General features: G+C 41.6%; 4 protein-coding genes and 3 long non-coding RNA genes across 14 annotated transcripts; 2 read left to right on the forward strand and 5 right to left on the reverse strand.

Moving 5' to 3' along the window:
• Positions 1–5,300: 5,300 nt before the first annotated feature.
• LOC138754139 (glutamine--fructose-6-phosphate aminotransferase [isomerizing] 1) lies at positions 5,301–118,836 on the reverse strand. 2 transcript variants are annotated; one of them, XM_069917997.1, is made up of 20 exons: positions 118,752–118,836; positions 104,368–104,475; positions 102,174–102,281; positions 100,454–100,579; positions 99,355–99,413; positions 97,924–98,058; positions 88,382–88,443; positions 84,889–84,968; positions 73,287–73,337; positions 69,663–69,765; positions 67,211–67,374; positions 49,941–50,036; positions 47,640–47,737; positions 42,966–43,086; positions 36,054–36,211; positions 33,518–33,632; positions 30,461–30,588; positions 9,609–9,776; positions 8,436–8,597; positions 5,301–6,628 (listed from the first exon to the last, which is right to left on the reverse strand). In XM_069917997.1, exons 1-20 carry the CDS (start codon positions 118,756–118,758, stop codon positions 6,584–6,586), a joined length of 2,094 nt encoding a protein of 697 aa, XP_069774098.1. In that variant the 5' UTR covers positions 118,759–118,836; the 3' UTR covers positions 5,301–6,583. The 2 variants fall into 2 exon arrangements, with proteins under 2 accessions (XP_069774098.1, XP_069774099.1); XM_069917998.1 differs by lacking the exon at positions 73,287–73,337.
• A 3,624-nt stretch (positions 118,837–122,460) lies between these two features.
• nfu1 (NFU1 iron-sulfur cluster scaffold homolog (S. cerevisiae)) lies at positions 122,461–153,296 on the reverse strand. Of its 2 annotated transcripts, XM_069918002.1 has the most exons (8): positions 153,205–153,296; positions 149,772–149,875; positions 138,417–138,552; positions 137,747–137,813; positions 136,314–136,428; positions 135,400–135,463; positions 127,216–127,390; positions 122,461–122,668 (listed from the first exon to the last, which is right to left on the reverse strand). In XM_069918002.1, the coding sequence occupies exons 1-8, from the start codon at positions 153,246–153,248 to the stop codon at positions 122,633–122,635; spliced, it is 741 nt and encodes a 246-aa protein (XP_069774103.1). In that variant the 5' UTR covers positions 153,249–153,296; the 3' UTR covers positions 122,461–122,632. The 2 variants fall into 2 exon arrangements, with proteins under 2 accessions (XP_069774103.1, XP_069774104.1); XM_069918003.1 differs by lacking the exons at positions 149,772–149,875; positions 153,205–153,296 and adding an exon at positions 152,621–152,692.
• Positions 153,297–160,285: 6,989 nt separating this feature from the next.
• Positions 160,286–270,423, reverse strand: LOC138754142 (AP2-associated protein kinase 1-like). Of its 4 annotated transcripts, none has more exons than XM_069918007.1 (17): positions 270,330–270,423; positions 249,576–249,694; positions 247,852–247,960; positions 240,699–240,841; positions 240,018–240,139; positions 228,220–228,301; positions 220,542–220,674; positions 218,577–218,680; positions 217,846–217,925; positions 216,545–216,699; positions 209,001–209,281; positions 204,150–204,380; positions 202,482–202,717; positions 201,085–201,242; positions 198,576–198,689; positions 197,788–197,892; positions 160,286–164,845 (listed from the first exon to the last, which is right to left on the reverse strand). In XM_069918007.1, the coding sequence occupies exons 2-17, from the start codon at positions 249,630–249,632 to the stop codon at positions 163,752–163,754; spliced, it is 3,204 nt and encodes a 1,067-aa protein (XP_069774108.1). In that variant the 5' UTR covers positions 249,633–249,694; positions 270,330–270,423; the 3' UTR covers positions 160,286–163,751. The 4 variants fall into 4 exon arrangements, with proteins under 4 accessions (XP_069774108.1, XP_069774106.1, XP_069774105.1 ...); XM_069918005.1 differs by lacking the exon at positions 270,330–270,423 and adding an exon at positions 269,913–270,069 and having other exon boundaries at positions 202,482–202,705; XM_069918004.1 differs by lacking the exon at positions 270,330–270,423 and adding an exon at positions 269,913–270,069.
• LOC138754143 (uncharacterized) lies at positions 270,363–335,223 on the forward strand. Of its 2 annotated transcripts, none has more exons than XR_011351573.1 (3): positions 270,363–270,670; positions 284,924–285,144; positions 335,001–335,223. It is a non-coding gene; the product is annotated as an uncharacterized lncRNA (long non-coding RNA). The 2 variants fall into 2 exon arrangements; XR_011351572.1 differs by lacking the exon at positions 335,001–335,223 and adding an exon at positions 295,478–295,695.
• Positions 295,866–302,297, reverse strand: LOC138752436 (pituitary homeobox 3-like). Its single transcript, XM_069915288.1, has 3 exons — positions 302,082–302,297; positions 300,239–300,447; positions 295,866–298,607 (listed from the first exon to the last, which is right to left on the reverse strand). The coding sequence occupies exons 1-3, from the start codon at positions 302,179–302,181 to the stop codon at positions 298,071–298,073; spliced, it is 846 nt and encodes a 281-aa protein (XP_069771389.1). The 5' UTR covers positions 302,182–302,297; the 3' UTR covers positions 295,866–298,070.
• Positions 335,224–373,548: 38,325 nt separating the features above from the next.
• On the reverse strand, positions 373,549–379,503 carry LOC138752438 (uncharacterized). Its single transcript, XR_011350640.1, has 2 exons — positions 379,113–379,503; positions 373,549–373,962 (listed from the first exon to the last, which is right to left on the reverse strand). It is a non-coding gene; the product is annotated as an uncharacterized lncRNA (long non-coding RNA).
• Positions 379,092–383,440, forward strand: LOC138752437 (uncharacterized). 2 transcript variants are annotated; one of them, XR_011350638.1, is made up of 3 exons: positions 379,092–380,260; positions 382,415–382,535; positions 383,139–383,440. It is a non-coding gene; the product is annotated as an uncharacterized lncRNA (long non-coding RNA). The 2 variants fall into 2 exon arrangements; XR_011350639.1 differs by having other exon boundaries at positions 379,093–380,260; positions 383,251–383,440.
• Positions 383,441–490,290: the final 106,850 nt, after the last annotated feature.

A 490,290-nucleotide genomic window follows, 5' to 3' on the forward strand; every position in this document is an offset into this window, starting at 1 on the left:
GTATCTTTGCACTAAAGGATTTTGGTTGTTGGTTAAATATTTTTCCCTATCAACCATTTTGTGTTACACCAAAGGCATCTTTACACTGTGTTTGTTCTACAAGGAGTTGAATTTGCCTAAACTATTTGTCCAATTAGTCTGGGCTAGTAAAAAAAATACAGGCCGACCAGAATCCAGCAAAGGCTCTGTAAAAATGGTCTCGGCATCTGCTCGAGAACAAGAGAATAAAAACACAGAAATGCTGGAGGAACTCACCAGGTCTCACAGCGTCCATAAGGAGGTAAAGATAATCAACATTTCAGGCCTGAGCACTTTTTCCTGCCATCTGAATTAAAAGAAAGGGCAGAGGTACAGACAGATCTGTGACAATTTCTGACTTAACTGGATCATGCTTGTACATTAAAATACAAGAGATGAGATGCTGAAAGGTAGCCTTGAAGAAGTATGTGTACTTTTATACAAACAAAAAGTCTATGGTGCAAACTTAAAAGATCTTAGTTGGCATAAGCAGATTCTGCAGGAGCTAATCACATAGTTGACCAAGACAAACCTGATCAACAAACAGAAGATTCTATTATTTTATTCACAGTTAAAACAAGCAAAGTATTTCCTTATTTCAACAGCTATGCAAAGCCAAAATCAAAAGGTACTCAATTTGTAAGTTATTCATCTGCTCCTGTGCAATATTCAAGTTGTTTTGGACAAGCTAATCAATAATGGTGGTGTCATTTTCAACAACCTCTATATATGTTTTTATTTAACCGTTGATGGAGTAGGGCAAACTTGAAAGGTTTTCAGGAATATTTTTTCCCTGATAGCCCTTAAGAATGCACTCTCTGGTCCCAAGATACTGACTTCTAATTCCACTGCGAAAATAATGAGTAATTGAAATTGTACAAGGGCTGTTTAAAACAAAAATCACAACTCAGTAACAGGTGCATTGCGCAGTGAACCCATCGTCCTGCTTTGTGTAGGCAAATGCACTCGAGTGTTTTGAACCTGTGGAAGAAACAAGCAATTTTTTTTTCAGACTCTTGGAACTGATGTGAGTAATGTTGGCATTGGTGAATGGCACTTGGCAACTTGTGTTAAGTACTCCAACATGAGGTGGGAAAGAGCTCCCAACTGTACGGGCCTCCTATTCAGTCTCAAGAACATCTACAAGACTATTGGACACAGGAATTCCCCATATCAGACAAGTTTTGGTCAGTTAAACCACAACAAAGACCCCACAAGCTGAATTCAGAGAAAGATTTCAAGGTAAATTTGCAACTTTCTCAGAATTGGATTTCACATGTTTGTTGACAATTTACTTCTTGTATGCAGTGTTTGAACAAAGAGGGAATAAACATTCTACATATAGCTGGTAAAAAAGCAATGCAGAACGCAAACATCTGTTATCTCAGACAGCCTGAACAATGACAACTATTAATTGCTCAACACTGAGCAGAATCCACACAATTAATCCATTTCCCAACAATACCCCAAGTTGTAGTAATGTGCCTTTGGTGAGATTGCCTTCATTATACAGTAGAAGTCCGAAAATCTGGACTGCTTGGGGATTGGGCTGGTCTGGACTCTCAGGCAGTACTTTAAAATTCAAATTTAAGGAGGAATAAAGGAGAGATGAACAGGTTTATTCATTAACAAACACAATATGCTTCATTTATCAAAATGAGCAGCTTTAAAGAAAAATAATATGGTTGCTTGTTGCTGCTTGGCATCTGTGGCGCTTATGCACAAGGACACAAAAGCCCGCTAATTTTAAAAAGTTTGAGAGTCAAGACTTTCGGGTGGTCCGGATTTCTGGACTGAAAGAGTTTCTCCCACAAAATCATATATAATCTTAAAAGGAAGTCAAATAAAAAGTCTGAAGGAGTTTTGGTGGCAAAGCTAATTTTAAATGCACCTCACTTACACCATCATTTCCTAGCACCTTACCATCTAATGGAAACTGAGGGGTCAGGCAATGAAAAATCAATTTGCCATTGTTCACAGTGAACACTACCTTAGATCCTGGTGCAGCAAGGAAATTGACTGTTGGACACAGATAGTTTAGCGTTTACAGCAAATGATCCATGCTCACAAGTTTCCCAGCCTTGAACTAACTCGTCACTAACCCGCCTTTGGTAGTGTGGTCAAAATGCATTCATAACGTAACAAAAAAAGGGGCCATGTTTCTTAACTCAAAAGTGCCAGAGAAACTCAGCAGAGTTCTTTATGTAGTGGCGTTTCAGGCCCAAGTCTGCTACGTAAAACATGGAAGTACTGGAGGAACTCAGCAGGTCTCGCTGTGTCCACAGGAGGTAAAGATAATATCGACATTTTGGACCTGAGCCTTTCTTCAGAGCTTTTTCCCCACACCTTGATGAAGGGCTCAGGCCCGAATACATCTCTACCTCCTTTGGCTGAGCTCCTCCAGCAATGTCTGTGCTTTTACTCGTCACAGTATCTACAGACTTCTGTGTTTCACTCTGCTATATAAAGAACACTGTGTGACCTGCTGGGTTTCTCCAGCACTTTTGTGTACTAAATTACAATCACAGTGTCTGCAATTTCATTTTTTAACTGTAAATACTACTGCTGTTTAGATGTGGTACATTTATACATTCTTTGGCTTGGCTTCGTGGACGAAGATTTATGGAGGGGTAAAGGAGCTGCAGCCTCGTTTGTGGCAGACGCGGTTGCAGGGGAAAATTGGTTGGTTGGTGTTGGGTTTTTCCTCCACACACACATTCCAGATTATTCATTTACATTCAAATGTAATCAATCGCCTTGGTGATCTTGGATAATGATTGGAATCTGGAGATAGGGGATGCCTGTGGATTAACCCATTGTTTTTGCAAAGCCTATTTGCACAAGACACTTGCCTTCATTAAGTTACTAGTTGCAATCCTCATGTTAACTACTACACACTGAGCTAATAAACCTTGTAATGATTTCTCTAAGGACAATTCCAATCTTTCATGAAGAGGAAATTGCTCATTGTGGCTGATATGACTACTACAATTCACCATACATTCTGGGAAGATAATGTCATCAGTGTTCTACAATCACGAAGTTCCAAAACCAGTTAAGTTTCTGGGTTTTTAGTAATGTAGAGGTATACTTCTAACCCACATGCCCACTCCAACTACTTTCCTGTACGCCAATGGAATGTGGGAGGAAACCTATGCAGTCGCAGGGAGAACATACCACCAGATTTGAACCCAGGCCGCTGGTGCTGCACTAGCCTTGTGCTAATTGCGAGGCGATCCATGGCACCTTTAATTCTTAAAAGCAGAGTGCTTCTGTGATGTGGAAAACACAGTTGATTTTCTGGCCCAAATGGCAGCAGTATCATGTTACCTTCGTGGCATCACCACTTTTCCATTCTGGGTACCAGCTTCAGATGCAAAGGAAGCCAGATGTTCAATCCCTGAAAGCTAAGGGTCACAGGTCTTCTGCCACTGGCTTTGCAAAGGATGGCCTGGTAACAGTGGGAAGATCCAAATGTGCTTGCCAAGTCGATGGTCCTGCACTGGAAACCGAATTCAGCCTACCCCACACCTAACTGATGATGGGTTCAGATACTTCCTCTGAATACCAAGCTGCACTAGAAGTTTTTTTGCATCCAATGACTCAACTTACGGGGTGGTGGGGGGGAAGAAAATGAACTTGGCCATAAAATAAACCAATGGGTTGTTAAAGATACCCTTCATGCAGACAGCAGGAATTTCAAATTCCTGAAAATTATAGCCTCAGGCCCACTGCCTGCCCTGTCTCGAATACTTCACTTGTTCATTACTTGCATGCAACGCGATAAAATACCGTCCATTCCACTCCACATGACAAAGTACCTCAAAGTAACAATAAAAACCATTCCTTTAGCTGCAGTCTCTCACATTCTCAGATGCTAAGCTGGCATATCAACACTGTTGACCCCACAGTCAAATAAAGGAGTTACAATGAAGACTGATCTATTGAAGTAGAACACAAAAGTCTATAGACACATCAGGTGAAGTAAAAACTCAATGCTAAGGAAACTCAGCAGGTCAAACGGTATACTTCATATAGCAAAGATGATATATAACGTTTCAGCCTTGAGCCCTTCATATAGATAACAAGTTACCTTGATGAAGGGCCAAAATGTTGGTTCTGTTACTTTATCTTTGCTATATAAAGTGCACTGTTTGACCTGCTGAGTTTCTCCACCATTGTGTTTTTACTGATCTATTGAATGTGGAGTAAGGAGCACCAGACACACACTGTATTTAGAATTGATGGCTCTGGTGTGGCACGAAAGATGTACCCATCTCAATGGGTGACCTCAATAGCAATCTAACAATGGATAACCTTCGGAACATTTGCCATTCATGCAACCTTGATACAGAAATAGGAACACAAAATAAATGCATGAACTTAGTTGTGTGCATAAAAAGAGCCCATTCAACACTGCCAACCACATTTCAAACAGAGACGTCTACCCACCTGCCAACAGTGTTGTTTCATATCTGTACTTTACATTATTTAGTCACCCCTAGGATGAGGGTTAATGCTATTACTCATCTGGTGAGGACTAGTGCTTTACTGTCTGGGTGATATCATACAGGTCTGCTATTTGAATAAGTCGTGCAGTCTAATCTTCCCCGATCACTCAGACATGAATTCGCCACCTGATAACCTTGAGGACCCTCTATCCTTGCTGTGAATAATGGAAGGGAACATAAAGTATAACAGGGTAAAGAGATGGGAACACAGAGTTACAACATTAGGGATTGCCATTTAGTTCAGTGATCACATAAAATTATCCAGTTATTAAAATTCTTGCCCACGCTCCACTCCCAGAGCAAGGCTCCGGGGATTTGTACCGAAGGTGAACGAAACTCAGAAGGAAGTGAACACAAACCTTGAAGATGCAAGCGAATGCTCAGTAGAGGTGCTGATGGGTTGGATGAGGCGAAAGGAAAATTCTTCTGATCCGAGAATCCACCCCCAATGTCTCCCATCGTAGACACAGCCAACCAAACGAACATTGTGCAGCGCCTCAGGCCAGTCTCCACTGAACAAACAATTCAGTCGATTCACCATGAGTTCAGAGCTCAGCAACTTGGGCTTGTCCTACTCAAACCCGCTTCACTATTTATATAACAATATAGAGAAATGCTTCCATTTTTTTTCCCAGTTTTGAGTGATATGTCGTAGCATTGATTGGAAAGGGCAGATCCAGAAACAATGCTTATTTGCAGCAATCAAATGCTCCATACTGAAATTTTCCATGCATTTCAATCACATCAGACCAAAAAAGCAAGCATTAGAACTGACTGCACATGTTTATAGTTAAGCGTTGCTCATCCAAGGAGCGAGGTAAGATTAGCCTCGGACAAATTTCAATATTAAAGTGATTGCGAAAGCCTACCATCATCCATTTCCATCCTCTGATTCACATTTCCGAAGGGAAGCTACAGACTTCCATAGATGACTTCACACTCTGCCTCAAGTATTAACTCCATTGAAAAGCCAACTAAATTATCAATCACAGTATAAAATATTAAGCCATCATAAATAATGATTCATATACATAGCAGGGTCCCAGCTCGAGCCGAAACAATCATTGGTCAGTTGTGTTTCTCTCAACATTTTGAAGGCAAATATCAAACGTGGGTTAGGGAAAAGTGCCAAGTGACTGAGTTTCCTTCATACTTCAAATGAGGTTGAAGCAGGTTAACGACAGAGTCCTACATTTTCTACTATTTCAGAAGAATAATTTTCACAGTGAATGCTCCGTATATTTGCAAACTCATTGTGAGATGCGAACCTCCTTTAGTGACCTGAAAAACCGGAGCAAACACTGAAGAATGGCCATGGCAACACCAAGGGAAATGAGTCATATATGGTTTAAAATATCATTTCTTTAAGAATGCCTTTGGGTACCCTGGAGTGCAGAAAAGGGCAGGGGTGAGAGAATCAGAATTTTAATTTAAACCAATACTCATCAGTGGAAAAAATCAATTTGTGACGTCCCATGATTTCTTTCATTCCAGATTGTGTGATGTGATTTTCAACACTAAATTCTCAATACATGATTCTAGTTCCGTCAATGTGTGTTCAGGGGGATGACAGCACAAGAATTCAGGCCCCATCCCAACATGACACATGAAGCAAGTCAAGCCTCAATCACCTCTTTTTGAGTTCATATCTACATCAGCTCCGACAATAATTGGTCCCAAACACAAAATCTTGGAGAGAACAGTTATGGCAGCAAAGGATTGGTAACCGGAGAACTCTCTTCCTCAGTCGAGTAAGAAGTGGCAAAGGAGAAATAAAATTCTGATTTGAGACCCAATCATAACATTGACAAAACAATAAAGGGAAAACCGAATGCACAAATAAAAGGTAGAAAAGCACAAGAACTTTCCATCTTGATCTAGTAATTCAGGAATTAACCGGGCCCACTGTAAATGCACTACACTGAATATAAAATAGAAAGATCTATCCCCAGTGGGTTTATGTACTCCTTAAAATATATATTAAGAAAAAAAGAATGTTCAGGTTATAAAATGTTTTGGCCTTCTGTCTTCCATGTGGATTGTGTAGTATCGTGTCACTCCACCGTCACCGATTTGGCCAAGTTTCGGGGACAGTCAACCTTTCGAAAGGAATAAAATGTGATTAGTAGCTTGTTCCTTTGGAGGGGCCCTCCAGCTGTTATCAACGTTGCCCCAACCGTTCCCACCTTACTTGGGCCATCACTAGCTCTGATGGAAATGCTGCTCAACATTCTCCTCACCCAAGGAGCAGCTTAGATCAAACAGAATCTACATTCAATTCCGGCCCACCTAATTACATGCAATTGACCTACTGCCCCAGTACATTGTGAACAGTGGGAGGAAACCGGAGCCCCTGGGGGAGAACCCACGCAGACACGGGGAGAACGAACAAACTCATTACAGACAGCGTTGGATTCGAACCCCGGTCCCAGTCGCTGGCGCTGTAATAGCGACGCACTAACCGCTGTGCAGCGTTGCACTGTGCTAACTGGGCAGCTCCCACCGCACTAAACGTTTTCTATGGAATGGAATGCTGAACCACCTGTCCTCAGATAAACACACATGTGCCAAGGGGTAAAGAATAATGTGGGTAATTTCTTGCCTTTTTCTCCCTCAGCCAAGTTAGCAGTTGCAAAGCTTGCACATCCTGTCGACTTAAAAGTGTCTCTTTGATTTGAGATTGTACGATCAGAAGATTAATGCTTATGCTACAAGTAAGAAGGGGTTCTCAAATCAGCTGCTGTTTTATTTTAATCCCATGCATTTGTATTAATACCTCAAAGAGCAGATCACAATGGGTGGTACTGATTATCATTGCACAGGCAGGAGGACAGCTCTTCAGCAGCAGAAATGCCCCACCCACAACCACAAATTATCAACCTGGCAGTGTTCGTAGAGACAGTGGCAATCAAGTTTAAAAACTGATTTCCACTCAGTATTGCACAGCAGATTGACCTGCTGTGCAGTTCCAGTATATTTTGTTACCATTTCATACTTTGCTTTTATTTCAATATAATTTTTTGACCATTAGTGGTGTAAATTGGGCGGCATGGACTTGTCGGGCCAAATTGGCCTGTTGCACTGCTGTATGTCTAAATTTTAAAAATTTAAAATTAGGGATGGCATGTTAAGTGTCGCAGTTAACATTGAGTCTGGCAATTATACCGGGGAGGAAAATAAAATTCAGTCACTTTATAGGACCACTTCCAGCTAGCTTGAATGATAATTATAACCAATGTATTGTCATACAAGGAAGCACTATGTACATACACTCAAAGTGTTGTGGTTATTTAGTTACAGCGCCAGCGATTCGGATTTGAAACCGGAGATGTCTGTAAGGAGTTTGTACGTTCTTCCCCGTGTCTGTGTGGGTTACCACCCACCCTCCAAAAAACATACAGGGTTAACTGGTGTATTTCAGCACCATGGGCTTGTGGGCCAGAAGGGCCTGTTACAGTGTTGTAACTATAAAATAAAATTATGGGGGGGTGGGGGGGCGGGGAGGTGTTGATAACTCCCTCTGGTACTTTAGTAAGAAAACACTAAAGTCTGCAGACATCATGATTGAAGTGAAAATGCAATGCTGGAGAAACTTAGCAGGTCAAACAGCGTCCTTTATATGGCAAGAATAAAGATACATAATGTTTCGGGCGGGAGCCCTGGTACTTTTTTTTGTTAGTGTAACAGCCAATTCAAAACCAAATCGTCGAGAGAATCACAGCGTATCATTTTCATAACCACATAGGAAGTGATAAGCACTGATCTGCATGGAGGCTGCAACATAATTTGAGGGTCTAAAACACAGAGCATTCTACCCCCTCCAGCATTTGAATTTCACATGCTTCAGGAAGATGATGGCACAAGTGGAAGGGAATTGAAGCTCACACACCACAGACATCTACTTACATCAAATCCTCGTAGGACAGCAAGGTGGAAGGAGAGAAGCTGAAGTGGAATGACACTGAGGATTCCCTGCAGGCAATCCACACTGTGAGGCACTTTAATTACCCGGTTAACATTCTTTATCGTCTCATAGTCATCCCTGTCGCAGATGACCACAGGCCGACCCTGAAAAAAATAGCACAATCGCTCACTGAACAAACGGTAATTTCAAATATGCTAACCTTTTACTAGATGCAACACTGCTCTTATCCAGGAACAAATTTTGATCAGGACCCCAATGACCAGATTTCAAGATTTATTGTCAGAGTGTATACATGACATACAACCATGAGATTCATTTTCCTACAGGCCACTACTTATCAATAATGTAAACTGTACTCAAGAAAAGATGTTTACAAAAGAGCAAAATGTAAAGAAAGAAAGAAATGTAAGCAAAATGATTGTGCAAATACAGAACAAACATTCAGTAGTAAATAATATACAAAACAAGAACGAGCCCGTACCACCCAATTACACCCCAGTTGGCCTACAACCCCTGGTACATTTTGAACAGTGGGAGGAAACTGGACCCCCTGGGGAAAACCCACAGAGACATGGGGAGAACACTCAAACTCCTTACTGACATCGTGGGATTCAAACCTCAGTCCTGATCGCCAGCGCTGAACAGTGTTGTGCTAACTGCTAGGCTTAATCTTGCTGCCCCTAAATGAGTCTGTTATTTTGGAGTCTGATGGTGCAGTGGTAGCAACGGTTCTGAACAAGCCTTGTGGTACCACAGACTCAACTGCACTTCATGGAACAGTAGAACATGAATAAGACCCTGAACTACCACAAAAAGGTGATGGGTCACTTGCTAATCTCACCAGAAGTTTTTAATTAAGTCATCACCAATTAATTTGCTCAAATTCAGGGGCTGCGTGGTTAGCAAAGCGGTTAGTGTGACGCTGTTACAGCGCCAGCCACCAGGGTTTGAATCCGGTGCCGTCTGTAAGGAATTTGTATGTTCTCCCTGTATCTGTGTGAGTTTCCTCTCGCTCTTCAGACATGTATGGGGATGGGGGTTGTAGGTCAATTGGGTGACATGGGTTTGCGGTCTCAATTTAAATTCTCTGCTCAGCTTGATAGTCTCACCTGCACTGTGAAAAAACCTTACAGGGTAAAAACTTGCCACTGTACCTGCCGTGCAACGACTTGCTGCAGAGCGTTTTGGCACTTGGTGTACGTGTGGTCCCTCATAATCACCATGATAACGGGCATCAACTTGTCCACCAGGGCCAAAGGTCCGTGCTTCAGCTCTCCAGCCAAGATGCCTTCTGAATGCATGTATGTGATTTCTTTGATTTTCTGTGAAAATAATTTTAGATATAATTATTTTCAAATTTAAAAATCTGTAGCAGTCCTGCCCAAAAGCTGAGGAAAGCAAGAAGCCGGATTGTTCTACAAACAGCTTGCAGTGGCTTCATGGCCTGCCTCAGTGCTGTAACAAATCTCTGATACTATTATATACAGTCATCAAAGCATTCACCTGCCTCAAATGCTCCAACTCTTACTCCTTTATTTGGTTTAAAATTTTTAGTCTACCACGTTCACCTCACTGAAGTGTATTCCCCTACCAGTAAAAGTTCTAAAATCCAGACTGCTCGGAGATTGGATTGGTCCGGATTCTCAGGCAGTATTTTTAAAATTTAAGGAGAATAAAGATGAGATGAACATGTAAATGAAGTTTATTAACAGAACATTCTCCATATAAAATACAAAGTACAAAAAGTAATATTTATCCCTTCATTTCCTTCTGTGCATCCACAGCACTTACACAAGACCACTAAATTTAAAAAGTTTTCGAGAAGCCCATATTCTCGGGTGGTCTGGATTTTTGGACTTTTACTCCAATAAGTTTACATTGACAATGCATATCAAGTCATAGAGCATACAAACAGGGCCTTCACCTAACTTGTCCGCGCCAATTAAGTTTTAGAACTGAGCTAGTTCCATTTGCCTGTGTTTGGCCCATAACTCAAAAGCTTTCAGATCCAAGAAGATGTCAAAATGTCTTTTAAATGTCGTAAATGCCCACAAGTTTACTACTGGATGAGATCTGCCACAGCAAACTTTAAGTCTGCTTTAAATGTAATCTCCCCTGCATTCCTCGTCAGTTGGTTCATTCCCACAGTGAAATTGCTCCCCCCATCCCACAAAAATCTTACCAGAGGATCCCCACGTTACCCAACAATGGACAAAATGATCTTTGTATTGTCTGACAAATTTTCTTTTAAAAACACGACCAAAAACCTGAACCTTGATCAAAGGAGGAAGCATGTTTAAAAGGCCTGATACCACCACAAAGAAAATAATTACATTGCAGCTTCCTTCAAATAAAATCCTTCAACCTTCAGGGACAATGCAATAATCTCTGAAGGCTAAGATTGGGGTTTCAATTTGAAAGGATGCTATTTTATACCTTTATTTTTCTTTTTTTTTAAAAATATTTTATTTTTGATTTTTCAAAGACTCATGCAAATCCAATAAACTGAATGTTACACTCTCTTTCCACGTAATACGATTTAGAGTCCTTATTTCCCCTCCTTACACCCTTCCCTCTCCATCCCTTAAATTATAAATACCAAAATATAAAAATACAAAAACCACCTAAATACCTACAAAGAAAATGATTCTCCTTGAGGCTAGAGGACCACGGATATTAAATAAAAACATGTTGGGGGCAAAAAACACACATCGTCTGTGCCACATTCCTCATTTCATAATCCTTTACCTGCTGGGACGGATTGTTTCTTTCCTTATTCCGGGGATGTGGGGTATGAATTATATCTGTGCGTGCATGTGCCTCAGATACAGTCATCACACTTCAATGGAATGGACAAAACTGTAGGTGATTTTTCTCCCTATTCCATCGTGCGATACTTAGCTGGAAGTCTGACTCCAATGTTTATTTTTCTTAATGATAAGATTCTGTTCTTAAGATCACACCTTGACAATGCAATCCAGATCTTGGGAATCATAACTGACACACCAGTGCATTATTCATCATTAAGTAAGTACTGGTTATTGAGACCTGATGCATATCAGTCAAACAGTTCTTGCTAACTTAAAGTCAATTCTCATTCTCGTAGGCAAGTCAAGTTCACATAAGTAAAACTCAATTACGGGTGGGGGGGGGAGGGGCGGAGAGACACAAAAATAATTAGATAGGATTTTGTTTCTGGTTGATTTGATGTTCTTTCGAAAAGGTTCTGCAGGTTGAATATTTGGTTGTGTATGTATATGGCCAGTAAACCTTCGCATTCTGAATACAATGTTCAAGGTTCATAGTCTTCACTTCCTTCACACACGGCTCCAATTGATTTTCTCTGCAAACACAGTCAGAATTCATGACCTCTGGTTCCATTAATACGATTCATTTCAGATGGGGCTTTGCATAATTAATGGCAGCAGAGGCGACTCAAGTTGGACCATACAAGCAAATAGGTTAATTATAGTCTCTGAAGCTCACTGCGGAAGTAAAATTTTGCTTTTAATTTTCTCCCCTGTGGAACGGTCTACTACACAGAATTAGAGTTTTGTAAATAATCATTTTCTTCACCTGAAGGAATTAAAATGCGCACAACTGTCTGGGTAAACCTGTTGCTGCCAACAGTTTTAGGATGTATTTACCTGATATTAGATTCATATCATTGCAGTTTCAGACTCAAGGCATTTGATGAAACTATTTTTTGTTTCTACATGGTAATATCTTCTCTGAGCAAGGCAACTTGCCTTCAGTGTTTTGCCCAATGGAGTGTTCCTGATCTCAGTAGGGTACCCTAGGTAGAGTCGGGCTTTATCCCTCAACCCTAATGGGAAGCACTAACCTGAAATATTTACCCATTTCAGTAGGTAAAAGTTACAATACTATTTTGACATATTGAGATGGATTTCCAATTTAAAAAAAACGTAGACATACAGCAGGGTAAAAGGCCCTTTTGGCCTACAAGCCCGTGCCTCCCAATTACACCTAACTGACCTACAACCCCAGCACGTTTTGAACAGTGGGAGGAAACTGGAGCCTCCAGGGAAAACGGCAAGAATGTACAAACAGAGAGCGTGGGATTCGAACCTTGTTCCAATCGCTGGTTCTATAACAGTGTTGAACTAACCACGCTGCCCTAAATTTGAACTGATAAATTAATCTTGGAAAAAAAGCCCATAGGGATGAAGACATTACTTTATGGCAAGTGAGGATTTTATACAAGACAGGGTGGGTCTATCTGAAGATACGGGCATTTAGAAAATTGTAGGAATCAAAATAAACCAGATTCTGGCAGCAATTTACTTATTAAATTCTTTGTGAAGGAAAGTGCCATTATCTTCATTTTTGAAAGAATATTTCCCCCCCCTCAATAAATTCAAGGTATTGTGAAGAGTTTGGAGTACACTAATGGGTGTAGAGAAGCAAGCTATAGGCTGCTAACTGAAGCATCAGACACTAACCAGGCTTTAATTTCTAGCTAAATGTTCTGTCTTTTTTGCAAAACTTGCTCTGGTGCATTAAGCTTTTGTTCAGTTAAGTCAGTTATTCCATTTCTGTTTTCACTGTAAAATGTCCCAGGTGCATCTTGAATTTGCTGCTTTATCACCTTTCTAGGAGATAATTTATTTCACCAGATTAACCATCTGCATTATACATGGCTTATATATTAAACAAAGCTAAATAATGCAAAATCATGTTTTAATGAAGTGAGATTGGAGCAGTAAGGATTAACTAAATCTTGGTAATTTAAAAATATCCAAACACTTAAGCAAGATATCACAATAGTGTGGGACAGAAATGGTGATGTAATGGTTGCACTACTGGATTAGAAGCCACATTTATGGACCATTGATCCAGAGAAATGTATTTGAATCGCAGTCAACTAAATAAATAGGAACATAAAAAAAGTGTCTCAATAAAAGTGTCAAAAAAACATCTGGTTCATTCATGTCCTTCAGGAAAAATACATGCATGACTTCAGACGTGCCAATTTCTCCTCACTGCCTCCTTAGATCAGGGTAATCAGGATAAACCCACAAGTTTCCACTGTGGCGGTACACCATTAAGCAGATGAACCGGCCCCGCTTGTCATGCACGCGGCGGGGCAGCCGGCCAAAATGGCGCTGTTGGGGGTTTCCTCCCGACCACGGCCCCAGGCACAGACGCCCACGCTTGGGGACACATGTGACGCCCCGGTGACGTCGGTGCCTCCCAGCGCAGTTCTCAGTCAGGTCTGGGCGGAGTCTAAGACCAGCCAGGCAACCTGCAATAAATCAGTTTTTGCTAACTGAACTCAACACGTCTGGTCGTGCAATCCTTCAGTTAACAGTGTAGCTGCCGCTACGATTGGTGATACCGACAGGTTCAAACGTCTTTGAACCCAACATGAATGACCCTTCGATCAACGCTATCGCCATCAAGCTTCCTGACTTCGTGGTTCAGGATCCGGAGACCTGGTTCAGCCACGCAGAGGCTCAGTTTCACCTCTGACAGATTTCATCGGATTCGACAAAGTTTTACCATATGATTGGTGCCCTGGACCAGGCCACTGCCAAACGAGTGCTGCACCTCTTTCAGCACCCACCCGCGGAAGATAAGTACGAGACCATCAAACAGATGCTCACTGGCTCCCTTGGCCTCTCCAGGCACCAGCGTGCCGCTTGGATGCTGTGCCTTGACGCCTTGGGGGACAGAACTCCAATCGAGTTGATGAATGAGATGCTGCGCTCATGGGCAATCACACCAACTGCCCACTCTTCGAGTGCATCTTCCTCGACCATCTGCCTGAAGACACCCGGCCGTTACTGTCCCAGGAGAGCTTCGTCAACTCTAGAAAGGTCGCTCAAAAGGCTCAGGAGCTATTGCTCGAACGATTCCCAGAGGGCTCAGCCGTCCAACAGGTTACAAGTCACAGGAATTACCACACCAAGCCTTCCTCTAGTGCTGCAGTGGAACACCAGGCCCCTGCAGGGGCCTCAAAGAGCATATCCAGAAGCAAGTCATCTACTTCAGGCCTCTGCTTCTTTCACCAGCGCTGGGGAGCCAAGGCTCGGAAGTGTCGTCAGCCCGGCTTGTTCCAGGGAAACGAGCAGGCCGGCTGCCGTTAATGGCTGCGGTGGCTGGCCAAGAACACAGCCTTCTCTACCTGTGGGATTCAGTCAGCGGCTGATGCTTCCTCATCGACACCGGGGCCCAGATAAGTGTTATCCCAGCCACAGCCATCTAGTCCCGGAACCGGCCTCGAGGACCTCCCCTCCGTGCAGCCAATTCGACGGAGATCCGAACATAAGGAGACAAGACCTTTCCAGATCGGCCAGTACTCGTGGAGGTTCACCGTTTTGTCTCTTTCAACCGCCATCCTGGGTGTCGACTTCCCCCTTGCCCACTGTCTCCTGGTCGACATTCGAGGTAGGCGACTGGTAGATGCTCGTACCTTCCAATCTGTTCGCCTCAACACCTCCCACACAGAGCAGCCGCAGATGGCCACGGTCAGCACGACCAAGGACGAGTTTCAGCGTATCCTGGACAAATTCCCGTCTCTCCTCAAGCTGCAGTTCTCCGCCGCCTCACCACGCCACGGGGTGTTTCATTACATCCCCACCCAAGGCCCGCCGGTCCACGCCAAGGCACACCGGCTCCCACCGGATAAGCTCCAGATAGCAAAGGAAGAGTTCTCGCATCTGCTGGAGCTGGGGATGATTCGACGCTCCGACAGTCCTTGGGCCTCACCACTCCACCTGGTCCCGAAAGCCTCTGGGGGCTGACGCCCCTGCGGAGATTATCGATGGCTTAACGACGCGACAGTACCTGACCATTACCCGATCCCTCACATCCAGGACTTTATGGCCAACCTGCATGGCGCGAGGGTATTTACCAAGGTCGACCTGGTACGCGGGTATCACCAAATCCCGGTGCACCACGAGGACCTACCCAAAACAGCCATCATCACCCCCTTCGGCTTGTTTGAGCTCCTATGCATGCCGTTCGGCCTCAAGAACGCCGCCCAGACCTTCCAGCGCCTTATGGACACAGTGGGCAGGGATTTGAATTTCGTATTCATTTACCTGTAAGACATCCTTGTCACCAGCAGAGACCAGGCACAACACAAGTCTCACCTGCGCACCCTCTTCTCTTGACTGGCCAACTTCGGCCTAACGATTAATCCTGCCAAGTGCCAGTTCGGGAAAGAGTCCATGAAGTTCCTGGGCCATACCATCATGGCTGAAGGAGCCACTCCTGCCGTTACGAAGGTCGCTGCAATCAGGGAGTTCCCACGCCCTGACAACCTCAAGGGGCTACAGGAGTTTGCGGATATGGTCAATTTCTATAACTGCTTCATTCCAGGTGGTATGAGCATCATGCAGCTGCCCTTCACCATCATTGCAGCCAAAGACACTCGCCTGGACTCCAGAAGCGAGCAGGGCATTCGAAGCCACGAAAGATGCCCTCATGAAGGCTACCCTGCTCGTCCACCCACGCACCGACCTGCATATGGCGCTCTCTGTCGATGCCCCTGCCACAGCCGTTGGCGCCATCCTAGAGCAGCAGGTGAACGGACAGCGGAAACCACTGGCATTCTTTAGCTGACTTCTTCGCCCGCCAGAGAGCAAGTATAGCGCTTTCGATCATGAGTTGCTGGGCATGTACTTGGTGGTGCGTCATTTCCGCTATTTCTTGGAGGGGAGGCCTTTCACCATTTTTACCAACCATAATCCCCTCACTCAGGCACTCACTATGGAAAAAGATCCCTGGTCGGCCCGCCAAAAGCGTCACCACAGACATTCGGCACAAGGCGGGGAACGACAACGTGGTCGCTGACGCACTCTCACGACCAGCCATTTGCGCGCTGACACCCTACCTTGACTTCTACCAGCTTGCCTGGTACCAGAAGTCCTACGAGGAGATGTGGGCCTTCAGTACTGCCTTCACGGGTCTGTGGTTCCGGGACCTCCCGACTCCTCATGGCAAGGGCACCGTCCTGTGCGATGTCTCCATGGGCATCCCGTGACCAATGGTTCCCCAGCAGTTTCAGAGGCAAGTCTTCCAACATATCCATGACCTTTCCCACCACCCTTCCATCAGGTTCACGGTTCGTATGGTGGCAGAACGTTTCGTCTGGCACGGGCTTCAGAAGCAGAACCTGCACCCCATTGCCAGCTTTCCAAGGTACACAGGCACACCAGAGCACCTGTATAAGATTTCGAACATGTCCAGGAACAGTTCAGCCACATACATGTGGACATCGTCAGACCCTTACCCGTTTCCCGAGGTAACCGTTACGCTTTCACAGTGGTAAACTGCCCCACTCGTTGGGCCGAGGTGATCCCGATGCCTCCACGGACTCCTGCTCCTGAGTGCTTTTGAACAGTTGGGTTACACGGTTCAGCGACCCATACCACCTCACCAGTGATCGGGGTGCCCAGTTTACCTCTGCGCTCTGGGCACAGGTCGCCAACAGGCTGGGGATCAGGCTACATCACACCATGGCCTACCACCCACAGGCCAATGGGCTAGTCGAGCGATTGCACCGCCACCTTAAGTTGTCACTTTGGTCCCGCCTCACCGACCCTGACTTGGTGGAGCTGCCTTGGGTGCACCTGGGCATCCACTCAACAGCCAAAAAAGACCTACAGGCATCACCAGCCGAGCTGGTCTATGGTGCCTCGCTAGTCCTACCCAGTGAGTTCATCAACGCACCTCACAAACTCCAGCAGTCACTGCACGGTCTACTTCCCCACCTCCGGGCCCGTTAGGACTCTTTCACACCCCCACCGCCACCCAGACACGGCACATGGGCCTCTTACATTTCCAGTGAGCTGAACTCCACAGAGTACATTTTTATCAGGCGGGGCCTGTCCACAGCACCTCTACAAAGACCATAAGAAGGGCCATACAAAGTCGTCCAGCATCCTGGATCCACTTTCACACTGGACATTGGTGGTAAGAGGGAACTGTTTATGGTGGACAGGTTAAAGGCAGCCCACCTCGACCCCACCGAACCAGTAGTTGTGGCCCAACCCAAGAAGCGAGGCCACCCGGCAAAAAAGAACATTGGCGCCGGTTCTTGGGGGAGGGGCTGTGTGGTGGTTCACCATTAGGCAGGTGAACTGGCTCTGATTGTCACACACGCGGTGGGGCAGCCGGCCAAAATGGTGACGTCGGGGGTTTCCTCCCGACCTCAGCACCGGGCTCATAAGCCTGCGCTTGGGGACTCACGTGATGCCCCGGTGACATCGGGGCCCCCCAGCGCGGTTCTCAACCAGGTCCGGGTTGGGATTATAGGACCAGCCAGGTAGCCTGCAATAAATCAGTTTTTGCTCACTGAACTCAACCCGTCTGGTTGTGCGATCCTTCAGTTAGCAGTGTAGCCGCCGCTACACCACATCTTGTTGAATATGTGCCACTTATATCACATACATCCTCTTACATTCTTAACCTCAAGAACCACAGTAGGGGATGATGACTGGAGTACTATGTCTGTGGTGGCCTTTGGAAAGAACTCTTTCTGCAACTCATCTCAAATACACCTGTAATGTACAAGACTATGTTAATGCAAATAATTGCTTCTATTGAATCTAAACATCAATTTCAGGCCAAAGTGCACAGCAGCTATTAATCAACTCCTAACTAAGGAGTGGAACAAATAACATGATGCTTAGCAGCACGGTATAATTTGACTTTTAAGCCTGGTATAACTTATGAAACAAATGGTGAGATCTTTGCCATCACTAACAAATGTTTCCCCAGCCTAAACAACTTGTTAGTAATATGGATTTCCCATTGTGCAGATCTTCATTACCATTTTACAATACTATTTGGCTTACAAGTTTTTTCTTGGAATGTTTAGTTTTTCCCCCCCCCCCCGGTTTGAATTCCAATTGCACAAAGCCTGGAAATATTAATAAGGATGGCTCGAACAGGTTATCTTCATTTACATTTGCCTGTCTTGGTACAAGATGTGATGCAATCTTTGCAAACTCACGTCAAAAACAAAAACATTTCCTGATGGAATCTTTTCTGCAAAATCTGAAAAGAAAATTAACCCATCCTCACTATAATGCACTGCTAACTTGCTCCATTTCTATTCTACAAAATTGGTAATATTTGATAGGTATAAAATCATGGATAACAGCCTTTCAATCTATGATATTTGCATCAGCTCTGTGTCAATGCTAGCCAATAAACTGTTCTTATAAGTTATTGCCCATAGTTCTTGAGTATTTATTGCTTTTCTTTTACTTGTGTAAAAGTTGACCCTCCTAATTTTGCCCCATAAAACCTGTGTTTTCCATATATTTTGTGTAAAAGTCAACCCATGTCTCTCACCTTGGTCCCAGCTGCCCTCAGGCCCAAACAACTGATGCCTCAGTTGTGAACTAGCGCCTCATCCCCGGCCGCCTGCCCATCAGTGCTCCTGTCGCCTCAGATGTCCATTTCCCACCAGGTTCCCAGCCCATCAGAACTTCCAATGTCTCTGATACTTACCTTGGTTGAAAGTAGTATCCATTTTATAGTCAATACCATAAATTTAACGTTAAAAAACAGTCTATAAAATTCAACCTTTACATGAGTGTATATGGTAATTCCATTTTAAATGTTACCACAGCAATTAAATCCAAAACCCAGCAACTTTTTACATAAAGTGTATTTTTATCTCTTCTGTATCTTTTGCAAATAGCCTTACATTTGCAACCTCCAGATACATTCTTCTGGCAGTGACGTTTTTCTAGCCTTAAGCATATTAAAAAGCAATCAAATCTTTTAACTTTTTTTCCCACTTTGAAACTATTCGTAACTCTTTTTGCTTCACCAGCCGCTCCTCATAAATACTTCCTCATTTCCATGCTTCAAGTAGATTCCTTGAACCTTTCACACAACCTTGGCTTCCATTCAGTCGTGTGATGCCTACGTATGGTCACAAAGCCTGGAACTTATGTAATTCCAGTAACTTTACAAAGAACCACCAGTGAAATGCTCTTTATGCCTCTCATTTCCGTGCCTCTGTGTTTCAGTGTGGAAGTCAGTAATGTGCTGGTGATCACAGATAACCCCCCCTCCCACCCCGCTCAAAATCAGCATCTAGTTCAGGAGCAGAATACAAATAACCTGAGCTAAGGGTCCCTCAAGCCATAAGCTAACCATGGTTGGTGTATGTAGCATGGCCCCATTCACTTGAAAGGTAAGTGTAAATAAGTGGCTGGTTTGCTTTTCTAGCATTTAACCTGTATATTTTAATTAGTGCTGATCTCTTAAAACACGTTTATCATGTTAATTATACGTCAGTTGTATAATAATACACAAATAATATTTTAATCTTCTTTAAATGCCTCTGGTCAGGAGAGACAATTGAGATTAGCTAAAAATGCCCTTGTCAAGCTGCCAAAAGGCCGCTAAGGCTACGGGCTGACGGTAAGGCTACGGGCTGACGGTAAGGCTACGGGCTGACGGTAAGGCTACGGGCTGACGGTAAGGCTACGGGCTGACGGTAAGGCTACGGGCTGACGGTAAGGCTACGGGCTGACGGTAAGGCTACGGGCTGACGGTAAGGCTACGGGCTGACGGTAAGGCTACGGGCTGACGGTAAGGCTACGGGCTGACGGTAAGGCTACGGGCTGACGGTATGGTCACTGCTTGCAGACTGGTCCACTTTATGAGGGAGCCAATGGCAGCTTTGCCTGGACGACAACAAAGATGAAGATGCAGCTGCAGGAATTGGTGAAGAGTGGGATCAATCAAGGTCTCTAGGGCCCAATTACCTAACTTTGCAGTGATCTACAAAGATTTTTACTACACTATACTTCTGTTCACACAATGCCCCCAAGTACTAATGGATCCTGCAGAGTTTATTTGCAGCTTTCTCTGCTTATCACATTCAAAGGTGTGAGCATACACTGCAAGCCTCCCTATTCCCAAATTAACAATGTCATTTCATAAATGCAGATTACAAAAGAGACCATTCTTACAGCAGACTACAAAAGTCAAAAAGGACAATACACTGTTTTTTGGTCAAAATGAACCAAAGCAAACAGCAATGTAGTGTTTGACTGCATCCCAATAGAGCTAGGACAATGAAGTGGCATTCATTGATGTTGGCACAAGCAGGAGATCTCACCTGCAAACCAAGCTCTAATCACTGACAAGCACATTACAATAGTTTGCATGTGGCATATCCAAACTATATCCTGAAGGACACATTTATAGTAGTTTTGCTTCCCAGGTGTCATTCCTCATATTTCTGAACTATGTAGGAAGAGGCCATTTGCCCCATCAAGTCCATGCCAGCTCTCAGAGGAACCTCACCCCACCCTCCCCTCCCCATTTCACACGGGCAGCACCGGAGGATGGGATGGGACCCATGTCGCTGAAGTTGTGAGGGGGGAGGAGGAGGAGTCATGTGATGGAATAGTGGCCAGTAGGACAATACCAGCCTTCTCCAGAAAAGAAGAAAAAGTAAAGCCCCAGATACACAGAACACAACAAATAAAAGATAAAGGTGTGGGGAAAAGAAAGAAAATGGCACCTAAGAAAGAAAAACCAAAAACAACGGGGAAAAAAGAAGCCAGAAGAGAAAGGAGAAGGCCTTACCTACACAAAAAAGCAGGGACCCGCCATGGACAGAGGAGCACAGTTCCCAAGGTTAGTGGAGACCCCGCAGGGTCGCAACCGACCGACCTTGGGACTGCAAAAACGGCTCACTGAGCCAAACAGAGGTGCGCAACTGCGCACGACAAAGAGAACACTGACGGGAGGGGGGTCCAGCTGTGGAGTGAAACTCCACAGCACGAAGAGCTGAGAGAGACCCGACAGCAGGGCTCCCAGCTGGAAGAAAAAGAAAGCAAAGGAAACGGGAGGGGTGAAAAAGAAAAACAGAAGCAGGAGGCTAAACAGATAACCAGCCCAGTAGAAGAGGACCAACATCAAAAAACCATGAAAAAAAAACCCCAAAAAACTGAGACAAGCAGCTGAACAAGAAAGTCAGAATAGACACAGATACAAGGAAGAGAAGTAGAAGACACAAACCCAAGAGCAGACACAGAAGAAGAAGACCAAGCTCTGCACAGAGGAATAGGAGATAAAATGAATGGACAGTACATAGATAAAAAAAATTTTCAAGAACAAATGAAAGCATTAAAAACAGATATAGGGAAAGGATTAGAAAATGTGGAAGAACATGTAATGGCGGTAGAAATGGAAGTGAATGACTTAAAAAGAAAATTGGAAGAAAGTGCCAAAAAAGTTAAAGAAACACAAGAGTTGTTAGCTCAGAAGATGGATATAATGGAAAACTATAGTCAGCGAAACAATATAAAGATAGTGGGCCTTAAGGAAGATGAAGAAGGCAAAGATATGAAAGAATTTATGAAAGAATGGATCCCAAAAGTCCTGGGAATGCCAGAAATGTAGGAAGGAATAGAAATAGAAAGGGCACACAGAACATTAGCCCTAAATCCACAGTCACAGCAAAAACCAAGATCCGTTTTAGTAATATTTCTGAGATACACAACAAGAGAAAATATATTGGAAAAGGCAATGAATAAAATTAGAGAAGACAAGAAAACCACTGGAGTACAATGGTCAAAAAAAATTTTCTACCCACACATAAGTTTTGAGGTCCAAAAGAAGAGGAAGGAGTTTAACGCAGCAAAATCGATCCTGTGGAAAAAACCTATAAATTTATGTTAAGATATCCAGCGGTGCTTAAAATAGTTATCTCGTGGGAGCAAAACAGACTGTTCTCAGATCGAGAAAGCACGAGAATTTGCAGAAACCCTGAAAGACAGAGAGATGAAGAGATGTAACAAGAACGAAGAACAACAACAAACTACAAATAAAGATGTAAAAATAATGTACAAGAACTAAATGAGGGAAGAAAAGGGAAGTAAGGGAGAAAAGGGGGGGAATAAGAGGTTTTAAAAAAAGAAAAAGGGAAGAGGGGGAGCTTTGTTGTAACGTGAAGTTAAGTCTTTCCTGGAGAAGATAGGGTGGGAGAGAATAACAATCACTGCGGAATCAGTTGCCACTTGTGGACAGGTTCGCAGTCCGAATGGAGAGGGGAGTTGTGGTTGCCTGGCAAGGGACAAGGGGCGACTCAGAGGGGGGGGACACTTGGGGTTAAGGGAATTTTAGATGTGGGAATGGTTGAAATATTTTATGTTTTAGAAGTGTTGTCATACAGTGCGTTCAAAAAAAGAAAACTGAGAAATGGAAATGGGGAAAAGGGGTGGTGAGGAAGTGGAAATGAGATGTAGACAAAGTATGAAATGGCCATGTTGAACTATATGACTATAAATATTAATGGAATACATAACCAAATAAAAAGGAAGAGGCTATTAAATTTACTGAAAAAAGAAAAAAATAGATATAGCATTCGTGCAGGAAATGCATCTAACTGAAGTGGAACATAATAAATTAAGGAGAGACTGGGTAGGGCACGTAGCGGCAGCATCATATAATTCAAAAGCCAGAGGTGTAGCTATATTAATCAATAAAAATGTACCAATCAAAATAGAGGAGGAAATAATAGATCCAGCAGGGAGATATGTAATGTTAAAATGTCAGATATATTCAGAACTCTGGAATTTGGTCAATATATATGCACCTAATGAAGAGGATCAAAATTTTATGCAAGATATTCTTTTGAAGATTGTAGATACACAGGGGAATATATTGATAGGAGGGGTCTTTAACCTTAATTTGGATTCAAAGATGGATAAAACTGGACAAAAGACGAGCAGAAAGAACATAGTAGCCAAATTTATGGTTAAATCAATGCAGGAAATGCAACTATTGGATATATGGAGGAAACAACACCCAAAGGAGAAGGAATACTCATATTATTCGAGTAGACATAAAACATACTCAAGGATTGACCTATTCCTGTTGACAGCCCATATCCAAGGGAGAGTTAGGAAAACGGAATATAAAGCTAGATTGTTATTGGATCACTCACCCCTGTTATTAGCAATAGAATTGGAGGACATCCAACCAAGAACATATAGATGGAGATGAAACTCCATGCTACTTAAAAGACAGGAATTTAGAGAATTTATTGAGTGCCAAATTAAAATGTACTTTGAAATAAATACGGAATCAGTGAAAGACAAATTTATATTATGGGATGCAATGAAAGCCTTCATCAGAGGGCAGATAATAAGTTATGTAACTAAGATGAAAAAGGACTACAATCGGGAAATAGAACAGCTGGAAAGGGAAATAGTAAGTACAGAAAAAGAACTAGCAACAAGGGAAGAAACAACAAAGAGAATTGGCAGACAAAAAAATAAAATACAAAACACTACAAACATATAAGGTGGAGAAGAACATAATGAAAATAAAGCAGAAATATGATGAGCTAGGAGAAAAAATGCACAAAATACTAGCTTGGCAGCTTAAAATAGAACAAGCTAAAAGAACAGTATTGGCATCAAGGAAAAAGGACAAACAAATTACATATATTCCCAACAGAGATCAATGAAAACTTCAAGGAATTCTACAAGCAATTATACCGAACTGAGAACGAAGGGAAAGAGACAAAATAGATGAGTTTCTAGCTAAAATTGAACTATCGAAATTGCAAGAAGAGGAGCAAAACAAATTGATAAAACCATTTGAAATAGAGGAAATACAGGATATATTAAAAAAGCTACCGAACAATAAAATGCCTGGAGAGGACGGAATACCAATAGAATTCTATAAAACATTAAAAAAGTTACCAATTCCTCCCCTCCTAGAAGTAATGAACCAGATAGAAGAAACACAAAACTTGCCAGATTCATGTAAAACAGCAATAATTACAGTAATACCAAAGACAGGGAAAGATCCACTAACACCAGCATCGTATAGACCAAAATCTCAACTTAACTCAGATTATAAGATAATAGCAAAACTATTAGCAAACAGATTGCTCAACTGTGTACCAAAAATAGTAAAACTAGATCAAACTGGATTTATTAAAAGATGAACAACGGACAATATCTGTAAGTTCATTAAATTAATCCATACAGTACAAGGAAATAAGATGCCAACAGTGGCGGTTACTTTAGACGCAGAGAAAGCCTTTGACAGGGTGGAATGGAATTATTTATTCAAAGTACTACAGAGGTTCAACCTACCAGAGAAATATATTAATTGGATTAAAGCATTATATAAGGAATCATTGGCGAAGGTGACAGTAAATGGATATATATCGAACGAATTTAAATTAAGCAGGTCAACTAGGCAGGGATGTCCACTATCACCCTCACTGTTCGCTTTAGCAATAGAACCATTGGCAGAACTGATAAGAACAGAAAATAAAATAAAAGGGATAAAAATAAAAGAGAAGGAATATAAAATCAGATGACATCATAGTATACTTAACAGAACCAGAATTATCAATAAAAGAATTACATAAGAAATTGAAGGAATATGGAGAAATATCGGGGTACAAGATCAACGCAAATAAAAGTGAAGCGATGCCAATGAATAATGCGGATTACACAAAGTTTAAAAAAAAAGAATAATCATTTAAATGGCAAACACAAGCAGTCCGATACCTAGGTATTAGACTAGATAATAATCTAGGCCATCTATACAAATTAAAATATCAGCCATTAATGAAGAAATTACAAGATGACTTAGAACATTGGAAAGAATTTCCACTAACACTGATAGGAAGGGTAAATTGCATTAAAATGAATATCTTCCCAAGGATACAATACCTATTTCAACTGTTACCAATTCCCTTAACAGAGAAATTCTTCAATGAACTAAAGAGAATAATAAGGAAATTCTTATGGAAAGGGGGGAAAACTGAGGATAGCGCTAGATAAATTATCAGAATGGTACAAACAAGGTGGTTTGTAGCTACCAAACTCTAAAAATTATTATAGAGCAGCACAATTAAGATATCTATCAGATTTTTATCAAACAAAGGAAAAACCATATTGGACCAAAATTGGCTTGGCTTGGCTTCGCGGACGAAGATTTATGGAGGGGGTAAAAAAGTCCACGTCAGCTGCAGGCTCGTTTGTGGCTGACCAGTCCGATGCGGGACAGGCAGACACGATTGCAGCGGTTGCAAGGGAAAATTGGTTGGTTGGGGTTGGGTGTTGGGTTTTTCCTCCTTTGCCTTTTGTCAGTGAGGTGGGCTCTGCGGTCTTCTTCAAAGGAAGCTGCTGCCCGCCAAACTGTGAGGCGCCAAGATGCACGGTTTGAGGCGTTATCAGCCCACTGGCGGTGGTCAATGTGGCAGGCACCAAGAGATTTCTTTAGGCAGTCCTTGTACCTTTTCTTTGGTGCACCTCTGTCACGGTGGCCAGTGGAGAGCTCGCCATATAATACGATCTTGGGAAGGCGATGGTCCTCCATTCTGGAGACGTGACCCATCCAGCGCAGCTGGATCTTCAGCAGCGTGGACTCGATGCTGTCGACCTCTGCCATCTCGAGTACCTCGACGTTAGGGGTGTGAGCGCTCCAATGGATGTTGAGGATGGAGCGGAGACAACGCTGGTGGAAGCGTTCTAGGAGCCGTAGGTGGTGGGACTCTACATCACCTTTGTTGACCTCACCAAAGCCTTCGACACCGTGAGCAGGAAAGGGCTTTGGCAAATACTAGAGCGCATCGGATGTCCCCCAAAGTTCCTCAACATGATCATCCAACTGCACGAAAACCAACAAGGTCGGGTCAGATGCAGCAATGAGCTCTCTGAACCCTTCTCCATTAACAATGGCGTGAAGCAAGGCTGTGTTCTCGCACCAACCCTCTTTTCAATCTTCTTCAGCATGATGCTGAACCAAGCCATGAAAGACCCCAACAATGAAGACGCTGTTTACATCCGGTACCGCACGGATGGCAGTCTCTTCAATCTGAGGCGCCTGCAAGCTCACACCAAGACACAAGAGAAACTTGTCCGTGAACTACTCTTTGCAGATGATGCCGCTTTAGTTGCCCATTCAGAGCCAGCTCTTCAGCGCTTGACGTCCTGCTTTGCGGAAACTGCCAAAATGTTTGGCCTGGAAGTCAGCCTGAAGAAAACTGAGGTCCTCCATCAGCCAGCTCCCCACCATGACTACCAGCCCCCCCACATCTCCATCGGGCACACAAAACTCAAAACGGTCAACCAGTTTACCTATCTCGGCTGCACCATTTCATCAGATGCAAGGATCGACAATGAGATAGACAACAGACTCGCCAAGGCAAATAGCGCCTTTGGAAGACTACACAAAAGAGTCTGGAAAAACAACCAACTGAAAAACCTCACAAAGATAAGCGTATACAGAGCCGTTGTCATACCCACACTCCTGTTCGGCTCCGAATCATGGACCAAAATAGAGCTAGATAAAATAGGGGAGAAGGTACCAGAACATATATTTTATAATTGGGGTGAAAAACTGGTGCAATATAGAAGTTCACCAGTACTGCACCATCTGCTCAACATTTGGAAGAAGATTCACGTAGAAAGGAAAAAAACAAATTACCAACTACCAAAATTATTATTGACGCAAAATTAACTAATCCCGTTCACAATAGATAACCTTTCCTTTCGAGAATGGGACAGAAAAGGAATTAAAAGAATAGAAAATGTTTTTTTGGGAAATAATTTATTATCATTTGAACAAATGAAGTACAAATATGGAATAACTCATGGTACAATGTTTGCATACCACCAACTGAAAACCTACTTGAAGGACAAATTGGGAAACAGACTGAGATTACCAGAAGGAAGCAGCTTTGAATATGTGATTACAGACACAATGATAATTAAAAGATTTATAACAAACATGTACATCAAGCTGCAAGAGAAAAAAAATGATGAAATAAGCTATAAACCAAAACAAAAGTGGGAACAAGATCTAAACAAAGATAAAAAATGAAATATGGGAAAAGTTGTGCTCTGGAACTAAGAGAAATATAATAAATACGAAGTTACGCATGATACAATATAATTGGTTACACAGGCTATACACCACGCCCCAAAAGTTAAATAAATGGGACCCAACAGTATCAGATAGATGTTTTCGCTGTAAGAAGGAAACGGGAACAACAGTACATGCAATTTGGGCATGTGAGAAAGTGAAAAAGTTTTGGGAAGATCTAAATCAGGTATTAAATAAAATCACAAAAAGCAACATACCAAAAAATCCAGAAATCTTTCTTCTAAGTAATATAAGAAGTAAAGAATTAGGCCTCAAACTGGATGAAGCGCAAAAAAGGTTTATTATGATAGCCTCAGGTGTAGCAAAAAAATGTATAATGTCAACTTGGAAATCAGAAGAGAGCCTGAGAGTACAGCAATGGTACATGGAAATTAATAAATGTATTCCATTGGAAAAAAATAACATATATAAAAAAAATAAAGTCACATTATTTGAACAAATTTGGGAACCGTACATGGCCTACCGCCCTAAAATGATAGAATGAGAAGAAAATGAAATGAACTGACCCAGTGTGTAAAAGTAGATGACACAATTTTCTTGTTGATTTTCATTGTGTGATGACATTGTTTAATGGATTTTTTTGTATTGTATATGTTGAACATTTAATGGGTTTGGAGGGGGGGTGGGAGGGAAGGGAGGCAGGGGAAAAAGGGGAGAAAATGACACTGTATATTCAAGAGGGAAATGTTTGTGTGTATTTTGATTAAAATGGTTCATAGTGTGAAAATTTTTTTTTAATTTTAAAAAGTTGTGAGGGAGCCTAGTGAACAAGTGTAGCACCCGTGGCATGAACACAATGGCCAAGATCGACCATTCTCAGCACAGCACATTTACCGGGGTGGGGGGGGTGGGGGGGGGACAGATTGAAAATTTTTAGTTTTTTTAAATGAAGTTGGAAGGGAGAGAAGTACAGAGGAAGGGGGCCTGTAAACTTTCAGCAAAATCCGAAGGAGGCTACAGCCAAAGAAAAGGTTGAGAGTGGATGATCTAGGTAGCCACAAACAGGACTGTGAGGGAGAAACTTGAAGAGTGCTATAGTATCCATAAACTTCTGACAAAAAAGTTAGTGTAACATGACAGTTTCTTCCTACAATCAATTAAACCCCCAAACAAAATTAGGTTTCTTTTTATTTAGCCCATCTTGTGAGTGAATATAGTGTGTAGAAGACTGAGCAATGTTTATGAGCTAGTGCCTGTGCTTCATTGAGTGCCATGTTCTCTGCTCAGTAATTATTGTCCATACAAAACTTCTTTGTGAGCCCGCAGACCCATTTTTTTTTTATTATGAGTGCTGACATTGCCTTCCTTGTTGTGAGATGTGTTCCTGCCTCAACATCCACAGGCAGTTCTCCAACAATGCAGTCATTGTACATGCTCTTGCATCTGATTACAGCTTCCACAACCAGCTCCCTGAGAAAGATCTGTTCCTCTTATTCAGATTGGATTACAAACCAAGAAGGGCTGGGGTGGGGTAGGGGAATTTCAGAAAACTTTTAGTTTGCATTGCAAGCATTGAAAAGCTCTCAATGAAATAAAATCACAAATGGGAAGGATTCTTTTTCTGCAATTCAGAGAACTATATTTATTTGTGAATAACCCAACATCCGTCATCGAAAGCTTTCTTCCCTGCTTTCAGCTCTATTGAATGATGGCCTGAAAATAATTCTCTGATGTCACATATGATTCTGGAAAATGCTAACAAATCCCAACACTCCCAAATATCACAACACAGGGTACAACCTTATCTGTCATTTGAGACAGACAATTTAAAAGAGCACCTTTGGAATGGGAGAGCGTAAAGGAGGAAAAGCAAAGGAAATAGAATTCTTAACTACAACTCACGCTCATAGCACTGGTTCAACAAGTTGCTTGTTCCTTATCCTGACAACGGTTCATTTTAATATTTTTTCTCTCTCAGCAAACTGGCTGCCACAAAAGTGGAACAGTGGACAAGGAACAGACAAAACCGCAAGTTCTTCTTCTTTGGCTTGGCTTCGCGGACAAAGATTTATGGAGGGGGTAAAAATCCACGTCAGCTGCAGGCTCGTTTGTGGCTGACAAGTCCGATGCGGGACAAGCAGACACGGTTGCAGTGGCTGCAGGGGAAAATTGGTTGGTTGGGGTTGGGTGTTGGGTTTTTCCTCCTTTGCCTTTTGTCAGTGAGGTGGGCTCTGCGGTCTTCTTCAAAGGAGGTTGCTGCCCGCCAAACTGTGAGGCGCCAAGATGCACGGTTTGAGGCGATATCAGCCCACTGGCGGTGGTCAATGTGGCAGGCACCAAGAGATTTCTTTAGGCAGTCCTTGTACCTTTTCTTTGGTGCACCTCTGTCACGGTGGCCAGTGGAGAGCTCGCCATATAACACGATCTTGGGAAGGCGATGGTCCTCCATTCTGGAGACGTGACCCATCCAGCGCAGCTGGATCTTCAGCAGCGTGGACTCGATGCTGTCGACCTCTGCCATCTCGAGTACTTCGACGTTAGGGATGAAAGCGCTCCAATGGATGTTGAGGATGGAGCGGAGACAACGCTGGTGGAAGCGTTCTAGGAGCCGTAGGTGATGCCGGTAGAGGACCCATGATTCGGAGCCGAACAGGAGTGTGGGTATGACAACGGCTCTGTATACGCTTATCTTTGTGAGGTTTTTCAGTTGGTTGTTTTTCCAGACTCTTTTGTGTAGTCTTCCAAAGGCGCTATTTGCCTTGGCGAGTTATAGCTGAATAGAAAGAAGCTACTCTTGCACACAAGACTGGAGAGAGACTGGGAAAGAGAACAGCTGGAATAGTCTGTTAATTGGAGACAAGGAATCATTAAGCTAAGACTTTTTACTCATTTGCAAAAATGATCTTTGTTATTTCTAAAAGGTCATTTCTAAATCTTGTGGGAAATTATTTGAACATTATTATGAGATGAGTTATGACCCAACAGGGCTGTTTGGCTTGATTTTATATTTGTTTCACCTTATAAAACTTGTAAATGACAGCACTGTGAAACACAAGCTTATGCCAAAATTATAATAAGAGTTAAAGAATACATATATATAAAGGAACCATAAAGCACATGGCCCTTCTCCATCAACCTAACTCACCAATGCTCCTTCCAAACAGGTGGCATAGTGATAACCACGTCCCATGATGAGCACGGATTTCTGTTGGTACAGTTCTCGAGCAAGGTTCTGTATCTCCTCATCCAGGGTTAGGACTTCTTTAATAAGATCTAAAAGATGAAAAGGGACAAGGTGGAAAAAAATTGAAGTGGAAGAACAAAATGAGAAAAATAAATGAATCATAAAGAAAAGGGAAAATGAGGTAGGAAGAGAACGCGAAAGAGGAAAAAGAAGTGAGAGCATTAAAAAAAATAAAATCGCTATTAATTCTAAATTTGTCTTTACGACTCACATGCCATCTTACCAACATGGGTTCCTGAGTAATACAACAATTTATTCAAAAGCAAAGATTAACATGATTTGTTCTCATCCAATATGTGGTGGTGGGTATGCGGATAAAACTTGAAACTCTGTGAAGGCTTAATCGGCTTGTGGCAGATTTGCTGAGAGCTCTTGTCACAGCAATGAACATCTATCTCTGTGGTGATGCAACAAGCCAGTCAACTTCAAAGAAAAAACAATTTGTTAATAGCATTACAGAAGTAACCAGGGAGTGGTAAATCTGTGAATTTGTTGCCACAGGCAGTTGTGGAGGCATGTCATTGGGTGTATTTATGACAGCGATTGACAAATTCTTAATTAGCCAAATCGTAAGAGGTGATGTGGAGAAAGCTGGGCAGTGGGGCTGAGTGGGAAAATGGATCAGCTCATGATTAAATCGATGGGCTGAACACCCTATTTCTGCTCTTTGTCTTCTGGTGCCATAATGTGGTAGCATTTATTCCTGGTTAATGACTAAAAGAGTGTTCAATTTATTTTACCCTAGTTCATTCAAGGGGTTTTTATACCAGATATTTAAATCAGAAAGAACATAGTGGAGCAAAGATCCTGTTACATGAAATTCATTTGCACCTGGGACTTTAGAGACTCATCTAAGTTTCTCTTCACTGAACCAGGATGTGATAACTGGGAAGACTCAACGCATCCCAGAACAGAATTAAAGATAATACTGGAAAATGAAGATTTTGCTTCCTGAACTTTTGGGTGTATTTTATGGATTTTGAGCCGGTGATGTCAAAAATCACCTTAAAATTTCCCATCACATACTGTTTTTTTTAGATACAATTGCTTTTTGTGATTTTCTGACATATTTTACTGTGTCGACTTCAAACATACAAAACAATGAAGTGCAACATTTCTTTGAAAATTCATTTTCTGCATTCAAACTTAGACTTCTTCCCTGCTGATCTTGGTGCAGTCAGTGAAAAGTTTCACCAGGATGTTGTGACCATGGAAAAGCAATATCAGGGCAACTGGAGTCCATCAATGCTGGCCAACTATTGTTGGACACCGATAGAAGAGGTATCAGTTGCTGAGTATAAACGAAAATCAGCGGTAAAACATTTTTAGGTCAGTTGAACTAACGTAAATGTATCAGCATCATTCTGCGATTAAACATGCTAAATTCAATTAAAATTCCAACTTCCTGCGTGATTCAGTAAATCAGAAAATATCTGTCTTCATCCTGAAGTTGTCTACAATAATTCTCAATTTTTTTTCAGGACGCAAACCTTATGAAACCTACAAAACGTACAGGGAGTGTAGTTTATATGAGCGGCTTGGTCTCGAGGGCCAAAATGGCCTGTTATTGTGCAGTAAGTCTAAATTTGAAATTTGAAAGAATATTTAAATAAATTTAAAATTTAAAAAAATTGTTGCCCAGTGTTATTTTATCTCATTTACATCTTTTAAATTTTGAGAGGGAATTTAAAGGGTGGAGCTACAGTTTCACTGCTAAAGGAACATGGACAAAATATCACAACTTCAGACCATTTAGAAATGTATTTTCTGAATATTCTCCCTTCTCATACAATACTGAGATTGATAATACTCTGGATATGTGGATAAAGTTGGCAAGTGAAGTTGATGGATAAGCTTGTCATTATTTGTCTAGCACACCCAAGAAATATGGGCTACTTCTGCCCCAATTTTTAATATTTACAGAGGATTTATATTGTCAGATGAAACTATAGAAGTGGGTATAGCCTTGACTTTCAAAAATCATTTGGACAGATGGGAAGGGTTTAGAAGGAGATACCAATCACAAGTAAATGGGATTAACCCAGAATGCCAATTTGGACAGCACGAGTGAGTTGTGCTGAAGGGCCTGTTCCATGTTGTAGGACTCCATTTACATTCATTAAATATCATGGTGCTGTGATTAGGTTTATATGATGCAGTCAATTATATTGTATACTGCAATTAACAATTGCAATCTACATTGCAATTCTCATGCAGTCTGATGAGGGTAATTTATTTTTTAGCATTATTGCCTCTGATGCAGAAGACTTCTGTAACAGGGTTGCAAGTTGAAATATTTTGGTAATTCTACCACACCATTTAATATTTGGGATATAATTGCTCAGCAAAAGGAGGTGCAGGGTGCTCCTTCCATCTGATAGCCTACAGGTCATCCTTGGGCAAGCTGTAGTACCCAATCAGGGTCATGTGAAGCCATGGATTGCAGATGGTGGATGGTTTTTTACAAGCAGATTCTACAAACTGGAATTTATGGTGGTAAAACTAAAAACACTGGGCAGATGAATCTGCAGATCAGTGACCAGGGTTACTCATCCAATAGCAACTGAAGAAGGCGACGGGAAACTACTTCAGTATTTTCCCCTTGTACAATCAGGAACTCAATATCAACTACAGTCTCAGCTCAAAGATGGAGCCTTCACCGAAGGAGAACAGGGGAGGCAACAAAGACAATTTGGAGGATCAGAGACCGTGATGGAGAGACATGATCGCCCACGCCGAATGACAAGGCATCTGAATGATGATGAAACTAAATGTGTACAATTTCTGACAAATGTCACCAGAATTAAAATGGAAAAAGTCAAAAGACGGTGAAAGTGAAACAGTCTTGAAATTTATGTGATTTATCTTTCTGTAATTTACCTCCCGTTTGTTGGTGTTTGCCCTTTTATTCCCTTCATGGTTACCAGAGATGCTACATTGAATGCTCCCCTTATTTACCTGGAAGTGTCTTCAGACCCCGAATAATCTCCTTTCTTCTCTCCTGCATTGAAATTCTATCTTCACACATCAATAGTGCAAACATCACAAGTGAGATAAATTGGCTGGTATAAGCCTGGGTGAAAACAGAACAATGCAAATTATTGCTGAATTCCAAAATATTTGTGGTAATTAGGACACAAAGATAGCAACCTCTGCACTCATTCAGTGTTAAGCAACCTCAGTGTCAAGAAGACCATTAAAACATAGTCAGAAACTTTACTGTCAATTGAAAATATAAAAAGTCATCAGGAGTCACCTTCCCTGTAGACCCAGAGCTTTATCTTCTGGGGAACTTTACCATGGTTGGTAGATAACAAACTAATTCTCAGATTAAATTCACAGAAATGCATAGCGGTACACGGAAGTCTGACTCCCGTCTACTCATGGATAGGTGGTCTTCAGAGATGAACAGCTGCATCCTACTTGAAAAGGTCACAGGAAGGGATAGAACACCTCCCTAAAAATCTGACAGCCTTATTTAGAGCATATAGGCACTTCACTGGCATCAATATAGGGTTACGATCGCTACTGGCCAGCCAGTAGACCTCTGTAAGGATTTTAACACTGTGGGGTTATCATATCTCCATATATTTTACTGTACGCACCGACAATGGGTTGATTTTTTTAAATTATTCTTTTTCTGTTTAATAGGACTTATGTAGAGAGGAAGGGTTCTCTTGATGTTTTGTATTTGGTATGATTGTTGATTGTTAAATACATTTAAATTGGTAAATAAAATATTACAAAAAAAGAAAATATAAAAAGACACAGGATTCAATGGTGATTATATTATTCTGCAAATTTATACCTAGTTTTACAGTTTAAGTTGTATTCCCTGCTGAAGTGAAGCTTGTATTTAAAATGACAGACTGAACCAAGAACCAAAATGAGGGAACCAAGGGATGTAGAGCTTCACTGCATATTTGTCTAAGTTGGCATACTAAGAAGAACCAAAGAAATTTCTTAGGGACAGAAATTAATTTTAATAAAGGAGATCTGCAGAAGCTTTTTATTTGTTTTCAAACACAACCCAAATATCAAAGGCTATCTTGGCACGATATCTCATTTGCTTACTTGAGTAGGAGTGAAAAGCCTCAGAATTGAGGCTCTAAAAGCAACATTACATCAGTAAAAATAAGTCCCTCTACCAGACTAAACTTCAGCCACAGGGACGAATGGAACTGTTCCATTCTATGAACGCACTTCCCTAATTGCTGCTTTCTGTCCAATTTGAAACATACCAGTTTTACATACCGCACAAAACACAAGGGCAGACTATTGCTGGCAGGCAGTGGATAACGTTGAAGCACAGTGGAAAAAAATTCTCCCAAATGAACCCCACCCCTCTCCTCCTGACAGATTCCAGTTGTTTTCCACAATCGTCCTCTGAGGGGACCAGTAGTGACTTGAGTGATTTTACTGAAGAAAAATGTGGCAAACTGACTTCATTCCTTGGCTTCGAAACAGATGCAAACTTCTAGGAGAAATACTCTATCAATTTTACTGAAAGATTATATAAACTATGCTTCTTTTTACCTGCATACACTAGGTGTTGGTGCATGAAACAGGAAAACAAGCTCTGTGCAGTGCCTGCAAATGTTTAATTTCATGAAAACTTGCTCTCATTCACATCTATTTAATGTTGACGCATGTTATCTCTTCGGAATGGAGCCAACTAAAATGTGCAATGTTCATCAGTGGTCTTGGAAAACAAGTTTTAACAATAAATGGAGACACTGATCCTGGTGGATATTGTACTCAACCTTTCTGGGTTGTTATAATGTGCATTCTAGAAGGTAGAAGCCATAAAGATGCTGGGTGCACAACTGAAGAGAAGAGTACATTAAAAAATAGATAAACAGCTAGCAAGACAGTCTACAAGCTGTATTTTATCTACTGGACTCAGACTGATGGGGCTGCGCATTTCTTGAATGAGGACAAATTGTAAAGGGCCATTCAAATATTCCACTTGGTGTTTGAAGAGGTGAAGAATTCACCTGGGCAAGAGATCAAAGACGGCCAGAAAGCTTAAAAAAACCCACAAACTTCGGGAGAGGTGAGGGAAAAGTGAAAAAAGATGTCAGAATGGAGTGAAGAGTCAAAAGGAGAGATATTCCTATTTCATGAAGGAAGGATTTCATGAAGGAAGGATTGTTAAAAAGGCACACCCTTCAGATTGCATTGCTGCCCAGATAAAAGAAAACCCTGTGATTGTAGTAAATACACAAAAGTGCTGGAGAAACTCAGCAGGTCTCGCAGCGTCCAGAGGAGGCAAAGATAGATCACCAATGTTTTGGGTTTGAGCTCTTCATCAAACGATACAAATTTAACGAAGGGCTCAGGCCCGAAACATTGGTGATCTATCTTTGCCTCCTCTGATGTGTTTCTCCAGCACTTCTGTGTAAAAGAAAACCCACTTACATGGGAAAATCATAATAAAAATACCAATTGAAAAATGCATCGGTAAATAAGAGGATCAATTCTTAAGACTTGCCTTGGTGCTGGCAACTCCAATTTCAGGCCCCGCATTGATATGCACGCCACAGTCTGTCTCACGAGAGATAGAGCTACCAACTGTGTTTGTGATACCAACAGTCAGGGCACCCCTCTCCTTACAGTATCTCAGTGCCATCAAAGTGTCAGCTGTTTCTCCTAAAAATAAACAAATACATCAGGTAAATGGAATGTACATCTATTTATATGACAGAAACTGATCCAGTGGTACGAAGGGAACAAAATCTCACAGGTGTCGGGAATGTAAAATGTGAGGAGAAGGCAAGTTAATATTTCAGGTCACTAGCTGGCAATTCTGAAAACAATGCATGGGAAATGGAGATGGAGGAAGAAGATAAGGCAAGGTTTACGATAGGTTGGAAGGCAGGGGAAATATAGCAGAAGCGGTGAAAGGTAAAAATTGGGAACTAAGTATCAATCTGCATATGTAAGATCATTATCTGAAATTCCAAAATGTCGGAGGAATGCTGGATATCTGAAATATAAGTGCTAGAAACATTAATTATCTGAAATCGTATAACTCAATGTTGCCTGAAAGCTTTAGCTGAAATAAAAGACGCTGTTCCTATATTTAATGTTGAGCTTAATTGGAATACAGCAGAGATATCAAAGTGACGGTTAAACCCATAGATTTAGTGATCCATGAGATTGCAATGCTGAGACACAGTACCCATTGCAGCTATTTTTCCACATGGAAAATTACACTGGGTTTGAGTTGAAAGAGACATGTTCACCAGAGTTAAGAGGAACTAAAAGACAGTAAATCTATTTCTTCCTCTGGCAGAGTACACAGCAGGAGGCACAATCTTAAAATTGGGATGAGAGAAATGTTAAAAAGGACTTCAGTCAAGACTGCTTAAAAATGGGACCATGATTAAAATGGTTGGGGGATAAATTCAAAATGGAATTCTGAAAAATTGTTTTAGGTATGGTACGGAGGTACAAAGATGAAGTTGACATCCTGTGATCTATCTGAAAAGTTAAACAGCCTCAATGAGATGAGCAGCCCACTCTGTTCCTGTGCTGAGACTCTATCAATACTTGATAGACATTTGGCTTCAGTTCTTTGCGGTCCTTGAATTGAGACGTTAGCTCATTTATTCCATGAAGATTAATGCCATTTGAAAAATATGACGATGCGGACTTAAATATATTACACAGTGGCACTTTAAATACAATTTCAAGACAATATTTTTAAGTACAGTAAATGCAAGAAACTTTAAAAAGATGTTACCACAAAACCAGGGGTCGACTTTTAATGCCAAGTATACAATGCAAACCTTGAAGTCTCATCGCTCCCCTGCAGGGTCCATCCACCCAGTCCGACAGCGGTCTCTTCAAGGAGATGATGGTGGTTTATTTTAAAATATGCTAAAAAAATTTAAACCTTTACTGGGTCATTTGCTTTTAAAATATTGTGACAGCATCACTCCACTGGTCAGTGGGATAGCTGGTAAAGTACTGTGGGGCACTAAGACTTGGGGCCGCCTCATACAGTGAGTATAGCTTATAACCTAGATTGTAAGTGGAAATTCTGTGGTATGTCTTATACAAGAGTGGTCTTATATGCCAGCATATACAGTGGGTACCCTGTCAAACAAAGCCATATGTGCTGCAATTAAAAACAGAAAATTTTATTTCAAAATTCATTTCTAAATTTTGCCAGGTCCATTTAGAGGTCCTCAGCCTAAAATGTTCATCATCTTTTATCTCTCTACAGGGGCTACCTGACATGCTGAGTATTTCCAGCATCTTCTTTTTTTATTTCAGGTTTCTGACATCTGCATTGTTTTAAAGTCATCATCTTATAGCATGGGAAAAGGCCCTTCATCTCACAAACTCATTGCTGATCAACAAGCAACTCATTTACACCAATCCTCCACTAATCCTATTATAGAGTAAAAGTCCATAAATTCAGATGCCAGAAATCTGGACCATCCGAGAATCCAGACTTTTCAAAAACTCTCAAACTTTACAAATTTAGCGGCCTTATGTGTGCATGCCACAGAGGCATAATGGCTTTTTTTTAAAAATTTTCTTTAAAATTGCTCATTTTGATAAATAAAGCATGCTATATTTTCTCATGAATAAATTATCAAAACTAACCTGTTCATCTCTTCTTTATTCCTCCTTAAATTTGAATTTTAAAAGTACTGCCCGAGAACCATAGAACACTACAGCACAGAATCAGGCCCTTTAATATCTTCTAGTCTACGCCGAACCTTTTTTTTGTACTGATCCAAATTCTTCTTCAATGTTAAAATTAAGCCTGCATTCACCAACTCATCTGGCAGCTCATTCCACACTCCCATCACTCTCTGTGTGAAGAAGTTCCCCCTCATGTTCACCCTAAACTTTTTCCCTTTCACTCTTAACCCATGTCCACTGGTTTGTATCTCACCTAAAGGAAAGTCTATCTACATATACTCTGTCTGTCCCTCCCTTAATTTTAAATGCCTCTATCTAATCTCCAGGGAATAAAGTCCTAACTGCTTAACCTTTCCCTGTAACTCCGTTCCTGAAGTCCAGACAATATCCTAGTAAATCTTCTCTGCACTCCTTCTATCTTCGCGATATTTTACCTGTCGTTAGATGACCAAAACTGCACACAATGCAGGCATACCCTGTATAACACGGTCAATACGTTCCAAACAAGTTCAATGCGATGGAAAACTGCACAGTTCAAAGCATTATTTCAATGCACATTAATGTAATACGTTCCAATCCTATAAAAGGGAAGTATAAAAAATGATAATTATTGGCAATTAGTGAACATCGTTTATTTAAGAAAATATTTGTCTAATGCAGATTTGTGTCAAATCGCTCACATGAGACTTCCACGAAAATTAGATCGGTACCATCGCGGGATACTGCAGGGAGCCCAATCACAGCAGGGGACAGCAACAACTTTCAACACAGCCACTTAACTCTCTCCATTCCACAGCAAATTCCAGGGGGTTCCCCTCCCCTACAAACTGGCATCACTCAGTGGTTTGGAAACTCGCTGGTCTGCCACATCAGAGCAGAGACAAAAAAAAACTGATTCCCGTCAGTGTATGGCAGTGTATGGTGGGATAGTGCAGGGACCCCAATCACAGCGGGGTCCCTTTCAACAGAGCCACTTAACTCTCTATTCCACAGCTCAGCGCCAATATTTCAAATATTTTAAACTAGAGTCTTGCAATTATTATAAGGTGGCTTAAATAGCAACAACAATAAAACTTTAACCGTGGGTCAGAAATTTCAAACCACATTATATCAAAACCTGTGCTTTTCGAAAGTGTTATATAGGGTAGGTCAACAAAGGTGATGTAGAGTCCTTTGTTTTGTTCTCTGCACTTTTCTTGGAGCTGTCTGAGGGCAAAGACCATGTCAGTAGTTCCTCTGTTTGCGCGAAAGCCGCACTGTGATTCTGGGAGAATATTCTCGGCGACACTAGGTATTATTCTATTTAGGAGAATCCTAGCGAAGATTTTGCCTGCAATGGAGAGCAGCGTGATTCCCCTGTAGTTTGAGCAGTCTGATTTCTCGCCTTTGTTTTTGTACAGGGTGATGATGATGGCATCACGAAGGTCCTGAGGCAGTTTTCCTTGGTCCCTACAAAGCTTGAAAAACTCATGCAGTTTGACATGCAGAGTTTTGCCGCCAGCCTTCCAGACCTCTGGGGGGGATTCCATCCATACCTGCTGCTTTGCCACTTTTCAGTTGTTCAATTGCCTTATATGTCTCATCCTGGGTGAGGACCTCATCCAGCTCTAGCCTTAGGGGCTGTTGAGGGAGCTGGAGCAGGGCGGAATCTTGGACTGAGCGGTTGGCACTGAAAAGAGATTGGAAGTGTTCTGACCATCGGTTGAGGATGGAGATCTTGTCACTGAGGAGGACTTTGCCTTTGAACAAAACAAAGGACTCTACATCACCTTTGTTGACCTCACCAAAGCCTTCGACACCGTGAGCAGGAAAGGGCTTTGGCAAATACTAGAGCGCATCGGATGCCCCCCAAAGTTCCTCAACATGATTATCCAACTGCACGAAAACCAACAAGGTCGGGTCAGATACAGCAATGAGCTCTCTGAACCCTTCTCCATTAACAATGGCGTGAAGCAAGGCTGTGTTCTCGCACCAACCCTCTTTTCAATCTTCTTCAGCATGATGCTGAACCAAGCCATGAAAGACCTCAACAATGAAGATGCTGTTTACATCCGGTACCGCACGGATGGCAGTCTCTTCAATCTGAGGCGCCTGCAAGCTCACAACAAGACACAAGAGAAACTTGTCCGTGAACTACTCTTTGCAGACGATGCCACTTTAGTTGCCCATTCAGAGCCAGCTCTTCAGCGCTTGACATCCTGTTTTGCGGAAACTGCCAAAATGTTTGGCCTGGAAGTCAGCCTGAAGAAAACGGAGGTCCTCCATCAGCCAGCTCCCCACCATGACTACCAGCCCCCCCACATCTCCATCGGGCACACAAAACTCAAAACGGTCAACCAGTTTACCTATCTCGGCTGCACCATTTCATCAGATGCAAGGATCGACAACGAGATAAACAACAGACTCGCCAAGGCAAATAGCGCCTTTGGAAGACTACACAAAAGAGTCTGGAAAAACAACCAACTGAAAAACCTCACAAAGATTAGCGTATACAGAGCCGTTGTCATACCCACACTCCTGTTCGGCTCCGAATCATGGGTCCTCTACCGGCATCACCTACGGCTCCTAGAACGCTTCCACCAGCGTTGTCTCCGCTCCATCCTCAAAATTCATTGGAGCGACTTCTCGAGATGGCAGAGGCCACAGCATCGAGTCCACGCTGCTGAAGATCCAGCTGCGCTGGGTGGGTCACGTCTCCAGAATGGAGGACCATCGCCTTCCCAAGATCGTGTTATATGGCGAGCTCTCCACTGGCCACCGTGACAGAGGTGCACCAAAGAAGAAGTACAAGGACTGCCTAAAGAAATCTCTTGGTGCCTGCCACATTGACCACCACCAGCGGGCTGATATCGCCTCAAACCGTGCATCTTGGCGCCTCACAGTTCGGCGGGCAGCAACCTCCTTTGAAGAAGACCGCAGAGCCCACCTCACTGACAAAAGACAAAGGAGGAAAAACCCAACACCCAACCCCAAACAACCAATTTTCCCCTGCAACCACTGCAACCGTATCTGCCTGTCCCGCATCGGACTTGTCAGCCACAATCGAGCCTGCAGCTGACATGGACTTTTACCCCCTCCATAAATCTTCGTCCGCGAAGCCAAGCCAAAGATATAGGGTATGCCTGTACTCCAAATTTGGCCTCACCAATGTCTTATACAACTTTACCATAACATCCCAACTCCTATATGCAATATTTTGATTTATGAAGGCCAATATACCAAAAAGCTCTCTTTACAACCCTATCCACCTGTGATGGCACTTTCTGGGAATTATGTGTCTGTATTCCCAGGTCCCAGTTCTACCGCATTCTTCAGTGCCCCACTATTCACCGTGTATGAGAAAATCTGGACTGACTCAATACCCAAACAGTCAGGATTGTTGGGCTTCTACTGTATTCTTCCCACAATGTCAACCACTCAGCGACACACAAAGGGTTATTTAGAATGGGCAACCTACCATCTTTCCTACAGCCCATCCATCAAGCAGGACGTGGGAGAAGATCTGATCACTCAGAGGAAACAGGGAGTTACAAGGAGAACAAAAACTCCACACAGGATTGAACATGGGTTACTGGCGAGGTGCTGCAGCTGCTGACTAGAGGGACTATTGAGCTGTATCCAATTTATTCTGCCACACAGCATTTCAAGCACCAATATTGTCATTTTTACCATTCAAGGCCTATAATGTTTCCACATCAATAGTCAGCTTTATTTATCGTTCATACTATGCTCGTATAGTCGGACGAGATAATGTTTCTCAGTGCATTTCAATATAATCTGAGTTCACTGTTCCCAGTCAGCAACCATCTTCAAATGAAATAGTGATACAGCATGGTGGACGAGAGAGGGGCTTTGCGGCCGAAGAACACACAAGCAGCGAGCTATTGGTGACTTGAGGTGAGGAACCCATGCAGGCTGCGGGGAACTGCGGTCAAGGGACTTGCACCCGGCTGTGAACTGCTGGAGAATGGCTGAAGGGGTACCAGGTATCGGAACTGAATGTGAGAAGCTTCCTATCATGGGTCTCGAGCTCGGGATGCTGAAGGTTTGCTGAAGGAGCGCTGGAGGCGAATCCACGGACACTCAGTGATTCTGCAGTGGCTCTCTTTTGCTTCTCTTTCTCTGACCGTAAGGACACTGTAAAATTTCTGCTGATGGTGAATCTATGTCTGCCTTGTGGTAGACTAACGGAAGTTTTGTGTAATATTACATTACATCTGAAGCAACACACAACCCCTTGGTGAAGACGAGAGCAAAACATTCACCCAGCAGAGTGCCCTGGTTGTGCTCCACCCACAGCAGCTGTTTGAATAAAATTTCAATAAAGTTGTGTTTGAAATAAAATGGCAGTGCCCAGGATGAAGAGCCAATCAATGCCACTCGCCGTTGGAGTAACTCTCCAAAAATATCTCCCTATCCCTGCTTAGTGAGAGTCTTTATCTTTATTAGGCTTTATCTGTAAATGTGGGGGAGGGCAGATTCATTATGAAGGTGGCATGGTTAACGTAGTATCTAGAGCAACGCAGTTACAGTACCAGCAAATTTAAAGTTATGCAAAATATTTGATTAAAGTGAATTTATATAATTAAATATTACAATGCTGATATTTTTTTTATTTGTATTTTAAACTGTTTATTCTTAATGCAGGTGAATTAGGCATCAGTCAATTAGAAAATCCGCATATGCATCCCCGATCCCCATAGGTACGGGATAATGGGGATTCTACCATATCTTAATGAAGTACCTGACTGGCTGAGAAAGAAACAGACATCATCTCGAAAGACAGGAGTGTTGCGGTCCAGGAAGTCACTAGCAAGCTCAACCATGACAGGCAGTTCTGTGAGTTCTTCCAGCACTTGTCGAGTCTTGAAAACCACAGAAAAACAAAGCAAACGCTCAATTTTGATATCGAATTAATATTTCCTGCAAGAGATATATAAATCCAAAGCTCTGCACAATTCCTTCAGCTTCTTACTTTGGCAATCTAGGCAGCAGGGTGGAAAAGAAAACAGGACCCATATACAAATGCTCAATATTTTGCAGTTTCCTGAGCAAAATTAACATAAAAGAAAGTTTTTAATATTATTAAGAGTTGACAGTGTTGATGCAGAGATGTTTGATGTCAGAAGCTTGTTGAATGATTTGCAAAATTAGCTTTATTATTGATGTGAAACAGATACCCCTTTTACACAGCCGTTGAAAGACAGGAATTAACCTCCTTTTAACTGCTTCGAATGCGGGATGAGGAAGGGGGGGGGGGTTTCATTTTCATCCCATGTATTACCCGCCAAGGTAAGTAGTATCAGAGCCGAGCAGGATTGCAAATGTAAAAGGTCACATTGACCCGGCTTTTCTTGGTTCAGTTCGAACAACCCGCTCTGGCTTTAGAGACGAGGGGTATGACAAAGAGTGATGATACTGGAATCCTGAACATTCAGTGAGCTATTGGAGGAACTCAGCAGATCAGGCAGCGTTCGAGGGTGAAAAAAGTCGATCAATGTTTTTTTGGCTCAGGACCCTCAGTCAAGTCCCAACCTTAAATTTGACTGACCTTTGTTTCACCTGCTGAATTCTTCGAGTAGTTCATTGTTTGCTAAATGATGGGTGGTATCTGGCATGGGAGAAAGGCTGGCTTGGCAACTGGGACAGTTCCTTCACTAAGTTTTGTGGTGAGAAGAAATCTTTAGATTTCTGGAAGCTCTCAGCCAAATTAAATATTGATTTTTTTTCCAGCACCTTAAACATGAAAAAGCATCCCAGGGTGTTTTACATGGCCTTTATTGAATGTTACATCAAAATACATGAAAAGTCAGTAATGCAGGTGTTCATAAAGGTTGGTGTTAGGAGTAAAACATGAAAGTCTGCAGACCCTATGGTTGAAGTGAAAACACAATGCTGGAGAAACTCAGCAGGTCAAACTGTGTACTTTATATAGCAAAGATAAAGATACATAATCAATGTTTCAGTGTTGGGCACTTCATTAAGATATGAAAAAAATGTAGGTGTTATGAGTTCAGTGGGGAAGGGTTGTGTGATATTGAACCCAAGAGATCTGTGAGAGAGGCTAAACATCAAAAACAAAAATCTGCTGGAGGATGTCAGTGGGTTGGGTTGAGCAGCATCAATGGGAGAAAAATAACAGTTGACATTTTGGGCCAGAACTCTTCGTCCAGTCTCGATGAGGGGTCCCACCCAGAAACATCAACAGTTCAAGTCAACAATTCACTCGATAGTGGGGGATCTAGACTGGGTACTCTTAAAAAAAAGAATTCCTTGAAAGAATCTTCTGTCTCACTGGAAAGCTGCAAAATCTACACAGCAGGGACCATAGCTGAGAATCAGTTGGTGGGAATAGTAAATCACCACAAAGCACTGATGTGTTCACAGACCAATAAAAAAAAAATACCAATTAACTTGTCTAGCAATTCAACAGATCCGGGAGGACATAGCATTGAACGTTTTTTTTATCATTATGAATTAGCCATTTTACGTCAGTAGCTCATACAAATATTTTCCTGAAAATTGAAATACAAAAAGGATCAGTCTTAGAACGTTGACAAATTTGAATGCAACAAATTTACTATTATCAATAGTGCATTTTAATAAATGTGCCTTTTTACATCTCCCTTAATAAGCTCGATGAACGACAAATTTTCATCTAAAAATAGCCTAATTATTCGTGTCAGGAGCTTCAAGCCACAGCTGACTGACTCAGCACACCCAAGAGGCCAAATCGAACCCATTGCGGATTTACTTCAAAAGGGCATTCTCAATTCCAAACCCTCTTTAAGACCATCTATGGATGTGGTTTAATTCAGTCAAGTAAAAAGAGAAATAGACTTTCGGTCAATCCTACCAGAAAAACCTCAAACTGGATGTTTGCAGACAAGCTTCTGTCTGCATTTAAAGAAGTAGAATGGCTTGAAGCAGGTAGGCGCTGGACTGGATTCTATCAGATTAGCTTTTAGTGGGTGAGCACCGCTCTAATTACTCTTCTGGTATACAGATTTTCCTTCAACATTCCTAGAAAATGGAAATGCTGAGTGCAGAAGGGTCAGATGACTGGGCAAAATCCGAGCAAGGCACAAAAATGTGCCTTGGGAGACAGAAAATCTTGGCAAGAAGCAGAAAAGGGCCAAAACCAGCAGGATGCTCAGCAGCGTTACAATTATTAACCATTTCACTCATGTGGAGCTTTTTATTCAGGGTACAAAGTACAGTACAGTACCCCTTATCCGAATATCCAAAAGGATCCAAAATCCAAAACATTTTTGTCCATAGTCCCGTAAGGTAATACATAATAGAGTTCAGAAGCCCCAATCAGAGAACAGGAAGTAGCTGACTTAAGTATGCATTATTGAATGTAGATTTTTCAATATATGTCTACTTCAATATGTAAAGATTTGTATTGTAATGTGAATGCATATATCTTTAAGTCTGAGTGAATGAGTGCATTTTGTAAAAGGTGTTCCAAAATCAGAAAAAAAATCCAAAATACTTCTGGTCCCATGTATTCTGGATTAAGGGGTACTTGACCTGTATTGAAATCCTTTGAAGGAGGAAAACAGGCAGGCAGTTAGAATGACTCCAGTAAAGTTGCCACAGAGCAACATCTAATGCCAAAGGTGGACCAATGGTAGGCAGGAACCTTGAGTCCACATGGAACATGTTAAGATGACTAACTCAAATGAACTGTTTGATGAGCTACCCTCATTGGTCAAAGAGAGCAGCACATTTGACAGAGGCCACATAGTAGATTTGTTGAAAGTTCAAAGTACAGATTTATTGTCAGAGTACATAAATGTCATCACATACAACCCTGAGATTCTTTTTTTCCTGTGGGCGAGGAAGAAATACCGCTTACAAAAAACTGTACTCAAGAAAATACGTACACATGTAAACAAATAAAGAAATGTAAACAAACTGACTGTGCGATACAGAGGAGGAAAAAAATCAACGAAGTGCAGAAGTAAGAGTCCTTAAATGAGTCCCCGATTGAGTGTGTTGTTGAGGAGTCTGATGGTGGAGGGGGAGGAGCTTCTCCTGAACCTGGTGGTGGGGTGAAACAAGAAACTCTGCAGACGCTGTGATTATAGTTAATGCACAAAAGTGCTGGGGAAACTCAGCAGGTCTCACAGCATCCATGGGAGGCAAAGATATATAACCAATGTTTCAGATCTGACCCGAAAGGTTAGTTATGTATCTTTGCCTCCTATGGATATTGCGGGGCCTGCTGAGTTTCTCCAACACTTTTGTGTACTAATTAAAGGCCAATGAGATTCAAAGAGAGTAGAAAAATTAACTCAGTTTCAAGAAGAGTAACAAGGTTTTCTGATTGGTAAACTCTGACAGACACTTTTTATGTTGTTCAGTATTTATTACCTTGCTTTTAGTAATAAATGAACATTATTTAAATCTAAAAGCATTTGGCACCATAAACAAATAGAACAGTGAGGTGAAGCAAAAAAAGTTAACAAGCACTGTGAAGCTGCTTTGATTGGGGAGTAATCAACACAGCGTGGCAAAAAAGGGAACAATTTGGTATGCGGAGTTTTTTGTGGAAGAAATTTAATTTGGGATGCTCATTTACCTGACGTTAACATAAGCAATAACAAAGCTCACAGAATTAACTTTTAGGATGAAAGGCATATTAAAGAAAAATACATTAATGTTGAATACAGTACCACTGGAAAGATCAACTGAATTCCCCTTGATCTGGTTGACCTTCTGCAGTGTGGTGACGTACCCATAATTTTTTTTCTTCATAAATAGCATCATGAATCAAACCACTGATTTTTCTTTCTCAAACTCAGTGAGGTAAACAGCAGGAAAATCATGATGGTCATGGTCCTTAACAACATACAAGGCAACCTTTATGTTTTTTTTTTACATAGAATTGACTGTTTTTCCCGTCGGCCATTATCATACTTACCTTCCGGAGTGGCCGTTCTCAATGGAACAACCAGAATGCCAAAAATTCAGATCTCACTGTGTGCTGACACTAAATACCTGAGCTGCAGTATTTTTGAAGGCTTATGCCACTGTGTTGATGTTGATTGTGACATATAACCTACGTGTAATGTCCCAGACATTAGCCCGGAGCTGCTCAACACCTGCAGTTGTGTTTAGACTGCAGGCATTCCATGAAATTCTCTCGGAGTCCAAGAGGTAAAATATCGTTTCGCATTTTACAGACTGCGTTTCAGAATTTTAGAACAATATTCTGGAAAGCAGCAGCTGTGTAAAAATAACATACTTGTTGCCCAAAGGACTTTAATGCTGCAAATTGCAGCAATCAAAATTAATTATGCAAAATCATAAACACCACATTCTTCTACTTTGTCAAGTAATAGTATCATGGCTTTTAACAATAAGAGTAAACTACAATTTAAGCTAAAATGTCACAAAATCTACCTACAGCAACACCAGCATGGAAACTTGTCCCACAAGCGATGAGGATCAAGCGTCTACATCTCAGAATCTCCTTAATGTGATCTTGTAAGCCACCAAGAATTACTGTGAAAGGACAAAACAGTCATCACTCACTTTTACATGAATATCAGGGATGAGGACAGAAACAAATTAATTGATGAATGTAAGAAAAAGTTATTTGGGTCATTAAAATGGTCCTGGTTTGTTTAAACACATTCAGTCAGACATCTAATTTCTTGATAGACCATACGTTTGAGTAGATTATTTCTCTGAGACCAATTTTACATTTACCCACCAGCATTTTAAACCATAATTCTGTTGATCTGATAGAAATTAATATTCTGGGTTATCTCCAACACAATGTCTTGATTCACATGATCTTAAAGATTAAATTAAATGTTTAAAATAATTTACTGCTACTTTACTTCATTTTAACACTGACATTGTCATGCAAGTCTGTTTGAAACATGAATTAGTTATCAACATTCTGTAAAGTAAACAAGCCAGCCAAAACAATGTTAATTGTCAAGAATGTTCTGAATCATTCTTTAAAACACACACTGCAAAAATCAGGATATTATATTCTTGTTTGTAACAGAGAGCACTCGTGCATTAAATCTACCAATAAAATATAAATAAAAAGATAGAATTTGCTTCAAGGGTAGAAGAATTAAGAAGCAGAGAGAACAAAGACGTTGAAACATCTAAAGCATGGTTTCAGTGAAATAAGACACTTATAATAGAATGTGAAACAATTAGTACAAGATCCAAAGACTAAAAGGATCTGTGAAAGATCAAATAAATAATTCAATCAATCTTATTGAAATGATAGTGTAGAATAACTCAGAAGGTTATTGGTCATCATGTAATAATAAGTATAGAAAAGAACAGAATTAGAGAGAGAGAGCAAACATACCGTATACATGTGTAATAGTCACATTTTGTGGACAATTTTTAGGGTAAAATTTAGGGGGTTGACTATTACACATAGATTACTTTTAACCGTGACAAGTGCCTGCGTCGTTCAAGTGTCAGGAACTCGGATGTGCGCCTGGTAAGTCCACATTCAGAGTCTTGGGAGCTCAGAGGGCTACCGGTTTGGGCCTTAGCAAGAGTCCATGGTCGGAATTATGAATTAGGAGGATTAATGCTCACGGACTTCAAAAAATATATTAGGGCAACCCAGCTGAAATTTGTCACCTCCCTCTTTGATGGAGGAGACAAGTCTTCATGTATAAAATTGGAACTATATAAGATTGGTGAGAGGATAGCAGAAAACCTTATATATAAATGGAATTCTAAATTATTATCTGGCCCTAAAGAAGCCCCCTCCCCACCTAAAACACCCCTGGCTCAAAATATGTTAATTCCATTAATGGTTGATAATAAAATCCTGAAAACTTGGTCCCAGAGGGGTCAAATGTATTGAAGATTATTATAAGCAGGGACAATTTATGACATTTGAGCAAATTAGGAATAAATATAGGCTTTAAATATTTTTTCTGCTAACCAGAGATCATATTTAAGGGACAAATTAGGCCCTGCACTAACCTTACCGCAGTGTAGCAAAACTAGAGACTCTAGTTTGAAAAGGGAGCATAAAAAAATTATTTCAAAAATGTATTCCTTACTTCAGCCGGGAACCCCTAAACAAGGGCTTGATAAATCAAGACAAAGGTGGGAATCAGATTTGGGTATAGAAATTGATCCATTTTGCTGGTCCGTCATGTCAGGACGGCATGATGAACACCATTAAAGTATCGGCTGGTGCAATATAACTTCTTGCTATATATTATTCCACAAAAGTTACATAAAATTGAAATCGGAAATATCAAACCAATGCTTTCGAAATAGGTACTTTCTTGCATTCAACCTGGTCATGCACTAAAGTGAGGCTTTCCTGAGAAGATTTGGGTAATCTCCTGGAAAGAAATTACTGGAATTCAATATCCTCAGGCACCTGAATTTTTTTTATTGGGGAATTTAGAAGAAGCGAGACCTAAAATGTGGCTGTCGAAATAGCAACTAAAATTCGTTAAGCTTGCTTTAGCAGTGGCCAGGAAATGCATAGCAGTTACTTGGAAATCTGATTCACAGCAAGGTTTAGCCCGCTGAAAGATAGAAATGAATAATTGTGTTCCCCTATAGAAGATCACCTATAACCTCAGAAATAGGAGCTTCAATTGGTGTTGACTTCTAGTGAGTTAAGGATTACTGAAATCCCATGACTCTGGATCAGAGTTATTTATGAGCAGTGCATTGAACAGGGAAAGTGAACACTTGTTACCTGTGTACTCATCAAAGTTGACTCTTCCTCTCATTGTGTTGAGAACTGACTCAGGTTGCTCAAAGATTTCTTTCTGCATGAATGAGCTGTAATTGCCTGCAAGTAAAATCAGAGAGCAGGTGAGACATAAATTATGACCTAGCGTCCCTCATGGGTGAGGCATTGTTCCATATCATCCCAACTTCAGCAACACCAATATGGATCAAAGAAAAATCTACAGTGGGAAATTGTTAATTCAATGTTGCTTACATAATGTATGTGACATGTGAACTGATTTATCTTCACGACTACCACAGGATCTCAGAATGCTTTGGTTGCCCCAAATTTGGACTCATTCAAGTTAGTTACAGCTGACGTACACTAGGTCATTTGTTTTTCACTCCTTCAACTTGTATTTTCCCGCCACACAATTTAGATTTTTTTTAAAAAATGGTACAAAGATCCACCTCCACAAAATAAATTCATCTAAAAAAAGTGAAAACACTTAAGTAATAAATTGTGCTGCACATGTAGAGTTTGTAGTGATTCCCTATGTCTGCATGGGTTTCTCCCATGTTTTCTTTCCTCATTTTAGTAATGTGCAAGTTGATGGGTTAACTGGTCACTTGCATGAGTGAGTGGTAGGAGAATCAGGGTGGACTAGATCGACACACAGAGAGAATGGGTTACAGAAATATAGGATGGAAGGTGAATAACTGGCAGAGAATTGACAGACTAAATGGACATCTTGTACGCTGTGAAGTTGAGGAACCTGGGAATAGTTGTGACAATTAAATTAGGCCAAAGAAAATCCACATTGAGGACCAAAAGAAATGTGCTATATCCATAATATATAGTAAAACTCCTGTTATCCGGAATTCAAACAACTGGCATCAATTAAATATTGCATCAATTAAATATGTTAAAATATGCAAGATTGGCCTTGTCGTAAGTTTGCCAATCCACGTAACATGCAATCTCAAGCAACCGGAAAATTCACCTATCCAGCATTGACTAATCCCCAGATACAAGGAGTTTTACTATATGTTCTTCTGCTGTTTAATATCAGATAAATTGATGACACATTAAATTCAGCCAAGAGATGAGACTGGAGAGAAAGGCAAAGAGGATATGAGAGGCAGGAAGAAAAAACAAAAATGGGTTTGACAGGGAGACATTTTTTAGCAGTTCTTTTCAGGAGTGGGTGAAATCAGGAATTTTTTTTTTAATTTTTTTTTTTATACACACCATAAACCACATTGACCATGATACATACATTTTCCTTTTCAAATATATAGTGTCATTTTCTCCCCACCCCTTCCTCCCATCCCACCCTCCCTACCTCCCCCCCCATCCATTTAAAGTACAAAATCTAAGATACATTAAACCAATCAAACAATGTTGTCATTCAATAAAAATAAACAAGAAATTCCACTGAGTCAATTCTTTTCATTTCCTTCTACTTTCGTTAATTTAGGTAGTGAATGTCCCCGGTAGGTTTTCTCTATTGTGTTTCATGTAAGGCTCCCATATTTGTTCAAATATTTCAATATTATTTCTTAAACTATATGTTATTTTTTCTAATGGAATATATTTATTCATTTCTATATACCATTGTTGTATTTTCAAATTATCTTCCAATTTCAGGTTGACATAATACATTTTTTTGCTACGGCTAGAGCTATCTTAACAAATCTTTTTTGTGCACCATCCAAATCAATTCCAAATTCTTTGTTTTTTATGTTACTTAGGAGGAAGATCTCTGGATTTTTTGGTATATTGTTTTCTGTTATTTTATTTAATATCTGATTTAGATCTTCCCAAAATTAGTTTTACCATTTGTTTCCTCATTCTCCTTTTCTTGCAGTTTAATATACATATTTGTTATAAATCTTTTGATTATCATTGTATCTGTAATCACATATTCAAAGTTACTTCCCTCTGGTAACCTCAGACTGCTTCCTAATTTGTCCTTCAAGTAGGATCTCAATTGGTAATATGCCAACACTGTATCTTGAGTTATCTTTCATTTGTTCAAAGGATAATAATCTATTTCCTGAAAAACAATTTTCTATTCTTTTGATCCCTTTTTTCTCCCATTCTCTAAAGGAAAGGTTATCTATTATAAAAGGGAGTAACTGATTTTGCATCAATATTAGTTTTGGTAATTGGTAATTTGTTTTATTCCTTTCTACGTAAATCTTCTTCCAAATATTGAGTAGATGATGTAATACTGGAGAACTCCTACGTTGTACCAATTTTTCATCCCATTTATATAATATGTGTTCAGGTATCTTTTCCCTATTTTATCTAGTTCTAATCTAGTCCAATCTGGCTTTTCCCTTGTTTGGTAAAAATCTGATAGGTATCTTAATTGTGCGGCTCTAAAATAATTTTTAAAGTTTGGCAGTTGTAAGCCTCCTTGTTTATACCATTCTGTTAATTTATCTAGTGCTATCCTCGGTTTCCCCCCTTTCCATAAAAATTTCCTTATTATTTTCTTTAGCTCCTTGAAGAATTTCTCTGTCAAGTGTATTGGCAATGCCTGAAATAGGTATAATATCCTTGGGAAAATGTTCATTTTAATACAGTTTATCCTTCCTATTAGTGTTAATGGTAAATCTTTCCAATGCTCTAAATCGTCCTGTAATTTTTTTCATTAGTGGATAATAATTGAGTTTATATAGATGGCCGAGATTTTTATTTATTTGTATCCCTAGGTATCTTATTGCTTGCATTTGCCATCTAAATGGTGATTCCTTCTTAAATTTTGAGAAATCCGCATTATTCATTAGCATTGCTTCACTTTTATTTACGTTAATCTTGTAACCCGACACTTCTCCATATTCCTTCAATTTCTTATATAATTCTTTTATTGATAGTTCTGGTTCTGTTAAGTATATCATCTGCAAATAAACTGATTTTATATTCCTTGTCTTTTATTTTTATCCCTTTTATATTATTTTCTGTTCTTATCAATTCTGCTAGTGGTTCTATAGCTAACGCGAACAATAAGGGTGATAGTGGGCATCCCTGCCGTGTTGACCTGCTTAAGTTAAATTGCTTTGATATATATCCATTTACTGTCACTTTCGCCAATGGCCCCTTATATAATGCTTTAATCCAATTAATATACTCTGGTAAAGTGAATTTTTGCAATACTTTGAATAAATAATTCCATTCTACTCTGACAAAGGCCTTCTCTGCGTCTAAAGCAACTGCTACTGTTGGCGCTTTACTCCCTTCTACTGCATGAATTAAGTTAATAAATTTACAAATATTGTCTGTTGTGTGTCTTTTTTTAATAAATCCAGTTTGGTCTAGATTTACCATTTTAGGTACATACTCTGCTAATCTGTTTACTAATAGCTTAGCTATTATCTTATAATCTGTGTTAAGTAATGATATTGGTCTATATGACGCTGGTGCGAGTGGATCTTAATTACTGTAATTATTGCTGTTTTACATGAATCTGGTAAGCTTTGTGTTTTATCAATCTGGTTGATTACTTCCAGGAGGGGAGGAATTAATAAATCTTTAAATGTTTTATAGAATTCTATTGGGAATCCATCCTCTCCTGATGTTTTATTATTTGGTAATTTTTTTATTATCTCTTGTATTTCTACTATTTCAAATGGTTCTATTAATTTATTTTGTTCCTCTATTTGTAATTTTGGTAGTTCAATTTTAGTTAAAAATTCATCTATTTTCCCTTCTTTCCCTTCGTTTTCAGTTTGGTATAATTGTTCATAGAATTCTCTAAAGTTTTCCTTGATCTCCGTTGGATTATATGTGATTTGTTTGTCTTTTTTCCTTGATGCCAATACCATTTTCTTAGCTTGTTCTGTCTTAAGCTGCGTTTTTTCCCCTAGTTCATAATATTTGTTTTGTCTTCATTATCTTCTTCTCCACCTTATATGTTTGTAGTGTTTCATATTTTATTTTTTTATCTGCCAATTCTCTTCTTTTAGTTGTATCTTCCTTCATTGCTAATTCTTTTTCTATATTTACTATTTCCCTTTCCAACTGCTCTGTTTCCGAATTATAGTCCTTTTTCATCTTGGTTACATAACTTATTATTTGCCCTCTAATGAACGCTTTCATTGCATCCCATAGTATAAACTTATCTTTCATTGATTCCGTATTTATTTCAAAATACATTTTAATTTGTGTTTCAATGAATTCTCTAAAATCCTGCCTTTTAAGTAGCATGGAGTTTAATCTCCATCTATACATTCTTGGAGGGATGTCCTCTAACTCTATTGTCAATATTAAGGATGAATGGTCCGATAATATTCTAGCTTTATATTCTGTTTTTCTTACTCTATCTTGCATACGAGCTGATAACAAAAATAGGTCTATTCTTGATTATGCTTTATGTCTACCCGAATAATATGAATATTCCTTTTCCTTTGGGTGTTGTTTCCTCCATATATCCAAAAGTTGCATTTCTTCAATCGATTTAATTATAAATTTGGTTACTTTGTTCTTTCTGTTAATTTTTTTCCCAGTTTTGTCCATATTTGAATCCAAATTCAGGTTGAAATCCCCTCCTATTAATATGTTCCCTTGCGTATCTGCTATCTTCATAAAAATATCTTGTATAAACTTTTGATCTTCTTCGTTAGGTGAATATACATTGAGTAGATTCCAAAACTCCGAATATATCTGACATTTTATCATTACATATCTCCCTGCTGGACCTATTATTTCCTCTTCTATTTTAATTGGCACATTTTTACTAATTAATATAGCTACTCCTCTTGCTTTTGAATTATACGACGCTGCTGTTACGTGTCCTACCCAATCTCTCTTTAATTTCTTGTGCTCCAATTCAGTTAAATGTGTTTCTTGCACAAATGCTATATCAATTTTTTCTTTTTTCAGTAAATTTAGCAGTTTCTTCCTTTTGATTTGGTTATGTATTCCGTTAATATTTAAAGTCATATAGTTCAGCGTAGCCATTTCATACTTTGTTTATCTTCCCTTTCCGTTTCTCCATCATCACCTTTCCTTCTTATCCATTTCTGCTTTCTTGTTTTGAACACTTTATAAGACAACATTTCTAAAACATCAAACATTTTCCTTATTCTCCTATTTAAAACTTCTTTAACCCCATTCTCCCCTCCCCCTCCTGAGTTGCCCTTTATAAGATCGTTTTTGCTGTATTGAACTCCTTCCTCTTCTTCAGGAGTTCAAAACTTATGTCTGGTTAGAAAAAATTTTTTTGACCTTTATATTCCAGTGGCTTTTTGTCTTCTCTTATTTTCTTCATTGCTTTCTCCAATATATTTTCTCTTGTTGTATATCTTAAGAATTTTACTAAAATGGATCTTGGGTTTTTGCTGCGGTTGTGGTTTCGGGGCTAAAGTTCTATGTGCCCTCTCTATTTCCATTTCTTCCTGTAATTCTGGTCTTCCTAGGACCCTGGGGATCCAATCTTTTATAAATTCTCTCATATTCTTGCCTTCTTCATCTTCCTTAAGGCCCACTATCTTTATATTATTTCTTCTATTATAGTTTTCTATTATATCTATCTTCTGAGCTAACAGCTCATGTGCCTCTTTAACTTTTTATTAGATTCTAATTTCTCTTTTAAGTCCTCTACTTCCATTTCTACAATTATTTCTCGTTCTTTCATATTTTCCACTTTTTCCTATCTCTGACATGACCATTTCTATTTTATTCATTTTTTCTTCTGCATTCTTAATTCTTCTTTTTATCTAATTAAATTCTTGTAATTGCCATTCTTTCACTGATTCCATATATTCTTTAAAAAAAGATACATCCATTGTCTTGCCTTTCTCTTCTTCCATTTCTTTCTGTTCTTCTTCTTCTTCTTCTTCTTCCTCTGGATTGACCATCTGTTGTTTCCTTGTTTTCTTTTTACCCTCTTCTTTCTTGTTGTCGTTATTTTCTGTGTTCAGCACCTGCTGGTGTCTCTCTCAGCTGTGGAGATCGACTCCGCAGCTGTTCCCCCCTCCCGTCAGTGTGTTTTTTTTCATGCGCGGTTGCGCACTTTTACTCGGCTCTGTGAGCCATTCTTGTAGTCCCGAGCCCGGGACTTCCACTGACCTGAGGGAGCGGGCCTCTCTCTCCGCGGCGGGCCTCTTCGGACAGGTAAGGCCTTCACCTTCTTCTTCCGACGTTCTTTCTTCCTCTTTTCTTCCCGTTGTTTTTGACTTTTCTCTCATCGCTGCCATTTTCTTCTCACCTTTATTTTTACTTTATTGTAAATTTTAATCTTGTACCTTTGTGCTTTGTGTGTTTTTTTTTAACTTTTCGGGAGAGGGCTGGAATTCCCTGACCGGCCACTACTCCATCACGTGACTCCTCCTCGGTGAAATCATGAATTTTATGGAAACATAAAAAATTATGAAGGGGATATATAAGCTGGAGACCAAAAAGTTCTTTCCATTGGTAGATGAGAAAAGAACTGGGGGACATAGCCTCAAGATTTGGGGGAGTAGATTTAAGATGAAGACTAACTGTTTTTCCCTGAGACTGGTGAATCTCTTGACCTGGGAAGGAATGGAGACAACCTCAGTAATATATTTAAAAAACAGATAGCTTTTTATTTGCAAAGTTGAAGAATTAAGGGTTATGGGGAAAAGGCAGGTAAGTGGAGCTGAGTCCACAGCCAGGTCAGCCACAAACTTATGGAAGGGAGGGAGGAGTCACGTGATGGAGTAGTGGCCGGACGGAGAACTCCAGCCCTCTCCAGAAAAGTCGGGAAAAACAAGAGAAAATACAAAGGCACAGAAATAAAAGTTAAAGAAAAGTGAGTATAAAGGTGGAAAGAAGATGGAGACAAAAGAAGAAAAATCAAAATCAACGGAAAGAAGAGAGGAAGAGAAGACAACGGAGGAAAAAGGTGAAGACCTTACCTGTCCGAAGAGGCCCGCTGTGGAGAGAGGAGCCCGCTACCTCAGGTCGGTAGAAAAAGAACTACAACAATGGCTCACAGAGCCGAGTAAAAGTGCGCAACCGCGCATGCGCATGAAAAAAAACACACCGACGGGAGGGGGGACCAGCTGGGGAGTCGATCTCCACAGCCGGCAACGACAACTGCAGAACACCTGCAGCAAGAAGAGACCACAGAAGACAATAGAAACAAGAAAGAAGAGAAGGAAAGGGCAACAAAGAAACAACAGATGGCCAACCCAGAGGAAGAAGAAGAGGAAGAATACAGTGAAATAGATGAAGGGAAAGGCAAGGTAAAGGATATACTTTCACTTGTTAGAGGATACATGGAGTCATTTAAAGAATGGCAAACACAGGAATTCAATGATTTAAGAAGAAGAATAAACAACACAGAAGAGAAAGTGAATAAAATAGATATGACATTAACAGAAATGGGGAAAAAAATGGACAAGATGGAAGAACGGGCAGTAGCAGCAGAAATGGAGGTAGAAGACTTAAAAAAGAAATTGGAGGAATCTAATAAAAAAACTAAAGAGACACAAGAACTACTAGCTCAAAAAATAGATATAATGGAAAATTATAACAGAAGAAATAACATAAAGATAGTGGGCCTTAAGGAAGATGAAGAAGGCAAGAATATGAGGGAGTTTATAAAAGAGTGGATCCCTAAGACCCTAGGATGTCCAGAACTACAGCAAGAAATGGAAATAGAAAGGGCACATAGAGCATTGGCCTCTAAACCACAACCACAACAAAAACCAAGATCTATTGTAGTAAAATTCCTAAGATATACTACAAGAGAAAAGGTACTGGAGAAGACAATGGAAAAAGTAAGAGAGGGCAACAAACCACTGGAGTATAAAGGGCAAAAAATCTTCATTTATCCAGATATAAGTTTTGAACTCCTAAAGAAGAGAAAAGAGTTCAATACAGCAAAGGCGATTTTATGGAAGAAAGGGTATAAATTTATACTGAAGCATCCTGCGGTATTGAAAATATTTATTCCAGGACAACAAAACAGACTGTTCTCGAATCCAGAAGAAGCACGAAAATTTGCAGAACAATTACAAAAATAGACTGAGGGATGAAGACGGGTAATGAGAGTAAAAATGATCACGATTGATATGTATGTGGGTAAAGACAAAAATAGACTGAGGGATGAAGACGGGTAATGAGGGTAAAAATGACCACGATTGATATGTATGCGGGTAAAGAGGTATAAGAGTGAATAGAGACAATGTGCATACGTGAAAGTATAATTAGAGGAAAATATAGATAGTATAGACAAGAATTAATAAGGGAAGGTAATGGAATAGAGAGAATAAGGAGGGAATTAAAAGAGTGACCTTTGTGACATATGAAAAGTGAAATCTTTTCTGGGGGGGGGGCTGGGTGGGGGAAAAGAGCGGTCACTGCAAAATCAGTTGACGCTTGCAAGTGGATTCGCAAATCCAAATGGAGAGGGGAGATGTGGTTGTCCGACAAGGGATAAAGGACAACTCAGGAGGGGAAGGGGAGATTGGGGATAAAGAAGATAGAAATAGGAGAATAAGGAAAATGTTGGATGTTGTAGGAATGTTGTCTTGTAAAGAGTTGAAAATAAGAAAACAGAAATGGAAAAAGAGGAAAGGTAATGATGGAAAAACGGAAAGAGAAGATAAACAAAATATAAAATGGCTACGCTGAACTATATGACTTTAAATATTAATGGAATACATAACCAAATTAAAAGGAAGAAACTGCTAAATTTACTGAAAAAGGAAAAAATAGATATAGCATTTGTCCAAGAAACACACTTAACTGAATTGGAGCACAAGAAATTAAAGAGAGATTGGGTAGGACATGTAACAGCAGCATCGTATAATTCAAAAGCAAGAGGAGTGGCTATATTAATTAGCAAAAATGTGCCATTTAAAATAGAAGAGGAAATAATAGATCCAGCAGGGAGATATGTTATGATAAAATGTCAGATATATTCGGAGCTTTGGAATCTACTTAATATATATTCACCTAACGAAGAAGATCAAAAGTTTATGCAAGATATCTTTTTGAAGGTAGCTAATACGCAAGGGAACATACTAATAGGAGGGGATTTCAATCTGAATTTGGATCCAAATATGGATAAAACGGGGAAAAAAATTAACAGGAAGAACAAAGTAACCAAATTTATAATTAAATCAATGCAAGAAATGAAACTTGTGGACATATGGAGGAAACAAAACCCAAAAGAAAAGGAATACTCATATTACTCGACTAGACATAAAACATACTCAAGAATAGACCTATTTTTGTTATCAGCTAGTATGCAGGATAGAGTAAGAAAAACAGAATATAAAGCGAGAATGCTATCGGACCATTCACCCTTAATATTGACAGTAAAGCTAGAGGACATCCCTCCAAGAATGTATAGATGGAGATTAAACCCCATGCTACTTAAAAGACAGGATTTTAGAGAATTTATTGAAAAACAATCAAAAATGTATTTTGAAGTAAATACGGAATCAGTGGAAGATAAGTTTATACTATGGGACGCAATGAAAGCATTCATTAGAGGGCAAATAATAAGTTATGTAACCAAGATGAAGAAGGACTATAATCAGGAAACAGAGCAGTTGGAAAGGGAAATAGTAAACATAGAAAAAAAATTAGCAATAAAGGAAGATACAACCAAAAGAAGAGAATTGGCGGATAAAAAAATAAAATATGAAACATTACAAACATATAAGGTGGAGAAGAATATAATGAAGACAAAACAGAAATATTATGAACTAGGTGAAAAAACACACAAAATCTTAGCATGGCAGCTTAAGACAGAGCAAACTAAGAAAATGGTATTGGCAACAAGGAAAAAAGACAAACAAATTACATATAATCCAAAAGAAATTAAGGAAAACTTCAGAGAATTCTATGAACAATTATACCGAACTGAAAACGAAGGGAAAGAAGGGAAAATAGATGAATTTTTGACTAAAATTGAACTACAAAAACTACAAATAGAAGAACAAAATAAATTAACAGAACCATTTGGAACAGTAGAAATACAAGAGATAATAAAAAAATTACCAAATAATAAGACACCAGGAGAGGATGGACTCCCAATAGAATTCTACAAAACATTTAAAGACCTATTAATACCACCCATCCTGGATGTAATCAACCAGATTGATGAGACACAAAACTTACCAGATTCATGTAAAACAGCAATAATTACAGTGATACTAAAACAAGGGAAAGATCCACTCTCACCAGCGTCATATAGACCAATATCTTTGCTAAACACAGATTATAAGATAATAGCTAAACTATTAGCAAACAGATTAGCAGAACAGGTACCGAAAATGGTAAATTTAGACCAAACTGGATTTATCAAAAAAAGACGCACAACAGACAATATTTGTAAATTTATTAACTTAATTCATGCAGTAGAAGGAAATAAAGCACCTGCAGTAGCAGTTGCTTTAGACGCAGAGAAGGCCTTCGACAGAGTAGAATGGAATTATTTGTTCAAAGTATTACAAAAATTCAGTTTACCGGAGAAGTATATTAATTGGATTAAAGCATTATATAAGGGACCGTTAGCGAAAGTGACAGTAAATGGACATGTATCAAAGCAATTTAACTTAAGCAGGTCAACGCGGCAGAGATGCCCACTATCACCATTATTGTTTGCGCTAGCTATAGAACCACTAGCAGAATCGATAAGAAGAGATAATAATATAAAAGGAATAAAAATAAAAGACAGGGAATATAAAATCAGTCTATTTGCGGATGATGTGATAGTGTATTTAACAGAACCAGAACTATCAATAAAAGAACTATATAAGAAATTGAAGGAATATGGAGAAGTGTCGGGATACAAGATAAACGTAAATAAAAGTGAAGCAATGCCTATGAATAACGCAGATTTCTCAAAATTTAAGAAGGAATCCCCATTCAGATGGCAAATGCAGGCAATAAGATACCTAGGAGTACAAATAAACAAAAATCTAGGCCAATTATATAAACTCAATTACAATCCACTAATGAAAAAATTACAGGACGATTTAGAGCATTGGAAAGAGCTACCACTAACACTGATAGGAAGGATAAACTGTATTAAAATGAACATTTTTCCAAGGATACTATACTTATTTCAGGCATTGCCAATACAACTGACAGAAAAATTCTTCAAAGAGTTAAAGAAAATAATAAGGAAATTTTTATGGAGAGGGGGGAAACCGAGGATAGCACTAGATAAATTAACAGAATGGTATAAACAAGGAGGCTTACAATTGCCAAACTTCAAAAATTATTATAGAGCCGCACAATTAAGGTACCTATCAGATTTTTATCAAACAAGGGAAAAACCAGAATGGACGAGATTAGAATTAGATAAAATAGGGGAAAAGATACCTGAACACATATTATATAAATGGGACGAAAAATTGGTACAACATAGAACTTCTCCAGTATTACACCATCTCCTCAATATATGGAAGAAGATTCATGTAGAAAGAAATAAAACAAATTATCAATTACCAAAACTAATATTGACGCAAAATAAGCTACTCCCTTTTACAATAGACAACCTTTCCTTTAGAAAATGGGAAAAAAAAGGGATTAAAAGAATAGAAAATTGTTTTTCAGGAAGTAGATTCTTATCCTTTGAACAAATGAGAGATAAGTACAAAATAACTGGAGATACAGCGCTGGCATATTACCAACTGAGATCCCACTTGAAAGATAAATTAGGAAGCAATTTGAGTTTACCAGAGGGAAGTAACCTTGAATATGTGATTACAGATACAATGTTAATCAAAAGATTTATAACAAATATGTATATTAAACTGCAAGAAAAGGAGAATGAGGAAACAAGTGGTAAAACTAAACAAAAATGGGAACAAGATTTAAATATAAAGATAAAAAAGGAAACATGGGAGAAATTATGTTCTGGAACGATGAGAAATACAATAAATACGAGGCTGCGTATGATACAATATAATTGGTTACACAGACTATACATTACACCGCAAAAGTTAAATAAATGGGACCCAACAATATCTGATAGATGTTTTCGATGTAAAAAAGAAAGGGGAACAACAATTCATGCAATCTGGACATGTGAGAGAGTAGAAAAATTTTGGGATGATCTCAATCAGATATTAAATAAAATAACAGAAAACAATATACCAAAGAATCCAGAGATCTTTCTCCTAAGTAACATAAAAAATAAAGAATTTGGAATTGACTTGGAAGATGCACAAAAAAGATTTGTTAAGATAGCCCTAGCCGTAGCAAAAAAATGTATTATGTCAACCTGGAAATTAGAAGATAATTTGAAAATACAACAATGGTATATAGAAATGAATAAATGTATTCCATTAGAAAAAATAACATATAGTTTAAGAAATAATATTGAAATATTCGAACAAGTATGGGAGCCTTACATTAAATACAATAGTGAAAACCTACCGGGAACAAACATTACCTAAGTTGATGGAAGGAGAAGAAAAGAAAAGAATGGACTCAGTAGAATTTCTGGTGTATTTTTGTTGAATGACAACATTGTATGACTGGCTTAATGCAACCTAGATTGTATACCTAAAATGGATGAGAGGGGGGGGTGGGGGGGTGGCGTGGGAGGAGGGAGGGGGTGGGGGAGAAAAAGTCACTGTATATGTGTGAAAAAGAAAAAGTGTATATCATGGCTAACGTGATTTATGGTGTGAAAAATAAAAAATTAAAAAAAAAACTTATGGAAGGGCAGTGCAAGCTTGAAAGGCTAAATGGCCTGTTCCTAATTCTATTTTCTTATGTTCTTATCTCGCAGCCTGTTTTACTCCTTTTTGACAAGCTTCAATATCCTCATCACATGAGAAGATTTAGTTTACAAACTCTGCTTACCAATTCAAGTCAAGTCAAATCAAGTTTATTATCCTCACATTATTCAAGAACATCACAACAAAACAGCATTCTTCAGTCCTTGATGCAAAACACAAAGACACACCACTAGTCATAACACAGACAGACCAACAATACATATGCAGGATAGATATTAGTTTTAATAAATAAATATTGTTTCGTGAATATGAAAGTTTCAGATAGCTCGTGTGGGCAGTTCCTTTGGTTGTTCAGCATTCTCACTGTCCGTGGGAAGAAGCTGTTCCTCAGCCTGGTGGTGCTGGCTCTGATACTCCTACATCTCTTTCCCGATAGGAGAAGCTGGAAGCTGCTATGCATCCTGTTCAGACAACGATCCTGGTAGATCACGTCAAAGGGAGACTCAAGTGATCATCTCTGCCACTCTTATGGTCCAGTGAATTGACCTCCGATCCATTTCGCAGCAGCAAACATGCCATACTGTGATGTAGCCAGTCAGGATGTTCTTGATAGAAGGCTAACATGATGGAGGAAGTAGCTTTGTCTGCTTCAATCTTCTCAGGAAGTGTGTCTTCATGAGAACTGGAATGTTGTGTCTCTACAATAGGTCACTAGTTAGGTAGACTTCAATGAATTTGATGTTCTCTACTCTCCACATCCGAGTTATTGATGTGTAGTGGAGGATGGTCGTTCCTGGTCCTCCTGAAGTCCATGATCATTTCCTTTGTCTCGTCCACATTGAGACTCATGTTCCATATGCTGCAGACACACCCTCTATCGCACTTATCTTCCAATACTTCCTCACAATCCTGATTCTAGACTCTTTCATTTCAGAGATTAATTTTGCCATTGTGTGCTAAATCTCAGAAAAGGAAAGTTCCCACCCCCCACCACACAGGCTGGATATTAATTCTTTGAACTCCAGAAATTTTAAACTTTTCATAATATATACTCCAGACTGGATCCATGGGTAAACTGCAGTACAAAAACCAGTGGTTGGGTATAAAACCAGTCCCAGAAAACAGGGACATGGAGGATATGTGCTTATTGGTAGTATTACGAGCTCCAGTTTTAGCGAAATGGGATTATTATTGTAAGGAGACAGTATAGACAGGAGGGACTGAATGGTCACAGTTAACATTTCACACAGGCACAGCAGAAGATACATTAGAACGGAGGGAATTCGATACATTTACAAAGACCTTGTGATTTTGCAAAGGAGAAAACCATCCTGACGGCTGAAGAGGAGAAAACCATCCTGACGGCTGAAGAGGAGAAAACCATCCTGACGGCTGAAGAGGAGAAAACCATCCTGACGGCTGAAGAGGAGAAAACCATCCTGACGGCTGAAGAGGAGAAAACCATCCTGACGGCTGAAGAGGAGAAAACCATTCTGACGGCTGAAGAGGAGAAAACCATTCTGAGGGATAAAGAGGAGAAAACCATCCTGACGGCTGAAGAGAAGAAAACCACCCTGACGGCTGAAGAGAAGAAAACCATCCTGACGGCTGAAGAGAAGACAAAACCATTCTGATGGCTGAAGAGAAGACAACCATTCTGACGGCTGAAGAGGAGAAAACCATTCTGAGGGATAAAGAGGAGAAAACCATTCTGACAGCTGAAGAGAAGAAAACCATCCTGACGGCTGAAGAGAAGACAACCATTCTGACGGCTGAAGAGAAGAAAACCATTCTGACGGATGAAGAGAAGAAAACCATTCTGACGGCTGAAGAGAAGAAAACCATTCTGACGGCTGAAGAGGAGAAAACCATTCTGACTGCTGACGAGAAGAAAACCATTCTGACTGCTGAAGAGAAGACAACCATTCTAACCGCTGAAGAGAAGAAACCCATTCTGACGGCTGAAGAGAAGAAACCCATTCTGACGGCTGAAGAGAAGAAAACCATCCTGACGGCTGAAGAGAAGAAAACCATCCTGACGGCTGAAGAGAAGAAAACCATTCTGACGGCTGAAGAGAAGAAAACCATTCTGACGGCTGAAGAGAAGAAAACCATTCTGACGGCTGAAGAGAAGAAAAGCATTCTGACGGCTGAAGAGAAGAAAAGCATTCTGACGGCTGAAGAGAAGAAAAGCATTCTGACGGCTGAAGAGAAGAAAAGCATTCTGACGGCTGAAGAGAAGAAAAGCATTCTGACGGCTGAAGAGAAAACCTTTCTGACGGCTGAAGTGAAGAAAACCATTCTGATTGCTGAAGAAAGGAAAACCATTCTGACGGCTGGTCTTTTCGGTGGATTGATCTGCGCCAGGAGGGTCTTTTTGGGAAGCCAAGTGTTTCATTTTGATTGTGAGCTGTGGTGGTCACTTGGAGAGGCTACTTCATTTTAAGTGTGACTAGCAGTGAAGTTACTTGGAGAGACCGGTCAGTGCCAGGATGTTGGAAGCTTCATGGAGGTCGCCCAGTTTGAGTCTCGCCTATAGAGGACCAAGAGAGTTGCAAACACAGCTTGTGTGGATGGGCATTTCCTCAAAGGCAACACAAGGAGAATTTGAGAATCTGTGGCAGCCACAACTCCAGCCTTCCCCATCAGTTCAACATTAATTCTGGGTATCTAATTTCAAAGACCTATGCTTCAACATTGAATTTGAAAGACTGAACTTTGAAGTAACTTTCTAGATTTTGGCACGGACTCTAAATTACACACAGACCTAGACACCTATGCATAGCTAGGAATAAATATAGTGTTAAGGACAGTTTAAAAGTTAAGACTAAATGTGAGAAAATAAAACTAGTGTTTTAAAATTAAACACTGTTTATTGCTCCTCGTAACGGTAGTCCCTGAAAACTGGGAAAGGGAGCCCAAAGAATTAAGCCCTTGCTGCTTGATAATTCACCAATAAATCAGAGTTGCTTGACAGAGTATTGAGAGGTGGTTTGGGAGGAATTGTTAGAGCAGCTTGCACAAACACATTTTCAAACACAGAATATTTGCAGGACTTTTGCAGAATGCTTTTTTCAGGAGGCAACAAAGTATCGACAGCAGCTTGCCTGGGAGAGCATGTGATCTTTGCAGGCAGAGAAGAGTTTTGCTCTCAGAGAGGGAGGGTGTGAAACAGAGAGAGAGGAGACAGAAATCAGTTCCAGAAGGACAAAGCTGGCAAACTTTGGAAGGCTGTCTGGTCAAAGGAGAAGATTGGCGATTTGAAAAGTGACCTGAAAGAAAGAGGATCATCTGGGCAAGTTTAGTCAGCAAGACTGATTGAGAAGGAATCAGTTGTGGATGTCCTGGAAAAGGAATCTCTCTCTGAAAACCAGCAAGAACCCTCCTGAGTGGTAATCATTTGCCAGTTAGGCACCAGACTGGTGAACTTTGTTAATGCTAACTTATGTGCACAGTTGCCTGCAACCAGTGAGATTGGACTGTGATCCAAAGAACTTTTCTAATCTTAAATATACATTACACACACCTGTGCTTAGTATTAGAGGGGGGAATTAAGTAGTTAGGTAGGTTAAGTAATAAGTTAAAGTTTAATTCTGTTTTCTTGTTCAAATATAATTAAAAACTACTTTTGTTTAAGTAACCCTGTGTTGTGCTGCATATCCATTGCTGCTGGATTTTGGGGTCCTCTGGACTCCGTAACATGCTGAATAAGTCCAATGGGATTCTTGCCATTCAACCCACCTTAATTGCTGACCTGAAACTCAAATTTTCTACTCTCAAGTAGAAAAACATCTATGGAGTAATATGCACCTTTTTTTGTGCTCTACGTTCAATATGATTTCCAAACAAAATAAGATTAACAGAGGTCAATGGGTATCTTAAACTTCTCTGCTTCTTCTCATGCATTTATTCTTTGAAATGCCGGTGCTGCTATAACAGCAGAGTTGCCGCTGGTGTGGGCTTGCAAGAGTGGAGATACATCGCTCGCCCACGGAGTCCCATCTGCCCAGTCCGACTGTCATCAGCTCCCTTTCAGGCTTTAAATGGCCTGTTAAAGATGTCAACGGTGGTTTCTCTTAAAATCCTGCAACTGTGGGAACTACGCCAAAAATGGCAGCGCCTATGATTGGCAGCAGCCTCCGTGGAAACAAGGCACTAGAAAATGGGGAGAACACTTCAACACCCCCCCTCCCACTTCTCCGTTTGAGGAGAAGCAGAGGAGACGACCTATGGGGCAATGAGCATGGTAGTAGACCAGTGAGAGGAGCTCAGCGACCGGGGCTGCGGACTGCTGGAGACTGGCTGAGGGGGTACCAGGTATCGGAACCAAGATGTGTGAGGGTGACAAGGGCGCTGAGGACTTCCTGATTGTGTCAGAGGTTTGGATCTGGAGCTTGGGTTATTGATGGTTTGGACTGAAGGCTGTGTGGCCATGGGAGCACTGGAGGATGGGGACGGGACAACTCTCTTTTGCTTCTCTTTCTCTCTCTGAAAGGGTCACTGGGCAATTTCTACTGATGGCAAATCTAAAGGAAATTTTGTATGTGTCTTATTACATGACAATAAAAGAATCCTGAACTCTCCAGAAGGCAATCTGTCCAACCTTACCTTTCATGATTTGCTGCAACTCCATCTGGAGGGTTTGGATGGCTCGAGCTGGGTGATCACCAGCTCTGCGATTAATCCTGTGAATGGAGAGTTGTCCGTTCACGACAGCTGCCACGTCATCATCTTCCAGGAAGATTACTCGGTTAGTGTGCTCGATCACAGCGCTGTTGGACAGAAGCATGACATATCAGTATGACATCAGAAATCCTGACAAATTTCTACAGATGTGTGGTGGAAAGTGTGCTGAACAACTACATCACAGTCTGGCATGCGGTCACCAATACCCCTGAGCGGAAAGGCCTGCAAAAGGTAGTGGACACAGACTAGGGCATCACAGGCAAAACCCTCCCCACCACCGAGAACAAGGAACGCTGACATCGGAGAGAAGCAGCAATCATCAAGGATCCACACCACCCAGCACAGGCTCTGTTCTCACCTCTGCCATCAGGTACCATAAGACTCGCACCATCAGGTTCAGGAACAGCTGCTACCCCCACCATCAGAATCCTCAATAGCAAACTCAGTCAGAGACTCAGAATCAGAATTTATTGTCATGAACAAGTCATGAAATTCAGTGTTTGGCTCATTTAAGGACACTTACATTTTGCACTTTATTGATTTTTCTTCTCTCTGTATTGCAGTTTGTTTACATTTATTTGTTGACTAGTTTTTTTTGCACTATCAATAAGTGGTAATTCTGTGTGGGCTGCAGGAAGAAGTATCTTAGGATTGTATGTGATGTCATGTATGGACTCTGACAACAAATCTGAAATCTAATCTAAACACACTGCACATATAAAGTAGAATCTTGATTTCAGGAATAGTGGAATGGCAGACATTATCTATCCATTGCCTTTGATTCCTATTCCATACATTGTCACATTTTAATCATTAGCCCCCTTTACACTTGCTGCCCACTAAATCTGCCGTTCAGTGTCCCAGGGTAGGAATGGTGTTTTTGCTGTTCACATTTGATCACTCTTACGTGGGACACTGCACATGTTTAGACTTGCAAGGAGCCATCCCTGGGGTTAGGACTGTTCTACCTTCTACCAGTGACATCACAATGCATCGAGCGACGGTGGACCTGCCCTAAATCCTGATCAGTGTATTATGATTTTATATTTGAACAAAATTATTTATAACATTATTGAGCTTTATGTACAGTATAGTATGAGCTCTTTATCCCATTATTGTTGTGCCGATCTATATAAACCTTTATAGGGGACCGAGGGAAAGTGCTAGCATTAAATAACAATAGTGGACAATTTTTAAACAGCGTGGGAAAATTGGTAGCGCTATTATCGCATAAAATTTATGTAGACCATGGGAAAAAGCAATGGTAAGCTGACTTCCCAGAAAAAGGGCTGGAGGCACAACTGCATGCACGGAGCACTCATGGAAGAGTTTCTCTGCTGCACAGCATAATGAAAAGTCAGGACTACCATTGCTTTTTCCCATGGTTTTTATAAATTGTGCGCTATAGCGCTACAAACTTTCCCACGCTGTTTAAAAATTGTCCGCTATTGCTATTTATTTCCCTTCTCTCTCACTGCGACTTTCCCACAGCAAAGTTTGTACCTCATTTTAATCTTTTCTTCATGTTCCTGTATTCACGCAAGAACTTGGGTAATTTCTATCCCACAATGCAATTGCCTGTTCTACACTTGCCTGATTGCAATGACGTCACCTGCAGACGTCGGAGACTGTTCTGGGGACGAGGCAGTCTATCCCCGGTGTGAGATGACTTCATCTCACACCATGTTGAGAAGATTTTCCTTTCACACCAGACCCTTTTTAGGCCAATTGGCCGCTAATTCCTGGGATCACTTGCAAGTGTGATGAGGGTTATTGATTCTTATGGCAGCCCATTTAATTCATGCCAGCTGAAAAGGTGCTTACTGAAACCAATGCTCCTCCGTCAATTGTGAAACATCAAGTGCTTAGCTGGGAACATTATATACATATTCAAGGTTTCTTCCCCCACTTGCCTTTGGAAGTATGAGCTTAAATTCCTCATGGATATATTTATTTTTCTTAACTCTCAACACACAAACAATTTTACAATTCCGCACATCACTTCAATCTAACTACTGCAAAGGGAAATTGAAATTTTAAGATCAATGTGGTTTACTTAATTTTAAACACTGATTAAAATTCCCACACCCAGCCTCTTCCGCTCCAGCGGAAACAATCGCAGCCTCACCAATGTTCCTCACAATGAAAAAGCCTGCCGATATCCTTGGAAAACTCCCCAAAACCTTTCCAGTGCTTCGTGGTTGACCAGAGGGAGAAACAAATCACCAGATGGAACAAAACACACTCATTTTGGTCATGACCAGATCACAGAATGACACGCTGAGAACCAACATTCTACACTTCCTACAGCACTGAATGCAATACAAGAGCTCGTGATGTCCACTGATCCAGTGAATTGGACAACTAAGCTTACCTGGCATCTGATGCAAAGTAGTACTCAACGGCCTTTTCCTCCATTGGAAACAAGCAGGTGGTGCTGTCTGCGCGAGGTAGGGTACAGCTGTTTTTATCCTTGGCTGCAGAATGAAGAACATAACCGTCAATGGATATACATGGTATAAAGTTTCCAAGCCAGCCACCTTACATAGAAGAAGACCATGCAACATCCCCTGTAACGTTTCAATGAAATTCAGAATTCTTTGTGTTAAGAGACTGAGTCACTCATTGAGTGAAAATAAAAGATTAAGATATTGAGTATCTAGATGCTAGTAAATCTAGAAAATGTACAAAATTCTCATGAGGTAAGGCAGCATCAACGTAGAAGTGAGATTTCAGGTCACTACCAGAACGGGAAATGTGAGAAAATCGTGCTTGAAATGCAGAAAGAGTGAGGAGGTGGAAAAAATGAAGGGGTTTGATTCTCTGCCACAAGGTGGGGACCAATAGTGTCCAGGTGGCAATGCTCTTGAAACGATCTATTTAACAGATGAATGCATTCACTGAAAAAGGAGGGGGAAAGAAAGCATTCCGGAGCTGTGAAATGCAAAACAAAGGAGATGCTTCAACTTTGAAACAAGTGCATGTTGGGAATACTTAAATGATCAAGGCGCATTTGTCGAGGGAGAAACAGTGCCCCAGAGGAAAGACTGCTTATCTGAAATTGTTGAATTCAATGTTAACTAATAAGTTCGGTGCTGCTGAGACTTCTCATGCCAGTACATCTGAAATATTTTCCTTAATCATGGCTTCCCCTTTACTTTAGTTGACAGAGCTCTCAACTGTATCTCAATTATATTCTGCTCTTAACCTTCTTACCAAAGGTAGGGTTTCTTTTGTCCTCACCTTTCAATCTCTGGACTCCACACTGTAAGCACCCTGCCACCCCTCCACTTTCAGTGTTCCGAAGGGACCGTCCCATTTGTAATTCCCTGCTCCACTTTTCCATCCCCCACTATATGCTACCCTTCTCGCTGAACTTGCCAAGTCACCTCAGGAGGCACCACACCCATTCTGATACCTCTTCCCGACCAATCAGAGACACAAATGGTTCTACTACATGAAGTAGAAATCACATCTTTCAATTTGTTGGTGTTTCAACATTGGAGAAACCAAATGAAAATTGAGTGAGTTTTAAAATTTTTATTTACATCACGGTAGAAACCAATTCCAGCCATTTAAACCTGTGCCGCCAAATTAACCTATAAACTTGTACGTTTTGGCGGGTGGGAGGAAACCAGAGTAACTGAGCTTCCAGTCACTATCGCTTAAATTTCCATCCCATTCCCACATCTCCATTTCAGCCTCCTAACGTGTCAAACATGAGCTTGAGAAACACCACATCTTCAAGTTAGGCAAGTTGCAGACCTTGGAAATCAACAATTTTAGGGGAACAGCCTTTCCTCTTTGCAGCTGAACTGCTCAGTTCAGTTCTAAATTCATTCATCGGTGAGTTAACAGCTATTTTTCCATCCACAAATACTTCCTGAAATTCTGGGCATTTCCAGCCTTCACTTATATTTCACATATACGGCAACCACTTTGCATCTCACAGTGCAGGTATGTTCTTTATTTTGCCCTCTATCTGTGCTCATTTATTGACTCAATCAAGAGCTTTGGTTAATTGAACAATTCTGGTTTTACTAGAATCATTTGGGTTTTTTTTTCCCCCCACCTCTCTACAACACAAAGGGCACTTGTTTTCTCAGTTTTCCACTTCTGATGGGTCATGAAATATTACAGCTTCTCTCTGCAGGTGCTTAAGTACATGCTGAATATGCTGAGTATTTTCAGCATGTTTTGTTTCAATGGGCATTTATTTGAATTATTTACATTTCCTGAAAGCACCTTCATTGGGATCAATAACCAATGTCATTTTGAATCTCTTGGCTCTCCAACTCACAAGCAAAGCCAGTTAATCTTCAGCATTCGTGGTTGAAATCTATCTAAATTCTGCCAAAAAGTAATGCAATAAATGGGAAGAATGGAAGGCTGTTGCCTTGTGAGCAACCAACCAAGAAAGTAAACCAATTGACTTGACAACTTGAGGTAATAGAGAAGCTATTTTTTTTTTAATGACAAAAAAATTTGTCATTTGTGAAACTTTCACCAGCAATGAATTTGTGCATAGCAAATAATTTCACTTGACAGTCAAAAGCTGTATGGAACATTGGGACATCCTGATGCATCAACATGCAGATGTATTTGTATTACATTTTGATTGCTTCTGTCCCCTCTTGGTCCTCCAAAAAATGACTCAGAAGCAATTTTTTTTAAAATTTCTGTGCTCTTTGTACAAGGCCAGGTATCAAAAGCATCTATTGGAATTTTAGGTTTGTTAATTGCTAGATTTATAACAAAGATAAAAAGTAATTTTAATAGACTAAGCTGAATGAGGGACAGCATGACTTGGGTTAGGAAGTTCTCCATCAGAAACATCAAAGAAAATTTGCCCAGGTTGAAAATACTTTGAAGTAAACAAATACTTTGATAAAGTCATAATATTAAAGGGGGGCTGGGGGGGAGATGCACAGTCATTGCAAGAACCAGTCAATTTATTGCTTGTATTGATTTTTCTTCATACCTTTAACAGGAAGAGAGAGAGAGACAAGAGAGTTTATACTACAGCAGAATGAAACCCAAAGCTAAAATCCCACTCTCTTCAAGTAGTTCAAGCACCAACAAGAATGGCCCCAGAATGTGAAAGAAAAAAAGACATGCAAAATTCTGTGTTTTTGAGAGGAACCTGAATTAACTGTCAGGTGAGATTGATGTTGCTTTCTAATAGATTCACTAGACTAATTCTATAGATAAAACTTTGCCCACTTTACACTTAAGGTTCTGCAGGAATATCACATTTCTGTTTATAGGTTACCTGACAAAACTTTCATAGAAATCATAAATCTTTAACAATTCTATCTTTTTTTTTGAGGTGGCATGGTGAGTTTAGTGGTTAGTGCAACGCCTTTATAGCGTCAGCAATCGGGACTATGTTTTGAAAACCCCACTGTCTGTAAGGAGTTTGTACGTTCTCCCCACATCTGCGTAGGTTTTCCCCGGTGGCTTGTTTCCTCCCATACCGGGAATTGTAGGTTAAATGGATGTAAATTGGGCTGCATGGCCTTGTGGGCTGAAATGGCCTGTTACTGTGTTGTACGTCTAAATTTAAATTTAACTCTGGGAGGAAATATTTAAAAATTAGTCTCCATTTACAAGTGATGCCAATTACTGTATCCCTTCTGAACATGCAATTCCAACTGTTAACTTCCTTAAGACTAAGTTGCAGCATAATTAATGCTGATCTATGTTGTCAACAAAAACAATTGTGTGCTGAACAAAATAATTATCCAGTAAAGTGAAAAGCAAATGCCAGGGTTCTGAAATAAATGCAAAACTAACTGGAAACACTGATAGCTTACATGGTAAGTGTTTCCATTGTCTTTTCAGTTTGAATATTCATTTTATGGAGTCCAAACAGAAAAGCAACACCAATCACCCATCTGTCCATTAACCTCTCCAAGCTGATAGTTATTTTTAACACCATTTCATGTCATAGAATAAGGCAAGACAAAAAAAACTCAACCAAATTTCAATACTTGACCTGAACCATTATTTTCAAATGCTGCGGATTGGTCATCCATCTTAAAATTAGCTGGAAATATAAAATTAACAAAATAAAAGCAAAATATCACCAATGAGTATATTTGCTTTTTCACAAGCAAGTACACTGTTTTGGTTCAGGTCATTTAAAGTAAATCTCCATGTTAACTCAAACCAACTGTGCACTGATTCTTTATGGGGGAAGAAAAAAATAAACATTAGACTTGAACACCCATTTTCCTTTTGCTGACATAGTGCAACTTATTTTTGTAAACATGCAGTAATCAACAAATCAACAGAATAAAGTTTACCAACTTTACCTAAAGACTAAACGACTGTTTGATTTCTGCAAAGGATTCTGAAGATGGAGACCAGCTCACTTCGAATAGTCCATCCACTGTTATAACTTGGTTTCATCAAGACAAATCTGATCACGGTGGATTTCACAATGGAGGCAATTACTTCTTTGTGTTTGCAATAATTTTAAAATAATAAATGCAACAGTGTCATTTCTGGGTGTACAATCTTTTTAACGCACAGCGCTATTAGAGGCAGTGACCCAGGTTCGAATCTGGTGCTGTCCATAAGGAGTTTGTTCATTCTCCCCATGTCTGAATGGGTTTCCTCTGTTGCTCCAGTTTCCTCCCACCCTTCAAAACATATGGGGTGTTCTACATTTAACTTGGGCATGTTCCAAGGTAAGATCATTTTGGATAGATCTGGGGAATCTTTTAGAGTAAATTACAGGATTCCAATTTCTGCAGAACCCAGAATTATTGGGGAATATTGCAGCCATAAGACCTAAAATGAGAATGTCCCGACATCAAATAATATTTGTTAAGATCACATTGGGAGTGGCCAAGAAATGTATACCAGTTACTTGGAAGCCTAATGCACTAGATATAACCTGCTGGAATGCAGAAATGTACAGTTGTGTTTCCCTTGAGAAGATTATCTATAATCTAAGAAATAAGTATGAGTGGTTTTATAAATATGGCAGCCATATTTCAAAGCCCTGTGGCCCATTCAAGAGGAGATGGCTGGCTGTATCAGGGAGACAGAAAAGGAATTCTATGGTGACCTGAAAGAAAGGTTATCATCTAGAAAACCCTGATGGGGCAAGTTTCTTCGGCAAGGCACTGAAGTGGCTGATCGGAAGGAATCAGTTTTTGTGTGTCTAACAAGCAACAAATCTCTCTCTGAAACCAACAAAAACCTCCCAGAGCGGTAACCATTTACCTTTCAAGCACCAAAGCCTGGTGAAGATTCATAAATGTTAACTTCTGTGCACGGTATATGAATTGGTGAATTTCTAGTGCTGCTGGATTTTGGGGTCCTCTGGGCCCGTCACAATAAAATATAAAAATCCCTATTATTTTGCACGTTTTGCATAATTTTTGAAATATATATTTGATCAGTTCTACCACATTCTGAAAAATTCTCATGTTTTGCATTTGGAACATTTTGCAGTAACCAGTGTCACCCCAAAGGTCATGTAAGTGATCTTTAGGATCAATTTCAGAGCAGCAACACAAATGGTGACATAATGCCATGTGAAAATCTGATTTGAATATCTGTTCTCGCTATTCAAGATTGTCTGTACTTACCTGGATCTACAATCAGGTAGATTTCCTAAGTTTATGCACTGGAGCAGTTTTTCTTTTGAACTTAAGTCACCAAGTGTCAACAGGCTATTTTAGACTCATGGCATCATTTAAGGACAGTAAAAATAGCACAAAGTTGTCGCTCACTCTTCAAAGCGAATGCAAAAGTCTTTTGCCCAGAGTAGGGGATTTCCGTGACCAGAGGACATAAATTTAAGGTAAGGGGCGATAAATTTAACAGGAACATCACTTTGATCTTTGCTGCCTCAAGAATGCAAAAAGGGCCCCATCAACCTTGTCACAACCACTTCTCCCTGCTACCCGAAATCTAGCACTTCCAGGTTCAGCAACAGTTTTTTTTTATTCAGGCCCTTGAACTAACTTAACCTTGAACTATTACAAGATTGAAGTGCTACATTAAAAAAAATTCAAGCACTAACTATAACCGTGAATATTTCTTTATCTTTTAAAAGTATTATCTCTTCTGGTACTGACAATTAAATTATTCTATTGTTTTTTTTACATAATGTTCTTTGTCTGCAGCAGCAAGAATTTCAGTACATTGCTGTATTTATGTGTATGACAATAGACCCATTATCACACCCATTAACCCATTCTTTGAAAACCTTAGGATGCAGGCAGGCCATCTGCTCTTGAGAAATCACAGCCCTTCAGTTCCACAAATATCTTATTGGGTTCTGTAGGCACTTTCAAGCAGGGAAAACACCCATCTGTAAAGGTGGAGGTTTTTCGCCTTTATGCCCAAAGATGTACCTTCCTAAATGTACCGTGGCCATCTCTGAGGCACCGATTCCAACCCTTCTCGGAAAGATATTCGCTCCGTCCGCCGCCTGACCTGAATGTACAACTGCTCCAAGTGGCTGGTTAGGGGCGGGCTGATGATGCTGTCAGCCCACGACCCATCTCCCTGCTCACCCCTCTCCCTCCATGACCCCCCTCGAGGCAGGGGCAGCAGGAGCCATCAGGAGGTGGCCAGTGCGGGCTCAAAGCACAGCAGAGCAATGCCCATCTTCCCTACCCATAATCCATCACAGAGCGCTTCCAGCTGCCTGGGAGATTATGGGTAGGGAAGACAGCTGTTGCTCTGCCACTATTTATGACGGGTGGCACTATGGCACCAGTCACCCTGTCTCCATAGGCTCCAGAGGGTGCTACGAGGCACCTCTCGATATGAATGGGACGCTGGAGCAGCCTTTTAGGGCTGCTGCCTGAAAGAGAAGTTTTAAGTTTTAGATCCGCTCTTGTAGCTGGACTCCAGGCAGAGACATGACATGAAATGGATCTGTTTTACACCAATGCTGATTTCTTTCACTCCAGGCTATCTTCAGGACTTCTGAGACCTTAACTATTAAAACAGATGCAAAGTATTTCTCCCATTTCCCTAATATAATTTTTCCTCCTGCAGTCAATTGCACAATCACATCCATATTTATTAATCTTTCCCTTTTAAGATTTAAAATTATACATAAAATATACATATTTGGAATTATTTATTCAGATACTGGATACTGTTCATTGATCTCACAGCCTGCAGGAAGAAGCTATTCCCATCCTGGCAGTGTTGATTTTGGTACTCCTGTTCCTCCTTCTTGGATCAGGACTGCCATGGCAGGAAAGGATCGTCAACATTTCCTTGAGCTCGATATTAAACAATGTTGTTGAAAAGGGAAAGGGAGGCGAGGAGTCACGTGATGGAGTAGTGGCCGGACGGTGAACTCCAGCCCTCTCCAGAAAAGTCGGGAAAAACAAGAGAAAATACAAAGGCACAGAAATACAAGTTAAAGAAAAGTGAGTATAAAGGTGGAAAGAAGATGGAGACAAAAGGAGAAAAATCAAAATCAACGGAAAGAAGAGAGGAAGAGAAGACAACGGAGGAAAAAGGTGAAGGCCTTACCTGTCCGAAGAGGCCCGCTGTGGAGAGAAGACCCCACTACCTCAGGTCGGTAGAAAAAGAACTACAACAATGGCTCACAGAGCCGAGTAAAAGTGCGCAACCGCGCATGCGCGAGGAGTCGCGCATGCGCGATGCGCATGAAAAAAAACACACCGACGGGAGGGGGGACCAGCTGGGGAGTCGATCTCCACAGCCGGCAACGACAGCTGCAGAACACCTGCAGCAAGAAGAGACCACAGAAGACAATGGAAACAAGAAAGAAGAGGAGGAAAGGGCACCAAAGAAACAACAGATGGCCAACCCAGAGGAAGAAGAAGAGGAAGAATACAGAGAAATAGATAAAGGGAAAGGCAAGGTAAAGGATATACTTGCTCTTGTTAGAGGATACATGGAGTCATTTAAAGAATGGCAAACACAGGAATTCAATGATTTAAGAAGAAGAATAAACAACACAGAAAAGAAAATAAATAAAATGGATATGACCTTAACAGAAATGGGGAAAAAAATGGACAAGATGGAAGAGCGGGCAATAGCAGCAGAAATGGAGGTAGAAGACTTAAAAAAGAAATTGGAGGAATCTAATAAAAAAACTAAAGAGACACAAGAATTACTAGCCCAAAAAATAGATATAATGGAAAATTATAACAGAAGAAATAACATAAAGATAGTGGGCCTTAAGGAAGATGAAGAAGGCAAGAATATGAGGGAGTTTATAAAAGAATGGATCCCTAAGGCCCTAGGATGTCCAGAACTACAGCAAGAAATGGAAATAGAAAGGGCACATAGAGCATTGGCCCCTAAACCACAACCACAACAAAAACCAAGATCTATTGTAGTAAAATTCCTAAGATATACTACAAGAGAAAAGGTACTGGAGAAGACAATGGAAAAAGTAAGAGAGGGCAACAAACCACTGGAGTATAAAGGGCAAAAAATCTTCATTTATCCAGATATAAGCTTTGAACTCCTAAAGAAGAGTTCAATACAGCAAAAGCGATTTTATGGAAGAAAGGATATAAATTTACACTGAAGCATCCTGCGGTATTGAAAATATTTATTCCAGGACAACAAAACAGACTATTCTCGGATCCAGAAGAAGCACGAAAATTTGCAGAACAATTAGAAAAATAGACTGAGGGATGAAGACGGGTAATGAGAGCAAAAATGATCACGATTGATATGTATGTGGGTAAAGACAAAAATAGACTGAGGGATGAAGACGGGTAAGGAGGGTAAAAATGACCATGATTGATATGTATGCGGGTAAAGAGGTATAAGAGTGAATAGAGACAATGGGCATATGTGAAAGTATCTGTAATTAGAGGAAAACATAGAGAGTATAGACAAGAATTAATAAGGGAAGGTAATGGAATAGAGAGAATAAGGAGGGAATTAAAAGAGTGACCTTTGTGACATATAAAAAGCGAAATCTTTTCTGGGGGGGGCTGGGTGGGGGAAAAGAGCGGTCACTGCAAAATCAGTTGACGCTTGCGAGTGGATTCGCAAATCCAAATGGAGAGGGGAGATGTGGTTGTCCGACAAGGGATAAAGGGCAACTCAGGAGGGGAAGGGGAGATTGGGGATAAAGAAGATAGAAATAGGAGAATAAGGAAAATGTTGGATGTTGTAGGAATGTTGTCTTATAAAGAGTTGAAAATAAGAAAACAGAAATGGAAAAGGAGGAAAGGTAATGATGGAAAAACGGAAAGAGAAGATAAACAAAATATAAAATGGCTACGCTGAACTATATGACTCTAAATATTAATGGAATACATAACCAAATTAAAAGGAAGAAACTACTAAATTTACTGAAAAAGGAAAAAATAGATATAGCATTTGTCCAAGAAACACACTTAACTGAATTGGAGCACAAGAAATTAAAGAGAGACTGGGTAGGACATGTAACAGCAGCATCGTATAATTCAAAAGCAAGAGGAGTGGCTATATTAATTAGCAAAAATGTGCCATTTAAAATAGAAGAGGAAATAATAGATCCAGCAGGGAGATATGTTATGATAAAATGTCAGATATATTCGGAGCTTTGGAATCTACTTAATATATATTCACCTAACGAAGAAGATCAAAAGTTTATGCAAGATATCTTTTTGAAGGTAGCTAATACGCAAGGGAACATACTAATAGGAGGGGATTTCAATCTGAATTTGGATCCAAATATGGATAAAACGGGGAAAAAAATTAACAGGAAGAACAAAGTAACCAAATTTATAATTAAATCAATGCAAGAAATGAAACTTGTGGACATATGGAGGAAACAAAACCCAAAAGAAAAGGAATACTCATACTACTCAACTAGACATAAAACATACTCAAGGATAGACCTATTCCTGTTATCAGAACTAAATTCAAGGGAGAGTTAGGAAAACGGAATATAAAGCTAGACTATTAGCGGACCACTCACCCCTGTTATTGGCAATAGAGCTAGAGGACATCCCTCCAAGAATGTATAGATGGAGATTAAACCCCATGCTACTTAAAAGACAGGATTTTAGAGAATTTATTGAAAAACAATTAAAAATGTACTTTGAAGTAAATACGGAATCAGTGGAAGATAAGTTTATACTATGGGACGCAATGAAAGCATTCATTAGAGGGCAAATAATAAGTTATGCAACCAAGATGAAGAAGGACTATAATCAGGAAACAGAGCAGTTGGAAAGGGAAATAATAAACATAGAAAAAAAATTAGCAATAAAGGAAGATACAACCAAAAGAAGAGAATTGGCGGATAAAAAAATAAAATATGAAACATTACAAACATATAAGGTGGAGAAGAATATAATGAAGACAAAACAGAAATATTATGAACTAGGTGAAAAAACACACAAAATCTTAGCATGGCAGCTTAAGACAGAGCAAACTAAGAAAATGGTATTGGCAACAAGGAAAAAAGACAAACAAATTACATATAATCCAAAAGAAATTAAGGAAAACTTCAGAGAATTCTATGAACAATTATACCGAACCGAAAACGAAGGGAAAGAAGGGAAAATAGATGAATTTTTGACTAAAATTGAACTACCAAAACTACAAATAGAGGAACAAAATAAATTAACAGAACCAGTTGGAACAGTAGAAATACAAGAGATAATAAAAAATTTACCAAATAATAAGACACCAGGAGAGGATGGACTCCCAATAGAATTCTACAAAACATTTAAAGACCTAATAATACCGCCCCTCCTGGATGTAATCAACCAGATTGATGAGACACAAAACTTACCAGATTCATGTAAAACAGCAATAATTACAGTGATACTAAAACAAGGGAAAGATCCACTCTCACCAGCGTCATATAGACCAATATCTCTGCTAAACACAGATTATAAGATAATAGCTAAACTATTAGCGAACAGATTAGCAGAACAGGTACCGAAAATGGTAAATTTAGACCAAACTGGATTTATCAAAAAAAGACGCACAACAGACAATATTTGTAAATTTATTAACTTAATTCATGCAGTACAAGGAAATAAAGCACCGGCAGTAGCAGTTGCTTTAGACGCAGAGAAGGCCTTCGACAGAGTAGAATGGAATTACTTGTTCAAAGTATTGCAAAAATTCAGTTTACCGGAGAAGTTTATTAATTGGATTAAAGCATTATATGAGGGACCGTTAGCGAAAGTGACAGTAAATGGACATGTATCAAAGCAATTTAACTTAAGCAGGTCAACGCGGCAGGGATGCCCACTATCACCATTATTGTTTGCGCTAGCTATAGAACCACTAGCAGAATCGATAAGAAGAGATAATAATATAAAAGGAATAAAAATAAAAGACAGGGAATATAAAATCAGTCTGTTTGCGGATGATGTGATAGTGTACTTAACAGAACCAGAACTATCAATAAAAGAACTATATAAGAAATTGAAGGAATATGGAGAAGTGTCGGGATACAAGATAAACGAAAATAAAAGTGAAGCAATGCCTATGAATAACGCGGATTCCTCAAAATTTAAGGAGGAATCCCCATTCAGATGGCAAACGCAGGCAATAAGATACCTAGGTGTGCAAATAAACAAAAATCTAGGCCAATTATATAAACTCAATTACAATCCACTAATGAAAAAATTACAGGACGATTTAGAGCATTGGAAAGAGCTACCACTAACACTGATAGGAAGGATAAACTGTATTAAAATGAACATTTTTCCAAGGATACTATACTTATTTCAGGCATTGCCAATACAACTGACAGAAAAATTCTTCAAAGAGTTAAAGAAAATAATAAGGAGATTTTTATGGAGAGGGGGGAAACCGAGGATAGCACTAGATAAATTAACAGAATGGTATAAACAAGGAGGCTTACAATTGCCAAACTTCAAAAATTATTATAGAGCCGCACAATTAAGGTACCTATCAGATTTTTATCAAACAAGGGAAAAACCAGACTGGACGAGACTAGAATTAGATAAAATAGGGGAAAAGATACCTGAACACATATTATATAAATGGGACGAAAAATTGGTACAACATAGAACTTCTCCAGAATTACACCATCTCCTCAATATATGAAAGAAGATTCATGTAGAAAGAAATAAAATAAATTACCAAATACCAAAACTAATATTGACGCAAAATAAGCTACTCCCTTTTACAATAGACAACCTTGCCTTTAGAAAATGGGAAAAAAAAGGGATTAAAAGAATAGAAAATTGTTTTTCAGGAAGTAGATTCTTATCCTTTGAACAAATGAGAGATAAGTACAATATAACTGGAGATACAGCGCTGGCATATTACCAACTGAGATCCTACTTGAAAGATAAATTAGGAAGCAACTTGAGTTTACCAGAGGGAAGTAACCTTGAATATGTGATTACAGATACAATGTTAATCAAAAGATTTATAAAAAATATGTATATTAAACTGCAAGAAAAGGAGAACGAGGAAACAAATGGTAAAACTAAACAAAAGTGGGAACAAGATTTAAATATAAAGATAAAAAAGGAAACATGGGAGAAGTTATGCTCTGGAACGATGAGAAATACAATAAATACGAGGCTGCGTATGATACAATATAATTGGTTACACAGACTATACATTACACCGCAAAAGTTAAATAAATGGGACCCAACAGTATCTGATAGATGTTTTCGATGTAAAAAAGAAAGGGGAACAACAATTCATGCAATCTGGACATGTGAGAGAGTAGAAAAATTTTGGGATGATCTCAATCAGATATTAAATAAAATAACAGAAAACAATATACCAAAGAATCCAGAGATCTTTCTCCTACGTAACATAAAAAATAAAGAATTTGGAATTGACTTGGAAGATGCACAAAAAAGATTTGTCAAGATAGCCCTAGCCGTAGCAAAAAAATGTATTATGTCAACCTGGAAATTGGAAGATAATTTGAAAATACAACAATGGTATATAGAAATGAATAAATGTATTCCATTAGAAAAAATAACATATAGTTTAAGAAATAATATTGAAATATTCGAACAAGTATGGGAGCCTTACATTAAATACAATAGCGAAAACCTACCGGGAGCAAACATTACCTAAGTTGATGGAAGGAGAAGAAAAGAAAAGAATGGACTCAGTAGAATTTCTGGTATATTTTTGTTGAATGACAACATTGTCTAACTGAATTAATGCAATCTAGATTGTATACCTAAAATGGATGAGAGGGGGGGGGGGGTGGGGGGGTGGCTTGGGAGGAGGGAGGGGGGAGGGAGAAAAAGTCACTGTAAATGTGTGGAAAAGAAAAAGTGTATATCATGGCTATTGTGATTTATGGTGTGAAAAATAAAAAATTTAAAAAAAAAAAGAAAAGGGAAAGGGAGACCCCAGTGTTCTTCTCGACTGTTTTAACTTCTGATCTAACATTTTTTTTTAAATGTTGTTGCTAGTTTAGTCTTGCTTTCTACTTTCCATTTCCTTATCAGCTTCTTGGCCTCTTTTTGATGAATTCAGCTATTTTCCAAATCCTCAATCTTACTGCTCCTTTTGGCATGACAGAGGCTTTTGCCTTTGATCCAATTCTATCTTTATTTTCTTGTTATCCACAAATGGGCGACATTTCCCATTGGGATTTTCAGCCTCAAAAAGGTGGGTTTATATTGTTTTAGATGTTAGTCATTGGCTGTTTATTTTAAATTTAATTAAAAACAACTTAGTCAGCCAGTACGGTAATGGGCTATTTCAGCCCATAAGTTCTTTGGCTTGGCTTCGCAGACGAAGATTTATGGAGGGGTATATCCACGTCTGCTGCAGGCTCGTTGGTGACTGACAAGTCCGATGTGGGACAGGCAGGCACGGTCGCAGCGGTTGCAAGGGAAAATTGGTTGGTTGGGGTTGGGTTTTTCCTCCTTTGTCTTTTGTCAGTGAGGTGGGCTCTGCGGTCTTCTTCAAAGGAGGTTGCTGCTCGCCCAAATATCACCCAAATACACCAATCAATCGACAACCCCGGTATGTTTTGAAGGGTGGGACGAAACCATAGACCCCCCGGAGGAAATCCATGCAGGCACTGGGAGAACTACAAGCTCCTTACAGACAGCGTGAGGTTCAAACTCCAGTCCTGATTGCTGGCGCTGAAAAGGCGTTGTGCTAACCACCACACCGAACGAATTGTATTTTGCAGATGAATTAAGTTTCTATTATTAACTCACATCTCATTCTACCATTATTTGTTTAGATTTATAAGCCCAATTTGTGTTCGAACTGAATCATTCCAATCTTAAAATAAAATACAATCACCTGTTTCTAAAGGCCACTAAAGGCCCCTTAATGATGGTATTCTCATGGGTCAATACCAGATCTAAAATGGCCTGTTAGTTCCTCAACACGCTGATTTATGGATTTCATGAATCTGTTATTCTCCATACTATTACTGCTAAATTAGTTTGCTCAGTCTCGATTATAATCAAGTCCCTGTGATTATTCCTGTAAAATACACCTTTGCTTTCCTCATCTATCTTATGGCCTAATGGACAACTCTCGTCTTGCTGCCCTCTGCTATTTCTTAACTACAACCACTTGATTTTCTGCGTTATCCTTTCTCTTTCTGCTGCGCTTATCTCATCCATTATTTTATCACCTCCCACTTCCAATAGTATCCTGGAATACTTCATGTCAACTTGGTCATTTTTGAGGGAGCTTTCATATTGTGCCTATTAAAGCACGTATCTTTCTACCAACGTTGCAGCCGACAGTTTTCTCTTTTTATCTTCCTTTCCTGACTCTCACGGAGATATTTATTTGTTCTTTCAGAAGCACAGCTGAAAGCATTCTGTCTGACTGCATCATTGCCTGGCATGGGAGCTGCAAAGCATTAGATCAGAAGTTAAAACAGTCGAGAAGAACACTGGGGTCTCCCTTTCCCTTTTCAACAACATTGTTTAAAATTGAGCTCAAGGAAATGTTGACGACCCTTTCCTGCCATGGCAGTCCTGATCCAGGAAGGAGGAACAGGAGTACCAAAATCAACACTGCCAGGCTGGTAAGTAGCTTCTTCCTGCAGGCTGTGAGGTCAATGAACAGTATCCTGTATCTGAATAAATAATTCCAAATATGTATATTTTATGTATAATTTTTAAAATTAAGATGTATATATAGCACGGTAACAGGCCCTTCTGGCCCACCAGCCCATGCTACCTAAACACAACCCCTGTATGTTTTGAAGGGTGGGAGGTAATGGAAGGACCTGGAGGAAACTCATGCAGACATGGGGAAAAAATACCAATTCCTTATGGACAACGTCAAATTTGAACCCCACCCTCTGCTGCTGTAACAGCATAGAGCTAACCGCTATGCTAAATCATTCTGTGAAGTTTAGTCAAAGATTAGCATGTTTAAATATAAGGTTTATCATCCCAGCACAAAACATCCCATTTCCAGTCAGGCCACAGGGAGTGGAAAGAAAAATGAGAATCAAAATCTGGTTAGAATGCCACAGACTGACAGCTAGTTCACGCTAAACTACGAAAAAAATACCCAAGAGAAATTAAACTCTTCTGATTCGAATATAAAATGAGAGAGATCTGACGTTAGTTAGTATTGTCTCTGCAGGATCTCATATCAAAAACACATTTAATTAGAACAAGGTGGCAGCTTCTTACCTGACCGGTACAGTACAGGGATGTGGTCAGTTGAAAGTCTATGCTCACTTCGTACACCTATAAGTAAAGGGCCTCCACGCCTGTGGAGATGAAACACGTTAATTTTCTTGCTGTTTCTGAATAAGAAAAAACATAACTTTTAAATTTTATACATAACTAGAGATTGGATTGGCTTAGTTTTTTGTTCCTGGAGTGTAGGAAGCTGAGGGGTGATTTTAGGTATGTAAATAAAATTATGAGGGAAACGAATAAGATGAATGGTCAGTCTATTCCCCGGGGTGCATATACATCTAGAGGACATCATTTCCTCTAGATTTAAAGTGGTGGATCTCAACCAGTGGATCATAGCTTATTTGGCTGTTTTTCCTTAAATATTTTCAATAAAATACTTTAAATTAAGATGAAGATGTATTTCTTATATGTATTACTCCATCATTGCTACTAGTGGCCCATGGGATATTAGGCTGGAAGCCAGGTGTGCCGCATACTGAAAAAGATTGAGAACCACTAAATTTGAAGGGTAACTTTTCCACATTGAAGGTAATCGGAATGTGGAAGCAATGCAGTTGAGTATAATTACAACATTTATAAGACATTTAGACAGGTAAGTGGAGAGGAAAGGTTCAGAGGGATTTTGGCCACACATAGGCATATGGGACTAGTTACGGTAGACATGTTTCTGAGCTGTATAATTCTATGAATAAACCTTCTGCTCTTAAGGTAATTCTGATTCCTAGCTGATGTGAACAACAATGTGTCTAAGATGGCCCACACAGTGAGAAAATTTGACACCATTAGCTTCAGGAAATAAGGAGTAAATGTCATGAATTCAATCACTGCAGGATTAACCTTACAGCACAAACGTATATACATACTGTGACAGATGATGTTATATTTTATATTGTATATAGATATGTTTTAAAGGAGATAAATTGTGGCAGGTCTTTTAGAGTCGGTCACATACAAACACTTCAAAACAGATCTCATTTAAAATGCCAGAGCTCTGCTCAAGCCAGGCAGTCCAGGCTCCAAGTGCCTTTGCAAAAACTTTGAAGAATGCCTACAAGGACTTCACAAGTAGCTGTTAATTGGACATGCTATGAAGTATGGATTATTGTTTTGGAAAGCAGCAGATGAACGGACTCAGAAGATTGGGTCCGGTGCCGTGGTCTGAGTGCAATTTGCTGTTCTAAGAGGGCCATGAGGTTTTCTCTGAGTGAGAGAGAGAATTCAGTTCTACAATTCAGCAGCAGCTGGGACTGGAACAGGACAAGCTGGCAAGCTTGTGGAAAAAAACCCATTTTGAAGATGGGTTGCGAATTCTTAATTCAGCCTGTTCAAAGCCTTTGTGGTCCATACAAGAGGAGATGGCTGAAATAAGGGAAACAAAAAGGAACTCTGTGGTGACCTGAAAGAAAGAGTTTATCATCTGGAAAACCCTGATGGGGAAAGTTTCTTTGGCATGGCACTGAAGTGGTCAATCAGAACCGGGGTACAAATCCCACGCCGTAAGGAGTTTGTACGTTCTCGCTGTGTCTGCGTAGGTTTTCCACTGGGGGGGGGGGGCGTTTTCTGGTTTTCTACTACCATTCAAAACGTATCTGGTGGTTGTAGATTAATTGGGCGGCACGGGCTCGTTGGGCGGAAGGGTCTGTTTCTGTGCTCTATGTGTACAAAAATAATTAAGAAATCTTGAAAGCTAATGATACGTTGCTGTGTCTCCAAAACCAAGTAATTCACTATATTGTGATAATTATGTTGGTAAGTTATCTTTAATTTAAAAGGCTGTTGTTAATATTCTACATTAAACTGTGGCCATGTTACTTTTTGCTTGTCTTAGTGAGCTAAGTGCTGTACTTGGCCTTTTCCCTTGATAATCTTCCTCCTTTTCCTTCCTGATCGCAGTGTACTATACTGCATTCCCTATTGAGAGAATGTTGAACTGATGTCATACTCCTGCTGGCCAGTATGTGTCTCTTTTAATTTAAATTGTACTCAAGTCACACAACTCAAGAGGCCGATTAAGTCCTAAGATAAGTAAAAACGCAGAAATGTTGGAGGAACTCAGCCAGTCTTGCAGCATCCATAGAAGATAAAGATATATTGTTGATCTTTTGGGCCTGAGCCCTTCATCAAGATAATAGGCAAAAAGCAGGAAATCTCAGAAGAGACAGTGCTGGCAAAGGGAGGAGTTCACACACAATAAAAGGTGTTGTGGATTTGAAAAAGGAAGAGATGAGAATTGATTTTGTCTGTGGGAAGGGAGACAGAGGGAAAGGGGGAGAGAGAGCAAGCTCAGGGAAGGAGATGGTGGGGGAGGGTGGTGGTATGTTTAACGAAAGCCAAAGAAGTCTATGCTAATGCCATCCGGTTGGAGGGGGCTCACACTGGAAGTGGTGTTCCTCCAATTTGCAGGTGGTCTCAGACTGGCAGTCAAGGGAATGGGATGGGGAAATGAAATGGGTGGCCACATTATAGTGGCAGACAGAGCACAGCTGCTCAACAAAGCAGTCTGTGCCCAGTCTCTCCAATGCAGGGTAGACCACAACAAGAGCACTGGATGCAGTAGATGATCCCTGCAGATTGAAAAGTGAAATTGTTGCTTCATTTGGAAGGACTGTTTGGGGCCCTGAATGGTGGAAATATGAGCAATAAAACTAAACCAGAACTGTTTTTTTTACAAGACAAATCCTGAACCAAAATAATCAACTTCAGTGGCAAAAAAAAAATCAATCTTAAATCATTATTTTCAATCATAGGAAACAGTTTTCCAATTGCTCATCTTCCTGTTGTAGTCATTTCAGAGTTTTTCCCCTCGGTTGGTTCTCATCTTCAATATCCACAGTTCAGTTCCTTTATCAATCATCAAGCCTTTCTCTCTATACTTTGAATGTTCTACTATGATGTCAGCCATATTATTGTTTGAAATTTAAAGATCCACACATTCGTCACCACAGGAACTATTCTTACATATGAAACAAACATTTTAGTTCCTTCTGCTCATTGAGAAAGATACAACATATTTTCAGCAAGTCAGAGAATTGATTACTGCCTCGGTTAACCATATAACCACTTACAGCACAGAACAGGCCAGTTCGGCCCTACTAGTCCATGCCGTAACAAATCCCCACCCTCCTTGTCCCACTGACCAGCACCCGGTCCATACCATGCAACTATCCAGTCTTTCCTTAATACAGTTGAAGTCCAAAAATCCAGACCACCCAAGAATTTGGACTATATACAAAAGTTCTTCCAACTATTTACATTTAGCGGGCTTTTGTGTGCATGCGTAAGTGCCACAGATGCACTTCAATTTTCTTTAAACTGCTCGTTTTGATAATGAATAAACTATCAAAATTTACCTGTTCAACTCTATTCCTCTTTAAATTTGAATTTTAAAACTACTGTCCAAGAATCTGGAAAATCTGAACCATTCCAAGCCCCAAGCAGTCCAGATTTTTGGACTTCTATTCAATATTGTCAAACCACATACCTGGTGCAGACAGCTTGACCTGGGTAATGAATGCTCTTCAATACCAAAGCAAAAGCTCCCTCCTACAAAACAAAGCACAAGCATAAAGGAGTAAAATCAAACAAAGCATAATGTTTAATCAAAGCTGAACAACAACTTGACGCCTACACTTTGCTTTTGTTATTCCAAGTTTGATAAATGTTATACAAAAGAGTGAAACTGAATTGAAAATAAGATCTCATTGACGACAACATAATTGGGTTTGCCAGGAACATTTGGGTGGTGCTACATTTTTAAAAAAGCATAAAGTGTGCTCAGTATTTTTCATATGAATAAAAGGGAAATCTTATCATGCAATGTTATAAAAGGGGACCCTTGATCATATCACAAACCTCACTAGGATAACAAATATTCAATGAGGACTACATTCTCAATGATTGCACTGTCAATTTACTTCTAACTGTGATTTGTTTCCGAGACCTGTGCGGGTTTTCCCCGGCTGCTCCAGTTTCCTCCCACCCACCAAAAAAAATGTACGGGGATTGTAGGTTAATTGGGTATAATTGAGCGACACGGGTACGGACTTGAAGGGCCGACATGGCCTGTTTCCGTGCTGTAAACTGTTATATGGTTATATGTTCTCCAATGGCTGGAATTGGCTTGAGCCATGTTGTAACTGCAAATAAATTTTCACAAATTTTAAAATCACAAGACAAAGTCCTTGTGAAATAACAACAGACAAACTTGCTTCTTTTTACTCAAGGAGAAAATATACTGGAATTTTCCACAAAATTTCATTGACTTATGGAGATGATAAATTTAATTTTTTTGCTTTTCTTTTGCATTTACTGTCTTTTTTCTCTTCTTTTGTGTTAATTATAGTCATCTTGTTGCTGGTAAGTTTGATGTATCTTGCATCTGAAGCAGGAAAGGTAATTTATTGTACTTGTGGAACTCTTTATTAAAATAAGGATTTTAATTACATTTTTAAAATTAAATTTAGAGAGACCGTACGGAAATAGATCCATCCCACAAGCTGCAATACCCCCAAATACCCATTAACCTGCAAACACCATGTGTTTTTGGAGGGTGGGAAGAAACTGAAGCACCCAGAAGAAACCCTCACAGACACAGGAAGAATGTACAACTTTACAGAGTAGTGGATTCAAACTCGTGTTGCTTCAAGCCCATATGAGTGTTGGCTTAACTGTACTTGTGGTCTTGAGACAGCGGATAAACTTACATGGGTCCCAATACATCTGCCTTGCAGTCAGTGAACTGGATATGGTTTCTAATTTGTAAATCGTGAGAACCAAATTGTTGTAATGTTTTTAACTATTGGATTCATGTTTCAGCCTGGATAGAACTAAAAGTGTTTAATCAGAAGAAAAGTTATAATGCCATTAAATTATAACTTTACTTTCTTCCAGACAAAATCCAGACCATACAAGAACACAAGATAATAGGAGTCCCTCAAGCCTGTCCCACCATTCAATATGACGATGACTACTCTGCTCTTCTGTGAAGATGCCCACAATTTCTTCACCTTTCAAAATTAATCTAAATATTCACAATCATCTAGCCTCCACAACCCTTTGGGGTAGAAAATTCCAGGAAGTTTTCAATCTCTGTCTGGTTTCTGCATACCTCAGGTTTAAACAAACATTTCCCAATTTTCTCTCCATAGAACAAACTATTATTCTGCCTGGTCCCACTGACCAGCACCTAGTCCACAGCCCTCTATAACCTTCCCATTCATGTACCTGTCCAAATTTTTCTTAAAGGTTAAAATCGAGCCCGCATTCTCCAGTGCAGCTGGCAGCTTATTCCCACCACCCTATGAAGAAATTCCCCTTAATGTTCCCCCATAAACTTCCCCCTTTCACCCTTCACCCATGGACCTCTTTCTTGTATCTCCTCTAATCTCAGTGGGAAAAGCCTACTTGCATTTACATTCAAAATTATCCTCCTACCAGCATCTCAACATCTATCCAATACAGAATACAGTAAGAATCCCCATTATCTGGAACTCTAGCAATCAGTAGCCTCAAACAACTGGCAAAAAAAATCTCTGAAAATAGTTTAAAAATCCAGAAGTTTAAAATTGGTGAGGGGCGTGGCAAGATGGCATAGAGTCTAGACGTGTAATCTCGACTTCTCTGGCCAAACTTTTAAGAACCCGTTTTTAACTCTTTGTTTTCAGGTTTAAATTTTTTAAAACTTAGTTTAAAGTATCAAGGAATTGTTATGGCTATTAATGGTAAAAAGATTAAACCTCAAAAACAGAAGAAACTACATTTTCGGAGTGTTGAAGATTTAGAGCCTAAACAGTCTGCTACAACTTCAGGTTTGCTTTCTTTCAAGCCTAAACCACAGAGATTGCCTGTGGGAGCTGAAAAAATGACTACTACTCACCAGGAGAAGGACCTCGCTGGAATTACCCGTTCTCAGAAGGAAGGTGCGTGTGCCCCCGATATGGATCCTGATTCTGGCAGCCTGCCAACTTTAACGGAGGGAGCACGCAAGAAGATGACTCCATTGATTGAAATACCCCAGGATATACTCCAATCTGAATATTTTGGTCTTTTTTGTAAGTTTTTGAAGCAACAACGGGTTGCAGGGGGAGACCAGCATCGACCCCCTGAGGAAGTCGGGGTGCCGTCGCTGGGAGTCCAGACCCGCAGTAAAACTGTTAAACTGCCTGTTGTTGAGATGCAGCAGGAGCTGCAGTTAGCTGGTTCTGCCACTACGCAAGAGAAAGCAGGGCTGAGCTTTTCTGAATTACAATGGTAAACAGCTAAGCCTTATCATTCAGCTTATGCTGAATGAAATGTCTCAGAGGCTCAGTTTGGAACTGGATACAGTTAAAATACGTGTGGAAGCATCTTGTGAGGATTTTAAACAATTTCAGGCTGCTTTTTTGAAATGTCAACAAGTGGCTTCTAATACAGAAAAAGTGTTGGAGGTGGAAGAATCCGTTAAAGAATTGCGAGAACGTGAGAGGGAGTTAGAGAGGAAAGTAGATTATTTGGAGAATCAAAGTAGAAGGAATAGTGTGAAGATTGTTGGTTTGCCAGAAGGTATGGAAGAACAAGATCCTCTTCGTTTTTTTACTGAATGGATTCCACAAACACTGGGGCAGGAATTTTTCTGTGGGGGTCTGGTATTGGAAAGATCTCATAGAGCCTTAAGAAGAAGACCTCTGCCTGGTCAACCACCGAGACCCGTGATAATTCGATGTTTGAATTATTTGAACAGAGAAACGATACTTCATTTAGCAGTGCAAAACGTGAGACCACGACAAGCTCCGTTAATGATTCAGAATAGTAGAGTTTTTTTCTATCCTGATTTGAGTCAAGAGGTTATTCAGCGTCGGCGTCGATTTAATCCAGTTAAAGAAGTTTTGTAGTGTAAAGGTTATAAGTCTACTTTTCGCTATCCGGCAGTGTTGAAGGTGTTTTGTGGAGACTTTCAATTTCGGTTTTTTGAGAATGAGTGTGAAGCAATGAGTTTCGCTGACTCGTTGCCAGATGTAAGAGGACAAAGACGTAGCCCACCATTGTCTCCTAAAGAAAAATCTGGTTGTTCTGGAAATGGAAGAAACGGCAGAAATGGGAATGGAAAGAGTCCGTTTCCTTGAAATGGGGTCGCCGAGTCTGGAATTTCTTGGATGAATAGAAGAACTTTTTTATTTTTATTTTATTTTTATGTCATTATGATATCTTGTTGTTATTCTTTGTTTGGCTGGGGAGAGAGAAATTTGCTCTATGTTCTACTAGTCATCAGCCACTGATGGGTGATCCACACCCAACTTTTGTTTAGGGATTACTACCTTTCGGTAGTTTTTTTTGTTTTTTTTTTCTTTTTATCTTTCTTTTATTTTCATTTTATTTAGACTTTAATTTGTGGTTTCTTTTTCTCCTATTGGAGGGCCTATTTACGTTGATCTGAGTCTTTATATATTGATATTATTAGTTTTTATTAATATTAGTGGATATGTCAAAGTTGAAGTTTGCTACTTTTAATGTTCGGGATTTAAACAGTCCGATTAAGCGTAAGCGTATTTTTATCAAGTTCGATCTTTGGTAAAACATGTGTTCGGTAGAGATATGATTTTACCTGAAATGATTAAATTTGAGACTTTTGGCATAATGAGATGAAATATTGTTTAATAATGGAAAAAATTACATATGTATCACGGATAACTATAGCTTTTTTTAATTAATAGGTGGTTGTTATATTCAGAATATTTACATTTTGATTTATATTGACTAGATTTTAATATGTATGCTTTACTTTTCTTTATTTTTTTTTCTTTTTTCTTTATGGCTCTCCTTTGGAGAGTTGGCTGAAAGAGGGGGGATTTTCTTTCCTTTTTTTTAATATATATAAAATATAACGTTCACGCTTTATTGTTAAATATGTTACTTATTATCTGTATTTTGAACGAATAAATAAAGTTAAGAAAAAGATTAAAATTGGTGCCCCCAGCAATTAGTTTGCCAATCATGCAACCTTAAGCAACCATTTATCAGGCATATCAAATCCCCACAGGTGCTGGATACCAGGGGGTTTTACTGTATCTAGACTTCTCTAAATTTTGCTCATCGATAGTTTATAACCATATAACCATTTACGGAGCGGAAACAGGCCATGTCGTCTTTATTCCATTTAGATTATACTCTGCTTCTAGATTCCTGTCACAGAAATGAATGACCATCCAATTCCCCTTTGCCAAGTTTCCAATTGTTCACCTACCCGAGTCCTAATATCCTCCCACTTATTTCCTTGCATCAGCAAGCTTAAATACTTCCACCTCAATCTCAAAGCCATTAATTTAACTGAGAGCTCAAAAGTGATCCTTGGGGAAGTTTGCTGGTTGTGTACTTTCACAGCCTGAAGAGGCTTATTCATTCAGACTCTTGGTCTTCTATTGATCACCAATGTTCAATCCATTCTAACATATTTTCCCTCACCACAATCAGGGCAGTTAGCTCACAGGTTACAGCGCCAGCAATCAAGACCGAGGCTCAAAATCCGCACTGTCTGCAAGGAGTTTATACGTTCTCCCCATGTCTGTGCGAGTTTCCTCTGGATGCTTCAATTTCCTCCCACCGTTCAAAAAAATGTAATGGGAGTTGTAGGTCAATTGGGTGGCATAGACCAATTTAAATTTAATTTAAAAAATAATAATTGTGTTCTTAATTTGGAATCCAGCTTTTTAATATCAAATTCTTTCTGAAAATATGATTCACCCCCCCCCCCCCCCAACCCTTCCCAGATATTTATGAGCATTTTGAATGCAGTTGAGAGATTAGAGGTTCTTGGATAATAAGTAAAACTAAACATCAAGATAACAATTGGATCTCACTTTTCCACAGTAGTGTTTCATCCAATAAATGCAAAGATATTTAATTTTTCAGTGCCTTTTACTTCAGGATTGCCCAGAGTACTGTATAGTAATTTCTCAATACAGGAAAGAGGAGTGAAATCAAGATCTCACAAACAACAACTGGAGTCCGTGACTAATTAATTTGGTATTCGTGACTGAAGCCTAGGAACTGGTCAAGATGCTGGTGGAGTGGCACTAGTTTTTCCTGATTGGTGTCCTGAGAGGTTTTTTTTTTATATTCACCTGAATAGGCAGAGTGGTTTAACATCTCAGCCAAAGCTGGCACCTTTGACAATGCAGCACTTGAGAACTGGGGCAGCAAGGTTGGCATAGCGGTTAGACAATGCCTTTACAGCGCCAGCGATAAGGTTCTGGGCTTCGAGTCCCGCGCTGTTTGCAGTTAGTTTGTACATTCTCCCCGTGTCTGTGTGGGCTTTCTCTGGGAGCTCCAGTTTCCTCCCACCATTCAAAACGCACCAGGGTGCAGGTTAATGGGATGTAAATTGGGCAGCACTGACTCTTGGGCTGAAATGGCCTCTTACCATGTTCTATGTCTAAATTTAAACTGCACAGTTAAGCTAGATTGTTTAGAAGAATGATGCTTAAACCTGCACTCTCCCTGTAGGTGGAAGCTGGAACTTGCCCGAACCATTCCCACATGTCTATTCAATGACTCACCAAGCTGAAGCTAAACTTAAACTTGAGGAGCAACACATTATAATCCTCATGAACAGATTCAAACCCAAAAGTATGAAAATAATCATTCCAATTTCAGCTGGCCCCCACCATTCCTTCTTTTACAATCTTACTTTAACCTGGTCTCTCCACTTCTCCCAACTTCTGTCCAATACCATATCACCTCTTGGCCTTTCCCCAGTTTTCTCCTTGCTTGATAAACTTGGTATCACCCCTTCCTACTTTAGCATCGATAAAAGTTCCCAGTCTGAAAAGTTGATTGGCCATTTCTATCCACGGACGCTGCCTAACCCGCTGAGTTCAAGTTTCTTTTTGGACAGTTGTTAAGACAAAATACACAGATACAAGGTATGAAAGTTTTAGATGAGGAGTATAAAATTAATCTATTTTCTGATGACTTATTGGTGTATTTAATAAACCCAGCTCAGTCACTTTTGCATTTGAAGGAATGTTTAATACAATATGGATGTCTTTCTGGATATAAAGTTAATTGGGATAAAAGTGAAATATTACCGGTAAGTGAAGGAGATTATTCAGTTTATAAGAATATTATTAATTTGAAATGGACTGATCAAATTAAATATCTGGGTATAATTTTGAATGTTAATTATCAATCTTTATATAAATTAAATTATGTTCTGTTAATGTAAAAAATGAAAACTGATTTGATTAAATGGAAAGATTTACCTATTAATTTAATGGGAAGGATAAATACAATTAAGATGAATACCTTTCCGTGTATACAATATTTGTTTCAATCTATTCTGTATTTACTTGATAAAAATTTTTTTTGAGATTTAAATAGAATGGTTAGGGAGTTTTTATGGAGGGGTAAATTTTTGAGAGTAGCTTTGAATAAATTAACTTGGAAATATGAGTTAGGGGGATTACATTTACCACATTTTCAAAATTATTATGAGGCAGCCCAACTTAAATTTATTAGTTCATTGATGGATTTGGTACAGCCTCCTGGTTGGGCTAAAATTGAGACGGCAAATATTTCTGAATTTGAAATACATCAGTTTTTGTTCAGGTGGAATATGAATTTGTTACACAATATAATGTGCCTATACTAAAACATTTAATGAAGTTATGGATAAAGAAAAATAAAATGATAGGTTCTAGGGGTAAATTATTGGCTTTGACTCCGTTGTATAATAATCAACTTATTTCTTTTTCAATCATAATCAAAGTTCATTGCATTGGAGATTTAAAGGTGTGAAAAATTTGGGAGATTGTTTTAAGGAGGGTAAGTTTTTATCTTTTAATCAGATGAGGGAAGATTTTGGTATTGATAAGAATTCTTTATTTCTTTATTATCAAATTCGATCTTTGGTAAAATGTATGTTTGGTAGAGAGACGATTTTACCTAAAATGACTAAATTTGAGACTTCTCTTATGAAGGTACCAGAGAAGGGTTATATTTCATTTATGTATCAAATATTACAGGATGGTTGGGATAGATCTAAAATTAAATGGGAAGCGGATATTGGTTTTATTTTTTTCTGAAGATGATTGGTTAGATATCTGTTATGATAGTGTAACTAGATTGATAAATGTACGTTATGGAATGATTAATTACAATTTTTTACACCAACTATATTTGACACCTGAAAAATTAAAAAATGGTTTTAATGAATCAGATTTGTGTTTTAGATGTGGTGATATGGTTGGAACTTTTTTTCATGCTGTTTGGTCATGTATACATATACAATCTTTTTGGAAGAAAATTCAATCGTTTTTAGAATATCTGTGTAAGATTAAAATAGTTTTAGATCCAACAGTATTTTTATTGGGTCGTTTGCAACCTCTGAAAGGCTTGGGATTAGATAAGTTTCAGCTTGCTTTTGTATATTTAGTTTTATCCGTAGCGAAAAAAATTGCTAGTACGTGGAAAGATACAAATATGATTGATATTAATTGATGGAATAATGAGATGAAATATTGTTTAATAATGGAAAAAAATTACGTTTGTTTCACATGATAATTATAATTTTTTTATTAATAAGTGGTTGTTAATCTCAGAATATTTTATATTAATATTAATTAGATTTTAATTTGTGTATTTAACTTTTTTTTAAATATTCTTTCTTTTTATTTTATGGCTCTCCTTAGGAGAGTTGGCTGAAGGGGGGGGGATCTTTTCTTTTCTTATATATATATAAAAAAATGTTCATGTTTAATTGCTGTATATGTCATATATTATTTGTTTTTTGAACGAATAAATAAAGTTTTTTTAAAAAGTTTCTTTTTGGAGAAGGAAGATTGTATTCTTGTTATTCTAAGTTGGACTTGGAACCTATAAATCTTTGGTTCAGAGTCAAAAGTGCTTTGACAAATATAATGCTGATAAATTGTAAGTGTAAACAACTTTTTTTTGTCCCACTTAGAATGAATTCCGAGAGGAATAATATTATTGAAGTAAAGCAGGAAATTCTGCAACCACCGTGACTGAAGTAAAAGCACAATACTGGAAAACTCAGGAGGTCAAACAGAGTATTTAAAAAGCAAAGAAAAAGATACCTATCCAACATTTTGGGCTTGAGCCCTTCATCAAGGTTTGAGGAAGATGTAGACAGGTACCAAAACCAAAAACTTTACTAAAGATGGGTTGAGAATTCACTCTCTAACAGGACCAGAAAAACTAGTAGCAATATATTATAACAGGTCAAACAGAATCCAGCGCTGGACAAATCCAAGGTTCAGTGAGCAAACAAAATTGTGCTGATAGAATGTAGTCATACTTTGTACATTTGCATCTTAGAAATGACAAAACACAGAAAAATGTAATTGAGTGGCATGGTTGGTGTCGCTGCACTGACTGTAAGGAATTTGTAAATTCTCCCCGTGTCTGTGTGGGTTTTCACCAGGGGCTCACCTTTCAAATGTACTGGGGGTGTAGGTTAATTGGGTGTAAAGGGCACGGACTCGTGGGCTGAAATGGCCTGTTACTGTGCTGTATGTTTAAATTTTAAAAATTTAATTAAAAAATTAATGGGTAAGTAGAATTTATCAGAACCACAGAAGCAAGAACAGAATCTTAACCATCATTGAATAATTATCTTCCAGATCATCAGAAAATAATTGCAGGAGTAAAAAGTTGTCAAAAAAGCTAGTGAAAACAGGAGAATAAAAACAAAATAGGAAAAGACCAACAAGAAAAAGGGAAAACAGAATTCAAGATAAAATGATGCCTGTTTCAACAATGCCATGAGGGATATTTTGAAACAACATAATCCAATGTCGAATTTGTTAACTTAAAAGGAAAAAAAACGATTGATGATGAAGAAAATTACAACAAGTCAAAAATTAATTTCTGTTTGCAAAACAATAAGGGTTATTAATTCTACAAAATTTAAAGTGCCTGTTTGTAAGTTTGAAAGGATAGATTAATAGTGATCTAATACCCTTTGAATGTTACTCGTTTTAAGTTACATGCAAAACCTGGGTAAAAAAAATTGATTGAAAATGTTACCAGTTGTTGTATGACCCTCTCCACCAGGGTGGCAAAGCTGATGTTGTCGTTCTCACGGTTGTCATACATGTACTTGACCAGCTTTGCAATAGATTCCGTGTCAGTGTCAGATTCAAATTCATAACCTTTGCTTTCCTGCAATGAAAGAGATACCATAGAACACGAGAGCAGAGAAACAGGCCCTTTCAGCCCATCTTGTCCAAGCCAAACTATTTTTCCCGCCGTCCCAATCTAACTGCAGCCTTCCAAACCCCTCCTATCCAAATTTCTCTTCAATGTTGAAATCAAACCCCCATCCACCACTTTCACTGGCAGCTTGTTCCACACTTTCATCACCCTCTGACTGAAAAGGACCCCCTAAAGTTCCACTTCAATATTTCACCTTTCACCCATGTCCTTTAGTTTTCGCCTTACCCAACCTCAATAGAAAAAGCCTGTCTGTGGCCCTCATAATTTTATATCTTGGAGAAACTGATATAAATGCTTACAAATAGAAAACAGGGGAAACAAGCCTCATGAGCTGTGTGATGTTGTGCAGCGTCAGCTTATCATCCCAAAGGCAGGAAGATAGGAATTTTGAACTGTGCTGCAGTTGCCAGAATTAGAAGACAAATACTACGCAATTAAATGAACTTTTGATAGCTGCTGTTGGGACAGATCTCTGGATGATGACAGTGAAACTGCAGTGGGTTATCTGTCTTTTTGGGGCAGTAAAGAGTATTTCATGCCCTTTTCTCAAAATTATTTTCTACTTGAAATTGTTAGAATATGTAATTCTTCACAAGTTCATTCTCTGCCTTGGTCAAACAATGACATATTTGCAGGCTTTGAAGTTTCAATGACCACATTTCTCATATTTTCACCAGCTTATTGGACAAAGAAAACTCTTCTTAAAATCTACTTGAGTGAAAGGCTTGAAATCGAAAGAGTTCAGTTTTGGGGCAAACATCAGCACTTTTTAACAAAAGATGAATGGCTATTTGAACTATTAAATGCATCCGATATGCCTAATAGAGTTAACCATGCCTCTATGTCAATGAAGCAACAGTAATGCAAACATTCACACTGTTTGACTGTTAAAGGCAGCAAATAAACTGGGGTGGTTGAAATGGTATGGAATCATTCAAATGTTTATTCAACATTTAAAAAAACTACTCACACTAACCATCCGAGATACCCATTTGTACAAAACAGTATTTATTTGTTCAGATAAAATATTTGTCCTGCACATATATTGTCTCTTTGTATGTGTGTTATTTCCTGTTGTGGGTCTGCATGTTTTGTACTGAAGACTGAAGAACATTGTTTCGTCAGGTTGTACTTGTACAATCAGATGGCAATAAACTTGATTCTCTGTCACTCTCTTTCCCTCATAATACGAAACTATGAATCCACAAAAAAAAAAGCTTTAACTACTCTTTATGTACTCACCAGAAACTTCTTCAGGTCTTTGTAGTTCGTAATGATGCCATTGTGAATAACAATGAACTCTGAAAAAGGACAAAGTACATAGTTATTTATCTCGACATCATTATTTAAGCAACTCTTGTAAATCTAAGAAAGATGACAACTACTGAATGAAAGAGTGACCGACCGATCACTTTTGAGAATTTTGAACACCCAGGGAAGCTAAGTAAAGCGTAAGCCATGAAAGAAACCAACCTAATTCGTTTTCATGTAATTGAAGTAATAGAAAGCATCTGACAAGGTTTGACATCACAGAATGATAGTCAAAATTAAAGCTCATGGAATCAAGTAAACTTCAGAAGCAAGACAATTTCTATCCAACTGGTCCAAAGTGGATGTTTTTATGGCCCAAAACAGCAAGCATATGAAATTCAATTAGAAATAAATAATTTCAAGTTAACGAACAAGGTAATGGGTGGTACAGTTAGCGTGACCCTATTACAGTGCCAGTGACCCAGGTTCAAATCCAATGCTGTCTGTAAGGAGGTTCCACATGTGGGGGTTTCATCCAGTTTGCTGCAGTTTCCTTTCAAAAACCTATGGAGTTGTAGGTTAATTGGGTGTAATTTTGGAGAGGCAGCAGTGCAACGTTGGGGGGGGGAAGAGACAGCAGCGCGACTTGTGGTGGGGGGGGATGTGGAAGAGAGAAGGCAGCATGACTCGGGGATGGAAATCAAAATGAATCTGGAAGATTCCAAACAACAGCAGGTGTCTGGTCCCAAATAAAAGGTTCGGCACCTGTATAGACATACAGCATGGTAACAGGCCCTTCCGGCCCACGAGCCTATGTCACCCAAATACCCCAATTAATCCACACCCCTGTATATTTTGAAGGGTGGGAGGAAACCAAAACACTTAGAGGAAATCCAGGTAGACACGGGGAAAACATACCTGCTTTATTTGGTCTAAATGACTTAATGACTCCACATATTGTAAAAGATGTGGTCTTCTGACAGAAAAAGTTATAAGGGTAGGGATAAAACATGCAGACGCAAGTAACCTTGCAAAGACACAGCTACAGCATCCTCAAGGAGTTGATTGATCAATTCAAGTCTAAACTTACCGTTGTTCTTGTCAGAGCGTTGTGGATGACTGTTGACTGAGCTGGGAACACCATGAGTTGCCCAACGCGTGTGTGCAATTCCAAGATGTACTTCAAAATCAATGTCCAAATCTATGGAGTCTTGCTCTGAAAACAAACAGTCATTATGACAATAAAAAATCTGAGTAGTTCCATTTGCAAGAACAAACTGAGTGACAGCTTTAAAAGTTTCTATTCTGGCTGATACAAGGGCTGAGCACACAAGTTTGGAATTAATATGAGCACACAAGAAACTCAAGAATCAACTGACAAACAAAAAATTTTGCCCAACACTTTAAAACAAATCAATTTCACAGAAGAGGGCAAGGGATTATGGGCCTCAGTGAATCCAACCTCTGGGCAATAATCCAACTCATTCTCCTCTGCGGTTGGTAGAAAATGTGGCCAGTGTGTATTAATACTTCCAAAGCATTCAATGTTTTCTATCGAGTAGTTAGATTGTGTTACATCCTACCCTTGTCTACTTCAAAGCACAGAGGAACTATGTTACTTTCACAGGAATTCAGTGCCTCAGACTTCGTATTGCTTCTCAACAGAGGATCATTTACAATTCCATGCTATTACCATTTAAAAGTCAGATTTTTGGATATGCAACCTTTATTCTAATTTTCTGTCTGGCACACTCCAAACAGATAGATTTAACATTGAATTCTCTGGTTTCTGCCCGTTCTCCCTCTCTTCCAGCTCTCAATTCCTTCTTTCTCCATTCAGCCATTTCCCAATCCCCCCCCCACCCCATTTGCTGGTATGCCCTCCCTCCCTTATCCACCTATTACCTCCAGCCTGTGCTCCCCCTTCCTCATCTCTCATACCTTGGCGAAGGGCTCAAGCCTGAAACGTTGGCAATGTACCTTTATCTTTGCCATATAAAGTACGCTGTTTGACCTGCTGAGTTTCTCCAGCATTGAGTTTTTATTTTATTCTCATCACCTACCATGGCCTATTCTTAACTTTCATTTGATAAATTAAAAATAAATCAGGATTATTGGTATTGGAAAGTCACAAACCAAGATGGCTGGAGTTAGAAGAGCATGAGTTTTACTACGAAAAGTTGCCCTACCGGAGAAGAAGGCATTGCAAAATTTCCCTTCTCTTTTTCCAAGTAGAACCGAAAAGCTATTGAACTCAGCACATGGCACGTCCAACAGAACACCCCAATGAGACTCTTGGAAATAACGGGCCAACAGCCATTATAGGAGGCCATTTGGAAAAGAGGAGGTGACCAAAAATATTCCATTTCTTCTGCACATTTCATAGTTTCAGGAAACTCCATTGTGTTTATACAGCCAATTGATAACAACTTAGAAACAATACTACAGGAAAAGTTACATACCAGACTGAATGGTGTAATATTTTGGTTGTTGAAATTCATACCCATTCAATTTCTTCGGTTCAAATCAGTCCACAAATCGGTTGCATTTGAGGGAAAGAACGATTTCCCGAATGAAGAAATCCAGTTACTATTTTTGCAGAGCTCCTGCCTCTCATCAGGGCCAATGACACTGAAGTAAAGCAACTTAGAATGTCTTTAACACAACTTCATCTGTGTTTGTCATGTGAAGTATTTGAATTATTTGTGGCTGAATAGACAGAACGTATTCACTGCCATTGACCATTTCCTGTAATCAAACCTCTGCACCCTTAGGCAATCAGACGCACTTGGCAAGACAAAAATACCTACTGTTAATTTCGTCTTCCAGCACTTTGACCTTCCCACTCTTCTTAATCAACTGGATTTGATGCGCGTTATTTTCCCAGTTCTTGTCATTACCACCATCGATTCCAACACCTAGGATAAATAAGATGTTTCAAGCAGAATGTGACAAAATCTCCAGAGCCAGCCATCAACAGGCAGATGATGAATACACCTGTATAATTAGAGGAGCAACCCTATCCCCGGTCTTTGCATTTTCTCCATTGTACAGTGTTAGTGTAAAGAAAGCATATCAGCATCTCTACTTCCCTAGGAGTTTTCGGAGGTTTGGTAATGATATTGGAAACCATGGCAAAATTCTACAGATGTGTGGTGGAAATACATGCTGACTGGCTGCATTACAGTCTGGTATTGAACACCAATATCCCTGAAAAGGTATTGGACACAGCCTAGGAGATCACAGGCAAAACTGTCCCCACCATCAAGAACATCGACATGGAACGCTGCCATTGGAGAGCAGCGGCAATCATCAAGGATCCACACACTCTGCTCCCAAAAGGAAAGAGGTGTAAGTGGCACAAGACTCGCACCACTAGGTTCAGGAACAGTTGCTCCCCCTTCACTATCAGACTCAATCAGGGACTCATTTAAGGACTTTTGCTTTTGAACTATTCTTTTTTTTTGTCTCTGTATTTCAGTCAGTTTGTTTAGATTTTGCTACTTGTGTACATTGTGTAGTTTTTTTGCACTACCAGTAAGTGGTAATGCAGCCTCGTCCATAGGAGAAAGAATCTCAGGGTCATATGTGATGCAATGTATGTACTCTGACCATAAATCTGAAATCTACTGATCAGGAGTTCATAACTTCCCAACTGGATGCATCACCATCCTTCCACTATGCTCCCTCACCAAGGTTCCTATCAATCTTGATCAATGTCAGTATAATATTGGAATGAACCTTTACAAGCAAAGGATCAAACCCTTGTAATATTTCCTTCAACAAAATGACAGATATAAAAATAGCAAAGCCCAAACCTTCTGGACAAACATACCATTTTCCTTGAACAAGTCATTTTCAACTTTATCTCCATTCACTCTTCTGCTAATTTGAATGCTCCATTCATAAAAATGATGGTACTGCCAGAGTGAACAAGGGCCAATTCAAAACCCAGCAACAGTTGGGCACAGTCGAACATTGCTCCCATTGCACTGGACAATGAAGACTTTTCTTCCTGATCACTTTTGGGTATATTTTATGGATTTTGAGCTGATCACAAAAATCACCTTAAAAAATTTTCTATCTCGTACGTTTTTTTTTAAAAGATAAAAGCTATTTTTGTGAATTCCTGTCATATTTTAAGTCTACTTCAAGCATGCAAAACAACGCAGTGCAACATATCACTGAAAATTCATTTTCCGTGTTCGCACTTACACCTCTTCCCTGCTGATCTTGGTGCACTCAGTGACGAACATGATAAAAGGTTTCACCAGGACATTGAGACCCTCGAAAAGCAGGATCAGGGCAACTGGAATCCATCAATGCTGGATAACTATCTTTGGGACAATGACATGAGAGGTATCAGATGGTGAGTACAGGTTCTGCCTGATTACGTCCATGTTCCCTTCTGTTCGACCAGTCTTGGAATGGATGTATGACAGAATTGCCCTGCAGGGTCTACTATCCACAAAAGCTTCTTGGGGCCTGGGTGAGGCTGTATCCCTGTTATAGTTTGTCCAATACAACATCAAGTGCGTAAATTTTACTTTTTTTCTTTATTTTGAAAAATGATTTGGTTGTATATGCGGATGGACAAAAATTACATGGGTGATTTTGGGGACTACCTGCACAAATTAAAATCAACAGCAAAACATTTTTTGGTCAGTTGAATTAACATCATGTGTCAGTATCATTATACGATTAAACATGCTAAATTCAACTAGTTAATTCAACGTTTCACCAACTTGCTACGTGGTATCGCAAATCTGAAATTATCTTTTGTGTTCAGTTTGAATTCGTCTACCATAATCCCCAATTTTTTTTAGGAAGCAAACCTTCTGAAAAAATTTGTCCAGTATATGAATGCTCCATTCATTAAAATGATGTAATTGCCAGGGTGAACATGGGCCAAGCCAAAACCCAGCAGCAGTTGTACACTGCTCCCATTATCAAAAAGGTAAATGAAAGAGGGTTCCTGACCAAGATCACAAAATTTGTGCTTACCAGCAGAGTCGTATCCTCTGTATTCAAGGCGCTGAAGTCCCTTAATGAGAGTTTCCAAGATCTCTCTTCTTGTGCGAGGTACATGATAGTTCAGGTAAGCAAAGATTCCTTTAACAAAAAAACACAAGGAAATATTTCAAAACTCTGTCTCAAGTTTCCTTTGACAGATGCAACTATTTTAATAACCAAGTTCATGTGAATCTAAAGTTTAAAAACAGCATGTCAATCAAACAGGCAGGTCAGGAGGAAAAATAACACACAATTACAACTCATTGCAGTGACCACAAAGTAGGACAACAAATTCTCAATATTTCCAGTATGAGGAAACTGGGCGTTGCATTTAAGCAATACCTTGCATTGTACAAATATGTCAATACTATATTTGAAAGATGTTCAGAATGTCATTGGAGGGGCGGGTATCAGTTGACAATATAAACATAACCATTAATGAATAAGGTGTCAGTCTTTTTCTCTTACTTCCAAATAAAACCAAAAGAAAGCTAAGTTATCAGGTCGTTTGAATAATTATTTTCATCTTTAACTTCTGCTCACTACTGCCATTTCATTTCACTGACTGTGCTTCTCATTGCAAAGAGCATAAAGTAACTGTGGCAGTGTTGTTAAGCCATTTCACTTCAAACTAGTTAAAAACATCAACTCCTAATGTGAAGTCAGAATGAAGCAATGAAAGATGATCTTGCTTTCTGAAGAGACACATTTGGTCCTGATACCTGCATTATATTACAAATCTAACATTAGTACAAGCAATTACACACAAACACGTTCAAATTAATGCAACAGGTTGGCAGTGCAACCTGAAAGCTTGGGTCATACAACAGCAATTCAGCCAAAGTCATTCGCTAGTGACCCAAACAAGGCGTCACTTCTGAGAATATACACATGATATTCACAAGCAGCTTTCCAGGTATGGTAGAGAGATAGACAGAGCAAATTGTAACTGGAGGAAGTTGAGGAACTGAAAAAATTTCAGACATAAGGATTCTGTTTGAATGAACTGTCATCAGTCTACTTATTCCACGTGCCAAATTTCTCAAAAAGCATTTTTTATTGGTTGACCACAATGACCTGAATTGTGCTGAGTAAGGCTCAAGTGATCAGATTTATTTATAGAATACTTTACAGTACAGAACGGAATGACACTTTTATGCATTTCCTGCACAAAGATGCTTTTGAAAAAAAAAGAAATAGCTTTTGCACCAAAGTAAAGGTGTTAGGTCTTTGGTCAGCATGAGATACTGGATACCAGGAAGTTAATTATCAAGGCCATAGGAGTTGACCAGATGCAGGTGCATAATCAAGAGTCGGGGAAACAAAATTTTCGGTCCACTATGTCCCTGCTGCCCCTTGTGCTTATCTTATTTTAGGACGTTCCTGTGAAGAAATTAACCACGTCCTTCCGAGGAAAACATTGCAAAGCAACATAATTTATGGCACAACTCTTTCTAACATTCGGAGGTTTGTAAAGGTACCGCACATCATCTTCCAATGTCGTCTTTTGACAGACTCGCCTAAAATCCGTCACTGTGACTGTGGAGACAAATATCTAGAAAACTGCCTCATAAAAAAATAAGAGTTGCAGACAACTCATCAAATGTAATGATGCTTGAACCAAAAGGCTATATCGATGAGGGGCATTTGGCACTCATTCAAAAAATGCAGATGTCACTTGTCTTGGTCACAACTAACATTAAAAGCTTTGCTTGATTCTCAACTCCATTTTACCATTAAACCAAATGAAATCAGTACCTGAACTTCCTGAGGAGCTTGTGGAGGTTTGGCATGACATCAGAAACCCTAGCAAATTTCTCCAAATATGTGGTGGAAAGTATGCGGACCGACTATATCACAGTCTGGTATAGGAACTCCAATACCCCTGAGCAGAAAGCCCTGCAAAAGGTAGTAGGCAGAGCCCAGGACATCACAGGGGAAACCCTCCCCTTCATCAAGAACATCTACAGGGAACGCTGCTATCACAGAGAGCAGCAGCAATCATCAAGGATCCACTTCACTCAGCACACACTCTGTTCTCGCCGCTGCCATTAGAAAGAGGTACAGGTATGCCCCGTTTTACAAATACTCATTTTACAAAAATTTGCTTTTATGAAAGGATTTGAATGGGTTTTGACTTTTCAAAAATAGCCTTCAATAGTAGTGAAAGGGTCTTCACTTTACTCCATTTCGGCTCATGAATTGTTTCATCTGAATGCTCTAGTTTCGTAAAGTGGGGTATACCTATAGAGGTGCCACAAGGCTCACACCACCCATCTGGTTCCGGAACAGCTGCTCCCCCTCCACCGTCAGACTCAACAACAAACTCACTCGGGGACTCGATGAAAGACTCTTGACTTTTCCACTTTACTGATTTTTTATTATTCTCTCTGTGTGGCATAGTGGAGTTCAGTTTTTATTTTGCACAGTCAATAGGTGGGAATTCTGCCTCCGCAGAAGAAAGAAACTCAGGGTGGTATGTGATGTCATGTATGTCCTCTTGAAACCTGTTCAACTTCCTGCTTTTTCTGATGGAACTATTTGCTCTTAGCTAGACGTAAAAATGACAGGCAGGAGTTAGTAATTTGAGTAAATGTACAATTATTGGTGACTCAATCTTTCTTCACTCTTTTGTGCCAACACTAATCAATTTTAATCTATGCTGTGGGTGGCAACCACAGATTGTTGCTCCACACCCCTCCTTGAGTCATGGAGGCTATTGCAAGATACAACTTCTTTTGACAATACTGACCCAGCAGGTGGTAGGACTCACACTACCTCAAACAATATCCTCTAAGGAGCCTCTAGAGAATGAGGCTGATGAATTAATGACAGAAAATAAAGAAATTTCAAATATTTTGTGTACAATTTTTTGTATTCATCTTCACCATATAAGATATCAGTAGGGTTAATTTCAAATAACATGCAGATTTTACAAATGCCTAATTAGCCAAAATGACTCCCTTGTTCAATTCAGGAGGAAGACAGGATACCTTTCCCTTCCCTTTGTTTCGGTACGCTTTATCCGCCCTTTTCTCTCGACCAGAGAGCAGTGTGCACAGCAAATGGAAAGTGGGGCAAAGAGAGAGGATGGGGGAGGGGGGGGGGAAGAGAAGGGGTGTGGAAAGATGGGAATGGGAGAGGATTTGAGAGAGATGGAGGGAGGGAAAGAGGGGAGAGAGAGATATATGGGAATGGGAGAGAACATGTGGGGGGAGGGGGAGTATGGAGGAAGAACCGTGAAGAGGGGGGGAAAGGAGGTTAAAGAATGTGTGCGGACAGCATAAGATGCTCAAGAATTTGATAACAATGCGCCAGTTCATGTTCTGGTTCTTTTACTCGATTCTATCTTCCCCTGGCACCTGTCCCATTCAACTTCTGCCTCCTCTCCTCATTGCCTGTAGCCCCAATTCTTCCCCCTCATACCAGCCTCTCTCCTTTATTTTGTTTATAACCATATAATCATTTACGGAGCAGAAACAGGCCATGTCGGCCTTTCGAGTCCACACCGGTTCACTAGAATGACTCCTCAAGCTCAAACCTCCCGCTCTCCGCCAATAACCCTCCAACCCCCTCACCTCCATGTACACTTACAACCTTCTCTTAAATGACAGAAGGGAACCTGCCGCAACAATCTCATTCGGAAGATCATTCCATTCTGCCACCACTTGCTGAGTGAAAAAGCCACTTCTAATATTTCTCCTAAAGTGTTCCCCCTTACCCTCAACTCATGGCCTCTTGTTCCAACCTCCCCTGCCCTCAGGGGAAATAGCCTGTTTATGTCAAGTCTATCTATTCCTTTCATAATTTTAAATACCTCGATCAAGTCCCCTCTCAGTCGTCTACATTCTAATGAATAAAGTCCCAGTCTCCTTAATCTCTCCCTGAAATCCAGATGCTGTAAGCCAGGCAACATCCTTGTAAAACCTTCTCTGCACCCTCTCCATCTTATCTATATCCTTTCTATAATTTGGACACCAGAAATGAGCACAGCACTCCAAACCTGGCCTCACCAATGCCTTAAGCAGCTGCAGCATCACCTCTCAGCTCCTATACTCTAGACTATGATTTATGAAGGCCAGCATACCATATGCCTTCTTAACTACCCTGTCTACATGGGAATCCACCTTCAGTGAACTCTGTACCATAACCCCCAGGTCCCTTTGTTCCTCTGCGTTCTTTAGTTTCGAAGGGGCTTGGCGACATCGCTCATCACAGCCTTGTCAGATCTGCGTTTGATGTTGAGTCGGGGGTATTCTCAGGTTGCTGGCTCTTGGTCCAAACTGAGCGGAGGACTATTGTAAAATTCAATCGGTATGTAGCAGTTGCCAGGAAATGAGACTGCGGCGACATCGCAAGGTCATCGGCCCGCCCTAGCCAACCGCTTGCAGCAGCAGTACATTAATGAACCGAAATATAGCACTCCGCTCCACCATTGACACAAGCCTGCAGAGGGATTGGAGTTGGTGCAATGGAGCCGCTTGTAAGCATTTATGAATGACTATTCATAAATGACTTGAGTCGTGAAAGCGCAGTATCTCCACCTTTACAGTCACATTTTTATAAAAGGACCTATAAATGGAGAAATACTGCAAGTGAATGAAATGCAGAGGAATAGAGGTGTTCCAGTTCATGAATCACAAAAAGCAGTCAAGTCCTACAAGTTGTTAAGAAGGAAAACATTACAAATAGGTACAAGTTTAAAAGTGGGGAGGCTTTGTGGCAAGTAAATAGGGCTCCAACCCATCCATCGCGCAGTGTCTTTATCGACTACCATCAGAAAGGAGGTGCAGGAGTATCAAAATTAAAACCTTTACATTATAATTTGTTATTAAAATATTGTGATTTGGGCTGTAAGATGAGATCGGAGTGATCGGCGTGGTTTAGCTATATCTGTAGGGTTTTTTTTAAGTTTTTTCATTCAGATTTGTTTTTTCTTCTTTTTTGGGGTTTTTTTTCCTCTTTTTTCATATATTGTTATTAATTATATCTTTTTTTTTAGAGATAGTTCACACCCTAAACTAATCTAAAAAATTTTTTTATGATATATTTTTATTCTGTAATATTATTGTTTAATATCTCTGTATTAATTCATTACTTACTATGTATTTTTTATATCTCTTTGAACTGTATGTGTTTATAAATTATAATAATAATAAAAAGATTGAAAAGGAAAGAAAGAAAAATATTGTGATTTGCTTTTAACTGATTATACTGGTCAACGATAAAGTGCCAGATATTGGTGTTGTCTGATACAAAGGGTATGACCCAAAATCTACATTTTAGGTACAAATTCCAAGTGTCATCCTATATGCTGGCATATATGGTATCTCTTATACTTCTATCTCTTTGCGTACAGGCGTAATGTATACTACAGTAAAACTCCAAAAAACCAGACCACCTGAAGATCTGGACTTCAAAACCCTCAAACATTTTAAATTTAGTGGGCTTTTGTGTCCACAAGTGCCACCAAGGCACAGAAGCCACGGCATCAATAATTTTCTTTTTGCACTTCGTATTTTATTTGAAAGAAGTGTTTCATTAATAAACTATCAAAATTTACCTGTTCATCTCTTCTTTATTCTCCTTAAATTTGAATTTGGAAAAATACCCAAACCCCCAGATTTTAGGACTTTTTCAGAGTTGTAGTGATTTCACTGGGTTCAACTCCAAAGAATTTCAGTGCATATGTACATTATACTTATGTCGGCTGCACGTGGGTTGACTTTGCCCTTTACGTTGTATTCATTAGCCCATTGTTGCGGACCATCTGCAGTTCAGTTTAGACTGCAGGCAGTCCTCAATGATGTCCAGGGCTGCCACAGGTAAAAATTTTGGAATGGGAATGAGTCAGTAATTTCTCTTCCGATCTTCTTACACAGACTGCATTCCGGAAATTTGGAGATAATTTCCCAGAATGCAGCGGCTGGGTAAAAAGCATAAAGGAAAGCTTCAACTGAATGCAGAACTACACGAGTACCAGAAGCATAATCATTAGATCACAATCCTCAACTTGCAAAATAACACTAAAATTGGCCAAACTAAACTGCAGAAAGAACCTGGGTCTTTTCATGTACCCAGCCTTAACTTGAAAAGCCCTTCATATGGTAGTTTTCTTCATCCCACTGTCACCATGAGCTTCATTAAAACCAAGAACACAATTAAAATAACACTGGACAACAAAGATTTTGCTTCCTGAACACTTTCGGGTGTATTTTATGGATTTTGGACTGCCGATCATAAAAGTCACCTGAAACTTTTCCTATCATGTACCTTTTTTCAAAAAGATAAAACCTATTTTTGTGATTTCCTGTCATATTTTTAACATGCTTCAAGCTACAAAACCACAAAGTGCAGCATATCATTGAAAATTCATTTTCTGTATCCACACTTGACGTCTTCCCTGCTGATCTTGGTGAAGTTAGTGACAAACAGGATTAAAGGTTTCACCAGGACAGTGCAACCATGGCAAAGCAGGATCAGGGCAACTGAAAGCCATCAATGCTGGCTGACTATTGTTGCACACTGACATGAGAGGCATCAGATGCTGAGTACAAATGAAAATCAGCAGCAAAGCATTTTTGGGTCAGTTGAACTAACGCAACGTGTCAGCATCATTATGCGATTAAACAGGCTAAATTCAATCAAAGTTAATTTAATGTTTCTCCATCTTCCTATGCAATACAGACAATCTGAAATTATATTTGTGTTCAGCTTGAAGTTGTCCATCATAATCCCCAATTTTTTTCAGGAAGCAAACATTATGAAAAATTTATTACCCAGTAATAAATAGCAATGAAATATGATTTTGCCTCAACTTATCAATCAGTTCAATCAAGGCCCCTCCCATCTTCCCTCATCTGATCAGCGTAATCTTCCAATCCTTCCCCTCAGTTGTTCGAGCTTTTCTGAGAATGCTAATCACATTAGCTACTCTGAAATGAACCCAACACTCTGGGTCAAGTTGTGTCTGATTTATGTGGCTTAACCATATAACCATTTCCAGAGCGGAAACAGGCCATGTCAGCCTTTCGAGTCCGCACCGGTTCACTAGAACAAATCCACGAGCTCAATCCTCCCCTAAAATGTTTTTTATGTAGTTGGTAGGAGAGAAGTATGGAACAAACCAACTAAACTTGAATGGTTTACCGGCTTCTTGGCAAATGTTTGACATTGATGGTTTCCCTGCTCGGCCTTCCACGCATCAGCTCACACAAACTTTAAATATCACCATTAAATCAATTCACAATCTTATCCTAAAAGGCACAACTTCAAATAATATGAATTATAGCGAGAAATATGTTGAAAATGTCCCTTTGCGTCGACATTCTACAAAGGAATGCGACACAAGAATAAAAAGTTAAAAGGAGAAATAGGGCTTTATGATGAATTGGGAGATATTTGGGCAGTGAATATTAAGAGGGAAAGATTTAGAGGGAACATTAGGAGGAAGCTTTTCACACAGAGTGGTAGGAGTGTGGAACGAGCTGCCAGCTTTAGTGGTGAATGCAGGTTCAATTTTAATTTTTAAGAATAATTTGATCAGAAACATGGATTGGAAGGGTATGGAGAGCTATGGTAAGGGTGCAGGTCAGTGGGACTAGGGAGAATAATAGTTCAGCGTGGACTTAAAGGGCCAAAAGGCCTGGGTCTGTGCTGGATTGTTCTAAGGTTCTTATTGGTCCAATGAGATGCAGTGGCAGATGCTTCTGGAGATCTTTCAAAATATACAGTTACTATCTAACATGAACACAAATTTCCCAACAGAATACCCAAAAGGGTTAAAGATAGTATTAAAGCATGGAGATCAAAATAGGTGCAAAGAACAAACTAAACATCGATGTAGAAAGGTTGTTTCCCATGGTAGGAGAGTCTAGGACAGTGGTTCTCAACCTTTTTTGTTTCATTCACATACCACCTGAAATAATCCTTTACTAACCACAGAGCACCCAAGGCATAGGATGCCATGTGCTCTGTGGTTAGAGAGGGATTATTTAAGGTGGTACGTGAATGAAGAAAAAGGTTGAGAACCACTGTCCTCGACTCTCCTACCATGGGAAACAATCTTTCTACACCTCCTCTGTCCATGCCTTTAAACATATGAAATGTTTCAGTGAGATTCCCTCTTCATTCTCCTCAATGAGCTTGCACATTCTTCATGAGTATGGTTCTCCATTTTCTCCCAAATCACTGATCAAATGGCATCTGCAGATAGTTGGAAGAATCTCGAGTAAGAACTGATGGAAACTAGTGGATGAATAGCTGACATGAACGCAATAGGCAGAACGGCCATTTTCCACAAGTAAATGTGAAAACAGGTTTGTGGTTATAATGAAACTTCATAATGCAAAAATATGCTGAACCTGACTTATCTAAAGTTGAGAGAAATAGCAGGAGACAAGGACAATCAAGTGGTTTATTAGAATTGAATTTAAACTGAAAAGGGTTGCATCATGTGGTGGATTAGCACACTATGTTTCCACCTCTGGGACCAAGAGCTGAATGCAAGCCACACAAATAAGACAAAGGTTTTCTCTGACTGGACAATCTTGATCAAATTTTCTAGCGGTTGTGGGCCAACTGTGCAGAATTGACTTGAATTTGTCACTGAAATTGATGCCAAAAAAATGTTCATATTTGAAGGAGCCATTCTGCAGAAGGGTAATGCAAAATTAAAATATTGCTGACGCCAGAAATCAGGAAAAAATAACAAAATACAAAATGTTGGAAAAACTCAAAATTCAGAATCTATGAAGTTAATATTTTGGGTCAGAACTGGGAAAAGTTAGAAATTAAACAAGTTCACTACTGTTTCCCTTTTTTCTGCCTCTCATCAAATTTGAGGAGATTCGATATGTCACCAAAGACTTTTGGAGAGCATTCTGCCTGGTTGCATCACTGCCTGGTGTGGAGCTGCCAACACTCAGGACAAGAAAAAAAAGTTCGGAGGGCTGTTAACTCAGCCCGCGACATCATGGGCATCAGTCTTCCCTCCATTGAGGACATCTGTAGGAGAGAGTGTTTTAAGAAAACAGCCTCTACCCTCAAGGACCCCCACCACCCAGGCCATGCCCTCTTCACTCTGCTACCATCAGGAAAAAGGTACAGGAGTCTGAAGATGAGCACTCAGCGGCACAAAGGACAGTTTCTTCCACTTCACCATCAGATTCCTGAATGGATATTGAACCACAGATATTGCCTCATTTTGACACTTTCTTTTTCTTGCATTATTTTTATTTATTTTGTAAGGTGGTTTATATGAATGTTTGCACAGAGATGCTGTTGCGAAACAACAAAGTTTGTGATGTGTTTATGACAATAAATTCTGATGGTAAAGCTTAGTTCCTTTGTAATTTTCAATTCTGATGGGTCTTCAACCTGAAATTTTAAATGCACCCCTCTTCACAGATGCTGTCTGATCCGCTGAGTATCTAAAGCAGGGGTGGCTAACCTTTTTTTCAAAATTTTGGCCGACGAGTAATTGGGTGGACATGGAATCGTGGGCCGAAATGTCTATATTATGGCTGTATGTCTATATTAAAAATTTAAAAATTAAAAGATTGGCCACCCCTGATTCAAAGCGTTCTCTTTTATTAAATATAGGAAAGAGGTGAAATGCTAGTTTGGTGGGACTACCGTTTACTAACACTGGATTCTGGCCACAAAGCACTTGGGCTCCAGTACTTCAACTTTAAAGCAACTTGTAAAAATATTTCAATTCCCAAATGATGATTCAGTGATAAGTACAACTCATCATCTAAACTGAAGAGAGTACAGGATTTAAGTGAATTAAATTATTCATGCAGATTAATACGAGGCTGCGTTGTGACTTTCAGTCACAGTATTTTAATGATGGCACGGTGAGCACAACGCTATTACAGCACCAAGAACTCTGGTTCGAATCCAGCAACGACCTGCAAGGAGGTTGTACGTACTCCTGTTTCTGCATGGGTTTTCCAGTTTCCTTCCACCCTCCAAGACACATGGGTTTGCAGGTTAATTGGGCGGCATGGATTTCAAAGGCTGGAAATAGCTTCTGCCGTGTTGAAAATTAAAAAAAAAGAAATGGGATTGCTTTTGATACTCCCTTGATCTAGAACAATAACATGTATAACAGATATGGGTCAAACACTGACAAATGGGACAAGCTTAGAGCGGGAACGTGGTTGGCATGAAGGACCAACTTCCATGACCCAGATCAAGTTCAAATCCTGCGCTATCCGTAAGGAATGTGTATGTTCTCTCTCTGTCCCTGTAGGTTTCCTCCGGGAGCTCCGTTTTCCTCCCACATTCCAAAGACATATGGGGATAGTAGGACAATCGGGTGTTGGGAGCTTGTGGACCAGGAGGGCTCTTAATTCATTTTCATTAGTCCTGGGTGAGATAAAAGTGAAGAACACGGAATTCTTTGCAACTTTCAATTTAATTCCAAGAAGGTTTTGTAACTTTAATTGATGAAACACATTTCATGAATGCCAGATTGGCACCCATTTCAAGTCTGGATCCCAAACTTCAGAGACAATACTTCTACTGAATGGCAATTTGAGAACAATGAAAAATTGTTTCTGTCAATCAATGATGATAAAATGGGAACACTGATTTCCACATTCAGGGCTCTAAAGAACACATAAACTTCCCTCAAGTAGTTATTGTAGAAACAAATGGACATACAAATGAGTTTAGAGTAAGAATAAAATAATGTGTGTTAAAATATGTACCTTAAAGACATAATAATTAGGTGCAACAATTCATGGAAAATGGAATGGAATGTTTTGAAGGTTGAATCAAAATGATGTCACAAATCACTTCTCAGGGTTGTTCACACGAACATGTTAGTTTTGAACCTTCTTGAGAAGGTCCTCGATGCTTTCAGTTATCCTCTGATGGACACAATCTATGTTATGGATACATAATCTATGGCTGAGAACTAATTTACCACAGTTTTTCTGCTATTATATTGAGTAATGTGAGAAATGCACCAGGAAGAACCCGCAAAGACTGCGGGTTTCTGGCGACTTGCCGTCAAAGGTCCCACACAGGCTGCTGGTGCCTAGCTCATGGGAACCAGGTAACAGAACTGAGATTCGAGAGGGTGCTGATTCGAAAGGCCTCAGGTGTTGAAAGTTTCCTGATTGTATCAAGACTTCAGGCTGCCAACGCTTTAAACTTTAGTATGCGCGGCTGCAGTGTCTGCAGGAGCACTGGAGGCGAATCCACGGACATTATTTGACTCTGAAGGGAACCTCTCCTATTGTCAGTGGCACCAGGTAATGCTTACAGCATAAGTTGAAGACTGGTACATCATGTATATTACATTTAAAAGTATTATTACACAAAATAAAAGGAATCTTTGAATTTCATTAACTTCAAAGTGAGACAGGTAAGGTTTGAAATTATTGAGTTAATTAATGTATATTTTTTATACAATATAAGTTGGTTTGAAGCATTTAATATTTCTTACTTTTATTTAATTTTAAAAATGCTTTAAAATTTATCAGCTTTTAATTGTTAAAATTTAGACAGATAGCACGGTAACAGGCCATTTTGGTTATGAGCCAATGCCGCCCAATTAACCTACACCCCCAGTGCTTGATCCCTTCGAACAGTGGGGGGAAACCAGAACCCCCCCCCCAGAGAAAATGCACCCAGAACGTAAAAACTCCTTACAGACAGCTCGGGATTTGAACCCAAGCCCTAATTACTGGTGCTGTAAAGGCGTTGCGCTAACTTAACTGCCATGCCAACCGTGCCTTAAAATCTTTACAGTACAGGGAATAAAGCAGACAATTTGCTCACAGGTAGCTCCCATTAATATCAGTGCAGTAGCAATCAAGACAAATTATTTTTCTTTTTAAAAATTAAGTATAATTGTTAGTCAGGACATCATGGACAACTTTCCTGCTCCTATTTGATAGGGTGTCATGTATCTTTTATTATCACTTGAGAGAATGCTATTCAATGTCTCATTCAAAAAGCAGCTTTTTTATTCATGCGATATTATTTTCAGACGAAGTAGGCATGTCAGCCTGTAGATTTCTGTAAATCAAGTCACTAAATCAAGTAAACCACTCAGAGCCAAGCGCACCATCTGTTGATTGGTGTCCACAGAATCAGCAATACTACAAGATCCAATGGAAGGAGAGGTGGGGAAGGGGGACTGTCGGGGAGAGAGAGAGAGAGAGAGAGAGAGAGAGAGAGCAAGGCATTCAGCCACAGGAAAAACAATGTTAACCTTTCATCACAGCATATAGTCAAACACCAAAGTCTGTAGACACTGTGATTGAAGTAAAAACGCAACACTGGAGAAACTTAGCAGGTCAAACAGTGTACATTACTGATGAAGGGATCAAGCCCAAAATGTTGGTTATGTACCTTTGTTTTTGCTATATAAAGTGATACCTTGCTGAAGGGTTCAAGCATGAAACGTTGATAATGAATCTTTTATCTTTGCTATATAAAGTACACTGTTTGACCAAAGTTTCACAAGATACAGGAGCAGAAGAAGCCCCATCAAGTCTGCCCCGCCATTCTAATCGTGAGCTGATCCATCATCCCTGGATTTCTCCCCTTTTCCCTTGATGCCCTGACTAATCAAATACCTGTCAATCTCTGCCTTAAAATTTTATTCTGCTTATTCCTTGAAGAAGAACGGCTCAGGCCCGAAACGTTAGGAAAATATCGTGTCTCCTTTGGGCACTGAAAAGACTGGCTGAGTTCCTCCAGCATTTCGGTATTTTTATTTAAATATACCCAACAACCTCATTTCCACAGCTGCCCACGGCAACGAGTTCCACAGACTCATGACCCTCCAGCTAAAGAAAATTTTCCGCATCTGTCTTAAATTGGCATCCTTTTTATCCTGAAGTTGTGCCATCTTGTCCTAGACTCCCCAACCATGTTTCTCCAGCATTGTATTTTTTATCAGTTTCAGCCAAGTATCTGCTGATAGTTTTACTGTCAGACCCTGATGTCTTCTGGGAGAGACGTTCAAGTCTGAAAAATTGTAGCGGGCTGGTGTGGACCCACAGGGAGTGGAGGCACAGCACTCCCGTGGGGTCCAAGTGGAGGACAGGCGTAGGGCACAGAAAATAAGGAGACCACCCACCTCCTGTCTGAGAAGGAGACAACCCATGGAACAGAGATCATGGCAGCAGACCAGTGGAGGGGTTCTGCGGGTGATGGACTCACATTGGCTGCAGGCTGTTGGTGATTCGAGGTGAGGAACTCACGCAGGCTGTGCACTGCTGGAGACTGGCTTGAAACTGGCTTAAGGGACACCAGGTTTCAGAACTGAGACGTGAGAGGGTGCCGATAGGTTGCTAATCGTATCGAAGGTGCGGTTCTGGAGCTCAGGTTGCCGATGGTTGGGACTGGACTCTGCATGGATGCAGGAGAGCTGGAGCCATATCCAGAGACATTCCGTGACTCGGTGGGGGGGGCAAATCTTTCTGCCTTACAGCAGACAAAAGGCAATTTTGTGCAACGTGACACATTTTAAAAAATCACATGAATTAAATTGAATCTCGATCTCTCATAATGGGCAGAACACAGTGGAACATCAGCTGTATAGCCAAAGGTACTTGAATAAGAGGCAAAGAGGTTCTATATAGCATGCAACAGCACCAAAAACAGGCCATTCAGCCCCTCTAGTCTGTGCCAACTGTCATCTCCCGAGTCCCACTGACCTGCTCCCATTCCATAACCCTCCAGGACCCACCCACCCAATGTATTCTTCACATGCAATCGAGCCCGCATTCAGATGGTAGCTCACTGAGTGGTCTGTTCCCCCTAAACCTTCCCCCCCACCTTCAGCTTAAAACGATGTCATCCCCCAATCTAAGTGGAAAGAGCCCATTCGCATCCACCTCTCATAATCTCGTAAACCATTGCTCCAAGATCAAGGTTCACCAGGCTCACCTTTCCCTTAAACTCAAGACCCGGCTGCATCCTAGTAAATCTCTGCCCACGTTCCTGATCGACCCCTTGCCCAGATCTGAACCTTCAAGTGGAAGTTAGTCAATCCCCCCCCCTCCCCCCCCCAGTCCCATCTCCCCCCACTCCTTGTCCTGGTGGGCAAGGAGTGGTCTCAGAGTGGAAGGTGGTTCTAAATGAAATGCACATTGAATGGAAAGGCAAATGCTGCTCTAGATGGGAAGAAGCCCAGAGCGATAGAGGTGGAGGCTGCGAGGGGGTGTGTTGGGGCCCAGCAACCTCCTCCCGCACCCCTGGAGAGGAGGGGGGACGGCCGGGGTGGGGAGAGACCCTCGCCTCCTGGCCCAGGTGACGCGTCCGCACCCGGAGATCGTTCGGGCGGGCCGTCCGTCTGTCCTGTTTCCCCCGCACCCCCCCCCCCCTCCCGAGCCCGGCCCACTCACCACACATCCTCACCGCTCCCGTCCCTGCCGACGCACGCCACAGACTGAGCCACGGCGCCGACCGGTCCGCCCGCCCTCATTGGCCGGCTGGCGGCGGAGGAGGGGCTCGCCGATGCCCGGGCTCAGATTGGCCCGCGCCGCTGTCAGTCGGGAGTGACGCGTCCGTTGGAGACGTGGCATCCCAGGATGTCCGAGAAGACGCGGTGGGATCATTGGGGGAACATGAGATGCACCAGCATCTAATGCCTTCACTGAAAGAATTAAATGCATTAAAAAATATAAGCAATCCGTAAAAATAGCATAATTGCACATACTTTACTTTTGCAGAGGGCTGCATTATTCTTATTGTGTACTTCAGACAAAATGGAAAATTTTTCCAGACCTCGCCTTTAAATGCACAGGTGATGCAAACTAAGGCAAATGTGCATTGATTTTGTTGCAAGCAGCGGGCGACTGCGGTCAAGGGACTCGCACCAGGATGAGGGCTGTCTGCAGGAGGGGAGGGTTACCAGTTAGCGGAGACCGGGTCGCCAGAGTGGCGAGGGGTCCGGAGCAGGAGCTCGAGTTGCCGATGGCTTGGACAAGACTGTGCGGCTGCAGAAATTCAATCCGTGGACACTCAGTGAATCTGGGGGGGGTGGGGGGGGGGCTCTCTTTTCTCTTTCTCTATTGATGAACCTTGGTCTGCCATATGGCAAGTTTGTGCACTATTACATCCGTTTTATGATCTCTTGGTGCCTGCTACATTGACCACTGCCAGTGGGCTGACATCGCCTCAAACCGTGCATCTTGGCGCCTCACAGTTTGGCGGGCACCAACCTCCTTTGAAGAAGACCGCAGAGCCCACCTCACTGACAAAAGGCAAAGGAGGAAAAACCCAACACCCAACCCCAACCAACCAATTTTCCCCTGCAACCGCTGCAACCGTGTCTGCCTGTCCCGCATCGGACTTGTCAGCCACAAACGAGCCTGCAGCTGACGTGGACATTTACCCCCTCCATAAATCTTCGTCCGCGAAGCCAAGCCAAAGAAGATGACATGACAATACAGGTGGTCCCCGATTTACGATGGCTCGACTCAAGAATTTCAAAGTTACGATGGCTCCAATTCGTACTTTCCAGTTCGAGTTCCGATATACGGCACGCTGTTCTCATGCAATTCTGGGCAATGGCAGCATCACGTGAGAGTAGAGCAGACTTTCTCATGATGCTGACTCAACCACGCTCGCACCCCCGTATTGAACATTCAACATTTAATAATAAATATGGTAGGTACAATATTTTCGATTTGTAATATACCCCCATTGTTAGTCGAGGTCTACCTGTAACAGAATCTTGAATACTGAAACAAAGCATTCACCTTATTCTAATTTTGAATGGTGACACATTATTTTTAAAGCAGTTAGTGAGGCAGTATCTTCTCCACATCCACTCAATCAAGACCACCTTGAGCTCTAAAACAATGATTAAATAAAAAGAGAAAATTCTGGAAATATTCAGTGTACCAGGTCATATTTATTGAAACAGCTGGCATTTCAGGTCATAGATCCTTCATCAGAATTATTTGTTCACTCCTTTATCTCTATCGTTTGACAGTGTCTTTACATCTACTCCAAAGATTACTTTTCCATTCATCTGTATTGCCAGCAAATTTAGTGTCCACACTGCCTCCCTCATCCAAGGTATTGATGTAAATTGCAAAAAGTTGAAGTAAATCACAAAATTCTGTAGACACTGTGGTTGAAGTACAAAGTGTTGGAGAAGCTCAGGAGGTCATACAGTATCCTTTATGTACTAAACATCCTTTATGTTTAGTGGAAAGCAGTAAAGTCAATGTTAATGTCATCTGGCTGGAGAGGGCCCAAATGGAAAATAAGGCGTTGATCCTCTAATTTGTGGGTGGTCTAGGTGGGGTAGTACACAAGGCCATGGACAGACATGTGAGTCTGGGAGTGACTCAAAATTGAAATGGTTGGCTAGTGGGAGGTCACTGTGGTTGCAAACAGAGAGAAGGTGCTGAGCCAAGTGGTTTCCAAACCTGCGACTGCAATGTAGAAAATGCCACAAAGATGCAGTAAATAAGTTTTCTGGATATACAGGTGAAGTGTTGCTTTACATTAAAGGCCTTGTTGGGGCCCGGGACTGTGGTGAGGCTTATCTCCACCTACCTCATTTTTCTCCATATCCCTTAATTCCCCTACTATGTAAAAATCTATCCAACCTTGTCTTAAATATATTTACTGAGGTCACCTCCACTGCTCAATAGGCAGTGAATTCTGTAGGTTTACCAACCTTTGGGAAGAGCAGATCCTCCTCTTCTCTGTCCTAAATCTGAGGTTATGTCCCCTAGTTCTGGACTCCCCCCACCAATGGAAAAAAACTTCCCTACCTCTATTTTATCTATGCTTTTCATAATTTTCTGTAATATCCCCTCTCATTCTTCTAAATTCCAGCGAGCACAGTCCCAGGTAACTCAATCTCTTCTCATAAGCCATTTTTTAAAGAACCAACCTGAATTATTTTTATTTGTGCTGTCAACTTACCCCTTTGTTACAAGTTTCTAAGCAACCTGATAAAGAGCCTCAAATTGATTCATTCTACATTTCCAATGCAGTTTTGTCCAAGACCTCTGTCACTTCCTGGCACACTTTCATTTTCATTCACCCTTTAACTACCTTGTGCCATTGCTCTCTTGTTTCTTATTAATTAACAAGAGAATAAATACACAATATAGCAAGGAATCACAAATGAAACAAGAAAATGGAAATGTGGGAATCTTGAGTAAACTACGAGATGCTGGAACTCAGTGGGGCATCTTAGACAGAAATGATCAGTCAACATTGATATAAAAGTTGAAATTCTGATATCAACACTTCAACATCATGCTTCAATAATGATAGTTTTAGTAATATATTCTCCTGTTGTTTAAAAGCCTCTGTGTCTGACTACAGGTGCTCCTCGACTTACGATGAGCCCATCGTAATCTGCATCACACCTAACAAACATCATGGCATAGTCTGCCTTAAACATGGTCAGAACACTTACCATAGCTTACAGTTGGGCAAATTTATCTAAAGCAAAGCCTATTTTATAATTAAAAGTTGAATACCTTTCAATCCACACTGAAAAACAATCATAAAATAAGAGGGGAGGGTGGGGGGGTGGCTTGGGAGGAGGGAGGGGGGGGGGGGGAGAAAAAGTCACTGTATATGTGTGAAAAAGAAAAAGTGTATATCATGGCTAACGTGATTTATGGTGTGAAAAATAAAAAAAATTTTAAAAAAAATCATAAAATATAGCAATAACGACCACTGTAATTTCAAAAATGTCAGACTATCGTAAGAAGAGGAGAATCTGTATGCGATTGATTTTGAAGGAAAGATCAATTTCTGCTGTTCAATATTTTCTTACTCTTTTGCAAGAGGATCTTTGCATAATGCAAATCATTGCATGGATCCTCTAAGATATATTATTCCCCAGCAATCCTTTGAAGAAGGACATGCCATAGCAACAACAGATTTTGGAACACTGAGAATCAAGGAGTAGAGGGAAGTTGTCTAGTATCGGTTGTAATCTTATTGAACAGCGGAACAGGCCAGATGGTCCACTTGACTTACTCCAGAAAGGCAGGAGTGAAAAGCATCAAATGATGACTGGAAACTGTGTCATAATAGATTCTGCATCCTATCAGTTAGAACACAATCACAGGATCAGGTTCAAACCCCATCAGAGAGGGGGGGAGCTGAATGTTCTTTATTGGAAAACATATTATACTTTTGTCATACAGTGGTCTCATCACTTGCTGAGATGCACAAGCAGGATAATAGGCAGCCTCTTGCTTGGAATATTAAATTCAGATTATCAGATGTAGCCAGAAACAATTCACAAATGTTCAGTTTCTTTTTCCTCGTCTACTACCTGTTTAAAAAAAATCAGTAATTAAATGCATTCCTTTTTAATTTAAAACAAATACATTTATCATGAATACTGTGCGGGAATTATCAATGATCAAAATGAAGGATAAAAGGTCTGGAACTGGGAGAGTTCCATTATACATCTACCAAACTAAGTATTACATTCTTCGACCATCAAATGCTGTGGACTGCATCTCCATTTATTCAATAACAGCATCGTAGCGATTTGCATTTATTAGCTGTGGTCTAAAACCTGAAATTCCTGGGCAAACAATACTGTGGCAGTACTGCAGCTGCTGAAGGTTGTGGCTTGTCAGAACCATCTCAAGGGGGATTGAATTGTTTATGATCACATGTTGCAAGGGGTAGTGACAAGTACAGAACTTAAGAAATAGGAGCAGGTGTAGGCCATCCGACCTGTCAAACCTGCAATGAGATCATGGCTGATCTGATGATAGGCTCAACCCCACCTACCTACCTTTTCCCCATATCCCTTAGGTGATGATATGAATACCTGCCATTTCATCACTTGGCCACAGGGGGGGTCACTCACTATATAAAGGTGAGCCAATTGCCAACTGAATACTTCTGACCTTCCCAGCTAGAGGCAAGGCTGTGTTAGGTTTCTTGGTTGATTAAAGTTCCACTTCAATCTCACGCTCTACTTGGTTGATGTGTTGCTACAATTTAATCCTCCTGTTTAAAATTCTATCCAACCTTGTCTTAAATACATTTACTGATGTTGGCCCCACTGCTTAATGGGCAGTGAATTCTACAGATTCACTGCCATTTTGGGAAAACGATTCCTCAACTCTGTCCTACATCAACTACCATGGATCTTGAGGCTATGTCTCCCAGTTCTAGCCCCCTCCAATGGGAACAAATTACCTACCTCCATCTTATCTATGCCTTTCATAATTTTACACATTTCTATAAGATCGCCTCTCATTCTTCTAAATTCAAACAAGTACAGTCCCATATAGGTTGACCTGCCTGGAGTGTTGACCTGCCTGGAGTGTATCGTGTTACAGGAAAATAAAGCTATTACAATCATTCAAAGATAGCAAGGTTTTTCTCATGAGAGGGCCATCCGGAGTCTGACAGCAGTGGGAATGAAACTTGAATTTAGTGGTGCACGTTTCAGTTTGACGGCTGCTTTCCTGAGGCATGGGTCTGACGGCGAGCAATGGCCGTCAGCATACGAGAGGGGCACAGCACCTCGTTTGGGGGAGCAGTGCCGGCGAATGCCCCCCACCTTGGTGCCGACCCTGCACAGGATACTCTCTAGGGCACATTTATAAAATTTGGTAAGTGATATTGAGGACAAGTTGTATTTGCCTAGGCATTCAACAAGACATAAGCACCGTGATGGTGCAGCAAAACAATAAATTTCCGTGATGTGTTCATGACAATAAATTCCGATTCTATATGAAATGCTGATTTTCCGTCCCACACACATATGCCTCTTTCCCAGGTTAAGGAGCTTGCAATTCTGATCAAAGATGATTTTATCTGAAACAATAACGACACAATTTCTGACTACACGATTATGATTTCCCTTAAAACACTTCCCTTAAATTTTACTGCAGTAAAATCCCTGGTATCCAGCACCTATGGGGATTGTTAGATGCCAGATTCCCGGCTGCTTGAGACTGCGTGTTGCGAGAATGAAGAATTAGCAGTGAGGCGGGGCAATTTTAAACTTCCGCATTTTTTTACCCATTTTTTTTGTTGGTTCTTTGAAGCTGCTGGCTGCTTGAATTCTGGACAAAAGGGATTTTACAGTATTTTGAAATCTCCCATCTCTTTTTTACACTCTTAAAGTCCCAAAATGTTTTTCAAAATAAAAAAAAAGCAAAAGTGAAGTAGGGCCACATATTTTCACCAAACTGGACCCACAAACAGCAGGTAACAAGCAATAACATTGATTTCAGAGACAGTGACTCTTATTTGCAACTAACGCAGTGGCATCTCTGAACAAAAACATGAATTAAAACAATTTAGAACTTCACTCAGATGATGTGATCTTCAGGAGGAAATCAAGAGAAGACAAACCAGTCCTCGTCGTGGGGTCAGCAGTGGAAAGGGCCAAACTCCTGGGTGTCAGCATCTGTGAGGATCTGTCCTGGGGCCTCCAGGTCAATGCAAACACAAAGAGGGTTTGCCAGCTGCAATACATAGTGAGGAGTTTGGGGAGATTTGGCAAATTTCTACAGGTGTACCGTGGACAGCATACTGACTGGTTGCATCGCTGTCTGGCATGGAGGTGCCAATACACGGGACAGGAAAAAGCTCCAGAGAGTTGTTAACTCAGCCAGCGACATCATAGGCACCAGTCTTCACTCTGAGAGGTGGTGTCTTAAGAGAGCAACCTCTAACCTCAAGGACCCCAACCACCCATGACCTCTTAACACAGGAGGAGACAAAGGAGCCTGAAGATGAGCACCCAGTGACACAAAAGGCTTCTTCCTCTCAGAATGGACAATGAACCACAGACACTTATAAAACATGAAAATCCGTAGACACTGTGGTTGAAGTAAAAACACAATATTGGAGAAACTCAGCAGGTCATACAGGGTCCTTTATATAGCAAAGGTAAAAATACATAACTGACATTTCGGTCTTGAGCCCTTCAACAAGGTGTGGAAAAATGTTGGCAGATGTCCGGGCAAAAGATTAAAGGGGGGGGGGGGGGGGGGGGAAGGTGTGGTCAGCAGGAGATACAGATGGGGAGCAGTGAGAGAGAATCCCACAGAACTCTCTTTGGAGAGCAAAGGAGAACTTCTTCAGGTTAGCATCCTGAGAAGCTATTTCACAGAGTTGAGCAGTAGAAAGAAGTAAAACACAAAAATCTGTAGACACTGTGGTTGAAGTAAAAACACAACCACCACAGACACTACCTCACTTGCTCCATTTTTTTGCATTTTTATTTAGGAATGTAATTTACAGCAATATTTGCTCAGTGACGCTGCCATAAAACAATAATTTCTTGGCATGTACATGACAACAAATTCTGATTCTGATTATGGCACCTCCAAGAGTGGTGTGTTCACTCAGCAATTCACAGCACTGTCAGTCGACATTTTTGTGCTCAAGTTCCAGATGGGAGAGCAAGCCACTGAGCAAAGGATTAGACTCCTGATAGTGTGACAAATAATGAATTTAAAATACAGTAAAATTCTCGTTATCCAGAATTCAAGCAACCAGCAAACAAAATGCAGAAATAAATAGATTTAAAAATTTTAAAGTTTAAAATTGGGGCTTGCTAGTGGCCACTTTGCCAATCCACGCTTCGCGCAGTCTCAAGCAACCGGCAAATTCTCTTATCCAGCATCTACCAATCCCCATAGGCATGGAATACCGGAGGGGGGGGGGGGGTTTTACTGTATTGAAAACCAATTCTAACACTCCAATTTACAAGCTCAACTCCATGCTCAAAGTACAACTGTAATTCTTTACATAGTTAATTTCAACACGAGAAAACCAGACAACCTGCATTGAAACGTTGGCATCTGAAAAAGACTGAAAGGTCATGAAAAGAATTTCTTTCAACCCTTTGTGAAACATCCATCCGGATTTGTAAAGAAGTGAAAAGAGGAAACAAGGGGCCAAATAACACACACATTATAAAACATTTCTTTTTTTTTTGTTGACAAACATTTCTCCTTTACATGTTCACTCATGCTATCTACTTTCTCCAGGACAAAGCAGTGAAAACCCAACTTTTTAGCTGAAGATGCACATTAGTTTCTTCTTTCTTGATTGTTTTAGTCCTTATCCAATTATGTGGATCTCAGATCAAGAACAATGCAGAATCAATTCTGAAGATAGGGAAATTATCACAGGATACTAGATCATTAACATTTATTAGATAAGATCAAAGTTAATTTTCAGTGGCTTGAAAGGGGTTGGTACTGAGAAAGCCTCTCTCCTGTCTGAGGTTGAAAACTAGGGACTTTTGCTATTTAAGACTGAGGTTTGACAATTAAACTTTGGAATTCTTACTCCAGGGGCTGTGGAAGCTCAGGATATATTCAAGAATAAGACCGATAGATTTTCAGAACAAATAGAACCAAAAGTTGCTAAGTAGCACTGGATCAAGGTCTCAAGGTGGAAATTCAGTGCGATCTATTCAAATGGTGGAGCATTTCACTGGAGTCTCCCCCCCCACCTATCAATGTGATCTACCAGGATCATTGTCTGAAGAGGGTGTGCAAAATTGTTAAGGACCCCCTTCCACCCTGCACACTGCATCTTCCAGCTCCTTGTGTCAGGAAAGAGATACAGAAGTATCAGAGCCATAACCACCAGGCTGAGGAACAGCTTCTTCCCACGGGTGGAGAGACTACTGATGAACTGCTCAGACAATCCCTCCAAGAATCTACTATTATTTAACAATATTTATTTATTTTTAAATAGGTACTGCATATAAATTGCTTGTAAATATGTGTTCTATTTCTACCCACAAGCTCTTTACACATTTAATTGCTTTCATCCATCTTTAAGCTAACTTACAAAATAATCCAATTCAGCCACAAATCCCCCATTTACCTGTTCAACACCTTCCACCTCCGGAATATAGAACTGCAGCATGTTTTCAATTCCACTCTTCAACGTAATGATCGAGCTGGGGCAGCTCGTGCAGGAACCCTGCAACATCAGCTTCACAATACCATCTTCAAACCCCTTGTAAATCACGTCACCCCCATCCTCCTGAACAGTGGGTCTGGTAATTATTGTGGTGAGGAAAATAAACAGATCAGAAACCACCACTTCCAGCCAGCTTGCTGCTCAAATGAATGATAATGTATACAAGTTTATTGTCATGCCCAGAAGCACTATGTACATATTCCCAAAATGTCGTGGTTAGCTCAACACTATCACACTGGCACTGTCCGTGAGGAGTTTGTTCATTCTCCACGAGACTGTGTGGGGGTTTCCTCTGGGTGCTCTGGTTTCCTCCTGCCCTTCAAAAAAGAGTACAGGGGTTGTATTTGGTGTAGCAGTTAGTACCACACTATTATAGCTCCAGCAACCCAGGTTCAAATCCGGCACTGTCTTTAAGGAGTTTGTCTGTTCTCCCCGTGTCTGTGTGGGCTTCGCAAGGGTGCTTTACGTTCCAAAGGTGGACAGGATTAATAGGATAATTGAGTGAAACACAAAGTCTGCAGACACTGTAATGTAGTGAAAGCAAACCAAGGTGCTGGAGGAACTCAGTTGGACTCGATGTCCATTTGAGGAGAACTTCTTAAGGGGAGATTTCACAATGGAACAATATGGCAGTGAGAATGCGGAACGACTAAAGGAACTGCTCTCATTAACTATCCGAGACTCTCATATTCACAAAACAATATTTATTTGTATATACGAATACCTGTACTGCATATTTATTGTCTGCCTGTATGTATGTGATGCCTGGTTGTGTGTCTGCGTGTTTTGCACCGAGGACCGGAGTAAGCTGGTTTGATTGGTTGTACTTGTACAATTAGATGACAATAAACTTGACTTGAAGTGAATCACTAAAGTCTGCAGGTGGATAGAACACAGAAATGTTGGAGGAACTCAGCCAGTCTTGCAGCGTTCCCTCTCATACCTTGACGGGCTCAAGCCCAAAACGTTTGTAATATATCTTTACCTCCTATGGATGCTGTGAGACCGGCTGAGTTCCTGTGGCACTTGTGCTTTTAGTAGGTTAATTTGTCACATGGGTATACTTGGGCAGAGCAGGCTAGCAGGATAGAAGGGCCTGTATGCAAGCGAAAATACATATAAAAGATAAATATTCACAAATTGTGCAAGTAAAAATGGCATTTCAATAATAAGACAGTTTTTTTTTCATTCAAACTATATTCCATGTTTTTTTTGTGGTTAATTTTTTTGCACATCCATCAGTTGATTTAATCAGAGGTCTCTGTAGACTCCAAAACCTCAAGAGTTCATGAGCAGCCAGACTGTGTTCACTTTAGACACATCATTTTGTCCACTGAAATGGAGCTTATGGCTACCACCTAGTGTCCGCTGGTTTCTCGGTGGTGTATCAGAGAGAGGAGGGAGGTTAAAATGGACAGAAATGGATTAAGTATCCCTATCCTGGGAAACACAAGACTATCCTTCGCACCTCTTTTTTACCTCACTTCCTTTCAAATGCATGTTTGCCTTGTACAGGTGTGTACCATGGAGAGCATTCTGACTGGTTGCATCACTGTCTGGTATAGAGGTGCCAATGCACAGGGCAGGAAAAAATTCTCGAGGGTTGTTAACTCGACCAAAGGGCATCAGTCACCACTCCATCGAGGACATCTACAAGAGGCGGTGTCTCAAGGAATTAGCCTCTATCCTCAATGACCCCCACCATCCAAGCCATCCCCTTTTCACTCTGCTACCATCGGGAAAAAGATACAGGAGTCTGACGATGAGCACTCAGCGGCACAAGGAGATTTCTGAATGGACAATGAACCACAGGGACTGCCTCACTTTCTTTTATTTTTGCACCAATTTATTTATTTTTTAACTGTAATTTTATAGCACTGTGATCCTGCCGCAAATCAACGAATTTCATGACATGTTAATGACAATAAATTCTGATTCTGCCATTGAATGTAATTATCCTTGTGGCACCGAATTCCCACCACTTTGTGGGCAAATAAGTTTCACCAGAATTGTGCATTTTGATCATTTGAGCCCTTAAGTATTTTTGGCCCAGAATGTAAAGGTTAAAACTATGTGTTTTTGATTTTTGTTAATTTTATGACTATCCCTTTAAGGATAAATTGTTTTTGTAATGTTACCATAGTGACTATGACGTCATATGTTGTAATATCCGGGCGAACGGGGAACTTGAGTTCAGTCTTCGAAGAACCATGGAGGAGATGTAAGCATCAAAATACTTCTCTTTGAATTCGTCATCTTATCATCTTATTAGTTTTAATCATTTCTTATTTCGTTATGTCTTTGAATCCAGGTAGTCTTAAGGCTGTCCCTCTGCTGAAAAAGGGTGTCTGTAATGACAAGCCGCTGTTCTGCGCAGAGCTCCAACAGGAGGCGCCCATTGTCGTGGCACTTGCCAACACCATGCTTGCCCAGGATTCCTGGCCAGGTTTCTGAGTCTTTGCCGACGCGAGCGTTGAAGTCGCCAAGGATAACAACCTTGTCGGCTGTAGGGGTGTGTTGAATGAGGTTGCGCAGGTCAGTGTAGAACTTGTCCTTTACTGCTGGTTCCGCCTGGAGGTTTGGAGCATAGACACTGATGAGGGTGATGCGATGCTTGTTTTGAAGGGGGAGTCGCATGGACATGATCCGGTCGGAGTGGCCTGTCGGAAGGTTTTCGAGTTTGGAGGCAATGGGGTTCTTGACCATGAAGCTTACACCAGATAGGCGTCGTTCATCCAAAGGCTTGTGCGACATTGGCGACTTCAGGGGTTTCTACGAGGCTCTAAAGGCTGTGTACGGCCCCTCACCCCAAGTCCAAAGCCCGCTGCGCAGCTCAGACGGCAAAGTCCTCCTCAGCGACAAGATCTCCATCCTCAACCGATGGTCAGAACACTTCCAATCTCTTTTCAGTGCCAACCGCTCAGTCCAAAATTCCGCCCTGCTCCAGCTCCCTCAACAGCCCCTAAGGCTAGAGCTGGATGAGGTCCTCACCCAGGATGAGACATATAAGGCAATCGATCAACTGAAAAGTGGCAAAGCAGCAGGTATGGATGGAATCCCCCCAGAGGTCTGGAAGGCTGGCGGCAAAACACTGCATGTCAAACTGCATGAGTTTTTCAAGCTTTGTTGGGACCAAGGAAAACTGCCTCAGGACCTTCGTGATGCCATCATCATCACCCTGTACAAAAACAAAGGCGAGAATTCAGACTGCTCAAACTACAGGGGAATCACGCTGCTCTCCATTGCAGGCAAAATCTTCGCTAGGATTCTCCTAAATAGAATAATACCTAGTGTCGCCGAGAATATTCTCCCAGAATCACAGTGCGCTTTCGCGCAAACAGAGGAACTACTGACATGGTCTTTGCCCTCAGACAGCTCCAAGAAAAGTGCAGAGAACAAAACAAAGGACTCTACATCACCTTTGTTGACCTCACTAAAGCCTTCGACACCGTGAGCAGGAAAGGGCTTTGGCAAATACTAGAGCGCATCGGATGCCCCCCAAAGTTCCTCAGCATGGTTATCCAACTGCACGAAAACCAACAAGGTCGGGTCAGATACAGCAATGAGCTCTCTGAACTCTTCTCCATTAACAATGGCGTGAAGCAAGTCTGTGTTCTCGTACCAACCCTCTTTTCAATCTTCTTCAGCATGATGCTGAACCAAGCCATGAAAGACCTCAACAATGAAGACGCTGTTTACATCCGGTACCGCACGATGGCAGTCTCTTCAATCTGAGGCGCTTGCAAGCTCACACCAAGACACAAGAGAAACTTGTCTGTGAACTACTCTTTGCAGACGATGCCGCTTTAGTTGCCCATTCAGAGCCAGCTCTTCAGCGCTTGACGTCCTGTTTTGCGGAAACTGCCAAAATGTTTGGCCTGGAAGTCAGCCTGAAGAAAAGTGAGGTCCTCCATCAGCCAGCTCCCCACCATGACTACCAGTCCCCCCACATCTCCATCGGGCACACAAAACTCAAAACGGTCAACCAGTTTACCTATCTCGGCTGCACCATTTCATCAGATGCAAGGATCGACAACGAGATAGACAACAGACTCGCCAAGGCAAATAGCGCCTTTGGAAGACTACACAAAAGAGTCTGGAAAAACAACCAACTGAATAACCTCACAAAGATAAGCGTATATAGAGCCGTTGTCATACCCACACTCCTGTTCGGCTCCGAATCATGGGTCCTCTACCGGCATCACCTACGGCTCCTAGAACGCTTCCACCAGTGTTGACTCCGCTCCATCCTCAACATTCATTGGCGTGCCTTCATCCCTAACGTCGAAATACTCGAGATAGCAGAGGCCGACAGTATCGAGTCCACGCTGTTGAAGATCCAGCTGCGCTGGGTGGTTCACGTCTCCAGAATGGAGGACCATCGCCTTCTCAAGATCGTGTTATATGGCGAGCTCTCCACTGGCCACCGTGACAGAGGTGCACCAAAGAAGAGGTACAAGGACTGCCTAAAGAAATCTCTTGGTGCCTGCCACATTGACCACTGCCAGTGGGCTGATATCGCCTCAAACCGTGCATCTTGGTGCCTCACAGTTCGGCGGGCAGCAACCTCCTTTGAAGAAGACCGCAGAGCCCACTTCACTGACAAAAGACAAAGGAGGAAAAACCCAACACCCAACCCCAACCAACCAATTTTCCCCCGCAACTGCTGCAAACGTGTCTGCCTGTCCCGCATCGGACTTGTCAGCCACAAATGAGCCTGCAGCTGACGTGGACATTTACCCCCTCCATAAATCTTCGTCCGCGAAGCCAAGCCAAAGATGTCATTGAATATAATCGAATGCTCTGTTAATTCATCGTTATGAAAAACTCTATGTGAAGTTATACAAAATGGTTTATATCAACAAATTAAAGCTACTTACAGCTGAAAATATGAAGTTTGGTTTATTGGAGTGATAAGATTGTAATTTGGAATATCGAAGCTTACGTTTCTTAGAAGATGGCATATTTTGAAATTGGGAAATAGGAAAGATATGGCAAGTGTCATACACAGATATCTGGTCTCTGAATTAAAAAAAGAAAAAGAATTCTCATCAGGCCCATACATTTTTAGGACATTTAATCAGATCACTCCTTGGTTCGTCTGATGGTCACTTTGAATTTTATTTATAATGAAAATGGCCCCTGCTCTTTTGCAGTGTCTGTTTCTGTGGAAGAATGCTAGGATATCAGGCTTCCTGATAGCATAACCTGATAACCTAACCTAGTATTGTCAGCAGATGGGGAATTTATGCTTGCATAACATTAGCCAGCCACGTTTGTTAGGACAATAAATATGTACTTAAAACTTTTTAATGCAGAGCAAATAATACTGAAAGTAGGGACTATTAGTTTAAGCATGCTGATATAGTGAGAGGACTTTGTGATCAAAAGATTAAAACACTGGGCATCAAAGGTTGATCAGTTAAAATACCAGGATATAAAGCCAAGGATTATGTGGTAATTACATCCTGGTGAGTTTCCTTGTTTGACACATCAGGAGAGGATCCAAATGAGCATTTAGGTCATGTTCTAAATTATTGTCAGTGTACATACATGACAACATATACACAGCATGGTTGGCATAGAGGTTAGTGCAACGCCTTTACAGTGCCAATGATTGGGAACGGGGTTTGAATCCCACCCTGTCTGTCAGGAGTTTGTAGTTTCTCCGTGTCTGCGTGGGTTTTCTCTGGGGGCTCTGGTTTCTTCCCACCGTTCAAAACGTACCAGGGTTGTGGGTTAACTGGGTGGCACAGGCTCGTGGGCCGAAATGGCCTGTGATCCATGCTGCATGTCTAAAAAATGTTTTAAATTAAAATTTTAACTTAACCCTAAGAATCTTTTTCCTGAGGGCCAAGCAGAATTTCTAATAATCAGTGAAAGTAAATAGTATGCAAGAAAAAAAGAAATGAATACAAAAGAGAGAAACATAAACAAAAAAAGGAAATGTAAAGAAAATGACTGTGCAAATACATAGAGATATTCGGCAATAAATAATGAACAAAGAAAGAGTCATTAAATGAGTCTCCAAATGAGTCAGATAGTGGAGGGGTAGCAGCTGTTGGTGTGAGTCTTGTGGCACTGACACCTCTTTCCTGATTGCAGAGTGAGAACCTTGATGATTGCTGCTGCTCTCCGACAGCAGTGTTCCCTGTAGGTGTTCTCGATGGTGGGGAGGGTTTTACCCGTGCTGTCCTGGGCTGTGTCCACTACATTTTACAGGGCTTTACACTCAAGGTCGTGATGCCCCCATGTCAGGCCGTGATGCAGCCAGTCAACCCACTTTTCCACCACAGATTCTTGGAAATTTGCCAAGGTTTCTGATGTCATACCAAACCTCCGCAAACTCCTGAGGAAGTAGAGATACTGACGTGCTTCCTTCATGATGGCAATACTACATCGAGTCCAGGAAAGATCATCGGAGATAGTGACTCCCAGGAACTTAAGCTCATCCTTCTCACCTCTGAAACCCCAATGATCACTGGGTGGTACGCCTCTGGTTCCCTTTCCTAAAGTCTATAATCAGCTCTTTGGTCTTGGTGACATTGAGTGAGAGGTTGTTGGTGGAGGACCATTCAGCCAAGTTTTTCATCTCCCTTCTTCTAAACGTTCACTCATTGCTCCCTTTTTTTCAGCCAACTATGATGTTATCACCATCCAATTTGCACTGTATATGGTGTGGCTGGTGGTGATGAGTCGCACAGTCATAGTTGTAAAATGAGTAGAGCAGGGGGGGCTAAGTTGGCAGCCCTGTGGAGCTCCTGCACTGAAGGAGATTGTGGAGATGTTCTTGCCAATCTATACTGACGAGGGTGGACAGTAGGATATTGAAGCCCAGGTCTTGGAGTTTGCTGATCAGTTATAAGCGGATGATGGTGTTGCATCCTTTATCTTGTGGTCTCATGGAGTAAGAGTGCAATGGTTTCTTGAGCACCCAAATGAGAAAGCAGACCTTAGCTTACAATGTAATCTGAATATGACCAAATCCAACAGCAACTCCTTCAGTGTGGCACTAAGATTGTTAAGTTTAATATCATTTAGAGATTCATCATGGCAAACAGGCCCTTCTGGCCCATGAGCCTGGGCTACCCAAATACACCCATGTGACCAATTAAGCAACCAACCCTGCACGTCTTTGGTGTGCGGGAGGACACCCGATGGAGCACCAGGAGGAAACCCACGCAGACACAAGGAGAATGTACTAACTCCTTACAGGCAGCGCCACATTTGAACCCAGGTTGCTGGCGCTTGTAGTAGCGTTCTGCTAACCAGACTACGCTGAGGTGCTCAAATTTCTGCCCATCAGGGGAGTATCTACGCAAAATAGTGCCTATAGCAGGGGTGGCCAGCGTCAAAATAAACGGCGACCAGGAGGTCTCACGCAACCTGGCCGTGGTGGCCACCATGTTGTATTTGGCGTTGTATAATTGAGAACGAATGCTAGGAAGAGGAAGGAGGACGAGTGTACCAAGCATAGAAGAAACAAGTGTGTGTTCCTTGTATGTCCGGGGTGGCTACCCCACTTGCAGTGGCACCACGAGCATGCACCCATGCCCCCTGCCCATTATACCCTGAAGAAATCAAAGCAGTGATATTTAGCTTTGGAGACAAATGGCAGTTGAGAGATTCCCACCACTGCTCCTTCGAGGGGAAGGAGCTGGTCTCCTCACAGTTCAGTCGGTGAATTAGTGTCAAATAATTTAACATGGAGTGAGATTTTGACATTTTTTTTCCAAAAATATGTTTCTATACAATAGTGATTTTTGACCTGAGGATATTCACCAGGGATATTCACAGACCACAGAATACTACAGCACAGAAACAGGCCCTTCGGCCCTTCGAGTCTGTGCCAAACTAATATTCTGCCGAGTCCCATTGACTTGATCCTTCCCACCCATGTACCTGTTCACTGAAGATCACCTGAACTCGAAGAAGCTGTTTTGTCCCGTAAGTGGAAAGACAACCAGATTGTGAAACACCATGGCTGTGACCACATTCATCACTTGGCGGAAATAATGGGCATACTGGGGATTAACTCACACATCAATGCAGAAACTCTTCTAGCAGAAATCCAATGATACTCACCGAATTCTGGTGTCCAGCAGTTCTTTAATCATCGCAACAACTTCATCATCGTCCTCTGAAGGAGCTGAAAGAGAAACACAATCCTCCTCTAATCCACCAAGCTATACCATAAATATTCGTGTGTAATGCGAAAAAAAGGGGGGCGGTCGTTGTCTGAAGAGGGTGTGCAAAATCATTGAGGATTCCTTCCACTCTGCACACAGTATCTTTCAGCTGCTCCCGTCGGGGAAGAGATACAGGAACATCAGAGCCAGCACCACCTGGCTGAGGAACAGCTTCTTCCCACGGGCAGTGAAGACGCCGAACGACCAAAGGAACCGCTCACACTGACCCTCTGAGACTCTTGTATTTATTAAACAATATTTATTTAATTAATTTTATACACAGTAAAACCACTGGATTGGTAGATGTTGGATATGTGAATTTTCTGGTTGCTTGAGTGTGCATGATTGGTGAACGAGCACAGATTTTAAACTTTTGTATTTTTTACCTATTTATTTTCCGCCTTTTTGTTTCTGGTTGCTTGAGGCTGCTGGTTACTTGAACTCCAGATAACAGGGGTTTTACGGTAGATATATTTGACCTGTTTGTCTGCATGTTTTGCGCTGAAGTCCTAAGAACACTGTTTCTTTAGGTTGTACTTGTGTAATCGGATGACAATAAACTTGAACTTTATTTTTCTTTTGTAAAGGAAAGGGAGATCCCGCAAGAAGGCAGCAAACTTTATAAAGGACCCCCATCTCCCCTGGTCACGCACTCTTCTCTACTACAAAAGGCCCAGAAGCTTGAAGGCTCTTGGTTCAAGAACAGATTGGTTTTTTTCCCTCAAATTGAAAGTCCACGAGGAATACAGAAGCACTTCGTACATTGGGCTGTATCAGAGCAATACTTCCTGATTCAGCAGATGCACCCACCTGTATCGGAAGGAGGAGCTTCATCTGTCACAACAGGAAGACCCGATGCAAAGAAATCCATGATTGTGGCATATACATCTGGTTTAATGAGCTTCCACTGCACCTCATTATCTGTCTGGAGGTATACAAAATAGCATCTTATCAGACAGAGGAATATGTCTTCACCCCTTCATACCTGCTGGTCCTAATGCCAACAGCTCTGTAAAGGCTTTAAACGGCTTGTTACGAGTGCCGATGGTGTTATTCCTTAAATTCTGCAGCCATGGGGTCTGTGCCCAAAATGGCAGCACCCGTGCTGGGCAGCGTAGTACGAAGGGTTGCAGATTCTGGGGGAGCAGCAGCAGTCCGGCGCAGGGCACCAGAAACGGGGAGTACACATCCTCTCCCACCCCGGTTGAGGAGGAAAACAGAGGAAACGACCCAACAGGATAGTGACCTCAGCAGCGGACCAGTGTTTGAAGGACTGTGGAGTGTTTGAAGGACTGGATCACGGGAACCAGGTAGCTGAACCAGGATTTGAGAGGATACAGAGGGCACAAAGGTTCTTGGCCTTGAGTGTCAAAGGTCCTAAAGGCTCTTGGGCACTGAAGCCTTCCTGATTGCATCAGAGATTTGGATCTGGAGTTCGAACCAGATGGATCGAACAGGAGTCTGTGCGGCTGCAGGACGACTGGGGGCGAATTCACGGTCACTGTTTCTGAAGGGACTCTTTTTGCTTCTCTTTCTGCTAATTATGAGGGGCACCCGGCAATGTTCAAGGGGTTTCTATTTTCCTTACAGCTGATAAAAGCTAAAGTATATCACGTACATTATATTTTTGATCTATTATTATGTGACAATAAAAGGAACCTTCAAAATAGCTCTTGGGTGTTCTTTCCTTAAAGCTTTCCCCTTCACCCAATGTGAATTACTCAACCAATCTCTTTTGAAATAAAAGGAATGGATCTATGTCCCCTCCCCTGCACTTTCACACATTTTGGTCCAACTTGTTACAGCGTGGAAATGGGTCCTCCAACCCACTGAGGCTGCACCAACTATCAAGCGTCTATTTCATCAAATCCCATTTTATTTCCCACCCCCCCCCCAACGTTTAACTGGGTCAGAATCAACGAGTTGGGCGGAAGGCCCTGGTTCCCTGCTCTTTGGCTCCGTGACCAACTTATCGACTCACAGCGGCCATTTTACTCACCACCCTGCTCGTTTGTGGGAGGGAATTGGGAGTACCCAGAGAAACCCACACAGCAAAACGTGCAAACTCCACATAGACAGCATCAGATATTCTGATTAGCCACACCACCATACCTTTCATGTCTGCCCCTTCCCCAATCACCTCTTGGCCTCGCTCTTGTCCATCAGAAAGTTTCTCAACACACCTCGTGATTTTATCAAATCTCCTCAGACATTTCTGCTCTCGCAAAACTGGAAGTTCTTACCTTAGTGACGGTGATGAAGTCATGCCCAAAGAAAACCCCCTTCACTCCATCAATTCTGAACAGTTGCCTGACAAGTAAAACAAAGATTGCAGAATTGCTTCAATTTATTTAACTTCTTGGCCTGCATTCTCCTGTAACCAGTTCTCAGACAAAAAAAATCCCTGCGCTCAATCACACACCCTGATACAGTTTCTCCACCTTTCCCACCCCAGCTCTCTTCAAAAGTAAAGCACGAATGTCTGCAGTAAAAGCACGATGTTGGAGAAACTCAGCAGGTCAGTGTATTTCAAAGAGCAATGATAAAGATACATAACCAACATTTCGCCCTTCATCGAGGTATACAGAACATAGAACACTACAGCATAGTACTGGCCCTTCGGCCCTCAATGTTGTTCTAACCTACATATCCCTACCAAAATTTTTAAAAAAAGAAACCCTTCCTATCTCGTAGCCCTCTATTTTGTTCATATCTTGGTGAAGGGCTCAAGCCCGAGACATTGGGTTACATATCTTTGCTACATAAAGTATTCTGTTTGACCTGCTGAGTTGCTTCAGCTTTGCGTTTTTATTTATTCCCAGTTTTACCAGCTCCGATCGGGGCTGGCTTTGATTTTCCCCTGAGTAATCACTGCAAAGCTTTCCCCAGAGTAATGATGGCAAGGAACCTCACCTGGCCAACAGGGAGCGGGAGGCACTGTGGGGCGTGGAGAAATCCATGGTTCCCGACTCCAGCACCGGACAACCAGGGATAAACTTTAAGCTGTTCGGATTTGGGGTGTCCTGGGTTTGAATAAACATACTTCTTGCTATTAAAAAAAAGCAACATTGGTTATTAACAGAAACACCTGGTGATTAACTCACTTTGAACAAGTGGTAACACTTCTCGCTACAGAAACAAAGCATGATGGGGTGCTGTAAGAGTGTACTGCATAAAATTTTTCCCTTTGACCCACAAAGAACCTCCACGTTGATGGGATCACAAAGAAGGCTCACCAGCGGCTACGCTTTGTGAAGTGCTTGAGGAGATTCGGCATGCTACTAAAGACTCCAACATTTCTACAGGTGTACCGTGGAGAGCATTCTGGCTGGTTGCATCTCTGACTGGTACGGAGGTGCCAACGCTCAGCGCAAAGAAAAGCTCCAGACGGTTGTTAACTCGGCCTACGTCATCACAGGCTCCAGTCTTCACCCTGTCGAGGACGTCTACACGAGGCGGTGTCTTAAGAAAGCATCTCTATCCTCAATGACCCCCACCACCCTGGCCAGGCCCTCTTCACTCTGCTACTATCGGGGAAAAAGGCACAGGAGCCTAAATTGGCACAAGGACAGCTTCATCCCCTCCGCCATCAGATTCCTGAATGATCAATGAAGCAAAGACACTGCCCCACATTTTGTTAAAAATTATTTTTGTAAGGAGGTTTATATGAATGTTTGCACTGTGACGCTGCTGCAAAACAACTTGTTCATGACAAGAAATTGATTTGAAGTAATTTTTATATCCTTTTTTTTGAGAACAAAGAACATTTATTTTACAACAATGCAAAGTTGGGTGCTTCCCCTTACCCTGGGAATACACCTATCCTTCTTCAACTAAAAAAGATTTTAATGTGTAAGACACAGCAGACAATTGCATAGTAATTTGCATGTGTGGACACCAGAATACATTTCCTATTTTTCTTTAGGCTTTTCAGGTGCATTCTCTGCTAAGAATGCGCCTGAAGAAGCAGAAGCGGCCCTTTAAATTGCAGTTCAGGTGGCAGCGATGAAAGCGCAGCGCCGGCCACCTGAAAGGACAGCTGCGCATCTGAGCGCACTCCAGCTCCTGTCCCTTGGGCTGTCAATTCAGGATGGCTGGCTGTCAGCGAGGGGACATCCCGTGCGGGACGTCCCCACACTGATCCCGTTACCCCACTCTCTCCCCACTCACGGGGCTGGAGCGGCCGACGGAGGAGGAGGCTGGAGCACCGGCGGGTGAGTATGGGGGCTGGAGCGGCTGGTGGGGGAGAAGGAGGCGCTCGAGTCAGGTACCAGCATTGTTTCAGCCAGCCCCCTTCTCCCCCGCCGGCCGCTCCAGCCCCCTTCGCCCCACTCCCGAAATCAGTCACGACAGTGTGGGGACAGCGTGCGCCGGCTGCCTGACTGTGTGGGGACTGATTTCGGGAGTGGGGAGAGAGCGGGGAAGTGGGATCAATATGGGGACATCCCCGCGCCGGCCACCTGACAGCATGGGGACTGGTAGAGGAGCTGTCAGGCACTGGCCAGCTGACTCTCATCTGAATGCAGCCGCTTTTAGGAGGCTGCATTCAGATGGCTGGGGAGGCCACTGTGCTGCGGGGATTATCCTTCTTGAAGGAGGGTTACCAAACTCTCCTTGCAGGTGCCTCCTGCACATTCACGTGGCCTTCCCACAGCTGTATTTTGCCAAAATATGTGGCTTTACAAGCGGGCCAATTGGCCACCTGAAAGTGCCTTTTGGTTGCCTACTTCATCAGACCCTTGGGGCTTGGGTGTAGTATCTCATCTCAAAGACAATCCTTGAAAAGTACAGTGAAATACAAAAGTCTGCAGACACTGTGATTGCAGTAGAAACACAGAAATGCCTGGGGAACTCAGCTGGTCTCACAGCGTCCATAGGAGGTAAAGATACAGAGTGAAAATAAATCCAAAGGGTTTCTATAGGTACATTAAAAGTAAAAGATTAGTGAGGGATAAAATTGGACCCCTTGTAGATAGCGAAGGTAGGCTGAGTGAGAAGTCAGAGGAAATGGGGGAAATTTTGAATGATTTCTTTGCCTCGGTATTCACTAGGGAAAGAAATATTGAACCAGTTGAAGTAAAGAAAAATAGTGGGGAGGTCATGAAGCATATAAGGATAACCGAGGAGGTAGTGATGGCTGTGTTGAAAAAGATAAAGGTAGATAAATCTCTGGGACCGGACAAAATATTCCCAAGGACACACATGGAGGCTTGTGGACAGATAGTGGGGCCATTAACAGAGATATTTAGGATGTCACTGGTCATGGGGGTAGGGCCAAAGGATTGGAGGGTGGCACATGTGGTTCCGGTGTTTAAGAAAGGGTCCAAATGTAAACCTGGGAATTATAGGCCCGTGAGTCTGACGTCTGTGGTGGGTAAGTTGATGGAAAGTGTTCTGAGGGATGGTATTTACAAATATTTGGAGGTACAGGGATTGATAGGGAGTAATCAGCATGGTTTTGTCAGGGGTAGATCATGCTTGACAAACCTGATTGAGTTTTTCGAGGGGGTTACAAAAAAGGTTGATGAAGGGAAAGCTGTGGATGTTGTCTATTTAGACTTTAGTAAAGCTTTTGACAAAGTTCCCCACAGGAGGTTAGGAAAAAAGGTGGAGGCATTAGGTATAAATAAGGAGGTAGTAAAATGGATTAAGCAATGGTTGGATGGGAGGTGTCAGAGAGTAGTGGTAGAAAATTGTTTGTCCAATTGGAGGCCGGTGACTAGTGGAGTTCCTCAGAGATCGGTCCTGGGTCCACTATTGTTTGTTATATATATTAACGATCTGGAAGTAGGTGTGGAGAATTGGATAAGCAAGTTTGCAGATGACACAAAGATTGGTGGTGCTGTGGACAGTGAGGAAGATTACCGTAGATTAAAAGGTGATTTAGGAAGGCTGGAGGTGTGGGCTGAGAAATGGCTGATGGAATTTAATACAGATAAGTGTGAGGTGTTACATTTTGGAAAGGCAAATCTAAATAGGTCATATACATTAAATGGTAGGCTATTAAGATGTGCAGAGCAACAAAGGGATTTAGGAGTTATGGTAAATAGTACCCTCAAGGCTGATACTCAGGTAGATGGTGTGGTGAAGAAGGCATTTGGAATGTTGGCCTTCATAAATCGGAGTATTGAATTCAAGAGTAGGGAGGTTATAATGTAATTGTACAAGGCATTGGTGAGGCCAAATTTGGAGTACTGTGTACAGTTTTGGTCACCAAATTATAGAGAGTACAGAGAAGGTTCACAAGAATGTTGACAGGATTTGAGCGTTTGAGTTACAGGGAAAGGTTGTGCAGACTAGGGCTTTTTTCTCTGGAGTGTAGAAGATTGAGTGGGGACTTGATAGAGGTGTTTAAGATTTTAAAAGGGGCAGACAGAGTAAATGTGGATCGGCTTTTTCAATTAAGAGTGGGGGAGATTCAAACTAGAGGGCATGGTTTAAGATTGAAGGGGGAAAATTATCAGGGGAACATGAGGGAAAATTTCTTTACGCAAAGGGTGGTGGGGATGTGGAATGAGCTTCCGGCAGATGTGGTCGAGGCGGGATCATTGGTTACATTTAAGGAAAGACTGGATAGTTACATGGATAGGAGAGGACTGGAGGGGTATTGACCAGGTGCTGGTCAGTGGGACTAGGAGGGTGGGGATTTGTTACGGCATGGACTAGTAGGGCTGAACTGGCCTGTTCTATGCTGTAAGTGGTTATATATACTGTAAAACCCTGGAACACAGCATGTATGGAGATTGGAAGATGCTAGATAAGTGAATTTTCTGGTTGCTCGATATTACACGTTGTGTAATTAGCCAATTAATGGTGAGGTGCAGCAATTTTAAACCTGTATTTTTATTACATATTTATTTTCCAAGATTTTTTTGGCCAGTTGCTTGAATTCTGGATAACAGGGTTTTTACTGTAACTGAATTGGGCGGGGGGGGGGGGGGCGGTACCTTTTTTCAAGGTACAAGTAAAAAGGAAGATGCCGGAATTAAAAGGCTGCCAGTGCCACCTATTTCAGTTCTCTGCCTCATATCCTTGCCGACATGTCTGTCCATGGTCTCGTGCACTGCCAGACTGAGACCACCCGCAAATTGGAGGTACAGCACCTAATTTTACGTCTGGGCACCCTCCAACCAGATGGCATTAACATCGATTTCTACAGCTTCCATTAGTTTCCCCCCCCCCCCCCCACCGCCACCCACCCCCATTTACAACTATGACTCATTTCCTCCAGCTTTGTCTCTCTCTTGTCCCAGCCTCCTTTCCCACAGAGACAAAACCCCCTCCACAATCAATTATCACCTTTCCTTCTGTCCATATCAAATTAACACCTTTTATCTGTTGGTCTGCCCTCTTCCCCCTGACTTATCTTCCCTCCACCCCCAGCCTTTTCATCCAGGCACCTGTTTGCTTTTCACATACCTTGAAGAAGGGCTCAGGCCTGAAGCATTGGCAATATATTGTTACCTCCTATGAACACTGTGTTACCTGCTGAGTTCCTATAGCATTCCTGTGTTTTTTCAAACTTTCCCTCAGTTCCTATCTAGGTGTTCCTGATCAAATCTCTGGTCTAGGATTCCAACCCCAAACCTTGATGAGACTAAAATCCAAATGCTGGATCAGTGTTCAGGTCACGTCAGCAGGTACCTTCCATCAAACTTTGGTGGAATCTTCTCATTCTACCAATATATAGCAAGAGATTTGTTGCAAGAACACATACCATATTGCAACTCTCAGGCACCCCCTAGTGGCTGATCAGGAATGGCAAAGGGTTGATGTTCATGACAATGTGGCTATCCTGGGTTATAATATAAATCTTGTACAGGCTGTACCTCCCTTATCCAGCACTCTGGGGTCTGGCAACTCCCATGGTCCAGTACGTTTAAATTTCTTTATCCTGCCTCTTCCAATTCCCATAGATGCCAAATACCAGGGGTTTTACTGTATATATCTTTACTTGCTATGGACGCTGAGTACCTCCAGCATTTCTGTGCTTCTACTACAATCAGTGTCTGGAGACTTTTGTGTTTCACTGTACTGTTCAAGAATTGTCTCTGAGATGAGATAGTACACCCAAGCCCCAAGGGCCTGAAGAAGCAGACAATCAAAGAAAAATTCCAATGTCACTCTTTCAAAGAAAAGCAGGAAATTGTATTCTGGTGTCCACACATGCAAATTACTATGCCATCGCCTATTGTGTCTTACACATTTAAATCTTCATCACACCTCATTAGTTTTTTAGGTGAAGGGGATCACTTTGGGGGTTGGTTGAGGATATAAAAATTACTTTGAATCAATTTCTTATCACGAACAAGTTGTTTTGAATGCAAACATTCATATAAACCACCTGACAAAAATAAATTTTTTTAAAAGTACATAAAAAGTCAAAGTCAGGCAGTGTCTGTGGTTCGTTGTTCATTCAGGAATCTGATGGCAGTGGGGAAGAAGCTGTCCTCGTGTTCCTGAACCTTCATCCCCGAGGGGGACAGCGCAGGACTCAAACCCCGGACCTGATCACTGGCGCTATAAAGGCATTGTACTAGCCGCTATGCTAACTGAGCTGCCTTACGGTATTATTTCATTTTAAGCTTTGTTCTACCTTTGATGTGTTTGCATAAAGGGGTTCCCTTGGGGTCAATTTCTATTCTCCAGCATTTTCTGTGGTCTGGCAATGGCCAGGTCCCAAAGTCACCAGGTTAAAGAGGTACAACCTGCATAAATATTTCAGAATAATTGGAGAGGAGTCACGTGATGGAGTAGTGGCCGGATGGTGAACTCCAGCCCTCTCCAGAAAAGTCGGGAAAAACAAAGGAAAACACAAAGGCACAGAAATAAAAGTTACAGAAAAGTGAGTATAAAGGTGGAAAGAAGATGGCGACAAAAAAAGAAAAATCGAAAGCAACGGTAAGAAGAGAGGAAGAGAAGACAAAGGAGGAAAAAGGTGAAGGCCTTACCTGTCCGAAGAGGCCCGCTGCGGAGAGAGAAACCCGCTCCCTCAGGTCGGTAAATAATGGACTACAAAAATGGCTCGCTGAGCCGAGTAAAAGTGCGCAATGCGAATGAAAAAAAACACACCGACGGGAGGGGGGACCAGCTGGGGAGTCGATCTCCACAGCCGGCAACGACAGCTGCAGAACACCTGCAGCAAGAAGAGACCACAGAAGACAATAGAAACAAGAAAGAAGAGAAGGAAAGGGCAACAAAGAAACAACAGATGGCCAACCCAGAGGAAGAAGAGGAAGAGGAAGAGTACAGTGAAATAGAAGAAGAAAAGAAAGGCAAGATAAAGGATATACTTTCTCTTATTAAAGGATACATGGAGTCATTTAAAGAATGGCAAACACAGGAATTTAATGATTTAAGAAAAAGAATAAACAACACAGAAGAGAAAATGAATAAAATAGAGATGACCTTAACAGAAATGGGAAAGAAAATGGACAAGATGGAAGAGCGGGCAGTAGCAGCAGAAATGGAGGTAGAAGACTTAAAAAAGAAATTGGAGGAATCTAATAAAAAAAACTAAAGAGACACAAGAACTACTAGCTCAAAAAATAGATACAATGGAAAATTATAACAGAAGAAATAACATAAAGATAGTGGGCCTTAAGGAAGATGAAGAAGGCAAGAATATGAGGGAGTTTATAAAAGAGTGGATCCCTAAGACCCTAGGATGTCCAGAACTACAGCAAGAAATGGAAATAGAAAGGGCACATAGAGTATTGGCCTCTAAACCACAACCACAACAAAAACCAAGATCTATTGTAGTAAAATTCCTAAGATATACTACAAGAGAAAAGGTACTGGAGAAGACAATGGAAAAAGTAAGAGAGGGCAACAAACCACTGGAGTATAAAGGGCAAAAAATCTTCATTTATCAAGATATAAGTTTTGAACTCCTAAAGAAGAGAAAAGAGTTCAATACAGCAAAGGCGATTTTATGGAAGAAAAGGTATAAATTTATACTAAAGCATCCAGCGGTATTGAAAATATTTATTCCAGGACAACAAAACAGACTATTCTCGGATCCAGAAGAAACACGAAAATTTGCAGAACAATTACAAAAATAGACTGAGGGATGAAGACGGGTAATGAGAGTAAAAATGATCACGATTGATATGTATGTGGGTAAAGACAAAAATAGACTGAGGGATGAAGACGGGTAATGAGAGTAAAAATGATCACGATTGATATGTATGCGGGTAAAGAGGTATAAGAGTGAATAGAGACAATGTGCATACGTGAATGTATCTGTACTTAGAGGAAAATATAGATAGTATAGACAAGAATTAATAAGGGAAGGTAATGGAATAGAGAGAATAAGGAGGGAATTAAAAGAGTGACCTTTGTGACATATGAAAAGTGAAATCTTTTCGGGGGGGGCGGGGTGGGGGGAAATAGCGGTCACTGCAAAATCAGTTGACGCTTACGAGTGGATTCGCAAATCCAAATGGAGAGGGGAGATGTGGTTGTCCGACAAGGGATAAAGGACAACTCAGGAGGGGAAGGGGAGATTGGGGATAAATAAGATAGAAATAGGAGAATAAGGAAAATGTTGGATGTTGTAGGAATGTTGTCTTATAAAGAGTTGAAAATAAGAAAACAGAAATGGAAAAGGAGGAAAGGTAATGATGGAAAAACGGAAAGAGAAGATAAACAAAATATAAAAGGGCTACGCTGAACTATATGACTTTAAATATTAATGGAATACATAACCAAATTAAAAGGAAGAAACTACTAAATTTAAATGAATAAATGTATTCCATTAGAAAAAATAACATATAGGTTAAGAAATAATATTGAAATATTCGAACAAGTATAGGAGCCTTACATTAAATACAATAGTGAAAACCTACCGGGGACAAACATTACCTAAGTTGATGGAAGGAGAAGGAAAGAAAAGAATGGACTCAGTAGAATTTCTGGTGTATTTTTGTTGAATGACAACATTGTCTGACTGGCTTAATGCAACCTAGATTGTATACCTAAAATGGATGAGAGGGGGGGGTGGGGGGGTGGCTTGGGAGGAGGGGGGGGGGGGGAGAAAAAGTCACTGTATATGTGTGAAAAAGAAATAGTGTATATCATGGCTAATGTGATTTATGGTGTGAAAAAAAAAATTCAGAATAATTTACTCCTTTCATTTATGAGAACTAAGGTGACAGGGTATCATTTATCAATCTCACTGCCATGATTTGAATAGGATTAATTAGATGAACCGTTTGGAATAGAGGGCTGACAACACAATGGAAAGAGGCACTGAAGTTGCAGATAAGTAAATGGTCAACATTGAAAAGAATAAGTGCAGGAGGGGAAAATGAACTGGGTGGCTGAGGACATGGGGTGGAACATAAATCACTTGGCATGTTTCTTCAGGGCCCGGTTCTTAGCTCGCACTCATCTTCCTGCCCTGCTACTCCTGCACTCTTCCTTTCTCATGCTGAAATCAATGACATTTGGCAATCCATGCTCAAAGGAGAGCAATCTGTTCCTCCTCCAATCCCCTGGGGGCAGCAGTTAGCCTAGCAGTTAGTGCCATGCTGTTACACACCAGTGATTGTGGCCAGGGTTCATATTCGGCCCTGTCTGTACGTTCTCCCCATGTCTGTGGGGATTTTCCCCAGGGGGTCCAGTTTCCTCCCACCCTACAAAATGTACCGATCGTGCTGGATGTCTAAGATTAAAATTTCAAAGATGTTGCATTTCGCTGTCATACATCCAGGAGAAAACATGCTGGAGTTGGATCAGAGAAGAATGATACCAGGAATGAAAGGGCTAGTACATGAAGATCGATTGTCGGCTCTTGGTCTGTACTAAATGGAGTACAGAAGGGTCAGGTGGGGCGGGGGGGGGGGGGGGATCCTCACAGATGCATTTTGAATGCTGAAAGCCCTGGACAGAGTGGATGTGGCAAAGATATTTCCCATGGTAGGGGAGTCTCAGGACAAGAGGGCACAACCTCAGGATGAAAGGGCATCAATTTAAACCAGAGATGCAGAAAAATTTCTTTAGTCAGAGTTTGTGAGTCTGTGGAACTTGGCTGTGGAAGCAAGGTCGTTGGGCGTATTTAAGGCAGTAATTGACAGATTTTTGATGAGTCAGGGCATCAAGGGTTACAGGGAGAAGGCCGGGGAATGGGGCTCAGTAGGAGGATGGGACAGCTCATGATAGAATGGCAGAGCTGACGTGATGGGCCTTCTGCTCCTATATCTTGTGAAATCTTGTGTGAGTTTTGGGAGCACAGAACTGAACACAGTGAAACTGTATCCTCGTCCTCACCTGCACCCATGGAGGACACGTGCAACTACCAGTTAGATGCAGACAGAAGCAGGGAGCTGCAGGTCACAAAACTCCTTGAAATAGCACTGGCATTCAAGATCATGGCTGATCTGAGCTTGGCCTCCGTTCTACCTTCTTGCCCAATTCTAGTAACCCCCTGCACATCATCCATCCCAGACAAATCGATTGTCCTTTCCTTCCTCCTTCATGTACAGAACTCAGTCTGGAGTAATCAATCAGAATACTCGTTAAAATCCAGTCAACAAGAAGTCTGCAGATGCTGGAAACTGGAGCAGCGCACAAAGTGCTGGAAGAACTCAGTGGGTCAGGCAGCATCTGTGGAAAGCAATAGACAATCAAGTTTCAGCCCAAAAAACAGGAGTAGTAAGAACTGGACAAAGACCCCCAAATAAATGGGTAAACATTGGTGGGGGAAAGGGGTTGCTTCCAGCCATCATCATGTCAACCTTCTACAAGAGCGTCCTGGCTGGCTGCATCACAATGAGGTATGGTTGCTCTAGAGAAATGGATCGAAGGTCAATCCATAGGACCATAAGAGTGGCAGAAAGGATCACTGGAGACTCCCTCCCTCTCTCCCTCCCACCAATGACGTGATCTACCGGATTGTTGTTGGAAGACAATGCGCAAAATCATTGAGGATCCCTTCCACCGCACACAAAGCATCTTACAGTTGCTCCCGTCAGGGAAGAGATACAGGAGTATCAGAGCCAGCTCCACCAGGCTGAGGAACAGCTTCTTCCCACAGGCTGAATGACCGCTCACGCTGACCACCCGAGACTCTCATATTCACAAAAAAAATGTATTTGTTTACTTTTTTATATATATATATATTTGTCTTGCCGGTGTATTTTTTGTCTGTATGTGTGTTATGTCTGGTTGTGTGTCTGCGTGTTTTGCACCGAGGACCGGAGATGCGGTTTTGTCAGGTTGTACTCGTACAATCAGATGATAATGAACTTAAACAATCAACATTTCAGTCTGAAAAACCCTTTGTCAGGAATAGCAAGAACTGAAAACCTAAAATAAAAGGTTAGGTGTTCGCGGCGTAAGGGAGAGGACTAGAAGCTGACAGATAGGCAAATACAGTTGGTAGGGGAAAGAAATGCAAGGAGCTAAGAGGTGTTTGGGGAGAGGCAGAGGGTTGAGAAAAATGATCCATGATAGAAGGAAGAACTTGTTAAATTCTTCCCCCTCCTGAAGCCAACATTGCAAGTGGCAGCCACACATCTTTGGTTACATCAATTCAGCCTGACGCCGTAAGTAGCACACTCATCTTTACAATGGAAGGCTGTATCCTTGTGCACAACCAACCAGGCTGAAATTTCAACACAGCGCTGCATCAATACTGCATCTGCAGAAGTTCCTCCCCATTAACACTCTTATCTGCCTAACACAGCTGCTGTAAAGTGCTTTAGAGCATCTATTATCGCAAACGGAGCTTTCTTCCACAGTGCTTCAGCCAATCTGCACCTTGGCCAACAGTTCTGCCTCCTTCTCTCCTCTTTTCCCTCTTTCTCCTTTCACAGATCTAATATCGCCTTTCCTCCCGCCATACGCCTTATGTCTGTTGGGTCTGGACCCCTCCCATTCTTCCCCCTTTCTTTCTCCAGTCTTTAATTCGGACACCTGCCTGCTTTTTGCTTATACCTTGAAAAAAGTTTCAGGCTCGAAGCATCAGCAATATGGGCGCTGTGGGACTGGCTGAGGCTCCTCCAGCACTTTTGTGTTTTTACCTCGGCCAAAATAACCAACTTAGCATAGTAAACAAATGCCCCCTAAGAATGGGTTTCCAGAACTATCCAGTACTGTAGCTGTTGTCCAGCATTACTGATACTATTTTTAAATTCCAGATTTATTTAATTAACCATTCTAATTTGACACATGTTCCCGAGATTGGCTAGTAATCGAGGACAGGAATCAACAATGGACAGAAACAGCATTAATGTATCGTCTTTAGTGTTTTAAGTCACTTACAAGGAACAAAAGATGAAGGCGATGACAGCAGAAGATTTTGACATCCTACACCACTCCATTTTTTGGTGCAATACAAATGTTTAACACTTTGCCCCGTGTATATCCTGAAACATAATAAATACAAAAGTAACCTGCAGCAATATATTCTAAATTCCAATTCATTTCATAATCAATATCTCAAAAGGAAACAAATTATTGCATATTTTAGATAAAATTTGTTATGGTCTTAGTGCTAATTTATCAACAACTCAAAACTGCAAATGCATTGATCACTGATCTTTAGCTCTGTCTGTATCCTTCGAATTTCTCTTTCGCCTCCCCAGTTTGAGTCCAGTTGGTTCCATTCATCCCCATGTCAGATTTGCTGGCTCTCCAGGCCTCGAGCACCAAAGACTTCCTGATCTGGAGTTTAGGCTGCCAATGGATTGAACAGGAGTGTGAGAGGCTGCAGGAGTCCTGGAAGCGAATAAAGGGATTCTCTTCTGTAATTTATTTTTAACCTTTAAATGTAGACATACAGAACCTTAACGATCTTGGGAGGCGATGGTCCTCCATTCTGGAGACGTGACCTACCCAGCACAGTTGGATCTTCAACAGCGTGGATTCGATGCTGTCGGCCTCTGCCATCTCGAGTATTTCGATGTTAGGGATGAAGTCGCTCCAATGAATGTTGAGGATGGAGCGGAGACAACGCTGGTGGAAGCGTTCTAGGAGCCGTAGGTGATGCCGGTAGAGGACCCATGATTCGGAGCCGAACAGGAGTGTGGGTATGACAACGGCTCTGTATACACTTATCTTTGTGAGGTTTTTCAGTTGGTTGTTTTTCCAGACTCTTTTGTGTAGTCTTCCAAAGGCGCTATTTGTCTGTTGTCTATCTCGTTGTCGATCCTTGCATCTGGTGAAATGGTGCAGCCGAGATAGGTAAACTGGTTGACTGTTTTGAGTTTTGTGTGCCCGATGGAGATGTGGGGGGGCTGGCAGAGGTGCACCAAAGAAGAGGTACAAGGACTGCCTAAAGAAATCTCTTGGTGCCTGCCACATTGACCACCGCCAGTGGGCTGATATCGCCTCAAACCGTGCATCTTGGCACCTCACAGTTCGGCGGGCAGCAACCTCCTTTGAAGAAGACCGCAGAGCCCACCTCACTGACAAAAGACAAAGGAGGCAAAACCCAACACCCAACCCCAACCAACAAATTTTCCCCTGCAACCGTGTCTGTCTGTCCCGCATCGGACTTGTCAACCACAAACGAGCCTGCAGCTGACATGGACATTTACCCCTCCATAAATCTTCGTCCGCGAAGCCAAGCCAAAGAAAAAGAAGCAGAACCTTAACAGGCCCTTCCCGCCCACGAGCTCTTGCCACACAATTACAGGCAATTGACCTACAAATTCCATATTCTTCTGGAGGAAACCGGGGCGCCTGGAGGAAACCCACACAGACACAGGGAGAATGTACAAATTCCTAACAAACAGCGCCATGCTGGCATTGCAAAAGCGTTGCACTAACAGCCACATTAACTTTCTTTCCCTTATTATTGGGGACACCAGGCAATGATAATGGAAACTCTGTATGACCTTTTATAGCAGGTAAAAGTTAATGTATATTGTTTTGCATTAATTGTGACTTTGTATTATTACATGGGAAAAATAATCTTGAGCCAAATGAAACCCGACATGGTCTTGGAGAAATACTATTTGAATCAAAGCCCCATCTGCTATTTCCGGTGGATGTAAAAGCTTTCCTGGCATATCCTGTCTAATATTTTTCCTTCTTTAATTACTTTCATTATTTATTCACTATCATGCTACTGTCTAAGAGAGTCTGTTGCAAGCTTGTCTACTGCATTCCCTGCACCACAATAACATAAGAAATAGGAGCAAGAATCAGCTTGATGATCGGCTCAACTCCACCTACCTGCCTTTTTGCCATATCCTTTAATTCCCTGACCAGGTAAAGATCTATCCAACCTTGCCTTAAATGTATTTTCTGAGGTCACCTCCACTGCTTCAATGGGCAGCAAATTCCACAGATTCACCTCCCTCTGGGAAAAGCAGTTTCTCCTCATCTCCCTCCTAAATCTTGAGGCTATGCCCCCATTCTAATCTCCTCAACCAATGGGAGCATCTTATCTGTCTCTATCTTTCATCATTTTATTTGCTTTTCTTTTTTTATATATATAAACACAGCCTCTGGATTCCGGGAAATGATTTCCAAATTCCCAGAATGCAGTCTGTGTAAAAAAAGATTGGCATTGTAAGGGATAATGGAATGTGAAGAGAAGAGTCAAGCAAGTGCTAATTAGGAATGAATTATGATGGGTTAAATAAGGGTGAAGTTAAGAATGGAATGTGAGGACGGGTTAAGCAAGTCTAATAGAATAGCAAGTAGATAGATTTAGCAAGTCCTGGGGGTTAATTAATGAATAAGAACAAAGACATGACACTTCCTGGTAAACCAGAAAGGCACATAAACTGATAAGAAGTTAGAAGACAAGTCGGCAGAATTACCTAATGCTAAACCAATCCAGGAGGCAGAAGAATGTTAAGGGGGAGGTACCTCTGTACTGAAATGGAATGTATAAAAAGTTGGGTAAGCACCAGTATCTATGTGTATTCCCAGGGTAAGGGGAAGCACCCAACTCTGCATTGTTGTAACATAAATGTTCTTTGTTCTCAATTTTTGTTTCCAATGAAATCTGTGAAGGCACCTCTGCTTCTCACAGAATGGAAATGAGTGACTAATTCTCATTCTGAAATTCTACCTAGTCCTAAACTGAACTGCAGGCAGACTGCAACCATGGGCTAATGAATAGTGCATGCATTTGCAAGTCCTGCCTCTTTACTTACCACACTTCCAGTATTCAGTGTGAAGTCGAGTAAGGGAATTGATTTTGAGTTTCAGTTGTTCGTGTGTGAACGGCAACTTAGGAAGATAGGAAAAAGTTTTGAATAAAAATATACAAAAAAACCCCAACATAATTAAGAGCCTCTCTCCAGTGAGTACAGCCCCAGACGACTCAGTCTCTCATCATCGGCTAACCCCCCATCTCTCTGGAATCAACCTGGTGAACATCCTTTGCACCGTTTCCAAAGCCAGTACATCCTTCAAGTAAGGAGTCCAGAGCTGTACATAGTTCTCCATGGCATCGACATGGTACATTATTGGCTGGACAGGGTTGGGTGGCTGATATTCCACAAACACTGGTCAAGTTTTGCAAATTAGTTCCATCACACAAAAGTAGTAATGAGCAATTTGGTTGGAAACTGCAATTATTTCCAAGGGGGAGACTTTGAGCCGAGTCTTATCCCTGCAGAGGCCTTGAAATTACATGGAGGCCATCCCTATCAGATGTGCATCAGCCTCCACGTGTTACTCACATGAATCATGGCTGCACAGGTGACCAGCAGGAGCACAGATAACCTACACTCACCTTGTTGCCAGCAACCAGCAGGCCTGCCTCAACTCCGCCGCCATCTTTGATAATGGCAGCCCCACTTATCTCCTTTTCAGGTGTCTATCGAAAGCGCCCACTGTCTTTTCTCTGGGGTGAGAGCGAAATGCTCTTCTTTACCTGTATGTTTTTTTTTCCTCTTCAAAATCAATATTGGTGATCGCAGTTTTTAAATTTTAATTATTCCTGCCATCAAAAACAGAAGACACCAATAGCCACTTTGGAGATAGAGCAGTTTCTGGTGACGCAACTTCCGTCCTCGCCGGAAAAAAGACCTTGAAGAGAAATAAGTTCAGATGTACTATCAATCAAACACTGCTTGCGAAACTCGGATCTGGAAGTACCTGTGCAGATGGAATTAGGGTTAACTGTTTAGATTAAAAGTCTCACATCAGATCTGAATAATCTGACAAAATCAAGTTTTAATTTGCGTGGAAAAGCTTGCAAGCAGGGAAAAAAAAAGAACAAAAGATCGACGTTGACAAATTTCTCCGCTTCCTACTCTCACCCAGAGGTGCAAACTTTCATCTATTTTACTTCAAATGCTCCCTCACCTGAAGAAAGCGAGAATGCTGCACGACCAAAGATACTGCTGACACTAACCATCCGCTACTCTCGTATGTACCAAACAATTTATTTATCTCTGCATAAAATACTTGTAGTGCATTTGTATTGTTTATCTTTGTGTGTTTGTCTGGGTGCGTCTTGCTGGAGAACGCAATCAGATCATAATAAATTTGACATGACCATTTATTTTCTTATTCAACCCCAGAAATCGATATAACTATTTTCCCACCGATAACAAGAAGTAAATTCAAATAGTGACCAATTACAGTCGCCCAGTTCTTCATTTTGAATGGCAAATGTATAAGGTAAAGGCTCCATTATCGTCACGGATACCTCCACCCTCAATAGCCTCTTCACCAGGTATTTTCTGCCTTGGATCGAGGGTCCAACATTCTTCCCATACATTTTGATAAATAATCTCCATTCCACCCACGATTTTTCATGACTTTACTTCAACATCCCCCCATCAATGAAACAATTATCTTCATTTCTTTTGCTTCCCAATACACCCCTCCTTTATCTTTTTTAATTTTTTTTATTCTTCACACTATAAACCACATTGATCAAGATACATACATTTTTCTTTCCAAATATATAGTGTCGTTTTCTCCCCCCCTTCCCATCCCACCCTCCCTATCTCCCCTCCCATTCATTTAAAGTACAGAATCTAAGATACATTAAACCCGTCAAACAATGTTGTCACTCAATAAAAATAAACAAGAAATTCCACTGAGTCAATTCTTTTCATTTCCTTCTCCTTCTGTCATTTTAGGTGGTAGATGTCCCCAGTAGGTTTTCTCTATTGACCAATACACCCCTCCTTTATGTAAATTAAAAAAAAATACACCCTCAGCCTTTTTCTTTGTAAAGGAATCTCTCCTGCTTTTACTGTACCTCTTGATTTGCTCAAAGCCTGTAATGTGTCTAATTTATTCCATTGACCTAAATATTAACTTAACAGTAGTATACAGTAGTCTTTCTACTTACCTCATTGTGTGCAAATGGTGTGGCAAGGATTTTCCCCATGTATAACTAGATGCCACTTTAAAAACAAGCTTTGCCAACTTAAAACCACTTTAGAAGCCAAATTATTAATGCATGTAAAAATACCAAACCTAAAATGCTATCCTAACACAAACTATTGTCATGAACGTGTCACGAAATTCATTGTTTTGCAGCCGCATCAGAGTGCAAACATTTACTGCATATAAATCACCTCCCAAAGTAAATTAAAATAATGCAAGAAAAAGTCAAAGTGAGGCAGTGCCTGTGGTTCATTATTCATTCAGGAATCTGATGGCAGAGGGGAAGAAACTGTCCTTGTGTCGCTGAAGAATTATGTATCGGTATTCCCAGATCCCTCTGTTCTACCACACTCCTCAGTGCCCTACCATGTCCTTTCTTTGTTTGTTCTTCCAAAATGCAACACCTCGCTCTTGTCTGCATTAAATTCCATCTGCCATTTTTCCAGCTGGTCCAGATCCTTCTCCAAGCTTTGAGCCTCCCTCTTTGTGTCATCTGCAAACTTGCTGATCTAATATTATAGCTAATATTCACAAATACAGATAGAGAAGGTGGCCATGCTCGACAACTGATCCCAACGATGCGTCAGTGTGTACCTTCATACAGTAGTTGAACACATCAGAATTATATCCATACAAGCGGGGAGGGGGGCGAATACAGGACAGAAAGTAGACATTAAACACTAGCAGTAAACAACTTAAGGGAGGGAGTGTGGGTGGGGACAGGGGAGCATAAACTTTGAACACCCACTGGTGCCTCTTGCAATCCTTGTTTATGTCAGCATGAAATGGAAAAGCTTTCCACTGTAATTATTTAAATAAAGCAATCCACACTACATTTTCAGTAAGACCATTTTAATGGAGGCTTTAAAACTTCCACCATTTCTTCATGAAAACTAGATGGATACAGTACTAGGTAACACCAAAATACAATCAAAATGAACATCAATGGAATAAAGATTTCATTCATCTCTTACAGAGGCACACTGACAATCAGGTTTTTTTTAAAAACTAAAGTTCAGTTAAAATCTCCAACTAAGATTTTCTTTGGATACCTTCGCCAATGCATGATTATTCTTTGTATAATAAACTGGCCCAAATGCTTTTATACAATGGATTAATATGTCAGTATACACAGGGAGTTAAAAAGGAAAAGCCTCAACCATCACTCCACACTGTCATATTATGGTTAGTTATTTTAAGTCAGTTGCTCCAGCCCTCCTGGCAACATTGTTTGCCTCCTCTTCTTGAGACCTCTCTAGATTTTTCTGCTGAAACAGCTTGCAAACATCCACATTAAATTTAAGTTTCAATCAAATGTCCCAATCTAGCCTTGGCCAGTGGGTACAAAGGAATGACTGGCCTCGAACATTGACGGGCCCTTGGGAATATAAGATGGGAATAGCCAAGTTTCTTGCATTGGGTCTCCATCACCCGTGACATGTTTGGGGGTGACCTCAGGGACATTAGTTGAAACTCCTTCCATGATCCAATGCTATCCTGTCTTCACTTATGACAGGCCTGCCTATACTCCCCAAACCATGATCTAGTAAGTCCCAGCATGGGATCAGGAAGAAGCTTGAACCAGAACTGCAAACAATAGTTTGATCCTGAGGTAATTGGATTAAGGGCATGAGCTTTGAGAGCCAAGATGGTGACAGAAATTGAGAGCCAAGATGGTGACAGAAATTGTGAGCCAAGATGGTGACAGAAATTGTGAGCCAAGATGATGACAGAAATTGAGAGCCAAGATGGTGACAGAAATTGAGAGCCAAGATGGTGACAGAAATTGAGAGCCAAGATGGTGACAGAAATTGAGAGCCAAGATGGTGACAGAAATTGAGAGCCAAGATGGTGACAGAAATTGAGAGCCAAGATGGTGACAGAAATTGTGAGCCAAGATGGTGACAGAAATTGTGAGCCAAGATGGTGACAGAAATTGTGAGCCAAGATGGTGACAGAAATTGAGGGACAAGATGGTGACAGAAATTGAGGGACAAGATGGTGACAGAAATTGAGAGCCAAGATGGTGACAGAAATTGTGAGCCAAGATGGTGACAGAAATTGTGAGCCAAGATGGTGACAGAAATTGTGAGCCAAGATGGTGACAGAAATTGTGAGCCAAGATGGTGACAGAAATTGTGAGCCAAGATGGTGACAGAAATTGTGAGCCAAGATGGTGACAGAAATTGTGAGCCAAGATGGTGACAGAAATTGTGAGCCAAGATGGTGACAGAAATTGTGCCAGTGACAATCTATGGATTCCGTAGAGATTTGGAAATACAAACTGATCTGCAAAAATAAATCAGAAGCCCTTGTAGGAAACACGTTAATGCTTGAGAATTTGATTTATTATCTATGTCATGAGGAAATGTATTTCATACACACAAATAAATTCCCTGGTTAATCATGTTTTGCAGTCCAAAGAATTAAAGACATGCTCTTGAAATTGTTTTGGTATGAATATTAATCAAATATTTCCAACACTTACATGAAATTTGTCAATGATCTTGACATTCTTTAAAAAAAGACCTATGGTACATAATTTTGTAAAAGTAGCAAAAGTACGTTTGGGGCAGAGTTTTAATCATAATATTCCAATGTAAATAATAATATGGGGAGGAATATCAATAAAACAGCTGATGGAACTGTGGAAAAAAACACCTAGAAACAAATAAATTTAGGTAATGCTAAAATTTCAGTTCATGGTCATGGGTATCTTTTATTTCCCATGAAGGTACATCCAGTAACTGCAGTTAATTACCAAACAGAAACAGCTTTCCCCAGCTGAAAATGTTACAGTCTAGACCAGTGGTTCTCAACTCCTCCCCCCCGAATCCCCACCCCACTCACATATCAACTTAAGAAATCCCCTTACTAACCACACAGAGCAGCTATGGTATAGGATCTGTGATTAGTGAGGGATTACTTAAGTTGGTATGTGTGGGGGAAAAAGTTGAGAACCACTGGTCTCGATCATTAAAAACTTGTGTAATTAAAATTCTTTACAATAAAGCTCTACTATTTTTGAGAAACATTTGGTGTCCTTTAAACCCTGGGATGGGTTAAATGTAAAACTAAGAGCCAATTCTTGTGGAGCAAAATATTTATCGTTACCTGATGTAATGAAGATTTGGAGTCAATCTCCATGACGTCCCATCAGACCGCCAAGAATGAATCAGTGCTGACATTGAATATTGGCAGGGTGAGATGCAGCATGTAGTCTGTTATGCTTTAATCTGGCCACAGACTTTCACAGCAGTGAATGATGAGGGAGAGTAGTCAATTAATCCAAACTTAAGGATAGCTTTGCACTGTGGCAGAGTGCACCAGAGCTGCAATGAGCCAGAAATAATCCAAACCTCGGGTGTAGTCTGTGGGGAACTTGCCCACGACTGTGTGAGTTTCTCCCAGGTGCTCTGACATTTTCCTCACATCCCAAGTAAGATCATTAGCTTACAGTAAAGTTATCCTTACTGTAGTTTAGTGGAAAGAAAATCAAAGGGATGATGAGCAAGTGGGAGAGAAGAGGTAACAGATAAATAATGGTCACAGGTAAATAATGGTGGGAAGAATGGAATGGAGGAGTTGGCATGGATCTGACTGGTCAAATAGCCTGTGTTGTAAAAGTTAACTGGAAACAAAATCAAAGGCAGTTTCTCATTCTCAATGACTTTGTGGTTCTCAACTCACAGACCACCTTAAGCAATCCCTTACAGAGCACGTTTTACTAACCATATTACTATGGTTAGTAAGGGATTACTTCAGGTGGTACGTGAGTAGAATAAAAAAGGGTTGAGAACCACTGGGCTAGGCCATCGAATCTGGGAGTGAACCACGAAAGTCTGCAGGTGCTGTGATTGTGGTCAAAACACAAAAATGCTGTTGGAGCTCATCCCGTCTTGCAGTGTCTACACGAGGTAAAGATGTATTACTTCCTCATATTACCTCGTACTTCGAGGAAGGGCTCAGGCCCGAAATGGATGCTGCGAGACCAGCTGAATTCCTCCAGCATTTCTGTACTTTGAAGGTATTCGAATCTGTTCAAGAATATAAAGCAACTACATTCAGAAAATGAGTTTTCAAAAATTGCAATCCTGCCACAAAGATGTTCTAAATTTCCAAATGAGCTTTCACTGATCACAAGTTAGTATTCTTTATTGTACCTTCAGGCAAATTAATCAGCGCATCAAAATGGAGCTAATTCTATTATACATTCTATTTAAATTAGTGCAGTGTGTTTGTGCAGATCTCTTAATATCTTTCACATAAACCAATTAGTGTTCTTTGTTTCAAGTCTTAACAGTCATAAAATTGTCCACCAAAATAAAGTTGGATTTTCAGAACAAGGCTGCATTATTTAAAAAGTTCATCAGTTTTGAGTTATCTTCATTCACACCATCTTTAGCCAAAAGAGGGGGAGCTTCCAGAAATCTCTGCAATGTCAGAACACGCTTGAGGAAAGGATGCAGAAAAGGTCAAATGCAATGTCACTGAAATTGTTTTAGCGCAACATTTACTCTGCAAGTCTTGGTTGCAAGGACGGACAAGTAGAAGCCCAAGAAAGGAAACTTTTTTTCCAGTTGATTAAAATATATATATATATGGAACAAATTGCTAAAAGAAATGGTGAAAATAAGGCATTCATCAGAATTCAGGGAAAACCTATTGCGCTGCACAGTTGGCCATTAAAGCAGGATCCCTCAAATGGAATGGCCTCGGAGTTAGTACAGTGTTTAGATTGTTCTTTACAAGTACCCATGAATGTTTGTGCACTCAAGGGATTGAAAATGAGGGATGGAAGGAGAACATTGCTGCACTAGTTGGCCACTGCTTTACAATAAAAATGAAAACATGTGGAAGTGGCAAATGCTAGAAGCGAGCAGTAAAATTACTTATTCTAAAATTACTTTGGGTAAGACATGCAAAGAAGTGAAGAAATGTGTTAAATATCAGAACCTTTGTCATATTAAGGCAGCAACAAACATGCTCAGCATCTGTGGAGATCAGTGGAATAAGAGGAGACTACTTAGAAGCTTCAATTTAAACTGTGAAAGTCGGTCGCAGGATCAACCTTCTACTCTCTTAACTGAGGAAAATCAAAGGTCAATTTTACCACAGATGGGAGCAGAGAAACAAATTATGACCATGGAACAAAACAGGATAATAATAAAATTACAGCTATCGCATTTTTCGGTGTGCAGAGCATTGTGAAAGTGCACACTTTTCACCTCAAGAAATCTTACTGAAATTGGGTCATCAATTTAAAATTTTAAAACCAAGACAAGATTTTTATTGGGCAATATTAAGGGTTATAGGACCACGATGAGTAGATAGAGCAGTGGTTCTCAATCTTTTTTTTGATCCATCTTAATTCCTTGTTAACCACAGACCACCTATGGCATAGGATCCCTTAGGTCAGGGATGGTCAACCTTTTCATTTTTAATTTAGACATACAGTACGGTAACAGGCCATTTCGGTCCACAAGTCCGTTCTGAAATGGTCTGTTACCATGCTGTATGTCTAAATTAAAAATGAAAAGATTGGCCACCCCTGCCTTAGATGCTCAGTGGTTAGTAAGGGATTACTTAAGGTAGTATGTAAATGAGTTTGAGAACTGCTGAGACAGAATTAAGACACAGACCAGCCAAGGCCTCATCAAATGATAGGATAGTTTCAATAGGCTGAATGGCCAACTATTGTTACGACCAATTTTCTGGGTACATCCAGTGTATTTTGTCTCTTCAATGTCAAATTCTTTTTTTTTAATCTTTCTTGCTGTTGTCGGATCATATTGTGCAATAATCTAGTTTTGTGCAATAAAACTACAGATCCTTATTCATATTTATAATGTACAAGGAGAATATTATTCTCTTTGATTGGAGCCAGTGAGTTCGCTAAGAGCTATTTTATAGCCAAGATTTTGAGAATCTTATTACACAAAAATAATGCCTTGTTCATGTCCATGAGCAAGAATGATCGAAAAAAATTTTTTTTCAAGCTACATGCATTGATAAAATTTGAAGTGTAAACACTTAAGAGCAGTTGCTAACAAGAGGCACATTATTGATATACTTGAAAACAACTCTTGATTAGACATTTCAACATCAATAAAATTTTCACTTTAATACGAGTGGTAAATTACATGGGGCATGTCGCTGATGCAACCTTCACGTCATGCTCTGAGCCACACACAAGGGACTAGAGCTTTCTGCTGGCTGTTGAGCAGTACTATTGTTTTGGTAATGGCTCTGCTGTGCCCCTTTGAACATGAAGGCCCTTCTCAGGAGCCTCCTTTGCTATCCCATTGCCTTGCACTTCCATCTCATTGATCATTCCATATCTCCTACCTTCCACTGCAGCTGCTGCCCTTCCCATTTTCTTACATCCTGAAACCAGCTCTCTAACTTATTCCAATCAATCTGAAATGGTCACTCCCATTCCCTCTCCTCTTCAGATGCTGCTAGACCTGTTGAGTATTCAAATATGTTCTGATTTTAAATTTAAATTTAGACATACAGCATGGTAAACAGGCCCTTTCCACTTATGAGCCTGAGCCACCAAATTGACCTAACAAGCCTGGCATGTTTCTTCCCCCCCCCCCACCACCATCGGTGGGAGGAAACCCATGCAGACACAGGATGTATGTACAAACTCCTTACAGACACCGCATGTTTTGAACCCTGGTCACTGGCGCTGTATCAGCGCGGCACCAACCGTGTTTCACTTTTCTTTCATGTCATCTCTGTTTTAGACAGGCATTGTGGAATGGAAAACTGGATGAAGGCTACTTTAAACATTACTTCGACTGCTGGCAGACAGAAACATCACTGGTCCTTTGAACTGGTAACAGGTCTCCCACCTTTCACTCTAATAGCTCCCTTGCAAAATCTACACCCAAAGTTTGGTACTTGACACAGAAAACCCTTCCAATTTCCTTGAATAATTTTAGTTAAATTAGGGCCTGTTTGGAATTTTTTAAAAACCCCACAATTTTCCATGAAATGAATGCAGTGACCTCAAAGAATTCCTGATTATAACGAGGCAGAATATAGCTGATGAATCAATGGGTGAATCCCAATGGCTAAAGTAATCCAAAAATAAGTCAAGGGAGGCAGGGTTAGCACATGCTGTTACAGTGCAAGTGATCAGGTCCAGGTTTCGAAGCCCGCATTGCCTGTAAGGAGTTTGTACGTTCTCCCCATTCAAAACGTACGGTGGGAGTGTAGGTTAATTGAGTGTCACAGGCTCGTGGCCTGAAAGGGCCCGTTACCACTCTGTATGTCTAAATTAAAAATAAAATTAAAAATAAATTAAAATTTGTTTGTATGATTAAAAGATTATTGAATATTAAACAGCTGTGTTTTTCTTTAAAAAAAACTTGATAAGTATGAAGGTACAAAAGGTACCCATTTTATTTGGCACTTTTTAAAAGCAGCATTTCCCAATTTCACAGACAGTGTTTTCATCGTTTCTCAAATAGTTGATACAAATTTCTCACACCCACACCACGCTCCCCCTCCACTTTCTGAATCAACTTCCCTCCTTCTATGAACACACTAACTCCTCTCCTCTTAGTAACTGCCCCAGAATCAATGCTGAGGTAGAAGATATTATTTTGGTTGCAATACACAATAGGGTGTTAACTAACCAAGTTAACCCTTTGGATTCTGGCCATTTTTAACCTTTCATACCATACTCTGGACTGGGTCCATGGGTAAACTGTTATAGTATGAACCATCTGGTGGCTGGGTATAATACGCGCTTATTGGTAGTCCCTTGAAAACAGACACGGAGTCCAAAGGGTTAAAGGAGGCTCGCAGAATAATGATTAATGGAAAATAAATCTAACACCACACGCAGTTTAAATCACTTCAGGAAGTGTGCAACGTAGGATGCAATGTACAACGTTCTGCACTCTCCACGGAATGGAGTGGTTGTTGCATAGAACTGTACACTGAGAATTGAATGGAGTGGTCATGTTTTTCTTCCATTAAATATACCATGACATACCAATTCTGGTAAATCCTGTGTGATACAAATTCACGGTGCAAAATAATAAATTCAGACCTCCATCAGGGTTATTTTTTTGTCCATTACAAGAAATGGAGGTCTTTGGTGGAGTCACTCAAATACTCACATGAAGATAGCATGATGCCAACTTGAATATCATTGTCTGGAATATTATGCAGAGAAATCACAGGTCACAGCACGTTTGTGCATTAAACTAGGGTTATACTCCAAACAGTGCCACTATAAACCACACTTCTGGAAGACAGCATTGCCAGAAAAGTAGGTGGACAGTGCCTCATGGATCTTGGCAGTATCCCAATTCAATGCACACTTCCAGTCCTTGGAGAGAATTTGTTTTAAAAGGGCATTGCTAAATTGCATTTTCCCTTCATTTTACAAACTAGGCAGCTTAAGATTCGGTTGCATGGTTATGTTTTAAATTTACATATTTTATGCAGTTTTTTAAAAATGTAAAAATCACACCAACAGGGAGAATAATTGATGGGATTATCGAACACTGCAACGGACAACACTTCTCCAGTGGATTTTCTGACTTTTTCAACCAACTTGAGGTATGTTCTGATCTCTGCTGAATAGGAGGAATCTCCAACCTTTGCCTGATGCACTTCTTAGGCTAGGCAAAGCTGAGCTGTTTCAGTGAAATCGTCCCAAACCAATTTACAATTCAATGGCCCTGGTCGGATTGAATTCAGATAGTCACTGTGCTGGATAGTGCCGCTTTAGAACTGAATGCCAGAGTCAAGGCTTCGGATTTGATGGTCGAGTAAGTTGAAACAGTTTTGTCGAAAAGACCCTTGTCCTTAACTGACTTCAAAGTGAGATACTGCAATTTCAACCGACGGCTCTTTGCTCCCTGCTCCTTCCCCACCATCGCCATCTCCTATTTCAGTTCAGGCTGGAAATTAAGGCTTCTGATTTCGGGATTTAACGGGGAAGGGGGCTGCAGCAAACGGATCTATTCCATGCACTTGAGAAGTTCTCGGGTGCAGGGAGGCAGGGTTTGTGGCTCCTCCTGTCCCCTGCATTACGTCAGGAGCACAGGCACTGGCCGGCTGACTCTGCCACTCCTCTTCTTTGAAGTGACGGGAGTACTTGGATAGCGCTTGCGGACGAAAGGGCTGGGAGTTCCCTGAAGGCAGCAATGCTTCTTGAGCTGGAAAAGTGCTGGGGGTTTGCATTTGGTGATTCTGGGAGTTGGTGCAACTTTTCAGGGGGTCTCCTTCTTGGTTCGTCTTGACTTCCTTGGAATCTTGCTGGCTGGCAGCGATGAAAGGTGCAGCTCTGGGTTGGACTCCCCCGAGTGATCCACTGCACAAGTCTTCAAAACCGGGGAACCTGCTTTGAAGAATCTGATGGGTGTCTGGGGCAACGCCTCTAAACTGTGATTGAGTAGATAGCTCCTTGGCTGCTTCTGGGACCGGTGGGTACGGACTCTTCTCTTCCAAAGTCATCAGTGTTTTCTTTTTTGAAAACGGTGCCCTTGTGAAGACATCGGCCTCTTCAGTTTGATTTCTAGCAGCATTCATTTTCACTTTAAAAGGAGCCTTGGTAAAAATGTCGACTGAACTCTGCACTGCCTCTTTGCCCCTCGCGTTCTTAAAGGGAGCGGCGGAGAAGACATCTGCCTTGTTTGTTTCTTCTTCATCGGGGTTGGGTGCCTGCTCTAGAAGGTCTGTCCCATCTGAACAGTCGAGATTCACCTGTGCTTCTGTAACCTCCCCCATGTGGCTGGCCGATTTCTGGGGTTTGTTGGGGTCTTCGTCCTCTTCAGAATCCAAAAGGAGAGGCCTGTGGCCACTGCTGTCGAGGAGGTCTCCTCCATCCTCAATGCACTCTTCGTCACTGCTGTGCACGGAACCGCAGCTGAAAGGACAGGGATGATGAGGCCAATTTGCACCCTCAGCACTGGGTCTCTTGGGCTCGCCAATTTCGGGGAAAACGGGGGCACTGTTGGCAGGTGATCGAAACTGCTCCACAGAGGTATCCCTTGGGAAATCTGGAACAGAAGAAGAGCATATTAATCCTCTCCATCAGTGATGTTGTAAGCTCTGAACTCCACAAGTTCCAAACACTGACCCAATAGTGGAATGCATTTGTACAAGACCCCGAATGAATCCTTCCGATTTTAGCAAGACTGTGGAGCCTGTTGTGGCAATGGGCACTGCCACAGTAGTGTACCCTTGACCTCCACCCACATCCAATGTTCCTTTCAGTCTGCTTTCCGAAGGCACTCAAGGGACATACGCTTCGAATGGTGAAAAAGGCAAGTCTTTATGGCTGCGTTATCCAGTCAAAACCTCTTAACTATTTCACCAAAATGATGACCAAGGATAAATTATGTACTCTCATGACTGGCGGGATGAATACAGAGATGGAGACAGACAGAAGCAAGCAGAGACAGTCTAAAACACTTGACTGTACTTTGACAGCCAAGGGCTACTCATTATTGCTCTTTTTCCCCTGCAGCAAATGCTCACGACCCCCATCTCAAAGCTATTCCCTTTAAGTTTTGTCTCGTTAATCAATTAGGTCACTCGGCTCTGTGCTCAACAGTCCTTCTGAGCAGGCCTTGCTGCAAAAGCAAGGCTAGTCGAATACAAAGGACTTTGAATGGAATATTAATTCCACTATTTTATGCAGTCCCAATACTGCAGCATGTCCCCATCGTTTTGGTTTTCAAAGTGTCCCTTACGTCGTAGAAGGGTTCAGAGGATAAGGAGCAATGCAAAAGTTACCGTGTCTCAGATTGTCAGACCACATCTTGCTTTTGCAAAAGAATCAGTCAGAGTGAATGAAACACACACAAGGCCTCAGCAGCAACATGGAATTTAGCACTGCAAGGCTCAGGTGTCCCACACATACAACATCTATGGCTTTCTCTGCAACTTCGGTAAGTATTACATGTAAAGTCCAGCAGCTACAGGACTCTTTTAGATGCAAGCTCCAGAAACTTCTGTTGATCAAAATCAGGGACCATAGTACCACTGTACTGATTGTAGGGCTATTCTTTGGCTTGGCTTCGCGGACGAAGATTTATGGAGGGGGTAAAAAGTCCACGTCAGCTGCAGGCTCGTTTGTGGCTGACAAGTCCGATGCGGGACAGGCAGACACGGTTGCAGGGGAAAAGGGTTGGGTTTTTCCTCCTTTGCCTTTTGTCAGTGAGGTGGGCTCTGCAGTCTTCTTCAAAGGAGGTTGCTGCCAGCCAAACTGTGAGGCGCCAAGATGCACGGTTTGAGGCGTTATCAGCCCACTGGCGGGGGTCAATGTGGCAGGCACCAAGAGATTTCTTTAGGCAGTCCTTGTACCTTTTCTTTGGTGCACCTCTGTCACGGTGGCCAGTGGAGAGCTCGCCATATAACACGATCTTGGGAAGGCGATGGTCCTCCATTCTGGAGACGTGACCCATCCAGCGCAGCTGGATCTTCAGCAGCGTGGACTCGATGCTATTAAATAATGAGGAAAACCCCAATAATGATTCTCGTCTGAATTAAATACCAGTAAAGACTGAATTTGGATGCTAGGTTAAACAAACGATGGAGAAACCCCTGTTCCTAGTGTATCCAGAAGGCAATCCCAGATTCATTGAACAATGAAAGAATCCCAATGAGGACGATCCCAGCAGGGACCACATGCCGTCTGAATAATGAACTAGACTGAACTAGCAGGCGGCATGGTGAGCACAACGCTGCTTACGTGGCAGCGACTGAGGTTTGAATCCCGCACTGTCTGTAAGGAGTTTGTATGTTCTCCCCGTGTCTCAGTGGGTGGCCTCCGGATGCTCCGGTTTTCTCCCACTGTTCAAAAAAAAAGGTACCGGTGCTGTTGATCAATCGAGTGCAATTGAGCGGCACGGACTCTTGGGCCTGTTTCCATGCTGTATGTCTAAATTTTTAAAAAAATCAAAATTAGACTGCTCGTCCTTCAACATGTGCCCCTTTCTGCACATTTCTTTTCCAGAATTCCGGCAGTGTCACTTACTACAGGGCTTTCTAACATGATTTCTGTGGAACTGCCCTCAACCGAATCCTTTGTATTAAAGGGATCTTCTGGTCAGTAGATTATATGCATGGAAATAAATGAGGATCAAGAGGTGACCCAATAATTAAATGCTTAATGGCAGCATGGCCAAGAAACTGCCAAGTCTCACGGGACAATCTTCTGCTCAATTAATGGGTACAAAATCCAGCAGGAGGAGGAATGTGATCAGCATAATTGGGTTGTTGATGTTAGTCACAGACAATTCTGGCCGAGGTGGAGGGAAAATGTATCTACACTTTCTTTGTAGCACTTTGTAATCACTACAGTGGATAACAAAATGTTGGGAGTTGGCAAAGCTGTTGGGAATCATTTATTGACGGCAAGCTGTCATTCTGGGGAAATTCTGCCCAGGAGGTAGTCAAGCCCCGATGAAAAGGAAAGCGAATGCTGGGGAATCTTTAAAAGAATGCTGGAAAAGCACAATTCATCCACCACTCGAGATTGAAGGTGGGAGGTATTGGAGGTGGGAGTGGGGAGGCAAGCTGATGGAAAAACTGGCTAACATTTCATGTGTGGACTGTGGAGCACGGCTGACCAGGCATCACCACCCGAAACAGCAAATTATTTCCTTTTCTCTCTGCTGCTGACGTTCATGCTCTGCATTTTCAGTACTTGTGTTTCTCACTGCATTCAGTTAATTTTGATGTGTGGTGAAAAAGCTTTAAATTTAGATTTTTCACAACATGAAATCAGTGTGCTTAATTTTACCAATTACACCTCACGCATTTTGGAAACAAATTAAAATGTTACTTTGACTCATCAGTCCTGTAGCTCTTAAACTTTACAAGCGTTTTATACTCAACTTACCAACCAGGTCAATTGCAAATTGTTCTCGATTGGGATATAAATTTTATTCATTGCACATCTTAACTGTGGAAGTTGCTTTGTCTATGAACATATACGAATGGAATTGATTTCACGTCACATGAATCAATATGGACAGTTCATAAAGCATGCACATTCATGCTCAATGCGTGATGAGGGTTGAATCTTCCAACAAGACATGAAAGGTTTAAACATAATACACCAGATCATTGCTTCTTAACCCTTTGAACTCCAGCCATTTTTATTCTTTCATAATATAAACTCTGGTCATGGGTAAACTACAATACGAACACCAGTACAAACCAGCTGGTGGACAGGTCTAAAACTAGTCCCGGAAAATGGGGACGTGCACTTGTTGGTGTTCCCTGAAAAGTGGAATACGGAGGGCAAAAGTTCTATCCTGCTATACAATTTCCACATTTCAGTATCACTAAACTTTAAATGCAGATTTTTGTGCATTCTCAGCATAAAAACTTTTAAATTAAATGTGGGAATTTAAGATTTCAAATTTATTCAAAGTATTGAACTTTTAAAATATAAATCTCACCAAATGTTGATTCGCTGCATCAACCGTGGGAGACATAAATGACCAAAAGGTAATCAAATGCACCACAAAAATAACTGGACTTTCAGGAATCAGAATTGTCAATCTAATACATCACAAATGGGATTTTATTTTACATATTAAGACTCCAGAAAAAAAGATCTTACCTGAGGAGAAGTACCATTATGTTTTAAAATGCCATTTCTGCCAGCTTCCAGTTGCATTTGCAGAAAAGTTCAGATAGAGTTTAATGCAGTTCAGACACAATTTACTTCTGAGCTTCATTTATCACCTTTTGATTTTACCACAGGATTTCCCACTATAATTTGTGTCTCAAATTCCATCAGGTGTTTAAAATAGCAAGGCTGAAAATCATTTTCTTTAAAAAAAACTAGTCCATTTATTAAATTTCTGCAGAATTTGAATATGAAGGATGTGTAATTTATTAGCTTTTAGTTTCTCTCTCAAGTTTACCATTTGTCACCCCCCCCCCCCCCTCCAACACAATCAACACAGTTAAGATTGAAAATACAGCAGGCTCCTTTCATCCGCGGTGGCATTTAACTCCACCATCAGTGAATTGCATTGTTGTGACATTTCTCCCTGTTCCAGACCAGCTTCTTTAAATGGCATTCTCTTATCACCGTAGGATAGAGGGCGAGTTTTCAGGCTCATTCCTTTGGAAGTATGATTGCAACCTAATGGAGGAATATTTAACTCATCTCTTCAGCCAATTCTCAGCACCGTCCCTGGTTGGCAAAATCTTAGTGTGCCCACGATGGTTTTAAGGGGTGTTTAGGCTGCAATTCTTAAACCAGAGAAGCCTGCAACAGTTCTGATGTAAATAGAACCACTTGGTGTTGGCCAACCTAGGTGGCGCACAGGCACCCTTCAACTCTAGATCAACAAGTTACAGGTTCTCATCTTGCTCAATTCAAGTGATTGAAACAAAATGATCCCTTGGATCTGATGACAATGTCAAAAACTCATTATGAACAGCTCAAAGCCAGCTTGTTCAACAAAAAAATGAAGAAAGGAGATTAAAACACAATACAAGATTTATTTTAATATATATGCATCAAAACATTATTTATTGGGAAAATGAATCACTTGGATACATTACAATGTATAGATACAACGTCGTCATCAGCAAGACCCCCCTTTAGACACTAGAATCTGTACAAAAATACTCTTGATTTTTCGCTTAACTCTGCTTAATAATGCTGCTAACATTCACTCTTTTGCACCATTTAATGCTAACTACTGACAAGCATGCCAACATGTGTTCTGATCACAGAAACTAGAAGCTGGAGCATCTCTCCGATAGAGGGTTTACACAAGCCTTCAGTTTTTTCAGCAAAATTGAGTTTTGGCCAGAAGGTCATGATGGGATCCAGGAAGTTGAGTGGGGCAGGATGAGGTCACGTTACACAGTTGCGCCTTGGACACTTTTGGAAATATATTTAATACAGGATGGGTATTTAGCCTGGCAATGTCACACGGTGTGTGATAGATTACACTCATGAAGCTATAAACAAATCTTCAGCAAAAAAAAACAAAACAATTAAATAAGGTACACTCTAAATGCCCAAACTGGAAGCAGCATTCATGTGGAGGAAGTGAAATAATATAAAGAGGGGCACAAGAGAGAGACACAGAGAGAAAGAGAGGCACTGAAAGAAGATAAGAGAGAGATGGAGGGGGAAGAAAAGCTTTGAAAAATCAGTAAAATCAAAGCTTGAAGCATTTTTAATTGCTGTTCTAGTTTTGTTACAAAACCAGTGGAGTTGATTCTTAGTAGACCTTTAAATGACACCCTTTTTAAAAATTTAATTAAACCACCAGACCTCCCTTGGTTTAGAATTTGAAAGGTGCATGTAACAACATACATCACATTACACTAGAATTGCACAATACTGCAGCTGGAATAACAACTCACAATTGTATATTTTTACTTGTATGAATATAAAACAAAAAAGGGGGGGAAAAAAAGACTGATCTTAAGAAACCTACCAGTTAACCCACAATTATTAGAAACTACAGTAACAGAGGTTGCATAGGTTGGTGACACATCAGGCCTCAGGGTGAAGAGACAGCATTTTTACAGGCAGTTCAAATGTACATTATTTCAACTGGGAATCAGAAAAGCAAAATTAGTTCAATTGGAAGCAAAAAAATGGAAATAAATACAGGTTACAAAGACTTGAGGTTACAGTAATGCAGACATTTTTGGTAACAAGAAAAATGTAGCTTAGTGCAGTGAATAATTGGAGCAGGAAATGTCATTAATTATTGAAACAAAACAATACACAAATCGAATGGCATCAACTTGCATTCGTAACTGAAAGAAATGCATCAACAGCTTTCTGGATGCTATTACACTGGAAACTTATTCAGGAATTTTTTTTATTATGGAAATGCTCTGTATCTGGAGGCTTTTCAAAAGATATCGAATGTACAACATACTTTCCACTGGTAACTCATTTTGATCTCCAAGTTTCTGCCACTTCTACGCAGTAGGCTGCTTTAGAATTTAGAGTGCCAGCTGGTAGGAGCTAAGTGGTGTGCCAAAATCAACGTTGCTTTGTGGACCTGCCAACAATGAGATTTTGAGCAACACCCAGTCTCGACCCCTCACCCCGCTCCCCCCCCACCCCCGCCACCCAGTAACACCAGTAGCTGGCTAAAGAAGTTGATGAAATATTATGCTTTGCAAGGAAAGAAACAGAAATGCTTAAACACCAGCTCATGGCTGAGAATTTTCTTCACAAATTTACTCGCAGTAGCAGAGGAACATTTAGACAGAGAGCAGTTGGAGGACCTGGGTGATTTGGCAGCAGCCCATATCAGTGAGGTCAGAAGGAACATCTATTTGCATCAGAGCGGCAATGAGGCCAAAGCAAATCTTCGTTCCACACCACACTTTGTGGATCTAATACACTATCACTTTTTTTAAAGACAGTGCCACTACACAGGTCAGCATGCATTTTGTGGAGGAGTGTTTTTTTTACATCAATGTGTTTCGGTCTTACCAGTCTGATCTGATCATTTGATTCACTACAAGGATATACAGGCTTTTAAGTTTTTACCTTGCAAAATCAGCATTTCATGTGAAACTGTGGAAATCATTTTCATAGGACTGCAGCTACATTGCCTCCCCTGTCAAAGCATGGTTCAAATTACACGAGACCTTGTTAAATTCAAAAAAACATTTTCCTTGTAATATCCAATTTTGTCCATTCTACTTGCTTTTAATCAACTAATTAAGTTTTGTCAGGCAGAAAACACCATACATTTACAATTGGCATAAAGAAAGTGGTGCAGAGGCTGCAGGAGATGCAGGAAGCAAATCTATAGATATTCAAGTGTCTCTGAAGGGATTCCCTTTGTGTCTCCTCTTATTGTTGGGGGCACCGACCGGGCAATAGTAGTGGTGCTGCTACAGCAGGCAAAAGTTGACGTAGTTCATGTATTATTATATTTTGTGTATTAGTTCATGGCAAGAAAGGAATCCTGAAACAACAGCCTGCGTCATAATGCCTTTAGGAGGAACGCTTTTGGCATAAAGTTTTAAAATTTTGATACATTTTACTTCCCTGCTCATGAATGCAGAAGGTTTATACTATATAATCTATGCATATGTCAGTGTTATCCAAAGGGTGGGAAGGACAGCTGAAGGAAGCAAGCGATAGGAAGGAGCAGATATTAGAAAGGAAGTTGTACACATGCCAGATGGGCTATTCAATGCAAATTTGGACTTCAACTTGGCATGATAGCGTATGTGGAGAGTGTACCATTCATGAGCATTCCACTTATGTATCCATTCTAATAATAGATAAATACACTGTGTGCCTTACATGCAGTGTACAATTCATAGGCAAATGGAGATGGTGATCAGGAACTGCTGCTAGGACATTGGATAAGATGGTCTCTTTTTTTTAGATAAGAGAACATCAGGAAAGACCCATTTCCTTCATCATCCTCAGACAATAAATATAAATATTCTTGTACTGTAGAACCCACAAGCAAACCCAAGAAAGCCCTTGTGGACTATTTGCAGAGAGGAAGCCATTAAATAAACTTCTGGAAATAAAGGTTTTGTCTTATTTACATGATGTGTTTAAGAAGTGTTTGGATTGCAGTTAGTGCATTGCTATTTCAACGCTAGCAGCCCAGGTTCGAATCCCGCGCTGCCGGTAAGAAGTTTGTATGTTCTTCCTGTGTCTGTGTGGCTTTTTCCCGGTGGGGGGGTGTTCCAGTTTTCTCCCACCATTCAAAACATACTGGGGTTTGTAGGTCAGCTGGGTGTGATTGGGCTGCAAAGGCTCATGGTCTGGAAAGACCTATTACCCAGCTGTATGTCTAAATTTAAATTTAGAAAAATTATGCACTGAGGCTTCATGAAGCCCGACATTCAGCTATTTCTTTCGTTGGTGCCTTATTGAATGAATAGGAATTTGTAATGGTAGCTTAGGAAATGAATTAAATCCATCACCAAAATGTTAATGTCGATGTCCCCGAGGGATCGGTTCCTGTATAATCAACGGAGGAGCAAAATCTAAAAACAAACAGATTAAAACTCACCACCTTATTGAATCACAAAAAGGCAAATGGTCTTTGACCTTGATATATATGTCATGAATGGTCACATCACTTCAGAACATTATCACTGCGCAGAATCATGTTGAAAGGAGTTACTTGTGTGGCTTCAAAGAGCATTGAACATTGGCAACCAATAGAGAAGTGACATCAACAGTTTCTGTTACTAGAAATATTCAATACGGATGAAAGACAACATTTTGCCACAGGTTAAAATACACCTAACACAGAGGGCCCAGTTCTGGACCCCTCATGTGATCGACAGGCTAGCTATAAGCTCATAGAACAGTTTGAGGAAATGATTCCCAGCATAAAGAAACAGATTGAAAGAACTGGATCTATTTATTCTAGTGCAGCATAAGCTTAACATCAACTAACTGAGGGTTTTGTGGCAACTGACAGAGGGTTTCAGTTTGACAGACTGACGACGAGGAGAGTGATAAGTGTACATGTAAAGTGTGCAAGATTAGTAATGGAGAATTCTGTTCCCTTTAGGGAGACGGCTGGATGTGACTCAACTATGTTTTGCATTCTGTTGCAGGCAAGTATCAACTACATCTTATCCCTTTGACTGGTTGTCATCATTAAAGGGTGTAAGGGACAGGGAATAAGGGCAAGAGAATTGAATTACGTTGCTACAGGTCAACCTGAAAGACTAAAAATCTGGTTCTGTCTGACAATGTGCATGTGCGACAACAGAAAGCAATCAATGTACTATCATAGAAACCTCTCAGCAGCAGCAAAATCCTGGGCCTCACCAAAAAGTCTTCTGGTCCTACTATTAAAACCTGGCCTAATGAATCATCACATCTTTCACACTCTTGCTTTTAAACATCAATGGTATCCTTAACTGAGCATTGAACACTACCCTAACTCTGCTAGAGCAAACGTACAAAGGCTATTCTTTCAGAGTTTATTTCTCATTGTTTCAAACACCTTCCGCACAAGGACAGAGATTCAAGCTATGTGTGCTATTCTAAACTAGCTATGGGTCAATAAGAAAGGCATAAATTTAAAAAATGCGAGCTCATTTTTTAAAAAATTGAGAAATTATCTTACAGTATAATCTGAGGGATGCAAGAATTGACAGAACAAAGCATCTTTCACTGATAGAAATTTCCACTTAAGATTCCAGGAAGCACAGACAACGCGTTCTTATTTCAGAGTTCCTGCCACATTTTCACATTGAAGACGCTGTCACGTGCAATGGAATCCACCCTCCAAGGATGAGGCATTTCGGAACTATTCATTAGTTTCCAGATGGTACTAAAAGTGCTACAAGATAGCTCAATTAATGTCAGCATGGCTCCCCAGCAGCTAAGAAACAGGATGATAAGCCCACATGCTTTATTTCCTTGTCAGTTTAATGGGAACATCGCTACTATTCACGGACACTCAGCATCTCTTCCTCCTATTGTCAGGGATGCCGGGCAATGCCTTATGGCAGACAAAAGTATATACTTGATATTACATTTTTAATGTATTATTACATGACAACAAAAGGAACTTTTGAAACCTTTTGAACCTTTATTAATAAAAGTCATTGATCTGATCATTTCTCAGGGATATAGTGGTAATAATTACGTCAATAAATATTTATGCGTTATTGATGCAAAATCTCTCTTTTGGAGAAAGGAATATTATTTCACCAAGAAATCAAGTGCCTCTCAATGAACTTTTTCCTCTTAAATGTACCTTTTGGATGTGACACGGGAAACCAAAATGAGGGCTCTCCAGATACAGAATTTAAGCAGGTCACGTTTAAGGGAGATTTACACTCTGTACACTCTTCAATTTTTAAATTTTTCAATGTATTGATTCATCAACCAAATGCAAAATTCCATGTCACTTCCAATTACAGTAAATTCCTGTTGCAAGTTCAATTATTGGCAAATAGAAAATTATCTCAATGCTGACATTTCCCTTGTTCAAAGTGGTGGATATGCTGCGGTCAAGCTCATCTATCATTTCCTGCACATTAAAAAAAATTACTTCTCCGTTTGACTTTAAATTTGGCAAAAAGCTGAAAGTTATTAAGTGGGTTTGATCCAAATCAAAGGCATTGTTTCCACAAATTCATTAAGTCTTTCTTTAATCATAAAATATATGGACAAAAACATAATCAAAAACACTAATTTATTGCATCAATCTATATTAAATCCAATATTTATTCAATTGAGTTCTCCAATTCTGGGGTTTTAGGGTATTGAATTATTACAGCTGTTTCTTGTTGGTATATTAAGAACATAAGAAATAGGAACAGGAGTCGGCCATCTGGCCTGTTGAGCCTGCTCTGCTATTGCAAAATGAGATCATGGCTGATCTGATGATGGGCCTACCTCCCTGACTTTTCCCCATATCCCTTAATTCCCCTACTTTGTAAAAGTTTATCCAGCCTTTAGATGCAACATTGTCCACCTAGTCATAAATTTATATTAGTGATCTTGAGCCAGAATCCCATGGGATGAGCCGTGATTCCATGGCCATAACAGCATTCTTTCGGCAACTCTGCAGCTAGGTTTGGTCGATTTGAACAACCATCAAGACTTTGTCATCTGCTTAGACCTTGAGCACCTGAAGGCCATGTCCTGCTGCAGATTTGAACCAAGATGGGCAGGTGATTGAGGAGAAAAATCAGAAAGAAAAGGTCAAACCTCATAAAAATATAAAATGGTAGAAATATTTACCAAGTTGTGTTCATGGAGGGGAACAAAGTTTCAGGACTTCAGCTTTCCATGGGAAAGATATTTAGCAGTGGCATCGTACTGGAGATGACAAAATGGTAAAGTATGGCCTTTCAAAGTGGAGGCCAGTGAGATGGAACACATGGATATTGGGAACTCGACTACTGACTATTACATTCCATAATTATGTTATTCCATCTTCCAAACACTGTCAACTGCAGTAATGCAACCTTCCTTCAAGCTCCTCCATTTACCTTGCAATACAATTGCCCCTACTATACAGCAATGAGATATTGGAAGGATGTGCAAAGAGGTGGCCAAAAAAATCAAATGCTGAGAGGTGGGAAGTGTGACATTTTGATAGGATGAAGAAGAGGAATGATATGCAAATGCAAAAGGGCAGAAGAACAGAATGATCTGGGGATATACGGTATGTTCATACTTCACAGAAACTGGCAGGACAGGTTGAGAAGGTGGTCAAAAAACACACAAGATTCTGAACACTATAAAAAGTATAAATGGAGTACAAGAACAAGGAAGTCATAGTGAACTTTACATTTGGCCATGTTTGCATCCAGTTCTGGGTGCCAGGTGTGCATGCTTCTGAGAGGAAACTCTACTGGAGGTTACCAGGAAGGTAGGTGAGGGAAGGGCTGTGGATGTTGTCTACGTGGACTTTAGTAAAGCCTTTAACGAGGTCCCACATGGGAGGTTAGTTCAGAAGGTTAAAAAACTGGGCATTCAAAGAGCGGTTGTAAACTAGATTCAAAATTGGCTGTGTTGGAGAAGAGGTAGTGGTAGTGGATGGTTGCTTCTCAGATTGGAGACCTGACTAGTGGTGTGCCTCAGGGGTCCATGTTGGGACCATTGTTCTTTGTTGTATATCTCAATGTTCTGGATGATAATGCAAGTTTGCTGATGACACAAAGATAGGAGGCGTTGTGGACAGCGAGAAAATTTTCAAAGCTTGCAGAGGGATCTGGACCATTTAGGAGAATGGGCCAAAAAATGTCAGATGGAGTTTAATTCTGATAAGTGTGAGGTGATATATTTTGGAAGGGCAAACCAAGGTGGGAATGATACAGTTAATAATAGGGCCCTGAGGAGTGTGGAGGAGCCGAGAGATCTGGGAATACAGATACATTATTCCCTAAAGGTGGCATCACAGGTGGACAGGGTTGTAAAGAGAGCTTTTGGTATCTTAACCTTTATAAATCAAAATATTGCGTATAGGAGTTGGGATGTTATGTTGAAGTTGTTTAAGACATTGATGAGGCCAAATTTGGAATATTGTGTGCAAATCTGGGTGCGTAACTACAGGAAAGATATCAAAAGATTGAAAGAGTGCAGAGAAGATTTACTAGGATATTGCCAGAACTTCAGGAGTTGAGTTACAGGGAAAGATTAAACAGGTTAGGACTTTATTCCTTTGAGTGAAGAGGGAAGATTTTGAGAGGTATAGCCAGAGTAAATGCGAATAGGCTTTCCCCCCACTTAGACTGGGGGAGATAAATACGAGAGGTCATATTTTTAAACTGAAAGGGGAAAGGTTTAGATCAAACATTAGGGGGAAGTTCTTCACTCAGAGTGGTGGGAGTGTGGAATGAGCTGCCATCGGATATGGTGAATGCAGGCTTGATTGTGTGTTTAAAGAATAAATTGGGTAGGTACATGGATGGGAGAGGCCTGGAGAGGTAAGGAATAGGAGCAGGTCAGTGTTACTAAGTAGATGATGGTCGGCACAGACTTGAAGGGCAAAATGGGCTGATTTCAGTGCTGTAGCGCTCTATGGTTCTAACAAGCAGAAGAAGTCCGACAAGTCTTTTGCTACCTGGATGTGGTAAAGTTGTCCACCTGAAGGAGGGGAGGTTCCTTAGAAATCTGATACAAGTAATTAAGATATGGCTATGCAGAGAATCAAGGAAAGGAAACGGTTCCCACTGGCAGAAGGACCAAAAACTAGAGAATTTTGAATGAAAGAAATTGTCAAAGAAGTCAAAAGTAAGATGGGGATTTTTTAAAAAACACAGCATTGAGTTAGGATCTAGAATTAATTACCAAATAGTGGGGGAAGATTTTAAGTGCAGTGTTCAAAAGGATGAGAGAATTGCCTGAAAAGGAAACAATGAAGAGGACTATGGGGAAAGGGTGGGAAATTGTGACTTGTTGAACTGCATAGAATCTGTATGGATTTCATAGGTCAAATTGTCTACTTCCATGTGAGAACCATTCTGTAATATCTGATTGAAAATTTAGAGCAAAAGATGCCAGAGCACTGCTGGTCATGAATAAATAATGTGCAGGTTCTTCCCAAAATTAATTTTAATTCCTTGTACAATTTATTAAAGGTACAATTTTAAGTTAATTTTCATTTTATTCTTATTGCTTTTTGATCAGATCTATTCTCATCTGCTAACATCACCAGTTATCTCTCCAGATAGTTGCTTGCTTAAACTCTTTGATGCCAACTACCTTCAAAGGCCTTGATAACTTTTTTTTGAAAATGTTTTGATACTTGTGTTATCTAACAACTTTCACTATTTCCTGGTTTTGCTTTGAATTGAATCCTTCCAGTTTACCAAATCAGAATTGTAGAAGAGTTCATAAAGAGAGAACCAGACAGTGTCCAACTTAAAAGTAAAGACTGAATCATCAAAGATTTACAGCAACAGTCTAATCTGCGTCCAGGCTAATAGAAGCAGGTGAGATGTGGAAATCTGGTCTGAGTGCCCTTGTGGCAGTCACTTGAAAACTGCACCAATCATCTTTCACAAAAGAGCCTTCAAAACTCAAGTGGCAACTCACTACTCTCCAAAGTGTGTATTCAGGATGGAAAAATGAACAATTTAGCTCAATTGCCAAATAAGTCATTCAATAGACTGAGGGAAAATATACCTAACATGACTTCAAACGGATATCCTGGTTGCAGTCAATCCCCTTCTTCCCCACAATAACTCCAATGAGAACTGAAACTCAACAGATCTACAGAGGCTCTGTTAGATACTGAATTTGATTACAGACTGGTCACAATCAATCACTTGTTAAATAGTGTCAAAAATAACAATGTCACATTATTTTTGAATTACAAGGCAAACCATGTCTTAACACAATTGAAATTGTAGTTATTTCCTGACCATGATCATTTTAAATCACTTAATTTACAGAATCACTTTATTTTTATGTATAATAAGTTGGCGAAGCTTCAAATCAATGAAACCTCAAAGGTCAAAAATCTCATTAATATTTGATGAAAGGGAGGACAAAGGATGTCACAATTGTAGACAGAGGTTTGGAATACTCTATGTACGTTACAAAACACAGCATAACCACTGGAGATAAGAGTTCAAGCAAGGAAGCCAGAAACAAGAGTTCTTCCTTATGTATAATTTAAAATCTCAACTCCTCACAATATTCCAATCGGCTCCACTTGGGAATTAGTTGGATCCAAATTTCACAATGTGCCACAAAACACCGCAGATATCAACCTCCAGAGATGCATTTAAAATCACGATTTGGCAGCTCTTTGTTATTTTTTAAATGAAAACTGCATCAGAAGAAGTTTTCAAGAACATCAAAAAAAAGTTTTCAACTTTCTCAGTGAAGCTGTGTGGATTGTAATCTTTCTCGATAATACAAGGATGGGCAGATTGGACTTTCGACATACACCAAATCCAGATTTGCCCGTATCTCAGCTATTTCCACGCTAACGGGGTCAATACATTTCAGAGTTTTTTTTTAAACCTAACTACACCCACAGTCTGTGGTGGGACTAATAGTATTAAGTGCCTAATAATTTCACCAAATCAAGGACACAGTCAATAATATACTGAAGTAAGAGATTGCACATCAATCCATCGCTCTTTAACACTATTAGCTTTCAACATGTATTGCTCAAGACGCAGTCTAACACAGAAACCATACAAATTTCATCCCTGTATCCAACAATGCCCTCACTGACTTGTTAAGGGAAAGTGTTCCGGAAAGATCTGGTCTTTCCCAGTGGTTTCAGCTCTAATTTTTCCATGAAAAATTAATTGAATAGTCTCAGGAAGCCACATCCATTTTGCTTCAGAGTTGGGACCAAGAAATAAATCACAATTTGGTGTATCTGTTTTGTATATGCTTCAAATTAATTTGTGCCTATCTACCCTTTCTACATTTTCACAAATGTACTTTGAAAAGGGAAGTCTTAAAATTAAAAATTCAGTACCCTTGCTGAAAATTATATCAATTTCAAAGATGAAAATAAGACATCAGAAAGGTGATGCTCATTAGATAGGACATACAGTAATGATAGAATAGCAAAATGAAAATGTAACCTATTTCCTCAGTCAGTGAAACCTTGTCACAGGTTGCATGGAAAATCCGGAGGGAGATGAAAATGCCGTTGCAGAGGGCTGCTGAACTTAACGTGCTTGCTAGGCCATCCTACAGGTCTATCAGTTGATCCACAAGCAGTAAAGACCTAGCTAAGTTGGGAAGACTGGATTCAGAGCTCCCACTGTTGTTTCTAGAATGACCACCTGGAAGGGTAACACAATTGATTCACGTCAGGAGGTACAGAATTTTACATCAAGTTTACGACAGCAGAATATACACGAGTGGGAAGAAAAGCTGTGCACATATCTAAAGGATTCAGTGTGACATTCTTCGAGGGGGATTTTTAAATTCTAAGGCTAGACAGTGGGAGAAAATGGAGAAAATAATGACAAAAATTACTCACTTTTTCATTTTAAAAAAACAGATGTTCTCCCTTATATTAGATTCATTTTTACAATGCAAGCTTGAACTGAAACGTAATCTAGAAAGTATTTTCCAAAGTAAATTTGGGCCAAGGTTTGCATCACAAATATAGAAATTGGTGTTTCATAAAAAGCCTTTATTACAAATAATTTGTTTTTTCTAATATCATTTTTAAATTGTAGGTTTTAAAAACAGTATATTTTACTTGAGAAACTGAGTTGCAGGGAAAGGTTTTCTTTATTTTACAAGAATTTTAATCTGTGAAGTGTAGAAGAATGAGAAGAGATTTGATAAGAGATAAACAGATTTATGGTGGGTGCAAATGGAGCAAATTCAAGCAGGCTTTTTCCACAGAGATTAGGTGAGACAAGAACCAGAGGGCATGGGTTAAGGGTGAAAGGTGAGATGTTTAGGAAAACATTAAGGGGAATGGTTACAGAGAGTGGCGGGAGTGTGGATCAAGCTACCTGCTGAAGTGGTGAATGTGGGCTCCATTTTGATATTTAAGAAAAATTTGGACAGGTACACGGATAGGAAAGTATAGAGGGATTATGGACTGGGTGCTGGTCAGTGAGATTAGGCAGATTAGTACAGGACAGACAAGATGTGCCGAAGGGCCTGTTTCTGTGCTGTCATGTTCTATGGGGTTATACATAAAATAGCAGTGGGCAAGAGGAAGGCAAATATTCAGAAAACAATTTAATGCATGGATTAGTTCAAATTTAATCTTCTAGAGAAAAATTGTGAGCTGAGTGAGAATGGACTAGAAATGGGTAAAACTGACATCAATCTCAAAAACACCACTTACAATGCAGACATTTAAAAAATTACATTGGATGGCACTCAAAGTAATATCTTCAAGTGGGTGAAGATCACAAGAAAAAAAAGTAGGCCATTCGGCCCATCAAGTCTGCTCGCAACTCCACCCTGAGCTAAACTGTTCTAAGTTCCGGCCTTTTCCCCCCATATCCCTTGATACCTTGACTACTCCTTATTCTTCACCTGTTCTGTTTCAGAGGATGAAAGGTTGATACTTGATTTATTCTACGACCTTTGATTTTCTATTTCAAACAAGAATTTTTAACAGACTGTTGAGACAGGATACAAGGAGCTGTTCCTCCAATTTGCAGGTGGCCTCAACCTGGCCTACAGTAGGACATACTCATGCCAGTTTGCCAATGAGATGTGGAGTTGAAGTGGCTGGTCATTGGGAGCTCCTTGCTGTTTCCATGGACAGAACGAGGGAGCCCAACGAAGTGATCTCCCTGTCTGCATCCAGCCTGCCTGATACAGAACATCGGGTGCAGTAAATAACCCCTGAAGATTCTCAGGTGAACTATAGCTTCACTTGGGAGAAGTTTGGTACCCCAAATAGTCAGGAAGGAGAAGGTATAAATGTAAGCATAACACTTCTTGTAGCCACAGAAGGTGATTGTATCAGGAGGTAATTGGTGGGAAGGGATGCGTTGACGAAGGAGTCATGGAGTGAGCAATCAACATGGAAAATGGAGAGAGGAGCGGAGGGAAATTGCAGAGAATATGTTGTATGTTTAGGCTGGAGTGGTGGTAAGTGAGAACAAGGGGAAATCCTACCCTTGTTGCATCTGGAGGTGAAAGTGCCAGGGCAATAGGGGAGATGTGGGTGTGGGCTGTTAATGGCATAGAGGGTAATATCAGATGTCCTGGAATGGAAAGCCCCGTCCTGAGAGCTGACAAGGCAGAGGTGTAGAAATTGAGAGAAAGGAATGGAATTCCTGGGGAGTGGGGGTGAGTGAGTTTATAAAAGATGTCTGTGGATAGGAGAGAGAGAGAGAGAGAGAGAGAGAGAGAGAGAGAAAGAGAGAGAGATATCTCCAGAAAGGGGGGAGAGAGAGAGATCTCCAGAAAGTGGGGAGAGAGATCTCCAGAAAGGGGGGGGGGGGGGAAGAGAGAGATCTCCAGAAAGGGGGGGAAGATAGAGATCTCCAGAAAAGGGGGGAAGAGAGAGATCTCCAGAAAAGGGGGGGGGAAGAGAGAGATCTCCAGAAAAGGGGGGGGGAAGAGAGAGATCTCCAGAAAAGGGGGGGGGGGAAGAGAGAGATCTCCAGAAAGGGGGGGGGGGAAGAGAGAGATCTCCAGAAGGGGGGGGCGGAGAGAAAGAGAGATCTCCAGAAAGGGGGGAGAGAGAGATCTCCAGAAAGGGGGGAGAGAGAGATCTCCAGAAAGGGGGGAGAGAGAGATCTCCAGAAAGGGGGGAGAGAGAGATCTCCAGAAAGGGGGGAGAGAGATCTCCAGAAAGGGGGGAGAGAGATCTCCAGAAAGGGGGGAGAGGGTTCCTGGAGATGAACCAAGTGAGTTTGAGATCAGGGTGGAAATTGGTGGCAAAGTGGATGAAGTTGACGAGCTCCTCACGATGCAAGAAGTAGCACCAATGTTGTCGTTGATTTAATGGAGAAAGAGTTGAGAAGCTTTGTCTGTATAAGTTTACAGCATGGATTGCTCCACATAGCCAAAGAAAATCCCCTCCCTCATTTTCTTATTTGGGCATCTGCCTGGTTTTTGGAATACCTGAAGGAGGTCTCAGGTCCAAATGTCAACCACCTATTGCTTTCCATGGATGCTGCATGACCTGCTGTGTTTTTCCAGCACTTTTGTGTATTGCACTAGACCCCAACATCTGCAGACTTCTTGTTTGGCTCTAGACTCACCGGCCCTTGGAATAGGTCTTTGACTGACCTCTGCATATACCCTGGATTTCATATTCCTCCAAAGTCATACCTTAGCCCTCTATTCCAGGTAACGTCCTAGTGAATCTCTTCTGCACTCCTCTATTGCTACGACATCTTCCCTTGTAGTGTGGTGATTGTTCAAAGTGAGGCCCAACCAAGCTGCAATTTGACATTCCAACCCGTATTCTTTGCCTCAGCCAATTAAAGCAAGCATGCCAAATGCCTTCTTCATTACCCTATCCTCCAATTTCACTACTTTCAGCAATCTCCAAAGTTCCACTGTACTGTATATCAATGCTGCCAAGATCTCTACCATATACTTTATGTGCGCTACAATAATTTGACTTCCCAAAGTGCATAACCACATAATTATCTGGATTAAATTCCATCTCCCACTGCTCAACATAACTTTCAGCTGATTATGTCCTTCTTAGGTCCTTCTTCTCTGCTATTTAGAACTCCCAACAATTTTGTATTGTCTTCATTCTTAATGATCAGACAACCTGCACTCTCAAAAAAGTAATTTATGCATATCACAAACAGATCCCAGCATCAATCCTTCTTGTCAGAAAAAAAAACACCCATCCACTACTACATTCATTCAGTGACTAACAAAATACCAGAAAATAACACCCAGTTTGTAGACAATGCTTTAAAAAAAAAGCAATTCATTTACCAGATCACCTGTTTAAGATTACCGCGATAAATTCTGGACAGGATACTGGCTAATCCACTCTGCTTTTCAAATAATGCTTCTGAATCTTTCATGTCCATCTAATAGCGTAGGCAGTTAAACATTTAATATGGAAAAGTGCACCTCTAAGAATGTAGTACTCTCAGTATTGCATTTATGCATTAGCCTGGATCAATAGCTCAAGTCTCTAATGCGAACAGCAAGTTAAGTTGGATACGTTAAAAGAATGGTCAGTTTTCATCATCAAAAGGAAGGTACTACAACCAGGAGAGGTACTAAAACAGAACTGTGCACTGTTTAGATTAACAGGTCATGCTGTCTTCAACTTGGTACCCGTTAAGGCCTTACAGAAATAATTCTCTGCTCCATGTTTCCCCCGTGGAACCAGCTTTGTGTCATGTCTCAGCCTGTGCAGTAAAACAATGAGATATTTCACTGCTTGCTCACTTTAATAACAAGGTTGATTTACTTGTGCCTTCATTTGCTTACTCTCTACAAAGTGACTGGAAATATTGATGTTATTTATTCAATATCTGTACAAGAGCCATTCTAAACAGGCTTTGTTTACAGAGGTTCATTTTACCATCCAAGAAACTTTTATATTCTTGTTTTGGAAGTGTAGTTCCTTTTAGGACACCATGTCCTTAAAATTATTTGTTTTTACAGATCTGAAGACCATAATATATCAAGATGATAAAAGATTGAAATTTGTGGATGTAATGATGGACTGCCATTGTAGACAAGCATAGAAACTAGACACAGATAGTAATGAATGTGGAATAGAAGGGAGCTACCTCGAAGGCTGAAGTAATTCAATGGAGTGCAAAATGAAAGTCTGCAGGTAAAAACAAAGATATATTTCAGATGTTTCGGGCCTAAGTCATTCAAGGAATGAGCAAAGAACAAGAAGGTATCTGAATAAAGACTATAGATTGGCTGGGGGAGGAGTCCAGACCAACAAAAGGTGTTGATTGGATATGATAAAGAGAGATGAAAATTTGATTTTACCTCTGTAAAAGGAGATGGAGGCAGAGACAGAACTGGGGGTGGGGGGGGTGGGAGAGAAGGTGACAGAGGAAAGAAAGGACGGGGTTGGGGGGGGGGGAGGTTTTTATGGAAACCGGAGAAGTTGATGTTAATGCCATCTAGTTGGAGGGTGCCCAGATGGAAGATGAGCACTCTCTCTCTCTCTCTCCCTTCCCTTCTCTCCCTTCCCTTTTCCTTCTGTTTCCTTTCACAGAGCCAAAATTAATTCTCACATCTCCTCTGATCATAGCCAATGAACACCTTTTGTTGGTCTGGATTCGGCCCCACCAATCTTTATTCTGAAGCCTTTCACTTTCTTTGCTTATTCCTTGAAGAAGGGCTCAGGCCCAAAATGTCAGTAATATATCTTTACCTCCTATGGACGCTACATGACCAGCTGAATTCCTCTAGCATTTGTGTGTTAGAACTAACTCAATGTTTATCTCCTGCAGCAAAATAGCCAATCTACCATTTTATTTTAAATAACACTTTGAATGTTGAAAGAATAAAGTATGTGGCATTTCTACCCTTTACAAAATTGTGTTTTATAATTCCAATATTACAACTAAGAACATGACCTACATAAATATTTCAATACAATGCTGAAAGCATACAGCACTACAAGTACACTGTGGTGCGAGTCTGAGTTGAAACCAAGCTCAGGTTTACAAAGGGATGGAAATACCCTGATGATTATTCAAACAGCAGGCAGGTTGTGGACAGGCCTGGACCGAGTAGATATGGCGAGGTTGTTTCCCATGGTAGGGGAGTCAAGGGCAAGAGGACACAATTTCAAGATAAAAGGATATTAATTTAAAATAGAGATGTGGAACAATTTCTTTAGCCAGAGTCTGTTGAACCTGTTGCTGCAGACAGCTGGGGAAATGAGGGTGTATTTAAGGCTGAGATTGACAGGTATTTAATTTGTCAGGACATCAAGAATTACGGGGATAAAGCTGGGGAGTGGGGCTGAGTGGGAGGATGGATCAGATTGTGATAGAATGGCAGAGCAGACTTGATGGGCTGATTGGCTTATTCTGTTCCTATATCTTGTGATCTTGATCTCATGATACCAAATCAAATATTTATTCCTCAATGATCTACTGAGAAACTACCTGCCTGTGGTCCATACTGGACTTCATAACTTTCACTTCTGAAGGACAGGGGAGTGTTGTCATCTTTCTATAATTGCCATGGATTCAAAAGAGCTGACTGTCTCCTGTGCTGGCAGTGGGGCAGACATCCCCAAATTTCTTCAGTTATGCTCTACTTCAGTGAAATTTTTGATCCATGTCTCCAGCAACCCTGACACAAGCATATATTCTCTTTATTAAATAAACTCTGTTCTTATTTTTGCATTCCTTTCTCTTTGACAAACTGTTCTTCAATAGAAGCCAAGGCGAGGAGACAAGATCAACTCCCAGTTGAAAACCTAGGCTAGATGGCATTTAATGATATCCTAAAGCTGCAAATAATGCGATATAAATCTCTAATGTGTGGGTGAGTCCCAGAATATGGGTTGAGTTGATGGAAACCCTAGGGAAAATCACAATGAAATTAGTGGAAGATTAGTTTAATCATAGCAGTGATTAGTAAGGATTAATCAGAGTGGGATGCAAGTGTTTTATTTGTCCCTCATTGACTCGTTATGTGCACCGTTTCATAACTCCAAAGGAAATGGGCCAATGACAATTTTTCTCAAGCAAAATATTTCAGTCACAATTGGGTCTCGAGCAGTGGCTCTCAACCATTCTCCCCCCTCACTCACACACCACCTTAAGCAATCCCTTATGATACACTGAGTATCTATGCCATAGGGATTACTTAAAGTGGTATGCGAGTGGAAAGAAAAAGAATGAAAACCACTGAATTAGGTAGTAGAATCACTAGGGACTTGAAGGGTGAAAGGCCTGTTTGCATGCTGTATGACTACAAATATGGCAGAGTCAATAGATTAAAGCAGGAGCAGTTGTGTAGGGTAACTGTGGGAGAGGATTCTGAGACTCACAAATACAGTAAAACCCCTGTTATCCAGAATTCAGGTTCAAGCAACGAGCAAAGAGAGAAAAAGAAAAATTGAGCAAAATAAATAGGTACAAAATACAGAAGTTTAAAATTGGCATGCCTTGCTGTTCATCAGTCATGCAACACGCAATCTCAAGCAACAGAAAAATACATTCATCTGGCATCTACTAATCTGCATTGGTGCTGGATACAGGGGGCGGGGGTTTTACTGTATTAGAATTACTAAAGTGAAGCTTGCATTGTTTTCTTCTTATCAATCGTGGTTTACTGGAAGACACACAAAATATTAGCAGAGGGATAGAATAAGAGAGTAATGCTTCAACTGAAACCTTACCTTTTGAATTTTTTGACAACACAGGAATTGGATCAAATTCATCATCTTCCACTTTGTCATTTTTAATAGAAAGATCAAAGTCTGAGATGAGGTTAATATCCTCTGCAGCATGTAAAAGGGAGGCATGTTCAGTAAGGAGCAAGAGCTTAAGAAAATGTTAAAGATTAACAGAAAGGAGGATTTAATCAAGCAAAGTAGTAGTTCCTGAAAAGAGGACATTTTGCTGTTTATATTCAAAACTTCTATAAACTTTAGCCAATGGACAATGGGCAAAACAGTTTGGAATGAGCCCAAGATATTGGACCACTAAAGCCTTCATGCTTATGTTTCAGAACATTGAAGATACTTATTAATGATGCGGTAACTTATTTCCTGCCAAGTACTGATTTTGCAGGACAGTTTTATGAATCTTTCTTCTACCTCACCAAGATACAGCTTCCCTGTGCACTTTCCTTTGAAAATGGCTGACTGCCTCGCGGGCCCCAACCCCCCTCAGCCTCGCGGGCCCCGACCCCCCCTCAGCCTCGCGGGTCCCCGACTACCATTCACCCTAACGTGACCCCGACCCAAACTCCCTCACGGTTCCCTGGGAAAAAAAAGAAAATGGCTGACTGCAAGATACAAACTGACAATGTAGGCCAATAATATTGGACAACTCTAAAATTGTCTGCACTGAGCCACTGGTTAGGTTTTGAATGCTGCAGTTTCTCAAAATCTCATTAACTCTTGGAACACCTTACGAGAAAACCCCATATGTTTTTTTCTCCCTCTTCCACCTGAATCATTTCGCTGTAGACTTCCAAAGTAATGAAAAAGAAAAGGTTTCATAAATGTATCAAAACTTGCCAGCAGCAAATCTTTGATGCTGATTTGCTGGAAAATGCCATCACAATTCAAAATGGCAACGTCCTGTGCCATGGCAGGACCTTGTGTGATAAAACGGTTTCACACACGTGGAGAGTGGGGGGGGGGGGGGGGGGCGGGGAGGGAGGGGTGTTGTGAGAAAAGGGATATCAAACAAAGCAACATCCACAAAATAGTTGAAAGAAACCGATAGTAGGCAACATCGTGACTGGCCAAGTTTTGCCAGCCGCTAAACCCGGATATTGCTCCGAATATCCAGAACTATTTAAAAACCATCAAAAATCAATTCATATTTCTAAATATCATTTAAAAACACAGAACAATCAATATAAAGCAGGATAAAAATCAGCTGTTTGCACTTTTTCCTGAAACATCCTACCCTTCATTTCTCAAAAATTTTACAGCTTGAGTTTGGATGATTACAATTCCTGACCCATAACCATGACTCCTATAAAAATGTTTTGAACCCAGAGAGACTGATAACTTTAGATTCTTCATTGAAGGTTAAACTTGAATATATAAGAATTTCAGGTTGCTCTGACATGACGCTCGTTCATATCCAACTACTTTTATCCTTTCAAGCCCAGTTTTCTCAGTCAGCTCTCTCACTGGGTTTCCAACTTTTTTCTCTCATTTGTTTTTCATAAATAGAACTATTCTGGATTGACACCAATTACAGCTGGCAGGGCAGTGCGCAGAGGGAAGCATTACCAAACGACTTCAAGCAAATTCCTCATTTGTGAGAGGAGAATCGTGCTGTTTCAATGACAAAAATGTTGCCTAATATTTCCACTGTGAGACCACTTATATTTTCATACAATTCTGAATAATTATCTATGTGTTGATACTTGATAAAACCTCAGGCTTTGAAGCACATGATACGCAAGACAATGCAAACAACCAACATGTTTTTAGAACATTGTGCACAATGGATCGCAAAGACACCAACATATTTTGTCAGTGGACCTCAAAATCAAACCGAGGCCATACACTGCACACAGAGAATTGACAAGCTATTAACAGCAGACCCTGACAATTAATCATTGTGCTTAGGAGGAAGAATGAATAAGGAATATTTGACTTTAGCTATCAATTGTTATAGGCTGGTTATATGATACAAGGCAATTCAGTGTTGAGATACTGAGAATCCATTAGCAACCAACAAGAAAAATGTATCATGTGAAAACTGCTCCTTTCAATTCAAATTATAATGATGGGCACTGCAGACCATTCAATTTCATTGATTAATACAGAAATGAATAAAAACCCAGTCCATAGCACTCAGTGAAGCTTCCAGATTACAGATGTGAGAGGCATCTAATACTTCTAAAATATTGGCAAACTTTTATTTTAAATCAAAATCTTGGTAACCACAGACACACCTTGCCCTTCTCTCACAAACCAACAGTTGAACACAAGTTTTAATTTTGCCTTAAGATTATTTTGTGCAAATATAACCATTTTTGACGTGCAAATTTAAGCAACTTTGCAACGAAGGACTCAAATACTTGTTATTTGAAATACATTATGTTCTGAACCAAACTATGAAGTGGGGGGGGGGGGGAAATTTAAAAAAATTGGAGAAGAATACTTGCAAAGAATAAGAATCTATGCTGAGAATGATCACTAAATAGAAACAAATTAGGACTGGACATTCTTACCTTGCTTAACCTGCCCAGATGAAACTACAGGAGAAAATTCATCAATAATTTCAGTCACCGGGTTAGAGAGGAGAGAGTAGTCAAGAATGGAGTCCTCTCCAGTGAGAGAATCTAAGCAAGGATCAGTAGTGGCAGGTGCAAGGCAGGGAAGCAGAAAGAGGATATAAACAGCAAATGATTAATAAAATATTTTAATATGCAAAACAATGTTTTTTAAAATTATTTCTCAATGCACGTCTCCCCAGTGAAAGCATCCTATTTAGTTGCCCTTTTAAAATACTAGAACTGTAATTTCCCTCTGATTGGACAAAAAAAACCTTCCAAGACAACACAAATACTTTACATACTTAAAGGCTGCAACATTTGACTAATTCACCTCTTCAAGTTTCTTCAATCAAACATGTTCCAATATTGAATATTTTTGAAAATGCACCATAATTTTCAGAAGCTGATGCTTCTCTGGAGGATTCGATTGCAATTAAACACAACAGATGTAATGCTCGACATGGTTTTCACATAATGGTGGGCCTCTGTTCTATTCTCATATTCCCTTAATGAAGCTCATTTTTCTTAACTGATTCGACGTGGAGACACTTGTCCCCCGAACATTACATGTACTATACCAGTTCAATATCCCAGCTCCAGTTTCATTGGAAAGGGCACGATTGCATACTGTTTTATTTTATCAGCACATGGAATATCATGCAAACTGCAGTTCCAGGCTCGCTTTAGTTCAGAGATGCAGTTGGTGGTGAAGGAAAATAATGAGCAGACTATAACCTCACTTTTAATAAGCAGGGGAAACAAACTTCAACTTCTCCCAATAGAAGAAGGATAATGTAGCAAGCATGAGAGGATAGCAGTTGCAGAAAAACCACAGTATTTTACAGCAGTGTGTCAAAAAGCAATCCAATCAACACACTTCCTGGCTAAACCACTAACATGATTCTAGAAGTCTCAATATCTTCCTCTTCAACCTCTCTTTCCACTGACCTCATCCATAATTATGCACCCCTTGAGTAAAATCCATCCTGGTGTGTAGGGCTGCCAAACTCTTAACCCATAAGTAAAAACAGAAAATGCTGAAAACACTCAGCAGGTCAGGCAGCTGAGAAAGAACAGTTAATATTTCACATTTGAGGACCTTTGTCAGAACTTGATCAGCATATTCTGTATTTATCTCAGATTTCTAGCACCTTTATATTTGAAGTAATTTATTAATAACCTGACATTTTGGTCTAAGAACAAAATGTTAACAACATAAATATTTTATAAAGACATCTCCTGATTTCTCAGAAAAAAGATTCATAAAACAAGAACAAAGGGAAGAGAATGCAAAAAAAAAATGTAGGTACACAGAAGAGGAAAATGAATTAAATGTGGATTATTATCCCAACATAGTTGGAACCATGAAATACGACAGCACAGAACCAGCTCCATCTAGTCCGTGCCAAACTATTTTTCCATCTATTTGCCTACGCCCAGACCATAGCCCTCCATACTCCTCCCTTCAATGCACAGATCTCTTAAAATGCTGAAATTGACCCCACATCCACCACTTTTTATGAGAAACGCAAAATATCTTGCTGACTCAAGCACGGCAAGACCAAGGCATAAATTATTTGGCAGTGTTACAATGGTAAATGCTGAGATTAACTGCAACATGTGTACCAACCTGAAGTATTTATTACGGCCACAGCACCCAAAGCTTCCACTTGAAGTGGTGCCATTTGCTGAGGCTTTGAAGACTCAAATCCAGATATGAGATTTCCCACCACTATCTCAGCCTTTCCTTTTGAATCAGGACAGAAATAGAAAATTAAATGCAAGCAGGCAATAAAATAATGTTAAGGTGTACAAGGACAATGGGCAAGTTGACACAGAGCATGAAGGCAAATGGGCAAAGCTTTAGGTAATTATACTCTTCAATACTATACGCTATAAATAATAGACCCTTAAATTTTTGTGGTATTGATAGAAACTTGGATATAGATAATAAATTCCTTCTGATAATTCGAGGAAAGTTTAAATTAAGTACTTCAATTGAACTGAAAACTAAATGCTGTTAATCTCATTAGAACAATCCATCAGAATTATGTTTTGTTCTATAAAAAAGAATATTTAGTTTTTAAAATCGATCATTCACATTTAAGCAGGGGAAGTAGATGTAGAAATCTGGAATTTGCCATTACTAGGTGGTAGATTTCAGATGAATGTGGAAATGAATTATGTGGCATACAAAATGATGCCAAACCAAAATTAACTTTCAATTACGTGGGTGATATATTTTAAATATATTGTTCTGTCATTTTCTCCTCAGTGCTCTGACGAAACCAAATGTTCTCCTGTGAGATAATTAGTATCAATAATGGAGCCAATCAACTAATGGACAATTTCTTCACGACACAAACAGGACTAAGGCAAATGAGAAGTTGAAGTCATGACTCTGTCAACTCGAAAATCCATCAATGTGCCTACGTTACATCCGTATACCCCAAAGTACGTGCGTACAACCACAACCAGATGTTCCTTGAAACACACAGAAGTGAATTGGAGAAAAGCACAGACTGTCACTTCACAATCACCATCCACAACAGAAAAATGCTACCACTACACAATGAACAGGGCAAGAAGCTAACAATATAAGCAAGACACAAAATGTCGAGGCACAGATTAATAACGCAAGCAGATTCAGTGAGAGTGTGAAGAATAGGAACAAGAGAATTTTCAACCTCTTCTCCGAGAACAGATGCTGGAAGTTTTATACAGCTGATTGGGAATAATCTAGTAACGATTGGCAGCACTGATCAATGTTGCTGTCACACTGATAAGCCTGACCTTCGTGACAAGACTCATTTTGGTACCATCGTGCCACTCCTGTGCTATTGTATAACGTAATGGTGAGTACGCACATTTATGTTCCAAAAAAAAAGGGCTCCTGAATAGCCCGTTTCTCAGTGGCGGGGGCAGAGAATCAACACGCACCCCAAATAAACTGAGAATCAACTATCTTACAAAATGTTACAATAGTAATTTTGACTTTTAAAATGCCACATGAAAGGTATCTGAAACTTAACAGCTGAAAATACTCCAGATTCCTATAATATGGTCATGCACATTGACACAAATGCACCCAGAGATTTTTTTTTTTTTACCATTGATATTATCCTCAGTACTCCCAAAAGGGTCACCAAGAGACAGAAGGTCAGGAAGCAGAAATGAAGTCTCAGGGGACTTCAGACCTTCTATGAGCTTTTCTGTATCAAGAAGTGAAGAAGAAAAGAACAATGAAACTAGAGGTACAATAGGCAATGTGAACATGCAGCTAAAAATGATAATTCAGCAAAAAAAGTTACATAACTGGCTAATTGAACGGTTCACATCAGCTCACGAGTTACGCTGTAAAATTCTAACCAATAAGCAAGTCACCATTGCAACCAGGATTCAGAAAGTTTCTGGCACATCTCCCCTAGATGCTCCTCTGTTACTTCATAATGGATATGCATGAAAGGATGGAATACTATTACACATGACTTAAGAGATAAGGTGCAATATTTCAATAAATAACTGACGTGTCAAGTCAATGATATCAATGGTTTTCATTCTGCAATGAAAGCCAAGTAAAGTCATGGAAAACAATCCTTGGATACAAATGAATTGCACTCGGCATTGAGTTCTACTTAATATGCAAGGCATTATTTAAAATTCCAAAATTATAATGTAAGTTTTGACTTTTCCACATGAAAGGAAGGGGGAAGATCTCCATGTAATTGTGAGACCTCACAATCTTTCCAAATTTTAATTCTGAAGAAGCAGGTGGTAATTGTCATACATTCACATCCAGTGGGTGTAATCTTCACATTGCATTACCTTCTGGTGACTTAGAACCACAGCACAGGAACAGACCTTTCTAAACTGTGCAGAACTATTTTTCGGCCTAGTCCCACTGCACCCAGTTGCATGTTAAAACTGAGCCTGCATTTACGACTTCAGCTGGCAGCTCGTTCCACACTCCCACCACTCTCTGAGTGAAGAAGTTTCCCTCTAAACTTTTCCCTTTTCACCTTTAATCCATGTTCATGGTTGTATTTCACTTAACCTCAACTGAAAAAGCCAACCGGCATTTACTCTGTCTATACCCCTCATAATTTTTGTATACACTATACCTCTATCAAATCTCCAATCATTCTTCTGCGTTCTAAGGAAAAAAGTACTAACCCATTTAACCTTTCTCCATAACTCAGTTCCTGAAGTTCAGACAACATCCTAGTAAATTTCATCTGCACTACTTCAATCTTATTGATATCTTTCTTATAGTCAGGTGTCCCAAATTTTTTGGGGGAAAATAATTGGTTGCGATACTATTCAGATTCAGTACATCGATCTGCCACAACCGAACTCCTTAGTGTATCCTGTCAAATCATCCCAAGTGTGACATTATATATATGATTCCTATTATTGTCTTGCAACAAGGAGAAGCAATTATTTCTTCCAACTGGTTAACTGTCATATCCTTATGCCACTCCAGCTGTGGACAACCATTGAAGCATGACCCAGAGATTGAATAACAGACCTTTATTACATATCCTAGAGCAGTGGTTCTCTACCATTTTTCTTTCCACTCACATACCACTTTAAGTAATCTCTATGCCTTCGTGCTCTGTGATTAGTAAGGGATTGCTTAAGGTGGTATGTGAGTGGGAAGGGAAGGTTGAGAATCATTGCTCTAAACTCAAATGTTACTGAAATATTTTGTTTGAGAAAAATTGTCATTGGCCCATTTCCTTTAAAGTTATGAAACCGTGCACATAACGAGTCAATTAGGGGGCGATTAAAACAGTGGTTTTCAAACTTTTTCTTCCCACCCACATACCACCTTAAGCAATCCCTTCCTAATCACAGATTACACATGGCATAGGGAATACTTAAAGTGGTACGTGAGTGGGAAGAAAAAGGTTGACAACCTCTGTCCTAGAGACACTGGAATCCATAGCAGAATTGTCCAAAATGCCCATTCATTATTTTGCTAATTTTTATACAGTACAAGGACCTAAAATACTTCTGGAAAAAAGACACTTTAAAATGTTTTTTTCAGAAATATTTTGTTCTCTTATTCTTAGAAATCAATAGAAGTAAAAGTTTAATAATATGGTCAAAATTTTTCTTTTTAAATTGAATAATCTTCCTTGGGTTCAAAGCTACTCAGTCAAATCAAACAAATGCAACCGGTGAGTGAAACCATCAAATGGAAAAGTTTGCTCAGAGTTCCTTTGGTATTACAAGCAGCAGATCACTTGACACCTGCAACATTCTTCTCATTGCTGCTCCCAATGGGATTGAAGATGACCGTGCCCAGTAACGGTAGTGCGGAAGCAGCAGAAACTCATCTGTTCTTCCACTGGGTCCTACTGCCTGGTCGTTACACCAATGGCCTCATACAGGTTCAAACTACCTGAAGAATGGGGCTAGCGGTGTTTTTAAATTACATCAGAGAACCCACATAGGTCCATGTCCAAAATGGAGGAGTCCATGTCCAAAATGGAGGAGTCCATGCTTGGCAAACAAGATCTCAAAGGTTGCAATCTCCAGGGCAACAGCAGAGCAGCCCAGAACACCAGAGTGGGAGAACACCCCTCTGCTGCGAAGAACATTCAAGATTCATTTATTGTCATGTAATTTTTTTAAAAGTGCAATATTACTTCAAATTTGCTTTTGTTTGCCTTAAGGCAAAAAGATTTGCCATCGCAGAAATTGTCTGAAGCACCTCTTACAGTCAGAGAAAGAGAAGCAAAAGAGTCACCGAGTGTCCACGGATTCACCCCCAGCGCTGCCATAGCCCTGCAGTCACCCAGAGTCCAGTTCAAGCCAGCAGCACCCTGAGCTTTAGATCTGAACCTCTGACACAAACTGGAAACCTTCAGCACCCTCCGCACCCTCTTTAATCTCAGTTCCGAACCTGGTACCCCTTCAGCCAGTCTCCAGCTTGGTGTGAATTCTTCATCCACAGTAACCAGCAGTCCACAGTCTGCTCGAATTACTTACCTCGAGTTGCCAACCACCTGCTGCCCACATGTTCTTCAGCTGCAGAACCCCTCACTGGTCTGCCATCATGATTACTGTTCCCTGGGTCGTCTCCTCTGCTTCTCGTTTTCAAACAGGGGTGGTCTCCCCAATTTTCTGGTGCCTTGCATCAGTCCTCTGTTTCCCCAGAGTAGGCTGCTGCCGATCACAGTTGTTGCCATCCTGGGCGCAGTCCCTGCAGTTGCAGAATTTTCAAATAAAACCCTCGTTGGCTCCATTAGCAGGCCATTTAAAACCTGTACGGAGCCTAAGCCAATTGAACTGGACAGTTGGATACCGCAGGAGTGTTGTGTCTCCGCTCTCTGTGGCTGTGCACCAGCTGCAGTGCTGTCATTATACCAGCTCTGGCAGCGCCGCCATTTTCAGGGCAAACACCAGGAGCAGACCAGCGAGGGGCTTGGCAGCCAAAGGCCTCACACCAGGCTGCTGGAGACTGGCTCGTGGGAACCAGGTATTAGGAACCTGATTCGTGAGGGGGCCAATGGTGAGCAGGGTTCCCGAAAGGCATCAGGAGCTTGCAAATGTCCTAATTGTACTGGAGCTTCAGAACCAGGGCCTGAGGAGGGTGATGGACGCCTGGAGCTTGGGTTCACTGCTAGACTGGACACAGCCATGAGGCTGTAGACGATATGGGAATGTAGGAAGCAGTAGCAACGGAGAAGGTGGCAGAATCCACAAACACTTTATCTCTGAAGGGTTTCTCTTTTGCTTCTCTTCTTGGTGGGACACTGGACTAGTGACACTACTTTGTGTGTCTTTACTGGCAAACAAAAATAAAATTTGTGTATTTCTGCCCAAAGTAACAAAGGAACCTTGAACCCACTGGACTGAAGATCGTTCAGAATTAGAAACAGGCAACTCTGTGCCAGGTAAAATACTAAGCTTTCATTGGAATTTTACAGAGAAGTCATCTGAAGTCATCAGTAACAAAGCTGGTCTTTCTCTGATGTTCCAAATGCTTCACATTTGGGTTTTTCAGAATGAGAATTTATTGTCATGAACAAGCCACAAAATTCAGTGTTTGCAGCAGCGTCAGAGTGTAAACGTTCATATTACGAGCCATCTTACAACATCACTATAAACAATAAAAATAATAGAGAACAAAATATAAGGCAGTGTCTTCAGTTCACCTGATGGCGGAGCTGTCCTTCTGCTGCTGTGTGCTCGTCTTTAGGCTCCTGTACCCTTTTCCTGATGGTAGCAGAGTGAAGAGGGAATGGCCTGGGTGGTTGTGGGTCTTTGAGGTTAGAGGCTGTTTATTTAAGACACCGCCTCATGTAGATCTCCTCAATGGAGATGAAGTCTGGAGCCTGCCATGTCGCAGGCCGAGTTAACCACCCTCTGGAGTCTATTCTTGTCCTGAGAGTTGGGGCCTAATTACCATTATGTGCTTTTCTGAGTATGAAATTACTTCTAAAGCAGGCCTCTGTTTGATGGGCCTGCAGGAGCTGTTTTAATGCTGGGCCGTGTAAATGACTCTGAAGAAGGAGAGCCATGGCGATCAAAACCATAAATCCTTGTTCTCAGCAGGATTTCTTTTCCAGTTTCTCTCATATATGTGCTATAATGGGAAGTTCTGGCTATTTGTTTCCACATGTTCTACACTTTGCAGCATTTGCTGAAAGCTACCCATCAAAAAGCTTTCTACCCATCAAAAAGCTTTCTACCCAATTTAGCCTCGGTATCCTTGACAGCCAGATAGTGCACTGAACTTCAAATTTTTCCAAACGTAAAAAATTTCTCAGGAAGAAACCCTAAACTTGATAGGTACCTGAGACATGGGTATATTTGCCGAGGGTTGTTGGCGAGCATTTTCGATCCACAGAAGTTGGTTCATTTATGCCCATGTTTGATTCATTTACCACAGAACCCTCATTGAAGCAAAATCCAACATATACTTAAATTGCTAAATATTGTTCAGACAAGAGATGGCCATATACTTGATATGAGGGACAGTTAAGAAGTCCATGAATTTATTTTATAATCATGATCAACCAGATAACTGACTGAATAACAGACTTGATAAACAGAAAAATTGTGTGTTCCAATCCAAAGGGTCTCAATCAGTCAGCTCCGGATGGGAATGTAAAGACACAGTCAGCCTTTATTTACCTGGAGGCTCAGATGATGGCACAGGAGTAAAAGGATCGGATACGTTAATTGGCGGGATGGCAGCATCTGGAACCAACAGCTCTGAAGACTTTTCAGCTGAGCCGACTGAGTAGATAAGAATAGAGTGAGGAGCAAAGGTAACAGGGAGCAAAACAGAGGGAGGAAGGAAGCAGAGAACAATTATACATCATGGAATGAGCCAGCCATCTGGCCAGGAAGTAACATTAATTTTACAGTCAAGTCAATCCAAAAGGCTCCTACTAATGTTTTATGACTTGAGAAATTATGTCAAATATAAGTTCTGTGAATTAGCTAAATGGCGAATTTCTCATGTGAGATAAAGTAGATCAACCTCCTTTTCTTTTGTTCTGAGTCAGATTTCAGATTTATTGTCAGAGTACATACATGATATCACATCCAACCCTCAGATACCTCTTCCTGCTGGCCAGGCAGAATCACCCCTTATTGGTAGTGCAAAAAACTGTACTCAATGTACACATGTAAACAAATAAAGAAATGTACATCAACTGATTGTGCCATACAGAGAGGAAAAAAATCAATAGTGCATAAGTAAGAGCCCTTAAATGAATGCCTGATTGAGTTTGCTGTCTGATGGTAGAGAGATAACAGTTGTTCCTGAACCTGGTGGTGCAAGTCCTGTGGACTTCGCTTGAGTAACCTGAACCAACATCACCCTGCCTTTGTTCGTGCTGCATTTTCAACATTGATCATTGCACAATTTTGGAATTCTAAAGTTCTCCACAGTTAGGATTGGTTTACACACTAACCTGCCCCAGAGACAAAGGGATCGATCCCAAAAGCATCTGTTTGCACCTGGACCTGAGTTGTTGGAAGCCCTGGCACTAGACCGTCAGTTGCTGCATCCGTCTTCTCAACCTTATCTGTGAAATTCAGAAACAATTTTTAAAAATTCTGTTCACCCTTTAAATGTTTACAAAATATATTATCACTAGAATGAGAAGCATCTGTTTGCCAAATGATCACTGCAAATACCAGGTTGTGATTTATTTAACTTTTCATTTAAGCAAGTCCAAAAAAAAGGTACTCAAAGAAAATGAATTATGTAATTAGGAATGTGTTTTCTTTAATATGACTTTTAGGTTTACAGTTCTATTAATATTGAAAATAAAATTATTTCCGGGATGTTTATAAATTGTTAGCTTAATTACCAACAGTTTCATTATTTGTTAAATATTTTAGAACTCTGAAAGGACAATTTTAAAAAATGCACTTTCTCTTTTCATTGTTGTTGAGCAGAAAAATAGATCAAAAGTCCTTCAAAGAATTTTCAAGAGAGAAGGCAAATACAGACAACAGAAAATAAGAATAGTTGCCAAGGTCACAGATACTTAAGTTCCTCAATCTCTCGCTGCCCCAGCTCAATTTTATAGTACACATTAAAAACTGATATTGAGTTTTTAAACTCTGCTTCATCATCAATAAGGGCATTGTATTCAACCACGCTAACAATTACACCCTTCACGTGTCGACGTCTATCTGCTTCTTCGAAGACCTCAATGCAGATACACCTCAAACACCATATTCGATCAGCAACAAAAAATGGTGTCTCTTAGTGTTAAAGCAAATTCTTTATTCACCCTTCTGCAATTGGATTCTTCCTGCCTATATGGTCTTATATTTCCAAGTTGATGCTTGATGGCTGTCCTCATGTGATATGAAATGCATATAGCATGTGCCCTAGTTCACAACCACCATAAGGATCACAAAGGGATCAAGTGCATGTCTGCTTAGCAACTTACAAAAAAACCCTTTTATTTAAATATAGCTCGATATTTCAATAAAAGCATTGGTCTTGGATTAAAAAACGTCTGCAGAGTTCTAGAGTTTCAATTAAAATCAACAACTGCTGCGTTGCAAAGAAGTGTTGCTGCTACAGCTTGAGCAAGGCTTTTTTTTTTAATGGCAGCACGCTGCTTTAACAGCAGCTGCTGGTGTGGGGCTGTAGTGAGCAGGGAGCAGTGCTCGTCTGCGGAATCCAAACACCCTGTCTGACTGCTGTCGACTCTGTACAGGAATTAAACAGTCTTTTAAATTAGCCGATGTTGGTTTATTTTAAAATCCTGCAACTGCAGGTTCTGGGCCCAAGATGGCGGCTCCTGTAATCGGCAGCGGCCATGTACGGTTGCAGACTCCAGGGAAGCAGCACACCAGAAAACAGGGAGACCACCCCCTCCTCCACCCCCCCCCACCGTTTGAGAAAGGGAAGAAGAGGGAATGACCCATGGTATGACGATCACGGCAGGAGACCAGCGAGGGGTTCTACAGCTGAAGAACAGGCTGTTGGTCACTCAAAGTAAGCAACCCACGCAGGGTGCAGACGACTGCAGTCAAGAGACTTGCACCAGACTGTGGACTGCTGGAGACTAGCTGAAGGGGTACCAAGTACCGGAACCGGGATGCGAGAGAGCGCTGGAGATTTCCTGATCGTGGCAGAGGTGTGCATCTGGAGCTTGGGTTGCTGGTAGTTTGGACTTAAGGCTGTGGGGCTGCAGAGGCTGTGGGAAGCAAAGCCATGGACATTCAGTGACTTTGGGGGTCTCTCTTTTGTTTCTCTGTCTTAGGGTAGACTAAAGGAAATTTTGTGCAATATCAGATTTTCTGTTTTATTACATGAATCTTGGATACAGTCAGAAAAACACAGGATTTGAACTGTTCATATTTACATAGAGCATGCTTGGAACTCAGGAGTACATGACACAGAACCACATAAATTTCAGTGTTTGAACATGAAGTAAATGAAACAGGCATAAAGCAATGTACAAATGTCAAACTAGATACAAAAACCACACACTCTCGATTATGCTAATGGTTACTATATTTTCCCTCTGTTCAATGGGAGATTAAAGTCAAGCTATCCTTCATCTTGAAGTCCTGCAAAATGAACATTTGGTCACATAAAAAAAAAATCTTTGTCCACTTTTGGAACATTGACGTTAATTCAGCTGCTTAATTTGAAAGCTTCTGAGGGTCTGTTATAAACCCTGACAAAGCGGCTTCAAACGTGAATGCCTGATCACTTCAGCTGGAAGTCAGCCTTTCACTGGGCCTTCATCTTTGCTTCCTTTTAAAGAGTTTATTTCCAAAGTAGTCATATTCAAAATCATTACCTCACAATGTGTTCAAAAAATGTGCAAACAGATGAAGAATTTGATAAATTGAAGAATAAACATCAGCGATACAAGGTGGGGGGGGTGGGGGGGGATTGTGGTTAGACGATTGCTCTTGTGTTGAAGCTTTCTTCAATTTTATACTTACTATCTTTGAGCTTTTCAAAGTCCTTGTTGAGTAGCTCCTCTGCAGTGAGTTTGGAGAAATTATCGTCAGCAAATGGGTTCCATGTAGAAACGTCAGGAGGATTGTACACATTTTGTTGGGAGGTCCTGGGAGATCCTGAGGGAGTTGTGGTAGCTGACCTGAGCAGAAGAAGGTCACATTGTGAATAACTTACACTGGTTAGTTTAAACGTAATAAAAGTTCCTTTTGTCTGCTCTTCAATTCAGCTATGAGCAGCCCAATGGCTTTGTAGAGAAATAGATTCCCCTTGTGTTGCCGAGCAGACTAGAGGTTCAATTTCTGGTCTAGGCAGAGTTAAATTTCTAAAATTTAAATTTGACATACAGCATATTAACAGGCCCTTTCGGCCCATGCTCCCCAATCACACCAAATTGACCTACAACCCTGGTATGGTGGGAGGAAACCGGAGCCCACAGAGAAAACCCACGCAGACACGGGGAGAATGTACAAACTCCTTACAGACAACGTGGGATTCGTACCCTGGTCCCGATTGCCGGTGCTGTAACAGCAGTGCATTAACCGCAATGCTAACCATGCCGGCCCTGAAATGCTCAATGTCAGGAAAGCAAATGGTCGGTATTACTAGACCAGGCAAGACTGGAGGAGTAGGGAGTTGTGGAGTAGGAATGGAGGGACTGTGTGGCCAGTTGAGGTGGGGGTTTAAAAAGAACGTGATTCTATGTTTAACTACTAACTCTTTTATCTTAACAAATGAAATTTCAGGAACTTCATTTCTAAATAGTTGTCTACAAGAGCCATTTGCTCCAGGACTCAGAGGTGATTGTTTGTAACTTGTTACCAAACAGAATAAAACTTTTGTATAAAGTGAAGGGAAGAAAAATTTAGGGGAGACATCAGAGGTAAATATATTTTTTTGTTCAGAGTTGTGGGTGCCTAAAATGCCTTGCCAGGTGTGAAGGCGGAGACTGGAACAATAGAGTCTCCCACATGGATGAAAGAAAAATAGAGGGTTATGAGGTAGGAAGGGTTTAGTATAGGTCAGCACAACATCAAGGGCTGCAGGCCATGTACTGTTTTGTAATCCCCCTCATTCACTACCATTTTGTTTGGCACCTGCTGACATTTTTTTCAGACCTCGATGAAAGGCTCAAGCCTGAAACGTTGGTTATGTACCTTTATCTTTACTGCATAAAGTACTCTGTTTGACCGGTTGAATTTCTCCAGTGTTGCGTTTTTACATGAGACAGAGGAAAAACAAGAAGAGACTTCAAGGAACCATACATCTAATGGGTTATGTTGTCTGCTTGGTTCATAACATTTGTTGCACTTCTAGCAAGAGAAATAATTGTGATGAGGCAAGGCACTCAAACGATCATTCATTAAAAACCTCAACGTACTTGGATTTGTTTAAACCAGCTTCTGCGGCAGCGGCGACAAGGAGCTGGGTCGATTTACTGACTGGCACGCCAAACACTGCACTGTACGTGACATCACTCAGAATCCTCCTGTGCCCGGCTCGCTGAGTCTTGGGGGACGACGGAGGAGTCACAGACACCGGCGCCATTTTTGGAGAATGATTTGCTGCTACCTGCGGCGGTTGTGGCTGCTGCTGCCCCTGGGTCTGCAAGGCAAACTAGGCAATACAAATCAGTGTATTCGAAAACTTGGACCCACAATCGCGAGCAGCAGTCAAAATGTGGCTCCAGGAGTGCTCATGCCATGAGGGTCATAATTTCTCCAAACTGTTAAACGTTTCCTCTTTGCAATGAGCATATATAATGCAGTGTCTAAAAGCAAACCAGAATTGAGCACCCTGATTCTCATTGTTGGGTATGATGTCTTTACCTTGAGCATCAGAGGCTAAGGGGTGATCTTATAGAGGTACTTAAAATGACGAGGTGTATAGATAAGAAGAATGGTGACAGTTCTTTCTCTAGGGGAATCCAAAACTACAGGGCATAAGTTTAAACTGAGAGGGGAAAGATTTAAAAGGGAACTGAGGGACAACTTTTTCCATCGAGAAGGTGGTGGATTCTCAAGTGAACTCCCATTGGAAGTGATAGAGGTGGGAACAGAAATGTTCAAGACATTTAGATGGGCACTTCAACAATAAATGTTCAGGGATATGAGCAAAGCTCAGGTACACAACTTGGTCAATATCCAGTTGGGCCAAAGGGCAGGTTTCTTGGATGACTCTTGCATTTGTTTTAATTTTCAGCAATAAGAAAACAACAGAATGTAAATCACTAATTAGTCCACACACACCTTCATTGTGATGCCTATTCATTCTGGAGCCTCTATCTCACATCGAACCCAAAAATCACACTATCGATTGGGAAAAGCAGGTAATGCCGTGGTCATTTTTTTTTGGCTTGTGAAGTCAGAGAAATATCTCCTTTGTTTAAATTTTGAACTGAGGACGTCTGACTGGTTTGTATGAAAATTGAAAATTAGACACAGCCTTTCTCAGAAAGCTGACCTCAGGAGGGAAGGAGGGAGCACAAATGCTCGATTTCGAAAAGTAACATGAGCATGCCAGACTACACAATTTTAAGAAAGATTCTTGTTTTACAGAACTTTAATTTGGCATGAATTTCACATGAGCACAAATGTTTGGGGTAGCAGCGTAGTTTCATGTTTACTGATGACATTCAAGGAGGCCATTTTCCCCATAGAACAATACCCGCTCTCACTACTTTTCCCCCCATGACCGATCTTCCCACTTATCCATCATCTACCCCCAGATTCTACCATTCACTTTCACCCTCAGGGCAAAGTATAGTGGTCAATTAATCTTCCACTCTGCATGTCCTTGAGATGGTGGGAGGAAACGAAATCACTGTAAGAAATCCTAGAAGGTCACAGGCCGAACATGCAAACTCCACACCGAAAACTTGGGAGGTCAGCATTGCCCCTGGATCACCAGAGTTGTGAAGCAGCAGTCCAGGTTTGGGAAGTACCAAGGTCTCACAATCAATGTTCCACACCTATCAGCCAATGAAAGGCAAGTCTGTCCCCTTTGCAATATGTGGTCCGTGTTAAACACTTAATTTGCAAGCTCTTACCATTCCCTGTTCCTGAGAGGATGCTTGTGCACCTGCAGCCTGTTGCTGCGGTGGGGGCAATGGTGTGTGCTGCGGGTGTGCTGCAGTCACCTGCGGCTGGACATTAGCAGCCTGCTGGCTCACATACTGCATCTGTTGCATGGCTGTGGCAAGCTGGTGTTGCTGGAGATAGAAATTCTGCACCATCTGATGTTGCATTACTTGCCGCTGAGCTTGCTGTATGGCGTGGTACTGGTGCACAAACATATGCAAATAAAACACTCAAAATCAATCCTAATAAATCAATAATATAAAGCATAAAAATCATGAAAAAGGAAAAAGAAGAACAAAGTTGACAAGTTGGATTTCACTCCTGCCAAACGTTGACTGACCAATATAAATAGAGGCACCATAAGCATGCTTTATCACATGACGCCAGTGAAAAACTTGGGTAGCGTTAAGACAAACACAAAGCTGCAGCAAGTCGACAGGGTTAAAAGAAAAAGACATTTTACAAGAGCTTTATTGCAACCAAAATCTCTAAATGGTTCATAAAATATAACATAATCTGCAGTGATATGTCATTCACAGATAAACATAAAAGGCCTGACAGATGAAGCAGGGGCAAGATGACATTTTGCTTTTATAATCATGTTATGAGAGTCGTTAGTCAAGTTGGGCAGCCTTGGTTTTGGGGTACCTGCATCCTTTAAAAGGTGGACCTAGCAGCAAAGGCGAAGTCATTCCAGTGACACACTTGGTCGGCCAAAATCTGCACCGACAAACCAAACCTAATTCAGGATCAGGAATACAAGCAAAGGCTGGCAAACTAGCAAGTGCAGAGGTATTCAACATTTGATTTGCCTTTCAAAGACCCTGCACAAGTATAAAAGGATGAATAAATCTTCTTCCTCGATATCTAGTTCCACCCATCACCGAGTTGCTGGAATAACATGGAGGACTCGTATATACACTGAGCAGTCATGAACAATGGTGATATTTTTAACACTGTAAAGTAGAAAGGACACACTAAAACAGTTTAAAACCTAGATCAGATCAGTGATTCTTAATACGAGGAAAATAAATCATAAAGGATTTTGATGTTTCTCTCTATATTTCCTCCAAATACATATCCATTGAAATTACTGGGTATTTATTGCTGTGTGTGAATACTCATTGGGGATATTTTCAAAAATCACCTTTGAACATAAAAAGCCAAAGGATACAAATAATTTAAATTAAATAACTTTAACCCTTTGGACTCTGGCTTTTTTTTTTAACCTTTCATAATATATCCCAGACTGGTCCATGGGTAAACTACAGTATGAAATGTTAAAAATCATTATGGTTGGGAATAAAACCAGTCCTGGAAAATGAGGACATGGAGTATTTGCGCTTGGTGGTAGTCCTGAAAATCAGGACACTGAGTCCAAAGGGTTAAGCCTACGACATTAATTTATCCCACCCATAGTTGCACACTTTGTATATGATTAATAAATTGTCATGTCTACAAATATTTAATGAATTAAAAATACAATCTTGGACAATATCACAGATTGGCCATGGCCACACAAGATGCACAATTGCATTTGTAAAATTCCAATTTTTATAGAGGGTCTCCAGAATCTAATACAAAAATAAATATCTCTGACAAAATACCTGAAAATATTTGTATTGCCTACCCTTTCAGCTCGTCCTAATGCCTAGATGGGGCATAGAAAGAATCTGACACATAGTGAAGTTACCCCATTTCAATTGCTATCACAGTTCTATTACCCAATTTCTATTCTGTGCAGAAACACATTTCCCCCCCCCCCTAATTTCATTCTTCAATGAAGTACTGTACCAGAGGAATATTCACCATGAGCTTTGGGAAAGCATTCAAGGAGCTACACTGGGCCTTGTTACAAAGACCTGGAAAACTGAGCAACCTGGTGGCAGAGCTTGAAAAAAAATGACAAGAAGGGCAAGTACATACAATCCCCATTTTCCACCACCTACGGGTATCACCGATGCCGCATTTGCAAATTTTACAATTGACTGAGACACACTTTTATAATGTCTAACTAATCCATTTGCATTAAGAATACACCATTTAAAAGACAATGCAAAATGTAAAGTAATTTGAAAAAGAAAAAATTGGTTTTGTAGTATTTACCAGTAATTCCTGTTACTTACAAAATTTAAATTCGAACCCTGGTTGCAGGTGCCACTATCCTCCATGTCGCTGTGTTAATCATCACAAGTCTTCCCCAAACCATTTACTAATATATCTAACATGAATAAAGGTTCTTATTAGGCAAGGTTTGGGAGAGTCGCCTCAGCAACGAGTGGCATCAGCTGCTCTTCATTCTGGGCACCACCATTTTATTCAAACACAACTTTATTGAAACTTTATTCAAACAGCTACTGCAGGCTGGGCACAACCGGGCGCTCTGCTGGCTGAATGTTTGCTCCCATCTTCACCAAGGGGTTGTGTCAACATTTACTTTTACATTTTAAACTTTTATTTATTCCTATTTACGTTAAAATTTATTTATTTAGTTCCTCGGTTTTTTTTTTTGGCCGGTTGTTTGTGTTTCCAGTTGATTGAATTCTGGATAATGGAGATCCTACTGTATCATGTTATGATGAGTTAGAACTGTTGGAACAGGGGAGTCAAATAGGTTACCAAGACAATGAAATATTTAATATAATGAATTTACAACCTTCGAGTCCACGCTTATGAAGATCCAGCTGCGCTGGATGGGTCACGTCTCCAGAATGGAGGACCATCGCCTTCCCAAGATCGTATTATATGGCAAGCTCTCCACTGGCCACCGTGACAGAGGTGCACCAAAGAAAAGGTACAAGGACTGCCTAAAGAAATCTCTTGGTGCCTGCCACATTGACCACCGCCAGTGGGCTGATAACGCCTCAAACCGTGCATCTTGGCGCCTCACAGTTTGGCGGGCAGCAACCTCCTTTGAAGAAGACCGCAGAGCCCACCTCACTGACAAAAGGCAGAGGAGGAAAAACCCAACACCCAACCCCAACCCACCAATTTTCCCCTGCAACCGCTGCAATCGTGTCTGCCTGTCCCGCATCGGACTTGTCAGCCACAAACGAGCCTGCAGCTGACGTGGACTTTTTACCCCCTCCATAAATCTTCGTCCGCGAAGCCAAGCCAAAGAAGACAACCTTCTGTGAGTGAGTGGAGCCAGATTTCACAATTTGAGGTAAAAGGTCCAGAGAAAAATGAGGAGAAATCACATCACATCTGTCATGTTCTGTCTAAATTAACTTGTGCAAGTTGGCTCCATAAATAAATGTTAAAGAAAGAGTTGAACAGTTGAAGAATCTGGGCTTGATTTGCCCATCAAAAGTGCTTCACATGATGAACAAACATTCTTCCTTGCTATTCCACCACGATTCTCAGATCTCAGCTGCTGTGTATAGCCATGATCACCTCCACATCAGCAAAGTGCATTAAAACCAGTATTTCCAATAGCTCTCAACTTTCAGAAACAGAACACCCCATCACCAAAAATAAAGAATGTACTAAATTTTCAGAATAATTACACTAGCCTGGTTTTAAGATGCATTTTAAATTTTAGATAGCCATGTCTATTAGAAATGTTACCCGTTAATATTTAGAATATATCCAGAATTCAATCAACTCAAGCAATCGGCAAAAATAAATATTGAGGAAATAAATAACTAAATATTAAAATTTTTAAAAAAATTAAATACAAGTTAAATATTGTACAACCTCTTGGTGAAGATGGGAGCAAACATTCAGCCAGCGGAGCGCACCAGTTGTGTCCCGCCCGCAGAAGCTGTTTGAATAAGATGGCGGCGCCTAAAATGAAAGCCATTTGATGCAACTCGCTGCTGGGATGACTCTCCCAAAGAGTGTCCCTATCCCTGCCCAGTAAGAGTCTTTATTTTCATTAGAATTAAGTATATAGGTAAGGCTTTATCTGTAAACATAAGGGAAGGGGGGGGGGGGAGTCAATTATGACGGCGGCACAGTTAGCCCAACACTGTTATAGCGCCAGCGGCCTGGGGTTCAAATTTAAATGTAAGTTACGGGAATTACCTGGTTAAAGTGAACTGTACATAATTAAAAGCTACAATACTGTTGTTTTTTCCAAATTATTTTGCACTGTTTTTTGTCTGTTAAACTTTATTCTTAATGCAGGTGTATTAGGCAAGAGTGTGCCTCAGTCAACTGGAAAATTTGCATATCCAGCATGCGCAATCCCTGTAGGTGCCAGATAGCAGGGCTTTTTACTGTATGGGCAATATTGGGGCAATGTTGCTGTCGAGCACAAACTCTGTAAACTTCCATCTAAAGTGATAAGTACAGTAAAACCCTTAGTATCCAGCACCTAGATGCCGGATAAGTGAATTTTGAGATTGCGTGTTGCATGGATTGGTGAGTTAAAATGAGGTGTGCCAATCTTAAACTTCTGCATTTTTTACCCATTTAGTTAAAATTTTTAAATTTAAACCATCAGCACAGTTACAGGCCATTTGGGCCTACGAGCCCGTGCTGCCCATTTACACCCAATTGACCTACAACTCCCGTACACTTTGAACAGTGGGAGGAAACCCATGCAGACACAGGGAGAACGTACATACTTCTTACAGACAGCGCGGGATTCGAACCCTGGTCCCAATCACTGGCACCGTCCATTTTCTGTGATTTTTTTGGCTGGTTGCTTGAATTCCAGATAAGAGAAGTTTTATTGTAGTAACATATATCATTTCAGGAATTGCAGGAGGGTGAAGAACAAAGCAGAAGCCTTGCTATGGGCATTACAAACCTCCCATGAACACACGTTAATCGCACGCGTCTTTTCTAAACAATGCATGTGCAACATTTACCTGCTGGGCCATCATTTGCTGCTGCAGCAGAAGCTGCGATTGCTGGAGGAAGAGCTGTGCTTGTGGTGGGCCTGCTGGAGGCTGCACTGCCACTGGAGGCAGCTTCTGCTGCGCTGCTGCTTGAGGCGGAGGCTGGGGCTGTGCCTGCTTCGGCTGAGCCACCACCTGACCCTGCTTCTGCTGCAGCAGTATTTGTGGCTGTTGCAGCTGAGGTTTTGATTGTGGCAAAGGTTGCTGCAGGCCAGGGGTTTGATTATTGTGAGCAGTGCCAAGAACAACACCTGCAGAGAGAGAGACGTGGAAATAGCAAATCCGAGAAAAGATCTTATCAAAATTCAGACATCTATTTTAAAAAGCATCACAAACAAATAGCTCAAAATATAATTGAAACCTTATTTTTCATACTATTGTGCTTTGCAAAATTCTAATAGGTATATTTAAAATTCTTGAAGAGATTTGTTAAACAGCATGAGAAATTTGGGTTCCTCAAGACTTCACAGCAGTGGAGGTAATGAAGATCCAGAGGGCTTGCAGGGCAGCATTGAATATTGAAATCTACAGCACAGTGCAGGCCCTTCAGCCACAGGGTTGGGCCGATCTATTAACCTACTCGAACAACTGCCTAGAATATCCCTACTGCATAACTCTCCATTTTTCTCAGTTCCATGTACATATCCGATAGTCTCTGAAAGGATCCTATTGTCCCTGCCTCCACCACTGTTGCAGGCAGCGCATTCCATGCACCCACCACTCTCTGTGTGAAGAGCTTTATCTCTTCTATCCCCCTCATATTACTCCAAAGCACCCTGACACTATGCCCCCTTGTGTTAGCCATTTCAGCTCCAGGGAAAAAGCCTCCAGCTATCCACGCGATCAATGCCTCTCATCATTTTGTACACCTCTATCATGTCCTTATCCTCCGTCACTCCAAAGAGAAAAGGGCAAGTTCACTCAACCTAACCTCATGAGGCATGCTCTCTAATTCAGGCAGCATCTCCTCTGCACCCTCTCCATAGCATCCGCATCCTTCCTGTAATCAAGTGACCAGATCTGAGCACAATATTCCAAGTCAATAACCAACATCTTATGTAGGTGTAACGTTGCCTCACAGCTCTTGAGCTCAATCCCAGGGTTACTGAAGAGCAACGCACCACATGCCTTAACAACACTATCAACTTATGCAGCAGCTTTGAGTGCCCTGTGTACATGGATCCCAAGATCTCTCAGTTTGGCCTCTCTGCTCAGAGTCCTTCCATTAACATTGAATTCTGCCTTCAATTTTGACTGGCCAAAATGAACCACCTTGCATTTTCCATCTGCCACATGTCAGCCTAGTTCTGCATCTTATCAGTGACCTTTGCAACCTCTAGCAACCTTCCAGACCATCACAACACCACCTATTTTCATGTCATCTACAAACTTACTCACCCACCCTTGCACTTCCTCATCCAGGACATTTCTAAAACAATCACAAAGAGGGGTCCCAAAACAGATCCCTGTGGAACCCCACTGGTCACTGACCTCCATGCAGAACGTGAACCATCTATAATTACCCTCTGCCTTCCTAGGCAAGCCAATCCTACATCCACAAAACAAGGCCTCCTTACTTTCCAGATGAGCTTTGCATGGGCCACCTTATCAAATGCCTTATACACTACATCCACCTTCATCAATGTTCTTTGTTACACCCTTTTGAAATGCTTGTAAATCTTGTCCCTCAGGATCTTCTCCAACAGCTCGCCCACCACTGAAGTAAGACTCACTGACCCTGGTACGTTTTGAATGGTGGAAGGAAACGAGATGAAACATACACTGACACAGGGAGAACAAACTCCTTACAGACAGCTCCTGATTCCACCCTGGATCATTGACGCCGCAACACCATTAAACTTACCACTATGCTAACTGTGCCGTCCTTTGCTAAATACTGAAGTAGTAAAGTCCTCCACTACATCCTCCAGCTCCATGCACACGTTTCCACCATTTATCACCTTTCATTGGAACTTTCAAATTGACCATATTCTTTCAATATATTTACATACAGAATTAAAGGGGAAAAGTGTGGCACACAAAGGTGCCATGATCATCCGATCACTGTTATTGGCCAATCAACAAGGCACACACAGATATCAAGGAGAGAAGACAAAGAAAAAGCTGCTAACTTTGCTGCAGTGTGATTTCTCTTTAAAAAAAATCAAATGGCATTTTAATTTCATAGCCCAGTCTTTCAGCAAATAAAGTTCAAAACAATAGATTTAAAAAAAAAGCAGCAGTGTAAAAATTTTAAGGAATGCACACGCTGGGGGACCTGAACCAAACTCAAAGTTGTGCGATCATTGTAAAACAAAGATGACAACAAATGAGAAATAGCGTGACAAATTCAAATTTGAAAGAGTGCAAAAGGAGAAGTATAAATTCCAGAAGATTTATTCATAGTTTCAAACGAAGCAGTCAGACATAACACCAATTAGGAAAAATAAAAGCTTACAACAGAATGAGAATTTGGAGTCAGAAAGTTAAATCTCCAACATTAAGACACCCTGCCATCTCAAAACTTAACATGTACTCCCACGATTGAGAAATGCTGCACAACAATAAGGAAGGAGAGCCTTGTAATGTGTTAACAAGATGGACACAAAAGCAGAATCCAGTTTATTGACATGAGCATGTGTCATGAAATTTGTTATTTTACAGCAGCATTATTGTGCAGAACGAAGTGCAAAAATTACTATAAATTACAAGATTTAAAAATAAATAACTAATGCAAAATAAAAGAGAAAATGTGAGGTAGTGCCTGTGGTTCATTGTCTGTTCAGAAATCTGATGGCAGAGGGGAAGAAGCTGCTTTTGTAATGTTGGGTGCATGTCTTCAGGCTCCTGTACCTCCTTCTTGATGGTAGCAATGAGGAAAGGGCATGGCCTGGGTGGTGACCGTTCTTGATGATAGACGCTGCTTTCTAAGACATTGCCTCTTAAAGATGTCATTAATGGAGGGAAGACTGATGTCCATAATGGTACTGGCTGAGTTTACAATCCCCTTTACCTTGTTCTTGTCCTGTGCTTTGAGATCTCCATAGCAGAAAGTGATGAAACCAGTCAGAATTCTCTCTACGGTACACAGTAGAAATTTGCAAGTCTTTGGTGACATGCCAAATCTCCTCAAATGAATGAAACATAGCCACTGCTGTGCCTTCACGACGGCCCCAGGATACATCTGCAGAGATGTTGACGCTCAGGAATCTGAAGTTTCTTACCCTCTTCACCAGGACTGGTTGGTGTTCTCCTGGTCCACAATCAAGTCCTTAGTTTTACTAATGTGGAGTGCAAGGTTGTGGTTGTGACACCCCTCAACCAGCTGATCCATCTCACTCCTGTACGCTTCCTCATTGGCGACAGTGATTCTGCCGACAATTGCGGTGTCATCGGCAAATTTGTAGATCGCATTTAAATTGTGCCTGGCCACACAGTCATGGGTGTAGAGAGAGAGTAGATCAGTGGGCTAAGCATGCTTCCTGCATGAAGAATGAAGCTTCATTTGAAAATGTAGAATTGTAAAACTAATCTGAAATCCCTTCTTTAATGCATTTAATTTTCATTACATGTTGAAAGTATTCCATAAGCACAGGAAAAGGCAGACAACTTTGCCAAGATTTCTAGAGACAGAGACTTGAAACAAGATACCATTCTCATTAGCATCAACCAGAACATTGGTATGCACATCAAACAAATGGCTAGAATTGCAAAGGAAATTGGTGGGGGGAAAAAAATGTAATCCATTCCAATGTTTTCAAGCACATTTAGCAAAGATCCCCAAAGTCATGTGAAACACTGAACTGAGTCAAATGGTTTATGACGATTAAATCTAATACTGTAATATCATTGCATCTAATTGCATCCTAAACAGAACCACTAATGCTTTGACAACAACTGATAAATCTGTTTTCCTCAGGCACTGTGACGTGTGTATGTATATATGATTGTGACATTCAGAATTCAACAGTTCCACCAAAAGTCAATTTAATACTGGAATGGTCATTATAGTTTGCCATGGATTGACAAATACAAAATTATTCAATCCAGCATGGTTATTTTGCAAAGAATAGTAGTTAATTGCCAAGATGTATATGGTGAATTTACAATTTATTTTACTGAGTATTGTTTGATCATTGAGACATACAGCTCAGTAACAGGGCCTTTTGGCCTGCAGGCCCATGCCCCCCAGTTACTCCAAATTGACCAGTACATTTTTAAGGGTGGAAGGACACTGGAGCCCCCAAAGAAAAAACATGCAGGCATGGGGAGAAAGTACAAACTCCTTAGAGACAGTGTGGGTCACTGGCGCTGTAACAGCGTTGCACTGACAGCTGCTCTTCTTGTCCTTCCTGCATTTTATTATATCCAACAATAAAATGGGTGGGCCACTCTGCCAATATCAACTATGAGGAAGAGCCTACATCTTGGAGAGAAATTAGAAATCCTGTTTCATGTTAATCAACAAATTTGAGGAGTTCTGGTCACCTCGTTACAGGAAGAATGTGGAAGCTATGGAGAGGATGCAGAGGAGATTTACCAGGATGTTGCCTGGATTGGAAATTATGTCATGAGGCAAGGTTAGCAGAGCGCGAGCTTTTTGGAGAAAAGAAGGAGGAGAGGTGACTTAATGGAGGTCTACAATATTCTGAGAGGCAGAGATAAGGTAGACAGCCAGCACCTTTTCCCCAAGGTGGGAGGAGCAAACACTAGAGGACATCTGTACAAAGTGAAGGGAGGAAGATTTAGGGGACACATCGGCGGGGGGGGGGGGGGGGGGGCGGGGGATTTATTTATTAATTTAAACAGAGTTGTGGGTGCCTGGAATGCATTGCCAGGGGAGGTGTGGAGGCTGGAATAAAAAGGGCATTTAAGAGTCTCTGAGACAGGCACATGGATGAGAGAAAAATAGAGGCTAGGGAGGATGTAGATTTTCCTTTTAGGTATATATACTGTTGGTTGGCACAACCTCGAGGACCAAAGGGCCTGTGCTGTGTTGTAATGTTCTATGCTTACAACGTTGTTCTCCATGCAAGACTGCAGGGATGTCCTGTTACACATTTTGATCATGTTTGTCACAATGGCTTTGTGCATTCATTGTGCATTACAGGGTGATGGATAAAAGCTTGGCCCAGACTATTCCATATGGGATAACAGTGACTAAAAGAAAAAGAATACACAATTATTATGATGAGTGAATGGCTCCAGGTCAGAACAACAACAAAAAAATTTAAAATGCTTTTATTATCTTTCATTTTCATAATACTAGACCCTGGGACACAGATCTGCCAAAAGCCAAATGGGGAAGATGCTGAGGAAAAATGCCTGCAATCTCCTAGTAGTTCAGGAGACTCACAATGAGAACGAAGAACAAGCCACTATTTTACAATTAGGTGTATACTTGCTGCTGTCACGTACAACCAAAAATATCGTCTGGTGATCCACATGAAGAACAAAAAGTGTTACTTGCTCAATTATTTGCTGTGCCCATTCTGCAAAGTATCAAATGCCCAAACTACACAGGACTTGAGAGTTTCTTAAACAGAAAAGTTTGCAGACACAGGGATTGCACTGCAACACAAAAATGTGCTGGAGACACTCAGCAGGTCATGCAGCGTTTGTAGGAAGTAAGGCATCACCAGCAATCCGGCCCTGAGCTCTTCATCAAGGTATGATCGAAGAACCTTGAGTTTCTGTCAGGTTGTGTAGATCTTCCCTAAAGAGAGGAATCGCAAATGGCAAGTGATATCCAGAATAAACATTTCCACTGCGTTTTGCACTGATGGCAATTTCATTAGAAAAGATCCAAGTCACAGAAGTGTCCATGGTCCCCTGGATTAAGTGGCTGCATATATTGTGCAAACTCTTCTTGGCAGAAGGAGATACTTCAAACATTATTTCATGCCAAATTTCGTAAGAAATTGACTAACATGTAACTAAATGTCTCTTCCAAGTTTTTCCATCGTTTTTAATTGTTCCAAAGAAACAATATCCCAAGAGAGGGACTGTGTTGAAATGGAGGATGACCATTGAATAATTAACATCCTGAATGATTAATTTCTTCATGTCTGCAGGAACACTTGCTCTCCAAGCATTTGGCAGAATTAAAATGAGTAATTTATTCCATTTCTCCACCCTCACTCTATATCAATTATCAACACAGTCACACAAGTAACATTCATTTGCAAAGGCAGCAAACAAAGCGATTGACAACAATAACATCAGAAATTGAGAATGTAGCTTCAAGGCAACTGAGAGAAGAGTCACGGGCTGACACGAGGAAAGGATTTCAGATTCAGGTTTCAGATTCCTGAATGTCAGAGTGTGTACATGACATCACATACAACCCTGAGTTTCTTTGTCCTGCGGGAGAGGCAGAATTACCACTTATTGGTAATGCAAAAAAAACCGTACACTTGTAAACAAATAAAGAATGTGCAATACAGAGGAAAAATAATACAATAAAGTGCACAAGTCCGAGTCCTTAAATGAGTCCCTGATTGAGTTTGTTGTTGAGGAGTCTGATGGTGGAGGGGGACCAGCTGTTCCTGAACCAGGTGGTGCGAGTCTTGTGGCACCAATACCTCTTTCCTGATGGTAGCAGTGAGAACAGAGCATATGCTGGGTGGTGTGGATCCTCAATGATTGCTGCTGCTCTCTGACAGAAACGTTCCCTGTAGATGTTCTTAATGGTGAAAGAGTTTTACCTGTGATGCCTTGGGCTGTGCCCACGATGTTTTGCAGGGCTTTTTACTCAGGGGTATTAGTGTCCCAAACTTCCCTGATCTTTATCCAAAGAAAGGAAGATAAAAGCAGGGATCTTATGCTGCCTTTCACCATGGACTAACTGACCATTTCACTATTATATGCTCTTGCTTTGTGTGGTCTAATGCACATTAGAAATGGCTTGCTGGACAGCTTGCGAAACAAGCCTTCTAACTTTATGAGGTTCAATACTTGGAAACCATCTTGGGCTCTTCTCATTGACTCACAAGACACAGCAGATTGGTCTGGATTTTTCAATAGAAACAATTCGATGTTTTTCCACGAACACTCTATATCTTCGAACAGGGAAAGCTGTGAGATTGAAGTTTGTTGGAAATGTTTGAATAGTTTGAATGCATGGCCTGGTTGGCGTAGCAGTTTGTGCAACACCTTTACAGCACCAGCGATCAGGACTTGCTGTCCGTAAGGAGTTTGTACGTTCTCCCTGTGTCTGACTGGGTTTTCTCCGGTGGCTCATTAACTCCCACCGTTCAAAACTTACCAGGGGTGTAGGCTAATTGGGTGTAAATTTGGCAGCACAGACTCGTAGGCAGAAATGGCCTATTATCATGCTGCATGTCTAAATTTTAAAAATTTAAAATAATTAGATGACATTTTAAGTTCTCACTGTGCAGATCAGTATACTGTACATGGTAAAACAAATGGTCATGCATATATAAAATTTACAATACTTGCAGACCAACATAACTTCAACAAACTACAGAGAACATGTATCCAATTCATCAGACCTGCTGGTGGTGCAACTGCCTGAGCAGACGGTCTCTTTCGTGGTGTCAGGGAGGGTTGAATTGGCAGCATCCCTGGGTTGGCTGGTGCCTGCCCAGCTTTCGGCCTTTGGCGAGGAGCTATTGAGGTCTCAGTGGGAGGAGTTGGGTCCGTAAGCCTAAGAGGTAAGCCAATTAATTATACACAATATGCATGAAAATCACCAACATTTTAAATCATCCACAATGTGCAGTTTCATTCAATCTTTTCTTTTTTTTTTGTTTCATTGAACTGTAATCTGGACCTGAATAATAAATACTCAAAAGAATGCAAATCCCTGAATGGCATTCGTCATTCTTCTACAAGTCTTTGGTGTTCTCTGAAATATTTTTCTTTTAAATTACTATCTTGCCAATTTGTGATCAGAATTATATGTATATAAGCATAAATACAGTATATCGTCTCCCTTCAAAACCATGAAACGCTCTTCATCTTAATAAATATGCAATGTACCCTTGCCATAGTGTTACTGAACAATTAAATGTAAATTTTTTCACCTCAGTCTCTATGACCAATAAGTCAGATTCATTTTTTTTGGAATCGGAATGGAGTTTTTTTTTGTCAGGTGCACTGAGATACAACCTATATATTGTACTATAGTTAATGCAAGAATAAAAATGAGCATGGGGATAATGTTACAATAAGGCAAAAATACAGGCTATAGTGTTACCAAAATAAAAGTGCAGGGTACTGTGTAAAGAGAAAAGAACAGATAAACAGTGCACTTCTTTTGCTAATGGGAGCCCCATTCAAGAGGCTGTGTTAGCAGTAGGAAAGGAACCGTCCTTGAGTTTGGAAGATCAAGCTTTCAAACTGGTGCCCGAGAGGATGGGGGGAGAAGCGAGGTTTCCTGGTGTGCTTTAAACAGATGACTGCTTTTCTGAGGCAAAGCGAAGCAATGATAGAGTTGATCTCACAATGAACAAGACATGGAACTACAGAATTGCAAAAAACAGTGCCATTTTTAGTCCCCATCAGTTTTCGCATTTAAAGTCTAATAATGAATTCAATCTATATTGCATTTATTTGGTATTGAAGTTTATTTAATATTCCAAAAGAAACGCCCAAACTTTCTCACCCAATCCCTAACCCTCAACTAACTCCATAACTGTCCACCTATAATTTCTTTCAGTAGTCAAAAGAATAAGCACCCCCCCCCCCCCGAAAAATAGACGATGAAATATTGATCCCACAACTCTATTGCGGCATCTCCTAAAAAAGGTAAAGGATCGCTCCATTGAATTGTACACAAGGTGGCGCTAACCTCGCCTTGGGCTGTGTCTTCTTCGCAGCAGCTTCACTGGCTTTGACTGGTTCAACGAGCTTCACTGGAATGGGGGAGTTCTGCAGGACAAAGTTGTTATCGAATTATGAGCAAGTTCACTATTTTGTCAGAGATCGAGTGATGCGGACTACTTGTTCGCGTTTTCTTCTCACTTCAATCAAAGAAAAATGTTGGGTGGACGGTAGTTATGCATCGCCTGAGCCATAAAATCCACAAGAGAGATCAATGAGTACACATATGTAACAGATTAATTTTATTTCTACAACCCATAAGATTTGAGACACTGATAAAACACTTCAGTTCTCTCCCTACTTTCAGACACTATTTCTCATGCAGCTGGATGTACAAATTATTCAATTAAATTAGAGGCTGCTTTGCGAATGTACAGAGATCCATTCATCTATGAAACATAGATGAATGTTGAAGAAACTTTATTTACTAAAGTGATGCCAGTAATTTTCTTTGGACAGTGAGTGAAGAATTCCCATTTGACTGTACCAATTTTCATTGCTTGCTTGGCACCCATGTTCACAGATAAGATCAGCATCTCAAATTACAAATTTCATAGCACAGCACACTGCAGCCGAAACACACTGTGCCATCAGAACAGTTTCCACTATATACTGATTGTAAGTTTCAGTTGGGCATTGATTAGTTTATCAAGACGAATAAATGAATGAAAATAGATTTAAAATTATTTCAATACTTACACTGACATTCTGGACTGGGCATTCTTTCCTAATTTGTTTAAATGCAAAATAAGACACTTGATAAATATCTGGTCTCTTGTCAGGGTCTGGTTCAAGCATGAATCCTGGAAAGCAAGACCACTGTGAGTAGACAATGTCATGTCAGTTTTACACAGCTTTGATTTTAACCCTTTGGACTCCATATTCCTTCCAACAAGCGCATATACTCCACGTCCCCGTTTTCCAGGATTGGTTTTATACCAAAATACCAGCTAGTTCATACCAGTGTTTGCACTGTAGTTTATCTATGGATCCAGTCTGGAGTATATATTGTGAAAGGTTAAAAATGGCCAGAGTCCAAAGGGTTAATCTCCTTTACGCACAAGAGAATTATTTTTAACAATGCTTGTTCAGAGATCGATTTTAGTTTCAATTTCATTGCACCTGTACTTCCAACCTCACTTTGGTCAAAGGGTTCATTTTGTCATTCACAAATTTTAATAAAATATATCACAGATCCAATCAATACCGAAAGCACAAATATAGTTAGGAAAATAGTAATGTTGTTGGGAAGCAGAGGCCAAAATTCACATCCAATCTACGTGACACATCTAGACATTACAAAATAACCTCAAAAAGAAAATGATCAATATGCAGTTAAATGGCATTCATTCAACTCCTTACTGATTTGAATAATATTTATATTGTTACTGTTTTGAGATTCTATTAAATTATTTTGTGATAAAGCAAATACTTAAACTAAAAAGTTTGAAAAACAATTCCAAACAGTCAGATTATCAAAATACTGTAATTGAGTGGTATAGTTAGCATAGCAGTTTGCCCGGTGCTGTTATAGCGCCAGCGATCGGGACCGGGGTTCGAATCCTGTGCTATTTGTAAGGAGTTTGTTCATTCTCCCCGTGCCTGCCTGAGTTTCCTTCGGGTGTTCCAGTTTCCTCCTACTCTTCAAAACATATGGGGGTGGGGGGGGGGTGGTGGAATTGTGGGTTAATTGGGTGGCATGGGCTCATGGGCCTGTTACCTGGCTGTATGTCTAAATTTTAAAAAATTATAGTTTTTGAGTAATGTTATTTTATTTTACATTAATTTCCAATCATTAACAAATGATTTAATTTGAAAAATTCTGATTACCATTGAAAAAGACCTGCCTCGCCTTGAAATCATGCACTCCACTAACAGTACTTCTATCCTGACAGCTGTCACAGATCCAATCTCTTGGCTGCAGGCTGCTCTCTGAAATGCTATATAGATGAAGGTATGTGGATGTAGTTCTCAGTGAGCTTCTGACTTTAATTGTGGCACATACAATTGTGTGCCAAAGGAAAATACCAATGATGGCATAAAGTGCTTGGTTTTAAAAACAGCTGTTTTGCAACAAGTCAGCGTTATTGCGATCAACAAAAAGAATGGGACCAGCACTGAAAACTGCAGTCATGGAGGCAACACATAATTGGAACATAAAAGCAGGCAAAGGTGATACGGTAAAAAACCCCTGATATCTGGCACCACTGGGGATTGGTAGATGAGATTGCATGCTGTGTGATTGACCAACTAACGGCAAGGCACACCAATTTTAAACTAGCGTATTTTTTTACTTATTTATTTTCCGCAACTTACTCGCCAGTTACCTGAATTCCAGATAACCAGGATTTTACGGTGCATGCTAATACAGTTCTGACAACATTAGATCCCCATGATATGGAAAATGCAACATCTTCAGCAATGGACTGTCTTTTCTTGTTTTCCAAATATGCTTTCCCTCAGTTTTAACACATTTCCCTTGCCAATAGTATGTCTGCTTTGATGATGGTGCATTTTAGAAAGGAAGAGACCAAACAAAACATTTTGGAAACCTATCCTAATCTATAATTAATTTTAGTGCTCAAGTGTTAGTGTAGTACTCAAAAGGAATTGAACAAGAGCCAAAGAGAAACAAATGGGGAAAAAATAATTAACAATATGTACTTATTAGGCAGTGCATCTCGCTGGAATACTTGGAATTATCTGGAATTGTGAAGTTCCCATCACAGATTGCAACCTGGCTTTCTCCAAAGGGTAGTGTAAAAAAACAGAGTTTGTACAGTAAACATCCAAGTGCCTGAAAAATAAAGCATTATAATTAGCTGGCTGAATGGCAGGGAAAAGGTTCAAATCTTCAGAGTTAACTCAATATAATTACAAAACAGATAATTACCAGCTATCTGCTGGGCTTTCAACAATTGTTCTTGCCTCAAAAATGTTTTGGAATTAAAGTTGACTGAAACCCAAGCAAAGGGACGTTTTTTTCCCCCTCAAAATGCTTAAAGCAGTAGGAGCTTTTGTGGATAGTAAACCAAGGATTAATTCTCCTGGTAAGACAGGGTAGCTCCGACACTTTCCATCCATACCTTTGCTCTTTCAAATTTGAGTAACAGAAAAATTGACACCCAAGCTATTCTATTTGCATTTACCTATGTATGAATAATTTTTTTTCCCCCCAATGGAGGAATTTCCAAAACAACAACTCATCTTTAATTGGTGTAAACATATGAAATTTAACTCAATTACCAACAAGTCCCATTTTATAAAGCTAGTGTCTTAAAAACTATACTGTGACTCTTGTGTAACTTTAGGAGTGCAGCAACAAGGTAACATTCAGATGGAAAATCATCCAAACAGTACAAGCAAATGAATATCAAATTGAATATAGATTTATTAAATAATATTACTATCAGAGGTGCCCAGGTCAAGGCCTCTCTTCTGTTCGGACACGCGATTGGTCTGGAGACTGACCAGCATATGTGGGCAATTTAAGTCTGCATCGGGCACCAGGGTCAACCAAATGAAGAGCGAGGCAATGCTCTTCGGTAACTGGCCCGACCGGTCCATCATCCCCTTCACAGACACAATGGACTACCTGAAAGTACTTGGGATCTGGTTTGGAGGGGCTGAGGTGTGCACTAAGAATTGGACGGAGCGGATTGCTAAGGTCCGCCAAGAAATGGGACAGGAAAAAACATGGTCATCAAGTGTGAGGTGTTCTCGGTGCTACTGTATGCGGTGCAGGTGTGGCCTATCCCCTGCACCTATGACCGGACATGTTCTGATTCATTTGGGGCTCCAAAAGGAGCACCATGTACATGTCACTGGAAAACAGGGGCAAGAGTGTATCCAATGTGGTGTTCATCCTGATGACCACCTGCATCAAGCAGTACGTGGAACCAAGGTACGACGGCACCAAGTGCCGCTGTGCTGTGGTTCTACCTGTCCCAGGTTTTGCAAAGGATAAGACTGGCCCCGCTGCTGCGCAATATCCCAGTTGGCTGTCTGGTGCCACTCTATCTATCCTTCATAGAAAAGTTCTTCCAGGACAACGTCTTCAACCACAGGGCCATTAGGCAGTGGTCAGCATGGAACATCATGCAGGAACTGAGAGGACTCGACAGATCTGGTGGGATGGTTCTCGGAGCAGACTGTCCAGGTCTGGCAGAACCCCTCATTGCCAGGGCTCACTAACAAGCACCAGGACATGGCCCGGTAGGCGGTGAGAGGAGCCCTCTCAGTGAGATCCTTCCTGAACAACCGGAACATCACCCTCAACGCACACTGTCCTTGGGATAGCTGCAGTGGGGTGGAGACTATCGCCCACCTCTTTGCCGAATACAGATTCACAAGGAGGGTATGGAGAGCTCTATCACGTGTCATCCCCAGCGACAACGTGACAGAGGACTCCCTGATTTACAGACTGTTCCCGGGGACCCACTCTGAGTCTGTTGAAGACCATCAATTTGGTAAAGGACACCCTTTGGTCAGCCTGAAAGCCGGTGGCCTTTCAGCAAACTGAGATGTCAGTCTGGGAATACTGCTGCCTGCCACATTTCAGGCTGCAGGACGACATGCTGAGTCTTAGTACAGCCAAGGCACGAATACTGTGGGGAGGGAGCACTGTTTAGAGCTCTCCCCATTACCAGGGGTGGTGACTGAATATTAAGGCAATAACGTTAAACTTGGAAGGTAGATCAATGAGATGACTGACAAAATGTAAAAAAGTTTCTGAACAGCTTCTTCTGTACTGTAAATAACTTGCTCATCTGAGATAACTACGTAAAAGTTTGTAAATATCTTACTCAATAGGATTGAAATTATGAATGTAAAGTTTGGAACAACTTTTGGCTTGTATTGTACATAATTTATTGCAAATAAAGTTTATTTCTGGTAAAAAATTCTTTCATTCAAATATTCAACATCCACATAAAGGATGGCCAGATTACATTTTGCCAAGAAGTATTTGAAAGAGCCTGCAGAATTCTGGAAAAAGGTCTTGTGAACAGATGAGACTAAGATTAACCTGGATCAGAGTGATGATAAGAGCAAATGTGGAAGGAACAGCCCAAGATCCAAAGTATACCATCTTTGCCATGGTTTGCATCTTGCATTGTAGCCTCCATTTCTGTCAAGTAGTCATTGGGCCATATCCCCACCTGCCTTCTGAAGAGTGTTGCTTTTGGGGATTTTATTTCATTATGTTGAGAATTCTTCTGTCATCAGCGCTGGAGGTCTTCCTTGGAATACCAGTTACTTTGCAATTACTGAGCTCACCAGTTCACTCTTTCATCTTTTAATGATGTTGCAAACTGTTGATTTTGGTTTGGGTGATGTCTCTTACGGTTTTCTTTTTGTTTTTCAGCCCTATAATGGGTTCTTTGACTTTCATTGGGGCACAAGCACGGTGAAAGGTTCCACCAGAACATTGCGACCGTGGAAAAGCAGAATCAGGGCAACTGGAATTCATCAAAGCTGGCCGATTATTGTTGGACACTGACATGAGAGGCATCAGATGCTGAGTATAAATGAAAATCGGCATCATAACCCAATTAGACATGTTAAATTCAATAAAAGTTAATTTAATGTTTCTCCAACTTACTGGAGCTAGTGGAGTTGTTCAAGTGAACCGGTACGGACTTGAAGGGCCGACATGGCCTGTTTCCGTGCTGTAAACGGTTATATGGTTAACTCTGGTCCTCACGTTGAATCGTGGCAACTACAGACTCCAAAGGTGAACAAAAGCTTAGAAGCAAGCCTAGCTCTCTTATACCTGCACTAATGAAGCAATTAAACATACATGAGTACTCACAAGCCAAACGTACCAAGCATTATGGTGCCTTGAAATGAGGGGACGACATATAAAAAGTGCTGCAATTTCTACACGGTCCAACCAAAATGCACACAAATAACCTTGAATAAAATCTGGAATGTGAACCTTTAATTACATATGAAATGTTTGATTACAAATTTAAAACTGTGGAGCACGGGGGAAATTAAAGTGTCTTTGTCCCAAAATTATGGAGGGCAATGAATATCATTACCTCCTATGGACACTGCGAGACTGGCTAAGTTCCTCCAGGATTTCTGTATAATTTTACAATTTTGTCAGTTGTAAAGTGTAAACACAACATTTGTGCACTTTTATGTTCCCCAAATGGTACTTGATCTTCTTTTAGGGAACCAGGCAGGTCAGGTGGAAGAAGTATGTAGAGGTAAGCATTTTGGGTCCAGTGGAATGGAAGGGAAACAAATAGAAGTGTCATTGAACACAAGGCATTTAAGGAGAAGGTGTCTGCTGCCTTGTAATTAATAAAGGTAGACAAATCCCCTGGGCCGTATATATTTATTTCCCCTGCACCACGAGGGAGGCAAGTGCTGAAATTGCAGGGCCCCTGGCGTATATATTCAAAATGTCCTTAGTCATGGGGGAGGTGTTCGAGGATTGGAGGGTAGGTCACGTTGTCCCACTGTTTAAGAAGGGCTCCAAGAGTAATCCATGCAATTATAGGCTAGTGAGCCTGACATCAATAGTATGTAAATTATTTGAAGGATTTCTGAGAAATAGGATATATAGATATTTGGACCCTCATCAGCTGATTAAGTTCAGTCAGCCTGGATTTGTGCGTGGTAGGTCACATTTAACAAATCTTACATGTTTTTTTTGAGGAAGTTAGCAGGAAGGTTGATGAGAGAAAGGCCATGGATGTTGTCTATATGGACTTTAGTAAGGGCTTTGACAAGGTTCAACATGAGAGATTGGTTCAGAAGGTATTCATCGAGAGGTTGCAAATTGGATTTGAAATTGGCTTGGTGGCAGAAAACAGAGAGTGGTGGTGGATGGTTGCTTCTCAGACTGGAGGTCTCTGTCAAGTGGTGTGCCTCAGGGATCTGTGATGGGACCATTATTGTTTGCTATCTATATAAATTACCGAGATGATAATGTGGTGAATACGAAGATAGGTGGCGTCGTGGACTTCAAAGCTTGCAGAGGGATTTGGACCAGCTGGGAAATTGGGCCAGTAAATGCCTGATGGAATTTAATGCTTACAAGTGTGAGGTGTGCATTTGGAAGATCAAATCAGGGTAGGACATACACAGTAATTGATAGGCCATTGAGGAGTGTGGAATGCAAAGAGATCTAGGAAGACGTATACATTGTTCCTTGAAGGTGGCGTCGCATTTGGACATGGTTGTAAAGAAAGCCTTTGGCACCTTATCCTTTATAAATCAAACTATTAAGTATAGAAGTTGGAATGTTATGTTGAAGTTATTCAAATCATCGGTGAGGCCACACTTAGAATATTGTGTGCAGTTCTGGTCGTCCAACAGCAGAAAATATATCAATAAGATTGAAAGAGTGCAGAGATTGCCAGATCTTTAGGAGTTGAGTTACTGGGAAAGATTAAACAGGCTAGGACTATACTCCTTGGAATTAAGAAGAATGTGGGGAGACTTGTTAGAGGTTTATGATTATGAGGGGTATAGACAGAGTAGATCCTCTAGAGCAGGGGTGTCAAGCTCAAATTCACGGAGGGCCAAAATTAAAAACTTGGACTAAGTCGAGAGCCGAACTAAATATTTATTGAAAATTTTCAACAACATCTGCATGTTTTCTCTTCTTTCAACATATGTAATGTTAAACTTTAGGATATAACTTTAGGAGGATAATGTTACAGGTCAGGAGTAGGTAGCTCAAGTTCACCCTTTGCTTGACCTGAGGGAAACATATTTGGTCCCTGTGGAGATGTCGTCAGCATTCACAGGCTGTGTCCATTTTGGCCTGCATCAGGACTCAGCATTTCCTGCTCACTCCTCAGGCTCTAGGCCTCTAGTCACCCTCGACCCACCATCCCTCTACCTGACCAGTCCTTTACCCAACCTCTACTCACCCCTCACTCCACTCGCTCTGCCTCTACCCACCCCATCCTATACACACCCCTCTACTGCCTCTCCCCTCAACCTGTTCCTCCCTCTACCCGTCTCTCACCCTCTAATCACCCCTCCCCTACTCGCCCTGCCCCTCCCCTTTTACCTCTTCCCTATCCACCCCTCCTTCTACTCATCCCTCCCTCTAACTGCCCCTCGCACCACCATAACTTCCCCTGCCTATTACTCCTCACCTACACCCTCTGCCCACCCCTGCTTACCCACCCACTCAGGCCCAGCACGCTACCGATCAGCCTTTGCGGACAGCCACCATCTTTCTCTTCACGTGCAGGGCCGAACCAGCCATCCCTGGGGTCCGCGCGGGTGCAAGCGCTGAAGGCCGTGGTGACCGGGAGAAGTGCGCTCGCGCTGTGGAAGGGCCGTCCGGTGCCAGTCGCGCGGGGCTCGCGCTGCCCGGGGGCCGTGCGCAGCCTGCCATGCCCGTCGCGCCGAAAGGAAATCACAGACACTCGCCCATCCGCCGCACCGCTCGACAGGTGGGAGAAGTGACTGGTTGTGCGGGGAGCCTTCCAACTGGCTTGCCGGCTGATGACATCGACAGACTTCTCGTGTTACAATTTCTCGTGTTACAATGGGGAAGGATGTGCAATGAAGGGGGAGGATGGTGGGGGTGACATTACCAAAAAACAGCATCAGCTCTCGCTGCAGGGCGGGCCACCTCTAAAACATTTTTGAAATGATCTTGCGGGCCAAATATAATTATAATCGCGGGCCAAATTTGACCCGCGGACCAGAGTTTGACATGTGTGCCCTAGAGGAATTAGAGGATATGGGGAGAAGGCAGGTAGGTGGAGTTAGGTCATAAATTAGATCAGCCATGATCATAGTGAATGGCGGAGCAGGCTCGATGGGCCATTTTTGGCTTACTCCTGTTCCTACTTCCTATGTTCCTCTGTTCCTATGTGAGTAGGATATTTCTACTTAGATTAGGGAGATAAATACGAGAGGTCATAGCTTTAGGCTGAAAGGGGAGAGATACAAGTGGAACATAAGGGGAAAGTTATTCACTCAGAAAAGTAGGAATGCGGAATGAGCTGCCATCTGATGCAGTTAATGCAGATTCAATCTTGAGTTCTAAAATTAAATTGGATAAATACATGGATAGGAGAGGTCTGGAGGGTTATGGAATGAAAGCAGGTCAGTGGAACTTAGCCAACAAGCACGAATACTCTTCACGCCAAGCCACTTACTTACGATAATCAGAATATTGTATTATTCATCAGTTAAAATGGCAGATATGCAGATGATGTGAACTACTTCATTGCAGGAAGATTTAACGTGCTTCAATTATTCCATTTTTTTCTCCCTGGCTGTTGTACTTCAGACCAACATTTTCATGCTAAGTTCAAGTTTATTGTTATCCGATTGTACAAGTACAACCCGATGAAACAACATTCTCTGGTCCTCAGTGCAAATCCATGCAAACATACATACAATACCTATGCAGTACAGTATAGTCATTAGAAGTGCCCTCTGTCAACTGAATTGGTTGTTTAAGATGCAGGAAAATATCTGAAGAGTACAAGGGAGGTACCTGGACCAGCTGGGAGATTGGGCCAGTAAATGGCTGATGAAATTTAAAGCACATGTGTAACTCCTGACCCATATTTTCTATCTGATCAACTGACAGAGTGAGACTTGCTGGGATACCCTAGTATTGAGACAGAATGGCCTTCTTCCATGCGTAAACATCAATGTATTTATTTATGTTACACAGCCGCTGCATTGCAGGAAATCACTGCCATTTTCCCGGAACGTGTGCTGTGTAAAAAGGTCATAACTGGAATGAGGGTGCCATTCCCTTTCCAATAGTTTACCTTCTGGACGCCCAGCAAATTTCCTGGAACGCCTTCAGTTAACTGCAGGCTTTTTGTGAACAATAGGCCATATTGATGACGTGCATGGCCTCTTTAATTACTACACTTTCGGTATGCTGTCTAAAGTCACGTAAGGAAACGGAGACTTCGAGTTTTGGTTGTTCGCACAATGCTGAGACCTCCAGCATTCTTCAGGCTGGTAAAATCACGTAAATTCTATCCAAAAAAAAAATGCCATTCTGTGATCAGTCAAATGCATTACTGTCAGTGGTTATTTGCATAAATAAACTGTTTGCCATAATTTTTACTCTGCAGTTAGGACTTGACTTTAAAAAAAATACTTAATTGGTTCATCCAGAACACTGAACCACCTGACACCTTGAAATATATGAAACAAATCCAAGTTTGAGCTGTTGCTAAATATTATGGAGTCCTAGCAATTTAAAGAACTTGCTTATCCAGTTATTCCCATTACATCAAAACTGCAGAATCAGGAAATCCCTAAGCTAGTATGACCACTCCAGCAAGTACTCTCACTCATAGCACAAGACACGGACAGGTTTGCGTCTACTCACCCATATATCAGCCTTGGTGGTGATAGCTTTGCCACTGTAAAGGTTTACCATTTCAGGAGCCCGGTAGGACAGAGTAGTGTACCTGTATAATACAAAGATGTAGGCATAAAGTTCATAACTCATTTGATTTTAATTTCCACCTTTGGTTCCTCTAGGAGAGAAAACAATTTACTTTTATTATTCTTGCCTAGTTCACTTCGCGTATCTAAATAAATTGAGCTGCTCATTTCCAATTAAGTGACCCGACTCTTGGAAAAAGACAACAGTTTGCTCTCTGGGTCATTAAAATGAGGTCCTATTGTATTTATATTCAAGGAGCTCCATTAAAGGCAAAATAATTCTCACAATCAATCAAATCCAAAACAGGTTAGCAAGACAATCAGATCCTGGATCCTTTTCCTTGGGTCTGTAACTTCAATCCACAAGTACCGTATATTTCGGTGTATAAGTCAACCCACTTTTTCGGCCTGATTTTAAGGTTTTATGGTACATCCGGTGTATAAGTTTTCTGGCTGCCTCGCTGGCAATTCGACTGGTGTATAGGTCAACCCCCAAAGATTACGATGCCTGAGATTGGCCATTGACTGGCATATAAGTTGACCACCAAAGTTAGTTCCAGCATTTTCTTTGCTGCATGCATGCATTGATCTGCTGGGCGTTGGCTGGAGGTGATTGCTACCATGGAGGGCCCGTAGAGACCACGCAATACACGATGCACATTTGAAGCGAGTTTCAAATTGCAAGTGATTGAAATGGCCAAGAAAATGAACAATTGTACTTCTGCAAGAAAATATGATGTATATGAGAAGTTGGTAAGAGATTGGAGGAAGAAAGAGGAGACTTTTAAGAAAAATACCAAAAGGCAATGTTCCATAAGAAGTGGAATCACTCATTGGCCGGAGATAGAAAAGCACATTGCTGAATGGGTACATGAACAGAAGCGAGATTGCCACATAGTCACCTGAAATAAAATTAGAACATTTGCACTGCAGTGGACAAAGTCACACCCAGACCTCAGTAAAGACTTTGAAGCTACATTAGGCTGGGACAAACATTTCATGAACAGGAAAAATGTGGTATTACAACACACACAAAAAAAACAAAAATAAAAAACCCCCAAAAAAACGCTCAGAAATAACCAAACAAGTTGTAAATTTTCACCAGTTTATTATTCGTGACTGGCAGAAACATCAGTCTGCACTGGCAAATATTGGCAACATTGATGAAACGCCTATGAATTTTTACATGATAGGCATAGAACAGTGGAATGGAAAGGTGTTAAAACTGTGCAAACCAGCAGTACTGGCCTTGAAAGGACCAGGTTTACTGTGGTGTTATCGTGCATGGCCAACAGGACAAAGGTAAGACCCACGGTCAACATTCGCCGAATCAGCTTTTAAGAGGATGACGTGTGCCAGATCAGTGATTTTTGATTTTAAGGTCTCAAAAGTATATCCAGTGTATAGGTCGACCCCTCCCTTTTTGAGAAAATTTTTTGGGTTTCACAACTCAACTTGTATGCCAAAATATACGGTAACTTACTTTTATGACACAACCATGTAATTGGGACAGACAAATCAGTCAAGCTAATGCAATTAACCCTTTGGATTTTAGGAATCAAAAAGGCAAATCTATTGTTACAAGGCTTTATTGTTACAAGGGTTCAATGACAAAACCAAATGATTAATACAATCAAAACCCCAATCTCTTAATTTGAAGAAATATCCCAGGATCAAAATTCCCTTTTGCATTTTCAAACTATATTGCTTAGTGTCTCCATGTATACAACTTTTTTCTTTGGCTTGGCTTCGCGGACGAAGATTTATGGAAGGGGTAAAAAAGTCCACGTCAGCTGCAGGCTCGTTTGTGGCTGACCAGTCCGATGCGGGACAGGCAGACACGATTGCAGCGGTTGCAAGGGAAAATTGGTTGGTTGGGGTTGGGTGTTGGGTTTTTCCTCCTTTGCCTTTTGTCAGTGAGGTGGGCTCTGCGGTCTTCTTCAAAGGAGGCTGCTGCCCGCCAAACTGTGAGGCGCCAAGATGCACGGTTTGAGGCGTTATCAGCCCACTGGCGGTGGTCAATGTGGCAGGCACCAAGAGATTTCTTTAGGCAGTCCTTGTACCTTTTCTTTGGTGCACCTCTGTCACGGTGGCCAGTGGAGAGCTCGCCATATAATACGATCTTGGGAAGGCGATGGTCCTCCATTCTGGAGACGTGACCCATCCAGCGCAGCTGGATCTTCAGCAGCGTGGACTCGATGCTGTCGACCTCTGCCATCTCGAGTACCTCGACGTTAGGGGTGTGAGCGCTCCAATGGATGTTGAGGATGGAGCGGAGACAACGCTGGTGGAAGCGTTCTAGGAGCCGTAGGTGGTGCCGGTAGAGGACCCATGATTCGGAGCCGAACAGGAGTGTGGGTATGACAACGGCTCTGTATACGCTTATCTTTGTGAGGTTTTTCAGTTGGTTGTTTTTCCAGACTCTTTTGTGTAGTCTTCCAAAGGCGCTATTTGCCTTGGCGAGTCTGTTGTCTATCTCATTGTCGATCCTTGCATCTGATGAAATGGTGCAGCCGAGATAGGTAAACTGGTTGACCGTTTTGAGTTTTGTGTGCCCGATGGAGATGTGGGGGGGCTGGTAGTCATGGTGGGGAGCTGGCTGATGGAGGACCTCAGTTTTCTTCAGGCTGACTTCCAGGCCAAACATTTTGGCAGTTTCCGCAAAGCAGGACGTCAAGCGCTGAAGAGCTGGCTCTGAATGGGCAACTAAAGCGGCATCATCTGCAAAGAGTAGTTCACGGACAAGTTTCTCTTGTGTCTTGGTGTGAGCTTGCTTTATACATGCATGAATTATCCTTTTTGGAAACAAATCAACATGCACCAAGGTACCGCAAACTCTGTTAATCCGGCATAGACAGGAGTTTGGTGGAGTTGGAGCATCAGATTTTCCAGACTACGAACGCTGTCACTATAAATGCTTCATTTATAGTAATGTGTGGCACTGTTAGCGCAATGCTATTACAACACTAATGACCAGGACATAAAGAGTTTGTACATTCTTTCTCGTGACCTGCTTGGGTTTTTCCTGGAAGCTCCTAATTCCTCCCATCCTCCAAAATGTACACCTACAGGGCAGCATGAGTTTCAGGGACTGAAAAAGCCTTCTATCATGCTGTGTAATCAAAAATAAAACTGAATTCTGGAAAACTACTTGTGGATTGGAAAATGAATCTGAAACTAGTGCTTGACAAATTTGCTGGAGACCTTTAAGAACTTGACAAGCAGATAACAGAGGAATTATGGATTTCAGAAGGCATTTGATAACATGTCACATAAAAAGTTGGTGCACAAGAACACAGGAGGGGAAGAAAGTGTGCTTACATTTATTTAAAATTGTTAACCCAGAGAAAGTCCGAATAAATACATTTTCAGTCTGAAAGGATGGGTCAATTGCCTCAAGGATCAGTTCTTGTCCCTCACCTTTTCAATATTTATGTAAAGGATATGAAGGGCAGAGAGAAAGATATCCAAGTTATACAATTACACAAAAATAGGTAGGAGGGAGACATCTGCCACGGAATATAGATAGGTTGAGTGAGTGGGCAAAACTTGGAAAGTGAGGGGTCATGCGCTTCGCTAAGAAGAATCAAAAATTAGTCTATGATCTGAATGGAGAGCATGAAAATTAATGGAGTAGAGCAGTCATCCTCAACCACTATTTGGCTATGGTCCCATTAGGACCCTGCTTAAGGCCCTCTTCCCTGTGAAGCAGCTAAGTTTAGTTGGTTTCTTTTGCACTTCTCTCCTCGTGACTACATTAAAAATATTTTATAATTTCGGTCTGTAGCTCCACTTAAGTGGAGAATGCCTGGAGTGGAAGGTTCTGGGATTCTTATCCATTAAATACAGAAAGTTAGCATGCAGGTGGTTAGGAAGGCAAATAGTCTGTATTGAAAGGGGACTAGAATTTAACAACAGTCAAGCTTTGCCACCAATGTATATCATGGTGGTGAGGCCACATTTGGAACACTGTTTACGGTTTTGGTTGCCTTCTTTGAGATCTGATACATTATCACTGGATGCCATGTAGAAGAGATTCAGAGTTCGATCCTGGGATGTATGGATAGCCCTATCATAATATCATTAAGGATTTTTAAAAGTTAGACAGGTTTTCGTTGGGGTTTAGGAGGATGAATAAGGCTCTTATTGAAACATACAAAACCCAGTGGGGTAGTATCAGGGTAAATTTTCAAGACATTGTTGTAAAATAAAGGGGGCAGTCATTTAAAACTAAGGTGCTAAGAATTTCTTCTCAGAAAAGGTGGCAAATGTCTGGAATTCACTAGCTTTAATAGTTAATATCACTTAAAGAGGTGGGTGGTTGATATCCTTTTGAAAGAATTGAGGACCACGTGAAATTGACACAGGCACAAATCACCCAAGATCAAATGGAATGGCAGGAGAGACTTGAGGAGCGAGGTGGCCTTCTCCTGCTCCTATTTCTTCTCGTGTTTTTGTGATCGAGGCAACATGCCTAAAACCATCTCTTTGATAGATTTTAATATGTAACAGCATTTTAAAATAGAAAACCTAAATCTATCCAATAGAATTTAGAAAACAGAGAACTTTTCCAAGAATTTTAGTTCCATCAGCCAGAAGTATTTTCTCTTTGAAGCAGCTTACAGAAACATGCTAAGAATGACTATTTATAACAAATCTGCTGTTAAACAAGTCTGAAATATATTAGTACTCCTACACCTATGAGATCATAATTGGTTGTGGGATCTGGGCCCTTCTGTTTCATTAACACACTTCTTTGTTCCATCAGCAGTGGAAATAACCAACCAACATTTCCCTTGACCTCCTATGGGTGCTATGAGACCTGCTGAGTTCCACCAGCATTTTTGTGTTTTTATTGCAATCACAGAGCCTGCAGACTTTCGGGTTTCACTTCAACCTTTACTTTTATTAGCTTTTCTCTTCACCTCTACCTTAACTGCGAACAATTTTCAGAAGTGTCTCCCAGAAAGCTAGTTTGGATCAACATGACATTTCTTCAGAGCTTTAGTCTCAATACAGTCTATGTTGGATATGTTTGATTTATTTAAAGCCAGGCAACATGTTGTGTGAACTCTATAGTGAGCCAGACCGGGTTATTACAATCAATCCAACTGCCATAGTTCTGTGAGTGACCAAGGTATAGTTTATGTATGCATCAACTATCTTCCGCTCTGCATTTTTCAGGAGAAATCATGAAAAGTCTGAAACGGTTCTATTACATCAGCTCATTATGCAATCACGAAGAAGGCTCGCTAGAGGCTATACTTTGTGAAGAGTTTGAAGAGATTCAATACGTCACCAAAGACTCGAGAACCTCTGCCGGTATGCCATAAAGAGCACTCTGGCTGGTTGCATCGCTGTCTGATGTGACAATGCTCAGGACAAGTAAAAACTCCAGAGGGTTGCTAACTCAGCCTGCAATGTCCTGGGCGCCAGCCTTCATCGAGGACATCTATAAGAGACGGAGTCTTAAGAAATCAGCCTCCGTCCTCAAAGACCCCCGCCATCCATGCTATACTCTCTTCACTCTGTTACCAACTCAAAAAGGTACAGGAGCCTGAAGACTCAGCGGCACAAGGGCAGCTTCTTCCCCTCCACCATCAGATTCCTCAATGATCAACGAACCAATGACACTGCTTTTCTTTGTCTTTTTCTTGCACTATTTTCATTTATTTTGTACAGTGGTTTATAGAAATGCTTGTACGGTGACTCTGTCACAAAACAACAACTTCATAACATGTTCATGACGATGAATTCTGATTCTGCAAACTATTGTTCTATAATTGATTGTTTGGTAATCAATATATTGACTGTTGAGAGTTATAAGACTCAATGAGAGTCAATGAAGACATAGTGTATGCATAGTCCCTCAGCCTCCCCTTCCAAAAGTCCACAATAAGATCCTGAGTCTTGCTGACATCAAGGCCAAGATTGTCGTTCCAGCACCACACAGCCCGATTCTCAATTTTCATCCAATATTTTGATTCATCCCTTCCTGTTATTGGACCAACAACAGAGGCGTCATCAGCAAATGTATATGCTGCCTTGAAAATGAACTTGGCTATGCAGCCGTGAGCATATAAGAGCAGGAGGTTGAACTCAGACTCTTGAAGTAGCTCCATGTCGATGGTCAATGAGCAGAGGTAATGTTGCCAAATCACACTCAGCATCCACCAATGAGAAAATTGATGATCCACTCGCAAATCGAAGAATCTCAAAGCCTTGAGTTTGATTATTAGTTTTGCCTTTCAGAAGTGTTCTTGCAATCCAGGTGATCCAACCCATAATGGCGGGTCAACAAGCTGGCCAAATGAAGCGAGTCCAGGAAACGGGAGTTGATTTGCTCCATAACACACTTCTCCATGTGCTTCATCACAGTAGATTGAAAGTGCCACCAGCCAACGGTCACTGAAGCAGCTGGGCAGACATTCACAAATAGCAAGTGTGCAGCATTATCATCTGTAACTATTTGTCTGTTAGCTTAGAATAGTTGCTGAGGGCAAGAAAACCAGCAATTTACAAAAATGTTTCATGAAGCTATAAGATTTCCTGACATTTTATGTGTACCTTCAGATGGGAGGTAGGTCGTGGTGGGGGGGGTTCTAATTATTGTGGAGTAAGAAATCACTTTATTAGGAATCTCAGTCAGCTTATACCATGTACTTAGTTGCACCCGTTTCACTCATATTGTAAGAATGTACTGAAAAGTATTGCTATCATACAATTAACTATCATTACTTAATCCTATTTAAATTTAAATATACAGCAGGCAACAGGCCCTTCCAGCCACAAGCCCATGCCCCCCAATTACAACTAAGTGACCAATTTACTCACTAACCCCGTACGTCTTTGAAATGTGGGAGGAAAACGGAGCATCAGAAGAAACCCACGTGGACAAAGGTGGGGGGGGGGGGGCGGAAACGGACGACAAACTCCTTATAATCAGTGCCAAATTCAAACCCAGGACACTGGTGCTGTAATAGTGTTGTGCTAACCGTGCTGCCATCATCAGATATGATGCAGTTAGAAAGAGAAAATGTATAAATGCAGATTTTCAGCGATATAATTGGAAGATTACACATGACAACCATTTACAAATTCTAATGATACCATCCAAGTTTGATGGCTCAGTGCAAGCAAACTATTTAGCCTGTATATTCAAGGATGATTTTAATTGAAGGAATATTTAAGATATTCATTAGTAATTTCAAGAGATATAGTGCAGTGAAAAATTAAGACATCCTTCCATACTGATCTCATTAACTATCTGCAAAATTAAATACAGAACAATAAATTAAATATATGGGAAACAATACTCAAGAGGTGTCTGAGGCACAGTTGATTCTTTCAATGTATTTTTGCATTGTGATTGCTATCTGTATCTGGGAAAAATGCCAGCTCCTACTTGGTGCAATAATTATGGATCACAGACAAGTTCAGCCTCTATATAATCTTTTCCAAGCAGGCTGATGCGCCTCCAGAGAACTGGTGATTTTGACTGAAATAAAGAGAAACATCTCATCATAAACTGACTTTATTCCAGCACTCTCACCCCCGAGCTAGAAGGTTACGCCTTCTAGAGGGGAGCTGATACTGCACTACGGTATTGGGGGAAGGCTGCTTAGTTAAAAAGGGCATCTTTATGATCAGATATTAAACCAATGCTCTCTTAGTTAAGTACCACTATATCATTCTATATTGCTTAATCAAAATGAATGACTAGCAGTGCATTGCTATCTGTGGAACGTTGCTGTATACAGCCATTTTTCCTCATTTAATGTACATTTGTACTCAAAAAGACTCAATTGCCTCCAAGATTCTTTAGAATGTTACCAAAGACTCTCGGAAATTTCTACAGGTGTCACATGGAGAGCATTCTGTCTGGTTGCATCCGTGTCTGGCACAGGACAGGGAAGAAAAAAAAACTCCAGAGTCGTGAACTCATCATGGGCAACAGCCTCCACCCCATCCAGGTCATCTACGGTGTCTGAAGAAAGCAGCCTCTATCCTCAAGGACACCCACCACCAGGCCATCCCTCTTCACTCTGCTATCATCGGGAAAGAGGTACAGGAGACTGAAGATGAGCACCCAGTGACACAAGGACAGCTTCTTCCCCTCCGCCATCAGATTTCTGAATGGAAAATGAACCAATGATTTATACCAATATTTGCAAAGTCATCCTGCCTTAAAACAACTAATTTCTTGACATGTTCAAATTCTGATTCTGACTGCCTCGGTCATGAAGAGTGCAATACCTGTACAAATTCAAGGCCCTTTGTCTTTACAGTTAAGAACTGATTTTATGCAATTACTCCATAACTAGTTGAATGGGATTCTTGCCAGTGTTTTGGGAAGTATCCTCGGATTTTTTGACAAAATAGGAAAACAAGTTGCCTTGGAATGTAATACATGCTATTCCCTAAAACTAAATGAGAGCATGCAATGTTAAGAGCATAGAAACAGATTTTTGGACCTCTGGGGATCTCTTGAAGCTGTCATTTAACCACATCAAGATGTATTCTATTTCTTTTCCAGTCACTTCTCACTGCTGTTTTCTTGGGATAAGATTCCCACCTTGTTCACTATGTCTTGGTGGCTAGCTTGGGCACTGCAAATGCGATTTTCTAAAAATCCATTTTAATTGAGAATGGTTCAAAATATTTGTAAATGTGACAAATTCGAGATGCAATGTAAATGTGTTTTTCAGTACTGTTTCTCATGAGGAGCATGGGAGACAACCCTACAGGACTGACTACAGCAGCAGACCAGCGATGGGGAGGGGTGGGGGGGGCGGGGGGGGGGGTCAGTGGTTGAAGCTCCTATTATAGGCTGCGGCCTGTTGGTGACTTGTGGTGAAAGGGCAAATGCAGGTTGTGGGTTGCTGGAAACTGGCTCATGGGAACCAGGTATAGGGTGCTGAGGGCAGGAAGGGGGTGCCAAAGGGTCTCAGGTGTTGAAGGCTTCCTGATCGTATCAGAGGTTTGCGCAGATAGAACAGGTGTCTGTGTGGCTGCAGATGCTGTGGGAAAGCTGGAGGCAAATCCACGGACACTCAGTGTCTCTGAAGGGGCTCCCTTTTGCTTCTCTTTCTCTTACTGTAAAGGGCACCAGGCAGTACTAATGGAGACCCTTTGTCCGCCTTACAGCAGACCAAAGGAAATTTTGTGCAATATTACATTTTCTGTTTTATGACAATAAAAGAATCTTGAATATCGACTTATTTTTATGTCTTCAGAGTCAAACAACGATTCCCACATCGCAACCCCTACAGTACCAGAGAAAGACAAACCAGTGCACCTGATCTTTGTCTTTGCTATATAAAGTACATGACCTGCTGAGTTTCTCCAGCAATGTAATTTTACTTCAATCATGGTGTCTGCAGACTTTTGGGTTTTACTTGTGTCTACTGAAAAACTCTGAAATTTCTTCGAGGGATATCTACCCTGGAGAAGTTCTCCGAAGGGAGTTGTAGTGTGGAGAATCTCGACCCTATCGGCAAATACCTAGTCAAAAGTTGCATCGCCTACCAATCAAGGTTGGACCACCCACCCATTAGTGCACATCTGACCATTGGCCCTAGTGATCACCTGGGCCAAATCCTCCAGCTTACTGTACTATTAAAATCCACCATGTAGAACAGCTCTTCTTCTTTGGCTCCAGTCCTGTGATGAACCTTACTCCAGTCAAGGTCATGAACTGTGAACAACGCTGGAGGTAATGTTGGTAAGGTGTGCACTACATAGGGGCCGGAGCTGTTGCATCTTAGTGTTGCAGATAGCATTGGAGCCATACCCACATTAGACAAGGAACTGCCGGTAACATATCGTAATCCTTGGTTGTGATAAGTCTGTACACAACTGCTAGTATCGGTAGACATTGTATCTGATGTGACTGGATTGTACTGTGCTTATAAATCTGCACACAGTTGTTAATATCAGTAGTGTCAAGTCTGATGTGACTGATCATACTGTGTTGTGTTTGAGAGTGTGTATAATTTCTGTTGCGATCCCCCTTATATTTTAATAAAGATCCTTCCTGTGTTCAACTTGTGTCTAGACCCGTTGCTCGTTGAACTCACCAAACTTGTCTCCCTTCCCACAAAACAAAAATCCTGTGGTAATCTCTCTCATGCTCCCCATCTGTAATCCTTGCTGCACACTGTGATAAAGGACTCAAGTCTGAAACATTCACGTTTATCAAAAGCGATTTGCCAAGATAAAGTACACGGTTTGACCTGCTGTTTCTCTAGCATTGCAACAACAGCATTTCTGGTACACTGTTTTCAACAGTGTCGGGCAACCTGCGGTGTACAGACCCAGTTTGTAAGTTGGATTTGCATCTTATACATCCTTTGGTGTAACATGCAATGAGAAGCTAGTCTGTCACTTTTGCTTGTATAAAAATTAAGTCAGTTCCTGCTCAGGATAAGACTTCTGGAACAGTTACGACGATGATGTCAAAATCAAAACATTTCCACAACTTTTGTATTTTTGTGGACGCTATTTGATTGTGTTTGGCACCATCATAAACAGGAATCAAATAGCAAAAATGTCAGCAACAAATGATGATTTAAAAAAGAGAGCAGAAGCAAGAATACACATGTATTGCTCATGTTCCTGATTACTTCCTGTCTCAGCAATCCCAAAACTGGAGATGATTGGGAGGTTACTGAGAATCAAACAGAATGCTAAGTGGTTACCAGAACTCTGTCAAGAAGATCTTCTCATTGGCAATTAGGGATGGTCAATAAAAGCAGACCTTCAGCAATGTTTCTGGACCTTGAGCAAATAATTTATCCAAGTTTGGTGAAGCTATTTTGAAAGCATTTCATACCAATTCAAGATAAAGCCTGAATCATTAATAAGTTCTGACAATTTGCACAAATTGAAGTCATTCATCTTCTCTGCCACCTTTTTGATCTTTTACATGTAGCTGGAGCTGAAACATTCATTGCTGGAATTATTTCATCAGGCAGCAACAGGAGATCCTTTGAAGTTGGGTGAAAACCTCCTGAGGTGCTTCCAATCGTTGAAAGACGACAAGCAAAGTACATCAAAATCCATTTGCTGCCCTATAATTACAGAAAGTCTTGAAGGAAGACCGGGTAAAAACCCTACCCTAAAGGCGTCAAATTCATCAAAAAACTAAGCCTCGATTGCCTTTATCATGAAAATAAGACCACATTAACGTGCACAAATTACCACAAACTCTCAAAACAGCTACTGTTGACAAGAAATATATTAACAGGTACTTCACTGCATAATCCAAAACATTTAGCTCTCTCTGATGTGGAATTTGCATCCACATATTTGATCTCAAAGCTATGTTTAAACATCTGTAGCTACACCGAGGTGGTGGCCAGTCTTTTCCTTGGCATACAGAGTTTAGCTGGATACTGTATCCACTGGATCAGATAAGAGCATCAAGTTCTCCTCCCTTCCTTGCAATGACAATCTAGAACTCCATAAAAAGTGGACAGCGAACCACAACTAAATTTAACCAACCTCTGGATTACCCGTTCAGGGCAATAATTGCATACCCACAACTCCAGGATCGCAGTAATTCAACAAGGCTGCTCACCAGAACCTTTTTGTGGGCAATTAGGATTGGGCACAAAGATGGCTCAGCCTGCAAAGTCCACATAACTTGAACGAATGACCAAAAACAATTTTTTAGTTTTATGATATTAATTGATAATCAATTTATTGCAAAATATGGAAAAAAATAAAGACGCTTACTTTTTAATTTCATCTTCAACAGTGTTAACTCCTTCAACCTGTGGATTCTGGAATTTATTAGTTGCACTTCCAAAGTCACAGAGGACATAATGCCCTTTGTCATGAAGCAATATATTTTCAACCTAAAGATAAACAGCACAAATATCAAACAATGAAAATCATCCACTTATGTGCCTCATTCGACGATACAAAAACAGCATAGGCTTTAAAATTCATAACTCCCTGGTCATTTTGGTTCGGGTGCCTGCCCACATTTGGCCTGAAATGTTGGTTATAGTATACAATCCAGTGATCATTGAGGGATCAGAGGTGGAGAGGGCGAGCAAATTTAAGTAACTGAGAGTCACCATCTCAGAAGATCTTTTCTGAACCCAACACATTAATGGCATCGTGAAGAAAGCACATCACCGCCTCTACTTACTCAGGGGTTGCGGAGGTTTGGTATGACACTAAAAACCCTGGCTAATTTCTACAGATGCGTGTGGGAAGTGTGCTGATCGGCTTCATCATGGTCTGTTATGGGGTCACTAATACCCCTGAGCACAAAGCCCTCCAAAAGGTAGTGGTCACAGTCAGGACATTGCAGGCAAAACCCTTCCCACTTTCAAGAACATTGACAGGGAACGTTGCTGCAGGAAAGCCTACTGAGCTTCCTTACTGAAGAGTAGATGATCTGTTCACCTTTAGATCTCGGTGGATGATGGGGGTCTTGCACTGATGTAACCTTGCGACCGCTTCACATGTATCACAAAATATCTGAAGCACCTCGTTCTCAGTGAATCCTGTTTGCAACCGCTGGTTCATCAGGTTCACCACTTGACCTCCTGCAACAAGAACAACAACATTTTAACCCAATTTTATAAAACAATGCTCTGAACAAAAGCAAAATAGAGGCTGGTGTTCATAAGAAATACTTAAGCTTAAAAGAAACTATGAGAGATCAAAGAGATGTGCAAGACAGCACAATAAAAAAAGTTGATAAAATCGTAACACGTTCTCATGGTAGGAGTTGGTAAAACTTAGGTTTGCGGAAATTTGGTATAATATTGGAAACCCTGGCAAATTTCTACAGATGTATGGTGGAAGGTGTGCTGACCGGCTGCATCATGGTCTGGTATGGGGATCCCTGAGAGTAAAGCCCTGCAAATGGTAATGGACACAGCCCAGGACATCACAGGCAAAACCTTCCCCATTTTGTTTTTTTTAAATTTTTTTATTTTTCACACCATAAACCACATTGATCAAGATACATACATTTTCCCTCCTGAACATATAGTGTCGTTTTCTCCCGCCCTCCCTCCTCCCCTCCCTCCTCCCCTCCCTCCCTCCCCACCTCCCCTCCCATTCATTTAAAGTTCAGAAAAAAGGATACATTAAACCTGTCAAATAATGTTGTCACTCAATAAAAACAAACAAGAAATTCCACTGAGTCAGTTCTTTTCATTCTCTTCTCCTTCTGTCACTTTAGGTGGTAGATGTCCCCGGTTTATAGTGTTTAATATTTTATTTTTTTATCTGCCAATTCTCTTCTTTTAGTTGTGTCTTCCTTCATTGCTAATTCTTTTTCTATATTTGCTATTTCCCTTTCCAACTGCTCTGTTTCCTGATTGTAATCCTTCTTCATCTTGGTTACATAACTTATTATTTGCCCTCTGATGAATGCTTTCATTGCGTCCCATAGTATAAACTTATCTTTCACTGATTCCGTATTTATTTCAAAGTACATTTTAATTTGTCTTTCAATGAATTCTCTAAAATCCTGCCTTTTAAGTAGCATGGAGTTTAATCTCCATCTATACATTCTTGGAGGGATGTCCTCAAACTCTATTGTCAATATCAGGGGTGAGTGGTCCGATAATATTCTAGCTTTATATTCTGTTTTTCTAACTCTGTCTTGCATGCGAGCTGATAACAGGAATAGGTCTATTCTTGCGTATGTTTTATGTCTACCCGAATAATATGAATATTCCTTTTCCTTTGGGTGTTGTTTCCTCCATATATCCAAAAGTTGCATTTCTTCAATCGATTTAATTATAAATTTAGTTACTTTGTTCTTTCTGTTAATTTTTTTCCCAGTTTTATCCATGTTTGAATCCAAATTAAGGTTGAAATCCCCTCCTATTAGTATGTTCCCTTGCGTGCCTGCTATCTTCAAAAAAATATCTTGCATAAATTTTTGATCTTCTTCGTTAGGTGAATATACATTGAGTAAATTCCAAAACTCCGAATATATCTGACATTTTATCATTACATATCTCCCTGCTGGATCTATTATTTCCTCTTCTATTTTAATTGGTACATTTTTACTGATTAATATAGCTACTCCTCTAGCTTTTGAATTATATGACGCTGCTGTTACATGTCCTATCCAATCTCTCTTTAACTTCTTGTGCTCCACTTCAGTTAAGTGTGTTTCTTGCACGAATGCTATATCAATTTTTATTTTTTCAGTAAATTTAGCAGTTTCTTCCTTTTGATTTGGTTATGTATTCCATTAATATTTAAAGTCATATAGTTCAACATAGCCATTTCATACTTTGTTTATCTTTCCTTTCCGTTTCCTCATCATCACCTTTCCTTCTTATCCATTTCTGCTTTCTCTTTTTGAACACTTTATAAGACAACATTTCTAAAACATAAAACATTTCCCTTATTCTCCTATCTAAAATTTCTTTAACTCCACTATCCCCTCCCCTTCCTGAGTTGCCCTTTATCCCTTGTCGGGCAACCACATCTCCCCTCTCCATTTGGATTTGCGAATTCACTCGCAAGCGTCAAATGATTTCGCAGTGACCGTAACTCCTCCCCACTCAGCCCCCCAGAAAAGATTTTAATTTTCATATACAACAAAGGTCACTCTCTTAATTCCCTCCATACTTCCTTTCTTCCCCTTCTTAGTTCTTACCTATATTCTATTTTTTTTTAATATATACATACCTACATACACATATACATATAGTTTGAGGTCATTTTTGTTCTCGTTACATATCTTCCTCTCTCTGTCTGTTTTGTAGTTGTTCTGCAAATTTTCTTGCTTCCTCTGGATCCAAGAATAGTCTGTTTTGCTGCCCTGGTATAAATTATTTTAAATACCACTGGATACTTTAGCATAAATTTATATCCTTTTTTCTATAGGATTGTTTTTGCTGCATTAAACTCCTTCCTCTTCTTCAGGAGTTCAAAACTTATATCTGGATAGAAAAAATTTTTTTGACCTTTGTATTCCAGTGGTTTTTTGTCTTCTCTTATTTTCTTCATTGCTTTCTCCAATATATTTTCTCTTGTTGTATATCTTAAGAATTTTACTAGAATGGATCTTGATTTTTGTTGTGGTTGTGTTTTAGGGGCTAATGTTCTGTGTGCCCTTTCTATTTCCATTTCTTCCTATAGTTCTGGTCTTCCTAGGACCCTAGGGATCCATTCTTTTATAAATTCTCTCATATTCTTGCCTTCTTCATTTTTCTTAAGGCCCACTATCTTTGTATTGTTTCTTCTACTATAATTTTCCATTATATCTATCTTCTGAGCTAACAGCTCTTGTGTCTCTTTAACTTTTTTATCAGATTCTTCTAATTTCTTTCTTAAGTCATCTACTTCCATTTCTATGGCTGTTTCTCGTTCTTCCACCTTGTCCACTCTTTTTCCTATATCTGACATGATCATCTCTAATCTATTCACTTTTTCTTCTGTACTTTTTACTCTTCTTTTTATTTCACTGAATTCTTGTGACTGCCATTCTTTTACTGATTCCATATATTCTTTAAAAAAAATATATCCATTGTCTTGCCCTTCCCTTCATCTTTCATTTCTCTGTGTTCTTCCTCTTCTTCTTCTGAGTCCACTCCAGGATCTGTGTCCTTTGCCTCAGTCTCTTCTGGTTTTCTTGTTGGTTTGTTTGTTTTATTTTGTTGGGTATTTTTGGTCTTCTTATTTTTATTAGAAGTGTCTTCCTGCTGGTCTTCTTCCTCTGGGTTGGTCATCTGTTGTTTCTTTGATTTCTTTTTACTCTCTTCTTTCTTGTTCTTGTTGTTTTCTATGTTCTCTTCTTCTTGTTGTACTGTAGCTGTCATTCTCAGCTGTGGAGATCGACTCCTCAGCTGGTCCCCCCTCCCGTCAGTGTTATTTTTGTCTTGCTCATCATGCATGTGCGAGGAGTCACGCATGCGCGGTTGCGCACTTTTGCTTGGCTCCGTGAGCCATTTTTGTAGTCCCGAGTTCGGGACTTCAACTGACCTTAGGGAGCGGGCTTCTCTCTCCGCGGCGGGCCTCCTCGGACAGGTAAGGCCTTCACCTTCTTCTTCCGACATCCTTTCTTCTTCTCTTCTTCCCGTTGCTTTTGACTTTTCTTTTTTCGCTGCCATTTTCTCCACACCTTTATTTTCACTTTATTTTGGTTTTTGTGTTTGTGCCTTTGTTTTTTCACTGTCTTTATTTTAATTTTCTGGAGAGGGCTGGAGTTCCCCAACCGGCCACTACTCCATCATGTGACTCCTCCCCCATTTTGTTTTTTATGATAATCATAGTTGTAGATTTCCATCACTTGAAAGGGCCGGGAAACATGCTGCACTCCCAAGCGGAATATCATATAACCATATAACCGTTTACAGCATGGAAACAGGCCATGTTGGCCCTTCAAGTCCGTACCGATTCACTTGAACAACTCCACTAGCTCCTCTGCAAACTCCTGAGGAAGTAGAGGCTTTCTTCACGATGCCATTGGTGTGTTGGTTCCAGGAATGATCTTTCAAGATAGTGACTCCCAAGAACCTACATTTGCTCATCCCCTCCACCTCTATCTAAAGTTGCTTTTTTATTGACACTGCCTCATGTAGATGTCCTTGATCAAGTATTAAGAACATTGATCAGTGCCTATAATTTTGCACAAGGACAATTCCTAATGTCTGGATGTTGCAAAGTGTGAAGCAAATGTGTGCCAAGTGAATTGAACTTTTAAATCCATATCATTATATACATAGGCAAGTTGCCAAAACCCACCCTCCAACAAGAACCAGGATTTGCATCAAAGTGATTTCTTCTGTGGGATTTTAAGTTTAGAAAAATCTGCTGTTTGCTGGCTCCTGCATTGTCCCAGACTTTCAGCAAAGTATTTCCATTAAAAAAATAAATATTTTTCTATATATTACAGGAGCTTCTGTCTCTCTCCCCAAGCTTCACTCTCCTATAATTGATTTGGAGCACAAACAGATAAAAATTAATTGGTAAAATTCTTTTGTATAAAGAGCTGGTTTCAGAAGGGCATGGGAACCCAAATTGTTCACTTTCACAATATAGTAATTCTAGTCTCATCATAACACAAGAAAATCCAAAAGGATTGGTTTGGGATTAAAAAAAAAGTGTGGGAAGAAAGACATTCTGGAATGACTTTTCAACTATAAGCAGGAAAAGTATCCAATAAAGTGATAGCAATTGCTCGTCTTTCCAAGCCCATCTTGGCGAATGACTTTAGCATGTGATAACAAAGTCAATCATCTCACAAAGAAAGCAAATGCAAGAACCACTTTGCAATTACATAAATAGAATTGACTCAACTATTCATTTACCAAATATTTATTTATTTTAGTATTTGGCAATAAGTACACTATACATATGTATAGTGTTATGTTTGTATATGCATTTTGTGTGTGTTGGAGAACGCTGTTTTGTCAGGTTGTACTTGTACAATTGGATGATAAATAAACTTGAACTTGAAACATTTCAGCTGAGAAGTGAACATTTTGCATCACTTACTGTGGTAAATGTGCCACAGTTTTAAACAACCCCCAAACTTGGCTTTTCCACATGGGATTGGTGACAAGAAAAGTCAACTTTAACGTTTTCACATCCCTAGATGTATTTTAATTATCTTACAAGGTTGCATACACATTATCGTAACTCAATTTGTCCTCCTCAACCTGGGTTCTCCATCCAGATTGCAAAAGAAATGGTTAGGTGGTTTGTTGGCACTGATGCATTTTCTACCAGATACAACTTACCACATAATATTCATTTCATGCCATTCGTGTAATGCTACTTCGTGCATGGCTGGGTTTGCTAAAATGTGTACAACTAATAGGAGCTGCCATTGCTGGTCTCATTCAAGGAGTATACCCCTCCTCACTTCCAAAATTTGTGTGCACAGCCAATAGCCCAGATTTCAACCAATTCCCTTTCTTTCATCCCATTGAAAGGGCATTAATGATGTGGAGCACGACGAGAAGAAGGATGCCAATGGTCAGCAACAACTGGAATGGTTGGTATAGCAGTTAGTGCAACGCCTTTACAGCACCAGTGATTAGGCCCCAGGTTTGAATCCCATGCTGTCTGTAAAGAGGATGTATGCTCTCCCCGAGCCTCTGTGAGTTTTCCCTGGGGGCTCTGGTTCCTCACACCATTCGAAACGTACTGGGGCTGTAGGTTAATTGAGTGTAAATTGGGCAGCATGGACTTGTAGGCCACATTAATGTAGGAGATGCTTTACTTACATTACTGGTAAGTAACAAAATTTTTAATTTAAATTTTAAAATACGAAACATGTGTATAATACATTTATATAACATGGAAGGCTTATAAAGCTTGCAGATGACCAACTGGAAAAGTGGGCTGCAAAATGGCAGATGGAATTTCATGCAGACAAGCGTGAAGTATTGCACTTTGGAAGGACAAACCATGGTAGGACAAAAACAGTAAACAGTAGGACGCTAGAACAGAGGTAGATGGGAATATAGGTACATCATTTCCTGAAAGTGGCGGAACAGGTAGATAGGGTTGTAAACAGAATTTTTGGCACAGTCACCTTCATGAATCAGTATTGAGTAATGAAGTTAGGATGTTATAGTGAAGTTGTATAAGACATTGGTGAGGCCACATTTGCTGGGACTTGGAGCTGAGTTACAGGGAAAGGTTAAACATGTTAGGACTTTATTCCTTGGAGTGAATAAGAATGAGGGGAGAAATGATAAAGACATCTACAAAATTATGATGGGCGAAAAGGGAAAAGTTTAAAGGGAACATTAGGGGGAACTTCTTCACACAGAATGTGGAATGAGCTGCCAGCTGAAATGGTAAATGCAGACTCAATTTTTACATTCAAGATAAATTTGGACAGGTCAGTGGATGGGAGGGGTATGGAGGGATATTGACCAGCTGCAGGTCAGTGGGGCCAAAGCAAAACAATAGTTTGGCATAGACTAGAAGGGCCGAATGACCTCTTTTTGTGCTGTAGTGTTCTAAGGTTTGAACAAGAATACCCTGGATGTCCTCTGTGCACTTATAAAGCAGGGTCTAGCAGATTGGATTTAGATGGGTAAGGAATTAAAATAAACTGGGATGAGAAGTTGTGAACCACTGCCATATCCTCCTGATTGGTTTAAAGATAATTTATATATTTTAAAAAATACTATCATAGTTTTTCTAAATGTTTTCATTCTCTTCTTCAAGAACCATTGCATTTATGTAACTGATACAGATTCAGTCTGCTGATATTGTAAGACAGCACAGTCAAATTCAATGCAAGGTTGGAATAACTTGTAAGGATTATCTTTTGATTTTGAAGTTGATCCAAAAATTTGTAGAAAGGTTAGGAAATTTCACCGAAATAACAACACTCATAATTAGCTGTCCAAATAATGGCAAACAGCTACTAATAAAGTTACGTCTATGAATTTCTGCCACTTTTTTTCAGAATGATCGATTTATTCTTCACAACGTATTAGTAGATAAAAGCAAAAATTTAAGTGGACTGTTACTTCATCTCCCAGCTCTAAACTAATCACATCACACTTAATTACATTGCATTAGTGCAGGCTCTAAAATATATTAGAAGTAAATTCCTCACCTCGACAAAAATCCATTAAGATCAGCACTTCCCAGACTTCTCCAGAACCTACAGCTGTTGTGCTGGAATCAATATACCCAACAATGTTCTTGTGCCCTGCTAGGTCCCTCTATAACAAAGAGAACAATATGGTCAAAGAATCAACACTTGTTTCTATTAACATCACACTGTTGTCCAAACTACTATTCAAAAATGAATTCAGTGATTCCTGTTGTGGCCTGCAGGGGACTGCCAGATAGACATTACATAAACCATTAAAAGAGCACATTCACTCATTCTTCAGTACAAACAAAGTGATGTTGACATTTTATTATTCCCTTCGCAACACCTCCTTCTTCTCCCTAGACCCTGCGCAATCACGTAAACTATCATGCTGTATGAACTTCCTTTCCAGCCTGTGCATGCACATTACATTTCTTGCACGTTGCCACGGATGCGTCATCAGCAACAACGGATTGTGCATGAGCGTTACATGTTTTGCGCGTCGTCACCAGCAGCAAACAGCCTGTACGTGTGCGCCACTCCAGTCCCGTGCAAGTATGTGACCGCAACAGGCCTTCTCTACGTTGGAGAGCCTGGACACATCCTGGGAAATTGTGTCGTTGAGTACTTTCACTCTGTCTGCTGCAACCGGGACCTCCCAGTAGCCACCATTTTAATTCCTTACCCATTCCCACATTGACATATATTTCCCTGACCTCATGAACTGTCAAATCAAGGCTACCTCAAATTGTAAGAATTGCTACTGGGCACTCTCCAATTGACTTCTCCAGTTTCTATTTGGCCATCCCATCCCTCTGTTTCCTTTCCTCTAGCTCTCCACCCCTTTCCTTCTCCATTCAGATAGCTACCCCCTCCCCCTATCACCTCAGCTTTTATTCTCCTGCCCTCCCACCCATATTCACCTACGACCTCTTGCTTGTTTGGCCAGTGCTCCTCCCCCTGCCCCTTCCTTCCTCCCTCCTCTCCTCCCCCACCTTATTATTCAGATGCCTGCCTACATTTTGCTCACACCTTCATAAAGGGCTCTGGCCTGAAATATTGGTAACCCTTTTGCTTCCTAAAGACGACGTGTACCTGCTAGGATTCTCCAGCAAATTTGTGTATTGCACTGCAGACTTTCCTCTTTAGCTTCATTCAAGAGTTCCTTGGGTGCATTACACACAAGCCTAATGTAGTTAATAACAAAGTATCCGGATGCACACTTTATTCCAGATATTGCTTACTGTTAATTCTGAACTGGAGTCATGGATCATTTCCACCTGTGTTAATCCATGACCATTGTCCTGAGATAACACAGCCAGATGATGGACTGGTACCATTGCCTGTGGTAGATTGACACAAATGCAATAGTGAACCCTTGAATTAAGCTAAATTTGGGCATACAGCACTGTAACAGGCCACAAGACTGTGCTGCTCAATTTATACCCCATTAACCTACACCTCAGTATGTTTTTTTGAAGGGTGGGAGGACTCTAGAGCCCTTGGAGAAAACCCACACAGACACAGGGAAACTCCTTACTAACAGCCTCCTTACTAACAGCGTCAGATTCAAACCCTGGTCCCGATCACTGGCGCAGTAAGGGTGATGCGCTACCACTACGTCAAACGTGCCACCAACTGTGTCAGAATATTGGACAGATTATCACCAAATCTTGTATTGCACAAGACCTTTGGAAATTCCTTATTTTAATGACCAATGCCGACAAATATTTGCCACTTACCATTATCTGGATTTCTCTCTTGCACACCTGTAGGTCATGCTCATTGTTAACATACATTCTTTTCAATGCACTTTTAACACCATTGTGTGTCTTCACCAGGAATACTATGGCAAAACCACCTGGAAACATACAAGGATGAAAATTAGTCCAACAGAATTTACATGGCCATCATCCGAAATACAGAATTTGCTGTAAACTTCATCAAAGTGACCGACTGGATTTTAGACACCTCCAACAATTCTGTCTCCACACATTACCATCCAAAGTCAAGATTCTTGAACTATCCCCTATTAACAGATGAAAGGTTTTGTGCATTCTGTTGTAAATACAGTAAAACCCCTGTTATTCAGAAATCAAATAATTGGTAGCCTCAAGCAACCGGCAAAAATAAACGCAGAAAATAAATAAGCAAAAAATATGGAAGCTTAAAGTTGGCACACCTTGTCGTTAGTTTGCCAATCACAAAACACGCAGTCTCAAGTGACCAGAAAATTTACTTTTCAGCATCTACCAATCCCCACAGGTGGCAGATACCTGGGGTGGGGTTAAGTATTTAACCTATGAGTACTTTCAAAATCTTGTCTGCCTCTGCTCTGAGTTAACATCCATGTCAAATATAAACAAGAATACTAATTTAAATGCTCATTATCTATCCTGCTGGTTTTGAACCTTGTACCTTGAACTGTCAAATTAAATCAATGGCATAGCAATCATTACACTTGAAAGCGATTCATGATATATTTATGGATGTGACCTCCTCAACATCAGAACCAAACACACACAAAGCAACTGTTTTGATGAACCTTTGCTCTGTCCTCAATGGCTATTATCAAATGACAAAAGAGGATGATAACTCGAAACAGAAAAGGCTGATAATTATCTATATGGATGGCCTCTTGATTTCTCCTTTTCATTTCTGCAAATGAAACCTTCTCCAACCAGCCCTTTTTCCTAGAAAGACTCTACTTGATACCTTTGTTTCTCCCTCAATAGGGAAAGTAGCAAAAATTTTCAATTTAGACACACAGCACAGTAACGGGCTCTTTCCAGTCCACGAGCCCATGCCGCCCAATTGCACCCCAATTGTATGTCTTTGAAGAGTGGGAGGAAACTGGAGCACCGGGAGGAAGCCCACGCAAACATGGGGAGAACGTACAAAATCCTTATAGACAGTGTGGGATTCTTACCCAAGTCATGATCCCTGGTGCCATGACAGCGTTGCACCAACTGAAATCTCCAGCCTTTTCATTGACTTGTAACCGATAGGGAAACTGATTTTTTTTTTTGCTTTAAAAAAATTACAGCACAGAAACTGGCCCTTTGGCCCAAAACGTCTGTGATGACCCTAATGCCAAAATATAACATGCCATCTTCCTTCACATGATCCATCATTAGAACCCACGAAATTGGAGCAAGAGTAGTCATTCTGGCCCATTGAGCCAGATGATAGGGTCATCTCCACCCACCTGCCTTTTTTCCATATCCCTTAATTGCCCCAATCTATAAAAATCCATCCAATCTTGTCTTAAATATCTCCAAATGATCCATATCCTGTTGTACCCTTTCAATAAAAAGAAGCCAAATGTACAAAAAGATTGCATCCCATTCTCGTTAACTTGCTATCCAGAATAATTCCACACCAATCACACACCAAGCAAGTGGAACCTGAGCAGGAAAAGGTGCTAAAGGTTTGCTGAGAAAGTAAAAAGCCACTCATGGTAGATACAACAAGCCAACCAGACCTCGGGGGGGGGGGGGGGGGTGGTGGATTCATTTACTTTGGTTCCCTCACAGGCAAAACTAAAGGGTGGCACAGTTGGTGTAGCAGTCAGTGCCACGCCTTTACAGCGTCAATGACTGGGTCCGGGGCTCGAATCCCACGTTGTCTGTAAGGAGTTTGTATGTTCTCCCCACGTCTTCATGGGTTTTCCCTGGGGGCTTTGGTTTCCTTCCACCGTTCAAAACGTTCTGGGGGGTGTAGCTTAATTGGGTGTAAATTGGGCAGCATGGACTCGTGAGCTGAAATGGCCGTGCTGTATGTCTAAATTTAAAAAAAAATAAGTATCACTTACATTTTCTACATTACAACATTAACAACAGACCATCACAAAATTGCTTCCTTGACTGAGATGGGTGCTATAAATTCAAGTTATTTCTTTCCTCTTTATGCAACGATCATAATTATTGGGCCTGACATAAACAATTAACATTTGAATGTTTCAAATAAGAACAGGCTTTAGATTTTCCTGTTTATTTCCAATGACATTTTATACTTTAGTAGTCAGCATTGATCATTGATTAAATTCAGCCAACACAGATGCTGCTTCCAACAGTAACCTGGATCAGTGGCAGGAGTGGCACAGATGCAAAATTCAAAGCAGCAAAATTAATCACCAGGACAGCAGTGACAGCGGGCAGCAATTTGCTCTGGCACACAACAAGCTGCTCTGAATAACCAAGCACAGATCCCTGCTGGGAGACAACAGCAGAGCTTTAGGAGAGGACAAAGGCAGGAAGACACAGGATGCTGGATCTCCAAATGGAACACTCCGAGCTGTTGATCATGAAAATTTCCTTGTGATTTCCTATCATATTGGCTACTTCAAGCATACAGAGCCATGAAGGTCACTGGAAATTAAGTTCAAGCCCTGCTTTGTTTCGTTATCATGGTTAAAATGGGCAGTGCAGAAAGTTGAACAGAGCTCAGCCCCTCACCACACTTGACAAGGAAGAGGAAAAAAAAAACTGCCTGGAAAGACAAAGGAGCTATGGATATACAAGAGGTCAGGTTTCACTGGAGGAGAATAATTATGATCATTTGAATCCTCTTCCCTAGAAAACTGTCAGACTCTTTGTTCACAGAGAATATTTGAGATTGAGATTGACTGATAGATATTTGGGCAGTAAATTAATCAAGGCATGCAGAGATAGGTAATCATGATTCTGTTGAATGGGAAAGCTTGAGTGGCATAAATCAGCTGTCACTCTATTTCTTAAGTTCATTAAGCAAGTAAAATACCAATATATTACTCAAGAAGGTTTTTGAAAGTAAATAAACATTCAACAGTGAAATGGATTTCAACTCTTTCTGTCCTCACAATGTCTGTGGCTAGGTTCAAACTCTACAGGCCAAAATGAAGAATATGCTGAAGACAGCATATCAGACAGCAAATGTGAAGAAAAACAATTAACATTTCCGTTTGATGACCTTTCATAGGTACTAAAAGTGTTAAAACCAAGTATGGTTTAAATTGCAGTCAAATTCTGACAGAAGACAGGGTAAATAGCACTTGAGGAGCATCGATGTACAGTAGGACCTTGAGGTGTTAATGCACAGCTCACTGACATTGCCATGGTTCGACCACATTTGGAGTAACCATGTACTGTATAATTCTGGTTGCTGCAGCACAGAGAGAATGAGGAGATAATAAAAAGAGAATGAGGAAGAGATTCAACAAAATGTTGCTTGGAATTGAAGACTGTAGTTTTGAGGAGAGATTAGATAGGCCGAGTTTATTCTCACTGGAATGCAGGAGACAGAAGGATGCTTACAAAGACTTGTAAAGTTATGAGGAGAATAAATATGGGGTGGCACGGTTAGAGTAGTGGTTCGCACAACATTATTCAGTGTCAGAAACAGGGGATTCAAATCCAACATTGTTTGCAAGGAGTTTGTATGCTCTCCCCATATCTGTGTGCATTTCCTCCAGATGCTCCAGTTTCCTCCCACCGTTCAAACCATACAGGGGTTGTAGGTCAGTTGGGTGTAATTGAGTGGCATGAGCTCATGGCCGAAAGGGCCTGTCTCCGTGATGCAGGTCTGAAAAAATAGGATAGATAAACAGAGCTTTTCCCAGGGCAGAGGAGTCCAGAGGGCACAGATTTAATATGATAAAAAACTGCCTGGGAAGACTTGAAGAAGCTATGGATATATAATAAGAGGTCAGGTTTCACTGGAGGAGAATGATTATGATCATTTGAATCCTCTTCCCTAGAAAACCGTCAGACATTTTGGTCACAGAGAATATTTGAGATTGACATTGACATTTAAAGGAGATCTGAGGAGTTTGTTTTTCCACAGAGGGTGGTAAACATCTGGAATGAGCTGCCTAAGAAGATGGTAGAGACAGATATAATTACAAATGTTTAAAATATTTGGATAGGTACTGAGATGGGAAAGGCAGTCAAAAGGGATTAGCGTAGATAGGCATCAAGGTAGACGTGGATCAAAAGAGCCAGTTTGGTGCTGTACGATTCAACAAGAGAAGGAGAGAATGTATTGTGTGGGTGGAGATTAAGTTTGACCTGGTGACACACATACTGTAGATGCTGTCTTAGACAGGATGATGAATGACTTTAAAGAGAGGGATATGAATGAACCAGAAGAGGAGAAAAAAACCAAATGTTGGAAACTGAAATGCAGGACACAAGAGCTGTTGGAAATGTGAAATAAAAGAGAATCCAGTGAAAACTCAGCTGATCAATGAACCAAGAGCAGTTTTTCTCGCCCCACACACTAAACATAATCTGCTGACGGCACCAATAGCATGAGCCTCGCGTCAAGAATCTTGGTCTCCACCCAATCACAAACATTTCCTTTGTGAATTCACCCTTACCCCTCCCTGCCACATGCTTGCCATCTCACTTTTCTACTTCTGATGAAAGCTTAAGTTTCTGGAGCACTGAGGTGGTGAAAGAGAAACAGAGTTTACATTTCAGGTCAAAGGCTTTCCATCAGAAACATTCTTTTGAATGAGGTCGAGAAAGGCTGGTCAAGAATAGTTAAGTCCATGAATGTCAAATTCAACTACACTGAATTTCTATTAGAAAACAAGATGCCTAAATAAAGGACTGCAAGTCACTTTCATATGTAGACACTGGCACATTTTATACTGAGGATGTTTAAATATGCACAGCAAAAATTAAGTCTCCACTGTAAACCACTGGTTTTAAAACATAAAGAAATACTGGATGAATTCAACCTGTCTCACAGCATCCATAGGAGGAAAATATATATTACCAATGTTTCAGGCCTGAGCCTTTCTTCAAGGTGCCACCAAAGAACAGGAAGACATCAGAATAAAGACTGAAGACTGGTAGGGGGAGGAGTCTAGACCAACAAAATGTGTTTGTAGTGGTCTCCTTTACATTGACTTGGAGATCACTTTGCTTAGCTCCTCGGCTGCAATAACATGCATCTCCCAGTGCCCACCCATTTCAATTCCCTATCATATTCCCTTGCTGACGTCTGTCCATGGTCTCATGCACAGCCAAAATGAGACTACCTGGAAATTGGAGGAACAATACCTCATCTTCCGTCTGGGTTCCCTCCAACCAGAGGGCATTAACATCTACTTCTCCTGTTTCCATTAAGCCCCCCTGTCCCCCTTCCTCAAGCTGTCTGTCTGTCTCTCTTTCCCCCATTTTCCCTCTGTCTCCTTTCACAGCCAAAATGAATTCTCACCTCTTCTCTTAATATATTCTTTTAAAACCTTTTGTTGGTCTGGACTCTTCCCCCTGCCATTCTGACACCTTCTTGTCCTTTGCTTATACCTTGAGGAAGGGCTCAGGCCCAAAACGTCAGTAATCTATCTTTATCTCCTATTTATGCTGTGAGACGGGCGGAGTTCCTCCAGCATTTCTGTGTTTTTACTACAATCACAGCACTTGCAGACTTTCGTGTTTCACTCCAAACTGCTGATTTATCTCGTTTTTAACAAACAATTTAAACCCTCTATTGGTTGATATCAACATGCAAGATCATTAATGCTTTCCTTGAAGATTTGATTACCTTACAAGAGATTTCAAATACAGTAACAGAGACTTCACTCTACGAAGACTTGCAATGCTAAAATACCTTAAGCCAATTGGTCTAATCCTGAAAAAAAAATTTCGAAAGTAGATAAGAAATCGACTGAAAAAGATACTGAATTTGTGGAAAAACATTAATCTTACTACAATTTACTCAACCTAATGACAAAGGTAAATCCTTCCACTTAATCAAATCAGCCTTAATCTTTCTCATTAACGGTACATAATTTAAGTTACACAATGATTGAATATTTACATCAATCATTATACCCAAATACTTAATTTTATCAGTCCAACAAAATTTAGTAATTTGTCTACACTGATCATAATTTGCATCAGAAATTGGTAATATTTCACTTTTGTCCCAATTCACCTTGTATCCTATTTGGGCTAGGGTAGAATTGGCTGGTATTTCAGAACCTTACTCACATCATTTCATATTTAAGTGAAATTCTGTTTTATTACAGAGATATAATGTACCGATTTTAAAACATTTGTTAGAGATTTGGAATTTATTGATAGGTACGAAAGGTAAAATATTGGTTCAGGCTCCAATATGTCAAAATAAATTGAGTCCTTTTTCACTGAATAATAGATTTTAAAAGACTGGGAGATAAAAGGAATAAAGTTGCTGCAGGATTAGTTTGAAGAGGGTAAATTTTTATCGTTTAATTAATGGAGAGAAATTTGGAATTTCACTGAATTCTTTATTTGTGTCCTATCACATTAGAGCATTAGTGAAAGATAATTTTGGAGGAGAAATGAAAATTCCTAAGTTAACGAAATTTGAGTTTTTGATTTCTCACTCATTAAATAAGGATTTTATTTCTGAGATGTATGCATTGTTGCAAGACACTATGGATAAAATAAATTTAGATAAATCTAGGATTAAATGGGAAAATGACTTAATTTGTGATATTAATCAGGCCGATTGGGAGACTATGTTGTTTTGATAGAGTGACTAAATTGCTTAATGTAAGATATAGTATGGTTAATTATAATTTTTTGCATAAGTTGTATCTGACCCCTGAGAAATTGAAAAAATATGGATTTAGTAATTCAGAAGCGTGTTTTAGATGTGGATTACGTGTAGGAACATTTTTATACTCAGTTTGGCTTTGTGATAAGGTTCAACCATTTTGGCAAAAAATTAGGGAATTTTTTCAAAAATTGTTTTAAGATTAAATTTTTATTACAGCCAAAATTTTTTTTTGTTGGGTTGTACTGTCCTATTTAGTGATTTGGGGTTGGACAAGTTTCAGGCAGTTTTTCTTCATCTGGCATTGGCTGTAGCATGTAAATGTGCGCCAGTTTCATGGAAAGATGAGGTAAATGTAACTCGTTGGCATAATGAGTTGAGGTCTTGTATTTATATGGAGAAAATAACAAATAATCTGCCTGATAATTATGACTTTTCTATTAAGATGTGGTCGCCATATTTGAAATGTATGGGTTTCGTAATATCTTAAATTGTTGAATGTGTTTCTTTTATTATGTTTTTTGTACGTTTCCCTTGCGGGGTTTGCCGAGGGTGGGGGGGTTAGTTGTAGTTTTTCATTTTTATATTATGGACTTTGTGTAAGTTTTTTCTTGAAAATTTTAAATAAAGTTTGAAAAAAAAAAGTTTGCAGATTATACAACAGTAGTTGGCCTCGTGAGCAACAACAATGATGAGACGCACTACAGAGAAGAGGTGGAAGATCCTGTGAAATGGTATGAGAATAACAACCTGAGTCTCAAAATGGACAAGACGAAGGAGATAATCGTGGACTTCAGGAGGACCAGAAATGAGCACCCTCCACTGCACATCAACAACTCTAAAGAAGAGAGTGGAGAGCACCAAGTTCACTTAGCTAGTGACCTATCATGGATACTCAACATCTCCTCACTTGTCAGGAAGGTGCAACAGCCACTACACTCCCTGAGAAGACTGAAGTGGGCAAGGCCACCAGATGCCATTATGTCAACCTTCTCTAGAAGCTCTATCAAGAGCGTCCTGGCCGGCTGCATCACAGTGTGGTGCAATTGCTGCAGAGAAATGAATTGAAGGTCAAGCTACAGGACCATAAAAGCGGCAGGGAGGATCACTGGAGTCTACCTCCCACCCATCGATGTGATATTTTGGGAGCGTTGTCTGAAGAGGGTGCACAAAATCATTGAGGACCCCCTTCCACCCTGCACACAATATCGAGGGAGAGATACAAGAGTATCAGAGCCAGCACCACCAGGAAGTGAGAAAATGCTGAACGATCAAAGGGACTGTTCACACTAACCATCCAAGACTCTAATTTGCACAAAACAATATTTATTTTATAGATAAAATACTTGTCCCACATATGTATTAATTGTCTGTCTGTGTGCTATGTCTGGCTGTATGCAAGTTTTGCACCGAGGACCGGAGAACGCTGTTTCAATGGATTGTACAGTACAATCAGATGATAATAAACTTGACTTGTCAACTACTATTGGTGGAATGTGACAATTGGGCAGCCAGCATTAGAACACGCAGAGGTTTTTGTTTTAATTTACTCACTGCTCCAGAAAAAACTGTATCAGATTAGAACTTGGCATGATGCTTGCATGCTCATAACATAGGATATACAGCCAAATCATTTTCTTTGAGCTCAATGAAACATTTATAAAACAGAAAACACCAACCTAATACAGAAGTAAAATAATATTAAAGCCTTCTGCCTTTGCCAATTAAATAATTGCATGAATGCTCGATAAAACAATCCTGCCAATAAAATACCTACTTAGCAGGAAAATGAATGAAGGGACATCATCCAACTGACTAAACGGTAATGGCTGCCATATCAGATCCTCAATCTCACCGTTCACTATCTGATGCTTATACATATGTGAAATGAACCAAGAAATAAACAGGTGAACTTCCAACATGACGTTTCCAAAAATAACACTGACCGATATTTCATCCAGCATCACTGAAGCTAACATCATTCATAGACCCATGGACAACTGGGCAGTTTAAGGTGTTCTATTGGAGTGACAACTGTGGGCAGACTTATTAGCCAAGATCAAGACAAAATATCAGCTCTTCAAATTTCATTGGAAATTCTTCCAAGTGGTTGTAAATAGCCAGAGGTCGCCAAAAAAAAAGCACAGAATTAGTTCAGTATCTTTAAAAGAGGAATGAAAAACCAAGTTGTAATTATTGCTTTTCTCACAACATCCAGAATATTTTGAAGCAAAATTACTCGCAAGTTTAGCTACCATCTTGTGCAAAGGACAAAGGATTGATCACGCAAAAACAGCAGGCTGAAAACAATCAAATAACTTGTCTTCGTGATGTTGACTTGTGAAGGAATTCCCAATTCTTCATCAAAGTAAACCCCGGGAACTTGAAACGCAGCTGAGAGAGGTGACGAATTTCAAATACCTCAAGGAAAAGCTGAAACTTTTTAAACTCACAAATGTGCCTCAATTCTGACTGGTTTGCTGATCAAGCTGTTGCACTCATGGCTTTGGAGTAAAGACCCAAATCCAGAACCTTTTGACTTAAGTGAGTGATGGAGAAAGCCCCCAGCGACTCTCTACACCCAGTTTCTGAAGGTGATGTGAAAAGAACCTTCACGAGGGTGAACCTTCGTGAAGTGTCCAGTGTGGAAGGTTAGGGTTGCTCGGAAAAGATTTCAAATTCAGAGCCTTCGCTCACTTGGGTGCTACAACTGGAACTACTGCATTGTTTGCCAGAACACACCCAAAGATATAGTCGTGTAAAGTAATATAGTCTGAACATAATAAGTTACCCAGCTAAACAATAATGTAAGATTTAGAATCTTTTTCTTAAACTTTATTTAAAGATTTTATCACAGGAATAAAAAGAAAAATTACATTTAAAGAAAAAATATAAAATAAAATAATATAATTATAATACAAACATCAATAACCTAACTTAATTCAACCTAACCCCCCCACATATACAAGAACTAAAAAAAATCTATATTAAAAAAACCCACCCTTCCCCTCCCCCAAAATAAAGAGTGAAGAATTAGTAAAATTAATATTATATATTAAAAAAAAACACAGAGAAAAAAAAATAACAAATAAAAATAATTTAAAAAAGATTTATCAAATCTAAAATATCACATCTAGGAACATACTTAAATCAAATTTAATTGCATATACTTAACAAATGGAGTCCACTTCAACTTATAAAAAGACATCTTGTCTTGAATTGAAAAAGATATCCTTTCCATAATTAAACAAGACTTCATCTCTAAATACCACCTATCCAAAGTTAGTATATTTCTATCTTTCCAAGTAGATGCTATACATTTCTTGGCCACTGCTCAAGCTAAATAGATAAAAGAAATCTGATAATCATTTAATCCTAGATCAATTAATAATTGCATATTACCTAACAAAAATATATCAGGATCTAATACAACACAAATATTATATAATCTGTTAAATATAGATTGAATACCTTTCCAAAACTGTTGCAATCGGTCACAAGACCAGACAGTATGTAAAAAAGTACTAGCTATCTGATCACAACGAAAACAACAATCTGACTTACTAAGACCAAATTTTTTTTAAATTTTTCTGGTGTTAGATATAATTGATGTATAAAATTATAATTAATCATCGCTAATCTAGCATTAATCAATTTGACAAATTTCCATTCAGGCTTCATCAGCTATTGTAGATCCTAAATCTTATTCCCATTTCAACTTATCTTTATCCCAATCTTTCTTACTTTCATTTTCTTGTAAAATACAATATAAATCAACGCTGTTACAGTGCTAACGAATAGGGTTTGAATCCAATGCAGTTGGCAAGGAGCTTGGACATTATCCCCATTTCCTCAGGGCACTCAGGTTTCCTCAGGGCACTCAGGTTTCCTCCCACCGTTAAAAAAAAATCGTACCAAGGTTGCAAGTTAATTGGGCAACAAAGGATCGTGGGCCAAAAGTGGCAGGTCTAAATTTAAACTTTAAAATTAAATTTATATGCTCATCTCCACCTACTGCCTTTAACCATATTCCTCAATTTCCCTACTTTCTCTTAAATGTATTTTCTGAGGTCACCTCCTCTGCTTCACTATGAAGCGAATTCCATAGATTCACCACCTCTGGGAAAAGCAGTTCTTTCTCATCTCTGTCCTAAATCTACCAACCATACTACAATCTTGAGGTCATGTCCCCTAGTTCTGGTCTCCCCTACCAATGGAAACTATGCCTTTCATAATTTATACAGTTCTGTAAGATCCGCTTGCATTCTTTAAAATTTCCAGCAAGTACAGTCCCAGACTGCTCATTCTCGCCTCAATGACTATTCTGCTCATAGACAACCGCTCATTCAACTTCATAAATTTTAGGGTAGTAGCTGAAATGTAATTTCACTGCTTCAGTGAAAGAGGAAAGAAGAAAAAAGATTAGCAAAGACAGTGGAATCGCAACAAATACCTGATGTAAAAAGACAAGAAACAAATTAATTGAAAATATTATTTTCATCTGACATCAAAGAAAAACAGACTACTGGTCCAGACAGCTCACGTGTGACTCAATACTTTTGTTCTGTTGAATTAAGTCACGTATCTCTATCCTACAAGATGGTTTTAAGTTTTTTGTTTGAAAGTCAATGTCAATCAGTGTATAATGGACAAACCCTACTGGCATTGCTCAGTTCGAAAAGATCACTGGAAGTACAGTCATGCACCGCCTAACGTCCGTTTGGGCAATGTCTGACCACATATACGTCCGTGGTCCCATAAGGCTATAATTAGAGTTCAGAATTCCCAATTGGAGAACAGGATGTCGCGGATGTAACCAGACAAAGCAAATGCAACAGCTTCCTGCACGCAACACTTGTATCTCATGTCTCTTGTATACAAAGCAACTGCGCTGCTAGGTGTATAATGGTACAGTTCATATATTACCTATAACACATGTCTTGATAGTCATAATAAATGCCTACATTACTGAACTGAACTTCCTATCATTATTTTAATGTGAACTTTCCTTAAGAAACAAGTAAAAAGTTTACCATCTAACAGTCTCTGCTTTGACTAGTAGGCAGCCAATCTTCTGTATCACGCATCTCTTGAGTGTTGTCTCTTTGTTAAGTATATAATATGGTGTTCGCACAATGTCCAAATCATATAACTTCCTATTTCACAGAACATATCATGGACGTTAAGCGACATATGACTGTACTTCCTTTCTTTTAGAATCTGGCAAATGATTAGAAGTCTCAAAGAAAAATACTTTCTTGAAAGGACATTTTCAAACACTAGACTTTTTGCAATAAACCTTTTGTTTATTCTGTGGCTGCCCATGACTGCGGCCAAGGGATTCACATTAGGCTGCGGACTGCTGGAGACTGGTTTAGGAGTGGCTGAAGGGGCACCAGGTATTGGAACTGGGATGCGAGAGGGTGACGAGGGCGCTGAAGGGTCCCGATTGTGTCGGAGGTTCGGATCTGGAACTTGGGCTGCTGATGGTTCAAAGGGGACAGCGGAAGCACTGGAGGTGAATCCACAGACACATGGTGATGCTGAGAGGATTCTCTTTTGCTTTCCTTTCCCTGACTGCAAGAGGCGCTTCAGGCAATTTCTGCGGATGGTGAATCTCTCTGCCTTATGGCAGACTAAAGCAAATTTTGTGTAATATTGCACTGTTTCTATTACACCCCCCACAAACAGCAATGAGTCCAGCACTCTGTTAACAGTGGTGTAGATTGAAGACCACTGTTGGCTGACGTCACATCACAGGAACAATACCCTGATACTTCCTCAAAATGGGAGCAAGTTTAGAGTGAGCAGATACAGCCAAATTTAATGTGTCATCTAAAATACAATACCTCCAACTGGAGTGTCTCCTGAACTTTCCAACACATCTTTGGAATGCAATTGGAGCTTTCTGTAGCAATAACCAAGTGAGCAACGGTTAATCAAAGGATGAAAATTTTGTCATTTCAGGCTTTTATTCCATCTGGAGAAGCCTTGGGGAAATCTTGCACACGACAAGGCTGCAATCTTTTACATTATGCTTTCTAATAAAATGGCTAAATCCCAGAGAGAATGATACAGCGGTTAAACTCGAAGTCTGCAGATGCTGCAGAATTAGAATAACCCACAAAAAATAGCTGGAGGATCGTATTGAGCAAAAATTACTCCGATGATATATTTCCAGTCACTTAAACTCTGAAACTTGAACATTAGTTCCAATCAACTCTGAAGAGGAAGAGTTTGCATCTCAGACGTTTGAGCAACCACAGCTTTCCTGCAGTCTTTCCTTCCATGGTTGATTTCACAGTCTTATACCTCAAAGTAACATGAAGGAATACTGAACTATGTCATGCTGAGATTATCCCATTCATAATTTGTTCATGATTGACTCTCCTGGAGGGGGTTATTTTGTGCAGTTTTCTGATGTAATCATACCATTTTAATTTTTTTAAATTTTTCTTTAAATGTAATTCTCTATTGTATTCATGTTATAAAATTTTAAATAAAGTCTTCAAAAAAAATCCCTCAGAACTTTATTTTATATCCTTTGCAAATGTGCAATTGACTTTGATAACATACAATCAAATCCCGCTGAATTTCTGTCACAAATCGTCACTGCTAAGGGATTTTAGATTAAAAGTACGAAACAACCTTATGACTTAATAAAGACTTGAATATCAAAACAAACTTGAGAGGCTGGTCAAAATCAAATCCAACTGTTTGCATGATAACATATTAGGCAGGAAATCCAGGAACAAACAAGGGTTACTGGAAGTGAGCCTGAAACTATCTGGTCTACTGTTAGCCTTAAACTTGATGTCAGAAAGTCAATGGAAACAATATTGTCGTCCTGAAGAGAACTGCAAAATAAAAATCCCAGTCCATTTAGAGAAACTACAAACATAATTGCACAGCCTTTCTTGTTCAATACTTATCACTTTCATACTCATAAAAGATGAGAAAAAAAAGCCATTTCACAAGATAGTGTTAATTAATTTCACTTGATAATTTCAATTGCAATGATTGAAATCAGAAAAATAAAAACTTTTTTTTGGCAAATGGGATGTTATAAAGGAAACTCTGTTCCTGCCTTGTTCCAAACTATTTATCACCTGAACATTCAAGAGTCAATAGGCATTAATTAATTCCTAAAAATATGGGCACTAATGTTCACAGGTCTGGAGAAAACCATTGGAAATAAGGCTTTTTTTTTTACTGCTGGCCTTCACAAAAAACATTAGCTGCAGTTAGTCAAGTATCTGGTCACTGATATATTTGATATTATATGACATATTTGTTCAGGAATCCAATACACTGCCTCACAGGGAGACAATTTGTTATGGTTACAAAACATATTTTTATATTAACTTGTTTAAGGAGGCAATTCCTTCTACAGACAGAAACACTGTGAAATGAAATGATTTTGAATGGTTGAGGAAAATGTTAGTCTTGGCACTGTCGATCTCAAACCAACTTTTCGGTCAGAAGGTTAAGGATCTTACCAGGGACTAACAGTCAACCTGGGATGTCACGTCGAGTGCTGATAAGCTTTTCAGATGAAATGTTAACTCTTGGAAAAATGCAAAACATTCCTTTGTCTATTTCAAAGAAAGGGTCAGAATTGCAATGACCGGCTTCATCACGGTCTAGTATGGAGACACCAATACCCCTGAGCGCAAGGCCCTGCAAAAGGTAGTGGACACAGCCCACGATATCATAGGCAAAACCCTCCCCACTAGCGAGAACATCTACAGGGAATGCTGCCGTCAGAAAGCAGCAGCAATCATCAAGGATCCACACCAACCAGCACACACTCTGTTCTCGCTGCTGCCATCAGGAAAGTGGTGTTGGTGCCACAAGACTCGCACCACTAGGTTCAGGAACAGCTGCTTCCCCTCCCCCATCAGACTCCTCAACAACAAACTCAATCAGGGACTCATTTAAGGACTCTTACTTTTGCCACTTCATTGATTTTTTTTCTGTCTGTATTGCAATCAGTTTGTTTACAGTACGGTTATTATTTTTACATTACCAATGAAAGGTAATTTTGCCTCGCCTGAAGGAAAAAGAATCTCAGGGTTGTATGTGATGTCATGCAATGTGGTCTGACAATAAATCTGAGTTCTCCCCATTTTCAAATCTTCAAAAAAAAGGTAGGTAAGCAATTCCCACAGGAAAGGGAGATCAAAACTAAGGGACAACGCCTCAGGACCCAGTGTAGTAGATTTAAGACAGAGATGGAGGAACTGCTTTTCCCAGAGGGTAATGAATCTATGGAATTTGCTGCTCATTGAAGTAGTAGAGGCCATGTCAGTGAATATATCTAGGACAAGGTTACAAAGTAGGGGAATAAAGAGATATGGGGAAAAGGCAGGTAGGTGGAGATGAACCTATCATCAGATCAACCGTGATCTCATTGAATGGCAGAGCAGCTTTGATGGGCCGGATGGGTGGCCTTCTCCTGTTGAGTTTCTCCAGTATTAGAAACAATCCACCTTGAAGTCAGAGGTTCACCTAAAAGGAAAACTACTTAAAGACCTGTGAAGTATTCAGAACATTTTGAAAGGTTGTTGTTATACAACAACTAGCTTTCCTTTTCCGGGATCAATTTGCACTGAAGCTGCCAAGTTTCTGCCAACTAAAGGATTATGAGTGAAAATCAGGACCACTTTGGGGTGAATCAACTGGGGTTGTTGCTCTCAACTCTTTTCTACCAAGAGTTATGCTCTCTTTTATGGGGCAGGAAAACAAGCCCCAAAATTAATCCACCAATAAACATCCACTCTGCTCCACAGAATAATCCCCGCTCATCTTGAGATATCTTCTAAAATTTGATATAGCCCTTTTTAAAATGAAATGGATTTTTAAAAAAATGCAAATAATGGATATTTCAGTTATTTTAATTGGAGGTATCTTTAAAGAGGCACTGCAATTCATTAATGCTTCATCTACAATTTTGGCCACTTTATGTTTAAAAAGGGCCCTCTATAATGTTTGGGACAAAGACACTTTTTTTCTTTATTTGCCCCTGTGTTCCACAGTTTTAAATTTGTAATCACAAACAGTGATTGAAGTGTACATTCCAGACTTTATTCAAGGTTATCCATATAAATTTTGGTTTGACCATGTAGAAATTACATCACTTTTTATATATCGTCCCCCCATTTTAGGTCACCTTACTATCTAGGGCATTTGGCTTCACAGATGTTTGTGAGTACTCAGGCATACTTAATTGCTTCATTGGTGCAGGTATATAGACTGGCTTCTAAGCTTTTGATCACCTTTGGAGTCTGTAGTTGCCATTTTTCAACACGAGGACCAGAGTTGTGCCAATGAACGTCAAAGAAGCCTTTATGAGGCTGAAAAACAACAATAAAACGGCAAGGGACATCACCCAAACTGTAGCATTACTAAAATCAACTGTTTGGAACATCATTATGAGCCTATTGGTGAGCTCAATAATTGCAAAGGGACTGGTCGGCCAAGGAAAACCTCCACTGGTGATGACAGAAGAATTCTCATCACAATGAAGAAAAATCCCCAAACCCCCGTCTGACAGATGAGAAACACTCTTGTGGAGGCAGGTGTGGATGTGTCAAGTCTGCAGAAGACTTCCTGAACAGAAATACAGAGACTACACTGAAATCCACTAGTTAGCCACAGAAACACACTGGCCAGATTGCAGATTGCCAAGAAGTATTCGAAAGAGTTTGCAGAATTCTGGAAAAAGGACTTGTGGACAGATGAGACCAAGATTAATGTTTTTAAGAGGGATGGTTTGAGCAAAGTGTGGAGGCATAAAGGAGCTGCCCAAGATCCAAAGTAACACAGATCATCTGTGAAGCACGGTGGTGGGAGAATTCTGGCCTGGGCATGTATGGTTGCCACAGGTACTGGCGCATTTATCTTCATTGATGATGTAACTGCTGATGGCAGTAGCAAAATGAATTTTGAGGTGACAGAAACATCTCATCTGCTCAAGTTCGAGCAAATGCCTCCAAACTCATGATCCCAAACAGACTGCTAAAGCAACAAAGGAGTTTTTCAAAGCTAAAAACTGGAAAATTCTTGAATGGCCATCATTCACCCAATCTATATCCAATATGCTGCAGAGAAAACCGAAGGGGACAAGCCCCAAAAACAAGCAGAAGCTGAAGATGGCTGTAGTAGAGGCCTGGCAGTGCATCACCAGAGATGATACTCAGCACCTGGTGATATCTCTGAATCATAGGCTTCAAGCAGTCACTACATGCAAAGGATATACAACAAAATACTCAACACAACTACTTTAATATACATAACAAGTTCCAAATATTATGGTGCCGTGAAATGAGGGGACTATGTATAATAAGTGCTGTAATTTCTATATGGGCAAACCAAAATGTGTACAAATAACCTTGGGAAAAGAAAAAGTCTGGAATGTGCACTTGAATCACATGTGAAATGTTTGATGACTAATTCAAAACAGTAGACATGGGCAAATAAAGGAAAAAAGCGCCTTGCATTATGGATTGTACTGAACCTGTTAAAAAGATTCACCAGACTGAAATTTAACATGCCAGGCCTTGCATATGAGGTGAGATCAGGTGGGTGAAGCTTCTATATTCTAGAGTTTGAATGAATGAGAAATGAGCCTATTGAAACAAACAAAACTGGTTAAGAGTCTAGAACTTGGGGACACTGCCTCAAAGTAAGAGGTAAGCAATTCAAGTTAGAAATTAAGCAATATTTTCTTAACACAGGAGATGACGTCATTATCATTCTCTGTCCAAGATGGCCGTGAAGGTTCAGTCATTGACTGTATTCAAAATAATGATCGAGAGGTTTCTATGTTTTGGACAAATGAAGGGATATGAAGAAAAAGAGGCCACAATCACACTGAACAGCCTATTTCTTGTATTCTTTACATGACAAATGTTTCATAAATTTGTCTGCAGTCATATTTTGGATACTAGTCTGTCAGCAATAATTAATGCAGCCTCAGCTATTACTGTAATAAATGTTTTTCTTAAAAAATCAGATCTCAACAATAAAAATATTCACCAGTAATTATACTGAATCTCAATACATCACAACAATTGCAATTTTTTCCATTGATAATAGAGCAAAAGATGCTGAAATGTCCTGCAGATTTATCAGTTATATGACAAGAGTTGCTGTAAATCTGCCATCAAGTTTGCCGCAGGTCTATCAGTAGCATCAGGCATTTGCGATACAATTGAGGAAAATCGAGCAATATTAAGAACATTGATGCTAATCTATCTAAATATAATGAAAACAAAACTCAAGGAAAGTATGAGGGCTGCGGGATTTTTCAGTAATGTTACTCTGACAATTCCATTGATTCAGAGTATTAATGGAGCTGTTGGAAGCAAAAATTTATGCCCTATAATAATGTTACTGCAGTTATAATTGGACACCAGGCATAAAAACAACAATCACAGTAACACTCAAGAGTATTGTACGTGCATCATAAATGTTAACGACTCCTGCAGATCCATCACCGGGTTTGTTGACTCCAAAAATATTCTGATTTTATCAGTATTACTTAGTTTGCTGACCCTGGGTAATAGTCCAAGGTCAGAGTAACTTTGGGGGAATCTGTAGTCACAAGGCCAAGGCCGGGGAGTTGCTAACTTCATCAACTATTGCTGGGATTGCCAGAGTTATGACTCTTCGGGGAAAAAAAGCTCATTCACCAGATCCAGGAGCAGCCCTAGCAAAGTCAACATTTAAGTCTGTCCACAGATGCCAACAAATGAGTAAGTTGCTTGGCCGTTTCTGATGGCAATTAAGAATTAGTTTTTAAACAAAGTGTGGCCTAGATCCTGCATCTTCAATCCCACTGCAGAATTGGAGTGCATAAGCAGGTACACCAGATGACATTTAAGGTAATCAGCTACAGTATGACCATTATTCAAATACTGACATCATTGTCAATTAGTTTAATTTACAATATGGTACTGGAGTGTGGCGGGGGTGGGGGCTGTCATTTCTAACATTATTTAGTATTAGTGTAGCTGAGTGGCATTGTTGAGTTCATCATTTAGAGTAGATCACAGGGAGGAGGTGTCTGTCTATCTGTGTATTTGTGTTGGTGTCATTGGGTGAGTGGGTAGGGTGGCTTAGCCATAACAATGGAGAAAGTACAGAGGTAAGCCCACAGAAGGTGGATAATGATGATGGTGAGTGGAATGGGGGAGATGGGCAGCGATAGAGAGGGACAATCCGACAGCAATAGAAGGGGAGAAGGAACAACCTGCCAGCGATGGGGGGGGGCGGAAAAGAGGGGACGACCTGCCAGCGATGGGGGGGCAGAGGGGATGATCTGCCAGCGACGGAGGGGGCAGAGGGGATGATCTGCCAGCGACGGAGGGGGCAGAGGGGATGATCTGCCAGCGACGGAGGGGGCAGAGGGGATGATCTGCCAGCGACGGAGGGGGCAGAGGGGATGATCTGCCAGCGACGGAGGGGGCAGAGGGGATGATCTGCCAGCGACGGAGGGGGCAGAGGGGATGATCTGCCAGCGACGGAGGGGGCAGAGGGGATGATCTGCCAGCGACGGAGGGGGCAGAGGGGATGATCTGCCAGCGACGGAGGGGGCAGAGGGGATGATCTGCCAGCGACGGAGGGGGCAGAGGGGATGATCTGCCAGCGACGGAGGGGGCAGAGGGATGATCTGCCAGCGACGGAGGGGGCAGAGGGGATGATCTGCCAGCGACGGAGGGGACAGAGGGGATGATCTGCCAGCGACGGAGGGGGCAGAGGGATGATCTGCCAGCGACGGAGGGGGCAGAGGGATGATCTGCCAGCGACGGAGGGGGCAGAGGGGATGATCTGCCAGCGACGGAGGGGCCAGAGGGGATGATCTGCCAGCGAAGGAGGGGGCAGAGGGGATGATCTGCCAGCGACGGAGGGGGCAGAGGGGATGATCTGCCAGTGATGGAGGGGACAGAGGGGATGATCTGCCAGCGACGGAGGGGCCAGAGGGGATGATCTGCCAGCGAAGGAGGGGGCAGAGGGGATGATCTGCCAGCGACGGAGGGGGCAGAGGGGATGATCTGCCAGTGATGGAGGGGCCAGAGGGGATGATCTGCCAGCGACGGAGGGGGCAGAGGGATGATCTGCCAGCGACGGAGGGGGCAGAGGGGATGATCTGCCAGTGATGGAGGGGGCAGAGGGGATGATCTGCCAGCGACGGAGGGGGCAGAGGGGATGATCTGCCAGTGATGGAGGGGGCAGAGGGGATGATCTGCCAGCGACGGAGGGGCCAGAGGGGATGATCTGCCAGCGAAGGAGGGGGCAGAGGGGATGATCTGCCAGCGAAGGAGGAGGCAGAGGGGATGATCTGCCAGTGATGGAGGGGGCATAGGGGATGATCTGCCTGTGATGGTTCAACAACTTTCAAGCAGCATCAATGAACAACGAGTGGAGGCCAGGAGTTTTAATCCCGGGGGGGGGGGGGGGGGAGTTGACACACCCTCTCCCATCCCCTCCCACCCCCCCAACCCTCATCTCCACCCCACCCCCTCCCCTCCCCTCCTCCTCACCTTCAGCCACCACCTCTTCCACCGTGACCTGCTGCCGGCCCACGCTGAACACGCGGCCAATGAAGCCGCTGCCTGGACAGGCCCCGCCGCCTCCGCCGCCGCCGCCCCCGGAGCCCGAGCCCGCAGCCTCCCGCCGCGAGTCGAAGAATTTCTTCATCCCCCCCTCCCCTTCCCTCCCTCCCTCCCTCCGCAACAATATTCGCCGATGAATCAGATCAAAAAGGAAACCCCCCACCCCTGTCGTACGGCCGCCTGTCCGGGCCCAGCCGGGGCGGGGAGAGAAGCGACGTCGCTCCGGGGCTGAGCTGCGGACCAGGCCGGGCTGCGCGCCGTTAATCCCGACATGAAATAACAGCGGTGCCGACAGGACCCAAAGTGCAGGGCATTGGCGCGCCGCGAACCGGATACGCAGCGTACCGGAAGTAGTCCTCCGCCAACCTTCACGCTGGCACCTAATCTGTTTAAGTGCCAAATGCACAATCAATCCCCAGTATTCATTATTTGCAGACCAGTCATCATACTACGGCAGACGACTAACTTGCGAAATATTGCCAATTCCCCATGCGACACATCTTGGATACTGTAGTTTTCTGATTGAGTCCTGATGTGTAAATGGGCGGACATCGTCACGGAGATGGACTACAGTTCCCAGAAGGCGCTAGGGCACCCGCGGTCACGATGCGCTCTCATCCCTCCGGGACTACATATCCCTGCGTGCACCACGGATTGGAGCCTGAAGGCAGCGTCTATAATAGAAGGTCTGTACCTTTCTTCTTGTTCACTGGGGTTATTTTTTTGTTTTGTTTTTGAAAACGGTCAACGAGTGATTTTTTTTGGATCTGGTACACGATTTAAGTGTCTGACGTTTATTCATATCCTAGTATGGGCTAAGTGGGCCAAATGGCTTGTGTGAATGTTGTGGCGACCAAGGGGCAAGAGCGATGCCGGATGGTGAAACCTTGCTATTGCAGGTGTAAATAGCTTTATATTGCACTTTCTCTCTTTTTTTTGAATATTTTATTTAAAATTTAAACAACCAAGAGACAATTAATACAAAATACACCTTCAAAACAAATATGGTTTATATAAAAACCCCTCTAATGTACCCCTCTTCCCTTATACTAACATTACCCCCTTTCCAACATCCCAACCCTTATCTATAATCACACTAAATCCTAAAGAAATGAGAAAAGGAAATATAAACAAAGCAACAATAATCAAGCAAATTTTGAGAAGCGACAGGGTCTCAACAAATTAGGCAACATCCAGCCTGCAGCTGACGTGGACTTTTACCCCCTTCATAAATCTTCGTCCGCGAAGCCAAGCCAAAGAGAAGACTATCTAATCCCCTGTCCATCCTGCTTCTCATTGTATATTCTGTAATCCCTGCAATATGCAATAAAAATTTCATTTTCCGATGAATCTTCACCTCCCATTTCAATCTGCTGATGGAAATGCCCCTTCCAATAACCTCCTGTCTCTCTGTCCTGCCTCCATCAGCCACTCCTCCACAGAGCACTTCCCCATACAGATGTGGGAAATGGAACACCTATACTTTTACTTCCTTTCTTCCCACAGAGAAACCTAAATGATCTTTTGGAATCAACCATCAATTAATTTCCTCTTCTCATTAAGTGTATTCCGTTTAGTGATTATGTTGTAATCAATATATTGTGGAAACCCCATTCCGATTAGATAACAGCTTTGCAGAATGCCTCCATTTAATCTGGTGACTCTGAAGTTAGAGATGAAGTTTCAATCGAATTCTCCATCCCACTTCCACGTATGATCTCTCTGCCTTCTGCCTCCAATGTTCCTGCAATAAAGTTCAACGTTTCCTTGAGGAGCAGTATGAGGGGTAGAGGAGGAGAGAGGAGGGACCTAACAGAAACCAGTTTATGCCATCTGTTTAGAGTGCCCAGATTGGTACAGAGAGAGAGAGAGAGATACTCACAAAAAGAGAGGAGAGTGTCCTTCCCTGTCTCACTCTCTTTCTCCATCCCTCTGTTGCCTTCCCTCTCCATTCAGAGACCTACCCCATCCTCCTATCATTTCTCGGTTTTGTTTTTTTTTCTTTTCTGCCCTTTTCATACCCATATCCACCAGCCTGTGCTCCTCCCCCTGCCTTTCCTCCCTCCGCCCCTCACCTTTTTTATTCAGGAGCCTGCCTGCTTTCAGCTCAGGCCCGAAATGTTGGTTATATAGCCTTTCTTCCTATGAATGCTACATGATACTTTTGTGTAGTGCTGTCACTTATTCAGCAGGTCTAAGATCAGAAAGCTAACACATGTATTAGAACAGTAGGCCATTCAGGCCCTCAAGCTTGCAATGTCATTCAATGAAATGTACCTCAGTACTATTTCCTTACAGTACTCTATTTCTAACACTTCTATTTCCTTGAATTGTGTATCCAGAAATGCATCAATCTCTGTGGTATTGATGTAAAACATTCCCCACCATCGAGAACATCTATAGGTAACACTGCCATCGGAGACAGCAGCAATAATCACCCAGCATACACTTTGTTCTACCATCAGGAAAGAGGTACAGGTGCCACAAGGCTCACACCTCCAGGTTCAGGAACAGCTGCTTCCCCTCCACCATCAGACTCCTCAACAACAAACTCAATCAGGGACTCATTTAAAGACTCTACTTTACACTTGATTGATTTTTTTTCTCTCTGTACAGTCAGTTTGTTTACATTTGTATGCTGAGTCAGTTTTCTGTTGCACTGCCAATATGTGGTAATTTTGCCTCATCAGCAGGAAAAATAATCTCAGGGTTGTATGTGATGTCATATATGTTCTCCGACAATAAATCTGAAATTTATTTCCGGATAAAATGAAATAGTATTGTATTATTTCATTGTATGAAGAATAAGTGCAATGAATGATGTTCCATAGCATTCTGAAGTAGTAAAATTCAAAGACTGAAATCAATTGTAAATGGCCTACTGCTAATTTTGATATGATGCCCCCTTGTTTGAAACTATTATGGTAAAGATGCTTCACTAGATGATTTAAAAAGGTTTGTTTCCCAGTTACCAAAGATGAACTCATCAAAAGAGTGCATCTGTACATTGTTCTTGTGTTTCTGACAATAAAGTCACATTGATATTGATGCTGGTGCAGAATACTCTAGTTGCAAAGATCCTTCTTAAGAAATATCTTAAAAGTATTCCAAAGACTGTTGCTCTCTCTAAAGCATTCAATGGTTGTAAAAATAACATGTACTAATTACCATCTGACAACATCTTTCATCTTAACATGCTTTTATCTTGCAATCTCATTGAAAAACTGATTCAGTTTCTTTCAATTAACTGGAGCTCCAGCCTTTTAAAGGAATTCTTCCGCAAAATTACACTGCTCAAGGAGTATTTTAAGAACAGAATAATGTTGTTGAGACTGAATGTCGGCCTACATTATATTTCTGGAGGACATTAGCATCTCTTAATAAGAATAGTTTCACTTACGATTGAAGAACAATTAGTGCAATGGTGTTAACGAGCTGTTGGGGTTTGAATCTGGCTCTGTCTGTGAGGAGTTTGTACGTTCTTCATTTGTCTGCATGGGTTGGCTCCAGCTGCTCCTGTTTCCTAACATCCTCCAAGATGTACCAGGGTTGTAGGTCAGTTGGGTGCAATTGGGCGGCATGGGCTCGTGGGCTGGTAGGGCCTGTTACCATGCTGTATGTCTAAGCAGATTTATAAGAAATAATTGACACAATGTGGAAGAAATTAATGCTGCAAAAACTTGCCCTCAAGATTGAATGAGATATTTCGAGAGATATCTTGACTAGAAAGCTGTGCTTCTTCCAATAATTTCCTTTGGTGTATCACAACTGCATTTGAATGTAGCCTTGTTGAAGTACTTCTGCTTACAATTGTTGTCATCTGATTGTACAAGTACAACCTGATGAAACACACAATCAGATATAATGCACATACAGGCAAACAATACATAAACAGGGCATTCATATTTACAAATAAGTAAATAAATATTGTTTCATGAATATGAGAATCTGCCTATGGGAAGAACCTGTTCCTCAGCCTGGCGGTGCTGGCCCTGATACTCCTGTATCCCTCCCCCGATAGGAGCAGTTGAAAGATGCTGTGTGCGGGGTGGAAAGGGTCCTCGATGATTTTGCGCGTCCTCTTCAGACAACGATCCTGGTAGATCAACTCGATGTGGGAGGTTGGTGGGGGGAGGAAATTGGGGAGTACCTACACTGTGTATGAGATGAGAGGTTCTGCTGCAACTGTTTAAGGCTTGGGTGAGGCCACACCTGGGGTACTGCACACAGTTCTGGTCTCCTTACTTAAGGAAGTACTGGCTTTGGAGGCGGTGCAGAGGAGTTTCACCACATTTGATTCTAGAAATGAGAGGTTAACATATTGGGAGAAATTGTGTCATCTGGGACCCACTGGAATTTAGGAGAATGAGAGGGGATCTTATAGGAACATATAAAATTAAGAAGGGGATAAATAAAAGAAAGGCAGGTGAGACTGGGGGACATGGCCTCAAGATTTGGGGGATGGATTTAGGACAGAGTTGAAGAAGACCTGGTTTTCTCAGCGAGTAGTGAATCTGTGGAAATCTCTCCCAGTAGAGGCTGCCTCATTAAAAATATTTAAGACACAGTTTGATTTTTGCATTAGGGTAGAGGCCGATAGATAAAGCGGAGTCCATGCCAGATCAGGCACGATCTTATTAAATGGTGGAGCAGGCAAGATGTGCCAAATGGCCTACTCCTGCACCTATTTTTTGTATTCCTTTGCTTTTTTTTGCTAATTGGATGATACTGAAAGCAAGGGATGAAACGATTGACATGTTCTGATGTCTGGCACCAAATTCTGGTGGCTTCCATTCGTCATATTAGTTTTCATTTTGTGTGTGGCGTGCACCAGTCCAAACTGATTTGGACTATTTAAAACAATCTCCTCAAGAGAATGTGACATTGGGTTTCTGCAGATTGTGGGGAAACACGAAAGTCAGAAAATTGCTGTGATTGTAGTAAAAACACAGAGATGCTGGAGGAGCTCAGCATGTCTCGCAGTGTCCATAGGAGGTAAAATGATGTTTCAGGCCTGAGCCCTCAGAGGAGCTCAAGCTCAAAACATTAGTTCTATTTCTTTACCTCCTATGGCTGCCACAAGACCTATTGAGTTTAAATTTAAATTTAGACATACAGCACGGTAACAGCCCCTTCCGGCCTGCAAGGCCGGAAACACCCCAATTCACCTTCAACACCCGTACATCTTGAAAGGTGGGAGGAAACCGGAGCACCCAGAAGAAACTCACGCAAACACGGGGAGAACTCCTTCTAAACATTGCCGGATTCAAACCTGGATCACTGGAGCTGTAATACCATTGCACTGACCACTATGATAACTAGGTCTCCAGCAGTTCTGTGTTTTTCAGCAGATTGTGGCAGTTAAAGAAGATCTCAAGATGACAGATTCCACCTATAGGCTTCGCCACGTGTAAACTGTATTGGAGGCCTCAGAGGGACTTCTAAAACAGCAGGAAGAAACAAATTTAGAGATGAACACCAGCTGTTAAGCCATAAAGACCTGAATGCAATGTCTCAAAATGTTCAGTGACTGCACAGGTGTGGTCAAGGATAGCAAGCACAGCTTCAAGAATCATCTGCCATCCTTGCTCAATGCCCAGCACCTCCCATTCCAGCCTCCCAAAAATCAGGACCCCCATCCAAAATTCATGTGCCGCATCACACCTCTTCCGTGTTCATGACTGATTGTCAGAGTTTCAACAAATGACAGCCTCTTCCCCCCATCAATAGTTACAAACTTATTTCTCTCTCGTGCAGTTCACGCATAACTGGGGGGTCCAGTAGCAAGCCAGTGGGAGACAGGCACAGCCTCGTCTCCTTATTCTCCTCACTAACACTTTCCCCAGCCCACCCAGTGCAGGACCCGGCTCGTCCTCATCAGTGGAACAGCCACAATGAACCCATTATCAGGAGTTAAGCAGAGGTTTTTGAAGCTGATCGTATTCTTGCATTCTCTCCACTTTCCATCTGTCACAATCCTTTTTTAGATTTTAGATTTGTTGTCAGAGTACATAAATTACATCACATACAACCCTGAGATTCTTTTTTTTCTGCGGGCGAGACAGAATTGCCACTTATTGGTAGTGCAAAAAAAAAACTGTACTCAGTGTACACATAAAAACAAAGATGTAAAAAATCTGACTGTGCAATACAGAGAGGAAAAAAAATCAATGAATGAGTCCCTGATTGAGTTTGTCGTTGAGGAGTCTGATGGTGGAGGGGTAGCCTACAGCTGTACCTGAACCTGGTGGTGCTTAAAGAAGGTAATAGTTTTCTTACATTCTCTCCACTTTCCACCTGTCCACATTCTCTTTTGAATGCAATACCAAATGTGCTGGAGAAACACCAGGTCCAAAATGTTGGTAATAAAAAGGCTGAGACACCGGAGGAACTCAGCTGGTCTCATAGTGTTCATAGGAGGTAAAGATATATTACCGACATTTCGGAACTGAGCACTTCCTTAAGGTGTGCAGGCATCTGTATTCAAAGGCTGGTCTTTTTCATGAATAGACCAAGGGAAATACGAGAGGTGAGAATAATAGCAGAGACTGTGGGCTGCTGGCAACTGCAGTCAAGAAACTCCCATCAGGCTGCGAGCTGCTGGACACTGGCTGAACAGGTAACCGGTGATGTGAGAGGGTGTTGGAGGCTTCCTGATTGTGTCATAGGTCTGTGTTTCTACAACACTCGCAGCATCTGCAGTCTTTCGCATTGAACCCACAATGTCAGTTACCCTTTATGGATGTTGCTCTGCCCGCTGAGTTTCTCCAGCACATCTGTGTATTGCACTCAACCCCAGCATCCTTGTTTAACTCTCTCAACTTGCAGGTTACATTTTGATGCAAATACTCCTCCATTTCCCAGGCTTGCCCTTTGCTTATTTCTCCTTTTGGATCATCCAGAACAGCAATCTGGAGAAGCAATTCAAGATTATTTTATTCTCATGGTAATAAAACAGAAAATGTGATATTACATGAAATTTCCTTTACCATAAGAAAGACAAAGATTTGCCATCAGTGGAGATTACTAGGTGCCTTTTACGTTCCGAGAAAGAGAAGCGAAAGAGAGTCACTGAGTGTCTGTGGATTCATCTCCAGCGGTCCCGCAGCCACACAGCCTTCTGCACCCGAGTTCCAGATGCAGACTTCTGAAATGATCAGAAGGCTTCCAGCACCCTTGGCACCCTCTTGCATCCTAATTCTGATAGCTAGTACCCCTTCAGCTAGTCAAGCCAGTTTTCAGCATTACGCAGCCTGATGCACGTCCCTTGGCCGTATTCGCCTGCAGCCCGATGCCTGCCTGGGTTCCTCACCTCGAGTCACCCAACAGCCCGCCACCTATGTGTTCTTCAGCCTCAGTGCCCCACTCTGCTCCGCCGCTGGGGTCACGGTCCCATGGGTCATCTCCTCCTCCTTTTCAAATGGGTCTTCCCATAACCTCGTGGCAATTGTAGGGTGAAGGGGACTTAGCATCGGTACTGCCTTTGTCTTTGTGCAAAGTTTGGACTTTGTCTTTTCCTTCATGAAGTAGAGCTCAAGACCACTGGCCTAGTTCTGAACATAATCAGAATCAACTGCTGACCCTCAGTGTTGGCAGCTTCTATTCCAACATGAATGGAAGCCAAATAGTGTCAGGAAACACTCAGCTTGAGTGTTGATACCAATGTTTAATGGGAATGTTAGCATCTCACAGCTGTCTCTCAATTTATTCTCCATAAAGCACAGTCAGTGAATGTAAATGAGTCAGTCACTGCTATTATTCTCACCTCTCTATATTCTCTTGGTCAATACCTGAAAAAGAGCAGTGGACAATTTTGCTTTTCATTGCTACTAAGAAACACTTCAACATAGTGGTGAAAGGTCTAGATGCCACATCACCAGGTTCAGACTCCTCAATGACAAACTCAATCAAGGGTTAAAACTTCTGCACTTTATTGATTTTTTTCTCTCTCTCTCTATTGCACAGTCAGTGCAAAATAAACAGTGGCAAGGAGGTCTTGCGAGAGCTGGCTCAGTGGCTATATTTGGCTTCAGCCTTTTAATTAGTTGAGAGCAAACAGGAGGAGGAGGAAGGGTGGCTGGAGCGAGGGAGGTACCGAGCGTGTGGGGGCTCGGGAGGGAAAGACCTGGGGCAAAAGGAGTCAGCCCCAAGAGAGAGGCCCGCAGGCAGCGCCGGCTAAGGAATGAGAGGCTGGAGGTGAGAGGCAGTGAGTGAGCAAGGGAGAAGAAAGAGGTGTGTGTTTGTTGTATATTAGGGTGTGGGGCAGGGGGTTGGAGGCACTAGGGATGTGGCCTGGAAGCCAAGGGGACGGCAGCCCGATAAAGTATGGGAACCACTGCGTTAGATGAATCTGGTATGATTTGATAGGTTATTTTTTGGGACACTCAAATATTTTTCCCAGATAAATTATTGGTAGTGACTTCTTCACTTTATGCTATTTTGGCTTACAAAAGGTTTCATATGAACGCTCTACTTTCAGATAGTGGGGGATCCTTGTATATAAATTCTTGTCCTGCATATGTGTGTTATATCTGGTTGTGTGTCTGCATGTTTTGCACTGAGGACTGGAGAACGCTGTTTCGTTGGGTTGTACTTGTGCAATCAGATGAAAATAAATTTTATTTGGCTTCTATCAGGATCACATGGTCACAGTCTTGAGATTCAATAAGCAAAAGTACTTAATACACCTGGGATCCTTAACATTCCACTGAAGAAACAATCAGATTGAATTTCGACAAAATGATTGCTTTAATACTGTCAATTGTAAAATAGAATCATGATCTACAGTAGCCAGACCTGTTGATGAGACTGCTGCCATGCAATCTGCGGTGTCTCTGTTCCATAGCTATTTCTCTTTATCTCATCGCTGTTGCTTCCCAAAGGGTCCCGCAATATATCAATCTTTCAGTGCAATATCTCCCGGAGGACTGGAATATTTAAACTGGTAAATCCATCATCTTTCAGAAAGATTCTCAGTACTCCCGCAGAAGATGATCTTTCTTTGCTCTGTTTGCATGCCATGCCTTTTGACATAATCCACAACTAATGGAAGGAATTTGCATCATGTCAGTGGTGCTCTTTCTCACAATATCTCATTGAGATGACCTATCTTGGAACAAATTCAATCTGTGTATTTTTGTTATCATGGCAGTTTTTTTAGTTGTAGAAAGGGAATAATAGTATGTACTTCCTAAGTAACTGTACAGTTTCGATTCCATGGCACTGAAGCTTCACTGTTTTCATCTCAGTGCCTATGCTATTGAGCATTTCTGCCGGCAGGGGGCTCTCCTTACAAACATTTTAACTCGATTCCTTTCTGGGCAAATCCAGTTGCATCAAAATCTATTGCATTCAGCCCCATTAGCCTGTGTTCCATGTCAACTCTCCACATGTTAGCTCCTTTGATAAATTAAGCCTCCCTCATGTTCTTAATTTAGGTTTCCTGTAATATGGAAATTCCACCTTCTGGAAAATGAAGTTACCCAAATTCCTCAATTCACTTATTATTTTAGTTGTCAAGTTTATTGTCATCTGATTGCACAAGTCCAACTCGATGAAACAGCGCTCTCCAGACCTTTGTGCAAAGCACGCAGACACACATCCAGACATAACGTGCATACAGACAAATAATACATATGCAGGACAAGTATTTCATCTATACAAACAGATAAATAAAAATTGTTTTGTACATATTACATTGGTTACATTTAAGGAAAGACTGGATCTTTACATGGATAGGAGGGGACTAGAGGGGTATGGACCGGGTGCTGGTCAGTGGGACTAGGAGGGTGGGGATTTGCTACGGCATGGACTAGTAGGGCCGAACTGGCCTGTTCTGTGCTGTAAGTGGTTATATGGTTATATGGTTATATATGAGAGTCTCGGATGGTTAGTGTGAGCAGTTTCTTTGGTTGTTCAGCGTTCTCACTGTGGGAAGAAGCTGTTCTTCAGCCTGGTGGTGTTGGATATGATACTCCTGTATCTCTTTCCCAACTGGGTTACTCAAAGGTGCTGTGTGCAGGGTGGAAGGGGTCCTCAATGATTTTGAGCACCCTCTTCAGACAACAATGCTGGTAGATCATGTAGATGGGGGGGGGGGGGGGGGAGCCTCCAGTGATCCTCTCGCCACTCTTATGGTCCTGTGGATTGACCTCCGATCCACTTCTCTGCAGCAACCATACACATAATGATGCAGCTGGCCAGGATGCTGTCAATCGAACTCCTGTAGAAGGTTGCCATAATGGTGTGGCTGGTAATCTTGCCCGCTTCAGACTTCTCAGGAAGTGCAGTCACTGTTGTGTCTTCATGACAAGTGAGAAGATGAGTGTCTTTGATAGGTCACTAATTAATTCTATTCTGATAATATTAGTCACTTATGCCCACTCTGTCTTTTTTGGTTCTCTCTCCCAATTCACCCTTTAATTAGTTCTATTCCCCCAATACTGCTTGTTGGTGATTCTACCTTCTTCACTCCCTGCTCTTCTATTTACCATACATCGATATGCTTCTGCTAATTTTAAATGCAGTTTTATCCCACTTACTGCTCCCATTAAACTGCATGGACCTAATTTCCACATTGACTGGTGTGTTCCCCCAGTTCCTCATTAGTCTGCAGTACTGTCCACAATTTCCCCATTTATGGAGGGCTCTCCACAATTTATTGGTGTCCTCACCCAATTCCCTTGTTTACTGGTATACTCCACAATTCCCCATTTTTGCTCACCGATTACTCCCCATTCATTGGTGCATTTCTCCATTTACCCCATTTATTGGCGTGTGGCTGAACCCCATATTTTTGAGATCTCACCAATTCAAATATGGTTTCCCACCTTCCTCATTGCCAGGCTCCCCTGAACCTCCCATTTATTGGCATAATCTCCAATTTATTGGTGTGCAATTCCCAATATCGCCATTTAACTTGTGCACTCCTCAAATTCTCCCTTTTGGCCTGTTAAGCCTGCTCTTTCAATTAATGATTATGGCTGATATGGCCGTGGACTCAGTTCCACCTACCTGTCTTTTCCCATCCCCCTAATTCCCCTGCTATGCAAAAATCTGTCCAGCTGTATCTTAAATATGTTAAATTAAGTAGCCTCATCCGCTTTCTTGGGCAGAGAGTTCTACAGATTCATTGCTCTCTTGGAAAACCAATTACGCCCTAACTCTGTCCTAAACCTCCCCCAAATTTTGAGGCTCTATCTCCTGGATCTAATCTCACCTACCAGTATGATCTCCCAGTGGCAACCCATTTCAATTCCCCATCCTGTTCCCATGCTGACACCTCTATCCATGGTCTTTTGCACTGCCAGACTGAGACCATTCACAAATTGGAGGAACAGCACTTTATATTCTGACTGGGCACCCTCCAACCAGGTCAACTTTTTATGGTTTCTGTTAAGCTCCCATTCATCCATCTTTCCTCTTCCCCATCCCTATTTCTCCTTATCTCTAGTTCTTTCTCTTTCTTTACCTCTGTCTCCTTTCCTCCAGCTCTGAATTTATGGAGCCACCTGCCTCTGCTGACCAATTCTCACTTTTCCTCTCATGTCTTCCTATCCATGCCGAATTACACTGGAGAACAAAGATTTTGCTTCATGAACACTTTGGGGTGTACTTTATGGATTTTGGGCTGCTAATCATGAAAATCACCTCAAATATTTCAATCACTAACATTTTTTAGATATGACCTAATTTTGTGTCATATTTTAAGTCCATTTCAAGCAAACAAAACCAGGAAGGGCAACATGTCATTGAAAATTAATTTTCTGCATTCGCACTTGGACTTCTTCCCTGCTGATCTTGGTGCAGCCAGTGACGAACATGATGAAAGGTTTCACCAGGACGTCGCGATCATGGAAAAGTGGACACTATTGTTGGACATTGACACGAGAGGCATCAGATGCTGAGTACAAACGAAAATCAGTGGGAAAACATTTTTAGGTCAGTTGAAATAACACAATGTGTCAGCATCATTATGCAATTAAACATGTTAAATTCAACAAAAGTTAATTTACGTTTCTCCAACTTCCTACACGATACAGCAAATCTGAAATTTTCTTTATGTTCACCTTTAAGTTGTCTATCATAATCCTGAATTTTTTTTTTCAGGAAGCAAACCTCTTTTAAAAATTTATTGTCCAGGCCTTTTGTCTGTTGGCATGTACTCCCTGCCCTTTCTTCCCCCAGCTTTTTTTTCAGATGCCTTCCTGCTTTTTGCTCAAACGAAAAAGGGCTCATGCCCAAAAAGATTGGTTGGCATTTTTGTGTTTTTTAACCAGTGAAAATAACTTTCCTGCCTCTATCTTGTCATTTTCATAATTTTGTATGCATCTTTGGGATCCCCTCTTGTTGTTCTGAATTCCAGAAAATTAGCTTGCAGCTGCAGCCAACAGTTGGACTTAGTTGAAGACTATTTGCATACATATATATTGACATACAGTATGGTAACAGACCTGTTTGGGCCACGAGTCCATGCTGCTCATTTAACACCCTATTAACCCCCAGTACGATTTGAACTGTAGGAGGAAACCGGAGCCCTCAGAGAAAACTCAGTCACAGGGAAAACATAAAAACTCCTTACAGACAGCGCGGGATTTGAACCCTGGTCTTGTGCTGGCGCTGTAAAGGCATTGCTCTAACTGTTCTGCCCATCATGCCACTCTAAATTTGTTTACATAGTGCTCCGATTATAGAAGACTCTGGTGAGATCATATTTGGAATGTGTACATGTTAGGACTCCCTGCTTACCAAGTGAACGAATGGTAAAATATGATAACAGAGATTTTCCAGCTTGAATCCAGGGTTAGTTTGTTGGGAGTGGAGAGATTAAGTGAATTCCCTTACATTTTAGAAGAATGAGAAGTGATCCCATTGCAACATACAAATTCTAAAGAAGAAAGATGAAGGATGACATTTTCCTTGACTATGATGTTGAGAATCAGGTGCCAAATGAAGGATTCACTATTCAAGAGAAGAAATTTTTTCACCCAGATGGAGGTGAACATTGGACTTTACTGGCCTAGAAGGGTTGTGTAAGTTTAAGATTGATAGGTTTTTAGATTTGAAATAAAACAAAGGATTCAGAGTTCTGTAATGTCATAGACCAGCAACAATAGAAATTCACCAAGAGTGTTATTTTTAAAACAATATATTTATTAATATTTATTAATAATATAACAAATTACTTAAATCTAAACTTAACCTCAACTTTGCGCATGTGGGTGAGGGCGTGCGTGTGTGTGTGTGTGTGTGTGTGTGTGTGTGTGTGTGTGTGTGTGTGTGTGTGTGTGTGTGTGTGTGTGTGTGTGTGTGTGTGTGTGTGTGTGTGTGTGTGTGTGTGTGTGTGTGTTGTGTGTTCCCAAACCATTACAGATTACGCACAATTCTGGAAACTCAGTCTTAGAAATCCTGTGTTGAAACTCAGAACTTTTAAACTGGTGTTCAGAAGTAATTATGAAGTAGGTAAGACACTGTGAGATCAGACTGTTCAAAACACATGAATCCTTATCAAGTTGCTTCCAGAGAAATGCTCTTTCATATGAATGATTTTCACAACAACCATCTTCTTTTCTTGTGGGAAACGAAACCTGTGACTTTCATGATGCTCCCAAAGACCCAGGCAAGGGTCAGATGAAATGACTATCAAAATACTCATGATCCAAATGCAGGAATGATCTTGCTTCTTTTACCTAGATATGGGTTAATCCAAAATGACCACAGCAGATCACTGTTTCCCCTGACAGGAGAAAGCAGCAGAAGTGTCCATCTTACGCAAAGTCCTTCACTTCTGTGACTCTTGCAGATCTCTGGTTACTTATTATCAAACTTGCTTCTTCAAGTATCTCAATCATTTGACTTGCTTGATCAATACTGAATTTCAGTTTCAATTTACCAAAAGCATGAGTCATAAACATATAACTTCTTACCAGATATCTTTTCCTTAGGTAAACAATCCATTGTTATAGTCTTTAGTTGAGAGCATTAACTCTATTTACAGCGTGGACTTGGGTGCCTCCGTGTCTGTTCAAAATGTTATTATTAAATCTGTGAGGATTTGCACCTTATTCAACCCCCAAAGTAACTCACTATATAAAAAAAAGAAGCCTGCAACAGTTCATGTAATAAAATAGCAATGAGGTAAGAGATTGGTGGTGCCTGCCCAAGTGGCTGAATTGGTAATATCCATTCTTTCTAATTTGCAAGTGCTCTCATTAAAGGCAAGCTTGAAGGGAGTTGTCCACTTCATGCCAAGAGTGAGTAAGAGATATTATAATTGTACCTTCATTTTCACTAGAACTTTTTTTTTACTTTACTAGAAAAATGAAGCTTTTCTGAGGTATTGTGGAGTCTGCTTATTTCAAGATGCCTTTATTGTCATCTGTTAAAAACAGTGTCATATTACACTTAGTCTGCCTTAAGGCAGATAGATTTCAACATCAGCATAAATTGCCTGAAGCAAATCTTACAGTCAAAGAAAAAGAAGCAAAAGAGAGTCTCCCCTTCCCCAGAGTCACCGAGCGTTCATGGATTCGCCTCCAGCGCTGCCACAGCCACACAGCCTTCAGACCAAATCATCAACAACCTAAGCTCCAGATCTGAACCTCCGACACGATTAGTGTCCTCGACACCCTCTCGCACCTCAGTTCCGATACATGATACCCCTTCAGCCAGTCCAGCTGTGTGCAGCCTGGTGTGAATCCTTTGACTGCAGTCTCCTGAAGTTCAAGTTTCTCTCCTGCAAAATTTACTCTCATTATTTCAAAAAATATTTTTTGATTTGGACCATACAGAGAGAAAGCAGCAAGGGCTTCCCAAAAAAAGAGCCGCTGCCTCACAGCATTCCTCAGGTGCGGTTTGTGTGGGGTTTGTAATTTTTTTTCTGGGGACTGCACATGTTTGCTGTGGGTGCTCTGACAGGTTAATTTGTACTTTGTCCCCAGTGCGTTGGTGAATGGTAGAATTTGGGGAAGATGAATAACTGAAATAACAGTGCTGTCCAAACTGCTGGACATGGCACATACCACCCGGCGTAGCATCCGGCTCATCTGCCACCAGGCCTAGGTCAGGCCACTGCTTCTCCCCAACAACGTTCAGCACTCGGTGCCCGTTGTGCACAGGGTCTGCCGGGAAACTGCAGCCAGCGAACAGGAGCTGTGACATGGTAAGGAAATTTCAACTTTGCATTTAAGAGCCAGAGGATATTTCCGAGCAAAATTTTTGGAAAAAATAAGTGGTACCAAATAAGGTACCTCAAATTGGATTTATGGAAGATTAGCATAAAATGGTAGTAGATGGTTGGTCCTCCTGAGGTTCATGATCTTCTTCTTCATCTTGTCCATGTTGAGACTCAGGTTGGTTTGAATAACATGTGCTGTGCTATATCTTTCTCTGTGTCTTCTTTTTTGCATTATTTATTCATTTCTCAGGATTTGAGTGTGGATAGGATGGGCCACATTTATTGCCCATTCCCAATCACCCTTAAAAAGTTGGTAATGTTCTTCCTTCTTAAGCCACTGCAGTCCTTCTGGTAAAGTATTTCTTTTAATCACTGGGTAGGGAATTTCAGTACTTCAAAGTTCAACATTCACATTTATTCTCAGAGTACATACAGAACATGACAACACATACAACCCTGAGATTATTTTTTCCTGTAGGCCAAGCATAATTTCTATTTACGGGTAACTGTAAACTGTGCTTGAGAAAAGATATGTATACAAGGGAGAAAAATATAATCAAAAAAAGAAATGTAAACTAAAGGCAATACAGAAAAAAAATTCAGTAATAAATAATGAGCCAAGTAAGAGTCGTTAAATAGTCTCATTGAGTCTATTGTTTAGGAGTCTGGTGGAGGGTAGCAATTATTCTAGAACCTGGATCTTAAGTTCTGATGGCAGCAACAAAAACAGAGAATGTCTTGATTGGTGCAGATCCTTGATGATTGCTGCTGCTCTCTTTTCTCAATGGTGGGTCAGTTAGATCCATTGATGATAAAGAACCCATAATATATTTCCAGGATCACAAAATAAAGGAACAGAAGTAGGCCATTCAGCCCATTGAGTCTCCTCTTTGATGCCACTCTGAGCGAAACCATTCTCCCATCTGGTTCCAATTTTCGGCCTTTTCCCCAAATCCCTTGATACCCTGACTAATTAGATATCTATCAATCTCCACTGATCTCCACTCCCCCGATGATTGGGCCTCCATAGCTGTATGTGGGAACAAATTCCACAAATCCACAACATTCTGGCTAAAGATATTTCTCCTCATCTCAGTTTTAAATAGGTACCTTCTAATTCTAAGACTGTGCTGATTTATCATCTTTCTTTATACAACCCACTACCAAGGAATCATCGACATATTTGTAGTATTTGTCATACCGAGCCCCACATTTTTAGGTGTAAATGAGTAGAGCAGGGGGCTAAGAACACAGCCCTGTGGTTCTCCGGTACTGATGGAGATTGTGGAGGAGAAGTTCTTACCAATCCTCACTGATTGTGGTCTGGAGGCGAAATCTGTGATCCAATTATACAGTGGGGTGTTGAGTTCCAGGTCTTGGAGTTTGCTGATCAGTTTTGAGGGGATGATGGTGTTGAATGCTGAACTGTAGTCAATAAATACCATCCTAATGAATGCATCTTTACTGTCCAGGTGTTCCAGGGGTATGTGTAAAGCCAGTGAGATGGCATCTGCCATAGACATGTTGCTGCGATAGCTAAACTGGATTGTATCCATGTTGCCACTCAGACAGGAGCTGATGTGCTTTAATACCAGCTTTTCCAAACACTTCATCACTGTAAAATGTAAGCGCTACTGGTCGATAGTCATTAAATCGGGTTACTATGCTCTTCATGGCCACCAGTATGATCTTAGCGAAACCATATAACAGTTTATGCATTGGAAACAGGCCATGCCAGTTCACTCAAATAACTCTGCTAGATCCCCCGCCTATTCTCCGCCCATAACCCTCCAACCCCCTCCTATCCATGTATATATCCAGCCTCCTCTTAAATGAAAGAATTAACTCTGCCTGAACTATTTCCTCCGGAAGCTTATTCCATTCAGCCACCATGCTCTGAGCGAAGAAGCTTCCTCTAATGTTTCTCCTAAAATTTTACCCTTTACCCTCAACTTGTGTCCTCTTGTTTCAACCTCCCCTGCTCTCAGGGGAAAGAGTCTACTTGCATCTAGTCTATCTATTCCCTTCATAATTTTAAACACCTCTATCAAATCCCTTCTCAACCGTCTATGTTCCAAGGAATAAAGTCCTAACCTCTTCAATCTTCCTCTGTACTCTAGGAATTTTAAGCCAGGCAACATCCTTGTAAATATTCTCTGCACCCTATCCACCTTATCTATATCCTTACTATAATTTGGAGACCAGAACTGGACACAATACTCCAAACCTGCCCTCACCAACACCTTAAACGGTCACAGCATTACTTCCCAGCTCCTATACTCTATGCTATGATTTATGAAGGCTTACATACTAAATGCCTTCTTAACCACCCTGTCAACATGGGAATCCACCTTCAAGGAACGCTGCACCATAACTCCAAGATCTCTTCGTTCTTGTGCGTTCCCCATTGTCCTCCCCTTTACTACATATGTCCTATTTTGATTTTTTTTTTTCAAAATGAAGCAATATATAAAATTATGAAAGGCTTAGATAAGATAGAGGTGGTGTTTCCATTAGTAGGGGAGACAAGAACTAGGGGACATAGCCTCATGATTCAGGTTAGTAGATTTAGGACTAGATGAGGAGGAACTGCTTTTCCAAGAGGGTGGTGAATCAGTGGAATTTGCCATCCATTGAAGCAGTGGAGGCGACCTCAGTGAATATATTTAAGATGAGGTTGTATAGATTTTAACATAGTAGGGGAATTAAGGGATATGGGAAAAGGCAGGTAGGTGAAGATAAGCCTATCATCAGATCAGCCATGATCTCATTCAATGAAGGAGACGGCTTGATGGGCAGACTCCTGCTCCTATTTCTTATGCAGCATTGCACATGCAGTTCAGCAGATTATGAGATAATGATGCAAAATAATGGTAATCTTGAGATCCTTTCATTTAATTTTGTTTGGGAAAGTAATTATTTCATTTTGCATTGAATTAAAGTAAGTTATGAACCACACAGACAAGTGAGTTCCATCCTTGTGGTACATGATTAGTCCTGCAAAATAAATCCATGCCACTCCTCCTGACCATCATTCACCCTGCAACTCAGCAGAGCAAGTTATGACAACTTAAACTAGGCTTCTCTAAATGACTTTTTTTTTCTAACCTGTGATTCCACTTCTACAAATCTCCTGTTTATTTATGATTCACATTCTTTCTTTCTGCCAGCAGTTGAGAAACTTAGATATAGTAAAAATGAACCACGGAATAGAGATACAAAATTTAGCAATGTTTTAAAGTCTGCAACCTGAACAAATAGATCGCCACCAAAATGAAAACAGAATATGGCAGATATTGAAAATGTTTCTGTTGCAGGAAAGTTTAGCATTGATGGTATAAAATGAAAGTCTGCAGGCTCTGTGGTTGAAGTAAAAACACAATGTTACAGAAACTCATCAGGTTAAATAGTGTATTTTATATAACAAAGATAAAGTTACAAGTAATACATGGGTCAGCAGAACATCAAGGGCTGAAGGGCCTGAACTGTGGTGTGTTATATGTTCTATACATAACCAACATTTTGTGCTAAGCCCTTCATCAAGGTATGGACAAAATGTTGACAGGCACCCAAACAAAATGGCAACGGGGGAGAGGAAGGAGGAGAAGCACCGTCTCAAAGGCAGGAGATAATAGGTGGATAAGGGAGGGAGGGCACACCAGCAAGGAAGGGGAGGAGGGATGGTTCAGCTCGTGCTGAACAGCAGAATATTTGAGAAGTCTTTTCAGATGTGTATTTGCATGACCAAGTGCTAGTGTTTATTTTGAACTTTAACTGTGAACACTGATTTGTTATGAAATACAGTTTATGTAAAATCTATGCGGAAAAAATCAAGATTTCCCTGAGGTAACCACAAAATGCTTTTATTATTGCAACTATTCTGTTTTCTCTTGGCAATATTTTTTTTTAACTGAAGCCAAGATTTGGTTTAATCATAAAGGACTATTCATTGTGGAAGGCATTAAGACATGCAGGACATTGAGTAAAGTATCACAATTGTACATGTAAGAGCCTGAAGCATTCAATGTAATTCAGCTTCAATGGGCGGAGAGAAAAACTAAGCTTCTGTTTGTACTTCTTGCTTTTCCCTCCATATGGAGAAATGATTTGCGCTTATTCTTTTCTCTCTGTTTTAAGAAAAACAAGGGGTATTTGTCTTCAAAAGAATAATCTTTTAGTATGTTTTTTGGCAGAGAAGGGCTTAACCTTGAGCGCTCTTCAAGTAAAATTATAAAGATGGGACTGCCATCCTTGCGGTACCGAATGTAAACAGCGTCTTCATTGTTGAGACGCCTGCAAGCTCACACCAAGACACAAGAGCAAATTGTCCGTGAACTACTCTTTGCAGACCATGCCGCTTTAGTTGCCCATTCAGAGCCAGCTCTTCAGCGCTTGACGTCCTATTTTGTGGAAACTGCCAAAATGTTTGGCCTGGAAGACAGCCTGAAGAAAACTGAGGTCCTCCATCAGTCAGCTCCCCACCATGACTACCAGCCCCCCCACATCTCCATCGGGCACACAGAACTCAAAACGGTCAACCAGTTTACCTATCTCGACTGCACCATTTCATCGGATGCAAGGATCGACAACGGGATAGACAACAGACTCGCCAAGGCAAATAGCGCCTTTGGAAGACTACACAAAAGAGTCTGAAAAAACAACCAACTGAAAAACTGCACAAAGATTAGCGTATACAGAGCCATTGTCATACCCACACTCCTGTTCGGCTCCGAATCATGGGTCCTCTACCGGCATCACCTACGGCTCCTAGAACGCTTCCACCAGCGTTGTCTCCGCTCCATCCTCAACATTCATTGGAGCGACTTCATCCCTAACATTGAAGTACTCGAGATGGCAGAGGCCGACAGCATCGAATCCACGCTGCTGAAGATCCAACTGCGCTGGGTAGGTCACATCTCCAGAATGGAGGACCATCGCCTTCCCAAGATCGTGTTATATGGCGAGCTCTCCACTGGCCACCGTGACAGAGGTGCACCAAAGAAGAGGTACAAGGACTGCCTAAAGAAATCTCTTGGTGCCTGCCACATTGACCACCGCCAGTGGGTTGATATCGCCTCAAACCGTGCATCTTGGCGCCTCACAGTTCGGCGGGCAGCAACCTCCTTTGAAGAAGACCGCAAAGCCCACCTCACTGACAAAAGACAAAGGAGGAAAAACCCAACACCCAACCCCAACCAACCAATTTTCCCCTGCAACCGCTGCAACCGTGTCTGCCTGTCCCGCATCGGACTTGTCAGCCACAAACGAGCCTGCAGCTGACGTGGACATTTACCCCTCCATAAATCTTCGTTTGCGAAGCCAAGCTAAGAAGAGATAAAGATGGGAGAAGAGTGTAAATTAAGGACAGTTAGAGATATGTTTCTTCTCAATATGTGACATAAATCTTCGTCCGCGAAGCCAAGCCAAAGAAAAAAAACATAATTATCTTTTGGGTAGGATAACAGAGACAAGTCATTCAAAAAATGTACTATGACAAGAGGCTCTGGGTTATTACAAATTGTATCTCCCCATTCCTTGCTATTGCTTTTTGTGTTTTTCCACAGAATCCCTCTGTTTCACAGATGACTCTTGTCTTTTACTTATAGGGCAAAAATAGTTGGCATTTCTTGGGCTGAGATTTAGTAACAATATGCTATCTAGCATTTACCAAGGTGGAGTAGAGCAATGGGCATGTTGCTAAGCGAGTACTCCAGAGATCTGTTAAATACTTAAATTTCATGAATTCAAATACCACCATGGCAACTGGGGAATATAATTTCCAATTGTATTGGATAATAATATCATTGACCTTGAAAGGACTAGATTGTTATAAAACCCCATTTATTTCTCTGAATTCCTTTAGTGAATTAAGTTTGCTCCCCCTGATTCTACTGGCCTACACTTGATTCTGTATTCACAGCAATTTCCTGCCGGGCAACTGCTCACCAAAGTGACCTGGGAAACCATTTAGCAATGCTCCGAATGTCAATGGCCAGTAACCCTCTTGCATGAATGTTATAAATTCTACTCCCCAGTCCGTGCCTAAATGTGTATATATTCAAGATCTTGCTGCTTTGTTCTATGTAGATTCCTAGTGGACTTCAATATTGTGCAGTCACTGGCAAACTTCACCATTTCTGGGTTTGTGATGTAAAAAAGATAAACCAGCTAAAGTGAATGGGTGCAGATTCTCTGGAGGTGATACAATACCTTTATGTGGAGAATGTGCTCTCGACGAACAAGGATGCCGACATAAATGGGAAATGACTGAATGTGTGATCTACTTAAGGAGATGTCAAAAAACACAGAAATACTGGGATCCCCAGCTCTCTCTCGCTCTGTCTCACCCCTCTGTCTCCTTTCACAGAGCCAAAAGCCATTCTCACCTTTACTCTTATCATATCCAATTAAGTTGGTCTGGGCTCTCCCCCCCCCCCCCCCCCTGCCAGTCTCCAGTCTTTATTCTGTCGCCTTCCTCTTGCTTATTACCTTGAAGAAGGGCTCATGCCTGAAACGTTGGCAATATATCTTTTCCTCCTATGGATGCTTCGAGACTGGCTGAGTTTCTCCAGTGTTTACTACATTCACAGCATCTGCAGAATTTTGTATTTCACTTAAGGAGATGCTAAAATGTTAGGGAGAGGTGAAATCGAAGAGTGTTAGCGGTATTTTCCAGATTCTACCCTTCTGATATCTTAGCTTATTGGAATATAAAATGAATCATTAAAGCACCATAGAATTTTCTTATTTTTATGAACCATGAAAAAGCTCTTTACAAACTATTTTGCAGGAGTGTGTAAGGGAATGGGCCCCTAAAAAGTTGCTCGTCATTGTTTCCTGATAAACTCCTGACAAAGGTTGCTGGAATGAAGATAAATGATTCTGTTCAAAGGCATCTTGTGCAAATTCTGCTGAATTGATGACCTGGAAGAATGAATTTGTTCAGTTACCTAAGTATTAGGTAAGGGTTTTTTTTTAAAGACATCACTTCATATTGATGGCATTCTAATGTAAAGCTACAGGCTGTGAAGGAAACAGTCATTGTTATGAGAAGTAAAACCATCTCACCAACTGGAAGAGGTCATCACCTCTGTTTTTGCATTAAGCTGGGATATGACAACAGCATTGGGTAATGTGAAATATTAGCAAAATGAAGGAACTGATTGTGGACTTCAGGAGCGGAAAACCAGTGAGAACACAAACCAGTCTTTCATTGTGGGGTCAGCAGTGGAAAGGTTAAAGAACATCAAAGTCCTGGGTGCCAACATATCTGAAAATCTATTCTGGGGCCTTCATGTCCATGCAGTCCCAAAGAAGGCACGCCAGCGGCTATACCTCATGAGGAGTTTTAGGAGATTAGGTAAGTCACCAAAGACTCTTGCATATTTCTACAGGTGTACCGTGCAGAACATTCTGATTGGTTGCATTACCGTGTGGTATGGAAGTGTCATTGCAAAGGAAACAACTACAAAGTGTTGTGAACTTGGCCAGAGACATCACAAGCACCAATCTTCTTCCACCAAGGACATCTACAAGAAGTGTAGTTTTAAGAAAGCAGCCTCTATCCCACAAGGGCCCTCATCGCAGAGGCCATGCCCTCTTCAGACTTCCATCAGGAAGGAAGTACAAGAGCCCACAGGTACAAAAACAACTTCTTCCCCTCTGCCATAAGATTTCTGAATGGGCAGTGAACCACAGATACTACCTCACTTTCCTCTTCTTTTGCACTGATTTATTTTTAATGTAATTGATAGGAATTTTGCATGGAAAAGCAACAAATTTCATAACAATAAACCCTGATCCTGAATGAACGAGTTTTGGACAGCGACCTGCAGCTGTCTATAAATACTTAAGTGAATTCGCCCACCCAATTACTAAACGGTACATTTAGCTCTAAATCCGTGTCATTTTCTTCATTTGGTTCAACGGCGGACCGTATTGTCCTAGTGAAAGGTGAGTTTAGAAGCTTCCAACAATTGAGAGTCAGCTAACCGAGAACCGAGAAAGAGTTCGGTTCATGCAAAGTGTGCGGTCCAAATCAAACCCTGTTGCAAATCAATCACATCATTATTAAATGCGTCCCAAACGAAACTCCGCAGAGAGAATGCGCCCAGGTTGCATGTATTGCAAATGGATCGTTCGTCAGGCTATTGAATTATGAGTTACACGAGAAAAATTATAGAATTTCGATGTCTGAAACACGAACTTGCAATGTTCTGCTAAATGATCACAGTTCAGGGCTCCAGAATGTTTTGAAAATACATCGGATCCACCCAATCTGCCTATTGCACACTCGTTTCTCTAATTGGGAATCACATTAAAAATATAATCTGTACAATATTGATATGATCTAACCGTCAGTAGGAACCGTTTAGTCATGCAACCCAGAAATATGTGATCTTGTGGTGTGGGGACCTCGTACGAAGGGAAGGAGGTCGATTTATTTTTAGAAGCAGTCGGTCACTGTCATCCTTTATCCCCTTGCTGGTTGGGATTTAGCGCCGGGGAAATTGGGACATGGATTTCATAATGGTGAGTCGAGTGAGGGTCCAGAGGTTAACAGGGTCCAGCCCGTCATCGGAAACCGGAGAGTGCCTCGGTTTTAAAGTTCACATCCTTTAAAAAAAACTCTATAGTTACCTATTAAATGCTATTCAGCTTTCTTGTTTCCCCAGTTTAAACTGTTTCCAAAAAAAGTCTCCAAACGCTGCAGCCCTTCCCAAAAATTTATTCGCCTTACCTCTTCGCTGTTAAAGATACAAAAAAAAAACAATTTTAAAAACTACTGTACTCTACTGTGGTCGACGTAAAAACAAACACAATGCTGGAGAAACTCAGCAGGTCAAACGATGTACTTTATTTAGCAAGGATTACGAATGTTTCGGTCTGGATCCCTTCGTCAAATTATCTTCACCTTTGCTGAGTTTCTCCAGCATTGCGTTTTTACTTCAATCACGGTGTCTACAAACTTTCCAGTGGAAACTTTGATCTTTATTTAAAAGTTGATGTTTGGAAGTAGACTCGTTGACTATGGCCACTCTACCACCGGTAAATAAGGATTTCGACTGATTTTTAACCATGGACGTGTTGTGGATGATTTAGAACATCTTCGAAATCCTCTCCCGCCGCAACTCAGCCCAGCGTTGATCTTCTATTGTGTTTTGCTTGAAAATATCCAGCTTGTTACTCTTTTTTAAAAAAAATCGGGAACAGAATGGAATTCGGAGGCAACATATTATAGATACTGGAAGTAGAAATGAAAGGCAGCACGGACAGCATCTGTGGAGTAAAGCACGAATGTCTGCAGATACCGTGGTTGAAGTAAAAAGACAATACTGGAGAAACTCAGTAGGTCAGTGTACATTATGTAGCAAAGATAAAGATACATGATCAACGCTTCGGGCTTGAGCATTGATGACACTGTTTGACCTTCTGAGTTTCTCCAGTATTTTGTTTTAAAAGTATGATTTTACATGCGGTGAATGAACACGGAATATGAATTATGTTTAGCTCTCCGTCGGTACGCTCTGATGCATTTAGGAATACGACAGGGGGTGGGGAAGGAGTCGCGGCTACAGTTTAAAAAAAAATACACTGTTTCACGTTCCGAAACATTGAGTTCCGCGGAGGAACTGCGCCACCGACACGTGTATTTTCAGCATCTCCTGCAGCGAGAATAACGAATTGTTCCTTGTAAAAGAGTGACTAATGCCTTGGTCTGTTATCAATTGCGAAGGACAGAGGTTGCTCTGGACGAACGGATTGTAAATGGCGTGGCAAATCGCAAGAGGGTCAGTTGAGTCTGATATCCAGTCGCCTATCAAGCGATTAGATTGGTTGGCGCTGCTCGGCGTTCGCTCAGAAAACAACATGGGATTAATTTCATGTCCTGCATTCAATATTAGTGATCTGCTCATGCATTGTACAAGTATAGATGGCGGACTTGGCAAGTATAAATTTTGATCGGTCACTCACATTTTGCAAACCTTGATGAAGGGCTCAAGCCCGAAACGTTGGTTATGCATTTTTATCTTTGCTACGCTGTTTGTTTGACTTGCTGAGTAGTTCCAACATTGTGTTTTTACAAGTATAGATGGGCTAGTTTTCCTCATATTCTTTGGCAAATGCGAGGTTGCTTTGAGGAAAGGTCCACAGATTCGATGTAACGTCATTTGACACGACGCTAACTGCAGCAATGGAAATTAACACATGAATTAAAGAAAGAAGGACCCAGATTTAATAACAGATTTAACCACAACTAAAATGGACTTCGATTTAAATTCGTGCTTACTCGTCACTTTTTTGATTGTGTGTTTAGGAACCAGCCTTACATCCCAGAGGCCCAGTGTTGAGTTCCATCGGTCAGAGCCACTCGGAATCCTTGTGTTGCAGCGGTCGCCTTAACCGCACACTAAGCTCATAGTTCAAAGGTAGGGGTTTCACTGAAACAATGTTTGTTCAATCACCCTTTATACCGAGAGCGGTAACCCGAGCAGGTTTCTAATATTATTAAATAAACTTTTTGGTCTTGTCATTGAAATTCTTGTGTCTTAGGGTGTGATATCCTGCCCTTTGCATTACTCCATCTAAGTATTGGCTTATCTAAAAAATAAATAAACTGTGATTTTAAAGCGCGACATTTGAAAGAAAACCTGTATTAAATCAATTCGGAATTATCGTACATCACGTGGATGGCCTGGTGATTTTAGTCATTTTCCACCCAGATCTGAAACATGATTTAAGCCAGAGAGCTTTAAATTTCCAACCCATCGAAGCAAGATGGTGAGAGCATCATAAGCCCGTGATGATAATTCCAAGCGACTGTTTTGCACATGATAAACGGGTCGGTTTTTAAAGCTGATTTTTGCAAACAGTTTCTAACTGGGCGCATCTGTTCATGGGGACACCTCAAATCCCTCCAATTTAACAATCCATAAGATTTTTTAAAAAATTAAAAATACATGAAAGGTGAAAACAATCACCTTTTGTTTCCAGTTAATGGGGAGAACGCGTGGAGCCGAAGAAACAATTATTCAAAGTACAAGTCAAATGTTCCGTTTATTCCACTCTGCGGTCGGGTTTATGAGGTTTCCCCAGCCCCAAACATTTCCTATTTTGAGAAGGCCGCCCAACTATATAGATTGGACTCATTTCTCTCTCGGCAGAAGTATTTGATTTAAAAAAAACACCATTCTCGCGTTCGTGTAGCAATCGTACTCAGGCCCTCCAGATCTTGTTGCCCTGAATCCTTAGAACCTGTCGATGCGGAACTCAGAACAAACTGGGAAAATAAAAGCAAAATTCAGGCGACCATATATTTTAAACTTTAAAAAAAAGGTATTTGCCCTTCTAATTTTCAAAGAGAATATCCTACTCACTTTTGGATGGCTTGTAAAAATAAATGCTGACGTATGAACAACCTGAAACTTCCAAGTGATATTTTAATGTAATTTTAAAGAAAAAAAACTTTAACGTAACTAATCCCTCCAACTATTTAATTTCGCATTAGGTAATAGCAAAGGCATTGGTTCTGCCTATCGCAGACAATTGTTTCCACAAAGCAAAATTAACGTCACGACAATTAAAAAAAAATTCAGCAGGTAATTCAATCGAATCAGTTCCCATTGACCCATGAACGGGATCTCAGGTCCTTGGTATGGCCTAGTCTTGAGTATACAATGACCAGGAGCCGGTACTTTCTACTCGTGTTCGGGTCTTATCAATTTATTAAGCCAGGAATTCTCAAACCAACAGGCGAGTACGTGCTACACAATGATTAAATAACTAAAAAAAAAGCACAACTGCGACGTGACTCGTCAAAATAGAATCCCGATAAAATGATAGTGTATAAAGATACTAAAAAAAGACCATTTCGTTTTCGGACTGCCCTATTTATAGGAAAATAATCAAAAGCTACAAGGAGACTATTAATATGCAAAATATATCCAAATTATCAAGTGATTTCCCCCTCATATTTTTCCACTTTTCCATGGGATATTGAGGAATAATTTAAGACCATGGCTACATTTGTATCAACACCGCCACCACTCCGGTGTGACGGACTGAATCTATTGGAATTTAACTCACTGGTCGCTGTCTATTAGCGACGCGACAGGAAATCGGTAACTGGGTCGTTTAGGAATCCCCCCACCCCCCCTTCTTTCGACGATCGAAATCCCAGAGGCTGGGGAAAGGATGGTGTGTGGTGAGGGACGGGGTGCGCAGTGGTTTTCTCTTGTGAGATGAAATATGGAGAGGTATAATCGGGAGGTGGGGGGGGGGGAAATCAGTGTGGTCACGTCGGGAATTTGTTCCCAATTTATGCTGCAAAAGTCGGTTGAGCACGGTGAGCAACGCCGTTACATCGCCAGCGATCGGGACGGGTGTTCGAATCCCGCGCTGTCTGGAAGGAGCGCGTTCTCCTCGCGTCTGACTGGGTTTTATCACGGGGGCTTCGGTTTCCTCCCACCACCTTCAAAACGTACCGAGGGTCGTAATTGGGCGGCACGGGCTCGGGGGCCGAAAGGGCCTGTCTCTGTGCTGTATGTCTAAATTCAAATTAAATTCAACTTAGATTGGTCATTGTTCTTAAAAGTTGGGTTGTTTTTTTAGGATTTTTAAGTGTTTTATGGATTTCCTCGCAATTTGAAATAATTATTCTGCATTGGCCACATTACCAGTTATTCGGTAAATGTGTATGTTAAAGAGAATTACAGACCATATCTTAGACACTCTCTGGAGGGGCATTCTGCCGTCTTTAACGGAATCTTTGGGCAGTATCTAATTATAGACTGACTCGGGATCACGGCACTGATCATTAAGATTATGGATTGGCTACAACATAACCCACCCACAAACGCCCCACAAGATCGGTCGCCCTTCAATGCGCCGTGCATTAGGCGAAGTCCGTTTTATACTGGTCGATCCACTGCATATTGACAGGGGCTGAGGTTGGGAGCTGGGCTCTGCATCGGCCCGTAGCTGAAGGTCGACGAGTGATGCTTGGCTCGAAGTCTGAGGCTGGCCAAACTGGTGTTGCAGTTATCACGGTACACGTATGGACTGGAGCTAGATCCGTAGGGGCAAGGAGAGGCAGCGACCGCCGAATTCAAGGAGGGGCTGCCAAGGCTGTTCAAATTATTCAAGCTGGAGCCAGGTAAAGCCGAAGGGACCATGGTCATGGAAGGGATGGAGTTTGGAGTGGAAAACATGGCTTGCGACGATAACGAGTTCACGTTCATGGAATTGAAGAAGGAAAACCCTTTGGCGGAGATGGGATTGGAGCCGAGTCCTTTGGTAGCCCAATTGTTGTATGAATACCCTGAGTACACGTCGTCGTAGGGTTGAACCAACCCGTTAAATGGCGCTCCAAATCCACTCTTGCATAGTTCAGCTTGTTGGTGGCGTTCCCGTTTTCTCCACTTGGCTCTGCGGTTTTTGAACCACACCTATCCAGACCAAAAAAAAACACAAAAGTTAATTCCAATATCTGCAAATGAAAATAAAAGCACTAATATCCTGGAGGAACTCGGGTCTAGTAGCGTCGGGAGGAGGTAACGATGGATAGCCAACGTAAATAAAACACCAAAGTCAGCAGTGGCTGAAATAACACAACGCTGGAGAAACTCAGCAGGTCAAACAGTGTCCTTTTTGTTGCAAAGATAAAGACACATAACCAACGTTTCGGACTTGAGCCCTGCATCAAGGTATGAGCAAAATGTAGACAGGCGCCTGAATAAAGACGTCCGAGCAGTGAGAAGATCCCCCCCCCCCCCCCCATTTAATAGTCTTGGTCGGGCAGCTAATGCATTTTGCACTGGTTGTCCCAAGCACCTCCACTAGCTTACCCCCCCCCCCCCCCCCACGATTTCCAGCCACTCTATCAAACAGTGTGGATCCATACCTGGGCACTAGGATGACGTGAGATTTGAGTAAAAAAACACAACGCTTACGAAACTCAGCGGGTCAAACAGTGTAGCAAAGATAAAGATACCAAACCAATGTTGCGGGCTTGAGCCCTTCATCAAACGAAAAAGCAGTAAGCCCATACCTTGCTCGTTTGCTTTTTGTTCATAACGTGAGGAAGGGCGCAGGCCCGAAACGTCGGTAATACATCTTTACCTTCTACATACGCTGCGAGCCCTGCGGAGCTCCTCCAGCATTTCTGTGCTTTTACTGCAATCACAGCGTCGGCATATCTTGATGAAAGGCTCAAGCCCGAAACGTTGGATATGCATCTTTATTTTTGGCATCTAACGTACGCTGTTACCAGCTGAGTTTCTTCAGCATTTTGCTGTTATATGTAACCAAAGTTTCGGGCCCGAGCCGGTCTTCAAAGTATGAGCGAAAAGCAGATGAGCAAGGTATACGCTCGCTGCTTTCTGTTTATACCTTGAAGAAGGGCTAAGGCCCGAAACTTGACCTCCTACGGACGCTGCGACCGGCTGAGTTCCTCCAGCATTTTCTTTTGTGTTTTTTTTAAACTACAATCACAGCGTCTGCAGACTTTCAGATTTCACTCCAATAGGTGCATTAAGGTGCGTGTTTACACGACAGCAACCTTTGCAGCATTGGTTCCCAAGATCAATAATATAGGCCGAATTTGTGAAATAACTGCACTCCACAGAAGCATTCACTGCTTGATAGACTTTTAAACCGTTTACGAGAAAGTAATCTCGTGACTTTTTTTTAAATCAAACAGAAGTTGCTCAATAAGCAGTGATAAGTTTTGAAAAACACAAGGATTCGGGCTTGAAGTAAACGTGTCATTGCTTTTAGATTAAATGGCACTTCATCTAGTCAGCGAGGACTAAGTTTCAGCCTGAAACATTAGTGTTTTGAATCATTTATTACGTGCTTACTTATATAAAAGATGAATTCTATGTTTGCATTTAATGCAACTTGCTTGCACTGAAATCACCTTAACATTTGATTTCGGTAATAAAGTTAAAAAGAGTAATTAACCGCACCAAATTAAAATTCTCCAAGCACCGATCCAACGTTGGAGTTATCGTCACGGTTAAATAATCCGACCCTTAACGTCCTTTTTTGGCGCAGAATTTTTGAACGTGATATTTACCCTGATTCTAGCTTCGGTAAGGTTTGTCCACACGGCTATTTCCTCTCGAGTGGACATATCTGGATAGCGGTTCCTCTGGAAGGTCGCTTCCAGTTCCTGCAGCTGTTGGCTGGTGAAATGTGTCCTCTGTCTCCGCTGTTTCTTTTTAGCAGAATTATCCTCGGAGCCCGAGTCGTCCGATTTACATCGACGGAGCTGCTCGCTCTCCCCTGCCGGGAGTTTTAAAAGAACATTAATTGAGCAAGTTACATATTTTGTTATTAGAAGTAAATTTCACACAAAACAACAAAATAAAAATGTTTTAGATGTGGATTTTGAATTTCACGGTGTTATTACACAAAATTTCAATGCAGCCAATTCAATGGCTGTGTTCTAGTTTACTGAATCAAATAGGCAGAGCCGGAGCCCGTTCTACAAACCGGGGAGTAAATTAACCACGATAGCTGGCGTGAATTTATAATCCTTCGGTTGGATCATTACAACGAATAGATTTTCAGGGGAGCTCTAGCTACACGGGGTTGTCGGGGTGATTTCACTTCGAGAAAGATTATTTCATCCTCTCCCCCCCACCCCCTTCCCCGACGTTCACAAAAAAAAATTGGAAAATAATGTCCTCGGCTGAAGCAGTTCAAACTCCATACAATATCTCTGTGTGCATCAATGGGAGACGAGCAAGGATAACATTCAAAATAAGATTTTGAGGTATGTGTCGTTGGAGCAGTTAATCATTCGAATTTGACGCGTTCTCTTCATTTTGTCCGTTTATTTTATAGATGATTTGATCTATTGCGACGCCAGGATTCGGCGACTCTAAGCAAAAAAAATCTAAATATGATAGCGTATCTGCAAACACACGGAATGCCGCGACAGATACGGGGTTGTTTATTCTTTGCAGCATTCTATAGACGGTGATATTTCTTCCACTTGCGAAACTTTTTGGATAAGCAAGTTCTCGGGTTAATTATTCAACAAAATTTGCGTCGTGAATATCTGATTTTTTTCCCCTCTCTCCTGCGATAGTGCGGGAATGGATTGCCATTGGGGTGTTCGTTTGAAGTGGAATCGTTCGCAAATGGCCTTATTGACACCTTTGCACATAACTGAAAAGTTCACGTTGTGCCCTGCGAGTTATTTTTGGAAATGTTCTTCGAACTTCGTCGCAGGCTGCTGTGATCAGATCGCGTTTCAGCGCACGTGTTCGCTGGTAATCTATCACAATCACGGCTGAAATTTATGATCGAGTTTGATAGATGACTGGAGTTCTTGAGTATAACCCTGTTTTAATACAGAGCGATTGTGTTCAAGGTTGGGTAGGTGCTTATCGCGGTAAATCCACGGCGACCCGATATATGATTTGTGTGAATGCCTGGCGCGTTGAGACCAAGATTGATATTTTATAAACATGTCTAGTACAATATGATTGTACAAAAACGTGTAAAATATAAGGATTATAACTCTATATAATATTTTATACATCTGACATCCCGAAGGACCGAGTATTTGCAGTCCGATCAGACTGTTCTTCCCAAACTGTCACGCCCGAATTCGCAAGTTAAGATCTAAATATATTAGTATTTACGTCCATTTTATTCACTCTAATTTATTAAAGTTAACAACTTCAGTAAATCCAGTGAATAAAATAGCGTCCACATGGGCTTCCTCTTCGGTCGCCGCCTCTCAATTTAAAAGACAAACAAGGGTACAAATGGCAGTCAGCAGCAGGTCTTCGTTCACTTTTTAAAATTAACAATTATAAAATTAAACATTAAGTACTTAAGATAATTTATGGGCTTTTTTCCCGCAAAACGTAGAAGTAGTTTTGGCATCTTTCTGCCCTTCTTACCTCCGCTTTCGCTGTTCGGCGTCCCAGCTAAATGCCTGATCCCGAAAGAACTATTATTCCCAGCTGAGTTCTGCAGTGATTTGAGGGAAGTTGCTGCCATGCTGCACCTCCTCCAAGCTGGGGTAAGGTTTTCCGATCAAAAATCGACCTTCAAATGGTCCATGCAGATTATTAGAAAGAATAGACCCGTTTTTTCTTACCCCTTAGCCCTAATATTATTTTCTCTTCCCCCCCCCCCCCCGCCCCCTTAATCTCAGCTGCTAATTGCAAAGCTCTTTTCTTGGCCTGCTCGATGAGACGGCTGTTCCCCTTTGCTGTCCATTTGGACAGAGAATAGTAGGGTTGGACGAAAGCAAGTTGGGTTGGCTATGGAGGGGGGGGGTGGGGGTAGTAGGGGAGGTTGTTGCGGGCGGAGAGGAGAGCTGGGTGGAGTCAAGGAAACGATTGACAGCAACAGACAGGAGGAAATACTGGGAATGGATTCCACGGGTTGGTCACTTACAGTTGCCGGACGAAAACTCGCAAGGCTGCGCGGTCTTCCATTGGTTTGTAATCTGCCAATAACAATGGGCTCGTGGAGGCTTTGTTGCAAATGAGTGTCCATGAATGAACAGCTGTCGGAGCGAGTGCAGCGAGGGGATTTCCAGCAGCCACAACTCCGTGTCTCATCCATCCTCACTCATCGTTCTCCTTAACTCCTGATCCTTCACATTTTAGTCCAGTTTGAGCTTGCAATGTTTTTTTTTCCTCGCCTTGTCTTTTCTCTCAGATTGGCATCGAATGTGGGTTAAAAAAAAATGCAGCAGCAAGATTTGGGGTATAAATACTGCACCGCTGGTTGCGACCCACTCTAATTGAAGTATTGAAAACTCCTGGGATTGAGATTTTAATATATTTTGCGTGCCACGAATTCAGTTCATAATTTTGTTATTTTTTATCGATTTTTGGCCTTTAATGGTTACAGAACAATCTCACAGACTACGAGGGTTGGCTAACTTTGTACTAAACTGCACGGCTACATTCACCCTTTGGTAAATGCATAAACCGTGCCCATAGACATAGACTCGCCTGTTGTTCAGAAATCAATAATGCACAGCTGTTGTTAAAGATTGTTCTTGGGGAGGGAGAAGTGTTGGGAATAGATGCAAACCGTGATGTCACAGCTCCTCAACCTTTGGAATGATTAAAGAACACATAATATGCTCCTTCGGATCTCTGGACTTAAACACACACCATTGTTTTGGAAGGAACCCGTCGTTGATGTTGTTGGGTTGCCAGATCACCTCTCGCTCGTTCTGGTCTCGAAAGTCAGCAGGCACCGTGATTGAAGTAAAAACACAATGCAGAAGAAATTCAACAAGTCAAACAGTGTCCTTTATAGAGCAAAGGTAGAGATACACAACCAACGATTCGGGCTTAAGCCCTTCATCACCTTTTTAGTTCTGATGTGTGGTGGCCGAGAGTGGGAAATGATGCCAGCCTTTGAAATGGATGGGTTCACAGAGGAGTCACAACTGGAGTGCTTCGTTTCATGAGAAGTGATTCCTGATTGAAGCATATCACCTGCACTCTCTGGTGCTCTGATCCATGGTGAAGAATAAACTGGCTCTCCCTGTTATTATTAGTGTAAGACCGACCAAGTGCGAATCGCTGGCCACCAGATGTGATGAAGAAAACAGGAGTTGACCAGATGCCAGGATTGTGCCTTGCTCTAAGCATGAACGTGTGGTACCTGGTGAACTACTTGCAGTATAAATTGTTTAAAGAAAACAATATTATGTGGAAAGAACTGAATTATTAACTTCCCAATCTTCACAACAGACGCTATGCTTCAAGGTGTTACAGCACTAAAGACCATTCGGCCTGTCAGTTATGAAACGGCTCTTCGAAAGACGACCCAAGTCCTTCCTTTCCCCCGATTTTTCCCTCGGAGGTCTAAATTATTTTCTTCTTTAAGTATTTGGTCCTTTCCCTTCTGGGAAAAAAAAGCTACAGTTGAGTTTGGTTCCAAACCCCACGCAGATGCAATAAATTGAGAGACAAAAGTAAAAACTCGTCGGTGTCTGGTTTTGATCTTGCCAACCATCCTCTGTGACAGTTCTGCTCAAGAAGGGGTTTCGCTTGTCTCAAACCCTTTTTACCCTTCTGAACACCTGCGGTAAATGGATCTGTAACCTTCTTTCATTTCCGTAGAAAAAAAATCCTAGTTTGTCCAAACTCATTATAAAATTGGATTTATCTGGTATCTATATAAAATGTTCTGATAAGTTCTGACAAATTTTATTTGTAACGGTTAGTATGGATCTTCAGCTGTAGACATACCTTTTTTTTTGGTGTTTAACGTCCTTCTGATTTCCAGTCTTTTGGCAGGAAAATGTCGTAGAAAATTACAGCGCAAGATGCGTAGTCAGCCATATAGGGGCAAAAAAAAAATTGAACCAGGAACTGGCTCTTCCTTTCTCCTCCACTGTTCAGTTAAGACCATGGCTGATTTTATTATACCCCCGCCATTTTCCCGCTGCAATCCCAAATGCTCCCATTCTCTTAATACTTAAAAAAATCTAATAACTATATATTTTCTCATTCCCTTTTCCCCACCCACCACCTTGTTCCTTTCAAATAGCTGTATCCCGTATAATTCTAAAGGGGTGATCTGCAGAGACTTGTTCGTGGTCAAATATCAAGTAAGGCTACGAAAAATAACTAAAACAGTTATCAGGACCCTGTCCTTTATAGCCAGAGACCTGCGGGAAAACCAGGTGATGGTGGGATCATACTTGTGGTAGCAAGAGCAGATCTGGCCACTGTTTCTTGGGAAGGATATATGGGCTTTGGAAGGAGTTGAAGCACAGAAGTACTTGAATTGAGCCCAAAGCTTATCTTACCAGGAGCGATGGCACAGATAAGGGTTCTCTTCAATTCAAAATTATTTGATTGAAGTATTCTAGAAATGATAAGATAGGCGGAGAAAAGTAATTTCCGCTATCAGGGACACCAGGACAAGGCGACGTCGTATAAAGCCTTACAACAGTTTTGAAGCCAGGAAATAGTTCTATGAGCCGAGGTTAACGGATATTTTGATTCGCAGTCGACAATTGTTGCTGGATCGATTGCGAATTTTAAATATGAAGTTGCGAGATCAAGGCGATGTGGGGAGTCTACAGAGTTCGGTCGTGGGTCACTCAAGTCTGGCAGAATGATGGAACAGTCTAGACGGTCCAAACGAAATCCTCATGCTTCTGTATCCCAGTTATATAAAACGACATGGACGGATAATTGTTATGGTTCATTGAGGGTAAATAAATCGGGCAGAAGATGACCTTAATGAAATCTCTTTGTTGCTATTCCTTGAGTAAATAGTAATGTAACGAGCTGGTACGTGGCCCCAAGAAATGGTGCCAAATACAGAATTTCAATATACTTTACGTTTTGGGATTAATTTAGATATTCAAAGAATGGTTTTCCTTTACTATTAGGCGGGTGACAAGAGTTAGATTGGAGGCGTTATTGCAGTACTGGTTAAAATCCCTATCTGTTCTTTTAATCTTATTTGGATCAGACGACTGTTTCTCGTTGTCATTCTGGACCGAATGAATACAGGGATTGCGTGTTGCTTGCGTAAGATCAGGGAAGAAGCTATCGCCCCTCCAAATGATTAGCTTTCCATGCACATCCAGTTTCCAAACAATCCCCCAAAGAGGACAATCTATTGGTCATTGATAGGCAATATCTTATGTGGACCCGTGCTCCACAAATAAATATTTCGGATTTATATAACCGCATCCAAACCGGCGCAGAAAGTGCATAGAACTACCAGTCTAGGGCGCTTGTTTTGCGAGATACACTTTGTACCTGCGGCTTTGATTAGGTTGCAAAAAATGGATGGTTGTCGACTTAGGAGCCGAGTATCTCCACACGAAGTTTGTACTCTCCCGTGGCGCAGTTCAAAAGTACCAGCTGAATTTATCCCGACTCGAGGCGGCTGAAGGCTGTGCGCACAATGAAACCAGCCGCCCTGCTCTTCAGATGCTTAGAAATGATGCAGTCTGCACAATGTGACACAGACGTGATCAATGGAGACGTGCGATATGTGCAATAAGAAGTTCATCTGTTGCATACATGAAGATCTACTGCGAACTGTGTGGCGGGTTTTAATGAAAATTTAATAGCAAACTTTTCTCTCCCTGACAACAAAACGATGGGGATAATGTCGTGCATCATTGCCGTTTTGAACATTTTTAAAAGTACCCTCTTCATTCCAACGAACCCTTCTTCCTCGATGTTTATTCGCCGTGATTTTGCGCAGTTTTGGCCCCTCTTCGTCCTGGTTGCCTGTTCTGTTCTCTTCCAGTGATTACTTACATTGCAAACACAAAATAACGTCTCATTTTACATTCTTATTTTATGAATGAATGAATGCCGGAGAAACTTAGCAGGCCAAACTTTATATAGCCAAGATAAAGATACACAACCAACTCTTCATCAAGGTTCCCTTATCGAATGAAACCAGCTGAAGTTAAAATATGAAACTCGTTTTGAATCATCTAATAAACGAGTTAATCAAAGGGAAGGTACTCTAAATGTTAGGCATCGATGAAAAGACTTTATTTGAAAAATACGAATATATTTTGTTCCAATTTCTCAGTAGAACCACAGAGTACCGCACACCACTGCCTTCCGACAGTAGCAAGTCAATATGTGAAAATGACAATGCGAGGCCAAGCTTCAAATGTTTTCAGTCGCTGCTAACTTGAACGATATAATATAAATTCTGACATGTAATCATCGAATTAAAATGATCGGATGTACCGACGGGATCATTTGTTGGTACAATGTATTGTATTACATCTGGGCGCCGCGGAGTCTTTAATGGATCCCTCATCTGACACCAGTTTAGCAAGGAGTATTTTACTGAGCTGCAACCGAGCAAGGGTTACGATCTGCCCGGTTAATGTATTACATGCTTGGAAAAGTCAACAGCCAGTAAATTCAATCACATTAGTCACCCAAAGCTGCCCTAATGATGATTACCACGTTAACACGGTGTCCACTATAAATAAAGGTTCTTAATATCTGGAGTCTCGTAAAAATAACATATCACTGTTCATTCCCATTCACTACATTGATTTACAGGGCATGCAGAGTTGGCCTAAAGTACTTGTAAGATGCATTAATTGACGCAGGGAATAATGTATATTGTTTACATCTGGCTCTCATGATTTTGTATAAATTCCCTGCTCCTGTTTGCGAATTCCCGCTGTCGTGGACTGCTTCTCGAACCTCCCCCCAACCTATCCTCCCCCCCCCACCCCAACCCCAACTCTCAGATGTACACATCCCCTAACCGGCCGGCCATTTGAGGTTCATATACCTCAGCGATTACGAAAATCGATAGCATTAAGCGGAAGATAAATATATCAGAGTGGAAGTTTGCAGACGCTGTGATTGTAGGAAAAAAACACACCGAAATACAGGAGAAACTCAGCCGGTCTCGCAGCGTCCATAGGAAATAAAAGATATATCGCCGACGTTTTTCGAAGAAAAAGTAAAATACAGGAAAGATCAGAATAGAGACGGTGCTGGCTGGAGGAACCCGGACCAACACAACGTTTTAATTGGATGTAAGATCAACCTGAAAAGAAATAAAATCACATCTTGGTCCAAATTTAAGATCAGATCAAAATACACACATTAACAGCCAAATAAAATAAAACCCACAAACAAAAAGTGACCATCCACCCCAGTTGAACACATATCAAGTGTGTTGCTTTTTTTTAATTGCACCCTCTTCGCTTTCACACAAAGGTTGCAATAATTATAGCGAACTTGCACGCCCGTTGCTCTTTTCCAAAGTTCAGCGCAAGAAAGAGTTCTGGGTTAATAAATTGGAACCTGACTTGCTACAGAGTTTGAGGAGGGGTGAGCAAGAGACCCAGTTACACCCTGTCTTTGCTCGCTGCCGCCGTTCCCGCTGCTGGGAGCCGTTCTTCGATTCCAAACGCGTGGCTCTTCCCAAACTGCGCCGGTTCTGCTTTGGACCTTCTCGGTCAAATGTGCCAAGCGTAAATCCTGCAAAGCGTGCCAAGTGAAGTTTAAAAAGCCGGGAGAACATCAGCAGGCTCGAATAGTCAGCGAAACTGGAATGGAAAAGGAGCCCCAAGTACGATCCCTCACAGGCTCCGGCGGACATCTTTCCGTGAATCTTTCTTTTACACACCGCACTTGCATTTAAGAGCGACCAAACTATTTGCTCTATATTAAATTGTTTCACTTGAACGATTTCCTTTTTTTTCCCCCTGGAAATTGAGTTTACCAAAGATTGAAAATGTCTGCAGTTTCAGAACTGATTAAAAAGATATTTATAGACATAATATACACCTCATTAAAATATTGTAAAAACATGCTACCGCCAGTTTGGATCGATAGCTACTTTATGTTTTGCGATTTTAAATTTTCTTCAGTTGGCCAATGCTCCGAATCACGTTTTTATTTCGTCCAGTTATGTTTGCTGAAAGGCGCCATGCACAAAATAGTGTTTATATTTCCTGCAAGGTCAGTCAATACCTAAGGAGATCTACTTCCTTTGACACCGAGTACATCTGATGGGAAATATGTCTGTGTGGTGCAGAAACTGGGGTCCGTTCCAGCAGCTAAGTGGATATTAATGCCTCGGACTGTTTCCGTGAAGAATATCAATCGGTTGCACTCAATAGCAGCATCCCACCTCGAACCTGAAAGATCTTGAGAACTGCTTTCAGAATCAGCCGCGGAGACCAATAGCCACTGAGAACTGCTTGGGCAATGCACTAATCGCGTTCTCTATTTTAACACATGAATGGTCATGGACAAAGGAAGAAGACGAGCCAGGATGGCGCCCTCGAGATGATCAACGTGGAGGGACCGAATTAACACAAGGCGATCCCGAGTAAAAGTTTGAAAAGAGTAACGAACTCTTGCGGCTTGGCGATTTTATTTTAACCGTGAATAGGAGGAAAAGCGAGGCCAGGATCTCACTCAGGTCTTGCGTTCGGCCGTCCAATGAGCAAGAATCCGTGTGTGTGGCTCTCAGTGGTTCTCAAATCTTTTCCCCCCACTCACATTCTACCTTACTGATTAGTAAGGTGGTTTGTCTGGAATCTCTCCAGAGTCTATCAATTTCTGGAAGATCATCGCCAATGGATCTACAATCTCCAATGGGTGGAGTTGTTCAAGTGAACCGGTAAGGACTTGAAGGGCCGACATGGCCTGTTTCCGTGCTGTAAACGGTTATATGGTTATATGTGAGTGAGAAATAAAAAGGCGAGAACCGCTGCAAGGACATTGATGGCGAGATGCCTTGCTGGACTCATGGTCGAAACCAGTGGCTACTTCAGCACCATCGTCACTGAAACTTCAGCAAATAATGACATCCTTTGGGAAATAAATGTTGCAGAACATTTCCTCACATCTTACCTCGAATCTTTATTAGAGAGGAATGCTCTTTCATTAGCGTCTCGCTTGTAATATGTACCTGCATACAAAGTGTATTCTACCTGCAAGAACCTGATCCACAACTCAGTCAATAGATTGAACTTTTTTTTATCAAGTGACGTCAAAGCAAAATGGTTTTATTTTTGGAGATTCATCAATTATTAAAGTCACATTTGCTGTTGAAATGACTTCTGGGGCAGACTCGATTTTTACAATATAAGACACTGGTTGTTAACCAAATGAGCAGACTAGTTTGGCGAACAGAAAAGGTGGAGATCGGAATGGGGAGGGGTCTGGAATGCACATTTGCATCGCGCATTGCGAATTAATTTTGGGGATTTGACTTGATGAAGATATCTGTCAGTTTGCAATTCAGAAAACTCATTATGGGACTTAGAGCCAAGAGGCTAGTGCTGGGGCAGATGGAATCACTGTTCAGTGTTTGCAGATGATAATTTGCGCCTTCAGACGCGGATTTGCATATATTGCATCTGTCAAGTGGTCCTTTCCCTTATTTAAAAAATCTTTGAACCGCCATCCTGTTTCCTAATATGGGAATCGAGGATAAATTACAACCTTCCTTTCATTTTCAAGACATATTTATTGTATAAAGAGATCAGTGTCATTAATATTAATAGGACTGATTAAGTTGTCCCGTCAGCGCTGCAGGGATTGTGTCCAATACGCCTTTCCGCTGACGACCCCTTTCACCCATTGCTGATCACTGGTGCAAAAATTACACGTTTAGAATTAGAGTCGCAATGGCAATTTATTGCCACGAAGTTCGTTGTTCTGCGGCAGCGTCACAGAACAAACCTTACAAAAAAATAAATAAATAAAAATACTGCTGATGGCGGAGGGGAAGAAGCTGTCCTTGTGCCGCTGAGTGCTCGTCTTCAGGCTCCTGTACCTTTACCCCCGATGGTAGCAGAGCGAAGAGAGCCAGACCTGGGTGGTGGGAGGATCGAGGCTGCTTTTTTAAGACACCGTCTCATGTAGACGTCCTCGATGGAGTGAAGTCTGGTGCCCTTGATGTTGCAGGCCAACCCTTAGGCCAAGTTTTTTCTTGGCCTGAGTGTTGGCACCTCTGTACCAGACAGTGATGCAACCAGCCAGTATGTTCTCCACGGTACACCTGTAGAAACTTTCGAGAGTTTAGCCGCTGGCAAGCTTTCTTCATCGACAGGGAGGCCCCAGGACAGATCCCCGGAGACGCTGAACCACAGGAATTTGAAGTTCATGATCCTCTCCACTGCTGACCCTTCTATGAGGATAGCGCAAGGTTGTTGTTGTGACACCACTCAACACACACAAAAGGAAATTAAACCAGAAATGGATTGCGTTATAAATGCATTATAAATATTAATCTAACCATGACCGTTTCTTCTCTCTGTGCACCTGTCTTTGTTCTAAATGCACATTGGAAGCGGCGGGAGATGATGCGCACGTTGGAAATATGCCTTATCGATATAATTGTTACAACGCGATGGCGAAAAGTTCCTGTGAAGTTACCAATAAGTGGTAATTCTGCCTGGCCACAGGAAAAGGAATCCCAGGGTTGTATGTGATGTCATGTATATCCTCTGACAATAAACCTGAAATCTGAGTTCTTCATTTGAACTGAACGTGGCTTGTCATTGTTTTGGAAGATCCGAACCGACTAAACTGGAATAAATATTGTTGATCAATAATTGTACATGAATCGCTTTTTAAAAGGGGACACCTGACAGCTTCAACACGTGGTTGAGATGCGAGAGGAGAGGGGAGGAGGCTGAGGTGGGCTGAGGAAGAAAGGATCATGTTCCTTTCTGTAAGTGCGGCAGAGTTAAATCAGTGCATCTGCACCCATCCCACAAATTTAATTCAAAATACCTAACTAAATTGATAGTAAATTAAATATAATTTCAGTACTGTATCAATATTCTCGAAATTTATCAGTATAGCGGTGTTCAGCGGGTTAGCTGAAGGGAAGCACAACTCGGTCCATTGGCAGAAATATAAATATTTACACCGCTCTGCTCAATCCGAATCAGTTCAAATCCAATCCAACCTCTCACACATCCACTTCCTTCTCTCATCTCCAACTCCCGCCCATTAAAAGATTACAAGCAACAAAATGGCAAAACCTGATACTATTTTGGGATATGATCCTCTTCCCCCCTCCCCTCCCCATAAACACACACACACACACACATATCACTAACCTATTCCTATCCCCTCCTCGCTCTTACGTGCACTCAAAATGAATCTATTTGGTAAAAAATCTCCCTTTAAAGAGAAGCTCAGCACAGAACATAGCTGAACACCTTCGACTTCTCTAATGTAATTCCAGGTCCAAACAGTTGAAGTTGCAGCTTGGAAATGCTTTTTTTCCTCTCTGTTTCCACCAATTGATGAGTTGATGAAATCCCTCCGGAATTCATTATGAACTATGAAGATATTTCGTTCAGAGGGGATGGAAGTTTTTAGTTCGATAGCCTTTCATCAACATCTTCAAGCAAAGGTAGACCCGGTCACAGCAAGTAATGGTGGATCTCATTGACTTGGAGGGTTACTGGGATCCGATACTACTGTGACTCTTACAGCAACATGGAACCAGCTAAGAGGTTGTCTTTTAAAGGAACACTTGCGACGGGAAAGTTTACTTTCAATTCTCAGATTGGGCGGCACGGGCTCGTGGTCAGAAAGGGCTGTATGCCTGAATTTAAATTTCTAAATTTATTGGTTCTGCATAAAATTGGACCATTGGGGCCACTGAATCCGTACCAACTCCTTTGTGAGCATTCCTGGGAGACCCATTCTCCCGTTACCCATTCAACTCGCTTCCAAAAGCCTTGTTTAGCCTGTTTCCACCGTCCCCATTGGCAATGAATTCCAGATCCTTCCCACTCTTCTCAACCCAGCCGCGGTGGGGATCTTACCCATCGCCTTGAACTCGCATCTCCTGCCCCTCAAAGCAGATTGTTTCTATTCAGTCATAAACCCACAGCTCTTTCCTCCTTTTATTTATCTGGGAGAAATAACTGTTTCTCCAGTCTCATCTTGAACCGAAATCCATCGTGCCTGTCAGAATTCCAGACAAATTGAAAACATCCGGTACAATATATGAAATATCTCAATGAAACATTTACTGAAACAGACAGTGTGAGTAAAACACGAAAGTCTGCAGACTCAAAGCTGGAGAAATTCGGCAGGTCAAACAGCGTACTTTATATAGCAAAGATAAAGATACATAATTAACTTTCAGGTTTGAGCCTTTCTTCACGGCACTGAAACAGACAGTAGAATATGCCTATTTCATCTTACTTTTGCTGTGGCCAACAGAAAGCAGCTTAAATTCTCCCTGCTCCACTCACTCCCAGACTCATTCAGCCTATTGAGAACAGGACATGGCCTTCCCCTCTCCGGTATCAGCAGCCGAATTGGTTTCTCTATGCCGAACACACTCCCCAAAGACATGAAGGTGAGACGATCCTAAGCGTGAAACACCGCGGTTCAATGTTCACCACAGTGTACGATACCAGGGGAACTCTGAGTGGCTTCAAAAATATTGTCTATTTTAACTAGGACAATAAAATATCAGATTTTAAAGAAGGAACAACGTTGTTATAAAGTCCGTGCAACACTTCATTTTGTGCCCAAAGCGTTTTAAAGCAATGTATCAATCCTGAGGATGCCGTCTGAATATCTTGGTATCTTTCTCACTGTTCCCCATCTGTAACCCCTACTCTCTCTCTCTCACCACTGTGATGGTTTTAATCATTCAATTAAAAAAAAAAAGCATAAAACACGATGATTGTTTTCAACCCCTGCAATCGCTGTGCATGAAATATAAGCGCATTGATTGTTTCCCAACCATTAACGGCGAGCAATCTGGGGTGGCACGATCTCCAAAAGCCACCTCACCCACTACCCACGCCTTCCGAAGGCCACGCAGGAATGTCAGGTGCAACCTCTCGACCTTCACCAAATGGTTTGATTTCACACGGCTTTATGGGAGCTTTGAGTTCACCTGCCCTCCAAGGGTTGCCGCCAGTGTGTGCACAGTGGGGACCTGGGTTGAAAAAAAAGAGCCCTGTGCTTCAATCTGGCTCCTGCCTGTGTGCGCAGAGGGCTGGGTCGCGCAGATTCAGGGTGATTCGCCACGTTCCTTGAGACTGGCAATAAATTAACACAGCCTTGCACTTGGCTTCAGGATTCCGAGTGTTGGAATCCATAACATTCAACAGATTCAATGCCGATTTATCAATTGGAGCGAGGAAGAATGAGAGGTGACTTAATAGAGGTATACAAGATTGTGAGGGGCTTAGATAAGGTGGGCAGCCGGCACTTTCCCAGGGCCACAGTAGCAAATAGCAGAGGACATCTGTTTAAGGTGAGTAGAGGAAAGTTTAGGGGTGAAGTCAGGGGTAAGTTTTCTTTTACACAGAGAGTTGTGGGTGCCTGGAATGCATTGCCAGAGGTGGTGGTGGAGGCTGGTACAATAAGGACATTCGAAATTCTCTTAAATGAGCACACAGATGTAAAAAGAATACAGGGTGTGAGGTGGGGGAAAAATGAGATCGTTGTGGAGTAGGTTGACATGAGGTTGGCACAATTTTGTTGGCCGAAGCACTGTGCTGTAATGTTCTATCAATTTGCACTTGGGTTTATTAATTCACTTAAAAGTCCCAACAAATTGAATGGGTTATTCAGACTTGTGTATTACTCCAATATCAGCTCTAGTTGTAGTGGACACTTTTGGGGGATGTGCCGTTGAAAATGTAGCACACCTCTCAGCAGCAGACAGGGAATCTCATTGCCCCATGTGAAGAATGAAGGAAAGGCGGCGACTTTTCATCGGTAGACTCAGACCCGGGTGGTAAGGCATCAGTTTTGTTCACCTGCCTTTGTGCCAAGGTTCTGAGCCCAAGTAAAAGAAAACAAGAAACAGTGGTGCAAATATGGACTAGACATTCAGAGCAGTTTTAGTTAGAACAGGAGTGAGGCTTGAAAATAATTTCTCTGTACATTTAATCCCCACCCCTTAAAAAATAAAACAAGGAACATGTATAAGGTTTCTATATTTATTCAAGAAACTTTCAAACTGATAAATAAACCTGAATATGACATACCGATGTGGTGTTATTGGGTGTTACCATGGGGGTTCAAGTCATGCAGCAACCTCAGTGCTCCTGCACATCCAATTTAATCTTCTCCACTGCTCTCTATGATTGCCTCCAAGGGCTCCAGTTTTCTCCCTTCACCTAAAGACACAGAACATTAATCGACCAGGGTAAATTATCCCTGGTGTATATATGTTAGAGGTGTAGAGAAAGTTGGAAGAATAAGTGAAGGGAAAAATTTGTACAGGAATGGGATTGTTCTGTGAATTGGCACAGACTTGATGGGCCGAACCTTTGTTGTAGGAAGAAAGTATGGAAGTAGAATTGAAATACCTGATAAGATTACCATGGTTGAATTCCTCACTGTCCACATTCTGCGGATGGGGAGGTGGGATCACCATTGACCAGAATCACCACATGATGGTTGCAGGAAAATATGGAAGTATGGCATTCACAGGATTGCTATAAGAACTGGCATGGACTTGTTGTTAAAGAGAACCAGAGGTTGCTCCAAAGCAAACATGAATACAGCTTTTAATTACTTTGCAAAGCATGAGCACAATGTTACAGCAAGAAATATTGCCACGAGCAGTTAACTTACTGCAAAGAAGACTAACTCATGGCTTACAATATCATTTTATTTATAATTTTTAATCTCTAGTTTTGTAGAACATTCGAATAGACCACTCCATATATAGTACATATTCCTTGAAGTTTTCTTGGGATTTGTTAATTAGCCTCACACCACCTTACCAAAAAAGAAGCTTCTTATCAGCTCGCAAGTTGTTAACAAGAAAGGAATGCAATTCAAAAATGCTGCCCCCTTTTCTCTTTCAATCAACATTTAAAAACTTACATTTTTATCATATTCTACAATCTACTTTCCCATTTTTGGACTTTAAATCCCCCTGAAAGATGAAAATAACAAGAAGATAAATGTTAAGAGCTAGTATATGCATTGGAGATTGCATTTGTAATTACTCTTCAAAACTATTTAACAGACTCTAATTAAAAACGTAACCTGCTAGAAGCACTCATAAGGCTGACGCCATTGGTGGAAGGAGAAACAGTTAACACTAGATGTTAAACGGAAAATGAGAAACAAGTTAGTTTGAAGTTGCAGAGACGGTGCCATAGGAATGAGGAAGGATGGTCGCTCAGTATTCAGAATGAGGTCATAAATTGGATTTGATATTGGCAATGCAGGATAATCCATGATTTGTGATTTGCTTGTGAGTTGTAACCTTAACCTCTCCTTGGAGAGATTTTTTTAACTGTTATTTCACTTATCAACTTTGCTACAGGCACTACCAATGAATTTTCAAAAACCACCACTGTATATTTTTAACTGAAAGATTGATCATTGTTTCTGACTTGGGTGTACAAATTTGAGCAACAAGCTTTCCGTTAAAACTATTCTGGGAAAAACATAAGATGGGGAATATTGCACACGTGCAAAAGACATCATGACAGGCAGACTGGAATATGTCAAGCAAAACAGAACATATTGGGTGATAAGTTTTAGACACAAGTTAGCACGTTGTTTGATTTAGGTAATACAGAGGAAAGCATATAGGTGGAGATGTGCAGTATGCAAATACTGTACAGTATGGAATGTATCGTACCTAGGTGTGGTAGTAGATAATGGCCTCTCTGACTGGGTGCCTGTGATTAGTGGTATACCTCAGGGATTTGTCTTTAGTCTATTGTTATTTGTCGCCTTTATCAACAATCTGGATGATAATGTGGTAAATCAGATCAGAACATTTGCTATGATTTGTGGTGTTATGGACAGAGAGGAAGGCTTTCAAAGCTTGTAGCGGGATTTGGCAAAATGGGCTCCAAAATGGCATACGGAATTTATTGGGGAAAATTTGTGAGGTTTTGCACTTTGGGAAGACACACCAGGGTAGGACTTAGATGGTAAATTGTAAGGCACTGTGGAGTGCAGCAGAATAGAGGGATCTGGGTTTCCAGATGCACAATTCCTTGAAAGGAGTATCACAGGGAGAGAGGGTTGTTAAGAAAATTTTCGGGATATTGCCGAAATATCATAAATTAGAGTATTGAGTACCGAAGTTGGGATGTTATGTTGAACTTGTATAAGACTGAAGGCTAAATATAGAGTAATATAGAAGCATAGAACACTACAGCACAGGAACCGGTACCTTTGGCCCTTCTAGTTTGTGCCAAACCATTTTCTTTTTGCCTAGTCCCATTGACCTGCACCCAGTCCATAACCCTCCTTACCTCTCCCAATCATGCACCTATCCATGTGCAATTTTGGTCACCTACAGGAAAGATATCAATACGATTGGGAAAAAAAAAGGCCTGTATTACTCAAAAGTAGTTAGCACTGTGCAATTAAATACCTGCAGTGTAAGAATTTATTGGCATCAAAATCTGATCTAAAATAAGCTCTCATGAATTGCTGTCACAATTTCTAAAAACTTGGACTTCAAATATACTTTTGGCAACTTTTCTAATGAATTAGGTATTTCTCATTACCAAAACTCCTTTCACTGTTTTTATATCAAAAGGAGAGATCAGGGGCAAATTCTCCTCCATCTTAAGAATGCATTCCAACCATCTGATTTGCTTGAGTTGTAATCTTAAACACAGTCGCTCTCCTGGGAGAAACTCTCTTACCCGTTAAATCACTTATCAACTTTGCAACAATTTCTTCTACAGGCACTACTAATGAATCTCCAACAACCACCACTCCATATTTTTTATAACTGAAAAATTGATCATTGTTTCTGACTCGGGTGGACAAATATGAGCCACAAGTTTTCTGTTTAAACTATTCTGGGGAAAACATAAGCTGGTGAATATTGCACATGTGCTAAAGACACCATTACAGATAGACTGGAATATGTCAGGCAAAACAGAACACGTTGGGTGATATGTGTTAGACACAAGTTAGCACACAGTTTGATTTAGGTAATATAGAGGAAAGCATATGGCTGGAGATGTATGCAAGCACTATACAGGATGGAATGTATCTTGCTGAGGAACAAAGAAGCTTTAACTCACAAGCTGCAGCTGATTACAAGGTAAAAGGAGCTCAAGGGACTAATACGATTCCTTGAATTGTCATAAACTCAGTTTAATTGATGTAAGTCTTCAAAAAAATCACCCCCTTGCATTATTTCTCAAATCATGTCATGAAAACACCATACATGGTGTTAGTTGCACTTCATTAGTCAGATTCCGCAGCAGATGAGAAGCTTGGTTTAAAATCAGAATTGCATTTATGGAAAGCATGATGCCTCTGGGAAGGATGCAGCAAAGGACGCACATAGTCTGCTGTGACTCTTATTTTTTTGGAAGGCACTGATAATTAATGCACGTGTCGACTAAAGTGGAGTTAGGGGGTGTCTTCTCAATACAGTAAAACCCCTGTTATCTGGAATTCAAGCAACCAGCAACCACAAGCAACTGGCCAAAGGAAATCCAGAAAATAAAAAATGTACAATTTAAAAATAAATTAAAATTTAACTAAAAGTTTAAAATTGTAAAAGTAAATGTTCTCTGAAGTAGCACACAAACCTTTGGTGAAGATGGGTTATTCAGCTGTGCTTTGCTTGTAGCAGCTGTTTGAATAAAGTTGCATTTGAATAAAATGGTGTCACACAGGATGAAGAGCTGGTTGATGCTGCTCGCCGTTGGGGGTGACTCTCTTACAGTCCTTAATAAGATTCTTTATCTTTATTCATATATTATCAAGCATATTGGTCAGGCTTTAACTGTAAACTTCGGTGGGGGGGGGGGGTGTTAATTATCTATAATGATTTTGTTTGTCTTGGTCGGCTCCGTGGAGGGGGAGGAACCTGTAGATGCAGCGACAGTTAGACGTTTTCAAAGAATGTCACTGTAAAGAAAGTACAGGTGCAGAATCTTTTATCCAAAACCCCTGGGACCTGGCACTTTTTGGAATTTGGAATTCTTCGGATAATAGAATAATAGTAAGGAGGGAACGTTAAGTAATTCCGCTGATTTCAGATTTGCACAAAACAAAGATTCACTCCAACTAGAATGCTCTCTAGACGGGTGGGTGGGTTGTGGCGGTGATGCTGAATGGGGGGTGGGGGGGTTGCAGCAGCACTAGACAGGGGGGATTGCGGCGGTGATGGACGGGGGTGTTTGCGGCAGCACTGGTCAGAGTGGTTGAGGCAGCGTGGGGTGGGGGAATGTCCGGGTTTTGGGCTGTCTACTATGAATCTGAGTCCGTTTCTCTGTTTTTTTCTGCTGGCAACTATAAAGTAAATATTTCCTAAGGTTCCACTAATTACCGACATGGGATATTGAAGCGTGAGTTGCATTGGGTCATGTTTGGTGCCAAACGTGAGCTTTGGTGTACAGATGACAGTCATAGAAAAAATGTTCGGTGTTCAGAGGTTTTGAGTTTTCAGAATTTTGGATAAAATATTTTGTACCTGTAAGATGCTTTAAGGTTTATATATTCATGCAAGTGCCAATTGTTCAGTGTCAATATGGTGTAATATTGTTGCTTTTTAAACTGTTTATTCTTAATGCTGGTGTATTAGTTCGGCATTGGAAGAGTGAGTCTCAGGCAACTAGAAAACTCACTTATCCGACATCTAACAATCCCCCTAGATGCCAGCTACTGGGGTTTACTGTACTTAAGGAGCCCAATAACATTTCAGACAAAGTAATGTATTTGATTACTGACCATCCACTAGCGTAAATGACTATCAGCAATTTGGAGATCTCGTTCCAACTTGTTCACTAATCATGATATGGAAATATCTCATGGTTCTTTGGTCTTCATTGTGAATATATCTTCACCCTCCTCATCTCTCAGCCCTGTGGGATTACCTTCACTGGTAGTTCAAGAAGGTATCATTTGGCACAGTTAGTGGAAAGGTAAGCACAAAGCTGTTACAGCGCCAGTGTCCGGGATTCAAATCTGGCACTGTCTGTCAGGACATTCTCTGCATGTGTTTCCTGTGGGTGCTCTGGTTTCCTCCCACCCTTCAACATGTACCAGGATTGTAGGTTAATTGGGGTATTTGGGTGGCATGGGTTCATGGGTCGGAAGGATCTGTTACTGTGCTCTATGTCTAAATTGTTAAAAAATTTCTTTTATCACCATCTAATGATACATAAAAATGATAGACTTTAACTTACATCTGCTATAAGGCAAACAAAAAGTCAGAATCCCAATCAGAATTTATTGTTGTGAACAAGTCATGAAATTGTTGTTTTGCTGTGGTGGTGAAGGCTGGAACAATAGGGGTATTTAAGGGACTCATACACATGGATGAAAGAAAAATAGGGGAATATGAGGTAGAGAGGGTTTAGTATATTTTTGGTAGGAATATATTGGTTGGCCGAACATCGAAGGCCAAAGAGCCTCTAGTGTGCTATAGTGTTTATATTCTATGTTCTTGTATCTCGGCTACTTCAATAGCACCACCCACACCTAGGGATCTGAGAACATGACGGCAGGCAGTTCAACTCCAGATGATGCACCGTTCTTACCTGGAAACTTCTTGTCAATCATTCATCATGGCTGGGTCAAAATCCTGAAACTAACCACACAAGAGCATTGTGGGAGCACTGTCCCCATTGATTCATAAATGCAGTTCATTACCAACAAGGGCAATTACGGATGGGTAATAGATATTTCCTATTAACAATGCCCAGATCTTGAAGAGTTAATAAATAAATAAAAAATACTGCAGAGTGAAACAAATTAAAGATCTTATATCAAACGATTTAATTGTAGACTTTAATTTCAACTTGAAAACAATCTGAAAATCCACTTCGGATTGTAAATGAAACTAGTAAATTTCCAAAGATAAATGAGAGGAATTAATCAGCAATCTTTAATTTAATATTATAGAAAGATATTTAAAGTCTCCTTTTCTGCAAGGATACAAATACACAAAGATCACAGCATTCGTGAGCAATATAGAGAAGTTTGCACAATCACAGCTGTTGTCTTTTCAAAAAGACTTTGAAGTAAGAACCAGTCTCCTCTCTTCAGGGATGCAAAATATTTCGCAGTACTAATTTGGAGAAGAGCAGGAATGCTCTGGACAATGTTCAATTCTCATTCAAAGCCACTGAAATAGATCAATGTAGAAATTCTATCACAGGCAAATAGGTGCCCTGAATTATGCAATAATTATTTTACTGCAGGCATTGCACATTTTTGTCTTCTGCAGCAAGGTGACTGGGATGAAGGCTAGGCCTGGGGCTTTGGAGGGAAGTGGGGTTGGACCCACTTGGATTGGGAGTAGAATAGAGACGAGGAAATTGGAGCCTCCATTGTTGTCTTGGATGATTGGGCCGTAATGAGCAGATTGCGGCAGGGTGCTTTGGAAATGAATTGTGGGGTGTTGGTGTCTCGTGGAGACAGACAGAAAGCCACAAGTATAAATAAAGAACTTAGCTTAGTACAGTTCCAAACCAATACTGCTTTATGAAGATCCTGTTGCCCCTGAAGTTGCCAACAAATGCCATCCCACAATATTTGAATAATGAAACTATCTGGTGTATGAATGAAACAAAATTTGTTTCAGAGCCATTCATCTGAGCCCAATTCTTACACTCTATTTTACTCACCAGAGCCCTGATTAGTGTATTTCCTTTCAACTTATCTGGTTTGTGTGAAAAAAAAATTATATAACATCTAAAAGTGTGGTGGTATTAATAGAAAGTGAAAAGGCTGGTATGATTTTTTTTTAATGGTATCTTCCATTCAATTCCATTAAATTCGTTGGTCAAGGTTAGCACTTGGGTTCCCCTGCAGCTATGAAATCTGAAGCTCAAGTCAGCCAGGAGCTTGCTCATTCAACGATGATTTTCTTTGCTCCATTTCTCCTGAAGTTGTCCCTTGTCAAAAGACTAGTGAGCTTTATTGCAGAGTGTCACATTAGGCCTCCTGGAGAGCAAGTCAATCGGCACCCGCACCATTCTGCTAATGTTCATTCACATGGCAGGGAGATTTGAAAGGGTTATCATATGAGGAACATTTGACAGCTCTCGGACTGCATTTGTTGGAATTTAGGAGAATGGGAGTGGTGGGTAATCCCATTGAAACATTTTGAAATTTGAAAGGCATGGACAGAGTAGATGTAGAAGGCAGGACACTCTAGAACAAGAAGGGACAACTTCAGGATTGAAGAAATGTGGAGAAATTTTGAGGGTGGTAAATCTGTGGAATTTGTTGGCTTGGGCAGTAGTGGAGGCCGCGTCATTGGGTGTATTTAAGACAGAGATTGATAGGTTCTTGATTGGCCAGGGCATCAAAGGTTATGGGGAGAAGGCCGGGCAGTGGAGCTGAGTGGGAGAATGGATCAGCTCATGATTAAATGGCAGGGCAGGATCGATGGGCCTATTTCTACTCCCATGTCTTCCTTATGGTCTTATTGAAATATCTGTCAAGGGCTTTGGATGAAAAATTGAATGAAACACAGCAAGGAGATATTGCAGATTCGTTAGCTGGTCTCACACAGAAATGATGCGTCAAAACACAGCTCAGCAAGTTAAATATTTGGCATTTTCCATCTGCGACAAGTGTGTTCTTTCACATGCTGCAATGTTCATTTTGAGGCAATTGATTAGGTTCAACTGTATGAGAATGCACTGGACAAGCATGGAACATATCGGATTTCTTCAGTCTCCCTCTGCTGATTGTTCTCACGGATGAATTGGGAGGGGTCCTGAAATTAACCTCAATGCCCGTTGGTGGGAAAATCAGCCAGAACAAGAATAAATCAATGACCAAAATTTGGGGGTTGCTGGCAAGTCCATCCTTTTTTGTCTGTGCCATAGGAGTGATCCTTTCCAAAATGCTCCTTGTCCACATTGATCCAACAAATTGGTTTGCTGGACCAATTAATTATCAACCATGTTTGATGAGGAATCTGGGGCCAGATTGAGGGTATCTTGGGTAATCTTCTTTCTTTGTGAATATCAGTGAACCATCTGGATTTTTATCGATTAGCTGACAGTTTACCTATACCGGTTTTTATTCTGAACTTCCCAAATATTCAGAGTGTATTTACTGAGTTTCTCCAGTAGTTTGTTTACTGATCCACAAGGTTGTGGTTCAACATGGGACGAAAGCATACAAATCCAGTCTGATTTACCAGGACGGTTCCGAAGGAGTGCTGCTCAGGAGGAGATGATGTTTTCTGGTTGGGATATTGAGTGTTGATTGTTCTCTCAGGCGGGTTCAAATCACGCAAGGTACCATTTTAGAAAAGAGAATAAAGGTGTTTCTGACATTACTGTTTGTGAAAACTGGCAAACATCTACAGATGTGAGGTGGAAAGTGTGCTGACCAGCTGCATCACGGTCTGGTATGGGAACACCAATACTCATGAGTGTAAGGGCTTCTAAAAGGAAGTGGACACAGCCCAGGACATTACAGGCAAAACTCTACCCACCATTGAGTACATCTAGAGGGAACGCTGCTGTCGGAGGGCAGCAGCAATTATTAAAGACCCACACCACCCAACACACGCTCTGTTCTTGTTGCTGCCATCAGGAAAGAGGTGTAGGCGCCACAAGACTCACACCACCAGGTTCAGGAACAGCTACTCCCCCTCCACCATCAGACTCCTCAACAACAAACTCAATCAGGGACTCATGTAAGGACTCTTGATTTTCTTTGCTCTCCCTGTATTACAGAATTAGTTTGTTTACATTTGTGATCTATTGATTGTACATCTGTGGTTTTCAACCTTTTTCTTTCCACTTACATCCCAGTTTAAGTAATCCCTACACTATCTGTGATTGCTTAAAGTGGGATGTGGGTGGAAAGAAAAAGTTTGAAAACCACTGTTTTAATTGTCCTTAATTGACTTGTCATGTGCACGGTTTCATCACTCCGAAGGAAATGGGCCAATGACAATTTTTCCCAAGCAAAATGTTTCAGTAACAATTGGGTCTAGAGCAGTGGTTCTCAACCCACTCACATATCACCTTAAAGCTTTAAAGAGTATTATAAAGTTGGTGGCACAGATAGCGATTTAGGGAATACATTCCAGAGCTGCCAATAATGCTGTGATTAAAATTGGGAATGTGTAAGATGCCAGTACTGTGGAGATCTCAAAGTCTTGCTTGACTGCAGGAGGTTATGGAAGAAGAGGACCGTCAAGGAATGATTTTGAGGCATTATCAGATTGAGACTCAATATGGGTCAGCTAGCAGGGGGTGATGGATAGAGCAAGAGTTTCAATGCCAAAGAGAGGGTGCAGAGGGGATTTACAAGGATGCTGCCTTGTTTGGAGAGCATGCCTTACAAGGATAGGCTGAGTGAACTTGGTCTTTTGTCCTTGGAGTAACGGAGGATGAGGGGCGATCTAATAAAGGTGTACGAATTGATGAGAGGTATTGACCTTGTGGATGGCCAGAGGCTTTTTTTTAACCAGGGCTAGAATAGCTAACAGGAAGGGCCATAGTTTTAAAGTGCTTGGGAGTAAGTATAGAGGGGATGTGAAAGGTAGGTTTATCACACAGCGTGTGATGGGTGCATGGAATGCACCGCTGACAACAGTGATTGAAACAGGTACAATAGGATCTTTTAAGAGACTATTAGGTACATGGAACTGAGGAAAATGGAGAGTTATGCCGTAGGGGAATTGAGGCCATTGTTAGAGTAGGTTATTGGGTTGGCATAACACTGTGGGCTGAAGGGCCTCTCCTGTGCTGTAGATTTCTATGTTTCATGAGTGTAAGGTTATGCATAATGGAGGTGAGTCAAGAGTGCACTCGAACAGTAAAGTCTAGAGGAATGAATGAGTATTTTAGCAGTAGCTGAGTGAGAAATGGTTAGAAACAGACAGGAGCAGAAATACTGCTCCAAATGAGACTAGTTAACACAGCACAGATTGAGGATGTAAACCAGAATGATGGATGTTGTTAATGAGAGGCTGAACATTTCAGGCATCTCATGATTATTACCCTTGGTTTTCATTAACACAAATGCTGTTGAAAAGTGTCCCAAATTCCCTAAGTTTATTGCACTTTGTAATGGTCTTAAACATTGCAAATGAGAAACATGATCATTGATTCAACTAGTTCAACTTTTTACAATTTGTGTGAACAAGAAATGATTTAAAGGGAGCTCGGATGAATCATTGCAGCTGCTTTGCAGTCATCTGGTAGCATCCTGCATGGATTGGGTCTGTAGGGCTCGAGAGCATGATTTGCAGTGAAGTTATCTGGAAAGCATTAATGAACAGGAGGGTGTCATGTATAGTAGGTTGAAGGAGAAATCCTAATAATTGATTAAAAGCAAAAACAGCTGTTTGAGAAAAAAAAATCTTGGAATTGGGAAACGTGTCAGTGGAATGAATCTAGCTTGTGAAGCAAAACCAGCCCCAAAACCATCAATTCAGACAGTCGCAGGAACATTATCAAACCACATTTGATAGCAAGATCGAAGGAAGTAAGGACAGGTGATCAAAGAGGATCTAAGGAGTAGGTTTGGATTCACCTATGAAGGGAGGCAAAAGGGAGAATTCTGAATTTTAAACAAGTTTAGAAAAGAATTCTAAAAATTGGTGATTTGATACAAAGGGCCAATTGCCAATGGTTCCAAGACAAAGAGAACTCAGAATTGGTCATGTTACAAATCATTGTATCATCTGTTTCAATGCATGAATTATTCCCAGGAACATTAATTCGATCGGCCTATACTTCATACTGAAATATCATAAACCTTGCTGCTGCCTATTCAGTGAAACACAGAAGTCTGTAGACGCTGTGATTGTAGTAAAAACACACCGCAAATGCTGGAGGAACTCAGCCAGTCTCACAGCGCCCAAAGGAGGTAAGGATAATATTACCGATGTTTCGGGCCTGAGCCCTTCTTCAACATATGAACAAATAGCAGGAGCAGGCAGGCATCTCAATAAAGACTGGGTGGAAAATGGGGAAGAATGGGAAGGGGAGGACCCTGCCTGCTTTTTTGCTTATACCTTGAAGAAGGGCTCAGGCCCAAAATGCCAGTTAAATATCTTTACCTCCTACAGACGGTGCGAGACCGGCTGAATTCCTCCATCTCTTCTGTTGACCCACTTTACATTCAACATTTTTCTATTAGAGCAAAATGTTTTTCATTCCTTTAATGTTTTTTTTCCAAATAAAATCCTTTGCCTAACTACATGAAGGATATCAATAAGATTGAAAGAGTGCACAGAGATTTACGAGGATGTTGCCAGGTCTTCAGGAGTTGAGTTGCAAGGAAAGATTAAACAGGTTAGGACTTTATTCCCTGGAGTGAAGAACAATAAGGGGAGATTTGATAGAGGATTAGAAGATTTTGAGAGGTATAGACAAAGTGGATGCGAATAGGCTTTTTCCACTTTGACTGGGGGAGATTTAAACTAAAGCAGGAAAGGTTTAGGGGGAACAGTAGAGAGCGGTGGGAGTGTGGATTGAGCTGCCATCTGGTGTGGTGAATGCAGGCTCGATCGTGTGTTTTAAGAATAAATTGAATAGGTACATGGATGGGAGAGGCCTGGAGGATTATGGAGTGGGAGCAGGTCAGTGGGACTCGGGTCAGTACAGACTAGAGGGGCCAAATGACCTGTTTTCTGTGCTGAGCATTCCATGGCTCTATGGACTACAGAAACACATTGAGCATGCATTTTAAATGTTGATTCATCAAGCTAAGAGTTATTTCATTGGGATAAACTGGACAATGATTGAGGAAATCTGATGAGAAATATCTGAGTTGGAACTTTTAGCCAAGTAGATTTTTTTATGTCCAGAAAACTGAAAATATTTTGCTTCAAGTTATCCAAGACTTTATGTTAAGCTTTGGAAAATTGGTTATAATTTTGTTGAGCGCTTTTGCTGGTTCATGTTATTATATTGAAGACACCCAGGCAGTAACTGGAGAGAGTACCTTTATGTCTGCCCTGAGGGCAGCATTGAGGAAGGTTGTCAGTGTATTGAAGATCTTTGTTCCAGTATAACATGATTATCCAACTGCACGAAAACCAACAAGGTCGGGTCAGATACAGCAATGAGCTCTCTGAACCCTTCTCCATTAACAATGGCGTGAAGCAAGGCTGTGTTCTCGCACCAACCCTCTTTTCAATCTTCTTCAGCATGATGCTGAACCAAGCCATGAAAGACCCCAACAATGAAGACGCTGTTTACATCCGGTACCGCACGGATGGCAGTCTCTTCAATCTGAGGCGCCTGCAAGCTCACACCAAGACACAAGAGAAACTTGTCCGTGAACTACTCTTTGCAGATGATGCCGCTTTAGTTGCCCATTCAGAGCCAGCTCTTCAGCGCTTGACGTCCTGCTTTGCGGAAACTGCCAAAATGTTTGGCCTGGAAGTCAGCCTGAAGAAAACTGAGGTCCTCCATCAGCCAGCTCCCCACCATGACTACCAGCCCCCCCACATCTCCATCGGGCACACAAAACTCAAAACGGTCAACCAGTTTACCTATCTCGGCTGCACCATTTCATCAGATGCAAGGATCGACAATGAGATAGACAACAGACTCGCCAAGGCAAATAGCGCCTTTGGAAGACTACACAAAAGAGTCTGGAAAAACAACCAACTGAAAAACCTCACAAAGATAAGCGTATACAGAGCCGTTGTCATACCCACACTCCTGTTCGGCTCCGAATCATGGGTCCTCTACCGGCACCACCTACGGCTCCTAGAACGCTTCCACCAGCGTTGTCTCCGCTCCATCCTCAACATCCATTGGAGCGCTCACACCCCTAACGTCGAGGTACTCGAGATGGCAGAGGTCGACAGCATCGAGTCCACGCTGCTGAAGATCCAGCTGCGCTGGATGGGTCACGTCTCCAGAATGGAGGACCATCGCCTTCCCAAGATCGTATTATATGGCGAGCTCTCCACTGGCCACCGTGACAGAGGTGCACCAAAGAAAAGGTACAAGGACTGCCTAAAGAAATCTCTTGGTGCCTGCCACATTGACCACCGCCAGTGGGCTGATAACGCCTCAAACCGTGCATCTTGGCGCCTCACAGTTTGGCGGGCAGCAGCCTCCTTTGAAGAAGACCGCAGAGCCCACCTCACTGACAAAAGGCAAAGGAGGAAAAACCCAACACCCAACCCCAACCAACCAATTTTCCCTTGCAACCGCTGCAATCGTGTCTGCCTGTCCCGCATCGGACTGGTCAGCCACAAACGAGCCTGCAGCTGACGTGGACTTTTTACCCCCTCCATAAATCTTCGTCCGCGAAGCCAAGCCAAAGAAAGAAAAATAATATTTACTGTGTGAAGTTGTTATTCTCAGTTTAAAAACAAATTCACTCCAGCTGTCTGTCATATTGCATAAAGAGTCTTTTAACTTCACAAGCAATTAAGGTGGGAAACACAGTAGAATAATCCTTTTTTTTAATTCTTGCACAAGCTCTGACTCAATTCTCTGGGAGCACTGGAGCCAGACCGAGAAATTAACTTTGATGACAATGTAGTTAACATGGTTAGTAAGTATGGGGATGGGGGTGTAGTGAATGGTGAAGAAGGCTATCTAAGGTTACCACAGGATCTAGATTAACTGGGAATGGCAGATGGAATTTAGATAAGAGTGAGGTGTTACATGCTGGGAAATTAAACCAGGCCATGATTTCTATGGTAAATGGTAGGGCCCTGGACAGTGATAGAGAATAGTGAATAGTGAGATCAAGGGGAAATTTAAATTGAAGTAATTCAATAAATTTAAGTTTAAATTTAGACATGTCGCACAGTAACAGGCCCTTTCGGCCCACGAGCCCGTGCTACCCAATTACACCCAATTGACCTACACCCATGGTACATTTTGAATGGTGGGAGGAAACCGGAGATCCAGGAGTAAACCCACATAGACATGGGAGAACATACAACTCCTTACAGACAGCACTGGATTCGAACCCCAGTCCCAATTGCTGGCACTGTATTAGTGTTACGCTAACTGCTATACTTCTGGTATAAAATTCTAGCATCAGGAATAATGACCACAAAATTACCAGATATTGATATAAAATGATTTGGGGAGTTTATTCTTCAATTCTTACCCAGTCTGGTATATCTATGACGAGATCAACTCGTGTATTTACTGTTAAATTCCCCTTTTCATCCACCAGCTGCTGATCGGAATTAGGGATGGAAGCGGTCAGTAACCAAAGCAAAAAGGAAAAATCCTGCGCAACTTGATCTTCTATGATCATTTTGTGCTGGTTTGAAAACACTGCAGGACTTTCAGAAGATTAAACAGATACTTTTAGGAACTCACATGTTGAATAGTACTTACTGTTACATTCTACAGTCCAGCACTTACTACAGGATCCCACCACCAGACACGTTTCCTTCTCCTTCCCTCTTGGCCTTCTGCAGGGACCGTTCCCTCCACAACTCACTCGAGCACTCATCCCTCCCCATCCATCACACCCCCGACACCTTCCCTGTGCCCGCAAGAGGTATAACACTTGCGCCCACACCTCCTCCCTCACCACCCTCCGGGACCCCAAACAGGCCTTTCAAGTGAAGCAACACTTTACTTGTACATCCAGAGGACTTATTTACTGCATCTGGTGCACCCTTTATGGCGTTCCCTACATCAGAGAGACTGGTCATATTTGCTTTGCTCACCGATTGCTTTGCTCAGCATCCCCGCTCTGTTCGCAACCATAGTGACCTCCCAGTGGCCAACCATTTCAATTCTGAGTCACACTCCCGCACTAACATGTCTGTCCATGGCCTTGTATACTATCCCACCCTGACCACCCTCAGATTGGAGAAACAACACCTTATTTTCTGTCTGGACACCCTCCAGCTTTAACATCGACTTGTTTGCTTTCCATTAAACCTGCTTGTTTTCCCCCCACCCAGCCATCTCACTCCTCCCATTGCTGCTATCCCCTCCATCCTTTCTCCACCTATCATCTCCTACCTTTTCCACCCCTCCCCCCACCCCCACTTTTTGTCCGGACACCTGCCAGCATTTTCTCCTCCTTTGACGAAGGGGTCTAGCCCGAAACATTGGTTCTGTATCTTCATCTTTGCTACTGTTTGACCTGCAGAGCTTCTCCAGCATTTTGTTTTTTGTTGAATAGTACTAGTTATCATGAGAAATGCTACCTGAATATAGCTGGAAAATCATTCTGTGTATATTTTACATTTCATTTGAAACAATTTAAAATCAAGTTTACTCAGAGATGGGGGATTGGCAGTGTGATTAAAAATGGTTATTTCTTTTTCCTGATAAGCGCATTTTAGGCTCCATTTGTCAAAGGAATATTTTTAAAGCCAATTAAAAGAAGAACTTTATAAGGATACCTTTTTAAATTAATTCATTGCAGTTTTAGATTCAACATATGGAACTGAATTTGAGCAGAGACCCTCCTTAAAAAAATCAATACACTTTTCAAAACTAGCAGAGGTTTGCGACTGATTGACAATTGAACCCGATATGGAAACTCTACACCATTCCCTGCCCACCACCCTCCCTACACTGTTTATCATTTGTAGTAAATGCAAAGTCAAAATAAATTCCTTTCAAAATTTACTTCTGCAAGGTTATGGTGGTGTCTTAAGGAAGCAGCCTTCTATCCTCAAGGACGCCCATCACCCTCTTCACTTCGCTACCATCGGGAAAATGGCCTGAAGACGAGCACTCAGCGGCACAAGGACAGATTCTTCCCCTCTGCCATCAGATTCCTGAATCAATAATGAACCACAGACACTGCCTCGCGTTGATTTTTGTAAGGTGGTTTACATAAATGTTTGCGCTGTGATGCTGTGTCAATGCAACGGATTTCGTGACCTGTTCATGACGACAAATTCTGATTCTGATTTTTAAAAATTTTTCTCACTATGAACCATATTGACCAAAATACACACAGACATTTCCCTCTTGAATATACACAGTGTTATTTTCTCCCCTTTTCCCCCTCCCTTTCCTCCCTCCTTCACCCCCCCTCCCCACCCACTCAACATTCAACATATATGATACATTAAACCCATTAAACAATGTCATCACACAATGAAAATAAACAAGAAATTTGTGTCATCTACTTTTACATAATGGGTCAGTTCATTTCGTCTTCTTCTCCTTCTGTCATTTTAGGTGGTGGAGGTCCGCAGTAGGACTTCTCTGTTGTGTTCCATGTACAGTTCCCATATTTGTTCAAATACTGTGATGTTATTTCTTAAATTGTATGTTTTTTTTCCAATGGAATACATTTATTCATTTCTATGTACCATTGCTGTACTCTCAGGCTATCTTCTGATTTCCAGGTTGACATAATACATTTTTTTTTGCTACAGCTAAGGCTATCATAATAAATCTTTTTTGTGCTCCATCCAAATCGAGGCCAAGTTCTTTACTTCTTATTACTTAGAAGAAAGATCTCTGGATTTTTTGGTATATTGCTTTTTGTGATTTTATTTAATACCTGATTTAGATCTTCCCAAAACTTTTCCACTTTCTCACATGCCCAAAGTGCATGTACTGTTGTTCCCGTTTCCTTCTTACAGCGAAAACATCTGTCTGATACTGTTGGGTCCCATTTATTTAACTTTTGGGGCGTGGTGTATAGCCTGTGTAACCAATTATATTGTATCATGCGTAACCTCGTGTTTATTGTATTTCTCTTAGTTCTGGAGCATAGCTTTTCCCATGTTTCATTCTTTACCTTTATGTTTAGATCTTGTTCCCATTTTTGTTTGGGTTTACAGCTTGTTTCCTCGTTCTCTTTCTCTTGCAGTTTGATGTACATGTTTGTTATAGATCTTTTAATTATCATTGTGTCTGTAATCACATATTCAAAATTTCTTCCTTCTGGTAACCTCAGCCTGCTTCCCAATTTGTCCTTCAAGTAGGTTTTCAATTGGTGGTATGCAAACATTGTACCGTGAGTTATGCCATATTTGTCCTTCATTTGTTCAAAAGATGTATAACCATATAACCATATAACCACTTACAGCACAGAACAGGCCAGTTCGGCCCTTCTAGTCCATGCCATAGCAAATCCCCACCCTCCTAGTCCCACTGACCACCACCCGGTCCATACCCCTCTAGTCCCCTCCTATCCATGTAACGATCCAGTCTTTCCTTAAATGTAACCAATGATCCCGCCTCAACCACGTCTGCTGGAAGCTCATTCCACATCCCACCACCCTCTGCGAAAAGAAATTTCCCCTCACGTTCCCCTTATAATTTTCCCCCTTCAATCTTAAACCATGTCCTCTAGTTTGAATCTCCCCCTTTCTTAATTGAAAAAGCCTATCCACATTTACTCTGTCTGTCCCTTTTAAAATCTTAAACACCTCTATCAAGTCCCCTCTCAATCTTCTACGCTCCAGAGAAAAAAGCCCCAGTCTGCACAACCTTTCCCTGTAACTCAGACCCTGAAATCCTATCAGCATTCTCGTGAACCTTCTCTGCACTCTCTCTATTTTGTTTATCTTTCCTATAATTTGGTGAACAAAACTGTACACAGTACTCCAAATTTGGCCTCACCAATGCCTTGTACAATTTCATCATAACTAATAATAATTTATTTCCCGGAAAACAATTTTCTATTCTTTTGATCCCTTTTCTCTCCCATTCTCTAAAGGAAAGGTTATCTATTGTGAAGGGGATTAGTTGATTTTGCGTCAATATTAATTTTGGTAGTTGATCATTTGTTTTTTTCCTTTCTACGTGAATCTTCTTCCAAATGTTGAGCAGATGGTGCAGTACTGATGAATTCCCATGTTGCACCAGCTTTTCATCCCACTTATATAGTATATGTTCAGGTCCCTTCTCCCCTATTTTATCTAGCTCTAACCTGGTTCATTCTTGTTTTTCCCTTGTTTGATATTCTGATTCTGACTTGAAGTGCAGAAGAATCTTTCTCAGTGACAGCCCTTTTAAAAAATTGTAATAATTGGCAATATCAGTAACCTTAGGACTCATTTAAAGTTTGGTGCCAAAAGATCCATGAAAGGCCACAAAGCAAGTTGTGTAATTTTTCGAACAAACGGTGATCAAATTGTAAAAAGACAGGACACCAGGAGTTATGAAATTTCTTGACTTAAGGTTTCATTTGCAAATCCAAGGGAAAATAAGCCTCTCACCTGCTGTTGCCAGTCACTGCAGAGCAGCTGCTTGCGGTTTCCTGCACGATCCCAGTGGAGCATCGAGGCCCATAATTTACACCTGTCGGCAAACCGCACCAATCTCTGTTGCAGCACTTCACTCCACCTTTCAGATCCGGTCAGCTCTTTGATTATTATATTTGTCATTATCCTGAGCAAATTCCACACATTGAACGGTGGTTTCTGTTCTCATAGTCACAAAATTTGTTGTCTTGCGGTGGCATTAAAGTGCAAATATTTCTAAAAATTATATTTAAAGATAAATAATTGAATGCAAATATAAGAGAAAATGAGGTGGTGTCTGCGGTTCACTGTCCATTCAGAAATCTGATGGCGGAGGGGGAAGAAGCTGACCTTGTGCCGCTGGGTGCTCGTCTTCAGGCTCTTGCACCTCCTTCCTGATGGTAGCAGCGTAAAGCAGGCATGGCCTGGGTGGTGGTGGTGGTGGGGGGGGGGGTCCCCTGAGGATAGAGGCTGCTTTCTTTAGGCACCACCCCTTGTAGATGTCCTTGATGGGAGTGAAGACTGGTGCCCGTGGTGGCACTGACCAGGTTCACAACTCTGTAGTTTTTTTTTCCAGTCCTGTTCATTGGCACCTCCAAACCAGAGAGTGATGCAAGCAAGTTGGAATGCTCTCCATGGTAGAAATTTGCAAGGGTCTTCAGTGACCCTCCAAATCTCCTCAAACTCCTCACAAAGTATAGCCGCTGGTGAGCCTTCTTCATGAGCTTGGTTTCTTTTTGTTTATGTCTCGGTTCTGCCTTAAGCATGTAACACTTCTCTAGATGCTGGGGAATCACTTGCATTCATTAGGTCCTCCAAAAACTCATTGACTGCCAGAAATGTTTCAGCTATGAAGTCATAAAACCACACAGAACAAAAGTCGTGAAGAAAGCACGTCAGCACCTCTACTTCCTCAGGAGGTTTGGTACAACATTGGAAAACTTCTACAGATGTGTCACAGAAAGTATGCTGACCGGCAGCATCATGGTTTGGTATGGCGGCATCAATACCTCTGTGTGTGAAGTCCTGCATAAGGTCATGGACACAGTCCAGGACATCACAGGCAAAACCCTCCCCACCATTGTGAACATCTACAGGGAATGTTGCCATCGGAGAGCAGCAGCGATCGTCAAGGATCCACACCACCCAGCACTGTTCTCACTGCTACCATAGGCAAAGAGGTAGAGGTATCACAAGACTCGCACCACCAGGTTCAGGAATAGCTGCTTCCCCTCCACCATCAGACTCCTCAACAACAAACTCAATCAGGGACTCGTTTAAGGTCTCTTACTTTGCAGATTATTTATTATTGCATACTTATTTTCTGTAATACACATTTCTTTCTTTGTTGACATTCCTCTCTTTTGTATATATATCTATTTTGAGTTCAGCTTTTTGCATGACCGATAAGTAGAAATTCTGCCCAGCCCACAGGAAAAAGAATCTCAGAGTTGTATGTGATGTCATGTATGTACTCTGACAATGAATCTGAACTCTTGACTTCTTTGGGAACACCAATTTTTGTCTGACCCTCAAGCTCTCATTTACAGTAATCCCACCTTAATCCCATTTTTATTTTCCCTATGATCTGCCCACTCGCTGCAGATTCCACCACCCAACTTCACTAGAGGCAATTTACAATGACCACTAACTGACCACTAATGATGTGGAAGGAAGATGGAGTACCCAGAGAAAACCAACATGCTCACAGGGTCAGGATTAACCCTGGCTGCTGCAGCTGTGAGCAGCACCTCCACTAGCTGCACCTCTGTGTTGCCCCAAGAGTTGAGATGTTCAGGCATTTAGCAGCCTATTGGACCATCTGATGTGCCTTCCAGATTTTGCTTCCTCAGGATATATTCCTGCAGTGGCAGTTGAAAACTGGGAAAAAACATGGAAATGCAATTCCCACTATCACCCTTTACTGTGTAAAAATGGTGGACACATTTATTCACTCCATAACATTAAGCAAATGCCTTTGTGCCTGAATGCATGTCTCTGTGCACTAAAGAAATTTGATAGATTACACTGAACAATGAAGATTTGACTTCCTGAACACTTTTGGAATTTTGTAATGGATTTTGAGCTGCTGATCATAAAAATCACCTTAACGTTTTCCTATCATATACTTTTTCTTAGATATAACTTATTTTTGTAATTTCTTGACATTTTATATCTATTTCAAACATACAACACCTTGAAGTGCAACATGTCATTGAAACTTCTGCATTCGTCCTTAGACTTCTTCCCTGCTGATCTTGGTGCAGTCAGTGACCAACATGGTGAAAGGTTTCACCAGGACATTGCGACCATGGAAAAGCGGGATCAAGGCAACTGGAATTCATCAATGCTGGCCGACTATTGTTCGATACTGACAAGAGAGGCATCAGATGTTGAGTACAAAGTAAAATCAGCGGGTAAACATTTTTAGGTCGGTTGAACTAATGCAATGTGTCAGCATCATTATCCGATTAAACATGTTAAATTCAATAAAAGTTCATGTAATGTTTCTCCAACTTCCTATATGATACAGTAAATCTGAAATTATCTTTGTGTTCAACTAGAAGTTGTCTATCAAAAACCCCATTTTTTTTTTCAGAAAGCAAACCTTCTGTAAAAAAAAAAAAAATTGTTGCTCAGTTATAGGAGGATGGGATTTGAGTTGGAATTCGGAGAATAGAGGGATCTTGAGGGACGTGGTCAAAGCACAGAGCTAACAATAATCTTGCTGAATGGTGAAGCAACCTCAAGAAGTTAAACAGTGTTCTCCTGGTTTTATCTTTTAGATTCCTCTTGCTGCACTAAAGAATATATGGCAAAAGCAGTGTAGACAAGATAGAGCAGTATATGCAAAGGTGTATTACAAGCACAGTCAACAGGATCCTATTGCAGCACCAGCAAACCCGGGTTTGTGTCCGGTGCTGTCTGTAAGGAATTTGTACATTCTCCCAATGACCTGGATCAGTTTTCCCTGGGTTCTCCCATTTTCTCTCTCCCTCCAAAATGTACGGGGTTGCAGGATAATTGGTGTAATTGGAAGGCACGGGTTTAGATGGCCAGAATCGGTTTCTACCGTGTTGTAAACAAATAAAACTTTATGAGTCATGAAACATGACACATCACATTAGGGTCCACAACATTATTCAGAAGGTCAGCTACTTCCTCCATCTTTCCCCACATTAGGGTCCACAACATTATTCAGAAGTCAGCTACTTCCTCCATCTTTCCCCACATTAGGGTCCACAACATTATTCAGAAGGTTAGCTACTTCCTCCATCTTTCCCCAAATTAGGGTCCACAACATTATTCAGAAGGTCAGCTACTTCCTCCATCTTTCCCCACATTAGGATCCACAACATTATTCAGAAGGTCAGCTACTTCCTCCATCTTTGCCCACATTAGGGTCCACAACATTATTCAGAAGTCAGCTACTTCCTCCATCTTTCCCCACATTAGGGTCCACAACACTATTCAGAAGTCAGCTACTTCCTCCAACTTTCCCCACATTAGGGTCCACAACATTATTCAGAAGTCAGCTACTTCCTCCATCTTTCCCCACATTAGGGTCCACAACATTATTCAGAAGTCAGCTACTTCCTCCATCTTTCCCCAAATTAGGGTCCACAACATTATTCAGAAGGTCAGCTACTTCCTCCATCTTTCCCCATATTAGGGTCCACAACATTATTCAGAAGGTCAGCTACTTCCTCCATCTTTCACCACATTAGGGTCCACAACATTATTCAGAAGTCAGCTACTTCCTCCATCTTTCCCCACATTAGGGTCCACAACATTATTCAGAAGTCAGCTACTTCCTCCATCTTTCCCCACATTAGGGTCCACAACATTATTCAGAAGGTCAGCTACTTCCTCCATCTTTCCACACATTAGGGTGCACAACATTATTCAGAAGGTCAGCTACTTCCTCCATCTTTCCCCACATTAGGGTCCACAACATTATTCAGAAGGTCAGCTACTTCCTCCATCTTTCCCCACATTAGGGTCCACAACATTATTCAGAAGTCAGCTACTTCCTCCCTCTTTCCCCACATTAGGGTGAACAACATTATTCAGAAGTCAGCTACTTCCTCCATCTTTCCCCACATTAGGGTCCACAACATTATTCAGAAGGTCAGCTACTTCCTCCATCTTTCCACACATTAGGGTGCACAACATTATTCAGAAGGTCAGCTACTTCCTCCATCTTTCCCTACATTAGGGTCCACAACATTATTCAGAAGGTCAGCTACTTCCTCCATCTTTCCCCACATTAGGGTCCACAACATTGTTCAGAAGGTCAGTTACTTCCTCCATCTTTCCCCACATTAGGGTCCACAACATTATTCAGAAGTCAGCTACTTCCTCCATCTTTCCCCACATTAGGGTCCACAACATTATTCGGAAGGTCAGCTACTTCCTCCATCTTTCCCCACATTAGGGTCCACCACATTATTCAGAAGGTCAGCTACTTCCTCCATCTTTCCCCACATTAGGGTCCACAACATTATTCAGAAGGTCAGCTACTTACTCCATCTTTCCCCACATTAGGGTCCACCACATTATTCAGAAGGTCAGCTACTTCCTCCATCTTTCCCCACATTAGGGTCCACCACATTATTCAGAAGGTCAGCTACTTCCTCCATCTTTCCCCACATTAGGGTCCACAACATTATTCAGAAGGTCAGTTACTTCCGCCATCTTTCCCCACATTAGGGTCCACAACATTATTCAGAAGTCAGCTACTTCCTCCATCTTTCCCCACATTAGGGTCCACAACATTATTCGGAAGTCAGCTACTTCCTCCATCTTTCCCCACATTAGGGTGCACAACATTATTCAGAAGGTCAGCTACTTCCTCCATCTTTCCCCACATTAGGGTCCACAACACGATTCAGAAGTCAGCTACTTCCTCCATCTTTCCCCACATTAGGTTCCACAACATTATTCAGAAGGTCAGCTACTTCCTCCATCTTTAACCACATTAGGGTCCACAACATTATTCAGAAGGTCAACTACTTCCTCCATCTTTCCCCACATTAGGGTCCACAACATTATTCAGAAGGTCAGCTACTTCCTCCATCTTTCCGCACATTAGGGTCCACAACATTATTCAGAAGGTCAGCTACGTCCTCCAATTTTCCCCACATTAGTGTCCACAACATTATTCAGAAGTCAGCTGCTTCCTCCATCTTTCCCCACATTAGGGTCCACAACATTATTCAGAAGTCAGCTAATTCCTCCATCATTCTCCACATCAGGGTCCACAACATTATTCAGAAGGTCAGCTACTTCCTCCCTCTTTCCCCACATTAGGGTCCACAACATTATTCAGAAGGTCAACTACTTCCTCCATCTTTCCCCACATTAGGGTCCACAACATTATTCAGAAGGTCAGCTACTTCCTCCATCTTTCCGCACATTAGGGTCCACAACATTATTCAGAAGGTCAGCTACGTCCTCCAATTTTCCCCACATTAGTGTCCACAACATTATTCAGAAGTCAGCTGCTTCCTCCATCTTTCCCCACATTAGGGTCCACAACATTATTCAGAAGTCAGCTAATTCCTCCATCTTTCTCCACATCAGGGTCCACAACATTATTCAGAAGGTCAGCTACTTCCTCCATCTTTCCCCACATTAGGGTCCACAACATTATTCAGAAGTCAGCTACTTCCTCCATCTTTCCCCACATTAGGGTGCACAACATTATTCAGAAGGTCAGCTACTTCCTCCATCTTTCCACACATTAGGGTGCACAACATTATTCAGAAGGTCAGCTACTTCCTCCATCTTTCCCCACATTAGGGTCCACAACATTATTCAGAAGGTCAGCTACTTCCTCCATCTTTCCCCACATTAGGGTCCACAACATTATTCAGAAGTCAGCTACTTCCTCCCTCTTTCCCCACATTAGGGTCCACAACATTATTCAGAAGTCAGCTACTTCCTCCATCTTTCCCCACATTAGGGTCCACAACATTATTCAGAAGGTCAGCTACTTCCTCCATCTTTCCACACATTAGGGTGCACAACATTATTCAGAAGGTCAGCTACTTCCTCCATCTTTCCCCACATTAGGGTGCACAACATTATTCAGAAGGTCAGCTACTTCCTCCATCTTTCCCCACATTAGGGTCCACAACATTGTTCAGAAGGTCAGTTACTTCCTCTATCTTTCCCCACATAAGGGTCCACAACATTATTCAGAATTCAGCTACGTCCTCCATCTTTCCCCACATTAGGGTCCACCACATTATTCAGAGGTCAGCTACGTCCTCCAATTTTCCCCACATTAGTGTCCACAACATTATTCAGAAGTCAGCTGCTTCCTCCATCTTTCCCCACATTAGGGTCCACAACATTATTCAGAAGTCAGCTAATTCCTCCATCTTTCTCCACATCAGGGTCCACAACATTATTCAGAAGGTCAGCTACTTCATCCCTCTTTCCCCACATTAGGGTCCACAACATTATTCAGAAGTCAGCTACTTCCTCCATCTTTCCCCACATTAGGGTCCACAACATTATTCGGAAGGTCAGCTACTTCCTCCATCTTTCCCCACATTAGGGTCCACAACATTATTCAGAAGGTCAGCTACTTCCTCCATCTTTCCCCACATTAGCGTCCACAACATTATTCAGAAGTCAGCTACTTCCTCCATCTTTCCCCACATTAGGGTCCACAACATTATTCAGAAGGTCAGCTACTTCATCCATCTTTCCCCACATTAGGGTCCACAACATTATTCAGGTCAGCTACTTCCTCCATCTTTCCCCACATTAGGGTCCACAACATTATTCAGAAGTCAGCTACTTCCTCCATCTTTCCCCACATTAGGGTCCACAACATTATTCAGAAGGTCAGCTACTTCCTCCATCGTTCCCCACATTAGGGTCCACAACATTATTCAGAAGTCAGCTACTTCCTCCATCTTTCCCCACATTAGGGTCCACAACATTATTCAGAAGTCAGCTACCTCCTCCATTTTTCCCCACATTAGGGTCCACAACATTATTCAGAAGGTCAGCTACTTCCTCCATCTTTCCCCACCTTAGGGTCCACAACATTATTAAGAAGGTCAGCTACTTCCTCCATCTTTCCCCACATTAGGGTCCACAACACTATTCAGAAGACAGCTACTTCCTCCATCTTTCCCCACATTAGGGTCCACAACATTATTCAGAAGGTCAGCTACTTCCTCCATCTTTCTCCACATTAGGGTCCACAACATTATTCAGAAGGTCAGCTACTACCTCCATCTTTCCCCACATTAGTGTCCACAACATTATTCAGAAGGTCAGCTACTTCCTCCATCTTTCCGCACATTAGGGTCCACAACATTATTTAGAAGGTCAGCTACTTCCTCCAATTTTCCCCACATTAGGGTCCACAACATTATTCAGAAGTCAGCTACTTCCTCCATCTTTCCCCACATTAGGGTCCACAACATTATTCAGAAGTCAGCTGCTTCCTCCATCTTTCCCCACATTAGTGTCCACAACATTATTCAGAAGTCAGCTGCTTCCTCCATCTTTCCCCACATTAGGGTCCACAACATTATTCAGAAGTCAGCTACTTCCTCCATCTTTCCCCACTTTAGGGACCACAACATTATTCAGAAGTCAGCTACATCCTCCATCGTTCCCCACATTAGGGTCCACAACATTATTCAGAAGGTCAGCTACTTCCTCCATCTTTCCCAACATTAGGGTCCACAACATTATTCAGAAGTCAGCTACCTCCTCCATTTTTCCCCACATTAGGGTCCACAACATTATTCAGAAGGTCAGCTACTTCCTCCATCTTTCCCCACCTTAGGGTCCACAACATTATTCAGAAGGTCAGCTACTTCCTCCATCTTTCCCCACATTAGGGTCCACAACACTATTCAGAAGACAGCTACTTCCTCCATCTTTCCCCACATTAGGGTCCACAACATTATTCAGAAGGTCAGCTACTTCCTCCATCTTTCCCCACATTAGGGTCCACAACATTATTCAGAAGGTCAGCTACTACCTCCATCTTTCCCCACATTAGTGTCCACAACATTATTCAGAAGGTCAGCTACTTCCTCCAATTTTCCCCACATTAGGGTCCACAACATTATTCAGAAGTCAGCTACTTCCTCCATCTTTCCCCACATTAGGGTCCACAACATTATTCAGAAGTCAGCTGCTTCCTCCATCTTTCCCCACATTAGTGTCCACAACATTATTCAGAAGTCAGCTGCTTCCTCCATCTTTCCCCACATTAGGGTCCACAACATTATTCAGAAGGTCAGCTACTTCCTCCATCTTTCCCCACTTTAGGGACCACAACATTATTCAGAAGTCAGCTACATCCTCCATCTTTCCCCACATTAGGGTCCACAACATTATTCAGAAGGTCAGCTACTTCCTCCATCTTTCCACACATTAGGGTGCACAACATTATTCAGAAGGTCAGCTACTTCCTCCATCTTTCCCCACATTAGGGTCCACAACATTATTCAGAAGGTCAGCTACATCCTCCATCTTTCCCCACATTAGGGTCCACAACATTGTTCAGAAGGACAGTTACTTCCTCCATCTTTCCCCACATTAGGGTCCACAACATTATTCAGAAGTCAGCTACTTCCTCCATCTTTCACATTAGGGTCCACCACATTATTCAGAAGTCAGCTACTTCCTCCATCTTTCCCCACATTAGAGACCATAACATTATTCAGAAGGTCAGCTACTTCCTCCATCTTTCCCCACATTAGGATCCACAACATGATTCAGAAGGTCAGTTACTTCCTCCATCTTTCCCCACATTAGGGTCCACAACATTATTCAAAACGTCAGCTACTTCCTCCATCTTTCCCCACATTAGGGTCCACCACATTATTCAGAAGGTCAGCTACTTCCTCCATCTTTCCCCACTTTAGGGTCCACCACATTATTCAGAAGACAGCTACTTCCTCCATCTTTCCCCACATTAGGGTCCACAACATTATTCAGAAGGTCAGCTACTTCCTCCATCTTTCCCCACATTAGGGTCCACAACATTATTTAGAAGTCAGCTACTTCCTCCATCTTTCCCCACATTAGGGTCCACAACATTATTCAGAAGTCAGCTACTTCCTCCATCTTTCCACACATTAGGGTGCACAACATTATTCAGAAGTCAGCTACTTCCTCCATCTTTCCACAAATTAGGGTCCACAACATTATTCAGAAGTCAGCTACTTCCTCCATCTTTCCCCACATTAGGGTCCACAACATTATTCAGAAGTCAGCTACTTCCTCCATCTTTCCCCACATTAGGGACCACAACATTATTCAGAAGTCAGCTACTTCCTCCATCTTTCCCCACATTAGGGTCCACAACATTATTCCGAAGGTCAGCTACTTCCTCCATCTTTCCCCACATTAGGGTCCTCAACATTATTCAGAAGTCAGCTACTTCCTCCATCTTTCCCCACATTAGGGTCAACAACATTATTCAGAAGTCAGCTACTTCCTCCATCTTTCCCACATTAGGGTCCACAACATTATTCAGAAGGTCAGCTACTTCCTCCATCTTTCCCCACGTTAGAGTCCACAACACTATTCAGAAGTCAGCTACTTCCTCCATCTTTCCCCACATAGGTGTCCACAACATTATTCAGAAGGTCAGCTACTTCCTCCATCTTTCCCCACATTAGGGTCCACAACATTATTTGGAAGGTCAGCTACTTCCTCCATCTTTCCCCACATTAGGGTCCACCACATTATTCAGAAGGTCAGCTACTTCCTCCATCTTTCCCCACATTAGGGTCCACCACATTATTCAGAAGGTCAGCTACTTCCTCCATCTTTCCCCACATTAGGGTCCACAACATTATTCAGAAGTCAGCTACTTCCTCCATCTTTCCCCACATTAGGGTCCACAACATTATTTCGAAGTCAGCTACTTCCTCCATCTTTCCCCACATTAGGGTCCACAACATTATTCAGAAGGTCAGCTACTTCCTCCATCTTTCCCCACATTAGGGTCCACAACATTATTCAGAAGTCAGCTACTTCCTCCATCTTTCCCCACATTAGGGTGCACAACATTATTCAGAAGTCAGCTACTTCCTCCATCTTTTCACAAATTAGGGTCCACAACATTATTCAGAAGGTCAACTACTTCCTCCATCTTTCCCCACATTAGGGTCCACAACATTATTCAGAAGGTCAGCTACTTCCTCCATCTTTCCGCACATTAGGGTCCACAACATTATTCAGAAGGTCAGCTACGTCCTCCAATTTTCCCCACATTAGTGTCCACAACATTATTCAGAAGTCAGCTGCTTCCTCCATCTTTCCCCACATTAGGGTCCACAACATTATTCAGAAGTCAGCTAATTCCTCCATCATTCTCCACATCAGGGTCCACAACATTATTCAGAAGGTCAGCTACTTCCTCCCTCTTTCCCCAATTAGGGTCCACAACATTATTCAGAAGGTCAACTACTTCCTCCATCTTTCCCCACATTAGGGTCCACAACATTATTCAGAAGGTCAGCTACTTCCTCCATCTTTCCGCACATTAGGGTCCACAACATTATTCAGAAGGTCAGCTACGTCCTCCAATTTTCCCCACATTAGTGTCCACAACATTATTCAGAAGTCAGCTGCTTCCTCCATCTTTCCCCACATTAGGGTCCACAACATTATTCAGAAGTCAGCTAATTCCTCCATCTTTCTCCACATCAGGGTCCACAACATTATTCAGAAGGTCAGCTACTTCCTCCCTCTTTCCCCACATTAGGGTCCACAACATTATTCAGAAGTCAGCTACTTCCTCCATCTTTCCCCACATTAGGGTGCACAACATTATTCAGAAGGTCAGCTACTTCCTCCATCTTTCCACACATTAGGGTGCACAACATTATTCCGAAGGTCAGCTACTTCCTCCATCTTTCCCCACATTAGGGTCCACAACATTATTCAGAAGGTCAGCTACTTCCTCCATCTTTCCCCACATTAGGGTCCACAACATTATTCAGAAGTCAGCTACTTCCTCCCTCTTTCCCCACATTAGGGTCCACAACATTATTCAGAAGTCAGCTACTTCCTCCATCTTTCCCCACATTAGGGTCCACAACATTATTCAGAAGGTCAGCTACTTCCTCCATCTTTCCACACATTAGGGTGCACAACATTATTCAGAAGGTCAGCTACTTCCTCCATCTTTCCCCACATTAGGGTGCACAACATTATTCAGAAGGTCAGCTACTTCCTCCATCTTTCCCCACATTAGGGTCCACAACATTGTTCAGAAGGTCAGTTACTTCCTCTATCTTTCCCCACATAAGGGTCCACAACATTATTCAGAATTCAGCTACTTCCTCCATCTTTCCCCACATTAGGGTCCACCACATTATTCAGAGGTCAGCTACGTCCTCCAATTTTCCCCACATTAGTGTCCACAACATTATTCAGAAGTCAGCTGCTTCCTCCATCTTTCCCCACATTAGGGTCCACAACATTATTCAGAAGTCAGCTAATTCCTCCATCTTTCTCCACATCAGGGTCCACAACATTATTCAGAAGGTCAGCTACTTCATCCCTCTTTCCCCACATTAGGGTCCACAACATTATTCAGAAGTCAGCTACTTCCTCCATCTTTCCCCACATTAGGGTCCACAACATTATTCGGAAGGTCAGCTACTTCCTCCATCTTTCCCCACATTAGGGTCCACAACATTATTCAGAAGGTCAGCTACTTCCTCCATCTTTCCCCACATTAGCGTCCACAACATTATTCAGAAGTCAGCTACTTCCTCCATCTTTCCCCACATTAGGGTCCACAACATTATTCAGAAGGTCAGCTACTTCATCCATCTTTCCCCACATTAGGGTCCACAACATTATTCAGGTCAGCTACTTCCTCCATCTTTCCCCACATTAGGGTCCACAACATTATTCAGAAGTCAGCTACTTCCTCCATCTTTCCACAAATTAGGGTCCACAACATTATTCAGAAGTCAGCTACTTCCTCCATCTTTCCCCACATTAGGGTCCACAACATTATTCAGAAGGTCAGCTACTTCCTCCATCGTTCCCCACATTAGGGTCCACAACATTATTCAGAAGTCAGCTACTTCCTCCATCTTTCCCCACATTAGGGTCCACAACATTATTCAGAAGTCAGCTACCTCCTCCATTTTTCCCCACATTAGGGTCCACAACATTATTCAGAAGGTCAGCTACTTCCTCCATCTTTCCCCACCTTAGGGTCCACAACATTATTCAGAAGGTCAGCTACTTCCTCCATCTTTCCCCACATTAGGGTCCACAACACTATTCAGAAGACAGCTACTTCCTCCATCTTTCCCCACATTAGGGTCCACAACATTATTCAGAAGGTCAGCTACTTCCTCCATCTTTCTCCACATTAGGGTCCACAACATTATTCAGAAGGTCAGCTACTACCTCCATCTTTCCCCACATTAGTGTCCACAACATTATTCAGAAGGTCAGCTACTTCCTCCATCTTTCCGCACATTAGGGTCCACAACATTATTTAGAAGGTCAGCTACTTCCTCCAATTTTCCCCACATTAGGGTCCACAACATTATTCAGAAGTCAGCTACTTCCTCCATCTTTCCCCACATTAGGGTCCACAACATTATTCAGAAGTCAGCTGCTTCCTCCATCTTTCCCCACATTAGTGTCCACAACATTATTCAGAAGTCAGCTGCTTCCTCCATCTTTCCCCACATTAGGGTCCACAACATTATTCAGAAGTCAGCTACTTCCTCCATCTTTCCCCACTTTAGGGACCACAACATTATTCAGAAGTCAGCTACAGCCTCCATCGTTCCCCACATTAGGGTCCACAACATTATTCAGAAGGTCAGCTACTTCCTCCATCTTTCCCAACATTAGGGTCCACAACATTATTCAGAAGTCAGCTACCTCCTCCATTTTTCCCCACATTAGGGTCCACAACATTATTCAGAAGGTCAGCTACTTCCTCCATCTTTCCCCACCTTAGGGTCCACAACATTATTCAGAAGGTCAGCTACTTCCTCCATCTTTCCCCACATTAGGGTCCACAACACTATTCAGAAGACAGCTACTTCCTCCATCTTTCCCCACATTAGGGTCCACAACATTATTCAGAAGGTCAGCTACTTCCTCCATCTTTCCCCACATTAGGGTCCACAACATTATTCAGAAGGTCAGCTACTACCTCCATCTTTCCCCACATTAGTGTCCACAACATTATTCAGAAGGTCAGCTACTTCCTCCAATTTTCCCCACATTAGGGTCCACAACATTATTCAGAAGTCAGCTACTTCCTCCATCTTTCCCCACATTAGGGTCCACAACATTATTCAGAAGTCAGCTGCTTCCTCCATCTTTCCCCACATTAGTGTCCACAACATTATTCAGAAGTCAGCTGCTTCCTCCATCTTTCCCCACATTAGGGTCCACAACATTATTCAGAAGGTCAGCTACTTCCTCCATCTTTCCCCACTTTAGGGACCACAACATTATTCAGAAGTCAGCTACATCCTCCATCTTTCCCCACATTAGGGTCCACAACATTATTCAGAAGGTCAGCTACTTCCTCCATCTTTCCACACATTAGGGTGCACAACATTATTCAGAAGGTCAGCTACTTCCTCCATCTTTCCCCACATTAGGGTCCACAACATTATTCAGAAGGTCAGCTACATCCTCCATCTTTCCCCACATTAGGGTCCACAACATTGTTCAGAAGGACAGTTACTTCCTCCATCTTTCCCCACATTAGGGTCCACAACATTATTCAGAAGTCATCCACTTCCTCCATCTTTCACATTAGGGTCCACCACATTATTCAGAAGTCAGCTACTTCCTCCATCTTTCCCCACATTAGAGACCATAACATTATTCAGAAGTCAGCTACTTCCTCCATCTTTCCCCACATTAGGATCCACAACATGATTCAGAAGGTCAGTTACTTCCTCCATCTTTCCCCACATTAGGGTCCACAACATTATTCGGAAGGTCAGCTACTTCCTCCATCTTTCCCCACATTAGGGTCCACCACATTATTCAGAAGGTCAGCTACTTCCTCCATCTTTCCCCACATTAGGGTCCACCACATTATTCAGAAGACAGCTACTTCCTCCATCTTTCCCCACATTAGGGTCCACAACATTATTCAGAAGGTCAGCTACTTCCTCCATCTTTCCCCACATTAGGGTCCACAACATTATTTAGAAGTCAGCTACTTCCTCCATCTTTCCCCACATTAGGGTCCACAACATTATTCAGAAGTCAGCTACTTCCTCCATCTTTCCACACATTAGGGTGCACAACATTATTCAGAAGTCAGCTACTTCCTCCATCTTTCCACAAATTAGGGTCCACAACATTATTCAGAAGTCAGCTACTTCCTCCATCTTTCCCCACATTAGGGTCCACAACATTATTCAGAAGTCAGCTACTTCCTCCATCTTTCCCCACATTAGGGACCACAACATTATTCAGAAGTCAGCTACTTCCTCCATCTTTCCCCACATTAGGGTCCACAACATTATTCCGAAGGTCAGCTACTTCCTCCATCTTTCCCCACATTAGGGTCCTCAACATTATTCAGAAGTCAGCTACTTCCTCCATCTTTCCCCACATTAGGGTCAACAACATTATTCAGAAGTCAGCTACTTCCTCCATCTTTCCCACATTAGGGTCCACAACATTATTCAGAAGGTCAGCTACTTCCTCCATCTTTCCCCACGTTAGAGTCCACAACACTATTCAGAAGTCAGCTACTTCCTCCATCTTTCCCCACATTAGTGTCCACAACATTATTCAGAAGGTCAGCTACTTCCTCCATCTTTCCCCACATTAGGGTCCACAACATTATTTGGAAGGTCAGCTACTTCCTCCATCTTTCCCCACATTAGGGTCCACCACATTATTCAGAAGGTCAGCTACTTCCTCCATCTTTCCCCACATTAGGGTCCACCACATTATTCAGAAGGTCAGCTACTTCCTCCATCTTTCCCCACATTAGGGTCCACAACATTATTCAGAAGTCAGCTACTTCCTCCATCTTTCCCCACATTAGGGTCCACAACATTATTTCGAAGTCAGCTACTTCCTCCATCTTTCCCCACATTTGGGTCCACAACATTATTCAGAAGGTCAGCTACTTCCTCCATCTTTCCCCACATTAGGGTCCACAACATTATTCAGAAGTCAGCTACTTCCTCCATCTTTCCCCACATTAGGGTGCACAACATTATTCAGAAGTCAGCTACTTCCTCCATCTTTTCACAAATTAGGGTCCACAACATTATTCAGAAGTCAGCTGCTTCCTCCATCTTTCCCCACATTAGTGTCCACAACATCATTCAGATGTCAGCTACTTCCTCCATCTTTCCCCACATTAGGGTCCACAACATTATTCAGAAGTCGGCTACTTCCTCCATCTTTCCCCACGTTAGGGTCCACAACATTATTCAGAAGTCAGCTACATCCTCCATCTTTCCCCACAATGGGGTCCACAACATTATTCAGAAGTCAGCTACTTCCTCCATCTTTCCCCACATTAGGGTCCACAACATTATTCAGAAGTCAGCTACTTCCTCCATCTTTCCCCACATTAGGGTCCACAACATTATTCAGAAGTCAGCTACTTCCTCCATCTTTCCCCACAATGGGGTCCACAGCATTATTCAGAAGGTCAGCTACTTCCTCCATCTTTCCCCACATTAGGGTGCACAACATTATTCAGAAGGTCAGCTACTTCCTCCATCTTTCCCCACATTAGGGTCCACAACACAATTCAGAAGTCAGCTACTTCCTCCATCTTTCCCCACATTAGGGTGCACAGCATTATTCAGAAGGTCAGCTACTTCCTCCATCTTTCCCCACATTAGGGTCCACAACATTATTCAGAAGGTCAGCTAGTTCCTCCATCTTTCCCCACATTAGGGTCCACAACATTATTCAGAAGGTCAGCTACTTCCTCCATCTTTCCGCACATTAGGGTCCACAACATTATTCAGAAGGTCAGCTACGTCCTCCAATTTTCCCCACATTAGGGTCCACAACATTATTCAGAAGTCAGCTACTTCCTCCATCTTTCCCCACATTAGGGTCCACAACATTATTCAGAAGTCAGCTGCTTCCTCCATCTTTCCCCACATTAGGGTCCACAACATTATTCAGAAGTCAGCTAATTCCTCCATCTTTGTCCACATTAGGGTCCACAACATTATTCAGAAGGTCAGCTACTTCCTCCATCTTTCCGCACATTAGGGTCCACAACATTATTCAGAAGGTCAGCTACGTCCTCCAATTTTCCCCACATTAGGGTCCACAACATTATTCAGAAGTCAGCTACTTCCTCCATCTTTCCCCACATTAGGGTCCACAACATTATTCAGAAGTCAGCTGCTTCCTCCATCTTTCCCCACATTAGGGTCCACAACATTATTCAGAAGTCAGCTAATTCCTCCATCTTTGTCCACATTAGGGTCCACAACATTATTCAGAAGGTCAGCTACTTCCTACCTCTTTCCCCACATTAGGGTCCACAACATTATTCAGAAGTCAGCTACTTCCTCCATCTTTCCACACATTAGGGTCCACAACATTATTCAGAAGGTCAGCTACTTCCTCCATCTTTCCACACATTAGGGTGCACAACATTATTCAGAAGGTCAGCTACTTCCTCCATCTTTCCCCATATTAGGGTCCACAACATTATTCAGAAGGTCAGCTACTTCCTCCATCTTTCCACACATTAGGGTGCACAACATTATTCAGAAGGTCAGCTACTTCCTCCATCTTTCCCCACATTAGGGTCCACAACACTATTCAGAAGGTCAGCTACTTCCTCCATTTTTCCCCACATTAGGGTCCACAACATTATTCAGAAGTCAGCTACTTCCTCCATCTTTCCCCACATTAGTGTCCACAACATTATTCAGAAGTCAGCTACTTCCTCCATCTTTCCCCACATTAGGGTCCACAACATTATTCAGAAGGTCAGCTACTTCCTCCATCTTTCCCCACATTAGGGTCCACAACATTATTCAGAAGGTCAGTTACTTCCTCCATCTTTCCCCACATTAGGCTCCACAACATTATTCAGAAGTCAGCTACTTCCTCCATCTTTCCCCACATTAGGGTCCACAACATTATTCAGAAGGTCAGCTACTTCCTCCATCTTTCCGCACATTAGGGTCCACAACCTTATTCAGAAGTCAGCTACTTCCTCCATCTTTCCCCACATTAGGGTCCACAACATTATTCAGAAGGTCAGCTACTTCCTCCATCTTTCCGCACATTAGGGTCCACAACATTATTCAGAAGGTCAGCTACTTCCTCCATCTTTCCGCACATTAGGGTCCACAACCTTATTCAGAAGTCAGCTACTTCCTCCATCTTTCCCCACATTAGGGTCCACAACATTATTCAGAAGGTCAGCTACTTCCTCCATCTTTCCCCACATTAGGGTCCACAAAATTATTCAGAAGGTCAGCTACTTCCTCCATCTTTCCCCACATTAGGGTCCACAACATTATTCAGAAGTCAGCTACTTCCTCCATCTTTCCCCCCATTAGGGTCCACAACATTATTCAGAAGTCAGCTACTTCCTCCATCTTTCCCCACATTAGGGTCCACAACATTATTCAGAAGGTCAGCTGCTTCCTCCATCTTTCCCCACATTAGGATGCACAACATTATTCAGAAGGTCAGCTACTTCCTCCATCTTTCCCCACATTAGGGTCCACAACATTATTCAGAAGGTCAGCTACTTCCTCCATCTTTCCCCACATTAGTGTCCACAACATTATTCAGAAGTCAGCTACTTCCTCCATCTTTCCCCACATTAGGGTCCACAACATTATTCAGAAGGTCAGCTACTTCCTCCCTCTTTCCCCACATTAGGGTCCACAACATTATTCAGAAGTCAGCTACTTCCTCCATCTTTCCCCACATTAGGGTGCACAACATTATTCAGAAGGTCAGCTACTTCCTCCATCTTTCCACACATTAGGGTGCACAACATTATTCCGAAGGTCAGCTACTTCCTCCATCTTTCTCCACATCAGGGTCCACAACATTATTCAGAAGGTCAGCTACTTCCTCCCTCTTTCCCCACATTAGGGTCCACAACATTATTAAGAAGTCAGCTACTTCCTCCATCTTTCCCCACATTAGGGTGCACAACATTATTCAGAAGGTCAGCTACTTCCTCCATCTTTCCACACATTAGGGTGCACAACATTATTCCGAAGGTCAGCTACTTCCTCCATCTTTCCCCACATTAGGGTCCACAACATTATTCAGAAGGTCAGCTACTTCCTCCATCTTTCCCCACATTAGGGTCCACAACATTATTCAGAAGTCAGCTACTTCCTCCCTCTTTCCCCACATTAGGGTCCACAACATTATTCAGAAGTCAGCTACTTCCTCCATCTTTCCCCACATTAGGGTCCACAACATTATTCAGAAGGTCAGCTACTTCCTCCATCTTTCCACACATTAGGGTGCACAACATTATTCAGAAGGTCAGCTACTTCCTCCATCTTTCCCCACATTAGGGTGCACAACATTATTCAGAAGGTCAGCTACTTCCTCCATCTTTCCCCACATTAGGGTCCACAACATTGTTCAGAAGGTCAGTTACTTCCTCTATCTTTCCCCACATAAGGGTCCACAACATTATTCAGAATTCAGCTACTTCCTCCATCTTTCCCCACATTAGGGTCCACCACATTATTCAGAGGTCAGCTACGTCCTCCAATTTTCCCCACATTAGTGTCCACAACATTATTCAGAAGTCAGCTGCTTCCTCCATCTTTCCCCACATTAGGGTCCACAACATTATTCAGAAGTCAGCTAATTCCTCCATCTTTCTCCACATCAGGGTCCACAACATTATTCAGAAGGTCAGCTACTTCATCCCTCTTTCCCCACATTAGGGTCCACAACATTATTCAGAAGTCAGCTACTTCCTCCATCTTTCCCCACATTAGGGTCCACAACATTATTCGGAAGGTCAGCTACTTCCTCCATCTTTCCCCACATTAGGGTCCACAACATTATTCAGAAGGTCAGCTACTTCCTCCATCTTTCCCCACATTAGCGTCCACAACATTATTCAGAAGTCAGCTACTTCCTCCATCTTTCCCCACATTAGGGTCCACAACATTATTCAGAAGGTCAGCTACTTCATCCATCTTTCCCCACATTAGGGTCCACAACATTATTCAGGTCAGCTACTTCCTCCATCTTTCCCCACATTAGGGTCCACAACATTATTCAGAAGTCAGCTACTTCCTCCATCTTTCCACAAATTAGGGTCTACAACATTATTCAGAAGTCAGCTACTTCCTCCATCTTTCCCCACATTAGGGTCCACAACATTATTCAGAAGGTCAGCTACTTCCTCCATCGTTCCCCACATTAGGGTCCACAACATTATTCAGAAGTCAGCTACTTCCTCCATCTTTCCCCACATTAGGGTCCACAACATTATTCAGAAGTCAGCTACCTCCTCCATTTTTCCCCACATTAGGGTCCACAACATTATTCAGAAGGTCAGCTACTTCCTCCATCTTTCCCCACCTTAGGGTCCACAACATTATTCAGAAGGTCAGCTACTTCCTCCATCTTTCCCCACATTAGGGTCCACAACACTATTCAGAAGACAGCTACTTCCTCCATCTTTCCCCACATTAGGGTCCACAACATTATTCAGAAGGTCAGCTACTTCCTCCATCTTTCTCCACATTAGGGTCCACAACATTATTCAGAAGGTCAGCTACTACCTCCATCTTTCCCCACATTAGTGTCCACAACATTATTCAGAAGGTCAGCTACTTCCTCCATCTTTCCGCACATTAGGGTCCACAACATTATTTAGAAGGTCAGCTACTTCCTCCAATTTTCCCCACATTAGGGTCCACAACATTATTCAGAAGTCAGCTACTTCCTCCATCTTTCCCCACATTAGGGTCCACAACATTATTCAGAAGTCAGCTGCTTCCTCCATCTTTCCCCACATTAGTGTCCACAACATTATTCAGAAGTCAGCTGCTTCCTCCATCTTTCCCCACATTAGGGTCCACAACATTATTCAGAAGTCAGCTACTTCCTCCATCTTTCCCCACTTTAGGGACCACAACATTATTCAGAAGTCAGCTACAGCCTCCATCGTTCCCCACATTAGGGTCCACAACATTATTCAGAAGGTCAGCTACTTCCTCCATCTTTCCCAACATTAGGGTCCACAACATTATTCAGAAGTCAGCTACCTCCTCCATTTTTCCCCACATTAGGGTCCACAACATTATTCAGAAGGTCAGCTACTTCCTCCATCTTTCCCCACCTTAGGGTCCACAACATTATTCAGAAGGTCAGCTACTTCCTCCATCTTTCCCCACATTAGGGTCCACAACACTATTCAGAAGACAGCTACTTCCTCCATCTTTCCCCACATTAGGGTCCACAACATTATTCAGAAGGTCAGCTACTTCCTCCATCTTTCCCCACATTAGGGTCCACAACATTATTCAGAAGGTCAGCTACTACCTCCATCTTTCCCCACATTAGTGTCCACAACATTATTCAGAAGGTCAGCTACTTCCTCCAATTTTCCCCACATTAGGGTCCACAACATTATTCAGAAGTCAGCTACTTCCTCCATCTTTCCCCACATTAGGGTCCACAACATTATTCAGAAGTCAGCTGCTTCCTCCATCTTTCCCCACATTAGTGTCCACAACATTATTCAGAAGTCAGCTGCTTCCTCCATCTTTCCCCACATTAGGGTCCACAACATTATTCAGAAGGTCAGCTACTTCCTCCATCTTTCCCCACTTTAGGGACCACAACATTATTCAGAAGTCAGCTACATCCTCCATCTTTCCCCACATTAGGGTCCACAACATTATTCAGAAGGTCAGCTACTTCCTCCATCTTTCCACACATTAGGGTGCACAACATTATTCAGAAGGTCAGCTACTTCCTCCATCTTTCCCCACATTAGGGTCCACAACATTATTCAGAAGGTCAGCTACATCCTCCATCTTTCCCCACATTAGGGTCCACAACATTGTTCAGAAGGACAGTTACTTCCTCCATCTTTCCCCACATTAGGGTCCACAACATTATTCAGAAGTCATCCACTTCCTCCATCTTTCACATTAGGGTCCACCACATTATTCAGAAGTCAGCTACTTCCTCCATCTTTCCCCACATTAGAGACCATAACATTATTCAGAAGTCAGCTACTTCCTCCATCTTTCCCCACATTAGGATCCACAACATGATTCAGAAGGTCAGTTACTTCCTCCATCTTTCCCCACATTAGGGTCCACAACATTATTCGGAAGGTCAGCTACTTCCTCCATCTTTCCCCACATTAGGGTCCACCACATTATTCAGAAGGTCAGCTACTTCCTCCATCTTTCCCCACATTAGGGTCCACCACATTATTCAGAAGACAGCTACTTCCTCCATCTTTCCCCACATTAGGGTCCACAACATTATTCAGAAGGTCAGCTACTTCCTCCATCTTTCCCCACATTAGGGTCCACAACATTATTTAGAAGTCAGCTACTTCCTCCATCTTTCCCCACATTAGGGTCCACAACATTATTCAGAAGTCAGCTACTTCCTCCATCTTTCCACACATTAGGGTGCACAACATTATTCAGAAGTCAGCTACTTCCTCCATCTTTCCACAAATTAGGGTCCACAACATTATTCAGAAGTCAGCTACTTCCTCCATCTTTCCCCACATTAGGGTCCACAACATTATTCAGAAGTCAGCTACTTCCTCCATCTTTCCCCACATTAGGGACCACAACATTATTCAGAAGTCAGCTACTTCCTCCATCTTTCCCCACATTAGGGTCCACAACATTATTCCGAAGGTCAGCTACTTCCTCCATCTTTCCCCACATTAGGGTCCTCAACATTATTCAGAAGTCAGCTACTTCCTCCATCTTTCCCCACATTAGGGTCAACAACATTATTCAGAAGTCAGCTACTTCCTCCATCTTTCCCACATTAGGGTCCACAACATTATTCAGAAGGTCAGCTACTTCCTCCATCTTTCCCCACGTTAGAGTCCACAACACTATTCAGAAGTCAGCTACTTCCTCCATCTTTCCCCACATTAGTGTCCACAACATTATTCAGAAGGTCAGCTACTTCCTCCATCTTTCCCCACATTAGGGTCCACAACATTATTTGGAAGGTCAGCTACTTCCTCCATCTTTCCCCACATTAGGGTCCACCACATTATTCAGAAGGTCAGCTACTTCCTCCATCTTTCCCCACATTAGGGTCCACCACATTATTCAGAAGGTCAGCTACTTCCTCCATCTTTCCCCACATTAGGGTCCACAACATTATTCAGAAGTCAGCTACTTCCTCCATCTTTCCCCACATTAGGGTCCACAACATTATTTCGAAGTCAGCTACTTCCTCCATCTTTCCCCACATTTGGGTCCACAACATTATTCAGAAGGTCAGCTACTTCCTCCATCTTTCCCCACATTAGGGTCCACAACATTATTCAGAAGTCAGCTACTTCCTCCATCTTTCCCCACATTAGGGTGCACAACATTATTCAGAAGTCAGCTACTTCCTCCATCTTTTCACAAATTAGGGTCCACAACATTATTCAGAAGTCAGCTGCTTCCTCCATCTTTCCCCACATTAGTGTCCACAACATCATTCAGATGTCAGCTACTTCCTCCATCTTTCCCCACATTAGGGTCCACAACATTATTCAGAAGTCGGCTACTTCCTCCATCTTTCCCCACGTTAGGGTCCACAACATTATTCAGAAGTCAGCTACATCCTCCATCTTTCCCCACAATGGGGTCCACAACATTATTCAGAAGTCAGCTACTTCCTCCATCTTTCCCCACATTAGGGTCCACAACATTATTCAGAAGTCAGCTACTTCCTCCATCTTTCCCCACATTAGGGTCCACAACATTATTCAGAAGTCAGCTACTTCCTCCATCTTTCCCCACAATGGGGTCCACAGCATTATTCAGAAGGTCAGCTACTTCCTCCATCTTTCCCCACATTAGGGTGCACAACATTATTCAGAAGGTCAGCTACTTCCTCCATCTTTCCCCACATTAGGGTCCACAACACAATTCAGAAGTCAGCTACTTCCTCCATCTTTCCCCACATTAGGGTGCACAGCATTATTCAGAAGGTCAGCTACTTCCTCCATCTTTCCCCACATTAGGGTCCACAACATTATTCAGAAGGTCAGCTACTTCCTCCATCTTTCCCCACATTAGGGTCCACAACATTATTCAGAAGGTCAGCTACTTCCTCCATCTTTCCGCACATTAGGGTCCACAACATTATTCAGAAGGTCAGCTACGTCCTCCAATTTTCCCCACATTAGGGTCCACAACATTATTCAGAAGTCAGCTACTTCCTCCATCTTTCCCCACATTAGGGTCCACAACATTATTCAGAAGTCAGCTGCTTCCTCCATCTTTCCCCACATTAGGGTCCACAACATTATTCAGAAGTCAGCTAATTCCTCCATCTTTGTCCACATTAGGGTCCACAACATTATTCAGAAGGTCAGCTACTTCCTCCATCTTTCCGCACATTAGGGTCCACAACATTATTCAGAAGGTCAGCTACGTCCTCCAATTTTCCCCACATTAGGGTCCACAACATTATTCAGAAGTCAGCTACTTCCTCCATCTTTCCCCACATTAGGGTCCACAACATTATTCAGAAGTCAGCTGCTTCCTCCATCTTTCCCCACATTAGGGTCCACAACATTATTCAGAAGTCAGCTAATTCCTCCATCTTTGTCCACATTAGGGTCCACAACATTATTCAGAAGGTCAGCTACTTCCTACCTCTTTCCCCACATTAGGGTCCACAACATTATTCAGAAGTCAGCTACTTCCTCCATCTTTCCACACATTAGGGTCCACAACATTATTCAGAAGGTCAGCTACTTCCTCCATCTTTCCACACATTAGGGTGCACAACATTATTCAGAAGGTCAGCTACTTCCTCCATCTTTCCCCATATTAGGGTCCACAACATTATTCAGAAGGTCAGCTACTTCCTCCATCTTTCCACACATTAGGGTGCACAACATTATTCAGAAGGTCAGCTACTTCCTCCATCTTTCCCCACATTAGGGTCCACAACACTATTCAGAAGGTCAGCTACTTCCTCCATTTTTCCCCACATTAGGGTCCACAACATTATTCAGAAGTCAGCTACTTCCTCCATCTTTCCCCACATTAGTGTCCACAACATTATTCAGAAGTCAGCTACTTCCTCCATCTTTCCCCACATTAGGGTCCACAACATTATTCAGAAGGTCAGCTACTTCCTCCATCTTTCCCCACATTAGGGTCCACAACATTATTCAGAAGGTCAGTTACTTCCTCCATCTTTCCCCACATTAGGCTCCACAACATTATTCAGAAGTCAGCTACTTCCTCCATCTTTCCCCACATTAGGGTCCACAACATTATTCAGAAGGTCAGCTACTTCCTCCATCTTTCCGCACATTAGGGTCCACAACCTTATTCAGAAGTCAGCTACTTCCTCCATCTTTCCCCACATTAGGGTCCACAACATTATTCAGAAGGTCAGCTACTTCCTCCATCTTTCCGCACATTAGGGTCCACAACATTATTCAGAAGGTCAGCTACTTCCTCCATCTTTCCGCACATTAGGGTCCACAACCTTATTCAGAAGTCAGCTACTTCCTCCATCTTTCCCCACATTAGGGTCCACAACATTATTCAGAAGGTCAGCTACTTCCTCCATCTTTCCCCACATTAGGGTCCACAAAATTATTCAGAAGGTCAGCTACTTCCTCCATCTTTCCCCACATTAGGGTCCACAACATTATTCAGAAGTCAGCTACTTCCTCCATCTTTCCCCCCATTAGGGTCCACAACATTATTCAGAAGTCAGCTACTTCCTCCATCTTTCCCCACATTAGGGTCCACAACATTATTCAGAAGGTCAGCTGCTTCCTCCATCTTTCCCCACATTAGGATGCACAACATTATTCAGAAGGTCAGCTACTTCCTCCATCTTTCCCCACATTAGGGTCCACAACATTATTCAGAAGGTCAGCTACTTCCTCCATCTTTCCCCACATTAGTGTCCACAACATTATTCAGAAGTCAGCTACTTCCTCCATCTTTCCCCACATTAGGGTCCACAACATTATTCAGAAGGTCAGCTACTTCCTCCATTTTTCCCCATATTAGGGTCCACAACATTATTCAGAAGGTCAGCTACTTCCTCCATCTTTCCCCACATTAGGGTCCACAACATTATTCAGAAGTCAGCTACTTCCTCCATCTTTCCCCACATTAGGGTCCACAACATTATTCAGAAGTCAGCTACTTCCTTCATCTTTCCCCACATTTGGGTCCACAACATCATTCAGAAGTCAGCTACTTCCTCCATCTTTCCCCACATTAGGGTCCACAACATTATTCAGAAGGTCAGCTACTTCCTCCATCTTTCCCCACATTAGGGTCCACAACATTATTCAGAAGTCAGCTACTTCCTCCATCTTTCCCCACATTAGGGTCCACAACATTACTCAGACGTTAGCTACTTCCTCCATCTTTCCCCACATTAGGGTCCACAACATTATTCAGAAGGTCAGCTGCTTCCTCCATCTTTCCCCACATTTTGCTCTCACACATTTCCAAATCACAATGAGCAGTTCCACAAAAGGCACTGTCAACACAAGGGAGGAATTGGGACATTTTAATCCATTAGGTTATTGTGCAATAAGACCTTTATTGTTGTCAGTGAACAGTGATTTAATCTTTGGAACAAAGCAGTTTTGACAGTTCTGTCTGGGATACACAACCCTCAAAGGTTTCTGGCATAGACTTGATGGGCAGCAAAATCTCCCCTATGGTATAAAAATTCTATGACAATCACCAGTGAGTATAATTGCTTCATGACACCGTGTTTAAAATATTTTAAGAATGCAACAAAAATTATTAAGAAATACATCACTTTGCAAGTCCAATCCACTCTGAAGGTCTAATGGAAGGATAGTCAGGTAACCAAATTAGAAACTGAGCTGTATTAAAAAAAATTGAATTAAAATATATGTTTGAGGTCCATATGAAAGGTATGTTCATGTTCATGGAATTTTAACCAGCAAACAAATTGGAATTGTTTCCAACAGGACTTTATTAAGGCCTTTGGCAAGGTAGCGCTCCCTCTATAACGCCTTGTCCACCTCTCCCTTTCCACTAATTACTCACGGCACCTATCCCTGTGACTGCAGGAAGTGCCACACTTGTGCCCAACCTTCTCCTTCGCCTCCATTCCCGGCCCCAAACAGTCCTGAATCTGCTGGGGTCATATACTGAATTCAGTACTCCCATTATGGTTTCTTTTACATCAGAGATTGGGTGCAGACTGGGAGATCGCTTTGCTGAGCACCTTTGCTCTGTCCACTGGAATAGCAGGGATCTCCCAGAGGCAGTCCAGTTCAATTCCCGGCCCCATTCCCATGCCGACATGTCTGCCCATTGTCTCATGCACTGCCAGGCTGAGACCACCTGCAAATTGGAAGAAAGACACCTCATATTCCATCTGGGCACCCTCCCAACTGGATGGCATTTACATCGACGTTTCTATTAGCGCTCCCTCTGCCACCCACCCTCCCCCCCCACCCGCCCACCATGCCAACTCTTTTAGTTCCCTAACCCTCTGTTTCCTTTCATCCCACTTTGCATTCACGGAGCTACTCCTCTCCCTGATCAATTCTCACCTAACCTCTCCTGTCCATTGAACAGGCCTTTTGCCTGTTGGCCTGTGCTGATCCCCTGCCCCTTCTTACTCCTCTCTCAGCCTTTTCAGGTGCCTGCCCACTTTTTGCACATACTTTGATGAAGGACTCGGGCCCGAAACAATGGTTATACATCATAGAGACCCTGAGATACTCCAGCAATTTTGTGTCTCTCTTGCAACACGGCATCTGCAGACTTCGTGTTTCACTTTAACATGGAGGGCTGGTCTGGAAGGTTTGATCGAATGGGATCCAGTGTTCACAATTTTAATAAAATTAGTTAGTGCAGCTGCCACACAGATCATGTGGTCAGACTTTGCTCTTGCCCTCGTGCCTCTGTGTGGCATACCCCTGTGACTGCGTGGGCCTCCTCAGCATACTTTAGTTATCTTCCACATCATGAAGATGTAGTGTCAAGTTAACTGGCAATTGTAACCTTCCACTGTGTAAGCAACACATTCAAGAGTGTTGATGAGTGTATGAGAGAGATTAGGAAATAAATAGAATTGATGTGAATGGTCTAAGAGACTTATTATTCAAAGTGGCTTGCTTCTATGTCATAAAAAATAATAGTTCAGGGAGTCCCCGGGTTACAAACGAGATTGATTCCTACGTCTGTCTTTCAGTCGAATTTGTAGATAAGTCGGAACAGGTACATATGGTTCTTATTTAACGTCAGTTAGTCAGATGTTTATCTTCGCACTGTTAAAAAAAAAGAAAAGTTTAGACAGTAAAAAATGAAGAAAGATCATGATTAAATGCTTACTCTCGTTCCATTAATGTCTTGCGTACCATAAGGGGCATTATGCGAGGTAACAATATACACATGCGTGAATTGGGGCCGCAATTTGTTAGTAAGTACGAGTTGTCTGTAAGTAATCCGGGTGACTCCCTGTAATAGTATTTTTTAATCAGTAATTTTTGTTAGAAATATTGAAATTAGGAATTTTCTCTACATTCATTAGAAAGTAGTGCCACATGGGGTGATCATTCAGTAATATCTTACCCAAAAAGTTTACTTCATAACAGAGATTACAAAACAAGTGAACCATTCCAATGTACATTTAACCTCATAAATGTCAAATGTGGAATGTGCTTCTGATTGAGTGTACAAGTAGCTCAATCTTTTGTGCATTCCATATATGTCATTATGTCTTTGCATGCATACTGAGATGTGACCTTCACTTTGCTTCATTGTGACGAAGCTGTTTAAGGACACTTTTCATCCATGTTCAATTTGTCAGTGTACTGTGCATTCTGGATGCCAGCAGAGTGTCATTCTCACTTACAGAGTACTGGTGCTACAAAGTGTGGAAACGGCCCGTGGCCTAATTTTCCCACGCTGAGAAAAATGTCCCACCCCCGCTCGTCCCGCCTGTCAGCTTTTGGCCCATATCTCTCTAAACCAGTGGTTCTCAGCCTTTTTTTTCCCACTCACATTCCTCCTGAAGTAATCCCATACTAACCACAGAGCACCTATGGTACATGTGCTACACGTTTACATGTAAACATTGTGCACGTTTTTTTTAACCAATAAGTGATAATTTTGCCTTGCCCGCAGGAGAAAGAATCTCAGGGTTGTATGTGATGTCGTGTATGTACTCTGGCAATAAATCTGAAATCTGAATCTGAATCTGAAGCTGGTATGTGAGTTCGGAAAAAAGATTGAGAACCACTGCTCGCAACCCATATCTGTATCTGTCCAAATGGAGGCCAAATCCCACATCTGCAAAACCAAGATGAAGGTGAGAAAATTAATCTAGATGACCATAAAAGTGACCAGGAAGCCAATGCTGGTTCACTAATTTATTTATTTCAGATTCATTGTCAGACTACATACATGACATCACATACAATCCAGAGATTCTTTTTCCTGCAGGCGACGCAAAATTACCACTTATCAGCAGGGCAAAAAAAAACTGTACACAACGTACACATGACACATGTAAACAAACTGATTGTGCAATACAGAGAGAAAATAAAACAATAAAGTACAGTTCTTAAATGAGTCCCATATTGAGTTTATTGTTGAGGGGTCTGATGGTGGAGGGGGAGTAGCTGTTCCTGAACCTGGTGGCGCGAGTCTTGTGACACCTACACCTCATTCCTGATGGTAGCAGCCAGAACAGAGCATATGCTGGTTGATTATGTTCCTTGATGATTGCAGCTGCTCTCTGGCAGCAGAGTACCCATAGATGTTCTCAATGGTGGAGAGAGTTTTGCCTGTAGGCCAAGGGCTGTGTCCACTACCTTTTGCAGGGCTTTCCACTCAGGCTACATCACAGCCTGGTATTGTTATCCCTATACCAGACCGTGATGCAGCCAGTCAGCACACTTTCCACCACACATCTGTAGAAATTTGCCAGCGTTTCCGACGTCCTGCCAAACCTTTGCAAATTCCCGAGGAAGTAGATTCTTTGCAAACTCCTGAGGAAGTAGGTGCTTTCTTCACAATGCCATTAGAGTGTTGGGTCCAGGAAAGATTCTCCAGGATAGTGACTCCCAAGAACTTAAATTTTCTCACCCTCTCCACCTCTGATCACTGGATCATACGTCTCTGGTTTTCCCTTCCTGAAGTCAATAGTAGTATAAGCACAGCACAACGCTGAATCAAAAACAATCATCGAATTATTTACTGATTCACTGTTGCAGACACTCAATTTTTAAACAAAGCACGGACGTCTGCAGACGGTGTAATTGTAGTAAAAACACACCGAAGTGCTAGACGAGCTCAGCCAATCTGTTCAGCGTCTATAGGAGGCAAAGATATATTGCCGACATTTCAGGTCTGAGCTAGAAACAGGCTCATGCCCGAATCATCGGTAATATATCTTTGTCTCCTATAGATACTGAAAAGATCGGCTGAGCTCCTCCAGCATCTTGGAGTGTTTTTACTCAATTTTTAAGAACAGACTTATCTAATTGCCTGAAATTCTATTTGTCAGTTTTTTTGATGGGGCTTCAACTTATAATTGCTGGATTAATACAGGTGCTCCTCTACTTACATCATGGTTTTTCGAAATTATAATGGTTCGAATCCGTACTTTCAATTTCGAATTCCGATCTGTTCCCGCACTGGCGATATGCGGTACGCTACACTCTCGCGATGCTGGGCATCCAGCAATGAATTTTAGTTCAGTACTTCAAACATTCTTCATGCCCAGTCTGCTTTCAGCTGTGTACATAAATTTTTTTTCTCAATGTAGAATAAAGGCATTCAAAATGTAATTATCAAAAGTGGCAGGTTCTGGGCTCTTTTTCGACTTCCGATGGGCTTGGTGAAACCAATCTCCATCGTAAGTTGAGGAGCACCTGTAGTTCGATCCTTTGGATGTCAGTCTAAAAATGTTTAGACTGTCCATGGTCTCACATCCTGCCAAGTTGGAGAGCAATTGTCAATTGCAGAAGGAACACCTCATATTCCATCTTGGCACATTAGGGTTAGGGTTACCAGATGGTATCTATAATGACCTCCAATTTCCTTGACCCCCCACTGCCTGGTCTCTCTCTTTCCCTCCAGCTCCCCAGCCCCTTCTCTCTTTCAAGCCCTGCCCTCCCCCCCCAGCACCTCCAAGCTCCTATCTCTTCTCCCCTCCCCCCCTGCCTGTATTGTCTGCTCCCCACCCACCACCCTTTTTATCTGAGTGCCCACCTGATTATCATCCCTTCTGAAGAAGGGCTCAGCCCCGGAACATTGACCTTTCTCTGGATGCTGCAGGATCCTGCTGAGTTTCTCCAGCACTTTTGTGCACAAGACTGGACCCCAGCATCTCCAGAGTTCGAGTTTACCAGCTAGGATCTCCACCTAATTACAATTGAACCAACATGCCGGCCGCTTCCGTTCCAGTGTTAAGACCCCGCAGATGAACCCTGGCAATGATTCTCTGTGCATCCTCCGCGCTCTCTCTCTCTCTCTGTTCAAACGCGGACCGCAGAGCTTTTGGCGGGCATCTCAGCAGCAAGTCCCTCGGATAGCCCAGTGAAACTCCCCTCTCTGCTTTTTAAATCGACCCCTAAATCTGTCATGCCTTCAGCCACTTCGCCGAACACCCTATAAAGTCTCAGCCTCTTTTTCCTTTGCTTGGCTTTGAAGTGCCAAGGCATGCTTGAAGGCGCTTTGTAAATGCAGCTCATTATCATCTAACTAGCTCCCAAGGCGGGGAAGAACTTTCCATTCAGGTGCTGCTCATTTTCACGGTGCAGCTCTGAAGTGCCTCGCTTGCTGCGACTGGGTTCTGCTCTGCGACATATATATGTTAAAAAAAATACAAATTGCTAGGGGGCTTTACCAGATGCAATCTGGAGTCAGTGCAGCGTGGACAAACTGGGGCGGGGGGTGCTGGAACACCACATATTGGACAACAAGATAAAAGGTATGTCAAGAATGCTGAATAAGAAGACTGCATGCTGTGGGCTCAGGCGCGTTGGAAGATCAAAAAGTTAAGTTATATGCTGCGCGTGTTTTTTTCGATATGTCACAGCAGGACTGTGGCTTAACATAACGAGGTGTGAAAGCGATGACAGGAACGATCCTGCTGTGCTGATTAAAATAACCTCATTAAAGATTCCCTCCTGGAAATTAGGAGGGGAAAAATTCAAAGCTGGCATCAGAGCCCTTCTCAAAGGAGCGAGGTCAAGACGATGAGCAAGCAGGCTGTGCATACTTCGGACGTGTGTTGTCACGTTGCTGCCTGCAGGTTCTTCCGATTTTAGTTTCTTTCAGGACATGTGGATGTCGCCGGCGAAGCCAATGTTCATACTTCATCCCGAACTGCCCTTGAACTGAGTGAAACCCGTTGCCGTTGACCCAGAGAGACACCCACAAGCAGTCGAGACCAGTAGAAACTTTCTTCCCCAAAGGACATTCGTGAACCCCAGGAGCTTTGAAATAGATGTTCATGGCCCTAACCTTTTACTCCATATTTATGTAATGACTTAGATATTTCCATCAGCGGATAAAGTTTCCCATCTGCTGTTGTAGGAATAGTGGGATGTGTCCAGTTCTATAATCCTCATTTCTGGATGTTAATTCAAGTCAAGTTTATTCCCACCTGATTGCACCAGTACAACCTGTCGAAACAGCATTCTCCGGCCCTTGATGTAAAACATGCAACTGGACGTAACACACATCCAGACAAACCATACACACGCAGGACAAGTATTCATATATCAACATAATTAAATATTGTTTCATTAATATGAGAGTCTCGGATGGTGAGTGCGAGCGGTTCAGCGTTCCCACTGCCTGTGGGAAGAAACTGTTCCACAGCCACACGTGGAACACACTCCTGGATCTCTCTCCCAACTGGAGCAGCTGGAAGATGCAGGGTTGAAGGGGCCCACAGATCCCGGGAGATCACGTTGATGGGTGAGGAAGACTCTTGCGGATTGAACCCAAATCCATTTCTCTGCAGAACCGTATTTAATCAGTATTTTAACCACAATATTTACTTTGATTTTAAAAAAATTGACCTAAATTAATTAGGATTTCTAAATTTGACTTCTATTAATTGTGATAAATTCTATTTGCCAGACCACCTCTGTCAACCTAATAGTGTCCAAGGAATAAAATTGAGCCAAACATTAAGGCAAAACTGTACAAAGGGCTGGAAATTTACAGCATCTTTGATTACAGCTGGTACGGATAAAAAATAGATTTGGGTGGATAATATACCTTTTCCAAAGAGCCAAAGCGTTTTAAAGTGCAATTGTGATTGTGACAGCAAAACACCAGCTGATTTCAACATAAGAAGAAAAAGAAATATTTTCAGTATAGTTCTGTATTCAGATACATGGGATCTTTTGTAACCATTTGAAAAAATGGTGGCACTTCAGAGCAGAGACACCATGCTTCCTCACAGGGTCCAACCGCCCAGTTCAACTGCCGTCGGCTCTGCACCAGCTTTAATGGCCTGTCAAAGGAGCCGACGATTGTTTATTTCAAAATTCTGCGATCACGGGTGTCTGGTCCCAGGATGGCGATGCCTATGAATCTCAGCAGTCACAAGGGGTTGCAGACTCTGGGGAAGCAGAGGACTGGTGCAGGACGCCAGAAAACGGGGTGACCACTCCCCCTCCCCCAGTGTTTATTTAGTGACCCTTGGGGGGGGGGGTCACTCTCTTTTGTTTCTCCTTCTCTGACTGTAAGGGGAGCCGGGCAATTTCTCCTGATGGCAAATCTTTGTCTGCCTTACAATATTTTGTGTAAATATCACATTTTCTGGTTTTTTTACATGACAATAAAACCACTTTGAATCTTGAAAGGATAGGAGTGTGCTCAATTTAATATCTTCTCCAATAGTGCCTCACTCCTTGTGTTCAATTCTTACATATCTGTTTTGGTTATAGGCTCAAGTCTCTGGGATGGAATTTCAATCCACAACCTTTTGACTCAGGAGATTACTCATAGCCCCACGTATGATATTCTCTGATAAATTATAATGAAGTAGATCAGGCAAAGTACAGTAAAAGTCCAAAAATCTGGATGCCAGAAATCTGGACCACCTGTGAATCCAGACTCTAAAACTTTTTCAATTTAGTGGGCTTTTGAGTGTGTGTGGGCATGCGTAAATGCAACAGATACACAGCGGCAATGAGAGATCACAAAGAAATTCATTTGTATACTGTATTTTTTTTACAATGTTGATCTTTAAACATAATTTCAAGCATTGCATGCTTCGTAGTGAAAATTTACGCTTGCATTTTTGTCGTGTAAACTGCTCATTTTGATCAATGAATCCTGCTGTATTGCTAATGAACAAACTGTCGCAAATAATCTGTTAATCTCTATTCCTCCTTAAATTTGAATTTTAAAAATACTGCCAGAATATCCAGAAAATCTGAGAATCCAGACCAAGCCAATCCCCGAGTTGTCCAGATTTTAGGACTTCTACTGTACTATTGTTTATCTTTGACAGATTTTGATGAGCCATATTTTCAAGTTCAAGTTTATTGTCATCTGATTGCACAAGTACAAACTGATGAAACAGTGTTCTCCGATTCTCAGTGCAAAATACACAGACACACAACCATAATTCACTCAGGTACAGATAATCAATGCATATGTAGGAACAATACTTCATCTATACAAATAAGTAAATAAATATTAATTCATGCATATGAAAGTTTTGGAGGATCAGTGTGAGCAGTTCCTTTGGTCATTCAGCGTCCTCACTGTCCGTGGGGATGAAGCTGTTCCTCAGCCTGGCTCTGATACTCCTGGATCTCTTCCCCCAACGGGAGTAGCTGAAAGATGCTGTGTGTAGGGTGGTAGGGGTCCTCAACGATTTTGTGCACCCTCTTCAGATTTGTAGTTGGCAGGAGATGATTGAGTTTGGGGTGTGATACATGAGTAAGCTAGCATTCATTTTAAATATTAAACTCTTCTGTTTCAAATGTGCTGAAACAAGATCATTCATAAAGATAGTTTTTGTGATTGTTTGAACATTTTGTGTTACAGCATGGTTACAGGCTCTTAATTACGTCAATTAACCTGCATAGCCTGTACATTTTTGTTGTCACTGAACCAATTCAGCAGAAGCAAGCTGATCTGAAGTGTTTTACATAGGAGTGTGCGGAGCAGAGATCTCACTGAACAGAGATGTTTCCGTCGTTACATGTGGGTTTTGTGTTGATCTTCAATCAAGCGCATTACAATTCTTTTCCATCCCTGAGGCTAGGTTAGAGCGGAAAAATTAATCTGGGTTCATTTCCCTGACTATCCTGAACATTAATCAAGGACGGAGTCAGGATCGGTGTGATTTGTTTTGCCAACTCTGCTTGTAACACCCCAGTCAGTCAAACAAACCTTCCTCCAGCAACCCTCACAACAACGTAAAATAACATGAAAAAAAAACCCTCAAATTTTCAAATGTAGGAGTTATTGTCAGAGTACATAGATGAGATCACATGCAACCCTGAGATTCTTTGTCCTGCGGGCGAGGCAGAATTGCCACTTATTGGTAGTGGAAAAAAATGTACACAATGTACATGTGTAAGAAAATAAAGAAATCTAAACAAACTGTGCAATACAGAGAGGAAAAATAATACAATAAAGTGCACAAATAAGAGTTCTTAAATGAGTTTCAGATAGTTTGTCGCTAGAGGAATTGAATTCAGGAGTAGGGAGGTAATGTTGCAACTGTATAAGGTACTGGTGAGACCGCACCTGGAGTACTGTGTCCAGTTCTGGTCTCCATATTTGAGGAAGGATATACTGGCTTTGGAGACGGTCCAGAGGAGGTTGACTAGGTTGATCCCTGGGATGAAGGGGTTGACTTATGATGAAAGATGAAATCATCTAGGATTGTATTCGTTCGAGTTCAGAAGAATGAGAGGAGATCTTATAGAAACATATAGGATTATAAAGGGGATGGATAGGATAGATGTAGGAAGGTTTTTTGAGCTGGCCGGGGAAACTAAATTGAGAGGACACAGTCTCAAGATTCGGGGGAGTAGATTTAAGTCAGAGATGAGGAGAAATAGTTTTTCCCAGAGAGTAGTGAATGTTTGGAATTCTCTAACCAGGGAAGTGGTTGAGGCTGCCTCATTAAACATATTTAAAATTCGGTTAGATAAATTTTTACATGATAGAGGAATTAGGGGATATGGGGAGAAGGCAGGTAGGTGGAGTTAGGTCATAAATTAGATCAGCCATGATTGTATTGAATGGCGGAGCAGGCTCTATGGGCCTTTTTTGGCCTACTCCTGTTCCTACTTCCTATGTTCCTATGTTCCTAGGAGTCAGTTGGTGGAGGGGTACTAGCTGTTCCTGAACCTGGTGGGGCAAGTCTTATGGCACTCATACTTCTTTCTTGATTTAAAGAGCTCTGTAATCTTTCTCCCAGATTTTTCAAAGCTGTTTCCAGTGTTCAGCGGATTCACCATGGAGGTTCGAGGGTGAGTGGGAAGGGCATGGTGGTCCTTGCTCTGAATCCGCTGCCACACATTGTTTCACATGAAGGATGTAGAAGAGAGCACCCTTTGTCAGTGGTACTGTACTACAGCAATGCAGCCATCCCAGTTTGTCACGTTTGATCTTGTGCTTGCCTCTTCTCTATAAATGTTTGTGGTGCTGGACCAAAGAAAGCAGACAGAATGCCTTTAAAATACTTGCATATGACAGCAGCACAATGGCCGTCAGAAGGTTACGTGAATAAATGAAAACGATGCAGTTTCCACTTGGGTGAACTTTGTGTGAAAGGGAACTATGTCCAGTTCAGCATACTGGAGGCAATGACATTTGATTGTTCAATTGATAGCCTTATGACCTCCCCAAAAGTGGAAATAATCAGCCGTCTACAGAGAATTACTGAGATGGCAAAAATAAAAATTGTCTCAGGATATTTTCCCTTTCATCATACTTCTTGGGGAAGCACGATTGGGGTAGAGATGAGCACATAATACTATGATAGCGCCAGCAATCAGGACCGGAGTTCGAATCTGGCGCTGTTTGTAAGGAGTTTGTACATTCTCCCCATGTCTGTGTGGGCTTTCCCCGGGGGCTCGGATTTTCTCCCACCATTCGAAACGTATTGGGGTTGTAGGTTAATTGGGTGTAAATTGGGTGGCGTGGGCTCATGGACTGAAATGGCCTGTTTCCATGCTGTATGAAAATGTTGTAAAAAGGAAGGGAATGAGTCAGCCTACAGGAAGGAGATTGAAAACTTGCCTGAATGGTGCACCAACAATAACTTTACACTCAATGTCATCAAAACTAAGGAGCTGATTGTTGACCAGGAAAGGAAAGTCAGAGGTATACAATCCAATGATTATTGGGGGAATCAGAGGTGGAGAGGGTGATCAAATTTACGTTCTTGGGAGTCACCATCTCGGAGGATCTCTCCTGGACACAACATACCATTGACATCGTGAACAAAGCACGTCAGTGCCTCTATTTCCTTGGAATTTGAGAGGTTTGGTATGATTCTTTTTCCTGCAGACGAGGCAGAATCACCACTTATTGGTCGTGCAAAGCAAAAACTGTAGTCAATGTACACATGTAAACAAATAAAGAAATATAAGCAAACTGACTGTGCAATACAGAGAGAAAAAACTCAACAAAGTGCACGTCAGAGCCTTTAAATGAGCCCCTAATTGAGTTTGTCGTTGAGGGGTCTCATGGTGGAGGGGGGAGCAGCTGTTCCTGAACCTGGGGGGGGGGGGGGTGAGTCTTGTGGCACTGGCACCTCAGCGAGAACATAGAGTGTGGTGGGTGTTGTGGATCCTTGAGCTTCCTTGCATGTACTTTCTCTACCGGTCATCCCATATTTCTGGCCTAGCTTCAGGTACGTAGCTCTGAAGCTTTACATACTTGAAAATGCCTTTCTGGAGTTAAGTCTGTCCGTGTAGAAGCTGTTCCCTCAGGCTGGATCCCAGATTCCACAAACAATTGGATTGCTGATGAGTAATTCCGCAAATCTGCAATTATCTACTAAAGGACTTAACTGCGTGAGAGAGTATCAAAAGATTTTCCTTGCTTCTGATGGAATGGAAAAAAAATGGGAACTTTTAATTGTTTCATTTATCAGCAGATTGTAATGCGCTTGTAGGGGATCAAATGCATTCTCCAGGGTCACAAATGAGGGTTCTATGGAATGGAATAATAGCCCAAGACCTTCTGGGCAAAAAGACATAAACATCTTTAATTTATCTATTTCTATTTCTCTGATGTAGCCAATATTTTGTCTTATGTTTTCATGCACAATCTCTTTTTTTTTTGGCTTGTAACATAGCTGGAAATGCAGTGGCTGGATGCCTTATTATGCTTTATTTGTTCCATTATGCAGTAATAAGTCTCACAGATCCCCCTCTCTCAGTTCACATCCCTGTGCTATTGAATTTACATGTTATGGAGTTTAAATTTCAGTTTAATTCAACATCACTTCTGACTCTATTTACAATGATCACTTTCTCAGATACAGGGGGATGGCTGGTAAATTAAACAAAGTGTTTTATTGAAGGTGGATAGTGCAATTTTCACTTTCTGTGCATCAGTCTTGGGCAAAACTCAACAGTGTTCTCTGGGCCTCGGTGCAAAACAGACATAACACTCATATGGACAAACAATACAAATGCAGAATATGTATTTATTACAATATATAGATACAAATAAATAAATATTGTTTCGTCAATATGAGAGACTTGATACTTAGTGAAAACAGTTCCTTTGGTGGTTCAGCGTTCTCACTGTCCGTGGGGAAGAAGCTGTTCCTCAGCCTGGTGGTGCTGGCTCTGATACTCCTGTATCTCTTTTCTGACAGGAGTAGCTGAAAGATGCTGTGTGTGGGGTGGAAGGTCCTTGGCGATCTCGCACACCCTCTTCAGTCAACGGTCCCAGTAGATCACGATGATGGGAGGAAAGGATATATTTTTCCCCTCTGTCTCCTTTCACAGAGCCAAAATCAATTCTCACCTTTCCTCTTGTCATATCCAATTAATACCTTTTGTTGGTCTGGTCTCTTCCCCCTACATTCTTCCATCTTCATTCAGATGCCTTCCTCTTTTTTTGCTGATACCTTGAAAAAGGATTCAGACCTGAAACATTGGTAATATATCTTTATCTCTGATGGAGGCAGCGAGACTGGCTGAGTTCCACAAAGCATTGGCACTCGACTTGCAGATGCCATTTCAAACGGGATGTGTTATTAAGTTTATGCTGTGAAAAGATGCATTTCTTCTGGTTTTTACTTTCGAAATATTCTCACCTTATTGATAACTGTTTTTTTTGGATTGAAATCCTATCCTTTGGAGGCAGATAAATCTGAGGGGAAAGACATTGAATTCTGTGCATTGATCTATTTGCAGGACAAGATATTCTCTACCACCTTCCCGAAATGGTTAATACAAAAATTGCTTACCATCATTTATATCGTCGTCATTTTACAAAGCAACTCATCAATCTTCTGAAAGGTGAGACCACATTACTTGTTCTCGAACATCCAAGTAAACCTGATCTTTAATTGCTTTAAAAAAATACAACACAAGCTTAGCAAAGTAATAAACAGCTGCTGCAGGAATGTGGCACTCTCTGAAGTTGGCTTCATGTTTCTCTATGACCTCTCATCTTATTTATAGCCAGGATGACAAGTGTTTCAGTGATTCAGGTTCACTGCACATGTGTTCTGATCAATCATTTGAACTAAATTTATATTTCTTTTGCCCGCTACCAGAGTCGGTCTACACTGCAGGGAATTTCTAACCTTGATGATTGTGAGATATCATTTCTATTAATCCATCATTAAGACTGCAGCTTATCGTGCTGTCATTAAGAGACTCCAAAGTCATCCATCTATTGATTTGAAAAAAAAAAACGCTTTATATATTTATGAGCAACTATTTTGCTGTCCCAATAGACCGAGTGAAGCACTTGTACTTATCTTTCAGTTTAAGAATGCCTATGTAAGCAGTGTACTCTGTGTACCTAAAGTTGATCTGGGCAGGTTGTTTAACGGGTTGGAGGATAGCAAGGAATATCTGGGGAGTTGGCAAGGAAGAGACTTGAAACTTGGTCAAGTTGTGGACTAAGTTTCAGGAAAGTTTTTTTTTAAAGTCATTTTTGGCACTTTTCACTGCCCATCCTCACTTTGCCCTAAAGCTGTGGCTTGCTGAGTGCCATTTCAGATTTTGGATTAATTGTCAGAGTACGTACGGCCCTGAGATTCTTTTTTCCTGCAGATAAGCGGAATTACCACTTGTTGGTTGTGCAAAACAAACACTGGGCTCAATCTACGCATGTAAAGAAATAAAGAAATGTAAACAAACTGACTGTGCAAGACAGAGAGAGAAAAAAAATCAATAAAGTACAAAAGAGTCTTTAACTGAGTCCCTGATTGAGTTTGTTGTTGAGGGGTCAGACGGTAGAGGGGTCACACCTGGTGGGTGCGAGCCTTGTGCCGCCTGTACCAGCGAGAACTGGGTGACATGGATCCTTGATAATTGCTGCTGCTCTCCGTCAGCAGCGTTCCCTGTAGATGCTCTCGATGGTGGGGAGGGTTTCATCTGTGATGACCTGGGCTGTGTCCCCTACCTTTCACCTGGCTTTATGCTCAGGTCCCCGTACCAGACTGTAATGTAGCTGGTCAGATGATTGTGTCAATCATCTTGGTGTGGATTTAGAATCCCACATGATCTTGGGTAAGGACAGCAGATCCCCCATGAAGGACCTTGGCAAACCATGTGGATTTTTACAACAGTCCAGTGGTTTCACAGTGATTACTCTTCCCAATGCGTGTAAACATCCCAGCTACCAATTGCTAATTGCCTTTCCCTCATTCCCCCCAAAAACCGAACCCCCCCTCCCCTCCACAACCTCTTGATCTCAGCGACTAGTCATCATTCGCAGCAGGTCAATCAGAATTTCTTTGACATGGTTTTACTTTTGAAATTAGTCCAAGATACAAAAGAATCATGACTTTATTCAACAACTTTGATTAAGGGCTATTTTGACCCTAAGTGTTTCACAAATTAAAACAAAAAAGATACCAAGCCACGGAAGGAGATATCATTGGGCAACTTGGTCCTGCTTCCTTTTTAAGGGTCATCAAGGGATATCAAGTTCCTGGGTGTCAACATCTCCGAGGATCTGTCCTGGGGCTTTCAGGTCGATGCAATCATGAAAAAAGGCTCACCAGTGGCTATACCTTGTGAGGAGCTTGAGAAGATTTGGTATCTCACCAAAGACTCTTGCAAATTTCTACAAGTGCACCGTGGAGAGCTTTCTGACGGCCTGGTATGGAGGTGACAGTGCACAGGACAGGAGAAAAAAATCTACAGAGGGTTGTTAACTCAGCCAGTGCCATCATGGGCACCAGTCTTCATCAAGGACCTCTACAAGAGGCGGGTTCCTTAAGAAAGCAACCTCTATCCTCACTGCTACCGTCAGAAAGGAGGTAGAGGAGCCTGAAGTCGAGCACCCAATGACACAATGACAGCTTCTTCCCCTCCGCCATCAGATTTCTGAATGGACAATGAACCACAGACACTACCTCACGTTCTCTTATTCTTGCAATAATTTATTTATTTTTCAAAGCAACTTTCTGACAATATTTGCACTGTAATTCTGCCGCAAAAGAACGAATTTCGTGACAATAAATTCTGATTCTGAGTTATTCCAAATTACCTCATGTCATACTCCTTCACATTAATCTTCGTTGTCCAGGAAAGAACAATCTGAGATGAATTTTAGCTTTGTGATCTGTAATTGTGTTTAAAAAGAAAGATTTCTCTCGCAGTCAATGGCACAATGTCAACTGTAATCCTCTTCGAACGCCAAATCCTTTTGTGGATTCACAGGTTGTGTATATTGTTGCTTATTTTACACGAAGCCCATAATTATTTTTATCAGGATCGTCTGGTTTGCAGGATTTGATTTATTCTACAAATTTAAAGCTGTTCTCTATAACTGCCTGTAAATAAAAATATAAAGATTTTAATTTGATTCACAAAAATAAAAATTCTGGCTGGCCTGCAGGAAAAAGAATCCCATGGTTGTATGTCTTCACTTTGAAACTTGAAAAGTAACCCTTTTGGAGCGCTACTGAAAGCCACTTGCTATCTCCTCCTCCCCTTCCTTCTTCCTGCATTTTTAGGCACCTGCCTGTTTTTTCTTATACCTGACGAAGACCCCAGGCCTGAAACGTTGGTTACCCTTTACTTCCTCTGGATGCTGCAGTGACCTGCTGAATTTCTCCAGCACAGTTGTGTATTACACTCGACCCCAGCATTGTCAGGTTTTCTTGGTTAGCGTACACTTTAAGCATGCAACAAGGAAAACAATGATGAATGTTGGCCCTGATTGGAGTTAATTAAGGAAATCGACTCAGGGAAGCAAAAACCATGACTGATTGACAAAATGAGTTCTTTGTGTCAGTCTTCCCCCAAAGAAGATGCTGGGGCTGAAAATCTTAACATAGGAAGATTCAATTTAAATCTTGGATGGATTAAACACTGACAAAATGGAGGCTACAGAAGGCTCAGCTACATGTAAAGTGGATCATCTGCCTGCTCCAGATTGGATACATACTTGGTTATTGAGCAAAATAAGAGAGGAAATTACAGTCTCTGCTAAAACTTTACCAAATACTGTAAAATACCCATTATCCAAAATTCAAACAATTGGCAGCCTCAAGTAACTGGAAGATATACAGGTAAAACATACGAAAGTTTAAAATTGGCAGCCCCTCGCTGTTAGTTTGTCATTCATGCAACATGCCATCTCAAGCATCCGGAAAATTCAATTATCCTGCATCTTTAAAATTTGGTTAGATAAATTTTTACATGATAGAGGAATTAGGGGATATGGGGAGAAGGCAGGTAGGTAGAGTTAGGTCATAAATTAGATCAGCCATGATCGTATTGAATGGCGGAGCAGGCTCGATGGGCCATTTTTGGCCTACTCCTGTTCCTACTTCCTATGTTCCTATGTTCCTATCTATCAATCCCCGTAGGTGCCAGATACCAGGGGTTTTACTGTACCTCTTGCTACAGGGGTGCAAAATGTTTCACCCTCTTCAAAAGAGGGTATGAGGATAAACTTAATAACTAGACCAGTCAGTTTAACTTCAGTAACAAAGCATCTGCTGGAGGAACCAGGATGCGAAAGGGTGCCGAGAGCACTGAAGGATTCCTAATCGTGTTCGGATCTGGAGCTTGGGTTCCCGATGGTTTACACTGGACTCTGTGTGGCTGAGGAGCTTGCGGCAGCACTGGAGGAGAATCCACGGACACTTGGTGACTCTGGATGAGTCTCTCTTTTGCTTCTCTTTCTCTGACTGTAAGAGGCACTTCAGGCAATTTCTGCTGATGGCAGCAGACAAAAGGCAGTTTCGTATAATATGACACTGTTTTATCACATGGCAATAAATTGGAACTTGAACTCAGCAGGTTGTGCAGCACCAGTGGGAGAAAAGGAATGATCAATGTTATGCCTGGAACCCTTCATCAAGATTGAGATAACCAGTGTACTATGGACAGGGAGGGAGGAATTGGACAAATGCCAGTGGGGGTTTGGTGACCCATGGAGGGGTGAAGATTGACGGACAGAAGCAGTGTCAGACTGCCTTCAAAAGAGATTCATTGTGGCACAGAAGGATTAGATTTGGTCTGTTGAGTGTGTATTAACTCAATGGATGAGCAATCCAGCTAATTCCACTTCCCCAGGATCTCCCTATGGCCTGCAATTTTGTATCTTTCAAATACTCATCCAGCACCAGTTTGCAGAATCCCATAGAATATGCCTCCAACAACTACCCCTGCATTGGCCTACAAAAAATTATTTTCCAGTAGTGTTGGTTCTTTGGCTTGAATACAATACTAGCAGAATATGGCAATTGATTGCGATATTGGCTGCAATTAAGATAAGATAGAGATAGGCAAGTTGCTTCCATTGGTAGGGGAGACCAGAACTAGGGAACATAACCTCAAGATCCAGGATAGTAGATTTACGACAGAGATGAGGAGGAACTCCTTTTCCCAGAGGGTGGTGAATCTGTGGAATTCGCTGCCCATTGATGCAGTGGAGGTGACCTCAGTAAATATATTTAAGACAAGGTTGGATAGATCTTTATATAACAGGGGAATGAAAGGATTAGTAAGGGATTACTAAAGGTGGTATGTAAGTGGAAAAAAAAGGTTGAGAACCATTGTTCTTGACCCAATTGTTACTGAAATATTTTGCTTGAGAAAAATTGCCATTGGCCCATTTTCTTTGGAGTTATGAAACCATGCACATAACGAGTCAATTAGGTATGATTAAAACAGTGGTTTTCAAACTTTTTCTTTCCACTCAAATCCCACCTGAAGTAATCCCTTACAAATCACAGAGCACCTATGGCATAGGGATTACTTAAGATGGTATGTGAGTGGAAAGAAAAAGTTAAAAAAAACCCACTGCTTTAAATGATTCATTATATTATAAATATCGCATTACTACAGGTAAGTCCTCAACTTGCAACCATAATCAAGGCATTGGTCAGAACTTGGATTAGTCATGTCGGATTTTCATGTCTTTACCAAGTATTAAAGCAAATTTTCAAAATATTTTTCCACCTTTAATGAAGAATCTCGGCATATGTAAAGTTTTAAAAAAATTTTGGTGTATGTGTAGGTGGATGTAACTCGCTTAGGTCATTAGTTGAGGATGACGTGTATTTCATCAAGGAAACTTTAACTTTGAGGTTAAAACAATGGGATTTTTTTTCTGCAGAAAGGTGAGCCTTAACATTGTGTTTCTGTTTATTATCTCATCCAATGAACCTACAATAAGATGCCAGCTGGGGATATTCATTTGCTGCACATCAGCCCAAAGTAATGACATCATTTTGCATCTATGTTTCACTCTGGGTATTTTCATAGGGCAGCTACAATTCTGTTGATACAATGAAAGCAGATACAATAAAAGTGGAACACCTGTCAGGATAGGCAGGAGGACTTTTTCATATCACGAAGCAAGGAGCTAATGAAAGTCACTTTCCTTCTGTTTCTAACCAGAGCTGCAGGCTGGATCCAATATTACTAGCACCTACTATGAGGACTGGTGCTGGGCACCAGAAAATGGGGGATATCACCCACCTTTTGAGAAGGAGAAGCAGACTATCCCACGGGACAGTAACCACAGAGGCAGACCAGCAATGGGCTCTGAGGCTGATGAACATACAGCAGTGGGTGGGCTGTTGGTGACTCGAGGCAGGGAATCCACGTAGGCTGAGGGCTGCTGGCGACTGAGGACCAGGCTGTGGACTGCTCGAATCTGGCTGAAAGGGTACCAGGTATCCGAACTGAGATGCAAAATGGTGCTGAGGGCTTCCTGATTGTGTCAGAGGTTTGGATCTGGACCTCGGGTTGGTGATGGTTTGGACTGAAGGCTGTGTGGCTGCAGAGGCTATGGGAGCACTGGAGGTGAATCAATGACTCGGGGGGGGGACTCTCCTTTGCTTCTTTTCTGGGCAATTTCTGCAGACAGCAAATCTTTGTCTGCCTTACAGTAGATTAAAGGATATAGCATGCAATATCACATTTTCCGACAATAAAATAATCTTGAATCTTGAATTCAGGAGGGTAGTGTTTTGTGCCATGCTTTTACAGGGCCGGGAACCCATGTTCCAATCTGACGCTGTTTATGGGGTGTTTGTGTCAGAGTAGATTTCCACCAGTGCTCTCGTTTCTTCCCACCCTCCAAAAATCTACAGGATTTGTAGGTTAATTGGTGTATTTGGGAGGTACAGGCTTGTGGACTGGAAGGGATTTGTTACCATCCTGTATGTCTAAATTTAAAAGAAAAATTACCTTTCTTGGTCAAAGATTTCTTTAAAAATAACAGTGTATTATTTAATTCCATTGATTAGTCCACATCAGAAGGTCTTTAATAATGTTTAACACAACAATTTTATAAAGAGAATTTGAGCACATGAGATTTGGCGTGATATACTTGCAGGGATTGTGGATTGGCTAACAGACCAAAAGCAGGGCGTAGGAATGAGAAGTCATTTTCAAGAAGGGAGTCCATTTTGACTGATGAGCTGCTGTGGGAATTACTGCTGGAGCCTTGTTGTTTACGTTCTTCATCATTTTCTTGGGGGCCGCTTGTGGCACTAATCCCAGTTCATGGTGTGGGATGAGATGCCCACGCACAAAGGGGAAATACTCCCGTTGCATCCATTTCAGCCGGAGTACTGCAGCTAGCACACACTCCAACCATTTGCAAGAATGAAACGGAAAGATGTTTGGACATTTGGGAATCAAGGAGCATGGAGTTTGGGGGAAGAAGTAGTTTTGAGGTCAGGGATCAGCCATTATCTCGTGGAATGGAACAGCAGGCAAGGAGCAACTAACCCATCCTGCTTCTTTACTGATGCTGTTCCATTTGATTTCCAGCACGTCCAGGCCTTCCCTTCTCACCTTGCCTTGAAAAATGGTTCTCTGCAATTTTGTAGTTTTAAAATTTTTAATTTTAAATGTAGACAAACAGCACAGTAACAGGCCCTCCTAGCCCACGAGCCTGGTTCTGCCCAATTACACCCAATTGACCTAAAACCCCTGTATGTTTTGAAGGATGGGAGGAAACCGAAGCACCCGGACGAAACCCACGCAGTCACGGTGAGAACGTACAAACTCCGCTGGGGTTCGAACATGGGTTGCTGTCACTGTAACAGCATCGCGCTAACTGTGCCATATTTGAAGTGCATTGTTTCACTGTTGAGTGCCTTGCAATGCGTCATGCAGCCAGATAGATAAAGGACAGAGGCCACTTGTACAAGTTGACACATCAAAGCAACTTGAGGTAGTGGGGATGAAATTTGTCCAGTTTCATTTTACATTTTATCATTGTCATTTTATCATTGTCATTTTATCATTGCTACAGATGACACAATCAAAAGAAAAAGAGGTTTTGTATTGGTATAAAAACACAAGGAAATGGTTGTTTATAATTATGTGTACGAAGATTAGCTTGTGAATGTTCCGTGCATTAGTGTTCTGCTATTTTAAACAATGTCCTCAAAAATCAATCAGCATGACTTTTCTCACATCAATCTCCTGTGATATCAAAGAGTAACATTACCAATTTAGTGTATCATCGTGCTAAATTTGTCGGCGCTCAATGGGAATTGCATTGAGAGAGCTTAAACCCTTGTAAATCATCTTAGAGTCAGGCACTTCTTCGTTCAGTCCCAGCCTTGACGACACTGCGAATTTGACTTGCTTTAATTGGATTCTAGCTCATTGGCTGTTCTCAGTAAAGCACTCATCTCACGAAAAGAAAGAGAATTGTAGAGGGATCAGCCCAAGAGTGCATGGCTTAGACCGAATTGGAAAGGTATTTGGCCAAAGAGATCGTGCTCCTGCTGACATGTGGCCAATTCAGCAATCAACTTGGCTTTCGGCCAATAGAAATATCATCTGGAGCCAAAAGTGGCCACGTTGCAACTATTTTCTGACCTAGCTGTCATTGGTGAGCTCGTGTTTGAGCTCACAAGCATCGCATGGCAACAGGCATGGAAGCTAAGCCAGTCACTGGGGAGACGTCACATAAATTAAAATGTGTAACAATGGGAATTGTTAAAGGAATCTCAGGGATTCTACTGTCTGGGCCTTCACGGCTATTTCAGTACAAACTGTTTGCTAAGTACTCAGGATTACTGCTGTCTAACGAGGAAACTTATTTTGCATCCATTAATTTCCTGTTGTCTGTGACACAAGGCATCCCAGGGATGTAATAAAGGGAAATCAGCAGGTCAATTTGCGGAAGTGTGTCACTTTACTATTCTTGATGACTGTGGATTACTTTTTTTCATTAGAACCATAGAGCATTACAGCACAGAAGCAGGCCCCTTCAGCCCTTCTAGTCCATACCGAACCATTTTTCTGTCCAGTCCCGCTGACCTGCACCCATTTCATAGCCCTCCATATCTCTGCCTTTGCCATGTCCTTGGCACCACCTGGAGAGACAAAGTCCCAAATTCTGAGGTCCTCTCCCACACTGGACTTCCCACAGTGTTCATGCTTTTAAGACAACACAGACTGTGTTGGTTGGGCCACGTTCGTCGCACGAAAGATGGTAAAGGACATCCTCTACGGAGAACTAGCAATAGGCAAGAGGAGCATTGACCCAGCTTTGCTTCAAGGACCTCTGCAAACGTGACATGAGATCCTTAAATAGCAACACGGTGTATTGGGAGGATATAGCAGATGATCACGACAAATAGCAAGGTACTTTTCATCAATTTTCCTGGAGCAAGGCGAAAAAGTGGTCTTGCGACTGTTTTAGGAGCGGAGAGTTAAGTAAAGAGCACAAGAGACAACAATTCAATGATGCTCTACAATGGCAGAGCCTGCCATTCAGTGATGCCCTGCAATGGCAGAGCCTGCCATTCAATGATGCCCTGCAATGGCAGAGCCTGCCATTCAATGATGCCCTGCAATGGCAGAGCCTGCCATTCAATGATGCCCTGCAATGGCAGAGCTTGCCATTCAATGATGCCCTGCAATGGCAGAGCCTGCCATTCAATGATGCCCTACAATGGCAGAGCCTGCCATTCAATGATGCCCTGCAATGGCAGAGCCTGCCATTCAATGATGCCCTACAATGGCAGAGCCTGCCATTCAATGATGCCCTACAATGGCAGAGCCTGCCATTCAATGATGCCCTACAATGGCAGAGCCTGCCATTCAATGATGCCCTACAATGGCAGAGCCTGCCATTCAATGATGCCCTACAATGGCAGAGCCTGCCATTCAATGATGCCCTACAATGGCAGAGCCTGCCATTCTTACAGGCAGTGCTGGATTCGAACCCCCAGTTACTGGCGCTGTAACAGTGTCACACTAACCACTACTCTAACCCGTGATGGCCCAAAATGTCTTACATACATTTAAAGGCAAAGGATCAATTCGTTCATTTATGGGATGTGAATATCATGGACGATGCCAGCATTTGGTGACCGTCGCTGATTGCTCTTGAAGGGCATGTGAGAGGCCACCTCTGGGACCATTGAGATCCTTTGGTGAAAATGAAGGATGAAGAGTTCCAGTTATTAGATGCAGCATTAAATAATCTGATCTTTATTGCTTAAAATGGTAGAATGAATGATAATTACTGATTGGTATCAAAGATTTAGTGGCTTCTGCTAAATTAAGCGGAATAGGAACAATTCTTAAATAGAGTTGAATTAAACAAATGGAGGAGGCCAATAATGAATGACTGTGAATGTGGTTTAAGAAAATTTTAACCAGCAGGATAGAGTTGACGGAAATTGGAAGCATAAATACCCTGTCTTTGATAATCAAGATTTCTTTTTTGTCATGTAATAGTACAGGACTTGTAATATTACACAAAATTGCTTTCTGCCTCCGTAAGGCCACCATTAGTGTTGCCCGGAACTCCTTACCGTATGAGAGAAAGACAAGCAAAAAGTCACTGAGTGCCTGGAATCCGGTTCTCCCACAGCCTGATAATAAAAAATTGTTATTTCTAACTAAAGTTGATTTTGAGTTGAAGAGGCAGTATTACACAATGATGTTAATTTACTTAAAAGTCTAAGAAATAATTTAAAGACAGATGGGCCCCAAGGCTCAGAACAGGTCACCGCCAAAGTTTTCGGCTCCTCATTTAAGAAAGGATGGAATGATGTTGGATAGAGTTCAGAGGAGGTTCACAAGGATGATTCCAGGAATGAAGGGATTATCATATGAGGTGCATTTGACAGCTCTTGAACTGTATTTGTTGGAATTTAGGGGCATGAGGGGGAATTTCAAATGATGAACAGGTCACCGCCAAAGTTTTCGGCTCCTCATTTAAGAAAGGATGGAATGATGTTGGAGAGAGTTCAGAGGAGGTTCACAAGGATGATTCCAGGAATGAAGGGATTATCGTATGAGGTGCATTTGACCGCTCTTGAACTGTATTTGTTGGAATTTAGGGGCATGAGGGGGAATTTCAAATGTTGAAAGGCATGGACAGAGTAGATTTAGAAAGATTGTTTCCCATGGTGGGAGAATCCAGGACAAGAAGGCACCACTTCAGGACTGAAGGCCTTCTGCTTAGAACAAAGATGTGGAGCAATTTCTTCAGCCAGAGGGTGGCGAATCTGTGCAATTTGTTGCCACAGGCAGTTGTGGAGGCCAGGTCATTGGGTGTATTTAAGGCAGAGATTGATAGGTTCTTGATTAGCCAGGGTTTCAAAGGTTTTGGGAAGAAGGTTGGGCAGTGGGGCTAAGTGTGAAAATGGATCATCTCATGATTAAATGATAGGGCAGACTCGATGGGCTGAATAGCCTGTTTCTGCTCTTATTGGCTACATGATCTAGTGTGATAATCCTTTTGCTCATTTTTCCCCATTTATTAATTTGTTTTATTTTTCGCAGATCACAGTGAGCGGTGGGTGCCTGGAACAGACTGGAGGCAGATATAATACCAGGTTCTCCTCAACTTACAATGGGGTTGCGTTGTGGCAAATCTATCATGGGTTGAAAAAAATTATAAATGGTAAAATATACTGCACCTACCATTTTTAAAAATTAAATGTTGGATACCTATATTCCACACTGAAAAAAACATTAATGTACACACCTGAAAGCACACTGGACATAAAGAATGCTTGAAGCATTGAACTAAAATTAATTGCTGGATGGTGAGGACAGGGCTATCAATTTCACTCTCATATCCGCATATTGCAAGCATGGGACCAGATCGGAATTTGAAATTGAAAGTACGGATTCGAACAATCGTAACTTTGAAAAATTGTAAGTCAGACCATCATAAGTAGGGGAGCACCTGTAGCAGGGTTGGAGGCTCTCAGGTAGACACAAGAATATGAAGAGGATGGTGGGAAATCTATCGGGTGCAAGCAACAGGTTGGGCATCATGTCTGGCACAGAAACAAGGGCTGAAGGAACAGCTGCTCCCCCTCCACCATCAGACTCCTCAACAACAAACTCAATCAGGGCCTCAGTTGAGAACTCTACTGATTTAAAAAAAATCTCTCTGCATTGCACAGTTTGTTTACATTTCTTTATCTGTTTACATGTGTACATTGAATACAATTTTTATTTGCACTATCAATAAGTGGTGATTCTGCCTCGCCTGCAGGGAAAAGAATCTCAGGGTTGTACGTGATGTCATGTGCATACTCGGACAATAAATCTGAAACCTGGTCCTTTTCTGTATCATTATCTCTCTCCATAAATCTTCGTCTGCGAAGCCAAGCCAAAGAGAGAGATATGTTCTGTGGATCTTCGATCACTCATTTGGGCACTAGATCCGCACACAGTGCACAACAGAAAAGTGTGAGCTCCAATCGCTATGCGTAAGCACCTTGTGACTAAACAAGAGGAAAAAATGATCTCATCTCAAGCAGTGATTAAACTTTAGATTGAAGTGCCATTGTCAATAAAGCTGAGTTCTCTTTGAAAAAAAATAATTCGAAGCTTTGCGAAAAAAAATCTTGTTCTGCCTGGTGTTAGATTAGTGTATTTTTTTAAATTTGGAGACATAGCACGTTATATGTATTGCTTGTCTGTGTGTTATTTCTGTGTCTGTGTGTACCGAGAACCAGAAAGCACTGTTTCATCAGGTTGTACTTTTTCAATCAGACAACAATAAACTTGACTTGTCATGTTCCAAAGTTACATACCATGAAACCCATCTTATTCACTAAAATTTATTGCAAGATTGGATCAATGAAGAAAGGTGACACAGTTAGTGTAGCAGTTGTCACAACATTTTTACAAAACCAGCAACCGGGGATCAAATCCCGTGCTGTCTGTAAGGAGTTTGTACGTTCTCCCCATGTCTGCATGGGTTTCCTCTGGGTATTCCGGTTTCCTCCCACTCTTCAAAAACCTATCGGGCGTTGTAAGTCAATTGGGTGTAATTGAGCGTCATGGTATCATGGGCCTGTTATCATGTTGTACATCTGAATTAAAATAATGTACTGAAAAATTGGTGATTGTAGGTCAGTATGGACAATGGGCCAAAGGGACTGTTTCCATGCTGTTTCTCTTTATGACTCTACCCATCCACATTCTGACGATACTCTCAGAATGAGTGACAGTGGATCATGCAGCTGAGTGATTGAAGAACACGCTTAAATATTCAGTGTGGAAACTCCACTGGAATTCATTTTGTACATGCTTTGGTAGGTTCTTCTTAGGTCCAATCAGACTATTAAATTCTCTACCAAAATAGGTATTGTAAACTGGTTGGGATTCCTGTGTGGTGTCACTGTGTAAGATGATCCCTGCTGAAACCATTTGTTTTGAATTATTGTTGGCTATCTCAGCACTCTATTACTGTCTGTTTACCCAGAAAGTGGATCTGTTGTGAAAAAAGTCAGGAGTTAATTGGCCAGAAACATGTGGTTCTGATGAATCCGTTTTTCTTTTGTGTTACCCACAACGCTGTGGGAGAACACTTAATCTGGTGATTGGCAGCTGTCAGCCCAGAACAGAAATAGACAGAACCACAGCCATCCAATCCCGGGAGAGAAGTTGATCCAAGGTGATTTGCTGAACTGATCAAATGCTTCTTTTCAGATCAGGTCACATGCCAAGGCTTGTACATACTGACTGCCCCGACCACGGGTTATGTTTGGCTTCTGTTAAATCATGAAAGTTCCAAATTTTGATTTTTGCTTAATTGTGAAAATCCCAATGACAACAGTGCAGTTCACTCAAGAAAGTTTGCAGGCAGGTTGGGGAGTCACGTGATGGAGTAGTGGCTGGTCGGGTGGAAACAGCCCTCTCCAGAGAAAAAAAAAAGTGTGAAAAAACAGAGCTCAATAAACATAAAATACAGGAAGAGAAAGATAAAGTTACAGAGAAGAGACAGAAGATGGCACCCAAAAGAGAAAAAATAAGAATAACAGAGAAAAGAGAAGAAGGAAAATCACTGGAGAAGAAAGAAGAAGGCCTTACCTGCACGTCGGAGCAGAGAGCCACTGTGGAGAGGAGCAGCCGATCTCCGGTGTTGGTGAGTCCCCAGAGGAGATCCTCCTGACTGGTGGACTCCAAAAATGGCTCTCAGAGCCAAGAAGAGGTGCGCAACTGCGCATGCGCGAAGAGTTGCACATGTGCAGTGCGCCAGTAAAAGAAAAGGTTAACGCCAATGGGAGGGGGATTCAACTGAGGAGTGGCCAGCTGCGGAGCGGCCAGCTGAGAGACGCCCAGTATCGGGGCGTTTGGCTGGGGGATGTAAAGAAGAAAGAAGAAAAGAAGAATGGTGAGAAAGAGAATGAAGGGCGGGAAGAGGATGAGCGGAAACGGGGCGACCGGCAGGGGGATGACCTGCGGCAGGAGACCCAGCAGTGGGTGGGCCTGCAGCAGGGGGCCCAGCAGCGGGTCGACTTGCAGCGGGAGATCCAACAACGGGTTGACCTGCAGCAGGAGGCCCAACAACAGGAGACACACCACCTGGAGGCCCAGCAAGGATACAGAAGCAGCTCACCAGAGAAGGATGAAGATACAAAGATATAGAGAAGAAAAGAAGATGACACAGACATAGATACAGACACAGAAAAAGAGGAGGAAGAAGATCAAGAATTTCAAAGGAAAGAAGAAGGTAAAATAGAAGGACAAAGTTTAGATAAAGCCTTTTTCAAAGAACAAATGAGGTCATTAAAAGAATGGCTATCTTTAGAATTTAGTTCAATGAAAAGAAAAATGAAAAGAGCTGAAGACAGAATGCAAAGCTTAGAGTTGGTCATGACTGAAATAGGGAAAAGAGTAGAAAATGTGGAGGAACGAGAAGATGCTATAGAAATGGAGATAAATGATTTAAGAGGAAAGTTGGAAGAGAGCGAAAAAAAATAAAAGAGACAAGATTTATTGTCACAAAAAATTGACATTTTGGAAAACTACAGTAGGCGAAACAACATAAAAATAGTGGGCCTGAAAGAAGGCAAAGAAGGATCAGATATGAAGGAATTTATAAAAGGATGGATCCCGAAGGTACTGGGAATAACAGACTCACATGAAGAAATAGAAATCGAAAGGGCGCATAGAGCGCTAGTACTGAAACTGCCACCGCATCAAAAACTGAGATCCATATTGGTAAAACTTCTAAGACATACAACAAGAGAAAACATATGTAGTAGTTAAGAAAGAAGGTTAGAGAAGACAATAAGCCGTTGGAATATAAGAGACAAAAAAAATTTTTTTACCCGGACATAAGCTTCGAACTTTTAAGGAAGAAGAATGAATTTAACACAGCGAAAACAATCTTATGGAAGAAAGGGTATAACTTTATATTAAGACATCCAGCGGTACTCAAAGTATTCATTCCTGGGGAACGAAATAGACTGTTCTCGGACCCAAAGAAAGCCCAAGAATTTGCTGAACATTTGCAGGACAGGAGAAGAGAGGAGGAGGAGTGACAAGAAGGATGACTGGCAAGAAAATATACAAAAATATGTAATAAAAATAAAGTAAAGATAATGTATATATAAAGATTTAAAGATGGATAAGAGAAGGAGAAGAAGGAAGAAAAATAGAGAGAGCTTTGTTATAAGTATAGGAAAATAGTGTTCTCTGGGGGGAGACCTGGGGGTGGGAGAATAAGGGTCACTGCAAAATCGGTTGACACTTGCGAGTAATTTCGCAAACTGAATGGAAAGGGGAGTTGTGGTTGCCGTCAAGGGACAGGAGGCAATCCAAGGAGGGGAGGTTCATTTGGGGTTAAAGGGTTATTGCTTGTGGGGATTGTTGGGGTATTTCATGTCTTAAATGTGTTGTCATATATTGAGATTAAGAAGGAAAACTTAAAAAACAGTAATGGAAAAAAGGGATGGAGGTGGTGAGGTGGAAAAGAAGTGAAAATAAAGATATAAGATGGCCACGTTGGACTAAATGACTATAAACATTAATGGAATATATAACCAAGTTTAAGTGTATCCCATTGGGAAAAAAAATCACATATAATTTAAAAGACAAAGTTATAATGATTGGGGAAACCTGGGAACCATATATGGAACATAACAGAAAGAGCAGGCCTAGGACCACCACCACCTAAAATGATAAGAAGATAAACATGATCAGATTTAATGTGAATAAGTAGATGATACGTCTTTTTTGTTTGTATTTCTTTTGTATAAAGATATTGTTTTATTGTATTTTTTATGTCCATTATTTACTGTTTTTGGAGGGGGGTGGGAAGGGAAGGATGGGTAAAAAAAAGAGAGAAAATGTCACTGTGAATATTTAAAGAGATGCATCTGTAAATATATTGGTTGATATGGTTCATAGAGCGATAAATAAAGAATTACAAAAAAAAAAGGTTTTCAGGTGACAAGCAGTGAAACTAGAACATTGGCAGTTACTGAGATTGTAGTTAATGCACAAAAGTTCTGGAGAAGTTCAGCCTGAAACGTCGGCTGTATATCTTTGACTTATATGGATGCTGCGGTACCTGCTGAGTTTCTCCAGCACTTCTGTGTATTAGTCAAGCTTATCATCATCTGATTGCACAAGTACAAACCGAAGAGGTAGAGTTCTCTGGTCCACAGTGAACATGCAGACACACCACCAGACATAACACACACACACACACACACACACACACACACACACACACACACACACACACACAAACAATACATATGCTGGACAAGTATTTATAAATAAAAATATTGTTTTGTACAAATGAGAGTCTCGGATGGTCAGTGTGAGCAGTTCCTTTGGTCGTTCAGCGTTCTCACTGCCCATGGGAAGAAGCTGTTCCTCAGCCTGGTGGTGCTGGCTCTCTTCCCTGACAGTTGAAAGATCCTGTGTGCAGGGTGGAAGGGTCCTCTACGATTTTGCCTGCCCTCTTCAGACAATAATCCCAGTGGAGGGGGGTGGGTGGGTGGGGGCAGGGGGAGGGAGACTGTAGTCTACCACTCTTATGGTCCTGTAGATTAACCTATGATCCATTTCTCTGCAGCAACTGTACCACCTTGTGATGCAGGTGACAAGGCATTTTTGTGGAAGAAAGTTTTGAACTTGGAAAATACGAGTTTTAGTGTAACACGGCATTCATGTGCATAAAATATTGGCTGGAAATTTGCTCACAGACTCCAAAAAGAAGTGTGGTGCTGCATTTTGTGGAAAATGAGTTAACCTGGAAGTGACAATTCTGTTTATGTTTCTGCGTCCCTTAATGCCTTTTGGGAAATTCAGTTTCTTATTTGTACTAGTGTAACATTCCTTCAAGTAATGTCAACAGTAGTGCAACACACAAATGTCATTTGAAATAAGATTTTTACTTCAAAATTAGGAGGTTTGAAAAATAAATAGGCTTTGTGTAACACAGCAATTTAAACAGCCAGCACTCAAACAAGAAACTAATTGTTTTCACTAATGCCTTTCATCTCTTCATGAGCCTTGACTGCTTTCCAAAAGGAGGTCAGGGTTACAGTCACTTTTAGCTTCTTATCCTCAGCATCATTTGGGGGGGCTTCCCGTTCATCTTTGCTGTATTTTGCAGTTCACTGCTCATTGCTGTATTTGAAGTGTCATCAAGGGAGGAGCCATCATTTGCCTTGCCTTCAGTTCATAGGACGAGATAGAGCCCAGGATGGCATGGGTTAGCACCAGCGCCAGCCATCAGGACCTGGATTTGAACCCCGCACTGTCTGTAAGGAGTTGGTATGTTCTTCCTGTGTCTGTGTGGGTTTTCCCCATGGGCTCTGGTTTCCTCCCACTGCTCAAAATCTATGGGGGTGCAGGTTAATCTATGCTGAATGAATATATTTTATAGTCCCATGATACTTGTTCTGCGGTTGAAGACTCCAGGGAAGCAGAGTTCTGGTGCAGGCACCAGAAAATGGGGAGAACATCCCCATTTGAGAAGGAAAAGCAGTGGAGACGACCCACCAGACAGTGACCATGGCAGCGGACCAGTGAAGGGTTCTGCAGTTGAAGAGTACACAGGCGGCGACGCTGTTGGCAACTCGAGATGAGGAACCTGCACAGGCTGTTAGCAACTGTGGTCAAACGATTCAAACAAGCGCCAGACTGCTGGAGACTGACTCGAAGGGGTACCAGGTATTGGAATTGGGATGCGAGAGGGTGCTGAGGACACTGAAGGCTTCCTGATCAGATCTGGAGCTCAGGCTCTGATGGTTTGGACTGGACCCTATGTTGCTGCAGGAGATGCAGCAGCTCTGGAGGAGAATCCACGGACACTTGGTGACTCTGGGGGGAACCTCTTTTGCTTCTCATTCTCTGACTGTAAAAGGCGCTTCAGCCAACTTCTGCTGATGGCGAATCTGTCTGCTTTACGGCAGACGAAAGCAATTCCCTGTAGTATTGCACTGTTTTTATTGCATGACAATAAAGGAATCTTGAATCTTATAACTTTCCTTCACTACACCAAGGTAACTAAGTATAATTAGTACATCTTGACCATTGTCCCAGATTGCACTCTCTGGGGATAGAATCATAAGGTCTGACGGACTCTGAGTCAGACAAAGAAAAATATGCCACCAGCTTCTCAATTGCGACAGACAGTAATTGACAGCTGATTCAGAGACCAGGTATATGTTCAAATATCATCCTTTATGATATGGGGATTAGGTGACACTTCAATAAGATTTCCCCATGAGTATTGTTCTGGGAATGATGAGACTCACAGGACTTATGAAATGCCAGGTGCTAGTTTAAACAAATATATAGCAGTTGGAATTTGTAAGCCTGTACACATCAAGCAGGCTGGAAGGTGCTGGAAGGATTAAGTTAGCTGTGAAATTGAATTTCACATTTTCATAAGTTTCCAAGATTGACTGATAGCCTGGGGAGAGCACCAAATAAGGCTTTGCACTGACCCCAGCAAGGCCCTTAATTCAGCTGTAATTATTCTGATACTTGCCATGCAAGGTGGTAATTGAGGATGCTTTTGCCTTCAGCATATTCTGATTGCTTATTCCTCCCAATCAGTTACACAGAAATGTAACACGCTCATCTCTTATCCTTTCATCCACTCACTGAAGAAACTTAATCTCTGAGACCACTTTAGTTATGGTCAGCATTGCAGAACATTTTCTCAGAGTGGGATCAGGTCGACGTGTTAGCAGTGAGGAGAGCAGCCAGAAATATTCTCTGCACCTTGAAGGAAAGGCCAGGAATTGACCATTAGACCATAGGCTATTCAGCCCATTGAGTCTGCCCTGCCGTTTAATCGTGAGCTGATCCATTTTCCCACTCAGCCCCACTGCCTGGCCTTCTCCCCATAACCTTTGATGCCCTGACTAATCAAGAACTTATGAATCTCTGCCTTAATATACCCAGTAGTGTGGCTTCCACAACCACCTGTGGCAATAAATTCCACAGATTTACCACCCTCTGGCTGAAGAAATTCCTCCGCATCTCTGTTCTAAGCGGACAACCTTTAATTCTGAAGTTGTGCCCTCTTGTGCCACCATGGGAAACAACCTTTCTACATCTACTTTGTCCCTATCTTTCAAAATTTGAAATGTTTTAATGAGATTCCCCCCTCATTCTCCCAAATTTCAGCAAGTACAGGCCAAGAGCTGTCAAATGCTCTTCGTATGATAACCCTTTCATTTCCCGAATCATCCCAGTGAACCTCCTTTGAATCCTCTGAGCTCTGATCTCTGGAAATCTGACTCCCTTTCTAAACCAAGGGACGATGATAAAAAAGCCTTTCAGAAGCTCTTTCCCATTATTTATTGTCTTTATTATTTCTGTCCTCATTGTTGAACACTTTTATCGTTGCTGGAGCCTCATGCAATCCATTTCACTGTGAGGCTCACTTGGTGTCTAAGGCAGTGAACTGGCGGAAGGGCTCAGCAGCCGAGAGACTCACATGGGCTGCGGGAGACTTCCACTCGGGGGACCTGCATGGGCTGCGGGCTGCTAGAGATGGGCTCACCAGAACCAGGTATCAGAGTCGGGATTCGAGAGGGTGCTGAGGGAAAGAAAGCCGACTGAAGAAGTTGGGGGGGGGGGGGGGTGGTGGGTGGGGAGGTTGTTGAAGACCTTGATTGTGCCAGAAGTTTGGATCTGGAGCTCAGATTGCCGATGGATCAAACAGGAGTCTTTGCGGCTGCACTGGGGGTGAATCCACAGATATACCATTGTTCTGAAGGACTGTAAGGGGCGTTGGGCAACACTAATGGCAACTCTTTGTCTGCCTTAAGGCAGGCAGAAGGCAATTTCGTAATATTACGTGTTCTGTACCATTACATGAAGGAATCGCAAATCTTTATCATTTGCCACATTCTTTACCTCTGGTCATAGCTTCATATTTCTTCTACAAATATCAACAAATAATCATCTCTAAATTCTATCAAAGTGGGATAAAGTGAGATAGTGTCTGTAGTTCATTGTTCATTCAGAAATCTAATAGGAGAGGAGAAAATGCTGTATTTGTGCTGCTGGCTGTTCATCTTCAGGCTCCTGTACCTCCTTCCTTCCTGATGGTAGCGGTGTGAAGAGGGCATGGCCTGGGTGGTGGGGGTCCTTGAGGATAGAGGCTGCTTTCTTAAGAGACCGCTTCTTGTAGATGTTCTTAAAAAAGTGAAGATAGATGCTCGTGATGGGATTGGCCAAGTTCACAATTATCTGTAGATTTTTCTTGTCCTGTCATTGGCACGTCCATACCAGTGATTCAACTAGCCAGAATGCTCTCCACAGTGCACCTGTAGAAATTTGCAAGAATCTTTGGTGACATACCAAATCTCCTCAAACACCTCACGAAGTATAGCCACCGATGAGCCTTCTTTCTGACTGCTTCAATCTGGAGGCCCAGGACAGATCCTCAGAGATATCGAACCCCAAGAATTTGAATTTCTTGACCCTTTCCACTGCTGACCCCTGGTTTATATTCTCCTGATTTCCCCTTTCGGAAGTGCACAATGATCTCCTTGGATTTGCTAAGGGTGAGTGTATGGCTATTGATGTAACACCACTCAACCAGCTGATCTATCTTCCTTCTGTAGGCTTCCTCATTGCCAATTGTGATTCTGCCGACAACTGTGCTGCCATTGGCAAATTTGTGGAATTTGTGCCTGGCCACACAGTCATGGATATAGAGTGGACTAAGCATGCATCCTTGAAGGGCATCAGTGTTGATATTCAATGAGGAGGTGACATTGATAACAATTTGTACAGACTGTGGTCTTCCGTTGAGGAAGCCAAGAATCCTGTTGCAGTTAATACAGAGATGAACAAGTTTACCAAAGCAGAGAAGCGATGGAGGTAACGAGAGTGGGATATAACCATTTGGAGAGTAGGGCCACAATTGTATTACAGCCATCTGTTTGAGACCAATTCCTGCTACGGTGAGCGATCACTCACTCCCAATCTGAGCAGTGCAGCTCTGGGGAAATTCTGTAATCTGAATACTATTTCATTGCAACCAATTTGTAAACATTGAAAGATCACAGCCAGGAGGGAATTTAGATATTCTAAAAAAAATATTATTTGCGCTAACACTGAAACTATGTTTAAATTGGGTTTCGTTACACTTAATGTTTATTTGGGATCAGATCCAAAGTATTTTTCACATCAGTTCTAACTTGAGTCAACTTTGCTTGATATAAAACATAATGGAATGCCCTTATAACACAAGTGTCATTGTTTTGTGTATCGAGCCTCAAGGAAGTTGTGAACCTATTGGACAGAAACCCCAAAACCTCAGGGTTCAACTGATTTAGTCATCGAGCTCAATTCTTGACCAAAAATGGAACAAGGGGGTGGACAGGTGTGGTAAACACTATGAACACATTGCATAAAGATTTCATGTCTGATGCTGTCCCTGAATATAAAAATTGACTGAAATAAGCCATCAATCCATGTTGAAGAGAAAAAAAAACAAGAATATATCCATGATATAACTACGTACTGTGATTGGCTGAATTCCAGGCTGAAGTTTTCAAATTTATCCATGCTTCTGCAAAGCAGAGAAACTCATCAATCATCCTGCAAAGGATGGACGTTAACATATCCTGAGCGTCGTCACTGAGGCATCACCAGCCCTACGCAAGGCCTGTGCAAGCGTGCAGCCGCGACAGGCTAATGTGTGACTGTCGCTTATGTGTATCGATGGAAATGTGGAAGAAGTACCAGTCTCCACACCCTTAAAGCTTGAGGAAGGGTTCAGACCCAAAACGTCAGTAATATATCTTTACCTCCTACGAATGCTGTGAGACTGGCTGAGTTTCTCTGGCATTTCTGTGTTTTTACTACAATCAGAGCATCCGCAGACTTGCATGTTTCTCTCCACACTATAGACGACCAGTAATGTGTTCTGTTTGGATCATTAGCTGAAAACTATTTTTGTGTCATTTTTTAACTTCCCGACATCCCTTCGTCATTTCCCTGGCCACCTCCCCCAGCTTTCACCCTTTAAAAACCTTTGTGGCCCAACTTTTAACATCCTATTTGCCAATCATATCAAGATTGCTGACCGACATTGATCCCCAGTCTGTTAATGCTTCAATTTTAAATTAGTCATTGTTGTTTTCAAATGACCTCTCCATTGACACACCCCTTCCCACCTTTACAACCTCCTTTCTTCCTTCCTTCACCTCCACAGTTCATAGAACCATAGAACATTGTAGCACAGAAGCAGGCCATCGCAGCCCCTCTAGTCTATGCCGACCCATTTTTTTACCTAGTCCCATTGACCTGCACCCAGTCCACGGCCCTCTGTACCCCTCCCATCCATGTCCTTGTCCAAGTTCTTAAATGTTAACATTGATCCCGCATTCGCCACTTCATCTGGCAACTCGTTCCACCACCCTCTGTGTGAAGAAGGTTCCCCTCATGTTTCTACTTTCACCCTTAACCCATGTCCTCTGATTTGTATCTCACTGACCCTCAGTGGAAAAAGCCGATCTGCATTTATTCCATCTATCTCCCCTCATAATTTTGTAAACCCCTATCAACTCTCCCCTCATTCTTCTACATTCCAGGGAATAAAGTCCTAACCTGTTTAACCTTTTCCTGTAACTCAGTTCCTGAAGTCTGGGCAACATCCTTGCAAATCTGTCCTGTAGTTAGGTACCAAAACTTCACACAGTACACCAGATTTTTTTTTTGGAATCTTTTATTTAAAATTTTTAACCATACATGCATTCAAATATATTTTAAAATACAAATATAATAATATATTCAGTATCAAATACATGACGGTAATACCCCAACACCCCCCGTCCGCACCTCACTTCTCTTCTCTCTTTGGCTTGGCTTCGCGGACGAAGATTTATGGAGGGGGTAAAAGTCTACGTCAGCTGCAGGCTCGTTTGTGGCTGACAAGTCCGATGCGGGACAGGCAGACACGGTTGCAGCGGTTGCAGGGGAAAATTGGTTGGTTGGGGTTGGGTTTTTCCTCCTTTGCCTTTTGTCAGTGAGGTGGGCTCTGCGGTCTTCTTCAAAGGAGGTTGCTGCCCGCCAAACTGTGAGGCGCCAAGATGCACGGTTTGAGGCGTTATCAGCCCACTGGCGGTGGTCAATGTGGCAGGCACCAAGAGATTTCTTTAGGCAGTCCTTGTACCTTTTCTTTGGTGCACCTCTGTCACGGTGGCCAGTGGAGAGCTCATCATATAACACGATCTTGGGAAGGCGATATATACCCCAACACCCCCCCCGTCCCCACCTCACTACAATCCCAAGAAAAGATGAAGGAAAGGAGAATCCATAGCAAAGTGCTAGAATAAAAAGAAAAAAAAGAAAGAAAAAAGTAAGAATGAGAATGATCTGCTGGAAGTGTTAAAATCCGTCTAATCTAAAATTCATATCTATTTCAACGCTAATGGGATTCCACGCAGGTCTTAGAGGCTAAGAACATTTAATTAAAAATTTAATCCTATTTTTTGTAAATAGGGGTGCCAAATCTGTAAAAAATCTATTGTATTTATCCTTAAATTATGTGTAATTTTCTCGAGGGTAACACGACTGTACATTTCCCCATTCCATCATTCCAAACTTAAGTGTGATTCAGATTTCTGACCAACAGCAAATATATTTTCTGGCCACTGATAATCCAATTCTAACAAATTCTATCTGATATCTAATTAATATCAATTTAGATCTTATCCCTATAATGTTACCTAATAAAAATAACTCTGGATTTTGTGGAAATTGGACTCCTGTAATTTCTTCTGAAGAAATTTCCTAATTCTAGCCAAAATGGTCTTACTTTATCACAAATCCATATTGAATGTAAAAAAATTCCTACCTCTTCACCATATCTAAGGTATTGATCAGATAAATCTGATTTCAATTTATTTAATTTCTGTGGTGTGAGGTATAACTGATGTAAAAAATGATCTTGTACCAGTCTATATTTTACATTTATTGTATTAGTCATACAGTCTCGACATAAATCAGCCCAGTTCTTCTCATCTATTATCACATTTAAGTCTGTTTTCCATCTTTGTCTAGATTTATGAATCCCCGGTTTAGGGGTCCCCATGAAGTAAATTAAAAATTGCCAAAATAAGTTAATTTCTATTTCCCTTTCTTATTACGACACTTTTGTAGATACATTGCTGGACCCAACTTACCACTTAGATATGCTCTGATTTAAAAATAGCAAAATATCGTATTATTAAGAATGCCATATTTATTCTTAAATTGTTCAAATGGCATCGATTGCCCTCATTCATAACAGTCTTCAATATCCCTTTATGTGACCAACTTTCAAAAATTTTCAAAGGCCTTTGTTTCACCTCACCAGAAGCAATTGAGAGGTGCATAAACAGACGGGTTAGGTTTAACTCAAAATTTATTAACAATTGTCAGAAATAGAATTAACTCTATAAACTTAACACCCAAACTGTCATTACATAAGCCTTTATGGCAACTATATACTAATGACAGATATTCATAACTTATATGCGGAAAAAGAAACGCAGACTATTACAGTCCAAACCCAAAATAAAATTCTCAAGTAAAAACCTCAAGTTAGTTATGTCATTATCTGTCAGTCAAAAGAATACTCCACAGAATCTGGTCTTCGTTTAGATACACATAGGTCTTTTAGTTGGACGTGAAGAAAGATCACTGTTATCACTGCAGACTTATGAGCTTGGCAGGGGAACCTGAGTTTTCTAATGTGGTAATAACCACCTTTAATTTCTTCACAAAGGGAATTTTCACATAGTGGCTTCTAGTCACTAATACTAGGTCTGCACCTTCAAAGCCCTTTTTTTTTTAGTGTTGTCAAGTGACCTTCTGTCACATGAATTTTCTCCTTTAAAACCACACACACACACACACACACACACACAATGGAAGCCAGTAATGTTTTTCACTGCAATGTCGGGAAAATCGTGGAACAAATTAACATCATTACTGCCCATGTTCACACTGGGCGCCTTTTTAGACTGCAAGTACCTGAGAGCAACAGTCCCGGTGGTTGGACGTGCAGTAGAGTGGATGACCAACAACGTATTTTTCCGATACAATTTACACTGCAGACTTCCTCCAAAAAGTTGTAGGGATCCTGCAGGATAAATCGCGGTGCAGGAATTGATTCAAAATTCCTGCACATTCCTTTTTAGACTGTCCGTGTAGCAGCAGAATTCCTGATTGTGTCATTACATGCCTGCAGTTTAAAGTAAAAACCATAAGTGTTTCACAAACTGCTGTCAAGACAAGAGTGCTGGCACCCACGGAAAAGCAGTTCAGTGACCTTTCTTCTAACTGAAGCTGCTGGGTGAGCATCCTAATAGATAGTTCCTCACGGCAGTGCTGACATCTATGAATGAAGCAACTCAGCCTCCTGACTGCTGAAGCTGCTGGGTGAGCACCCACACACAGTCTACCGTCTGACCAACTGACATCTGACTAATTGTTCAAACTCATCGCGCTAGGCTCTTCAACTGCCCCAGTGCCTGCCTTCAGTTCTCCTGATTGGTGGAGCAGATTGACAACAGCAGGCATGCTCTCCACGAGCCCACAGGCTTCAGCAAGGGGCTCTCAATTCTCACAGTGCTTGGCTTTCACGATCCAGGCAGCTGTTCGCTTTCTCAGCACTTCCAACAGGACATGCTCCACTCTCTCACGCCGAAAATAAAGCTGTCCAGGGTCCATAACACCTTATTGATATCCATGTTGTCAACATCCAAGGCAACTTTCCTGGTGACCTCCTCAAAAACTCTATAAGACTGGTTAAAAATGACCTACCATGCACAAAGCCACGTTGACTATCCCCTAATCAGTTTCTGGCTATCCAAATAATTGTATATCTGATCTCTTAGAACACTTTTCAATAATTTACCTTCCACTGACATCAGGTTCACCAACCTCTAATTTCTAGGATTTCTTTTGGAGCCTTTTAATTGGTATATTTGGGTGGCAGGAGCTCATGGACTGGAAGGACATGTTACCATGCTCTATGTCTAAATTAAAAAAAATAATAAATCCTGACTCTATGATCTCAGCTGCATCTTCTTATGAGGATATCAACATTTGCTCACTACACAAATGCGGTGAAGAAAGTTGAAGAAAACACAAAAGTCTGCGGATACTGTGATTGTAGTTAAAAACACACAGAAATGCTGGAGAAACTTACCCGGTCTTTCACCGTCCATAGGAAGTAAAGATATAGTGCTGACATTTCGGGCCTGACATGACCTACTGCGTGTCGTACTTGACCCAAGACTGCAGATTTTCTTGTTTAAATCAGTATTTGTTTGCTGCGAATGGCCATATTCTGCAATGGTGTTACATTGTAAATGGAAATCAGATTTTTGTCACACCACTTATGGTGTTGCTTACAGCTGAAATCAGAGTTCCCTGCATCATTAACCATGAAGTGCTGTTCTCACCTTCTGTGAACCGCTCTTCTGACAGGCGGTGCCTTGAAGTCACACAAATTGTTTTCGCAGCTCTGGGTGACTGTGGATGAGCCTTGTCAGATACAGTGGCTTTTATTGCTGTTCCTTTTGATAATCATTTGATGTACTTTTTGCTTAGTTTTGTGATGGACATCATGAGGTAATTTGGTCTTTTAGGCATGTCTTTAACGGGCAGGGAGAGAGAGAGAGAGAGAGAGAGAGAGAGAGAGGGGAAGAAGATAAGTGAGACAGCACTCTTATCCAGGATTATATTTTGTGCACGCAATGCCACAATTAACATTGCCCTAAGCATTTTTATTTAAAATTTTACAGTGTTCATGGGTTTAAGGGGGGCATGGATGGCGGAGCGGTTAGCGCAACGTCGTTACACGCCAGCAGTCGGCACCAGGGTTTGAATTCCGGGCAGTCTGTAAGGAGTTTGTACGCTCTCCGCATGTCTTAATGGATTTTCTCCAGGGGTTCCAGTTTCCTCCGACCGTTCGAAACGCATTAGGGTGGGGGTGTAGGTTAATTAGGTGTAAATTGGGCGGCACGGACTCGTGGATGGCCTGGTATCGTGCTGTATGTCCAAATTTAAAAAAATTATTTATTTAAATTTAATTCTGGTTTAGTTTGCAGGTTAATGTTTATATGAAATTCTCTGGGAAATAATGACTGTGATGAAATAATATAGGAATATATTAGCATTAATTTATTCATGGAGAGAGCACAGGGAAAAAAATAGGTGTTGAAGGAAACAATGAAGGATGATGGGGGCACCTTATGATCATTATACAGGTATTCCTTCTCCCAGACGAAGAAATCTATTTAATGTTGATCTCATTTTAAAAATCTCTCTCAACTTTCATGCATGGTTCACACAACGCTGTTCCAGCGCCAGTGACTCAGGTTCAAATCCACTGCGGTCTGTAAGGAGTTTGTATGTTCTCCCTGCGTCTGCATGGATTTCCTTCGGGTGCTCTGGATTCCTCCCACTGTTCGAAACATACAGGGTTTGCAGATCAATTGGATGTAATTGGGCGGCACAGACTAGTGGGTCGGAAGGGCCTGTTACTGTTCTGTATGTCTACATTAAAATTACAAATTAAATTTTCATTTTGTGTGAGCCATCACATTTTCCTTTTGCCACAGGAACTGTTCAGTAATGGTTTTGTTTTTCTCAAGTTCACCTTAAGTTCAACATTTTTAACAAAGGGTTTCCAAGCATTCTTCTTTTCAGGTGACAGGGCTCAAAAAGAGACTTGTTGTGATGTGAGAGCATGACCTTGCCAAATGGGGCAATCACTAGCTTGGTAATTCTCTGGGGACTGAGGTTCAAAGAACATTATGTCATATTAGTTTCCCACAAGAGCTCCCCTGGTCCCAACGAACGTGGGTTGCTTATTGCAAGAGGGCTTTCCAAGGCAGATCCAATGGAATAAGTTATTAGAGCTTTAGTAAAATCTACGCCAATGGGAACACAGTCATTTGTGCCTTTGGAATTTGAAAATGCAATCCTCTTTGATCTCATCAGCCTGCATTTTGTCTGTAGTTTTGAGTATTTCTCATCCACTTCATCACTGCCATACCAAGACCACCCGTAAACTGGAGAAGCAATGCCTAATATTGCCTATGGGCACTCTCCAATTGGATGGCAGGAACATCGACTTCTGCGGTTTCTACTGGACCACTGCCCATTCTTGTCTCCTTTCCTCCAGCTCTCCACTCCCTTCCCTCCCTCCCACCCCCTCCCTCTTGTTTGCTGCTGTGCCCTCCCTCCATTATCCACCTCCTGCCTGTGGGACTGTCCCCCTGCCCCTTCCACCCCCCACCATTTTGCTTGAGCGCCTGCTTACATTTTGCTCATATCTTGATGAAGGGCTCTTTGCTCTATAAAGTACGCTAACAACCTGCTGAGTTTCTCCAGCATCGTGTTTTTACTTCAGTCACCGTGTCTGCAGATTTTCGTGTTTCACTCCTCATTTCATCTTTCTCTGCAGAATCAACCTCGTTTGACACAGACCATTCCAGATCTTGGCATAATTTTGTCGGGGATGACCGTGGGCTAAATTTAGCCCTCAGAAACTCCAAGACTGGACTTCAAGAGCCATCTAATATTGTTCAAGAATTCTGCACTGATCTAGGAAAGGCCCTTTAAACTAAAGTTTGGTCAGGCATTCTTAAATGAATCATTTTTTTCCCACATTTCTATTTTGCCAATAATTTAAAGTTGTGGCTGTTGACACACTCACCAAAGTTCATAGAGTCTCTACGTCAAAATCTCTTACAGAACCATAGAGCACTGAAGCACACAAACAGGCCCTTCAGCCCATTTTAAGAAGCTCTATTAAATCATGCCTTAACTTTCTCTGTTCCAAGGTGCTACCTTTTCCATTTCTGAACTTTCTCATGCCTTTCACTGTCACAATAATAGAGCAAACACTATAAAGACGCTGTGAAGGAAACCCTACACTACTGTGGCTTCCAGGCAAGAGGACTAGAAGCTGCGGCTGCTGATTGGTCCAGTTGACAAGCCCTGTGCGATGAAGCCTACACCAGTTCCCAAGGCAGGCACTACCAAAAGCTGGTGAAAGGCTGTGAACGGCATCGTAGAGCAGCAGCCACAGTTATTACAACAACAGACTTTCAGTGCCCCCATTGTACTAGACTTTGTGCTTCCAGCTGGAATTACCCATTCTCTGGAGGAAGATGCGTGTTCCCAAGAAGTGGATCCCGATTCTGGCAGCCTGCCAATTTTAATGGAGGGAGCTCGCAAGGAGACGACGCCATTGTCTGAAATGCTTCAGGAAGCATTTCAACCTGAAGATCTCGAATTCATCTGTGATTTTGGCATAATGAGAGGACATACTGTTTAATAATGGAAAAAAATTACATATGTTTCGTGTGATAACTATAGTTTTTTTATTAGTAAGTGGTTGTTATATTCAGAATATTTACATTTTGATTTATGTTGATTAGATTTTAATATGTATGTTTAATTTTTTTCTTTCTTTATGACTATCCTTAGGAGAGCTGGCTGAAGGAGGGGGAGGGTTTTTTTTCTCTTTTTTCATTTTTTTCTTTTTTTCTACAAAATATAACGTTCATGTTTTTGGTTTATTGTTGTATATGTTATTTACTCTCTGTATTTTGAACGAATAAATAAAGTTTAAAAAAAAGACTTTGTGCTTCCAGACTGGGTCTGCAGAGTCACTTTTGTGTCCACAGATGAACTGCACAATGTGCCTTCTTTGAAGCGAAAGATGACTACTATAATATAATATATATACTGATAAGTTTTTGATAGTATATGGTATCAAGGAAGAAATTATAGTTAAGGCTGGTCTACATCAAGCTCATGGTTGAGAAGAGAAATCCACAATTAAACAGGGGTTTGAATCCGGCGCAGTCTGTAAGGAGTTTGCGTGGGTTTCTTCTCGGTGCTCCAGTTTCCTCCCACTTTTTAAAACGTACGGGGGATTGTAGGTCAATTGCGTGTTAATTGGGCAGCACGGACTCGTGGGCCATGTCTAAATTTAAATTTTAAAATCTCTTCTGAGAAAGGCATCGCTGATACATTCCCACTGTTTGAAAGTCTTTCTCAGATATGACTGCACCCAATGTTTGCTTTTGGGTGTATTGCAATGAAGTGAAAACTTGACTAACGGAGGCAATAAAGATTCAAGATTCCTTTATTGTCATGTAATAATACGTGGTATAGAACAATGCACAAAATTTTCTTCTGCATGTCATAAGGCAAATTGTCGGCATTCATGTTGCCCTGCGCCCCTTCCAGTAAGGAAGAAAGTGAATCAAAAGAGAGTCCCTTCAGAGACACCGAATGTCCGTGGATTCGCCTCGCGCTCCCGCAGCCTCTACAGCCGCACAGAGTCCTGTTTGATTCATCAGCAACCCGAGCTCTAGATCCAACCCTCTGAAAAGTGTCCAATTTATGTTAAAATCGTATGATTTTCATGTGCACTCTTGGTTTTGGTAGAATTTGCAAAACAGGCATGCTTCAACAATGCTTCAACAACGAACAGCTGCATTCATTTAATATGAACACATAAAATGCCGATACTGCATAAAATATTTGTCACCTGCTGTTTATCCTAACGATTTAACAATGAGTGATTAAATGCTTCATGGCGTTTAATGGTGGAACAATTGCATTTGGGGAATAATCAAGGAGCTAACATTTGAACAATACATTGGATGCTCTTTACTTATAACTTGAGGCATGTTTAGTTGTAGTTCTGATATCAATCAATTTTATTGATTTTATGTTTTGAAATCTGAGTTAACCATGCCTCAACTAGTGTTATTTCCTTCGGCCACCACTCTACTGATCTGGTTAAAATCCTTATCCTTGTTTTCAAGTATTTGACACTTGGGATATTGATTAAATCCCAATGAAGTAAATGCTTTGCTCAAATTTGGATTCAGATTCATATTTCAGGATTATTGTCAGAGAACATACATGACATCACATACAACCCTGAGATTCTTTTTCCTGTGGGCGCAGCAAAATAACCACTTATTGGTAGTGCAAAAAATAAACTGTACACAGCGTAAACAAATAAAGAACTATAAACAGATAATGAATTTTTTAAAAAATCAAAAGGTGAGCAAATAAGAGTCCTTAAATGAGTCTCTGTTTAACCAGGGTTTCTGATGTCATGCCAAACCTCTGCAAACTCCTAAGGAAGTAGATGTGCTGACATGCTTTCTTCATGATTCCAAGAAATATCCTCCAAGGTAGTGTCTCCCAAGAACTTAAAAGTGCTTACCCTCTCCATCTCTGATCCCCAAATGATCACTGGATTGTAAACCTCTGGCTTTCCTTTCTTGTAATCAACAATCAGTTCCTTGGTTTTTGTGACATTGAGTGTAAGGCTATTGTTGGTGCACCATTCAGCCAAGTTTTCAATCTCCATCCTATATGCTGTCTCATCCTTGTCCTTTATACAATCTACTACCATGGTAATGCTGGCAAATTTGCAGATGGTGTTATTGTCGTACCAAGCCACACGGTCGTAGGTGTAAAATGAGGAGACCAGGAGGTTAAGAACACAGCCCCATGGTGCTCCGGTACAGAAGGAAATTGTGGAGGAGAAGTTCTTACCAATCCTCACTGATTGTGGTCTGGAGGTGAGGAAATCCATGATCCATTTACACAATGGGTGTTAACTCCCAGTTTGCTGATCAGTTTTGAGGGGATGAGGTGTTGAATGCCGAACTGAGCTGATAAAGAACATCCTGATGTATGAATCTTTGCTGTCCAGATGTTCCAAGGGTTTGTGTAGGGCCAGTGTTGATGTAAGTGCTACTGGTTGATAGTCATTAAGGCAGGTTACTGCACTCTTCTTGGGCACCGATATGATTGACACCTGTTTGAAACAGGTGGATACCACACCCTGCTGGATATTGTAGGTATCTGTGAATACCTCTGTAAGTTGATCAACACAAATCTTTAGTCCTTGGCCAGGAACTCCATTTGCAAAAAGAAACATGGCTGTGCACATCCTCAGACCCCAGGATGCCGCATTTAACATGGTAACTCCCCCGATGAGTGCGTTTTCAAGTGGAAAATTGCCCCCCCCCACCACGGTTACCCTAATGCCCCCCCGCTAAGACTTGTTCTGGTGCCGACTCTGTGTAAAACAAACTGTTTTTTTTAATGGGCTTACAGCGGGATAGTGAAATATTGGTTAGTGGGACTAGATGGCTGGGGTAGGTTGTACATTTTAATTACTCCCCAGTGAACTCAGCTGGTCTCGCAGTGTCCATAGAAGGTAAAGATGTACTATTGACGATTTGGGCATGATCCCTTCTTCAAGGTATAAGCAAAGAACAGGAAGGTGTCTGAATAAAGACTGAAGACTGGCAAGAGGAGGAATCCAGACCAACAGAAGTTGTTAATTGGTTATGATAAGAGGAGAGGTGAGAATTGATTTTAGCATTGTGAAAGGAGGTATTTCCATAACTCTGGAAACATTTAAGAGATTAATGAGCTCTGCCTACCATCTTTACTTTTTTGTGCTGCTTGGTGTAAACCGCAGAATCCCTTTGCATTCAGTGAAATCAAATAGTTTTCAGGAATTCCCTGCTTTGGAAAGGATCATGTCCTGGGGCAACAGAAAGTCCTGTCAGGCCTGCTTATCTTCTTGAAAGAGTGGGCCATTGTTCTAAGGCTCTGAGAGCATAATGTAATGTCAATTACATCTGCACTTAAATGCTTGCCTGTTCATACCTGTGCAGCTGGGAGGTCTGTACACTTTATTTCAGGTGACCTTTCTGTTAAATGCATGTAAAACATTAAAAAAAATTAAATGAAGAAAAATAGTACTTAAATATTGCACAGAATGAAAATGTCTCAATCCGATATCACCAAAAGCATTATAGCAAAAATAATAAAGTGGTGTTAAGGTGTAAATTGTCTGCTCAGTGGAATAACTTTGTTCCAAGCAGACTTCCCACCAAAATTCATTTCCCAGGAAAATGAAATATGGTGTTAATTATAATCACTATTGGCCATGACACCAGCATTAGCAAAAATAATCCCACAATAAATCAGATTCTAAGCAACATCTTGGAATTTCAAATTCTGTTTCTGTTAAAGAACTGGGCATAAAATAAACATATTCAATGAGGGTGCCTCTTCACCCACCAAGCAGAAGAAATTTTGAACAAAATAAAGAAGGTTGAAGTTTTACAGTTTCAAAATATCTTCTATGTATAGACTATTTCCGTTAAAGATTAAAACAAGAGGACATGAGTTAAGAATTAAGGGGCAGAGGTTTAGAGGTAACATGAGGGGGAACTTCTTTACTCAGAGAGTGGTAGCCGTGTGGAATGAGCTTCCGGGAGAAATAGTGGCGGCGGAGTCAATTGTATTATTTAAGAAAAGGTTGGACAGGTATATGGATGAGAAGAAGATGGAGGGTTATGGGTATTTTGCAGGGAGGTGGGACTAGAGAGGGTTGTTTGGTTCGGTGCGGACTAGAAGGGCCTAATGGCCTGTTTCCGTGCTGTAATTGTTATGTTATGTTATATCTATTATCTAAATATAAATACAAAGCTTTCCATCACAACATCCTGCTGCTTTCCTATTTTTCACTGTATATTCAAGATTCAAGATTCCTTTATTGTCGTGTAATAACACAGAAAATGTTACCTTGCACAAAATGCCCTTCTGCCTGCTGTAAGGCAGACAAAGAGACATTTTGAAATGTGAAGAACAAGGTGTTTAAGTAAAGAACGATGTTAGGAACATTGGTCAATGGTGAAGGGGGAAAAGATTAAAGGGAACATTAGGGGGAACACCTTTACAGAGATTGGTGGGAGTGTGCAATGTAATGTACACTCAGGCTCAATTTTGACATTTACGAAAAATTTGGATAGGTATGAATGGGAGGGTTATGGAGGGATAAGGTTCCCGGGTGCAGGTAAGTGGGACTAGTTTGGCACATATTAGAAGAGCCTGTTTCAGTGCTGTAATGTTCGATGGTTCCATGGTTTTCGGGCACAAGGAAAACCTTTGATATGCAATAAAGGGTTCAGCTGGAATGCCTGTCAGGTGTGGTGGTTGAGGCAGATTCAACTGCTATTTTCAAAAGGGAACTGGGATACGTACAAGTAAACTCTGCTTTACGAACACTTGAATTACGAAAATTCGCTTAATTGAAGAAACCCGTGTTTGTTTTTACAAAGAAATTATAAAGGGTTTACAATGAGTTTTCACTTTTACAAAAATTGTCTCCATTAGTAGTCAATGGGTCTTCGCTTTACGAATTTTCAGCTTAAGAACGGTTTCTCAGGACCGCTCTACCTTTGTAAAGCGGGGTATAGAGGGTGTGAGGGACTAACCGGATTGTTCTTGCGTTGGGCTGGTAGGACCTGGCTGGGAGAATGACCTTTGCTTTTGTCATTGTTTTGTTCCACAGTAGCTTCAATATTTTTGCATCAGTACATTCCTCAAGTGTCACATGGCACATGTACCTCCTTGCTGATGGTAGCAGCGAGAACAGAGCATATCCTGGGCGTGCGGACCCTTGATGGTTGCTGCTGCTCTCCAATAGCAGTGTTCCCCATAGATTGTTCTCAATGGTGGGAGAGTTTTGCCTGTGATGTACTGAGATGACCTTTGGCAGGATTTTTCACTCAGCCATATTCCATATTGATATCACCATACCAGGCTGTGATGCAACCGGTCAGCACCTTTTCCACTACACCTATGTAGAAGTTTCCCAAGGTTACCAAACCTCTGCAAACTCCTGAGGAAGGAGTTAACCTACAACTATATTGGTCAGTCCCTGTCCTCGGGAGCTTTATATTATCACCTTGTGTACATTCAATGCTGTTAGATCCTTCAATTTGGAGTTCTGGTGTGCCACCAAATATATTTGAAAATTTCTACAGGTGTACCATGGAGAGCAATCTGTCTGGTTGCATCACTGTCTGCTATGGAAATGCCAATGCTCAGGACAGGAAAAAACTCCAGAGTAGTTAATTCAGCCTGCAACATCATGGTCTTCACTCCTTCTAGGACATCTACATGAGGCGGTATCCTAAGAAAGCAGCCTCTATCCTCGAGGACCCCCACCACCCAGGCCATGCCCTTTTCACTCTGCTACCATCAAGGAGGTACAAGAGCCTGAAGATGAACACCCAGTGGCACAGGGACAGCTTCTTCCCCTCTGCCATCACCTGTCTGAATGGACAATGAACCACAGACACAACCTCACTTTCTCCTATTTTCTTGCACTAATTTATTGATTTTCAAAATGTAATTTATAACAATATTTGCATTGTGATGCTGCCACCATTTTGTGACATGTTCATTACAATAAATTCTGGTTCTGATACTGAATTGTAGAAGGCAATGGTAACTTCACCTGATGTTCAGGCATGCTGCCCTTTCTCTGGGGTTGGGGGGGGGGGTGATGCCTACATTCCAGGGAAAGAAATCTTGCCAATTCTTCTTCCCAGGAAGTTGAGGATTATCTCTGGATGTTTGTGCATTAAATTGCAGTTGATGTTCCAGTCCAATCTCAAGGGAATTTCTGACATAAATGATAAATTCGATACTTTTTTTGTCAAGTTCACGTAAAAGGTTCTGTGGGACTGCTTTGAAGAGCTAACCTGGCATTATATTCATCTCTCAATTGTCATCATGAGAACTTGTCATCTGATTCTTATTGATTAGGTGTGGAAGCTTACATAGTGGAAACTTACAGCTGCTTTTCTTACATGATAATAGAAAGTACAATTCATATTTCAGAGTTCAAATATATTGTCAGAGAGAACATTCATGACATCACATACAACCCTGAGATTCTTTTCCTTGTGGGGCAGGCAGAATTTCTAATTACCAGTAACTGTCAACTGAACGCAAAGAAAGAAAGAACGAAATGTAAACAAACTGACTGTGCAAATACAAAAGTATAAATATTAAGTGATGGATAATGAGCTTAAGTGCAAGTCCTTAAATGAGTCTCTGAATGAGTCTGTTGAGGGGACTATGATGGTTGAGGGATAGATGGCTACCACCCCAGCAGACCGATGAGGGACTCTGCAGCTAAAGGACCTACAGAGGCTGAGGACTGCTGGTGATTTGGGGGTCAATGGACCCGCACAGACTGCTGGACACTGGCCCACGGGAACCAGGTATCAGGGAGCTGGGGGCAGGAAGGTCCCCTGAAGGGCACTGGATGCTGAAGACTTCCAGATCGTTTCAGAGGGTTCAATGTGGAGCTTGGGTTGCCGATGAATCGAGCAGGAGTCTGTGCAACTGCAGAGGCCATGGGAGCGGCTGGAGGAAAATCCACGGACACTCAGTGACTCTGAAGGGATTCTCTTTTGCTTCTCTTTCTCTTGTACTGTAAGGGGCGCTGAGGTATTGCTAATGGTGACTTTGCCTTATGGCTGGCAAAAGTTAAAGTATATCATGTATGTTACATTTTTAATGTATTATTACGTGGAATCTTGAACCTTGGGTAGCAACTGTCCCTGGACCTGGAGGTGTGAGTCTTGTGGCACCTGTACCACCTTCCTGATGGCAGCAGCGACCTCTGGTTCTTCACTGTCTTCAACTCATTTTGTGCTAAGGTCATGAAAGGCTCAATAGATATACAAATTATTCTTTCTTTTACTCCCTCGCCCAAGACAACTGAGGCTACTTATAGCTGACCTACCTCAGTTCCATGCTAAAACCACTTCATCCAGCACTAACTGGGATTTAATGCTGAAATAGCTGCTTCTTTGTTCCAAATGATGGTACATTCCGCACAGATATTCACTTGCAAGATAATTTTACGACCAAGATGAAGAAAATTTCTGCTTTAAGACTTTAATCAAGAAGTTTTGCAACTTAGATTATTTGGAACAATCATGGCAAAGGCATAATTATTTCTTGGAATATGCTGTTTTTATTTTAATTTTTTTTAAATTTAATTTTTTAATACTTTTTTAACATTTAAATTTGGACATATAGCACGGTTCGAGGCCCTTTCGGCCCACAAGTCTGTTCCACCCAATTACATTCAATTAACCTACAACCACCACCACCCCCCCCAACACTCGGTACGTTTTTGAAGAGTGGGAGGATGCCGGACCCCCCGGGGAAAACCCACGCAGACACGGGGAGAACGTACAAACTCCTTACGGACAGCGTAGGATTCGAACCCCGGTCCAGATCGCTGGCGCTGTAACCGCCAAGCTAACCCTGCTAATGAAGGAGAAAGCACAAAGTAAAACCAGTAAAGCCGATAAATTAATGATTGAAATTAAAACACAATTAATTTGTTTGTATTTTTAAGGCCAATTATCGGAAGCAGGGTGCCTGCAGATAGGCACTGAAAGTTTGGTGTTTTTTCCATTCTGCGACCACCCACAAAGCCGGAATAAAGCCTAGTCGTCCAAATCTGTTTAGCAGAGAGGCTGGAAACACAAAGAAAGCACTTAATTAGGTGTTATATTGTGGATTACTGCAACCTTCAGGTTACTGCCTCCCATCCTCCTACCTCCGTTCCTAATCTAACTAGCTTTGCAAACCTTTTATTTCCCCATTATGCATGTTTCAAGGTTCTCTCTTTCTCGTTTGCGCACTCATAGCTTGGAGCGCATCTGTCAGAAATGATGAATCAGGAGTCTTTTTTTTGTGTGTGTGTTTCCCTATTGCTCACATTGCCAGTCTGCTGACTTTGGTCTGGGCTTGCAGATTGCTGCCCTCCACTCATCACCTAAGCCACTCTGTCAGTTGCTGAGCCAAAGGAGAATGAAAGCAGTACCTGGCATTTCAAGGTGTGGCCAGTTTGGCCCAAGTTGTCCCATTGCCTTGTGATTCCTTGTTAAAATGACAGGTTCCAGCTGCTCTCAAATCAGAAAATGCTGGAGAAACTTTGGCAGCTGCACTTTGTTCAGTTGCGGCCGCATCCCCTGCAAGTTTTGCCGATCTATAATCCAGATTTCAGAGTACATACATAACATCACTGAGATTCCTTTTCTGTGGGCAAGGCAGAATTACCACTTAAAGAACTGTAAACCGGTAATGAATGTAAAAAATACCAGAGAATAAAATAAATCAATAAAGTGCAAAAGAAAAGTCTTAAATATATCCTTGATTGAGTTTGTTGTTGAGGAGTCTGATGGTGGAGGGGAAGGAGCTGGTTCCTGAACCAGGTGGTGCAAGTCTTGTGGCGCCTAGACCTCTTTTCTGATGGTAGCAGTGAGAATAGAGCGTGTGCAGGGTGGTGTGGATCCTTGATGGTCGCTGCTGCTCTCCGACAGCAACATTCCCTGCAGATGTTCTCAATGGTGGGGAGGGTTTTGCCTCTGATGCTCTGGGCTATGTCCACTACCTTTTGCTGGGCTTTACGTTCGGGGATATTCCCCATACCAGGCCTGCAGGAAAAATGAATCTCAGGGTTGTATGTGATATATGTACTCTGACAATAACTTTGAATTCTGAAATCTAATGAACCTGCGCACATTTATGTTAACGCATTAATTACAGCGATCAGTTTAACCTGAGTCTCAACGTGGACAAGACGAAGGAGATGATTGTGGACTCCAGGAGGACCAGGAATGACCATTCTATGTGACTGACCCATGACTGCATCACCAGAGTCAGCTCTATCAGTAGGCCTTTTTATGGTGCAATGCCATATTAAGACCGCCTCAATGAAAAGAAAAGGGGAATTTACCTTTGCATGGAGAAGGACTATATGGCTGATCCAGCATTGCCTTCATAAAGCAGCATCGGGAGCCATCTTCCAGAGCTGAGGGAGGCAAGGCAAGTGGAGCCGTAGCGTCGCCCGTCACCGTGACATCATTCATTTGCGCCAGCAAGTGAAAAATTAATATAGACATTCCCTCCCACCCAAAAGAATGAAAAACTTTAGTTATCACTAATATAAACAGAGTAATGATGTAACTGATGTGAGGTAATAAGTATCTGAACACATTGAACGCTTTAAAATTTGCGACGTCTTCAGTCTGCCTTTTCGCAGCCACTTTCAGCGTCATTGCCTTTATGGCAGAAGATGGAGCGAGTCACTCCACCTCTGAGTATAACCCCCTAGGCAGATCGGAGTTCACTTCCTGAATCTACCCTTGGAGTTTTCAAGGTGGTAAGCGAAGCAACGTAATTCACCTTTACATTCACTTATTTGCACTATAAAAAGGCCTAGAGTCATCAAGTTTGCAGATGACACAGTGGTAGTCGGCCTCGTCGGCAACAACGATGAGTCGCACTACAGAGAAGAGGTGGAAAATCTTGTGATATGGTGTGAGAGCAACAACCTGAGTGTCAACGTGGACAAGACGAAGGAGATGATCGTGGGCTCCAGGAGGGCCAGGAATGAGCACCCTTTATTACACATCAAGAACTCGGTAGTGGAGAGAGTAGAGAGAACCAAGTTCCTTGGAGTCCACTTAACAAGTGACCTTTTGTGGACACGCAACATCTCCTCACTTGTCAGGAAGGCGCAGCAGTGATTGTACTTCCTGAGAAGACTGAAGCGGGGCAAGGCAGAATGCAGATGTGCAAAGAGTGGAGAATGATGCAAGGGTCCCTGTCATGGTTTATCCTCTAGCAGTGTGACAGAGGACTGATTTATGGGCTGCTCCTGGAGACGGACACAGACATCCAGAACTGCTGGACGTTCTTCCTGAAACCTGTTGGTCTTTCAGCACAAGGAGGTGTCTGTGAGGGAATGCTGCCAGCTGGCCCATTTCAGGCCTCAGGATATGTGCTGAGGGACTCAATGAGGCTTGGCACAGCCAACGCAAGGGCACTGTGGGGAAAGACCACAGAGTAGAGTCTTTCCGTTAGCGAGCATTAAGGGGCTGAGAACAAGTGGAAACCCCTCAACAACAGTCGGGGGTAAACACAAAGTGCAGATTAGAAAATAAATATCAATGTACAGTGATGAAATGTATGGATACAACATTAAGGGTGCGAGGAGATATTGAACAGTTTTCTTAATGTCAATAATTTATTGTGAATAAAGTCTATTTTGGTTAAAAAAGATTTTGCATCAATGGAGAGAATTTATGCAGTGATGTTAACAGTATGTGAACATTCAATAGTTTTTAAGAAGTTGCTTTTGCACATTCATTCAGAAAAGTACCAAGGCAGTGAGAAGCATGCCAAAGAGAATTTAGTATTTTCTGTAAGATGAAGAGAGAGTCTGGGAGATAATTGTTTTTTGTAAAGTATTTTTGGAATATGATGCACATGACTAAATTTAAAAAAAATATTCAGACATACAACATGGTAACAGACCATTTCTGTGCCGCCCAATTTACACCCCATTAACCTAAACCCCAGGTGCGTTTTGATTGGTAGGAGAAAGCTGGAGACCCCATAGAAAACCGCGCAGATACGGGGAGAACGTACAGACTCCTTACAGATAGCACGGGGTTCAAACCCCAGCCTGGTCCAGATCGCCGGTGCTGTCAAAGCGTTGCGCTAACCGCTACGCCAATCGTGCTGCCCCAAAATAAATCGGGCCATTTTAAATGTGGATACATTTTGCCAAGAAAAGAACCTTAAAAAGGTCTGGATAATAGCTCACCTGTGATGTAAAATTCAACGACTGAGTGACATCACCGATTCTGCTACCACAGTAGTGGGCTGCATGAAAAGGGGTGATGAGTCAGCACACAGGAGGGAGATTGCAAACTTGGCTGAATGGTGCACCAACAACAACCTCACACTCAATGTCACCAAGATCAAGCACTCAGCGGCACAAGGACGGCTTCTTCCTCGTTGGCATCATTTATTCCTGAATGATCAAAGAACCAAATACATTGCCTTACCTTTCCTGCACAATTATTATTATTATTGTTTTATTTTTTGTAGTAATGTTGAAAGATGTTTGGACTATGACGCTGCCAAAAAAACACTAAATTTCATGACTTGTTCGTGACAATAAATCCTGATTCTGAAAAAAAAATCTGATTGCTGTCTCCAGGAAGGCAAAACCAGGAGGGAGATCAGAGATGGCGATGGAGAGGGTGAGCACATTCAAGTTCTTGGGAGTCACTATCTTGGGAGGACTTTCCTGGACCCCTTCACACTAAAGACATCGTGAAGAAAACACGTCAGCGCCTCTACTTGCTCAGGAGTTTGCGGAGGTTTGGTATGAGATTGGAAACCCTTGGCAGATTTATACAGATGTGCGGTGGAAAGTGTGCTGACCGGCTGCATCACGCACACCCCTGAACGGAAAGCCCTGAAAAAGGTAGTGGACACAGGCCAGGACATCACAACCAAAACCCTCCCCCACCATCGAAAACATCTGCAGGGAACGCTGCAGTTGGAGAGCAGCAGCGATCATTAAGGACCCACAACACCGAGCACATGCTCTGTTCTTGCTGCTGCCATCAGGAAAGAGGTATCGGTGCCACAAGACCCGCACCACCAGGTTCAGGAACAGCTGCTCCCCCTCTGCCATCAGACTCCCCAACAACAAACTCAATCAGGGACTCATTTAAGGGCGCTTAGTTTTGAACTTTATTTTTTTCTCTCTGTGTTGCACAGTCAGTTTGTTTACATTTCTTTATTTGTTTACATGTGTACATTGAGTACAGTTTTTGATTTGCACTACTAATAAATGGCAATTCTGCCTCTCCCACAAGAAAAAGAATATCAGGGTTGTAGGTCATGTATGTACTCTGACAGTAACTTTGAACTTACCTACAATTATACTTGGACATTTACACTGAACATACATTTTCCCTTCATCCTTCCATGACCTTGTTTTTGACCAGTTATTTTTTTCCCACATGTTTACAGATAGCTACTGATAGAAATCATTCTCACAGATTATTTGACCAAGATGTTCCCATTTGTTATATATGTTCAAATAATCTATCTGCCCTGTTTATAAATTTTAAATTAAATTTAAATTTTAAGTTTAGGACATACAGCACGGTAAACAGGCCTTTTCGGCCCACAAGTCCGTGCCGCCCAATTTACACCCAATTAACATACACCTCTGGTACATTTCAAATGGTGGGAAGAAACCGGAGCCCCTAGGGAAAACCCACACAGACATGGGGAGAGCATATAAACTCCTTACTGACAGAGTGGGATTCGAACCCCGATCCTGATCGCTGGCGCTCTGTAGGGATTGCACTAACCACTACGCCAACCGTGCTGCCCCACGATGTATGCATTCCTTAGAATTCCCAATTCTCTTATCTCACTGAACAACATTGTGTGCAATCAGCTTTATCCAGATTAAGATGATCATATTGCATACAAATACGGTCGTCCATTCAGCCTTCAATACACATGCTGGCTTTTGAGAGAACAATTCAATTTGTTCCATTTTCTTGCTTTTCGTTTATATAGCTCATTCTATTTTCAAATTTATTCCTGAATCATCTTCCATCATCTTTTTAAGAAAAATGCTTTAAAATCATAAATGCACATTGCAAAATTATTTTCCCTTCTGGAACTTAAAACAAATTCCATCTCCTTTCTCATTCCTCCCAGTGGAAACAATTTCTTTCAAACTGGTCTCTCAAAATCTTCATAATTAAAAAAAATATATCATTTAAGACTCTGACAAAAGCTTCCTCCACATCCTAAACCTTTGGGAATGAACTTGAAAAATCTATGAAAGGGTTTGACATCTTCCATCATGTGATGTATTGTTTCCAGTAGATGGAGTAATTGTTATTGTTGCCATTCATGACCATCAGGCTGTGAAAATATGTTCAGTAAAAGAATATCTAGTGACATAATTATGGACTTTAACCTGCAATATATTGAGGAAATATGCTTTAAAATGTTATGATACCACCCTCTCTATTATGTCTCTGTTCTAACAATAATGCCTGCAGCATTGTTCATTGTAGTGCTTGATAATGTTCCGATTATTCTTAATCACCTATCATCAACTAATACTTTTGCACAGTTTAATTCCTACTGATGTCCTATTTGTACGGAACATTGGTTGTGTTGTATTTCTGATTCTGCTCTCTATTTTGGAAAAAGAGTACTTTGTGTGGTATTCTCCGACCGCAGATACAGGCATACCCCGCTTTATGAATACTCGCTTTACACAAATTCACTTTTACAAAGAAACCTGTGTTCGCTTTTTCAAAAGGATTTTCGCTTTTACGAAAGCAGCAAGCCGTTATAAAAGCTGTGTGCACACCTGAGCAGCTCTTCCTCTCTCTCCTACATCCCAGTCTCCTCTACTTTCCAGCACCTCAGCCTAACTACACTGAACATACATTATTTCTACTTAATATAGGCTGTGTATTTATCATATTCCTGCTTTTAATATATGTTTGTGTTATGTGTTATTTTTGGCTTTATGTTTTATTTGGTATGATTTGGTGGGTTATTTTTTGGGTCTGGGAATGCTCAAAAATGTTCCCCTTAGACATCAACAGTAATTGCTTCTTCATTTCACACCATTTCAGCATACAGAAGGTTCCATAGGAACGCTCTAGTTTCGTAAAGCGGGGTACACCTGTAATATTCACCAGTTCAACAAATTAACCATTAAGTCGGAGCAGTTACAGATTTACAGATTGTTCTTTGCAGTATATGTGGAGTCCTAATCCCGCCCCAGTCTTCATGCAGGCATGAAATTTCATGGCAAACTGGTTATGCTTTAATCAGGACTCCACTGTAATTAAGACCACTCCGACCTGCTCTCTGATCCGCTAATCCAGCAATCGGGCAGAGGACTTTAAATTGCAGCCAGTATCCAGTTACTTCTGTCTTAGCTCACGTTATTTCCCTTAATAAGTGGACTACCTTGCACTTACCTCAGTAAATTGGGCTACTTTGTCTCTGGGCATTGGAGATGATGTTTGTGAAGCTTTATTTCCAGTGTTTAGCTCCAATTACTTGTTGCAGCAAGGTCTTCAGTTTCCTGTTATCCATTAATAACCTCCAGTGGGACCTGTGCCTGCAATTTACCTCCATTTGACTGCCTTACTGCATCCACTAATGAAGGGTTGAGGTGTATTTTTCTCATTTCCACATGGCTGAATGCTCTCCGAGTTGGTCTAGCTGTGAATATCTGTGCTGCAAAGAATTTTATTCATTTTGAGCTGAATTATTTTTTGACGTTAGAGTACACAAGTTGAAGGTGAGGCAGAGAGATTTAAGAGGGACCTGAGGGGCAAGTTTTTTTTCATCTGGAATACACTACCAGAGGGAACTATAAAATTGGGTACAATTACTACTATCAAATTAAATATGGATATGAAAGGTTCAGAAGGATTTGGTCCAAATGCAAGCAAATGAGTCTTGCCCTGAATGTTAACTTGGTCAGCATGAGCGAGTTGAGCCGAATGGCATGCTCCATGCTGTTAAAAGCAAGCTAGGGTGCCTTAATACTATTGGAGGGTAAATATGGTGCCAGCAGCTATGATAATTCAATATCCAATAGCGCATATTAAATCTGCTGCAGTTAATAATCTCGTAGTTGGATATTGGGATTGTGCTGGCGGTTCGTCGTGAGGTGAGCTACTGCCTGTCCCAGCCCCTCCCTCACAGAAATCCCTTGATGCTCTTGGATGAGTGTCTTGCAGGGTCCCAAGCATTTACTTTGGGGTGGCACGGTTAGCCTAGCGGTTAGTGCAATGTCTTTACAGCGCTAGCGATTGGGACCAGGGTTCAAATCCTGTGCTGTCTGTAAGGAGTTTGTATGTTCTCCCCGTATCTGCATGAGTTTACCCAAGGGTTCCAGTTTCAACCCACTGTTCAAAACGTATGGGGTTGTAGGTTAATTGGGTGTAAATTGGTCGGCTCGGGCTCATGGTCTGAAATAGCCTGTTACCGTGCTGTGTTTCAATTTTAAAAGATTTATGTCTCTATAACTTTATAACTCTCTGTGTTAGTAAGGACAGTGCATATTTTCAAAGCAGTTTTAAACAACCTTGAACCTTTCCTCTGCCACTTTGCAATATTTCTCCATGAAGTAAAACACAAAAATCTGCAGACCCCGTGATTGAAGTAAAAACACAATGCTGGAGAAAATCATTTGGTCAAATAGGGAACATTATATAGCAAAGATAAAGATACATAACCAATGTTTTGGGCTTCATACCTTGATGAAGGGCTCAAGCCTGAAACGTTAAATGTCAAAGAGACACATGTGGCTTGTGAGCCGTAGTTTGGCCACCCAGAATACCGTGATGTAGATGGCTTATAGATGTGAATGTTGCAATATAAACCAGAATAGATTATACAATTTATTATTCCACTGGAGTCAGGGTGAGCTTTGCGCAAGGATTTTGATGGATAAGTTACTCATATTTGGTCATTTTTAAGAATTAGCAACACCAATTTTTGAAATTTGCATGAGAATATGTAGGGAACTTATAGCTTGTAGGTTACCCCTCCTCAAGTACTCATTATGGTGTTTCTTTTAAATGTGGGTCTTGATTCTGATTTCAACATCCATGCAGGCAATTAAAGATAAACCACAGCCAGCCAAATTTTCATTAATTGAGTAAAAGCATTTTTTTCTTCATTTTTCTCAGATATTTCTACCAATTACCTTCTACTCTTTTTGTTCCCCTTAGTTGTGGTTCTCTTCATGTCAAATTATATGACAATAAATTAAATCTTGAATCAGTTCAAAAAGTTTATTGAAGAACTGGAGCTTGAAGATGAACTCAGTGATGTCTCTTTCCACTGCAGTGTGAGGTGGCTGTTAACTAGCAATGTCTTGAGTGGGCTGTTGGATATAAACCTGTATATATAATCAGTAAAATGAGTTTTCTCCAATACCCATCACAGGTTCCACAATAACCCTCTCTCCCATCTGAAGGTTACATGAGGTTACCTCCATGCCCATTTCTGTTACAGGCAACTGGGAAGTATTTTGGTAACTGAATAGCAAAAATAAAAACTGGTATGAAGAACTGTTTGGACTTTGAAACTTCTTGTGCTACTTTCAGAGAGATTATTAATACAGGTGCTCCCTTTACTTACGATTTTTCAGGGTTACGATGGTTCGAATCCATACTTTCAATTTCGAATTCCGATCTGTTCCCGCGCTTGCGATATGTGGTACGCTACTCTCTCGCGATGCTGGGTGGTGGCAGTGTCGCACAAGAGTATCATACAGTATACTTCATGCCCAGTGTGCTTTCAGCTGTGTATGTTAATGTTTTTTTCAGTGTGGAATAAAGATATTCAAAATTTAATTATAAAAAAACAGTATTCTTTACCGACTTAAAAATGTTTCAACTTACGATGGGTTTGCCAGTACCCAACCCCACCATAAGTTGAGGAGCACCTGTGCTATCATGTCCGTCAAAGGATGGCTTCTGTTTAAATTATATGCAAGAACATTTATCACAAAATAAATAACAAGAGTGGAGGAGAAACTACACAAGCTGTTATAATCCTCTTACCAATACTTTCAGTCTATATATCAGGACAAGTCACATTCAACTCTAATATGAATGAAGAGTCATGCACTTCACGTGTTAGGGTTCAAGTATGTTATAAGAAGATTTTAGAAGTACTCTGGTCTGTCATATTTTTTATTACATACTAATTAATCTAAGCAATTCACATGGGAAAATGATGCAATCAAGAAATAGAGTGGAAGTAAATGGGCTCTTTTGAATGCAGATTCCATTATAATTATATATTTTGCTTTCATTGAAATGGGAGACTAATGTTTAACATAATCAATTATAGTCAAATAGCAACTGAGACCATTTGCAAAGTGGTGTTGAAAAGCTGATAGATGTCAAACCAAAGAGGTACAGTGCGAGGACATAAAGTCAATTACAGACTCAGAAGAACACAAGAACATAAAAAAATAGGAGCAGGAGTCGGCCATTCGGTCCATCGAACCTTCTCTGCTATTCAATAAGATCATGGCTAATCTGATGATAGGCTCATCTCCAGCTTCCTGCCTTTCCTTAATTCCCCTACTTTGCCAAAATCTACCCATTCTTTTAAAATATGTTTACTGAGGTCGCCTCAACTGCTTCCATGGGTGAAGAAATCCATAAATCCACCACTCTCTGGGAAAAGCAGTTCCTTCTCATCTCTGTCCTAAAACTATGACCCTGAATCTTGAGGCTACGTCCCCTAGTTCTTGACTCACCTACCAGTGGAGAAAGCGTATCCACCTCTATCTTATCTATTCCTTTTATAATTTTATACATTTAGTGAACCAAGACAGTTGTTGCTAGGTCAGAGCTGGTTCATCAGCCACATTCTGATCAAACCTTTGGAGGGTCAAGTGAAGACATTCAGGCATTTGATTTTCCAGGCTGGGTTGAAGACAGATGGTATAATGTTGGTAGCTAATCATCTCTCAATATGGGCTTTTTCTGTACTCAATGCGTGTATTAAGAACAATAATGCCAAATATTGCTTGCAATCTGCTAATGCACCTCTCAATATATGGCAAAATCAGGTGACCCTCACCAAATCAGGAGTTTTAATATTGTTTGCGAGCGAGGTGGACAAATCCCAGCAATAACTAATACTCTGTAGAAAATGGTGGCGCTGCTCGTGTGGACCACAGTGTGTGGAGCGGAGTCACAGTGCAACTGCCCAGCCCAATTGCTGCCAGCTCTGTAGAGGCTTTAAACAGCCTGCAAATGGAGCTGACTGTTGTTTAATTTAAAAAAAACTGCATTCCACACGGTCTCTGCCCAGGACGGCAGTGCCTACAATCGGCAGCAGTCATGAGTGGCTGCAGACTCTGGGGAAGCAGAGGACTGGTGCTAAGGCACCAAAAAAAAACGAGGAGACCAGTCCCCTGATCACGCCAGAGGTTCTGATCTGAGCTTGGGCTGCTGATGGTTTGGACTGGACTCTGCGTGGCTGAAGGGGCTGCGGAAGCACTGGAGGCGAATCCACAGACAATCGGTGACTCTGAGAGGACTCTCTTTTGATTTATTTCTCTGACTGTAAGAGGCGCTTCAGGCCAATGGTGAATCTGTCTGTCTGATGGCAGACAAAAAATAAATTTTGTGTAATATTGCATTGTCTTTATTACAGGACAATAAATTGAATTTTGAATCTATTCTTGCACATAGTGAACAAAGATTAACTCCTGTTACTTCTGATGACATTGCCAATCTAGACGGCTTCATTTTCACAGAACAGCATTGTTTTAGGGATATCGAGGGGAAGAAATTGGGAGGAGTTGAGTTGGAAAAGATTCCTTTTCCTGGTGGTGGTGCACATGTGTGCTGGTGCGTATTTAATAAAGAGAAGAGCTGGTTGTGTTTTCAGGCATTCCCCATGGCGGAACGAACTGCCAACCTCCATCCCCAATGGCAGAGTGGCCAACCATTTGTGATGGGCTGAGATTACAGCCCATGAAAGCAGTCTCCAAATTCTGGGGCTACAAGTCTGCTGTAAATTAAACCAACACAACGTGAAAAAGTAAGGGGAAAAATGAGATTAACGACGAATGCTGAACATTCTCTGATAAAGAAATGAGGTGGGATTTGACCGCTGGCATGCTGCCTGCCGACAAGACTTGGTAAAAGCTGTTCAGCTGGCTTGTGCAACTCTTGTGAGTAAGATGTCATGCAAAAGCAACTAGAAAACTGTGTTCCAATCCTGAATTAATGAGTGATAATTAGGCATTGCCGACCTTATTAAATCCAACAAGGAGTGAGATTTCTTTGAGATGGGCTGTGTGTGACTCCACCGTTCCTGCAGACAGCATCCAGCTGCTTTAATAACCTCCCTTTAATCCTCAGTAAACAAATGTTTGAGGGAGGTCCACTTGTTAACGTCTCCGGGTGATATTGCTTGCTGCAAATGGCACCTGGGTTATATGTTTTTTGTTTAACATGGTTACTGAGGGACATTGCTATTTACATTGGCAGATAACACACAGCTGCTCTTACATACAGGAAAATGAAGCCAACAGCTACTGACGGATTTATACATGGAGCATTAACCAAACCAAAAAAAATGTGTTGCTTTTTTGTTCTCACATACCTCCCTGTGCTGCCTTCCCAATTCCAGGCTGTAAAATTTAGAAAGCTGATATTCCTTCCAAGGCACTGTCACAAATAATTTGTTCTAACTTCTCAATTTCAAGTTTTCTCTGTACTAGGGGAACTGGAAGTGCATACCATGTTAATTGTATTTGAATGACACGGGTTCCAGGCAGCTGTTGAAATTTAAATTGGAAACAAGGTAGTGACGGAAAAAGGGAGCAATTGTGACATGAATCTGCAACTTGTATTTTTCTTCATTTGTGAGTGTGGATATTTAGTCACTGAAATACTCATAGACAGAGTTTTTAAAATTTAAAAAAATATTTAGACATACAGCACAAGCTCATTACAAGCCTATAATCCCCAGTACATTTAGAATGGTGGGAGGAAACCGGAGACCCCGGAGGAAATCTGCACAGACACCGCGACCGGGAGAACGGTCAGACCCTTTACAGGCAGTGCAGGTTTCGAACCCTATTCCTGATCGCCGGCGTAGTAACTGCCGCCCTAGAACAGGAGGCAGTCGTGAATTTAAGCAGAAGATTAACTGTGTGCAACATGCAGTGTGACTGATACATTTTGGACCACCTACTGTTATTAGTTGAGAGTTATTTAGCTTTCATAAAGGGTGTTCTCTTCAAACTTCTGCCTTCGATTATTTGCTAATGCCAACAGCAATGTGAATAAACCTGTTGACACAGTACCCTGAGGGAATCTTGGGATGTATGGGCTAGGTGGAGAAACTGACCTGCTAAGTTTCTCCAGCATTGTGTTTTTACTTCAACCACAGTGTTTGCAGACTTTCATGTTTTACTTGTGTAGAAATGAGACTTGGTGGGGGGTGGTTATAAAAAAATTCAGACATGAACATCAACTTCCTTTCTTCCTTTCATTCCTCTGATCTCTATTCATCTCTTTCTCATTATTTTCTTTCATAGAATCAAAGAGTATAGGTTCGGAAGTAGGCCATTCAGCTCCTTGAGCCTGTACCACCATTCAATATGATCATGCAATCTCAGTACTCTGCCGACGTTTTCCATACCACGAAGGGCTCCAGCCCGAAACGACCTTTATCTTTGCTATATAAAGTATGCTGAATTCTCCAGCGTTGTGTTTTTACATTTAAGTAAAAGCCTTGTTTTCTTTTCACCTCTTGTAATATAAATATTTTTAATGTTTTCTATGTAGTCTGTTGGAGAGAAGAAACCAGACTTGACTGCTTCACAGGGAAGGGGAGGGGGGGGGGGGCAATAAATTTTGCTCATACCTTGATGAAGGGCTCAAGCCTGAAAGGTTGGTGATGTATCTTTATCTTTGCTATATAAAGGACACTATGTGACCTGCTGAGTTTCTCCAGCATCCAGTTTTTACTCAGTATCTTATCCCTGCTTTCTCTCCATATCCCTTGACCCCTTTAGTCACAAGGGCCAGATCCAACTCCTCAACAACTTTCTGTGACAGGGAGGACACTCTCTCTCTCTCTCTCTCTCTCTCTCTTTCTTCACTCTTTGTTCCATCCTTTCCTTCTTCTTTCTTGTATATTATTTCTTTTCTGCTCATGTTCTTTCTTTCTATCCTTTCCTCATTCCCCTACTGGATTAAAATGCTTTGTAAATGTCAATGCAAGAGCACGGTTAGCGTAACGCCTTTACAACGCCAGCAGTCGGGACTAGGGTTCAAATCCCTCACTGTCTGTGTCTGTGTGGGTTTTCCCCGGGGTTCCAGTTTTCTCCCACCCATCAAAAATGTGCCGGGACATAGGTCACTCAGGTGTAATTGGGCAGCATGGGCTCGTGGGCCGAAAGGGCTCGTTACTGTACTATATGTTTAAATTTTAAAAAATTAAGAAATTTATAATGCAAGACAAAGACATCTTGATAAAGCACTACCCACCCGAAAGATTGACTGACCATTTCTACCTCTGGATGCTGCCCATCTATTACACCCAAAAGTGTTCAGGAAACAAAATCTTCATTGTCCAGTGCAATCACTAAGGGTAAGATTCTACATAAACACAAATTGTAAATGGAATAATCTTAGTGATTATCCATTATCTAAATTTTTTTCCCAGGGCAGGAGTAGCAAACATCAGAAGACATCTGTACAAAGTGATGGGAGGAGAGTTTAGGGGAGACGTCAGGGGTACGTTTTTTACAGAGAGTTATGGGTTCCAAGAATGCATTGCCAAAGATCATGTTGGAGACTGGTACAATAGGGGCATTTAAATACATAGAACTCTTCAGCCCACAATGTTGTGCCAACCTATATATACCTAAAAAAATTAACCCTCTCTACCTCATAACCCTCTTTTTCCTTCATCCACGTGCTTCTCTAAGAGTTTTATAAATGCCCCTAATGTTCCAGCAGTCAGTGACGAACATGGTGGAAGATTTCACCAGGACATTGCGACCTCTCTACCTCATAACCCTCTTTTTCCTTCATCCACGTGCTTCTCTAAGAGTTTTATAAATGCCCCTAATGTTCCAGCAGTCAGTGACGAACATGGTGGAAGATTTCACCAGGACATTGCGACCGTGGAAATGAAGTATCAGGGCAACTGGAATCCATCAATGCTGACCGACTATTGTTGGACACTGACACAAGAGGCATCAGATGCTGAGTACAAAAGAAAATCAGCGGCAAAATATTTTTAGGTCAGTTGAACTAATGCAATGTGCCAGCATCAATATGTGATTAACTATACTAAATTCAACAAAAGTTAATTTAATGTTCGTCCAACTTCCTACATGAAACAACAAATCTAAAATTATCTTTGTGTCAACTTGAATAATCCCCAGTTATTTTTAGGAAGCAAACCTTTTGAAAAAAATTGTAAAATTTTATCAAAGAAGATTTGGGATAAGTGCAGGTCAGGCAATATTAGTAAAGGTGATAATGAGAATGGTCAAAAAAAGTAGTTATTTAACCCAGCTCAGAGCGGACATTGGCGACTTCAGGGGTTTCTACAAGGCTCTAAAGGCTGTGTACGGCCCCTCACCCCAAGTCCAAAGCCCGCTGCGCAGCTCAGACGGCAAAGTCCTCCTCAGCGACAAGATCTCCATCCTCAACCGATGGTCAGAACACTTCCAATCTCTTTTCAGTGCCAACCGCTCAGTCCAAGATTCCGCCCTGCTCCAGCTCCCTCAACAGCCCCTAAGGCTAGAGCTGGATGAGGTCCTCACCCAGGATGAGACATATAAGGCAATCGAACAACTGAAAAATGGCAAAGCTGCAGGTATGGATGGAATCCCCCCAGAGGTCTGGAAGGCTGGCGGCAAAACTCTGCATGCCAAATTGCATGAGTTTTTCAAGCTTTGTTGGGACCAAGGAAAACTACCTCAGGACCTTCGTGATGCCACCATCATCACCCTGTACAAAAACAAAGGTGAGAAATCAGACTGCTCAAACTACAGGGGAATCACGCTGCTCTCCATTGCAGGCAAAATCTTCGCTAGGATTCTACTTAATAGAATAATACCTAGTGTCGCCAAGAATATTCTCCCAGAATCACAGTGCGGCTTTCGCGCAAACAGAGGAACTACTGACATGGTCTTTGCCCTCAGACAGCTCCATGAAAAGTGCAGAGAACAAAACAAAGGACTCTACATCACCTTTGGTGACCTCACCAAAGCCTTCGACACCGTGAGCAGGAAAGGGCTTTGGCAAATACTAGAGCGCATCGGATGTCCCCCAAAGTTCCTCAACATGATTATCCAACTGCACGAAAATCAACAAGGTCGGGTCAGATACAGCAATGAGCTCTCTGAACCCTTCTCTATTAACAATGGCGTGAAGCAAGGCTGTGTTCTCGCACCAACCCTCTTTTCAATCTTCTTCAGCATGATGCTGAACCAAGCCATGAAAGACCTCAACAATGAAGACGCTGTTTACATCCGGTACCGCACGGATGGCAGTCTCTTCAATCTGAGGCGCTTGCAAGCTCACACCAAGACACAAGAGAAACTTGTCCGTGAACTACTCTTTGCAGACGATGCCGCTTTAGTTGCCCATTCAGAGCCAGCTCTTCAGCGCTTGACGTCCTGCTTTGCGGAAACTGCCAAAGTGTTTGGCCTGGAAGTCAGCCTGAAGAAAACTGAGGTCCTCCATCAGCCAGCTCCCCACCATGACTACCAGCACCCCCCACATCTCCATCGGGCACACAAAACTCAAAACGATCAACCAGTTTACCTATCTCGGCTGCACCATTTCATCAGATGCAAGGATCGACAATGAGATAGACAACAGACTCGCCAAGGCAAATAGCGCCTTTGGAAGACTACACAAAAGAGTCTGGAAAAACAACCAACTGAAAAACCTCACAAAGATAAGCGTATACAGAGCCGTTGTCATACCCACACTCCTGTTCGGCTCCGAATTATGGGTCCTCTACCGGCATCACCTACGGCTCCTAGAACGCTTCCACCAGCGTTGTCTCCGCTCCATCCTCAACATCCATTGGAGTGCTTTCATCCCTAACGTCGAAGTACTCGAGATGGCAGAGGTCGACAGCATCGAGTCCACGCTGCTGAAGATCCAGCTGCGCTGGGTGGGTCACGTCTCCAGAATGGAGGACCATTGCCTTCCCAAGATCGTGTTATATGGCGAGCTCTCCACTGGCCACCGTGACAGAGGTGCACCAAAGAAAAGGTACAAGGACTGCCTAAAGAAATCTCTTGGTGCCTGCCACATTGACCACCGCCAGTGGGCTGATATCGCCTCAAACCGTGCATCTTGGCGCCTCACAGTTTGGCGGGCAGCAACCTCCTTTGAAGAAGACCGCAGAGCCCACCTCACTGACAAAAGGCAAAGGAGGAAAAACCCAACACCCAACCCCAACCAACCATTTTTCCCCTGCAGCCGCTGCAACCGTGTCTGCCTGTCCCACATCGGACTTGTCAGCCACAAACGAGCCTGCAGCTGACGTGGACTTTTACCCCCTCCATAAATCTTCGTCCGCGAAGCCAAGCCAAAGAAAAATAAGAGGCAGGGTCCTGACAGGTCTGACAGCTGCCATCAATGCTTGAAGGATTAAACATGGGTTGAGTGAGAGATATGATTGACTGATTGTGCAAGTGAAGGTTTCAGAGATTGGGAAAAGTACGACAATGCAGGATTAAAAAATGCACCTTTAAAAATGTACATTTTCTGATTTGACTTGGCACGTCGTTGTACCAATTACTGCTGTTGGTTGAGCGTTGACTATTTTCAATAAAGCCCATTTTATCCAGGCTCTGTGTGGAGCACCACATACATCGTGAATAAACTTGGGATGTGGCTGCTGAGGGAGCAGCAGAGAAGTAATTAAGTGTGAAGTAACAGAGAACAGGTTTATCTAGGAGAAGCAATTATGGTTGCCATTGGTGACTATAAAAATGTTGGTGAGCTTGAGAATTATGAGGGAAGAAGGGGTGATGTTCCTGGGAGTGAGAGGCATCGGAAAAGATACAGAGAAATTAAGTCATATACAAAAAGCGGAGGACTGGCAGTAGGGCTGGGAACGTGACATCGATTAGATCACTAGAACTATGAATCACAGATGAGGGCTATTGGAAAGGAATATCGAAGGCACATTTTAATTCAATGACCATTTGGAATGTTGCCCTTGAACCAAGAGAAAGAGTTGGTTTGGAGTTCATAGCATGTGAACTGGTTAAAACAGATAAAGCCTCTGGCCATGATGTCTCTTACTAAGCGGGGATAAGGAGACACTTTAAGAGACTCACCCTTTTGGTGAACGGCATCAACCAGCTCTTCATCCTGGGCGACGCCATTGTTGTTTCTCACAACTTTATTCAAAGAGCTGTTCCGAGCAAAGTGTGGCTGAGGCCCTCAGGTGGCTGAATATTTGCTCCCATCTTCACCAAAGATTTATGGGTTACTTCAGAGAACATTTACTTTTACTATTTTCAACTCATGCATTTTTTTACCTATTATTTTAATTTTTATATTTATTTTCCTCGCTTTTTTTTGCTGGTTGCTTGAATTTTGGATACCAGGAGTTTTAATGTACTTCCATACATGACAAAAAAACTTCAGCTGAGCATGTGAGGCGGTCGTGCTTGATGTGGAATTCTGTAGAGTTGGGCATCGGTGATGTGTGAGAGTGCAGAAATGGCAATACCTTTTCCACTTTGCTGCCACCTTCCGGCCTGACCTCAAATTCATTTGGTCCACTCTAGCAACACTCTCCCTTTTCTTGATCTCTCTATCTCCATCTCGGGAGACAACCTGATATCGTCTACAGACCCAACAAATCCTACAGCTACCTCGACTAAACCTCTTCACACCCTGTCCCTGTAAGGATTCCTTTCCCCTCTCTCAATTCCTCCGTCTCTGTCGCATCTGTGCCTAGGACAAGGTCTTCCATGCCAGATCATCAGAGATGTCCTCCTTCTTCAAACAATATGGCTTTCCCCTCATTGACCAAGCTCACACCTGGATATCATCCATTACTCGCACAACTCCCTAGCCCATTCCACCCCCACGTGTGACAGGGTTCCCCCGTCCTCACCTATCACCCCATCAGCCTCTGCACCCAATATATTAATCCTCTGCCATTTTCACCACCTATCATGTGTTCCACCATCGGACATATCTTTCCTGATTCTTCCCTCTCCCCCTTGCTCTCCCCAGTCTTTATTCAGACACCTGCCTGCTTTTTGCTCTTACCTTGAAGAAGGTCTCAGGAATGAAACATCGGAAATAGATCTTTCCCTTCTATGAACGCTGCGAGACCTGCGTTTCTGTGTGTTTTTACTGTAATCACAGCATCTGCAGGCTTTCGTATTTCACATCTTTTTACTTGGCCACATGATCACCTATATGGTCACAGAAAGTGTATTTGATGGGACTTCCTTGGATCACATGTACGCTCAAAGGAAAGAAAACAACAGTTGGAGATGTTGTTACAGAACTAGGGAAATGGACCCCACTGACTTGAATGCTCTCTATCATTCCCATGTCCCTCTGTGACCAGACTGATGGGGTCTTTGGGCCTGACTGCTCCTCCACTGTGCACATCGGTGTCTTCTCTTCCAGTCTGCTGGACAGTGAACACTAAGTGTCTGCAACCATCAGTCTCCTCAACAATAAACTCAATCAGGGACTCATTTAAGGACTCTTACTTGTGCACTTTATTGATATTTTTTTCTCTCTGTATTGCATGATCGGCCTGTTTAAATTTCTTTATTTGTTTACATGTGCACGTTGTGTACAGTTTCTTTTTTCACGACCAATAAGTGGTCATTCTGCCTTGCCCGCAGGAAGAAGAATCTCAGGGTTGTAAGTGATGTCATCTATGCACTCTGACAATGAATCTGGAATCTGAGTGCCAAACTCCTCGTTCCCACCCTCAGATTGTGTGTTTTCTCATCCTTATGTTCAAACCCCTCCTTGGCCTTCACCCCCTCACTCTCTGTGTGACCTCCTCTCGTCATAAAACCAGAATTTATGCATTGCTTAAATAGGACTCAAAGAATTATTGAGGACCCTTTCCATTCAGCCCACAGTATCTTTGTAAAAAAACACAATGTTGGAGAAACTCAGCAGGTCAAACCACATACTTTATATAGCAAAGGTAAAGATAGACAACCAAATTTTTAGGCTTGAGCCCTTCATCAAAGTATGAGCAAAATGTAGGCAGGTGCCCGAACAAAATGGTGGGGGGAGGGGGGAGGAGGAGCACAGTCCCACAGGCAGGAGGAAAAAGGTGGATAAGGGAGGGAGGGCAAACAGGGGGAGGGGGTATGGCTCTGTGATTGGAGAGGGAATGGGGTGGAAAGCTGGAGGAGAGGAGACGGAAGGATGGGGAATGGACAGAGATGGAAGAATTGGCAAGCAGAAGCTGGAGATGTCGATATTAATGCCATGAGTTGGAGAGTGCCCAGATGGAAGATTACGGGTGGCCTTGATTTGACAGTACGTGAGGTCATGGACAGACATGTCAGCGCGAGAGTGAAACGGTTGGCCACTGGGCCACTGATGCATTCAGAGCAAAGGTGCTTGGCGATGGGATCTCCCAGTCTGTGTCCAGTCTCTCCGAAGTAGGGAGGCCGACGTAGAACAAAATGTAGGCAGGTGCCTGAATAAACTTCACTTCCTTTGGTAATTTTAAGATATCTTTTAAAGTGAACAGTCAATCAAAGAAGGCGGTGACTGGATAGGGTGCGCCTCACTCAGCGATGGATTGCGATATTCACGGGCTGTTATTTGGTGTGACTCAGTTGCAAACTGCCGTTCCTTTCTGTGGGTGTGCTGAGATTCCAACAGAAATGTTGCACAGTCAGTGCAAGGACATGCTGAGAAAACTTCTCATGATTATGGGCAATTAAACTAATAGCCATTGCTGACAGGGAGGGATTAGCTGGGAAGAAATCAATAGAATTGAAATGTACCAATGGATCTGCAGACGCTTTTTGGAGCTCACTGGCTCTGTTTTTGCTGAGTCATACAGAGCATTTATTGGATACAAGATGTATATTCACTTGTATCCAGGAGAAAAGCACATCAGCTCTAAGTGGAGGAGAAACTGAAGAGAATTTAGACATCGTTCTTGGAGTTTCTTGCCCGCAGAGCTTTGTTGTTGGCAGATATTTCAAGATTCAATTTATTGTCATGCACTAAAGACGCGGAATTTGTTTCCGTCTGTCCTAAGGCAGACAGATTTGTTATCAGTAGAAATTGCCTGAAGTGACTCTTACAGTCAGAGAAAGAGAAGCAAAAGAGAGTCTCCAGTGGCCTGCAGCTCGTGTGTTCCTTCAACTGTAGAACCCCTCACTGGTTCACTCAGGCCTTACAAGGATAGGTTGAGTGAACTTGGCCTTGGGGTGACAGAGGATGAAGGGTATCCTGATGGAGGTGTATAAGCTAATGGGAGGGATTGATCACATGGACGGCCAGAGGCTTTTTCCCAGGGCTGAAATGGCTGACACCAGGGGGTTTCTTGTTTCACTCCAGAAATCCAAAACCAAGTTGATGACACAACAACCAAATGGAGGTCAGCCATCAGGGTTGAAAGCATTTGTTGTGGCCAAACAGAGCAACCTTGCAAAGGAGGACTTCACAGAGGTTACAAACCTGTGGATCAAATTAATTTGTAAATGATTGTACATTTATATCTAAATGTGAAGTGGTGAATGAGGGCTGGGTGCAGGTCAGTGGGACTAAGCAGAAGCATGGTTCGGTCCAAATTAGAGAGGCCAAAGGGCCTGTTTCAGTGCTGTAAAGTTCTATGTAATGTAGTGTTTAATTACCTCTGAAAACAGCCATTGAGGATAAAATATTTGTGGATGATGGTGATGTGTAAGAATCCATTTCTAGTTTTAAGAGCAGTACATATACCTGTGTGTACCTTTGCATATCAAATGGCTTGACCATCTTTGCATCATTCATTGCTGATTTTTGATGTCCTTCAGTGAAGGTTGGATCTAAATCTATCTTTGATACTAGTCTGAGGATATCTACAAGAGATGGTGTCTTAAGAAAGCAGCGTCTATCCTTAAGGACCCGCTTCACTCTTGCTACCATATGGAAGGCGGTGCAGGAGCCTGAAGCTGAGCACCCAGCGGCACAAGGACAGATTCTTCCCCTCCACCATCAGATTCCTGAATGGACAATGAACCCCAGACACCACCTCACTTTGACCTTTTCACTTTAAAAAGATTATTTCATCAGGTGGTTTATGTAAATGTTCACTCAGTGACGCTTCTGCAAAACAATGAATTTTGTGACCATGTTCATGACAACAAATTCTGATTCTGATACGCTGAGGTATAATTCCTCATGATAGCAGCTGTGTCGAGTCAATAGCTGGCTCCCCCAAGTGTTCAGATGCCGGTGTTGAGCAAAAGAGTTGCATTTGCTGCCCTCTGCTGTTGTCAAAATAAACATTCACCTTATAAATTCTGCTGGAAAACCATTGACAGATACCAGATTCTCCAGACTGAGACAACCCTCCAACCGGATGGCATTTACATTGACTTCTCTGGTTTCCATTAAACCCGCCCCCTCCTTCTTCTCCCTCTTGCCTTTTCACCAGCTCTCACATTCTCTCTCTCTCTCTCTCTCTCTCTCTCTCTCTCTCTCTCTCTCTCTCTCTCTCTCTCTCACTCTCTCTCTCTGTCTCTCTCTGTCTTCTTTCACAGCCAAAATTAATTCTGATCATATCAATTAACACCTTTTGACTGCTGGTCTGGACTCCTCTGCTTGCCAATCTTCAGTTTTTATTCAGACGCCTTCCTGTTCTTTGCTTATACCTTGAAGAAGGGCTCACACTCGAATATATATATTCTTTACAGGTAATTTATCTTTACCTCTTCTGGATGTTGCGATACCGGCTGAGCTCCACCAGCATTTCTGTGTTTTTACAACAATTACAGCATCTGCAGACTTTCGTGTTTCACACCAGATTCTCCTTTGCAGTTTATCTTTGAATGATTGGGCAAATGTTAATGTTGCATGAATTTAATACTGATTTGATCTTGCTTTTCAGAAGCAGCTCTCAATCTTAGTCATTGAACTATACTGCACAGACACAGCGTTCTCCGGTCCTTTGTGCAAAACATACAGAAACGCAACCAGACGTCAAATTACAGATACATGCAAGCATTCATATATACAAATAAATAAGTAAATATGAGTGTCTCGGGTGGTTGGTGGTTCAGCATTCTCGCAGCCCCTTGGGAAGAAGCTGTTCCTCAGCCTGGTGGTGCTGGTTCTGATCCTCTTGGATCTCTTCCCCGATGGGAGCAGCTGAAAGATGCTGCGTGTGGGATGGAAGGGGCCCTCAATGACTTTCTACACCCCGTTCCGAGTTTGAATCTTTCCCCTCTCACCTTAAATCTATATCCTCTAGTTTTAGATTCCTCTACTCTGCTTAAAGGACTGTGACCAGTCATCTGAGCTATGACCCTCATGGTTTAAGTACCTCTATGAGGGAGACTCTCAGCCTCCCATACTCCAGGGATAAAGCCCCAGGCTATCCAGTTTCTCCTTATAACTCCCACCTTCTGGTATGAGTCGCATCCTTGTGAATCTTTGTTTCATGACGTCCCGACTCCTGTACTCAGTGCCCTGATTGACTAACTGTTTTCTGTGCTACCTTGCATTGCCACTTTCAGGGAACTATGTACTTGTGCCTCATGGCCTCTGATCTACGACATTATCTAGCCCTCTGCCAATTTCTTTGTCAATTGTTTGCTGGTTAAACTTCCCAGAATGCAACATTCACACCTGTTCAAATTAAATTTCCATTTGCGATTCCCAATTTTTAAAACTGTTCTTTAAAAAAATTGTATATACAGCACGAGCCCGTGCCCCCAATTACACCAAAATTGACCTACAATCCCTGTACATTTTGAACAGTGGGAGGAAACTGGAGCACCCGGAGGAAACCCACACAGGCACTGGGAGAACGTACAATCTCCTTACAGACAGCGTCTGAATTCGAGCCCAGGTCGCTGGGGCTGTAACAGCATTGCGTTAACTGCTATGTTAACCATGCCGATTAAGATCCTGCTGTAGTTTGATAATTTCTTCACTGTACCATCAAATTTGGTGTCATTCACAAACTTATGAACAATTTGGATGAGAATATACATAAATGAAACCAAACAGTGGACCAGCACTGATCCCTGGGACACACCACTCACCTCGGACCTTCAATCTGAAAAATAACCTTCCACTTTTTCATCATGCCAATTCTGTATTCAATTGGTCAACTCACCCTGAATGCTATGTGATCTAACCTTCTTAACCACTGTAGCACAAGGGCTCTTATCAGAATTCAAGATTCAATTTATTGTCATAGTAATAAAACACTGTCATATTACATGAAATTTCTTTTTGCCTGCAGCAAGGCAGATGGATTTGCCACCTGCAGGAATTGCCTCAGTGCCTCTTACAGTCAGAGAGAGAGAGAGAGAGAAGCAAAATAGTGTTCCCCCCAGAATCACCGAGTGTCCGTAAATTAGACTCCAGCACTTCTGCATCCCCCGCAGCCTCACAGAGTCAAGTCCAAACTATCGGCAGCCCGAGCTCCAGATCCAAAACTCTGACACGATCAGGAAGCATCAGCATCTTCGGCACCCCCTCGCATCTCAGTTCCTAGACCTGGTACCCCTTCACCCAGTTTCAAGCCAGTCTCCAGCATTCTGCGGCCCAGTGTGAGTCCTTTGAGCGTAGACACCAGCAGCCTGCAGCCTATGTGGGTTATTTGTCTCAAATCACGCCTCAGAGCCCCTCGCTGGTCCACCACCATGGCCATTTTCACAGCGATCGTCTCTTCTGCTCAAGCGTTGGGGGGGTGTGTGATGGGGGGTAGTCTCCCTCTTTTCTGGTGCTCCGCTTCCCAGGAATCTGCAAACGTGCCATCTTGGGCCCAGACTATGCGGTCTTGGGATTTTAGAATAAACCACTGTTGATTCCTTTAACAGGCCGTTGAAAGCCTGTATGGAGCCAACAGCAGTTGTACTGGGCAGTTGGACCCTGTGGAACAGCGCTGTGTCTCGACTCCATGTTCTCCGTGGGTCCGCACCAGCGGCAGTGCCGCTGTGACAGCCACTCTGGCAGCGCCTCCACCTGTTTTTCTCCCTCACTTTTTTTAACTCTAGCTTGATCACATCTGTAGCAACTCTTTCCCTGGAACATTGAACAGCCTGTTCAGCCCTCATAATATCCCTGTCCCAGTACAAGGACTTCCAGACGCTCACTCTCTCCTTTGTCTCTGCTTATTAGTATCCATGGTAATTAAAAATTTGCTTCAGTGGAGCACCTAACAGAGAGGTTAGTCTGACACTTCCCATTAGAAAATAGGCTGGATTGATATTAGCCCTTACATGTGAGCACAGGCTCAGCCTTTCTTCCTGTCTGCATGAGATCTACAGTCGATAAAGGGAAGTAGTAAGAAAGATGAAAGAAGTTTGGTCACCATTATTTAGTTGCCATTTATTTTGAAGGACAGCCTGGGATATTTCTAAAGGTTGCATGCACATATTTCCACAAGGCAATTCCAAAAGCGGTTATTAAAAAGCAGTGATTGAGGAGTTGACATTTAGAAAAAAAACTCTGCAGCATAATATTCTGCATTCATGTCAATTACTAAGACACGTCAGGTGAAGGTCTTCAGCAATTGCCTTCATAACAAGGCGACGTTCTTGGGGAATTTGAACCACGGAACTAATCTCGAGTCACTGGGTAGTAAAGTGAGAGAAATTGTTTGGAGATGTATTTGTTTTAAATGGGATCTGTGATGTTGTGCAGAAAGTGCATCAGTAGTCCTGAGCTATCTTTTAGATTCCAAGGTTTGCAATTGGATTGTCATCTAGATAAAAACACGCAGAAATGCTGGAGAAACTCTCACAGTGTCCCTGGAAGGTAAAGATATATTACCAACATTTCAGGCCTGAAACCTTTCTCAAGCGAACAAAGACTGGGGAGAGAAAGGAGGAAGAGTGTGAAGGGGAGCAGCCCAGACCATCAGAAAAAAGGTGTGTTAATTTGATATGACAAGTTTAGGGCACGACCAGTAACCACAGAGACAAGCTGAGGAAGCGAAAGGCACAGAAGAACCTTGCTAGCCCAGATCCCAGGATAGGAATGGTGTCAAGGGAAAGGTGGCTCGACCTTTATGGCCCAGCACCACGGGGGAGGAGTCATAGGGTATGAATCATCCGTGAGCAGGCCAGCTCCATATATACAACCGATAATGATAACTATGTACAATGGAGGAAACATGTCACCACGATGAGGAAAGATGAGAATTGGTTTTGACTCTGTGAAAGGAGATAGAGGGAAAAGGGAAGGGAGACAAAACAGGAGGAAAAGAGGCAGAAGATGAGGATGTGGGGGGGGGGTGGATGTTTAGCAGAAATGTTAATGTGATCTGGTTGGAGCGTGGAAATGTAGGAACAGAAGGAGGCTCATCGGCCCATCAAGTATGTTCTGCCATTCTAATCATGAGCTGACCCATCCTCCCACTCAGCCCCACTCCTCTCCCCATAACCCTTGATGACCTGACTAATCAAATGACTGTCAATCTCTGCCTTAAATACACCCAGTGATCTCGCCTCCAGCAACCACAAGTTCCACAGATTCACGTCCTCTGGGTAAAGAATTTTTTATGCTTATCTTTACCTCCTATGGACTCTGTGAGACTGACTGAGAATGAGAATTGGAGATGTGAAGGCACTGGAGCCAGTGTATGATAGTGAGTGATTAGCACAAGGGGCAAGAAGGGTGAGGAAAAAGGAAAACTGGCAAATGTGGAGCTAACAGAAGTATGTCTGAGATTTTCAGTAGCACCTGTTATAATCCAGCACTTAGCACAATGCTATTCCAAAGCCAGCATCCGGGTTCAAATCTGACACTGTCTGTAAGGAGTTTGTTTCCTTCAGGTGCTCTGGTTTCATCCCACCCTCCAAACAAGTATGGGGTTTGTTGGTTAATTGGTCTCAAAATGAATATGGGCCGCACAGTCTTGTGGGCCAGAATGGCCTGTTACCATGCTGTATCTCTAAATTAAAATTATTTTAAAAAATGGAATAAAATTTGGAATTTTCTCCCCCTAATGTAGTGAAGTCTGGTCTAAATTAGATTTCTAAGATTGAGAGATTTTTGTGAGGTTGGCATATTGAGCAATATGGTCATACTCAGGTCCACAGAACAGATTGTTGGGGTGTCCTCCTGTACCTCCTTTTCCCATTCAGGTCAGTTGAATTATGAATGGTGCATTTAAAAATCCTGAAGAAGTTGACTGAGAAATGAGGTAGATTCGCTCGTCCTTTTCCTCTGTGCAGCAAAATTATTTACGAGCTCAGCTAAAGTATTTCTTTTCTCATTTGCGAAGTTCAGTGCAAACATTTTCATTTTTGGGGGAGTAGACACTTTAAAATATTAGCCATTAAAACAGCTGATGAAAACATTAAACCCCTGGTATTAGTAGATGCTGAATAAGTGTATTTTCCCATTGCTTGAGATTGCATGGATTGACGAACTAACTGGTGCTAATTTTAAACTTACAGATTTTTTTAACCTATTTATTTTCTCCTATTTTGTTTTTTTTTTGTCAGTTACTTGAATTCTGGATACCAGAGGTATTTTCAAGATTCAGAATTAATTTTCCCAATCAAAACACATTCTTCATAAATTCTGGAACTTGCTGCTATAGCTAATTAACTCTTCCACAGCTCCAGAATATGGTGCTTCCATTGTGAAGTGCTGGAACTCGTAGATGCCGTTGAACAGTACAAAATGGTGTTACCCTTTCAAAGTGGTTAACAAAAGGCCATTCTTTTTTTTTAATTAAAAAAGAATCGATTACATTCGTCCAAATCCCAATTTTGCAAAGCCAGATGCATCACCATTTCAGATATGCTTCCCACATGATTTTCTGCCACAGGATTATTATGCTTAACACGAAAATCCACGTGATTGAAGTTCTCTTGCAGAGGATTAGGTTACTAAAGAACACAGTTCAGGTTATTTCAGATGTATGGGCCACAGAGTTCCATGCATTCCTTTTGACATTGTGTCCAGCTTATCTCCTTTTTGCATGTTCCTTTTGATCAAATGTAAATTTTATTTTTTTTTACTGGTTGACTTCTTGCTTTAATTCCTGGGAGACTTTGAGCTGGCTCCTTCAAACAGAAATGCCACGATATTGCTTCATTCAACAGCCAGATGTTGAGACTGAGAAACAGTTTTACTTGTGGATGCTATATAAACGTGGCTTCAACAAACCCCCCCCCCCCCCAACCTCCCCTTGCAGCCTTTAACTTGTTATCCAGAAGCCTTCGTATGCATGTGTGTGACGCATTCCCACCACTAAATCAGAAGGTTTTTGAGTTTGAAGACCCGCTGAAGACCCATATCAGTGACTTAAGTACAAAAGGCAAAATCTGCAGACACTGTGACTGATGTAAAAAGACAATGTTGGAGAAAGTCTTTATTGTGGTAGGAAAAAAGTTGTAGGAACAGGCATTTCAACAGATAATATGTCGAATGCTAAGGCTTGTCGTGTGGTATGTGAACACAAGGGGAATCTTGTGTTTGTTGTGTCTGGGGCAGAGTGGGAAATGGAGGAGATGTGGGTGAGGGCTGAGTTAATGGTGGTGTAAGGAAACTCACGTTTTTGGAAATAGGAGGACATTTTGGATGTTCTAGACCAGAAGACCTCATCTTGGGAACAGATACGACAGAGACGGAAGAATTGAAATCCTTGCAGGGGACTGGGTGTGAAAAAGTGTAGCTGAACTTCCTCCAGCATTGTGATGTTACTTAAGTCCAAAAAAAACAAGGCAGGTACTACGAGTGCAACACTGAGGGAATATCACACTGTTTGAATATTACACTGAGGGAATATTACTCTGAGGGAATATTACACTGTTGGAATATTACACTGAGGGAATATTACACTGTTGGAATATTACACTGAGGGAATATTACTCTGAGGGAATATTATACTGAGGGAATATTACTCTGAGGGAATATTACACTGTTGGAATATTACACTGAGGGAATATTACTCTGAGGGAATATTACACTGTTGGAATATTACACTGAGGGAATATTACACTGTTGGAATATTACACTGAGGGAATATTACTCTGAGGGAATATTATACTGAGGGAATATTACTCTGAGGGAATATTACACTGTTGGAATATTACGCTGAGGGAATATTTCTTCTTCTTTGGCTTGGCTTCGCGGACGAAGATTTATAGAGGGGGTAAAAAAGTCCACGTCAGCTGCAGGCTCGTTTGTGGCTGACAAGTCCGACGCGGGACAGGCAGACACGGTTGCAGCGGCTGCAGGGGAAAATTGGTTGGTTGGGGTTGGGTGTTGGGTTTTTCCTCCTTTGCCTTTTGTCAGTGAGGTGGGCTCTGCGGTCTTCTTCAAAGGAGGTTGCTGCCCGCCGAACTGTGAGGCGCCAAGATGCACGGTTTGAGGCGATATCAGCCCACTGGCGGTGGTCAATGTGGCAGGCACCAAGAGATTTCTTTAGGCAGTCCTTGTACCTTTTCTTTGGTGCACCTCTGTCACGGTGGCCAGTGGAGAGCTCGCCATATAACACGATCTTGGGAAGGCGATGGTCTTCTCTTCAAAAGAGGGAATATTACACTGTTGGAATATTACTCTGAGGGAATATTACACTGTTGCAATATTACACTGAAGGAATATTACACTGTTGGAAGTGCTACCATTTGGATTGACACCAAACTCAGATCTCTGAGATAGATTAAAAAAAAATTCCCTGGCAAATTTAAAAGATTATGGATAGTTATTTCTGATGTCCTGGCTGATATTTAATCTCTGAATTAGCATCAGTGAAAAGTCAACTGGTCATAAGAACATAAAAAGTAAAAGCAGGAGTCGGCCATCCGGCCTGTTGAGCCTGCTCCACCGTTCAATGAGATCATGGCTGATCTGATCATTGACTCAACTTCTTTTCCCCTTATCCCTTAATTCCTTTTTTATGTAAAAATCTATCTAACTGAACCTTATTGAAGTCACCTCAACAGTTTCCCTGGGTAGAGAATTCCTCAGATTCACAACTCTCTGGGAAAAGCAGTTTTTCCTCATCTCCGTCTTAAGTAAAAAAAACACTTGATAAAAGAGAAGTCACAAGATCAATCATGACTAAAACATGAAAGTCTGCAGACACAGTGATTGAAGTAAAAACACAAAGCTGGAAAGACTCATCAGGCCAAACAGTGTACTTTATATACAAAGATAAAGATAGGTAACTGACATTTCAGGCCTGAGCCCTTCATCAAGGTATTGGCAAAATGTTAGGGGGAAGGGGAAGGAGCACAGGCCCACAGACAGGGATAATAGGTGGATAAGGGAGGGAGGGGACACTAGCAAACAGGGGGAAGGGGGGGATGGCTCGTGAATGGAGGGAAGGGTAAAGAGCTGGAGGAAAGGAGACAGGGGGATAAGGGAGGGAGGGAGACTGGGAAGCAGTCTTGGAGAAACCAGACAAGATGATGGGGAGTGCAATATTACATGTTGTTCCTCCAATTTACTGGCAGCCTTTGGCAGTGCATGAGGCCATGGACAGAAATGTCAGCTTGGGAGTGGGGCACAGACTTGTAATGGCTGACCACTGGGTGATCCCTGTCATGGATGCAGAAAGAGCAAGGTTCTCTGTGAAGCGGTCTCCCAGTCTGCGCCCAGTCTCAGCTATGTAGAAAAGGCCACAACGGGAGCATCAAATGGAGAAGATGACGCTCCCCCACCCCCACCCCCAGATTCAGAAGAACATGATATCATTAGACTTTGCAGGATTACCATGATTATGACCATAAAACACTACAGCACAGGAAACAGGCCATTCAGCCCTTCTAGTCTGTGCCGAAACATCATTCTGCTAGACCCACTGACCTGTACCCATTCCATAACCCTCAAGACCTCTCCATCTGTGTATCTAACCAGTTTACTTTTAAAACTTAAAAGAGCGAGCCCACATTTACCACATCAGATGGCAGCTTGTTCCACGCTTCCACCACTCTCTAAGTGAAAAAGTTCCCTCTAATGACCCCCCTAAACCTTTCCCCTTTCACCCTAAGTCCATGTCCTCTTATGTTTATCTCTCCTAATTTAACTCTGTCAATACCTCTCAATTTTGTAAACCTCTATCAAATCTTCGTCATTCTTTTATGCTCCAAGGAATAGGGTCCAGCTCCCGAGGAGTACCCCTGTGACTGTAAAGTCAAGACAAGTGAAGTTTATTGTCATCTGATTGCACAAATACAACCCAACGAAACAGTGTTCTCCGGTGTTAAACCCACAGACACATAACTAGATATAACACACATGTGGACAAACAATATATATGCAGGACGAGTATTCATATATACAAATGAATAAATAAATATTGCTTCATTGATATGAGAGTCTCGGAAGGATAGGTTTCAGATTTATTGTTAGTGTACCTACATGACATCACATACATCCCTGAGATTCCTTTTTCCTGCAGGCGCAGCAGAATTACCCTTTATTGGTAGTGCATAAAATAACTTTACACAGTGTAAACATGTAAACAAATAACAAAACTGCAAACAGATAATGAATGTAAACAAACTGACTGTGCAATACAGAGAGAACAAAAGAAAATCAATAAACGAGTCCTTCAATGCGTCCCTGATTGAGTTTGTTATTGAGGACTCTGATGGTGGAGGGGTAGCAACTGTTCCTGAACTTGGTGGTGCGAGTCTTGTGTCACCTATACCTTTTTTCTGATGGCAGCAGCGAGAACAGAGCGTGTGCTGGGTGGTGTGGGTCTTGGATGATTGCTGTTGGTCTCTGACGGCAACATTCCCTGAAGATGTTCTCAATGGTGGGGGAGACTTTTTCCTGTGATATCCTGGGCTGTGTCCACTACATTTTTGAGGTCTTTACACTCATGGGTATTGGTGTTTCTATACCAGACCATAAAGCAGCCAGTCAGCACACTTTCCACCACACCTCTGCAGAAATTTACCAGTGTTTCTGGTATCATGCCAAACTTCCACAAATGCCTGAAGAAGTAGAGGCACTGACATGTTTTATTCATGATACCATTGGTGAATTTGGTCCAGGAAAGATCCTCTGAGATAGTGACTCCAAAAAACTTAAATTTGCTCTCCTCCTCCACCTCTGATCCCCCAGTGATCACTGGATTGTATATCTCTGGTTTTCCTTTCCTGAAGTCAACAATCAGCTCCTTAGTTTTGGTGACATTGAGTGCAAGGTTGTTGTTGGTGCACTATTCAGCCAAGTTTTCAATGTCCATCCTGTATGCAGATTTATCCCCATTCTTTATACAACACACTTGTGATATCGTTGGCAAATTTGTAGATGGTACGATTGTCATATCGAGCTACACAGTTGTAGGGGTTAAGTGAGTAGAGCGGGGGTAAGAATGCTGCCCTGTGGTGCTCCGGTACTGAAGGAGATGGTGGAGGAGCAGTTCTTACCAATCTTCACTGATTCTGGTGAGGAAATCCATGATCCAATTACACACTGGAGTGTTAATTCCCAGGTCTTGGAATTTGCTGATTAGTTTTGAGGGGACAATGGTGTTAAATGTTGAACTGCAGTCGATAAATAGCATCCTGATGTATGCATCTTTTGCTGTCCAGGTGTTCTAGGGTTTTGTGTAGAGCCAGTGAGGTGGCATCTGCCATAGACATGTTTCTACGATAGGTGAACTGGAATGGATCTGTGTCACCACTCAAACAGGAGCTGATATGCTTCATCACCAGTTTTTCAAAACAGTTCATCACTGTTTTTTCTTCAATTTTTTATTTTTCACACCATAAATCACATTAACCATGATACACACTTTTTCCTTTTCACACATATACAGTGCCATTTTCTCCCCCCCTCCCTCCTCCCATCCCACCCTCCCTACCTCCCCCCCTCCCGTCCATTTAAAGTACAAAATCTAGGATACATTAAGTCATTCAATAAAAATACACAAGAAATTCCACTGAGTCCATTCTTTTCATTTCCTTTTCCTTCCGTTAACTTAGGTAGTGATTGTCCCCGGTAGGTTTTCGCTATTGTGTTTCATGTAAGGCTCCCATATTTGTTCGAATATTTCAATATTATTTCTTAAACTATATGTTATTTTTTCTAATGGAATACATTTATTCATTTCTATATACCATTGTTGAATTTTCAAATTATCTTCCAATTTCCAGGTTGACATAATACATTTTTTTGCTACGGCTAGAGCTATCTTAACAAATCTTTTTTGTGCATCCTCCAAATCAATTCCAAATTCTTTGTTTTTTATGTTACTTAGGAGGAAGATCTCTGGATTCTTTGGTATATTGTTTTCTGTTATTTTATTTAATATCTGATTTAGATCTTCCCAAAATTTTTCTACTTTCTCACATGTCCAGATTGCATGAATTGTTGTTCCCATTTCTTTTTTACATCGAAAACATCTATCAGATACTGTTGGGTCCCATTTATTTAACTTTTGAGGTGTAATGTATAGCCTGTGTATCCAGTTATATTGTATCATACGTAACCTCGTATTTATTGTATTTCTCATTGTTCCAGAGCATAACTTCTCCCATGTTTCCTTTTTTATCTTTATATTTAAATCTTGTTCCCATTTTTGTTTAGTTTTACCATTTGTTTCCTCATTCTCCTTTTCTTGCAGTTTAATATACATATTTGTTATAAATCTTTTGATTATCATTGAATTTGTAATCACATATTCAAAGTTACTTCCCTCTGGCAAACTCAAACTGCTTCCTAATTTATCCTTCAAGTAGGATCTCAATTGGTAATATGCCAGTGCTGTATCTTGAGTTATATTGTATTTATCTTTCATTTGTTCAAAGGATAATAATCTATTTCCTGAAAAACAATTTTCTATTCTTTTAATCCTTTTTTTCTCCCATTCTCTAAAGGAAAGGTTATCTATTGTAAAAGGGAGTAACTTGTTTTGCGTCAATATTAGTTTTGGTAATTGATAATTTGTTTTATTTCTTTCTACATGAATCTTCTTCCAAATATTGAGTAGATGATGTAATACTGGAGAACTTCTATGTTGTACCAATTTTTCATCCCATTTATATAATATGTGTTCAGGTATCTTTTCCCATATTTTATCTAATTCTAATCTCGTCCAATCTGGCTTTTCCCTTGTTTTATAAAAATCTGATAGGTATCTTAATTGTGCGGCTCTATAATAATTTTTAAAGTTTGGCAGTTGTAAGCCTCCTTGTTTATACCATTCTGTTAATTTATCTAGTGCTATCCTTGGTTTCCCCCTTTCCATAAAAATTTCCTTATTATTTTCTTTAACTCCTTGAAGAATTTCTCTGTCAGTTGTATTGGCAATGCCTGAAATAGGTATAATATCCTTGGAAAAATGTTCATTTTAATACAGTTTATCCTTCCTATTAGTGTTAGTGGTAAATCTTTCCAATGCTCTAAATCGTCCTGTAATTTTTTCATTAGTGGATAATAATTGAGTTTATATAGTTGGCCGAGATTTTTATTTATTTGTACACCTAGGTATCTTATTGCTTGCATTTGCCATCTAAATGGTGATTCCTTCTTAAATTTTGAGAAATCCGCATTATTCATAGGCATTGCTTCACTTTTATTTCCGTTGATCTTGTAACCCGACACTTCTCCATATTCCTTCAATTTCTTATATAATTCTTTTATTGATAGTTCTGGTTCTGTTAAGTATACTATAACATCATCCGCAAATAAACTGATTTTATATTCCTTGTCTTTTATTTTTATCCCTTTTATATTATTTTCTGTTCTTATCAATTCTGCTAGTGGTTCTATAGCTAACGCGAACAATAAAGGTGATAGTGGGCATCCCTGCATGTTGACCTGCTTAAGTTAAATTGCTTTGATACATGTCCATTTACTGTCACTTTCGCTAATGGTCCCTTATATAATGCTTTAATCCAATTAATAACAGTTCATCACTGTTGAGGTAAGTGCTACCAGTTGATAGTCATTAAGGTAGGTTACTGCACTCTTCTTGGGCACCGATATGATTGACGCCTGTTTGAAACAGGTGGGTACCACACCCTGCTGGAGTAAGATATTGAAGATATCCATGAATTCCTTGATAAATTGGTCAGCACAGATCCTTAATACTTGGTCAGATACTCCATCTGGGCCAGATGCTTTCCTCGGATTCACCCTCCTGAAGGCAGCACGCACGATAGTTTGTGCAGTTCCTTTAGTCATTCAGCATTCTCACTGACTGTGGAAGAAGCTATTCCTCAACCTGTATGTGCTGGCTCTGATACTTCTTCCCAGATGGGAGCAGCTGAAAGATGCTGTGCGAGGGGTGGAAGGGGTCCTCAATGATTTTGCACACCCTCTTCAGACAACGACCCTGGTAGATCACGTCTATGGGAGGGAGGGAGATTCCAGTGATCCTCTCTACCACTCTTCATCCTGTAGAATGAACTCTGATACAGCAGCAACTCTACCACACTATGATGCAGCCGGCCAGGACTCTCTTGATAGAGCTCCTATAGAAGGTTGACATAATGGTGGCCGGTAGCCTTGCCCACTTCAGTCTTCTCAGGAAGTGCAGTTGCTGTTGCACCTTACTGACAAGTGAGGAGGTATTGCATGCCCATGATGTGATGTTTCTTTTATTGTAATAAAGAAACTTGGGTTATTTTATAACAACTATACTTAATTAGCTAAAATACCCATGACTCATGGAGACCTGGTACCATGTGATCTTTCATTTATTGTAATAATAAAGAAACTTGGGTTCTTTTACAACAACTATACTTTATTAGCTAAAGTACTCACAACTTGTGGAGGTATCCATTTTGAATCTACTCCTAGCTGCAACCACTCACCTCCGACTCCCTCTAGAGGTCAGGATTATCACTAGCACTCTTCACTACACACAAGTTAAGTGAACTCTGAGGAACTTGGTGTAAAAGGTGCAATTGGTAGTGTAATGATTATGATATTTGGGAATTTGGTAAGATTTAGAGTAGGTTACATACATACACACATTTTAAAACAGATCTTATTTGAAAGACTGAAGAAATATTGAAGATCTCTGGAGAATGTAATGCACATTCACAAGTAGGTGTTAATTGAACTGATGTCATAAAATGAATGACCATTGAATAAACTGGAGCCAGGATAGCTACAAGTACCTTTCTGCAGGGTGCTTACACGAAGGTCACTACTGGGTTTTGTTTATGTAACAGCAGCTTGAGCAGAAAGAAAAAACTCCTGTTGTTTGCTGAAGAAGGTGGGGGTTTTGCAAGTGAGTCATATGGGGCTTTCTGACAGTCTCAGTTGGAGAGTTGAAGAGAGAGAGAGAGAGAGAGAGAGAGAAGCTCTCTCACTCAGCTAGTGAGTGTGTGACACTGAAAAGCAGTTGAACAGTGCAAGCCAGGAAAAGCTGGTTGAAACTGATGAAAAGTTCCAAAAGCAGTGGATTGCTGGAAGTGCTATCTGTCTGATGTTTCTCTTGGAATAAGAGGAATGGAACTCTGTGGTAGCTTGAAGAACGAAGTTACCATCTGGAAAACCCTAATGGGGCAAGTTTCATCAGTGAGACATTGAGGTGACTAATGGTGGTAGCTCAGTTGTGAAAATCCTGGAACAACAAATCTCTCTCTGCAAACCCGACAAGAACCATCCTGAGTGGTAAACATTTACCTTTCAAGCACCAAAGCCTAGTGAACTTTATATAAGTTGAATTCTGTGCACAGTATAAGAATTGCCTACATCCAGAGAACTTGGAAGAAGGAGAAATGAGATTGAACTGTGAACCAAAGAACTTCTCTTAAATTTACATTCACGAGTGCTTAGAATTAGAAGGGGGTTAATTTGGGTTAGTTAAGTACAGAGTTAAGTTAAAGTTTGATTCCATTTTCATGTGTAAAGTTGATTAAAAATAACTTTTGTTTTAAAAACCACTTGTCTTGGCGAATGTCTATTGCTAGTGGGTTTTGGGGTCCTTTGGGCTCGTAACAATAGACAAATCAATTTATTCCAAACTAAAATGACTGAATAAGTGATACCATGGGAGGAATGCATTCTCCGTAGAAAAAAGTTCCTGCCTCGTTCTTTTTCCATTGGTTCTCGAGATGTAGATGTCACGTGTAGTACTGCATTTATTGGCCATGCCAAATTGTTCCTAAACTAAGGAGACAACAGTTGATGAGTTTGGAGTCATATATTGGCAGGTTTCCTTTCCTGAAGGAGATTCGTGAATGAGCTTTTTCTTTAAAGCATTCTAGAATCATTTAATTACATGAATTTTAGTTTGGCAGGTTCTTTGCTGAGATTCAGTTGATCTAATATCTTAACCATTGACTTACTGGACATAAACCAACAAATATTGTATGGTTACTCCATGAATAATGGTACAGAGAGCCCATTGGTACTTTCAGCCTGATTTTTAGTCCCAATGAATATATTGTTCTCAGGCACCCAATTCCCATTTTGATTAAAACTAGGGCATGGATGGAATAGCCATCAATTCTCAAAATTACTGACTATGGAATATAATTGCACAAGAGACAACCCAGAACGAGAAATAATTTGGCATAAATTAGCTCTGTTTTTATTTTGCCATTATGTTTTTCCCCTCCCCTACATTTCCACGTTTTCCTTACGATGTCGAAGGAGGCCATTTGGTCTGTCGAGTCTATGATGGCTAACAAAGCAATCTCATTACCTCATTAATTTCCCCTGTAGCTAATTTCCCCACCATTCCGTGAGAGTTACCACACATCCACTCAGTAAGTTGGTCAGCTGTTGGCAAGTAACCAAGCAACCTGTGGATGTGGGAGAAAAATGAAGCATCCAGAGGAAACCCACAAAGTCACAACTCCACAGGAATGGCACCAGAGGACACAGCATTGAACCCAGTCATTGTTGCTGTGATACTGCATCACTGTCCACGGCCATCTCTACAAAATCCTAAAAATACCTCAACTAAATTTCCCCTTAACTTTCTGAATTCTAGTTGTTGCACTATAGTTTATGACACCCTTCCTCCTTTTACAGAGCACAGGTTTTTCACAAATCCGTGTCTGAAACAAGGTCCATGAATCTTTAGTGTTGAGAAACTTGCAGAGCATTTCAGATTTGATCTCACGTGTGTTTTGCTATAACTGAAGTGTGAAAGAGTATATAGATACATTTTTGGGAGATAAATCGGGAAAGGTTTGTTATTAGGTTACATATAAACACTTTAAAACAAATACTGGAGCTCTGCTAGTGCTAGACATATCGGCTCCACAGCTTTTGAAAGAGCTTTGGAGAGCACTCAAGAGACTTCACTATTGGATTGTTGTTTACAAAAAGGCTTGTTGGAGCCGCCTTCTATCTGGAAGAGAGCTTGCTGTTCTAAGAGGGTCATGTGGTTTTGCAAGCAGAGAGAATCAAACAGGCTTTCTCTCTTAGAGAGAGAGAGAGAGAGAGAGAGAGAGAGAGAGAGAGAGAGAGAGAGAGAGATCAGTTCTACAGTGATACAGCCAGCAACAGCAGCTGGGACTGGAACAGGACAAGCTGGCAAGCTTGTGGAAAACCCCATTTGGAAGACAGGTTGTGAGTTCTTAGTTCAGCCTGGTCAAAGCCCTTGTGGTTCATGCAAGAGGAGAGGACTGGCTGTCTAATGTTTCACTTGGAATAAGAGAAACAAAAAGGAACTCCGTGGTGACCTGAAAGAAAGAGGTTATCATCTGGAGAAACCTGAAGGGGGCAGGTTTCATCAGCAAGACACTGGAGTGGCTGATTAAAAAGGAATCAGTATGGATGTCCTGGAACAACAAATCTCTCTCTGCCAACCTACAAAAACCTTCCTGAGCGGTAACCATTTACCTTTCAAGCACCAAAGCCTGGTGAACTTCATAAAAGTTAAATTTTGTGCACAGTAGAAGAATTGCCTGAAACCAGTGAACTTGGAGGAATGAGAAGAGAGATTGGATTGTGAACCAAAGACCTTTTCTGAACTTACACACACATTACATTTGCGTGCGCTTAGGATTAGAAGGGGGTTAAGTTAGGTTAGTTAAGTTAAAGTGTGATTCTGTTTTCATGTTTAAAGATAATTAAAAGCAACTTTTGTTTAAGTAACCATTTGTCTTGGTGAATATCTATTGCTGCTGGGTTTTGGGGCCCACTGGGCTCGTAACAGAAGAAAATCTTGTTCCTCTACTTTTTGGCCCTTCAGTTAAATTTTTACTTTTTTTGTGCACACGGTTGAAGCCAATTCTGTCCATTTAAACCAAATTAACCTGCAACTCTGTGCATTATGGAAGATGGGAAGAAACATGAGCAGCCGGGGAAAACCCACACAGACACAGGGAGAACACACAGACAGCGCCAGACACTGGCTGTTTTAGCCATGCTGCCCGAACATTCCTTCGACCCTTTTCGTTCATGCTATGTAATTGGGAAGGAAAGAATAATCATCCAAGTTTGTTTCATGCATTAAAAGCTAATTTCATGTTTTTTGGCTTGAAAGCATATTTTCATAGACCTCTGATTCTGAGGGATTTGAGGATCTTTATGCATTTTGCAAAGGATCAAAGTGGGAAATAATTTTGCAGTTGGTTGAATTTCTCCAACAGAGAAACATGAATTCACTATACACCCTGTGTCAATCGAGGACCTTTCACATTTCGACAGTTTTGACATTTGCGATATTCTGTATATTTTTCTTTGAAAATGGCAAACCAGTGAAATTCAATTTTATCTAATAATTTAATCTTCAGTGCCAGAACTCCAGACATCATGTTTTGAATTGCAAGCTCAAAAATCTGTAGACCTTTTCACGGGAAGGTGCTTCAAGGATTATAGATCTAGGACCTGACTGCACAGCTCCTGGGAAGCTAAAGGGCGCAAAGGTAATAAGTGCGGGCATTGTTTGTGTGTCTGATGTGGTTCTGTCAATAAACAAGCAATGCTGTAATCAGGATTCTGGCCAAACCCATGCTCAGAATGGATTAGGAGGATTGGCAGCATAAAGACGATAGAAAAGACAGACTTCTCCCATGAATGGATTATGACTTCACAGTTTAATAACTTTGGGCTTTCCTAATTCGAGTCATTTCTTATGAGTGGGAGTCCCTCTTGCTGCTTTTTCTACCCATGCACAAGTAGCCGGCTGCTTATTTGTGATGGTTTGCCAGTATATTGGCATTGCTGGCTAACAGTCGTATTAAGTATAAGGAGCCACTTACAGAGCCAAATTGTATACTTGCCTTTATTGCAAGAGATTTGTATTGTAAGGGTAATGAAGTCTTGCTGCAAATACATAGGGGTTTAGCTAGATTGTACCTTGAACACAGAGCAGTTTTGATCTCCTTACTCCTTAGATGTGAGGATTCATTGGATTGAATCTTGGAATAGGAGGGTTGTTATAGGAGGCGTGATTAAGCAGTCTGTGCATTTATTCCTTGGAATTTAGAAGAGTGGGAATCATTTTTTCATGCTGGTACACTTTCCCGAGGTCAGGCCGTGTATTGAAGAGGGCATTGTATGTTAACATAGTGTCGAAAGTAACTTCCTCACATCAATGTGCTTTGAAGATGATGGCGCTTATTGCTAAGTAGCAATAGAAATTGATCTTTTGCCACAAGCACTAAATGGTCAGTAGAGTCAAGTATTGCAAGTCAACCCACAAAGCTCTCGGCTACCGCAGGCACACATTTTGATGCCTCGGATTTCTTGTTTGATTTGCCACCGTGGGAATAAAGGCAGTGGAAATCAAAGAAAAGCATTGAAGACATTCCATGGACGGCTCAATATGCAAGGAGTGAAACAGCGTGATTGAAACAGCCAAAATGGTGACAGCGCTTCACTTTTCCTAATCTCCTGAGGCATTGCTGCCTCAGTCACAAGCCACATTTGAAGGATCAAGGTTGCAAGATGTCCTTAGTCTGATCTGAGATTAACTGGAATGAAAAGCAAAAGTCAAAAAGCCCTTTTCTCTTCCCTCAATTGTGAATGCTGATTGCCTGGAATGGCATGAAAAAGGGTTTGGCAGTTTTTCAAAGCGATGAAACCAGGAAAGATACTTTATTTTCCTGGAATTGACAAGCAGTAAAACTTGGATCTTAAATTGCTGATACATGAGATTTGTGAATGCTGGTAATTTCTGCACTAAAATCTGCAGAAAGAGAGCTTCCACATTTTCAAAGCAAGCTTAAAAGCAAACACTGAAAATGAAAATGAACAGCGTTGAATGTGACTTAAAATCATTTTTAAAAATACACTCAATTTCATACCCATGAGGGTAAAATCTGTAATAACTGTATTTTTAAATGTAAACAAAAATTAGACATACAGGCCACTTCGGCCCACGAGCCCATGCTGCCCAATACCTATACCCCTGGCACGTTTTGAATGGTGGAAGGAAATTAGACCCTCCAGGGAAAATCCATTGCAGACATGGGGAGAACGTACAAACTCCTTACAGACAGCGCGGGATTTGAACCCCAGTCCCGGTCGTTGATGCAGTAAAGGCGTTGCGCTAACCGCTACACCAACTGTGCCTTTTTTGTTGACTCAACAATCAGAAACAGCCACTAATACCTATCTTGTTTCGTATTGCAGTGCATGGTAGCGATGTTAGCAATATGACGGTACGGTTATAACCATATAACCGTTTACGGAGCGGAAACAGGCCATGTCGGCCTTTCGAGTCTGAGCATAGAGCTTAACATGATTCTGTTACAGCGCCAGTGACCCAGGTTTGAATCCTGCACTATCTCCCCATGCCTTCGTGAGTTTCCTCCCGGTGCTCTGGTTTCTTCCCACCATTCAAAACATTTGGGGGTTGTCGGTTAATTGGGGAGTGGCATGGGCCTGTGGGGCAGAAGGGCATAATACGTCTAGATTTTAAAAATGTAATTACACGATTCATAATCCAAATACTTGATCTAGTGATCCAAAAGCATGAGTTAAATTCCCATTGTGGTTGTGAACTTAGTTAATTAAAAATGTTTGAAATAAAAGCTATTATTAGTTTCTGAAACTTGTGGACTATTCGAAAATTAGCAGATAAGGTAGCATTGGATTTGCCAAATATACTGTATATGCAGTCCAGTCAAGCTTACAAAAACCCACATCACTAATTATGGAGGGCATGTCTGAATCGGGAGAGTTACCCTACAGTCTAGTCAACCTGACACAATTTCATGCCATCTGATCAAATCTAAGCCACAAAAACTTCTGCTGGTGATTACTAACTGTCTCCCTACCCAGACGATGTGGGTTTGCACTGAATGAGTGACACTGTTGGATTTTTAAGACATGCCAATGAATCATTTGAGTTTTATGACACATCAATGAACTAGATGGATTTTTACATCATGCTGTTAATCCACTTGGCTGTTACGGTGCTTTGATTAGTGGAATGGTTTTACAAGACCTTAAGGAACCAGTTGAGTTTTCAGTAGTACATGAAAAAGACTGCTCTGAGATTTTACAGCACATTATTGAGTTTATGTAATAATCGAATGCATCGCATGTTATTTTTGCCTGTTGCTTATTCATTTCGATCTGATCTATTTCATAGCTTGCCCTCGTGGATAACCTAATGTGACAAAAGTATTTAATTAGATTTAATGGCAAATAAATAATCTGAAAGTAAATAAATGTTGATAAATATTCTGGAAAAGTATGTTATTCATACCTGATATCTCAAGAAAGCAGCCTCTACCCTCAAGGATCCTCACCACCCAGGCCATGCCCTCTTCACACTGCTATCATCAGGAAGAAGGTACAGGAGCTTGAAGATGAACAGCCAATGGTACAAAAACATTCAAATCGGCAGTCTGATTTCTCGGCTTTTGCACTGATTCATTCATTTTAAAAAATATAAATTATTGCAATATTTACACTGTGACGCTGATGCAAAACAACAAATTCCATGACAGGTTCACAACAATAAATTTTGATTCTGATTTGGCATTCAAATTAGGCTAGAGGGGATGAAATGCTCTTTAAAATATCATAGTTATTTGCTGCTCCCACCTCATGCTAAAGAGGCGGAACCACTTGTCAGCTACATTGTGGTTAGTGAATTTTTTTCAGAGCTCAGTTGCCTGAAGAACAATCGAAGGGCCTGAGCCCTCCTTCAAGGAAAAATTAGATTAACTTCACAGACTAATTTATCATTGAAATTATTATATCAAATTGAGGATCCACAAGGCTGATGGATTCCATTGAGAAAGGGATGAACTTATCAGGGGTCCCAACAATATTTTGTGAGGGTTTTGCTATTTATACTGCTTTTCATCTGAATTGATACTGCGGTCTGAAACCTTCTGATAATGCTATCAAACTGCCACCAAAGGTTCTTTCTTCCACTTCTTTTAAAAATATTTCTATTGATGTTTTACAATATAAACGATTGAACAATGCGCTCCAAGATTCAATAAAGAAAAAATAATTAAAACCTTATTGAATATTCTCATAATAAGGAAATTCAGAGCACAACCATGATCTAACAACAAAATAAAAACTTCAAAGCCCCTTCCTCTAAGCAAGGTTGAAAGATGACACCATAGCGCCAAGATTCCAGAACAACTTTAAATCTTAAGACTATTATAATAGCCTTTTAAATGGGGCCCATGTTTTTTGGGACTTAACAATTGAATCCTTGATAGCAAATCAAATTTTTTCTAGAGTTGAGCAAGGCATAATGCCCCTTAGACATTGTGCTCGCGCCCCTGCAGCCCACCCATTGGAACTCCCGATGCTTTAGCCGGCAACTCTTGCCTCGGCCCTGATCGCCGTCTAATTGGAACACCTGACGCCTTGTCTTTCTGTCTAATTGAAGATTCACGTCTGACCAACAATGATGTAAAAGGTAAAATTGGGCTTTGAATTGAAGTCAATAGTACATCAATATCTTGAGGTGATCCAAAAAGAGCAATGAAAGGGCAAGGTTCAAAGGAGAGCAGGTCCTACTGCTTCTGCACAGTGGTCTGGGTATGATCACAACTTCACTGGTGTCTGCATGTTCTCTCTGTACTCACATGGGGTTCTCCTGGGTGCTCTGCTTTCGTCACCTATCCCAATGATTGGTAAGTTAAATTGCCCACTGTAAATTTCCTCAATCGGTGGGAATTGGTAAGAACATCTCCTCCACAATCTCCATCATGACAGGGCAGCTTACTTCGCTCCCCCTGCTCTACTTGCTTTACACCTATGACTGTGTGGCTCAGTCTGACAACAACTATACATTCGCTGATGATACCACGGAAGTGGGTTGTATAAAAATATGCGATGCGTCTGCATTCAGGGGGAAGGTTGCACCATTGCAACCTCGCACTCAATGTCACCAAAAGCAAGCAGCTGATTGTAAACTTCAGGAAGGGAAAGTGAGAGGTGTACAATCCAGTGATCATTGGGGATCAGAGGTGGAGAGGGAGAGCACATTTAAATTAATGGGAGTCACTATCTCGGAGGATATTTCCTGGACCCAACACACTCATGTCACAGTGGAAAAAGCGCATCAGCACCTCTACTTCCTCTGCAACTTGCGGCGGTTTGGTATGACATCGGAAACCCTGTCAACTTTCTACAGATCTGTGGTGGAAAGTGTGCTGACCAGCTGCATCATGGTCTGGTATGGGGCACCAATATTTCTGAGTGGAAAGCCCTGCAACAGGTAGTGGACGCAGCCCAGTACATCACATGCAAAACCCTCCCCACCATCAAGAAAATCTACAGGGACACCTCTGTTCTCCAGCAGCGATCATCAAGGTTCCACCCCACCCAGCACACTCTCTGTTCTCGCTGCTGCCATCAGAAAAGAGGTGCAGGTGCCACAAGACTCACACCATCAGGTTCAGAAACAGCTGCTCCCCCTCCACCATCAGACTCCTCAACAACAAACTCAATCAGGGACTCTTACTTTACTCATTATTTATTACTGAATATTTATTACTTACACATTGTTTACATTTCTCTCATTTCTTGAGTACAGTTTACAGTTACCTATAATATATTGTGTTATATGATGAGCTCTCCACTGGCCACCGAGACAGAGGTGCACCAAAGAAGAGGTACAAGGACTGCCTAAAGAAATCTCTTGGTGCCTGCCACATTGACCACTGCCAGTGGGCTGATATCACCTCAAACCGTGCATCTTGGCGCCTCACAGTTCGGCGGGCAGCAACCTCCTTTGAAGAAGACTGCAGAGCCAACCTCACTGACAAAAGACAAAGGAGGAAAAACCCAACAACCAACCCCAACCAACCAATTTTCCCTTGCAACCGCTGCAACCGTGTCTGCCTGTCCCGCATCGGACTTGTCAGCCACAAACGAGCCTGCAGCTGATGTGGACATTAGCCCTCCATAAATCTTCATCCGCGAAGCCAAGCCAAAGAAGAAGTGGTAATTCTGCCTGGCCCAGCTGCAACAAATCTCGGTTGTATGTGATATCATGTAATGTACTCTGATGAGACCCATTATTGCAGACTGCCTACAATTCAGTTTAGACTGCAGGCAGTCTACAAAAAGGTCTAGGGATTCTGCGGGAAAAATTTCAGAATGGGAATGAGTCACTCATTTCCATTCCAAAACTTTTGACACAGCCTGTGCTGCGGAATTTTGTGAAAATTTCCAATTATTCAGCGTCTGTGTTTGTCGTTGAACTTTATCCCAAACGTAAGCTGCAGAAATCATCAAGGACCCGCACCACCCAGCACACACTCTGTTTTCGCTACTACCTTCAGGAAAGAGGTGTCGGTGCAACAAGACTCGCACCACCAGGTTCAGGAACAGCTGCTACCCCTCCACCATCAGACTCCTCAACGACAAACACAGTCGCTGAATAATTGGACATTTTCACAAAATTCCGCAACACAGACTGTGTCAAAAGTTTTGGAATGGAAATGAGTGACTCATTCTCATTCCGAAATTTTTCCTGCAGAATCCCTAGATCTTTTTGTGGACTGCCTGCAGTCTAAACTGAATTGTGGGCAGTCTGCAAGAATGGGTTAATGAATAGTGCACGTATTTGCAAATCCCGCCTCTGTACTTACCGCACTTTGGGTATTCAGTGTAAAATCGCATAAGGGAACCGAGATTTCGAGTTTTGGTCATTCGTGGGTGAACAGCCTCTCTGGAAGGTAGGAAAAAAACTTTGAATGAAGAAAACATAAATTCTGTGTAAAAAACACAAGAGACTCATTTAAGGACTTTTACTTTTGTATTTCATTGATTTTCTTTGCTCTCTCTGTATTGCACAGTCAGTTTGTTTATATTTGTTATCTGTTCACAGTTCTTTATTTGTTTACATGTATACGCAGTGTACAGTTTTTTTTTGGCACTACCAATAACTGGTAATTCTGCCATGCCTGCAGGAAAAAGAAATGTCAGGGTTGCATGTACTCTGACAATAAATCTGAATCTGAGTCTGACGTGGGAGGTAAGAGAACCTGTCGAGATCCGGTGGTGTGTAAAGAGGGAGAATGGTACAGTGAAAAATAGTGGGGCAATGGGACTATTTGGCTTCTTCAGTTTCAGAGAATAAGAAAAACAGAACTAAAGCATTGCGCACAATTCTGAACGTTAAGACAGTGAAGGCTTTGAAATGGATGCAGAGAAGATTTACTGAAAATAGTTTCAGAGAAGAGGGATTACAGTTGTGCAGCCAAGTGGAGACGATGGGTTGTTTTGTTTAGGTTAGGGAAGACTCAAGAGTTGACAATCAACGTCACCTATTTAGGATTGGTGGCAAAATAACTGTAGGCGTTTAAGTATTCAGGGTTTGGAATGTTAATGTGCTGTCTGATGGGATGGCCATTCCAGATTCATTTGCTGCCTTCAGAAGGAAATTTAATAGCTATTAGAAGGAGGAGAATATTGCAGAGAGGGAACAGTGGAGTGCGAGTAACTGGATTGTTCTTGTAAAAAAACAATAGATTGAACATCGCCCTTCACTGCTATTCTTTGATTCAATCATTTTATAAACCTCTGACCTGCATTTCTTGATAAAAATTTGTATTTTGCTTGACTAAAAGCAAGATTTTGGATAAAATCAAATATACATTTAGTAATTAAGTTGATTCATTGATTTTTATGCCACATATTTTAATGTGATTCTGGGCTTTTTATGGATGAAGCGCAAAAATGCCCCCTTTTTTTGGTTACTTCAGCCTCATTTGTCATGAAAACCCTGGGCCTGAACTTAATTTCCTTTTGTCTGAGTGGGTGCTTCATTTGCTGAAGGTCAGTAGGTGGAACAGATTAGCACCACGCTGTTACAGCGGCAGCAATGCAGGTTCGAATCCCGCGCTGTCTGTAAAGAGTTTGTACGTTCTCCCCCTGTCTGTGTGGGTTCACTCCAGGTACTCCGGTTTCCTCCTACCCATCAAAAATGATCGGGGGGAGGGAGGGTGTTGTAGGTCAGTTGGATGTAAATCGGGTGGCACGGGCTTGTGGTCCAAAAGGGCCTGCTACCGTGCTGTATGTCTAAATTTAAATTGTATGGACTCAGCATATTACATAGCTTCCTCCCAGTCTCCAGTAACAGCTGTTCAATGGCTTTACAAAATTATTTGCAATAAACGAGACATTCAAAAATATTTCATCATGTAAAATTTATATTGATGTTTTAAAGGGAAGATGGTACTGTAGAATGCATACTGGTTGCTTCATCTCTGAATTTAATTATAGATAGGAACTTTGAAACAGTGATGGAAGGAGATAGGTTAGCTTCCTTTAAGACCATAAGTTGTTGGAGCAGAAGTAGGTCACTCAGCCCATCAAGTCCTCTCTGCATGAGCTAATCCATTCTCCCTCTCTGCCTCATTCCCCTGCTTTCTCCACATAACCTTTGATACCTATCAATCTCTGTCTTAAATACATGCAATGACCTGATTTTGATTCTGAATTTCCCTTTACCTACCCTTCTATAGCTAGTGTCCACTTATATCATCTCAACTGGCAGCAGGGGTGCATCTAGGGTATGACAGATATGGCACGCGTGCTGGGAGCCACTTGAAGGGGGCACCACTGAGCAGTTTCTTCTCCTCCACCGTCCCATGCCCCCGGTGGTTTCCGCACCTCCCCCGATGACTAGAAGGAGGCACGATTAGCACAGATGGAGACCCGATTGCCTTAGACTGTCTGATTCTCCCCCACCATGCATCTCCCCATCCAGTACCCCCCCCAACATACAAAGGACACACACCTCTTTCTTCTCCGCTTTGTCCTCCTGTTCACTCTCAATTTATTTAAAGGCCAAAGCCAAATACAACATGGCAGTCAACAAGACCCGCTCTCACAAGACCTCCTTGTCACCGTTTATTTTGATGCATGGAATGTCAAAGGTTGACCACTCCTGCCATAGGCTCTATTTTCCTCAGATGTGCTCCAGAATGACAGCCCAGAGTTTCAGTTGATGGGCATGTGTGAGTGAGAGAGAGAGAGAGAGAGAGAGAGAGAGAGAGAGAGAGAGAGAGAGAGAGAGATGGAGGGGAGAGAGAGAAGAAGGGAGGGAGAGGGAGAAAAAGAATTAAGCTATTGGGGTACACAAAAGTAAGAGGATGGGATGGGATCTAATGTGTCAAACCAGTGGTTCTCAACCTTTTTCTTTCCACTCACATACCACCTTAAGTAATCCCTATACCATAGGTGCTCTATGATTAGTAAGGGATTGCTTAAGGTGGAATGGGGGTGGAAAGGAAAAAAATTGAAAACCAGTTTTAATCATCCCTTATGTGAACAGTTTCATAACTCCAAAGGAAATGGGCCAATGACAGTTTTTCTCAAGCAAAATATTTCAGTAACAATTGGGTCTAGAGCAGTGATTCTCAAACTTCCCTTCCCACTCACATCCCACCTTAAACAATCCCTTACTAATCACAGAGCACCGATGGCATAGGGATTACTTAAAGTGGGATGTGAGTGGAAAGAAAAAGGTTGAGAACCACTGGGTCAAATGGTCTTCTGTTTCATAAGATTTAAGTAATTTATATAATTCCTAAAAAAAAATCTACAGTCAAGGGAATAAAGGCTATTCTCCACAAAATTCAAAGAATATACCAATCAGACACATATGTATGCTCAATTCTTCCCAATTTAATGCCAAAAAATGCTACGTTTAGTTTAATTATAACCACAGCTGCTGAGAAAATAATTGAAATAAATTTCCATTGAAATAATTATTCAGGAATCTTTCACCAAGCATCAAACTTAATGTACCCAGAAACTATTTTGAACGTTTACAAGCAAGTGCTGTTCCACCCTGTTGTGGGTTTGTTGCTTCTCCCCAAGGCGTATCATTTAATTGACTCTCCCAGGGGAAAAAAAAACACAAGACTTTAGGCCAAGTACTTGCCAGACAGCAAAGTACTTTGGAAATGCGGCCATGATTGCAATGTACAAAATGTTGCAGTCGAGCTACACACAACAAACTCCCATTAATGGTGAATGTTAAGGGCCTGATGATCTAATTGAGGCATATAGATTGCGAAATGAATAATATTTTTCAATTTAAATTTGGACATACAGGCCCTTTCGTCTCATAACTGTCCAATTAACCTATGACCCTGGTACGCTTTGGAGAGTGAGAGGAAATTGGAGCGCCCGGAGGAAACCCACGCAGACACGGGAAGAATGTACAAACTCCTTACAGTGCGGGATTCGAACCCCGGTCGTTGGTACTGTAATAACACTAACAGTTGTGCTAACCGGGCTCCCCACTGCACCCCTTAATCACTGTGACGTTCTTTAAAATAACGCCATGGGCCTTTTTCATCTAACTGTTTATGTTTAATACAAAAGAAAACATCCCAATTTGTGAATCAATTCTCCAATCTGCTGAACTCCATTGAGCATCGATTTGTGGCTCAACCATTGTCAGTTAGTCCTCATATCCCAAGAAAAGCTTACGAAGAAACGTTAGTTCTTGACAAAAACCTCGCTTGTTACAGCTGAAAGAAGGAGGAATGTCTTGAGCCACCAGAAACCTTTTTTTTAAACAGGGCACATGTGGACAGACAGGGTCATCGGCAGTTCAAGGGTAGGGGCTCTTTCAGGCAGTATGTAACATGATTCCATCCTCCTATCCCTGGACCTTAGGTTGAACCTTGAACTGGCTTAGACCAGAAATAACAATGAGTTTGTCTTGAAATTAAACTTCTCGTTTGAAGTACTACTCTAAAAGGATTGGTCTTTCTCTTCACTTTGGGCAGAGGTAGAAGGAAGTTTGATGTTAGCCAGAATACTATGAGTAAATAACTATGGAAGGGATACATGACTGAAAACTAAAAATAAAAAAATAATGGAAAACTTATTTTGTCAATAAATCTGAAAATTAACTGGTTAACACTTTTGTTGTGATTTCATTAGATGTGGTAAAATTAAGAGCTGTGAAGCTTGATGAAGAGATGCGATCCAGAATGTGAACCTGGTTTACGTATTCCAAAGCAGCACAGGATTTACCACATTTAAAATTGCCTAATTTCTTCAGTCTATAGATTATGGGAGGCATAGATGTGGACAACCAGCTGGTTTTTCCCAGGGTGGGAGTAGCAAATCCCAGAGGACAAAGTGAAGGGAGGGAAGTTTAGGAGAGACATCAGGAGTAAGTTTTTTACACAGGGAGCTGTGGGGGCCTGGAATGCATTGCTGGGCTGGTGGTGGAGGCTGAAACATTAGGGGCATTTAAGAGACTGGCATACAGGTACATGGATGAAAGAAAAGTAGAGGGTTATGAGGTAGGGAGGGTTTAGTTTTTTTTTGGTCAGTATATATGGGTCGGCACAACATTGTGGGCCGAAGGGCCTGTACTGTGCTGTAATGTGCTATGTTAATATGGCATAGGATGCCATAGATGCTCTGTGGTTAGTAAAGGATTACTTAAGGTGGTATGTGAGTGGGGAAAAAAGTTTGAGAACCACTGTTCTACATTCTATGTTCTATTAAAAAAAACCCACCGTATCCATTCATTTGCTGTAATCCATAAAAGTACACAGTGCATTCTCTGGAAAAAGGTAAGAGCAGGCTTACAAGGTTACCAAAATTGCAAAAATTGTGGAAAAAGGTGTTCATACTTGCTGCCTGGTCAAAACTTCTTTGTGCCATTAACCAATAGGAGAATTCTTGGAAAACCTCTTTATCCTGACAGCAATAGAAATGTAAAACCAACTGTCACACAAATTGACTGAAGAGAATAGCACAGATGTATATGTCAAGGAACGAAATAATCAAAACAGGACTTATGCAGTAAACGGGAGGGCAATAAAGAATGCAGAAGAACAGAAAGATCTCAGAATAATGGTTCACTGTTTTTTGAAGGTGTAATCTCATGTGGATAGAATGGTGAAGAAGGCTTTTGGTATGCTGGCCTTTATAAATCAAAGCATAGAATATAAGAGTTGGGAAGTGATGTTGAGACTATTCAAGGCATTGGTGAGGTCAAATTTAGAATACTGTGTACAGTTATAGTCACCAAATTATAGAAAGGATATCAATAAGGAGGAGAGGTTGCCTGGATTTCAGAATCTAGATTACAAAGAAAGATTGAGTAGATTAGGTCTTTATTCATTGGAGCGTAGAAGGTTGAGGGGGGGTTTGATAGAGGTATTTAAAATTATAAGAGGGATTAGGTAGAGTAGATGTGGATAGGTTCTTTGCCTTGAGGGTAGGTGAGATTCAAATAAAAGGTCACGAGTTAAGAGTTAGGGGACATAAGTTTAGAAGCAACATGAGGGGGAAACTTCTTCACTCAAGAGAGTGGTGGCTGAGTGGAATGACCTTCCGGGAGAGGTGGTCACAGCAAAGACAATTTAGTCATTTAAGGAAAAGTTGGATAGGTGCATGTATGAGAGGGATTGGAGAGTTATGGGCAAAGTGCGGGTAGGTGGGACTAGAGGAGATCACTTAAATCGGTACGGACCAGAGGGGCTGAGATGGCCTGTTTCCGTACTGTAATTGTTATATGGTTACATTAGGGGGAAATATGTTAATGGGCTTGGATGTTGAAGCATGGGAGGTGCGAAACATATGATTTGCTTTGAAATATGTTCCCTTTATTTATTATAGATTGCTTTCATATTAAATTGATTTTACAAACAATGAGAAGCTGGAGGGATTCAATACATCAGGCAGCATGCATGGAGAGAAATGAACAGTCAGCGTTTGGGGTTGGGACCCTTTCTCGAGGCAGGCTGCAGGATATCCCTGTTCCTTTTCAAAATCTGACTTTCTCACAGGAAATCTAGAGCACATTTAAAAAAAGTGATTTGCAAATTCCAAAGAACCCTTAATCTTTTGGGTTATCTTTTTTGCTGATAAAATTATTTAGGTGACTCATAAGAGATAGGTGTGATATTTTGGCCAAAGTCTGTGCCTTACTGAAGATCAGTGAAGCAGATTATTTGTTTGTTGTGGAGTGCATCGCATATAAATTAACGGAACATTTGACTGGAATTGTGTGGCAGATTATAATCTTATTTTTTTAAATAATCTTGACATAAAGTCAGTTCATTTTTCAGCATATTTCAGTTTTAATCATTTTCGATTTTTGGTGGTGTGGATTTGGACAGTCTATCAATGAACATATATCATTAAAAGCTTTAAATAACTAAAAAATGAATAAAAATCAAGTTGATTGTCTGATTGCACAGGTACAACCCCACAAAACAGCATTTTCTGGTCCTCGGTGCAAAACACTAAGACACACAACTAGACATAATACACATACAGACAAACAATACATATGCAGCACGAGTATTCATATGTATGAATAAATAAATATTGCTTCGTAAATATGAGAGCATAGGATGGTTCGTGTGAGCAGTTCCTTTGGTCATTCAGCATTCACACCACCGGTGGGAAGAAGCTGTTCCTCAGCCTGGTGGTGCTGGCTCTAATACTCCTGTATCTCTTCCCCAAAAGATGCTGTGTGTGGGGAGGAAGGGGTCGTCAATAATTTTGTGCTCCCTCTTTAGTCAATCATCCTATTAGACCAGGTCCATGGCGGGGAGGGAGACTCCAGTGATCCTCTCTTCTGCTCTTATGGTCCTGTGGAATGACCTCGATCCATTTTTCTACAGCCATCATACTGCACTCTGATGCAGCAGGCCAGAAGATGACAGGCCACATGATTCTTATGTGGTTTAAATCATTGCATTTATCAAAAGCTTAATATTAAAATTACGAAAACAAAATATAAAATGCAACAGCCCCTTTTGGGCTTGGTCCATTGGGGGGGGGGGGGATGGGGGGGGGAGAGACCAGAACTAGGGGACATAGCCTCAAGATTTAGGGTAGTGGATTTAGGACAGAGATGGGGAGGAACTGCTTTTCCTAGAGGATGGTGAATTTATGGTATATTGAAGCAGTGAAGGCGACCTCAGTAAATATATTTAAGATAAGGTTGGATATATTTTTACATAGTGGGGGAATTAAGGGATATGGGGAAAATGCAGGAAGGTGGAGATGAGCCGTGATCACATTGAATGGCGGAGCAGGTTTGATGGCTGACTCCTGCTTCTATTTCTGATGTTCTTATGAACTATTTAAAAGTTTTGTCTGATGGTCAATTAATTAATGTATCCTTTTTTAATTACAAAAAGTTACTTTTGTTACTCTGCGATTGTGAATTGGCAACATACATAGTTATAAATTAATATAATTTATTCTGCCAAACCATACCACAAACTCTTAATCACTGACCCAAGTGCGCAAATGTCATGCTTTTACTCACTTTGAAGCATTTTCTCAACTTTTCGGAGATAATGCTACTTGGAACTTTATATTCACCAAAGAGGCCCCAGAAGTGACTCCTGGTGTTGCCCTGCGGCAAAGCCACGTGAAGAACCTCTCATTAACATTTCTAATTTGTGACACAATGCTGTGGGAGTTTGCTGAATATGAACCAAGTAAAAACACAAATAAATGCTGGAGGAACTCAGCTGGTCTCGCAGCGTCCATAGGAGGTAAAGATATATCACCTTCGGGCCAGATCTCTCCTTCAAGATATAAGCAAAGACCAGGAAGGCATCAGAATAAAGACTGAGGAGGAGTACAGTCCAACAAAAGAGATGAATGGACGAGGGAGTCGCGGAGGGAGCGGTCCCTACAAAAGACAGAGAGGGAAGAAGAGGGGAAGATGTTTTTGGTCATGGGATCATGTTGAATGTGGCAGAAATTACGGAGGATAATGTGTTGGATGCAGAAGCTGGTTGGGTGGTAGGTAAGGGGAATCATGCTTTGTTTTGTCTGTAGGCAGATGGGGCCGGGGGAGATGAGCTGAAAATGAGTATGATAAGGTGAGAACTGATTTTGGCTCAGTGAAAGGAGACAGAGGGAAAAAAAGAAGAGAGAGAGAGAGAGAGAGAGAGAGGGCCAGTGGAAAGCTTACAGGAGGAAGAAAAAGGGGCCAGTTTACGGAAACTGGAGGTCGATGTTAATGCCATCCATTTGGAGGGTTCCCAGTCAGAAGATGAGGTGCGATTCTTCCACTTTGCGGGTGGTCTCAGCCTGGCAGTGAATGAGGCCAGAGAATGAGAAGGGAATGGGACAGTGGAATTGAAATGGGTGGCCACTGAAAGATCCACACTATGGCTCAATAAGGACCAGCTGTCATCCAACTTCTCAGTATTTCAATCATATGTCGATGTTAAAGGGGCATCCACTCTTTTGGTGATAAAGAAATTGCCAGGCATTTAAAGATAAAGAGGGAACAGGTCCTGATATTCTTGTCAATGATATCAGAGACCCCTAAAATGGCAATGTGCTTCAATGTTAATTTAGCTTATTGGACAGAACCACAGAACATTACAGCACAGAAAATAAGCCCTTCGACTTTTCTAGTCTACGGCAAGCTATTATTTATAGAACATAGAACTCTACAGCACGGTACAGGCTCCTTGACCCTCGATGTTGAGCCGACCCATATATTCCTTAAAAATTTGGCTTAGTTTCTCTGATTGGCTCCCAGTCCGTATCCCTCCATACCCCTCCCACCCATGTACCTGTCCCAACGGCAAGCGCAATGCCATTACAGCGCCAATGATTTGGGTTCGAAACTGGCGCCGTCTGTAAGAAGTTTGCGTGTTCTCCCTGTGTCTGCATGAGTTTTCTCTGGGGGCTCCAGTTTCCTCCTACCCTTCAAAATGTACGAGGGAGAGTTTAATTGGGGTATTTTGGCGGCATGGACTAGTGGGCTGGAAGGGCCTGTTAACGTGCCATATGCCTGAATTAAATCTTAAAATTCACCACTTCAGCTGGCGTGAACAAATTTTAAAAAAGCACAAAATCATTCTGTGTGATAACCCATCTTCAGGTTTAAAATCCCTAATGATGATGTCTCAGAGAGAGGAATTTCAGACAAGTGTATGAATTAATTCACGAACAACATTTAAAAAAAAAGCAATGTCAATCCTTAAAAAGGGCAGGTCGTTTTTTTCCCCCTCCGCCTCCCTCAGGAATGTCGTCTCCGTTGAAAAACATTGGGTTAATTGCTGCTTGCTCACTTATTGCATACCCTTCGAGGTCATGGCGTAATCTAATTTGGTTTGAATGAAATGCTTTCCACATTACTGCACATGGGAAAGGCTGCTCCACCTATTTGCGTTTCGGGAGCAAATTGTTTTGCTAGCCCAGTCAATTACGGGTCATGGGACTATTTTTCGCATTCTCACATCACCTTAGTTTAAGATAATGTTATGATAGAGCCAGTTCTTCTGGAGTTCATAGTTCACTGCTGTCAGGACCCGCTTTGTGTAGCAATTTGAACTGTACTGGCTGCACACTCTTGTTTTCTATTTGTCTCACTTCACAAAATATTTTCCAGTTGAGTACCGTGCGTAGGAAATTTAGATAGAAACAGAAGGTGCATTGAAATACATGTCAGATTAGTGTGAACAGGAAAGGATTATTTCTGTTTCAGGCATCAAGCCTTCAATCGCATCGGAAAGCCTTTTCTCTTTCAGGGCGGCACAATTGGGCATAGCGGTTAGCGCAATGCCCTTACAGCGCCAGCAATCGAGGACCGGCCACGCTGTGGGAGTTTGTACCTTCTCCCCGTGTCTGCCTCTCTCCCTTTGAAACATACCAGAGGTAATAGGTCAATCAGGTATAATTTGGTGGCACAGACTTGTGGGCCGAAAGGGTCTGTTACCCTGTTGTATGGGTCAATTTTTAAAAAAAAATTAAAATTTTATGCAGATCAACCTCTGCATTTGGAATATTTTTTGATTTTTGTTTCAGGCAATCAGTTATTCCAATTTTTATTTTAACCACCATAAAGCCAGGGATGATGTGGGAAATGTAAAAAAGTGAACTCTCCGATTAATGTGGAGAAAAACATCATAACTGATGATCATAGCTCTACAAATTTCTGAGGAGACCCCACTTGGAATTTTGTGCTCACTTCTGGCCACGTCTTTGCCGGAAGGATGGTGAACCTTTGCCTTATGATAGACTAAAGGAAATTTTATGTAATATCACATTTTCTATTTTATTACATGACAATAAAATAATCTTAAGAGTGGAGTAAGTCCTTCAGTGTAGCAAGTCTGTGCTAACCATTGAATGCCTATTTACCCTAAACCTACACTAATTCAATTTTATTCTCCCCACAATTCCGAGATCGTGCCACACACCAAATCACTGGAGATAATATACAGCAGCCATTAGCTGACCGAGCAGCACACCTTTGTGATATGAGAGGAAACCAGAACACCCTAAGGAAACCTGCGCTGTCATAGACAGAATGTGAAAATTCCACATCGGTAGCCCCTGGAGATTAGATTTAAATCCAGTGCAGAGCTAGTATGACACCCTATAGTAGCCTTTTAGTGTTCATTAATTATTTAAAATATGTTCATGCTCCTGTTGCAATAGAGATTTCACGCAATTAAAATAATAATCATACATCCAAATCTTCCTTAACTAATCTTTGGTTTCAAATTTATTGTTGTTTAAAAGCTGAATATCCGCTTTCTTGAACTCGGGTTACATCCGAAAAACTTTATGTCGATGATACCATAACAGAGTTTAATGTGGTTCCTCGGGTAATCAAACAAGGCTACTTCATCAGAAATGACCCCAAGAGATAATTATCAACCATCGCAGTCTGGAAGATATCATAAACCTCTCTCTGCCCTTCACCTCATTAGTGTCCGTAAATTTGAAAGATAATGCTTTATTACATCTAGAAAGGTCTCTCGAATAGTGTTGTAATGTGGTGAGAAGAAGTGAAAACTATTGGAGAGGATTCCAAAGGACAGGATTCATGAGCATTTGGAGAAGTACAGTGTACTCATGGCTTTGTGAAGGGAAGGTCATGCCTCACGAGGCTACTTGAGATTTTTGAGGGGACAGCAAGATATATTGATGAGGGTAGAGTGGTAGATATTGTCTATATGGATTTTAGAAAGGCATTTGACAAGGTACTCATTCAGTGAGTCATGAGGCATGGAATCAATGAAACCTTGGCTGTGTGGATTAAAAATCGGCTTGCATGTAGAAAGCAGAGAGCAATTATGGGCAGGAAGTGTTGTGACTGGAGGTCAGTGGCTAGTGGAGTTCGCAGGGATCTGTTCTGGGACCTCTGCACTTTGTAATTTTTGTAAATCACCCGGATGAAGAAGCGGGAGGATGGGTCAGCAAGTTTGCGAATGATGCGAAGGTTAGAGGAGTTGTGGATGGTGTCGAGGCTTGTCATAGGTTACAAAAGGATGTAGACGTGATGCAGAGTTGGGTGGAAAAGTAGCAGACATGTTTCAATCTAGATGAATGTGAGGTAAGGCATTTTGGAAGGTCAAACCAGAAGGCTGAGTGTAGGGTCAATGGTCGGATACTTAACAGGGTGCAGGAACAGAGGGACAGAGAACACTATAGCACTGTAGTAAAAACACAAAATGCCGGAGAAGCTCAGCAGGTCAAACAGGGCCCTAAAAGCATTATTTACTTCGACTACTACATGCAGATTTTTTTGATTTATTTTTGACTACCTCCTATCGACCTCATCCACAGGACCCCACCACCACACTTCAAGCCACTGTCTCCAAAACCATCTCCAACCACATCACCTCTGGTCAGTGTCTGCAAATTTTTGTGATTTATTTCTGACTATTAGTACAGCACAGGCCATTTGGCCCTTGATGTTGTGCCAACCTTGGGGTCCAAATCCATACATCTCTCAAGGTTGCCAGGCAAGTTGATATGATAGTTAAGAAAGCTTATAGGACGCTGGGCCAGGAGTGGTGTTGGTGGGGGGGGGGGGACTGGGGGTGGTCTGAAACATTAGGGGCATTTAAGAGACTCTTAGACAGGCATATGGGCAAAATAAAAAAATTGAGGATTACAAGGTAGGAAGGGTTTAGTATTTTCTTTCATAGGCATATATGATGCTGGGACTCATTAATAGGGGGATTAAGTTCAAGAGTAGAGAGGTCTACAAATCTCGGGTGAGGCCACACTAAAAGTATTGTGTTCTATTCTGGTCACCTCATGACGGGAAGGATGTGGAAGCTGTGGAGAAGGTGCAGAGGAGATTTACCAGGATGTTGTCTGGATTGAGGCAAGGTTAGCAGAGCTCAGACTTTTCTCTTGGAGTGAAGAAAGATGAGAGGGGACTTAATAGAGGTCTACAAGATTCTGAGAGGCATAGATAAGATCGACAGCCCAGCACAATTTTCGCACAGCAGGAATAGGAGGGGACATCTCTACAAAGTGAAGGAAGGGAAGTTTAGGTATTTACACAGAGAGTTGTGGGTTCCTGAATGCCTTGGTGGTGGAGGCTAAAACATTAGGGGTGTTTAAGAGACTCATAGACAGGTATATGGATGAAAAAAAAAGGGTTATGACGTAGGAAGGATTTTGTTTTTTTTTGTAGGATTATATAGGTCAGTACACATTGAAGGCTGAAGGGCCTGTACTGTGCTGTAATGATCTACATTCTATATTCTGAGATATTTACTGTTCTTTCATAGTTGCTGTGATGACAATGAGATTGTCATTGCAAGGGAGCGAGAATTGGAGTCACATTGGTCTAATTTGACTCCAATTGCAGTGACAGGTGCACATATGGAACTAGAAGGGAAGACTTTTTGTGAACATTTAAATAGTTTCAGGCCAATCTAGAAGTGATCACATTATTGGATTTATTTTTATAATTTGCTATGGTGGAAATTGAACAGCTTTAATGACCAACTCGTCCACAAAACCCTTTGTGAGATGGAATTTTTGAGCAGTATTATTCACAAAATGTTTCAGCAATTTGCATCGTTTTAATTGCAAACAATACACAGATATTGCACTGAGTAAGTTTTTTTAACTGGGAATTGAGATGGTTTTCTATAGCTCATTTTCAGGAAAGCCTAAGCTAACTGTTCAGCAATATCACATTAAGGAAATCTAATACTGTATCATATTGAAATCTGGAATTTCATATTTCTTTGAAGAATTAATTGTCCATTTCTATATTTAAGCCATTCATTATTAAGAACGGGTCTGTTTTCCTTTCTGGATAACAATTCTCAATTTAAAAAACAAATGAGATAATGAAAACAAAAATTGTGTGATATGAAACGACACACTATGTTTTCATCTGGAAAACAAAATCCATACATCTCTCAAGGTTGCCAGGCAAGTTGATATGATAGTTAAGAAAGCTTATAGGACGCTGGGCCAGGAGTGGTGTTGGGGGGGGGGGGGGCTGGGGGTGGTCTGAAACATTAGGGGCATTTAAGAGAATCTGTAAGACAAAACCTGTGAGGCAATTCAAAGTAACTCAGAACACAGGCTATTTTTTAATATCAGTTGGACCTGGGAGTTTAACGTTGTTTAATCCTCCAACAATTCCGCTATTGAAACTGCACCGTTTGTCTGTTATTTCACGCCATTTTGTTTCATTCTGTTCTCACTGATGGAGGTTTGCCAAGAAAACCCGATTGATTAGTGTTATCGATTACCCATCCACAAATAGAATTTTTAAACATATGGAAACTCGTTACATCAGTTTTCACAGAGTCCATGATTGCAAAATTGTGGGTGTGTCGACAATGTATTTTTTTCTCTTGAATGCTTCCCCTTCAGAACTCACGACAAACAGAAATCCAGAGGAAAGCTCACAAACTTATTTATATAACTGCACAGACACTAGTAGAATTCTCTCACACAATCCAATCAAAAGATGCTGGAAATAGTCCACATCTGTGGGGAGAAAAATACTGCGTTGACCTTTCAGATTGAAGTGAAACACGAAAATCTGTAGACTGTAGGGCTGTTGGCCTCAGTCTCGAAATGTCGCTGATATATCTTTATCTCCTATGGAGGCTGCCAGACCAGTTGTCTGTTTTAGACGGCATTTCAGGTTAATTGCCTTTCATCCCAACTAGAAAAGCTTGAAATGCAACAAGCATTGGATTATAGGAAAAGAGAAGAGGTGGGATGGACATGAAGAACAGGAGGGAACGTCTGATAGAGGGGATGTCTAGATGCAATTGATAGGTACAGTAAATCAATCCTGTGGATGAACAAGTGAAGCGTTGCTTCATCTTGGTGGGATAATACATGAGGCTATATCCACAGGACTGATTTACTGCATCCAGTACTTCCTTTGTGGCCTTCTCTACATCAGAGAGACTGGTCGCAGATTGGGAGATCGCTTTGCTGAGCACCTCACCAGTGACAGAGATGTCCCAGTCACCAGCCATTTCAGCTTTGTGTCACACTCCCATACTCACATGTATTATCCCACCAAGGCCCTCTGTAAATTGGAGTAACATCTGATTTTCTGTTTGGGTATTCTTCAGCCAGATGGGGTTAACATCGACTTTTCTGGTTTCTGCTAACCTGCTCTCCTTTCCCCTCCTTCCTCTTCCCTCTCTATTCACCTAGCCATCCCTCCTTCCCTTGCTCACTCCTGTGCCCTCCCTCCCTTCTACACTTATCACCTCCTGCCTTTGCAATCGCGCCTCCCCATTACCATTTTATTCAGATGCCTGCCGACACTTTTCCAAACCTTGATAAAGGGCTCAAGCCCAAAACATTGATTATGTAGTTTTGTCTTTGCAACATAAAGTACCCTGTTTGACCTGCTAAGTATCTCAGCATCATGTTTTTACTTCAACCATGGTATCTGCAGACTTTCATGCTTTATGTCAGGAGATACATGAATGGGAGGAGTTCAGACACTCTGGTTGAAATGAAAAAACAATGCTGGAGAAACTCAGCAGGTCAAACAGCGTACTTTATATAGCAAAGCTAAAGATACAGAAATGACATTCTGGGCTTGAGTCCTTCATCAAGGTATGAGCAAAATGTAGGCAGGCGCTTGAATTAAATGGTGGGGGGGAGGTGCAGGGGGAAGAGTACAGCCCCACAGGCAGGAGGTAATAGGTGGATAAGGGAGGGAGGGCACACTCGCATTCAGCAGGAAGGGGAATGGCTGTGAATGGAGAAGGAAGGGAGGGAGTGGGGAACTGGAGAAAAGGAGACAGAGGATGGGGAAGAGAGGGAGAAAAGTGAGTGGACTTGCAGAAACCAGAGAACTTGATATTAATGCCATCCAGTTGGGGAGGGCCCTGATGGAATATTAGGGGACACTCTTCCAATTTGGAGTTGGCCTTGGAGTGACAGTGTGACAGACATGTCAGCACGGGAGTGGGGCACACAATTGAAATGGTTGGTCACTGGGAGATCCCTGTCACTGATGCAGGTCATGCTGTCTGTGAGCTTGGGATCATGTCAAAAGTCAAAGGCAAGGAGATTAGAGTGGAAGTGAGATGGAAATTAATCAGATGTATTCTGCAAAGTGGCTAAACATGTGGTTTTCAGTTTCTTCACCGTAGAGGAGACAACATTTTGAATACCAAAAGCAGTCTAATGGTTGGTGTAGCAGTTAACGCAACGCCTTTACAGCACCAACGATTGGGACTGGGGTTTGAATCCTGTGCTGTCTCTAAGAAATTTGTACGTTCTCCCTGCGTCTACGTTGGTTTTCCCCGGGGACTCCGGTTTACTCCCACCATTTGAAACGTACTGGCGTTGTAGGTCAATTGGGTGTAAATTGGGCAGCACGGACTCATGGGCCGAAAATGGCCTGTTACCGTGCTGTATGTCTACATTTAAATGGGAAATACTTTTCTGTATTCAAGGAAGACAAGAAGGAATGAGGTGAAAGGGCAGGTGTTGAATGGAAAGGGGGTGAAATACGAAAGTCTGAAGATGCTGTGATTGTAGTAAAAACACACCAAAATACTGGAGGAACTCAGACTGTCTCGCAGCGCCCACAGAAGGTAAAGATATATTAACCGTCATTTCGGACCTGAGCCCTTCTTCAAGATATAAACAAAAACCCGAAGGTGTCCGGATAGCGAAGTTGGAAAATGGGAGGGAAAGGAGTCCAGACCAACTTTGAAAGGGTGTTAGTTTGATATAATAAGAGGAAAGGTTGATTTTGGCTCTGTGAAAAGGGACTGAGGGGAAAAAGGAAGAGAGAGACAGAGCTGGGGGAAAGATGACAGGGGAAGGGGGAGGGGTTTAATTGAAACCGGAGAAGTCGATGACCTATAACGATTCAAATAATGGGAGGAAACTGGAGCCCCCGGGGAAAATCCGTGGAGACACAGGAGACAATGGGAAGGCACCATAACTAAGGAATGAAAGCAGAAGTTTACTAGTGTCCCTCCTCCAATTTGAGCTCTCTGTCTTTGACCTCCTACACTCTTTTGATGAAACTCAACATCTTAAACAGCACTTTATCTCCTGATTTTTGTTCTTTAGAGCTTAACATTGATTTCAACAATTTCAGATGATCACTCAATGCTGTCATATATCTCATATTACCTGTGTTTAAATCGATAGTTCTCGACCTTTTTTCTTCCACTCACATTCCACTTTAAGCAATCACAGAGCACCTATGGCATAGGAATACTTAAAGTGGGTTGTGAGTAGAAAGAAAAAGGTGGGGAACCACTGGTAAATGCTTTATTCTCTCCTCCAGCTACATCAGATTTAATTTGACATTTGTAGCGTACCGGTTAGTTCAGCACTGTTACAGCACCTCTTATCTGTGGATTGCCACCTTGTCGTGGTGGAGAGGCTTGTGTGGTCCTGAGATCCCGAGAGCCATGCCGTCTGGAGCTATGCTCCTGGTAGGGCCACCCATGGCAGGAAGGTCAAGGGTGAGGTCCCTGACATAAAACAATCCAACCAAGACCTCAACGGTGGAACAGGCGGACAAAGTTACTTCGAACTCAATGGCTGTGAAGGCGGACGAAGGCTGCAACAAATCCATCAGCTCCGATTGTCATGGTTTCCATGCCATTGAACTTAATTGGTTGATTTGTGAAGTATCGTGTGCTTCTTAGAGTGCGACATCAAGTACACGTTAAACAAATGCACGCACAGGCATCTCAGCTCTGTGGATCAAAGGAATGAAGGCCATTATCCTCAACCTCGAGGGATAGCCACGACCGATTACAGCACCAAAGATCTGGGTTTGAATCCGGTGCTGTCTGCAAGGAGTTTGTACGCTCTTCCTACAACTGCACTGGGCTTCCTCTGGATGCTCCCACCCTCCCAAAACTTACACGGTTTATAGATTAAACTGGTATTTGGACAGGACGGAAGGGCCTGTAACCGTGCCACATCTCTAAATTAAAATTAATTTGTCTGTTCCTGTTTACATCTCTTCCAAGCATACGTTCATAACATTTTGTCAGGGGCACTACAACATACTTCACTCAATCTCTTTGCTCCCCACTCAATTACAGGGCATCACTCTTATTTTCTCTGAACCTCCTTCCTTTTTCTGGAATTTCAAAGTCCTTTCATTTCCTAGTTTTCCCTGTTTTCCTCCACAGATGTCGTCTGACCTGGTGAGTAGTTCCAGCGTGGAATGTTTCACCACTGAATCCTTAACTAAACTCATTGAAAACATTTATTTGTTTGCTCTTTGCTTTTGGCATGTTTGGCGTAGAGGTTAGCGCAACGCCTTTACAGCACCAGTGATTGAGACCGGATAGGGGTTTGAATCCCGCGCTGTCTGTAAGAGGTTTGTACACTCTCCCCGTGTCTGCGTCAATTTTCTCTGGGGGCTCCCTCCTAATGTTCAGAATGTACCGGGGGTGTAGGTTAATGTGGGGTATAAATGAGGACTGAAATGGCTTGTTTCCGAGCTGTATGTCGAACTTTAAAAAATTTAACTAGAGGAGGTGTTCTAAAAAATAGCACACAATGGACCCAACATTTTGTTAATTGACAAAAAAACTTACACAATTTCAGTGATTTTGCAAGAAATTCCACATTTGGTGTTGACTGCCCATTCCTTTCTTGGATTGGTGGATCACACACTTTCCTCTCAGCTCTGGATCACCGAGACAACAGCTGCTCTTCATCCACTACGTTCAGCCTTCAACACCATCATTCCTTTGAAATGGAATTTATAGCAATATTTGCCCTGTGATACTGCTGCAAAACATGGAATTTTGTGACATGTTCATGACAATAAATTCTGATTTTGATTCAGTCTCTACCTGAGTTAACCAAGTTATTTTTTTTTAAATCAATAAAATGGAAAATCTAAGGTGTGGTTAATTATTTCATTGACCAAAGTCCCTTATTTAATTGCAATCTGCCCTATATTCCCTGTTGTCACAAATAATTAAGGCCTCAAATAGTCTAAGGCCTAACGCAAAAAATATTTGACAGTTTCTCTGTTGTAGGAATGCGCATCTTGGGAAATGAATCATCGACTTCATCGTGCAAATATGGTCTCTTCAGAAGCTCTTAAGGCAATAGTGTTGTGCTCCTTTCATTTATATAGTGCCTTTTGAGGCTCCAGGACATCTGAAAAGCATTATAATTAATGAAGTGCATTTGGAGCATATTTATTCTGGACCATAAGTTGTGGGAAAGCAGTAGCAGCCCATCAGAACCACACTAAAGGATTTTATTGTCTACTGTTGACATCTGCTGAAGTTTTTTTTCCAGCACGAAATCAACTTTAAATATCATTCCAGTCTCATTTTTTCCTTTCCTGTCTGTGCCCATCCCCCTCAAAAATAACGCAAGCATTTGTAACAAATTCATCTCGTGTTGAAGTGATTTTCCTCATTCACTTTGCTCTTTCTTTGCAACTTTTTCCACTCAAAGATGATTTTCCATCCAGTTTCTGACTGCTTCAGTCACAGCAAACCCTTTTCCAGCATCTGTTTCACGTAAGATTCATAAAATCTATTTGTCCAGACCCATGGACGGACATGTGGTCGGGAAATTGGGCATCCTGCACAATGGACAGGCCTTCCTGAAACCTCTAATGGCTTTCTGTGCAGAAAACAATTAAGAGCCTTTCGTGTTGCAAAGCATCAAAGCCTCCCAAGTCAATTCAATTTTGCTTTTTCGAAAATAAGTTTATCGGTGTGGGGGGGTGGGGGTGGAGGATGATGTTATCAAAGTTGGAATGACAGGGCCAATCTTGGGAGCGGGGGGGGGGGTATGGTGGGCAGAGGTAGCGGGGATGGGGGTGGGGAATTCTAACTTGGAATTCTAACTTGGAAGATTTCCCCATACTCCTGGCCAAAACCAGCTTTAATATGGCCTAATTCTCATTTAGTAAACAATTTAAATGCTATTTTTTAATGGTTGCTTACAGCCAGACTGGAGTAGAAACTTATCATTCTGGAATCAATTATACGGAACAGGGTCAGATGGCTATAGCTTACCCTTAGGCTATGAGTTCAATTCATAATGGATTAATTTTCAATATTAAATTATATGATCAAAAGATAAAAGAGACTTAAATAATGAGTCAGTTTCCATTTTGATATCTTTTTTCGAACAAGGTCAGTTTACTTTGGTTAATAATAATTAAATTGAGTGATTTGGCTTTGCTGACGATTGAAGCCAAATGTAAGACTATCTAAGATGAGAGGTGAAATTAAGTGCCACAGTCTGCCACTGAAGCTCTTTCTTTTTGCCTCTTGCTATTGATTTATCTCTCGTACAAAAAAAAGGAATACGATAAGCATTTCTGCATCACACTTACTGAGATTCTTTCGGTCGTGCATCAAAGGACATCATATGAAATCGTTGCCGTGAATGTTGAGCAGGGAACTGCAGGAACAACTTTCCACTAGCAGGACCCCATAGCCTTGAAATGATCACGATGGCATTATTTTTGGATAATGGCTAGCCAGAACAACAGGGAACACTACTTTGCCCTTCTTTGAGGCAGTTCATGGGATATGAGCCAGTGGAATGGTAGATGAAGTTTAATTCAGATAAGTGCAAGACATTTCATTTGTAAAGCAAAAAGAGGCAGGGCATACTGACATACACAATAGGCCCCCAGAGAATGTTTCTGCATCTGGTGCTCCCGTTGTGGCCTCCTCTGCATCAGAGAGACTGGACGCAGACTGGGAGATCACTTCGTTGAGCACCTCAGCTCTGTCCACTGCATTAGGGTGGATTCTGCCAGTGGACACTTATTTCAATTCCCGGTCCCATTCCTTTGCCGACATGTCTGTCCATGGTCTCAAGCACGGCCGACTGAGACTACTCGCAAATTGGAAGAACAACACCTTATCTTCTGACTGGGCTCCCTACAACTGGAGGTCATTAACATTGACTTCTCCAGTTTTCATTAAACCCTCTCCCCTCCTATCTTCATCCCAGTCTCCTTTCCTCAGGTTCACTCTCTCTCTCTCTCTCTCTCTCACTCCTTTTCTGTCTCCTTTCAGAGAGCCAAAACCAATTCTCCCCTTTCCTCTTATCATATCAATTAACACCTTTTGTTTATTGATCTGGACTCCTCCCCTCCCATTCTTCCCCCTTTCTCTCCCAGTCTTTATTCAGACGCCCACCTGCTTTTTGCTTATTCCTTGAATAAGGGCTCAGGCCTGAAGCCTCCCATGGACACTGTGAGACCGGCTGAGTTCCTCCAGCATTTCTGTGTGTTTTTTACTACAATCACAGTGCCCGCAGAGGAGAATGGTGTTGAACAGATGGACCAACGGACACAGGGATGAGGCTTCCTGAATGCAGCGACACGGGAGGCCAAGTTTAGGAAGGTGTTTGACAGAGCTTGTCTTTATCATCCGGGGCACTGAGTACAGAAGTTGGGGCATCCTGAGTACAGGAGTTTGTGCTCTACAAGGCATTTATAGTATTGTGTGCCACTCTCTTTCCTCATCTGTACAAAGGATGTCATTAAACTGGAAATGGTGCAGAAAAGAAGGATGCCATTGTTATTCAAGGGGCTTGTGAAATAAAGAGAGGTAAAATTTCCTTTAGTCTGCCCTAAGGCAGATTCACCATCAGCAGAATTTGCTTGGGGGTTTCCCTACAGTCAGAGAAAGAGAAGCAAAAAAGCATCCCCAGGGTCACTGAGAGTCCGCAGATTCATTTCCAGCGCTCCCGCAGCCTCTACAGCCACATAGCCTTCACTTCACACCATCGGCAGCCCGAGTTCCAGATCCAAACCTCTGACACGAGCAGGAAGCCCTCAGCGCCCTCGGCATCCCCTCATATCACAGCTATGATACGTGGTATCCCTTCAGACAGTGTTGAGTGTGTGTGTTTGTGTGTGCGTGTATGTACGTATGTATGTATGTATGTATGTCTTTATAGATATAGTGTGTGTGTGTGTGTGTGTGTGTGTGTGTGTGTGTGTGTGTGTGAGTGTGTGTGCATGCGTGCGTGCGTGCGTGTGTGTGTGTGCGTGTGTGTGTGAGAGAGAGAGAGAGAGAGAGAGAGATGAATTATTTCCATCTCTTTTTTTTCTCTTGCATCACATTTCATGTTGAGTTTGTTAATGGGATGGTGTAAAATAGACACTGGTCAGGGGAGGGGTGGAAAAGTGCTGAAAATGAACCCCATCCCATTACTCAGATATGGAAATATTAAATGCTGTAAAGTTGTCTTACCTGCTCCTATCAATCGCCAGGTTATTTTTAATCACACTCTGATGGATGGATCTTGAAACTTTTTGCAATGTTCCTTCAAAGTTCTTTTGCCAAAAATATTTTAGATCACCTGTTCGGTGCAGATGGTGTGAATTCCAAGTCTGTTCTGAGAGGCAGGGTTGCATTGTTAAAAGCTGAGGAATGACTGTTCTGTGTAAGATTAGGCTTTTATTCAAATGATTCATGAAAGAAATGAAATCAATCACCCTTTATTAGTTGAGTGTATCAATCGTCAGTTGTTGTAAAAGATGCAATGAACCATTTGTACCTGGGTTACTGCAATCTTGATTTTGGCCTGAATATTTTATTAAAGAAATTAATAATTTCTACAGGTGTACCATGGAGAGCATTCAGTCTGGTTGTATCACTGATGCATCAACTATTACCACAAAAGAATGAGCTCATGAAACTGATAGGTTTTTATTGACTATTGACTGGAACAACAACTAACCTCATCGACTGATCATGGCAGGAAGACTGGGGAGCAGGCAAAGGGGTAATGGGCAGAATTGGTCTCAGGAGCCATGTCCAATTGTCAGTAGCCAATCACAGTATAAGAGTGGTTTGTCACACTCACTGTGTGGTCTGGAGGTGCCAATGAACAGGACGGGAAAAACACTCCAGAGAGTTGTTAACTCATTCAGCGCACGGGGAAACCAGTCTTCACTTCACAGAGGAGATCTATAAGGGGTGGTGTCTTAAGAAAACAGCCTCTGTCCTCAAGGACCCCCACCACCCTTTTCACTCTGCTACCATTGGGAAGGAGGTACAGGAGCCTGAAGACAAGCACTCAACAGCACAAGGACAGTTTTTTTCCCTCTGCCGTCAGATTTCTGAATGGACCACGAGCTATACACATGACCTCACTCTTTCCTATTTTCTTGCACCATTTATTCATTTTTGAAATGTAATTTATAGCATTATATTTATACTCTGTTGCATAACAACAAACTCTATATATTTCGGAGTATAAGTCGACTCTTTAAACCCTCAAAAAGTGCTCAAAAATCAGGGGTCGACATACGCCAGGTCCAAAAATGAGACGTTAAATTCAACTGGGAGATCCCTGCTATTTACGCGGACAGTGAAGTAAACTTGCAGATGGCACGCAATTTATTGGAAAATCAAATTGTTTAGAGGTCATAGAAGCTGCAGAGCATTTATGAATAGATTATGTGAGTGGAGATGGGGCTATAAAGTTGGTCAACGAGGTTATACACTTTGAAAGAAAAAGTAGTAAAATCAGATGATTATTTAAAAGGTGAAAAATTGCAACATGTTGTGCAGAGATATCATGGTGCACTAGAGGCCGACAGCATCGAGTCCACGCTGCTGAAGACCCAAATGCGCTGGGTGGGTCACGTCTCCAGAATGGAGGACTATCGCCTTCCCAAGATCGTGTTCTATGGCGAGCTCTCCACTGGCCACCGAGACCGAGGTGCACCAAAGAAGAGGTACAAGGACTGCCTAAAGAAATCTCTTGGTGCCTGCCCCATTGACCACCGCCAGTGGGCTGATCTCGCCTCCAACCGTGCATCTTGGCGCCTCACAGTTCGGCGGGCAGCAACCTCCTTTGAAGAAGACCGCAGAGCCCACCTCACTGACAAAAGACAAAGGAGGAAAAACCCAACACCCAACCCCAACCAACCAAATTTTCCTTGCAACCGTTGCAACCGTGCCTGCCTGTCCCGCATCGGACTTGTCAGTCACCAACAAGCCTGCAGCAGACGTGGACATACCCCTCCATAAATCTTCGTCCGCGAAGCCAAGCCAAAGAAAGAAGTAGGTTCAGCAGGTAATCAAGAAGGTAAATGGAATGCTATCCTTCATTGCTCGGTGATTGAATTTAAGAGCAGGGTATTGGTGAGGCTGCACCTGGAGAACTCCGTGCGGTACTGGTCTCCTTGGCTGAAGTAGTGGAGAGCACATGTTCCTTGGTGTGCATGTAAGGGATGACCTAACCTGGACTCACAATGGCTCTGCCAGCTTGTCCTGTTCCAGTCCCAGCTGCAGCTGCTGAACTGCAGAACTAAAACTGAATTCTCTCCCTCTCTCTCTGAGAAAACCACATGACCCTCTTAGAACAGCCAACAGCACTCAGGCTGCGGCACCGGATCCAATCTTCCGAGCCCGTTCATCTGTCACTTACCAAAACCATAATCCATTACCCAACAGCATGTCCAATTAACACCTACTTGTGAAGTTTCTATAGGCCTTCAAAGTTTTTGCAAAGGCACTAACTAAAAACCCCACACAATTTATCTCCTTTAAAGCAAATATAAAATATAAATCAATCACAACAGCATCTTCCCACAGGCTGTGAGACTGACAAGCAATATCCTGCAACAGTATCAAAGATTTTGTGATCTTTACCAACTGTGTTGTGTGCTTTTGTGCTTGCACCATGGTCTGAAGAGATGCTGTTTTGTCAGCTTGTATATTTGTAAGATGTACAGAGCCCACCTCACTGACAAAAGGCAAAGGAGGAAAAACCCAACACCCAACCCCAACCAACCAATTTTCCCCTGCAGCCGCTGCAACCGTGTCTGCCTGTCCCGCATCGGACTTGTCAGCCACAAACGAGCCTGCAGCTGACATGGACTTTTACCCCCTCCATAAATCTTCGTCCGCGAAGCCAAGCCAAAGAAAAAAAAAATCAGATGATAATAACCTTGAACTTGAAAAGGGATACAATGGCTTTGGAGGTGGTGCAGAGGAGGTTCTGCAGATTGAATCAGATTCAAAATTTTTTATCGTGAACAAATCACAAAATTCGTTGTTTTGCAGCAGCGTCACATTGGAAACATTCATAAAAACCACCTTACAACAATAAATATTTTTTAAAAGTGCATGAGAAGTAAGGAAGCATTTTTGGTTCATTGATTATTCAAGGATCTGATGGCAGAAGTCTGTGTGATGGACTGGAGGAGAAAGGGGAAAGCAACTTGGTTACAGGAACCTGTGTTGTGGGATGGTAAAAAAAAGGTGTGTGTGAGACAAGGTCGGGGGGGGGGGTGTGGGGGAGCCTGGTGGGTAAGAAAGGCTTGGGGGTGGGTCAAAAATACAATGCTGGATAAACTCAGCGGGTCAAACTGTACTTCATGTGGGCGTCTGCTTCTCTGATGGTTCTGTATCTTAAATTTTGCTAAAGTTTGACCCGTTGAGTTTCTCCGGCAGTTTTTTCACTTGAACCATGGTGTCTGCAGACTTTTATGTTTTACTTCCATGGGGAGAGGCTTACTTGAAATTGGAGAAATCACGTTTGTGCTCACGGGATCTTGACTTCCGAGGAGAAACACGACGCCTCTGTTCTTAAATTGGCTTTAGGCTTCATCTTAGCCATGGAGGATCCTGAAGTATAATTTGAAACACATGCATCATTGACTCTCTCTTAAGCAGTTCCTGCAGTGGGATTCTCCATGTTGGTAAGATTCTTGATCATTTTGGGGGATGAAAGCTAAGTTAAAATTGTCAGGGTCTGTTGAAAAATTGCAACTCACTGGGAGTGCTTGAGATGAATGACAAAATGTTTGCAGGAGTAGCAGGCTATCAAGAAGGTAACTGGGCTTTTGCCCTTTGTTGCTAGACAGATTGAATTTAAGAGCAGGGAGGTACTGGGAGAGCTCTGAGCAGTTCTGGTCTCCTTGCCCGAAAGAGTGGAGAGCACAAGTTCCTTGACGTGCATATAAGGGATGACCTGTAATGGACTCACAACGCCTCCTCATTAGTCAGGAAGGTGCAGCAGCGCCTACACTTCCTCAGGAGGCGGAGGAGGGGCAAGGCTACCAACCCCCATCTTGACAACCTTTCACAGGAGCACAACTGAGGGTGTCCTGTCTGGCTGCATCATTGACTCTCTCTTAAGCAGCTCCTGCAGTGGGATTCTCCATGTTTGTAAGATCCTTGATCATTTTTGAAGGGAATGAGAACTGTTAAAATGTCAGGATCTGTTGTAAGGAGCCTTTACCTTTTTGGAAAAAAAAGAACATTTGCATCTGGGAGGCCGATGGAATTGCGACAAATGCTTTCATACCCATAGGATTTGGCCCATTCTACTCCAGTATCTGTGCTGTGCACCACTTCAATTTTCCTGCATAATATCTATTGTTGCAGCTGCTGAGCTGATAGGATTGTCCTGAGATGTGCGCAAAAAAAAATGGTACTGAGGAGCTGAAGAGAGATATTGCCAGACCCCAGCACTATCTGGATTATAGTTATCACTTGAAATTCCTTTCTCAGAACATTATAATCCAACATCAGGTCAGATTCGTTCAGGTTGTGAAACCAAGAACTGTAGGTTGGCAATGGTTGGTCATTAAGAGTTAAAGGATGTGAAGAGACATCAGAAAGTTTTGAAAGGTTGGTAATCAGCCAGGATAGCTGTGTCCTTGTCAGAAGGTACTTTTCAAGATTTAATTTACTGTCATGTAATAAAGGCAATGCACTATTACTTGAAATTTGTTTTGTCTGCCAGACAGGTTCGCCATCAGCAGAAATGGCCTGAATCACCTCTTATGGAGAAAGAGTGCAAAAGAGGGTTCCCTCAGAGACATCGAGTGTCCATGGATTTGCCTCCAGTGCTCTACAGCCACACAGAGTCCAGTCCAAACCATTGGGAATCCGAGCTCCAGATCCAAATCTCCAATGTGATCAGGAACCCTTCAGCACCCTCTTGCATCCTTGTTCCGATACCTGGTACCCTTCAGCTAGTCTTCAGCAGTCCGCCCACCTGGTGTGTGGCCCTTGACCGCAGTTGCCAGCAGCCCGCAGCCTACGTGGGTTCCTATCCGTGAGACACCAAAGGCTGCCCACTGCCTCTGCGTTCTTCCGCCTCAGGGCCCCTCTCTGGTCCGCTGCCATGGTCACTGTCCCATGGGTCATCCTCTCTGCTTCTCCTTCTCAAACATCCCCTCTGCTTGTCTTCTGCCTTCCTGGATTCTGCAATCCCTCGTGGCTGCTGCCAAATATAGGCACGCCGCTATCTTGGGTACAGACCCCGCGGTTGTCAGCTTCATTTACAAGCCGTTTAAAACCTGTACAGAGCTAACGGCAGTTGAACTGGGGGGGTTGGACCACGCGGGAGTGCTGTGACTCTGCTTCCTGCTCTCAGCGACTCCGCACCAGCAGCCGTTACACAGCAGCTCTGGCAGCACTGCCATTTTCATTGGGGGAACTCAGTCGTCTACAGGACTGGAAACAAACACAAATCCCCTGATGGAGGGCGTGGAACTTACATTTCAGGTTTTAAATCAGAGTCAACTAATTTTGGTCATAGTTTTGGTCATAATTATGGTCAATTCCAGATAATGAAAAATAATGCACCTAGTTTCACAGAAAGGAACCTCCCCCGCCGCATTATCCAGGTCTGATCGAACACCATTCCGGACTAGTCAATATGTGACAGTCTTGATCTGGTCAATGTGTGACTGTCCCGGTCTGGTCAACGTGTGATTGTTCTGGACTGGTCAATGTGTGACTGTCCCGAACTGATCAATGTGTGACTGTCCCGGTCTGGTCAATGTGTGACTGTCCCGGTCTGGTCAACATGTGATTGTTCTGGACTGGTCAATGTGTGACTGTCCCGGTCTGGTCAACGTGTGACTGTCCCGGTCTGGTCAATGTGTGACTGTCCCAATCTGGTCAACATGTGATTGTTCTGGACTGGTCAATGTGTGACTGTCCCGGTCTGGTCAACGTGTGATTGTTCTGGACTGGTCAATGTGTGACTGTCCCGGTCTGGACAATGTGTGATTGTTCTGGACTGGTCAATGTGTGACTGTCCTGGTCTGGTCAATGTGTGACTGTCCTGGTCTGGTCAACGTGTGATTATTCTGGAGTGGTCAATGTGTGACTATCCCATTCTGGTCAATGTGTGACTGTTCCGAACTGATCAATGTGTGACTGTCCCGGTCTGGTCAATGTGTGATTGTCCCGGACTGGTCAATGTGTGACTGTCCCGGACTGGTCAATGTGTGACTGTTCCGAACTGATCAATGTGTGACTATCCCGGTCTGGTCAATGTGTGATTGTCCCGGACTGGTCAATGTGTGATTGTCCCGAACTGATCAATGTGTGACTTTCCTGGTTTGGTCAATGTGTGACTGTCCCGGTCTGGTCAACATGTGATTGTTCTGGACTGGTCAATGTGTGACTGTGCCGGACTGGTCATTGTGTGACTGTCCCAGTCTGGTCAATGTGTGACTGTCCCAGTCTGGTCAATGTGTGATTGTTCCGGACTGGTCAATGTGTGACTGTCCCAGTCTGGTCAATGTGTGATTGTCCTGGACTGGTCAATGTGTGACTGTCCTAGTATGGTCGACATGTGACCATCCCAAATTGGTAAATGTACGATCGCCCTAGATTGGTCAACGCACGACAGGAGACAAACAGTGATCATATTTATTCATAACTGTGTTCTGAATTGGTCAATGAAGTTACATGGATTGAAGGCAAATAGGCTTGGGTAATGAATGCTACCTTGGCAAGACACCTATGTTCAGTATTGTCATTGGGTTGTATAAGTACAGCCCAATGAAACAGCGTTCTCTGTTCCTTGGTGGAAAACACACAGACACACAACCAGACATAACACATATACAGACAAACAATACACATGCAGGACAAGTATTCATATCTAACAAATCAATAAATACTGTTTCACGAATATGACAGATTCTGAACAGTCCTTTTGGTCATTCCCCATTCTCACTGTCCGTGGAAAGAAGCTGTTCCTCAGCCTGGTGGTGCTGGCTCTGATCCTCCTGTATCTCTTTCCTGATAGGAGCAGTTAAAAGATGCTGCGTGCAGGGTGGAAGGAATCCTCAATGAGCTTGCACATCCTCTTCAGACAATGAGCCCGGTAGATCACGGGGAATACTCCATTAATCCTCTCTGCCACTCTTATCGTCCTGTGGATTGACCTCTGATCCTGAGATTATCTCAGATGTTGAGTGTGAGCAGTTCCCTTGGTCATTCAGCATTCTTACTGCCCGTGATGGTGGTGTCGCTGTCTCCACTCCAGAGGTCAGGGACAATTGTGACTGCTCTGTGTAGAGATTGCGCATCTTCCCTTTGATTGCATGGATTTCCGTCGAATGCTCCATGTCCCAAAGACATGGGTTGGTAAGTTAATCAGAAACCCGTTAATGAGCTGGTGAGTGGTGGGGGGGGGGGGTTTGGGGGGGGTGGAAGGGGGCAGTTGATGAAAATGAGTGGAGAATGAAAATGGGATTACAGTAGAAATCTTAAAATCTGGAATGCTCGGGGATTGAGTCGGTCCAGATTTTCGGAATTTCAAGATTCTCAGGCAGTACTTCTAAAAATCAAATTTTAGGAGGAATAAAGAAGTGATCAACAGGTACATTTTAATTGTTTATTCATTCGCAAATACAGCATGGTTGGTTGATGGTCAACATGGACTCATTGGGCCGAAAGGCCTTTCCTGCACTGCATTCTCCAGCATTTTGTTTTTACTTCAACCACGGTGTCTGCAGACCTTCACGTTTTACCGCTGACTCATCACCCCTTTTTATACATGCCTCCGGTTATAATATATGTTATAATGTGTTTAAAAAAATCTTCACAACATTTTGCTTTTGTTTCAACTGAAAGCCCCCAGTCACAGCTCTCCTACCTTCCCCTAAGTTGCCAGAGTTTATCAGAGGCCATTGATTTACTGTTGACACAGCCACCCAGATGTGTAATGCTCAGAAACTGTCCGCTTGCATTTAATAATGACGAAGGTGGCAGAATCATTAATCTGTGTATTTCTTTCCGCGCAGTGTTGTCTGAAAACCAAGCAGGTTGACTCTGGTTTACTCCGTCCTCAACAAAAGTTTTAAAATTAAAAAAAAACCTACAGTATGGTAACAGTCCATTTCTGCCCACGAGTCTGTGCTGCCCAGTTTACACCCCATTAACCTATCCCAGTACGTTTTTGAAGGGTAGGAGGAAACCGGAGGCCCTGGACAAAATCCATGCAGACATATCAAGCTCCTAACAGACAAGTTGATTCCATGTTTCTCCAACTTCCTATGTGATACAGCAAATCTGAAATTATCTTTGTGTTCAGCTTGAAGTTGTCTATAATAATCCCTAAATATTTTCAGGAAGTAAACTTTAAAAAAAAATGTTGTCCAGTAAATTGAAGTGGGTAAACTTGACAGAACCAGCATGCAACTTGTGGGATAACTCATAGACTGAATGGTCTCATATCCTTCCCTTTCCAGTTCTCTTCCCTCCCCTCCCCCTCCACTCACACAGCCATCCCTCCTCCCCTTGATCACTGCTGTCCCTTCCCTCCCTTTCACCGTCTATCACCTCCTGTCCCCTTCCCCCTACTCTTTTGTTCAGATGCCTGCTGACGTTTTTCCGTACCTTGATGAAGAGCTCAAGCCTGAAACCACGGTTATGCATTTTTAGCCTTTGCTATATAAAGGACACAGTTTCACCTGCTGAGTCTCTCCAGCATTGTGTGCTCACTTCAACCCGGTAATGAAAGATTTTTACTTCAGTAAGTTTTAATTCTTCGTTCAAAATGTTCACCCTGGTGAAGTATCCTCCTGCACTTTGCCTGATGGAGCGAGGGAGAGGTGTGTGAAGGACATTGCCACCTATTGGCCATGTGGATATATTACACCTGAGACACAACCAAAGGAAAAACTGATTCAAATCCAACAAAATCAGAAAAAAGTAATTTTTTGAAAATTTTATTTATAGTTTTACAGATCCGTATCAGCCAGTTGTTATAGGGGAACAATTCTCCCCTTTTACAGGTCATTGTTTGCCAAGTCCTCTCTTTTTTTCCTTCCTCCCCATCCGTCACCCTCCCTCTCAATTCAACCCAGGTAAAAGCATAATTATAAATTATTAAAAATAACAATACATTAGGGGGAAAAATGGTGGGGGGGGGGGCACCTGCAGGATTTTCAAATTGTCTCCTCATTCTCACTGTCTCAGGGCTTGCAAGATCCTGTTATTCCTATTGAGAAAGGCCCTGGGAAGGCTAATCACACCAGTGTTTTGGCGTGTCGAGGTATGGCTGCCACACCTCAATGAACATGCCATGTCTCCCTCTTTAGCCGTAAGTAATTCTCTCCGGGGGAACACAGCTCTGCACCTCCGTGTTCCATCTTGCTGTGCTTAGTTGAGGATCAGATTTCCAGGTAACCATTATACCTGGCCACCGCCAAGGCGACCTTCACAAATTGAATTTGGTTTTGGGACAATCTCGGGCTCACGCCCATAATTTCCCCAGCAGGAACAATGCTGGATCTTGCGGAATAATTCAGTTTTCACATTGATGGCATTCGAGAAACTTTTGTCTGCATGCATACAGTTCAGTGATCGGTGAATGGCCTAATGATCTCCTGTGGCATCGAGAGAAAAAAATGGCAGTGCTGCCAGATCTGCTGCTGGTACGGAGACACAGCACTCCCCGTGGGGTCCAACTGCTCAGTCCGACTTCTGTCAGCTTGGTAAAGGCTTTAAATGGCCTGTTAAAGGAGTAGACGGTGGTTTATTTTAAAATCTTACAACTGTGGGGTTTGGTGCCTATGTTCAGCAGTGGCCATGAGGAGTTGCAGACTCTGGGAAAGCAGAGGACTGATGAAGGACACCAGAAAATGGGGAGATGTCCCCCTACCACCTCCCTCAACCCTTCTAAGAAGGAGAATTAGAGGAGATGACCCATGGGTTGGTGACCATGGCGGAGGACCAGTGAGGGGCTGAAGAAAACACAGGTAGTGGGCTGTTAGTGACCCAAGGAGAGGAACCCACACCGCTGCAGGCTGCTGGTGACTGTGGCCAAGGGACTTGAACCAGGCAGTGGACTACTGGAGACTGGCTCGAGACTGGCTGAAGGCGCACCAGGAATCGGAACTGGGATGCGAGGGGATGCTGAAGGGTGCTGAGGCCTTCCTGATCAAGTCAGAGGTTGGGATCTGGAGCTCGGGTTGCCAATGGTTTGGAATCAAGACTGTGTGGCTGTGGGATCACTGGAGGTGAACCCACAGTCACTCTCTTTCGTTGATCTTTCTCTGACTGTAAGGGGCGCTGGGTAATTTTTGATGATAGCAAATCTTTGTCTGCCTTACAGTTGACTAAAAGAAATTTTGTGCAAAATCATATTTTCTGTTTTATTACTCGACAATAAAATAATCTTGAATCTTGAATCTATTTCCCCCCTCCCCATTATTCTCATTAAACTGGACAAAGCACCAATTCAGAGGTGAGATCCCTTTAATTTTCAAATGAGAACTAAGCCAATTGTCTTAAAATGGGGCAGCACGGTTGGCATAGCAATTAGCGCCTAAAGCCTTTACGGCACCAACGATTGAGACCGGCATTCGAATCCTGCACCATCTACAAGGAGTTTGTATGTTTTCCGTGTCTGCGTGGGTTTTCCCCGGGGGCTTCGGTTTCCTCCCACCGTTTGAAACGTCCCAGGGGTTGTAGGTTAATGGGGTATAAATTGAGTGGCACGGACTCGTGGGCTGAAATGCCTGTATGTCTAAAAATTAAAATTTAAAAAAAAAATTGTGCTTTAGAGACAACCCGCCTTGCAAAGAGGAGGAAGGGATTGAAATACGGTTTCCCAAAAGAGCAGGAGTTTGGAATTAGACAGGGTATTTCAAAATGCTGGGTTGTAACAATATGATTCTGATACATTCAATATGCTTGACAAAATTGTTTAGTTGAGCATTTAGTTAGAAGGAGAAAACAATTTGCCCTATTTAAGTAAATACAGATTTCACAGACCTTTTGCTCATGGAGACCCCTGGTGACAACAAATGTAAGACGTCTTTATACAACTTCAGACAGGGAAGTCTGCTCAACTGATGCAAGAAACGAATAGTTTTCATACAAAACTGCTCTTGCATTTCTTCTGCTGTTCTAGACTCCTGGGAGCACCGTATATCAGCATATCTCAGAAATGGCCCTTGGCACTGATCAGATCCCAGTCCAAAGTTGAAAAACTCCTTGTATGAATCAACTTCATGTCACATGACAAGTCCTTTTTTTTGCCTTTTTGGTGGTAAATCAATACCACCCCTCTATTATTCTTAATCCAAGAGTCACAAGTACTATGTTAGTCTACAATTCAAGCTATTCACACAAAACATAAGGTACAAATTGAAACATGATTATCGATATGGTTAAACCCTTGGTGGGGGAGCAATTGTTCCCGGAGACCCTCCAAACTGCCTTCTTCAGGGATGCATGGGCAGACAGGTGTCCTCAGAAGAGGGTCAGGCAGTCAGCCTGAGCTGAACCCTTGACTGCCCTGCTGCCTAGAACCATGGATGGCCATCTTGGCCAGGTCCAGAACCAGACAGACGAGGTCAACCCTCGACCGACCCTCCCTCCTAAGTACCGGTTACCCAAAGATCAGGATCATGGGGCTATAGCATTCTTTCTGCAATGTAACTACCATATATACTTGAGTTTTGCAGACTATTACATTTATGGGTTTGACTATTACATGGATATTTACTTCTCACTGTGGTAAGTTACTACATCTTTCGAGGTGTTGGGAGCTCCGATGGGTGGACAGCTGGCCGGTAATGAGTGGTAGTCTGCATTTGAGGCATCAGAAGCTCAGATGGATGGGCAGCCGGGGCCAACATAGGGGTGTTGACTTTTACATGTGTAATTCAGTTGTACTGTAATTTTGAATTTGTTAACATATTAACCACACCACTTTATTTTGGAATGGGTTAGTAAACAAATTAAAATGTTCAATATCACCATTCTAAAATGTTACATTGCACTACATGTGTACATGTTATGAGGGCGAAAATCAGAATGAAGAATTTGTATGCACAGCGCAAGGTTTAAGAGGCTTCTTGATAGACACATGAATATGGAGGGATGTGGATCATGTGCAGGCAGAAGAGAACCTTCCAGAAATACCAGAAGAAAGTATCTAACACAAATATGGAAGTAAAAAAAATTGAATAGTACCATAAAGGTCCTAAATCCCGGACTGCTTGGGGAGTACAGTTACCGAAAGTAGAAATTCTGCCTGGCCCACAGGAAAAAGGATCTCAGGATGGTATGTGAGGTCGTGCATGTATTCGGACAATAAATTTGAACTTTGAATGTTGGAATAAACTCACTTGGTTTTGGGGTTTGGAGGGTGGAAGGATGGTTGGTGATAATATTCCATAATTGATTTGTTAACAAGAAAGGACTACATTATTTTCATTGTTCTCTTTGTGGTAAAGACTTGAGCATTTCTCTGATGGTCAATTTATGTTGATAGCTCCAGTGTAAATTATCATCTTACATTGGTTGTAAACTATGACTGGAATTTTAATAGCCAAATAGGGATTAAGTGCTCTTTACTGACTTATAGGTTTGGAAAGGTTATGCCAGACCCAATTTTAGTTGCTATTCCAAAGGGAACAGCACAAATACTCCGCATTTTTTCAAAGTTCCAAAGGTGTGTGCCCCGTACAAATAAACAGTTTATACTCCTGGCTCCTGTATTCGAGTTGATAGAGTATTCTTTATATTTGTTGTCTTATCTGATGCTGTGAATTTGTCTCTTATCTCACAATTTACTTCCATATTTGATATATTGGCATGTTTGACTCCCCAAATGTGAGTCCATTTAACTGATTGCTTGAATTCCATTTATCAGGTTGTACCTTGAGACCATGTCACCACTCATTACAGATTGAAGATGGCAGTCTCTATCCTCAGAAGGGCGATGGCCAACCAAATGTCAAATTGACAATGTTCACAGTCACTCGCGCCTTAAGTCAGAAAAAATGACTTGTTTCCTCCCCTGAGTGGCGAAAATTCAACCTTTGGTAATACTCAGCTTCATTTTCTGTGTGAAGCATTGTGCATGCCTGTCATCCTGAACAACTGTTCATATGTGCCAGCGGTAGTTCTCTTAAACACAGATAATACACATTAATTACACTTCTCCAACATCAAACTTGAAGTTAAATTAACAGTTTTTACAAACAGTGTTGAAACATTCACAGATCCACTTGAGAACAGCTTCAGTACTTGCACAGCACTGTTTTCTAATTAATTTTTACAGCATTAATTCATGTTAGAAGTGTATTGCTTCATTTTTACTTGTGTTTGAATTAAGTGTAGTCTAGATATTCCAAGGTGACTGTACATCTTTTTATCATTTAATTCATATCAGTCTGAGCCTCTCAAGTGCATTGATGGCTGTCTCAGAACAGCTTGTGTGCAATTAAAGATGGATTGAGGTTTCATTTCATTTTTTCACATCGAGCATTGTCTTAAATCTTTGGATTTGCAAATGAGGTGTCCAGTTGTCAGCTGACAGATTCTCCTTTTATTTGTTCCTGAGGTGTGGGGAAGGTTCAATATTGTCATGTAATAAAACAGGTGCAATATTACACAAAATGTGCCATAGTCTGATTCGACATCAGCAGAAATTGCCTGGTGTCTCTTACAGTCAGAGAAAGAGAAGCGAAAGAGAATCCTCGCAGAGTCACCGAGTGTCCGTGGATTCACCTCCAGCGCTCCCGTAACCTCTGGAGCTGCACAGACTCCATTGGCAACCTGAGCTCCAGATCCGAATCTCTGAAAGGATCAGGAAGCCTTCAGTGCCCTCTCGCATTTCGGTTCCAATACTTGGTACCCTTTCAGCCAGTTTCCAGCCGTCCACAACCTGGTGCGATTTTCCCCCAACTGCAGTCACCAGCTGCACGCAGCCTGTGTGTTCTTCAGCCACAGACCCCCTCTCTGGTCCGCCGCCAGGGTCACTGCCCCTTGGGTCTTCTCCTCTGTTTCTCCTTCTCAGATAGAAGCTGAAGGGACTCCTTTATTTTTTGTCATGTAATAATACAGAACATGTAATATTACATGAAATTGCCTTCAAAGTCGGACAATTGACATTAGTGTCACCCATCATCGCTTACAGTACGAGAGAGAGAGAAACAAAGAAAGTCCCTTCACTGTGAGTCCGTGGATTTGCCTTTAGCACTCTCGCAGCTTCTGCAGCCGCAGACTCCTGTTCGATCTTTCGGCAATCCGAGCTCCAGATCCAAAGATCTGACATGATGACGAGGCCTCCAGTGCCTGAGGCCCTTTGTGAGCCCTTCTCACCCTCAACACCCTCTCAAATCCTGGTTCCGATATCTGGTTCCCATGAGCCAGTCTCCAGCAGACCGTGCGGGTTCCCCGACCGCAAGTTGCCCACAGACTTTGTGTGCCCCTCAGCCGCTGAGCCCCTCACGAGTCCACCACCGTGGTCACTGCCATGCAGCATAAACTCCTCTGCTCCTTCTTCTCAACAAGAGGTGTTCTCCCCATTTCTGGTGCCCTGCACTGTTCGCTGTTCCCAGAGGCTGCAACCCCATTGTGGCCGCTGCTGAGCACAGACGCTGCCATCTTGGGCACAGACCTCCATGGTTGCAGGAATTTACTTAAAAACACTGTTGGCTCGTTTAACAGGTCGTTTAAAATCTATATGGATCAGTCAGCGTTGAGATTGAACTCTTTGGAGCAGTGCTGTGTCTCCCCTTACCACCCCCCACTCTGGGTCCGTGCCAGCAGCAATACTGCCATAATGGCAGCTCTG

This window comes from Narcine bancroftii, chromosome 2 (genome assembly GCF_036971445.1).
Source record: "Narcine bancroftii isolate sNarBan1 chromosome 2, sNarBan1.hap1, whole genome shotgun sequence".
Classification (NCBI taxonomy): Eukaryota; Metazoa; Chordata; class Chondrichthyes; order Torpediniformes; family Narcinidae; genus Narcine; species Narcine bancroftii.

Coding starts and splice junctions, on each gene's coding strand:
- LOC138754139 (XM_069917997.1), bottom strand. Junction 73,338..84,888: donor CCCTGTACTGTACCGGTCAG/GTAAGAAGCTGC, acceptor TTATATTTCCAG/CTAATTTTAAGATGGATGAC. Junction 43,087..47,639: donor GTTTCCATGCTGGTGTTGCT/GTAGGTAGATTT, acceptor GTGGTTTTCAAG/ACTCGACAAGTGCTGGAAGA.
- nfu1 (XM_069918002.1), bottom strand. CDS start 153,248: ATGGCGGCGGAGTTGAGGCAGGCCTGCTGGTTGCTGGCAACAAG. Junction 149,876..153,204: donor TGCTGGTTGCTGGCAACAAG/GTGAGTGTAGGT, acceptor ATTATGTTTCAG/GATATACACGGGGCAAAGTG. Junction 136,429..137,746: donor ACTTCATCACCGTCACTAAG/GTAAGAACTTCC, acceptor GTATACCTCCAG/ACAGATAATGAGGTGCAGTG.
- LOC138754142 (XM_069918004.1), bottom strand. CDS start 270,069: ATGAAGAAATTCTTCGACTCGCGGCGGGAGGCTGCGGGCTCGGGCTCC. Junction 220,675..228,219: donor CCACCAAGGCTGATATATGG/GTGAGTAGACGC, acceptor TTTATTTTTCAG/GCACTTGGATGTTTACTGTA. Junction 204,381..209,000: donor AGCAAATGATGGCCCAGCAG/GTAAATGTTGCA, acceptor TTTGTGCACCAG/TACCACGCCATACAGCAAGC.
- LOC138752436 (XM_069915288.1), bottom strand. CDS start 302,181: ATGGCAGCAACTTCCCTCAAATCACTGCAGAACTCAGCTGGGAATAAT. Junction 300,448..302,081: donor GCCGAACAGCGAAAGCGGAG/GTAAGAAGGGCA, acceptor AACTCCCGGCAG/GGGAGAGCGAGCAGCTCCGT. Junction 298,608..300,238: donor TTACCGAAGCTAGAATCAGG/GTAAATATCACG, acceptor TGGTCTGGATAG/GTGTGGTTCAAAAACCGCAG.